The 576,716-nt window shown below is 44.7% G+C and overlaps 1 protein-coding gene and 2 non-coding genes across 8 annotated transcripts; all 3 read left to right on the top strand.

Annotated features, from left to right (window-relative positions):
- The first annotated feature begins 262,373 nt into the window (after positions 1-262,373).
- YEATS2 (YEATS domain containing 2) lies at positions 262,374-562,655 on the top strand. 6 transcript variants are annotated; one of them, XM_063915693.1, is made up of 28 exons: positions 262,374-262,544; positions 262,834-262,953; positions 275,623-275,720; positions 285,599-285,691; positions 318,094-318,324; positions 334,134-334,243; positions 336,133-336,294; positions 378,121-378,232; positions 379,516-379,560; positions 392,692-392,848; positions 412,134-412,358; positions 425,985-426,082; positions 434,166-434,270; positions 453,692-453,847; positions 466,117-466,375; positions 466,550-466,711; positions 475,237-475,346; positions 476,093-476,248; positions 495,524-495,697; positions 512,850-513,042; positions 529,560-529,662; positions 530,994-531,067; positions 531,353-531,435; positions 533,313-533,514; positions 547,594-547,817; positions 548,388-548,462; positions 548,549-548,622; positions 562,301-562,655. In XM_063915693.1, exons 2-28 carry the CDS (start codon positions 262,854-262,856, stop codon positions 562,422-562,424), a joined length of 3,705 nt encoding a protein of 1,234 aa, XP_063771763.1. In that variant the 5' UTR covers positions 262,374-262,544; positions 262,834-262,853; the 3' UTR covers positions 562,425-562,655. The 6 variants fall into 6 exon arrangements, with proteins under 6 accessions (XP_063771763.1, XP_063771765.1, XP_063771761.1 ...); XM_063915695.1 differs by having other exon boundaries at positions 434,163-434,270; positions 476,093-476,242; XM_063915691.1 differs by having other exon boundaries at positions 434,163-434,270.
- LOC134913524 (U5 spliceosomal RNA) lies at positions 355,571-355,691 on the top strand. Its single transcript, XR_010177270.1, has one exon. It is a non-coding gene; the product is annotated as a U5 spliceosomal RNA (small nuclear RNA).
- LOC134913520 (U5 spliceosomal RNA) lies at positions 537,945-538,060 on the top strand. Its single transcript, XR_010177266.1, has one exon. It is a non-coding gene; the product is annotated as a U5 spliceosomal RNA (small nuclear RNA).
- Positions 562,656-576,716: the final 14,061 nt, after the last annotated feature.

Here is a 576,716-nt window from a genome sequence, read left to right as displayed (position 1 = left end):
AAATAACTTATATAGGTGCAAATTTTGTGCTTGAGAATCAGATATAGTTTAAACTTTTTATTATTCCTTTTTAAATAGCCTTAATCTGCTCTCTGAGTAAGTACCTACATTATTTATTTATATTTCTAACAGATAAGTCTCACATGACCATATATTTTATTTATTTAGCTGTTAAATAAAACTACTTTATAAAGTAATATAATACTGAATACTGTTATATAGTGATATAACAGATAGATTATGATTTACATTCTCATACTTGTATTCCTCTATGTGTAGTACACCATCTGAGGATTGGTCTTAAAAGGAGATGTAAGTATAGCACTGTAACATGTTGTATTATAGAATAACGAAATAACATATCTACATGCAAATTGTGTACTTGAGCATCAGATATAGTATAAACTATTTTTTTTATTATTATTCTGTTTCTAACAGCCCTGACTGGGGGCTTCCAGTGGTCCCCACCAAGTAAGTACCTACATTCTCTCTTTTTCTAACATGCAGTATAAGTCACTTATGATCATATATTTTAATAGTTGAATCAGTTCCTTCAATTTAGATTCTCACATTTTCTTTTTCTTTAAGTGTAGTACACCATTTAGCTCCTACAGAGCGGAGAGGAATGTATATCATTATAACATGTCATATTATGGAATAAAAAAAGTATTTATGTATGTATAAGCAAATGTTGTGATTGTGCATCAGATATAGTTTCAACCTTTTATTATTGTTATTATAATTATTATTATTATTCTAACAGCCCTGTGTGGACAGACCCTGCCCTCATTTTTTAAGTAAGTATCTACATTCTTTCTTTTTTTAACAAAAAGTCCATTATGATCGTATATTTTAATCATTTATTTAGTTCCTTGTTTAAAAATGTACATTACAAAGTAACACAACGTAAAGCTGAAAACTGTTATACAGCTATATATTTACAGACATATTTTCTTTTCCTCTATAATAGGTCAGCTAGTAGCATATGGGAGAGGAATGTATATTATGTTAACATGTATTATGGGACATAGAAATAACATATCTATGTGATAATGTTGTGGTTAAGCATAAAATAAAGTTTCAACTTTTCTTTTACATTCATCTTTTTCTAACAACTCTGATCTGCCCCCTGATTAAGTACTTGCAATCTATGTTTATATATCTAACAGATAAGTCTCTTATGGTTGTATATTTTAATAATTTAATTATTTCCTTAAAAAAATCTATATCAGAACATACTAGAAAGTAATGCTGTATACTGTTAAACATCTATATAGCAAGTTGAGCATTATTTAGAGTCTCACACATTTTCTTTTCCTCTGTAATAGGACACTTATGTGGGCCTGTGAGAGGTATGTATATCATTGTAACATGTATTATGGGATAAAGAACTATCTATGTGTAAATAATGTGATTATCAGTTGTGTTTTAAACTTTTTTATTATTCTTTTTCTAGCTGCTGTAATCTGCCCCCTGAGAAAGTAACTACATTCATTTTTATATTTCTAAGATATGTCCCTTATTATTGTATATTTTATTCATTTAATCATTCCATTTAAAAAATCTATATCAGAAAGTACAAGAAAGTAATGCTGTGTACTGTTATACATCTATATAGCAGGTAGAACATTATTTAGAGTCTCGCTTATTTTTCTTTTCCTCTGTAATAGGACACAGAAGAGTGCCTGGGAGAAGTATGTATATCATTGTCACATGTTTTATGGGATATAGAAATATCTATGTGCAAATGTTGTGATTGAGCATCAGATATGATTTAAACTATTTCTCTCTATAGTCCTGTGGTCCAGGGGGATGCACTTTGGTTCATGTAGTCATCCCCTGTTTAAAAAATGGAAAAAAGCATAGTTATACAGCAAGTTTATTCCCACAGGCTGAAGTCAAATCATGGTCTAGGTATACATATATGTCCTCATACACCTTTTCCTTTTTGCTTCATTTGGTATTAAATGCTTAGTGTGGCTAAGACACTCCACCTTGAGTAGAGATTGAATGGATTCCCACATTTTTTATGCAAATAATTTGTATAAAGTAAAATATGTAAGTAGCATATCTGAAGACAAATCACAAAGCGTGGCTAAATCGCAGTGTCCATTGCATGGCTAATTTGGCCAGATGGCTTAAAAAGGGATAGGTATATATAAGCACATCTGTACTACGCAGCAGTTTGTGCCACCAACCGATTCTCTGCAGATTTGACCCTGAAATTTAAAACCAACACAACTGCCTTTAAATGTAATACTGATGGCATTTTGAATATTAGGGGTAAACCTGTCAACAATAAGCAGTCCCCCCCTAAAAATGTTTATTCTGTAAAGTTACTGCAAAGTCAGGCAGTGTTGTCTCACTTTTTTGCTTTTGATTGCAAAACTGCACTGTTGTGCTCTGTGCATTTGATAATAGTTTACTTTTTTATTATTATTTCTCTAACAGAGCTAAGACAATATCTTGGTTAGTACCTACATTTTTATTTTTTATTTCTAACAGATAAGTCACATATGATCATATATTTTAATAATTTAATCAGTTCCTTGTTAAAAAAAAGTACATCACAAAGTTACATAAAGTGATGCTGTATACTGTTATACCACAGGTATTGTATGATTTAGATTCTCACACATTTTATTTTCCTCTTTGTAGATGGGCTTCTGATGATACCTTGTAAGGCATGTAAGTATATCACTGTAACATGTACTATGGAATATATAAATAACTTATATAGGTGCAAATTCTGTGCTTGAGAATCAGATATAGTTTAAACTTTTTATTATTCCTTTTTAAATAGCCTTAATCTGCTCTCTGAGTAAGTACCTACATTATTTATTTATATTTCTAACAGATAAGTCTCACATGACCATATATTTTATTTATTTAGCTGTTAAATAAAACTACCTTATAAAGTAATACAATACTGAATACTGTTATATAGTGATATAACAGATAGATTATGATTTACATTCTCATACTTGTATTCCTCTATGTGTAGTACACCATCTGAGGATTGGTCTTAAAAGGAGATGTAAGTATAGCACTGTAACATGTTGTATTATAGAATAACGAAATAACATATCTACATGCAAATTGTGTACTTGAGCATCAGATATAGTATAAACTATTTTTTTTTATTATTATTCTGTTTCTAACAGCCCTGACTGGGGGCTTCCAGTGGTCCCCACCAAGTAAGTACCTACATTCTCTCTTTTTCTAACATGCAGTATAAGTCACTTATGATCATATATTTTAATAGTTGAATCAGTTCCTTCAATTTAGATTCTCACATTTTCTTTTTCTTTAAGTGTAGTACACCATTTAGCTCCTACAGAGTGGAGAGGAATGTATATCATTATAACATGTCATATTATGGAATAAAAAAAGTATTTATGTATGTATAAGCAAATGTTGTGATTGTGCATCAGATATAGTTTCAACCTTTTATTATTGTTATTATAATTATTATTATTATTCTAACAGCCCTGTGTGGACAGACCCTGTCCTCATTTTTTAAGTAAGTATCTACATTCTTTCTTTTTTTAACAAAAAGTCCATTATGATCGTATATTTTAATCATTTATTTAGTTCCTTGTTTAAAAATGTACATTACAAAGTAACACAACGTAAAGCTGAAAACTGTTATACAGCTATATATTTACAGACATATTTTCTTTTCCTCTATAATAGGTCAGCTAGTAGCATATGGGAGAGGAATGTATATTATGTTAACATGTATTATGGGACATAGAAATAACATATCTATGTGATAATGTTGTGGTTAAGCATAAAATAAAGTTTCAACTTTTCTTTTACATTCATCTTTTTCTAACAACTCTGATCTGCCCCCTGATTAAGTACTTGCAATCTATGTTTATATATCTAACAGATAAGTCTCTTATGGTTGTATATTTTAATAATTTAATTATTTCCTTAAAAAAATCTATATCAGAACATACTAGAAAGTAATGCTGTATACTGTTAAACATCTATATAGCAAGTTGAGCATTATTTAGAGTCTCACACATTTTCTTTTCCTCTGTAATAGGACACTTATGTGGGCCTGTGAGAGGTATGTATATCATTGTAACATGTATTATGGGATAAAGAACTATCTATGTGTAAATAATGTGATTATCAGTTGTGTTTTAAACTTTTTTATTATTCTTTTTCTAGCTGCTCTAATCTGCCCCCTGAGAAAGTAACTACATTCATTTTTATATTTCTAAGATATGTCCCTTATTATTGTATATTTTATTCATTTAATCATTCCATTTAAAAAATCTATATCAGAAAGTACAAGAAAGTAATGCTGTGTACTGTTATACATCTATATAGCAGGTAGAACATTATTTAGAGTCTCGCTTATTTTTCTTTTCCTCTGTAATAGGACACAGAAGAGTGCCTGGGAGAAGTATGTATATCATTGTCACATGTTTTATGGGATATAGAAATATCTATGTGCAAATGTTGTGATTGAGCATCAGATATGATTTAAACTATTTCTCTCTATAGTCCTGTGGTCCAGGGGGATGCACTTTGGTTCATGTAGTCATCCCCTGTTTAAAAAATGGAAAAAAGCATAGTTATACAGCAAGTTTATTCCCACAGGCTGAAGTCAAATCATGGTCTAGGTATACATATATGTCCTCATACACCTTTTCCTTTTTGCTTCATTTGGTATTAAATGCTTAGTGTGGCTAAGACACTCCACCTTGAGTAGAGATTGAATGGATTCCCACATTTTTTATGCAAATAATTTGTATAAAGTAAAATATGTAAGTAGCATATCTGAAGACAAATCACAAAGCGTGGCTAAATCGCAGTGTCCATTGCATGGCTAATTTGTCCAGATGGCTAAAAAAGGGATAGGTATATATAAGCACATCTGTACTACGCAGCAGTTTGTGCCACCAACCGATTCTCTGCAGATTTGACCCTGAAATTTAAAACCAACACAACTGCCTTTAAATGTAATACTGATGGCATTTTGAATATTAGGGGTAAACCTGTCAACAATAAGCAGTCCCCCCCTAAAAATGTTTATTCTGTAAAGTTACTGCAAAGTCAGGCAGTGTTGTCTCACTTTTTTGCTTTTGATTGCAAAACTGCACTGTTGTGCTCTGTGCATTTGATAATAGTTTACTTTTTTATTATTATTTCCCTAACAGAGCTAAGACAATATCTTGGTTAGTACCTACATTTTTATTTTTTATTTCTAACAGATAAGTCACATATGATCATATATTTTAATAATTTAATCAGTTCCTTGTTAAAAAAAGTACATCACAAAGTTACATAAAGTGATGCTGTATACTGTTATACCACAGGTATTGTATGATTTAGATTCTCACACATTTTATTTTCCTCTTTGTAGATGGGCTTCTGATGATACCTTGTAAGGCATGTAAGTATATCACTGTAACATGTACTATGGAATATATAAATAACTTATATAGGTGCAAATTCTGTGCTTGAGAATCAGATATAGTTTAAACTTTTTATTATTCCTTTTTAAATAGCCTTAATCTGCTCTCTGAGTAAGTACCTACATTATTTATTTATATTTCTAACAGATAAGTCTCACATGACCATATATTTTATTTATTTAGCTGTTAAATAAAACTACCTTATAAAGTAATACAATACTGAATACTGTTATATAGTGATATAACAGATAGATTATGATTTACATTCTCATACTTGTATTCCTCTATGTGTAGTACACCATCTGAGGATTGGTCTTAAAAGGAGATGTAAGTATAGCACTGTAACATGTTGTATTATAGAATAACGAAATAACATATCTACATGCAAATTGTGTACTTGAGCATCAGATATAGTATAAACTATTTTTTTTATTATTATTCTGTTTCTAACAGCCCTGACTGGGGGCTTCCAGTGGTCCCCACCAAGTAAGTACCTACATTCTCTCTTTTTCTAACATGCAGTATAAGTCACTTATGATCATATATTTTAATAGTTGAATCAGTTCCTTCAATTTAGATTCTCACATTTTCTTTTTCTTTAAGTGTAGTACACCATTTAGCTCCTACAGAGCGGAGAGGAATGTATATCATTATAACATGTCATATTATGGAATAAAAAAAGTATTTATGTATGTATAAGCAAATGTTGTGATTGTGCATCAGATATAGTTTCAACCTTTTATTATTGTTATTATAATTATTATTATTATTCTAACAGCCCTGTGTGGACAGACCCTGTCCTCATTTTTTAAGTAAGTATCTACATTCTTTCTTTTTTTAACAAAAAGTCCATTATGATCGTATATTTTAATCATTTATTTAGTTCCTTGTTTAAAAATGTACATTACAAAGTAACACAACGTAAAGCTGAAAACTGTTATACAGCTATATATTTACAGACATATTTTCTTTTCCTCTATAATAGGTCAGCTAGTAGCATATGGGAGAGGAATGTATATTATGTTAACATGTATTATGGGACATAGAAATAACATATCTATGTGATAATGTTGTGGTTAAGCATAAAATAAAGTTTCAACTTTTCTTTTACATTCATCTTTTTCTAACAACTCTGATCTGCCCCCTGATTAAGTACTTGCAATCTATGTTTATATATCTAACAGATAAGTCTCTTATGGTTGTATATTTTAATAATTTAATTATTTCCTTAAAAAAATCTATATCAGAACATACTAGAAAGTAATGCTGTATACTGTTAAACATCTATATAGCAAGTTGAGCATTATTTAGAGTCTCACACATTTTCTTTTCCTCTGTAATAGGACACTTATGTGGGCCTGTGAGAGGTATGTATATCATTGTAACATGTATTATGGGATAAAGAACTATCTATGTGTAAATAATGTGATTATCAGTTGTGTTTTAAACTTTTTTATTATTCTTTTTCTAGCTGCTCTAATCTGCCCCCTGAGAAAGTAACTACATTCATTTTTATATTTCTAAGATATGTCCCTTATTATTGTATATTTTATTCATTTAATCATTCCATTTAAAAAATCTATATCAGAAAGTACAAGAAAGTAATGCTGTGTACTGTTATACATCTATATAGCAGGTAGAACATTATTTAGAGTCTCACTTATTTTTCTTTTCCTCTGTAATAGGACACAGAAGAGTGCCTGGGAGAAGTATGTATATCATTGTCACATGTTTTATGGGATATAGAAATATCTATGTGCAAATGTTGTGATTGAGCATCAGATATGATTTAAACTATTTCTCTCTATAGTCCTGTGGTCCAGGGGGATGCACTTTGGTTCATGTAGTCATCCCCTGTTTAAAAAATGGAAAAAAGCATAGTTATACAGCAAGTTTATTCCCACAGGCTGAAGTCAAATCATGGTCTAGGTATACATATATGTCCTCATACACCTTTTCCTTTTTGCTTCATTTGGTATTAAATGCTTAGTGTGGCTAAGACACTCCACCTTGAGTAGAGATTGAATGGATTCCCACATTTTTTATGCAAATAATTTGTATAAAGTAAAATATGTAAGTAGCATATCTGAAGACAAATCACAAAGCGTGGCTAAATCGCAGTGTCCATTGCATGGCTAATTTGGCCAGATGGCTTAAAAAGGGATAGGTATATATAAGCACATCTGTACTACGCAGCAGTTTGTGCCACCAACCGATTCTCTGCAGATTTGACCCTGAAATTTAAAACCAACACAACTGCCTTTAAATGTAATACTGATGGCATTTTGAATATTAGGGGTAAACCTGTCAACAATAAGCAGTTCCCCCCTAAAAATGTTTATTCTGTAAAGTTACTGCAAAGTCAGGCAGTGTTGTCTCACTTTTTTGCTTTTGATTGCAAAACTGCACTGTTGTGCTCTGTGCATTTGATAATAGTTTACTTTTTTATTATTATTTCTCTAACAGAGCTAAGACAATATCTTGGTTAGTACCTACATTTTTATTTTTTATTTCTAACAGATAAGTCACATATGATCATATATTTTAATAATTTAATCAGTTCCTTGTTAAAAAAAAGTACATCACAAAGTTACATAAAGTGATGCTGTATACTGTTATACCACAGGTATTGTATGATTTAGATTCTCACACATTTTATTTTCCTCTTTGTAGATGGGCTTCTGATGATACCTTGTAAGGCATGTAAGTATATCACTGTAACATGTACTATGGAATATATAAATAACTTATATAGGTGCAAATTCTGTGCTTGAGAATCAGATATAGTTTAAACTTTTTATTATTCCTTTTTAAATAGCCTTAATCTGCTCTCTGAGTAAGTACCTACATTATTTATTTATATTTCTAACAGATAAGTCTCACATGACCATATATTTTATTTATTTAGCTGTTAAATAAAACTACCTTATAAAGTAATACAATACTGAATACTGTTATATAGTGATATAACAGATAGATTATGATTTACATTCTCATACTTGTATTCCTCTATGTGTAGTACACCATCTGAGGATTGGTCTTAAAAGGAGATGTAAGTATAGCACTGTAACATGTTGTATTATAGAATAACGAAATAACATATCTACATGCAAATTGTGTACTTGAGCATCAGATATAGTATAAACTATTTTTTTTATTATTATTCTGTTTCTAACAGCCCTGACTGGGGGCTTCCAGTGGTCCCCACCAAGTAAGTACCTACATTCTCTCTTTTTCTAACATGCAGTATAAGTCACTTATGATCATATATTTTAATAGTTGAATCAGTTCCTTCAATTTAGATTCTCACATTTTCTTTTTCTTTAAGTGTAGTACACCATTTAGCTCCTACAGAGCGGAGAGGAATGTATATCATTATAACATGTCATATTATGGAATAAAAAAAGTATTTATGTATGTATAAGCAAATGTTGTGATTGTGCATCAGATATAGTTTCAACCTTTTATTATTGTTATTATAATTATTATTATTATTCTAACAGCCCTGTGTGGACAGACCCTGTCCTCATTTTTTAAGTAAGTATCTACATTCTTTCTTTTTTTAACAAAAAGTCCATTATGATCGTATATTTTAATCATTTATTTAGTTCCTTGTTTAAAAATGTACATTACAAAGTAACACAACGTAAAGCTGAAAACTGTTATACAGCTATATATTTACAGACATATTTTCTTTTCCTCTATAATAGGTCAGCTAGTAGCATATGGGAGAGGAATGTATATTATGTTAACATGTATTATGGGACATAGAAATAACATATCTATGTGATAATGTTGTGGTTAAGCATAAAATAAAGTTTCAACTTTTCTTTTACATTCATCTTTTTCTAACAACTCTGATCTGCCCCCTGATTAAGTACTTGCAATCTATGTTTATATATCTAACAGATAAGTCTCTTATGGTTGTATATTTTAATAATTTAATTATTTCCTTAAAAAAATCTATATCAGAACATACTAGAAAGTAATGCTGTATACTGTTAAACATCTATATAGCAAGTTGAGCATTATTTAGAGTCTCACACATTTTCTTTTCCTCTGTAATAGGACACTTATGTGGGCCTGTGAGAGGTATGTATATCATTGTAACATGTATTATGGGATAAAGAACTATCTATGTGTAAATAATGTGATTATCAGTTGTGTTTTAAACTTTTTTATTATTCTTTTTCTAGCTGCTCTAATCTGCCCCCTGAGAAAGTAACTACATTCATTTTTATATTTCTAAGATATGTCCCTTATTATTGTATATTTTATTCATTTAATCATTCCATTTAAAAAATCTATATCAGAAAGTACAAGAAAGTAATGCTGTGTACTGTTATACATCTATATAGCAGGTAGAACATTATTTAGAGTCTCGCTTATTTTTCTTTTCCTCTGTAATAGGACACAGAAGAGTGCCTGGGAGAAGTATGTATATCATTGTCACATGTTTTATGGGATATAGAAATATCTATGTGCAAATGTTGTGATTGAGCATCAGATATGATTTAAACTATTTCTCTCTATAGTCCTGTGGTCCAGGGGGATGCACTTTGGTTCATGTAGTCATCCCCTGTTTAAAAAATGGAAAAGCATAGTTATACAGCAAGTTTATTCCCACAGGCTGAAGTCAAATCATGGTCTAGGTATACATATATGTCCTCATACACCTTTTCCTTTTTGCTTCATTTGGTATTAAATGCTTAGTGTGGCTAAGACACTCCACCTTGAGTAGAGATTGAATGGATTCCCACATTTTTTATGCAAATAATTTGTATAAAGTAAAATATGTAAGTAGCATATCTGAAGACAAATCACAAAGCGTGGCTAAATCGCAGTGTCCATTGCATGGCTAATTTGGCCAGATGGCTTAAAAAGGGATATGTATATATAAGCACATCTGTACTACGCAGCAGTTTGTGCCACCAACCGATTCTCTGCAGATTTGACCCTGAAATTTAAAACCAACACAACTGCCTTTAAATGTAATACTGATGGCATTTTGAATATTAGGGGTAAACCTGTCAACAATAAGCAGTTCCCCCCTAAAAATGTTTATTCTGTAAAGTTACTGCAAAGTCAGGCAGTGTTGTCTCACTTTTTTGCTTTTGATTGCAAAACTGCACTGTTGTGCTCTGTGCATTTGATAATAGTTTACTTTTTTATTATTATTTCTCTAACAGAGCTAAGACAACATCTTGGTTAGTACCTACATTTTTATTTTTTATTTCTAACAGATAAGTCACATATGATCATATATTTTAATAATTTAATCAGTTCCTTGTTAAAAAAAAGTACATCACAAAGTTACATAAAGTGATGCTGTATACTGTTATACCACAGGTATTGTATGATTTAGATTCTCACACATTTTATTTTCCTCTTTGTAGATGGGCTTCTGATGATACCTTGTAAGGCATGTAAGTATATCACTGTAACATGTACTATGGAATATATAAATAACTTATATAGGTGCAAATTCTGTGCTTGAGAATCAGATATAGTTTAAACTTTTTATTATTCCTTTTTAAATAGCCTTAATCTGCTCTCTGAGTAAGTACCTACATTATTTATTTATATTTCTAACAGATAAGTCTCACATGACCATATATTTTATTTATTTAGCTGTTAAATAAAACTACCTTATAAAGTAATACAATACTGAATACTGTTATATAGTGATATAACAGATAGATTATGATTTACATTCTCATACTTGTATTCCTCTATGTGTAGTACACCATCTGAGGATTGGTCTTAAAAGGAGATGTAAGTATAGCACTGTAACATGTTGTATTATAGAATAACGAAATAACATATCTACATGCAAATTGTGTACTTGAGCATCAGATATAGTATAAACTATTTTTTTTATTATTATTCTGTTTCTAACAGCCCTGACTGGGGGCTTCCAGTGGTCCCCACCAAGTAAGTACCTACATTCTCTCTTTTTCTAACATGCAGTATAAGTCACTTATGATCATATATTTTAATAGTTGAATCAGTTCCTTCAATTTAGATTCTCACATTTTCTTTTTCTTTAAGTGTAGTACACCATTTAGCTCCTACAGAGCGGAGAGGAATGTATATCATTATAACATGTCATATTATGGAATAAAAAAAGTATTTATGTATGTATAAGCAAATGTTGTGATTGTGCATCAGATATAGTTTCAACCTTTTATTATTGTTATTATAATTATTATTATTATTCTAACAGCCCTGTGTGGACAGACCCTGTCCTCATTTTTTAAGTAAGTATCTACATTCTTTCTTTTTTTAACAAAAAGTCCATTATGATCGTATATTTTAATCATTTATTTAGTTCCTTGTTTAAAAATGTACATTACAAAGTAACACAACGTAAAGCTGAAAACTGTTATACAGCTATATATTTACAGACATATTTTCTTTTCCTCTATAATAGGTCAGCTAGTAGCATATGGGAGAGGAATGTATATTATGTTAACATGTATTATGGGACATAGAAATAACATATCTATGTGATAATGTTGTGGTTAAGCATAAAATAAAGTTTCAACTTTTCTTTTACATTCATCTTTTTCTAACAACTCTGATCTGCCCCCTGATTAAGTACTTGCAATCTATGTTTATATATCTAACAGATAAGTCTCTTATGGTTGTATATTTTAATAATTTAATTATTTCCTTAAAAAAATCTATATCAGAACATACTAGAAAGTAATGCTGTATACTGTTAAACATCTATATAGCAAGTTGAGCATTATTTAGAGTCTCACACATTTTCTTTTCCTCTGTAATAGGACACTTATGTGGGCCTGTGAGAGGTATGTATATCATTGTAACATGTATTATGGGATAAAGAACTATCTATGTGTAAATAATGTGATTATCAGTTGTGTTTTAAACTTTTTTATTATTCTTTTTCTAGCTGCTCTAATCTGCCCCCTGAGAAAGTAACTACATTCATTTTTATATTTCTAAGATATGTCCCTTATTATTGTATATTTTATTCATTTAATCATTCCATTTAAAAAATCTATATCAGAAAGTACAAGAAAGTAATGCTGTGTACTGTTATACATCTATATAGCAGGTAGAACATTATTTAGAGTCTCGCTTATTTTTCTTTTCCTCTGTAATAGGACACAGAAGAGTGCCTGGGAGAAGTATGTATATCATTGTCACATGTTTTATGGGATATAGAAATATCTATGTGCAAATGTTGTGATTGAGCATCAGATATGATTTAAACTATTTCTCTCTATAGTCCTGTGGTCCAGGGGGATGCACTTTGGTTCATGTAGTCATCCCCTGTTTAAAAAATGGAAAAGCATAGTTATACAGCAAGTTTATTCCCACAGGCTGAAGTCAAATCATGGTCTAGGTATACATATATGTCCTCATACACCTTTTCCTTTTTGCTTCATTTGGTATTAAATGCTTAGTGTGGCTAAGACACTCCACCTTGAGTAGAGATTGAATGGATTCCCACATTTTTTATGCAAATAATTTGTATAAAGTAAAATATGTAAGTAGCATATCTGAAGACAAATCACAAAGCGTGGCTAAATCGCAGTGTCCATTGCATGGCTAATTTGGCCAGATGGCTTAAAAAGGGATAGGTATATATAAGCACATCTGTACTACGCAGCAGTTTGTGCCACCAACCGATTCTCTGCAGATTTGACCCTGAAATTTAAAACCAACACAACTGCCTTTAAATGTAATACTGATTGCATTTTGAATATTAGGGGTAAACCTGTCAACAATAAGCAGTTCCCCCCTAAAAATGTTTATTCTGTAAAGTTACTGCAAAGTCAGGCAGTGTTGTCTCACTTTTTTGCTTTTGATTGCAAAACTGCACTGTTGTGCTCTGTGCATTTGATAATAGTTTACTTTTTTATTATTATTTCTCTAACAGAGCTAAGACAACATCTTGGTTAGTACCTACATTTTTATTTTTTATTTCTAACAGATAAGTCACATATGATCATATATTTTAATAATTTAATCAGTTCCTTGTTAAAAAAAAGTACATCACAAAGTTACATAAAGTGATGCTGTATACTGTTATACCACAGGTATTGTATGATTTAGATTCTCACACATTTTATTTTCCTCTTTGTAGATGGGCTTCTGATGATACCTTGTAAGGCATGTAAGTATATCACTGTAACATGTACTATGGAATATATAAATAACTTATATAGGTGCAAATTCTGTGCTTGAGAATCAGATATAGTTTAAACTTTTTATTATTCCTTTTTAAATAGCCTTAATCTGCTCTCTGAGTAAGTACCTACATTATTTATTTATATTTCTAACAGATAAGTCTCACATGACCATATATTTTATTTATTTAGCTGTTAAATAAAACTACCTTATAAAGTAATACAATACTGAATACTGTTATATAGTGATATAACAGATAGATTATGATTTACATTCTCATACTTGTATTCCTCTATGTGTAGTACACCATCTGAGGATTGGTCTTAAAAGGAGATGTAAGTATAGCACTGTAACATGTTGTATTATAGAATAACGAAATAACATATCTACATGCAAATTGTGTACTTGAGCATCAGATATAGTATAAACTATTTTTTTTATTATTATTCTGTTTCTAACAGCCCTGACTGGGGGCTTCCAGTGGTCCCCACCAAGTAAGTACCTACATTCTCTCTTTTTCTAACATGCAGTATAAGTCACTTATGATCATATATTTTAATAGTTGAATCAGTTCCTTCAATTTAGATTCTCACATTTTCTTTTTCTTTAAGTGTAGTACACCATTTAGCTCCTACAGAGCGGAGAGGAATGTATATCATTATAACATGTCATATTATGGAATAAAAAAAGTATTTATGTATGTATAAGCAAATGTTGTGATTGTGCATCAGATATAGTTTCAACCTTTTATTATTGTTATTATAATTATTATTATTATTCTAACAGCCCTGTGTGGACAGACCCTGTCCTCATTTTTTAAGTAAGTATCTACATTCTTTCTTTTTTTAACAAAAAGTCCATTATGATCGTATATATTAATCATTTATTTAGTTCCTTGTTTAAAAATGTACATTACAAAGTAACACAACGTAAAGCTGAAAACTGTTATACAGCTATATATTTACAGACATATTTTCTTTTCCTCTATAATAGGTCAGCTAGTAGCATATGGGAGAGGAATGTATATTATGTTAACATGTATTATGGGACATAGAAATAACATATCTATGTGATAATGTTGTGGTTAAGCATAAAATAAAGTTTCAACTTTTCTTTTACATTCATCTTTTTCTAACAACTCTGATCTGTCCCCTGATTAAGTACTTGCAATCTATGTTTATATATCTAACAGATAAGTCTCTTATGGTTGTATATTTTAATAATTTAATTATTTCCTTAAAAAAATCTATATCAGAACATACTAGAAAGTAATGCTGTATACTGTTAAACATCTATATAGCAAGTTGAGCATTATTTAGAGTCTCACACATTTTCTTTTCCTCTGTAATAGGACACTTATGTGGGCCTGTGAGAGGTATGTATATCATTGTAACATGTATTATGGGATAAAGAACTATCTATGTGTAAATAATGTGATTATCAGTTGTGTTTTAAACTTTTTTATTATTCTTTTTCTAGCTGCTCTAATCTGCCCCCTGAGAAAGTAACTACATTCATTTTTATATTTCTAAGATATGTCCCTTATTATTGTATATTTTATTCATTTAATCATTCCATTTAAAAAATCTATATCAGAAAGTACAAGAAAGTAATGCTGTGTACTGTTATACATCTATATAGCAGGTAGAACACTATTTAGAGTCTCGCTTATTTTTCTTTTCCTCTGTAATAGGACACAGAAGAGTGCCTGGGAGAAGTATGTATATCATTGTCACATGTTTTATGGGATATAGAAATATCTATGTGCAAATGTTGTGATTGAGCATCAGATATGATTTAAACTATTTCTCTCTATAGTCCTGTGGTCCAGGGGGATGCACTTTGGTTCATGTAGTCATCCCCTGTTTAAAAAATGGAAAAAAGCATAGTTATACAGCAAGTTTATTCCCACAGGCTGAAGTCAAATCATGGTCTAGGTATACATATATGTCCTCATACACCTTTTCCTTTTTGCTTCATTTGGTATTAAATGCTTAGTGTGGCTAAGACACTCCACCTTGAGTAGAGATTGAATGGATTCCCACATTTTTTATGCAAATAATTTGTATAAAGTAAAATATGTAAGTAGCATATCTGAAGACAAATCACAAAGCGTGGCTAAATCGCAGTGTCCATTGCATGGCTAATTTGTCCAGATGGCTAAAAAAGGGATAGGTATATATAAGCACATCTGTACTACGCAGCAGTTTTTGCCACCAACCGATTCTCTGCAGATTTGACCCTGAAATTTAAAACCAACACAACTGCCTTTAAATGTAATACTGATGGCATTTTGAATATTAGGGGTAAACCTGTCAACAATAAGCAGTTCCCCCCTAAAAATGTTTATTCTGCAAGGTTACTGCAAAGTCAGGCAGTTTTGTCTCACTTTTTTGCTTTTGATTGCAAAACTGCACTGTTGTGCTCTGTGCATTTGATAATAGTTTACTTTTTTATTATTATTTTTCTAACAGAGCTAAGACAATATCTTGGTTAGTACCTACATTCTTATTTTTTATTTCTAACAGATTAGTCACATATGATCATATATTTTAATAATTTAATCAGTTCCTTGTTAAAAAAAAGTACATCACAAAGTTACATAAAGTGATGCTGTATACTGTTATACCACAGGTATTGTATGATTTAGATTCTCACACATTTTATTTTCCTCTTTGTAGATGGGCTTCTGATGATACCTTGTAAGGCATGTAAGTATATCACTGTAACATGTACTATGGAATATATAAATAACTTATATAGGTGCAAATTTTGTGCTTGAGAATCAGATATAGTTTAAACTTTTTATTATTCCTTTTTAAATAGCCTTAATCTGCTCTCTGAGTAAGTACCTACATTATTTATTTATATTTCTAACAGATAAGTCTCACATGACCATATATTTTATTTATTTAGCTGTTAAATAAAACTACTTTATAAAGTAATATAATACTGAATACTGTTATATAGTGATATAACAGATAGATTATGATTTACATTCTCATACTTGTATTCCTCTATGTGTAGTACACCATCTGAGGATTGGTCTTAAAAGGAGATGTAAGTATAGCACTGTAACATGTTGTATTATAGAATAACGAAATAACATATCTACATGCAAATTGTGTACTTGAGCATCAGATATAGTATAAACTATTTTTTTTATTATTATTCTGTTTCTAACAGCCCTGACTGGGGGCTTCCAGTGGTCCCCACCAAGTAAGTACCTACATTCTCTCTTTTTCTAACATGCAGTATAAGTCACTTATGATCATATATTTTAATAGTTGAATCAGTTCCTTCAATTTAGATTCTCACATTTTCTTTTTCTTTAAGTGTAGTACACCATTTAGCTCCTACAGAGCGGAGAGGAATGTATATCATTATAACATGTCATATTATGGAATAAAAAAAGTATTTATGTATGTATAAGCAAATGTTGTGATTGTGCATCAGATATAGTTTCAACCTTTTATTATTGTTATTATAATTATTATTATTATTCTAACAGCCCTGTGTGGACAGACTCTGTCCTCATTTTTTAAGTAAGTATCTACATTCTTTCTTTTTTTAACAAAAAGTCCATTATGATCGTATATTTTAATCATTTATTTAGTTCCTTGTTTAAAAATGTACATTACAAAGTAACACAACGTAAAGCTGAAAACTGTTATACAGCTATATATTTACAGACATATTTTCTTTTCCTCTATAATAGGTCAGCTAGTAGCATATGGGAGAGGAATGTATATTATGTTAACATGTATTATGGGACATAGAAATAACATATCTATGTGATAATGTTGTGGTTAAGCATAAAATAAAGTTTCAACTTTTCTTTTACATTCATCTTTTTCTAACAACTCTGATCTGCCCCCTGATTAAGTACTTGCAATCTATGTTTATATATCTAACAGATAAGTCTCTTATGGTTGTATATTTTAATAATTTAATTATTTCCTTAAAAAAATCTATATCAGAACATACTAGAAAGTAATGCTGTATACTGTTAAACATCTATATAGCAAGTTGAGCATTATTTAGAGTCTCACACATTTTCTTTTCCTCTGTAATAGGACACTTATGTGGGCCTGTGAGAGGTATGTATATCATTGTAACATGTATTATGGGATAAAGAACTATCTATGTGTAAATAATGTGATTATCAGTTGTGGTTTAAACTTTTTTATTATTCTTTTTCTAGCTGCTCTAATCTGCCCCCTGAGAAAGTAACTACATTCATTTTTATATTTCTAAGATATGTCCCTTATTATTGTATATTTTATTCATTTAATCATTCCATTTAAAAAATCTATATCAGAAAGTACAAGAAAGTAATGCTGTGTACTGTTATACATCTATATAGCAGGTAGAACATTATTTAGAGTCTCGCTTATTTTTCTTTTCCTCTGTAATAGGACACAGAAGAGTGCCTGGGAGAAGTATGTATATCATTGTCACATGTTTTATGGGATATAGAAATATCTATGTGCAAATGTTGTGATTGAGCATCAGATATGATTTAAACTATTTCTCTCTATAGTCCTGTGGTCCAGGGGGATGCACTTTGATTCATGTAGTCATCCCCTGTTTAAAAAATGGAAAAGCATAGTTATACAGCAAGTTTATTCCCACAGGCTGAAGTCAAATCATGGTCTAGGTATACATATATGTCCTCATACACCTTTTCCTTTTTGCTTCATTTGGTATTAAATGCTTAGTGTGGCTAAGACACTCCACCTTGAGTAGAGATTGAATGGATTCCCACATTTTTTATGCAAATAATTTGTATAAAGTAAAATATGTAAGTAGCATATCTGAAGACAAATCACAAAGCGTGGCTAAATCGCAGTGTCCATTGCATGGCTAATTTGGCCAGATGGCTTAAAAAGGGATAGGTATATATAAGCACATATGTACTACGCAGCAGTTTGTGCCACCAACCGATTCTCTGCAGATTTGACCCTGAAATTTAAAACCAACACAACTGCCTTTAAATGTAATACTGATGGCATTTTGAATATTAGGGGTAAACCTGTCAACAATAAGCAGTTCCCCCCTAAAAATGTTTATTCTGTAAAGTTACTGCAAAGTCAGGCAGTGTTGTCTCACTTTTTTGCTTTTGATTGCAAAACTGCACTGTTGTGCTCTGTGCATTTGATAATAGTTTACTTTTTTATTATTATTTCTCTAACAGAGCTAAGACAATATCTTGGTTAGTACCTACATTTTTATTTTTTATTTCTAACAGATAAGTCACATATGATCATATATTTTAATAATTTAATCAGTTCCTTGTTAAAAAAAAGTACATCACAAAGTTACATAAAGTGATGCTGTATACTGTTATACCACAGGTATTGTATGATTTAGATTCTCACACATTTTATTTTCCTCTTTGTAGATGGGCTTCTGATGATACCTTGTAAGGCATGTAAGTATATCACTGTAACATGTACTATGGAATATATAAATAACTTATATAGGTGCAAATTCTGTGCTTGAGAATCAGATATAGTTTAAACTTTTTATTATTCCCTTTTAAATAGCCTTAATCTGCTCTCTGAGTAAGTACCTACATTATTTATTTATATTTCTAACAGATAAGTCTCACATGACCATATATTTTATTTATTTAGCTGTTAAATAAAACTACCTTATAAAGTAATACAATACTGAATACTGTTATATAGTGATATAACAGATAGATTATGATTTACATTCTCATACTTGTATTCCTCTATGTGTAGTACACCATCTGAGGATTGGTCTTAAAAGGAGATGTAAGTATAGCACTGTAACATGTTGTATTATAGAATAACGAAATAACATATCTACATGCAAATTGTGTACTTGAGCATCAGATATAGTATAAACTATTTTTTTTATTATTATTCTGTTTCTAACAGCCCTGACTGGGGGCTTCCAGTGGTCCCCACCAAGTAAGTACCTACATTCTCTCTTTTTCTAACATGCAGTATAAGTCACTTATGATCATATATTTTAATAGTTGAATCAGTTCCTTCAATTTAGATTCTCACATTTTCTTTTTCTTTAAGTGTAGTACACCATTTAGCTCCTACAGAGCGGAGAGGAATGTATATCATTATAACATGTCATATTATGGAATAAAAAAAGTATTTATGTATGTATAAGCAAATGTTGTGATTGTGCATCAGATATAGTTTCAACCTTTTATTATTGTTATTATAATTATTATTATTATTATTATTCTAACAGCCCTGTGTGGACAGACCCTGTCCTCATTTTTTAAGTAAGTATCTACATTCTTTCTTTTTTTAACAAAAAGTCCATTATGATCGTATATTTTAATCATTTATTTAGTTCCTTGTTTAAAAATGTACATTACAAAGTAACACAACGTAAAGCTGAAAACTGTTATACAGCTATATATTTACAGACATATTTTCTTTTCCTCTATAATAGGTCAGCTAGTAGCATATGGGAGAGGAATGTATATTATGTTAACATGTATTATGGGACATAGAAATAACATATCTATGTGATAATGTTGTGGTTAAGCATAAAATAAAGTTTCAACTTTTCTTTTACATTCATCTTTTTCTAACAACTCTGATCTGCCCCCTGATTAAGTACTTGCAATCTATGTTTATATATCTAACAGATAAGTCTCTTATGGTTGTATATTTTAATAATTTAATTATTTCCTTAAAAAAATCTATATCAGAACATACTAGAAAGTAATGCTGTATACTGTTAAACATCTATATAGCAAGTTGAGCATTATTTAGAGTCTCACACATTTTCTTTTCCTCTGTAATAGGACACTTATGTGGGCCTGTGAGAGGTATGTATATCATTGTAACATGTATTATGGGATAAAGAACTATCTATGTGTAAATAATGTGATTATCAGTTGTGTTTTAAACTTTTTTATTATTCTTTTTCTAGCTGCTCTAATCTGCCCCCTGAGAAAGTAACTACATTCATTTTTATATTTCTAAGATATGTCCCTTATTATTGTATATTTTATTCATTTAATCATTCCATTTAAAAAATCTATATCAGAAAGTACAAGAAAGTAATGCTGTGTACTGTTATACATCTATATAGCAGGTAGAACATTATTTAGAGTCTCGCTTATTTTTCTTTTCCTCTGTAATAGGACACAGAAGAGTGCCTGGGAGAAGTATGTATATCATTGTCACATGTTTTATGGGATATAGAAATATCTATGTGCAAATGTTGTGATTGAGCATCAGATATGATTTAAACTATTTCTCTCTATAGTCCTGTGGTCCAGGGGGATGCACTTTGGTTCATGTAGTCATCCCCTGTTTAAAAAATGGAAAAGCATAGTTATACAGCAAGTTTATTCCCACAGGCTGAAGTCAAATCATGGTCTAGGTATACATATATGTCCTCATACACCTTTTCCTTTTTGCTTCATTTGGTATTAAATGCTTAGTGTGGCTAAGACACTCCACCTTGAGTAGAGATTGAATGGATTCCCACATTTTTTATGCAAATAATTTGTATAAAGTAAAATATGTAAGTAGCATATCTGAAGACAAATCACAAAGCGTGGCTAAATCGCAGTGTCCATTGCATGGCTAATTTGGCCAGATGGCTTAAAAAGGGATAGGTATATATAAGCACATCTGTACTACGCAGCAGTTTGTGCCACCAACCGATTCTCTGCAGATTTGACCCTGAAATTTAAAACCAACACAACTGCCTTTAAATGTAATACTGATGGCATTTTGAATATTAGGGGTAAACCTGTCAACAATAAGCAGTTCCCCCCTAAAAATGTTTATTCTGTAAAGTTACTGCAAAGTCAGGCAGTGTTGTCTCACTTTTTTGCTTTTGATTGCAAAACTGCACTGTTGTGCTCTGTGCATTTGATAATAGTTTACTTTTTTATTATTATTTCTCTAACAGAGCTAAGACAATATCTTGGTTAGTACCTACATTTTTATTTTTTATTTCTAACAGATAAGTCACATATGATCATATATTTTAATAATTTAATCAGTTCCTTGTTAAAAAAAGTACATCACAAAGTTACATAAAGTGATGCTGTATACTGTTATACCACAGGTATTGTATGATTTAGATTCTCACACATTTTATTTTCCTCTTTGTAGATGGGCTTCTGATGATACCTTGTAAGGCATGTAAGTATATCACTGTAACATGTACTATGGAATATATAAATAACTTATATAGGTGCAAATTCTGTGCTTGAGAATCAGATATAGTTTAAACTTTTTATTATTCCTTTTTAAATAGCCTTAATCTGCTCTCTGAGTAAGTACCTACATTATTTATTTATATTTCTAACAGATAAGTCTCACATGACCATATATTTTATTTATTTAGCTGTTAAATAAAACTACCTTATAAAGTAATACAATACTGAATACTGTTATATAGTGATATAACAGATAGATTATGATTTACATTCTCATACTTGTATTCCTCTATGTGTAGTACACCATCTGAGGATTGGTCTTAAAAGGAGATGTAAGTATAGCACTGTAACATGTTGTATTATAGAATAACGAAATAACATATCTACATGCAAATTGTGTACTTGAGCATCAGATATAGTATAAACTATTTTTTTTATTATTATTCTGTTTCTAACAGCCCTGACTGGGGGCTTCCAGTGGTCCCCACCAAGTAAGTACCTACATTCTCTCTTTTTCTAACATGCAGTATAAGTCACTTATGATCATATATTTTAATAGTTGAATCAGTTCCTTCAATTTAGATTCTCACATTTTCTTTTTCTTTAAGTGTAGTACACCATTTAGCTCCTACAGAGCGGAGAGGAATGTATATCATTATAACATGTCATATTATGGAATAAAAAAAGTATTTATGTATGTATAAGCAAATGTTGTGATTGTGCATCAGATATAGTTTCAACCTTTTATTATTGTTATTATAATTATTATTATTATTCTAACAGCCCTGTGTGGACAGACCCTGTCCTCATTTTTTAAGTAAGTATCTACATTCTTTCTTTTTTTAACAAAAAGTCCATTATGATCGTATATTTTAATCATTTATTTAGTTCCTTGTTTAAAAATGTACATTACAAAGTAACACAACGTAAAGCTGAAAACTGTTATACAGCTATATATTTACAGACATATTTTCTTTTCCTCTATAATAGGTCAGCTAGTAGCATATGGGAGAGGAATGTATATTATGTTAACATGTATTATGGGACATAGAAATAACATATCTATGTGATAATGTTGTGGTTAAGCATAAAATAAAGTTTCAACTTTTCTTTTACATTCATCTTTTTCTAACAACTCTGATCTGCCCCCTGATTAAGTACTTGCAATCTATGTTTATATATCTAACAGATAAGTCTCTTATGGTTGTATATTTTAATAATTTAATTATTTCCTTCAAAAAATCTATATCAGAACATACTAGAAAGTAATGCTGTATACTGTTAAACATCTATATAGCAAGTTGAGCATTATTTAGAGTCTCACACATTTTCTTTTCCTCTGTAATAGGACACTTATGTGGGCCTGTGAGAGGTATGTATATCATTGTAACATGTATTATGGGATAAAGAACTATCTATGTGTAAATAATGTGATTATCAGTTGTGTTTTAAACTTTTTTATTATTCTTTTTCTAGCTGCTCTAATCTGCCCCCTGAGAAAGTAACTACATTCATTTTTATATTTCTAAGATATGTCCCTTATTATTGTATATTTTATTCATTTAATCATTCCATTTAAAAAATCTATATCAGAAAGTACAAGAAAGTAATGCTGTGTACTGTTATACATCTATATAGCAGGTAGAACATTATTTAGAGTCTCGCTTATTTTTCTTTTCCTCTGTAATAGGACACAGAAGAGTGCCTGGGAGAAGTATGTATATCATTGTCACATGTTTTATGGGATATAGAAATATCTATGTGCAAATGTTGTGATTTAGCATCAGATATGATTTAAACTATTTCTCTCTATAGTCCTGTGGTCCAGGGGGATGCACTTTGGTTCATGTAGTCATCCCCTGTTTAAAAAATGGAAAAAAGCATAGTTATACAGCAAGTTTATTCCCACAGGCTGAAGTCAAATCATGGTCTAGGTATACATATATGTCCTCATACACCTTTTCCTTTTTGCTTCATTTGGTATTAAATGCTTAGTGTGGCTAAGACACTCCACCTTGAGTAGAGATTTAATGGATTCCCACATTTTTTATGCAAATAATTTGTATAAAGTAAAATATGTAAGTAGCATATCTGAAGACAAATCACAAAGCGTGGCTAAATCGCAGTGTCCATTGCATGGCTAATTTGGCCAGATGGCTTAAAAAGGGATAGGTATATATAAGCACATCTGTACTACGCAGCAGTTTGTGCCACCAACCGATTCTCTGCAGATTTGACCCTGAAATTTAAAACCAACACAACTGCCTTTAAATGTAATACTGATGGCATTTTGAATATTAGGGGTAAACCTGTCAACAATAAGCAGTTCCCCCCTAAAAATGTTTATTCTGTAAAGTTACTGCAAAGTCAGGCAGTGTTGTCTCACTTTTTTGCTTTTGATTGCAAAACTGCACTGTTGTGCTCTGTGCATTTGATAATAGTTTACTTTTTTATTATTATTTCTCTAACAGAGCTAAGACAATATCTTGGTTAGTACCTACATTTTTATTTTTTATTTCTAACAGATAAGTCACATATGATCATATATTTTAATAATTTAATCAGTTCCTTGTTAAAAAAAAGTACATCACAAAGTTACATAAAGTGATGCTGTATACTGTTATACCACAGGTATTGTATGATTTAGATTCTCACACATTTTATTTTCCTCTTTGTAGATGGGCTTCTGATGATACCTTGTAAGGCATGTAAGTATATCACTGTAACATGTACTATGGAATATATAAATAACTTATATAGGTGCAAATTCTGTGCTTGAGAATCAGATATAGTTTAAACTTTTTATTATTCCCTTTTAAATAGCCTTAATCTGCTCTCTGAGTAAGTACCTACATTATTTATTTATATTTCTAACAGATAAGTCTCACATGACCATATATTTTATTTATTTAGCTGTTAAATAAAACTACCTTATAAAGTAATACAATACTGAATACTGTTATATAGTGATATAACAGATAGATTATGATTTACATTCTCATACTTGTATTCCTCTATGTGTAGTACACCATCTGAGGATTGGTCTTAAAAGGAGATGTAAGTATAGCACTGTAACATGTTGTATTATAGAATAACGAAATAACATATCTACATGCAAATTGTGTACTTGAGCATCAGATATAGTATAAACTATTTTTTTTATTATTATTCTGTTTCTAACAGCCCTGACTGGGGGCTTCCAGTGGTCCCCACCAAGTAAGTACCTACATTCTCTCTTTTTCTAACATGCAGTATAAGTCACTTATGATCATATATTTTAATAGTTGAATCAGTTCCTTCAATTTAGATTCTCACATTTTCTTTTTCTTTAAGTGTAGTACACCATTTAGCTCCTACAGAGCGGAGAGGAATGTATATCATTATAACATGTCATATTATGGAATAAAAAAAGTATTTATGTATGTATAAGCAAATGTTGTGATTGTGCATCAGATATAGTTTCAACCTTTTATTATTGTTATTATAATTATTATTATTATTCTAACAGCCCTGTGTGGACAGACCCTGTCCTCATTTTTTAAGTAAGTATCTACATTCTTTCTTTTTTTAACAAAAAGTCCATTATGATCGTATATTTTAATCATTTATTTAGTTCCTTGTTTAAAAATGTACATTACAAAGTAACACAACGTAAAGCTGAAAACTGTTATACAGCTATATATTTACAGACATATTTTCTTTTCCTCTATAATAGGTCAGCTAGTAGCATATGGGAGAGGAATGTATATTATGTTAACATGTATTATGGGACATAGAAATAACATATCTATGTGATAATGTTGTGGTTAAGCATAAAATAAAGTTTCAACTTTTCTTTTACATTCATCTTTTTCTAACAACTCTGATCTGCCCCCTGATTAAGTACTTGCAATCTATGTTTATATATCTAACAGATAAGTCTCTTATGGTTGTATATTTTAATAATTTAATTATTTCCTTAAAAAAATCTATATCAGAACATACTAGAAAGTAATGCTGTATACTGTTAAACATCTATATAGCAAGTTGAGCATTATTTAGAGTCTCACACATTTTCTTTTCCTCTGTAATAGGACACTTATGTGGGCCTGTGAGAGGTATGTATATCATTGTAACATGTATTATGGGATAAAGAACTATCTATGTGTAAATAATGTGATTATCAGTTGTGTTTTAAACTTTTTTATTATTCTTTTTCTAGCTGCTCTAATCTGCCCCCTGAGAAAGTAACTACATTCATTTTTATATTTCTAAGATATGTCCCTTATTATTGTATATTTTATTCATTTAATCATTCCATTTAAAAAATCTATATCAGAAAGTACAAGAAAGTAATGCTGTGTACTGTTATACATCTATATAGCAGGTAGAACATTATTTAGAGTCTCGCTTATTTTTCTTTTCCTCTGTAATAGGACACAGAAGAGTGCCTGGGAGAAGTATGTATATCATTGTCACATGTTTTATGGGATATAGAAATATCTATGTGCAAATGTTGTGATTGAGCATCAGATATGATTTAAACTATTTCTCTCTATAGTCCTGTGGTCCAGGGGGATGCACTTTGGTTCATGTAGTCATCCCCTGTTTAAAAAATGGAAAAGCATAGTTATACAGCAAGTTTATTCCCACAGGCTGAAGTCAAATCATGGTCTAGGTATACATATATGTCCTCATACACCTTTTCCTTTTTGCTTCATTTGGTATTAAATGCTTAGTGTGGCTAAGACACTCCACCTTGAGTAGAGATTGAATGGATTCCCACATTTTTTATGCAAATAATTTGTATAAAGTAAAATATGTAAGTAGCATATCTGAAGACAAATCACAAAGCGTGGCTAAATCGCAGTGTCCATTGCATGGCTAATTTGGCCAGATGGCTTAAAAAGGGATAGGTATATATAAGCACATCTGTACTACGCAGCAGTTTGTGCCACCAACCGATTCTCTGCAGATTTGACCCTGAAATTTAAAACCAACACAACTGCCTTTAAATGTAATACTGATGGCATTTTGAATATTAGGGGTAAACCTGTCAACAATAAGCAGTTCCCCCCTAAAAATGTTTATTCTGTAAAGTTACTGCAAAGTCAGGCAGTGTTGTCTCACTTTTTTGCTTTTGATTGCAAAACTGCACTGTTGTGCTCTGTGCATTTGATAATAGTTTACTTTTTTATTATTATTTCTCTAACAGAGCTAAGACAATATCTTGGTTAGTACCTACATTTTTATTTTTTATTTCTAACAGATAAGTCACATATGATCATATATTTTAATAATTTAATCAGTTCCTTGTTAAAAAAAGTACATCACAAAGTTACATAAAGTGATGCTGTATACTGTTATACCACAGGTATTGTATGATTTAGATTCTCACACATTTTATTTTCCTCTTTGTAGATGGGCTTCTGATGATACCTTGTAAGGCATGTAAGTATATCACTGTAACATGTACTATGGAATATATAAATAACTTATATAGGTGCAAATTCTGTGCTTGAGAATCAGATATAGTTTAAACTTTTTATTATTCCTTTTTAAATAGCCTTAATCTGCTCTCTGAGTAAGTACCTACATTATTTATTTATATTTCTAACAGATAAGTCTCACATGACCATATATTTTATTTATTTAGCTGTTAAATAAAACTACCTTATAAAGTAATACAATACTGAATACTGTTATATAGTGATATAACAGATAGATTATGATTTACATTCTCATACTTGTATTCCTCTATGTGTAGTACACCATCTGAGGATTGGTCTTAAAAGGAGATGTAAGTATAGCACTGTAACATGTTGTATTATAGAATAACGAAATAACATATCTACATGCAAATTGTGTACTTGAGCATCAGATATAGTATAAACTATTTTTTTTATTATTATTCTGTTTCTAACAGCCCTGACTGGGGGCTTCCAGTGGTCCCCACCAAGTAAGTACCTACATTCTCTCTTTTTCTAACATGCAGTATAAGTCACTTATGATCATATATTTTAATAGTTGAATCAGTTCCTTCAATTTAGATTCTCACATTTTCTTTTTCTTTAAGTGTAGTACACCATTTAGCTCCTACAGAGCGGAGAGGAATGTATATCATTATAACATGTCATATTATGGAATAAAAAAAGTATTTATGTATGTATAAGCAAATGTTGTGATTGTGCATCAGATATAGTTTCAACCTTTTATTATTGTTATTATAATTATTATTATTATTCTAACAGCCCTGTGTGGACAGACCCTGTCCTCATTTTTTAAGTAAGTATCTACATTCTTTCTTTTTTTAACAAAAAGTCCATTATGATCGTATATTTTAATCATTTATTTAGTTCCTTGTTTAAAAATGTACATTACAAAGTAACACAACGTAAAGCTGAAAACTGTTATACAGCTATATATTTACAGACATATTTTCTTTTCCTCTATAATAGGTCAGCTAGTAGCATATGGGAGAGGAATGTATATTATGTTAACATGTATTATGGGACATAGAAATAACATATCTATGTGATAATGTTGTGGTTAAGCATAAAATAAAGTTTCAACTTTTCTTTTACATTCATCTTTTTCTAACAACTCTGATCTGCCCCCTGATTAAGTACTTGCAATCTATGTTTATATATCTAACAGATAAGTCTCTTATGGTTGTATATTTTAATAATTTAATTATTTCCTTCAAAAAATCTATATCAGAACATACTAGAAAGTAATGCTGTATACTGTTAAACATCTATATAGCAAGTTGAGCATTATTTAGAGTCTCACACATTTTCTTTTCCTCTGTAATAGGACACTTATGTGGGCCTGTGAGAGGTATGTATATCATTGTAACATGTATTATGGGATAAAGAACTATCTATGTGTAAATAATGTGATTATCAGTTGTGTTTTAAACTTTTTTATTATTCTTTTTCTAGCTGCTCTAATCTGCCCCCTGAGAAAGTAACTACATTCATTTTTATATTTCTAAGATATGTCCCTTATTATTGTATATTTTATTCATTTAATCATTCCATTTAAAAAATCTATATCAGAAAGTACAAGAAAGTAATGCTGTGTACTGTTATACATCTATATAGCAGGTAGAACATTATTTAGAGTCTCGCTTATTTTTCTTTTCCTCTGTAATAGGACACAGAAGAGTGCCTGGGAGAAGTATGTATATCATTGTCACATGTTTTATGGGATATAGAAATATCTATGTGCAAATGTTGTGATTTAGCATCAGATATGATTTAAACTATTTCTCTCTATAGTCCTGTGGTCCAGGGGGATGCACTTTGGTTCATGTAGTCATCCCCTGTTTAAAAAATGGAAAAAAGCATAGTTATACAGCAAGTTTATTCCCACAGGCTGAAGTCAAATCATGGTCTAGGTATACATATATGTCCTCATACACCTTTTCCTTTTTGCTTCATTTGGTATTAAATGCTTAGTGTGGCTAAGACACTCCACCTTGAGTAGAGATTTAATGGATTCCCACATTTTTTATGCAAATAATTTGTATAAAGTAAAATATGTAAGTAGCATATCTGAAGACAAATCACAAAGCGTGGCTAAATCGCAGTGTCCATTGCATGGCTAATTTGGCCAGATGGCTTAAAAAGGGATAGGTATATATAAGCACATCTGTACTACGCAGCAGTTTGTGCCACCAACCGATTCTCTGCAGATTTGACCCTGAAATTTAAAACCAACACAACTGCCTTTAAATGTAATACTGATGGCATTTTGAATATTAGGGGTAAACCTGTCAACAATAAGCAGTTCCCCCCTAAAAATGTTTATTCTGTAAAGTTACTGCAAAGTCAGGCAGTGTTGTCTCACTTTTTTGCTTTTGATTGCAAAACTGCACTGTTGTGCTCTGTGCATTTGATAATAGTTTACTTTTTTATTATTATTTCTCTAACAGAGCTAAGACAATATCTTGGTTAGTACCTACATTTTTATTTTTTATTTCTAACAGATAAGTCACATATGATCATATATTTTAATAATTTAATCAGTTCCTTGTTAAAAAAAAGTACATCACAAAGTTACATAAAGTGATGCTGTATACTGTTATACCACAGGTATTGTATGATTTAGATTCTCACACATTTTATTTTCCTCTTTGTAGATGGGCTTCTGATGATACCTTGTAAGGCATGTAAGTATATCACTGTAACATGTACTATGGAATATATAAATAACTTATATAGGTGCAAATTCTGTGCTTGAGAATCAGATATAGTTTAAACTTTTTATTATTCCCTTTTAAATAGCCTTAATCTGCTCTCTGAGTAAGTACCTACATTATTTATTTATATTTCTAACAGATAAGTCTCACATGACCATATATTTTATTTATTTAGCTGTTAAATAAAACTACCTTATAAAGTAATACAATACTGAATACTGTTATATAGTGATATAACAGATAGATTATGATTTACATTCTCATACTTGTATTCCTCTATGTGTAGTACACCATCTGAGGATTGGTCTTAAAAGGAGATGTAAGTATAGCACTGTAACATGTTGTATTATAGAATAACGAAATAACATATCTACATGCAAATTGTGTACTTGAGCATCAGATATAGTATAAACTATTTTTTTTATTATTATTCTGTTTCTAACAGCCCTGACTGGGGGCTTCCAGTGGTCCCCACCAAGTAAGTACCTACATTCTCTCTTTTTCTAACATGCAGTATAAGTCACTTATGATCATATATTTTAATAGTTGAATCAGTTCCTTCAATTTAGATTCTCACATTTTCTTTTTCTTTAAGTGTAGTACACCATTTAGCTCCTACAGAGCGGAGAGGAATGTATATCATTATAACATGTCATATTATGGAATAAAAAAAGTATTTATGTATGTATAAGCAAATGTTGTGATTGTGCATCAGATATAGTTTCAACCTTTTATTATTGTTATTATAATTATTATTATTATTCTAACAGCCCTGTGTGGACAGACCCTGTCCTCATTTTTTAAGTAAGTATCTACATTCTTTCTTTTTTTAACAAAAAGTCCATTATGATCGTATATTTTAATCATTTATTTAGTTCCTTGTTTAAAAATGTACATTACAAAGTAACACAACGTAAATCTGAAAACTGTTATACAGCTATATATTTACAGACATATTTTCTTTTCCTCTATAATAGGTCAGCTAGTAGCATATGGGAGAGGAATGTATATTATGTTAACATGTATTATGGGACATAGAAATAACATATCTATGTGATAATGTTGTGGTTAAGCATAAAATAAAGTTTCAACTTTTCTTTTACATTCATCTTTTTCTAACAACTCTGATCTGCCCCCTGATTAAGTACTTGCAATCTATGTTTATATATCTAACAGATAAGTCTCTTATGGTTGTATATTTTAATAATTTAATTATTTCCTTCAAAAAATCTATATCAGAACATACTAGAAAGTAATGCTGTATACTGTTAAACATCTATATAGCAAGTTGAGCATTATTTAGAGTCTCACACATTTTCTTTTCCTCTGTAATAGGACACTTATGTGGGCCTGTGAGAGGTATGTATATCAGTGTAACATGTATTATGGGATAAAGAACTATCTATGTGTAAATAATGTGATTATCAGTTGTGTTTTAAACTTTTTTATTATTCTTTTTCTAGCTGCTCTAATCTGCCCCCTGAGAAAGTAACTACATTCATTTTTATATTTCTAAGATATGTCCCTTATTATTGTATATTTTATTCATTTAATCATTCCATTTAAAAAATCTATATCAGAAAGTACAAGAAAGTAATGCTGTGTACTGTTATACATCTATATAGCAGGTAGAACATTATTTAGAGTCTCGCTTATTTTTCTTTTCCTCTGTAATAGGACACAGAAGAGTGCCTGGGAGAAGTATGTATATCATTGTCACATGTTTTATGGGATATAGAAATATCTATGTGCAAATGTTGTGATTGAGCATCAGATATGATTTAAACTATTTCTCTCTATAGTCCTGTGGTCCAGGGGGATGCACTTTGGTTCATGTAGTCATCCCCTGTTTAAAAAATGGAAAAGCATAGTTATACAGCAAGTTTATTCCCACAGGCTGAAGTCAAATCATGGTCTAGGTATACATATATGTCCTCATACACCTTTTCCTTTTTGCTTCATTTGGTATTAAATGCTTAGTGTGGCTAAGACACTCCACCTTGAGTAGAGATTGAATGGATTCCCACATTTTTTATGCAAATAATTTGTATAAAGTAAAATATGTAAGTAGCATATCTGAAGACAAATCACAAAGCGTGGCTAAATCGCAGTGTCCATTGCATGGCTAATTTGGCCAGATGGCTTAAAAAGGGATAGGTATATATAAGCACATCTGTACTACGCAGCAGTTTGTGCCACCAACCGATTCTCTGCAGATTTGACCCTGAAATTTAAAACCAACACAACTGCCTTTAAATGTAATACTGATGGCATTTTGAATATTAGGGGTAAACCTGTCAACAATAAGCAGTTCCCCCCTAAAAATGTTTATTCTGTAAAGTTACTGCAAAGTCAGGCAGTGTTGTCTCACTTTTTTGCTTTTGATTGCAAAACTGCACTGTTGTGCTCTGTGCATTTGATAATAGTTTACTTTTTTATTATTATTTCTCTAACAGAGCTAAGACAATATCTTGGTTAGTACCTACATTTTTATTTTTTATTTCTAACAGATAAGTCACATATGATCATATATTTTAATAATTTAATCAGTTCCTTGTTAAAAAAAAGTACATCACAAAGTTACATAAAGTGATGCTGTATACTGTTATACCACAGGTATTGTATGATTTAGATTCTCACACATTTTATTTTCCTCTTTGTAGATGGGCTTCTGATGATACCTTGTAAGGCATGTAAGTATATCACTGTAACATGTACTATGGAATATATAAATAACTTATATAGGTGCAAATTCTGTGCTTGAGAATCAGATATAGTTTAAACTTTTTATTATTCCTTTTTAAATAGCCTTAATCTGCTCTCTGAGTAAGTACCTACATTATTTATTTATATTTCTAACAGATAAGTCTCACATGACCATATATTTTATTTATTTAGCTGTTAAATAAAACTACCTTATAAAGTAATACAATACTGAATACTGTTATATAGTGATATAACAGATAGATTATGATTTACATTCTCATACTTGTATTCCTCTATGTGTAGTACACCATCTGAGGATTGGTCTTAAAAGGAGATGTAAGTATAGCACTGTAACATGTTGTATTATAGAATAACGAAATAACATATCTACATGCAAATTGTGTACTTGAGCATCAGATATAGTATAAACTATTTTTTTTATTATTATTCTGTTTCTAACAGCCCTGACTGGGGGCTTCCAGTGGTCCCCACCAAGTAAGTACCTACATTCTCTCTTTTTCTAACATGCAGTATAAGTCACTTATGATCATATATTTTAATAGTTGAATCAGTTCCTTCAATTTAGATTCTCACATTTTCTTTTTCTTTAAGTGTAGTACACCATTTAGCTCCTACAGAGCGGAGAGGAATGTATATCATTATAACATGTCATATTATGGAATAAAAAAAGTATTTATGTATGTATAAGCAAATGTTGTGATTGTGCATCAGATATAGTTTCAACCTTTTATTATTGTTATTATAATTATTATTATTATTCTAACAGCCCTGTGTGGACAGACCCTGTCCTCATTTTTTAAGTAAGTATCTACATTCTTTCTTTTTTTAACAAAAAGTCCATTATGATCGTATATTTTAATCATTTATTTAGTTCCTTGTTTAAAAATGTACATTACAAAGTAACACAACGTAAAGCTGAAAACTGTTATACAGCTATATATTTACAGACATATTTTCTTTTCCTCTATAATAGGTCAGCTAGTAGCATATGGGAGAGGAATGTATATTATGTTAACATGTATTATGGGACATAGAAATAACATATCTATGTGATAATGTTGTGGTTAAGCATAAAATAAAGTTTCAACTTTTCTTTTACATTCATCTTTTTCTAACAACTCTGATCTGCCCCCTGATTAAGTACTTGCAATCTATGTTTATATATCTAACAGATAAGTCTCTTATGGTTGTATATTTTAATAATTTAATTATTTCCTTCAAAAAATCTATATCAGAACATACTAGAAAGTAATGCTGTATACTGTTAAACATCTATATAGCAAGTTGAGCATTATTTAGAGTCTCACACATTTTCTTTTCCTCTGTAATAGGACACTTATGTGGGCCTGTGAGAGGTATGTATATCATTGTAACATGTATTATGGGATAAAGAACTATCTATGTGTAAATAATGTGATTATCAGTTGTGTTTTAAACTTTTTTATTATTCTTTTTCTAGCTGCTCTAATCTGCCCCCTGAGAAAGTAACTACATTCATTTTTATATTTCTAAGATATGTCCCTTATTATTGTATATTTTATTCATTTAATCATTCCATTTAAAAAATCTATATCAGAAAGTACAAGAAAGTAATGCTGTGTACTGTTATACATCTATATAGCAGGTAGAACATTATTTAGAGTCTCGCTTATTTTTCTTTTCCTCTGTAATAGGACACAGAAGAGTGCCTGGGAGAAGTATGTATATCATTGTCACATGTTTTATGGGATATAGAAATATCTATGTGCAAATGTTGTGATTTAGCATCAGATATGATTTAAACTATTTCTCTCTATAGTCCTGTGGTCCAGGGGGATGCACTTTGGTTCATGTAGTCATCCCCTGTTTAAAAAATGGAAAAAAGCATAGTTATACAGCAAGTTTATTCCCACAGGCTGAAGTCAAATCATGGTCTAGGTATACATATATGTCCTCATACACCTTTTCCTTTTTGCTTCATTTGGTATTAAATGCTTAGTGTGGCTAAGACACTCCACCTTGAGTAGAGATTGAATGGATTCCCACATTTTTTATGCAAATAATTTGTATAAAGTAAAATATGTAAGTAGCATATCTGAAGACAAATCACAAAGCGTGGCTAAATCGCAGTGTCCATTGCATGGCTAATTTGGCCAGATGGCTTAAAAAGGGATAGGTATATATAAGCACATCTGTACTACGCAGCAGTTTGTGCCACCAACCGATTCTCTGCAGATTTGACCCTGAAATTTAAAACCAACACAACTGCCTTTAAATGTAATACTGATGGCATTTTGAATATTAGGGGTAAACCTGTCAACAATAAGCAGTTCCCCCCTAAAAATGTTTATTCTGTAAAGTTACTGCAAAGTCAGGCAGTGTTGTCTCACTTTTTTGCTTTTGATTGCAAAACTGCACTGTTGTGCTCTGTGCATTTGATAATAGTTTACTTTTTTATTATTATTTCTCTAACAGAGCTAAGACAATATCTTGGTTAGTACCTACATTTTTATTTTTTATTTCTAACAGATAAGTCACATATGATCATATATTTTAATAATTTAATCAGTTCCTTGTTAAAAAAAAGTACATCACAAAGTTACATAAAGTGATGCTGTATACTGTTATACCACAGGTATTGTATGATTTAGATTCTCACACATTTTATTTTCCTCTTTGTAGATGGGCTTCTGATGATACCTTGTAAGGCATGTAAGTATATCACTGTAACATGTACTATGGAATATATAAATAACTTATATAGGTGCAAATTCTGTGCTTGAGAATCAGATATAGTTTAAACTTTTTATTATTCCTTTTTAAATAGCCTTAATCTGCTCTCTGAGTAAGTACCTACATTATTTATTTATATTTCTAACAGATAAGTCTCACATGACCATATATTTTATTTATTTAGCTGTTAAATAAAACTACCTTATAAAGTAATACAATACTGAATACTGTTATATAGTGATATAACAGATAGATTATGATTTACATTCTCATACTTGTATTCCTCTATGTGTAGTACACCATCTGAGGATTGGTCTTAAAAGGAGATGTAAGTATAGCACTGTAACATGTTGTATTATAGAATAACGAAATAACATATCTACATGCAAATTGTGTACTTGAGCATCAGATATAGTATAAACTATTTTTTTTATTATTATTCTGTTTCTAACAGCCCTGACTGGGGGCTTCCAGTGGTCCCCACCAAGTAAGTACCTACATTCTCTCTTTTTCTAACATGCAGTATAAGTCACTTATGATCATATATTTTAATAGTTGAATCAGTTCCTTCAATTTAGATTCTCACATTTTCTTTTTCTTTAAGTGTAGTACACCATTTAGCTCCTACAGAGCGGAGAGGAATGTATATCATTATAACATGTCATATTATGGAATAAAAAAAGTATTTATGTATGTATAAGCAAATGTTGTGATTGTGCATCAGATATAGTTTCAACCTTTTATTATTGTTATTATAATTATTATTATTATTCTAACAGCCCTGTGTGGACAGACCCTGTCCTCATTTTTTAAGTAAGTATCTACATTCTTTCTTTTTTTAACAAAAAGTCCATTATGATCGTATATTTTAATCATTTATTTAGTTCCTTGTTTAAAAATGTACATTACAAAGTAACACAACGTAAAGCTGAAAACTGTTATACAGCTATATATTTACAGACATATTTTCTTTTCCTCTATAATAGGTCAGCTAGTAGCATATGGTAAAGGAATGTATATTATGTTAACATGTATTATGGGACATAGAAATAACATATCTATGTGATAATGTTGTGGTTAAGCATAAAATAAAGTTTCAACTTTTCTTTTACATTCATCTTTTTCTAACAACTCTGATCTGCCCCCTGATTAAGTACTTGCAATCTATGTTTATATATCTAACAGATAAGTCTCTTATGGTTGTATATTTTAATAATTTAATTATTTCCTTCAAAAAATCTATATCAGAACATACTAGAAAGTAATGCTGTATACTGTTAAACATCTATATAGCAAGTTGAGCATTATTTAGAGTCTCACACATTTTCTTTTTCTCTGTAATAGGACACTTATGTGGGCCTGTGAGAGGTATGTATATCATTGTAACATGTATTATGGGATAAAGAACTATCTATGTGTAAATAATGTGATTATCAGTTGTGGTTTAAACTTTTTTATTATTCTTTTTCTAGCTGCTCTAATCTGCCCCCTGAGAAAGTAACTACATTCATTTTTATATTTCTAAGATATGTCCCTAATTATTGTATATTTTATTCATTTAATCATTCCATTTAAAAAATCTATATCAGAAAGTACAAGAAAGTAATGCTGTGTACTGTTATACATCTATATAGCAGGTAGAACATTATTTAGAGTCTCGCTCATTTTTCTTTTCCTCTGTAATAGGACACAGAAGAGTGCCTGGGAGAAGTATGTATATCATTGTCACATGTTTTATGGGATATAGAAATATCTATGTGCAAATGTTGTGATTGAGCATCAGATATGATTTAAACTATTTCTCTCTATAGTCCTGTGGTCCAGGGGGATGCACTTTGGTTCATGTAGTCATCCCCTGTTTAAAAAATGGAAAAAAGCATAGTTATACAGCAAGTTTATTCCCACAGGCTGAAGTCAAATCATGGTCTAGGTATACATATATGTCCTCATACACCTTTTCCTTTTTGCTTCATTTGGTATTAAATGCTTAGTGTGGCTAAGACACTCCACCTTGAGTAGAGATTGAATGGATTCCCACATTTTTTATGCAAATAATTTGTATAAAGTAAAATATGTAAGTAGCATATCTGAAGACAAATCACAAAGCGTGGCTAAATCGCAGTGTCCATTGCATGGCTAATTTGGCCAGATGGCTTAAAAAGGGATAGGTATATATAAGCACATCTGTACTACGCAGCAGTTTTTGCCACCAACCGATTCTCTGCAGATTTGACCCTGAAATTTAAAACCAACACAACTGCCTTTAAATGTAATACTGATGGCATTTTGAATATTAGGGGTAAACCTGTCAACAATCAGCAGTTCCCCCCTAAAAATGTTTATTCTGCAAGGTTACTGCAAAGTCAGGCAGTGTTGTCTCACTTTTTTGCTTTTGATTGCAAAACTGCACTGTTGTGCTCTGTGCATTTGATAATAGTTTACTTTTTTATTATTATTTTTCTAACAGAGCTAAGACAATATCTTGGTTAGTACCTACATTCTTATTTTTTATTTCTAACAGATTAGTCACATATGATCATATATTTTAATAATTTAATCAGTTCCTTGTTAAAAAAAAGTACATCACAAAGTTACATAAAGTGATGCTGTATACTGTTATACCACAGGTATTGTATGATTTAGATTCTCACACATTTTATTTTCCTCTTTGTAGATGGGCTTCTGATGATACCTTGTAAGGCATGTAAGTATATCACTGTAACATGTACTATGGAATATATAAATAACTTATATAGGTGCAAATTTTGTGCTTGAGAATCAGATATAGTTTAAACTTTTTATTATTCCTTTTTAAATAGCCTTAATCTGCTCTCTGAGTAAGTACCTACATTATTTATTTATATTTCTAACAGATAAGTCTCACATGACCATATATTTTATTTATTTAGCTGTTAAATAAAACTACTTTATAAAGTAATATAATACTGAATACTGTTATATAGTGATATAACAGATAGATTATGATTTACATTCTCATACTTGTATTCCTCTATGTGTAGTACACCATCTGAGGATTGGTCTTAAAAGGAGATGTAAGTATAGCACTGTAACATGTTGTATTATAGAATAACGAAATAACATATCTACATGCAAATTGTGTACTTGAGCATCAGATATAGTATAAACTATTTTTTTTATTATTATTCTGTTTCTAACAGCCCTGACTGGGGGCTTCCAGTGGTCCCCACCAAGTAAGTACCTACATTCTCTCTTTTTCTAACATGCAGTATAAGTCACTTATGATCATATATTTTAATAGTTGAATCAGTTCCTTCAATTTAGATTCTCACATTTTCTTTTTCTTTAAGTGTAGTACACCATTTAGCTCCTACAGAGCGGAGAGGAATGTATATCATTATAACATGTCATATTATGGAATAAAAAAAGTATTTATGTATGTATAAGCAAATGTTGTGATTGTGCATCAGATATAGTTTCAACCTTTTATTATTGTTATTATAATTATTATTATTATTCTAACAGCCCTGTGTGGACAGACCCTGTCCTCATTTTTTAAGTAAGTATCTACATTCTTTCTTTTTTTAACAAAAAGTCCATTATGATCGTATATTTTAATCATTTATTTAGTTCCTTGTTTAAAAATGTACATTACAAAGTAACACAACGTAAAGCTGAAAACTGTTATACAGCTATATATTTACAGACATATTTTCTTTTCCTCTATAATAGGTCAGCTAGTAGCATATGGGAGAGGAATGTATATTATGTTAACATGTATTATGGGACATAGAAATAACATATCTATGTGATAATGTTGTGGTTAAGCATAAAATAAAGTTTCAACTTTTCTTTTACATTCATCTTTTTCTAACAACTCTGATCTGCCCACTGATTAAGTACTTGCAATCTATGTTTATATATCTAACAGATAAGTCTCTTATGGTTGTATATTTTAATAATTTAATTATTTCCTTCAAAAAATCTATATCAGAACATACTAGAAAGTAATGCTATATACTGTTAAACATCTATATAGCAAGTTGAGCATTATTTAGAGTCTCACACATTTTCTTTTCCTCTGTAATAGGACACTTATGTGGGCCTGTGAGAGGTATGTATATCATTGTAACATGTATTATGGGATAAAGAACTATCTATGTGTAAATAATGTGATTATCAGTTGTGTTTTAAACTTTTTTATTATTCTTTTTCTAGCTGCTCTAATCTGCCCCCTGAGAAAGTAACTACATTCATTTTTATATTTCTAAGATATGTCCCTTATTATTGTATATTTTATTCATTTAATCATTCCATTTAAAAAATCTATATCAGAAAGTACAAGAAAGTAATGCTGTGTACTGTTATACATCTATATAGCAGGTAGAACATTATTTAGAGTCTCGCTCATTTTTCTTTTCCTCTGTAATAGGACACAGAAGAGTGCCTGGGAGAAGTATGTATATCATTGTCACATGTTTTATGGGATATAGAAATATCTATGTGCAAATGTTGTGATTGAGCATCAGATATGATTTAAACTATTTCTCTCTATAGTCCTGTGGTCCAGGGGGATGCACTTTGGTTCATGTAGTCATCCCCTGTTTAAAAAATGGAAAAAAGCATAGTTATACAGCAAGTTTATTCCCACAGGCTGAAGTCAAATCATGGTCTAGGTATACATATATGTCCTCATACACCTTTTCCTTTTTGCTTCATTTGGTATTAAATGCTTAGTGTGGCTAAGACACTCCACCTTGAGTAGAGATTGAATGGATTCCCACATTTTTTATGCAAATAATTTGTATAAAGTAAAATATGTAAGTAGCATATCTGAAGACAAATCACAAAGCGTGGCTAAATCGCAGTGTCCATTGCATGGCTAATTTGGCCAGATGGCTTAAAAAGGGATAGGTATATATAAGCACATCTGTACTACGCAGCAGTTTTTGCCACCAACCGATTCTCTGCAGATTTGACCCTGAAATTTAAAACCAACACAACTGCCTTTAAATGTAATACTGATGGCATTTTGAATATTAGGGGTAAACCTGTCAACAATCAGCAGTTCCCCCCTAAAAATGTTTATTCTGCAAGGTTACTGCAAAGTCAGGCAGTGTTGTCTCACTTTTTTGCTTTTGATTGCAAAACTGCACTGTTGTGCTCTGTGCATTTGATAATAGTTTACTTTTTTATTATTATTTTTCTAACAGAGCTAAGACAATATCTTGGTTAGTACCTACATTCTTATTTTTTATTTCTAACAGATTAGTCACATATGATCATATATTTTAATAATTTAATCAGTTCCTTGTTAAAAAAAAGTACATCACAAAGTTACATAAAGTGATGCTGTATACTGTTATACCACAGGTATTGTATGATTTAGATTCTCACACATTTTATTTTCCTCTTTGTAGATGGGCTTCTGATGATACCTTGTAAGGCATGTAAGTATATCACTGTAACATGTACTATGGAATATATAAATAACTTATATAGGTGCAAATTTTGTGCTTGAGAATCAGATATAGTTTAAACTTTTTATTATTCCTTTTTAAATAGCCTTAATCTGCTCTCTGAGTAAGTACCTACATTATTTATTTATATTTCTAACAGATAAGTCTCACATGACCATATATTTTATTTATTTAGCTGTTAAATAAAACTACTTTATAAAGTAATATAATACTGAATACTGTTATATAGTGATATAACAGATAGATTATGATTTACATTCTCATACTTGTATTCCTCTATGTGTAGTACACCATCTGAGGATTGGTCTTAAAAGGAGATGTAAGTATAGCACTGTAACATGTTGTATTATAGAATAACGAAATAACATATCTACATGCAAATTGTGTACTTGAGCATCAGATATAGTATAAACTATTTTTTTTATTATTATTCTGTTTCTAACAGCCCTGACTGGGGGCTTCCAGTGGACCCCACCAAGTAAGTACCTACATTCTCTCTTTTTCTAACATGCAGTATAAGTCACTTATGATCATATATTTTAATAGTTGAATCAGTTCCTTCAATTTAGATTCTCACATTTTCTTTTTCTTTAAGTGTAGTACACCATTTAGCTCCTACAGAGCGGAGAGGAATGTATATCATTATAACATGTCATATTATGGATTAAAAAAAGTATTTATGTATGTATAAGCAAATGTTGTGATTGTGCATCAGATATAGTTTCAACCTTTTATTATTGTTATTATAATTATTATTATTCTAACAGCCCTGTGTGGACAGACCCTGTCCTCATTTTTTAAGTAAGTATCTACATTCTTTCTTTTTTTAACAAAAAGTCCATTATGATCGTATATTTTAATCATTTATTTAGTTCCTTGTTTAAAAATGTACATTACAAAGTAACACAACGTAAAGCTGAAAACTGTTATACAGCTATATATTTACAGACATATTTTCTTTTCCTCTATAATAGGTCAGCTAGTAGCATATGGGAGAGGAATGTATATTATGTTAACATGTATTATGGGACATAGAAATAACATATCTATGTGATAATGTTGTGGTTAAGCATAAAATAAAGTTTCAACTTTTCTTTTACATTCATCTTTTTCTAACAACTCTGATCTGCCCCCTGATTAAGTACTTGCAATCTATGTTTATATATCTAACAGATAAGTCTCTTATGGCTGTATATTTTAATAATTTAATTATTTCCTTCAAAAAATCTATATCAGAACATACTAGAAAGTAATGCTGTATACTGTTAAACATCTATATAGCAAGTTGAGCATTATTTAGAGTCTCACACATTTTCTTTTCCTCTGTAATAGGACACTTATGTGGGCCTGTGAGAGGTATGTATATCATTGTAACATGTATTATGGGATAAAGAACTATCTATGTGTAAATAATGTGATTATCAGTTGTGTTTTAAACTTTTTTATTATTCTTTTTCTAGCTGCTCTAATCTGCCCCCTGAGAAAGTAACTACATTCATTTTTATATTTCTAAGATATGTCCCTTATTATTGTATATTTTATTCATTTAATCATTCCATTTAAAAAATCTATATCAGAAAGTACAAGAAAGTAATGCTGTGTACTGTTATACATCTATATAGCAGGTAGAACATTATTTAGAGTCTCGCTCATTTTTCTTTTCCTCTGTAATAGGACACAGAAGAGTGCCTGGGAGAAGTATGTATATCATTGTCACATGTTTTATGGGATATAGAAATATCTATGTGCAAATGTTGTGATTGAGCATCAGATATGATTTAAACTATTTCTCTCTATAGTCCTGTGGTCCAGGGGGATGCACTTTGGTTCATGTAGTCATACCCTGTTTAAAAAATGGAAAAAAGCATAGTTATACAGCAAGTTTATTCCCACAGGCTGAAGTCAAATCATGGTCTAGGTATACATATATGTCCTCATACACCTTTTCCTTTTTGCTTCATTTGGTATTAAATGCTTAGTGTGGCTAAGACACTCCACCTTGAGTAGAGATTGAATGGATTCCCACATTTTTTATGCAAATAATTTGTATAAAGTAAAATATGTAAGTAGCATATCTGAAGACAAATCACAAAGCGTGGCTAAATCGCAGTGTCCATTGCATGGCTAATTTGGCCAGATGGCTTAAAAAGGGATAGGTATATATAAGCACATCTGTACTACGCAGCAGTTTTTGCCACCAACCGATTCTCTGCAGATTTGACCCTGAAATTTAAAACCAACACAACTGCCTTTAAATGTAATACTGATGGCATTTTGAATATTAGGGGTAAACCTGTCAACAATCAGCAGTTCCCCCCTAAAAATGTTTATTCTGCAAGGTTACTGCAAAGTCAGGCAGTGTTGTCTCACTTTTTTGCTTTTGATTGCAAAACTGCACTGTTGTGCTCTGTGCATTTGATAATAGTTTACTTTTTTATTATTATTTTTCTAACAGAGCTAAGACAATATCTTGGTTAGTACCTACATTCTTATTTTTTATTTCTAACAGATTAGTCACATATGATCATATATTTTAATAATTTAATCAGTTCCTTGTTAAAAAAAAGTACATCACAAAGTTACATAAAGTGATGCTGTATACTGTTATACCACAGGTATTGTATGATTTAGATTCTCACACATTTTATTTTCCTCTTTGTAGATGGGCTTCTGATGATACCTTGTAAGGCATGTAAGTATATCACTGTAACATGTACTATGGAATATATAAATAACTTATATAGGTGCAAATTTTGTGCTTGAGAATCAGATATAGTTTAAACTTTTTATTATTCCTTTTTAAATAGCCTTAATCTGCTCTCTGAGTAAGTACCTACATTATTTATTTATATTTCTAACAGATAAGTCTCACATGACCATATATTTTATTTATTTAGCTGTTAAATAAAACTACTTTATAAAGTAATATAATACTGAATACTGTTATATAGTGATATAACAGATAGATTATGATTTACATTCTCATACTTGTATTCCTCTATGTGTAGTACACCATCTGAGGATTGGTCTTAAAAGGAGATGTAAGTATAGCACTGTAACATGTTGTATTATAGAATAACGAAATAACATATCTACATGCAAATTGTGTACTTGAGCATCAGATATAGTATAAACTATTTTTTTTATTATTATTCTGTTTCTAACAGCCCTGACTGGGGGCTTCCAGTGGTCCCCACCAAGTAAGTACCTACATTCTCTCTTTTTCTAACATGCAGTATAAGTCACTTATGATCATATATTTTAATAGTTGAATCAGTTCCTTCAATTTAGATTCTCACATTTTCTTTTTCTTTAAGTGTAGTACACCATTTAGCTCCTACAGAGCGGAGAGGAATGTATATCATTATAACATGTCATATTATGGAATAAAAAAAGTATTTATGTATGTATAAGCAAATGTTGTGATTGTGCATCAGATATAGTTTCAACCTTTTATTATTGTTATTATAATTATTATTATTATTCTAACAGCCCTGTGTGGACAGACCCTGTCCTCATTTTTTAAGTAAGTATCTACATTCTTTCTTTTTTTTAACAAAAAGTCCATTATGATCGTATATTTTAATCATTTATTTAGTTCCATGTTTAAAAATGTACATTACAAAGTAACACAACGTAAAGCTGAAAACTGTTATACAGCTATATATTTACAGACATATTTTCTTTTCCTCTATAATAGGTCAGCTAGTAGCATATGGGAGAGGAATGTATATTATGTTAACATGTATTATGGGACATAGAAATAACATATCTATGTGATAATGTTGTGGTTAAGCATAAAATAAAGTTTCAACTTTTCTTTTACATTCATCTTTTTCTAACAACTCTGATCTGCCCACTGATTAAGTACTTGCAATCTATGTTTATATATCTAACAGATAAGTCTCTTATGGTTGTATATTTTAATAATTTAATTATTTCCTTCAAAAAATCTATATCAGAACATACTAGAAAGTAATGCTGTATACTGTTAAACATCTATATAGCAAGTTGAGCATTATTTAGAGTCTCACACATTTTCTTTTCCTCTGTAATAGGACACTTATGTGGGCCTGTGAGAGGTATGTATATCATTGTAACATGTATTATGGGATAAAGAACTATCTATGTGTAAATAATGTGATTATCAGTTGTGTTTTAAACTTTTTTATTATTCTTTTTCTAGCTGCTCTAATCTGCCCCCTGAGAAAGTAACTACATTCATTTTTATATTTCTAAGATATGTCCCTTATTATTGTATATTTTATTCATTTAATCATTCCATTTAAAAAATCTATATCAGAAAGTACAAGAAAGTAATGCTGTGTACTGTTATACATCTATATAGCAGGTAGAACATTATTTAGAGTCTCGCTCATTTTTCTTTTCCTCTGTAATAGGACACAGAAGAGTGCCTGGGAGAAGTATGTATATCATTGTCACATGTTTTATGGGATATAGAAATATCTATGTGCAAATGTTGTGATTGAGCATCAGATATGATTTAAACTATTTCTCTCTATAGTCATGTGGTCCAGGGGGATGCACTTTGGTTCATGTAGTCATCCCCTGTTTAAAAAATGGAAAAAAGCATAGTTATACAGCAAGTTTATTCCCACAGGCTGAAGTCAAATCATGGTCTAGGTATACATATATGTCCTCATACACCTTTTCCTTTTTGCTTCATTTGGTATTAAATGCTTAGTGTGGCTAAGACACTCCACCTTGAGTAGAGATTGAATGGATTCCCACATTTTTTATGCAAATAATTTGTATAAAGTAAAATATGTAAGTAGCATATCTGAAGACAAATCACAAAGCGTGGCTAAATCGCAGTGTCCATTGCATGGCTAATTTGGCCAGATGGCTTAAAAAGGGATAGGTATATATAAGCACATCTGTACTACGCAGCAGTTTTTGCCACCAACCGATTCTCTGCAGATTTGACCCTGAAATTTAAAACCAACACAACTGCCTTTAAATGTAATACTGATGGCATTTTGAATATTAGGGGTAAACCTGTCAACAATCAGCAGTTCCCCCCTAAAAATGTTTATTCTGCAAGGTTACTGCAAAGTCAGGCAGTGTTGTCTCACTTTTTTGCTTTTGATTGCAAAACTGCACTGTTGTGCTCTGTGCATTTGATAATAGTTTACTTTTTTATTATTATTTTTCTAACAGAGCTAAGACAATATCTTGGTTAGTACCTACATTCTTATTTTTTATTTCTAACAGATTAGTCACATATGATCATATATTTTAATAATTTAATCAGTTCCTTGTTAAAAAAAAGTACATCACAAAGTTACATAAAGTGATGCTGTATACTGTTATACCACAGGTATTGTATGATTTAGATTCTCACACATTTTATTTTCCTCTTTGTAGATGGGCTTCTGATGATACTTTGTAAGGCATGTAAGTATATCACTGTAACATGTACTATGGAATATATAAATAACTTATATAGGTGCAAATTTTGTGCTTGAGAATCAGATATAGTCTAAACTTTTTATTATTCCTTTTTAAATAGCCTTAATCTGCTCTCTGAGTAAGTACCTACATTATTTATTTATATTTCTAACAGATAAGTCTCACATGACCATATATTTTATTTATTTAGCTGTTAAATAAAACTACTTTATAAAGTAATATAATACTGAATACTGTTATATAGTGATATAACAGATAGATTATGATTTACATTCTCATACTTGTATTCCTCTATGTGTAGTACACCATCTGAGGATTGGTCTTAAAAGGAGATGTAAGTATAGCACTGTAACATGTTGTATTATAGAATAACGAAATAACATATCTACATGCAAATTGTGTACTTGAGCATCAGATATAGTATAAACTATTTTTTTTATTATTATTCTGTTTCTAACAGCCCTGACTGGGGGCTTCCAGTGGACCCCACCAAGTAAGTACCTACATTCTCTCTTTTTCTAACATGCAGTATAAGTCACTTATGATCATATATTTTAATAGTTGAATCAGTTCCTTCAATTTAGATTCTCACATTTTCTTTTTCTTTAAGTGTAGTACACCATTTAGCTCCTACAGAGCGGAGAGGAATGTATATCATTATAACATGTCATATTATGGATTAAAAAAAGTATTTATGTATGTATAAGCAAATGTTGTGATTGTGCATCAGATATAGTTTCAACCTTTTATTATTGTTATTATAATTATTATTATTCTAACAGCCCTGTGTGGACAGACCCTGTCCTCATTTTTTAAGTAAGTATCTACATTCTTTCTTTTTTTAACAAAAAGTCCATTATGATCGTATATTTTAATCATTTATTTAGTTCCTTGTTTAAAAATGTACATTACAAAGTAACACAACGTAAAGCTGAAAACTGTTATACAGCTATATATTTACAGACATATTTTCTTTTCCTCTATAATAGGTCAGCTAGTAGCATATGGGAGAGGAATGTATATTATGTTAACATGTATTATGGGACATAGAAATAACATATCTATGTGATAATGTTGTGGTTAAGCATAAAATAAAGTTTCAACTTTTCTTTTACATTCATCTTTTTCTAACAACTCTGATCTGCCCCCTGATTAAGTACTTGCAATCTATGTTTATATATCTAACAGATAAGTCTCTTATGGCTGTATATTTTAATAATTTAATTTTTTCCTTAAAAAAATCTATATCAGAACATACTAGAAAGTAATGCTGTATACTGTTAAACATCTATATAGCAAGTTGAGCATTATTTAGAGTCTCACACATTTTCTTTTCCTCTGTAATAGGACACTTATGTGGGCCTGTGAGAGGTATGTATATCATTGTAACATGTATTATGGGATAAAGAACTATCTATGTGTAAATAATGTGATTATCAGTTGTGGTTTAAACTTTTTTATTATTCTTTTTCTAGCTGCTCTAATCTGCCCCCTGAGAAAGTAACTACATTCATTTTTATATTTCTAAGATATGTCCCTTATTATTGTATATTTTATTCATTTAATCATTCCATTTAAAAAAATCTATATCAGAAAGTACAAGAAAGTAATGCTGTGTACTGTTATACATCTATATAGCAGGTAGAACATTATTTAGAGTCTCGCTCATTTTTCTTTTCCTCTGTAATAGGACACAGAAGAGTGCCTGGGAGAAGTATGTATATCATTGTCACATGTTTTATGGGATATAGAAATATCTATGTGCAAATGTTGTGATTGAGCATCAGATATGATTTAAACTATTTCTCTCTATAGTCCTGTGGTCCAGGGGGATGCACTTTGGTTCATGTAGTCATCCCCTGTTTAAAAAATGGAAAAAAGCATAGTTATACAGCAAGTTTATTCCCACAGGCTGAAGTCAAATCATGGTCTAGGTATACATATATGTCCTCATACACCTTTTCCTTTTTGCTTCATTTGGTATTAAATGCTTAGTGTGGCTAAGACACTCCACCTTGAGTAGAGATTGAATGGATTCCCACATTTTTTATGCAAATAATTTGTATAAAGTAAAATATGTAAGTAGTATATCTGAAGACAAATCACAAAGCGTGGCTAAATCGCAGTGTCCATTGCATGGCTAATTTGGCCAGATGGCTTAAAAAGGGATAGGTATATATAAGCACATCTGTACTATGCAGCAGTTTTTGCCACCAACCGATTCTCTGCAGATTTGACCCTGAAATTTAAAACCAACACAACTGCCTTTAAATGTAATACTGATGGCATTTTGAATATTAGGGGTAAACCTGTCAACAATAAGCAGTTCCCCCCTAAAAATGTTTATTCTGCAAGGTTACTGCAAAGTCAGGCAGTGTTGTCTCACTTTTTTGCTTTTGATTGCAAAACTGCACTGTTGTGCTCTGTGCATTTGATAATAGTTTACTTTTTTATTATTATTTTTCTAACAGAGCTAAGACAATATCTTGGTTAGTACCTACATTCTTATTTTTTATTTCTAACAGATAAGTCACATATGATCATATATTTTAATAATTTAATCAGTTCCTTGTTAAAAAAAAGTACATCACAAAGTTACATAAAGTGATGCTGTATACTGTTATACCACAGGTATTGTATGATTTAGATTCTCACACATTTTATTTTCCTCTTTGTAGATGGGCTTCTGATGATACCTTGTAAGGCATGTAAGTATATCACTGTAACATGTACTATGGAATATATAAATAACTTATATAGGTGCAAATTTTGTGCTTGAGAATCAGATATAGTTTAAACTTTTTATTATTCCTTTTTAAATAGCCTTAATCTGCTCTCTGAGTAAGTACCTACATTATTTATTTATATTTCTAACAGATAAGTCTCACATGACCATATATTTTATTTATTTAGCTGTTAAATAAAACTACTTTATAAAGTAATATAATACTGAATACTGTTATATAGTGATATAACAGATAGATTATGATTTACATTCTCATACTTGTATTCCTCTATGTGTAGTACACCATCTGAGGATTGGTCTTAAAAGGAGATGTAAGTATAGCACTGTAACATGTTGTATTATAGAATAACGAAATAACATATCTACATGAAAATTGTGTACTTGAGCATCAGATATAGTATAAACTATTTTTTTTATTATTATTCTGTTTCTAACAGCCCTGACTGGGGGCTTCCAGTGGTCCCCACCAAGTAAGTACCTACATTCTCTCTTTTTCTAACATGCAGTATAAGTCACTTATGATCATATATTTTAATAGTTGAATCAGTTCCTTCAATTTAGATTCTCACATTTTCTTTTTCTTTAAGTGTAGTACACCATTTAGCTCCTACAGAACGGAGAGGAATGTATATCATTATAACATGTCATATTATGGAATAAAAAAAAGTATTTATGTATGTATAAGCAAATGTTGTGATTGTGCATCAGATATAGTTTCAACCTTTTATTATTGTTATTATAATTATTATTATTCTAACAGCCCTGTGTGGACAGACCCTGTCCTCATTTTTTAAGTAAGTATCTACATGTCACAATCCTGACTGTAGGTTTATATTTGGTGACTTACCCCTGCCATCTGTCCTGGATCCTGTGTCTTTTCACTCACGGAGTTAAACAGCTTGTCAGCACTATGAGTATTCCTGAGTTCTCTGCCTGAGAGGTAATCAGCTCCACCTGTGGTGATCTCCTGTGTGAGGCTGAATTCAGTAATCTAAAAGCAAGCATCCTGTGTTTTGCAGAAGTCCAGGCTTCAGTGTTCTCTTGGCCTGCTAGGCCTCATTCTACATCACAGCCTTGGCTAGAGTAGTCACATGTCAGTGACATCACCTAATCCTGCCCACCAATCATCAAGGACCAGGAAGTATAAATCAGGAGGCTGAGTTGCAATCTGGGCCAGTTCCTTGTGTCACATACAGCCTTGTGTGAGTCTGAAAAGCTGAGCTCCCTAAAGGTAACCTTTGTACCTAAGTTCCTGTGGAAACTCTGTTCCCTTGTTACCGTATGGTTTACTTTTGTGTTGCCATTGATTTCACCATTTCCCTGAGTCTCAATGTAAAGGCACAGCTGCAGTGTTTTGTCTTAAAGGCACAGTACAGAATTCCGTGTTCTCCACTAAAACCACAGTTGTCGTGTTTCAGTTTTACTACTGTTGTAGTTGGGATCTCCAGAGCTCAGCACCTCAGTGCCTCAGTACCTCCGTGCTTCAGCACCTCCGTGCCTCAGTACCTCCGTACCTCAGTACCTCAGTACCACCGTGCTTCCAGCACCTCCGTGCCTCAGCACCTCAGTGCCTCAGTACCTCCGTGCCTCAGCACCTCCGTGCCTCAGCACCTCCGTGCCTCAGTACCTCCGTGCCTCAGTACCTCCGTGCCTCAGCACCTCCGTGCCTCAGCACCTCAGTGCCTCAGCACCTCCGTGCCTCAGCACCTCCGTGCCTCAGCACCTCCGTGCCTCAGTACCTCCGTGCCTCAGCACCTCCGTGCCTCAGCACCTCCGTGCCTCAGTACCTCCGTGCCTCAGTACCTCCGTGCTTCCAGCACCTCCGTGCCTCAGTACCTCCGTGCCTCAGTACCTCCGTGCTTCCAGCACCTCGTGCCTCAGCATCTCCGTGCTTCCAGCATCTCCGTGCTTCAGTACCTCCGTGCCTCCACGCACCCCAGTGCCTCCACGCACCTCAGTGCCTCCACGCACCTCAGTGTCTCCAAGCACCTCAGTGTCTCCAAGCACCTCAGTGTCTCCAAGCACCTCAGTGTCTCCAAGCACCTCAGTGTCCCCAAGCACCTCAGTGTCCGCAAGCACCTCAGTGTCCGCAAGCACCTCAGTGTCTCCAAGCACCCCGTTAGCACAATTATACCTGGTATTCTTCACTGATTCATCAGTGCCTTTCCAGTTCTGTCTTTCAGGAGACCTTCAGCATGCCTCCTGTCTGCCGACCTAATCCTGCATGAGGAGAACCTAGATTCGGCCATCTCTGCTGCGGTTCCTCTTCCCAGTCACCGGAGGAAACCCTGAGTCCACAGCATTTCAGAACCAGGTCAGTGGTAGTATTCACATAATCCTCCAGTCGCCCGCACAGACTTCACTACACCGGGTTCACAAAAACCTCAGTCATGACAGTAGGAACTGGCCACATGGACCCGGCCGAAAGTGTTAGTCTGACGCATGACCTCCTAAGCAATATTGCAGGACGCTTGGAAGGTCTGGAGTCGACTCAGCATCGATTGGCACAGTGTCTGCAGCGGAATTCGTCCTCCAGTGATTCTATGACCTTCTGCTCTAAGACTCCTGACCAACTGCAGATTTTCTACCAGATGTTACTACAGTTACAAGAACTTTTGCCTAGTATTCTCTCTGTGATGCCTGATCTCCTCAGGAATACTACCAACGTTGTTGATCCTGTTTTGTCCCATCCAGTTAATAGAGTCTCTTCCTCTGCGCAAGGGAAAGTTTTTCATCAGAGCTATCCACGGCCCAAGCTCTCTGAAGCTGAACGTCAGCGGCGTAAGGAGCTACATCTCTGTCTTTACTGTGGAAATTCTGGTCATTTTGTTAAAGACTGCATTCTTCGCAAGCCAGGTAATAGTGACAAATCTCAGTATCATAGTGCTCATGTCTACAAGTCATCCACAGTATCCGATCCTTCTGCTGCTGACGGGGGTATCAAGAAGGCTACTCTTCTGAGAGAGACTCAAATTTATGACTGGGGTCCGGTGGTTAAAAGACCTTATCCCAAGTTGGGTGTCCAGAGAAGAATGTTCAAGCCATTTACAGTCACAGAGGAGTCCGTGTCCACAGCCCCAGGAGGGGCGTCTTCAGAGCGTCCAGCCCAGCCAGAGATTCTACAGAGTGCTGCCCAGCCAGAGATTCTACAGAGTGCTGCCCAGCCAGAGATTCTACAGAGTGCTGCCCAGCCAGAGATTCTACAGAGTGCTGCCCAGCCAGAGATTCTACAGAGTGCTGCCCAGCCAGAGAGTCTACAGAGTGCTGCCCAGCCAGAGAGTCTACAGAGTGCTGCCCAGCCAGAGAGTCTACAGAGTGCTGCCCAGCCCCGTGAAGAGGGGGCTCTCGCCTCAGCCCAGCCCCGTGAAGAGGGGGCTCTTGCCTCAGCCCAGCCCCGTGAAGAGGGGGCTCTTGCCTCAGCCCAGCCCCGTGAAGAGGGGGTTCTTGCCTCAGCCCAGCCCCGTGAAGTGGGGGCTCTTGCCTCGGCTCAGCCCTGTGAAGAAAGGGCTCAGCCCGTCCCGGTTCCAGCCGGTCCAGCAATACTCCAGGCCCTGCCTGGTCAGTCCGTCCCGGTTCCAGCAATACTCCAGGCCCTGCCTGGTCAGTCCGTCCCGGTTCCAGCCGGTCCAGCAATACTCCAGGCCCAGCCTGGTCAGTCCGTCCCGGTTCCAGCCGGTCCAGCAATACTCCAGGCCCAGCCTGGTCAGTCCGTCCCGGTTCCAGCCGGTCCAGCAATACTCCAGGCCCAGCCTGGTCAGTCCGTCCCAGTTCCAGCCGGTCCAGCAATACTCCAGGCCCTGCCTGGTCAGTCCGTCCCGGTTACAGCCGGTCCAGCAATACTCCAGGACCAGCCTGGTCCGTCTCCTTTGGCTCCAGCCAATTCAAGTATCCTCGGATCCAATCCAGTCCTACTCGTCCAGCCAAAGCTTCCTTCAGTTTCATCCTCTAAGCTTTCGTCTGATGGTTTTCCACCTATTTTCTTTGATGGAGATTTATTGCAATATGCCGCTCTGGTTGAACAATTTCTCTCTCGGATGGAGTCTGATCCTTTAGGTGCAATAACTCCTTCCAACGTTACTCGATATCTGTTCCTGGCATTCAGAGGAAGAGCTTTGGAGTGGGCCAACATGCTCTTTGAGAGTAATGATCCTGTGTTCCATGACTTACAGACTTTTAGTAACGCTGTAGTTAAAGAATTTAGTCCTAAACCTTTGGAACCTTCTACAGTTTATTCCTCAGTCCTTTCGGATGAAGGAAATTCCAGTCTTGTCTATGATGGATGGTCTACCTGTTCTGAAGATGAAGATCAGGAAGACTTCTAAAGAATCCAGCTTAAGTTTTGTTCTGGACCCTCTGGTTTCCACTTTTTAGAAGCTTTGTGTACAAGTTATTCATCAAGTTCCTCTAAGATTCAAGATGGGTGTCCGGAGTCCACCCTTGAAGAGGGGGATACTGTCACAATCCTGACTGTAGGTTTATATTTGGTGACTTACCCCTGCCATCTGTCCTGGATCCTGTGTCTTTTCACTCACGGAGTTAAACAGCTTGTCAGCACTATGAGTATTCCTGAGTTCTCTGCCTGAGAGGTAATCAGCTCCACCTGTGGTGATCTCCTGTGTGAGGCTGAATTCAGTAATCTAAAAGCAAGCATCCTGTGTTTTGCAGAAGTCCAGGCTTCAGTGTTCTCTTGGCCTGCTAGGCCTCATTCTACATCACAGCCTTGGCTAGAGTAGTCACATGTCAGTGACATCACCTAATCCTGCCCACCAATCATCAAGGACCAGGAAGTATAAATCAGGAGGCTGAGTTGCAATCTGGGCCAGTTCCTACAGCCTTGTGTGAGTCTGAAAAGCTGAGCTCCCTAAAGGTAACCTTTGTACCTAAGTTCCTGTGGAAACTCTGTTCCCTTGTTACCGTATGGTTTACTTTTGTGTTGCCATTGATTTCACCATTTCCCTGAGTCTCAATGTAAAGGCACAGCTGCAGTGTTTTGTCTTAAAGGCACAGTACAGAATTCCGTGTTCTCCACTAAAACCACAGTTGTCGTGTTTCAGTTTTACTACTGTTGTAGTTGGGATCTCCAGAGCTCAGCACCTCAGTGCCTCAGTACCTCCGTGCCTCAGCACCTCCGTGCCTCAGTACCTCCGTACCTCAGTACCTCAGTACCACCGTGCTTCCAGCACCTCCGTGCCTCAGCACCTCAGTGCCTCAGCACCTCCGTGCCTCAGCACCTCCGTGCCTCAGCACCTCCGTGCCTCAGTACCTCCGTGCCTCAGCACCTCAGTGCCTCAGCACCTCCGTGCCTCAGCACCTCCGTGCCTCAGCACCTCCGTGCCTCAGTACCTCCGTGCCTCAGCACCTCCGTGCCTCAGCACCTCCGTGCCTCAGTACCTCCGTGCCTCAGTACCTCCGTGCTTCCAGCACCTCCGTGCCTCAGTACCTCCGTGCCTCAGTACCTCCGTGCTTCCAGCACCTCGTGCCTCAGCATCTCCGTGCTTCCAGCATCTCCGTGCTTCAGTACCTCCGTGCCTCCACGCACCCCAGTGCCTCCACGCACCTCAGTGCCTCCACGCACCTCAGTGTCTCCACGCACCTCAGTGTCTCCAAGCACCTCAGTGTCTCCAAGCACCTCAGTGTCTCCAAGCACCTCAGTGTCTCCAAGCACCTCAGTGTCCCCAAGCACCTCAGTGTCCGCAAGCACCTCAGTGTCCGCAAGCACCCCGTTAGCACAATTATACCTGGTATTCTTCACTGATTCATCAGTGCCTTTCCAGTTCTGTCTTTCAGGAGACCTTCAGCATGCCTCCTGTCTGCCGACCTAATCCTGCATGAGGAGAACCTAGATTCGGCCATCTCTGCTGCGGTTCCTCTTCCCAGTCACCGGAGGAAACCCTGAGTCCACAGCATTTCAGAACCAGGTCAGTGGTAGTATTCACATAATCCTCCAGTCGCCCGCACAGACTTCACTACACCGGGTTCACAAAAACCTCAGTCATGACACTACATTCTTTCTTTTTTTAACAAAAAGTCCATTATGATCGTATATTTTAATCATTTATTTAGTTCCTTGTTTAAAAATGTACATTACAAAGTAACACAACGTAAAGCTGAAAACTGTTATACAGCTATATATTTACAGACATATTTTCTTTTCCTCTATAATAGGTCAGCTAGTAGCATATGGGAGAGGAATGTATATTATGTTAACATGTATTATGGGACATAGAAATAACATATCTATGTGATAATGTTGTGGTTAAGCATAAAATAAAGTTTCAACTTTTCTTTTACATTCATCTTTTTCTAACAACTCTGATCTGCCCCCTGATTAAGTACTTGCAATCTATGTTTATATATCTAACAGATAAGTCTCTTATGGTTGTATATTTTAATAATTTAATTATTTCCTTAAAAAAATCTATATCAGAACATACTAGAAAGTAATGCTGTATACTGTTAAACATCTATATAGCAAGTTGAGCATTATTTAGAGTCTCACACATTTTCTTTTCCTCTGTAATAGGACACTTATGTGGGCCTGTGAGAGGTATGTATATCATTGTAACATGTATTATGGGATAAAGAACTATCTATGTGTAAATAATGTGATTATCAGTTGTGGTTTAAACTTTTTTATTATTCTTTTTCTAGCTGCTCTAATCTGCCCCCTGAGAAAGTAACTACATTCATTTTTATATTTCTAAGATATGTCCCTTATTATTGTATATTTTATTTATTTAATCATTCCATTTAAAAAATCTATATCAGAAAGTATAAGAAAGTAATGCTGTGTACTGTTATACATCTATATAGCAGGTAGAACATTATTTAGAGTCTCGCTCATTTTTCTTTTCCTCTGTAATAGGACACAGAAGAGTGCCTGGGAGAAGTATGTATATCATTGTCACATGTTTTATGGGATATAGAAATATATATGTGCAAATGTTGTGATTGAGCATCAGATATAATTTAAACTATTTCTCTCTATAGTCCTGTGGTCCAGGGGGATGCACTTTGGTTCATGTAGTCATCCCCTGTTTAAAAAATGGAAAAAAGCATAGTTATACAGCAAGTTTATTCCCACAGGCTGAAGTCAAATCATGGTCTAGGTATACATATATGTCCTCATACACCTTTTCCTTTTTGCTTCATTTGGTATTAAATGCTTAGTGTGGCTAAGACACTCCACCTTGAGTAGAGATTGAATGGATTCCCACATTTTTTATGCAAATAATTTGTATAAAGTAAAATATGTAAGTAGCATATCTGAAGACAAATCACAAAGCGTGGCTAAATCGCAGTGTCCATTGCATGGCTAATTTGGCCAGATGGCTTAAAAAGGGATAGGTATATATAAGCACATCTGTACTATGCAGCAGTTTTTGCCACCAGCCGATTCTCTGCAGATTTGACCCTGAAATTTAAAACCAACACAACTGCCTTTAAATGTAATACTGATGGCATTTTGAATATTAGGGGTAAACCTGTCAACAATCAGCAGTTCCCCCCTAAAAATGTTTATTCTGCAAGGTTACTGCAAAGTCAGGCAGTGTTGTCTCACTTTTTTGCTTTTGATTGCAAAACTGCACTGTTGTGCTCTGTGCATTTGATAATAGTTTACTTTTTTATTATTATTTTTCTAACAGAGCTAAGACAATATCTTGGTTAGTACCTACATTCTTATTTTTTATTTCTAACAGATAAGTCACATATGATCATATATTTTAATAATTTAATCAGTTCCTTGTTAAAAAAAAGTACATCACAAAGTTACATAAAGTGATGCTGTATACTGTTATACCACAGGTATTGTATGATTTAGATTCTCACACATTTTATTTTCCTCTTTGTAGATGGGCTTCTGATGATACCTTGTAAGGCATGTAAGTATATCACTGTAACATGTACTATGGAATATATAAATAACTTATATAGGTGCAAATTTTGTGCTTGAGAATCAGATATAGTTTAAACTTTTTATTATTCCTTTTTAAATAGCTTTAATCTGCTCTCTGAGTAAGTACCTACATTATTTATTTATATTTCTAACAGATAAGTCTCACATGACCATATATTTTATTTATTTAGCTGTTAAATAAAACTACTTTATAAAGTAATATAATACTGAATACTGTTATATAGTGATATAACAGATAGATTATGATTTACATTCTCATACTTGTATTCCTCTATGTGTAGTACACCATCTGAGGATTGGTCTTAAAAGGAGATGTAAGTATAGCACTGTAACATGTTGTATTATAGAATAACGAAATAACATATCTACATGAAAATTGTGTACTTGAGCATCAGATATAGTATAAACTATTTTTTTTATTATTATTCTGTTTCTAACAGCCCTGACTGGGGGCTTCCAGTGGTCCCCACCAAGTAAGTACCTACATTCTCTCTTTTTCTAACATGCAGTATAAGTCACTTATGATCATATATTTTAATAGTTGAATCAGTTCCTTCAATTTAGATTCTCACATTTTCTTTTTCTTTAAGTGTAGTACACCATTTAGCTCCTACAGAGCGGAGAGGAATGTATATCATTATAACATGTCATATTATGGAATAAAAAAAGTATTTATGTATGTATAAGCAAATGTTGTGATTGTGCATCAGATATAGTTTCAACCTTTTATTATTGTTATTATAATTATTATTATTATTCTAACAGCCCTGTGTGGACAGACCCTGTCCTCATTTTTAAGTAAGTATCTACATTCTTTCTTTTTTTAACAAAAAGTGCCTTATGATCGTATATTTTAATCATTTATTTAGTTCCTTGTTTAAAAATGTACATTACAAAGTAACACAACGTAAAGCTGAAAACTGTTATACAGCTATATATTTACAGACATATTTTCTTTTCCTCTATAATAGGTCAGCTAGTAGCATATGGGAGAGGAATGTATATTATTTTAACATGTATTATGGGACATAGAAATAACATATCTATGTGATAATGTTGTGGTTAAGCATAAAATACAGTTTAAACTTTTCTTTTACATTCATCTTTTTCTAACAACTCTGATCTGCCCCCTGATTAAGTACTTGCAATCTATGTTTATATATCTAACAGATAAGTCTCTTATGGTTGTATATTTTAATAATTTAATTATTTCCTTAAAAAAATCTATATCAGAACATACTAGAAAGTAATGCTGTATACTGTTAAACATCTATATAGCAAGTTGAGCATTATTTAGAGTCTCACACATTTTCTTTTCCTCTGTAATAGGACACTTATGTGGGCCTGTGAGAGGTATGTATATCATTGTAACATGTATTATGGGATAAAGAACTATCTATGTGTAAATAATGTGATTATCAGTTATGGTTTAAACTTTTTTATTATTCTTTTTCTAGCTGCTCTAATCTGCCCCCTGAGAAAGTAACTACATTCATTTTTATATTTCTAAGATATGTCCCTTATTATTGTATATTTTATTCATTTAATCATTCCATTTAAAAAATCTATATCAGAAAGTACAAGAAAGTAATGCTGTGTACTGTTATACATCTATATAGCAGGTAGAACATTATTTAGAGTCTCGCTCATTTTTCTTTTCCTCTGTAATAGGACACAGAAGAGTGCCTGGGAGAAGTATGTATATCATTGTCACATGTTTTATGGGATATAGAAATATCTATGTGCAAATGTTGTGATTGAGCATCAGATATGATTTAAACTATTTCTCTCTATAGTCCTGTGGTCCAGGGGGATGCACTTTGGTTCATGTAGTCATCCCCTGTTTAAAAAATGGAAAAAAGCATAGTTATACAGCAAGTTTATTCCCACAGGCTGAAGTCAAATCATGGTCTAGGTATACATATATGTCCTCATACACCTTTTCCTTTTTGCTTCATTTGGTATTAAATGCTTAGTGTGGCTAAGACACTCCACCTTGAGTAGAGATTGAATGGATTCCCACATTTTTTATGCAAATAATTTGTATAAAGTAAAATATGTAAGTAGCATATCTGAAGACAAATCACAAAGCGTGGCTAAATCGCAGTGTCCATTGCATGGCTAATTTGGCCAGATGGCTTAAAAAGGGATAGGTATATATAAGCACATCTGTACTATGCAGCAGTTTTTGCCACCAACCGATTCTCTGCAGATTTGACCCTGAAATTTAAAACCAACACAACTGCCTTTAAATGTAATACTGATGGCATTTTGAATATTAGGGGTAAACCTGTCAACAATAAGCAGTTCCCCCTAAAAATGTTTATTCTGCAAGGTTACTGCAAAGTCAGGCAGTGTTGTCTCACTTTTTTGCTTTTGATTGCAAAACTGCACTGTTGTGCTCTGTGCATTTGATAATAGTTTACTTTTTTATTATTATTTTTCTAACAGAGCTAAGACAATATCTTGGTTAGTACCTACATTCTTATTTTTTATTTCTAACAGATAAGTCACATATGATCATATATTTTAATAATTTAATCAGTTCCTTGTTAAAAAAAAAGTACATCACAAAGTTACATAAAGTGATGCTGTATACTGTTATACCACAGGTATTGTATGATTTAGATTCTCACACATTTTATTTTCCTCTTTGTAGATGGGCTTCTGATGATACCTTGTAAGGCATGTAAGTATATCACTGTAACATGTACTATGGAATATATAAATAACTTATATAGGTGCAAATTTTGTGCTTGAGAATCAGATATAGTTTAAACTTTTTATTATTCCTTTTTAAATAGCCTTAATCTGCTCTCTGAGTAAGGACCTACATTATTTATTTATATTTCTAACAGATAAGTCTCACATGACCATATATTTTATTTATTTAGCTGTTAAATAAAACTACTTTATAAAGTAATATAATACTGAATACTGTTATATAGTGATATAACAGATAGATTATGATTTACATTCTCATACTTGTATTCCTCTATGTGTAGTACACCATCTGAGGATTGGTCTTAAAAGGAGATGTAAGTATAGCACTGTAACATGTTGTATTATAGAATAACGAAATAACATATCTACATGCAAATTGTGTACTTGAGCATCAGATATAGTATAAACTATTTTTTTTTATTATTATTCTGTTTTTAACAGCCCTGACTGGGGGCTTCCAGTGGTCCCCACCAAGTAAGTACCTACATTCTCTCTTTTTCTAACATGCAGTATAAGTCACTTATGATCATATATTTTAATAGTTGAATCAGTTCCTTCAATTTAGATTCTCACATTTTCTTTTTCTTTAAGTGTAGTACACCATTTAGCTCCTACAGAGCGGAGAGGAATGTATATCATTATAACATGTCATATTATGGAATAAAAAAAGTATTTATGTATGTATAAGCAAATGTTGTGATTGTGCATCAGATATAGTTTCAACCTTTTATTATTGTTATTATAATTATTATTATTATTCTAACAGCCCTGTGTGGACAGACCCTGTCCTCATTTTTAAGTAAGTATCTACATTCTTTCTTTTTTTAACAAAAAGTGCCTTATGATCGTATATTTTAATCATTTATTTAGTTCCTTGTTTAAAAATGTACATTACAAAGTAACACAACGTAAAGCTGAAAACTGTTATACAGCTATATATTTACAGACATATTTTCTTTTCCTCTATAATAGGTCAGCTAGTAGCATATGGGAGAGGAATGTATATTATGTTAACATGTATTATGGGACATAGAAATAACATATCTATGTGATAATGTTGTGGTTAAGCATAAAATAAAGTTTCAACTTTTCTTTTACATTCTACTTTTTCTAACAACTCTGATCTGCCCCCTGATTAAGTACTTGCAATCTATGTTTATATCTCTAACAGATAAGTCTCTTATGGTTGTATATTTTAATAATTTAATTATTTCCTTAAAAAAATCTATATCAGAACATACTAGAAAGTAATGCTGTATACTGTTAAACATCTATATAGCAAGTTGAGCATTATTTAGAGTCTCACACATTTTCTTTTCCTCTGTAATAGGACACTTATGTGGGCCTGTGAGAGGTATGTATATCATTGTAACATGTATTATGGGATAAAGAACTATCTATGTGTAAATAATGTGATTATCAGTTGCGGTTTAAACTTTTTTATTATTCTTTTTCTAGCTGCTCTAATCTGCCCCCTGAGAAAGTAACTACATTCATTTTTATATTTCTAAGATATGTCCCTTATTATTGTATATTTTATTCATTTAATCATTCCATTTAAAAAAACTATATCAGAAAGTACAAGAAAGTAATGCTGTGTACTGTTATACATCTATATAGCAGGTAGAGCATTATTTAGAGTCTTGCTCATTTTTTCTCTCCTCTGTAATAGGACACAGAAGAGTGCCTGGGAGAAGTATGTATATCATTGTCACATGTTTTATGGGATATAGAAATATCTATGTGCAAATGTTGTGATTGAGCATCAGATATGATTTAAACTATTTCTCTCTATAGTCCTGTGGTCCAGGGGGATGCACTTTGGTTCATGTAGTCATCCCCTGTTTAAAAAATGGAAAAAAGCATAGTTAAACAGCAAGTTTATTCCCACAGGCTGAAGTCAAATCATGGTCTAGGTATACATATATGTCCTCATACACCTTTTCCTTTTTGCTTCATTTGGTATTAAATGCTTAGTGTGGCTAAGACACTCCACCTTGGGGTAAACCTGTCAACAATAAGCAGTTCCCCCCCTAAAAATGTTTATTCTGCAAGGTTACTGCAAAGTCAGGAAGTGTTGTCTCTTTTTTTTGCTTTTGATTGCAAAACTGCTCTGTTTTGTTCTGTGCATTTGATAATAGTTTACTTTTTTATTATTTTTCTAACAGAGCTAAGATAAGATCTTGGTTAGTACCTACATTCTTATTTTATATTTTTAACAGATAAGTCACATATGATCATATATTTTAATAATTTAATCAGTTCTTTGTTAAAAAAAAGTACATCACAAAGTTACAGAAAGTGATTCTGTATACTGTTATACCACAGGTATTGTATGATTTAGATTCTCACACATTTTCTTTTCCTCTTTGTAGATGGGTTTCTGATGATACCCTGTAAGGCATGTAAGTATATCACTCTAACATGTACTATGGAATATATAAATAACTTATTTAGGTGCAAATTTTGTGCTTGAGAATCAGATATAGTTTAAACTTTTTATTATTCCTTTTTCAACAGCCCTAATCTGCCATCTGAGTTAGTACCTACCTTATTTATTTATATTTCTAACAGATAAGTATCACATGACCTTGTATTTTATTTATTTAGCTGTTAAAACTACTTTATAAAGTAATATAATCTGAATACTGTTATATAGTGATATAACAAATAGATTATGATTTACATTCTTGTACTTTTTTCCTCTATGTGTAGTACACCATCTGAGGATTGGTCTTCAAAGGAGATGTAAGTATAGCACTGTAACATGTTGTATTGTAGAATATAGAAATAACATATCTACATGCAAATTGTGTGCTTGATCATCAGATATAGTTTAAACTATTTTTTATATAGTCTGTTTTTATTGAAAACAATGAGAAATTACAATAAAAAATTGCAATGAAAAATTACACACCGTCTCAACAATGGAGAGCATATAATGGATCATCATATAAAGAAAGAGAAGAGAAAACAGTGTATACACACTTCTAGCAAACAGGTTCAAGAAGTCTTGTAAAACACTGCATATAATAATAACCTAAGTCCATCATATAAGGGAAGTTAAAGCTTGATATCGAGTCCGGCCATGACGGTGCATATTCCAATATAAATCACTATTTAATTAAGAATTAACGAAGGGGGACTAAAGGATGTAGGTAGGGTAAAAGGCATTAAAAAGAGTGAGGAGAAGAAGAGAAAAGATCAGGGTAGCGAAATCATATCCACATTAAAGAATCTTAATTAGAACACATCACCTTAATAGTCATGAAAAAGAAGTGAGAGATGAGAATAACCAATCCCTCCTACTGTGCTTAAAACATATAGTCTTTGTATAGGGCCAAAGCTTTATAGGTAAACCAGGGAAACCATGTAGAATTAAAGTTGACAATCTTATCTCTAGAAGCTAAAAGTGTTTCCTCCATAGCCATATAATAATCTATTTTAGAGAACCAAATTTTACATGTAGGGGAATTGGTAGATCTCCATAAAGTAGGTATCGTTGCTCTGGCTGCATTACCCAGATGTCGCTGCAATGATGATTTATAGTCTGGTAGGGCCATAGAGGAATTATTCAACAGCCAGAATTCTGGAGTAGTGGGAACAGCAATATGGAGAATATCTTGGGAAGTTGCTGTGACATCATTCCAGTAGCAGGTTAACGGGGCAACTCCTTTAAACGTGCAACAATGTACCCAAAGCATTACAGCATCTCCAACAGTTAGCAGAAACTGAAGGAGAGATGGCATGCAAAAGAGTATGGTGTCTGTACCATCTCATAAGAATTTTATATTGTGTTTCTCTGATCTGTATACAGATAGAGCTATTCTAAGTTTTCAGAAAGATAGCCTCCCAGTCCTTGTCAGAAAACTTCAGGTTCAGATCACTCTCCCACTTTAAAGTGAAAGATGGGAGGGTGAGAGTATCTGGTACATGCAATAGTTTGTATAGTGTAGAAATCATATGAATGTGATTAATTGGGGCAACGCATAATCTCTCAAATTGCATTAATTCCCTGGTGGCTCGTGAAAGTCTATTATCCGAATTTAAATAGTGTCTGACCTGAAGGTATTACCAAAAATCAGTTTGTGGGGTTTTCCATTTAGCACGAATATCCGCAAACTGTTTAACTCCAGATTTCTGTACTAATTGTCCAGCTCTATATAGCCCCTCCAGTGCCCATGTGTGAAAGTAAGAGAGAGAGATACCTGGCATAAAGTCTGAGTTACCAAAAAAGGAGGTTAAAGGACCAAAGTCCAAGGAAATATATGAGCAGCAACGTATAGTTTTCCAGAAAGATAGTGTGGGGGAGATAGTAGTATGAGGTGCAGTCAATTTGGGTATAGTAGGGAGCCATGGAAAGATTTCAGGGTATTGCCGTGTATAGAGGCCCTCTAAACCCACCCATTGCTTATTGTCCGAACTCCTGGTCCAGTCCAGAATTCTGTTAAGCAGAATTGCATTATAGTAGCTCCTGATATCGGGAAGTTGAAAACCCCTCGTGCAGCTGGCCTTATCATAATGGATTTACTAATTCTCGGTCTTTTACAGGACCATACAAATTGCTGAATAAGGAGCTGAATGGATCTGAACCATGAGTCTGGAATCTGTATTGGCAGCGTCTGAAGAGTGTAAAGCAATTTAGGCAAAGTGTTCATTTTAACTACACCTACTCTACCGAGCCAAGACAGATGTCGTAAATGCCACCTACAGTAATCATTCCTTATGGCTCGGAGGAGCGGGAGAAAGTTCAGAGATAGTAGATGCGATAGATCCTGTGGTAATTGAACTCCCAAATATGTAATACAGTGGTGCTCATAAGTTTACATACCCTAGCAGAATTTGTGATTTTCTGGCCATTTGTCAGAGAATATGAATAACTCACAAACTTTTCTTTCACTCATGGTTAGTGGATGGGTGAAGCCATTTATTGTCAAACAACTGTGTTTACTCTTTTTAAATCATAATGACAACAGAAACTACCCAAATGACCCTGATCAAAAGTTTACATACCCCAGTTCTTAATACTGTGTATTGCCCCCTTTAACATCAATGACAGCTTGAAGTCTTTTGTGGTAGTTGTGGATGAGGCTATTTATTTTCTCAGATGGTAAAGCTGCCCATTCTTCTTGGCAAAAAGCCTCCAGTTCCTGTAAATTCTTGGGCTGTCTTGCATGAACTGCACGTTTGAGATCTCCCCAGAGTGGCTCAATGATATTGAGGTCAGGAGACTGAGATGGCCACTCAAGAACCTTCACTTTATTCTGCTGTAGCCAATGACAGGTCGACTTGGCCTTGTGTTTTGGATCATTGTCATGTTGGAACGTCCAAGTACGTCCCGTGCGCAGCTTCCGGGCTGATGAGTGCAAATTTTCCTCCAGTATTTTCTGATAACATGCTGCATTCATCTTGCCATCAATTTTGACCAAGTTTGCAGTGCCTTTGTAGCTCAAACATACCCAAAACATCAGTGATCCACCTCCGTGTTTCACAGTAGGAATGGTGTACCTTTCATCATAGGCCTTGTTGACTCCTCTCCAAATGTAACGTTTATGGATGTGGCCAAAAAGTAAAATTTTGGTCTCATCACTCCAAATGATTTTGTTCCAGAAGTTTTGAGGTTTGTCTCTGTGCTGTTTGGAGTATTGTAAGCAGGATGCTTTGTGGCATTTGCGTAGTAATGGCTTTCTTCTGGTGACTCGACCATGCAGCCCATTTTTCTTCAAATGCCTCCTTATTGTGCATCTTGAAACAACCACACCACTTTTTTTCAGAGAGTCATGTATTTCAGCTGAAGTTATTTGTGGATTTATCTTTGCATCCCGAACAATTTTCCTGGCAGTTGTGGCTGAAATTTTTGTTGGTCTACCTGACTGTGATTTTGTTTCCACAGAATCCCTCATTTTCCACTTCTTAATTAAAGTTTGAACACTGCTGATTGGCATTCTCAATTGCTTAGATATCTTTTTATATCCCTTTCCTGTTTTATACAGTTCAATTACCTTTTCCCGCAGATCCTTTGACAATTCTTTTGCTTTCCCCATGACTCAGAATCCAGACACGTCAGTGCAGCACTGGATGAAAGATGCAAGGGTCTTTCAGGAGTCCAGAAACTCACTGACCTTTTATACACACACACTGATTACAAGCAAACAGATCACAGGTGAGGATGGTTACCTTTAGTAGCCATTCAAACCCGTTTGTGTCAACTTGTGTGCATGTTATCAGGCCAAATCTCCAGGGTATGTAAACTTTTGATCAGGGTCATTTGGGTAGTTTCTGTTGTCATTATGATTTAAAAAGAGTAAACACAGTTGTTTGACAATAAATGGCTTCATCCAACCACTAACCATGAGTGAAAGAAAAGTTTGTGAGTTATCATTCATATTCTCTGACAAATGGCCAGAAAATCACAAATTCTGCTAGGGTATGTAAACTTTTGAGCAAAACTGTATGTGAAGATTTCTAAAGGAATGGAAATGAGCGTTTCAATATAGTCACTGTAGAGGGAGCTGCAGAGATGTTCAGGGCATTGGAATTGGAGAGGGTACTAAATGTATCTAGTTCCTTCATAAGGTGAAGTAGAGAATGTAAAGGACGTGTAGTCAAAGCTAAGATATCGTCGGCAAATAATGCTAATTTATATTCCTCATCTCCCAGTTGCAGGCCTGATATACATTTGTTGGCTCTAATAGCCTTGGCTAATGCTTCTATACTCGTGACCTGGAATGAATCCCACCTGATCGCGGTGTATAAGACAAGGGAGAAACTCATTGAGCCTAGTCGCCATCAATTTTGCAAATAGTTAGAAAGGGAAAAGAAAGAAAAACACACATCCAAGGCTCCTGTGGTCACTGTCCACCAAGTACAGGGTTAGGAAGGTGGACCCCCTGAAACAAGGGTGGACAGGCAGAGAAGACATACCCGCAAATAAGACAGGTGAATGCACAAGGTAATGATATGACAGGCAAATGCTTTTGGTGTAAATCACCAGGACACCAGAAGAAGGATTACAGAAAATTTCTCAAGTGGCAGCAGAGACAATAGCATGTGTCTAATCAAACCTATACCTGGAACATGAATGAAAAGGATCAAGATGCCCACAATAGAGAATGAAGGTGTGCAACCCCTGTGTCAGCAGCATTATCCATGTATCTTGCAGCAACGGACATTTACTTACAGATCAGGCCATCAAAGCAGCTGGATTGGGAGGTCAAGTTCTTCCACTGCAAGAAAGCAATATGATGCCCTTACTCATCAATGATGAAGCCACACCAGTTCCAGTGGCATTCCTGACCTCACTACCTGTCCAATCAACTTTTAGGAGCAGACATCCTAGCCCTAATTCAAGCAACAATCCAGTACACCCCAAAAGGTATTAAGTATACCAGCAACATTCCAGCAAAAATACAACCTGAAATAGAAGCTTCTATACAAGTGTACCTCTCACAAGAAAAGAAAGATGAAGAGGAATAAAAACTCCCAGCATGGACATCATCAGTTCCTAATAGATTATGGTCCAAAGGAAAAACAGATGTGGGCCTTCTTAAGGTACAGCCAGTACAACTGCAACTGAAGAAATGAACAGTACCAGTGTCCATCAAACAGTACCCCCTCACCCCAGCACAGGATTCTTGCTTTCATACGAGGGAAAACAATACTGTTGGACAAGACTGCCACAAGGGGGGGCCACTTCACCAAGTGATTTCACTGAAGCAATGTCTACAATATTACAGGCATGGAGACCCCTCTCTCCAGAAGACACACAGCTGATACAGTATGTGGAAGACCTGCTGATTGCCACCACCACTGGAAAAAAAAGTGCCAAGAAGAGACAGTGTCCTTACTGGAGTTTCTGGAAGAACAAGACTGCAGAGACTCAAAGGAGAAATTGCAGCTAGCAAATCAAAAGGTAATCTTCCTAGGACACTCAAGGTACCTGACATCTAACAGAAGAGAGAAAGAAACTCATACTATAAGCAAAAACGCCAACCACTGTTAAGCAATTCAGATTATTCCTGGGCCTAATGAGATAATGCAGTGAATGGATACCTCTAGCTTCAGCCTACATGCAAATTTTATGACAGCACCAAAAAGGAGAGTCCTCACACCACCAAATTAGAGATAGAAGAAGCAATCATGCAATTAAAAGCAGCAATTGCCTCATCTCCTGCCTTAGGACTACCTGACTACAGTAAACCTTTTACCATGTATTGTCATGAAGAAGGAGGCCATGCACTGAGAGTCCTCACACAAACTCACAGAATAAAACAAAGACAAGTGGCCTACCACTCAAGTAAACTTGACAACATTATTCAAGGAGCACCCACCTGCATCAGAGCAGTGACAGCAGCAGCAGTCCTAAAAGACAAGAGCACAAACATGGTACTCAATCATGAACTCATTATCCAGGTACCACATGCAGTTATAGAAATTCTTCAACAAGCAAGAACTAAACACCTGTCAGCAGCAAGTCTGACCAAGTATGAAGTAGCACTGCTAAGTGCAACAAATGTGACCATCAGAAGATGTACTACCCTCAACCCAGCAAATAAAGGTGTTGAATCTCAATATTCAAAAGGAGGGAGAAACAGATTAACTTCCCTATTGATGGATCAGCAAAAAGATGATGATGATGAGGACCAGGAAGATGGTCCAGAAGAGGAAGATAGAGACAGATCATCATGGACACAGGACCAGAGGGATTGTCCAGAAGAGGAAGATAATAATTCTAATAATCAACATTTTTCTTTCTCATGATTGTGTGGCTTTGATGGAACAAGAAACTCAACCCTTGCCACATGTTACAGAAAAAGCCCTACCCAATGCTCAGCATAAGCTACATGTGGCTGGATCAAGGTACTATGAGGATGGAATTCCTTATACAGGATATGCAGTAACCACTGAACATGAAGTTGTGGATTCGGGATCCTTACCATCCCAACACAAGATTATGGCAAATATACGTTAAGTCTGTAACAAGAAAACAGATACAACATTCTGATCTAATTAGAGACTTGCTCAAAGCACTTGACAAACCACTAAAGGTTTCCATCATCAAAGTACAAGCACATACAAAGAACCAATCAAAAGAAACATGAGGCAACAACCTGGTGATGAAGAAGCCAAAAGAATGGCCAAACAGTCAGTAAAAGACACAGTTTACAGTGCACAAACAGAAGAAACTAAAGAAGATGAACCTCAAATGTCTGACTTACAGGATTTGATGAAACTTCAGGAACAAGCTGGACCTGAAGAAAAGGCCTCTTGGGAGAAAAGAGGGACCAAGCAAGAAGAAGAAACTGGCCTATGGAAAGCAGAAGACAAAATGTCTACCAAGAAGTTTAAAACCACCCATGTGTCAGGTCATGGACTTACACACCTGGGAAAAGATCAGATGGAAAACTTAGTCACAGAAAGATGGATAGCTCCAGGATTCTACCCAGCCACAGCCAGATGTGTATAGGCTTGTTGGATATGTGGGATTTCAAATCTAGGATAAAAGGTCAAGACAACCCTTGGGGCAATCTCTAAAAGCTATTTTCCATTCTAGAGACTTCAAATCAACTACATCCAAATGCCAAGAGTAGGGATCTATAAGTACGTCTTGGTACGCCTGGACATCTTCAGCAAATGAATAGAGGCTTGGCCAGTGGCCAGAGCAACAGAGCAACAGCCAGAAACACAGCCAAGAAAATCCTGTCAGAAGTTGTTAACAGATATGGAGTACCAGAGACTATTGAGTCAGATAGACGCACTCATTTCACAGGAGAAGTAATGACACATATCATGCAAGATACAGGGAAAAATTGGTTAGAGTGTTTACCAATAGCTTTGTTCAGCATTAGAACCACACCCAGTAAAACCACAGGTTATTCAACTTATGTAACCTTGTTTAGTAGCATACCTAAGATAGGATGTTACAGCATAAACACAGTAATTTGACTGCATCTGTAAAAAGCCTTACTGAGAAACTGAAATCTCTGCATTCTCTAGCTTTTGCCTTTCTCCCAGATTCAGGAGCAGATCTGTATCCACACAAGCTTCAGCCAGGAGATTGGGTGTATCTGAAAAGACATGTGAGAAAGTCACTTGAGCCCAGATACGACGGTCGATATCAAGTATTGCTGACCACGCCCACTTCTGTGAAAATTAAGGAGAGAGAAACTTGGATACACGCATCCCACTGCAAACTTGCCCAGGTTAAGTTTGAGCAAAAAAATAGACAAACATGCAGAGGCTAATTGGGCCTAAACCAGATAGGCCACTATGGAGCATTATATTGGGAACTTCAGTACTCTATGGGGGTAATTCCAAGTTGATCACAGCAGGACATTTTTTAGCAGTTGGGCAAAACCATGTGCACTGCAGGGGGGGCAGATATAACATGTGCAGCGAGAGTTAGATTTGGGTGGGGTGTGTTCAAACTGAAATCTAAATTGCAGTGTAAAAATAAAGCAGCCAGTATTTACTCTGCACAGAAACAAAATAACCCACCCAAATCTAACTCTCTCTGCACATGTTAAATCTGCCTCCCCTGCAGAGCACATGGTTTTGCCCAACTGCTAACAAAAATCCTGCTGCGATCAACTTGGAATTACCCGCTATATTCCTTGTAGGATAGGGCAGGGAGGTGGATTATAAAGAGACTCCTGAAGAGAACCCCCAAAATGACAGTAGATAACTCTTTAAAAGGGAACTAACATGTAAACCAACCCAAAATACATACCAGTCTCTAGTATGTAAGAAGTGTGGTATCAAACCCACTAGATCTTGTGTTAAGCAAGTTAAAGAAAAGTTCATGAAATCTCCAGGGTTTCAAAGATACCAATTAGTTAAGAAATGCTGGGCTCACATGGGCCCACATCTGAAAAAAAGAGGGGAATGGACATTTGTCCCAATTTCATATAAAGAATGGACAATGTTCCAATTTAATAGTACAAATCGGACATTGGTAAAAGCAGCAGCTAAAAAGTGTACATTTATGAATCCACCTCAACTAAAGGCACATATGATTACCCAAAATGTATCATTTTGTATTGAGCTAAAGAAACCCCAGCAAGGTGAAAGAATGACGGGACCAAGAAACACAACTATAGTTCCTAAAGAAACTTTTCTGGGAAGCTTTTTCCCATGTACCAAAGCCCCATTCCGAGTTGGTCACAGATCAGGAGATACCAAGGCATATGATGTCCCGTTCATCCTAAAATGGAATATGACTAAAAGAAAAGCTAACATAGGTGTATGGCCAGGTCCTTGTTTTCCTAATTGGATGAACATAACCGGATGTAATGCTACAGCTTTCATAGTTAATCAAGCCATGATAGGGGAAGGTTTGCAAAACTTAAGAAAAATCTGGACTGGAACTCCACCTTTACTACCTGAACATTTATATTTTTTGTGTGGTAAAAATGCATATAAATGGCTTCACTATGGTGGTTACAGAAATTGTACCACAGGACGAATAGTGCCCACGGCCAGAGCAGTTAAGCATGAGGAACTAAAAGATCTAATAAGGGGTCAAGAAGGCCATTTTAAAGAACACAGTCCAATTGTACGTCATAGACGAGAAGTAAACACAGCTGGTAGAGGAGCAAAAATGTTAATTCATGTACCATGGCACCAGCATATGGGTTTATTGGATTTCTTCAGAGCAGACACATATTATAGGGTAGTCTCTTGCAGAGCTATTAGACAATATTACTGAAATTTATGATGACACTTTTAAATTTGTAGGAAGAGAACTTCAATAAGTTAAAAAGAAGCAGTTACAACATAGACTAGTATTGGACTATTTAACAGCACAGACAGGAGGATATTGCATCACCTTATATACCCAGATGGGTAGAATGTGTTGTACATTTATCACTAATGAAACAGATAATGCACAAGAAGTAGTCCAACGACACATCCAAAAAAATAGAAGATGAGAAGCAGGCATATGCCAACAAACATAATACCCCTGACTCCCTGGAGGGGACTTGGGGTGAGAAAAATGTCTTTCCTGGTTAAACCCAGCAAATTGATTCAGTGGAATCAAGGGCTGGATTGTTGGAATTCTAATGTTCTTGCTAAAAATTGATGGCTTCGCAATCATTATATATCTGTGTTTTAAGATACTTTGGTGTTGTCTTTCAGCTTGCAAAAAATGTATAAGCTCAAGGTTTGAAACCTCCAAATTTAAGAAATTACAGAAGAGCTTGGCAAGAAAGAGCCATGAGCAGTCTACCTTGATGGATATGAGCGAATAGTGATCAACCCTCCGTCAGACAGAGTAAAAGCACCATCTCGCAGGGATACAGCCTTTAGCACCATCAAAGTTAGACTGTTTGCTTAGACTCATTAAAACAGGATTTGTGATGCCTTAATAGCTCAACTGTAATGTCAGATTATTATAAAAAGGAGGGACTAAAAGAGACAGCATTATGCACTCATTTTGTATAACAGTAGCCATTTTTTAGTATACAAAGAAATGCTTTTGCTGAGAAGTTATAAGTAATGCTGACATTTCATAAGTTAGAAATAATTATCTGTTAATGTTATCTGTTAAACACAAGGTTAGGTTGATTTATTGGAACATATTGTGAGGCAGTGTACTGGAGGAGTACAGACTCATTCCCAAGGACATGAAGGGGGGGGGGGGGGTAACCACAAGAGCATCTACCAAGGTTACCTGTCTCTCAAAAATGATTCTTATGCTTTGTCTGTGACATAGAAGTGCTTATCAGTTTTTTGCCTATATAAACCATAGACAAAGAAACTAACGCAGTCTCATTTTGCTGACTATAACCTTGTGTCATTTTTACTTTCTGAGTCTCCCAATCGATTTGTAAAGGTATTGAACAGACAAATGAAGGAAGTTGCTACAGGAGTTTATCTCCAACACATTTATTATGGGATACAGAAATATCTATGTGTAAATATTGTGATTGAGCATCAGATATGGTTTAAACTTTTCTTTTTAATTATTCTTTTCTCTCTGATTGTTAGGGTCTCCTGCCCTGTGCTGCCACGTCGTCATGGCAACCGGGAGACAAGTGCTAGCGGAGTAACCTGAGAGCAGCTGATACTCCGGTTCGGGTCTTTTGCTGTGCAGTGGTTACAGGCTCTGTGCACGGCAGGGGATCCGGTGCTGGTTTTTGTGCTCATAGTCTGTGAGGTCTGAGTGGGGCGTGGACAGCACCTGCTATATAAGGCCTCTTCTCAGGTTAAGCAGATGCTGCTGAATCTTTGTTGGTTAGTTAGTTCCTGAAAGTTAGCCAGTACTGTGTAGCTTTGTATTTGTTGTTGCTTACTGCATATAGGCCTTGGGATTTGGTACTACACTCTGCCAATCCAGACCTAGCAGTAAGACTGGAGTCAGTCGTTTAACTTGCTGGGGTTCTTTTGCTACTCTGTGAACTTAGCAAGTTTGCGGCTGTATTCTCAGATTTGCCTGCCTAAATCCTGTCTCACTGTGCAAGGTGTTCAGGTGTCAGTTTAGTGGCAGTAAGCTAAACCTGTGCACTGCAAGTGAGGATCAGGATTGTGGAGACTCTCCTTGTGTCTATCATTCCATCTCTGACCAAGGAGTTTACTGCCACACCCGTTGGTAACCCTTTAGGGTTTTGCTGTTGCCCTTAGCAACAGCATTTCGGGTTCTCTACGTATTAAAACACAACATCTTGCTTTTTCCATCTGAGCATTCTTAATACTAGGGAGACACCCAGTTTCTTAGCCTCTGGGCTTCTCTGTTCACTTTGTGTTTATTTTGTTACCCTATCACCTTCTGTGTGCGTAATGTCATATTCCCCAGTCTGTCTGTGAGTTCATTTGTTTTGCATCCCTATCTGTTCAGACACCAGTACATTCCTGCAGGCACTGGTGTGCATAACAGTTCAGACACCAGTACATTCCTGCAGGCACTGGTGTGCATAACATATTCAGCAGCCTAATACTCCTGTTGAAATTTTGTGGGAATATGGAGCATACCCCTCAAAATACGTTGCAACAGGTGGTCCTGACTCGACAATTTAATGATTTGTCCATTAAAATGCACACCTCCCAGGCCGCTGGCGGAGCTCCCGCAGCAGCAGCACCTTCAGGGGTTAAGGAGCCGAAAGTAAATCTCCCGGATCGTTTTTCTGGAGATCGCTTGCAGTTCTTTTGTTTCAAGGAGAGCTGCAAGCTATACTTCCGGCTTAGGCCTCAGTCTTCTGGGTCAGAGATTCAGCGGGTGGGCATAGTGATTTCCTTGCTACAAGGAGACCCACAGGTCTGGGCATATGGGTTGCAGCCTGACTGTCCGTCGCTTAAAAGTGTTGATGCTTTTTTTACGGCACTGGGCATGTTGTATGATGACCCTGACAAGACGGCCTCAGCCGAGGCTCAGATTTCGATCCTTAAGCAAGGGCGAAGGCCAGTTGAGGTTTACTGTACAGAGTTTCGGAGGTTGGCCCATGATACCCAGTGGAATGACCCAGCCCTGAGACACCAGTACCGAAGAGGTCTTTCTAACCAGATAAAAGACCAACTGGTACAATATCCCTTGCCTGATAGCTTGGATCAGCTCATGCAGTTATCCATCCGGGTGGACAGACGGCTGAGAGAGCGTAGGCTTGAAAGGGAGACCGAGGTTTCCTTCTTTCCCAAGGGAACCTCAGACTCTGAGGAATTTTCCGAGGAGCCTATGCAGATTGGGGCTACCCGCCTCTCCTCGCGTGAGAAGACGCGGAGGAGACAGCAGGGGTTGTGTTTGTACTGTGGGAATAAAGGTCATGTGGTAGTATCGTGCCCAGAAAAGCCAGAAAACTTCAGGGCCTGAGGGTGATGGGAAATATCCTGTCAGGCCAGAAGTCAGAATTTCCCAAGAAGACTTTTATCATTCCGGTGACCTTGAAGATCCTCGGTCAAACTGTCAAGACTGAGGCCTTTGTGGACAGTGGGGCCGACGGGGTTTTTATGGACCGCCAATTCGCCCTGAAACACTCTGTTCCCTTAGTACCCTTGGCATCGGAAATTGAGATTTGTGGGTTAAACGGGGAACCATTATCCCAAGGTAAAATTACCTCTTGCACTAGCCAGATTTCTTTGTTTATTGGAGCCACACACTCTGAAAAATTGTCCTTTTATGTGACTGTCTGTACATTTGCCCCATTGGTGTTGGGGTTACCCTGGTTAAGGGCCCACAATCCTCAATTTGACTGGGTCTCTGGGGAGATTCTTAGTTGGGGTACTGATTGTTTCAGGAGTTGCTTGAGCCTTCCAGTCAGGCTCTCGCAGCTAAGTTTGCCAGGATTGCCAGGGTGTTATGCAGATTTTGCGGACGTGTTCTCCAAAAAAATTGCAGAGGTACTAACTCCCCATCGCCCCTATGACTGTGCCATTGATTTGTTGCCAAATGCTAAGCTTCCCAAGAGCAGGTTGTACTCCCTGTCACGTCCTGAGACTCAGGCTATGGCAGAGTACATTCAGGAGAACTTGGCTAAGGGATTTATCAGACCTTCACAGTCTCCAGTTGGGTCGGGGTTCTTCTTCGTGGGTAAAAAGGATGGTTCATTGCGACCCTGCATCGACTTCAGGGAATTGAACCGTATCACGATTAAAAACTCATACCCACTGCCTCTCATTTCGGTCTTGTTTGACCAGCTTCGTACTGCCACCATTTTTTCTAAGATTGACCTACGCGTACAATCTAATCGGAATAAGAGAGGGGGATGAATGGAAGACTGCCTTTAATACCCACTCAGGGCATTATGAATATTTGGTGATGCCTTTTGGGCTCTGTAATGCCCCGGCAGTCTTCCAGGATTTCATGAACGATGTACTCAGGGAATATTTGGATAGATTCTTAGTTGTATACTTAGATGACATCCTAATCTTCTCCCATTCCCTGGAGGAACATCGGAAGCATGTACGCTTAGTCCTCCAGAAACTCAGAGACCACCAGCTTGGGGCGAAGCTGGAGAAGTGCGAATTTGAAGTTCAGCAAATCGCATTTCTAGGATATATTATCTCCCCAAAAGGTTTCCAAATGGAGCGTTCCAAGGTACAGGCAGTCCTGGATTGGGTGCAGCCCACTAGTTTGAAGGCGCTTCAGCGTTTCCTGGGCTTTGCGAATTTTTATAGACGATTTATCGCTGGATTTTCGTCTATAGTGGCGCCCTTGGTGGCACTCACTAAGAAAGGGGCGGATGTTGCTCACTGGTCTTGTGAGGCCAAAGCGGCTTTTGCCCGTCTCAAAAGGGCATTTGTATCGGCCAAGGTGCTGCGACACCCAGATCCAGAGCGTCCTTTTGTGGTGCGGTGGATGCCTCTGAGATGGGTATTGGGGCAGTGCTCTCTCAGATGGGGGTGTCTGATAATCGCCTTCATCCCTGTGCTTACTTTTCCCGTAAATTTTCGCCTGCCGAGATGAATTATGACGTGGGTAACCGGGAATTGTTGGCTATTAAGGATGCACTCGAGGAGTGGAGACACTGGCTTGAGGGGGCTAAGTTTGTGGTCTCAATTCTCACCGACCATAAGAATCTGGCATATTTAGAGTCAGCGAAGCGTCTCAATGCCAGGCAGGCACGATGGGCTTTGTTTTTTGCTCGCTTTAATTTTTTGATAACATATCGCCCTGGGTCAAAAAACATCAAGGCTGATGCGCTCTCGCGGAGTTTTGCTCCAATCCAGGAGACCACCGAGGAGCCGTTGCCCATTGTGTCCCCATCATGTATTAAAGTGGGCATTACCCAGGACCTCTTATCATTAGTCCTTAGAGCACAGGAGCAGGCTCCTCCAGACCTTCCGGTAGGTCTTTTGTTTGTGCCTCCTAGGTTAAGACAGCGAGTGTTCCTGGAATTCCATGCCAAGAAGTCGGCAGGTCACCCGGGTATTGCCAGAACTCGGGAGTTGCTATCTAGGGCGGTGTGGTGGCCCTCGGTGGCTAAGGATGTGGATCAGTGGGTTCGGGCATGTGACATCTGTGCCCGAAATAAGACTCCTAGAGGGGTTCCTGTTGGCCCATTACATCCACTCTCTATCCCATCTAAGCCATGGACCCACATTTCAATGGATTTTGTGGTGGACTTGCCCAAATCCTCGGGGATGACAGCCATCTGGGTTGTCGTTGACAGGTTTTCGAAGATGGCGCACTTCGTTCCACTGGTTGGGCTGCCATCGGCCAGACGCCTGTCTGAATTATTTATGCTGCATGTTGTGCGTCTCCACGGGTTGGCACTTGATGTGGTCTCTGACCGCGGATCCCAGTTTGTGGCCAAATTCTGGATGGCATTTTGTTCCGATCTCCATATTTCTGTCAGCTTGTCGTCAGGCTACCATCCGCAGTCTAATGGGCAGACTGAAAGGGTGAACCAGTCCTTGGAGCAGTTCCTCAGGTGTTATGTCTCCAAGTGTCAGACTGACTGGGTTGCTCATCTGTCCATGGCGGAGTTTGCCTATAACAACGCGGCTCACTCTGCTACAGGGATCTCTCCCTTCCTTTGTGTGTATGGGCATCATCCTAAGGCCAATTCTTTTGACCCCCTGGACTCCACGCCTGGTGGTTCCTCTGTGGTTTCGGTCCTTAGAGGTATTTGGAGGAAAGTGAAGAAAGCCCTTGTGTCTGTGTCATTAGTGACCAAAAGGGTTTTTGATAAGCGGAAAAGACCCTGCAGCTTCAAATTAGGAGACTTCGTCTGGTTGTCTACCAAGAATTTGAAGTTGAGACAGCCATCTCATAAGTTAGGCCCCCGGTTCATCGGCCCTTATAAGATCACCAGGGTTATCAATCCGGTGGCATTTCAGTTAGATCTGCCCCGTTCTTTGGGTATCAATAAAACATTTCATTGTTCCCTTTTAAAACGGGCGATTAGTAATCCTTCTTCCAGTGGAAGACCTTCCCCTCTTCTGATACGTGGCCAGAGGGAGTTTGTTGTTGAAAGGATTCTTGACTCCAAGATGGTTCAGGGTCGGCTGTCATTTTTGGTGCACTGGAAGGGGTATGGCCCGGAGGAGCGGTCGTGGGTGCACAGTTGTGATCTTCATGCCCCCAGACTGATACGCTCTTTCTTCTCGCAGTTCCCCGATAAACCCGGTGGTAGGGGTTCTTTGACCCCTCGTCAGAGGGGGGGTACTGTTAGGGTCTCCTGCCCTGTGCTGCCACGTCGTCATGGCAACCGGGAGACAAGTGCTAGCGGAGTAACCTGAGAGCAGCTGATACTCCGGTTCGGGTCTTTTGCTGTGCAGTGGTTACAGGCTCTGTGCACGGCAGGGGATCCGGTGCTGGTTTTTGTGCTCACAGTCTGTGAGGTCTGAGTGGGGCGTGGACAGCACCTGCTATATAAGGCATCTTCTCTGGTTAAGCAGATGCTGCTGAATTTTTGTTGGTTAGTTAGTTCCTGAAAGTTAGCCAGTACTGTGTAGCTTTGTATTTGTTGTTGCTTGCTTACTGCATATAGGCCTTGGGATTTGGTACTACACTCTGCCAATCCAGACCTAGCAGTAAGACTGGAGTCAGTCGTTTAACTTGCTGGGGTTCTTTTGCTACTCTGTGAACTTAGCAAGTTTGCGGCTGTATTCTCAGATTTGCCTGCCTAAATCCTGTCTCACTGTGCAAGGTGTTCAGGTGTCAGTTTAGTGGCAGTAAGCTAAACCTGTGCACTGCAAGTGAGGATCAGGATTGTGGAGACTCTCCTTGTGTCTATCATTCCATCTCTGACCAAGGAGTTTACTGCCACACCCGTTGGTAACCCTTTAGGGTTTTGCTGTTGCCCTTAGCAACAGCATTTCGGGTTCTCTACGTATTAAAACACAACATCTTGCTTTTTCCATCTGAGCATTCTTAATACTAGGGAGACACCCAGTTTCTTAGCCTCTGGGCTTCTCTGTTCACTTTGTGTTTATTTTGTTACCCTATCACCTTCTGTGTACGTAATGTCATATTCCCCAGTCTGTCTGTGAGTTCATTTGTTTTGCATCCCTATCTGTTCAGACACCAGTACATTCCTGCAGGCACTGGTGTGCATAACAGTTCAGACACCAGTACATTCCTGCAGGCACTGGTGTGCATAACACTGATCTGCCTCTGAGTAAGTAACTAAATTTTTTATATTTTTAACATATAAGTCCCATATTATTTTATATTTTATTAATTTAAACATTTCCTTGTTAAATAAATATCTATATCAGAAAGTACTAGAAAGTAATGTTATATACTGTTATACATCAATATAGCAGCTAGAGCATTATTAATACCGTGTTCACACTGACTTTTAGCGGGTTGCACATGGGACTCGTGCACGAGGCCTTTCCAGGTGCAACCCGCTTGAGACCCCGTTCAGACTGGTGGCCCTGACACGGCAATATGCCGTGTCAATGATGTCAAAGTGTCCTGGGTCGCATCGACCCGGGAACACTTAACACCGTTCACACTTGCGCCTGACCCGGTATTGACCCGGGAATAACCCTTCTTTATTCCCAGGTTGAAATACCAGGTCAGACGACATGGGAATTAGTCAGGACCCCGTTCACACTGCACATAAACCCGGATTACTGCGTGTTCACGTGCAATAACCCGGATTTTTCAAGGCAGTGTGAACGTGGTATTAGAGTCTTGCATATTTTCTTTTCCTCTGTAATAGAACACAGAGGAGGGCCTGGGAGAAGTATACATCTCATTGTAACATACATTATTGCTCATAGAAATATCTATGTGCAAATGTTGTGATTGAGCATTAGATGTGGTTAAAACTATTTTTCTCTATAGTTATGTGGTCCAAGGGGATCCACTTTGGTTCATTTAGTCATCCCCTCTTTAAAAAAAAGGGAATAAAAAGCATAGTTATATAGCAAATTTATTCCCATATGCTGTAGTCAAACCATGGTCTACATATACATATGTGTCCTCAAACACCTTTTCCTTTTTGCTTTATGTGGTATGAAATGCTTAGTGTGGCTAAGAATCTCCACCTTGAGTAGCGATTGGATGGAATCCCAGTCATTTTTTAAAGAATTTTTATAAAGTAAAAGATGAAAGTAGCATATCTCAAGACAAATCACAAGGCATGGCTACATCACAGTGTCCACTGCATGGCTAATTTTGCCAGATGGCTTAAATAGGGATAGGTATAAGTGTGCACATCTGTAATATGCAGCGGATTTTGACACCTATCAATTCTCTGCACATTTAATCCTGAAATTTAATCCAACACATCTGCATTTAAATGTAATACTGAAGACATTTTGAATATTAGGGGTACATCTGTCGAGAATTAGCAGTTTCCCCCCCCCCCCCCCCAAAAAAAAAAAAACAACTGTTTTTTTCCTGTAAAGTCAGGCAATGTTGTCTCACTTTTTTGTTTTTGAATGCAAAACTGTTTTGTTTTGCTTTGTGCATTTGATATATTTCACATTTTTATTCTTTTTCTAACAGAGCTAAGATAATATCTCATTAATTACCTAAATTCTTATTTTAGATTTCTAACAGATAAGTCACATAGGATCATATATTTTAATAATTTAATCAACTCCTTGTTAAAAAATGTATTTCACAAAGTTACAGAAAGTCATGCTGTATACTGTTAAACAGCAGGTATTGTATGATTTAGATTCTCACACATTTTCTTTTCCTCTTTGTAGCTGGCATTCTGATGATACCCTGTATGGCATGAAAGTATATTAATGTAACATGTACTATGGAAAATAGAAATAACTATGTACAAATGTTGTGTTTGATAAATCTGATATAGTTTAAGCTTTTTTATTATTCTTTTTTCAACAGCACTAATTTGCAATATGAGTAAGTACCTACATTCTTTATTTATATTTCTAACAGATAAGTCTCACATGACCATATATTTTTTTATTTAGATGTTAATTAAAACGATTTATGTAAGTAACATAACACTGAATACTGTAATATAGCTATATAACAGAAAGAGGAATACAAAGTATGAGATAGTAAATATACTACTCAATGTGTAGTACAACATCTGAGTATGGGTCTTCAAAGGAGATGTTAGTATAGCACTGTAATATGTTGTATTATAGAATATAGAAATAACATATAAATGTGCAAATGTTGTGCTTGAGTATCAGATATAGTTTAAACTTTTTTAAATATTATTCTCCTTCTAACAGCCCTGACTGGAGGCTATCAGTGGTCCCCACCAAGTAAGTACCTATATTCTTTTTTTTCTAACATACAGTATAAGTCACTTATGATCATATATTTTAATAGTTGAATCAGTTCCTTCAATTTAGATTCTCACATTTTCTTTTTCTTTATTTGTAGTACACCATTTAGCTCCTACAGAGCGGAGAGTTATGTATATCATTATAATATGTTGTGTTAAGAAATATAAAAAAGTGTATTTATGTATCTATAAGCAAATATGATTGTGCATCAGATATAGTTTCAACCTTTTATTATTATTATTTTTCTAAAAGCCCTGTGTGGACAGACCCAGTCCTCATTTTTTAGTAGGTACCTACATTCTGTCTTTTTCTAACAGAAAAGTCCCTTATGATCATACATTTTAATCATTTATTTAGTTCCTTGTTCAATAAAAGAATATCACAAAGTTACACAACGTACTACTGAATACTGTTATACAGCTAAATATTTACATAAACATTTTCTTTTCCTCTATAATAGGTCACCTAGGAGCATATGGGAGAGGTCTGTATATCAGTGTACCATGTATTGTGGACATAGAAATAAAATATCTATATACGGGTCCACAGTTATCTTGGCTAATTTGCTACACCTAGCCACAACATGGTATATTAACATAATTCCCTCATCTGTTGTTCTCAGCTGCAATACAATTCAGAGAACAATACAGCAGGGGATTAAGTCATTACAGCAGGGGATTAAGTCTGACTGCCCAGTCTCAATTAATCCTATTAAAGGTCAAGATAAAAATGGACCCTTCTGTATGTGCAAATGAAGTGGTTAAGCATAACATAAAGTATTAACTTTTCTTTTTTCATGTTTCTTTTTCTAACAGCTCTGATCTGCCCCTTGAGTAAGTGCCTAAATTACATTTTTATTTCTCTAACAGATAAGTCCCTTAAGATTGTATATTTTAATAAATTAATAATTAGTTTAAGCAAGGGAAAATGGGAAGAAGAAGGGAACTGTTGCACTGGAATAATATCTATCTCATGTAAGTATATCGTTCAATACACCTAATCTAAATACCGTTACAATCAATAATACGGAAAGTGGGGGTGCTTACACAGATCAGGTAAGAGTACCTATAGTGGGAAATAGGGGGAAAAAGATAGAAAGGAACTGTTTCTGATGCACAGGGTAATGAATTGTTTAAATAAATAAAATATAACCTTTATTATATATCTTAAAAATTGTTATGAATGTGAAGACATGTTTTATCCCATGTCTGTAAGGTCTGACTGTTGTGAAATATTAAAAAAACATGTAACATTGGTGTAATGACGTAACAACACTGTGAATTAAAGAAAATTATATATATAATAATATAACTAATAAACAAATATTATAAACCTCTGAGCGTCTCTTTTGTGCCTGTCCTCTACAATTTGTGTCTCTGTGCAAACCCTTATACTGTGTGTCTGCTGCGGGAGATGATATAGATGTTAATAACGTGTAGTATCAATGTGCTTTTGTGGGGATTCCATTATGTACCTTGAAAAGAGAATTGGATACAATTGTGTTCCTTGTAATCATAGGTTTATAACAAAGTATCACTTCTGTACTCTTGTCAAAGACCTTGGCTCATTGCCCAGAAATGATATTATGAAGACATCCAAATCCTGTCTATCCAAAAAATGTTTAAAATACGGATAGGACTAATCTGCTAGATATTTATTTATATACATAGGGAATTTCTCTTTCCCCCTTGGACATATAATGTAGTGAGAAAATATATATAGATATATGTATGGTGAGGTGTGGTTTAGGGTGTCTCTTACATATAGTGTCAAAATTCAAAATAGAGACACACTTCACACATGGATTAGGTCAACCTATCCCCTCTCACATATAGTGTCAGGTGTCACTGTGTCATATAGGGGATTTTTCCGACACGTAGGATAGTGAAAAAGTATATATACTTATAGATATGTGTATGGTGGAGTGTGGTTTAAGGTGTCTCTTACTTATAGTGTCAAAATTAAAAATAGAGACACACTTCACACATGGGTTAGGTCAACCAATCACATCTCACATATAGTGTCAGATGTCACTCTGTCATATAGGGGATTTTTCGGACACATAAAATAGTGAGAAAGTATATATAGATATACATATGGGGAAGTGTGATTTAAAGTGCCTCTTGCATATAGTATCAGTTTTCAAAGTAGAGGCACACTTCACATATAAATTAGGTCAGCCAATCATTTCTCTCATATAGTGTCTGGTGTCACTTACATATATTCAATAATGAGTATTAGTAGATCATCTCTCACTTATAGTGTCAGATGTAAGATCCCTCTACCTCTCAATAGTGATAGGTGTCACTCACAAATACTCCCACAATAAATATTAGTAAATCATCTCTCACTTATAGTGTCAGATGTGAATCTCTGTATCTCATAGTAATTCACTGGATCTTTCATATGATAATGCCTGAACCCTATAGTGACTCAAAAAATGGCATGACCCCCTATATATTATAATCCAATTCCCCAAGATCTCTCACTTATCTGTGTCAGGCCCTATTGTATTAAAATAAATACAATATTTCATAGTAATCAAGTGTATATGTAGATATTAGTATATATGATTGCAGATGATTACATTTTTCAGTTCCGTTCTGGATTTACAGAAATCCTCATACCCGTGTCATGAATAGTAAATCAACTGAAAATGTTTTCTCTTTATTAGTATACAAATGTACATATAGCCCTATGTGGGTTTCCCTATTATATTTGGGAGTCCCTTGGCTATTACACGTGGTCCGGTCATTATATATAACCAGTTAAAAATTATATGTAGTCATCTGGGCAATGAGATCCCTTGTCTATGATACTCAGAATACACTATCCTTACATATACATCTAGCTCATGGTAGGTGGTCTGAATTCAATAATAAATAATCACAGTAGTCTCTACCTATTTAAATTTCTATAGATCGCTCCACTGAGTAAACTATCCTTGCATATAAATCTGGCTCATAGTGGATGATCTGAGTTCAGTGATAGATAATCACAGTAGTCTCTACCTATTTGAATTACTATAGATCACTCCACTGATATATGTCAATACACTGCTATGATCTCCATCAATACAATAAGCACTTGTGGTATAATATGCACATTTCAATTAGACATGAGAGACAGGTACGTAGGATGCTCAGGCCCTATGTACGTTTCGCATTTGCTTCGTCAGGGTAATCTGAGGCAGCAAGTGCGGTATTCTTTTATCCCATCCGCTACCAATCAGTGCATCACGTGGGTAATTCAAATCCTGTGACGTGTCTAAGTCCGTTGGAGCCACTCGTATCTCTGTGTATGTAATTGCCGGCCCGGATCAGTCAAAGCCGATCGTATCCAGGAGCCGCACATACCCCCACGTGGTCACTCTCAGCCCCAATCAGTGTGCCACATGGATCATTTGAATCCTATGACGTATCGAGAGCCGTTAGAGCCACTTGTGTCTGCCTGTGTTATAGCGTAGCCTGCAATCAACAAATCATGCAGAGCTGTTGTATGTTTAATTACATCCCCATAGATCATTACGTAATTAGATTAAATTATTTACATTGTTGCATCCTTATTTGTGAAATTTATATTACTTACAGTGCCGCATAGATTATACAGTATTGTAGCACTAATTTTCCTTTATAAATAAATATTACATATCATGTATAATTTAATACAACTCCTTATGTTTACAATTAAGTTTTCTAAATTATTAATTCATAAATATCTACACATATACAGGGCCGGTGCAAGGTTTCTTGACACCCTAGGCAAATTTTCTGCCTACTGCCCCCCAACACCATCAATTACTCACTTTCCCAGTCACTAAAGTGAAAGTACATAAGCGGCGTCTTATATGTTTTCCAGCCGTCTGACTGCATTGAGTACAACAAGGATGTATCTCTCAAAGACATCCTTAATTAATTGATGGGTACACCTAGTGGCACCCCGTTCCCAGATCCTGGCACCCTACCCAGCTGCCTATCTCTTTCTATTTCATTCGTCTCTCATACATACATACATATCCACAGGGGCAGATTGGGATACAAAACCAGCCTGGGAAATTTCTGGAAGCAGCCCTAAATAGGGGGCAGGGTCAGGGCAGCGGAGAGCGGATATGGATCGACATACTGGTGGAGTGTGGCAAAATATGGAGAGGCATGGCCACCCCCTTAAAAAAATTTTACTATTCATCTGACCCCCTCTGCAACTAACACGGGCCACTACTGTATGTGCAAGGGGGCAGTGCCGTAACTAGGCATTTTAGCGCTGTGTGGAAGAAACGGCATTGGCGCACCCCCTTACGTAAAACACGGGCAGTGTGCGCCGTAGGCGCGCGCAAAAAAAATAGGGGCGGCGTGGCTTCATGGGGAAGGGGTGTGGCCACAAAATAATACCAATTCATACTACCGTGCACAGTAGTCTCCATTATTCAAATTACGCTGCACAGTAGCGCCACTACACCAGGTAGAGCCCCTTTTAAACATTACGGCAGCCAGTCCCCCTTATTACACATTACGGCAGCCAGCGTCCCCCTTCTTACACATTACGTCAGCCAGCGTCCCCTTATTACACATTACGGCAGCCAGCGTCCCCATTCTTACACAATACAGCAGACAGCATCCCCCTTTTTACACATTACGGCAGCCAGCATCCCCTTATTACACATTACGGCAACCAGCGTCCCCCTTCTTACACATTACGGCAGACAACGTCCCACTTTTTACACATTACGGCAGCCAGCGTACCCTTATTACACATTACGGCAGACAGCGTCCCCCTTTTTACACATTACGGCAGCCAGCGTCCCCTTATTACACATTACGGCAGCCAGCGTCCCCCTTCTTACACAATACGGCAGACAGCGTCCCCCTTCTTACACATTACGGCAGACAGCGTCCCCCTTTTTACACATTACGGCAGACAGCGTCCCCCTTTGTGTGAGGAGGGTAGGGCTGTGTGTGCGGATCTGATTGAGGAGCTGTGTATTTACCTTTAGTTGAATGGCTGTGGCTGGGGGTGGTTCCTCCATGGTGGCCGATTCCTTTTGAAAGTGGCTGCAGGAGATGGCAATTTGGTGGCCTGGCCCTTGTTCCACGTGGTGGATGGGCTGAGGCAGACACCGGCCGCGCTTCTTTCCCTGGGGCCCTCCTCTATTTTCCTACACGCAGCGCAGGCAGACACTAAGCCTATATTCATCCATACACTACCTCTATACATGCACACATATATACATCTATACACTACCTCCATACATACATCCATACACTGCCTCCATACATATATACATCTATACATCCATACACTGCCTCCATACATACACACATATATACATCCATACACTACCTCCGTACGTACGTACACATATATACATCCATACACTACCTTCGTACATACACATATATACATCCATATACTCCCTCTATACATACACACACACATATATACATCCATCCACTGCCTCTATACATACATCCATATATACACACTGTCTCCATACATACACATATATACATCCATACATACATATATGTATATAAACATACTGTCTCCATACATACATAAACACATATATACATCCATACAGTACCTCCATACATACACACATATATGCAGCCATACACTGCCTCCGTACATACACACTGTCTCCATATATATTTATACACATCTACCGTGCAGGTAACAGGCGGCGGGTGCAGAGTCGCGGCGGCGGCGGGGGGGGGGGGGTGTTACAAGTTGCTGGAGCCGAGTGGGAGCGGGTAGCAGGCAGCGGGAGCAGGGTCGCGCGGAGGGAGGAGCGCGGGTTACAAGTTGCAGGGAGCCGAGTGGTAGCAGGTAACAGACAGCGGGAGCAGAGTCACGGGGGGCGGGGGGGTGAGAGCGGGTTACAAGTTGCACGAGCCGAATGGGAGCGGGTAACATGCAGCGGGAGCAGAGTCGTGGGGGGGGGATGCGTGTGACAAGAAGCGGCATGCGGGAGCCCAATTACGGAGGGGGGAGCAGGTGGCATACTGGAGTCTGGGAGCTCAATCGCGGGGGGGAGGGGAGGTGGAGCTTGGCTGACTGCTGAGGCAAGTGTAACTGTGTAATAATAAAGACAGCATCCACTCATGGCCAGTGTTTAGTGCCGCCCTGCAGTGGCCGCCGCCCATAGGCAGCTGCCTAAAGCTGCCTAATGGTGGCGCCGGCCCTGCACATATATATTAATCTAAAACAGTTGAACTCTCACATACTATATCTATATTAATATATATTAAATATATATTATTTATTTTTATATTATGATATTATGACAATCATGAAATGATAAAAGAAAAAATAAATATAAAGTAAAAATAAAGAAATAAACTACATACATATTATGACAATCATAAAATGATAAAAGTAGAGAGATGGCTGCATACATTAATCCCAAATGCAGAGCCGGCCATAGGCATAGGCAAACTAGGCAATTGCCTAGGGCATTTGATATGCCTAGGGGCATCAGCAGCTTCTGCTGATTAAAATGATATGCGGCATGCCTATATTCTGTGTGTAGCATTTTATATGCAGATGCAGCCACAGTCTCACACAGTATATTGGCATGCTGCATATAATTTTAATCAGCAGAAGCTGCTTGTGCCTCCTAGCCATATAGCAATGCAAATAAGATGCATTTTCATAAACTAAAGGTGACCGACGTTAGCATTGAGGCAAGATTTATGAGGACACATCTGTATCCAAGCAGAGGCAGAGGTTACAGTGTTAGTGGCAGTGTGAGTGCTGTGTGCATGTGAGTGGGTTGGTTGTGCAGTAGATTTCGGAATATGTGAAAGGAGCATTATGTGTGTCATGTAAAAATGCATTAATAATGTGCAACATATGTGTAAAGTGCCACTATGTGTGTCATTATGTGTATAAGGGCATTAATAATGTGCGGCGTATGTGTAACAGGGTACTACTGTATGTGTGTCATTATGTGTATAGGGGCACTAATAATGTGTAGGGGGCACTATGTGTCATTATGTGTATAAGGGCATTAATAATGTGCGGCATATGTGTAAGGGATATTATGTGTAAAAGGGCATTAATAAAGGTTGTCATAATGTGTTATGTGCATTATGTTTATAAGGACATTAATAAGGTGTCTCATATGTGTAAGGGGCATTACTGTGTGGAATTATGTGTATAAATGCATTACTAATGTGTGGGATGTGTATAAGGTGCTCTACTATGTGGCGTTGCATATAGAGAGAGCACTACTGTGTCGTCTAATGTGAATAAAGAGCAATAGGGTGTGGTGTAATGTGAATAAGGAGCAATTCAGTGTGATGTAATGTGAATAAGGGGCTCTACTGTGAGGAGTAACGTTTATAAGGTAAGGTGATACTACTGTGGGATGTAATATGAATTATAGACACTATCGCATGATCAAATGTGAATAAAGTTGCAGTACTGTGTGGTGTAATTGGAATTGGAGTTACTATTGTGTGGCCATGCCCCTTGCCAGCAAAAACACACCTCTTTCTGGGCTGTGCGCCAAATGTGCGAACTGCTCCTATTTAAACTATAGGGGGTACAAACACCAAAATAAGGACTGCTATGGATGAGAGGGGTGATGGTGCTGGGAAAGAGGTGCAAGGTCAGAGGCGGAACCAGCAGTGTTGCTAGGGGGCACCAGCCAAAATCTTGCCTAGGGCATGATATTGGTTAGGGCCGGCTCTGCCCAAATGCATCATATTGTAAATACCAAAAGATACCAATTAATATTGTTCATATGTCATATCGAATGTATTGTTTGTAATAAAATTCCTACTGTTACCTCATGAATGTGTATTGATTTATTCCGAATTAAATTTATAAGAATTAAATCCATAAGATAATGCCACTTATGTATATATTATTTATATAAGATAGGATGTATTATAAGTGAAGGTGCAATATGTGAGTAATAATTAAACGTGTATTTATCATGAAGTGACCCATGTGACATAGTAGGTGAGTACATGTGTAAATATTAACTGTACTGTGCATGTGAGGAAAAAGGGGGGAAGTAGGAAGAAAATTATTTCATTATAATATTATATAGAAAATACAGTGTTTGCAGTGCATATATATGTAAATTATGTGCCAATATTTGGCATTATACAATTATAAGTGATGGGTGATATTCTCCTAAGAAACCATAAGGAAAGGAAAGACTTAATCGTGGAAAAACTCAAATTGTGTAAAAACCTTTATTAAGTGCAAATTTTTTTTATAAATGTGTATGAAAAAACATAAACATGAAGAAAGGGAGGGAAGGAAAGGAGGGATGGAAAGGGGAGAAGGAATGTGGAAGAAAAAAATATAATAATATATATACATATACTTTAATAATTCTACTATATACAATCCAATAAATTCCACTTATACATGCCACCTGATAATTCCTATAAGAGATATTCACTGATAAACAGGTGGTATTTCGAAAGGTAAGTATTAACTTCTACAATTATTACGTGATTCACAGTGTATTGTTGTTGATGGCCAAAATTGTGTTCTATTTATGAGGTAGATAAGTATTACGTTCTATAGTTATTACATGGTTTATACTATATTATTGATCTAAAAATATATTCCACATATAATGTAAGTATGATACATTGAAAAGTGCGTCCCAAATGATTTCATTCATACATGTCACCTGATTGATCCCGTAAGGGATGTCAGCGTCCGGAGTCTTACCCATACGCTGGGGCCGCGGGGTTGGCTTCCTTGACAATGTGCGGGCATCGGTGGAGATGGGCTGCTGCGCCAGATCCGTGGGCAGCAGTAGCGGCGGTAAGGGGGTCCGCTCGTGGTGGCAGGACGTCGCTACAGTGGGTCGCTCTTGCTGAGCCATTGCTAGGAGACATGGGGCAGTGAGCAATGTGGCTTTGCAAAAAGGTCTGCATTACTGGGCGCCGCCATGTTAAAGAGCAAGTTTTGAGCATAGTTCCTGTTTCCTGTCTCTTCCAGCCAATCCAGGGGAAGCTCTCCCTATAAAAGGGGGCTGGTTTAGAACAGGGATGCCAGTGCTTCAAGTTACAACCCTGTTGTAGGTGCTTTAGCCTGTGCTCCCAGGATTCCTGCTGTATTCTGGTTCCTCCTGATCCTGCTTGGTCGGTTCTCGGTTGCTGCTGCAGCCCTGCTGTTCCTACCCTGCTACTGCCTGTGGAAGCGCCCCTGGAAAACCCGGTCCAGTAAGACTCTTTGGGCACAGTCGGCCCCGGGTCTTCTGCCTCATCTTTCAAGCCACACTCCACAGATCTCCTTCACCAGCCACGCCTTTGTACCACCGACCACCGCCTGCAGATTATTATCTTCAGCCTTGTTTTCCAAACCACAGTCCACAGTCCTTGTCTCCAGCCACGTCTTCAACCATCATCCACAGTTCCACAGTTCATCATCTACAGTCTCGTCTTTCAAATCACAGTCCACAGTTCTTTGCCTCCAGCCACGTCTTAACCATCGTGCTCCAGCCTCGGTTCTCTACCTCAGCCCTGTACATAATAAATACTTTCCATTGGCTCTCAAACCCGCCTACATTCTTCATTGCTCCATGTCCTATGCAAAGGAACTATATCCAGCCCCCTCATCTGGTTCATTCACAGCCTGCTACCTTCTCGGGCAAATCTCAGCTGCCGGATCCTCAAACTCTGCTAGACGTGACAAGGGGGGGAAAAACAAAAAGACCTAAGGACAGATAATATTCTTAAAGGTAAGTGTTAAATTCTATAAATTTAAATTCGACACACTTGAGAGAGATGTATGAATGTACATCTCCCCCCAATCCATGTCATAATGTCACAAATTCAAAAAGAAGAATACAGATGATATGCATCACATATTCAAAGAGGTAAGTAATTAATTAATTTTTACACAAGTTGGTAGAATGGGCTCCTTTCTTCTAATATTTTCTTCATGGGAAGGTATGGACTCAATGCCCAAAGATGTGTCATATGCATAAAGGGGGTTCAAAATATTCAGAGAACATAATTATATGTATCTCTTTTCTGGACATTATAGGTTCAGAGACAATGATTTCCTCCAATATATTCTCTATAAAAGAATATCATATATCATGTGTATAGAGTGAGTTCAACATGCTTAGAGAGCATACATATATGTATGTATATATCTTTTTCCTAAATCAGATTGTAACATTATGTATTCAAAGACAACAATAGGTCATTTATTCAAAGAGAATAAGTAATGAGTTTTTTTCCTATAGAAATTCATCAAAAGATGGAGGGGAGGGGAAAGGGGGATTTATTTATTTTCCCTAATAAATTCTTCTAAGAGAGATATTGGCTTCATACCCAAAAATATATCAAACTGTAATTTCTCTGAAAGAAGAATAGAAGGAGGGAGAGAGGGGAGGGAAATTTACTTTTTAGAATTTCCAATGTGATTCTAGCAGCAATACTTTCTTACAAATAATGAGAAATTATTAGTACAGAAATGTGGAAACAATTCCTTTTCCATCCTGTATAATAGGGATAATAATTCATAGGATCACAATAGAGTGTTATCTCATATGAAATTTCTTATAAAATTTTGTTATTAGGTTTTGCAGGACAAGAATGGATTAGATATCACAGAAAGGGTTGGTAGCTGTTATGTTCATTTATTCCTTTCAGTGTCATGCTATCTAAGAGGAAAATCCACCTGGTTTCTCTCTTTAGCAGTTCGCCATCTAGGTCTCCTCCTCTGATGCCTAGAGTAACTTTCTCTAGTGCAAAGGTTTTCAGACCCTTGGGAGAGCCCTCATGGAATTTCAGAAAGTGTCTGGCAACAGGTGTCAATATTTTAAAGTTTGCTTGGTCTTTTCTTGCATTCCTTATTGATCCCACATGCTCCAAAATTCTCTGTTTCAAGGGTCTGATGGTTTTGCCACTATATTCTTTGCCACAAGGGCATTCAAGATGATATATAACTCCTAGGTTTCTACAATCTAAATAGTTCTTAATGTACCAGGCATTTTGAATTTGTCCTGAAATGATTTGGTCTCCACCATGTATTGGCAGGCCTTGCAATTTTTAAATTGGTAGAAGCCTTCTGAGTTATATAAACTTTTGGTAACAAATGGTAGGTGGCTTCTAACCAAAGTGTCTTTCAGACTTTTAGATCTCCTCCAACTGGCTTGGACCTTTTGGGGTAAAATCTCACGAAGATCTACATCGGTCATGAGGACATGCCAATGTCTTTGTAGACTCTGTAAGATTAGTCTCCATTCCGTATTAAATGTGCCTTTGAATCTAAGGCACTCTCTATCTTGTTCAGATGTTTTACGTGAATTGGGGACCAATAGGGAATCTCTTGTTCTCTTATGTGTCTCCTTTTTTGCAGATCTTATAGCTTCTCTGCTATATCCTCTCATTTTGAATCTTCCAGCAAGTTCATTAGATCTCTTTTTGTAGACTTGGGGATTGGAGCAATTCCTTTCATTTCTCAGGAATTCTCCTTTGGGTACTCCCCTGATGGTAGCAGGTAAATGTGAGCTGCTGGCATGTAGAATGCTGTTCGTGGACATTTCTTTACGGTATTAGTCCGTAGATAGGGTACCATCATCCTCCATTCTAATTATTAAGTCTAGGAAGTGTATTTCTTCCTGGCTTATCTCGGAGGTTAGTCTGAGATTCAATGTGTTATTGTTAAGTTTGGTGATAAAATCCAGGAGAGTATTCTTACATCCTTCCCATACGATGAGAATATCATCTATGTACCGGAGCCAGATGACAATATGCTCCGTATACATATCGTTCTCTTCCGTGAACACGCATTCTTTCTCCCACCATCCCAGGTAGAGGTTTGCATAGGTGGGGGCACACATAGTCCCCATTGCAGTACCTTATACCTGGAGATAGTGGGCCTCATTGCATACAAAGTAGTTCTTGATTAAAACGAACCGCAAAAGAGTTAGAATAAATTCATTCAGATCATGTTCTGTATTGGTACTGAGGAAATACCTTGATGCCTGAATCCCTGCCTCATGCTCTATACTAGTGTATAGACTCTCGACATCACAACTCACCAGCCAAGCATTGGCTGGTAGTATGATGTCTTGGATCTCCATGAGTACATCTAGGGTATCTCTAACATATGAGGGCAGGGTTACCACATAATTCCTAAGGTGATGGTCCACAAAGATACTGGCCTTCTCCGTCAGGCCGCCTATTCCCGACACAATTGGCCTGCCGGGAGGCTTATGTTGGTTTTTGTGTACCTTTGGGAGTAGGTACAATGTGGGAGTTTTGGGGTGGTCCACCCTGAGAAATTCCTTGTCTTGGTTTGTTATGATCCCGTTCTGATAGGCCTTCATTATGATACCATCATAAAGATTTTTATGATTGCTGGTGGGATTAAAAATCAGGCGTTTGTAGCATTCTCGATCTTGTAGCTGTCTTGATATTTCTGCCATATACATCTCCCATGGCCATAGTACAATATACCCCCCTTTATCTGAGGGTTTTATAATTGTATCTTGCTACTGTTCCATTTCCCTCAGAGCATGTCTTTCGATTTCTGTGAGATTGTCACTAAACTGATCTGAAATTCCAAATTCTTTCAAATTGTCCAAGTCCTTGGAGACAAGATCTACGAAAACTTTGGCAGGGGCACATATTGAGAAGTCCGGGAAGAAAGAGGATTTCTTTTTAAGTTTCTGAGTCGTAGGTATCTGAATCGTTTGTGAGTCTGTTTCCCTTTCTGTTTGTAGTTCTTCCAGCATAGAAATTGCTATTTGTTCTTCCTTAGAGAAATCTAGACCCATTTGATTCCCAGCAGAGAGCATGCTTTTATTGGTCCCACTCTGTTGACTGATTTTGGTGTTTTTAACGAAGAATTTCTTCAATAATATTTTACGTGTAAAAAGATTTAGGTCCTTCTCACATTCAAAACGGTCAAATTTTTTATGAGGTGAAAAAGATAGGCTCTTGTTGAGGAGCTTGATTTGACCTGGAGTAAGGATCCTTGTGGTTAAGTTGATTATTTTCAGTGAGTCAGTGGATGATTTTTCTATTTCCTGTAATGTCTTCTCTCCCGTGGCTCCTCCCACCAATCTCTTTCTTCCCTTTTCCTTCTTGTTCCCCTTCTTCCTCCTTGTCCTTTTGTATTTAAATTGAACCTGGAGTGCCTGAGTGTTTGTCCTAAAAAAAACCCTCTCTTTATGAAAGCTGATGATACTCGTTCCTTCTCCTTCTGAAGAGTCCACATCGGATGTTGTATAATTCAAAGAATTATCTAATTCTGGTTTGGATGATCTTATTCTCCATTTAAAGACTCTATTTTTAGAGTAGTCATTCTTGTCCCTTTGCATTTTGTTTCTTTTTCTGTCCATAATCATTTTTTCATATTGGTCAATTTCTTTTTTATACTTCTCATAGACCTGTTGGAATTTTTCCAAACTCTCATGTTTTTTGAGTTTATCTCCTAGGGCTGAGATTTCATGATTACATTTCACTAATGTTAATTCATCATATTTTACAAGGATCCCCATCAGATCCAGGGAACATTGTGTCAAAACTTTTTCCTAAGCTTCCTTTAATGTGTCATTTGCCAACTCATAAGAAGGAAAGGTTTTCGGTCTCAGTCCCCTCGGGATAATGTTCAGTTTCAGATAATTCTCAAAGGTGGCTTTATTCCACCAGATTCTTGTCTGTTTCATGAGAGTTTGTTTTAGAGTGAATAGGTCATTCTGCCAATCCTCAGAATTGGATTCCTTATCAGCATTGCTATCTCCAAATACACTCTCCATATAGTTCCTCAATTTTTCCCTCCTCTCATCCAATTCCTGACTGATGCTAAAGCTAGACATTTTGATAACCCAAAAATGCTGCCACAGATTAAACTATGAGAAGAAAAGAAGGCTGCGCTACCAGAAGAAAGGACAATATAACTCACTAAATATGTAAAATTTTAAGACAATTTATTAAAAAACAATAACTCATTAAAAGGCAGTATTCTGTGCAGTGATATTATGCCATGTGCATACATAAAGGATAGAGTTTACCCAGAGTGTTGGTTCAGGACATATGCTTTGTATGCGACGCGTTTCACTGCATAAACCTTGCAGCGTTTTCAAAGGTGTACTGTAATGTCTGGGTTTAGGCTTTATATACCCTAGACAAAATGGTGGCTTAATTGGCACCTGGATGCACATTTCCTGTTTATCACACACATATCTCTTTCTGATAATTAAAACTACTACAATGTATATAGGAGACAGACCTACTTATATATGGAAACCATTGGTAAGATAAAACTTTTATTTTAACTCCTAGTAAGTGCTTTTTTATTTTTTTATTTCTTAGTATGGAATATATTGGTCCAATCAGGGGATTTGTTTACTATAATGTAGTCATGGAGACCATTCCCAAAGTTATTTCATAGGTTGGATTAGAGGTCATGTTGTCAGTATCTGTCATGTGATGGATATCACATGATCAGTCAGAGCATCATTTAATATACTTCCTAACTGTATAGTTAAGCTGGATATTTTAGTCTGGGTTTAGGGGCAGCAGCTACTAACAGCTTGCTACATCTACCTCCATTCATGCCCCCCCTATGATGAGATTAACACAGGGACCCGGTGTTCACTCCCGGACCGTTGTCATGGCAATTGAAACCGGAAGTGACGTAGTGTCTTGAATGGCCAATGGTGATTCTCGAGCCGTCGCCATAGTGACGCGGCTTGGAATGAACAAACTCCCCCGTGGCTGGCCGCCCCAACATGTCGGACGGAGGTAGCACACATCCCTCCATCCGTCGTCATGACAACGCGGCCCTGAGTAGCCGCGTCCTTCCTGGCCGGACAGTGTGATCGTGTATGCGGAAGCATATGCGTCACTTCCGGCCGGTACCCATGGCAAACTGGGTAAACTCTATCCTTTAAAGGAATACAAAGCATATGTCCTGAACCAACACTCTGGGTAAACTCTATCCTTTATGTATGCACATGGCATAATATCACTGCACAGAATACTGCCTTTTAATGAGTTATTGTTTTTTAACAAATTGTCTTAAAATTTTACACATTTAGTGAGCTATATTGTCCTTTCCTCTGGTAGCGCAGCCTTCTTTTCTTCTCTTAGTGCAACATATTGGGAGTGACTTCCCTCTAAACATTGACTGCTGCTTAGCTGAGCATCTCGCCTCATAGCGCCCGAATACCTTTGGGTATTATTTATTACCTTTTTTTTGCATTTACAGATTAAACTATGTTTGGATAACTGAAAATGTCTTTAAATATATACAGTAGATAGTATTCCGTGCTAACAGTAAGAATGGTTGTATATACAACCCTGAATCAGTTTAAGCAAGGGAAAAGGGGAAGAAGAAGGGAACTGTTGCACTGGAATAATAATATCTATCTCATGTAAGTATATAGTTCAATACCTCTAATCTAAATACCGTAACAATCAATAATACGGAAAGTGGGGGTGCTACCACAGATCAGGTAAGAGTACCTATAGTGGGAAATAGGGGAAAAGAGAGAGAGAGGATCTGTTTCCGGTGCACAAGGTAATGAATTGTTTAAATAAATAAAATATAACCTTTATTATATATCTTAAAAATTGTTATGAATGCGAAGACATGTTTTATCCCATGTCTGTAAGGTCTGACTGTTGTGAAATAGTAAAAAAACATGTAACATTGGTGTAATGACGTAACAACACTGTGAATTAAAGAAAAAAATACATATAATAATATAACTAATAAACAAATATTAAAAACCTCAAGGCGACTCTTTCGTGCCTGTCCTCTACAATTTATGTCTCTGTGCAAACCCTTATACTGTGTGTCTGCTGCAGGAGATGATATAGATGTTAATAATGTGTAGCATCAATGTGCTTTTGTGCGGATTCCATTATGTACCTTGAAAAGAGAATTGGATACAATTGTGTTCCTTGTAATCATAGGTTTATAACAAAGTATATACAGGAAAAAAGAATACTGGCGCCGGCTGAATTTCAAATAATGAATGGTAACAAATTTATCAATAAGAAGTTATTCATACATTTATTAAAAATGGACAAAAAATGATTACAACAAATCTAATTGTCAAAGGGTTAATAAATTGAGTAAGAATTGAGAGTCTCTCAAATTGTCATGTGACCACTTCTATTTTCACTTGGGCAATATGTACTTGTATACTGGCTAGGACTCAGTCCTCCAAAGTGTCCTCAGTAAATTTTAGAAATGGATATTACCATGGTCTCAGGAAGAGGTCCCCTTGGTTCTCAATTGCAGATCGAGGTCCAATAGCAGCAGGGGAATATTCAGAGATTCCAGATGGATAACACTGGTGAGGATCCTATGGAAGTTTGTGAGTCCCATATTTTGCCAGATGGTTGAAAAGGGCAGGTGCAGTGCCCGTGGTCAGAAGGAAAAGAGGACTCAACGCGTTTCGCTGGTCTAGGTCACTGCCAGCTTCCTCAGGAGCATATGTCTTGAATGAGTCAAGACAGATATATATACCCTCATAGTTATGGATAAGCTGAAACACCTGGTTTCAGTAATCACCAGGTGAGCAGACACATTAAAGAAGGAGTAATCATAATAAAACTTTAATAGTATAGGAGGCAATCATACTGGGTTAAAAAGTTTACTATAATAATAGCATTAGAAAACGAGCATGGGATACAGTAAAAACGTATACAATGTAAGGAGTAATCTAGATTACTTCCTAGTCACGTGATCCGTCTCGATCACGTGAGTGGATATTGGCCAATCAATGTAGTATTGTGTGTCTCAAATACATAGTATGGGCCGGAAAGAGCCCATATTAGGTGATGATCGGGTCACGTGGTCTTGTTTAACCACGTGACCGGACTCAAACAGCGGCTCCCATAACGTGAGTGGCGTGAGTAGCGTAGCTGGGACGTTGCGTTCCACTGGGAGTGCAGCTGCGTGTCAAATGTTGTCAGGGTAACGACACAGGAAGTGGTGTTAATCTTAACACCGAGAACGGAGCAAATTTAAATAGCAGGAGTGACTTCTGTTTACAATCATAGGTTTATAACAAAGTATCACTTCTGTACTCTTGTCAAAGACCTTGGCTCATTGCCCAGAAATTATATTATGAAGACATCCAAATCCTGTCTATCCAAAAAATGTTTAAAATACGGATAGGACTAATCTGCTAGATATTTATTTATATACATAGAGAATTTCTCTTTCCCCCTTGGACATATAATGTAGTGAGAAAATATATATAGATATATGTATGGTGAGGTGTGGTTTAGGGTGTCTCTTACATATAGGGGGTCATTCCGAGTTGTTCGCTCGCAAGCGGATTTTAGCAGATTTGCTCATGCTAAGCCGCCGCCTACTGGGAGTGAATCTTAGCATCTTAAAATTGCGAACGATGTATTCGCAATATTGCGATTACACACCTCGTAGCAGTTTCTGAGTAGCTCCAGACTTACTCGGCATCTGCGATCATTTCAGTGCTTGTCGTTCCTGGTTTGACGTCACAAACACACCCAGCGTTCGCCCAGACACTCCCCCGTTTCTCCGGCCACTCCTGCGTTTTTTCCGGAAACGGTAGCGTTTTTCCCCACACGCCCATAAAACGGCCTGTTTCCGCCCAGTAACACCCATTTCCTGTCAATCACATTACGATCGCCAGAACGATGAAAAAGCCGTGAGTAAAATTCCTAACTGCATAGCAAATTTACTTGGCGCAGTCGCAGTGCGGACATTGCGCATGCGCATTAAGCGGAAAATCGCTGCGATGCGAAGATTTTTACCGAGCGAACAACTCGGAATGACCCCCATAGTGTCAAAATTCAAAATAGAGACACACTTCACACATGGATTAGGTCAACCTATCCCCTCTCACATATAGTGTCAGGTGTCACTGTGTCATATAGGGGATTTTTCCGACACGTAGGATAGTGAAAAAGTATATATACTTATAGATATGTGTATGGTGGAGTGTGGTTTAAGGTGTCTCTTACTTATAGTGTCAAAATTAAAAATAGAGACACACTTCACACATGGGTTAGGTCAACCAATCACCTCTCACATATAGTGTCAGATGTCACTGTGTCATATGGGGGATTTTTCGGACACATAAAATAGTGAGAAAGTATATATAGATATACATATGGTGAAGTGTGATTTAAAGTGCCTCTTGCATATAGTATCAGTTTTCAAAGTAGAGGCCAACTTCACATATAAATTAGGTTAGCCAGTCATTTCCCTCATATAGTGTCTGGTGTCACTTACATATATTCAATAATGAGTATTAGTAGATCATCTCTCACTTATAGTGTCAGATGTAAGATCCCTCTACCTCTCAATAGTGATAGGTGTCACTCACAAATACTCCAACAATAAATATTAGTAAATCATCTCTCACTTATAGTGTCAGATGTGAATCTCTGTATCTCATAGTAATTCACTGGATCTTTCATATGGTAATGCCTGATCCCTATAGTGACTCAAAAAACGGCATGACCCCCTATATATTATAATCCAATTCCCCAAGATCTCTCACTTATCTGTGTCAGGCCCTATTGTATTAAAATAAATACAATATTTCATAGTAATCAAGTGTATATGTAGATATTAGTATATATGATTGCAGATGATTACATTTTTCAGTTCCGTTCTGGATTTACAGAAATCCTCATACCCGTGTCATGAATAGTAAATCAATTGAAAAATTTTTCTCTTTATTAGTATACAAATGTACATATAGCCCTATGTGGGTTTCCCTATTATATTTGGGAGTCCCTTGGCTATTACACGTGGTCCGGTCGTTATATATAACCAGTTAAAAATGATATGTAGTCATCTGGGCAATGAGATCCCTTGTCTATGATACTCAGAATACACTATCCTTACATATACATCTAGCTCATGGTAGGTGGTCTGAATTCAATAATAAATAATCACAGTAGTCTCTACCTATTTATATTTCTATAGATCGCTTCACTGAGTAAACTATCCTTGCATTTAAATCTGGCTCATAGTGGATGTTCTGAGTTCAGTGATAGATAATCACAGTAGTCTCTACCTATTTGAATTACTATAGATAGCTCCACTGATATATGTCAATACACTGCTATGATCTCCATCAATACAATAAGCACTTGTGGTATAATATGCACATTTCAATTAGACATGAGAGACAGGTACGTGGGACAGTGTTTTGGCCTATAATGTCTGATTCGCGACGAACATTTCACACATACATGTACCTACGTCTTTGTACACTGATGTTTGGATTCGATTGAGGTTCTGCTGGGTAGATGAAGAAGACACAAACAAATCGTGACAGTGACAAAAATTTTTCATGATCTACATATTCCTATCATTTTCTGAACATTGTTTCCATTTCTGGAACGTATGCTAGGTCTGTTTAATCATTGAACAAGGGTTATAAGCAGTGTCCTTCCTAAATAACATAAACCTTCGGAGATCGGGGAGAGCCACTCATAAACCTTTCTTCCACATATATTAATGAGCTCTTTATCTGCAATGTGTGAATAGCCATTGTCTGATTGTTCCTGGTTACCTCTGAACTCCATAACTATTAGACCTTTGATTTTTCTCTGATTTTAACAAACTGATCGGCTAATCTTGGGATCCTATAAGGAAATCACTCCTTCCTAGAGAACCAGTTCCAGTCCCACACTCGACTCCTCATAAAAAAACCTCGCAAAAATAGAATATCCTGAAAGAAAATGTTTGTCAGCGGGAAAGAGAGAAAAGAGAAATAGAACAAAACAACTCTTGTTCATAACAAATCAATTACAATGACTGGTCTTTCTGCAATCCTTTAGTACGTTCAGGTAGTGTTCAACAGTGCCGCCTCTCAGTCTTCACGGAACAGAGTCTCTGGTGATACTTTTGCAATCTCTTTGCCTTTCTCTTTGAACACACAGTTCACTTGGGACACACAGTTCACTTTGCTCTCCACCTTGCGCTTTGAACACACAGTTCACTTCGAACACACAGTTCAAAAACTCAAATGTGAGCAATAAACTACTTTGTCACGAGTTCTCTCTGGGTCAGCGACCTTCTTGCAGTGGGACGAGTGGACCCAAGTCTCTCTTTCGGCAACCTTTAGTGCTGTCAACAAATCTTGGTATGGTCCTTCCCACCTGTCTATTAGGCAACCTGAGCATAAGAACATTCACAGTCTCTTGGTTCACAATCAAGACAGTTAGCATTTGGCATACCAGCAATCAACAGTTTCAAGTTCTTTTGTCAAGTTCTCAAATGCTGGGTCATCTCAACAAGGTACTGTACTGTCACCTCATTGGTGTATTTCTGATCATTGTGCGGATCAATCATGACATGAGGTTGTCTTCCAAAAACAACCCAAAAAACCCCACAAAGACCAAAACCAAAACAACAACAAATTTCGAAGAGGGTGATTCGTTGAGTGAAGATCTGGGAGTGGTTCCGAAGCTACATAATACTAGTGGCAGTATCTATGATCACAATAGTACAATTTCAAGCTTTGCTCCTACTTCTAGGGGTACCATTATCTACACACAAATTTCTGCACAATTTTTCTTTGTGGTAAACACAGCAGCATCCGTGGCGGCAGGAAATGCCTCTACCCAGTTTGAGAAAACATCAGTGCACACCAATACATAACAATAATTCCTAAAGGGTGTTAACTGTATGAAGTTGATTTGTATTTCCTGAAAAGATCTGTCTGCAGGAGGGATATGGGATGGCTCTGTTGGTATTGCTTTACCAATATTCTTCCTCAATCAAGCAAGACAGGTCATTGCTCTCTTTACCTGCATGAGAATAGAATCCTGGCACACACCAGTAGACTCTCATCAGCCTGCACCTACCCTCTTTGCCTAGATGAGTCAGACCGTGTGCCACCTCAGCTAGACTTGGAAGGTATGCTCTGGGGGCTACTGGCTTACCGTGTCCACCTGCCCACAATCCTGAGGACTCCTGGCCATACCCCTTTGTCCTCCGGACTGCCTTTTCCTGTAAGGGAACACAATTTTTTTGAATCTTAATTTAACTATCGTGTGTTTGCAGTGTAGAGTACCATGAGCATAACTCAAAAAAAAAGAAAAAAGAAATATCTCTAGAGGAGAGAAAGAAGAAGAAAATGAAAAAGAAAATGTCAGGTTTGCCATTCACCAACAGGCATATCAGTGTATATACAAAATTTCCCTTCACCAGTATTCCCATTCTCCACCCTTTGTGCATGACAAGGCACACTGCAGTAATACTGGTGTCATCATGCTGTTGAGATATACTGGGTTTGGGCAGAACTCTGAAGGACCTAGGCATGTGGAGTTTGAACTGTACTTGGGTCCATGTATTGTACCACCCTGTGTGAACGCAAAAGATGAAGAGGAAACTATAGAGAAACAGAAAAGAGGTTGGTGACAGATGAGTTTGTAGAGGTGGAGAAGTTTTTATAAAAATTTGACAACTGGATTGGGCAATACGGGGAAGTGATTCTCTACTTGGTCTACTCCCCTTAAAAAAAATTCTGTGTCTTATCTCTACTGGGACTATCCCAGCCATCAATCCAGTGTCCTGTCCATCCTAAGTTCATAGGGAACCCGGTATCTGTGAGATAATTTTCTCTACATGTGATGGACATGCATCTAGAACAGTGAAATGTAACATTAGTAAGTTACATTTATTCTGTTCTTCCCATTAGCCGAATCTGTGTTTTCTATATGGCTTATGATTCCTTACTATATGTCCTTTGGTCCCGTCTATGTGTTTAATAATGTGGCTTGTGTTTTCTGTCTAGTAGATCTATATTGACTATGTGTCCTACTACTCCTACAATCTCTGGCAAAATGCCCTTCCTTCCTACAAGTGTAACATATTATTGACCATTAGGGATCTGGGGTTTGGACTGATGGGTCTTTCCTGTATGTGCCAGTATACTTACCGTCCTCAACCTCTCCACCTGTTGTTCTCTGCGCCTAACACTATTCTTGTGATGTTCAATAGCACACTATCTTAGATCAGCTACTGTGACCTTTCCAATTTTGCAAAGAAGTCTGCACCCTGACACTCAATGCCTTATTGAGCCCGTCCATTTGCACAGAGACAGCCACCTCCCATTTGCCGTATTAGTGTTTACCAGTGATCTTATCCAGATGGAGAGTTTTCTATTTCTGCAATCTGTACGTGGTCCAACAAACATTTCCAAGCTCATCTTTACTAGGGGCGTTACTAGGAATGAATACTTCTTATATGGTAACTGAAATAAATACCCTGGGGTTACCTTGTCTCTGTCCACTTTCCTACTGGCAAATACTAATGTGCGGACAGGTTTTTTCTCCATTTCTGACGTTACTTTCTTGATTTTTTTTAGTTTTATTTTTATTTTTTTGTTTTACTACATATGTACACGAATGATACCATACTTACCTGTTCCACTGGTCTCAGCCACTTCCCCCACAGGCTACTGCTCTTCTTTTACCGGTTGGATACTTCTCTGGGTACATGAGAAATGGCTGAAAACAGTCAGGTCACCTTCTCCTCCTAAAAAAAACTTCAACATTCATTAGTACATATATAGGTTACAGTCATATTTTTCATATTTTTATTATTTTCTATAGTTTGTATGCTGGCCGTAACTGCTTCCACATCTACATATGGCGGTGTACTTGCATTCTCTTTTTTTTCCTACTTATTTATTGTTGCTACAAGTTCAAACAGTTCTTATATTTCCATTCTTGTCTTATATGACTTTGGTTAGACATACCACCTGCAATACCTTAGGATCAAACTCACCAACCCCTCTTGCTGTCACAGGTTTAAACAATTTGTATGTCTGACCCTTTGTTTTCGGGATTTTATCAGACATATTCTTATCCTTAAGTTCTGCAATACCTCTGGTTCAAAGCTGCCCACCCTAGGGATTGGTACCCTATCTTTGTCAGTCATACGTACCCATTCAGACAAAAAGTCTTCCGTGTGTGATCCATATTTACCACACATAACAAACCTCGCTGACCCCTTGGGCCGCGGCTCTTCAACCTGAACCCTGGCTACAAAACGTCCACCGCTTGTGCAATTGGATCCCATTGCGGACTTTTTCCTTTTTACGCAATCCTTAATGCACAATACGAATAGACGGTGAAAGTTCTTAGAACGCTTTCACCCACTCCTTCTCCGCTGAGTACCACGACTTACTCCAATAGTGACCACCGCGAACCCAGTGAGGCCCCTATCTATTCACTGGAAGTGTTTAGGAGTGACTTACCTATTCCACTGAATATACACCGCTGGAGATTTTCCTGAGAGAGACCAGCGAAAACTCCCTATACACTTATACACAAATCATGCTGCGTATGCTCTACACAGCGCTAATGATACCGCAATTTTACACAAAAGTTCGTAAAGGGGTATCAAGTTGCGCTGTATATATCGCACCCACAAACGTGCGGTCCAATCGCACAGCATATAGGTACTTGTTACCTATCTGCCGTACGACCACGGGTCGATGTACAAATTGCGACCCTCAGCCCGGAGCGTAATACAAAAAAAACTTTTTACTTCAATACTTCGCAATACTATGCACTATCATGCTCCTCTGCAAATCCTCACGATTTACATATTAAACCTTATATTAATGTGAGTCAGCCACTTCGCGCCACCAAGCCTCCTCTTACTTGATGTACCAAGGGACCCGACTTCCGGGGTTCAAATATCCACTCACTCCTACGTTCGCTCATTCAAATACACTTTGTTTTTCTGTATAGAAAATTTGGATTCATTCAAGTTGGTAGCTTTACCCCAGAGGCAATTTAAAAAAATGTTTTTATACTAAAAATTTTTTTAATATTAATCTGCTTTAGAAACCGGGCAGTTTTGTGCTATTGTAGTGTGGCTACTGTCACACCTTTAAACTAAACAAACTATTGTGTAGTTTTATTATGCGCACACAACCCTACGCAAGCTTGTGTAATTACGCAACCGTGCGTACCTCTATGCCACGTGTGCGGCCTTGAGCCAAGTGCAGGTTTTTGTAGGCTGTCCTCGCATTCCGTACCACGTGTACCAATGTGCGTACGCAATAAAACAACTCACACAGTTTCGATAAATGTGAGCAATAAAAACTACTATTGCCCACTAAACACAACACACACTTGTTCCGTTTAACCCTATTACGACTGGGCCAGAACTGCGTTTTGTGTCTTTATACTTACTTCCTGAAACATTTTATTTTAGTTTTAACTATATAGCAACAAATGTATCCTATTTCACACAGATCTATAATGACTGCAATAATCTATAATTTAAATGATATGATTCAGATTGGATAGCTATCCTGCAGAACATACACTGATATAAACACACACATAATTATAATAATATTAAATATAATATACCATTCACTGGTCTCCTATGAGACACCTTACCCATTCAGTGCTTCTAATTTGCATATCAGAGGTTCATATGCCTGTTCAAGAGGGTAGTGGAACAGGTTAATTAACATTTCAATGGCTATCCTAAACTAGCAAGCAGATTTAACTAAATCCTGGAGGAAAAAGAAAAACTTTGTTTATATCTGTGTGTAATTCTTACATCAAGTATTCATCTATTAACTCTCACTAGGCCCAGCTGAAAATATTTGTAATTGAATATGGCATGGGTTAAATAAATGCATTGGTAACTCATAAATGGTATTTGATGTGACCAAGGAAAGCTGATTATTCTGAGCAGTGAAAATCAGCCATTAAGAAAATTACCTTCCCAAAATGGCCGCTGCTCCTCCCCCTTCCACATCCATGAGGGTTACACAAAATGGTGGACAGGTCATGTGGTTAGTCCAAAATGGAGGACAGACCATGCGGCTTCCTTTGTCACAAAGAAATCACACACCATACAAGCACCAGAAGTTACTTTAGGCCTGAGTTTAAAAAAAAACGATATCAAGGCTATGCAGCAACTTTTAAACCTACTTAACAGATAAACAATCCAATCTGAATCAAACACAATATGACTTATTTGAACCTTGTTTTGCAACAATAAAAATACATTTTAGCATCTTAAATATTATGAGAAACGCATTGTCCCTTGAATTTCATATCAGCATCTTACTAATAACACAACAATACACACGGATATGATTTTCTCAGCTTTTAGGATGCGTCCATCACAACCTGATCGACCACAGCATCGCGTTTATAATGTACAGTGCATCATTAAAAACGTGATATCGTGGACCAGCCCCCATCTGAGAATGCCAAATTGATTTCTCACAAATATTTAAAATGCCCGCTCTAATATATATTGTAAATGCCTGCATCTCTTATTACCATATCCCATGAATGTGCGCTATACATCACAAAACACTGCATCCCATAAGAGAAAACAATACACCCACACATTATCTGAGTTCCAAAGCTCATTGATGTATATATTTGTTATTAAAAGGATATGGATTCAATATATACTACAAAGTACAGTATACCTATAGTTACATGATTACAACTCACACAGTAAGCAGTTACTACATAAAGTCACATACAGTTACATACCATTACAAACAGTTTCAGTTACAGGCCAGCGATACAATTACCATTCCCTCCAATGCATCTTATGTCTCCCTCTCTCTGTAAATAAATACAGGAACTGAACTGGCAGCAAATCCATCATCCTCTGAGACAAAAAAAGCCACTGAGCTCCTGTGTGATCAGCAATGTGTTATCTAGTTTCTGGGGGAGGGATTCACGATGAGTCACCAGTTCCTTTGTATATGCTGAACAGGTTCAGCCTTGGGGACGTCCAAAGGGGCTGGTCTGAGCTTCCTGTCCACTGTCCTAATAAGAGTGATTTTTAGCTTTCATACATGTAATCATAATTATCCGCTGCAATGTCCCACAACTTCACAACAAGCATCAAATGAATCTACACATCAATCTGGTTGCTTCAATAGTAAACATGACAGGTCTATCTGGTTTAGTTCAAATAATACACATACATGACACCGCTCCATCATATACAATTGTAAATCATCATGATGTCTGGCACTTGATATTATTATAATTATGTACTGTATGAAATAAGTGTCGAATCCATCTCTGTGGCATGTCCTTGTAAATGCGTGTGTTACCATATATTGCTGTGCTCGCTGCGCGTATTTGCAAGTATAGCGACTTATATGTGTGTAGTTTGTATGTTCTCTTTATGTAATTTTTTTTTACTTCGACAATCTATATATACTTTCTCACTATTTTATGTGTCCAAAAAATCCCCTATATGACACAGTGACATCTGACACTATATGTGAGAGGTGATTGGTTGACCTAACCCATGTGTGAAGTGTGTCTCTATTTTTAATTTTGACACTATAAGTAAGAGACACCTTAAACCACACTCCACCATACACATATCTATAAGTATATATACTTTTTCACTATCCTACATGTCGGAAAAATCCCCTATATGACACAGTGACACCTGACACTATATGTGAGAGGGGACAGGTTGACCTAATCCATGTGTGAAGTGTCTCTATTTTGTATTTTGACACTATATGTAAGAGACACCCTAAACCACACCTCACCATACATATATCTATATATATTTTCTCACTACATTATATGTCCAAGGGGGAAAGAGAAATTCCCTATGTATATAAATAAATATCTAGCAGATTATTCCTATCCATATTTTAAACATTTTTTGGATAGACAGGATTTGGATGTCTTCATAATATCATTTCTGGGCAATGAGCCAAGGTCTTTGACAAGAGTACAGAAGTGATACTTTGTTATAAACCTATGATTACAAGGAACACAATTGTATCCAATTCTCTTTTCAAGGTACATAATAGAATCCCCACAAAAGCACATTGATACTACACGTTATTAACATCTATATCATCTCCTACAGCAGACACACAGTATAAGGGTTTGCACAGAGACATAAATTGTAGAGGACAGTAACGAAAGAGACGCTCAGAGGTTTTTAATATTTGTTTATTAGTTAAATTATTATATATATTTTTTTCTTTAATTCAGTGTTGTTACGTCATTACACCAATGTTACATGTTTTTTAATATTTCGCAACAGCCAGACCTTACAGACATGGGATAAAACATGTCTTCACATTCATAACAATTTTTAAGATATATAATAAAGGTTATATCTTATTTATTTAAACAATTCATTACTTTGTGCCCCGGAAACAGATCCTTTCTCTCTTTTTTCCCCTATTTCCCACTATAGGTAAATTAATAATTATCCTGTTAAAAAATTCTATATCAGAAAGTACTAGAAAGTAATTCTGTATACTGTTATACATCTATATGGCAGCTATAGCATTATTTCGTTTCTTACACATTTTCTTTTGTAATAGGACACCTATTTGAGCTTGGGAGAGTTATGTATATCATTTTAACATGTATTATGGGATATAAATATCTATATACAAATGTGATTGAGCGTCAGATATGGTTTAAATGTATCTATATTATTTTTTTAAGCCACAATGATCTGCTCCCTAAGTAAGTACCTACATTCTTTTTTTATATCTGTAACATATAAGTCCCTTATGATTGTATATTTTAATAATTGAAAAGTTTCCTTGTTAAAAAAATATCTATTTCAGACAGTACAAGAAGGTAATGCTGTATACTGTTATACATCTTTATAGCAGCTAGTGCATTATTTAGAGGGTTACACATTGTCTTTTCCTCTCTATTAGGACACCTTAGAGGGCCTGGGAGAGGTATGTATATGTTATGGAATATAGAAAAAGTTTATCAATGTGCAAATGGTGATGTGTATAGCATGCTGGATGTCAGGAATGCCGGCAGTCCTGTGATAGATGCCGGTATCCTGTTACCCCTGTGGAGACCAGCATTATATCACTGACAGCTGACATTCCAAAGTTGAAAATTGGGGTATTAGTTAGGTCCTGGGGAGTTAGGGGTTAGGGTTTGGCACTGGGAGCATTAGCAACTGCTGACTACCCCAGAGGGATAGCTGACTCCCTCATAGGGATAGACACCCCACGAGTTGGGGTAGGGGATGTTGGTAAAATTACTTATGCCCCCGAAGTTGTGATATTTATTGTCAGGATGCCATGGTCGGTCATTTATTTTTTATTATCTGTGTAGTTTACCATCTTCAAAAGTGTCCCCAAGGGAGATGTATGTATATCTTTATAACATGTTGTATTACATATGTATATATAATATAGAAATAACATATCTATGTGCAAATGTTTTAAACTTTTTTCATTATTATTATTATTATTATTATTCTTTATCTAACAGCACTGTGTGGATGGATCCAGTTGTCCCATAGTAAGTACCTATATTCTCTCTTTTAATATTCTAACAGATTACATTTATGTTCATATAGTTTAATCATTTAATTAGTTCCTTGTTTAAAAAAATGATTTCATTAAGTATCAATATAATGCTGAATACTGCTATACAGCTACATAGCATGTATTAGAGTCTCACATATTTTATTTTCCATATGTCTAGTTCACCATATGAGATAGATCCTGAGAGAAGAGGTATGTATATCATAATATGTGGTATTATGGAATCCAGAAATAATGTATCTATGTGCAAATGTGGATGAGTTTCAAATTGAACTTTTTATTATTCTCCTTCTAACAGCTGTGATCTGTCCTCTGAGTAAGTACCAACAGTCTATATTTTTCTAACAGATAAGTCACTTATGATATATATTTTAATCATTTAATCAGTTCCTAGTAAAAATAGATAGAAACATAGAGACATAGAATTTGACCAATCTAGTTTGTCCTTTTAAGGTTATTAAGGTGTAACACTGTAAGAGAACAAGGTGCCGTTTCCTGGGGTAAATGGAAGCAAGCAGCAGCTGAGGAACCATACAAGTCCAGTTTGTGGTGCAACTGGCCACGACCAGTTTTATTAAACAGAAAATAAAATAAACATCAAAAGAAAACACCTTGCCTGTCCGGCACTAACTAAACACAAGACGTTCCTAACTGTCTCTAAAAAAAACACAAAGTTTTCTAGTCAACACTGTTTGGCTCACATGTATGAGGCAGCGTGTTTCCCTCACAGAGGTTCTCCAGTCTCCTTAGGCAGTCTGCCCACACTGATCAGGCCAGCAGCCCTATAACACTCTTACACAGCTGAAAGCCTGATTAGCCTTCTGTGAGGCCAAAGACCCGAACTGGGCCCAATGTCTGGAACTCGCCCTCTCTCTCTCTCTCTCTCTCGCAGGACCTTTATCCAGCTTTTTCAGCAAACTGAAAAGGTTCTAACAAAACAAAACATTTTCCTTGAAGTTTTCCTTTTTCTAAAACATGTAAGACAAGAACCTGGGACAAACATACCTGCCCTCAAACACTATTCCAGTGTTCTTGTCACATATCCCCCTCCCCTGTTTCGACCTGGGGGCCGGAACACTTGTAGCCCCCAAACAGAAGATGCGGGACAATGCATCTGCGTTGGCCAATTGTCTACCCGGTCTATGTTCAACAGTAAACTTAAAATCCTGCAATGCTAGAAACCATCTAGTTACCCGAGCATTCTGACCTCTATTTACATACATCCATTTTAAAGGGGCGTGATCTGTCACTAGTCTGAATTGTCTACCCAAGAAGTAATATCTCAAGGTATCTAGTGCCCACTTAATGGCCAAAGCCTCCTGTTCCACAATGGCATACCTTTTTTCATGCTCATTGAGTTTCCTACTCAAATAAATGATAGGGTGTTCGTCCCCATCTCTGGTTTGGGACAACACAGTCCCTATCCCTACCTCTGAGGCATCTGTCTGTACAACAAATTCTTTTGAAAAATCTGGTGTTATCAATACCGGTTGCGCACACAAAGCCACTTTTAATGTTTGTAACGCTTTTTCTGCATCCGGGTTCCATTTCACCATATTTGACTGCTTCCCTTTGGTAAGGTCTGACAACGGCACTGCTGTGGTCGCAAAATTGGGAATAAACCATCTATAGTACCCAGCTATTCCCAAAAAAGCCCTTACCTGTTTATTATTCACTGGACAAGGCCAGTTTTGAATAGCATCAATTTTATTTAAAATTGGGGCCTAATCAGACCTCTACCTATGGTGAAGCCCAAGTATTTAACCTCCTCCATTGCGAGGCAGCACTTCTTTGGGTTAGCAGTTAACCCTGCTTCTCTGATTGAGTCCAGTACTGCTTGTACTTTAACCAAATGGGACCCCCAGTCTGTACTGTGAATTACCACATCATCCAAATAAGCAGCTGCATATTTTCTATGGAGCCTCAATATTTTATCCATCGCCCGTTGAAAGGTTGCTGGAGCCCCATGCAACCCAAAGGGTAACATCTTATACTGGTATAGCCCCTCCGGAACCGAAAAGGCTGTTTTTTTTTTGCGCTATCAGTTAAAGGTATTTGCCAGTAACCTTTGGTCAGGTCCAATGTGGTGAGAAACCTGGCTGTTCCCAGCCTTGCTATAAGCTCATCCACATGGGGCATGGGGCATGTGTCAAATTTGGACACCTCGTTTAACTTACGAAAGTCATTATAGAAGCACATGCTACCGTCTGGCTTCAGGAGAGAACTATGGGACTGGACCACTCACTGTTAGATTCCTCTATGACTCCAAGTTCTAACATGGTTTTAACTTCTTTAGAAACAGCATCTCGCTAAGCTTCAGGAATCCTATATGGCTTTAAATGGACCCTGACCCCTGGTTCTGTGACAATGTCATGTTTTATTATGGTCGTTCGGCCAGGCAGCTCTGAAAATATCTTCCTGTTTTGGATGAGAAATTCTTTAACCTGATCGTTCTGATCAGCTGATAATGTCTCTGACACCTTTACTGCGGGAAGCAACCGAGGTGAAGACACCAAAGGGCAAGGCTCCGCTGACAGAGACAACCTATCTTTCCAGGGTTTGATTAAGTTAACATGGTAGATTTGTTCAGGTTTTCTCTTTCCCGGTTGGTATACTTTGTAATTAACCTCATTCACTTTTTCCCTAATCTCAAATGGACCCTGCCATTTAGCTAGGAACTTGCTTTCCACAGTGGGTACCATAACAAGAACTCTATCTCCATGGGAAATTCCTGTATCTTGGCACTCCGGTTATATACCCTCTGTTGAGCACTTTGGGCCTGTTCCATGTGCTCTCTGACAATAGGTACCACTGCTGCAATCCTATCCTGCATTTGTGTTACATGTTCAATAATGCTTCTATAAGGAGTGGGCTGTCCTTCCCACATCTCTTTGGCAATGTCCAACAGCCCTCTGGGGTGTCTACCATACAACAAATCAAATGGAGAAAACCCGGTAGAGGACTGAGGAACTTCTATGATGGCCATTAACAAGTAGGGCAACAAACAATCCCAGTTTTTCCCATCTCTAGCAACAACCTATTTTAACATACTTTTTAATGTTTTATTAAACCTTTCCACCAACCCATCCGTTTGGGGATGGTAGATGGACGTCCTGAGGTGAGTGACCTTAAATAATTTGCACAATTCTTTCATGGTCCTTGACATAAATGGAGTACCTTGGTCAGTAAAAATTTCTTTTGGTATTCACACTCTACTAAAAACCTGCACCAGCTCCCTAGCTATCGCCTTGGTTGTGATAGTGCGTAAAGGGACAGTCTCAGGATATCGAGTGGCATAGTTCATAATTACCAGGATATACTGGTGGCCTCGAGCGGACTTTAACAAGGGCCCCACGAGATCCATGGCTATTCTGTCAAACAGGACCTCTATAATAGGGATGGGAACTAGTGGGCTCCTAAAATGGGGTCTAGGAGCATGATACTGGCATTCAGGACAGGAAGAACAATATTCAGACACTTCTTTATAAACCCCTGGCCAAAAGAACCTTTGTAAAACTCTTTCAGTGGTTTTTTCTGCCCCTAAATGTCCTGCTGTAACGTGACTATGAGCTAAATCTAGTACCGTTCTCCGATAAGGCTGGGGAACTACCAGCTGTTCCCCCACATCCTCATCCTTTTTGACAATGTGGTACAAGAGCTCATTACAGATGGCCATGTGGGGATACGTGACCCTGTCACATGGTACCACAGGTTCCCCATTAACAATCTTAACATTCTCTCTAGCCTTTATCAAGGTAGGATCCTTTAACTGTTCAGATGCAAACAGATCCTTCTTTACCTCTGGGTCAGGCACGCTTTCAGTTCTAACTACTATGTCTCTGTTCCCAGCAAGAGGGTCCTCGCTGGACTCCCCATCTGTCACTTCCCCAGCCAAACTAGCAAAAGGCAAAGGGTCAGAAAGTTCCGAAGACACATGTACATCCATAAAATCACCGGTATTATCAACTGGCTGTTTACTTCTCACATCTGTTGATAAACGTGATTCCCACAGTTTCCAAAAATGAGGAAAATCCCTCCCTATTATGGCCTCATGCACCAAGTTGGGAACCAGTCCTACTTTAACAATTGCTGACCCACAACAAGTTTCTATATTCACTTCGGCAGTGACATAATGTTGGGTATTACCATGTATGCAAGTTACCCCAATAGGTATTTGCTGGACCTTTAAGGGGTTCACTAACCCAGCTTTCATGAGGGTAACTAAACTTCCTGAATCTAGCAAGGCCTCTACCCGGTTACCCTCTAAGAACACATCACACATTTGTGTTTCCAGCTCAGGTGAAGGTACCACAGTACAGGCTAACCTAGCAAAGAAAAACATTCTGCAACATTCAAAGGCAGCATCACATTGCATGGGTTCATGCGTGACTGGGCAATTGGCAATAACATCACCTGGCATACCACACCTAAAACATTTAACCACACGATTATCAACCCGTTTCGGCAGCATAGACCGTTCTAGCCCCAGTGGCCTGTCTCCAGGGCCAGTGTTTACAGTCTCTCCAGCCTTGCATTCTCTTAACCGCCCAGCAACGTTTTCCCATGGAACAGTCTTACCAGTCTTTACTGAAGGGCGCTGTCGAGGATCTATGGGTTGTTGGGTGGTCATCAGTAGTTCCTCTGCCGCCAAATACCTCTCTACCATGTCCACTAATTGGTCAGCAGTATCTGGGTTTCCATGGCTCACCCACTTGCGCAGGACCACGGGCAAAGATCTCAAATAGCGGTCCATGACGACTCTTTCAACCATCTGGGCACCAGTTAATGTCTCTGGCTGTAACCATTTTTTTGTTAGCTGAATAAGGTCGTGCATCTGGGAGCGAGGAGGCTTCTCCATGGCATACACCCAACGGTGCACCCGCTGTGCTCGTACTGACAGCGTGACTCCCAGGCAGGTCAGGATATCAGTCTTTAGTTTATCATAGTCCCAAGCCTCAGCAGGGCTTAAATCAAAGTACGCTTTTTGGGGCTCACCTGACAGAAAAGGTGCCAGCAGACTGGCCCTCTGTGCTTTTGGCCAGTTCTCACACTCGGCAGTCCTTTCAAACGTGGTCAGGTAGGCCTCCACATCATCAGCCTCTGTCATTTTCTGCAGGAAGTGACTGGCCCATATAGAGCTAGAGCTGGTCGAAGCACTGACAGCCACATCTCCAATCCGGGCTGCAAGGCTCTGCACCACTTCTGTTAAGGCCTCTCTATCCTGACACTGTTGCCTGTAAAGTTCATCAATATCCACCTGCTGCTGTCTCCTATTTTCCTCCATTGCCACCTGCTGCTGTCTGTTGGCCTCCTGCTGAGCCGCTGTAGCTTGCAGCAAGGCTTAGAGCAGTTCCTCCATGTCGGCAGATTTTTCAGGCGGCTTTATAGCTGCTTTTACCCAGGACATATATCAAATCCTCAGGGCGAGTCTCAGCAATCTTCACACTGGGCTGTATCTGCACAAACCACCGTTTTCCGCAGGCCTCATAAAGCTGCTGCTTTCACTTATGCGCAGAACGGCATGCTCGCATTCTCCACCAAGTTGTAACACTGTAAGAGAACAAGGTGCCGTTTCCTGGGGTAAATGGCAGCAAGCAGCAGCTGAGAAACCATACGAGTCCAGTTTGTGGTGCAACTGGCCACGACCAGTTTTATTAAACAGAAAATAAAACAAACATCAAAAGAAAACACCCTGCTTGTCCGGCACTAACTAAACACAAGATGTTCCTAACTGTCTCTAAACAAAACACAAAGTTTTCCAGTCAACACTGTTTGGCTCACTTGTATAAGGCAGCGTGTTTCCTTCACAGAGGTTGTCCTGTCTCCTGAGGCAGTCTGCCCACACTGATCAGGCCAGCAGCCCTATAACACTCTTACACAGCTGAAAGCCTGATTAGCCTTCTGTGAGGCCAAAGACCCGAACTGGGCCCAATGTCTTGAACTTTCCCTCTCTCTTTCGCAGGGCCCTTATCCAGCTTTTCCAGCAAACTGAAAAGGTTCTAACAATACAAAACATTTTACTTGAAGTTTTCCTTTTTCTAAAACATGTAAGACAAGAACCTTTGACAAACATACCTGCCCTCAAACACTATTCCAGTGTTCTTGTCACATATCCCCCTCCCCTGTTTCGACCTAGGGGCTGGAACACTTGTAGCCCCCAAACAGAAGATGCGGGACAATGCATCTGCGTTGGCCAATTGTCTACCCGGTCTATGTTCAACAGTAAACTTAAAATCCTGCAATGCTAGAAACCATCTCGTTACCCGAGCATTCTGACCTCTATTTACATACATCCATTTTAAAGGGGTGTGATCTGTCACTAGTCTGAATTGTCTACCCAAGAAGTAATATCTCAAGGTATCTAGTGCCTACTTAATGGCCAAAGCCTCCTGTTCCACAATGGCATACCTTTTTTCATGCTCATTGAGTTTCCTACTCAAATAAATGATAGGGTGTTCGTCCCCATCTCTGGTTTGGGACAACACAGCCCCTATCCCTACCTCTGAGGCATCTGTCTGTACAACAAATTCTTTTGAAAAATCTGGTGTTATCAATACCGGTTGCGCACACAAAGCCACTTTTAATGTTTGTAACGCTTTTTCTGCATCCGGGTTCCATTTCACCATATTTGACTGCTTCCCCTTGGTAAGGTCTGACAACGGCACTGCTGTGGTCGCAAAATTGGTAATAAACCATCTATAGTACCCAGCTATTCCCAAAAAAAACCTTACCTGTTTTTTATTCACTAGACGAGGCCAGTTTTGAATAGCATCAATTTTATTCAATTGGGGCCTAATCAGACCTCTACCTATGGTGAAGCCCAAGTATTTAACCTCCTCCATTGCGAGGCAGCACTTCTTTGGGTTAGCAGTTAACCCTGCTTCTCTGATTGAGTCCAGTACTGCTTGTACTTTAACCAAATGGGACCCCCAGTCTGTACTGTGAATTACCACATCATCCAAATAGGCAGCTGCATATTTTCTATGGGGGCCTCAAAATTTTATCCATCGCCCGTTGAAAGGTTGCTGGAGCCCCATGCAACCCAAAGGGTAACATCTTATACTGGTATAGCCCCTCCGGAACCGAAAAGGCTGTTTTTTTCTTTTGCGCTATCAGTTAAAGGTATTTGCCAGTAACCTTTGGTCAGGTTCAATGTGATGAGAAACCTGGCTGTTCCCAGCCTTTCTATAAGCTCATCCACATGGGGCATGGGGCATGTGTCAAATTTGGACACCTCGTTTAACTTACGAAAGTCATTACAGAAGCGTATGCTATCGTCTGGCTTCGGGAGAGAACTATGGGACTGGACCACTCACTGTTAGATTCCTCTATGACTCCAAGTTCTAACATGGTTTTAACTTCTTTAGAAACAGCATCTCGCTAAGCTTCAGGAATCCTATATGGCTTTAAATGGACCCTGACCCCTGGTTCTGTGACAATGTCATGTTTTATTATGGTCATTCGGCCAGGCAGCTCTGGAAATATCTTCCTGTTTTGGATGAGAAATTCTTTAACCTGATTGTTCTGATCAGCTGATAATGTCTCTGACACCTTTACTGCGGGAAGCAACCGAGGTGAAGACACCGAAGGGCAAGGCTCCGCTGACAGAGACAACCTATCTTTCCAGGGTTTGATTAAGTTAACATGGTAGATTTGTTCAGGTTGTCTCTTTCCCGGTCGGTATACTTTGTAATTAACCTCATTCACTTTTTCCCTAATCTCAAATGGACCCTGCCATTTAGCTAGGAACTTGCTTTCCACAGTGGGTACCATAACAAGAACTCTATCTCCGGGAGCAAATTCCCGTTTCTTGGCACTCCAGTTATATACCCTCTGTTGAGCACTTTGGGCCTGTTCCATGCGCTTTCTGACAATAGGTACCACTGCTGCAATCCTATCCTGCATTTGTGTTACATGTTCAATAATGCTCCTATAAGGAGTGGGCTGTCCTTCCCATGTCTCTTTGGCAATGTCCAACAGCCCTCTGGGGTGTCTACCATACAACAAATCAAATGGATAAAACACTGTAGAGGACTGAGGAACTTCTCTGATGGCCATTAACAAGTAGGGCAACAAACAATCCCAGTTTTTCCCATCTCTAGAAACAACCTATTTTAACATACTTTTTAATGTTTTATTAAACCTTTCCACCAACCCATCCGTTTGGGGATGGTAGATGGACGTCCTGAGGTGAGTGACCTTTAATAATTTGCACAATTCTTTCATGGTCCTTGACATAAATGGAGTACCTTGGTCAGTAAAAATTTCTTTTGGTATTCACACTCTACTAAAAACCTGCACCAGCTCCCTAGCTATCGCCTTGGTTGTGATAGTGCGTAAAGGGACAGTCTCAGGATATCGAGTGGCATAGTCCATAATTACCAGGATATACTGGTGGCCTCGAGCGGACTTTAACAAGGGCCCCACGAGATCCATTGCTATTCTGTCAAACAGGACCTCTATAATAGGCATGGGAACTAGTGGGCTCCTAAAATGGGGTCTAGGGGCATGATACTGGCATTCAGGACAGGAAGAACAATATTCAGACACTTCTTTATAAACCCCTGGCCAAAAGAACCTTTGTAAAACTCTTTCAGTGTTTTTTTCTGCCCCTAAATGTCCTGCTGTAACGTGACTATGAGCTAAATCTAATACCATTCTCCGATAAGGCTGGGGAACTACCAGCTGTTCCCCCACATCCTCACCCTTTTTGACAATGTGGTACAAGAGCTCATTAAAGATGGCCATGTGGAGATACGTAACCCTGTCACATGGTACCACAGTTTCCCCATTAACAATCTTAACATTCTCTCAAGCCTTTATCAAGGTAGGATCCTTTAACTGTTCAGATGCAAACAGATCCTTCTTTACCTCTGGGTCAGGCACGCTTTCAGTTCTAACTACTATATCTCTGTTCCCAGCAAGAGGGTCCTCACTGGACTCCCCATCTGTCACTTCCCCAGCCAAACTAGCAAAAGGCAAAGGGTCAGAAAGTTCCGAAGACACACGTACATCCATAAAATCACCGGTATTATCAACTGGCTCTTTACTTCTCACATCTGTTGATAAACGTGATTCCCACAGTTTCCAAAAATGAGGAAAATCCCTCCCTATTATGGCCTCATGCACCAAGATGGGGACCAGTCCTACTTTAACAATTGCTGACCCACAACAAGTTTCTATATTCACTTCAGCAGTGACATAATGTTGGGTATTCCCATGTATGCAAGTAACCCCAATAGGTATTTGCTGGACCTTTAAGGGGTTCACTAACCCAGCTTTCATGAGGGTAACTAAACTTCCTGAATCTAGCAAGGCCTCTACCCGGTTACCCTCTAAGAACACATCACACATTTGTGTTTCCAGCTCAGGTGAAGGTACCACAGCACAGGCTAACCTAGCAAAGAAAAACATTCTGCGACATTCAAAGGCAGCATCACATTGCATGGGTTCTTGCGTGACTGGGCAATTGGCAATTACATCACCTGGCATACCACACCTAAAACATTTAACCACACGATTATCAACCCGTTTGGGCAGCATAGACCATTCTAGCCCCAGTGGCCTGTCTCCAGGGCCAGTGTTTACAGTCTCTCCAGCCTTGCGTTCTCTTAACCGCCCAGCAATGTTTTCCCACGGAACAGTTTTACCAGTCTTTACTGAAGTGCGCTGTCGAGGATCTATGGGTTGTTGGGTGGTCATCAGTAGTTCCTCTGCCGCCAAATACCTCTCTACCATGTCCACTAACTGGTCAGCAGTATCTGGGTTTCCATGGCTCACCCACTTGCGCAGGACCACGGGCAAAGATCTCAAATAGCGGTCCATGACGACTCTTTCAACCATCTGGGGACCAGTTAATGTCTCTGGCTGTAACCATTTTTTTGTTGGCTGAATAAGGTCGTGCATCTGGGAGCGAGGAGGCTTCTCCATGGCATACACCCAACAGTGCACCCATTGTGCTCGTACTGACAGCATGACTCCCAGGCACTTAAGGATCTCAGTCTTTAGTTTATCATAGTCCCGAGCCTCAGCAGGGCTTAAATCAAAGAACGCTTTTTGGGGCTCACCTGACAGAAAAGGTGCCAGCAGACTGGCCCACTGTGCTTTCGGCCAGTTCTCACACTCGGCAGTCCTTTCAAACGTGGTCAGGTAGGCCTCCACATCATCAGCCTCTGTCATTTTCTGCAGGAAGTGACTGGCCCATATAGAGCTAGAGCTGGTCGAAGCACTGACGGCCACATCTCCAATCCGGGCTGCAAGGCTCTGCACCACTTCTGTTAAGGCCTCTCTATCCTGACACTGTTGCCTGTAAAGTTCATCAATAGCCACCTGCTGCTGTCTCCTATTTTCCTCCATTGCCACCTGCTGCTGTCTGTTGGCCTCCTGCTGAGCCGCAGTAGCTTGCAGCAAGGCTTAGAGCAGTTCCTCCATGTCGGCAGATTTTTCAGGTGGCTTTATAGCTGCTTTCACCCAGGACATATATCAAATCCTCAGGGCGAGTCTCAGCAATCTTCACACTGGGCTGTATCTGCACAAACCACCGTTTTCCGCAGGCCTCATAAAGCTGCTGCTTTCACTTATGCGCAGAACGGCATGCTTGCATTCTCCACCAAGTTGTAACACTGTAAGAGAACAAGGTGCCGTTTCCTGGGGTAAATGGAAGCAAGCAGCAGCTGAGGAACCATACAAGTCCAGTTTGTGGTGCAACTGGCCACGACCAGTTTTATTAAACAGAAAATAAAACAAACATCAAAAGAAAACACCTTGCCTGTCCGGCACTAACTTAACACAAGACGTTCCTAACTGTTTCTTAACAAAACACAAAGTTTTCCAGTCAACACTGTTTGGTTCACTTGTATTAGGCAGCGTGTTTCCCTCACAGAGGTTCTCCAGTCTCCTGAGGCAGTCTGCCCACACTGATCAGGCCAGCAGCCCTATAACACTCTTACACAGCTGAAAGCCTGATTAGCCTTCTGTGAGGCCAAAGACCCGAACTGGGCCCAATGTCTGGAACTCGCCCTCTCTCTCTCACAGGGCCCTTATCCAGCTTTTCCAGCAAACTGAAAAGGTTCTAACAAAACAAAACATTTTCCTTGAAGTTTTCCTTTCTTTAAAACATGTAAGACAAGAACCTGGGACAAACATACCTGCCTTCAAACACTATTCCAGTGTTCTTGTTGTTAGGCGCGGCGGTTTTTGTCCGCGCTTTGACCGAGCAGCGGTCACGGCCGCCGCGCCTCTCGCTCTGTCTGCTCCCGCACGGTGCCTAGCAACGCCGGGACGCCGTGCGCGCGATAGCCGCTGGGTCCCTGGCAACGCTAGGACGCCGTGCGCCCAGGGCCGCCGGGTCCATGGCAACGGGGACGCCACATGCGGACCGCGTTCCCCGTTGCCATGAGAGTACTCACACCTGTTCTCCCCTGGTCGTGCAGCAAGGCAGCTGCACGACATTCATCAATCAGGCTCTGCACTGCCATTGGAGGGTTCCCTGTTATATGCCTCCTCAGTGCCTCACACAAACACCGGTGATAGCTTCCTGCATGCTGTTCCTACCTGGTAACGTCTGTTCCTGATTTGGCTGTATCTGGTCGATCCTGCTCCCTGAGCTCCCGAGTCCTGGAGTTCTGAAGCCGGTCCTGGGAATCCTTCCTGTCCAAAACGAACCTGTTGCAGTCATCCGAGGGTTCTCGTTATTTGGGGTTCTCTCCCGGTTTCGTGAGTAGCGGCTTCTGCCGCGAGTTGCGGCCTAGGCCGCTTTTACTTAGTATTTCTTTTGTGTTGGAGGTTTTTGTGGAGGTTTCTGCTTTTCACTGTCCTCCCCGGAACTCGGCGGTGCCGTGTAGGGGAACGGACAGTGGTATCATTTGTTGTCTTTTTTCCTTGGCGGCGTGCCGCACATACCTTTAGTTTTAGGGTAGTTAGTAGCCCCTAGCTTCTGTTGGTTTTAGTTAGAGGTCCCCTTGTTATTACCCTGTCTCGGTTTACGCTTTGTCTCTCTCTAAGACCTGGGGGCATCGGAGTTGGGCAGACCTAATCCGCCCTTCAAACGCGGCTGCCATGGGCCCAAGAAACCATAGTCGTTCAGGCGTGAGTCGACCACACGGGTAAGACAACGGAGGTAGGGTGCTAGGGGCTATTCCCATACCTCTCCTTAGTTCAGCGTCACGTTCTGGTGCTCTGAACTCGCATCACTACATCTCTCCAGTTCTGAGCATCAGGAACGTAACATTATCACCGGCCCTATAAAAAAAAAAGTTAATTTTTTCTTTTGTATTGGTGGGCCTAGAAATTCGGCCTCATGAATCCGGCAGTTTTAGGTCCAAATCCCAGCCAGCTTTTGGCCAACCAGATTCAGGAACTAACTCAGATGGTTCAGGACCTCACTCTTCGGGTGAGATCGCAGGAAGATCTTTTGCGAGCCTCCCCGAGTATGGTTCCAGAACCAAAAATGCATTTACCTGACCGTTTTTTGGGTAACCGAAAGGATTTTTTTAATTTTAAGGAAGCTTGTAAGCTTTATTTTCGTTTAAGGTTCCGTTCCTCTGGTACTGAGTCTCAACGGGTCGGGATTGTGATGTCTTTACTCCAAGGTGATCCACAGACCTGGGCTTTTGGGCTAAGAGCGGATGATGTTGCCTTGCTATCAGTAGATGCCTTTTTTAAGTCCTTAGGCCTTTGTATGATGACCCTGATAGAGAAGCATCAGCTGAGAGCCACCTGCGTGCACTTAAGCAAGGGAAAAATCCAGCAGAGGCGTATTGTACCGAGTTTCGCCATTGGTCGAACGACTGTAGCTGGAATGACCCGGCCCTGCGCAGTCAGTTTCGCCTCGGTTTGTCTGAAGTTATTAAAGACAGTCTCCTTCAGTACCCCGCTCCTGAGACTCTAGACAAACTCATGGAGCTCGCTATTAAAATTGATCGTCGTCTCCGAGAGCGGAGGTCTGAAAGAGGAGCTACTTTTAGGCCTAGTCCATGTGTATATACTTTTCCTGAGGACATCGAGGAGCCCATGCAAATGGGTCTCTCCCGGCTGTCCCCAGAGGAAAGAACCAGAAGGCTAAATTCTGGTCTTTGTTTGTATTGTGGTGGCAAGGGACATATCGCACGTAATTGCCCGAATAAGCAGGGAAACACTCTGACCAAGTGAGTAGTGAGGGGGTTCACTTGGGTCTGCAGTTAATCTCCTCAAATGATTCCTTATTAGTTCCTGTAAAAATTTCCTTTGGTAGCCTCAGTTCGTTGGTGTCGGCCTTCGTCAACAGTGGAGCTGTGGGAAATTTCATGGATCTTGGTTGGGGTCAGGCTTTAGGCGTTCCACAGATACCTTTGGATAAACGTATCACCATGCACGGCTTGGATGGTGGTCCGCTTTCTAATGGGGTTATCACTCACCGCACACCACCAGTACAACTGACAGTGGGGGCCCTACATTCAGAGAAAATCGAATTTTACCTTACCCATTGTCCGGCTGTCCCCGTAGTTTTGGGTCACCCCTGGCTTGCCTTTCATAATCCCACCATAGATTGGCGGTCTGGGGAGATTTCCCAATGGGGTCCCTTTTGTGTTAAGGAGTGTATTTCCCGTCCAGTCCGGGTTGCGGCAGTCACCCCAGAACTTATTCCTTTGGAATATCAGGACTTTGCCGATGTTTTCTCCAAGGGTAATGCGGATGTACTGCCTCCCCATCGGTCCTATGACTACGCTATTGATTTAGTTCCCGGTGCCTCTTTACCTAAGGGGAGATTATATGCCCTGTCCGGGCCGGAAACCACGGCAATGAATGATTATATTCAGGAGAGCCTGAAAAATGGCTCCATTAGGCCCTCGAAATCTCCATTAAGTGCAGGGTTCTTTTTTGTTGAGAAAAAAGATGGGTCGCTCAGACCATGTATTGATTTTCAGGCTCTGAATAAAATTTCTGTTAAAAACACCTACCCCTTGCCATTGATTTCAGTACTGTTTGATCAGCTCCGGTCTGCCGTTATCTTCTCCAAGATCGATCTTAGAGGGGCTTACAATCTCATCCGAATAAAATCTGGGGATGAGTGGAAGACGGCTTTCAGCACACAGTCAGGTCATTATGAATACCTGGTGATGCCGTTTGGGCTGTCAAATGCTCCTGCAGTGTTTCAAGATCTCATTAATGAAGTCCTTCGTGACTTTCTAGGAAAGTTCGTAGTCGTTTATTTAGATGACATTTTGATTTACTCTGAGTCTGTTGAACAACATATTACCCATGTGCGACTGGTCCTTCAAAAATTACGGGAGAATCATTTATACGCCAAACTGGAGAAATGTGATTTCCACATCACAGAAGTGTCCTTCCTGGGGTATATTATTTCTCCTAAGGGGATTTTCATGGAACCAAAGAAACTCCAGGCCATCCTAAATTGGGCACAACCCACGAACTTAAAAGCAATTCAGCGCTTTTTAGGGTTTGCAAATCATTATAGGCGTTTTATTCATACCTTCTCTGATTTGGTCGCTCCTATAGTAGCACTGACTAAAAAAGGAGCGGACCCTTCCAATTGGTCGCCTGAAGCCGAGTCTGCCTTTCTGGCCTAGAAGCAGGCCTTTGTCTCAGCTCCTGTTCTCAGGCACCCTAACCCGGAGCTCCCCTTTATTGTCGAGGTAGATGCCTCAGAGGTTGGAGTGGGGGCTATCCTTTCTCAGGAAGACCCGGAGTCTCAGGAATTACACCCTTGTGCCTTCATGTCCAGGAAATTCTCCTCCGCAGAATCCAACTATGATGTTGGTAATCGAGAATTGTTGGCAGTTAAATGGGCTTTCGAGGAGTGGAGGCATTGGCTGGAAGGAGCTAGGCATACCATTACAGTGTTTACTGACCACAAGAACCTGCAGTATATTGAGTCAGCTAAACGGCTTAATGCTCGACAGGCATGTTGGGCGCTGTTTTTTACTCGTTTCAGGTTTATTATCACCTTCAGGCCCGGTTCCAAGAATACGAAAGCTGATGCCTTGTCACATTGTTTTCTTCCGGTTCACAATAACCATCCGGCAACTACCCCATAGTTCCATCGTCTGTCATCCGAGCAGGCCTCACACAGGATTTATTTACACAGCTAGTCCAGCTTCAGCAGCAGGCTCCCAAAGTTACTCCTGCGGACCGTCTCTTTGTCCCTGAATTTCTGAGAGGCACTGTTCTAGCTGAGTTTCATGATAACAAAGTTTCCGGTCATCCGGGTGTTACTAAAACCTTGGAATTAATTTCTCGCTCGGTGTGGTGGCCTAATCTTTCCAAGGACGTAAGGGAATTTGTCCTTTCTTGTCAGGTCTGCGCTCAGCACAAGATATCCCGATCGTTGCCAGTCGGGCAACTCATGCCTTTAGCCATCCCCCTTAGGCCATGGTCACACATTTCAGTGGATTTTGTGGTGGACCTTCGTCTTTCATCTGGATTCCGGGTCATTTGGGTGGTGGTAGACCGTTTTAGTAAGATGGCCCACTTCATTGCTCTTCCCCGATTACCCTCCGCTCAAGTTTTGGCAGTTTTGTTTCTCCGCCATGTCTTCAGGCTCCATGGTTTACCCATGGATATTGTCTCTGACCGGGGACCACAATTCATTGCCCGTTTCTGGAAACGTTTTTGTACCTCATTAAATATGAAGCTCTCTTTAACATCTGGATACCATCCACAGTCTAACGGACAAACTGAACGTGTTAATCAGTCATTAAAGCAGTATTTACGGCTGTATTCGGCCAAACTTCAAAATGATTGGTCTGAATTTCTTCCTTTGGCCGAGTTTGCCTATTATAACTCTTGCCATTCTTCCACCAAGGAGTCTCCTTTCTTTTCGGTCCTGGGCTTTCATCCTAGAGCCAATTCCTTTTATCCTCATTTTCCAGGCTCTTCGTTGACCGTAACTTCCCGCCTCAGAATAATTTGGAAAAAGGTGCACCTTGCCCTGAAGAAGGCTGCCTTCCGAGAGAAAAATTTTTCGGATAGGTTCCGACGCCCGTGCACTCTTAAGGTGGGAGATAAGGTGTGGTTGTCAACCCGTAACATCAAGCTCTGACAACCCTCGGCTAGATTGGGACCCAAATTTATTGGACCATTTCTTATTGTCAAGAAAGTCAATCCAGTGGCTTTTCGGCTGTGGTTGCCTAAATCACTTAAAGTTGGCAACACTTTCCACTGCTCTCTTTTGAAGAAATATATTGTTTCCAGGAGGTTCCCCCGGAAGACTTCCCAGGGTAGACTTCCGGTGGATGTTCAGGGTCAACAAGAGTTCCTGGTGGAGAAGGTTTTAGATTCTAAGCTTTCTCGTGGCCGGCTTTATTTTTTGGTCCACTGGAAAGGCTATGGCCCGGAAGAAAGGTCTTGGGTGTTGGATAAGGATTTACATGCTCCTAAACTTAAGAAGATATTCTTTCAGGAGTTTCCTCAGAAACCCGGCTCTAGGGGTTCTTTAACCCCGCCTCAAGGGGGGTACTGTTAGGCGCGGCGGATTTTGTCCGCGCTCTGACCGAGCAGCGGTCACGGCCGCAGCGCCTCTCGCTTTGTCTGCTCCCGCACGGCGCCTAGCAACGCCGGGATGCCATGCGCGCGATAGCCGCCGGGTCCCTGGCAACGCTAGGACGCCGTGCGCCCAGGGCCGCCGGGTCCATGGCAACGGGGACGCCACATGCGGACCGCGTTCCCCGTTGCCATGAGAGTACTCACACCTGTTCTCCCCTGGTCGTGCAGCAAGGCAGCTGCACGACATTCATCAATCAGGCTCTGCACTGCCATTGGAGGGTTCCCTGTTATATGCCTCCTCAGTGCCTCACACAAACGCCGGTGATAGCTTCCTGCATGCTGTTCCTGCCTGGTAACGTCTGTTCCTGATTTGGCTGTATCTGGTCGATCCTGCTCCCTGGGCTCCCGAGTCCTGGAGTTCTGAAGCCGGTCCTGGGAATCCTTCCTGTCCAAAACGAACCTGTTGCAGTCATCCGAGGGTTCTCGTTATTTGGGGTTCTTTCCCGGTTTCGTGAGTAGCGGCTTCTGCCACGAGTTGCGGCCTAGGCCGCTTTTACTTTGTATTTCTTTTGTGTTGGAGGTTTTTGCGGAGGTTTCCGCTTTTCACTGTCCTCCCCGGAACTCGGCGGTGCCGTGTAGGGGAACGGACAGTGGTATCATTTGTTGTCTTTTTTCCTTGGTGGCGTGCCGCACATACCTTTAGTTTTAGGGTAGTTAGTAGCCCCTAGCTTCTGTTGGTTTTAGTTAGAGGTCCCCTTGTTATTACCCTGTCTCGGTTCATGCTTTGTCTCTCTCTAAAACCTGGGGGCATCGGAGTTGGGCAGACCTAATCCGCCCTTCAAACGCGGCTGCCGTGGGCCCAAGAAACCATAGTCGTTCAGGCGTGAGTCGACCACACGGGTAAGACAACGGAGGTAGGGTGCTAGGGGCTATTCTCGTACCTCTCCTTAGTTCAGCGTCACGTTCTGGTGCTCTGAACTCACATCACTACATCTCTCCAGTTCTGAGCATCAGGAACGTAACACTTGTCACATATCCCCCTCCCCTGTTTCGACCTAGGGGCCGGAACACTTGTAGCCCCCAAACAGAAGATGCGGGACAATGGATCTGCGTTGGCCAATTGTGTACCCGGTCTATGTTCAACAGTAAACTTAAAATCCTGCAATGCTAGAAACCATCTAGTTACCCGAGCATTCTGACCTCTATTTACATACATCCATTTTAAAGGGGCGTGATCTGTCACTAGTCTGAATTGTCTACCCAAGAAGTAATATCTCAAGGTATCTAGTGCCCACTTAATGGCCAAAGCCTCCTTTTCCACAATGGCATACCTTTTTTCATGCTCATTGAGTTTCCTACTCAAATAAATGATAGGGTGTTCGTCCCCATCTCTGGTTTGGGACAACACAGCCCCTATCCCTACCTCTGAGGCATCTGTCTGTACAACAAATTCTTTTGAAAAATCTGGTGTTATCAATACCGGTTGCGCACACAAAGCCACTTTTAATGTTTGGAATGCTTTTTCTGCATCCGGGTTCCATTTCACCATATTTGACTGCTTCCCTTTGGTAAGGTCTGACAGCGGCACTGCTGTGGTCGCAAAATTGGGAATAAACCGTCTATAGTACCCAGCTATTCCCAAAAAAGCCCTTACCTGTTTTTTATTCACTGGACGAGGACAGTTTTGAATAGCATCAATTTTATTCAATTGGGGCATAATCAGACCTCTACCTATGGTGAAGCCCAAGTATTTAACCTTCTCCATTGTGAGGCAGCACTTCTTTGGGTTAGCAGTTAACCCTGCTTCTCTGATTGAGTCCAGTACTGCTTGTACTTTAACCAATTGGGACCCCCAGTCTGTACTGTGAATTACCACATCATCCAAATAGGCAGCTGCATATTTTCTATGGGGCCTCAAAATTGTATCCATCGCCCGTTGAAGGTTGCTGGAGCCCCATGCAACCCAATGGGTAACATCTTATACTGGTATAGCCCCTCCGGAACCGAAAAGGCTGTTTTTTCTTTTGCGCTATCAGTTAAAGGTATTTGCCAGTAACCTTTGGTCAGGTCCAATGTGGTGGATATACTGGTGGCCTCGAGTGGACTTTAACAGTGGCCCCACGAGATCCATGGCTATTCTGTCAAACGGGACCTCTATAATAGGCATGGGAACTAGTGGGCTCCTAAAATTGGGTCTAGGGGCATGATACTGGCATTCAGGACAGGAAGAACAATATTCAGACACTTATTTATAAACCCCTGGTGAAAAGAACCTTTGTAAAACTCTTTCAGTGGTTTTTTCTGCCCCTAAATGTCCTGCTGTAACGTGACTATGAGCTAAATCTAGTACCGTTCTCCGATAAGGCTGGGGAACTACCAGCTGTTCCCCCACATCCTCACCCTTTTTGACAATGTGGTACAAGAGCTCATTAAAGATGGCCATGTGGGGATACGTAACCCTGTCACATGGTACCACAGGTTCCCCATTAACAATCTTAACATTCTCTCTAGCCTTTATCAAGGTAGGATCCTTTAACTGTTCAGATTCAAACAGATCCTTCTTTACCTCCGGGTCAGGCACGCTTTCAGTTCTAACTACTATATCTCTGTTCCCAGCAAGAGGGTCCTCACTGGACTCCCCATCTGTCACTTCCCCAGCCAAACTAGCAAAAGGCAAAGGGTCAGAAAGTTCCGAAGACACACGTACATCCATAAAATCACCGGTATTATCAACTGGCTCTTTACTTCTCACATCTGTTGATAAACGTGATTCCCACAGTTTCCAAAAATGAGGAAAATCCCTCCCTATCATGGCCTCATGCACCAAGATGGGGACCAGTCCTACTTTAACAATTGCTGACCCACAACAAGTTTCTATATTCACTTCAGCAGTGACATAATGTTGGGTATTCCCATGTATGCAAGTTACCCCAATAGGTATTTGCTGGACCTTTAAGGGGTTCACTAACCCAGCTTTCATGAGGGTAACTAAACTTCCTGAATCTAGCAAGGCCTTTACCCGGTTACCCTCTAAGAACACATCACACATTTGTGTTTCCAGCTCTGGTGAAGGTACCACAGCACAGGCTAACCTAGCAAAGAAAAACATTCTGTGACATTCAAAGGCAGCATCACATTGCATGGGTTCTTGCGTGACTGCGCAATTGGCAATTACATCACCTGGCATACCACACCTAAAACATTTAACCACACAATTATCAACCCGTTTGGGCAGCATAGACCATTCTAGCCCCAGTGGCCTGTCTCCAGGACCAGTGTTTACAGTCTCTCCAGCCTTGCGTTCTCTTAACCGCCCAGCAACGTTTTCCCACGGAACAGTCTTACCAGTCTTTACTGAAGGGCACTGTCGAGGATCTATGGGTTGTTGGGTGGTCATCAGTAGTTCCTCTGCCGCCAAATACCTCTCTACCATGTCCACTAATTGGTCCGCAGTATCTGGGTTTCCATGGCTCACCCACTTGCGCAGGACCACGGGCAAAGATCTCAAATAGCGGTCCATGACGACTCTTTCAACCATCTGGGGACCAGTTAATGTCTCTGGCTCTAACCATTTTTTTGTTGGCTGAATAAGGTCGTGCATCTGGGAGCGAGGAGGCTTCTCCATGGCATACACCCAACGGTGCACCCATTGTGCTCGTACTGACAGCATGACTCCCAGGCAGTTAAGGATCTCAGACTTTAGTTTATCATAGTCCAGAGCCTCAGCAGGGCTTAAATCAAAGTACGCTTTTTGGGGCTCACCTGACAGAAAAGGTGCCAGCAGACTGGCCCACTGTGCTTTCGGCCAGTTCTCACACTCGGCAGTCCTTTCAAACATGGTCAGGTAGGCCTCCACGTCATCAGCCTCTGTCATTTTCTGCAGGAAGTGACTGGCCCATATAGAGCTAGAGCTGGTCGAAGCACTGACGGCCACATCTCCAATCCGGGCTGCAAGGCTCTGCACCACTTCTGTTAAGGCCTCTCTATCCTGACGCTGTTGCCTGTAAAGTTCATCAATAGCCACCTGCTGCTGTCTCCTATTTTTCTCCATTGCCACCTGCTGCTGTCTGTTGGCCTCCTACTGAGCCGCTGTAGCTTGCAGCAAGGCTTAGAGCAGTTCCTCCATGTCGGCAGATTTTTAAGGTGGCTTTATAGCTGCTTTCACCCAGGACATATATCAAATCCTCAGGGCGAGTCTCAGCAATCTTCACACTGGGCTGTATCTGCACAAACCACCGTTTTCCGCAGGTCTCATAAAGCTGCTGCTTTCACTTATGCGCAGAACGGCATGCTCGCATTCTCCACCAAGTTGTAACACTGTAAGAGAACAAGGTGCCGTTTCCTGGGGTAAATGGAAGCAAGCAGCAGCTGAGGAACCATACAAGTCCAGTTTGTGGTGCAACTGGCCACGACCAGTTTTATTAAACAGAAAATAAAACAAACATCAAAAGAAAACACCTTGCCTGTCCGGCACTAACTAAACACAAGACGTTTCCTAACTATTTCTAAACAAAACAGTCAACACTGTTTGGCTCACTTGTATAAGGCAGCGTGTTTCCCTCACAGAGGTTCTCCAGTCTCCTGAGGCAGTCTGCCCACACTGATCAGGCCAGCAGCCCTATAACACTCTTACACAGCTGAAAGCCTGATTAGCCTTCTGTGAGGCCAAAGACCCGAACTGGGCCCAATATCTGGAACTCGCCCTCTCTCTCTCACAGGGCCCTTAGGGAACACTGCTCCTGACCATTGGACGTTATTCAAGACAGCTCCGTTAGGCTCTCAACCCAGGACCACCCATCTATATGCTATATGTGAACCAGGATCCCGAATCCAACTTGGTCTAAGTAAGGAAAATTTCCCAGGATTCCTCTACAAACGGAACACAGCGTGCTGGACATTAAGGTGTCAATTAAAACGGACTGTGAACCAGAATCCATTCCACAGATAAAGACCCGGATCCGGATCCATGCATTGGAACACCTGATGGGTAATTAATTACACTGGTCTTGGTGAAAATTAGACCTTGTGTCCAATCATTATCATATGGACCTTTGCCCTAATAATAAGGTTATTGCTGAGGAGCCTATTATATGTCCATGAATTGGTCTAAGAGCACTTTTATTAATTTTATTTACATTTGATATGTCAGTCTGTTTTAAGGAATAAATTCATATATCTTTAGCATCAGTTGTATTAGCGCTGTAATTTATTCATAATTTTTTGTATCCTTTGTTCAGGAGATTGACTTTCTCCATTTACAGCGGCTAGAAAAAACCACTAATTTTGCCGCCTGTTTACTATATACTTGCTATATAATTTTTTGCATCCTAAGGCAGTCTGCCCACACTGATCAGGCCAGCAGCCCTATAACACTCTTACACAGCTGAAAGCCTGATTAGCCTTATGTGAGGCCAAAGACCCGAACTGGGCCCAATATCTGGAACTCGCCCTCTCTCTCTTGCTGGGCCCTTATCAAGCTTTTCCAGCAAACTGAAAAGGTTCTAACAAAACAAAACATTTTCCTTGAAGTTTTCCTTTCTCTAAAACATGTAAGACAAGAACCTGGGACAAACATACCTGCTCTCAAACACTATTCCAGTGTTCTTGTCACATATCCCCCTACCCTGTTTCGACCTAGGGGCCGGAACACTTGTAGCCCCCAAACAGAAGATGCGGGACAATGCATCTGTGTTGGCCAATTGTGTACCCGGTCTATGTTCAATAGTAAACTTAAAATCCTGCAATGCTAGAAACCATCTAGTTACCTGAGCAATCTGACCTCTATTTACATACATCCATTTTAAAGGGGCGTGATCTGTGACTAGTCTGAATTGTCTACCCAAGAAGTAATATCTCAAGGTATCTAGTGCCCACTTAATGGCCAAAGCCTCCTTTTCCACAATGGCATACCTTTTTTCATGCTCATTGAGTTTCCTACTCAAATAAATGATAGGGTGTTCGTCCCCCATCTCTGGTTTGGGACAACACAGCCCCTATCCCTACCTCTGAGGCATCTGTCTGTACAACAAATTCTTTTGAAAAATCTGGTGTTATCAATACCGGTTGCGCACACAAAGCCACTTTTAATGTTTGGAATGCTTTTTCTGCATCCGGGTTCCATTTCACCATATTTGACTGCTTCCCTTTGGTAAGGTCTGACAACGGCACTGCTGTGGTCGCAAAATTGGGAATAAACTGTCTATAGTACCCAGCTATTCCCAAAAAAGCCCTTACATGTTTTTTATTCACTAGCATCAATTTTATTCAATTGGGGCCTAATCAGACCTCTACCTATGGTGAAGCCCAAGTATTTAACCTCCTCCATTGCGAGGCAGCACTTCTTTGGGTTAGCAGTTAACCTTGCTTCTCTGATTGAGTCCAGTACTGCTTGTACTTTAACCAAATGGGACCCCCAGTCTGTACTGTGAATTACCACATCATCCAAATAGGCAGCTGCATATTTTCTATGGGGCCTCAAAATTTTATCCATCGCTCGATGAAAGGTTGCTGGAGCCCCATGCAACCCAAAGGGTAACATCTTATACTGGTATAGCCCCTCCGGAACCGAAAAGGCTGTTTTTTCTTTTGCGCTATCAGGTAAAGGTATTTGCCAGTAACCTTTGGTCAGGTCCAATGTGGTGAGAAACCTGGCTGTTCCCAGCCTTTCTATAAGCTCATCCACACGGGGCATGCGTCAAATTTGGACACCTCGTTTAACTTAAGAAAGTCATTACAAAAGCGTATGCTACCGTCTGGCTTCGGGAGAGAACTATGGGACTGGACCACTCACTGTTAGATTCCTCTATGACTCCAAGTTCTAACATGGTTTTAACTTCTTTAGAAACAGCTTCTCGCTGAGCTTCATGAATCCTCTATGGCTTTAAATGGACCCTGACCCCTGGTTCTGTGACAATGTCATGTTTTATTATGGTCGTTCGGCCAGGCAGCTCTGAAAATATCTTCCTGTTTTGGATGAGAAATTCTTTAACCTGATTGTTCTGATCAGCTGATAATGTCTCTGACACCTTTACTGCGGGAAGCAACCGAGGTGAAGACACCGAAGGGCAAGGCTCCGCTGACAGAGACAACCTATCTTTCCAGGGTTTGATTAAGTTAACATGGTAGATTTGTTCAGGTTTTCTCTTTCCCGGTTGGTATACTTTGTAATTAACCTCATTCACTTTTTCCCTAATCTCAAATGGACCCTGCCATTTAGCTAGGAACTTGCTTTCCACAGTGGGTACCATAACAAGAACTCTATCTCCGGGAGCAAATTCCCGTATCTTGGCACTCCGGTTATATACCCTCTGTTGAGCACTTTGGGCCTGTTCCATGTGCTCTCTGACAATAGGTACCACTGCTGTAATCCTTTCCTGAATTTGTGTTACATGTTCAATAATGCTTTTATAAGTAGTGGGCTGTCCTTCCCACGTCTCTTTGGCAATGTCCAACAGCCCTCTGGGGTGTCTACCATACAACAAATCAAATGGAGAAAACACCGTAGAGGACTGAGGAACTTCTCTGCTGGCCATTAACAAGTAGGGCAACAAACAATCACAGTTTTTCCCATCTCTAGCAACAACCTTTTTTAACATACTTTTTAATGTTTTATTAAACCTTTCCACCAACCCATCCATTTGGGGATGGTAGATGGACGTCCTGAGGTGAGTGTTAGGATCTCCTGCTCTGTGCTGCCACGTCGCCATGGCAACCGGGAGGCAAGTGTTAGTGAAGTAACCTGAGCGCAGCTGATACTCCGGTCCGGGTTTTTACTGTGTAGTGGTTACAGGCTCTGTGCATGGCAGGGAATCTGGCGCTGGTTTTGTGCTCACAGTCTGTGAGGTCTGAGTGGGGCGTGGACAGCACCTGCTATATAAACCATCCTCTCAGGCTAGGCAAATGCTGCTGAATCTTTGTTTGTTAGTCAGTTCCAGAGAGTTAGCTAGTACTGTGTGACTTTGTATTTACTTGTTGCTTACTGCGAATAGGCCTTGGGATTCGGTACTTTATTCTGCCAATCCAGACCTAGCAGTAAGACTGGAGTCAGTTGTTTGACCTGCTGGGGTTCTTTTGCTATTCTGTGAACCCAGCAGGTTTTGCGGCTGTACTCTCAGACCTGCTTGCTTAATCCTCCCTCACTGTGCAGGGCGTCCAGGTGTCAGTTTAGTGGCAGTAAGCTGAACCTGTGCCCTGCAAGTGGGGGTTAGGATTGTGGATACTCTCCTTGTGTCTATATTTCTATCTCTGACCAAGGAGTTTATTCCCACACCCGTTGGTAACCCTTTGGGGTTTTTTCTGTTGATCTTAGCAACATCATTTCAGGTGCTCCACATGTTAAATCACTACACATCGCTTCATTGTCCGCTCTATTCCATCTGAGCATTCCTGACACTAGGGAGACACCCAATTCCTGAGCCTTTGGGCTTCTCCGTTCTTTTTGTGTTTATTAGTTATTCCATCACCTCCTGTATTTTATGTTATACTGTCTGTGAGTTTGTTTGCTTCGCTTCCCTCTCTGTTCATACACCGGTATACTCCTGTTAGCACTGGTGTGCGTAACATATTCAGCAGCCTTACTCCTGTTGAAATTTTGTGGGAATATGGAGCATACCGCTCAAAATACTTTGCAACAGGTGGTCGATCAGGTGCAGGTCCTGACTCGACAATTTATTGAGATGTCCATTAAAATGAACACCCCGCAGGCCGCTAGCGGAGCTCCCGCAGCAGCAGTGGCAAGTTCTGGGGTTGAGGAGCCGAAAGTAAATCTCCTGGATCGTTTTTCTGGAGATCGCTCGCAGTTCTTTTGTTTCAAGGAGAGCTGTAAGCTATATTTCAGGCTTAGGCCCCAGTCTTCTGGGTCGGAGATTCAGCGGGTGGGCATGGTGATTTCCTTGCTACAAGGAGACCCACAGGTCTGGGCATATGGGTTACAGCCTGACTGTCCGTCGCTTAAAAGTGTTGATGTTTTTTTTATGGCACTGGGCATTTTGTATGATGACCCTGACAAGATGGCTTCAGCCGAGGCTCAGATTACGGTTCTTAAGCAAGGGCGACGGCCAGCTGAGGTTTATAGTACGGAGTTTCGGAGGTTGGCTCATGATACCCAGTGGAATGACCCAGCCCTGAGAAACCAGTACCGAAGGGGCCTTTCTGACCAGATAAAGGACCAACTGGTACAATATCCCTCGCCTGATAGCTTGGATCAGCTCATGCAGTTATCCATCCGGGTGGATAGACGGCTGAGAGAGCGTAGGCTTGAAAGGGAGACCGCAGTTTCCTTTTTTCCCAAGGGAACCTCAGACTCTGAGGAATATTCCGAGGAGCCTATGCAGATTGGGGCTACCCGCCTCTCCTCGCGTGAGAAGACGCGGAGGAGACAGCAGGGTCTGTGTTTGTACTGTGGGAATAAAGGTCATGTTGTAGTATCATGCCCAGAAAAACCGGAAAACTTCAGGGCCTGAGGGTGATGGGAAATATCCTGTCAGGCCAGAAGTCAGAATTTCCCAAAAAAGACTTTTCTCATTCCGGTGACTTTGGAGATCCTCGGTCAAACTGTCAAGACTGAGGCCTTTGTTGACAGTGGGGCCGATGGGGTTTTCATGGACCGTCAATTCGCCCTGGAACACTCTGTTCCCTCAGTACCTTTGGCATCAGAGATTGAGATCTGTGGGTTAAACGGGGAACCATTGTCCCAGGGTAAAATTACCTCCTGCACCAGCCAAATTCCTTTGTTTATTGGAGCCACACACTCTGAAAAATTGTCTTTTTATGTGACTGTCTGTTCTTTTGCCCCATTGGTTTTGGGGTTACCCTGGTTAAGGGCCCATAACCCTCAATTTGACTGGGTCTCTGGGGAGATTCTTAGTTGGGGTAGTGATTGTTTCAGGAGTTGCTTGAGCCTTCCAGTCAGGCTCTCGCAGCTAAGTTTGCCAGGATTGCCAGGATGTTATGCAGATTTTGCGGATGTGTTCTCTAAAAAAGTTGCGGAGGTACTACCTCCCCATCGCCCCTATGACTGTGCCATTGATTTGTTGCCGGATGCTAAGCTTCCCAAGAGCAGGTTGTACTCCCTGTCACGTCCTGAGGCTCAGGCTATGGCAGAGTACATTCAGGAGAACTTGGCTAAGGGATTTATCAGACCCTCACAGTCCCCAGTTGGGTCGGGGTTCTTTTTCTTGGGTAAAAAGGACGGTTCGTTGCGACCCTGCATCGACTTCAGGGAATTGAACCGTATCACGATTAAAAACTCGTACCCACTGCCTCTCATTTCGGTTTTGTTTGACCAGCTTCGTACTGCCACCATTTTTTCTAAGATTGACCTACGCGGTGCTTACAATCTAATCCGAATAAGAGAGGGGGATGAATGGAAGACTGCCTTTAATACCCACTCAGGGCATTATGAATATTTGGTGATGCCTTTTGGGCTCTCTAATGCCCCGGCAGTCTTCCAGGAATTCATGAACGATGTGCTCAGGGAATATTTGGATAGATTCTTAGTTGTTTATCTAGATGACATCCTAATCTTCTCTCATTCCCTGGAGGAACATCGGAAGCATGTACGCTTAGTCCTCCAGAAACTCAGAGACCACCAGCTTGGGGCGAAGCTGGAGAAGTGCGAGTTTGAAGTCCAGCAAATCGCATTTCTAGGGTATATTATCTCCTCAGAAGGTTTCCAAATGGAGGGTTCTAAGGTACAGGCAGTCCTGGATTGGGTGCAGCCCACTAGTTTGAAGGCGCTTCAGCGTTTTCTGGGCTTTGCGAATTTTTATAGATGGTTTATCGCTGGATTTTCGTCTATAGTGGCCCCCTTGGTGGCACTCACTAAGAAAGGGGCGGATGTTGCTCACTGGTCTTGTGAGGCCAAAGCGGCCTTTGCCCGTCTCAAAAGGGCATTTGTCTCGGCCAAAGTGCTGCGACACCCAGATCCAGAGTGTCATTTTGTGGCCGAAGTGGATGCCTCTGAGATAGGTATTGGGGCAGTGCTCTCTCAGATGGGGGTGTCTGATAATCGCCTTCATCCCTGTGCTTACTTTTCCAGTAAATTTTCGTCTGCCGAGATGAATTATGATGTGGGTAACTGGGAATTGTTGGCTATAAAGAATGCACTCGGGGAGTGGAGACACTGGCTTGAGGGGGCTAAGTTTGTGGTCTCAATTCTCACCGACCATAAGAATCTGGCATATTTGGAGTCAGCGAAGCGTCTCAATGCCAGGCAGGCACGATGGGCTTTGTTTTTGCTCGCTTTAATTTTTTGATAACATATCGCCCTGGGTCAAAAAACATCAAGGCTGATGCGCTCTCGCAGAGTTTTGCTCCAGTTCAAGAGACCACCGAGGAGCCATTGCCCATTGTGTCCCCATCATGTATTAAAGTGGGCATTACCCAGGACCTCTTGTCATTAGTCCTTAGAGCACAGGAGCAGGCTCCTCCAGACCTTCCGGTAGGTCTCTTGTTTGTGCCTCCTAGGTTAAGACAGCGAGTGTTCCTGGAATTCCATGCCAAGAGGTTGGCAGGGCATCCGGGTATTGCCAGAACTCGGGAGTTGCTGTCTAGGGCGGTGTGGTGGCCCTCGGTGGCTAGGGATGTGGATCAGTGGGTTCGGGCATGTGACGTTTGTGCCCGAAATAAAACTCCTAGAGGGGTTCCTGTCGGCCCATTACATCCACTCTCTATTCCGTCTAAGCCATGGACCCACATTTCCATGGATTTTGTGGTGGACTTGCCCAAATCCTCGGGGATGACAGCCATTTGGGTTGTCGTTGACAGGTTTTCGAAGATGGTGCATTTCGTTCCACTGGTTGGGTTGCCATCGGCCAGACGCCTGTCTGAGTTATTTATGCAGCATGTTGTGCGCCTCCACGGGTTGCCACTTGATGTGGTCTCTGACCGTGGATCCCAGTTTGTGGCCAAATTCTGGAGGGCATTTTGTTCTGATCTCCAGATTTCTGTGAGCTTGTCGTCAGGCTACCATCCACAGTCTAATGGGCAGACTGAGAGGGTGAACCAGTCCTTGGAGCAGTTCCTCAGGTGTTATGTCTCCAAGTGTCATACTGACTGGGTTGCTCATCTGTCCATGGCCGAGTTTGCCTATAACAATGCGGCTCACTCTGCTACAGGGATCTCTCCCTTCCTTTGTGTGTATGGGCAGCATCCTAAGGCCAATTCTTTTGACCCCTGGATTCCACGCCTGGTGGTTCTTCTGTTGTTTCGGTCCTTAGGGGTATTTGGAGGAAAGTGAAGAAAGCCCTTGTGTCTGTGTCATTAGTGACCAAAAGGGTTTTTGATAAGCGGAGAAGACCCTGCAGCTTCAAATTAGGAGACTTCGTCTGGTTGTCCACCAAGAATTTGAAGTTGAGACAGCCATCTCATAAGTTAGGCCCCCGGTTCATCGGCCCTTATAATATCACCAGGGTTATCAATCCGGTGGCATTTCAGTTAGATCTGCCCCGTTCATTGGGTATCAATAAAACATTTCATTGTTCCCTTTTAAAACTGGCGGTTAGTAATCCTTCTTCCAGTGGAAGACCTTCTCCTCTTCTGATACGGGGTCAGAGGGAGTTTGTGGTTGAAAGGGTTCTTGACTCCAAGATGGTTCGGGGTCGGCTGTCATTTTTGGTGCACTGGAAGGGGTATGGCCCGGAGGAGCGGTCGTGGGTGTGCAGTTGTGATCTTCATGCCCCCAGACTGATACGCTCTTTCTTCTCGCAGTTCCCCGATAAACCCGGTGGTAGGGGTTCTTTGACCCCTCGTCAGGGGGGGGTACTGTTAGGCTCTCCTGCGCTGTGCTGCCACGTCGCCATGGCAACCGGGAGGCAAGTGTTAGCGAAGTAACCTGAGCGCAGCTGATACTCCGGTCCGGGTTTTTACTGTGTAGTGGTTACAGGCTCTGTGCACTGCAGGGAATCCGGCGCTGGTTTTGTGCTCACAGTCTGTGAGGTCTGAGTGGGGCGTGGACAGCACCTGCTATATAAACCATCCTCTCAGGCTAGGCAAATGCTGCTGAATCTTTGTTTGTTAGTCAGTTCCAGAGAGTTAGCTAGTACTGTGTGACTTTGTATTTACTTGTTGCTTACTGCGAATAGGCCTTGGGATTCGGTACTTCATTCTGCCAATCCGGACCTAGCAGTAAGACTGGAGTCAGTTGTTTGACCTGCTGGGGTTCTTTTGCTATTCTGTGAACCCAGCAGGTTTTGCGGCTGTACTCTCAGACCTGCTTGCTTAATCCTCCCTCACTGTGCAGGGCGTCCAGGTGTCAGTTTAGTGGCAGTAAGCTGAACCTGTGCCCTGCAAGTGGGGGTTAGGATTGTGGATACTCTCCTTGTGTCTATATTTCTATCTCTGACCAAGGAGTTTATTCCCACACCCGTTGGTAACCCTTTGGGGTTTTTTCTGTTGATCTTAGCAACATCATTTCAGGTGCTCCACATGTTAAATCACTACACATCGCTTCATTGTCCGCTCTATTCCATCTGAGCATTCCTGACACTAGGGAGACACCCAATTCCTGAGCCTTTGGGCTTCTCCGTTCACTTTGTGTTTATTAGTTATTCCATCACCTCCTGTGTATGTTATGTTATACTGTCTGTGAGTTCGTTTGCTTCGCTTCCCTCTCTGTTCATACACCGGTATACTCCTGTTAGCACTGGTGTGCGTAACAGTGAGTGACCTTAAATCATTTGCACAATTCTTTCATGGTCCTTGACATAAATGGAGTACCTTGGTCAGCAAAAATTTATTTTGGTATTCCCACTCTACTAAAAACCTGCACCAGCTCCCTAGCTATCGCCTTGGTTGTGATAGTGCGTAAAGGGATAGTCTCAGGATATCGAGTGGCATACTCCATAATTACCAGGATATACTGGTGGCCTCGAGCGGACTTTAACAAGGGCCCCACGAGATCCATGGCTATTCTGTCAAACAGGACCTCTATAATAGGCATGGGAACTAGTGGGCTCCTAAAATGGGGTCTAGGGGCATGATACTGGCATTCAGGACAGGAAGAACAATATTCAGACACTTCTTTATAAACCCCTGGCCAAAAGAACCTTTGTAAAACTCTTTCAGTGGTTTTTTCTGCCCCTAAATGTCCTGCTGTAATGTGACTATGAGCTAAATCTAGTACCGTTCTCCGATAAGGCTGGGGAACTACCAGCTGTTCCCCCACATCCTCACCCTTTTTGACAATGTGGTACAAGAGCTCATTACAGATGGCCATGTGGGGATACGTAACCCTGTCACATGGTACCACAGGTTCCCCATTAACAATCTTAACATTCTCTCTAGCCTTTATCAAGGTAGGATCCTTTAACTGTTCAGATGCAAATAGATCCTTCTTTACCTCTGGGTCAGGCACGCTTTCAGTTCTAACTACTATGTCTCTGTTCCCAGCAAGTGGGTTCTCACTGGACTCCCCATCTGTCACTTCCCCAGCCAAACTAGCAAAAGGCAAATGGTCAGAAAGTTCCGAAGACACACGTACATCCATAAAATCACCGGTATTATCAACTGGCTCTTTACTTCTCACATCTGTTGATAAACGTGATTCCCAGTTTTCAAAAATGAGGAAAATCCCTCCCTATTATGGCCTCATGCACCAAGGTGGGGACCAGTCCTACTTTAACAATTGGTGACCCACAACAAGTTTCTATATTCACTTCAGCAGTGACATAATGTTGGGTATCCCCATGTATGCAAGTTAACCCAATAGGTATTTGCTGGATCTTTAAGGGGTTCACTAACCCAGCTTTCATGAGGGTAACTAAACTTCCTGAATCTAGCAAGGCCTTTACCCGGTTACCCTCTAAGAACACATCACACATTTGTTTTTTCAGCTCTGGTGAAGGTACCACAGTACAGACTAACCTAGCAAAGAAAGACATTCTGCGACATTCAAAGGCAGCATCACATTGCATGGGTTCTTGCGTGACTGGGCAATTGGCAATAACATCACCTGGCATACCACACCTAAAACATTTAACCACACGATTATCAACCCGTTTGGGCAGCATAGACCGTTCTAGCCCCAGTGGCCTGTCTCCAGGGCCAGTGTTTACAGTCTCTCCAGCCTTGCGTTCTCTTAACCGCCCAGCAACGTTTTCCCACGGAACAGTCTTACCAGTCTTTACTGAAGGGCGCTGTCGAGGATCTATGGGTTGTTGGGTGGTAATCAGTAGTTCCTCTGCTGCCAAAGACCTCTCTACCATGTCCACTAATTGGTCAGCAGTATCTGGGTTTCTATGGCTCACCCACTTGCGCAGGACCATGAGCAAAGATCCCAAATAGCGGTCCATGATGACTCTTTCAACCATCTGGGGACCAGTTAATGTCTCTGGCTGTAACCATTTTTTTGTTAGCTGAATAAGGTCGTGCATCTGGGAGCAAGGAGGCTTCTCCATGGCATACACCCAACGGTGCACCCGTTGTGCTCCTACTGACAGCGTGACTCCCAGGCAGGTCAGGATCTCAGTCTTTAGTTTATCATAGTCCCGAGCCTCAGCAGGGCTTAAATCAAAGTACGCTTTTTGGGGCTCACCTGACAGAAAAGGTGCCAGCAGACTGATCCATTGTGCTTTCGGCCAGTTCTCACACTCGGCAGTCCTTTCAAACGTGGTCAGGTAGGCCTCCACATCATCAGCCTCTGTCATTTTCTGCAGGAAGTGACTGGCGCATATAGAGCTAGAGCTGGTCAGAGCACTGACGGCCACATCTCCAATCCGGGCTGCAAGGCTCTGCACCACTTCTGTTAAGGCCTCTCTATCCTGACACTGTTGCCTGTAAAGTTCATCAATAGCCACCTGCTGCTGTCTCCTATTTTCCTCCATTGCCACCTGCTGCTGTCTGTTGGCTTCCTGCTGAGCTGCTGTAGCTTGCAGCAAGGCTTAGAGCAGTTCCTCCATGTCGGCAGATTTTTCAGGCAGCTTTGTAGCTGCTTTCACCCAGGACATATATCAAATCCTCAGGGCGAGTCTCAGCAATCTTCACACTGGGCTGAATCTGCACAAACCACCATTTTCCGCAGGCCTCATAAAGCTGCTGCTTTCACTTATGCGCAGAACGGCATGCTCGCATTCTCCACCAAGTTGTAACACTGTAAGAGAACAAGGTGCCATTTCCTGGGGTAAATGGAAGCAAGCAGCAGCTGAGGAACCATACAAGTCCAGTTTGTGGTGCAACTGGCCACGACCAGTTTTATTAAACAGAAAATAAAACAAACATCAAAAGAAAACACCTTGCCTGTCCGGCACTAACTAAACACAAGACATTCCTAACTGTCTCTAACCAAAACACAAAGTTTTCCAGTCAACACTGTTTGGCTCACTTGTATAAGGCAGCGTGTTTCCCTCACAGAGGTTCTCCTGTCTCCTGAGGCAGTCTGCCCACACTGATCAGGCCAGCAGCCCTATAACACTCTTACACAGCTGAAAGCCTGATTAGCCTTCTGTGAGGCCAAAGACCCGAACTGGGCCCAATGTCTGGAACTCGCCTCTCTCTCTCGCAGGGCCCTTATCCAGCTTTTCCAGCAAACTGAAAAGGTTCTAACAAAACAAAACATTTTCCTTGAAGTTTTCCTTTTTCTACAAAAGGTAAGACAAGAACCTGGGACAAACATACCTGCCCTCAAACACTAGTCCAGTGTTCTTGTCACAAAGGTTATTAAGGTCAGGGGTTTGAGTAGAGTGAGAAGTTTCATTAGGATTACGGGTGACAGTTGGGATATTAGTGCTATTAGGATTAAGGATGAAGGTACTAGTGTTAGGAGTTAGGATTAAGGTTGAGGGTTAGGGTATTAGTATCAGTATATTCATTTTAAAATATGTTACAATTTAGGGTGAGGGTATTCATGTTAAAGGTTAGGATTAACTGTTAGGGTATAAGGTAAGGCTATATGGACAGATATATACAGCCAGGTCAAAGAGGTCAAGATGGGGAGAGTGTCCATAGTGGACTTCAGGAGCCATAGGAGAAATTAGGAATTAAATACCTACCAGTAATTACTTTGCATATAGTTTGTAGGGGATACTGGGATGGCCTAGTGCCATGGGCTATAGATGGGGTCCATTGGAGCATGGCACTTTAAATTTCTTCAGAGTGTGCTGGCTCCTCCCCTCTATGCCCCCCGCACACCCAGTCTAGGAAACTGTGCCTGAGTAGATGGACATACTTTGAGAGAAGGAAAATAGACAAGAAAGTGGTGAGAAATGAACCAGCACACAGCACAAGAGGAAAGCAATGCTATAATTTGACCAATCTAGATTGTCCTTTTAAGGTTAGTTTATTAAGGTAAGGGGTTAGTGTAGAGTGAGGGGTTTCATTAGTATTAAGGGTGAGAGTTGGATTATTAGTGTTATTAGGTTTAAGGATGAAGGTATTAGTGCTAGGGGTTAAGCTTAAGGGTGAGGGTTAGGGTATTAGTGTTAGGATATTAATTTTAGGGTATGTCTTATGATTTATGGTGAGGGTATTCATGTTAGGGGTTATTATTAAGTGTAATGGTATAAGGGTAAGGGTATATGTACAGATACATACAGCCAGATCAAGTTGGGAAGAGTGTCCAGGGTGTACTGATAAAGCCATAGGAAAAAATAGGAATTTAATACCTAGCAGTAATTTATTTTCTCATAGTCCTAAGGGATACTGGGATAGTCTAGTATCATGGGGTATAAATGGGGTCCATTGGAGCCAGGCACTTTTAATTTCTTCAGAATGTGCTGGCTCCTCCCATCTATGCCCCTCCTGCAGAACAAGTTTAGAAAAATGGAGCTCCAGAGGTTTTTTCTTCAAATTTATTTTAGTTTGTTGTTTTTAGGCAGAACTGGTTGGCACCAGTCTTCCTGCATTGTGGGACTTAGGGAGGACCATTACCAACCTCTTACAAGGGTTAATGGTCCAAATCCCTGCTGACATGACATATCTCCTGAAGGGGCTTGTTTCTCTCACCCACAGTGGTGTGCGCTCTCTCCCACAGCATGCCACCACCCCTAATTGTTGAGCTGAAGATGCTGGTTGGTGAGTACAGAGTCAGGATCCTGGTTAGCAGGTCCCCAGTTCTGTTGGTGGCATTAGTACGGCAGGCACAGCTCAGCGAGGGGCTGCTGTTGTCCCTCTGTATATGCCCACACTGGCACTGGAGTTTAAAACCCCTTTTTTCTATAAAATAGTAACCCTGCCAATATAATCTATGCGGAAACACTGCTCACCATTAAGGGGGCAGGGCTTCCCGGAGAGCGGGACCAGCGGCTCAGGGTGCCATTTCCTCCTGCATTACAAACCAGAATGGCTGCAGAGAAGCACTGCTCCTCTTGAGGACCCTCAGAAGATAAGACATGCTTACCCCTGCTCCTCTCTGCAGTCCTTTTGTGTTACCAGAATTAGGGGCAAGACCAGGGGTGCCTCCAATGCTGATAGAGGAAACTGCAGAAAACCATGTATTCCCGCAGCTGCTGGTGCCCTGGAGCAGAGCTCAGGATCCCCCTCTTCCAAGCCCACCTGATGGTTGGCCCTAGCTTTGGGAAGACTTACAGGTGGGTGAGCGCCTCAAATTTTTCAGTTACATTTGGGCAGAATCCTGCCAGGACCCTTGGGCATGAGACCTCATCCTCCCAGGGCTATCGGTTGAAGTTTCAAACACTCCCACCTCACAGATTCTTCAAGTCAAGCTTGCCAGTTTCACCTGCATAAGGGTTACCTTGCAAAATGGCATTCAAAACCTACAGTGGTTACAGGTCATTGTTCTGATTCCACCTCCACTACAAAAAAAAGGCTTTTATTCCAGTTTATTCGTGGTACTGAAACTGGATGGTTCGGCTGACCTTAAACCTCACGTCCCTGAACCCATACTTGTGGGTGTTCAAGTTCAAAAAGGAGCCCCTGAGAGCAGTGGTTGCTGACCTGCAATAGGGAGAATTCCTGGTATCCCTAGTATCTGGCCGCCTCATTAGGCTTACCTCAGATTTGCACTGCAGGACAATCACTTCCAGTTCCAGGTCTTACATTTTGTTCTCTCCAGGGCATCAAGAGTATTCATGAAGGTCATGACAGAGATTTTGCTCCAGCCCCGAGTGATGGGAGTGAACATAATTTCATACATGGACAATCTCCTCATAGAAGCAGTGTCCAGAGCACGTCTGACAGAGCGCATCGCCCTGACTATGAGAATACTCAGGGATCACGGGTGGATCCTGAATCTGCAGAAATCCCAACTGGAACCGTCTAAGAGGCTTCAGTTCCTGGGGATGATATTGGACACGGTAACTCTGACAATTCAGTCAATGGTTCACTCCTAGGACGTTAGTGAAAACATATCTATGTGCAAATGTTGTCATAGAGCATCAGATATAGTTTTAACTTATTGTTGTTATTATTCTTTTACTCTTTGTAGTATACCATCTGCATCCTCTGTAAATGAAAGTTAGGTATATAATTTTACCAGATCATATTATGGAATAGACAAAAAGCTACAGCTACTGTAACAATAAGTCAAGTTTAAAATGTTGCCCTTAAAAATAAAAATCTGCCCGCCTCACTAATTATGTGCAGGGTGCTAGAATGAACATGCCCCAAAAAACCACAAACCTCAGCACATATCACCACTACCAGCTAATCTAGCAGCCTTACATCTGGCTCTACTTAGCAGCAATACTACATGTATTGGTAGAGATTATGGGACAAATTTATCAGCGGTTAAAAGACCAATTGCTGATAATTTGAAGTCTCACTGGTGATTGGGCATTTTATTTCCAGAATACAATGAACCTCCTTGCTGTAAATAGCACATTTTAGCTGCATGTAGTTATTGCTATGCCATTATTATACCAGTATGTTTACTAGCAGAATATAATGTACATAGCAGTGAAGTGAGGATCATAAATGCTCCGTGACTGTCTAGTTTAAGATAAGGAGCAAAGATCACATAAATACAATAATTGCCATTGGTCTCTGTCAGTAATGCAGCATGAAGAACCCTATTGCTGGGGAAAATAGGTGTTTTCTTCCATAAAAAAGCTTTGTTTTCCCCAATACAATATAACTTAGGTTCTCAAACTCGGTCTTCAAGACTCCAACCGGTGTATATTTTCCAGGTTTCTTCTTCACAGAACCACAAGTGAAACAATTAGCTTCACCTGTGGGTCTTATAAAACATGTCAGTTAGTAATTCCGGTTCCGGTCATAGTTTTTATAAACTTATTTCTTACCGGCATTTAGATCCTTAATTAGGATCTTTCTATCACTTATTATAGTTAAATATATTAGTCATTCATGTTTATAAGCAAAAATATTGTGACCAGAAGTCACGTGGTGCAATCCATATGCGTTCCACCATCATAAGCTTCCACCCCTCGGACTTTGTTTACTTCCGGTCCAGAGATGGCAAAAGGTGGCAGCTAGTTAAACCACCCTCTCAATCTCCTGCACTTTGCAACTCTATTCAGGCACAATAGCACTCCCACAAGTATTTACTACCGATCATCGGTTAATAGTTTTCTAGAACCCAGAACCAGAAGGGATGCATTTACGTGTCATGTGCGTTCCACTGTGGGTTTTTACACTTCTGAGCACTACTCCTTAGTTACCATATTTCTATGGATACCTCTTTTACTTTCACCACTATATGTATCTATGTATCTATAGACTTTATGATATATATGATGTTTTTAATTATCACTCACAACAGAAAGTGAGGCAATAGCTCACAATAGTATACTTCCTGTTCACACAACAGGAGGTGAGGTAATAGTACACTTCCTGTTCACACAACAGGAGGTGAGGTAATAGTACACTTCCTGTTCACACAACAGGAAGTGAGGTAGTAGCACACTTCCTGTTCCCTCTGCTTTATATAGCAAATCTGGCAAACACTTAACCATCCCCTTGCTGAAGTTCACAAGCTAGGATGAAATGCCCTGGGACTTATGCCTTCTGGACCCCTTTTGATAGACAGATAAGCCTTCTTTTAACTTATTTCTTGTATGTTTTCTACCTATTGGTTACCGTTTGGAATATCTGTGATTAAGGAACTGGTTGTCTCTGAACCCAATGTTTGGGCAGATAAGCTTGTTATTGTGATTTATCATGTAGGTGCAATACCTTAAGGTTGCCACTTGGAATGTTATATCGATTCAATTATTGTTTTTATATCTAAAAACCCTTCTACACTGAGTTTTTTTTAACTTGCAACAGTTTCTAAATATAGTTCCTTTATATGAGAAAAATATAAATATGCACAACCATTCCTTGCATCATAACAGGTTGCACTATGTTTTAATTGTTCTTTGTTTTGCATATAACTTGAATTCCAACATGGTTATTTGACTAAAGACATTAATATATAGGAAGCTAAGTGAATCTTTGTATCCCAATTTTTTTAATTAGTTTTCCACACCTTTAGGTGCTATATTCACTCCAATATACTATATTACTACCACTTGTGTGTCTCGCTTACAAATACCTTATTGTGAAAAGCTTCCACTCAGTTATAGTTGATGGGTGTATTAAGATTTGTGTTGCTATTACCTGTCTAAAACATGTAGTTCACTTACCTTGGTGCCTATTTCTCCCTTTATTCTATCTACTGTTGCATATACACCATACTTGGCTACTTTTGAAAAAGCACATCAGGGAGCCATCCACAAGGAACACAATATCTGCTTCTTTCTTCTCAGCTCCAATAATACAAGGAAGGCAGGATTATTAGTGTTGTTTGGCATCTGCACTTGGACAAGCATAGTGCAAATACTGGCAAGGGATGTACAGGGCATTTAGCCCATGACCAGGCTCCTCTCTGATGAAGAGTCAGGTATGAGAATAATTATCATATGTACATGGCTCAATAGAATGGATCTTATCACTGTACAAGGGGTACACATAAACACATTACAAAATAAAAGCATAATGGAGCATAAGTACAATACACAACAACAGCCATGGCATAATTACACATTACTATAACAAAGCAGACTGGGTAAGACAAGTAGCAAGGGCTGCTCCTAGGCAGATCATACAATGGTACCCAGCATCCAACGTATGGGTGAGCAAATAGGGTCAGAGGTGCTGAAAGAGAAACTGGCAAAGGAGCAGTGCACTGTTGCAAATGTTAGTGCTGGATGGAGAAGACTAGGGCCCTGCATGTGATAGCTTAGGTACTACGGGGAAGGGGTGAACAGAGGGCTGGTGACCTGGTAAGGATGTGTGGGGTTGAGATGGAGGATATGAAGGGGTGTTATGAGGAGGACAGGTAAGTGCCCATAATACTAGCATTGTGTCTGTAAGAAGCACCTATAGCTGGAGGACTGGTAGAATGTCAGACCAGGTGAGGAAGTGAGTGTCAGTGTGAGGGAAAGTGACCAGGGTGGGGGTGAGGAGGTGGTTGTGGAAGGAGCAGAAAGGAAAGGAGGGAGCATGGAGAGATGAGGTTGGAGGGGTAGGGGAATGGAGGGGAATAGGGCTTTATATGTGAGGCTGAGTAGTCTGGACTGGATTCCAAGTGGTATAGGGAGTTGGTGACGCTGCAGATGGGGGAAGGGGGGGTGATGCCATATGGAGAGAGATGAAAATGATATAAGCAGAGCATTAAGGACAGAATGAAGTTGGAGAGGTGAGTGTGATGGAGGGCAGAGAGGAGGAGGTTACAGTAGTAGGTGTAAGTGGGACATGATGAGTGCGTGGGTCAGAACTTTGGTGGCCTGGGACCTGAAGAAGGGCAAAAGCTGAATTATGTTGTGAAGGTGTAAGAAACAGGATAAAGAGATAGCATGACTGTAGGGAGCAAATAGAAAGAAAAAATTACCCTAAGGCAATCAGCTCCTGGCGCTTGATCGGGAGGTTCTACACAGCAGCTAAACAAAAAACAGGGGTTGGTCAGGCCCCAAAGAGATACATAAGCAATAAATTATGTAGTGCTTATCGGTCACATATGAGGAGAGCAGATCATTACAATCCACATGTTTAATGGCATGACATAATACATATAATGAATAAACAGAATTGAAAAAAGACACAATAATTAAAAAATACTAAAAATGTGTTTTAAAATTCCATAAAAGAATTGATGCATGTGATACTACTCCCAATTAATGAAAGTATGAGGACCAAAATTGAAGCAAACAACCTGTTCCTGATGTACAGTACCCGTATAAAGTCTTGTGTGGACTTATGAAGTTAGCAACCATGGTTGATAATAACCTTCGACGTATTCAAGGCGTTTAAGTGGTCCGTCTTCCCGCAAGTAGCAGTCCCTTGAAATGAAAATACAGAGGATGGTCACGGTTGAAGAAGTCCTTTCCACAAAATCCAAAAGTGATGATGAGGGGGCTTGGTCCAGGTCAGTTAGTCCTGTAGTATTGTATATCCATGGGAGTAAACACATGTAGCAGCAATAAACCAACGTGTTTCATTGTGTTAACGCAACTTTTTCAAGGTGATATCAGTGCTGCTGTTAAGGGTTTATATACCCTAACAATATGGCTGCTCATTAGCATGTGAAATTGAGTATGACCTGCTCAACTCATAATATGACCAAAAAATGACAGACACCAAACTTTATATAACTCCTTATATTATTGCACAATGCCCATTATATTGCATCTATGAACAGTCCTGGCAAGCGGCGGCACTCAGAGTCTGGTCCTGGTTGTTAAGGTGCAAAAAGTGCTTTAATTAATCACTCCATGTACGATGTTTCAGGGCCACAACGCCCCTTCTTCAAGGTGATACAAACAATTGTGCATTAAAACATACCTTTATAGAACTGAAGACCCGCAAACGGGACGAGCTCCCGGCTCCAGGGTGAACACACGCCCCCAACAAGACTCACCAGTGTTGTGACGTACTTCCAACCCCTAGTCATGGCAACGACGGATTCCTGGAAACAAGGAGCAGTGAGGTAGTTATGGCAACCTGTGCTTCCCAGCAACAAGGAGCTTGACGTCGACACCTCCCGGGGCTGAAATAAAGCACAATGTGAGGTGGTGTAAGAATAAATATATACAGTGCAGGCATTAAAATATGGAGTGATTAATTAAAACACTTTTTGCACCTTAACGACCAGGACCAGACTCTGAGTGCCGCCGCTTGCCAGGACTGTTCTATATATGAAATATTTCCGGAAGGCACCAGAGCAGTATTTACTGTAACAGTGAGTGCCAATTCATTTGCAATATATGTCTGGGGGATTTTGTCTGCTGGCTGGATCCCGCTTTTGGAATAAGGTACCTTTTTGGACGTTGTCTCATCTTTAAATCATACAGAGAATGATGTGTTTACTATTGACATAACGTGCACTTTGTAAAAGGTGAAGTTTCACGAACTAAGCACGAGCACTTTATTTTGTTTAACTTGCACTTTGGAAGCACAAGGAATTTTTTTTTGTATTTTGTGTATTCGATTGGCCTGATACTGCTACTATACACTATGTCTCAGAGACCACTTGTGGGTCCAGGCACAATGCCTTCTAGCACTGCTAACTTGTATTTTTTCTGAGGCCGATGCAGCCAGGGTGCTGTTTACTGAAGAACCGGCAGAGACTGAAAGAGGCCTCAACATGGATGATGTTTATCATCAACTACATAAGTTAAAGAGATGTGAGACTGACTATTTGATGCATGGCATTTCCCTCAGATTATTTTCGGGACAGGATGATCCCACGCGGTTTTAGAATTCAGAATGTTCAGACTATTGGCCGTTTTAACCCTGATTTTTGTACCAAATGGATGGGTATTTTAAACAAGTGTAATTTTGATCTGGTTTTATTGGTCATAGAGGAAGCAGGGAGAGAGCTAAAGGTGACAAGGGATAAGATCCAGGAATTGGAAACGGAGCACAAGGACACTTTAACACTGGAAAGTAATCAGCACTTAGTTTGCAAACAAGTTGCAAACCCAGTGTGAAAATTATAGGAAAGAACTAATAAAGTTCAAACGTAATAAACATCTAACAGTCAAAGAGGACTACGAGAACAACAGAGCTTACCGTTGGGTCTCCGGTGGCGAGCCTGGCAATCACAGGCCATACAATCAGAGGTCGAAGCACAGTTGGCGCAATCGGCGTGAGATGCACCACAAAGACTCTGCCACATCCAACAGCGACAACAAGTTCGCAGTAGCAGAATCTGAGGGTCCTTCTGATAACAGCACTATCCCTTTAGTGACCTCCCCTGTTCCTCTAGAATCTACAAGAACAAGAGGACGCCCACCCGCAGGGGCCGCCAAAACACGAGAATCTGAGTTTAGAGCACTGAAACAGCTAGCATCCTACCAGGACATTGTAATCCGCCCTGCCGACAAAGGGGGGCGGGATTGTTATTTTGAATTTGTCAGATTACAAAGCTGAGATTTAAGAACTAACCGACACAACAGTATATCAACCGTTGACGTCGGATCCAATGGTGCAGTACAAAATAGAGATCGATAACATTCTGGATCAAGAAAAACAGCAGTTTAAAAGAATTTTGGAGAAATTATGCCGGGCATTAAAACAGGAGTATCCAAGGGTACCAGTCTTTTTTACGGTACCAAAGATTCACAAAAGCCTGACCAGGCCTCCTGGCAGGCCTATAATCTCTGCACAACAGTCACTGTACCAACCAGTTTCTTTTTTTTGGATTGTATCCTCCAGCCCCAGATTTTGCAACAACAAAATTTTATTAAAGACACCACATCTTTTCTGACACAACTGAATTCCTTAGGGAAGATTCCAGATGGCACGTTGATTTGCACAATTGACATTTGTAGTCTCTACACCAGTATACCGCATGTGCAAGGATTGTCAGCCATGAAAGCTTTCTTGATCCGGGAGAACGTGACTTCCATTGATGTGGATTTGTTCCTACAATTATTAGAACTGACGCTAATTAGAAATTATTTCTTGTTTGACAGGAAGTTTTTCCTCCAAATTAGTGAGTGTGCGATGGGGAGCAATGTCTCTCCATCATTTGCCAACATTTTTATGTTGCAGGAGGAACAGGAAATGTTTTTCAATACCGTAGATGTCAGTCAATATATCTTACATTACTCTAGATATATTGACGACATCTTCATCCTTTGGACGGGGGGTCAAGAGAGGTTGCACTGGTAACCAGAATTAATAACAGACTGTCACCCATTAGGATTACGGCACAATGTGATATAAGGTCCATCAATTATCTAGATGTTAAGGAGTGCTTGAGTAACAACGAAATTAGCACAGAGGTTTATTATAAACCGACAAAAAAAAACCTTAATACATCATAATAGCCACCATCCCAGGGCCCTGAAAAAGGGACTTCCCCGTCCCAACTCATAAGGGCTGCCAGAATTACCAGTGATGGTGACAAGCTGGATGAGGTCCTTACCACAGTGGTAGATTGCTTTGTAGCACGAGGGTACAATCGCACAGAGCTACTGCGAGGTTACGTTCATGCCCAGATTGGGCATGTTAGATCATAAGAATAAAACAAACAGGTTATACCCTCTATTACCAACTATAACACCTCTAGTCCAATAGTCCCAAGAGCCCTCTAAGCCTTGTGGCCTATAGTGTCCACGGACAAAAGCCTACCCACGTTTAAGAGCAGACATCCTCTAACTTGTTTCACTAAAAATATTAAGGATCACATGGTACATGCGGATATAACAGGGTTTGGTATCACTACAGCTACTAACTTTTTGTCCAAATCTCCAGGCTGCTACCACTGCCTGGGATGCAAAACATGCAATAATTTACAGACAGGATCTTCCTTTATATCTAGTGTCACAGGTAGAACATTCAAAATAAATCACGTTCTCTCCTGTACCACGTCCCACAGTATATATGTAATTACTTGTCCTTGTCATTTGCAATATGTGAGTAAAACCATACGTAGTGCCAGGGAGAGACTTGCAATGCATAGATCAGCAGTCAAGGGTGCCTTAGCTGGCAGGGTGTCTGACCAACCTGTGGCCAGGCACTATGCCGAGCTGAGGCACACCTTGAATTATCTAAAATTCCAAATTATCGACCATGTCCCCAAATCTGTAAGAGGGGCAATAGGGATGGTCAGCTTTTATGCATGGAGGCTAGATGGATATACACCCTCAGTACCATCAAACCGGCAGGATTAAACGACAAGATACAGTGGAACACACTCCTGTAGATTGTCTGCCACTATATACAGTACATGGGTGCCTGTTAGGTTCCCCATAGTAGTAATTGGAGGGGGTCCTCAGGAGTAACTGTAACAGTAGACAGCTGTGGATGAGCAGAAGTTTGCCTTTATGAATTTATTGTACACAGTATTCTGCTATACATGTTTGTTATAATAACTTCATGGTTCTATATTGAACAGCAGTTTTTGTTTACTTCCATATTTTAATGCCTGCACTGTATATATTTATTCTTACATCACCTTTTGTGCTTTATTTCAGCCCCGGGAGGTGTCGACATCAAGCTCCTTGTTGCTGGGAAGCACGGGTTGCCATAACTACCTCACTGCTCCCGGTTTCCAGGAAGCCGTCATTGCCATGACTAGGGAGCGGAAGTACGTCACAACACTGGTGAGTCTTGTTGGGGGCGTGTGTTCACCCTGGAGCTGGGAGCTCGTCCCGTTCGCAGGTCTTCAATTCTATAAAGGTATGTTTTAATGCACAATTTTTTGTATCACCTTGTAGAAGGGGCATTGTGGCCCCGAAACGTCATACATGGAGTGATTAATTTAAGCACTTTTTGCACCTTAATGACCAGGACCAGACTCTGAGTGCCGCCGCTTGCCAGGACTGTTCTATATATGAAATATTTCCGGTAGGCACCAGAGCAGTATTTACTGTAACAGTGAGTGAGTGCCGATTCGTTTGCAATATATATATATATATATATATATAAATCCACGGTTGTACCTCTATAGGCACACATTTAGATGCTGCATAATAAACAGTATTATTGTTGATATCTATAAAGATCAGAATTCTTATAATCAGAAACACAACAATCCATCATATTTATATACATTAAAAAAGGGGGAAGGAAAAAGGCAGAAAGATTTTTCTTAGGAACAAAAGGAACCAGATGGGGAATTATAAACCGAAGAAGGAACAAATCACAACACCGAGTTGAGTTCAACTGCTTCATTTAGCCCTAATGGATATATGGTATTTAGTTTAAACATCCAGTATAGCTCCTGTTTACATAAAACTTTATAGCGGTCACCACCTCTCTTTGTCACCTCAAAACTAGGATCACCACCATGATAATCTCTAAAGTGTCTTGAAACATTGTGGGTGGGCACCTTATTCACAATATTCCGGCGGTGTTCCATAAACCGCACTTTTATACTTCTTGTTGTGCGTCCCACATATTTCTGATTACAACCACATGTCAAGAGATAGATAATATATGTTGAATCACAATTCATAAAACTGACAAGCTCATATTCCTCTCCATCTTTAACATGTAAACAAGTAGTTCTTCTAGACATATGTTTACAAGTGGTACATCTGGTTGCTCCACACCGAAAGAAACCCCTCGGCCTGGGTGGTAACCAGTTTACATTCAGAGTCTTAATCTCCTCTTGTGATACTGCTTTCCTAATAAAACTAGGGGCAAGTATGGTTTTTAGAGATCTACTTTTTTTAAAAATAAACTTGGGTCTGTCTGATAGCTGTCCTCTAAGAAGAGTGTTCTGATTTAGAATCTTAAAGTTTTTACAGATAATTTTCTTAATCTGCATACTTTCGCCGTTATTTGTGGATATAAAAGCTATATCCTCATATTTAGTCTTGATATCATTATTACTCTCCATCTTGTTTATTTTGTCAGGTCTGAGCAGTTCATCTCTGCTCAGATCTGAAACTTCTTTAATTGCTTTTTTCAGAGGTGAGCATGGATAACCTCTCCTATTGAATGCCTCCATCATGGAATCTGCTTGCTCCAAGAATTTGGAGTTTTCTGTACAATTGCGTCTTAGACACTAGAATTGTCACGTCGGAATATTTCTCTTCCAAGGGGGGTAGTGAGCACTCTGGTAGTGCAGGTAGGAATTAGTAGCCTCCTCCTTGTTATAATTGGAGGTGTATATTTTACCATCCCTGGCTTCAAGAGTCAAATCCAGGAAGTTAATAGTGGAAGGGTGAAAGGTGTGAGTGAATTGTAAATTAAAATGATTAGAATTCAAACTAGAAACAAAATGCGCAGAGGCCAAATCCCCATCCCAAATAATAAAAGGTCATCAGTATACCGGCCATATAGGACCAAGTTTGCGCCGAAGTCCCCACCCCACACATGGGTATCCTCAAATAGGCCCATATATCGATTGGCATAACTTGGCGCGAACCTGGTCCCCATGGCCGTGCCCATAAAATGCAAATAATATGTGTTCATAAAAAGAAAATAATTGTGCTGTAAAATATAAGCGATGGCATCAAACAAAAATACCCCATGTCTCTCTGTGAGATCACCATCAGCCCCTAATCTAGTGGCTATTGCGTCACGATCCAAGTCATGTGGTATATTGGTCTAAAGACTTTGTACGTCTAGGGTCATAAAGGAATATGTCTCTTTCCAAGTGAAATCCTGGATCAGCTGAAGAAAGCGAGTGGTATCTTTGATGTGTGATCTCAAGGTCAAGACACAGGGTTGAAGGAAGGAATCTACATAAAAAGACAGATTAGATGAAAGAGAACCAATCCCAGAAATAATAGGGCACCCCAGTGGTGAACTAAGTGATTTGTGTATCTTAGGGAGGTGATAGTAAATAGGGATAGTGGGGTGCTTGTCGAAGTCGAAAATATTATACTCGCATCCAACATGTACAAACACCATACACAGTGGCCTCTGTGCGTGTACTTGTTCTGCCGTTCATGCGCATACCCGCACGCTGCGTACATTGGCTCGTGAAGCCCTGCGTATTAGCGTGTGGTATGAGTAATTATGGTAGCATATGCATTTGTATAGAAAAACCCGCAAAGACATATCTGATATTTTATCCACATAGTGCACAATTTACACATAGTCTACACACACCACACCAGCAAGCTTCATTTACTTAGGAAATAGAACAATAGAGAAATCCAACTTTACAGGATATGAGGGGACAGAATCAGGTTAGGACATGGTGTTTAGTATCCAGATGTACAGTATTTTAAGGGCTACACTCCGGTTGCAGTTTGCAGATTATAGCATGTTCCTGTGCATAGATATGCACAGGAATACAATATGCATATCATACTGTAATTACTGTACTCGTGCTATTCGGCGGGAACCCAGTGGAAGACATCTGCAAGTACACCTGGACTAAGCATTGCCCACCTATTCAAACCAACCTATGACCCCTCATGTACTGTAAATGACCTGCCCCTTGAACTATGGATGAAGAGCTTACAGTTTCCTTTGTACTGTGTTTTGGACAATTGTATAAAAGCAAGGCCTCCTGGCCGGTCCCAGTCTATTCTTTGAAGGTCATCTTGCTATACTGACTGAGGACCAGATCCGGGTGGCGCAGGTGAACAAACGTATGTATCCATTGGTTGTAGCTTCTTCTCTGTGATATTGTTGTATTTCTTTGTATACCCCTCTTAGTAAATAGTTGTTGCTGCGTTGGACCACAACATAACATACAACTACTGGTGTCGCATTCCATTTCTGTTAAGGGTTTAAAGTGTATTTCAGCCACACATGTAGCTGCATTGTGCTCACAGCGCATTGGCACCCGTTCGGCGTGTGTACACAAAGTGCGTACACAGTACAGGCGGGTGTACGCAAAGTGCGTACACAGTACAGGGGTTACAGATTGCATTCAGCAGCCACTGCAGCCCGAACTCCTGTGTAATAAGGTACTGCTTTTTCCTGTGAGTTAAACGAACTTAACAGTTGCGGGCTCGTCCGTTTCACCACATACTCATGGCTTGCAGGGCCTAACAGACTTTTGTCTACCAACAAAGGGTGGAGACTCGTCTTAAGTAAATTTGCATTGTGTTTAAAACTATCTTGTGTTGCTAGACCATGTCTGTTCTGTATAGTCTTAGAGGTGCTGGTGCGAACCGAGGGACAAACAGGAAATAAGCCATTTATTAAAAAAATTATTTTTGTGTGTGTGTAATTTTTGGCGCTAAAACGCGCACAAAGCGTGCTGATAGCTTGCATACATTCTCACATATTGTTGTAATAGGTTGAAATAGTCATTATAGATCTGTATAAAATCGGATACGTTTATTTGTTATATATTTGATATAGTTTGTTAAGGGAGTAATTATAAATAACACGAAACACAATTCCAGCCTAAACGTTTAGGTAAACACTCAAAGGAGGATCACCTTTGTGGGTGACTTCCGGCGGGTGTAGGGAACAAGTGTATTGTGTAGTGAGCAGTAGGATTATTGCTTACATTGATAGTTCTAAGTGTGGTTTATTTTGGCACGAATGCACAGTGAACACGTGGCACGTTATGTGTGATAAGCATACGGGAACGCACACGTAGCGGGGAACACACGGTTGTGTGCATACGCACGGTTACGTGAAGCAGCGAGCACAAGTCACAACCACACAAATAGTAGTTCAAGTTAAGGTTGGGTAAAAGCATTTGTAGTTATACAGAAGCAAGTAACTATCTGATTTTAAAAGCAGATTAATATAATAGGTTTTTAAAGTGTACTACCTCTGGATCAAGCTACCAATCAAAGGGAGTGATATTTTTCTGTACAGAAAAACATTGTGTGTTAGTGTGAGCTGAAAGTAGGAGTGGACGTATTGAATCCTGGAAAACGGGAACCCCCATGAAAGACGCCAAGTAAGCAGAGGCTCGGTGGCGTGAAAAGGGTCGCAACCTTTCGTAATGACTTAGTGGATTGAGGCACTTACTGTGTGAAATCGTGCCAAGGAGCGCGACAAATTGTGAAGTATTGAAGTTTAAGGTTTTTGGTGTCACGCACCGGCTGTGGAGTGCAGCTAGTTGAATTCGACTCCCGTGATCGTAGGGCATATAGATAATTATTATTATTATTATCCTTTATTTATATGGCGCCACAAGGGTTCCGCAGCGCCCAATTACAGAGTACATATGCACATAATTAAAACAGGAAAACAGTGACTTACAGTTGAAGACAATATAGGACAAGTACAGGGCAACTAAGCATAACTACACCAGAAGATGACATAGAGATAAGTTCCAGGTGGCCAAAAACTGCGGGATCTGGGCAGTTGAGGATTATTAAAGTAAGAAACGTATAAGCACATGAGGGAAGAGGGCCCTACTCGTGAGAGCTTACATTCTTAGGGGAGGGTAGACAGACAGGGGTGACACAGATGGGGTACATAGAGAGCGTGGAACAGAGGGTTAGGTTGAGATTTGGCTAGGTTTGGTAAAGAAATGGGTCTTAAGAGCCCGTTTGAAGTTTTGTAGAGAGGTGGAGAGTCTGAGGGGGAGAGGTAAAGAATTCCAGAGAAAGGGAGCAGCACGTGAAAAATCTTGGAGATAGGAGTGGGAGGAAGTAATCAGAAGACAGGAGAGTCGGCGTGCATTAGCAGAGCGAAGAGGACGGGTGGGAGAGTAAAGGGAGATAAGGTCAGAGATGTAGATGGGAGAGGAGTGGGTGAGAGCTTTGTAAGTGAGTGTGAGAAGTTTGAATTGGATTCTGAAAGGGAAGGGAAGCCAGTGGAGGGCCTGTAGGAGAGGGGAGGTAGACGTAGTGCGTTTGGTGAGGAAGATGAGCCGGGCAGCAGCATTGAGGATAGATTGGAGTGGAGAGAGGTAATTGTCAGGGAGGCCAGTTAGGAGGAGATTACAGTAGTCCAGTCTGGAAATAATCAGTGAGTGAATAATGATCTTAGTGGCATCCTGGGTGAGAAAAGGTCTGATTCTAGAAATGTCTTTGAGATGAAAATGACAGGTTTGTGAGAGGTGCTGAATGTGTGGTTTGAAGGAGAGGGAGGAGTCAAGGATTACGCCAAGACAGCGTACTTGGGGGCTAGGGGAGATAGTCGTGCCATCAATGGATAATGAGATTGTGGGAGGTGAGGCTGTGCGGGAGGGTGGGAAGATGATCAGTTCAGTCTTAGACATGTTGAGTTTAAGAAAGCGCTGAGACATCCAGGAAGAGATAGCAGAAAGACAGTTTGAGGTCCGAGTGAGGAGAGCCGTGGAGAGATCAGGGGAGGAGAGGTAGATTTGAGTGTCATCAGCATAGAGGTGGTATTGGAAGTTAAAAGAACTAATGAGTTCACCTAAAGAGGACGTATAGAGAGAGAAAAGGAGAGGACCAAGAACAGAGCCTTGGGGGACACCAACAGTTAGTGGAAGTGGGGGGGAGATAGCATCATGAGAGGAGACAGAGAAGGAACGATCAGAGAGGTAGGAGGACAGCCAGGAGAGGGCAGTATCACGCAGACCAAGAGAGTGAAGGATTTGCAGAAGGAGAGGGTGGTCCACAGTGTCAAAAGCAGCAGAGAGGTCAAGAAGAATAAGTAGAGAGTAGTGGCCCTTAGATTTGGCTGCATGGAGGTCATTGCAGACTTTTGTGAGGGCAGTTTCAGTGGAGTGGAGAGAACGGAGGATAGGGTCGAGCGGTGAGGTTGTGGGGGGGGAGGAACGGATGAGGGCCATGACTTCCTCACCAGATACATGGGAGAAAGATGTCAGAGTTGGTAAGAGGGAAGGGGAGGGGTGGCAAGGGATGGGTGGTGGCTGGTTGCTGGTCTGGTGGGATGTGATATCCTGACGTATGGAGTCAATCTTGGATGTGAAATAAGTGGCAAAGTCAAGAGCAGACAATGAGGAAGGGAGAGGAGGTGGTGGTGGTGGGCAGAGGAGGGAGTTAACAGTGGCAAAGAGGCGCCGGGGGTTGGAAGACTGGGTAGAAATGAGGATTTTGAAGTATGATTGTTTAGCAAGAGAAAGGGCAGTACTGAAGGATGAGAGCATGAATTTGAAATGGAGGAAGTCTGCTTTAGAGCATGATTTCCTCCACTGTCGCTCGGCAGTACGTGAGCATTTTTGTAGATATCTGGTGTATTTGTTGTGCCAGGGTTGAGGTGTTGATTTGCGAGGATGAATAGTGGTTGGCGGAGCAACAGAGTCAAGGGCAGAAGTAAGAGATGCATTGTATAGGGATGTGGCTTGTTCAGGGCATGTGAGAGAGAGAAGAGGAGAGAAAAGGGAGTCAAACAGGGAGGATAGGGATGAGGTGTCAATAGCCTCAATGTTACGCTTCGTGGTGGTAGCCTTAGGAGGGGGAGATGGGGATGGGGAAGCAGAGATAGATAAGTTGAAAGAGAGCAAGTGGTGGTCAGAGAGGGGAAAAGGGGAATTGGAGAAATCAGAAATATCACAGCGGTGAGTGAAAACCAGATCCAGTGAGCTCCCGTTCACATGGGAGGGTGAGGTGGTCCACTGGGAGAGACCAAGTGAAGAGGTGAGGTTAAGGAGTTTAGAGGCAGGTGATTTTGTGGGGTTATCAATAGGGATGTTGAAATCACCTACAATAATGGAGGGAATGTCAGAAGAGAGGAAGTGAGGTAGCCAGGAAGCAAAGTTGTCAAGGAATTTGGAGGAAATGCCAGGTGGACGGTAAATGACAGCAACTCGAAGATTAGTAGGTTGGTAGAGGCGTATTGCATGGACCTCAAATGTAGAGAATGTAAGAGAAGGTTCTGGAGGTATAAGTTGGTATGTGTAGCTTGAGGGTAAAAGGATCCCAACACCACCCCCATGGCGACCCCCGGGTCGGGGTGTGTGTGAGAATGTGAGGCCCCCAGCAGAGAGAGCAGCAGGAGAAGTGGTGTCATGAGGAGTAATCCAGGTTTCAGTAATGGCCAGGAGGTGCAGGGAGTTGGAAATGAAAAGGTCATGAGTGGGGGCCAGTTTGTTGCAAATAGATCTGGCATTCCAGAGTGCACAGGATAGGGGGTATGAGTTTGTGGTAGAGATGTGAATGAGATTATCAGGACTGCTGTAGCGTTGAGGTAGGAGGAATTTGGAAGGAAAGGATAAAGAGGGTGTGATGATGGTGCTGGGGCGTTGAGGTAGGAGGAATTTGGAAGGAAAGGATAAAGAGGGTGTGATGATGGTGCTGGGGCCTTGGCTAGGAAGGGAGACCGCATGAGTGAGACAGGGAGGGAGTGCAGTTTGATACTGGTGGAGGAGAGGTGAGGAGACAGGCAGAGGAGGGAGAGAGCAGGGTTGAGTGGTGGGGTATAAATGGTGTGAAGGGGCAGAAGTGAATTGCACTGGGGAAACAGAAGAGGGGTAGGGAGGCAGACAGAGGAGAGGAGAGAGGATGAGATGTAGGAGACTGGGAGAGAGGGATAGAGGTGGTAACAGGGGACAGAATAAAGGATTAGAAAGACAATGAGTAATGGGGTTTGCCAGCCTGGCCATAGTGTGGATGGGGTGTAAACTGGTAGTAAAATGAGAATAGGAGGAGGAGTGGTGGCTGTATGAGAGAGCAGTGACGTTTGCGGAAAGAAATACGATTTGCAAGTATTTAAAATGATGTTAATATCTACAGATTACCAGTAAATCAAATATTTGTTGATGTTAGATGGAAAATTACACAGTGTTGGCAAACCACAAGTCAGTGTTACTTCATCAAATATGCTTCTCAATAAAACCTTTGTTTTCCAGGTATTTGCAGGGTCAGAGTAAAAGTTGTATTGCAGGTGTTTTTGCAGAAAGTGAGTGTATAGTTTCCTGGGTAAGTGAGGTTTGGAGAATAATAGGTGTGTACAAACATTTGTAGCTGCAGTCCAAGTATTGGTGGATTGTTGTCACAACTGAGGGCCTGAGCTGACGGGAGGCAGCCTCAGTTGTAGGGGCTGAGATGTAACGGAACCTAGGAGGTTGTATCAGACCCCTAGACATGTAAGTAACATGTAGAATAACTGCCCGAAGGCGTGACCACGACAACCAGGATAAAAGTCAATGATGTTTATTATGACAAACTCCGTAACACAGCAGCAGTAAAAGGAAACATAAAAGTCAACAGAGGATAAATACGATTCCTGGGTACTACAGGGTGGCAAGGGCCACAGGCACTGGTAGTGTGAGACAGTTCTTATAATCTTCTAGTTGGAAAGTCCTTACCAGGCCTGACTGTAGCAATGGAGAGAACCCAGGATCGTACCAGCTGATGTTCCAGGAAAGGCTGGGCTGCTGAAGGTAAAACGGCTGCTGTGGATACTGGCTGGAACCAGACTGTTGTTGGTACGGAGTGGATACTGGCTGGAACCAGTTAAATAATAAACGAACTTGAGAGCGATGAAATAATAATGAAGTTTGGAGTTTGAGAGCGGTGAAATAATAATACCGGTGGAGAGTGGTAAACTGCAGAAAAGGACACCGGCCCTTTAAGAGAAGCTATACACTGCTGGAAGCTGGGCTGGAAGCAGGTGATTGTTTGAGAGCGGTGAAATAATAATACCGGTGGAGAGTGGTAAACTGCAGAAAAGGACACCGGCCCTTTAAGAGAAGCTATACACTGCTGGAAGCTGGGCTGGAAGCAGGTGATTGTTTGAGCTGGAAACAGGTGAGTCCAGAATGGATCGGAGAGTCAGGCTACACCGCAGATGGAATGCTGGTGCGTGTCTCTATAGCAGAAGTCTGGAGACAGGAGCTGGAACCTGGAAGACAACCACAGGAGAGAGACAAACTGGAACTAGGTTAGACAACCAAAGCACTGACGACTTCCTTGCTCAGGCACAGCTTACTTATACCTGCAGCAAGGAAGGGGTTGGCTAGGCAATTATGCTAATCAACAATACAGACAGCAGATTGGTGGAAATGATCAGATGACAAAATCCAAGATGGCTGCGCCCATGCAGACACTTGGAGGGAAGTTTGGTTTGTAATCCATGTGAGAATTGAAACAGTAATGGCGACGCCGGCCACAGGAGACAGGAGACGCCAGACTGACAAGCGCACATTTAACCACGCGGGCACAGCGGAGGCCGCGGCTGATGAAATCACCACTCTGACATTCTGCATGTGGAAACTCAGGAACAGCGGGATCCGGTCCTGGAACGCTGAGCCAGCCTTAGGAGGCATCTGAAGGGTAAGTAATGGCGTCCAGATACCCGGATCGTGACAGCACCCCCCCCCCTTTAGGAGTGGCCCCAGGACACTTCTTAGGCTTTAAAGGAAACTTTGCGTGGAAATTTCGGACCAAGGCAGGAGCATGGATGTCTGAGGCATTGGTCCAAGAGCGTTCTTCAGGACCATAGCCCTTCCAGTCAATGAGGTATTGTAACTGACCGTAACGGAAACGTGAGTCCAAAATCTTGGCCACCTCGTACTCGACTCCCCGTTGAGTCTGAACTTTGGGAGCTGGAGGAAGTGCGGAATGAAACCGATTCAGGATCAGCGGTTTCAACAAAGAAACATGAAATATCCTGGGTATTTTCAAGAAGGATGGTAACTGTAACCTGTAGGCAACAGGATTGATGACTTGTTCAATCTTGAAGGGTCCGATGTAGCGAGGTGCAAATTTCATGCTGGGAACTCTCAACCTCAAATTCTTCGTGGACAGCCACACACGATCACCCACCTTGAGAGCAGGAACCGCTCTACGCTTCCTATCGGCAAACTTCTTATACCTGAATGAGGCTTTAAGCAGGGCTGCGCGGACGTTCCTCCAGTTATTTGAAAACTGACGCAAGGTGACATCCACTGCTGGAACAGAAGTTGCGGGAAGCGGTTGGAATTCTGGGACTTTAGGGTGGAATCCATAATTAATGAAGAATGGTGTAGAAGAAGATGAGGAATGGTATTGATTGTTGTGGCTGAACTCGGCCCAAGGAAGAAGTTGAACCCAGTCATCTTGAGAGGAAGACACATATATACGGAGGAAGGCCTCCAAGTCCTGATTCACCCTCTCGGTTTGACCATTGGTCTGAGGATGGTAAGCCGTGGAAAACTTTAACTTGACTTGGAGGGCTTGACACAAACTTCGCCAAAATTTGGCTACAAATTGTACTCCACGATCCGAGATGATCTCTTCAGGAAGACCGTGAAGTCGGAAGATCTCTTGTATAAACACTTGAGCCAACTTGGAAGCTGACGGAAGACCGGTGAGAGGGATGAAATGTGCCATCTTGGTGAACCGGTCAACTACCACCCAGATGGTATTAAACTTGTTGCAGATAGGTAGATCGGAAACAAAGTCCATCGACAAATGGGTCCAAGGTCGACGGGGAACAGATAATGGAACCAGTTGCCCCGCAGGCGACTGGTGGGAGACTTTGTGTTGGGCACACTTTGGGCAGGAGGCAATAAATTCCATAACGTCCTTCTTCAGAGTTGGCCACCAGTAGGACCTAGAAATAAATTCAAGGGTTTTCTGAATGCCTGTATGTCCAGCAAAACGGGAAGCATGGGCCCAATGCATGAGCTTCTTCCTTAGAACTGGCTTAACAAAACTTTTCCCTGGTGGAGGCGTAGAGTCCATCCCTACCGTGGAGAATGCCAACGGATTAATAATAGGATGCTTGTCTGCAGACTCGGACTCATTTTCTTGCTCCCATGAGCGGGAAAGGGCATCGGCCTTACGATTCTGAGAACCCGGACAGAACTGGAGTTTAAAGTCAAACCTAGAGAAGAAAAGTGCCCATCTGGCCTGACGAGGATTCAGACATTGTGCGCCTTTGAGATATAAAAGATTTTTGTGGTCGGTAAGTATGGTGATTGAGTGGGAAGCTCCCTCCAACAGGTATCTCCACTCCTCCAGAGCGAGCTTGATGGCTAGCAACTCCTGATCGCCAATGGCATAGTTGCGCTCAGCTGGGGAGAACTTCCGGGAGAAGAAACTGCAAGGATGTAGATGTCCATCTTTGGCCCTCTGGGATAACACTGCTCCTACTCCAACGGAGGAGGCATCTACCTCTAAGATAAAAGGAGAGTCGGTGTCGGGCTGTTTCAGAACTGGTGCAGAGATGAACCGTTGCTTCAGAAGGTGAAAGGCTTGTGTAGCTTCCTCGGACCACTTGGACGGATTAGCACCTTTCTTGGTTAATGCAGTGATAGGCGCCACAATGGTGGAAAAGTCTTGTATAAATTTTCTATAATAATTGGCGAACCCTAAGAACCTCTGGACCCCTTTGAGGCTTAAGGGTATAGGCCAATTCTGGATTGCTTGGAGTTTCTCAGGATCCATCTCTAGTCCGGAACCGGACACAATGTAACCTAGAAACGGAATGGTTTTAACTTCAAACACACACTTCTCCAATTTACAATAGAGGTGATTGACACGGAGACGGGAAAGAACCTCTTTTACCCAGAAACGATGATCTTCGAGATTATTAGCAAAGATGAGGATGTCGTCTAGATAAACCACGACATGGCGGTACAAGATGTCCCTGAAAATCTCATTCACGAAGTGCTGGAAGACTGCTGGAGCGTTGCTCAATCCGAAGGGCATGACGAGGTACTCATAATGTCCGTCACGGGTGTTAAAGGCGGTCTTCCACTCGTCACCCTCACGGATTCGGATGAGACCCTTCGCCAGGTTCTCTTTGATGTACTCTTCCATGGAGTGTGTCTCAGGCAGAGACAACGGATAAGTTCGGCCTCGCGGTGGAACCTTCCCTGGAATGAGGTCGATTGGGCAGTCCCATTCTCTATGAGGAGGAAGGATATCAGCAGAGGCTTTACTGAACACGTCCGTGAAGTCTTGATATGGAGGAGGCGGAACATCAGATGACCTGGGGAAGGAAGAACAAACAGGAAGAACTTTGGCTAAACAAGTCTCAGCACAGGAGGGACCCCATGCCAGTATTTGCGTAGTCGTCCAGTCAATTGATGGGTTGTGGAGACGGAGCCATGGAAGGCCTAAAACCACTGGATGTGTGGCTCTTGGAATCACTAAAAAAGAAATATACTCAGAATGAAGAACTCCCACTCTCAGACGAACTGGAAGAGTCCTTAAGGAAATGACTGCGTCAAAAATCTTGCTGCCATCCACGGCAGTCAAAGAGATGGACGAGGACAGTCTCTCGGTGGGTAGGGACCACCGTTTAACATAAGCTTCGGTTATGAAATTCCCAGCTGCTCCGGAATCAAGGAGGGCAATGACGTTCCTGTAACGTTGAGCAATTTGGAGCGACACTGGGAGGTTACAGTCATGAGGAGATGGAGAGGAGATCATTACTCCTAGTCGGCCCTCTCCTTGGCGAGCTAGGATCTGGAGTTTCCCGGACGTTTGGGACAGGCATTGATAGTGTGCGACGGAGCTGCACAGTAGAGACAGAGAGACTCAGAGAGACGTCTTCGGCGCTCAGCGGGAGATAGACGGGAACGACTAATTTGCATAGGCTCATCCTTGGATGGAGATGGTTGACGAGGAGGAGGAGCAGAAGATTTAGGAGTAGATGATCTTCCTCGCTCGGTTGCTCTCTCTCTGAAACGTAGATCAACCTTCGTGCAAAGAGAAATTAGCTCATCCAACTTAGAGGGCAAGTCTCTGGTAGCTAACTCATCCTTGATGCGTTCTGATAAGCCATGCCAGAATGCAGCATACAGGGCCTCGTCGTTCCATGCCAGTTCGGATGCCAGGATTTTAAACTGTATAAGATACTGTCCCACAGTACGTGTTCCCTGGCGTAAACGGAGAATCTCAGATGAAGCAGATGTTATCCGGCCTGGCTCGTCGAAGATGCGCCTGAATGTAGCTACAAAGTCAGTATAGGAGGATAGCAGGGGATCAGACTTCTCCCATAAAGGTGATGCCCAGTCAAGGGCTGAGCCACTGAGAAGGGAGATGATATAGGCAATTTTGGTACGGTCACTGAAGAAATTGCCAGGTAGAAGCTCAAAGTGGATTTCACATTGATTGAGAAATCCCCTGCAGAACCTTGGAGATCCATCAAATTTTGCTGGCGTTGGAAGTTGAAGATGTGGACTGGAAATGGGTAAGGAGGGTGGGGTTACAGCTGGTGTCACTGTAGTGGACGCACCGGACGTGCCAGGTCCACGGAGGGTCGTTTGAATCCCATCCAGCCGTGTAGAGAGATCCTGGAGACAGCGGATGATGTGGCCCTGTGCAGCCTCCTGATGTTCAAGTCGGGCTGCCAGTTCTTGCATCGGCCTGGCCGCTTGATCCTGGTCTCCGGCTGGATTCATTGCGTCAGTGCTTACTGTCACAACTGAGGGCCTGAGCTGATGGGAGGCAGCCTCAGTTGTAGGGGCTGAGATGTAACCGAACCTAGGAGGTTGTATCAGACCCCTAGACATGTAAGTAACATGTAGAATAACTGCCCGAAGGCGTGACCACGACAACCAGGATAAAAGTCAATGATGTTTATTATGACAAACTCCGTAACACAGCAGCAGTAAAAGGAAACATAAAAGTCAACAGAGGATAAATACAATTCCTGGGTACTACAGGGTGGCAAGGGCCACAGGCACTGGTAGTGTGAGACAGTTCTTATAATCTTCTAGTTGGAAAGTCCTTACCAGGCCTGACTGTAGCAATGGAGAGAACCCAGGATCGTACCAGCTGATGTTCCAGGAAAGGCTGGGCTGCTGAAGGTAAAACGGCTGCTGTGGATACTGGCTGGAACCAGACTGTTGTTGGTACGGAGTGGATACTGGCTGGAACCAGTTAAATAATAAACGAACTTGAGAGCGATGAAATAATAATGAAGTTTGGAGTTTGAGAGCGGTGAAATAATAATACCGGTGGAGAGTGGTAAACTGCAGAAAAGGACACCGGCCCTTTAAGAGAAGCTATACACTGCTGGAAGCTGGGCTGGAAGCAGGTGATTGTTTGAGAGCGGTGAAATAATAATACCGGTGGAGAGTGGTAAACTGCAGAAAAGGACACCGGCCCTTTAAGAGAAGCTATACACTGCTGGAAGCTGGGCTGGAAGCAGGTGATTGTTTGAGCTGGAAACAGGTGAGTCCAGAATGGATCGGAGAGTCAGGCTACACCGCAGATGGAATGCTGGTGCGGGTCTCTATAGCAGAAGTCTGGAGACAGGAGCTGGAACCTGGAAGACAACCACAGGAGAGAGACAAACTGGAACTAGGTTAGACAACCAAAGCACTGACGACTTCCTTGCTCAGGCACAGCTTACTTATACCTGCAGCAAGGAAGGGGTTGGCTAGGCAATTATGCTAATCAACAATACAGACAGCAGATTGGTGGAAATGATCAGATGACAAAATCCAAGATGGCTGCGCCCATGCAGACACTTGGAGGGAAGTTTGGTTTGTAATCCATGTGAGAATTGAAACAGTAATGGCGACGCCGGCCACAGGAGACAGGAGACGCCAGACTGACAAGCGCACATTTAACCACGCGGGCACAGCGGAGGCCGCGGCTGATGAAATCACCACTCTGACATTCTGCATGTGGAAACTCAGGAACAGCGGGATCCGGTCCTGGAACGCTGAGCCAGCCTTAGGAGGCATCTGAAGGGTAAGTAATAGCGTCCAGATACCCGGATCGTGACAATTGTGATGATTTATTTGCTGTTGTTTGGAGTTTCCATGCAGTTTCCGTCCAGTTAAAGTCCAGTATAAGTCCCAGACGACACCCTTAGAAATGTTCTCCCTTTGAGATCTTTCTTCCAAAAATGATTCAGCTATGCTAATTCAGCTAAACTACACACTAATATAAAGCCCATACATGTGTATGTAAGCACATTGATTGATTGGACCCTCCCCTAGCCCATCACCCATTTGGAGCAATAAAACTTAAACAAACAAATGGTGAGTAGGGATGAAACCATTACACATTCCCCAAATAACTACAAATAAAACTTGAATAAATCTGCTAATAATATTTAATCCACTAGACATACCTATGGCTAGGCATTCATGATAATCCTATATGATAATTAGCAGACTCAGTACAGCTTGCTGGGAATTGTTGTTCCACTAGACATACCTATGGCTAGGCATTCATGATAATCCTATATGATAATTAGCAGACTCAGTACAGCTTGCTGGGAATTGTTGTTCCACTAGACATACCTGGTAAGAGAACAATGAGATATGAGGTTACTTCATAGTCCATGCAAATTGATTACAAAGTAGTCCAGTATAAGTCCCAGACGACACCCTTAGAAATTTTCTCCCTTTGAGATCTTTCTTCCAAAAATGATTCAGCTACGCAAGTATCTATAGGCCGTGCGATTGGACCGCACATCCGTGTGTGTTATACGTGGCGCAACATGATACCACTTGCGTTACTTTGCGCAGTTGTGTCACATGCGCTTTGTAGAGCATACGCAGACGTGATTTGTGTAAACAAAGGGTTTTTTTGCTGAGTTCCTCAGGAAATCTCCCTGGTGGGCATTCACTGGAAAGGGTGATCGATAAGTTGTTTCTTATTCTACAAAAATTTCACTGGATAGATACCGAAAAGGAATTTTTAGCTGACTCTCTCAGGAAAATATTCCAACAGAACCTCCACTGAAAGAAATTACGGTGCTGGAGGGTCTGGTAGGAGCCTAAGGTTGGGTACAACGGGTTTTCCACTATTCAGAGTGGGCCATAGTACAGGCCAGCGAAGGCAGGAGCGAGTGAAAGCGCTTGGTAAGAACTTTTACCATTTGCTCGTATTGTGCATTTGGGGATCGTGTCAAAAATCTGCAATGGGAGCCAGGTGCACAAGCGGGAGATATTCGGCAGCCAGGGTTTAGGCTGGAGAGTTGAGGCCAAGAGGGTCCATGAGGTTGATAATGTGTGGGAAGTATGGTCCACACGCAGAGGCTTTTTGTGATGAGTGGGTATGTATGACTGCTGATGATAGGGCATCATTTCCTAGGGTTGGTAGTTTTGAACCAGAGGTGCTACAGAATGTAAGAAGTAGAATATGTCTGATCAAATCTAAGAAACAAAGGATCAGACATAACAACTGTTTAAATATATGGCAACAAGAGGGAGATGTGCAAAGGGAGCTTGCTCGCATAGCAAGCTCCAAATCAAACAGGAATGTGGATGCAAATACACCATCACCGACACATGTCGATGAACAGAGAGATGCTACAACCAATGGTACATCAGAAAATGATAGGAAAGTACTTATGAATTGTATTAACCTTAACACATGCAAATTGTACCCTGTTTTAAGTTCTTTCAAAGATCATAGGTCAGAGGAAGAAGATGGATCCAGCCTAACCTCAGCCCTCTATCCAGCAGGAACCTTACAGGAAACACAGGTGGACACCGCCTGACCAGTAAGAGTAGTAGCGGTGTCTTCCACTGGAAGGACGGGTGAGATCATAGCCACCGGTAGGTACGAGACTTTTCATTACGCAGACAGTAACACCCCACAGTGAGCCAAATAGGAGTGAAATGGTTGGGTTACACCCTGTCTGGGTAATAGCAACTCCCAATGGGAGAACCGATAGCCAGGGAGTAACCCTCATCAAGAATACTGCAATGTATTGCCCATGGACCACATCAGAACTGCGGTCAATCATTTCAGAATTCCCAGATCCCTGGAGACATTTAGCCAGTTGTCAGAAGTTTATTAAGGATCTGGGTAATGCCCATGAACCTACAAACAAATTGGCGGACAGTTTTAAAGGCGTGCCTACCCCCTAATATTGACACCCAAAAGTTTATCACGGATTGTAAGATAGAGGCAGACGGTCCTCTGGCTGACTAATACAATCAGGAGAACGTGAAACAAATCAATGAACAACTAGGATTGTATTTCCCCACAATTGTAAAATGGAGCAAAATTTTCTCAATCAAACAGAGAGAAAATGAAATGACATCTGAGTATTTCCATAGAGCTTTACAAGCTATGGCTAAATACACTGGGGTAACGGATATATGGAACGACGCGAACCACAGGGAGATGGCTGTCTCTGTGTTAATGGACGAGCTCAATGAGGCATTGAAAGTCAGTGTACAGACTTCTTTGCCTAATTGGGAGAGGGGTCACTGTAGATACTCTCAGAGAGTCTGCTATCGAGCATGACAGGAATATCTCCAAACGTAAAGAACAGCAGGAGAAGAGGTTGATGACGGTGAGTATACAGGCACTTGAAGGGATGTCCAATCAACCAAGACCCCAGGCCCCTAAAGACTGGAAATGGGTAAGAATATGTTATACTTGCAGAAAGGAGGGACATCTTGCCAGAGAATGTAAGAATACAGGGACGCATAGTACGTATAGACCCCCTAGACAAAGAACATGAGCCACGTTATTAAACACATAGATGGGACCAAGGTTCATATAGTAAGGATTTAAAGCCATATAAAAAGAAATATCACTGGTAAACACTAATTCGGCGAATGGGAGGAACGAGAGAAGTGCAACATTACCCTTTGACAAAACCTTCAGAAGTTACGATTGGGCCTCTATGATGCTAAACCCTTTTCTTTCTTTTTTTTCCTAACAGCGGTGGCCCCTGACTAACCTAATCGACAGTGTAAAATTCAAATATGAAATACATATAGTGTACTCCCACTCAGGAAGTACAAAGTATGTTAGATACCCACAAAGCCTAATGTTGCATTCCACTGTTCTTGATTCATGTCCATCACAGGTAGAGGAAATTATCTTGCAAAATACCGGGTTCCCTATGAACTTAGGATGGACGGGATACTGTATTGATGGCTGGGATTGTCCCAGTAGTGACACAACAAGCACAAACTTTAAAGGGGAGTAGACCAAGTAGTTAATCAAGTCCCCATAGTGCCCAATCCAGTTGTCATTTTAATAAAATGCTCTTCACCTCTACAAACTTATCTGTCACCAACCTTCATTCTGTTTTCTCCACAGTGTCCTCTTTATCTTTGCGTTCACCTACAGGGGGGGTACAATACATGGACCCGATTTTCCCAAGGTCAAGTGACAGCCTGGGTATTTTCTCCCAAGTCCTACATGACTGTTTACAGTCCTTTCAGCTTGAGAATGGGTCGGTGCTGATACGATATGTTGATGACTTGTTGTTGTGCGCTGATTCATTTGACTCGTCCCTGGCAGATACGAAATAGTTTCTGTTTCGTCTCTTCCCAACAGGACACCAGTTCTCAAGGGATAAACTACATTTGTGTAGGACAAGGGTCAAAAACATGGGACGTAGTACTGGTACATGATTTGACAATTCATACACCACATGCCGTATTGGTCCTTCAAAGTTCTGCCTGAACCCGGTATGTCTCATCAGCACGATGGCACCAGTATATTACAGCAAGTGTGCCTTGTCATGCACAAAGGGTGGAGGATAAAAATACTGGTGAAGGGAGATTTTGTATAGACACCGAAAGACATGACGGTGTGGGATATCTGAATCAGGCCTTTACTACGAGACCTGACATCAGTGCCGGCCCGTTGGTGAATGCAGACCTGATATACTCTATGTTTTTCTAATATTTTCTTTTTTCTCCCCTCCTCTAGAGATGTTTTTTTTCTCTCCAGCAAGCACTACACAAATGATGACATTCAACACGATAAACATGCAACAATTAATTGAAATGCAAATTTGTGTTCCCCACAGGAAAAGGAGGTCTGGAAGTCGAAGGGGTATGGTTAGGAGTTCTCAGGACTCTGGAGAGATGGACAAGGTAAGCCAGTGGCCCCCAGGACGTATCTCCCAGGCCTAGCTGAGGCGGCACATGGTCTGACTCACCTAGGGGAAGGAAGGTATGTGCAAATTGGTAAGAGCTTACTGGCATGTACCAGGGTTCTCTTCTCAGGCAAGCAGGAAAGCAATGACCTGTCTTACTTGCATGAGGAAGAACATTTGGTAAGGTAGCACCAACAGAGCCATCCCATATCCCTCCTGCAGACTGACTTTTTCAGGTAATACAAATCGACTTCGTACAGTTAACACCCTGTAGGAATTTTTTTTTATGTATTGGTGTGCACTGATGTTTTCTCAAACTGGGTAGAGGCATATCCTGCCGCCACTGATGCTGCTGTGTTTACCGCAAAGAAATTTGTGCAGGAATTTGTGTGTAGATATGGTATCCCTAAAATGATTGAAAGTGATAGGGGTACCCATTTTACAGGTGAAGTCTTTCAAGTCATGTGCAAACTTATGGGTATTAATAGTAAGCTACACACTCCCTACCGGCCACAGGCCAGTGCGAAGGTGAAGAGAATGAATAGCACTATTAAGAACAAGCTGAGCAAAGTGATGGCTGAAACTGGACTGTTGTGGCCGGAAGCACTGCCACTAGTGTTGTACAGCATCAGAACCACTCCCAGATCACCGCTTAGCCTATCACTCTTTGAAATTCTTTTTGGACGACAGCCCCATGTAATGATAGACCCCAGGATGATCTGAAGTGCAATAATGAAATGACTGTGCAATATTTGGTTAGGATGAGCCAGCAACTGAGAAACCAGCAAAGGAATCTGAAACTGGCGATTCCTGACCTACCAAACAGTAATTGTCATGACATTGAACCTGGGGACTATGTGATGATTCAAAATTTTCTATGCTCAGGTTGCCTCATTGGCAGGTGGGAAGGACCGTATCAAGTTTTGTTGACCAGCACGACAGCATTGAAAGTCGCCGAGAGAGACTTGGGTCCACTCGTCCCACTGCAAGAAGGTCGCTGACCCAGAGAAAACTCGTGAGAAAGAGAATGGTGAAGGAGACCTAATATCACTAGAGAATTTGTTCCGGAAAAGCCAAAAGGCAGGACTGTTGAACGGCACCTGAGTGTGGTGAACAGCAATATCAAGGATGGTTGTCATCATTTTTTCTCTCCCCAATCACCCCCCCCCCCCCCGCGCATTTCCCCCCCCTATTTTTTCCTCCCTACCGAAATGGATTCACATCAAGAGACTGTGTTCCGGCTTTTTCCTGTGATTCTATTTTTGATCAGGACAATTTGTTTTTGTTAGGGCTCCCAAGACGTCGAGCAAGGATCTGGAATGGGTACTGATGGAGAGGATGAATTCGTAGGACCCCAGGATCAGTCCATCACTTTGGTCAAAGCTGGTATAAGTAAGAGATCTGGTAGTCACGGAGCTCGGAGACAATGTGAAGGTTTATTGTCTGATGAATACTGCATATGTAAGTACTGCGATAACATAATCGAAGATGGGTGCATCCAGAGATGTCAGTCAAACAATAATATCAACATTGGCGGACATCCTTTGAGTGATTACCACTCATTAGTGGGTACGGTCTTAAACGGAATGCTGGATGCGCTCACAAGTACCTCAAGGACAGAATAAATCGGGATTAGTGCCATACCCCTTAACAGTAAATGAGGAACTCGAATTACATGGGGGGAGACCAGTGGACAGGAAATTCAATATATCTAGGCCCCCTAGCTTGAAGCTCCACCAGTACCACGTAGATAGGTCACTACTGTGTTTCAACGTGTCCAATTTCTGGAAACCAGGAAATTGGGAGGTGACATGGAACAATCAGACAATGACTTTCTCACATAGAGCTGATAAAGAACCCATCAACTCAGAACTTGTACGTGGGATAACCACAAGTGAAAAGTACTTCCGATACAGGTACACATGTGGGACCAAAACCATGTGGGCTGGAAAAGTGTTGCAAGGATACTGTGTGCACATCATCCAACCAGATACTTGTATCAAACAGATGGAAGAGCTAGGGACGGGTTTCTTCATGAAAGTTATTTGTGACATGATTCTGATGCATTTTGTCCCCTATGTTCTTCCAGGCGATGCTTATTTCATATGTGGAAGGAAGGCGTACAAGTGGCTTACTCCGAGCTCTGAAGGGTTGTGTTACATAGGCAGAGTACTACCAGAGGTTATGACCATCGCACATGACAAAATTAAAGATATTCACCACAGCGCTCCACCTCCTTATACTCACACCCACTGTGAACACATTTTCAAGAGACACTTCATAGATAGGGGAGAGCTCGCAGCCTCTAATTTGATCCATTAATCTACCGGGATTCAGATTCTTCTTGCATTAGATATCACCCATACTGCCAGAGGAATTATAAATTATAGGTACATCCATGCGCTGGCAAACTTGATAGATAATATCACCGAGATGTATGATGACACCTTCAGGTATACGGGTAGGGAACTACAGGCCTACAAAATGGAACTGGTCCAGCACAGGATGGTCTTAAATTACGTCACGGCCGTGACAGGTGGTTATTGCATTACTCTGGCAACTCAATATGGTGTGAAGTGCTGCACGTATATTACGAACAGTACCGAAGACCCAACGGAGATCATCGATCAAAAAATGGACGAGATCTTGCAGTTGAAGTGGGAGTTCAGAAGGAAACACAACCTTACTTTAGTGGCTGTAGGTAATGAATTGACTGGATGGGCCTCATGGTTGAGCCCACTCAAATGGTTCTCTGGGTTAGGAGAGCGGGCACAAAACACGATTTCAAGTGTGGGAAAGTTTCTCCTCTGTCTCTTGGATGTCGTCATAATTATCGGTCTGATATTCAGATGTGTTCAAATTTTGACGCGGGGAAAACATAAGACAAATTTGATGAGTCTAAGGAGCGAGGGCATTGTAACAGCGGCAGATTTGATATATGACCCAACCATAGAAACAGTGTTGTGATAAGGAATGTAAATGAATTTCATGGCCTGTTTCTTTCACCATCTTTTTACTTTTCCCTCTACCCAGAGATCTACAACCGGAAATGACGTCAGCATACCCTAATTTATGTGAATGTATCTTTTTATGTCTTACCCTCATCTCTGCAAATTTCAGTTAATAACACACATAGTCGATAAACTTTATCCACACATAATGGCATACACATACATCTCCCCACATGTATCATCAGATAAATGTGCTCCCCATTTATTATTATTATAGGAAGCCGAACAAGGTGAGGGCTAATGGCCCTTGCCCAGAAAGAGCTCGGTAATGTTTGTTTGCCCATGTACAGACCCTTAATACGGGATGAGAAGGATTAAATGTATACTTCGCAGTACCTCAAAGCTTTCTTAGAACTAATACGGCACGATGATACATCCCCCTCAAACAATTACTCATACATACACGCTTTTTCCTATCCCACTAGGCTATATATATTTCCCACCTACAACTCCTTCTCCTGACATTCGAATGTTGTACATATAGTATATGTAATATTTTCAGTGTTATTAGTATTGTGTGGCAGTTTTTGTTCACTGCCAAAGGGTGGACTGTCGCAGTCAAAAATATTATACTCGCATCCAACATGTACAAACACCATACAAAGTGGCCTCCATGCGTGTACTTGTTCTGCCGTTCATGCGCATACCCGCATGCTGCGTACATTGGCTCGCGAAGCCCTGCGTATTAGCTCGTGGTATGAGTAATTACGGTAGCATACGCATAGAAAAAGCCACAAAGACATATGTGATATTTTATCCACATAGTGCACAATTTACACATAGTCTACACATACCACACCAGCAAGTTTCATTTACTTAGGAAATAGAACAATAGAGATATCCAGCTTTACAGGATATGAGGGGACAGAATCAGGTTAGGACATGGGGGGTAATTCCAAGTTGATCGCAGCAGGAAATTTTTTAGCAGTTGGGCAAAACCATGTGCACTGCAGGGGGGTAGATATAACATCTCTAATTTATCAAGTGACATCTCTATTTTGGTCTCTACACCCTCTATACTTTGTGGTCTTCTTCTTTTTGGTGTCTTTATTCCCCAATCTGTTCTTGTGGGTGACCCGTAGGGTCTGTCTTGTCTGGATTCTAAAAAACCTCAGAATCTTTCTCATCCTGGTAACAATCATGTCTCTGTTCTCTAGGCCTTGCTCCTAGATCAACCATATGGTTGGTATGTAATACAGCAGGGTGGTCTGTTCTTCTATGATCTGACTTATTTTGGGGATAAATCCCTTCCTCCTCATTCTTGCTGATTAAAATGACCTCCCCATCAGGGTCCACAATCTTTCCAGCTGCTTGTCCAGGAATGGTCATGGTAGTATAGTAAGCATTTGTTTGCTAAAGTTTAATGTCATATGATTCTTAAGGTTAAGTATGTGTTAGCTAGCATAACTCCATTTTGTGTAACTAAAGGGCTAATTCAGACCTGATAGCTGCTGTGCATTTTCGCACAGCGGGCGAACAGGTCTAAACTGCGCATGTGCATGTGCTGCAGTGAGCATGTGCATGCCAGAGATGCGATCGGCATCTCAGCCCAACGATTGGCTGCCATTTTGTGGGTGTAGTCTAGGTAATGCAGGCAAGCCTGGACTGTGCGGGGGCAGTGGCTGCATGACGTCACATGCAGCCGCTGCGACCCAGTATGCGGCAAAAAGTCACTCTCCAGCGCCGCAATGATGCGCAGGTAGGGACTTACTCGCTGGGTGCCATAGCATTGCCGCTGTGCAGTGCTATAGCACCCATGCGGTGGGGGGAGGGCCAGACATGCAAGTGTACTAGCTCTGTGCTGGGCATCCCCCCTGCATGTCAGGGTGACTGATCGTAGCCATGCAAAATTTTCCATGGCTACAATCAGGTCTGAATTAGCCCCAATGACTGTAGCGCAGTCAGTCAGGAAACTGGTTAGCATGCCATATGTATGGCCTGATCAAGGGCCACATGGGCCTGGGGCTGAAAAGGAATATTGTGTGATTAGGAGGAGGTGTGGCCAGTGCTGTGTGGGTGTGGCCAGTGCTGTGTGGGTTTGTACAACCACTACACTATCAGTCTCCCTAGATATGTAATAGGAGAAAATGCCTCATTCTGTGAGGCGAATAGAATTAAAATAGTAAAACCTATTATGGAAGCCGGGTATAAATACTATTGCCCCTTTAATTCTAGCAGCTGTAACCAGAAAAGACGCAGCGGTTTTAAAAGGGTCACATTTGCTTGGAGCTTCTGTGGGGCCCCCAGCACAACCTTCTCACACTCCCAGCACTTTGGGATAGATAAAGCAGCCACACTGTGTAGCATCTCTGTATACAGAAGCTGCAGTCCTAGAGGATTCATTACTATTCATATTAAGCATTGTCTAGTAGCTGTGTGTGGGTGTGATGGTTAGGCTTGTGTTGGCCTCAGTATTCCTATAACTGACCCTCGTACTGATAATGATGTGGGTATACCTGCATAGTCTCATCCAGAACACTCACTGGACCTGATTCAGAGTTGCACACCAGTCTTCCATAAAAGCGGCAACATTGTAGCCAACTGTATAGTCACCTATAGTCATATATATGTGAATAAGGAGTGTAATGGTAGACTTACCATGATTAAATCTCTCTGTGAGGTACATTGGAATCCAAGGGGAAACATCGGGGTGTAGAGTGGATCTTGATTCAGAGGCACCAACAGGCTAAAGTTTTAGGCTGTCCCAGGATGCACTGGGGCTTACTCTATAACCCTCTTCCAAGCACTGAGAGCTCAGTTTCATTAACTAGTCCAATGCAGGAGCAGGCAAGAGAGAAGGTAGATGCTAGTCACATATAACACATTCTCACGACAGGAGAAGGGATCAGCGGCTAATGCCATACAAACCCATAGAAGCTAGGTGCATCAGAGTGGGCACCCTGTGGAAACCAATGTACCTCACAGACAGAGAGTTAACCATGGTAAGTCTACCATAACACTCCTTTTCTGCAGCAGGGTACACTGGTTTCCACAGGGGATGTCCTAAAGCATTTCCTCAAGGAAGACGACGCGCCTTAGCAGATACGAGAATCTGGCATCCAAAGGAAGCATCCTGGGAGGTGAAAGTATGAAAGCCATAGAACTTGGACCCATAGAACACTGAGGACCATGTAGCTGCCTTACACAACTGTTCTGCAAACACATCACAGCGGGCTGTCCAATAAGGTCCGACAGATCGATTAGAATGGGCTTTAATAGCAGCAGGAGCTGGGAGTTCAGCCTAAGAATAAGCTTGTGCAATCACCATGTCACAACTGAGGGCTGAGGCTGACCTAGGGAAGACTCAGGCATAGGGGTGGATATGTATTTGAACTGAGATGGTTGAATAGCGTTCTTAGACATGCAGAGTATTAGGCACTGAAGCCCGAAGGCAAGACCAAGACAACGTGGTAAAATAAAGTCTGTTAATTAAACACACAGTTTGTACACACCTAGGCAGTTCAGGTAATTCAACGGTAGATTGTGCAATGAAAACAACAGTACAGTTCCTTTAGCGCAGTGGTAGAAAGATACTGTGGCAATATAGAATGAGTTGGTAATAAAGTCCCTGCAAGACCCAAAGATGCAATGTCCATTGGCCACAGCTAACCACTGTAGAGGGGAACGAGCAGGTATTGAACACCAGATGATACTTTGAAAGCCGGAGTTGTAATAGATGTTATAGTTCGATGGTGAACTGTGGTTCGATGTTGAGAAACAGCTGACAGATGGAACAGTGCTTGAACACTGCAAGGAATGGATAGTGATACTGGAGCACCGCTGAGAGTTGGAGGTGATGCAGGAACACCGCTGAGAGCTGAAGTGACACAGGAGCACCACTGGAAGCTGGAAGCAATACTGGGAAGCCACTGAGAGCTGGAAGCCACTGAAGAATCATTGTAGCCTACAGGGAGCAATGTAGATACACCAATGATAATTAGGAGTGATGCTGGAACACCGCTGGAAGCTGGAAGCGATACTGGACAATGGTGGAAGGTGGAAGCCAGTGATGAATCACTGCAGATCACAAGGGACAGTGTAGGAACACTGCTGGAGTCAGGCAGCACCGCAGGATGGAAACTGGTGACAGGTCTCTTTAAGTGGAGCAAGGTCACAGGAGCTGGAATACCTGAAAGCACAAGCTGGAACTACCACAGACAGAAGAGACATGAATCACTGGGAAAGACAAAGCACTGACAATTAGGCAGCCTTGATGCAGGATATTTATACCAGCTGGGAAGCAGATATTGGCTGAGCAATCAGGCAGAGTCCAGAGCGCAGCGGATAGGCTGTGAAGTAACATGTGATGACTCCAAACATGGCTGCACCCATCATTGGTTTTGGAGGGAAAGTCTGTTTAAACTAACTTGTGGGAATCTGTAATAATGGCGGCAGAGGTAGTGGCGGGCAGGAGACGCCATTCACTATGACAGAGGGAACTTGCTGTGTAATTGCCATGACAGCACTGCCGGGATCACTGAGGGGAGACAGAGGCAATGCTGTACAGCGTGTTGCATACAGACAGTGCAAGTGGAATCTGGGCTTGGAACACTGGGCCAGCCTCAGGAGGCACCTAGAAGGTAAAAATTGGTGACTACTAGAGATGAGCAGGTTCAGTTCCCTGAGAACCGAACCCGCCCAAACTTCACCAACCAAGCCCAGATCCGAGTCAGGCTCGGGTTTTCCTGCCTGGCTTGGAAACCAGAATGAGGCAAAATGTCATCATCCCGCTTCGGATTCTCGCTGGGTTTGGATACCATATAAGGAGCTGTGCATCGCCGCCATTTCCACTCCGGCATTGGAGAGTGTAGAGAGAGGACGTGTCTCCATCTTCAGTGTCCTGCATCAGTTCAGTGGTAGTGTCTTGTGCTGCATCAGTCCAGTCACAGTAGTTGTGTCCTCTGCTGCCATATGTCAAGTGCTGCTATATAAGTCCAGTCCAGTGGTGCTGTGTTGTGGTGCATCAGTTCAGTGGTGGTGTATTGTGCTGCATCAGTCCAGTCACAGTGGTGGTGTCCTCTGCTGCCATGTGTCCAGTGCTGCTGTATAAGTCCAGTCCAGTCTTGCTGTGTTGTGCTGCATCAGTTCAGTGGTGGTGTATTGTGCTGCATCAGTCCAGTCACAGTGGTGGTGTCCTCTGCTGCCATATGTCCAGTGCTCCTGTATAAATCCAGTCCATTGCAGTGGTGCTGTGTTGTCCTGCATCAGTACAGTGGTAGTGTCTTGTGCTATGTCAGTCCAGTCACAGTGGTGGTGTACTCTGCTGCCATATGTCCAGTGCTGCTGTATAAGTCCAGTCCATTGCTGTGGTGCTGTGTTATCCAGCATCAGTCTAGTGGTGGTGTCCCTGTGCTGCTGTATATGTCCAGTGGTACTGCCGTATGAGTCCAGTGGTACTGCCGTATAGGTCCAGTGATCCTGCCATATAATTCCAGTGGTACTGGCGTATAAGTTCAGTGATCCTGCTGTATAATTCCAGTGGTACTGGCGTATAAGTCCAGTCCAGTGATACTGCCGTATATGTTCAGTGGTACTGCTGTATAATTCCAGCGGTACTGGCATATAAGTACAGTGATCCTGCCGTATAATTCCAGTGGTACTGGCGTCTAAATCCAGCCCAGTGACACTGCCGTATGTTTTTTTTGTATAATCAGTTTTTATTAAAGATTTTAAAAGACATGAACAAAGAAAGAAAGAAAAACACGAATATAGTTACAAATACAGAGACACCGATACAGGTAAAGCTCACAAATCTGGTCATACAAATATCTGATGAAGAGGTAGCACATCTGCAGAAGAGAGTGAAACCTTCAAAGGCAATATATACCAAGTGAGCAGGCAGTTAGAGTTTAACATCCGAGAAGCAGGGGATATTCCAAAGAAATATCACAGAGAAATCCAGCTATAGCTGCGAAAAGGCTGCGGTGTACAGCAGCAGTAAAAGGTGTTCTCAAACATAAGGAACATAAAAATTAAAAGAGAAGCAGGATAGAAGTGTCGGTAGGCATCAGGGGTAGAAGCAAGGAGAAGGAGGAAGGAATGAAATGAGAGAGAAAGAGAAGGGGGGTAGAAGAAGTAAGAGGTACCACTTAGCAAGCTATGTGAGACAGAGAAATAGGGATATTAGTTACTATCCAAGGAAGTGGCTAAGTAGGCCCGGGAAGCCTTGTATTCCAGCCATGGGGACCATGTGGCATAGAATTCACGAGACTTGCCAATCGATGAGAGGAACAGGTCCTCCATTCTCATGTAGTAATCTAGTTTAGTGAACCATGCACGACTTATAGGAGGAAGGTGGGACCTCCACATGGACGGGATTACAGCACGCACTGCGTTACTTAAATGTCGCAATAAGGAATGTTTGTTTTGGGACAGAGGGATATCGGAGTGATTAATAAGCCAGAATGCTGGATCATGCGGGATTTGAGTTTTAAGAATGGCCTGAGATTTGTGCAAAACCTCCCGCCAAAATGGTTGGATCAGTGAACATGTCCACCAAATATGTAGGAGGGTGCCAGATGGGGAGGAGCAATGCCAACAAAGGGCTGATGAGGAGGGATACATAGCATGGAGAAGAGAGGGGTGTCTGTACCACCTTGTCACAACTTTATATTGAGTCTCTCTAATCTGGACACAAACAGAGCTCATGTGAGTTTTTAAGAAAATTTTTTTCCAGTCTCTAGGCGACAAGGAAATGCCCAAGTCCTTCTCCCAAGCCACAGCGAAGGATGGAGTGAAGATAGGTTGGGAATGGCAAACAATCTTGTACAGTGTGGAAATAGTGTGGGTCGGTATAAAGGCAGCAACACAAAGTTTCTAAAATGGGGTCAATTCTCTAGTGGCACTCCGAAGTATAGAACCAGTCATCAAGAAGTGTCTTAATTGTAGGAACTTCCAAAAGTCCTGCTGGGGGATGTCCCACTTTGCCCTCAGGTCTGAGAACTGTTTGACTCCAGTCGGTGAAACCATCTGACTGACCCTGAACAGTCCTGATAGCGCCCAATGTGAGAAATGGGCAGGGTTGACAACCGGAACAAAATCAGGGTTGGCCAGAAAGGATGTCAAGGGGCCGAATTTAGAAGAGATACAAGGAAGTTCCTGTAGATACTTGCAGGTGGCTAGTGTGGGAGTTATAGTAGGATGGGGGAGGAACAACTTAGGGGGGGAGGGGAGCCAAGGGAATATTTCCGGGAATTGCTGCACGTACAGACCCTCCAGCTCCACCCATTCTTTAAGCTCACGATGTCTCGTCCAGTCTATAATTCTACTCAAAAGAATGGCATGGTAGTAATGTTTTATATCAGGAAGTTGAAGGCCGCCACCCTCAATCGATTTGGTCAACTGGGAGCGTCTAAGCCTAGGCCTCCTCCTCTGCCAGACAAACTGCTGGATCAAAAGTAAAACAGATCGGAACCAGGACTCCAGGATGCGGATCGGGAGGGCCTGCAATACATACAATAATTTAGGGAGGGTGTTCATCTTAACTATGTTTTTCCCCTTAAACCAGGATAAGTATTTCATATTCCATCTAGAGTAGTCATTCCGCATCGTTTGCAAAAGAGGCAAGTAATTCAATAGGAACAACTGGGACTCGTTAGCGGACAACTGAACACGAGGTAAGTTATGTGGGAAGATTGCCATGAGAAAGGGAAAGAGCGTTTAAGGGCCGTGACGGAGTATGCAGGGGCAGAAATATTAAGTGCACTAGATTTAGAATTATTAATTTTGAAATTGGAAAGCTGTCCAAATAGGTCAAGTTCTTTCATTAGGTGCGGTAGAGAATCAGTGGGATGGGATACTATGGCTAAGAGGTCGTCGGCAAACAGGGCTAACTTATATTCTCCAGCACCTACCATTAAACCCCTGATGGGGTGGTTTGCCTGTATAGCTCTAGCCAGCGCCTCAATACATAGCACAAAGATCAATGGAGATAATGGGCAGCCTTGCCTAGTGCCGTTGCTTATGGTGAATGGGTCATACAAAGTGCCATTAACTCAGACCTTCGCTGTCGGAGAGTCATACAGGGCCATTATCCAAGTAAGTGCATTGGGACCTAAGCATATATGCTCCAAAATTGATTTCATAAATTTCCAACTGACTCTATCAAATGCCTTTTCGACGTCAGTAGAGAGTAGAACAGTAGGGGTAGAACTGTGCGATGCTAAATGGATGAGGTTGAGGATCTTGGTTGTGTTTTCTTTAGCCTCTTGGCCAACAACAAAACCTAACTGATCATTGTGAACCAAGAGAGGGACTAGCGCATTTAATCTATTTGCCAAAATCTTTGCGTAGATTTAGAGATCCACATTGAGGAGGGAACTAGGTCTGTAGCTGGAGCAGACCGAAGGGTCTTTGCCCTGTTTCAGTATCACCGAAATATGGGCCTCCAGAGAATCACGGGAGAAATGAGAGCCAGATGTAATTGAGTTAAACCCTCGAAGGAGTAGGGGGATCAACCTATCCTTAAACACCTTATACAGTAGTATGCGATAGTGAATCCGTCAGGGCCAGGGCTTATTCCCGACGGCATAGAGGAGGTAGCCTGATCTAGCTCTTTGGCAGTGAAAGGGGCTTCCAGCAAACTGAGCTTCGAGCATGGGAGAACGGGATAATCAATGAACTTCAGATAGTCTCTTATTTTCTGGAGTGAAAGATGGGGGTCTATATTTGAGGGAGCACTCTCTAGGTTATAAAGCAAGGCATAAAATCGTGCAAAGCAAGCCCCAATCTCAGGCAATTTGAATTTGGGGATCCCACTGGCGTCCTTCACTGAACTAATAAACGAAGCCGAGTGTTGGGCACGTATAGCGTGGGCCAGGACTCGGACAGGCTTATTGTCCCATTGATAATATTTTTGTTTACATTTACAGATGGAATGGACTATATTATCAGAGAGGAGTTTATTCAGCTGTGAGCGAGCTTCCGACAATTCCACAAGGGTCACATCTGACAATGATACCTTGTGAGAGGTCTCGAAGGCATGAATCTTAAGTAGAAGACCTGATATCAGGGACCGCTTCTGTTTCTTTTTATAACTGCCCAGTTGTATCAGTTTTCCGCGAACACATTTATGTGCTTCCCACACAGTGAGCTGGGAGACATCGTCTGTAACATTCATGGCAATATAATCATCTAGAGCCTTATCTAAGGCGTCCTTACACAGTGCATCATAGAGAAGAGACTCATTGAGTCTCCAGGTCCATTGTTTATGGAGACAGTGAGGGAGGGCCAGAGTCAAAGTTACTGGGGCATGGTCAGACCAGGTGATAGAGCCAATAGTGGCATCTATGAGAAGTGGTAAATGTCTGTGGCTAAGGAACAAATAATCAATACGGGAGTAGACCCGGTGAGGGTGGGAATAAAAGTAGTAGTCACGACCTGAGGGGTTCAGGGTCCTCCAGGAGTCAGCTAGTTGTTGTGTGTAGAGCACACAAATCTAGAGGTTTGGGATGACGTGTCAGTGCTGGGGTCCAATGTCTAGTTAAAATCTCCACCTAAAACAGTGACAACCTGGAATAGAGGGTCTAACCTCGGGAGATGGGAAGTAAAGAAAGACAATTGGGCCTGTTTCGGGGCATAAATCACTGCAAAAATGAACATTTGCTCAAAGATTTTACAAGTCAAAAGAAGGAGTCTACCCGGTACTACCCTGTGGGTACGGAAACGTCTGAGACGTGCAAATCCCTGGAGAAAACAATAGCCACTCCCTTGGATTTGCTACCTGGGGTGTTACAGTAGTATGCTGTGGGGAAGTAGAAACTAGTAAGAGAGGGGTTATGAATTCCAACCTTAAAATGGGTCTCCTGCACTAGTGCAACATCTGCTCTGTCAGATCTCAGTAGACGTAGAAGGCTAGATCTCTTCTCCGGCGTGTTGAGACCATGCGCATTGAGGGACAGAACTTTAATCTTCCTCGGGGTACGCATGGTGGAAAGAAGTAGGGCAAATTCCCGTAAATCTGGATGTGGAGGGAAAGAAAGGGGGGAGAAGGAAGAGCAGGCATGGAAAAAGAGACAAGAAAGAAATACAAAAACAATGTAATAACATCAACAAAAGACCCGCAAGAGAGAGACTGAACCGTATCACCTTCAGCCTCCCTGCCGGCATAGAGCCAAAGGCGGGTTTAATGGGGGGAGCGGGAGTGAACCGCAACAGGAACCATGGTGAGAAAAAACATGTTTGAAACTGACACAAAAAGAAAGGAAAAAATCCTGCAATAAGAGTAGCCGGAGGGTGACAAGGGCAGTCGAAAAATCTACAACCCTCACCCCCACTGGCCAGCATGAGCAAACAAATTAACTAGTTATCAATAACCTCCGTAAACAACTAGGAATTAACACAAAGCACATGTAAGGACTCTTCGAAAGGGAAAAAAAAACCTCCAACATTATTAGTAGGAGTCTCTAAAGGAGGGCAAAAAGAGCAGGAACAGCAATGCCATACAGAAGGGTCCTTCACAGCAAGTCAGACTTGGAGGGAGACGCAGTCAACTGGGCTCTTTTCTTGGCGCCCCGAACCTCATGCCATGGTTGTGAGCTAGGAGCCCGTTTAGGGAGAGGAACATCAGGGAGAGAAAACTCCCAATCCAGAACATCCAATGGAGGTAGACCTAGTGAAGAGCAGAACGCGGTGAGATCTACGTGGGAAGGTAGGGTGTACCATTTTCCGGAGGAACAAGCTTGAAGGTTGAAAGTGAAACCCCAATGATAACGTAGCTGACGTTTTCGTAATTCGTCCGTTAGGGGTTTCAAGGATTTCCGTTGCTGGAGTGTGTACCAGGAAAGATCTTGATAGAGGCTTATATCGGAGCCATTGAAGTCGATACCGTCCAATTGCCAGGCTTTGGACATAACTTCCTCTTTCTGGGTGAAATAGTGGAGCCGACATATGACGTCGCGAGGCCAGTCGGTGGAGAGGCCTCTCGGTCTGAGGGCTCTGTGGGCTCTATCAAAAGTGATAATGTCTGAATCCTTGTTCAAGAATTCGTTAAATATCTTGGTCAGAGCATCCACCAGCCCAGATTGGGGAATGTCCTCCGGGAGACCACGGACGCGGATGTTGTTCCGCCTACCCCTGTTGTCGATATCCATCATTCTGGACTGCAAGGCACAGGTTGGTTGTTGTTGCTCCGTCTAGAGGATTTTGAGGTGCGCCCCATACTCCTGGGGGGACAGCAAGGAGGATGTTTGCAACTAGCTCAGGATGTGTCAGGATCAGTAAGATACACAGTAAGATACATACAACAGCATAGCTCCTGGGGAGCGGTCACTCCCCGTGGCCTGGTCTCAGACATCCATCAGGTGTCCTTGGGCAGAATAGTAGAGAACGAGATCTCAGGGTGGTGCATCACAGTACAGAGCAGTAACGTTGGCAGCTAACTGCCGTATGTTATGTTCTCTGTACTTGGAACCCAGGAGATAGGGTGGCAGCAGAAGAGTTCCAAGTATAGATGCGTGAAGCTGCAACAGAACTGGGGTACGCAGCAATACCTAACAGAAAACCCTGACTCCGTTGTCCTTCCCTAGTCGTCAGTTAACGCATGCAAGAATATGGTTTCTTGGGCCCACGGTAGCTGGGTTTGAACGGATGGATTAGGTCTGCCCGAACACCGATGCCCCCCTGTCTAAGTAGGTGATAAGGCATTAACCGAGACAGAGAGAGAACAAGGAGAAAACTAACTAAGATAGACAAAAAAGCGAAAGGGGAAACCACAGAAAATAATAAACTAATTTATGTGCTGCGCGGCCGCCAGAAAAAAACGTAACCAAAGTAATGCTGCCATAATGCCAAATACGAATCCTTCGTAGTTCGGCAAAGACAACACTGGCGGAACTGCCGCAGAAATCACAACAGCAAGATGATTAGAATAATACGGCTTTGCCCGTAAGGTGCAGCAGAGCCGCTACTCACGACACCATGGAAGGTGCGCGCAGTAAACGACTAGAACCCCGAGGCTTTGGACACCAGACCACTCTACTGGAAGACAAACTCGGAGGACAGCAGAAAACGATCACTCAGATCGTACTCTGGAAACGGGACACAGGATACTGGAGTACACAAGCTGGATGCAGGAACACACCAGAGGAAGGAAGACAGGCTCCACTGGAAACTGCTGACAGGGACCAGGAACAAGCTTGCAGGAAGCTAACCAAGAACTGGAACATACAGGTATCAAAACAAACTTCTATCACCAGCCCTGGACTGGAGGGCTAGCTGGGTAATAAGGAAAGCATGCCCCAATCAGGATGGCTAGAAGCCAGGCACAAGGTAATGGGCAAAATACTGGCAGGTGAGGCTACACAGACAAGAGCCAGACTCCAGTACACAGACTCACCACATAATGATCAAATATCTGACAGGTGAGGCTAAACACATAGAAAACAGACTGCAGTTACACAGACTCACCACCGGCGGTCAACAAGAGTCTTCTAAACAAGTACAAGAGAAATCCTGACATGCAAACAGAAATATAACATAAAATTCATGAACAGAAAGCAAAACAGGAATGAACCACTGCTTGTGGTTCATAACACGTATATGTCCAGTGGTACTGCAGTATAAGATCAGTGGTACTGGTGTATAAGTCCAGTGATCCTGCCATATAATTCCAGTTTTACTGGCGTATAAGTCCAGTCCAGTGATACTGCTGTATATGTCCAGTGGTACTGCCGTGTAAATCCAGTGGTACTGGCGTATAATTCCAGTGATACTGCCGTATAATTCCAGTGATCCTTCCGTATAATTTCAGTGGTACAGGCATAGAAATCCAGTGATCCTGCTGTATAATTCCAGTGGTACTGGCGTATAAGTCCAGTCTAGTGATACTGCCGTATATGCACAGTGGTATTGCCGTATAAATCCAGTGGTACTGCTGTATAATTCCAGTTATACTGCCGTATAATTCCAGTGATCATGCTGTATAATTCCAGTGGTACTGGCGTATAAGTCCAGTCCAGTGATACTGCTGTGTATGTCCAGTGGTACTGCCGTATAAGTCCAGTGGTACTGCCATATAATTCCAGTGGTAATGGCGTATATATCCAGTCCAGTGATACTGCCATATATGTCCATTGGTACTGGTGTATAATTCCAGTGGTACTGCCATATAATTCCAGTGGCACTGGCGTATAATTCCAATGATCCTGCCATATAAATCCAGTGGTACTGGCATATAATTCCAGTGGTACTGGCGTATAATTCCAGTGATCCTGCCATATATTTCCAGTGGTACTGGCGTATAAGTCCAGTCCAGTGATACTGCCGTATAGGCCCAGTGGTACTGGCGTATAAGTCCAGTGGTACTGCCATATAATTGCAGTAATACTGTCATATAAATCCAGTGGTACTGCCATATAATTCCAGTGATCCTGCCGTATAATTCCAGTGATACTTCCATATAATTCCAGTGATCCTGCCGTATAAGTACAATGGTACTGGCATATAAATCCAGTGATACTGCCGTATAATTCCAGTGGTACTGCTGTATTAGTCCAGTCCAGTGGTGCTGCCATATAAGTTCAGTGGTGCTGTCCTGTGCTGTATATTATTTACTCCAAATAAAGGGGTTATTAATATTTAATCCAAATAATTTTCACATGGTTTTCCCAGTGTGGTGTAGATGTACGCTCTCCTGTACTGCATATTGTTATATAACTCCAGAAAAATAATGGAGAACAAAAATTTGTGGGATAAAATAGGGAAAGATCAAGAACCACTTCCTCCTAGTGCTGAAGCTGTTGCCACTAGTCATGACATAGATGATGAAATCCCATCAACGTCGTCTGCCAAGACCGATGCCCAATGTCATAGTAGAGGGCATGTAAAATCCAAAAAGCCAAAGTTCAGTAAAAAGACCCAAAAAAAGAAATGTAAACTTGCCAATATGCCATTTATGACACGGAGTGGCAAGGAATGGCTAAGGCCCTGGCCTATGTTCATGACTAGTGGTTCAGCTTCACATGATGATGGAAGCCCTCATCCTCCCACTAGAAAAATTATAAGAGTTAAGCTGGCAAAAAGCACAGCAAAGAACTGTGCATTCTAAGAGGGCGTAAAGAAAAGGAGAACTTCGTAGGAAGATAACTTTAGTTTTAATGAATAATCAGGTTGTACACGAATATTGGAGAAATTGAAGAAACTGGAAGAATTAGAGTCTGTGGTTAAATGACTTGAAGAGTGAAGCTGAAGAACTCCTGTAAAGAAGAACTGAAGACTGTGTTTTATGATTAAAAGACCATGCTGAAGAACTTGGACTTTGAAGAAATGAAGACTGTGGTTTGTAATTAAAAGACGAGGCTGAAGAACTTGGACTTTAAAGAAATGAGGACTGAGGTTTGTGATTGAAAGACAAGGCTGAAGAACTTGAACTTTGAAGAAATGAGGACTGTGGTTTGTGATTGAAAGACGAGGCTGAAGAACTTGGACTTTGAAGAAATGAAGACATCTGCGGGAAGCGCCGTTAGCACCTGGTGCTCCTCTACGACCTGGGACCCCGTTAGCGCTTCCACGAGTGGCAACGGACTTAGACAGCAGGACTGCAGCAGCGTTTAGGTAACCGATGGATGAGAGCAACCAGGACCAGGGAACCAGAAGTAACCTGGGAGCACAGAGCTGGAGTACCTTTAACAAGGAGGTAACATGAAGCACTGGCACTCTCCTTCTGAGCCAGCCCCCTTTTGTAAGGGGAGAACACGCAGGATTGGCTGGACACAGATTGGAAACTTCATTGGTAATACTCTGGTCTCCAACATGGCTGCCACCAGCACAGGAGACATACTTAGCTGTTAGCACACAGCTTTATGCAACAAAGAAAGAAAAAGTATGACTCTTGTTGGGGCGCACTCTTATTGTATCTTAGTGTCTACTGATTAGTGATGTGTCTAAGAGAAAATCAATTCTTTATTTCTACTCTTAAAATAAATGGGAACTCAGCAAAAAACAAAACTTAATAGTAAAGTTTAACATAAATGAATGTTAACATTCATTTACGTTAAACTTTACTATTAAGTTTTGTTTTTTGCTGAGTTCCCATTTTTTTTAAGAGTAGAAATAAAGAATTGATTATCTCTTTGACACATCACTAATCAGCAGACACTAAGATACAATAAGAGTGCGCCCCAACAAGAGTCATACTTTTTCTTTCTTTGTTGCATTTGCCTTCTCTTTGACTCTGGGCGCACCGCCACAGGGACAGACGGGAATAATTAATACCTAATATTATTGTCCGATTTCTGGTATAAGTATCATCATTTTTCATATATCTAAGTAGGCCGGTGCAGGACAATCCCCTTTTTTCCAAGCACACAGCTTTAGCCAGCTTCTGTCTCTGACACACTATACTATGTCTCCACTAGAGGACCTTACCGCAGCAATCCCCGCCGCAGCGCCCAGCTCTCCAGACCCTCGGCCCCTGGCCCTTGGCAGCCACACATCCTTCCAGAAGGACCTGCCGCCAGCAGCTCCCTGCCGCCGCAGCCGCGCCAACCAGCGGGATGGTAACCCGCGGTAGCACCTGCCAGAGGTAAGGCTCCGGAGCCTGACACCCACAGTCCAGTTCCTGATTTTCAAATTGAAGATGTCACTGTTGAAATACACCAGGATGAGGATATGGGTGATGCTGGCGCTGAGGAGGAAGTTGACGATGAGGATTCTAATGGTGATGTGGTTTGTTTAAATCAGACACCAGGGGAGGCACCTGTTGTCCATGGTATGAATAAGCCTATTGTGATGCCTGGGCAAAACACCAAAAAAGCCACCTCTTCAGTGTGGAATTATTTCTCCACAAATCCGGACAACAGGTGTCAAGCCGTGTGTTGCCTCTGTCAATCTGTAATAAGTAGGGGTTAGGACGTTAACCACCTAGGAACATCCTCCCTTATACGCCACCTGCAGCGCATTCATCAGAAGTCAGTGACAAGTTGTGAAACTTTGGGTAAGAGTGTAAGCAGTCTACTGACACTTTAATGTTTTCTTCCTCTTGTACCCAAGCTCCACACCATAACTCCCTCAATGTCAACTTACTCCTCAGTCAGGAACATCAGTAGTCCTGCAGGCCATGTCACTGACAAGACTGAGGAGTCCTCTCCTAACCGGGATTCCTCCGGAGGATCCTTGAGTGGTACGCCTACTGCTGCTGTTGCTGCTGCTGCTGTTGTTGCTGCTGGGAGTCGATCTTCATCCCATAGGGGAAGTCGGAAGACCACTTGTACTACTTCAACTAAGCAACTGACTGTCCAACAGTCCTTTGTGAGGAAGATGAAATATGACAGCAGTCATCCTTTTGCAAAACGGATAACTGAGGCCTTGACAGCTATGTTGGTGTTAGACGTGCATCCAGTATCTGTCATTAGTTCAGTGGGACTTAGAGAATTGTTTGAGGTAGTGTGTCCCTGGTACCAAATCCCATCTAGGTTCCACTTCACTAGGCAGGTGATACCGAGAATGTACAGAGACATCAGAAAAAGTGTCCTCAGTGTCTTACAAAATGCAGTTGTACCCACTGTGAATTTAACCACGGACATGTGGACAAGTGGAACAGGGCAGACTAAGGACTATATGACTGTGACAGCCCACTGGGTAGATGTATTGCCTCCCACACCAACAACAACAGCAGCGGCACCATTAGCAGCATCTCACAAACGCCAACTCATTCCTATGCAGGTTACGCTATGTATCACCGCTTTCCGTAAGAGGTACACAGCTGACATTCTATTATGGAAACTGAGGGACATCATCGTACAATGGCTTACCCCAATTAGACTCTGCTGGGGATTTGTGATATCGGACAAAGCCACCAATTTTGTGCGTGCATTACATCTGGGCAAATTCCAGCATGTCCCATGTTTTGCACATACAAATAATTTGGTGGTGCAGAATTTTTTGAAAAATGACAGGGGCATGCAGGAGATACTGTTGGTGGTCTGAAAAATTGCGGGCCACTTTCGGAAATTAAGCCACCACGTGCTGAAGACTGAAGCGCCATCAAACACTCCTGAACCTGCCCTGCCATCACCTGAAGCAAGAGGTGGTAACGAGGTGGAATTCAACCCTCTATATGCTTCAGAGGATGGAGGAGCAGCAAAAGGCCATTCAAGCCTATACATCCACCTACGATATAAGCAAAGGAGGGGGAATGTACCTGACTCAACCGCAGTGGAGAATTATTTCCGTCTTGTGCAAGGTTCTCCAACCCTTTGAACTTGCCACACGTGAAGTCAGTTCAGACACTGCCAGCTTGAGTCAGGTCATTCCCCTCATCAGTCTTTTGCAGAAGCAGCTGGAGAAATTGAAGGAGGAGCTAAGATGGAGTGATTCTGCAAAGTATGTGGGACATGTGGATGGAGCCCTTCATTCGCATTGCCAGGATTCAAGGGTGGTCAATCTGTTGAAATCAGAGCACTACATTTGGCCATCGTGCTTGATCCTAGGTTTAAGGCCTATGTTGTATCTCTCTTTCTGGCAGACACAAGTCTGCACAGGTTCAAAGGCCTGCTGGTGAGAAAATTGTCCACTCAAGCGGAACATGACCCGTCAACATCTCCTCCTTCATTTTCTCCCGCAAGTGGGGCTGCGAGGAAAAGGATAAGATTTCTTAACCCACCCACTGGTGGTGATGCAGGGCAGTCAGGAGCAAGTGCTGACATCTGGTCCGGACTGAAGGGCCAGCCAATGATTACTGACATGTCTACTGTCACTGCATATGATTCTGTCACCATTGAAAGAATGGTGGAGGATTATATGAGTGACAGCATCCAAGTAGGCATTGTCAGACAGTCCGTACGTATACTGGCAGGAAAAAGAGGCAATTTGGAGGCCCTTGCACAAACTGGCTTTATTTTACCTAAATTGCATCTCCCCCCCCCCCCCCCCAATCCTCCAGTGTGTACTCCGATAGAGTGTTTAGTGCAGCCGGTAACCTTGTCAGCGATCAGCGTAGGAGGTTACTTCCACAAAATGTGGAGAAGATGATGTTCATCAAAATGAATTATAAATTCCTCCGGGAAGACCTTTACCAGCAATTGCCCACAGAAAGTACACAGGGACCTGTGATGGTGGATTCCAGTGGGGACGAATTAATACTCTGTAAGGAGAAGGATGTACACACTGAAAGGGGTGAGGAATCGGAGGATGAGGATGAGGTCGACATCTTGTCTATGTAGAGCCACTTTGTGTAAAGAGAGATTGATTTCTTCTTTTTTAGTGGGGGCCCAAACAAACCAGTCATTTCAGCCACAGTCGTGTGGCAGACCCTGTCGCTGAAATGATTGGTTTGTTAAAGTGTGCATGTCCTGTTTATACAACATAAGGGTGGGTAGGAGTGCCCAAGGACAATTCCATCTTGCACCTCTTTTCCTTCTTGGCATCATGTGCTGTTTGGTGACTTTTGTTGTTGTTTTTTTAAAGTGCCATCCTGTCTGACACCCATACAACTCCAGGGGTACTGCCATATAAGTCAAGGGGTACTGCCGTATAAGTCCAGTCCAGAGGTGCTGTCTTGTGCTGCATCAGTAGAGTGGTGGTGTCTTGTTCTGCCATAAGTCCAGTGGTGGTGTCTAGTGCTGTATATTATTTACTCCAAATAAAAGGCTTATATACATGACTTATATTATTATCCAAATAATGTTTACAGGGTTTGCCCTGTGTGGTGTAGGGGTACGATCGCCTGTGCTGCATTTTATTATAATAGCTCCAAATAAAAGGGTTATTATTATCCAAATTAATTTTTACAGGCTTTGCCATGTGTGTGTGTGGTTTAGGGGTACACTTTCCTGTGCCACCAATATTGTGCGTGTATTACATCTGGGCAAATTCCAGCACGTCCCATGTTGTTTGTGCCGCACACTTGTTTCACTTAGCTTAGTCATACAGCTACCTCATTGCACCTCTTTTTTTTTCTTTGCATGACATGCTGTTTGGGGGCTAGTTTTTTTAAGTACCATCCTGTCTGCAACTGCAGTTCCACTCCTAGATGGGCCAGGTGTTTGCGCCGCACACTTGTGTCGCTTAGCTTAGTCATATAGCTACCTCATTGCACCTCTTTTTCTTCTTTGCTTGATGTTCTGTTTGGTAACTAGTTTTTTTAAGTGCCATCCTGTCTCCAACTGCAGTGCCACTCCTAGATGGGCCAGGTGTTTGTGCCGCACACTTGCGTCGCTTAGCTTAGTCATACAGCTACCTCATTGCAACTCTTTTACTTCTTTGCATGATGTTCTGTTTGGGAACTAGTTTTTTTAAGTGCCATCCTCTCTGCAACTGCAGTGCCACTCCTAGATGGGCCAGGTGTTTGTGCCACACACTTGTGTCGCTTAGCTTAGTCGCACAGCTACCTTATTGCACCTATTTTCTTCTTTGCATGATGTGCTTTTTGGGGCCTAGTTTTTTTAAGTGCCATCCTGTGTGCAACTGCAGTGCCACTCCTGGATGGGCCAAGTGTTTGTGCTGCACACTTGTGTCACTTAGCTTAGTCATACAGCTACCTCATTGCAACTCTTTTACTTCTTTGCATGATGTTCTGTTTGGGAACTAGTTTTTTTAAGTGCCATCCTGTCTGCAACTGCAGTGCCACTCCTGGATGGGCCAGGTGTTTGTGCCGCACACTTGCGTCACTTAGCTTAGTCATACAGCTACCTCATTGCAACTCTTTTACTTCTTTGCATGATGTTCTGTTTGGGAACTAGTTTTTTTAAGTGCCATCCTGTCTTCATCTGCAGTGCCACTCCTAGATGGGCCAGGTGTTTGTGCCTCACACTTGTGTCGCTTAGCTTAGTCATACAGCTACCTCATTGCACCTCTTTTTCTTCTTTGCTTGATGTTCTGTTTGGGGCCTAGTTTTTTTAAGTGCCATCCTGTCTGCAACTGCAGTGCCACTCCTAGATGGGCCAGGTGTTTGTGCCACACACTTGTGTCACTTAGCTTAGTCATACAGCTACCTTATTGCAACTATTTTCTTCTTTGCATGATGTGCTTTTTGGGAACTAGTTTTTTTAAGTGTCATCCTGTCTGCAACTGCAGTGCCACTCCTAGATGGGCCAAGTGTTTGTGCCGCACACTTGTGTCGCTTAGCTTAGTCATACAGCTACCTCTGTGCAATTTTTAGGCCTAAAAACAATATTGTGAGGTGTTCAGAATAGATGAAAATGAGTGGAAATGAATGTTATTGAGGTTAATAATACTGTAGGCTCAAAATAACCCTCAAATTCTGTGATTTAGCTGTTTTTATGGGGTTTCTTTCAAAAATAATCCAGATCCAAAACCAATACATGAAAGGGTGGTTTTAGCAAAACCAATTCAGATCCAAAACACGAGGATGGAACCAGAACCAAAAACCAAAACACAAAAGGTGCCCACCGCACATCTCCACCAATTACCCGGATCGTGACACACCATTCTAATCCATCTGTCCAAGCTTTACTTATTCGCAGGCCAGCCACATTTGTGGAAGCAATACAAGACAAAAAGGGCATCTGACCTCCTGATAGAGGCAGTCCTCTCCACATAGATACAGAGAGCCCTTACTACATCCAAAGACCACTTTTTGGAAGACAAGTCTGAAGAGATAAAAGGCCGAAACCACAATCTCTTGGTTAAGGTGAAAAGATGACACCACTTTAGGTAAATAACCAGGGTGAAATCGTAGAACTGCACGGTCACAATGAAATATCAAAAAGGGTGTACGACAGGAGAAAGCGCCTAAGTCCAACATCCATTTTGCAGAGGCAATAGCTAGCAAGAACAGGACCTTGGTCGTGAGCCATTTATGGCACACTGACTCAAGAGGTTCAAATGGAGCCTCTTGCAGGGCATTCAGGACAACAGTCGGATCCCATGGAGCCACAGGAGGGACATATGGAGGCTGAATCCACAGGAAACCCTGAGTGAAAGTAAGAACGTCAGGTATATATGCAATTTTTCTTTGAAACCATACCGATAAGGAAGATATATGAACCTTGAGGGAGGCCAAACAAAGACCTAAGTTAAGGCCTCGTTGCAGAAAAGCCAGAATTCTGGAAGTTCTGAACCTAGAGACATCGTAATTCTTATCAGCACACCAGGTGAAGTAAGAATTCCAAATCCTGTAATAAATCTGGGCAGAGGCCGGTTTGCAGACTTTCAACATAGTCTGGGTATATACTAGGGCCCTGTAGGAGGAGGTCTAGCCGCTGAGGAAGTAGAAGAGAATGCCCCGTAGATAGACCCTGCAGGTCTGGGAACCAATGCCATCTGGGCCATGCTGGAGCAATTAGAAGCATTGCTCCTTCATGCCTGAACTTTCATAGGACCCTGGGCAGGAGCGACACTGGAGGGAAAGTTCCATGAAATGCCAGTGCATCCATGAATGCTGCTTAAGAATCCCTGGTCCGAGATCCGAAGACCGGAACTTTGTAATTGTGTCGAGACGACATCAGGTCTACATCTGGTAAGCCCTACCTGTCCACTAGGAGCTGAAAGACTTGTAGATGAAGACTCCACTCTACAGCATGCAAATCATGGTGACTGAGGAAGTCTGCTTCCCAGTTCAGGATGCCCAGAATGAACACTGCTGATATTGCTGGCAGATGGAGTTTCCGCCCAACTAAGGATTTTTGACACTAAACCTTCGCATGCCACCTTGATGGTTTATGTATGCTACTGTGGTGGCGTTGTCTGACCGTACTTGAACAGGCCTGTTCTGTACCAGCGGCAGGGCGAGAGATAGCGCATTGAACACCACCCTCAACTCCAGAATATTTATTGGGAGGAGTGACTCCTCCTTGGTCCAGTGACCCCGAAAAGAGTGTTGCTTCAACACCATGCCCCATCCCCTCAGACTGGTGTCCTTTGTCAGTAGGACCCAGTTTGGATCCAGAAGGGATGGCCCCTGCTTATTTGTTGGTCCTGGAACCACCAGGTCAGCAACAGATGAATCTCCAGAGTCAAAGTGATCATGTGAGATCTGATCCGCTGAGGTAGGCTGTCCCACTTGGAAAGAATCAACTTCTGTAGAGGGCGGGAATGAAATTGAGCATACTTTACCATGTCGAAAGCCGACATCATCAGGCCAAGTACCGATGAAGCCCTCCTCAAATATCCCTTTAATAGAATTAATTGACCCAGGACAGTCGGACTTAATCCCCTGCAGTAATGATTTAATCCCCTGCTGTATTGTTCTCTCTTTATTGTATTGCAGCTGAGAACAATAGATGAAAGGCTTATACTATTAAGCCTTGGTGCACCTAGGCGCAGCAGAGAAGCCTGGATGAGCGAGGCTTCATCTGTACTTGCATCGCCAAGTATATCGACACTCTGGGGTGACACAGGAAGCATCTTATCCTGTCCTGAAGTTTCAGGACTTTTTCTGGAGACAGAAACTGCCGCTGGCTGTGTGTGTCCAAGAGTACCTCCTGGTGCACCATGTTCTGAGCTGGGACCAGCGAGGACTTCTTCCAATTGATAAGCCACCCGTGGGCCTGCAGGAAGGTTATCGTCAGCTGCAGATGACTGAGGAGGACATTGTGGCAATTTGCCAGAATCAGCAGGTCATCCAGATATGGCAGGATACTGACACCCTGACGATGGAGATGAGCCGTCATCATGGCCATGACCTTGGTGAAGATCCGAGGAGCCGTGGCCAGTCCAAATGGAGTTGATAGTAGAGGTTACCAATAGCAAACCACAGAAACTGCTGATGCAACATGGCAATAGGTATATGCAGGTATGTATCCTGTATATCCAGGGATACCATATAGTCTCCTGGTTCCATAGCCAGTACAATTAAGCGCAGTGTTTCTATATGAAACCTGGACACTCTCACAAACTTGTTAAGAGATTTGAGGTTGAGTATAGGCCGGAAAGACCCACTGGGTTTCGGGACTAGAAACAGGGTTGAGTTATAATCTCTGCCTCTCTGGGACTGAGGTACCGGCTCAACCATCTCTGTACTCAAAAGAGAACTGACAACTGTTTTGAAAGCTTGAGCCTTTAACGAGTCCGAAGGGAGAACCATGGTGCAAAACTGGTGAGGGGGACGTCTCTTAAAAGAGACTGCATACCCATGAGAGACAACTTCCAGAACCCATGTGTCTGAAGTGGTCTTTAACCAGACTTGGGCGAACTGGAGAAGTTGGCCTCTCACCCTGGGGTCATGCAGCAGGCTTGTCTTGTTTAGAAGCAGGCTGACGGGCCACCCAGGAGTGTTTTGCCTTGGGCTTGGTGGTTTTGAGAGCATGAGACTGTCTTCGGTATGCCTGACCTTTTGCTTTACCTTTAGGCCGAAAGGAACAACAGGTGGTACCTTTTGCCTCCTGTGCAGAAGGATTACTATTTGGGAGAAAGGCAGTCTTAGCAGCTGCCAAGTAAGCCACAATTTTATTGAGGTCTTCCCCAAATAAGATGTCTCCCTTCAAAAGGGAGAACCTCCAAGGTCTTTTTGAAGTCCAGGTCCACCTTCCATGACCTCAACCACAGAACACGGCGAGCCAGGACAGACGTAGTCGACACCTTCGCTGCCAACACACCTGCATCAGAGGACACCTCCTGAATGTAATAGGTGGCAGTGGTAATGTGAGACAGGTATTGTCTGGCAGTGTCAGAGATACCCTCAGGCAGCTCTTCCTCGAATGCCTGAACCCACGCTTCAATACCTGTTGCAGCTCAAGAGGCAGCAATAGTGGGCCTATGCACAGCTCCTGTAATGGAGTAAATAAATTTCAGGCATCCCTCCACATGCTTATCTGTTGGTTCCTTCAGTGAAGTGACAGTGGTGACAGGCAGAGTGGATGACACCACAAGGCAGGTGATGTGAGAATCGACCGGTGGTGAATATTCCCACTTGATACATAACTCTGCAGGGAGAGGATAGTGAGCCAAAGCTCAATTAGACAGGGGGAATTTCTTCCCTGGAGTAGACCAGGGTTCCCGTCTGATGGCTACTAAATGGTCAGAATAGGGTAACAGATTTTTAACTACTTTCTGCCGTTTAAACATATCAGTAGTGGAATCCTTTTCATCAGAGATTTGTAGGATTTGCTTAATAGCAACCTCTAGGGCAGGGACATCAATTTGCAAGGGAGATTCTTCATCGGAAACACCTGATTCAATTTCAGACAGGACCGTATACTCCCTCTCCTCTTCAGATTAAACATTAGAGAGGTATGTGGATAGTGAGGAAGAAGCAGCCCGCTTAGATGACCCAAATTCATGGGAGGGACCTGTGGTGGATTTTTGTCTAATCAATGACTGATTTAATTGCTGGTTAGAAAAAAATTCTGCCCAAGGCGGCTTAACCAAAGGTACAATTTGTGGCTGTAGTGGCACAGGTAGTCCCATAGGGGGCATAAGGCATTCTACCAGAGTACCCAGTAGGTTAGTGAATGCAGCCCAGGGTGGCTCCTGAGTAGACACAGGAGCTGCAGACTGACTAGGAGGTGTATGACACGTAGTACACAGACCATCATACAAAACTCCCCTCTCTGGTAAATCCTTGGAGCATACTCTGCATGCTGCAGGAGCTTCCACTGATTTACTGCCCTTTCTGTTAGACATTATATATCAATGCAACACAGAGCGACTTAGTACGATAAAGCCAAAGTACAATTCCTGCAAATAAATCCGGTATTATGTAACTGAGTACACAGTAGAATATACGTATTGGATAAATACTGTGTCACACTATATTAGCAGACCCAGACGCACCTAGTCTCTTAGGGTACAGAATATATAGACAGTTATATCTGGGAAACACTGAAAGAGAAACCACACAGCAGATAAAGGATTATTATCACAATAAAGCTGCACTGAACTAGTATATATACATTATAGCGATGTAGAATGGCATTGTAGGTTCTTAATGCAATTGCCGGGATGCCCTCCAACATTTGGAATATAAGCTTAAGATCCATACTGTATATATAGACCAGGTGGCACTCCATCGGACTTGTGAAACAAGTAGTTTTAATGTTCATTGACCCAAAATTGGCTGATGGAGTGCCGCCTGGTCTGTATATATGGATCTTAAGCGTATATAGCTATATACAGTATATATATATATATATGTATATAAATCACAGCACGGTCAGTGGTTGGAGGATATATCAGAATACTTGTACAGTATATTCAAGAAACAGTACACTCTTTCTCAACTATCGCTGTCTTTATAAAAACATGTAGGATACTTAAGTGTTTGTAAAGTCACAGCGCTGTATACAGGCGGCTTTACAAAAGAGACCTTGCCCTGCAGTCCCGGAGACCAAACGCAGATATGCTCAGAAAATGTCACCCAGCATCTCAGTCAGGGAGTGACGGAGAGTGTGAAGCAGCTCCAGGGCAGGAATCTGCAGATGGCGCCCTGGGCTGGGGGAGGGTCTACAAGTCAAGTGCCACCTCCTTTATGATGGACTTCCACCCCGGGTACCAGCAAGTCTTCTTAAATGGGGTGTTAGTACACCCGGCCTGTACTCAGACGCCCCGGTGGTCTAGTGGGGTACCTGCTCGGTGACAGTTCCACATCAACACTGCGACCTGTCTCCCTAGGTTGCAAACGGAACACAATTTAATGGCAGTTCCTGTTACGTGGTACGGCAGGCAGATCTCTGTTATGCAGTATGGCAGGCAGAGACCCCTGTTATGCGGGACGGCAGGCGGAGACCCCTGTTACACGGGACAGTAGGCAGAGACCCCTGTTTCGTGGGATGGTAGGCAGAGAACCCTGTTACGCGGGACGGCAGGCAGAGCCTCATTATGCGGTATAGCAGGCAGAGCCCTGTTATGCGGTACAGCAGGCAGAGCTCCCTGTTATGCGGGATGGCAGGCAGAGCCCCCTGTTATGTGGGACGGCAGACAGAGACCTCTGTTACGCGGGATGGCAGGCAGAGACCCCAGTTACACAGAATGGCAGGCAGAGCCCCCTGTTACACGATGCGGCAGGCAGAGCCTTCCGTTACACAGTACGGCAGGTAGACCATCCTGTTACACCCCTGTTATGCGGTACGGCAGGCAGAGCCCCTGTTATGTGGTATGGCAGACAGAGCCCCCTGTTATGTGGTATGGCAGGCAGAGCTCCCTGTTACACCTGTTACACAGTCCGGCAGGTAGAGCCCCCTTTTACATGGTACGGCAGGTAGAGCTCCCTGTTACGTGGTACGGCAGGCAGAGCCCTGTTACACGGTACAGCAGGCAGAGCCCCCTGTTACGCGGTACGGCAGGCAGAGCCCCCTGTTACACGGTACAGCAGGCAGAGCCCCGTGTTACACAGTACAGCAGGTAGAGCACCCTGTTACCCACCTGTTACGCGGTATGGCAGGCAGAGCCCCCTGTTACGTGGTATGGCAGGCAGAGACCCCTGTTACATGGTACTGGCAGGCAGAGCTCTGTTACACAGTATGGCAGGCAGAGCCCCGTTATGCGGTACGACAGGCAGAGCCCCTGTTATGAGGGACGGCAGGCAGAGACCCCTGTTATTCAGGACGGCAGGCAGAGATCCCTGTTATTCAGGACGGCAGGCAGAGACCCCTGTTATGAGGGATGGCAGGCAGAGACCCCTGTTATGCGGGATGGCAGGCAGAGACCCCTGTTACACGGTATGGCAGGAAAAGACCCCTGTTACGCGATACAGCAGGCAGAGACCCCTGTTGTGTGGTATGACAGGCAGAGACCCCTGTTACGTGGTACGGCAGGCAGAGCCCTGTTACACAGTACGGCAGGAAAAGACCCCCATTACGCGATACAGCAGGCAGAGACCCCTGTTACGTGGGACGGCATGCAGAGACCCCTGTTATGCAGGATGGTAGGCAGAGAACCCTGTTACACGGGACGGCAGGCAGAGAACTCTGTTACACGGGGTGGTAGGCAGAGACCCCTGTTACACGGGACGGCAGGCAGAGACACCTGTTACGTGGGACGGCAGGCAGAGACCCCTGTTACACGGGATGGCAGGCAGAGACCCCTGTAATGCGGGATGGCAGGCAGAGACCCCTGTTATGTGGTACGGCAGGCAGAGATCCGTTACGCAGTATGGCAGGACGAGACCCATGTTACGCGGGATGGCATGCAGAGACCCCTGTTATGCGGGACGGCAGGCAGAGACCCCTGTTATGCGGGACGGCAGGCAGAGAACCCAGTTATGCGGGATGGCAGGCAGAGAACCCGGTTATGAGGGGTGGCAGGCAGAGACCCCTGTTACTCGGTACGGCAGGCAGAGCCTGTTATGAGGGACAGCAGGCAGAGACCCCTGTTACGCGGGACGGCTTGCAGAGACCCCTGTTATGTGGGACGGCAGGCAGAGACCCCTGTTACACGGGATGGCAGGCAGAGACCCCTGAAATGCGGGATGGCAGGTAGACCATCCTGTTACACCCTTGTTATGTGGTACGGCAGGCAGAGCCCCTGTTATGTGGTATGGCAGGCAGAGCCCCCTGTTATGTGGTATGGCAGGCAGAGCTCCTTGTTACACCCATTACACAGTCCGGCAGGTAGAGCCCCCTTTTACTTGGTACGGCAGGTAGAGCTCCCTTTTACGTGGTATGGCAGGCAGAGCCCTGTTACACGGTACAGCAGGCAGAGCCCCCTGTTACGCGGTACGGCAGGCAGAGCCCCCTGTTACACGGTACGGCAGGCACAGCCCCGTGTTACACAGTACAGCAGGTAGAGCACCTCTGTTACCCACCTGTTACGCGGTATGGTAGGCAGAGCCCCCTGTTACGTGGTATGGCAGGCAGAGACCACTGTTACGTGGTACTGGCAGGCAGAGCTCTGTTACACAGTACGGCAGGCAGAGCCCCGTTATGCGGTATGGCAGGCAGAACCCCTGTTACAAGGGATGGCAGGCAGAGACCCCTGTTATTCAGGACAGCACGCAGAGACCCCTGTTATGAGGGATGGCAGGCAGAGACCCCTGTTATGCGGGATGGCAGGCAGAGACCCCTGTTACACGGTATGGCAGGAAAAGACCCCTGTTACGCGATACAGCAGGCAGAGACCCCTGTTGTGTGGTATGACAGGCAGAGACCCATTTTACGTGGTACGGCAGGCAGAGCCCTGTTACACAGTACAGCAGGCAGAGACCCCTGTTACGTGGGGCGGCAGGCAGAAACCCCTGTTATGCAGGATGGTACGCAGAGAACCCTGTTACATGGGATGGCAGACAGAGAACTCTGTTACACAGGGCGGTAGGCAGAGAACCCTGTTACGTGGTACGGCAGGCAGAGCCTGTTACGAGGGACGGCAGGTAGAGACCCCTGTTACGCGGGACGGCAGGCAGAGACCCCTGTTACGTGGGACGGCAGGCAGAGACACTTCTGTTACATGGGATGGCAGGCAGAGACCCCTGTAACGTGGGATGGCAGGCAGAGACCCCTGTTATTCGGTACGGCAGGCAGAGACCCGTTACGCGGTATGGCAGGATGAGCCTCCTGTTACGCGGGATGGCATGCAGAGACCCCTGTTACGTGGGACGGCAGGCACAGACCCCTGTTATGTGGGACGGCAGGCAGAGAACCCAGTTACGCGGGATGGCAGGCAGAGAACTCTGTTACGCAGGGTGGCAGGCAGAGACCCATGTTACTCGGTACAGCAGGCAGAGCCTGTTATGAGGGACAGCAGGCAGAGACCCTGTTACGCGGGACAGTAGGCAAAGACCCCTGTTATGTGGGACGGCAGGTAGAGACCCCTGTTACATGGGATGGCAGGCAGAGACCCCTGTAATGTGGGATGGCAGGCAGAGACACCTGTTATGCGGAACGGCAGGCAGAGACCCGTTACGCGGTATGGCAGGACGAGCCCCCTATTATGCAGGATGGCAAGCAGAGACCCCTGTTACGTGGAACGGCAGGCAGAGACCCCTGTTAAGTGGGACAGCAGGCAGAGACCCCTATTACGTGGCACAGCAGGCAGAGACCCCTGTTACGCAGTATGGCAGGCAGAGACCCCTGTTACGTGGTACGGCAGGCAGAGACCCCTGTTACGCGGGACAGCAGACAGAGACCCCTGTTATGCAGGACAGCAGGCAGAGACCCCTGTTATGCGGGACGGCAGGCAGAGACCCGTTACTCGGTACAGCAGGTAGAGACCCCTGTTACGCAGGATGGCAGAGACCCCTGTTACGCAGGATGGCAGGCAGAGACCCCTGTTAAGTGGGACAGCAGGCAGAGACCCCTATTACGTGGCACAGCAGGCAGAGACCCCTGTTACGCAGTATGGCAGGCAGAGACCCCTGTAACGTGGTACGGCAGGCAGAGACCCCTGTTACGCGGGATAGCAGACAGAGACCCCTGTTATGCAGGACAGCAGGCAGAGACCCCTGTTATGCGGGACGGCAGGCAGAGACCCGTTACTCGGTACAGCAGGTAGAGACCCCTGTTACGCAGGATGGCAGAGACCCCTGTTACGCAGGACGGCAGGCAGAGACCCCTGTTAAGTGGGACAGCAGGCAGAGACCCCTATTACGTGGCACAGCAGGCAGAGACCCCTGTTACGCAGTATGGCAGGCAGAGACCCCTGTAACATGGTACGGCAGGCAGAGACCCCTGTTACGCGGGATAGCAGACAGAGACCCCTGTTATGCAGGACAGCAGGCAGAGACCCCTGTTATGCTGGACGGCAGGCAGAGACCCGTTACTCGGTACAGCAGGCAGAGACCCCTGTGTCAAAGTCGAAAAATATTGCAGTACACACATCACGTACAAACCACACACATATGGCCTCTGCGCGTGTACTTGTTCTGCCGTGCGTGCACATATCCGCAATTTGCGTATGGTCGCTCCCGCGGTCCTGCGCATCAGCGTGTGGTATGGGTATTTACGGTAGAGTTTGTGAACGCATGGAGAGCTATCTGTCACGATCCGGGTATCTGGACGCCATTACTTACCCTTCAGATGCCTCCTGAGGCTGGCTCAGCGTTCCAGGACCGGACCCCATCCGTTACACTGATGTCCACATTCCTGCCTCCTCTCCTGTCACTCTGAGACGCGGTCACCTCGGCGCCATGTTACATCTGGAATGGCGTTCTCCGCGGCCTCCGCCGCTGTCCCTGAGTTCCTGCATGCAGAGTGTCAGAGTGGCGATTACGTCAGCCGCGGCCTCCGCTGTGCCCGCGTGGTTTAGATGTGCAATCATCAGTCTGGCGTCTCCTGTCTCCTGTGGCCGGCGCCGCCATTGCTGTTTCAATTCTCACATGGATTACAAACCAAACTTCCCTCCAAGTGTCTGCATGGGCGCAGCCATCTTGGATTTTGTCATCTGATCATTTCCACCAATCTGCTGTCTGTATTGTTAATCTGCATAATTGCCTAGCCAACCCCTTCCTTGCTGCAGGTATAAATATGCTGTGCCTGAGCAAGGAAGGCGTCAGTGCTTTGGTTGTCAAACCTAGTTCCAGTTTGTCTCTCTCCTGTGATTGTCTTCCAGGTTCCAGCTCCTGTCTCCAGACTTCTGCTATAGAGACCCGCACCAGCATTCCATCTGCGGTGTAGCCTGACTCTCCGATCCATTCTGGACTCACCTGTTTCCAGCTACAACATCACCTGCTTCCAGCTCAGCTTCCAGCAGTGTACAGCTTCTCTTAAAGGGCCGGTGTCCTTTCTGCAGTTTACCACTCTCCACCGGTATTATTATTTCTCCGCTCTCAAATTCTACATTTCATCTATATTGCATCGCTCTCAAGCTTTATTTATTATTTAACTGGTTCCAGCCAGTATCCACTCCGTGCCAACACCTGTCTGGTTCTAACCAGTACCCACAGCAGCATTTTATCTACAGCAGTCCAGCTTTCCCTGGAACACCAGCTGGTACGACCCTGGGCTTTCCTCATTGCTACAGTTGAGCCTGGTAAGGACTTTCCAACTTACAGATAATAAGAACTGTCTCATACCACCAGAGCTCTGTGGCCCCTGCCACCCTGTAGTACCCAGGAACTGTATTATTATTTCTCTGCTGATTTTTATGTTTCTTTTTACTGCTACTGTGATGCATGGAGTTTGTCATAAATAAATATCATTGACTTTTACTCAAGTTGTCGTGGTCACGCCTTCGGGCGGTTTCTCTTCATGTTACTTACATGTCCAGGGGTCTGATACAACCTCCCAGGTTCCGGTACATCTCAGCCCCTACAACTGAGGCTGCCTTCCGTCAGCTCAGGCCCTCAGTTGTGACAGTAAGCACTGACCAAATGAATCCAGCCGGAGACCAGGATCAAGGGGCCAGGCCGATGCAAGAACTGGCAGCCCGACTTGAACATCAGGAGGCTGCACAGGGCCACATCATCCGCTGTCTCCAGGATCTCTCTACTCGGCTGGATGGGATTCAGACAACTCTCCGTGGATCAGGCGCATCTGGGGCGTCAACCACAGTGACTCCAACTATAACCCCACCCACCTTACCCGTTTCTGCTCCACGTCTTCATCTTCCAACGCCAGCAAAATTTGACGGATCTCCAAGATTCTGCAGGGGATTTCTCAACCAGTGTGAGATTCAGTTTGAGCTACAACCTGGCAATTTTCCCAGTGACCGTACAAAAATTGCCTACATCATCTCTCTTCTCAGTGGCTCAGCCCTCGACTGGGCATCACCGTTACGGGAGAGGTCCAACACCCTGCTATCTTACACTGCATTCGTGTCAACATTCAGGCGCATCTTCGACGAGCCAGGCCGGGTAACTTCAGCTTCGTCTGAGATTCTCCGTTTACGCCAGGGATCACGTACTGTAGGACAATATCTTATACAGTTCCAGATTCTGGCATCTGAACTGGCATGGAACGACGAGGCCCTGTATGCTGCATTCTGGCATGGTTTATCCGAGCGTATTAAAGATGAGTTAGCTACCAGAGACTTACCCTCCAAGTTAGATGAGCTAATCTCACTTTGTACGAAAGTTGACTTACGTTTCAGAGAGAGAGCAACTGAGCGTGAAGATCATCTGCTCCAAAATCTTCTGCTCCTCCTCCTCGCCAACTGTCACCAACTAAAGATGAACCCATGCAAATTGGCCGTTCCCGTTTAACTCCCGCTGAGCGCCGAAGACGTCTCTCTGAGTCTCTCTGTCTGTATTGTGCAGCTCCGTCTCACACTATTAATGCCTGTCCCAAACGTCCGGGAAACTCCAAATCCTAGCTCGCCAAGGAGAGGGCCGGCTAGGAGTAATGATCTCCTCTCCATCTCCTCAAGATTGTAATCTCCCAGTCTCGCTTCAAGTTGCTCAACGTTATCAGAACGTCATTGCCCTCCTGGATTCCGGAGCAGCTGGGAACTTTATTACCGAAGCCTATGTTAAACGGTGGTCCCTACCCACCGAGAGACTTCCTTCCTCCTTTTCCTTAACTGCCGTGGATGGCAGTAAAATTTTTGATACAGTTATTGCTCTAAGGACTCTACCAGTTCGTCTGAGAGTGGGAGTTCTTCATTCCGAACTTATTTCACTTTTAGTGATTCCAAGAGCCACACATCCTGTGGTCCTGGGCCTTCCATGGCTCCGTCTTCACAATCCTACAATTGATTGGATGACTACGCAAATTCTGGCATGGGGTCCCTCCTGTGCTGAGACATGTTTGTTTAAAGTGTTGCCTGTCTGTTCTTCCTCCCCCAGGTCGTCTGATGTTCCACCTCCTCCATATCAAGATTTCACGGATGTGTTCAGTAAAGCTTCTGCTGATATCCTTCCTCCTCATAGAGAATAGAACTGCCCGATTGATCTCGTTCCAGGGAAGGTTCCACCTCGAGGCCGAACTTATCCGTTGTCTCTGCCTGAGACGCATTCTATGGAGGAATACATTAAAGAGAACCTAGCAAAGGGGTTCATTCGACCTTCTTCTTCTCCAGCCGGCGCAGGCTTCTTTTTTGTAAAAAAGAAAGATGGTGGTCTGCGGCCGTGCATCGACTACAGAGGTTTGAACGACATTACCATCAAGAACCGCTATCCTTTACCCCTGATTACTGAGCTCTTTGACAGAGTTAGCGGAGCTACCATCTTTACAAAGCTGGACTTGAGAGGTGCATACAATCTCATCCGGATCCGTGAGGGTGACGAGTGGAAGACCGCATTTAACACCCGTGACGGACATTATGAGTACCTCGTCATGCCCTTCGGATTGAGCAATGCTCCAGCTGTCTTCCAGCATTTCGTCAATGAGATTTTCAGAGACATTCTATACCGTCATGTCGTGGTCTATCTAGATGATATCCTCATTTTTGCCAACAATTTAGAGGAACATCGTTTTTGGGTAAAGGAGGTTCTGTCCCGTCTCCGTGTCAATCATCTCTATTGCAAATTAGAGAAATGCGTCTTTGAAGTCAAGTCCATTCCGTTTCTAGGGTACATTGTGTCCGGTTCCGGACTAGAGATGGATCCTGAGAAACTACAAGCAATCCAGAATTGGCCGGTACCCTTAACCCTCAAAGGGGTCCAGAGGTTCTTAGGGTTCGCCAATTATTACCGAAAGTTTATACGAGACTTTTCCACCATTGTGGCGCCTATTACTGCTTTCACCAAGAAGGGTGCTAACCCGTCCAAGTGGTCTGAAGAAGCCATGCAAGCTTTTCATCTTTTAAAACAGAGGTTCATCTCTGCGCCTGTCCTGAAACAGCCTGACATCGACTCTCCTTTCATCTTAGAGGTGGATGCCTCCTCCGTTGGAGTAGGAGCGGTGTTATCTCAGAGGGCTAAAGATGGCCATTTACATCCTTGCAGTTTCTTCTCACGGAAGTTCTCCCCAGCGGAGCGCAACTATGCCATTGGCGACCAGGAGTTGCTAGCCATCAAGCTCGCTCTAGAGGAGTGGAGATATCTGTTGGAGGGAGCTTCTCATTCAATCACCATCCTTACAGACCACAAGAACCTTCTATATCTGAAAGGCGCACAATGTCTCAACCCTTGTCAGGCCAGATGGGCACTTTTCTTTTCCAGATTCGACTTTAAACTCCAGTTCTGTCCGGGCTCTCAGAATCGCAAGGCCGATGCCCTTTCCCGCTCATGGGAGCAAGAAAATGAGTCAGAGTCTTCAGACAAGCATCCTATTATAAATCCGTTGGCATTCTCCACGGTAGGGATGGACTCTACGCCCCCATCAGGGAAAAGTTTTGTGAAGCCGACACTAAGGAAGAAGCTCATGCATTGGGCCCATGCTTCCCGCTTTGCCGGACATACAGGTATCCAAAAAACCCTGGAGTTTATCTCTAGGTTCTATTGGTGGCCAACTCTGAAAAAGGACGTTTTGGAGTTTATTGCATCTTGCCCAAAGTGTGCTCAACATAAAGTATCCCGCCAGTCGCCTGCGGGGCAACTGGTTCCACTATCTGTTCCCCGTCGACCATGGACCCATTTGTCGATGGATTTTATTACAGATTTGCCCATGTGCAACAAGTTTAATACCATCTGGGTGGTAGTTGACCGGTTCACCAAGATGGCACACTTCATTCCTCTTACCGGTCTTCCGTCAGCTTCCAAGTTGGCTCAAGTATTCATACAAGAGATCTTTCGACTCCACGGTCTTCCAGAAGAAATTATCTCAGATCGAGGAGTTCAATTCACAGCCAAATTCTGGCGAAGTTTATGTCAAGTCCTCCAAGTCAAGCTAAAGTTTTCCACGGCTTACCATCCTCAGACCAATGGTCAAACTGAGAGGGTGAATCAGGACTTGGAGTCCTTCCTCCGCATCTATGTATCCTCCTCTCAAGATGACTGGGTTCAATTACTTCCCTGGGCCGAGTTCTGTCATAACAACCAGTATCATTCTTCATCTTCTTCAACACCATTCTTCACCAACTTTGGATTCCACCCTAAAGTCCCTGAGTTCCAACCGCTTCCAGCAACTTCTGTTCCCGCAGTGGATATCACCTTGCATCAGTTTGCCAATATCTGGAAGAGCGTACGATCAGCTCTGCTCAAGGCATCGTTCAGGTACAAGAAGTTTGCGGATAAGAAGCGTCGAGCAGTTCCTGCTCTCAAGGTGGGTGATCGGGTATGGTTATCCACGAAGAATTTGAGGTTAAGAGTTCCCAGTATGAAGTTTGCACCTTGCTACATCGGTCCTTTTAAAATTGATCAAGTCATCAATCCTGTTGCTTACAGACTCCAGTTGCCTCCCTTCTTAAAAATACCCAGGACATTCCATGTTTCCCTGTTGAAACCGCTGATCCTGAATCGGTTTCATTCCTCACTTCCTCTAACTCCGAAAGTCCAAACTCAACGAGGCGTTGAGTATGAAGTGGCCAAGATCCTGGACTCACGTCACCGTTACGGTCAACTACAGTATCTTATTGACTGGAAGGGTTACGGCCCTGAGGAACGCTCATGGACCAATGCTTCTGATGTCCATGCTCCTGCCTTGGTCCGGAGATTCCATTCCAAGTTTCCTCAAAAGCCAAAGAAGTGTCCTGGGGCCACTCCTAAAGGGGGGGGTGCTGTCACGATCCGGGTATCTGGACGCCATTACTTACCCTTCAGATGCCTCCTGAGGCTGGCTCAGCGTTCCAGGACCGGACCCCATCCGTTACACTGATGTCCACATTCCTGCCTCCTCTCCTGTCACTCTGAGACGCGGTCACCGCGGCGCCATGTTACATCTGGAATGGCGTTCTCCGCGGCCTCCGCCGCTGTCCCTGAGTTCCTGCATGCAGAGTGTCAGAGTGGCGATTACGTCAGCCGCGGCCTCCGCTGTGCCCGCGTGGTTTAGATGTGCAATCATCAGTCTGGCGTCTCCTGTCTCCTGTGGCCGGCGCCGCCATTGCTGTTTCAATTCTCACATGGATTACAAACCAAACTTCCCTCCAAGTGTCTGCATGGGCGCAGCCATCTTGGATTTTGTCATCTGATCATTTCCACCAATCTGCTGTCTGTATTGTTAATCTGCATAATTGCCTAGCCAACCCCTTCCTTGCTGCAGGTATAAATATGCTGTGCCTGAGCAAGGAAGGCGTCAGTGCTTTGGTTGTCAAACCTAGTTCCAGTTTGTCTCTCTCCTGTGATTGTCTTCCAGGTTCCAGCTCCTGTCTCCAGACTTCTGCTATAGAGACCCGCACCAGCATTCCATCTGCGGTGTAGCCTGACTCTCCGATCCATTCTGGACTCACCTGTTTCCAGCTACAACATCACCTGCTTCCAGCTCAGCTTCCAGCAGTGTACAGCTTCTCTTAAAGGGCCGGTGTCCTTTCTGCAGTTTACCACTCTCCACCGGTATTATTATTTCTCCGCTCTCAAATTCTACATTTCATCTATATTGCATCGCTCTCAAGCTTTATTTATTATTTAACTGGTTCCAGCCAGTATCCACTCCGTGCCAACACCTGTCTGGTTCTAACCAGTACCCACAGCAGCATTTTATCTACAGCAGTCCAGCTTTCCCTGGAACACCAGCTGGTACGACCCTGGGCTTTCCTCATTGCTACAGTTGAGCCTGGTAAGGACTTTCCAACTTACAGATAATAAGAACTGTCTCATACCACCAGAGCTCTGTGGCCCCTGCCACCCTGTAGTACCCAGGAACTGTATTATTATTTCTCTGCTGATTTTTATGTTTCTTTTTACTGCTACTGTGATGCATGGAGTTTGTCATAAATAAATATCATTGACTTTTACTCAAGTTGTCGTGGTCACGCCTTCGGGCGGTTTCTCTTCGTGTTACTTACATGTCCAGGGGTCTGATACAACCTCCCAGGTTCCGGTACATCTCAGCCCCTACAACTGAGGCTGCCTTCCGTCAGCTCAGGCCCTCAGTTGTGACACTATCAAAACACATTACATATTTAATCCAAATAGTGCACAATGTACACATAGTCCCCCTGCACCACATATGAAATAAACAACAGTTTAAATGGTTTCAGAACAAAGGGATTCACCTTTACAGAATAGGAGGGGACAGAACAAGGTCATAAGGTGGTGTTTGGTATCCAGCTGTAGGGTATTTTAAGGGTATCATTCCGGTGTTGGTTTGAGGAAGATCGCATGTTCCAGTGGATAGTTATGTGCAGAAGCAGAATATAGATATAAACTGTATTTACTGTACATTATGTATGCGGCGGGAATCCAGAGGAGACCACCCACAAGAGCAGTTGGGAAAGACATCGCCTACCTACTCAAACCGACCTATGACCTCTCCTGTACTGTAAAAGTGCATTCCTGTGTCCAATGGACAAAGGGATTACAGTATCTATTGTATTGCTTTTGGAAGAAGTGTATAAAGAGAGCTTGCTTCTGGCCTGGTGAGACACAAGACTCACAAAGTTATCTATTTGATGACCGAGGACCGGGCCGGGAAGCGCAAGTGAATCTACTCAAGTATGTACCATTGAATGTAGCCATTTACTCTGTTATATTGTATTGTATTATTTGTATTGTAACCCCCTTTCAGCAATAATCCACTGTGGTGTCGGAACCCAGCGGTTAAATCACAATTGGTGTCGTATCTTCATTGCCCTGCTAAGGTTTAAAGTGTTTTATCATTGCATTGCATTAATGTGAAGGTTTAAAGTGTATCTCTGGGTGTGTGCGCGCTGTGTGTACTTTGTACCCCCAGCGCAGCGTTTGTACGCTAAGTCCGTACAGTGATACGGGACTCCGTACGCAAACAGTGTATAAAGTACGTAGCGTGTGTACTAAGTTTAGCGGCCGCAGCGGCTCCATGGTAAAGTGTATTCTAAGGGGGAAATTTACTAAGCTCCCGATTTTGACCGAGATGCCGTTTTTTCATCAAAGTGTCATCTCGGTAATTTACTAAACACTAATCACGGCAGAGATGAGGGCATTCGTAATTTTTTGCAAGTCCAAGTAAAAAATTACGAATGAATACACCATCGGTCAAAACGCGGCTGTTTAAGTATGAATCTCGGTCATTTACTAAGAAGTGCAAAGCAAAAAAAAAACAAACACTGCCGTGAAAAATTACAACTCGTAAAAAAGTGCTAAAAAAAAACAGACCTTTTTTTTTTATTCGTGATTGGATAGGCATGCACGGATCCATGAGATCCGTGCATGTATATCAGTGGGAAGGGGTGGGAAAGTGCTTATTTTTTCAAAAACAATTGCGTGGGGTCCCCCCTCCTAAGCATAACCAGCCTCGGGCTCTTTGAGCCGATCCTGGTTGCCGAAATATGGGAAAAAAAATGACAGGGGTTCCCCCATATTTAAGCAACCAGCATCGGGCTCTGCGCCTGGTCCTGGTCCCAAAAATACGGGGGACAAAAAGAGTAGGGGTCCCCCGTATTTTTAAAACCAGCACCGGGCTCCACTAGCTGGACAGATAATGCCACAGCCGGGGGTCACTTTTATATAGTGCCCTGCGGCCGTGGCATCAAAAATCCAACTAGTCACTCCTGGCCGGGGTACCCTGGGGGAGCGGGGACCCCTTCAATCAAGGGGTCCCCCCCCCCAGCCACCCAAGGGCCAGGGGTGAAGCCCGAGGCTGTCCCCCCCCATCCAATGGGCTGCGGATGGGGAGGCTGATAGCCTTTGTTGTAAAAGAAAAGATATTGTTTTTAGTAGCAGTACTACAAGGCCCAGCAAGCCTCCCCCGCATGCTGGTACTTGGAGAACCACAAGTACCAGCATGCGACGGAAAAACGGGCCCGCTGGTACCTGTAGTACTACTACTAAAAAAATACCCAAAAAAAGACAAGACACACACACCGTGAAAGTATAATTTTATTACATACATACATACACACATACATACATACTTACCTTAAGTTCCCACGCAGGTCGGTCCTCTTCTCCAGTAGAATCCAAGGGGTACCTGTTGAAGAAATTATACTCACGAGATCCAGGGGTCCAGGCTCCTCGGGAAATCCAGGGGTAATCCACGTACTTGAAAAAAATAACAAAACGGTGTCCCGACCACGAACTGAAAGGGGACCCATGTTTGCACATGGGTCACCTTTCCACGAATGCCAGAAACCCACTTTGACTTCTGTCTAAGTGGGTTTCTTCAGCCAATCAGGGAGCGCCACGTTGTAGCACTCTCCTGATCAGCTGTGTGCTCCTGTCCTCACTGACAGGCAGCACACGGCAGTGTTACAATGTAGCGCCTATGCGCTACATTGTAACCAATGCTGGGAACTTTCTGCTCAGCGGTGACGTCACTTTAGGTCAACCGCAGGGCAGAAAGTTCCCATCATTGGTTACAATGTAGCGCATAGGCGCTACATTGTAACACTGCCGTGTGCTGCCTGTGTCACAACTGAGGGCCTGAGCTGACGGGAGGCAGCCTCAGTTGTAGGGGCTGAGATGTACCGGAACCTGGGAGGTTGTATCAGACCCCTGGACATGTAAGTAACATGAATAATAACTGCCCGAAGGCGTGACCACGACAACTTAGATAAAAGTCAATGATGTTTATTATGACAACTCCGCATCACAGCAGCAATAAAAGAAAATGTAAAAGTCAGCAAAGAATAAATACAGTTCCTGAGTACTACAGCATGGCAGGAGCCACAGGGCACTGGTAGTGTGAGATAGTTCTTATGATCTTCTAGATGGAAAGTCCTTACCAGGCCCGGCTGTAGCAATGGAGATAACCCAGGATTATACCAGCTGGTGTTCCAGGAAGAGCTGGGTTGCTGAAGGTAAAACAGCTGCTGTGGATACTGGCTGGAACCAGACTGTTGTTAGCACGGAGTGGATACTGGCTGGAACCAGTTAAATAACAAATGAACTTTGGGAGCGATGAAATGTGAACTGAAATGTAGAACTTGAGAGCGGAGAAATAACAATTCCGGTGGAGAGTGGTAAAGTGTAGAAAGGACACCGGCCCTTTAAGGGAAGCTGTACTCTGCTGGAAGCTGAGGCTGGAAGCAGGTAGTGTTGTAGCTGGAAACAGATGAATCCACAATGGATTGGAGAGTCAGGCTACACCGCAGGTGGAATGCTGGTGCGGGTCTCTATGGTGGAAGTCTTGAGACAGGAGCTGGAACCTGGAAGACAATCATAGAAGAGAGACAAACAGGAACTAGGTTTGACAACCAAAGCACTGACGTCTTCCTTGCTCAGGTACAGCTTACTTATACCTGCAGCAAGGAAGGGGTTGGCTAGGCAATTATGCAAATCAACAACACAGACAGCAGATTGGTGGAAATGATCAGATGACAGAATCCAAGATGGCTGCGCCCATGCAGACACTTGGAGGGAAGTTTGGTTTGTAATCCATGTGGTCTGGGAAACAGTAATGGCGGCGCCGGCCACCGGAGACAGGAGACGCCAGGCTGATAGATGCACATTTAACCACGCGGGCACAGCGGAGGCCGCGGCTGATGAAAAGACCACTCTGTATGTGGAAACTCAGGAACAGCGGAATCCGGTCCTGGAACGCTGAGCCCGCCTTAGGAGGCATCTGAAGGGTAAGTAATGGCGTCCAGATACCCGGATCGTGACAGCACCCCCCCCTTTAGGAGTGGCCCCAGGACACTTCTTAGGCTTTAAAGGAAACTTTGCGTGGAAATTTCGGACCAAGGCAGGAGCATGGACGTCAGAGGCATTGGTCCAAGAGCGTTCTTCAGGACCATAGCCCTTCCAGTCAATGAGATACTGAAGTTGACCGTAACGGTGACGTGAGTCCAGGATCTTGGCCACTTCATACTCAACGCCTCGTTGAGTTTGGACTTTCGGAGTTGGTGGAAGTGAGGAATGAAACCGATTCAAGATTAGCGGTTTCAACAGGGAAACATGGAATGTCCTGGGTATTTTTAAGAAGGGAGGTAACTGGAGTCTGTAAGCAACAGGATTGATGACTTGATCAATTTTGAAAGGACCGATGTAGCGAGGTGCAAACTTCATACTGGGAACTCTTAACCTCAAATTCTTCGTGGATAACCATACCCGATCACCCACCTTGAGAGCAGGAACTGCTCGACGCTTCTTATCCGCAAACTTCTTGTACCTGAACGATGCCTTGAGCAGAGCTGATCGTACGCTCTTCCAGATATTGGCAAACTGATGCAAGGTGATATCCACTGCGGGAACAGAAGTTGCTGGAAGCGGTTGGAACTCAGGGACTTTAGGGTGGAATCCAAAGTTGGTGAAGAATGGTGTTGAAGAAGATGAAGAATGATACTGGTTGTTATGACAGAACTCGGCCCAGGGAAGTAATTGAACCCAGTCATCTTGAGAGGAGGACACATAGATGCGGAGGAAGGCCTCCAAGTCCTGATTCACCCTCTCAGTTTGACCATTGGTCTGAGGATGGTAAGCCGTGGAAAACTTTAACTTGACTTGGAGGACTTGACATAAACTTCGCCAGAATTTGGCTGTGAATTGAACTCCTCGATCTGAGATAATTTCTTCTGGAAGACCGTGGAGTCGGAAGATCTCTTGTATGAATACTTGAGCCAACTTGGAAGCTGACGGAAGACCGGTGAGAGGAATGAAGTGTGCCATCTTGGTGAACCGGTCAACTACCACCCAGATGGTATTGAACTTGTTGCACATGGGCAAATCTGTAATAAAATCCATCGACAAATGGGTCCATGGTCGACGGGGAACAGATAGTGGAACCAGTTGCCCCGCAGGCGACTGGCGGGATACTTTATGTTGAGCACACTTTGGGCAAGATGCAATAAACTCCAAAACGTCCTTTTTCAGAGTTGGCCACCAATAGGACCTAGAGATAAACTCCAGGGTTTTTTGGATACCTGTATGTCCGGCAAAACGGGAAGCATGGGCCCAATGCATGAGCTTCTTCCTTAGTGTCGGCTTCACAAAACTTTTCCCTGATGGGGGCGTAGAGTCCATCCCTACCGTGGAGAATGCCAACGGATTTATAATAGGATGCTTGTCTGAAGACTCTGACTCATTTTCTTGCTCCCATGAGCGGGAAAGGGCATCGGCCTTGCGATTCTGAGAGCCCGGACAGAACTGGAGTTTAAAGTCGAACCTGGAAAAGAAAAGTGCCCATCTGGCCTGACGAGGGTTGAGACATTGTGCGCCTTTTAGATATAGAAGGTTCTTGTGGTCTGTAAGGATGGTGATTGAATGAGAAGCTCCCTCCAACAGATATCTCCACTCCTCTAGAGCGAGCTTGATGGCTAGCAACTCCTGGTCGCCAATGGCATAGTTGCGCTCCGCTGGGGAGAACTTCCGTGAGAAGAAACTGCAAGGATGTAAATGACCATCTTTAGCCCTCTGAGATAACACCGCTCCTACTCCAACGGAGGAGGCATCCACCTCTAAGATGAAAGGAGAGTCGATGTCAGGCTGTTTCAGGACAGGTGCAGAGATGAACCTCTGTTTTAAAAGATGAAAAGCTTGCATGGCTTCTTCAGACCACTTGGACGGGTTAGCACCCTTCTTGGTGAAAGCAGTAATAGGCGCCACAATGGTGGAAAAGTCTCGTATAAACTTTCGGTAATAATTGGCGAACCCTAAGAACCTCTGGACCCCTTTGAGGGTTAAGGGTACCGGCCAATTCTGGATTGCTTGTAGTTTCTCAGGATCCATCTCTAGTCCGGAACCGGACACAATGTACCCTAGAAACGGAATGGACTTGACTTCAAAGACGCATTTCTCTAATTTGCAGTAGAGATGATTGACACGGAGACGGGACAGAACCTCCTTTACCCAGAAACGATGTTCCTCTAAATCGTTGGCAAAAATGAGGATATCATCTAGATAGACCACGACATGACGGTATAGAATGTCTCTGAAAATCTCATTGACGAAATGCTGGAAGACAGCTGGAGCATTGCTCAATCCGAAGGGCATGACGAGGTACTCATAATGTCCGTCACGGGTGTTAAATGCGGTCTTCCACTCGTCACCCTCACGGATCCGGATGAGATTGTATGCACCTCTCAGGTCCAGCTTTGTAAAGATGGTAGCTCCGCTAACTCTGTCAAAGAGCTCAGTAATCAGGGGTAAAGGATAGCGGTTCTTGATGGTAATGTCGTTCAAACCTCTGTAGTCGATGCACGGCCGCAGACCACCATCTTTCTTCTTTACAAAAAAGAAGCCTGCGCCGGCTGGAGAAGAAGAAGGTCGAATGAACCCCTTTGCTAGGTTCTCTTTAATGTATTCCTCCATAGAATGTGTCTCGGGGAGAGACAACGGATAAGTTCGGCCTCGAGGTGGAACCTTCCCTGGAACGAGATCAATCGGGCAGTCCCATTCTCTATGAGGAGGAAGGATATCAGCAGAAGCTTTACTGAACACATCCGTGAAATCTTGATATGGAGGAGGTGGAACATCAGACGACCTGGGGGAGGAAGAACAGACAGGCAACACTTTAAACAAACATGTCTTAGTACAGGAGGAACCCCATGCCAGGATTTGCGTAGTCGTCCAATCAATTGTAGGATTGTGAAGACGGAGCCATGGAAGGCCCAGGACCACAGGATGTGTGGCTCTTGGAATCACTAAAAATGAAATAAGTTCGGAATGAAGAACTCCCACTCTCAGACGAACTGGTAGAGTCCTTAGAGAAATAACTGTATCAAAAATTTTACTGCCATCCACAGCAGTTAAGGAAAAGGACGAAGGAAGTCTCTCGGTGGGTAGGGACCACCGTTTAACATAGGCTTCAGTAATAAAGTTCCCAGCTGCTCCGGAATCCAGGAGGGCAATGACGTTCTGATAACGTTGAGCAACTTGAAGCGAGACTGGGAGGTTACAATCTTGAGGAGATGGAGAGGAGATCATTACTCCTAGCCGGCCCTCTCCTTGGCGAGCTAGGATTTGGAGTTTCCCGGACGTTTGGGACAGGCATTAATGGAGTGAGACGGAGCTGCACAATACAGACAGAGAAACTCGGAGAGACGTCTTCGGCGCTCAGCAGGAGTTAAACGGGAACGGCCAATTTGCATGGGTTCATCTGTAGTTGGTGACAGTTGGCGAGGAGGAGGAGTAGAAGATTTTGGAGCAGATGATCTTCCACGCTCAGTTGCTCTCTCTCTGAAACGCAAGTCAACTTTCGTACAAAGTGAGATTAGCTCATCTAACTTGGAGGGTAAGTCTCTGGTAGCTAACTCATCTTTAATACGCTCGGATAAACCATGCCAGAATGCAGCATACAGGGCCTCGTCGTTCCATGCCAGTTCGGATGCCAGGATCTGGAACTGTATAAGATATTGTCCTACAGTACGTGATTCCTGGCGTAAACGGAGAATCTCAGACGAAGCTGAAGTTACCCGGCCTGGCTCGTCGAAGATGCGCCTGAATGTTGACACAAATGCAGTGTAAGAAGATAGCAGGGTGTCGGACCTCTCCCATAACGGTGATGCCCAATCAAGGGCTGAGCCACTGAGAAGAGAAATAATGTAGGCAATTTTTGTACGGTCACTGGGAAAATTGCCAGGTTGTAGCTCAAACTGAATCTCACACTGGTTGAGAAATCCCCTGCAGAATCTTGGAGATCCGTCAAATTTTGCTGGCGTTGGAAGATGAAGACGTGGAGCAGAAATGGGTAAGGTGGGTGGGGTTATAGCTGGAGTCACTGTGGTTGACGCACCAGACGCGCCTGATCCACGGAGAGTTGTCTGAATCCCATCCAGCCGAGTAGAGAGATCCTGGAGACAGCGGATGATGTGGCCCTGTGCAGCCTCCTGATGTTCTAGTCGGGCTGCCAGTTCTTGCATCGGCCTGGCCGCTTGATCCTGGTCTCCGGCTGGATTCATTAGGTCAGTGCTTACTGTCACAACTGAGGGCCTGAGCTGACGGGAGGCAGCCTCAGTTGTAGGGGCTGAGATGTACCGGAACCTGGGAGGTTGTATCAGACCCCTGGACATGTAAGTAACATGAATAATAACTGCCCGAAGGCGTGACCACGACAACTTAGATAAAAGTCAATGATGTTTATTATGACAACTCCGCATCACAGCAGCAATAAAAGAAAACGTAAAAGTCAGCAAAGAATAAATACAGTTCCTGAGTACTACAGCATGGCAGGAGCCACAGGGCACTGGTAGTGTGAGATAGTTCTTATGATCTTCTAGATGGAAAGTCCTTACCAGGCCCGGCTGTAGCAATGGAGATAACCCAGGATTATACCAGCTGGTGTTCCAGGAAGAGCTGGGTTGCTGAAGGTAAAACAGCTGCTGTGGATACTGGCTGGAACCAGACTGTTGTTAGCACGGAGTGGATACTGGCTGGAACCAGTTAAATAACAAATGAACTTTGGGAGCGATGAAATGTGAACTGAAATGTAGAACTTGAGAGCGGAGAAATAACAATTCCGGTGGAGAGTGGTAAAGTGTAGAAAGGACACCGGCCCTTTAAGGGAAGCTGTACTCTGCTGGAAGCTGAGGCTGGAAGCAGGTAGTGTTGTAGCTGGAAACAGATGAATCCACAATGGATTGGAGAGTCAGGCTACACCGCAGGTGGAATGCTGGTGCGGGTCTCTATGGTGGAAGTCTTGAGACAGGAGCTGGAACCTGGAAGACAATCATAGAAGAGAGACAAACAGGAACTAGGTTTGACAACCAAAGCACTGACGTCTTCCTTGCTCAGGTACAGCTTACTTATACCTGCAGCAAGGAAGGGGTTGGCTAGGCAATTATGCAAATCAACAACACAGACAGCAGATTGGTGGAAATGATCAGATGACAGAATCCAAGATGGCTGCGCCCATGCAGACACTTGGAGGGAAGTTTGGTTTGTAATCCATGTGGTCTGGGAAACAGTAATGGCGGCGCCGGCCACCGGAGACAGGAGACGCCAGGCTGATAGATGCACATTTAACCACGCGGGCACAGCGGAGGCCGCGGCTGATGAAAAGACCACTCTGTATGTGGAAACTCAGGAACAGCGGAATCCGGTCCTGGAACGCTGAGCCCGCCTTAGGAGGCATCTGAAGGGTAAGTAATGGCGTCCAGATACCCGGATCGTGACAGCCTGTCAGTGAGGACAGGAGCACACAGCTGATCAGGAGAGTGCTACAACGTGGCGCTCCCTGATTGGCTGAAGAAACCCACTTAGACAGAAGTCAAAGTGGGTTTCTGGCATTCGTGGAAAGGTGACCCATGTGCAAACATGGGTCCCCTTTCAGTTCGTGGTCGGGACACCGTTTTGTTATTTTTTTCAAGTACGTGGATTACCCCTGGATTTCCCGAGGAGCCTGGACCCCTGGATCTCGTGAATATAATTTCTTCAACAGGTACCCCTTGGATTCTACTGGAGAAGAGGACCGACCTGCGTGGGAACTTAAGGTAAGTATGTATGTATGTGTGTATGTATGTAATAAAATTATACTTTCACGGTGTGTGTGTCTTGTCTTTTTTTGGGTATTTTTTTAGTAGTAGTACTACAGGTACCAGCGGGCCCGTTTTTCTGTCGCATGCTGGTACTTGTGGTTCTCCAAGTACCAGCATGCGGGGGAGGCTTGCTGGGCCTTGTAGTACTGCTACTAAAAACAATATCTTTTCTTTTACAACAAAGGCTATCAGCCTCCCCATCCGCAGCCCATTGGATGGGGGGGGACAGCCTCGGGCTTCACCCCTGGCCCTTGGGTGGCTGGGGGGGGGACCCCTTGATTGAAGGGGTCCCCACTCCCCCAGGGTACCCCGGCCAGGAGTGACTAGTTGGATTTTTGATGCCACGGCCGCAGGGCACTATATAAAAGTGACCCCCGGCTGTGGCATTATCTGTCCAGCTAGTGGAGCCCGGTGCTGGTTTTAAAAATACGGGGGACCCCTACTCTTTTTGTCCCCCGTATTTTTGGGACCAGGACCAGGCGCAGAGCCCGATGCTGGTTGCTTAAATATGGGGGAACCCCTGTCATTTTTTTTCCCATATTTCGGCAACCAGGATTGGCTCAAAGAGCCCGAGGCTGGTTATGCTTAGGAGGGGGGACCCCACGCAATTTTTTTTTAAAATTTTACAGTGTTTAATTAAAAAAAAAAAAAAAAATAGAACCCCAGCACGGATCACACAGATCCGGCCGAGATTAATTGTAAAAAAGTCGGCAGTGTTTTGCTAATCACTGCCGTAAAAAACACAAAAAAAACACGAATGACATCGACATCGGAAGAAAAGAAAAACCCGAATACGACAGCTTAGTAAATCCATCGTAACAAATTCAAAAAGTTGCAGTTTTACACTTTCGATGTCATTCGTGATTGAACTTTGACCTGAAACGGGAAAATACGAATCTTAGTAAATTTACCCCTAAGTGTGTATAAGGTATAGCTTTCTTTCCTGTAAGATGATCGACATTATCAATTGGGGGCTCTCCGGTTTTCCACATACTAACTACCTAACAGGTCACAGCAGACGTAATCTATCAGCAAAGGGTGGGAAGTTATCCTACGTATCCTTTTCTTGGTCGATGGATGCACTGAAAACCCTACTTAATTGCTGATTAGATGGCGTCTGCTCTGTATGGTTTGTAGAGATGCTGGTAGAACTCGTAAGGTAAACAGAAAAAAAAAGCTATTTAAAATCTGTGACATTTTTTTTTGGCGCCAAAAGCGTTTACAGCACCCATACTCTTTGCATACTCTCTCACAGTGTTGCCATAACATTCAGATTGCTAGATTCATTTAAACTTGTGTGAAATCGGAGATATTTGTTGCTATATAGTTAAAACTAAAATAAATATTAAGGAAGTAAGTGTAAGACACACGCAGCCTGGCCTAGTTATAAAGGTCTATACAGAAAGAAACTGTGTGTTGTGTTAAGTGAGCAATTATAGTTGGTGTTGCTCACATTTATAGAAGTTGTGTAATTTGTTTAATTGTGGAATTTACGGTTTTGTACACGTGTCTCGGACAAAGTACGGGACTGAGTACGCAGCGTAAGAAGACACGCACGATCGCGTTTTTACGCAAATTGCGTAAGAAATACGGTCGCTAAGTACAAATTACACAATAGTTTGTTTAGTTTAAAGGCGGGACAGTAGCTATGCTACAATAGCACCAAACTACCCGGTTTCTAAAGAAATTTATATAAAAACAAAATTTAGTATAAATATATATTTTTTTTAAAATTGCCTCTGGGGGTAAAGCTGCCAACTTGAATGAATCCTAATTTTCTGTACAGAAAAATAACGTGTATTTGAGTGAGCGAATGCAGGAGTGAGTGGTTACTGAACCCAAGAACTAAGTGGTCTAAGTGGACACAGTGGGTTAGTAAAGGCCTGGTGGTGTAGGGTTCGCAACCCTGCGTTATTAACTAGGTGGTCTTAGTGGACTGAGTGGTATCCCATACAACTCTTAGTGGTCTAGGTGGTCTAAGCTAGGTGGTCTACAGCAATCATAGGGCATATAGATAACTAGTATCTATAGGCTGTGCTATTGCATCACATGTCCGTTTGTTCAGCACAGAGCAACATGATATTGTGTCATATGCGCTGTGAAAGGGCATACACAGACGTGATTGTATAGACAAAGGGGTTTTTCTTTGATAACTTCGGGAAATCTCTCTGGTGGGCTTCACTGGAAAGGGTGAAAGATAGTTATCTAATTTCTCTGTTTTTCACCCTACAAACAATTCCAGTTGAAAGATACCGAAAAGGAAATTTTCACTGCCTCTCTCAGGAAAATATTCCAAACAGAACTTCCACCGAAAGAAATTACGGTGTAAGGTCTGATAGGAGCCCTACATTGGGTACATTGGGATCCGCTATCAACAGTGTATCGTTGTATTGGCCAGCGTGGGCGAGAGCGAGTGGAAGGCGCTCAGGTATACTTCCACCGTCTACTTATATTGAGTATTTTGGTGTTTGTGGGAATTTTTTAAAGATATTAGAAGAGACCCACAAATATGGGAGCCAGTTGCTCAAGTAAGAGACGTTTAGACAGGGTTCAGGCAGAATTATGGCCAAAAGGCTCAGCAAGGTTTATCATGTGTGAAAATATGGACACACACAGAAGTTTTATGCAATGAGTGGATATGTATGACTAACAATGATAGGGAACCATTCCCTAGGGTGGGCAGCTTTGAACCAGAGGTATTACAGAACTTAAGGTTAAGGATTTGTCTGATAAAATCCAAGAAATGAAGGATTAAACATACAGATTGTTTAAATTTGTGGCAACAGGAGGGGGATATGCAAAGGGAATTAGCTCGCGCAGCAGGTTCCAAACCTAGCGGGAAAACAATGGCGACCGCACCACCACCACCATATATTGTTGGGGAGAAAATGGCTACAGGCAATGATACATTGGTACAGAATAGAAGTGTAATTGCAAAATGTACTAACGCTAACCCTTGCCAGTTGTACCCTGTTTTAAATTTTCCCCAGGACTGCGAACAAGAGGATGAGTCCAGCACGATATCGGCACTCTCTCTAGCAGCCACCATACAAGACACTCAGGTGGGCACGGCCCAACCAGCAAGAGCAGTAGTCAGGCCCCCTAGTGGAGGGATAAGTGAGGTCGTGTCCACAGGTAAGTACGGTACCCTACATTATGCAGAAACCATAGCACCTCACATTGTAGAGTCAAATCAAAATGATGTAATTGAATTAAATCCTGTCAGGGTGATCGCAGTCCCCAATGGGAAGACTGACGCTCAGGGAGTAACTCCCGTCAGGAACATTGCCATGCATTGTCCCTGGTCCTGGACAGAATTAAGGTCAATTATGTCAGAATTTCCCGATCCCAGAAAAGATCTAGTCGCATGCCAGAGGTTCATAAAAGAGTTAGGTAATGCCACCGAACCCACAAACAAAGATTGGTGAACAGTGCTACGGGTATGTTTACCCTCAAATATTGACCCCGCGAAAATTTATAACTGATTGCAACTTAGACGCAGAAGTACCTCTCACTGATGAGTACACTCAGGAGAATGTACGACAAATCAATCTGCAATTATGAATATATTTCCCTACTGTTGTCAAATGGAATAAAATCTTTTCCATAAGACAAAAGGAAGGTGAAACGGCATCTGAATATTTCCATCGAGCACTGCAGGAAATGGCTAGATACACTGGGATCGAGGACATTAGAGACAATGTACATCACAGGGAGGTAGCTGTTTCAGTATTAATGGACGGGTTGAAGGAGGCACTCAGAACAAGGGTACAGACTTCTCTACCAAACTGGAGAATTATCTCGGTGGCTGCATTGAGAGAGTCCGCTATCGAGCATGATAGGAACATCATTAAACACAGGGAGTCACAGGGGGAAAAACTGATGACGGTAAGTATACAGGCCCTTACGGCAAAACCCCATCAGCCGAAACCCCGGACCCCTGTTGTTTTGGACAGACCTAGAACATGTTACACTTGTAGGAAGGAAGGGCATTTTGCCAAAGACTGTAAGAGTAGTAGAGCGCATAGCCAAGATAGACCCCTAGACAGAAAATATGAACCACACTACTACTCACATAATTGGGATCAGAGACCACATAGGATAAGTTAAGAGCCACATGCAGGGGAAACAAGGAGGTACCCACCAAGGAGAGATGGGCAGACCTCCGAAAATTCTCAGCTACCTCCCCCACATATCGTAGCTGCCAATGCGCTGCGGGAGGGTCTCACCACACAATAGGGGTTGGGCCACACCTGTAGTCTGCAGCCATTGAAGTTGATTGCTAGCCTTGGTAGTGAACCTGAAGTCACGGTTGATGTAGCTGGTGTACCATTACCTTTTCTTGTAGATACAGGGGCGGCCAGGTTAGTGCTAAATTCGACTGTAGGTATAGAAACCACGGGTAAAACAATTTTGGCAATGGGAGTAACAGGAACGGTGCAACACTACCCTTTGAGTAGACCGGCAGAGATTACGATAGGGCCCCTGCAGACCAAACACTCTTTTCTGCTGGCTGCATCGGCTCTGACTAATCTGCTCGGCAGAGATTTATTGTGTAAAATGCGGTGTGTCATATATTGTACTCCTGAGGGTGTCTTCTTGGATATACCCGAGAATCACGTTCAAGAAGTGCAAGATATATTAGACACCCCTCAAAGGCTAATGTCGCACTCTGCTGTTATAGACAAGTGTCCATCAAAGGTAGAGGAAATGATCTCACAAATACCGGGTTCCCTTTGGACCAAAGATGGACAAGACACTGGATTGATGGCGAATGTAGCTCCAGTAGTAGTGCAAGTAAAAGATGGTAGGATAGCTCCAAATATCCCTCAGTATCCTCTGAAGCCAGAGGTAGAATTAGGAGTGTACCCCGTCATAGAGCGGTTGCTACAACAGGGCATCCTAGTCAGGACGTCCAGCACTGCCAATAGTCCCATCTTCCCTGTGAAAAAGAGTGGGGGGAGGGGTTACAGGCTAGTGCAGGATTTAAGGGGGATAAACAAGATAGTTAAGAGCCAATTCCCCGTAGTGCCCAATCCAGCTGTCATCCTCATGCAAATTCCCCCTACTGCAAAATTTTTCACTGTTATTGACCTCTGTTCTGCTTTCTTTTCCGTCCCTCTGCACCCTGACAGCCAATACCTCTTTGCATTTACATACAGGGGAGTACAGTACACCTGGACTCGTCTCCCCCAAGGCTTCATTGACAGACGAGTATTTTCTCCCAGGCCTTGCATGACTGTTTACAATCCTTTGAACCTGAGAGTGGATCAGTACTAATACAGTATGTTGATGACTTATTGTTGTGTTCTGACTCACTCGAATCGTCCTTGAAAGACACGAAACAGCTTCTGTTTCATCTTTCCCAAACGGGACACAAGGTTTCAAAGGACAAGTTGCAGTTGTGCCGGACCAGGGTAAAATATTTGGGACATTGCTTGACTCAAGGACTTAGACACCTCACCGCTGATAGAATACAGGCGATTCGCGACATGACTCTGCCACAAACCCAGCAACAGATCCGCACTTTCCTTAGAATGTGTGGGTACTGCCGAAACTGGATCCCAGGGTTCTCCATAAAGGCTTTACCTTTGCAAGAGATGGTCTCTTCGAACAAACCAGATCGGATCTTGCACACAGATGAGTCCGAACTGGCATTTGAGAGACTCAAACAGTGCCTATCACAGGCACCTGCATTAGGTATGCCAGATTATGGGAAGCCCTTTGAATTATACGGTACAGAAAGTGCAGGGTGCACAGCAGGAGTTTTAACCCAGAGACATGGTGATGCCAGCAGGCCGGTAGCTTACTACAGTGCACAGTTGGAAACCGTAGCGCGGTCTCTCCCCACATGCTTGCGAAGTGTTGCAGCGATAGCTTTGCTAGTAAGTAAAAACGAAGACGTAGTGTTAGGACACAACCTGACCATCCATACACCTCATGCTGTATCAGCCTTACTGAACTCCGCCCAAACCAGACATGTCTCATCCGCACGGTTTACAAGGTGGGAATTATCACTGATGGCCCCTGTAAACATCAACATTAAGAGATGCAGCGCACTAAATCCTGCAACTTACTTGCCAAGTGTGCCTGGACAGGCACAAAGGGTGGAGGATGAGAATGATGGTGAAGGAGGATTTAGTGCAGACACTGATACGCATGACTGTATGGAATACCTGAATCAGACTTTCACTGCGAGACCTGACATTAGTGACAACCCACTGGAAGGCGTAGATTTTACCTTTTACACTGACGGTAGTTGCCACAGACAGACGGACTCGGGAGACCTGTGTACTGGATACGCAGTTGTAGACGACAGAGGTATCATAGAAGCTGAACCCCTGGGCCCACCGCACTCAGCACAAGTTGCTGAGCTGGTCGCCCTAACCAGAGCGTGTGAATTGGCCAAGGGTAAGTCAGCTAATATATACACAGATTCTAGGTATGCCTTTGGAATGGTACATGATTTTGGGGCCCTATGGCGCCTCAGAAATTTCCTGACGGCAGCTGGCACACCTGTAGCGCATGCGTCCCACATAAAAAGGCTCCTAACAGCGATACAGGAACCAGACAGAGTGGCTGTTATCAAGTGTAAAGCACATACTTACGATCAAGACCCAATTTCACTTGGTAACAGCCGGGCAGATGAAGCTGCTAAATCAGCATACAAACGAACATCACATCACTGATGACATTTAACACAATCAATACACAACAATTAATTGAAATGCAAGATTTGTGTTCTTCACAGGAAAGGGCAGTCTGGAGGTCAAAGGGATATGGCCAGGAACCCTTGGGACTGTGGACAGGTGGACAAGGTAAGCCAGTAGCCCCAGAGCATATCTTCCAAGCTTAGCTGAGGCGGCACACAGTCTGACTCATCTGGGTAAAGAGGGTATGTGTAAGCTGGTGAGAGCCTACTGGTATGTGCCAGGATTCTCTTCTCATGCAGGTAAGAGAGCAATGGCATGTTTTACTTGCTTGAGGAAGAATATTGGAAAGTCAATACCAACAGAGCCATCCCATATCCCTCCGACAGACGGTCCTTTTCAGGTAATACAAATCGATTTCATACAGTTACCACCCTGTAGGAATTTAAAATATGTGTTAGTTTGTATTGACGGATTTTCAAATTGGGTAGAAGCGTTCCCTGCTGCTACAAATACCGCTTCGTTCACTGCAAAGAAAATTGTGCAGGAATTTGTGTGTAGATATGGTATCCCTAGAATAATTGAAAGTGATAGGGGTACCCATTTTACAGGTGAAGCCTTTCAGGTCATGTGCAAACTGATGGGAATTAATAGCAAGCTGCATACTCCGTACCGTCCACAGGCGAGTGCAAAGGTGGAGAGAGTGAATAGCACTATTAAGAACAAGCTGAGCAAATTAATGGTTGAAACTGGATTGTCGTGGCCAGAAGCTTTGCCACTAGTGTTGTACAGCATCAGAACCACTCCCAGGTCTCCCCTTAACCTATCACCCTTTGAAATTCTTTTTGGTCGACAACCTCATGTAATGATAGACCCCCAGGATGATTTGAAATGTAATAATGAAGTGACTGTGAAATATTTGGTTGGGATGAGCCAGCAGCTGAGAAACCAACAAAGAAATGTAAAGCTGGTGATTCCTGACCTGCCGAACAGTAATTGTCATGGCATTGAATCTGGGGATTATGTGATGATTCGAAATTTCTTACGCTCAGGTTGCCTCATAGACAGGTGGGAAGGACCATATCAAGTCTTGTTAACCAGCACAACAGCATTGAAAGTCGCCGAAAGAGAGACGTGGATCCACTCGTCCCACTGCAAGAAGGTCGCTGACCCGGAGAGAACTCGTGACAAAGAGCAGAGTGTAGAGAATCTCGTATCACTGGAGTGTCTGTTCCAGGAAAGTTGAGAGGCAGGACTGTTGAAAGGCATCTGAGCACAGAGAGTAACAAGAGCTAGAACGGTTGTCGTACCACTTTCTTTTTTTTTCACCTCCCCCTGCATTTTTCCTTTCTTTTCTCCTTCTTGTTTTCCTCCTTTCCCCTAACGAAATGGATTGATCACAAGAGACTGCGTTTCGGGTTCTGTTAGTAATTCTGGTTTTGATAAGGACAGTTTGTTTTGGTGAGGGTCCCAGAGAGGTCGAGCAGGGATCTGGTATGGGTTCTGATGGCAAGTACGAATTTGTAGGATCTCAGGATCAGCACATCATTTTGGTAAAGGCTGGCATCAGTAAGCGCTCTGGTAGTCAAGGAGCTCGGAGGCACTGTGAGGGGTTATTGTCTGATGAATATTGTATTTGTAGGAATTGTGAGAATATAGTTGAGGATGGGTGCATCCAGAGATGTCAGTCCAACCTTAATATCGACATGGACCGGCATCCGTTGAGTGATTACCACTCGCTAGTGGGTAAGGTCTTAAACCAGACAGAATGCTGGGTGTGCTCACAGGTACCTCAAGGTCAGAGCAAGTCAGGATTAGTACCATACCCTTTAGAAATAGATGAGGTACTCGAATTATGGGGTGGGAGACCGGTGGACAAGAAATTCAATATTTCTAGGCCCCCTAGTTTGAAGCTCCACCAGTATCATGTAGATAGATCCTTATTATGTTTTAATATTTCCAATTACCGAAAACCGGGAAATTGGGAAGTGACGTGCAATAACCAGACAATGACCTTTTCACACAGAGCTGATAGGATACCCATAGACTCTGAACTTGTACGCCAAATAGCCAACAGTGGGAGGTATTTTCGGTCTAGGTATACTCGTGGAAGCAAGACCATGTGGGTTGGAAAAGTATCGCCAGGGTATTGTGCACATATCATCCAGCCCGATACTTGTACTGAGCAGATGGGAGAACTAGGGATGGGTTTCATTACTTGGAAAGTTTGTAATATGGTGATGTTATATTTTGTCCCCTATGTTCTCCCAGATGATGCCTATTTCATATGTGGGAGGAAGGCGTACAAGTGGCTTGCCCCGAGCTCAGAGGGATTGTGTTATATTGGGAGAGTACTGCCAGAAGTCATGACCATAACCCATGATAAGATGAAAGACGTTCACCGCAGTGCTCAGGCTCCTTATACTCATACTCACTATGAACACATCGTCAAGAGACACCTCATAGATAGGACAGAGCACGCAGCCTCTGATTTGATCCACGAATCCACCGAGATTCAATTCCTTCTCGCATTAGACATCACCCGTACTGCCAGAAGAATTATAAATTATAGGTATATCCATGCGCTAGCGAACTTGATAGATAATATCACTGAGATGTATGACGACACCTTCAGGTATACGGGAAGGGAGGTACAAGCTTACAAGAAGGAACTGATTCAGCACAGGATGGTCCTGAATTATATCACAGCCGTGACAGGTGGGTACTGTGTTACTCTGGCAACTCAATATGGGATGAAGTGCTGTACGTATATTACAAACAGCACTGATGACCCAACGGAGATTATCGATCAAAAGATGGACGATATCTTATAGTTGAAGTGGGAGTTCAGGAGGAAACACAACCTTACCTTGGCGACTGTGAGTAATGAACTGACCGGCTGGGTCTCATGGTTGAACCCACAAAATTGGTTCTCAGGTTTAGGAGAGTGGGCTCAAAATGTTATTATGAGTGTAGGGAAGTTTCTCCTTTGTATCCTGGGAGTCGTCATAATTATTGGTTTGATATTTAGGTGTGTTCGAATTCTAACGCGGCGCAAGCACGGCACAAAATTGATGAGTCTAAGGAGCAACGGCGCTGTTATAGCAGCAGATTTAATTTATGACCCATCCATAGAGACAGTGTTATGATAAGGATTGTAAATGAATTTCATGGCCCGTTTCTTTCACCCGTTTCTCTTATGTTCCCCCCTCTGCCCAGATACATCCATCCGGAAAAGACATCTGCCCTACCCAAAATGTTTATGTGAATGTATTTTAGACATGTGTCTTATCTTCATCTCTGCAACCTCCAGTTAATAGCACACATAGTCGACAGGTGATATCCACATATACTAGCACTCACATATGTCTCCCCTCCGTGTATCATCAACTAAATGTGCACCCCATTTGTTGGAACAATCCGACAAGAGCTTGGTAGTGTTTGTTGGCCCATTTAAAGACCCTTAGTACGGGATGAGAAGGATTTAATATATACTTCGCAATACCTCGAAGCTTATTTAGAACATATACGGCACAATGATACATGCCCCTAAGACATGAATTCATACATACATGCTTTTTACTATCACACTAGGTCATACATTTCCTACCTACCCCTCTCTCCCGACTATCCAAACTTCTGTAGATATTGTGTAGATATTTTTCTGTTTAGTGATTAGATAGTGGCAGTTATTGGTGACTGCCAAAGGGTGGACTGTCAAAGTTGAAAAATATTGCAGTACGCACATCACGTACAAACCACACACATATGGCCTCTGCGCGTGTACTTGTTCTGCCGTGCGTGCACATATCCGCAATTTGCATATGGTCGCTCCCGCGATCCTGCGCATCAGTGCGTGGTATGGGTATTTACGGTAGAGTTTGTGAATGCATGGAGAGCTATCAAAACACATTACATATTTAATCCAAATATTGCACAATGTACACATAGTCCCCCTGCACCACATATGAAATAAACAACAGTTTAAATGGTTTCAGAACAAAGGGATTCACCTTTACAGAATAGGAGGGGACAGAACAAGGTCATAAGGTGGTGTTTGGTATCCAGCTGTAGGGTATTTTAAGGGTATCATTCCGGTGTTGGTTTGAGGAAGATCGCATGTTCCAGCGGATAGTTATGTGCAGAAGCAGAATATAGATATAAACTGTATTTACTGTACATTATGTATGCGGCGGGAATCCAGAGGAGACCACCCACAAGAGCAGTTGGGAAAGACATCGCCTACCTACTCAAACCGACCTATGACCTCTCCTGTACTGTAAAAGTGCATTCCTGTGTCCAATGGACAAAGGGATTACAATATCTATTGTATTGCTTTTGGAAGAAGTGTATAAAGAGAGCCTGCTTCTGGCCTGGTGAGACACAAGACTCACAAAGTTATCTATTTGATGACCGAGGACCGGGCCGGGAAGCGCAAGTGAATCTACTCAAGTATGTACCATTGAATGTAGCCATTTACTCTGTTATATTGTATTGTATTATTTGTATTGTAACCCCCTTTCAGCAATAATCCACTGTGGTGTCGGAACCCAGCGGTTAAATCACATCTGGTGTCGCGTCTTCATTGCCCTGCTAAGGTTTAAAGTGGTTTATCATTGCATTGCATTACTGTAAAGGTTTAAAGTGTATCTCTGGGTGTGTGCGCGCTGTGTGTACTTTGTACCCCCAGAGCGGCGTTTGTACGCTAAGTCCATACAGTGTGACGGGACTCCGTATGCAAACAGTGTATAAAGTACGTAGCGTGTGTACTAAGTTTAGCGGCCGCAGCGGCTCCATGGTAAAGTGTATTCTAAGTGTGTATAAGGTATAGCTTTCTTTCCTGTAAGATAATCGACATTATCACCTGTTACGCAGGATGGCAGAGATCCCTGTTACGTGGTACGGCAGGCAGAAACCCCTGTTACGCAGTATGGTAGGCAGAGACCCCTGTTATGCGGGACGGCAGGCAGAGACCCCTGTTATGTGGGACGGCAGGCAGAGACCCCTGTTACATGGGACGGCAGGCAGAGACCCCTGTAATGCGGGACGGCAAGCAGAGACCCCTGTTATGCAGGATGGCAGGCAGAGAGCCCTGTTATGCGGGACGGCAGGCAGAGACCCGTTACGCAGTACAGCAGGCAGAGACCCCTGTTACACAGGATGGCAGGCAGAGACCCGGTTACGCGGGATGGCAGGCAGAGACCCCTGTTACTCAGGATGGCAGGCAGAGACCCCTGTTATGCGGGACAGCAGGCAGAGTACCCTGTTACACAGTACGGCAGGCAGAAACTCCTGTTATGCGGTAAGGCAGGCAGAGACCCCTGTTACACCTCTGTCACTGGGGATGGCAGGCAGGGCCCCCTTTTATGCAGAATGGCAGGCAGAGCCCCCTGTTACGCAGGACAGCAGGCAGAGCCCCCTGTTACGTGAGGAGGCAGGCAGAGCCCCCTGTTACACAGGACGGCAGACAGAGCCCCTGTTACGCGGTATGGCAGGAAGAGCCCCTGTTATGCGGTATGGCAGGCAGAGCCACTGTTACACGGTACGGAAGGTAGAGCCCCTGTTACATGGTACGGCAGGCAGAGCCCCTTCCACACATTCCCCTGGTGGATAGAGAGACTTTATACATACTGTCCTCCCGCCCACATGCTGCAAACACACCACGGCAGGCTAGTGAGGGGTTATCAGGCGCTGTGCTGTGTAGTCTCAGCTGTGCTGTTATAGGGAGCGGTAACTCTGCAGTAGTGTCGGGTCACCACTCTGAGACTTGGGCACACTGGGTGGGCAGCTGAAGTGACTTTTCCAGTGTCCTACCCATTAGTCTGCAGGGAATCCCTGGCACTGTCTGGTAGTGTGAGGTCAGTGCCCACTCTGCATTGCAGTGTCCAGGTCCCACTGGTGTGCTGGTACTGCTTGCTGTACTGTACTGTCACACACAGAGCAGCGCTGGCTAGCGAGAGACAGTGACAGAGAGCGGGCAGTGGCCATGCGGGGGTAAGGAGCAGCAACTGGGTATCCGGGCTGAGGGTCCACCCTAGCGTGTAACATCACCGCTGCACGCAGCCTGCAGGGCAGAGGGGGGGACAGCACACATGGGGGCCACTCACCGGCAGACACCTGTCCAGAACCAGCGAGAGTGGCTACCTCAGCCATGATAGACATGCCCCTCCCCCCTTGGCCTAACAATTCCCATCACAACCCACTTCTCTATTGACCGCTCTACCTGTCGCTCACTGAGTTCTGGCCAATCAGCTGCCAGATCCACAATGGAGGCTCGGATCTCATTTAGCCGCCAGGCTGTACGGAAGACGGATACTGCAGCACACCACACCCCCTAGTGACCAGCCAAGCAGTTGCTGGTGCAGCCCTAGTAAGCTGGGAGGCCGTTCATTCTCTCCGCTACTGGAATGCTGCGCACCGGGCATGAAACTGACGCGGAAGCAGGTTCTGTCTCAGGCTAAGGCCTCTGACCTGGAGAGTGTGAGGAAGCTTAGCTGTAATCTATGATTACCATGAACTGTGCTGAACTAGTTAGCAGATAAGAAAGATGTTTTATCATAGGTAAAGCTTACTTGTCTACTTTTGAAAACTAGTTTCAAGGAGATTCCAGGTGGTAGCAGATTGGTGCCCCGTTGCAGGGAGGGGTGTCATGCACTGCCCAAAGGGCGTGTCTAGCTCCACCTATGGGCATATTTATTGCCACTCAGGGGTGTGTCCTGCAGTGGCAGGTAAAAGCTTTAGTACTAAAATCAGCAATAAAGAAAAAAAGAGAGCAATAATGTAGGTGCACTATATATTAATGTACCATGTAGAAGAAGGTTAGAAAATTGACTGCACTATCCTTTCAATATTTTAATAGATTTTATTTGGCCCTGCTGCCAAATTCTAGAATGAGAGGATCCTGCCTGGGTTACACCAGGAGTGAGCAGTAGTATATGTGTCTGGGTTATATCTGGAGAGAGCAGTAGTATATGTGCCTGGGGTACACCTGGAGAGCAGTAGTATATGTGCCTGGGTTACACCAGTAGAGAACAGTAGTATATGTGCCTGGGTTACACCAAGAGAGAACAGTAATATATGTGCCTGGGATACACCTGGAGAGCAGTAGTATACGCAGGGCCGGCAACAGAAATCTTGGGGCCTGGTACAGTGATATCTCCGGGCCCCCCTCAAATTATTTTTATATATATGTGTGTGTTTTTGTGTGTGTACGCAACGGAATTTGCTGCGCTATATAAGAAACTGTTAATAAATAAATAAATAATTATATATTTATTAATACACATAAACATGTACAGTATATCTCTCTTTCCTTCTCCACACACATTACAGTCTGTGTCTCCCTCTCTCCTTCCTCCCACACATCCCACCAGTATGTCTCAGCTCCCCCACCTTATGCCACATCCCTGATGACAGGGTCGGACTGGCCCACAGGGGTACAGGGGAAACCACCGGTGGGCCCCACTGCCTGGGGGCGCACTCTTTCCTCTAGGGATCAGGTTCCAGACTGTGCACTTGTATTATACATGGATGGTAGATATGTTGCATTACACTGCACAAGTCAATTGTGTATTTCAAGCCTCTGTGGGGGTTGGCCACATCCCCTTTGTAGGCTGACCACACCCCTAAGTATGGGCCCCTATCACTGTATTACTCCAGTGGGCCCTTCATGCCCCAGTCCGACACTGCCTGATGAGCACTAAGCGACATATCCTTGGGACCCCTCTGAACCTTTGACCTCCCCTGTTGCTGGCCCTGAGTATACGTGCCTGGGTTACACCGGGAGAGAGCAGTAGTATATGTGCCTGGGTTTCACTGGGAGAGAGCAGTAGTATCTGTGCCTGGGTTTCACCTGGAGGTAATTCTCTGGGGGCGGAGACTTTGCAGAAGGAGCTGGGTGTGCTGTGAGCAGGTTTGTTTGGTGGTGAGCTCCAGCTGCTGCAGCTGCAGGTGCAGTTTACAGGAGGTTTCCTTGCTGGCTTCCCTGGGCGGGATGGATCCCCCCGGGGGAGAAAGCTTCCTGTGTATGGACATTAATCAGAGCACTGAATTTGCTGCTATAGCTAACCCTGGAGCCATGGCAATATTGGCAGGTGACCAGCCAGAGGCAGTGGGGACCAGCTGTTCTAATGGTGCTCCAAGGCAATCGGAGCTGCAAGTAGACAACCCCCAACTGAGTGAGGGTGCTCCCTCGAGTGAATCAACTCCAGGTAGAGCAGTGGCAGAAGCTGTGTGCCCGACAATCAGTGAAGCGGGGGTGTCCCGACCATTAGATGCTGGGGAAAATGATCCAGTATCCCCAGGAGGGACTGAGGATGATGAGGAGATAGAGGAGACATACCAGCATTACAGTATAAAAGAACTGCAACGTGAAGCCCAGCGAGTTAACCAAAGAATAGCCAAGAAAAAAAAGAAGCGAAACAAATGTTACAAATGGGAGAGGCCAGTTTTGAGAAAAGAGATCCTGTCACTGGCTTCCGCCCTGGAAAGGGTTAAAGCACGGCTAGTGGTACTGCGGCTGGAGGAGAGGAACAAAGTTAAAGCTGAAAGTGAAAGCACTGCATCTGCTATATCCAGTGATCAGCTGCCGGAGGGGCTGCAGTGATGGAAGCCCAGGAGCCTGAGGTCTGTCAGTTGGTCAGAGGTGATTCTGTTGCAGAGTTTGGGGTTGGGGAGGCGTCTCCCCATTATCTGGCTGTGCTGCAGGCTGTAGAGGGTGTGCAGTGTGCTGCAGGTGCAGTAGGGGCAATGGTGGCTGATGCTGTACCTGCCGCACTGACAGCCAATATGCATAAACCTATCCCGCATGTAGAAACAGCTGTGAGATGTGAAGAGGATGAATTGTTAGATTTTCAATTGGAGATGCAAATAATCAAAGCCAAACTCCTGCTGAAGGCCAAAGCAGAGAACAAAGATAAAGGTACTGTTGCTGGGCCTTCTGCCAGCGCTGCAGGGGTTCATACAAGTTCTGCAGCAGGTGGGGGGAGGGGAGGAGAAGTGTGTGTTCTCTCCTGTGCAGCAGGAACTGAGACAGCAGAGGGGCTGCCCCAGCAACACACTGTGCAAAGAATGTTGGCTTTGGACAAAAGTACACTATCAGTAGGTCAGCAAGAAGTGATTAATATTGTGTATGGTCAGATGGGTGCTCCTAGCAGAGCAAAGGTATCTGCTGAACTGCTAAATAAGGAAAGAGAAAGAAGGGAAAATGTGACTTTCTGGTGAAAGTAGAAATGTGCAACAATGTACAGAAAATGCAGCATCTGATGTGAACAGACAACCTGTCCCAGGGGTTATGTCTTATGCCACTATGGTACATAGACCCAGTACAAGTTCCATTATGCCCCAAATGAATGTAGGGTCAGGGCAAGTAGGGAAGAGATGGAACTTGATTCAGTTTAAGTGGGTTGGTGTAGGCGAGACACCGACTAAAGAAAGCTTTTTACAGATGATTTTCAGTTTAGGTTTCCATGCCTCCGATCTGTACGCCTGCATTCACCCAGTTAAAATGCCAGATTTTGATTTAAGCTTTATTTCTTATCAGGGACTTCAGGCTTTCTGGGTGAAGTGGCAGGCGTGCAGATCTTCTAAACCATATGATGCATTTAAAGCTGTATTAGTAACCAAACAGGATAAAGTGAAGGTAACAATCCTTGTTAGAAATGAATCGATCCCACCACAAGATATTCTGTATTGGCTTTCTAGGTTTTGTGATGTGCAGTCTGACTTGATTAAAGTCGGTTTTACCATGGGAGTATGGGGCGGTGCATGGGCTGCCATGGTGAAACTAAGAAACACTGATAGATGTTTCCTCCACATTCCTTCCGCTGCATACATAGGAAGGAATCGTGTGCAGTGTTTCTACCAAGGACAACCAAGAACTTGTTTCAGGTGCGGTGATTTTAGACACCTAAGTAGTGATTGCAGTGTGATCAAATGTACTCTATGTGGTAAGGTGGGTCATATCTCCAAAGATTGTAATAAAGTTACCTGCAATTTATGTGGGGAAGAAGATCACCCTTATAGTCGATGTCCATGGGCCAACCACAATTTGGGGGAATAACAAGGTCAGAGAGATGAGCCATCCAAAGGGAGAAAGGAAGTGCAGAAGGAAGGTGGCCAGGAGAAAGATAACCAGATAAAGGTTCAGAGGGTGGAAAGTCAGAAGGAGGCCAGTGAGGTGATGGTAACAGAAGGTTCAATGGGTAGAGAAGTTCCTTTTCAGGAGGTAAGAAGAGGCAATAAAAACAAAAGGAAAGGAGAAAAAATAAAAGTAGTACTTAGCAATCGGTTCGATGCTTTTACTACAGATGAGGAGGAGGTTGGTGAAGTTGTAAGAAATGGTGGTGACCTCTCTTTTGTGCCCAGGGTCAACAGAAGAAAAACAAGAAAAGTGACAAAATGTTTAATTGAAGTTGGAGTCCCGGGGAAAAAGAGTAAAGAAAAGATTAAAAGAAAGTTGAGAGAAGAGGGGGATACAGAGGAGGGCAGACAGGAAAGCCTAGAATGGGACCCAGTAGGGACAGATTTGGTAGAGGAGGAAGTAGAGGCCATAGTGGTGGAAGAAACCCAAAATTTGGAGGAGGGGGTTGTATCCTCAGGGTCTGTGGTTGGCCCGAGTAGTACATTAGAAAATAGAAAACTGGGTGACCAATGCCCGGTTATTAGATTTGCCCGTAAGCCACCTGATCCGGAGCCTCCTCTAGAGGATGGTTCTAGACAGGATGGGGAGGACGGTGATGGAATGACTTCAGTCATTGAGGAGGGTGATAATATCTCTGTGGAGGTAATATATCAAGAGTGTGGATCCTCTATGGAGGTTTCAAAGTGTGTTAAGTAAAAGTGAGCAAGGTCCTGTCTCTATAACCAAAGAAACATGGATCCCCAACCCATACGATGCGCCACTATTAATGTGGTTTCCGTAGTTTCCAAATGAGCTTGTTTTATCGCCTTTGATTTTTTCAATACGATTGAGATTGATTTTTTGTTTTTGCAGAGACCAGAATTAGTAAGTTGGACACCCTACACAAGGCGAAGCGAGAGTGGAGGCGTGGGCCTTCTTACTGGTCTCTTGCGGACGAGCCGTATGGTGGGGTGGCAGTGCTTTTTCCTGGTATGGTAACTGTGCACAAGGTTATAGAATTATAGGCAGGTAGGTGTATGATTTTAGATGTCAACCTGAGGGGACATAACCTGAGACTCATTAATATCTATGGATCACAGTCGTCATGGGACAGGAAATGTCTCTTCAGGGAGATAAAACCGTTCCTTTTTTCGGCCCAGCAGATTGGCTTTGGAGGTGACTTTAACACCGTCATTAGGCCAAAAGACAGTGGAGGTTCAAGGACAACCCTGGGTCCTGATTCCAATTTTTTAGTTAGCATGGTTAGACAGGCAGGTCTGGTGGATGTGCATGTTCGCCATTTCCCAGACCTCACGGGTTACACCTATTTTAGTGGTAGTCGCAGGTCTAGGATAGATAGGTTTTTTGTTAAGGGAGCCTCAAAAACTTTGCCTCCAGAGGTAAAGCTAGTAGAGTTCTCTGATCACGCTTTTCTCTTTGTCACTTTAAATGCATCAAAGACTACTCAGAAAGGACGGGGCCTATGGCGCTTGAACTCTGAGCTCCTAAAGGAAGAAAGTGTTAGACAATCTTTTAGGGAATTCTTTCAATCCCAGGAAACACTTTTGGAGGCAGGTTGGAGTAGATCTGAGTGGTGGGAAGAGGTTAAAAAAAGAATTTGGAGGCTCTTCCGTAGGCTTGTAGCTAAAAAGAACTTGATAAGACAGAATATCTACCAGAGTCTGAGAAGGAAATTAGATTTCTTGATCTCTGAGCGTGGAGATAGTGGGGAAATCTACAGAGTGAAGGCTCAGATGAGGGAATATCAGTATAACCGACTGGATTCTTTGGTTCTGGAGAGGGATTTTAGAAAATACCACTCGCCTGATCCCTGCCAGAGCTGTGGAAAATCAGTAGAGGTAAAGGAGGTGAGGGGTCTTTATGATAGACAGGGTGTCCTTTGTGAGGATAAGGAAAGCATCTTGAATGTTATTAGATCCTATTACTCCGATCTTTTGTCTGAGTAGCCACTTATCAGTGAAAGGATGGAAACATTTCTAAGTGAGACACCTGGACTTTGCAATCCAGATGCCTCTGTTGAAACCTCGGGTAGTAATGTGACAGCAGAGGAAGTTAAGGTGATTGGTCAGTTAAATTTAAAGAAATCTCCAGGCCCAGATGGCTTAACATCTGAGTTTTATAAAGTTTTTGTAGCTCTCTTGATTCCTTGCCTTGTAGAAGTTTTTAATGAGTGCCTGGGTGAGAGAACCATCCCTCCTTCTATGAGGTTATCTGCACTCATATTATTATCTAAGGGTAAGGATCCATCCCATATTGAGAACTGGTGCCCCATCGCCCTTCTCAATACGGACAGGAAGATTTTGGCAAAAAATCTTTTTAATAGGTTGTCAGAGTTTTATAAACAACTGCTTTCTCCATCTCAGCACTGTACTGTGAAGGGCCGAAGCACCTTTAGTGCTGTCCTTGGCATCCGGGAGGCCATAGAGCGATGCCGTGCTGAGGAAAGTACTTGCTGACATTGGATCAGTCTAAGGCTTTTGACTGAGTGAGCCATAAGTACCTTTGGGCCTTGCTTGAAAGGTATGGATTTCCAGTTCGGGTGGTGAATTGGCTAAAAACAATATACAGTCAGGCCGAAAGCTTCCCGCTTGTCAATGGATGGGTGGGTCCTACTTTTGAAGTAGGCTCTGGGGTCCGTCAGGGTTGCCCCCTGAGCCCCCTCCTGTATGTATTCGCGATTCATCAGAAGGGTAGAGAACGGTGCAGTGGGAGGGGCGCAGCTGGGCTTGGAGCTACCTTTGAAGGTAGTGTCCTACACAGACGATGTCACTGTGGTTCTGTCATCAGTGGCAGAGGCACGTGATATGAAAGATCTCATCTGTGAGTATTCTGAGGCCTCGTGCTCTAGAATAAATCGTGAGAAGTGTGAAGCTTTCTGGATGGGGGAGGAAGGTGAGGAATTTTGCCTTCCGGATAGCCTCCCCCGGGCCAGTCTACAGATAAAGATTTTAGGCATTTGTTTCGATCATGGTGATTATGCCACTCTAAATTGGGAGAATACTCTGGAAATTGCTGCCAAGAAAGTAGAGAGCTGGAAGAGATGGAAATTCTCTTTCAGGGAAAGGGTTTATTTGTGCAAAACCTACCTGATCCCAATTTTTTTTATATGTCAGCTATGTGTGTTTTTTGCCTCAGTCTTTATGGACCAGACTGAATTCTCTGTTCTTCCTCTTATTTTGGGGAAACAGGATGAATTTAATCAAGAGAGGTATCACTTACAAATCGAGGAAAGATGGAGGGTTGGGTATGGTCAATCCTGTTGTATTTTTTGTAACCATTTTTCTAAAATATAACCTTGGGAGTTTTTTGTTAGAGACTCCCCCTCGATGGGTAAGTGGATTTAGTGTTTGGGTGTCTCCTTTCCTTAGACTTTGGTTAGAGGGAGGCCAAGTTAAGAGCCCTCGAATTCGGAGTGGGTATCTTCCCATCTACATTATCCAGTGCTTGAAAGTGACAAAGCGTTGGGGACTGGAAGTGGGGGAAGTCAAAGACCTGTCCAGGAAGGAGTTGGGGGAGAGGATTTTGCAACCCCACTTTCATGTTCCGCTGTCACTAAGGGATTACCCGAGCGATGTCGCTTCGGCAGGTTTGGCTCTGATTAATTCAGAGAGAATACCATTGAAGTTCAGAGATATTGCTTGGCTTTCTTTCCATGGAAGCTTTATGTAAAGGGGAACATGATGTGGAGAAATGCCAATGATCGTGATTGTCCACGGGAGGAATGTCTAGGGGAGGTGGAGACAATGGACCATTTCCTGATCAAGAGCTTTACGTATCCTGTGCCTTTCGGGGGCTTAGTTACCCTGAGTGAGCTTATGGTGCATTTAAAGGATATGGTAGATTTATTTGACCACCATTTTTTTAGTCAGTTTAGTAGTTAGATATCACACTTGGAGTGCACAGTGTCTAGTTTCCCTGAGAAAGAAAATCCTGTCCTATGAAGAGGTGGTGGAGTCAATTCTGAACAAGGTTTTTAAGATGATGGTTCTAGATAAGCAGAGGATGGATGCTGTCAGGTGGTCTCGCTGGTGGGGTCACCTGAAACCCCCTTGAGTGGGTGGCAGAAATCCTTTTCAAGTCTAGCTGAAAACCTTTCTTTTCTTATCACACCCTGTAGATTTTGGTAAAATGTTTTTTATGTAATAGGTTTTGCATAGATCTTAAAAGCTTTGCTCAGTTTTACTTTACATAATATGTAAATATTGGGAAGATAGATACGGATGATAGCTGTGTGTATTTGAGCTACAAGTTAGATTTAATTTCTTGTATGTTGCGTATCATGCATAATTTATGTTTCGTATTATCATGAAGATATTTATTTATTTATTTATTTATGTATGTATGTATTATATTGTATATAATGTATATATCTGTAGCAAGTTTTAATAAACAAAACATTGCCTGGGTTACACCAAGAGAGAACAGTAGTATATGTGCCTGGGATACACCTGGAGAGCAGTAGTATACGCAGGGCCGGCAACAGAAATCTTGGGGCCCGGTACAGTGATATCTCCGGGCCCCCTCAAATTATTTTTATATATATGTGTGTGTTTTTTTTGTGTGTGTACGCAACGGAATTTGCTGCGCTATATAAGAAACTGTTAATAAATAAATAAATAATTATATATTTATTAATACACATAAACAACATATACAGTATATCTCTCTTTCCTTCCCCACACACAGTACAGTCTGTATCTCCCTCTCTCCTTCCTCCCACACATCCCACCAGTATGTCTCAGCTCCCCCACCTTATGCCACATCCCTGATGACAGAGAGCAGTAGCATTTGTGCCTGGGTTACACCAGGAGAGAGCAGTAGTATATGTGCCTGGGTTACACCAGGAGAACAGTAGTATATGTGCCTGGGTTACACCGGGAGAGAGAAGTAGTATATGTTCCTGGGTTACTTCGGGAGAGAGCACAGTAGTATATGTGCCTAGGTTACACCAGGAGAGAACGGTAGTATATGTGACTGGGTTACACCAAGAGAGAACAGTAGTATACATGCCTGGATATATGTATATATATATATATATATATGTGGAAATGCGCTTTTTGGGAAGTACATTTCTTTTGTGGTTTATTCACATTTTACTTCCAACTGTGCATCGGCCTCAATATGCACATAAACCACCCTACTCCAGATTATAATTAATTCATAAAGTGTCATTCTCCTGAAGTAGCAACCTTGACTTATTTTTAAGTCTGTTTTTTATTTAATTGAAACACAGAATGAAATGGACTAGAATTAGGCAGCCCACCACCAAGCCAGTGACATCTGATATGACAGTGAAGCACACACATTGTGCTCAGTTAATACTGTCTGGATAATGGTAATGCCATTACTTACTGTATCTGTAATATAAGCATGGGCAGTGCCGTAGCAATAGCACCTGCAGACCCCGTGGTGGCTTGTGGGTGCCAGTGCTGACTGGAACAAGCACCTGAGATGAATAGAATGATGCTGGCTGGCCACATGTAGTCATCTTCTCAGAGATCAGTGAATGGCTCTGCTAAGCAGCAGCTACAGTAACACAGGCTCCCACAGCTCAGCTTCTGTAAGCAGGAACAGACTACTCATAGCAAAATGCTGCATGCTATAAGGGGGCATCTTTAGTATCTTAACACCATGTACTGCAAACCAGGTAAACATATGCAGTATACTCCCCAAATAATTAGCATGATGCCTGCAAGGGTGACCACAAGACAGTAAATCAGCACAAGCCCCAGATACTAATACTAATTTGTTTGTATTTTTTCTAAAACCTGTAAGGGCGGCCAGGTAGGGGCATATATAAAAAACATGACTACCTGAAAGCTCAGAGACTGCTAAGGAGTAGGCAGGAAAGAGGAACTTATAAGTATGAAAAACCAATGAAACTAGCAATCTAAATGTAATTTTCCATAACACCATCCCTCCCTCCTACAGAACCCAAACTGCATGATCACCTTCCTAAATCACAGTGAACATAAATAAATAAATAAATAAATACATACATACATACATACATACATTGCTTAAAGTGGTCAAAGGGAGGGGGTGGAATCCCCCCCCCCCTCCGTGGGTGCCACTCCCCTCCCTGCCTACATGGAATATGCCACGCTCTAGCCCCTCCCCTTCTGTTGTGTTTTTCCTGCTTTCTCTAGGTCTGTGTAGGGACGGCCATTGGCGCTACTGCCATCGATGGTTACCAAATATGCCGATGGTGAGGCAAACCATTGATGGTAGCTAAGTATTCTTTGCATAGCCATCGATGGGTTTTACCATCGGCGTTTATGCGCATGAGCTGGTGATTGCTCTTCTGCAGTGTAGGAGCCGGGGGCGGGGCTGAGCTGTGAGTGACAGCTCAGACTCTTAAAGAGGAGGGACATCCCATTCCCGGCTCTTACACACAGTGTAAAAGCCGGAGGCTGCACAAAGCTGCTGGCTGGCAGCCTAGCAGCCCTGTGCAGCAACAGGCAGCCCTAAAATTGAAAGGTGCGTGTAAAACCCATCGTGCATACAGCTACCATCGATGGTGTATAACCATCTGGTTATACACCATCGATGGTAAAAGTTTTCAACAACGACTAAAGACCATCGATAATTTAGGTCAATGGCCATCCCTAAGTTTGTCTGTGGTCATTCCCCCTTTTTTAAATTCATCTGCTGTTGCTCCTTCCTTGTGCTAACCCATCTTTATGCTATCCCTTCTCTATAATTTCCTTTCTCTAACGTCCTAGTGGATACTGTGGAATAGTAGATTACCATGGGGTATAGATCAAGTCCACTGGAGCCTGGCACTTTAAGAAATTAATAGTGTGTCCTGGCTCCTCCCCTCTATGTCCCTCCTAGCAGACTCAGTTTACAAAAATGTTCCCAAGGAGCCATGTGCATTCTGTTGCTCTCAAGAGAGCTTTCTACAGAAATTTATTTTAGTTTATTATTTTCAGGCAGCACTGGTTGGCAACCAGTCTGCCTGCATCATGGGACTTAGGGGGTGACCGATCCAGCAGCATGCCACCACCCCTAACAGATGCTGAAGATGCAGTGCGGTGAGTAATACGCCGGGATCCCGGTTAGTTGGTCCCTGGTGCAAAATGGCGGCATAAAGGGACAGTGTTCACCCAGCTACTGGCGATTTAACATAAAAAGGGTTCCATACTAATTTTTATTTTATTATATGGAGATGCCAGTATAAAAATACTGAGGGAAACCGTGCGCAAGTTCAGGGGCAGGGCTTCCCAGAATGCGGGACCAGTGGCTCTAAGGCGGCATTTCCTGCTGCTGTGGCTGCTGTACACGCTGATTTCGGACTACAGGACCCACTGTATCACCAACGAAACTGATACCTGGGAGTTATAGTGAGGGGGGAGCGCTGTGAGGTAAATTATATTATATACATTCCCGGCGGGGTGCTGCTCTGACTAAGGTATTGTGTGCTGGTCCAACCTTCTCTCTGTGTCACTCCATTCAGGGTTATCTAGATTAAGTGTGCTGTCTTTATTATACTGCACTATGTTTTCTCTCTTAACTCTGTTTTTGTAAAAGCATGTCTACCAATAAGTCTGTGTGTACTGCATGCAAGTCTAGGTTTACACCTTCCTGACAAGTGTCTCTCATGTGTACCCAATGTTCACTACCCTCACAGGGTAGTGATGGAAAGGAACCTGGGTGGCTGGATTCCTTTAAAACTATGATTACAAACAGAAATTCAGAGTTAGCCATGGCTAAACAGGAGAGGCAAACCCTGAAGCAGTCTATCAACACATACATGTTAAACACTACTGACCACAGACAGGCTCCCCAGCCAGTGGTGCCGAGAGAGGGGAGAGAGGGTACAAATTACCTGGGCCCAGGTCTGATTGAGGGGCCCAGTGAGGGACCAGTGGGGGCCCCAGGCTTCCTCCCCCTTAACTGGCAGCAGCAGCTACAGCTCTTTTCCTAAGCTCAGCATACAGTATGTGTGTGTGTATACAGTGATTTCACTTTTATGTGACTGACCCACCATCCTAATAGTGAACACTTTTGTCCCAACTGCTGGGAGGTATGTCATGCTCCTGTTAGTGGGTACGTCTTGTGTGCTAGACATGCCCCCAAAAGTGGTGCAGCCATGTAACTAACAGGCTGTGGCCCAGGGCAGTTTCAGTACCGGGGCCCAGGATTTCTCTTGGCAGCCCTGTCCCCAGCTCCCCCTGTTGGTCTCTCACAAATGCATTCTCCCACAGATTCTGCAGTCTGACTCTGATTCTGAATTACCAGAATTAGATGAGGATGAATTCGAATTTGACAGCAGATAAGAACAACTTGGTCCATCTAGTCTGCCCTTTTTTTAACCATATTGTTATTTCAAAACTTATTGATTATTTCTTTGTAAGGATATCCTTATGTCTATCCCATGCATGTTTAAATTGCTCTACTGTCTTAGCCTCTACCACCTCTGATAGGAGGCTATTCCACTTGTCTATTACCCTTTCTGAGAAGTAATGTTTCCTCATATTTCTCCTGAACCTCCCCCCTCCAGTCTCAGTGCATGTCCTCGTGTCCTATTGCTTCTCTTCATTTGGAGAATGTTTCCCTCCTGGACTTTGTTAAAACCCTTGATATATTTGAAAGTTTCTATCATGTCCCCCCTTTCCCTTCTCTGCTCCAAACTATACATATTGAGATTTTTTAGTCTTTCTGGGTATGTTTTGTGATGTAGGCCATGTACCATTTTAGTTGCCCTTCTTTGTACAGTCTCTAATGTATTAAAATCCTTTTGAAGATATGGCCTCCAGAATTGAACAGAGTATTCTAGATGAGGCCATACCAATGACCTATACAGTGGCATTATTACTTCTTTCTTTCTGCTGCTGATTCCTCTCCCAATGCAACCAAGCATCTGATTAGCCTTCCTATTAGGGAGGAATTAGGGAGGCAGAGGATAGTTTTCTGTCCCCGGGAGTTGAGGCCCTAATTTTCGCTATTAGGGAGGTTCTCAATATTCCTGACAAGGAAGCAGAAACCTACAGAAAAATTGCATTTTTTTTTTTTAATAGAGTAATTTTTATTCAACAGCATAATAGAGATACAGACATTTCAGTGAACACTGGGAAGCACGTGTGGTATTGCACAATATTTTTAATCACATTTGTCTCCAAGGGTATACATATACGAATAACATTCCCCGTGTTGCTTTTCCCGTGCAGTTTTCCCACCATATACATATTTTTTCTGAGGTCTGTAAGCAGATCGTAATTCACATACTTAACGTTTTAGATATTTTCTCCCCTAACCTTTATTGTAATTACCCCGTCTAGTAGGCCTTGTATAGCCCACAACCCCTCTACCCCCAAACAAAACCCCTTAAAATGAACTCAAGCCTAGTCAAGCCAAGGTGTGTATGGCGTGGTGTGGCAGCTAAATAGTTAAACAACTACGTTAAAGGAGAGATGAAGGTTCGGCCCAGCGCCCCAAGGCCCTCATAGCGCAACGCAGCGAAGGCCTGTGCCCTCTAAATCTGAAGGGCAAGGGAGGAATATGTGGAATTGATCCAGGGAGACCATATCTTCTCGTATTTGGTAAGGGCATTATATTTCATATATACATAGCGTTCTTTTAATAGGGTGTCGTTTACCAATCCTTTGAAAGCAGGTATCGTGGGAGGACGCGGGGCCATCCATGTCCGCGCAATACACACCTTTGCAAGAGCGCACATACTGCGGGCATACATGTTTTCCCAACTGGACCCATAGTCAGGATCGCCCACCCCCAAAATACAAAATCTTGGAGTCAGCAAACCTCTCGGTATCCCCGTATGTTCCAGAATCTACCCGACCCCAGCCCAGAACACCTGCAGCAACGGGCATTCCCATGCGAGGTGCCAGAATGTGCCTCCGGCAGCCCCGCACTTGGGACAAACATCAGCGCTATCAGACCTGAATCTGGCCAGCCTGCTCGGTGTCATGTATGATCTATGCAGAATGAAAAGCTGTATCTGCTGAAACCACAGCGATTTGGTGACCTGGCTCGGGTTACCCAGAGCGCCCTCCCAATCTTCCCCATCTATGGGACCCAAATCGCACTCCCAGCTCTCCCGAAGATTCGAGAGCGGGTCTGCATGTACTGTTTGAAGAAGGTATGAGTAGGTGAAGGAGATCACCTTGACTCGACCCAGTGAGTGTAGAAATATTTTTATGGGGAAGGGGATGAGCGCTGGGGGAGAATCTCCGAACTGTGCCTGCAAGGCGTGCCTGAGCTGTAAGAATCTGTAAAAGTGAGAGTTCGGGAGTCCGAACTCCTCCTTTAATTGCTGAAATGATTTCAATGAATCATCGCTATATAACTGGGACAGTGAAACTATCGAATATGAGGCCCACACCTTCTCGCCCTCTAGAGACCCCAGTTCACTAAGCAATGTGGAGTGCCATAGGGGAGTATCCGGGTCCATACCCTCGTACCCAAGCAGGCCCTTCAATGCTAGCCAAATCTTCATAGCCTGAAAAACAATAGGAGGTGAGGATCTAGAAGGGTTTCCCCCCCACCAGGACCTGTGCCGGGGAAAGATCCGGGTAATAGCACCTGAGGAACGCCCGGCCCAGTCCCGCCCCCTCCCCTCCTCGGAGCCACATGCCAATATGTGACAACTGAGCAGCATAGTAGTACAATTGGAAGTGGGGCAAGGCCAGGCCGCCCTCCCTTTTTTGTCTGGTAAGGATGGATAATTTTATTCTAGGTCTTTTATTGGCCCATATCAAGGACGTCATGACACTATTTAATTTCCTGAAAAAGGCTGGAAAGATGTATACAGGGGACTGCAAGAGGACATACAATAGTTTAGGCAAAACTACCATTTTAATGAGGCCGACCCTGCCCGTCATTGTCAATGGAAGCTTACACCAAGCTCTCGATTTGCGCACTACTGTCTGTACAAGAGGGTCAAGGTTTAAGGGCACAAAGTCTGATGGGTCGTTAGTAACTAAGATCCCGAGGTACTTAAACTGAACTGTCCAACACAGCGGTAGGGATATTTTCGGAACCTGGGGGATAGGGCCTATAATGGGCACAATAAATGATTTGGACCAATTTATGTGGAGACCCGAATACCCACCAAAGGTCTCAATGACCTGCAACACAGTGGGCATATCCACCGCGTAGTCTCGGAGGAATAACAGCAGGTCATCCGCATAAAGGGCTATTTTGTCGATGCAGGATCCCGTATCTATACCCCCAATGTCCGGGTGCGACCCAATCAAACAAGCCAGGGGTTCTATGGCTATGGCAAACAGGGTAGGAGAGAGGGGGCATCCCTGTCTGGTGCCCCGTGACAAAGGGAAGGAGGAGGAAATGTAGCCGTTCACCAGGACCCTGGCGCGTGGGTTCTGGTATAACAGTTTGATCCATTGTATAAAGTTTGGGCCGAAGCCCATGTTCCCCATGACTCCCCACAGGTAGGGCCACTCAACGCTGTCAAATGCCTTGGCCGCGTCCAATGAGACCACAGCCGCGTCCGAGGGGAAGTCATGAGGAGCCTGCAAAATAGTGTACAGCCTGCGCAAATTAATGGATGTGGATTTCCCAGGCATGAAGCCGGTTTGATCCGGGTGAATTATAGACTCTATTACTAGGTTGAGCCGGACCGCAAGAATTTTCCCCAGAATCTTGGCATCAGTGGGAATAAGAGAGATTGGCCTGTAGGACTCCAATAGTTTGGGGTCCTTACCAGGTTTTGGCAGCATTATAAGGATCGCCTCGGACATTGAGGGAGGAAGGCAGTTTGCGGCAAACATATCAACATACGTGTCAAGCAGCTGGGGACCAAAAAACCCAATGTATTGTTTATATAGTTCCGTGGGAATACCGTCACTACCCGGGGATTTACCGCTAAGGGACACTTCCACCGCCGATATCACCTCCTCCAGAGTCAGAGGCGCGTCCAAGGCGTCCCTAGCCTCAGGGGAGAGTTTGGAAAGTGGTATATTTGTCAGGTACAGGAATAAGTCCTCCATGGAGCATGTCAGTCGACTCGTATATACCTCCCTAAAGTAACGTAGGAACATTTGTGCGATGTCAGGGGTGTTATTTACCGTGGAGCCGTCGGGGCCAAGCAACTGCGTTATCGTGGTCCCGGGTCGGTCATAATGCACTAAGTGGGCCAGCAAACTACCTGGTCTGTCCGCCTGCATATAGATGTTAGCGGCCGTAAACAAGAGGGAGCGTGCATTTTTGTCTGAAAGGTGAGCCAGCCATGCCTCCTGGGCCACCAGCCAGCGGGCCTTCAGCGCGGGGGTACCCTCAGTCAGGTATCGTGTCTCCAGGTCCCTACACTCAGTCTCAAGCTGTCTTTCCGTCGCCCTGCGGGCCACCTTGCAGGCAGCAATTTTGCCAATCAATGTACCAAGCAAATACGCTTTGAATGCATCCCAAACGACCGGGGCCGGGGCTGTGCCCGTGTTATCTGCGAAAACTCCCTCCCATGTGGGCGCTAGATCTGGGCAATCGCCCAGTTGGGCCAGCCAAGACGGATGCAACCGCCAATATGACTGTCCCCTCTGACAGCCCCCATCCAATGTCAGCACCAGAGGTGAATGATCGGATACCCCCCGTGCCTCGTAACGGACATCCGTCACGCCAGGCATAAGCTCAGGCGAGACCAGGGCCAGGTCGATTCTGGAAAAGGAGCCATGTGTACCCGAATAACAGGAGTATTGCCGGAGGGTAGGATTCCGAATCCTCCAGGCATCTACCCACTGCATGCTATCTAGAAAATCTGCGAATTTAGATCTAGATGTAATCAAGCCGCCCCCCGCCCCTTGATCCCGAGGAGCCCTCCATTTGTCTAAAGAGGCATCCAACACAGCATTGAAGTCCCCCAGGCAGATGACAGGGGTGTGGGGGGAGGAGGCAACAAATGAGGCGGCCTTTTGCAGGACATCGTATGAAAACGGGGGGGGGAACATACACAGACAATAGGAAAAAATTATGTGAAAACAGTTTACATTCTAGGAACACGTATCTACCATGTGAATCTGTATTTACCATGATCATCTCAAACTGTACAGTCCTCTTTATCATTACCGACACCCCTCGGGAATAGGAGGAGTGCGAGGAATGATACGCCCACCCCACCCAAGGCCTGCGAAGCGACAATAGCCTGTTCCCCTCCAAGTAGGTTTCACTTAGACAAATGATGTCCGGGCCATATTTCTTGATCATTTTAAATACTAAGGATCGCTTAACTTTGTTGTTGATGCCCCGGACATTCCATGCCACGATTTTTAAGGGAGGCATGTCGGCCAAGATCAACAGGGGCACAGCTCTACTAGCATCCGCCCGTCCACCCGGCGCTCCGCTCACAGAATCATGTCGTCCGCAGGCCCCGGACCCCGAGCCGAACCCCAGAAAACAGTGCGGCCCAACCACACCCTTTAAAGAACAAGTATATAGGCTTCGTAAGTTCAAAACATATAACAAAAAAACAACTGCTGAGATGCCAACAGTGGCCCCCAAACATCCCCCCACCCCGTATACCTCCCCAAACTGTGGCATACCCATATCCCTAACCAAACTTTAGCCCTGGAGATCCCAAAGCCTACGGCAACACTGTACCAGGCGTACAGATCAAAACAACCCCAATACAAAAACCTTTATGCGTTTATACGTTTGTATCACTTCTCAGCAGAGTCCAGAACCACTAAACGAGAGGAAGCTCCCTGGACTTATACTTGCGGAGTGTAGGCCCATAGAGGAGGGCGACCCGATGTCAGTCTGGAGCCAGCTGGCGGACCCCAGGAGCATATCTGTCCAACCAGGAAGCCGCTTCCCTGGGCGAGCTGAAGAACTTGGTCTCCCCGTCCGCCACCACACGCAGCCTGGAGGGGAACAGCATCGAGTAGGGTAGGTTCAGGTCACGAAGACGTCGCTTAATGGGAAGAAACTGGGCCCGGTCTTTCTGAACGTCCGCTGCAAAGTCCGGAAATGCCGACACCCGGATTCCGTTCCGGATCAGGGGGCCCTTCACACGTCCCAGGCGCAGGACAGAGTCCCGATCTTTGTAGTGCAGGAATTTTGCTATAAAAGTTCGTGGCGGAGCGCCTGGGGGCAAAGGCCGTAAGGGCACCCGGTGAGCCCGCTCCACTGCAAACTGGGAGGTGAAGGATTCAGCGCCATATACCTCTTTTAGTCAGGACTCCAGGAAATCTTCGGGGTGTGCCCCTTCCTCCTTTTCTGGAAGGCCCACAAATCTCACGTTATTTCTGCGGAGTCTGCCCTCCATGTCCAGGAGTTTGGTTTGCATCGTTGTGACTTGTTGTGTAATTGCAGACACCGAACGTTGTAAAGGGCCGCTGAGGTCCTCCAAGTTGGAGACCCTTGTCTCGGTTTCGCCCACCCTCTCTCGTACTCGCTGGACGTCCTGTCGCAGCAGTGATAAATCACACTGCACCTTCTCCATTTTGTCCGACAGACGTTGTTCACTGGCCGCAATGGCCTCCAAGACCTGCTGGATGGAAGGAGCAGATGGCTGTGCATTCCTCCCTGAGTCGGCCCCGGCCGAGGGGTCCATTCTGGCAGGGGGGGAGGGCTTGGGGGATGACTGCGTCGACTGGGTTGCAGGCTGTCGAGCAAACTTCTCCAATTTAGCCGCGGCCGCACTCTGGCCGCCCCTCACCATCGTATCAAGGTCCAGCAGTACTCAGAGTCCCGGTATTCAGTGTCAAGAAGTATAGCAGTGGGTGGTGAGTGCAATATCAGCAGCACATCAGGCACTGGGATAGCCAGCTGTTATATTGAAGGGAGAAGGGGGGACCAGGGGAGTCCAGTATTAAATATATATCCAGAGTATGGTGGTGCAAAAGCAAAAGGCAGGGCAGCTGGGACCAGTCCAAATCCTCCAGCCCAGTGTATCTTCACACACACTGCACCCTGAAGTGAGGAGAGACACAGGAAGCTGTATGTAAAATGGCCGCCCAGCACACTGATTTTTCCCCTCCTCCCTCCCTGCACCAGCCTTCAGGGGAGCAGAGTTATATATAAGAGGAGCCCTGGAGGTGCAGGAGTGGGGTGCCGCTGTCCTCCGGTGCCGCTGGCCACTGTGGCCGCCTCGGGAGCGCGATGGCGCACGCGCGCCCGGCGGAGCTCCGAAATTGAGGCCGGGGATTGTGTTGCGGCCTAGGCCCGGTGTCCGGGCGGCCGCTGACGCGAGCCGAGAGCGCTCGTACGGGTCTGTGACGGAGCCTGACGCTTCCCCAACACCGCCAGACAGGTGAGGAGTCCAGGGAGGACAATAAAGAGAGCCCCAGGATTATGTCAGGATCTGTGCCCAGGGAGCTCCTCGATCTTGCCTCCTAGTCCCTTGCCGCCGTGGCCACGCCCCCGCTCATATATATCGAAAAATTGCATTTTAATGTAAAGCCAAAATCCTCTGCAACTTTTCCAGTTTCTAAGGAAATAGATTCTCTGGCTAAGGCAGCGTGGTTAAATCCTGATTAAAAAAAATGTATCACTCCTAAACGAATACTACATTCCTTCCCATTTCCTATAGAGGATAGGAAAACCTTTGAAACCCCCCCCAATAGTGGATACGTCTGTGTCCTGGCTGTCACGTAAAATTGTACTACCTGTACCGGGGGCTATTTCTCTCAAAGAGCCTGCTGATCGCAAAATGGAAACCACTCTTGAGTCTATTTATTCTGCTGTAGGTGTAGCCCAACTCCTTACCATAGAGTGCGGCTACATTGCCAGAGCTATGGTCAAATGGTCTGATGTCATTTTAAATGGGTTGCATACACTACCTCAGGAGGAGATAGTTATGATACTTCAACATATCCAAGATGCTGCAAACTTCATGAGTGAGGCTGTTAAGAAACTGTGTATCATTAATGGCCGTACCTCAGCGATGGAAGTATCGGCTCGCAGAATCCTATGGCTGAGACAATTGTCAGCAGATGCTGATTCTAAAAAGGGGGTGGAAAACTTTCCTTTTACAGGTGATGCCTTGTTTGGGGAAGAACTGAACAAGTGGATATCTCAGGCGAGTAAATCTACATATCTGCTGTCTGCTGCGCCACCTGCTAGACGTCCCTATCATGTGCCCTCTCTGCAATCCTTTCATGTGGCCAGCTTTAGAGGCAGAGGTGCCTCCAATGCTGCTAGAGGAACTCGTTGTAAGTCCCGTAAACCAGTGGCTGCTGGGATTTCAGACCAAGCCTCCGGATCCTCTTCCACAAAGCCCTCCGCATGACGGATGGCCCCAGCAGCAAGGCGAATTTCAGGTAGGTGCTTGCCTTCAACACTTCGCCCACATATGGGCAGAGTCCTGCCAGGATCCTTGGGTGAGGGATCTCATATCCCAAGGGTACCGGCTGGAATTCCAGGAACTCCCTCCTCTCAGATTCTTCAGGTCAGGCTTACCAGCTTCACCTATAGCAAGGGTTAACTTGCAGGATGCAGTTCAAAAACTGTTTTCAACAGGAATTATTGTTCCAGTACCTTCTCAGCTCCAGACAAAGGTGTTTTAATTAAGCCTCTTTGTAGTCCCGAAACCGGACGGTTCTGTGCGGTCGATCCTGAACCTCAAATCCCTGAACCCTTTGAGTGTTCAAATTCAAGACGGAATCACTGAGAGCTGTGATAGCAAGTCTGGAGGAGGGAGAGTTCCTGGTTTAATTGGATGTCAAGGATGCATACCTGCATATCCCAATATGGCCACCTCATCAGGCGTTCCTACAGTTCACGGTACTGGACCAACACTTCCAGTTTCAGGCCTTACCCTTCGGTCTCTCTACATCCCCAAGGGTATTCACGAAGGTCATGGCAAAGATGATGTAACAATTGCGCATGATGGGTGTCAACATAATCCCGTACCTGGACAATCTCCTGATATAGGCTATGTGCCGAGAACAATGGCTGCGCAGCATCAACTTGACTACTCATCTGCTTACGGATCACGGATGGGTCCTCAATTTCAAGAAATCTCACCTGGAACCATCGCAGAGAATTCAGTTCCTGGGAAGGATCCTGGATATGGTGTCTCAGAAGGTTTACCTTCCAATGGACAAGGCCTTGACCATTCAGTCTATGGTCCACTTGGTATTAAAACCACGCAGGATTTCAATTCATCCTTGCATTCGCTTGCTGGGCAAGATGGTAGCCTCTTACGAGGCAATACAGTACGGCAGGTTTCATGCACGGCCATTCCAACTGAATCTGTAGGACAAATGGTCAGGATCTCACCTGCATATGCACCAGTCTATAACTCTGTCGCCGAAAGCAAAGATATCCCTACTAAGGTGGCTACAAGTCTTCCATCTGGTGGAGGGTTGGAGTTTCAATATTCAGTCTTGGACTTTGTTGACAACGGACTCCAGCCTTCGCGTTTGGGGGGCTGCGACCCAAGGGGCACAGTTCCAGGGGAGATGGTCGTGTCAGGAATCTGCACTTCCAATCAACATCCTGGAGCTCTCCTGCAAGCCTCATACCGCCTTCGAAATCAGGCCATCCAGGTGCAGTCGGACAACGCCACAGCAGTGGCATACATCAATCGACAGGGAGGAACAAGAAGCAGCGCCGCAATGCAAGAGGTGTCAAAAATACTTCTCTGGGCGGAAGCCAACGCAAGGGACATCTCAGCCATATACATTCGAGGAGTGGACAACTGGGAAGCGGAGTTCCTCAACAGCCATGACCTCCATCCGGGGGAAAGGGGACTTCACGCTCAGGTTTTTCAGTACCTAATTAACCGTGGGGCTGTCCACAAATAGACTTGATGGCGTCTTGTCTCAACAAGAAGCTCCGTCATTACTGCTCCAGAACGAGGGACCCACAAGCAATAGTGGTAGATGCTCTGATGACACAATGGACTTACGAGTTTGTGTACCTGTTTCCTCCTCTTCCTCTCATTCCAAGAGTTCTAAAAAGAATCAAAAAGGAAGGCATTCAGGCAATTCTGATTGCCCCAGATTGGTCTCGACAGGCCTGGTATGCGGACCTGCTGTCATTGGCTCAGGAGGAACCCTGGCCTCTACCACTACACAAGGACCTTCTTCTAAAAAAGGTCCCTTTGTCTAGTCAGACTTACAGCATTTACATTTGACGTCTTGGAAGTTGAGAGGTAGATTTTAACTAGAAAGGGTCTCCCTTCCAAGGTTATTTCCACTATTGTCCAGGCCCTTGATGTGGTTACATCCAAACATTGCCACCGTATTTAGAAGAAATATGTTTCTTGGTGCGAGGGTAGCAAATATTCCCGTGTGGAATTTCGTCTTGGTCTGTTTCTGCTGTTCTTACAAGCAGGCGTGGATAAGGGCCTTAGATTAGGCTACATCAAGGTTCAGATCTCGGCTCTCTCCATCTTCTTCCATAAACAACTGGTGGTACTTCCGAAAGTACAGACTTTTCTAAAGGGGGTTATGCACATTCAACCGCCCTTTGTCCCTCCCACGGCTCCGTCGGACCCAGTGGCAGAACTAGCGAGCGGTGGGCCCAGGTGCGACAAAATGCTTTGCCCCCCCCCATCCTATCCAAGTCCACCACCTCATCCCTGGAGAGGATTTGGTGAGGGGGACCTGCTCAGGGCCAGAGAAATGGATACCTGGCAACAGTGCCGTAACTAGACATTTTAGCACTGTGTGCAAGAAACGGCATCGGAGCCCCACTCCTGCATGCAAAACAGGGGCAGTGCGCGCCGTAGGCACGCGCAAAAATACATAGGGGCATGGCTTCGTGGGGAAGGAGTGTGGCCACAAAATAATACCAATTTATAAAATGGTGCACAGTAGTCTCCATTATTCAAATTACGCCGCACAGTAGCACCACTACACCAGGTAGAGACCCTTTTACACCTTACGGCGGACAGATTCCCCTTTTTACACATTACGGCAGACAGCGTCCCCTTTTTACACATTACGGCAGACAGCATCCCCCTTTTTACACATAACGGCAGACAGCGTGCCCTTTTTACACATAGCAGCAGACAGCGTGCACTTTTTACACATAACGGCTGACAGCGTCCCCTTTTTACACATAACGGCAGACAGCGTGCCCTTGTTACACATTACGGCAGACAGCGTGCCCTTTTTACACATTACGGCAGACAGCGTGCCCTTTTTACACATTACGGCAGACAGCGTGCCCTTTTTACACATTACGGCAGACAGCGTCCCCCTTTTTGCACATTACGGCAGGCAGATTCCCCCTTTTTACACATTGCAGCCGACAGCGTCGCCTTTTTACACATCACTGCAGGCAGATTCCCCCTTTTTACACATTACGTCAGGCAGATTCCCCCTTTTTTACACATTACGGCAGACAGTCCCCCTTCTTGCACATGAAGAAAGAAAGAAAGAAAGAAAGAAAGAAAAAAAAAAGAAAGAAAGAAAGAAAGAAAGAAAGAAAGAAAGAAAGAAAGAAAGAAAGAAAGAAAGAAAGAAAGAAAGAAAGAAAGAATTATACTTACCCTCTCCGCTGGCTCAGGCTCCTCGGTGCAGCTTCTGGAAGAGATCCCGGGCAGGAGAGAAGGAGGAGGAGGGAGGTGGAGGAGGGAGCCGCAGCAGTGCTGTGTTATTGGTGGAGGCGCTGCTGCTGCTGTCCCTCTGCTTCCCTATAGGCTGTTCTCCGCCGCTGTGAATGCTGGGATGCGCTTCACAGCGGCGGAAGACAGCCTATAGTGAAGCAGAGGGACAGCAGCAGCAGCGCCTCAACCAATAACACAGCGCTGCTGTGGCTCCCTCCTCCACCTTCCTCCTCCTCCTTCCCCCTATACCGCTGCGCTCCTCTCCTCTCTCTCCGGGCAGCTGTGTGCTGCGGGCAGCGGTTGCCCGCAGCACACAGTGGCATGTAATGAGTCAGTTTGAATCATTACATGCTTTGGGCCCCGGGACAGTGGCGGGCCCCAGTGTAACGCACTGGTTGCACTGGCGGTAGTTCCGCCTCTGGTCGGACCTCAATGTGGTATTGACCTTTCTCCAGTCGGATTGATTTGAACCTCTACATAGGGTAGACTTGAAGTACCTTACGTGGAAGACAGTTATGTTACTGGCCTTGACTTCTGCTCGACGGGTGTCGAAATTGGGAGCCTTATCCTGTAAGAGCCTGTACTTGATATTTCATGAGGATAGGGCAGAGCTCAGAACTCGCCTTTCATGTGAATCAACTGATTGTGTCGCCCTTTCATGTGAATCAACCAATTGTTGTTCCAGTGTTATCCGACACTTCTATTGCCCAGAAGTCCCTGGATGTGGTTCACACTTTGAAGATCTACGTCAAATGGACGGCTCGTCACAGGAAATCTGACTCGCTTTTTGTCCTCTATGATGCTACTAAAATTGGTCGCCCTGCCTCTAAGCAGTCCATTGCTAGATGGCTTAAACTGACTATTCAACAAACCTATACTTCAGCAGCTCTACCGCTGCCGAGTTCTATTCAGGTCCACTCTACAAGGTCAGTGGGTTCTTCCTTGGTGGCTGCCCAGGGTGTCTTGGCCTTACAGTTGTGCCGGGCAGCTACTTGCTCTGGTTCGAACATGTTTTTTAAGTTCTAGAGGTTTGACACCTTGGACAACGATGACCCACAGTTTGGTCAGGCGGTTTTGCAGGGGTCTCAGCACTTTCCCACACGTTCTGGGAGCTTTGGGACGTCCCCATGGTAATCTACTATTCCCCAGTATCCACTAGGACGTTAGAGAAAATAGGAATTTAATATCTACTGGTAATTCCATTTCTTGTAGTCGGTAGTGGATACTGGGCGCCCGCCTCAGTGCTTCGTTTCCTGCTTACCTGGTTGTAAGTGTTCTTGGTTGGGTTTCCTGTTGCTTTCCCTTTTCCATATTTGGTTAGCATTGCTATCCTTCTTATAATTAGCGTGGCTTTCCTCTGTTCTGGTTAGCTCTGATATCTTGATATTGTTGTGTGTTGGTCATTACCTCACTGCTTTTTGTGTTTATATCCTTCTCTCACAATATGTCCGTCTCCTCGGGCACAGTTTTCCTAGACTGATTCTGCTAGGAGGGGCATAGAGGGGAAGAGCCAGCACAAAATTAATTTCTTAAAGTGCCAGGCTCCAGTGGACCCAATCTATATCCCATGGTAATCTACTATTCCCCAGTATCCACTACGGACTACGAGAAAAGGAATTACCGGTTGGTATTAAAGTCCTATTTTCTCTGCTATCCCTTCTCTGTTCTGTTAATATTTGCTATTCTTTGCAACCATGTCCTGCCTGAGGAATCAGTTGGTATCCTGGTCCATTACTTTGTGGATGCTAACTCTGGGCCGTCGGTCCCGGCCTCTATTATGTGACAGCAGAAAGCGTAAAGTTGTAACGCTACAAACACAATAGCAGATACTGTAATAAGTCAATCAGTAAACTATTGGTCACTCTGGAAGAAAACTTGTAGAATAACGCTTGCTTCAACTCTACGGTGTTGATTTAATTGAATGCGAATTGAATAGTGCCGGAAAGGAGTTCCTAACACTATTCAATTCAGCGCGTTCTTTAGTCCAACTAGTGGATTTTGAAATCCGACAAAACTAGTGGCGCGATGCTATTTTATACCCTAGCACAGCGCAAACAGCATTATGGTGGGGCACTTATGTCGGAGAATGGCCAATATCGTGCCTAAACATCCTGTTTAAGGCGCAAGTATGGGCAGTCTCCGACATATCAGAGATCTGAATTGAATAGCGCCAGGACCTCTTTCTGGAGTTATTTAATTTGCGTTCAATTGAATCAACCCCTATAAGTCTTAAATACTTTAGTTTCTCATCTCATACTGTATTTAGATGATGAACTGAACATTTACTACCACTAATTAAATTTGCATTTGTATTTTAAAACACGTTTTAAGCAAACAAAAAAATTCAAAAGATTAAAACAATCAAATTATGCAGATGTTTCATGTGATTCTGTACAGAACAGATGAGACAAGTGACCTATTACATGGGTGGGAGACATTTAATTTTTGGCGGCCACGCTGGCGCTTGTAGTGGCACTCCCACAGGGGAACGTTGGCGCTTGTAGTGGTGCACTGACAGGGGCATGATGGTACTTGTAGTGGACCAGTGACAGGGTTATGCGGATGCTTGTAGTGGGATTTTGACATGGGCACGCTGTGACATGTAGCCCCACCCTGAGCTGCTGAAGCACAGGAAAGGCTATATACTGCTATAGGGTGGTATTAGAGTACTCACCAGTGGAGGCTGAGCAGGTATGTCCTACCCTCAGCGTTCAGTAGGTATCACGGGCATTATTTTGTGTATGCCTGCTTTGAGCCGGTGGTCTCGGCCTGCGAGGTGTGGCGTCGGGCTGTCCGCGGCCTGTTTGGATCACTGATACAGCAGGCGTCTCTCTCTTGTCAGCTCCCCTCTGCCAGCTGCACAGCAGCACAGTCGGGGGAAAACTATGGGGCGGTGCGGGAACCACGAGATTCCGGCTCCTCTCTAATGTAAGCGGGCGCTGCAGGGGCTACTGTTTGCCGTGGGTGGGCGGGCGGGGCGGAGGCGGAACACCTTCTGTCTCCAATCACAACTGACGAAACGCAGTTTCGCCCCATCCCAGTGCACTTCAACCCCTGCATACATGCATACATACACACAAGCTTTGGAAATGGTGAGTACAAACAAAGAGCTCTTACCCATAGGAGCCCTGTGCTGGATCCATAAAGTTTGGTTTGTGGAGCGTGAAAAATCGGGACACACACACAAACACACACACACACACACACACACACACACACACACAAACCTTGTGAGGGGCGGGGCCTTCGGCTGTGGGATGGCTGCCCCTGCTGTAACAGGTAAAAAAAATGTTCCCATCTCTGTGGGGTTGGGGGAAGGGAGAACCGGCCAGGGGGATCGGCACTAAAGGGTCTTCACCATGCTGTTCTGCAACAGCATATCAGGGTAGCATGGAGATAGCCTCTATAATAGGGCGCCTACCTGTATTGCTAACCCCACCCCACCCCACCCTGGTTCTGGTATGAATGGTCGACCATGTTAAGGTCGACAGTCATTAGGTAGACAACTATTGATTGACATTGACATGGTTGATATGGAGAAATAGTTGACATATCAAAATGGTCGACAAGGGGCAGATCAACACATGAAAACGTCGACATGGATTGTAAACTGTTTTTGGTGACATTTTTTCCGTAACATGACCAGGAACCCCAATTAGTGTTCCGCGTCCCCTTGCATGGTGCGAACAGGTTACTATTCCTAATCATAGTCCACGTGGATGGTACAGTATGAAAAAGTTAAAAATCTTTAAAAAAGAAGAAGCCATGTCGACCTTTTCATGTGTCGACCTGTCCCGCGGCAACAATTTTCATATGTCGACCATTTGTCCATGTCGACCATGTCAATGTCGACCAATAGTAGTCGACCTAGTGACTACCGACCTGCGAAACGGATACCCCCGCCCCCACCTTCTGGGCTCACACAGTGCAAGCTCCTGTCCAGCACTGCGTGAGATCGGCTGCAGTGAGGAGCTTCCGCTCAGACTGCCTCTGCAGGACAGCCATCACTTCCCACAACGATGGCAGTGACATCCCCCGTTCAGGCCCCGCCCCCGGCATTTCTGGACTTGCACATGTGCAGTCCAATTTTTCACAGTGCAAAAACCGGGAAGCAAAGTAAGGTTTGCGGGCAGCGGAAGGCTCAATAAAAAATCGTGAGCCACCCGCTAAATGCGGGAGGGTAGGCAAGACTGCGGTGACCAGGAGAAGGCAATCATAGCGTAGGAGGGAAGTACAGAAAGAGATCATTTTGTCCCTCCTAGTTTATAGTAAGCCGGGCGCAATCAGTGGTATCAAATCAATGAAATACTATTTGGTTTAATTAAATACGTATAATATAATAAAATAACATAAATGATAAACTCATGTCACCTTATAAAAGGACTAATTATAAAAAGCAGCCCCCAAATTTGACACTCTGGTGTGTCAAGCTTATTTAGAAACAATTTTGTAATTATTAACCATGAATAAAAATCGGTGCATAAAAATTGATGTCCACAGAATCTTCCCTGTATAGGCACAAATGGTTTGATAATTACAAATATGCGGCAGTTTTAATCATTATCATTTATTTGTGTTATATATGTTATCTTATTATTAAAACAATTTATTAATTGCAAGTGCCCTCTAGATATTCATATTTATTCATTTCTGTATGTTATCTGATATAATTATTTTGTCCCTCCTGCCTGGAAAGGGTCACGTTGGGAGGTATGGAGTTATATAATGAACATATACATATAACTAGTCAGCGCTGACATTTATCTGCCAAATACCAAAATGGCCGATGTGGGCGCCAGCAACTGGTAGCCATATTGGTATCTGGCAGAGCGAATCACGCTCCGTCTTTGTTTACAGCAGTGATATTTCCATTACCCACGTGGTACGCAAATACGGAGACTGCAGGAGGAGGGGGCGAGAGATCGAATAGATCGGCAATCGTCTCAGGGGCTGGATGTAAACACAAAGCTGGGAATGCTGCTGAGCCCTGAGAGATTGTGTGAGATCACCAGCAGTCACGTGATCTCGCCGCGCGTGGGCCCTTCCACGCTACAAGCCGGGTGAGTTGGAGAGTGAAATTGATTAACCCTTTAATGGACACGCTGACCAACCTGATGTACAGCACTGCAAGTTCTGGCGCTGGTGGCCCTGTAACTCGCTGCCAACCAATAGAGTCTCAGTAATCTTCTATTATATGTTGGTTTAATCAGTATTTTACTTATTTGTTTTTATAATCCCGTAATGCAGCTCTAGCTAATAATCATATATAATAGAGTCTGGAAAAGTGCGTATTGTGCTTAGCATGCTACTCATATGTTTGGGTTTATTAATTATGTCTATGTTATTTAGTCTATTATTACTGAGGCAGTATGTCTGGAATAAAAAGAACGATTGAAGATAAGGACCCAGATTATGAAGACATTTCAGTCGTGCACCAGAATAAGCGATACAAGGCAAACGAGACCTCAGGTACATAGGAACGTAAGACGTTTATCTTTCCATCAAGTTACATAAACTAGAGTAACCATATTATTCCTTTACCTGGGACGCTTATGGATTACACAGGTTCTGTGGCTGGCTGACTTCAAGCCTGCATTTCAGCTGGTTTTAATCAGCCACAGAACCTGTGTAATTCATGAGCTCCCAAGTAAAAAGGATAATATGGTCACCCTACATCAGTGATTCTCAAACTCTGTCCTCAGGACCCCACACAGTGCATGTTTTGCAGGTAACCCAGCAAGTGCACAGGAGTATTAATTACTCACTGATACATTTTAAAAATTCCACAGGTGGAGCTAATTATTTAACTTGAGATTCTGTGAGGAGACTTGCAAAACATGCACTGTGTGGGGTCCTGAGGACCGAGTTTGAGAACCTGTGCCCTACATAAACTAAAGGGCCCCATACACTATGTCTGACCCTCATGTCGCATAAGATTTCCCTTGAACCGCCCGGCAGCCTCCCGGGCGGCAGGATCGCATAAGATACATTGTATGCGGTCCTTTTACATACGATCCCAGCCATGCCTGCGGTAATCTACATATGAGTGCAGCGCTAACAATCTAGGGGCTCCGATCCGATGGTCACGGGACTGCGGATCGGATGTAAAACACATCCGATTTGTCACTTTTCATCTGATTATCATCCCGAAAGGTCGAAATCGGATAAAATCGGGCATTATCGTTGTAGTGTATGGGGCTCTTTAGTTCATTTTACCTGTCCGTAGGCGTACCATGAGATCACTTTAAACCGGGACACTCATGAATTACACAGGTTATGTGGCTGCCTGATTTCAAGCCTTCATTTCACTTTGTTTAATCAGTCACAGAACCTGTGTAATCCATGAGCATCCCGGTTTGAAGGGATAGTATGGTAAGTCTACCTTTCCGCATGGCTGTGATCGTTTTAATAGCTTCACGTACATTATTGGCTATGGTGGGTATCCAGTTACCCATGGTAAAACATGGGGAGCAACAAACTGATGTTTTACCAATCGTGTTTTTACATGCTATCCAGTTTGGATTGCCTGTAAAAAAATAAAAATAAAATAATACTTTTCTCTGACGTCCTAAGTGGATGCTGGGGACTCCGTAAGGACCATGGGGAATAGCGGCTCCGCAGGAGACAGGGCACAAAAGTAAAAGCTTTAGGATCAGGTGGTGTGCACTGGCTCCTCCCCCCATGACCCTCCTCCAAGCCTCAGTTAGGTTTTTGTGCCCGGCCGAGAAGGGTGCAATCTAGGTGGCTCTCCTAAAGAGCTGCTTAGAGTAAAAGTTTTATTAGGTTTTTTATTTTCAGTGAGTCCTGCTGGCAACAGGCTCACTGCAACGAGGGACTTAGGGGAGAAGAAGTGAACTCACCTGCGTGCAGGATGGATTGGCTTCTTGGCTACTGGACACTAGCTCCAGAGGGACGATCACAGGTACAGCCTGGATGGGTCACCGGAGCCGCGCCGCCGACCCCCTTGCAGATGCTGAAGAGAGAAGAGGTCCAGAAATCGGCGGCTGAAGACTTCCCAGTCTTCTTAAGGTAGCGCACAGCACTGCAGCTGTGCGCCATTGCTCTCAGCACACTTCACACCAACGGTCACTGAGGGTGCAGGGCGCTGGGGGGGGCGCCCTGGGCAGCAATGAAAGTACCTATGCTGGCTAAATATACATCACATATAGCCTCTGGGGCTATATGGATGTATTTAACCCCTGCCAGGTTGTCAGAAAAACGGGAGAAGAAGCCCGCCGAAAAGGGGGCGGGGCCTATTCTCCTCAGCACGCAGCGCCATTTTCCCTCACAGAACTGCTGGTGGGAAGGCTCCCAGGCTCTCCCCTGCACTGCACTACAGAAACAGGGTTAAAACAGAGAGGGGGGGCATTTTTGTGGCGATATTATTACATATTAAGATGCTATAAGGGAAAACACTTATATAAGGTTGTCCCTGTAAAATTATAGCGTTTTGGTGTGTGCTGGCAAACTCTCCCTCTGTCTCCCCAAAGGGCTAGTGGGGTCCTGTCCTCTATCAGAGCATTCCCTGTGTGTGTGCTGTGTGTCGGTACGTGTGTGTCGACATGTATGAGGACGATGTTGGTGAGGAGGCGGAGCAATTGCCTGTAATGGTGATGTCACTCTCTAGGGAGTCGACACCGGAATGGATGGCTTATTTAGGGAATTACGTGATAATGTCAACACGCTGCAAGGTCGGTTGACGACATGAGACGGCCGGCAAACCAATTAGTACCTGTCCAGGCGTCTCAAACACCGTCAGGGGCTTTAAAACGCCCATTACCTCAGTCGGTCGACACAGACACGGACACTGACTCCAGTGTCGACGGTGAAGAAACAAACGTATTTTCCATTAGGGCCACACGTTACATGTTAAGGGCAATGAAGGAGGTGTTACATAATTCTGATACTACAAGTACCACAAAAAAGGGTATTATGTGGGGTGTGAAAAAACTACCTGTAGTTTTTCCTGAATCAGATAAATTAAATGAAGTGTGTGATGATGCGTGGGTTTCCCCCGATAGAAAATTATTGGCGTTATACCCTTTTCCGCCAGAAGTTAGGGCGCGTTGGGAAACACCCCCTAGGGTGGATAAGGCGCTCACACGCTTATCAAAACAAGTGGCGTTACCGTCTCCAGATACGGCCGCCCTCAAGGAGCCAGCTAATAGGAGGCTGGAAAATATCCTAAAAAGTATATACACACATACTGGTGTTATACTGCGACCAGCGATCGCCTCAGCCTGGATGTGCAGCGCTGGGGTGGCTTGGTCGGATTCCCTGACTGAAAATATTGATACCCTTGACAGGGACAGTATTTTATTGACTATAGAGCATTTAAAGGATGCATTACTATATATGAGAGATGCACAGAGGGATATTTGCACTCTGGCATCAAGAGTAAATGCGATGTCCATGTCTGCCAGAAGATGTTTATGGACACGACAGTGGTCAGGTGATGCAGATTCCAAACGGCACATGGAAGTATTGCCGTATAAAGAAAAAGACACCGTCTTTCAGCCTCAGTCCTTTCGTCCCCATAAGGGCAAGCGGGCAAAAGGCCAGTCATATCTGCCCAGGGGTAGAGGAAAGGGAAGAAGACTGCAGCAGGCAGCCCCTTCCCAGGAACAGAAGCCCTCCACCGCTTCTGCCAAGTCCTCAGCATGACGCTGGGGCCGTACAAGCGGACTCAAAGGCGGTGGGGGGTCGTCTCAAGAGTTTCAGCGCGCAGTGGGCTCACTCGCAAGTGGACCCCTGGATCCTACAAGTAGTATCCCAGGGGTACAGATTGGAAATTCGAGACGTCTCCCCCTCGCAGGTTCCTGAAGTCTGCTGTACCAACGTCTCCCTCCGACAGGGAGGCAGTATTGGAAACAGTTCACAAGCTGTATTCCCAGCAGGTGATAATCAAAGTACCCCTCCTACAACAAGGAAAGGGGTATTATTCCACACTATTTGTGGTACTGAAGCCAGACGGCTCGGTGAGATCTATTCTAAATCTGAAATCTTTGAACACTTACATACAAAGGTTAAAATCAAGATGGAGTCACTCAGAGCAGTGATAGCGAACCAGGAAGAAGGGGACTATATGGTGTCCCTGGACATCAAGGATGCTTACCTCCATGTCCCAAATTGCCCTTCTCACCAAGGGTACCTCAGGTTCGTGGTACAGAACTGTCACTATCAGTTTCAGACGCTGCCGTTTGGATTGTCCACGGCACCACGGGTCTTTACCAAGGTAATGGCCGAAATGATGATTCTTCTTCAAAGAAAAGGCGTCTTAATTATCCCTTACTTGGACGATCTCCTGATAAGGGCAAGGTCCAGAGAACAGTTGGAGGTCGGAGTAGCACTATCTCAAGTAGTTCTACGACAGCACGGATGGATTCTAAATATTCCAAAATCGCAGCTGATTCCGACGACACGTCTGCTGTTCCTAGGGATGATTCTGGACACAGTCCAGAAAAAGGTGTTTCTCCCGGAGGAGAAAGCCAGGGAGTTATCCGAGCTAGTTAGGAACCTCCTAGAACCAGGCCAAGTGTCAGTGCATCAATGCACAAGAGTCCTGGGGAAAATGGTGGCTTCTTACGAAGCGATTCCATTCGGCAGATTTCACGCAAGAATTTTTCAGTGGGATCTGCTGGACGAATGGTCCGGATCGCATCTTCAGATGTATCAGCGGATAATCCTGTCTCCAAGGACAAGGGTGTCTCTTCTGTGGTGGCTGCAGAGTGCTCATCTACTAGAGGGCAGCAGATTCGGCATTCAGGACTGGGTCCTGGTGACCACGGATGCCAGCCTGAGAGGCTGGGGAGCAGTCACACAGGGAAGAAATTTCCAAGGAGTGTGGTCAAGTCTGGAGACTTCTCTCCACATAAATATACTGGAGCTAAGGGCAAGTTACAATGCTCTGAGCCTAGGAAGACCTCTGCTTCAAAGTCAACTGGTGCTGATCCAGTCGGACAACATCACGGCAGTCGCCCACGTAAACAGACAGGGCGGCACAAGAAGCAGGAGGGCAATGGGCGAAAAATCATGTGATAACACTGTCAGCGGTGTTCATTCCGGGAGTGGACAACTGGGAAGCAGACTTCCTCAGCAGGCACGACCTCCACCCGGGAGAGTGGGGACTTCATCTGGAAGTCTTCCACATGATTGTGAACCGTTGGGAAAGACCAAAGGTGGACATGATGGCGTCCCGTCTGAACAAAAAACTGGACAGGTATTGCGCCAGGTCAAGAGACCCTCAGGCAATAGCTGGGACGCTCTGGTAACACCGTGGGTGTACCAGTCGGTGTATGTGTTCCCTCCTTTGCCTCTCATACCCAAGGTACTGAGAATTATAAGACGGAGAGGAGTAAGAACTATACTCGTGGCTCCGGATTGGCCAAGAAGGACTTGGTACCCGGAACTTCAAGAGATACTAAGAAGGGACTTGCTTCAGCAAGGATCATGTCTGTTCCAAGACTTACTGCGGCTGCGTTTGACGGCATGGCGGTTGAACGCCGGATCCTAAGGGAAAAAGGCATTCCGGAAGAGGTCATCCCTACCCTGGTCAGAGCCAGGAAGGAGGTGACCGCACAATATTATCACCGCATTTGGCGAAAATATGTTGCATGGTGTGAGGCCAGGAAGGCCCCCACGGAGGAATTTCAACTCGGTCGATTCCTGCATTTCCTGCAAACAGGACTGTCTATGGGCCTCAAATTAGGGTCCATTAAGGTTCAAATTTCGGCCCTGTCGATTTTCTTCCAGAAAGAATTGGCTTCAGTTCCTGAAGTCCAGAAGTTTGTCAAGGGAGTACTGCATATACAACCCCCTTTTGTGCCTCCAGTGGCACTGTGGGATCTCAACGTAGTTCTGGGATTCCTCAAATCACATTGGTTTAAACCGCTCAAATCTGTGGATTTGAAATATCTCACATGGAAAGTGACCATGCTGTTGGCCCTGGCCTCGGCCAGGCGAGTGTCAGAATTGGCGGCTTTGTCTCACAAAAGCCCATATCTGATTGTCCATTCGGACAGGGCAGAGCTGCGGACTCGTCCCCAGTTTCTCCCTAAGGTGGTGTCAGCGTTTCACCTGAACCAGTTTATAGTGGTACCTGCGGCTACTAGGGACTTGGAGGACTCCAAGTTGCTAGATGTTGTCAGGGCCCTGAAAATATATGTTTCCAGGACGGCTGGAGTCAGGAAAACTGACTTGCTGTTATCCTGTATGCACCCAACAAACGGGGTGCTCTTGCTTCTAAGCAGACGATTGCTAGTTGGATGTGTAGTACAATTCAGCTTGCACATTCTGTGGCAGGCCTACCACAGCCAAAATATGTAAATGCCCATTCCACAAGGAAGGTGGGCTCATCTTGGGCGGCTGCCCGAGGGGTCTCGGCTTTACAACTTTGCCGAGCTGCTACTTGGTCAGGGGCAAACACGTTTGCAAAATTCTACAAATTTGATACCCTGGCTGAGGAGGACCTGGAGTTCTCTCATTCGGTGCTGCAGAGTCATCCGCACTCTCCCGCCCGTTTGGGAGCTTTGGTATAATCCCCATGGTCCTTACGGAGTCCCCAGCATCCACTTAGGACGTCAGAGAAAATAAGAATTTACTTACCGATAATTCTATTTCTCGTAGTCCGTAGTGGATGCTGGGCGCCCATCCCAAGTGCGGATTGTCTGCAATACTTGTACATAGTTATTGTTACAAAAATCGGGTTATTATTGTTGTGAGCCATCTTTTCAGAGGCTCCGCTGTTATCATGCTGTTAACTGGGTTCAGATCACAGGTTGTACAGTCTGATTGGTGTGGCTGGTATGAGTCTTACCCGGGATTCAAAATCCTTCCTTATTGTGTACGCTCGTCCGGGCACAGTATCCTAACTGAGGCTTGGAGGAGGGTCATGGGGGGAGGAGCCAGTGCACACCACCTGATCCTAAAGCTTTTACTTTTGTGCCCTGTCTCCTGCGGAGCCGCTATTCCCCATGGTCCTTACGGAGTCCCCAGCATCCACTACGGACTACGAGAAATAGAATTATCGGTAAGTAAATTCTTATTTTTCTCACGAAAACACACCGGTTCAGTGAAACCTGTGTATTTTTGCTGGTCGCAGTGAAAATGGGCTGCTTTTTTTTTTAGGGATTTGGTTTCGCCTGCCTGAGGCAGGAGTAACAGAATCCCAGATAAGCCGATGCTTGCATCAACTTATTGGGGCTAATTGGATAGCCCCCAGCAAAGCAAATTGCCTATGGGACTTTTTGGATACCGCCATGCTCACAGCTGCAGATAGCATGTTTAAAGCCACCTTAAGTATTTTTCACTTACACAAGGTTACTAATGTGCATTGCATTGAGTATAGCAATATAACATGTTCCTAGTAAAGGCAGTCTGGCATGTACACAACAGGAGACAAATCTCTAGGTACATGAATATTTGTACATATTAAAAAAAATATAATTTCTCTGACGTCCTAGTGGATGCTGGGAACTCCGTAAGGACCATGGGGAATAGCGGCTCCGCAGGAGACTGGGCACAAAAGTAAAAGCTTTAGGACTACCTGGTGTGCACTGGCTCCTCCCCCTATGACCCTCCTCCAAGCCTCAGTTAGATTTTTGTGCCCGGCCGAGAAGGGTGCACACTAGGGGCTCTCCTGAGCTTCTTAGTGAAAGTTTAAGTTTAGGTTTTTCATTTTCAGTGAGACCTGCTGGCAACAGGCTCACTGCATCGAGGGACTAAGGGGAGAAGAAGCGAACTCACCTGCGTGCAGAGTGGATTGGGCTTCTTAGGCTACTGGACACCATTAGCTCCAGAGGGACCGAACACAGGCCCAGCCTCGGAGCTCGGTCCCAGAGCCGCGCCGCCGGCCCCCTTACAGAGCCAGAAGCAAGAAGAGGTCCGGAAAAATCGTCGGCAGAAGACATCAGTCTTCAACAAGGTAGCGCACAGCACTGCAGCTGTGCGCCATTGTTACTCAGGCACACTTCACACTCCGGTCACTGAGGGTGCAGGGCGCTAGGGGGGGGCGCCTTGAGCAGCAATGTAAACACCTTGGCTGGCATAAATACACCACATATAACCCCCAGGGCTATATGGATGTATTTTAACCCCTGCCAGAAATCACCAAAAAAGCGGGAGAAAAGGCCGCCGAGAAGGGGGCGGAGCCTATCTCCTCAGCACACGGGCGCCATTTTCCATCACAGCTCCGCTGGAAGGACGTCTCCCTGACTCTCCCCTGCAGTCCTGCACTACAGAAAAGGGTAAAAAAAGAGAGGGGGGCACTAATTTGGCGCAGTTTTGATACTAACAGCAGCTATAAAGGGAAAAGCACATTTTATAGTGGTATTCCTGTCTATATATAGCGCTCTGGTGTGTGCTGGCATACTCTCCCTCTGTCTCCCCAAAGGGCTAGTGGGGTCCTGTCCTCTATCAGAGCATTCCCTGTGTGTGTGCGGTGTGTCGGTACGATTGTGTCGACATGTTTGAGGAGGAAATTGAGATGGAGGCGGAGCAATTGCCTATTATACAGTTGTCACCCCCTAGGGAGTCGACACCTGAGTGGATGAGCTTATGGAAGGAATTGCGTGACAGTGTCAGCTCTTTGCGACAGACAGTTGACGACATGAGACAGCCGGCTACTCAGCTTGTGCCTGTCCAGGGGTCTCAAACGCCATCAGGGGCTTTAAAACGCCCGTTACCTCAAATGGCAGACACAGACACGGATACTGACTCCAGTGTCGATGATGAGGAGACAAACGTGACTTCCACTAGGGCCACACGTTACATGATTGAAGCAATGAAAAATGTATTGCATATCTCTGATAATACAAGTACCACTAAAAAGGGTATTATGTTTGGTGAGAAAAAACTGCCTGTAGTTTTTCCTGTATCCGAGGAATTAAATGAAGTGTGTGATGAGGCGTGGGTTTCCCCCGATAAAAAACTGATAATTCCTAAAAGGTTATTGGCATCGTACCCTTTCCCGCCAGAGGATAGGGCATGTTGGGAAACACCCCCTAGGGTGGATAAAGCGCTCACACGCTTGTCTAAACAGGTAGCACTACCCTCTCCTGATACGGCCGCCCTTAAGGAACCTGCCGATAGAAAGCTGGAGAATATCCTAAAATGTATATACTCTCACACGGGTGTTATACTGCGACCAGCAATCGCCTCAGCCTGGATGTGCAGTGGTCGGATTCCCTGACTGAAAATATTGATACCCTAGATAGGGACAGTATATTACTGACTATAGAGCATTTGAAGGATGCATTTCTATATATGCGTGATGCACAGAGGGATATTTGCCGACTGGCATCAAGAGTTAGCGCGCTGTCCATTTCTGCAAGAAGAGGTTTATGGACGCGGCAGTGGTCAGGTGATGCGGATTCTAAAAGGCACATGGAAGTATTGCCTTATAAGGGGGAGGAGTTATTTGGGGTAGGTCTATCAGACCTGGTAGCCACGGCAACTGCTGGAAAATCCACATTTTTACCCCAGGTAGCTTCTCAACCTAAGAAGACGCCGTATTATCAGGCGCAGTCCTTTCGGCCCCATAAGGGCAAGCGGGCAAAAGGCGCCTCATTTCTGCCCCGTGACAGAGGAAGAGGGAAAAGGCTGCAACAAACAGCCAGTTCCCAGGAACAAAAGCCCTCTCCCGCCTCCGCAAAGTCCTCAGCATGACGCTGGGGCTTTACAAGCGGACTCAGGCACGATGGGGGCCCGTCTCAAGAAGTTCAGTGCGCAGTGGGCCCACTCGCAAGTGGACCCCTGGATCCTTCAAGTGGTATCTCAGGGGTACAAATTGGAATTCGAGACGTCTCCCCCTCGCCGTTTTCTAAAGTCTGCTTTACCGACGTCTCCCTCAGACAGGGAGGCAGTATTGGAAGCCATTCACAAGCTGTATTCCCAGCAGGTGATAATCAAGGTACCCCTCCTACAACAGGGAAAGGGGTACTATTCCACACTATTTGTGGTACCAAAGCCGGACGGCTCGGTGAGACCAATTTTAAACCTAAAATCCTTGAACACTTACATACAAAGGTTCAAATTCAAGATGGGGTCACTCAGAGCAGTGATTGCAAACCTGGAAGAAGGGGACTATATGGTGTCTCTGGACATCAAAGATGCTTACCTACATGTCCCAATTTACCCTTCTCACCAAGGGTACCTCAGGTTTGTGGTACAGAACTGTCACTATCAGTTTCAGACGCTGCCGTTTGGATTGTCCACGGCACCCCGGGTCTTTACCAAGGTAATGGCCGAAATGATGATACTCCTTCGAAGGAAGGGAGTTTTAGTTATCCCTTACTTGGACGATCTCCTGATAAGGGCAAGATCCAGGGAACAGTTGGAAGTCGGGGTAGCACTATCTCAGATAGTGCTGCGCCAGCACGGTTGGATTCTCAATATTCCAAAATCACAGCTGATCCCGACGACACGACTTCTATTCCTAGGGATGATCCTGGACACAGTCCAGAAAAAGGTGTTTCTCCCGGAGGAGAAAGCCAGGGAGTTATCCGAACTAGTCAGAAATCTCCTAAAACCAGGCCAAGTCTCAGTGCATCAATGCACAAGGGTCCTGGGAAAGATGGTGGCTTCTTACGAAGCAATCCCATTCGGCAGATTCCACGCAAGAACCTTCCAGTGGGATCTGCTAGACAAATGGTCCGGGTCGCATCTTCAGATGCATCAGCGGATAATCTTGTCACCAAGGACAAGGGTGTCTCTCCTGTGGTGGTTGCAGAGTGCTCATCTTCTAGAGGGCCGCAGATTCGGCATTCAGGACTGGGTCCTGGTGACCACGGATGCCAGCCTGAGAGGCTGGGGAGCAGTCACACAGGGAAGAAATTTCCAGGGCTTGTGGTCAAGCCTGGAGACATCACTTCACATAAATATCCTGGAGCTAAGGGCCATCTACAATGCTCTAAGCCTAGCAAGACCTCTGCTTCAAGGTCAGCCGGTGCTGATCCAGTCAGACAACATCACGGCAGTCGCCCACGTAAACAGACAGGGCGGCACAAGAAGCAGGAGGGCAATGACAGAAGTTGCAAGGATTCTTCGCTGGGCGGAAAATCATGTGATAGCACTGTCAGCAGTGTTCATTCCGGGAGTGGACAACTGGGAAGCAGACTTCCTCAGCAGACACGACCTCCACCCGGGGGAGTGGGGACTTCACCCAGAAGTCTTCCACATGATTGTGAACCGTTGGGAAAAACCAAAGGTGGACATGATGGCGTCCCGCCTCAACAAAAAACTAGACAGGTATTGCGCCAGGTCAAGGGACCCTCAGGCAATAGCTGTGGACGCTCTGGTAACACCGTGGGTGTACCAGTCAGTGTATGTGTTCCCTCCTCTGCCTCTCATACCCAAGGTACTGAGAATCATAAGAAGGAGAGGAGTAAGGACTATACTCGTGGCTCCGGATTGGCCAAGAAGGACTTGGTACCCGGAACTTCAAGAGATGCTCACAGAGGACCCGTGGCCTCTACCTCTAAGAAAGGACCTGCTCCAGCAGGGACCCTGTCTGTTCCAAGACTTACCGCGGCTGCGTTTGACGGCATGGCGGTTGAACGCCGGATCCTGAAGGAAAAAGGCATTCCGGATGAAGTCATCCCTACCCTGATCAAAGCCAGGAAGGATGTAACCGTACAGCATTATCACCGTATTTGGCGTAAATATGTTGCGTGGTGCGAGGCCAGGAAGGCCCCTACAGAGGAATTTCAACTGGGTCGTTTCCTGCATTTCCTGCAAACAGGACTGTCTATGGGCCTAAAATTAGGGTCCATTAAGGTTCAAATTTCGGCCCTGTCGATTTTCTTCCAGAAAGAACTGGCTTCAGTTCCTGAAGTTCAGACGTTTGTCAAGGGGGTACTGCATATACAGCCTCCTTTTGTGCCTCCAGTGGCACCTTGGGATCTCAATGTAGTTTTGGGGTTCCTAAAATCACATTGGTTTGAACCACTCTCCACTGTGGACTTAAAATATCTCACTTGGAAAGTGGTAATGCTGTTAGCCCTGGCTTCAGCCAGGCGTGTCTCAGAATTGGCGGCTTTATCCTATAAAAGCCCTTACCTAATTTTTCATACGGACAGGGCAGAATTGAGGACTCGTCCTCAATTTCTCCCTAAGGTGGTTTCAGCGTTTCACTTGAACCAGCCTATTGTGCTACCTGCGGCTACTAGGGACTTGGAGGACTCCAAGTTGCTGGACGTAGTGAGGGCCCTGAAAATATATGTTTCCAGGACGGCTGGAGTCAGGAAATCTGACTCGCTGTTTATCCTGTATGCACCCAACAAGCTGGGTGCTCCTGCTTCTAAGCAAACTATTGCTCGTTGGATTTGTAGTACAATTCAGCTTGCACATTCTGTGGCAGGCCTGCCACAGCCAAAATCTGTAAAAGCCCATTCCACAAGGAAGGTGGGCTCATCTTGGGCGGCTGCCCGAGGGGTCTGGGCTTTACAACTTTGCCGAGCAGCTACTTGGTCAGGGGCAAACACGTTTGCTAAATTCTACAAATTTGATACCCTGGCTGAGGAGGACCTGGAGTTCTCTCATTCGGTGCTGCAGAGTCATCCGCACTCTCCCGCCCGTTTGGGAGCTTTGGTATAATCCCCATGGTCCTTACGGAGTTCCCAGCATCCACTAGGACGTCAGAGAAAATAAGAATTTACTTACCGATAATTCTATTTCTCGTAGTCCGTAGTGGATGCTGGGCGCCCATCCCAAGTGCGGATTGTCTGCAATACTTGTACATAGTTATTGTTACAAAAATCGGGTTATTATTGTTGTGAGCCATCTTTTCAGAGGCTCCTCTGTTATCATGCTGTTAACTGGGTTCAGATCACAGGTTGTACGGTGTGATTGGTGTGGCTGGTATGAGTCTTACCCGGGATTCAAAATCCTTCCTTATTGTGTGCGCTCGTCCGGGCACAGTATCCTAACTGAGGCTTGGAGGAGGGTCATAGGGGGAGGAGCCAGTGCACACCAGGTAGTCCTAAAACTTTTTCTTTTGTGCCCAGTCTCCTGCGGAGCCGCTATTCCCCATGGTCCTTACGGAGTTCCCAGCATCCACTACGGACTACGAGAAATAGAATTATCGGTAAGTAAATTCTTATTATTTTTTTGTTCTCGCCCCCCTCATGCGTCGGAATGTAGCTCGCGATGCTGCAATCTTGAAGATAGAGTCCATCGTTAAGGACCAGTTTGCTCTTGAGATGAAGAACAAAGAACATGAAATTGAAATTATAGATCAGGTATGCTAGTAGGCCTTCTTGGTCTTTACTTGACTATTCAATTAAATGAAATACTTTTTAACACTATTGAAAGATCCACCGCCACCTACTGTAACATTGTAATAACTCTCTTCTCCCCCTAATTGGAGCCCTGGGTGAAAAGGCTGCACCTAATCTGGGGCTGGCAATTTGATTATGTGAGGCAGTTTTAATTGTGTGTGGGGTGGGGGGTACGAGCAGGAGAACTAAACATAAGATCCAGGGCAGGGGATGTGTAACACATCACATTTTAAATGTGATGCATCCCGCCACTGATTGCATGCATAGCTGTCTGCATTTACAGTTGCAATTTAAATGGCAAAGGACTGCTCTTTTATAAGAGCTGTACTTTGCGATTAGAGGACTATTGTGTTTATGACCCGGCAGTCCTTCTGCGCATGGGATCCCTCTTGGGGATTCATGCATAAAGAAACCCATAGGTTTACTGTGTACAAGATCTGGAAAGTTGCACTTTCTGGAGCTTGAAACGTATGGGGAATGCGGTCAAAACGCCGAAAATACGCAGTTTTTCGACGTTTTGACCACATTTTGCAATTGACATCCCGTCCCCAGTCCCTGGATTGCTGCTTTTATATTGTTTCTCATAGGCCATCTTCCACCTTCTCCAGCCTGTGATAAGAACAGATGAGCCATGGAAACTGCCTCCACGTAGTGTGCCCTGGAGGTTAGGCTAGAGCAGTGATGGGGAACCTTTTGGTACTCCAGCTGTTATTGAACTACACATCCCAGCATGCCCTGCTACAGTTTTGCTATTTGTCCATGCTAAAACTGTAGCAGGGCATGCTGGGATGTGTAGTTTGACAACAGCTGGAGTGCAAAGGTTCCCCATCACTGGGCTAGGGGGCGAGGAGAAGCATGTTAATATGTTTGCATTATTTGTTAGTTCAGCTGTAATTGAGACCTCTATGGACAAGTATGGTGTCCCATAAATAAGCGCCACTCTCCTGACACAGCAGGACCATGTGTGACGTATCCAGGTGTAATATTCATATTTGTGCCCCAGCTCTCATGTCAGGTATAAACCCATAGAGAATTAGACATTAACATGACGCAGATTTTCCCACTTGCTTTCTTGATAAATTAGAAAGAGGCAGCAATATAATGTGTATATACACTATACAGTACCCAATATACTCTATTGTCAAATATGGATAGACCACATGTCAGTTCAGAGATGATATGGGATGAAAACTAGAGCAATCAAATGTAATTTCCCGTCATCCTGTGTGTTCCTTATTGTTTAAGAGGGGAGTGTGGATAAAACTGCAGTGCTTGGCTCCTAGGGGGTAATTCAGAGTTGATCGCAGCAGCAAATTTGTTAGCAGTTGGGCAAAACCATGGCCCTCATTCCGAGTTGATCGGTCGCAAGGCGAATTTAGCAGAGTTACACACGCTAAGCCTACGCCTACTGGGAGTGTATCTTAGCTTCTTAAAATTGCGACCGATGTATTCGCAATATTGCGATCACAAACTACTTAGCAGTTTTAGAGTAGCTTCAGACTTACTCTGCCTGTGCGATCAGTTCAGTGCTTTTCGTTCCTGGTTTGACGTCACAAACACACCCAGCGTTCGCCCAACCACTCCCCCGTTTCTCCGGCCACTCCTGCGTTTTTTCCGGAAACGGTAGCGTTTTCAACCACACGCCCATAAAACGCCGTGTTTCCGCCCAGTAACACCCATTTCCTGTCAATCACATTACGATCGCCGGAGCGATGAAAAAGCCGTGAGTAAAAATACTTTCTTCATAGCAAAGATACTTGTCGCAGTGCGAATATTGCGCATGCGCACTAAGCGGAATTTCACTGCGATGCGATGAAAAATACCGAGCGAACGACTCGGAATGAGGGCCCATGTGCACTGCAGGGGGGCGGATATAACGTGCAGAGAGAGTTATAGGCCCTACACACATGCCGATTTGTTTGAAAGATATGAAAGATCTCGTTCATAAATGAACGAGAACTCGTTCATATCTTTCAGTGTGGAGGCTCCAGCGATGAACGATGCGCGGTCCCGCGCTCGTTCATCGCTGGTCCCCCGTCGGCTGTGCATGCAGGCCAATATGGACGATCTCGTCCATATTTGCCTGCACTTCAATGGAGCGGCGTGACGGGGGGAGTGAAGAAACTTCACTCCCCCCGTCACTTCCCCCCGCCGCCGAGTCGCTCATCGGCCGTATCCGCCGTCGGGCAGCTCGGCGGCGGATCGGCCAGTGTGTAGGGCCCTTTAGATTTGGGTGGGTTATTTTGTTTCTGTGCAGGGTTAATACTGGCCGCTTTATTTTGACACTGCAATTTAGATTTCGGTTTGAACACACCCCACCCAAATCTAACTCAGTCTGCACATGTTATATCTGCCTACCCCACCCCCGTAGTGCACATGGTTTCTCTAACGTCCTAGTGGATGCTGGGGACTCCGTAAGGACCATGGGGAATAGCGGCTCCGCAGGAGACTGGGCACAGCTAAGAAAGAATTAGGACTACCTGGTGTGCACTGGCTCCTCCCACTATGACCCTCCTCCAGACTTCAGTTAGAATCCTGTGCCCGGCCGAGCTGGATGCACACTAGGGGCTCTCCTGAGCTCCTAGAAAGAAAGTATATGTTAGGTTTTTTATTTTACAGTGAGATCTGCTGGCAACAGACTCACTGCAGCGAGGGACTAAGGGGAGAAGAAGCGAACCTACCTAACTGGTGGTAGCTTGGGCTTCTTAGGCTACTGGACACCATTAGCTCCAGAGGGATCGACCGCATGGAACTGGCCATTGGTGTTCGGTCCCGGAGCCGCGCCGCCGGCTCCCTTACAGAGCCAGAAGCAAGAAGAAATCCGGAAAATCGGCGGCAGAAGACATCAGACTTCACCAAGGTAGCGCACAGCACTGCAGCTGTGCGCCATTGCTCCTCATACACACTTCACACTCCGGTCACTGAGGGTGCAGGGCGCTGGGGGGGGGCGCCCTGAGAAGCAATAAATACACCTTGGCTGGCAAATATATCACAATATATAGCCCCAGAGGCTATATATGTGATAAATACCCCTGCCAGAATCCATAAAAAAGCGGGAGAAAAGTCCGCGAAAAAGGGGCGGAGCTATCTTCCTCAGCACACTGGCGCCATTTTCTCTTCACAGTGCAGACTGGAAGACAGCTCCCCAGGCTCTCCCCTGTAGTTTTCAGGCTCAAAGGGTTAAAAAGAGAGGGAGGGCACTAAATTTAGGCGCAATATGGTTTATACAAGCAGCTATTGGGGGAAAAATCACTCAGTTATAGTGTTAATCCCTGCATTACATAGCGCTCTGGTGTGTGCTGGCATACTCTCTCTCTGTCTCCCCAAAGGACTTTGTGGGGTCCTGTCCTCAGTCAGAGCATTCCCTGTGTGTGTGCTGTGTGTCGGTACGGCTGTGTCGACATGTGGGATGAGGAAGGTGAGGTGGAGCAGAGGCCGATAAATGGGATGTCGTCCCCTGTGGGGCCGACACCAGAGTGGATGGATAGGTGGAAGGTATTAACCGACAATGTCAACTCCTTACAAGGCTGGATGACGTAAAACAGCTGTGGGACAGCCGGCTTCTCAGCCCGCGCCTGCCCAGGAGTCTCAAAGGCCATCAGGGGCTCAAAAAAGCGCCCGTTACCTCAGATGGCAGACACAGATGTCGACACGGAGTCTGACTCCAGTGTCGACGAGATTGAGACATATACACAATCCACTAGGAACATCCGTTACATGATTTCGGCAATGAAAAATGTGTTACGCATTTCTGACATGAACCCAAGTACCACATAAAAGGGGTTTTATTTTTGGGGAGAAAAAGCAGCCAGTGTTTTGTTCCCCCATCAGATGAATGAATGAAGTGTGTAAAGTAGCGTGGGTTCCCCCAATAAGAAACTGGTAATTTCTAAAAAGTTACTGATGGCGTACCCTTTCCCGCCAGAGGATAGGTCACGTTGGGAGATATGTTGCTTAGAAGGAAGGTTATCCAGCGCTCATGTATTTGAGTATTTAGATTGTCCTAAGGCTGCTACCTATTTTCAGAAGTACCTCAAGCTTCAATATAGATATAGTACAATACAGGGTTAGGTGCGCCAAATGGACAATTTCTTTTGGTGCAAAAAGGATGATGTTGTTATAATAATACTCGGACTAATTGTTTTAAATGTCAAAAATGTCTTTTATTTAGGCTAAAAATATGTCTTCATTTACTGCACTCACTAGGAACTTATGCAGTTCTATGAAGGGTTGTGATTTAGAGATTGGGGAAAGGGACTGGATGGTGAAGGATGTTGGAGGGGGGGGGGGGAAGAAAGAAATATCCGTGTGCTTTGGATATATAACAAGTCTGTTGCTGTAAAGGAGTGAAGACACTCAGGTCGGTGGCGTCCCACCTCTGTAGTGCCTATAGTCCTGTTGGAGTGTCCAGAGCCTATGATCAGTGTTTATGATATGTCCAATTGGAAGAGGTTCGAAACAAAAGGGGTACCCCCGGAGGGTCGGTGCGGCAAGGGATCCTACTGGTTGCTAATAGTCAGGTAGTGAGGGCTCCGGACATACCGTCCACCCCTGTGCTCTGACAGTTCACGGTGTCGTTCTTCTGAGCGCACCGTGGTTGTCTGTGCGAATGGGGAAGCGGTCACCGTCTTGGAGAGGGAGAAAGACAACTGCTTCTAGCCCTGCTGGGCTGTCTGCCGTGTCTTTTCCTCTCCTACAGAGTCCCTTACCTTATCCTCGTAGCTCCGTCTTGTACCCTCTTGCCGGCGGCCTGCTCCGTTCTCCTTCAGCGGCGCTGTCCTCCTCTTGCTTCCGGGTTGTCCTGATCACGTGTTTAGGTTACGAGGTCGCGACGTTCTCCTTCAGTGAAGCGGCTGTTCTTCCTCGTCCGTCTTCGTTTCTATGTCTCTTAGGGCTCTGTTGGAGTTAAAGTAAATGATTGTAGTGGTAGGTAGGAACTTGGTAGTGTCTTTCCAACGCGTATCTGCCCGTTGCGGCCTTCGTCAGGGAATCTCCTCGTTGGGAGATATCCCTTAGGGGGATAAGGCGCTCACACGTTTGTCAAAAAAGGTGGCACTGCCGTCTTAGGATACGGCCACCTTGAAGGAGCCTGCTGATAAAAAGCAGGAGACTATCCTGATGTCTGTATATACACACTCAGGTTATATACTGAGACCTGCAATCGCCTCAGCATAAATAGTGCTGCTGCAGCGTGGTCTGATACCCTGTCAGATAATATTAATACTCTAAGACAGGAAAAATAGTTTGCTAACATAGAGCATATTAAAGACGTTGTCTTATATATAAAGGATGCACAGAGGGATATTTGCCGGCTGGCATCCAGAATTAATGCAATATCCATTCTGCCAGGAGGGTATTAGAAACCCGGCAGTGGACAGGTGATGCTGCCTATAAAAGGCACATGGAGATTCTGCCTTATAAGGGTGAGGAATTGTTGGGGATGGTCTCTGGGACCTCGTATCCACAGCAACAGCTGGGAAGAAATTTTTTTTTACCTCAGGTTTCCTCACAGCCTAAGAAAGCACCGTATTTTCAGGTACAGTCCTTTCGGCTTCAGAAAAGCAAGCGGGTCAAAAGGATCAAAAATCTTCCCCCGTTCCTCTGAGTCCACCGCTTGACGTTGGGGCTCCACAGGTGGAGACAGGTGCGGTAGGGGCGCGTCTCGGGAACTTCAGGGACCAGTGGGTTTGCCCACAGGTGGATCCCTAGGTTCTGCAAATAGTATCACAGGGATACAGGCTGGAGTTCGAGGCGACTCCCCCTCGCCGTTACCTCACCTCAGCCTTGCCTGCTGCCCTCGGAGAAAGGTAGTACTGACGGCAATTCACAAGCTGCACTTCCAGCAGGTGAAATCTAGGTACCCCTCCTTCAACAAGGCCGGGGTTACTATTCCAAAATGTTGTGGTACCGAAACCAGAGGGTTCGGTGAGACCCATTCTAAAATTGAAAGCCTTGAACACTTATATACGAAGGTTCAAGTTCGAAATGGAATCGCTCAGGGCGATTATTGCAAGCCTGGATGGTATCACTGGACATCAAGGATGCTTACCTGCATGTCCCTATTTACCCTTTTCACCAGGAGTACCTCAAAATTGTGGTACAGGATTGTCATTACCAATTCCAGACGTTGCCGTTGGTCTGTCCCCGGCACCGAGGTATTTACCAAGGTAATGGCCGAAATAATTATCCCGTACTTGGACGATCTCCTTATAAAGGCGAGGTCCAGGGAGCAGTTGTTCGGCGGAGTAGCACTATCTCGGGAAGTGCTACAACAGCACGGCTGAATTCTGAATATTCCAAAGTCGCAGCTGGTTCCTACGACGCGTCTACTGTTCCTGAGTATGGTTCTGGACACAGAACAGGATAAAAAAGGTTTTCTCCCGGAGGAGAAGTCCAAGGAGTTGTCGTCTCTAGACAGAGACCTCCTAATACGTATACAGGTGTCGGTGCATCAATGCACGCGAGCCCTGGGAAGGATGGTAGCTTCTTACGAAGAAATTCCATTCGCCAGGTCCCATTCAAGGATTTTCCAGTGGGATCTGTTGGACATGTGGTCCGGGTCGCATCTTCAGATGCATCGGCGGATAACCCTGTCTCCAAGGGCCAGGGTGTCGTTGTTGTGGTGGCTGCAGAGTGCTCATCTTCTAGGGGGCCGCAGATTCGGCATACAGGACTGGGTCCTGGTGACCACGGATGCCAGCCTTTGAGGCTGGGGGGCAGTCACACAGGGAAGAAACTTCCAAGGCTATGGAAAAGTCAGGAGACTTCCCTACACATAAATATTCTGGAACTAAGGGCCATTTACAATGCCCTAAGTCAGGCTAGACCCCTGCTTCAACACCGGCCGGTGCTGATCCAGTCAGACAACATCACGGCGGTCGCTCATGTACACGACAGGGCGGCACAAGAAGCAGGATGGCGATGGCAGAAGCCACAAGGATTCTCCGATGGGCGGAAAATCATGTGTTAGCACTGTCAGCAGTGTTCATTCCCGGAGCGACCTCCACCCGGGAGAGTGGGGACTTCATCCAGAAGTCTTCCAAATGATTTTACACCGTTGGGAAAGGCCACAGGTGGACATGATGGCGTCCCGCTTCAACTAAAAGTTACAAAGATATTGCGCCAGGTCAAGGACCCTCAGGCGATAGCTGTGGACGCTCTGGTAACACCGTGGGTGTACCAGTCGGTGTATGTGTTCCCTTCTCTGCCTCTCTTACCCAGGGTAATGAGAATAATAAGAAGGAGAGGAGTAAGAACTATACTCATTGTTCCGGGTTGGCCAAGAAGAGCTTGGTAACAAGAACTCCAAGAAATGATCTCAGAGGACCTATGGCCTCTGCCGCTCAGACAGGACCTGCTGCAGCAGGGGGCCTGTCTGTTTCAAGACATACCGCGGCTGCGTTGACGGCATGGCGGTTGAACGCCGGATCCTGAAGGAAAAGGGAATTCCGGAGGAAGTTATCCCTACGCTATTTAAAGCTAGGAAAGAAGTGAACGCTAACCATTATCACCGCATATGGTGGAAATATGTTGCGTACTGTGAGGCCAGGAAGGCCCCAAAGGAGAAATTTCAGCTAGGTCGATTTCTGCACTTCCTACAGTCAGAGGTGACTATGGGCCTACAATTGGGTTCCATTAAGGTCCAGATTTCGGCTCTATCGATTTTCTTCCAAAATGGAACTGGCTTCACTGCCTGAAGTTCAGACATTTGTCAAGGGAGTGCTGCATATTCAGCCTCCTTTTGTGCCTCCAGTGGCACCGTGGGACCTCAACGTGGTGTTGGGTTTCCTAAAGTCACATTGGTTTGAGCCACTCAAAACCGTGGATTTAAAATATCTCACATGGAAAGTGGTCATGCTTTTGGCCTTGGCTTCGGCAAGGCGGGTGGCAGAATTGGCGGCTTTGTCATGCAAAAGCCCCTATTTGATTTTCCATATGGATGGGGCAGAATTGAGGACTAGTCCCCAGTTTCTTCCTAAGGTGGTATCAGCTTTTCACTTGAACCAACCTATCGTGGTGCCTGCGGCTACTAGGGACTTGGAGGACTCCAAGTTACTGGACGTAGTCAGGGCCTTGAAAATTTATGTTTCCAGGACGGCTGGAGTCAGGAAGACTGACTCGCTATTTATCCTGTATGCACCAAACAAGATGGGTGCTCCTGCTTCACAGCAGACTATTGCTTGCTGGATTTGTAGCACAATTCAGCTTGCGCATTCTGTGGCTGGCCTGCCGCAGCCTAAATCTGTAAAAGCCCATTCCACGAGGAAAGTGGGCTCTTCTTGGGAGGCTGCCCGAGGGGTCTCGGCTTTACAACTTTGCCGAGCTGCTACTTGGTCAGGGGCAAACACGTTTGAAAAATTCTACAAATTTGATACCCTGGCTGAGGAGGACCTTGAGTTCTCTCATTCGGTGCTGCAGAGTCATCCGCACTCTCCCGCCCGTTTGGGAGCTTTGGTATAATCCCCATGGTCCTTACGGAGTCCCCAGCATCCACTAGGACGTTAGAGAAAATAAGATTTTACTCACCGGTAAATCTATTTCTCGTAGTCCGTAGTGGATGCTGGGCGCCCGTCCCAAGTGCGGATTGTCTGCAATACTTGTATATAGTTATTGTTAACTAAAAGGGTTATGGTTGAGCCATCTGTTGAGAGGCTCTGTTATGTTCATACTGTTAACTGGGTATAATATCACGAGTTATACGGTGTGATTGGTGTGGCTGGTATGAGTCTTACCCGGGATTCAAAATCCTTTCCTTATTGTGTCAGCTCTTCCGGGCACAGTATCCTTACTGAAGTCTGGAGGAGGGTCATAGTGGGAGGAGCCAGTGCACACCAGGTAGTCCTAATTCTTTCTTAGCTGTGCCCAGTCTCCTGCGGAGCCGCTATTCCCCATGGTCCTTACGGAGTCCCCAGCATCCACTACGGACTACGAGAAATAGATTTACCGGTGAGTAAAATCTTATTTTTTCTCAACTGCTAACAAATTTGCTGCTGCGATCAACTCTGAATTAGGCCCCTGGTCACTGGCTGAGGCATAACAGGACAGGTAATACATTGTTTTCTTGTGTCCGTTTCTGTCAGGTAAATTCACTCCTTGGTATTCCGAAATGTAGAATTTTATATTTTACACTGCTTAATTCGTTGTGCTCGCCCCCTGTATTGCAGTCTCCCTCCCCCACTGAAATTTACCCGATATACAAGCAGCGGGCAGACCAGCGGGTGTCCCTGCTGTCGCACCCCATCATGCTGCCCTGAGTCATTTGCAGGTTGTGAACATACACAAGTATAGTGCTGTCACTTATGTGAGCAAAGCATTGCAAGTAGCAAGGTGTGTGACCTCCCTTGTTGCTATTTGTATTCCAGGTAAGAAGCAGAAGAAGCATGGATTACATTGGAAGCTGAGAGCAGGGTGGCTGATGTGCGGGATTATTATTATTTTTTTTCTACTGTCTGGACATAGTGAGACATTTAGGACCTGATTCTGAGGTGGGATTAAAGCAAAAGAAAGCAAGCAACTGAACTTTAGTAAATTTATGTTGCACTGCAGGTGGGACAGACTTATAATGTGCAAGAAGATTTAGATGTCAGAGGGTTTCCAAACTCAAATTTAAAATGCAGTGTAAAATTACAGCTCCAGTGTTTGTGGGATTCATGCAACAGCAGCCAGTATTTACGCTGCATGCAAAAATTAATAAATGTATTTGCAACATGGTTTGTCCAGGTGCACAGTTACTTTTTTTTAATTTATTTTTTATTTTTATTTACTCTACCTAAAATTCAGACCCCTTGTTTTCTATTAACTCCTTCATTTCTGTATTCTCTACTATTTCTTTAACACAGCGCTTGAATGAAGCTAGACGTATGATGGATAAACTTCGAGCATACATTGTGGCCAATTATTATGCATCCGCCGGGTTCAGCAAAGGCCAGGAGGTAAATGTCTTTATCTATATACCATCTCATTCTAATACAATGTGGAGTGTAAAGCTGGGTACATACTATACCAGAAGTTCCAAAATGTTGCCCTCAAGGCACCCCAACAGTCCAGGTTTTAGGTATATCCATGGATCGGCACAGATGGTTAAATCAAATTGACTAAGGTGCTAATTAAGTCACATGTGGTCAAGCATGGATACATTTAAAACCAGGACCGTTGGGGTGCCTTGAGGACTGCGTTTGGGAACCTCTGCACTATACAATATATTCTGTATTTCTGCAACGGGGTACACTGGTATTCCACAGGGAATAACATCGGGGTGTAGAGTTGGATCTTGATCCGAGGCACCAACAGGCTAAAGCTTTGACTGTTCCCAGGATGCATTGCACCGGCTCCTCTATAGCCCCGCCTCCAGGCACTGAAGCTCAGTTTGGCAGCTAACAGGTGGGCTGCGCTAGGCAGCCCTAATAAGAGCTTTTTAAGAGCTTTTTTCCCAGGAGATGGACCGCGCCGCTGGCATGGACACTGTGGCTGTGCAGGGACCCCACTATATCCACCAGGGCAGGGAGCACAGGTCGGATTTACAAAAATCAGTTTATTATAGGCTCCATAGTACCCGGTGGTGAAGTCCAGCAGAGGGGATAAGGCGCTGACCTGTAGCCCCTCCTCCAGCTCCAGGCGCCATCTACAGCAGGTGTTCCCGCTCTGCATCTTTCTCTAATTGTTAGCAATTACTGTATTATAGGGAGCTGACAGCCTCACTGGGGCTGTGCAGCTCAGGGTGTGCTGGTGTTCTCTCTCTCTCTCTCTCTCTCTCTCTCTCTCTCTCTCTCTCTCTCTCTCTCTCTCTCTCTCTCTCTCTCTCTCTCTCTCTCTCTCTCTCTCAGCATTTTGGCACCATTTCATAGAGCTGCGCTGATCCTGGGACTGCTGGGCACTGTCTCCTCTGTAAAGCTGCCTGTCTCATCAGCGCTGTGCATTTACAGGACACTTAAGTATTCTACATGTTGTTTAGACAGCGTTGGTTAAGAACAAGTGCACTACTATATGAATATTTAGTACAAGTATTCTGTGATATACATCCAGTTTTACTTTGCATTGTTATATCGGTAAATATAAAGTACATATCTTTATGTAGTATTACTAGTCCAGAGCAGTCTTATTGTTTATATGTAATAATTTCTCTATCGTCCTAGTGGATGCTGGGGTTCCTGAAAGGACCATGGGGAATAGCGGCTCCGCAGGAGACAGGGCACAAAAAGTAAAGCTTTTCCGATCAGGTGGTGTGCACTGGCTCCTCCCCCTATGACCCTCCTCCAGACTCCAGTTAGATTTTTGTGCCCGGCCGAGAAGGGTGCAATCTAGGTGGCTCTCCTAAAGAGCTGCTTAGAGAAAGTTTAGCTAGGTTTTTTATGTTACAGTGATTCCTGCTGGCAACAGGATCACTGCAGCGAGGGACTGAGGGGAGAAGGAGTCAACTCACCTGCGTGCAGGATGGATTGGCTTCTTGGCTACTGGACATCAAGCTCCAGAGGGACGATCACAGGTACAGCCTGGATGGTCACCGGAGCCGCGCCGCCGGCCCCCTTGCAGATGCTGAAGACAGAAGAGGTCCAGAATCGGCGGCTGAAGACTCCTGCAGTCTTCTAAAGGTAGCGCACAGCACTGCAGCTGTGCGCCATTTTCCTCTCAGCACACTTCACACGGCAGTCACTGAGGGTGCAGGGCGCTGGGAGGGGGGCGCCCTGGGAGGCAAAATGAGTACCTATAAAGGCTAAAAATACCTCACATATAGCCCTAGAGGCTATATGGAGATATTTAACCCCTGCCTGATTTCTCAAAATAGCGGGAGACGAGCCCGCCGGAAAAGGGGCGGGGCCTATCTCCTCAGCACACGGCGCCATTTCCTCTCACAGCTCCGCTGGTCAGGACGGCTCCCAGGTCTCTCCCCTGCACTGCACTACAGAAACAGGGTAAAACAGAGAGGGGGGGCAAATTTATGGCGATATTTTTATATAACAAAGCAGCTATAGGGGAGCACTTATTATAAGGCTATCCCTGATATATATATAGCGCTTTTGGTGTGTGCTGGCAAACTCTCCCTCTGTCTCCCCAAAGGGCTAGTGGGTCCTGTCTTCATTAGGAGCATTCCCTGTGTGTCTGCTGTGTGTCGGTACGTGTGTGTCGACATGTATGAGGACGATATTGGTGTGGAGGCGGAGCAATTGCCAAATATGGGGATGTCACCTCCTAGGGGGTCGACACCAGAATGGATGCCTTTATTTATGGAACTACGGGATAGTGTCAACACGCTAAAGCAGTCGTTTGACGACATGAGACGGCCGGACAATCAATTAGTGCCTGTCCAGGCGACTCAAACACCGTCAGGGGCTGTGAAACGCCCTTTGCCTCAGTCGGTCGACACAGACCCAGACACAGGCGATGACTCCAGTGGTGACGGTGACGAATCAACCGTATTTTCCAGTAGGGCCACACGTTATATGATTTTGGCAATGAAGGAGGCGTTACATTTAGCTGATACTACAGGTACCACTAAACAGGGTATTATGTGGGGTATGAAAAAACTACCTATAGTTTTTCCTGAATCAGAAGAACTAAATGACGTGTGTAATGAAGCGTGGGTTGCCCCTGATAAAAAGCTGATAATTTCAAAGAAATTATTGGCATTATACCCTTTCCCGCCAGAGGTTAGGGAGCGCTGGGAAACACCTCCTAGGGTGGACAAGGCGCTAACACGCTTATCTAAACAAGTGGCGTTACCCTCTCCTGAGACGGCCGCACTTAAAGATCCATCAGATAGGAGGATGGAAAATATCCAAAAAAGTATATACACACATGCAGGTGTTATACTACGACCAGCTGTAGCAACTGCCTGGATGGGCAGTGCGGGGGTAGTTTGGTCAGAATCCCTGATTGAAAATATTGATACCCTGGACAGGGACAATATTTTACTGTCGTTAGAACAAATAAAGGATGCATTTCTTTATATGCGTGATGCACAGAGGGATATATGCACACTGGCATCACGGGTAAGTGCTATGTCCATTTCGGCCAGAAGAGCTTTATGGACGCGACAGTGGACAGGCGATGCGGATTCAAAACGGCATATGGAAGTTTTGCCGTATAAGGGGGAGGAGTTATTTGGAGTCGGTCTATCAGATTTGGTGGCCACGGCTACAGCCGGGAAATCCACCTTTCTACCTCAAGTCACTCCCCAACAGAAAAAGGCACCGACTTTTCAACCGCAGCCCTTTCGTTCCTTTAAAAATAAGAGAGCAAAGGGCTATTCATATTTGCCACGAGGCAAAGGTCGAGGGAAGAGACAGCAACACGCAGCTCCTTCCCAGGATCAGAAGCCCTCCCCGGCTTCTACAAAAGCCTCAGCATGACGCTGGGGCTTCTCAAGCGGACTCGGGGACGGTGGGCGGTCGTCTCAAAAATTACAGCGCGCAGTGGGCTCACTCGCAAGTAGATCCCTGGATCCTGCAGATAATATCTCAGGGATACAGGTTGGAATTAGAGACAGATCCACCTCGCCGTTTCCTGAGGTCTGCTTTACCAACGTCCCCCTCCGAAAGGGAGACGGTGTTGGAAGCCATTCACAAGCTGTACTCTCAGCAGGTGATAGTCAAGGTACCTCTTCTGCAACAAGGGAAGGGGTATTATTCCACTCTTTTTGTGGTACCGAAGCCGGATGGCTCGGTAAGGCCTATTCTAAATCTGAAGTCCTTGAACCTGTACATAAAGAAGTTCAAGTTCAAAATGGAGTCATTCAGAGCAGTGATAGCGAACCTGGAAGAGGGGGACTTTATGGTATCCTTGGACATCAAGGATGCGTATCTCCACGTTCCAATTTACCCCTCACACCAGGGGTACCTCAGGTTCGTTGTACAAAACTGTCACTATCAGTTTCAGACGCTGCCGTTCGGATTGTCCACGGCACCTCGGATCTTTACAAAGGTAATGGCCGAGATGATGATTCTTCTTCGAAGAAAAGGCGTATTAATTATCCCATACTTGGACGATCTCCTAATAAGGGCGAGGTCCAGAGAACAGCTAGAGATGGGATTAGCACTGTCTCAAGAAGTGCTAAAACAGCACGGGTGGATTCTGAATATTCCAAAATCCCAGTTAATGCCGACAACTCGTCTGCTGTTCCTAGGGATGATTCTGGACACGGTTCAGAAAAAGGTTTTTCTCCCGGAGGAAAAAGCCAAGGAATTATCCGAGCTTGTCAGGAACCTCCTAAAACCAGGAAAGGTGTCTGTACATCAATGCACAAGAGTCCTGGGAAAAATGGTGGCTTCTTACGAAGCGATTCCATTCGGCAGATTCCACGCAAGAATTTTCCAAAGGGATCTGTTGGACAAATGGTCAGGGTCGCATCTTCAGATGCACCTACGGATAACCCTGTCTCCAAGGACAAGGGTGTCTCTTCTGTGGTGGTTGCAGAGTGCTCATCTATTGGAGGGCCGCAGATTCGGCATACAGGATTGGATCCTGGTGACCACGGACGCCAGCCTGAGAGGCTGGGGAGCAGTCACACAAGGAAGAAACTTCCAGGGAGTATGGACGAGCCTGGAAACGTCTCTTCACATAAACATTCTGGAACTAAGAGCAATATACAATGCTCTAAACCAGGCAGAACCTCTGCTTCAGGGAAAACCGGTATTGATCCAGTCGGACAACATCACGGCAGTCGCCCATGTGAACAGACAGGGCGGCACAAGAAGCAGGAGGGCAATGGCAGAAGCTGCAAGGATTCTTCGCTGGGCAGAGAATCATGTGATAGCACTGTCAGCAGTGTTCATCCCGGGAGTGGACAACTGGGAAGCAGACTTCCTCAGCAGACACGATCTTCACCCGGGAGAGTGGGGACTTCATCCAGAAGTCTTCCACATGCTGGTAACCCGTTGGGAAAGACCAATGGTGGACATGATGGCGTCTCGCCTCAACAAAAAACTGGACAGGTATTGCGCCAGGTCAAGAGATCCGCAGGCAATAGCTGTGGACGCGCTGGTAACGCCTTGGGTGTACCAGTCGGTGTATGTGTTTCCTCCTCTGCCTCTCATACCAAAAGTATTGAGAATTATACGGCAAAGAGGCGTAAGAACGATACTAGTGGTTCCGGATTGGCCAAGGAGGACTTGGTACCCGGAACTTCAAGAGATGATCACGGAAGATCCGTGGCCTCTACCTCTAAGGAGGGACTTGCTTCAGCAGGGTCCCTGTCTGTTTCAAGACTTACCGCGGCTGCGTTTGACGGCATGGCGGTTGAACGCCGGATCCTAAAGGAAAGAGGCATGCCGGAAGAAGTCATTCCTACTTTGATTAAAGCAAGGAAGGAAGTAACCGTGCAACATTATCACCGAATTTGGCGAAAATATGTTGCGTGGTGCGAAGATCGGAGTGCTCCGACGGAGGAATTTCAACTGGGTCGATTCCTACATTTCCTGCAATCAGGATTGTCAATGGGTCTCAAATTGGGATCTATTAAGGTTCAAATTTCGGCCCTGTCGATTTTCTTTCAAAAAGAATTGGCTTCAGTCCCTGAAGTCCAGACCTTTGTTAAGGGAGTGCTGCATATACAGCCTCCTGTGGTGCCTCCAGTGGCACCGTGGGATCTAAATGTGGTTTTGGACTTCCTAAAATCTCATTGGTTTGAACCACTAAAAAAGGTGGATTTGAAATATCTCACATGGAAAGTGACCATGCTTCTAGCCCTGGCTTCTGCCAGGAGAGTGTCAGAATTGGCAGCTTTATCTTACAAAAGCCCATATCTGATTTTCCATTCGGACAGGGCAGAACTGCGGACTCGTCCGCATTTTCTCCCTAAGGTGGTGTCAGCATTTCATCTGAACCAGCCTATTGTAGTGCCTGCGGCTACAAGTGACTTGGAGGACTCCAAGTTACTGGACGTTGTCAGAGCATTAAAAATATATATTGCAAGGACAGCTGGAGTCAGAAAATCTGACTCGTTGTTTATATTGTATGCACCCAACAAGATGGGTGCTCCTGCGTCTAAGCAGACGATTGCTCGTTGGATCTGTAGCACAATCCAACTTGCACATTCTGTGGCAGGCTTGCCACAGCCTAAATCTGTAAAGGCCCACTCCACAAGGAAGGTGGGCTCATCTTGGGCGGCTGCCCGAGGGGTCTCGGCATTACAACTTTGCCGAGCAGCTACGTGGTCAGGGGAGAACACGTTTGTAAAATTTTACAAATTTGATACTCTGGCTAAGGAGGACCTGGAGTTCTCTCATTCGGTGCTGCAGAGTCATCCGCACTCTCCCGCCCGTTTGGGAGCTTTGGTATAATCCCCATGGTCCTTTCAGGAACCCCAGCATCCACTAGGACGATAGAGAAAATAAGATTTTACTTACCGATAAATCTATTTCTCGGAGTCCGTAGTGGATGCTGGGCGCCCATCCCAAGTGCGGATTATCTGCATAAATTGTACATAGTTATTGTTAACTAATTCGGGTTATTGTTGAAGGAAGCCATCTTTCAGAGGCTCCGCTGTTATCATACTGTTAACTGGGTTTAGATCACAAGTTGTACGGTGTGATTGGTGTGGCTGGTATGAGTCTTACCCGGGATTCAAAATCCTCCCTTATTGTGTACGCTCGTCCGGGCACAGTACCTAACTGGAGTCTGGAGGAGGGTCATAGGGGGAGGAGCCAGTGCACACCACCTGATCGGAAAAGCTTTACTTTTTGTGCCCTGTCTCCTGCGGAGCCGCTATTCCCCATGGTCCTTTCAGGAACCCCAGCATCCACTACGGACTCCGAGAAATAGATTTATCGGTAAGTAAAATCTTATTTTCTCTATCGTCCTAAGTGGATGCTGGGGTTCCTGAAAGGACCATGGGGAATAGCGGCTCCGCAGGAGACAGGGCACAAAAGTAAAGCTTTTACAGGTCAGGTGGTGTGTACTGGCTCCTCCCCCTATGACCCTCCTCCAGACTCCAGTTAGATTTTTGTGCCCGGCCGAGAAGGGTGCAATTCTAGGTGGCTCTCATAAAGAGCTGCTTAGAGAGTTTAGCTTAGGTTTTTTATTTTACAGTGATTCCTGCTGGCAACAGGATCACTGCAACGAGGGACAGAGGGGAGAAGAAGTGAACTCACCTGCGTGCAGGATGGATTGGCTTCTTGGCTACTGGACATGAAGCTCCAGAGGGACGATCACAGGTACAGCCTGGATGGTCACCGGAGCCACGCCGCCGGCCCCCTCACAGATGCTGAAGCAAGAAGAGGTCCAGAATCGGCGGCTGAAGACTCCTGCAGTCTTCTTAAGGTAGCGCACAGCACTGCAGCTGTGCGCCATTTTCCTCTCAGCACACTTCACACGGCAGTCACTGAGGGTGCAGGGCGCTGGGGGGGGAGCGCCCTGGGAGGCAAATGAAAACCTTTAAAAAGGCTAAAAATACCTCACATATAGCCCCAGAGGCTATATGGAGATATTTACCCCTGCCTAAATGTACTAAATAGCGGGAGACGAGCCCGCCGGAAAAGGGGCGGGGCCTATCTCCTCAGCACACGGCGCCATTTTCTGTCACAGCTCCGCTGGTCAGGAAGGCTCCCAGGTCTCTCCCCTGCACTGCACTACAGAAACAGGGTATAACAGAGAGGGGGGGCAAAATAAATGGCTATATATTAATATAAAAGCAGCTATAAGGGAGCACTTAATCATAAGGCTATCCCTGTCATATATAGCGCTTTTTGGTGTGTGCTGGCAGACTCTCCCTCTGTCTCCCCAAAGGGCTAGTGGGTCCTGTCTTCGTATAGAGCATTCCCTGTGTGTCTGCTGTGTGTCGGTACGTGTGTGTCGACATGTATGAGGACGTTATTGGTGTGGAGGCGGAGCAATTGCCAAATATGAGGATGTCACCTCCTAGGGGGTCGACACCAGAATGGATGCCTTTATTTGTGGAATTACGGGATAGCGTCAACTCGCTTAAGCAGTCGTTTGCCGACATGAGGCGGCCGGACACTCAATTAGTGCCTGTCCAGGCGCCTCAAACACCGTCGGGGGCTGTAAAACGCCCCTTGCCTCAGTCGGTCGACACAGACCCAGACACAGGCACTGATTCCGGTGGTGAAGGTGACGAATCAACCGTATTTTCCAGTAGGGCCACACGTTATATGATTTAGGCAATAAAGGAGATGTTACATTTAGCTGATACTACAGGTACCACTAAACAGGGTATTATGTGGGGTGTGAAAAAACTACCAGTAGTTTTTACCGAATCAGAAGAATTAAATGACGTGTGTGATGAAGCGTGGGGTGCCCCGATAAAAAACTGCTAATTTCAAAGAAGTTATTGGCTTTATACCCTTTCCCGCCAGAGGTTAGGGAGCGCTGGGAAACACCTCCTAGGGTGGACAAAGCGCTAACACGCTTATCAAAACAAGTGGCGTTACCCTCTCCTGAGACGGCCGCACTTAAAGATCCATCAGATAGGAGGATGGAAAATATCCAAAAAGGTATATACACACATGCAGGTGTTATACTACGACCAGCTATTGCGACTGCCTGGATGTGCAGTGCTGGGGTAGTTTGGTCAGAGTCCCTGATCGAAAGATACCCTGGACAGGGACAATATTTTACTGTCGTTAGAACAAATAAAGGATGCATTTCTTTATATGCGTGATGCACAGAGAGATATCTGCACACTGGCATCACGGGTAAGTGCTATGTCCATTTCGGCCAGAAGAGCTTTATGGACACGACAGTGGACAGGCGATGCGTAGAGGAGTTATTTGGGGTCGGTCTATCGGATTTGGTGGCCACGGCTACGGCCGGGAAATCCACCTTTCTACCTCAAGTCACTCTCCAACAGAAAAAGGCACCGACCTTTCAACCGCAGCCCTTTCGTTCCTTTAAAAATAAGAGAGCAAAGGGCTATTCATATCTGCCACGAGGCAGAGGACGAGGGAAGAGACAGCAACAGGCAGCTCCTTCCCAGGAACAGAAGCCCTCCCCGGCTTCTACAAAAGCCTCAGCATGACGCTGGGGCTTCGCAAGCGGACTCGGGGGCGGTAGGCGGTCGTCTCAAAAATTACAGCGCGCAGTGGGCTCACTCGCAGGTAAATCCCTGGATCCTGCAGATAATATCTCAGGGGTACAGGTTGAAATTAGAGACAGAGCCACCTCGCCGTTTCCTGAAGTCTGCTTTACCAACGTCCCCCTCAGAAAGGGAGACGGTTTTGGAAGCCATTCACAAGCTGTATTCTCAGCAGGTGATAGTCAAGGTACCTCTTCTACAACAAGGGAAGGGGTATTATTCCACTCTTTTTGTGGTACCGAAGCCGGATGGCTCGGTAAGGCCTATTCTAAATCTGAAGTCCTTGAACCTGTACATAAAGAAGTTCAAGTTCAAGATGGAGTCACTCAGAGCAGTGATAGCGAACCTGGAAGAAGGGGACTTTATGGTATCCTTGGACATCAAGGATGCGTATCTCCACGTTCCAATTACCCCTCACACCAGGGGTACCTCAGGTTCGTTGTACAAAACTGTCACTATCAGTTTCAGACGCTGCCGTTTGGTTTGTCCACGGCACCTCGGGTCTTTACAAAGGTAATGGCCGAGATAATATTTCTTCTTCGAAGAAAAGGCGTATTAATTATCCCATACTTGGACGATCTCCTAATAAGGGCAAGGTCCAGAGAACAGCTAGAGATGGGTTTAGCACTATCTCAAGAGGTGCTAAAGCAGCACGGATGGATTCTGAATATTCCAAAATCCCAATTAATGCCGACAACTCGTCTGCTGTTCCTGGGGATGATTCTGGACACAGTTCAGAAAAAGGTTTTTCTTCCCGAAGAAAAAGCCAAGGAGTTATCTGACCTGGTCAGGAACCTCCTAAAACCAGGAAAGGTGTCTGTACATCAATGCACAAGAGTCCTGGGAAAAAATGGTAGCTTCTTACGAAGCAATCCCTTTCGGCAGATTCCATGCAAAGGGAGCTGCTGGACAAATGGTCAGGGTCGCATCTTCAGATGCACCTGCGGATAACCCTGTCGCCGAGGACAAGGGTATCCCTTCTGTGGTGGTTGCAGGAGGCTCATCTATTGGAGGGCCGCAGATTCGGCATGCAGGATTGGATCCTGGTGACCACGGATGCCAGCCTGAGAGGCTGGGGAGCAGTCACACAGGGAAAAAATTTCCAGGGAGTGTGGTCGAGCCTGAAAAAGTCTCTTCACATAAGCATTCTGGAACTAAGAGCAATCTACAATGCTCTAAGCCAGGCGGAACCTCTGCTTCAAGGAAGACCGGTGTTGATCCAGTCGGACAACATCACGGCAGTCGCCCATGTAAACAGACAGGGCGGCACAAGAAGCAGGAGGGCAATGGCAGAAGCTGCCAGGATCCTTCGCTGGGCGGAGAATCACGTGATAGCACTGTCAGCAGTATTCATCCCGGGCGTGGACAACTGGGAAGCAGACTTCCTCAGCAGACACGACCTTCACCCGGGAGAGTGGGGACTTCATCCAGAAGTTTTCCACATGCTATTAAACCGTTGGGTAAAACCAATGGTGGACATGATGGCGTCTCGCCTCAACAAAACACTGGACAGGTATTGCGCCAGGTCAAGAGATCCGCAGGCAATAGCTGTGGACGCGCTGGTAACACCTTGGGTGTACCAGTCGGTATATGTGTTTCCTCCTCTGCCTCTCATACCAAAGGTATTGAGGATTATACGGCAAAGAGGAGTAAGACTAGTGGCTCCGGATTGGCCAAGAAGGACTTGGTACCCGGAACTTCAAGAGATGGTCACGGACGATCCGTGGCCTCTACTTCTGAGAAGGGACCTGCTTCAGCAGGGTCCTTGTCTTTTTCAAGACTTACCGCGGCTGCGTTTGACGGCATGGCGTTTGAATGCCAGATCCTAAAAGGAAAAGGCATTCCAGAAGAAGTCATTCCTACCTTGATAAAGGCAAGGTAGGAAGTCACCGCGAAGCTTTATCGCCGTATTGGGCGAAAATATGTTGCGTGGTGCGAGCAGCGGAGTGCTCCGATGGAGGAATTTCAACTGGGTCGTTTTCCTACATTTCCTGCAATCAGGATTGTCTTTGGGTCTCAAATTGGGATCTATTAAGGTTCAAATTTCGGCCCTATCAATATTCTTCCAAAAAGAATTGGCCTCGGTCCCTGAGGTCCAGATTTTTATCAAAGGAGTACTGCATATACAGCCTCCTGTGGTGCCTAAGGTGGCACCGTGGGATCTAAATGTAGTTTTAGATTTCCTCAAATCCAATTGGTTTGAACCACTAAAGAATGTGGATTTGAAATATCTCGCATGGAAAGTGACTATGTTACTGGCCCTGGCTTCGGCCGGGAGAGTATCTGAACTGGCGGCTTTGTTTTATAAAAGCACTTATTTAATTTTCCATTCGACATAGGGCAGAGCTGCGGACGCGTCCGCATTTTCTCCCTAAGGTGGTATCAGCGTTTCACCTGAACCAGCCTATTGTAGTGCCTGCGGCTACAGACGACTTGAAGGACTCCAAGTTGTTGGACGTTGTCAGAGCCTTAAAAATATACATTTAAAGGACGGCTGGAGTCAGAAAATCTGACTCGCTGTTTATACTGTATGCACCCAACAAGTTGGGTGCACCTGCTTCTAAGCAGTCGATTGCTCGTTGGATTTGTAACAAAATTCAACTTGTACATTCTGTGGCAGGCCTGCCACAGCCTAAATCTGTTAAGGCCCATTCCGCAAGGAAGGTGGGCTCATCTTGGGCGGCTGCCCGAGGGGTCTCGGCATTACAACTCTGCCGAGCAGCTACGTGGTCAGGGGAGAACACGTTTGTAAATTTTTGCAAATTTGATACCCTGGCAAAGGAGGACCTGGAGTTCTCTCATTCGGTGCTGCAGAGTCATCCGCACTCTCCCGCCCGTTTGGGAGCTTTGGTATAATCCCCATGGTCCTTTCAGGAACCCCAGCATCCACTTAGGACGATAGAGAAAATAAGAATTTACTTACCGATAATTCTATTTCTCGGAGTCCGTAGTGGATGCTGGGCGCCCATCCCAAGTGCGGATTATCTGCAATACTTGTACATAGTTATTGTTAACTAATTCGGGTTATTGTTTAGGAAGCCATCTTTCAGAGGCTCCTCTGTTATCATACTGTTAACTGGGTTTAGATCACAAGTTGTACGGTGTGATTGGTGTGGCTGGTATGAGTCTTACCCGGGATTCAAAATCCTCCCTTATTGTGTACGCTCGTCCGGGCACAGTACCTAACTGGAGTCTGGAGGAGGGTCATAGGGGGAGGAGCCAGTACACACCACCTGACCTGTAAAAGCTTTACTTTTGTGCCCTGTCTCCTGCGGAGCCGCTATTCCCCATGGTCCTTTCAGGAACCCCAGCATCCACTACGGACTCCGAGAAATAGAATTATCGGTAAGTAAATTCTTATTTTCTGCATTGTACCTGTGACAGTGTGTGCCTATAGCTGCTGTGTGGATTCTATTCTGTGAATCACACATATTGCTATCACTATATTCTGTACCCTGGGGAACTATGTGCGTCAGGGTTTCATATACCATATAGTGTTCCACAGAATATACTGTTTTGTATTTTTCACTGTGTGTTACAGTCACCTCATACTACTTAAATCTTCTGTTTGTGTTCTGCAATTGCAGTCACATATCTTAGTTTTTTTTTTTGTCAGGTATTGTGTTTGTCTGGCTATATTGTACTGATACGCCCTAAGGCTACATTTCCAATAATGTCTACTGCACAGGGCGGTAAATCTGCAGACGCTCCTTCATCATGCAGTGCTGGCGACACGGATTTACCTGAGGAAATGATTTCTGCTGAGGGTCCAGGTACTGGGTGTTCTGCATCCCCTAGTCATCCCGCAGCACCTGTGGCAGATCCACCTTGGGCTGCATTTTCAAATATGCTGACTACGCTTGTAACAAGACTTGCGCACCCTGTGGGATCTCCTGTGCCATTACAGCCACATATTGTCCCTGTAGTTAATCCACCATAGGCGGATACTCTGTCAACCCAGTTACAGCAATTAAATCAGTCCTTGGTTAAACAAAAACCTAACCCTTCCCTACTGGGACCAAAGGGTCATCTAAGCGGGCCATTTCTTCCTCACAATCCACTAATATTTTGAATGATTCTTCCGATTCCATCAGATCCTGATGCTGCTTCTGATGAAGATTCTACAACACAAGTTGATGTTCCTGTCCTAGTGGAGGCTATCAAGTTGATTCTTCAGATTGATGATGAGATTGACTCTCCTGATACGTCTAAGAAACCTGATAAGTTCAAATGTCAGAAGGTTACTAAATCAGTCTTACCACATTCTGACCATTTAATTGACATACGTCAGGAATCCTAATCTTCTCCAGGAAAGACATTTTCCAAGTCTAAAAAGATGCTAGCTCGTTATCCTATCTCTGCGGAGTTGAGTAACAAGTGCGAAACCCCGCCACCAGTGGACTCACATGTAGCCCGTCTTGTGGTGTCATCTACTCTGCCTGTCACCACCGTCACCTTTTTGAAGGAACCGACGGATAAGCGTGTGGAGGGTAGCTTGAAGTCTATTTACACTCTTACAGGTGCTTTACGTAGACCCACTATGGCAGCCTATTGGGCTGCAAAAGGCATTGAAGCATGGGTTCAAGCATTTGAGGAAGAGCTACCTCTAAATTTTTCTGACACTGCCAGATAATATCTGACCTATATTACTATGGCCTCCTACTATATTTAGGAGGTGGCCTCTGATGCAGGCATTATGTCGGTCAAGGCATCTACTACGTCTATCCTGGCTAGCCGGATTCTGTGGTTACGGTCCCAGTCGGTGGACCTGGACTCTAAGAAGACCTTGGAGGTACTCCTTTTTAAGGGACATATACTATTTGGAGACGATCTGAACAAAATTGTAACCGACTTTGCGTCGGCCAAGACTGCGTTTCTCCCAAGTACTAATCCTTCGGTTCCGAAGGCTAAGAGTACTACTTTTCGTTCCTTTCGACCTCCAGGTAAATCAAAGGGTCAGGCGTACCCGAGACAGGCTCGCACTTCCAAGTCCTCTAAGCCCAAACCTAAATGTTCTTGGGCCACCTGTCAGCCTGCTTCCAAACCGGACAAGCCTGCTGCATGACGGGGCGGTCTTCCCCCTGGGGTACCCCAGGGTGGGAGGCTGACTTCTGCGGTTCGCCCAGGTATGGTTAAAGACCACTTCGGGCGCCTGGGTGCAGGAAGTGGTCTCTCACGGGTACGCAATCTCTTTCAAGAGATGCCCCTTCTCCAGTTTTTTCTCAATGGTTATCCCTTCGGATCCGTTAGAAGCACAAACTCTACATTTGGTTGTCCAATCCCTCCTGGATAGAGGAGTGATAGTGCCGGTGCCTCTGTCTCAGAGAGGCAGGGGATACTATTCAACGCTGTTACTAGTTCCGAAGCTGAATGGATCCTCCCGACCTATACTCAACCTCAAATCTTTGAACAAATTTGTGCGGGTGTCCAAATTCTGTATGGAATCTCTACGCTCTATTGTACTGGCTATTGAACCCAAGGAATATATGGTATCCCTGGATATACAGGATGCTTACCTACATATACCTATTGTCATGTCGCATCAGCAATATCTTCGGTTTGCTATTGGCAACCTTCATTATGAGTTCCAAGCTTTGCCTTTAAGACTGACCACAGCTCCTCGGATCTTCACCAAGGTCATGGTGGCCCTCCGCCGTCAGGGTATCAGGATCCTGCCATATCTGGACGACTTGTTGATCCTGGCAAACTCCCCAGAGGTTCTTCTCCGAACTGACGGTCCAATTCCTGCAAGCCCATGGGTGGCTCATCAACTGGAAGAAATCCTCAGAGTATGGTACACTTGGGGGCATTACTGGATACACACAACCAATGTTTGTACTTGTCTCCAGAGACGGTCCTGAAACTTCAGGACAGAATCAGATACTTCCTCCCTCGCCAAAGAGTGTTGATACACTCGGTGATGCAAGTACTAGGCCTCATGGTGTCTATTTTCGACATGGTAGAGTACGCTCAATTTCATTCCCACCCTCTGCAGAGGTTAATCCTTTCCAAGTGGGATGGGCTGCCTCACCGGATCAGGTCTCAAATGATCTCCTTGACTCCATAGGTTCGTCTGTCACTGAGTTAGTGGCTACAGGACCAACAATTGAGCAAGGGACGTCCCTTCTGGATCTCCAACTGGGTCCTTTTAACGACAGATGCCAGTCTGCGGGATTGGGTCGCGGTGTTGGAGTAACACACTCTCTCCAGGGTCGGTGGTCCAGGGAGGAATCTCTCCTCCCGATAAATATTCTGGAATTGCGGGCAGTGTTCAATGCGTTCACACTGGCCCTGCCTTTCGTACAGAATAGGCCTGCTCAAGTACAATCGGACAACGCCACCATAGTGGCGTACATAAATCATCAAGGTGGCACTCAAAGCCGCATGGCAATGATGGAAGTGTCAAAAATTCTTTGATGGGCGGATCGCCATCTGCCAGCAATATCGGCAGTGTTCATTCCAGGGGTCCTCAACTGGGAAGCGGACTTCCTCAGACGTCAGGTCGTACTCGCCGGAGAGTGGAGTCTTCATCCGGAGGTCTTCCAACTCCTTGTGGACAAGTGGGGTCTACCAGATGTAGACCTGATGACGTCTCGACACAATCACAAGGTTCCGGTGTTCGGAGCAAGGACAAGGGATACTCAAGCAGCGTTCCTGGACACACTGGCAATTCCATGGAACTTTCAGCTGCCATACATGTTCCCTCCAGTGTCCCTCCTGCCCAGGATACTACGGAAGTTCAAGCACCAGCGTGGCCCAGACAGCATTGGTTCTCAGACCGGCAGGTTCTCTCGATCGAGCATCCTTTTCTACTTCCTCAGCGCCCAGACCTCATATTTCAGGGCCCTTGTGTTTACCAGGACCTGGCAAGACTGGCTTTGACAGCGTGGCTCTTGAAGCTTCACTCCTGAAGGCCAAAGGATTTTCTGAGGCGGTTATTCAAACTATGTTGAAGGCCCGCAAACCGGCTTCTGCACGGATTTATTATAGGGTCTGGAAATCTTACTTCACCTGGTGTGCTACTAAGAATTATGCATGCAAGTTTAATACTTCCAGACTTTTGTGTTTTTTGCAGCAAGGTCTGGATTTAGGACTTCGTCTGGCCTCCCCCAAGGTTCACTTTTCTGCCTTGTCGGTGTGGTTTCAGCGAAAAATTGTATCTTTTCCTGAAGTTCTTACTTTCACTCAGGGCGTACTAAGGATTCAGCCTCCCTATGTTCCTCCTGTGCCTCCATGGGATCTGTCTGTTGTTCTTAATGCCCTTCAAGAGTCTCCGTTTGAACCTCCTTGAGTCTGTGGACCTTTAAATGCCTTATGCTTAAGGTCATTTTTCTGTTGGCTATTGTCTCTGCTAGGAGGGTGTCAGACTTAGGCGCTTTGTCCTGTCATCCTCCCTTTCTGATTTTTCACTGTGACCGGGCAGTTCTTAGAACTCGCCCTGGATATCTACCTAAGGTGGTGTCATCTTTCCACCTTAACCAAGAGATTGTGGTTCCGTCCTTTATCTCTCCTGGTTTGTCCTCCAAAGAGCGGTCTTTAGATGTGGTACAGGCTCTCCGTATATATGTAGAAAGGACTGCCTCTATCAGGAGGTCAGATTCTCCTTTTGTACTTTTTGGTTTTCACAGACGTGGCTGGCCTACGAATAAGCAGACCTTGGCCAGATGAATTAGAATGGTGATTGCACAAGCTTATGCGCAGGCCTGACTCCCAGCTTCTGCTGCTACTAAGGCCCATTCTACTCGGTCTATTGGACCTTCTTGGGCGGCCCGCTGTGGCACATCCGCTGAACAATTGTGCAAGGCGGCTACGTGGTCCTCAGTAAACACACGTTCATCAGGTTCTATGCCTTTGATACTTCCGCCTCCCAGGATGCTTCCTTTGGACGCCGGGTTTTTGTGCCCGCTATAGTGCGTACCCTCCCATGAGGAACTGCTTTAGGACATCCCTGATGTTATTCCCTGTGAAATACCAGTGTACCCTGCTGCAGAAAAGGAGATTTATGGTAAGACTTACCATTGTTAAATCTTTCTGAGAGGTACACTGGTTTCCACAGGGCGCCCACCCTGACGCACTTAGCTTCTTTGGGTTTTATGGCATTAGCTGCAAGTCCCTTCTACTGTCGTGAGAATGTGGGTCTATGTGACTAACATCTACCGTCTCTCTTACCTACTACTGCATTGGACTGTTTAACAAAACGGAGCTCCTGTGCCTGGAGGCGGGGCTATAGAGGAGGCGGTGCAATGCATTCTGGGAACAGTCAAAGCTTTAGCCTGTTGGTGCCTCGGATCAAGATACAACTCTACACCCTGATGTTATTCCCTCTGGAAACCAGTGTACCTCGCAGAAAGAGATTTAACAATGGTAAGTCTTACCATAAATCTCCTTATTCCAGCTCTCATCCTAACCCACTGCTCCAGGCTCCTTGCTCACTGACCCCTCTACGTCACACCTGTCTGCCCCTCCCCTTTAGACTGTAGTCTATGACGAGCAGGGCCCTCTTCCCTCATATGCTTTACCTTCCCTCACTTATACCATCATCTCCTCCCATTGCCCAAAAGCAGCTCTAACCCTTCGGTTCGGTCACCCTGCAACTTATTTGGGTATTATAACTGCAGATTCAGCAATGTTTATAAGCCTTGTCTATGTCCTGCAATGTTCTGAACTATCACTTTTTTCTTTTTCTTTTTCTATTCATACGGTTTCTCTTTCTGTACTATGTAAGGTCACACAAGACCCCTTGTAATATATAAATAAAGGATAATAATGTTGGCCAAACTTGTGATCCATGATGGATCCGCAGCAAACATCATAGTGTGTACACCCCGTTTACCGTTTGAATTGTGCGCTCGCATCTTCCAGTCTGATGTGGTGCAGATCAGGTGGGATGATTCTATGTACAAGGTGGTGGGCTAACATTAATAATATAATGATATATAGTGTTTTTTCTGTCAGCCTAGTTGGACACTGAGACTGGGGGGTATGGTGTAGGAGCACTGTGGGCACTAAGGAGTTAAACTTCTGCAGAGTGCAGCAGAGGCTCATACCCTGCCTGCCCATTGGAAGACACTTTTTTCTTGGTGCCTTCAACACAGGCACGTTTTTCTAGGAGTGGGCTGTTTGAAACGTAATTTGTTTTTTCTTTCTCTTACGTCCTAGAGGATGCTGGGATCCAATTTAGTACCATGGGGTATAGATGGGTCCTTTGGGAGCCACTGGCACTTTAAGAGTTTAACAGTGTGGGCTGGCTTCTTCCTCTATGCCCCTCCTACCAGACTCAGTTTAGAAAATGTGCCCGGAGGAGCCGGTCACAGCTAGGGGAGCTCCTAGGAGTTTTTCTAGTTTTATTTTTTTCTAAGAGTTGTTAGGTACAGGAAGGCTGCTGGCAACAGCCTCCCTGCTTTGTGGGACTTAGGGGGGGAAAACTTCCTGAAGAGTTAATGGTTCTCTATCTCCGCTGACAGGACAATGAGCTGCAGAGGGTGCTGATCGCAAGCCCACGAGGCGACCATTCACTCCCGCAGCACGGTGCCACCCCCTAACAGAGCCAGAAGAAAGAAGAGTAGTGAGTACAGCGCTGGCGTCCCAGTTAACTGGTCGCTGGCGGGTATGGCGGTGCAAGGGTGGGAGCGCAGCTCTGACAGATTGCGCTCCGGAAAGCATAGCAACACTTAGTGTAAGCGCTTTGAGGGGCGTCCTGAGCATGCACAATTCACCTTAAACTGGTCACTCAGCTAACAGAGGCTAAATCCCGCTGTTAGCAACAAACACCTCAGGCCAGTATAAACAATTTAGTGTGGAAGCCGCGCGCCATTGCTAGGGCGGGGCTTCCTCTCAGAGCGGATCCAGCACTCACTAGCGCCATTTTCTCCCTGCAGATATTTAGGAAATAACGCTGACAGGGAGCGCTGTCCTCCCCATAACTCCAGCATACCTCTGCGGTACCGGGGTGTTATAGACAGCGGGGGGAGTGTGATACTAGTACTAATTACCCTATTAAGGGTAGTTAGTCTGCGCCAGGCTTTTATCATAATTGCCTAGAGGGGTGCTGTGTGGCTGGCTCCTTAAACTCTGTGACTCTTTGAAGGTACTCTGGGGGAAACTGTGTCTGACATTTTCCTGTGTATGTGTGTGTTTGTGTAAGTGTGTATATCCCACATTACCATGTCTAAGGACTCTGTGTCCTGTGCTGCAGAGTGTTTATCTTCTCGTGAGAAGTCTATTTCATGTACTCAGGACTGCAATATGCTGTCTCAGCCTTCTGAATCCGGACCCCCATGGGCAGATTCTTTAAGGGTAATGATATCCCAGATTTCAAATAGGATGTCACATACTGAGAAAGAGATGGAGTTTTAAAAAAAAATCTGTAGAGAGTTTGAAGTTTTTTCAGCTACCACTACTTCGTCTAAGAGCCCACCTACATACCCGCAAAAGCGTACACTTGCCCAGATAATGCAAGCTGACACTGATACCGACTCTGATACAGGGGGCGGTGATGGGGATATGCAGGGGGAAGATGCTTCCCTTGCTAAAGGGGTGCAGCTCATGATTGAAGCCATTAGGGATGTTTTGCATATTACGGAGAATGTACCTGAGCCGGAAGAGGAATCTTATTTTACAGTAAATATGAAATCCTCGCTCACCTTCCCGGCTTCAAAGGAGTTAAACTCCTTATTTGCAAAATCCTGGGACAACCCAGAGAAAAAATTCCAAATCCCTAAAAGAATTCTCATTGCTTTCCCTTCCCTGAAGAGGATAGGAAGAAGTGGGTAAACCCACCTATAGTAGACGCTTCTGTGTCTAGGTTGTCTAAAAAGATGGTTTTTACCTGTCCCTGGTTCAACCGCCTTAAAGGAGCCGGCTGACCGCAAGATTGATATTACGCTCAAATCACTATACAATGCTACAGGCGTGGCCTTAAGGCCCACTATTGCTTGTGCGTGAATTTCTAAAGCCATAGTAAAATGGTCAGGCACTTTACTAGAGGACTTAGATACTATGGATAGGAGTGACATTGACTTGTTTTTACGTCACATACAGGATTCTGCAGGTTTCATGGTGGAGGCCATTGGCCTGATTTAATGCGAGCGTTACTTCCAGGGCAGTATCGGCACGCAGAGGACTCTGGCTACACCAATGGACTGCGGATGCAGAATCCAAGAAAAGTGTGGAGGACCTACCCTTCACAGGTCAGGCACTATTTGGGGATGCACTGGATGCGTGGATTTCCACGGCGACTGCGGGTAAGTCGACATTTCTTCCCTCCTCAGCAGCAATGGCTAGGAAATCTTATCCTATGCCTTCAGTGCAGTCCTTTCGGACCCCAAAATTAAAAAAATCCAAACCTCCCCCACCTTCTTTAGAGGAGGTAGGGAAAAATCCAGAAAACCTGCACCACCAGGTTCCCAGGAGCAGAAACCAGGTTCTGCTTCCTCCAAATCTTCAGCATGACGGTGGACCTCCCAGCCTGGAGATCGGGCAGGTGGGAGCGAGACTAAAAGATTTCAGTCACGTCTGGGCGTCATCATGCCTGGACCCCTGGGTGACGGATATTGTTGCCCAGGGGTACAGACTGGAGTTTCAGGAACTCCCACCTCAGAGTCTTCAAATCAGGCTTACCAGTTTCGCTGACGGACAGTGCTATCCCACAGGAAGCCATTCAAAAATTGGTACGAACAAATGTTATTGTTCCAGTTTCACCTCACCTAAAAACCAAGGGTTATTACTCAAACCTGCGGTGATCTCAAGTCTGGAGGAGGAGGAATTCCTAGTATCCCTAGATATCAAGGATGCGTACCTTCACATTCCGATCTGACCGCCTCACCAGGCTTATCTACGGTTTGCAGTACAGGACTGTCACTATCCGTTCCAGACATTGCCATTTGGCCTCTCCACAGCACCAAGGTCATGGTGGAGATGATGTTTCTCCTCCGCAAGCAGGGAGTGAACATAATTCCATATCTGGATGATTTGCTGATAAAGGCGTCTTCCAGGGAACTGCTGTTGCAGAGTATTGCTCTCTCAACTCAACTGCTCCAGGATCATCTGTGGATCCTGAACGTTCCAAAGTCGCATTTGGAACCGACAAGGAGACTGTCATTCCTGGGGATGATACTCGACACGGAAGTGCAGAAGGTGTTCCTAACACTGGAGAAAGCGTTGGTGATTCGATCCATGGTCCGGGATGTCTTGAAGCCAGCCCGGGTATCAGTTCATCAGTGCATTCGCCTTCTGGGAAAGATGGTAGCCCCTACGAGGCTCCACAGTACGGAAGATTCCATGCACAGTTCTTCCAGCTGGATCTCCTGGACAAGTGGTCGGGATCACATCTTCACATGCACCAGCGAATACGCCTGTCGCTGAAAGACAGAATTTCGCTCCTCTGGTGGCTGTAAACTTCTCACCTTCTCGAGGGCCGTAGGTTCGGGATTCAGAATTGGATTCTTCTAACCACGGATGCAAATCTCAGAGGTTGGGGAGCAGTCACCCAAGGGGAAAACTTCCAAGGAAGGTGGTCCAGTCAAGAAGCTGTCCTTCCGATGAACATTCTGGAGCTAAGGGCCGTATACAACTGCCTTCTACAAGCGGCACATCTTCTTCAAGATCAACCCATTAAGGTTCAGTTGGACAACGTCACAGCGGTGTCCTACATAAACAGGCAGGGCGAAACGAAGATCTTCATTCCGAGAGTGGACAACTGGGAAGCGGACTTCCTCAGCAGACACGATCTCCATCCAGGAGAATGGGGCCTCCACCCGGAGGTATTCGTAGAGGTGACAAGCCGATGGGTACTTCAGATAGACATGATGGCCTCTCGCCTCAACAAGAAGCTTCGGCGGTACTGTTCCAGGTCTCGAGACCCACAGGCAGTGGCGGTAGACACCCTGGTGATTCCATGGGTGTTCAGACGGTGTTTGTGTTCCCTCCACTTCTACTCATCCCAAGGATTCTCAACTAATCAAAAGAACAAAAGTTCAGGCGATCCTCATTGCTCCGAACTGACCAAGAAGGGCTTGATACTTCTGACATTGCTGCTGGGGGATCCGAGGCCTCTTCCTCTTCGCGAGGACCTTCTACAACAGGGGCCATTTGCTTATCAAGACTTAACGCGGCTACGTTTGAAGGCATGGAGGTTGAATGCCAGATCTTGGCTCGGAAGGGCATTCCAAACAATGTTATTCCTACTCTGAACCAAGCTAGGAAGGGGGTGACGTCTAAACATTACCATCGGATTTGGAAAAAATGTGTCTTGGTGTGAATCCAAGAAGTTTCCTACGGTGGAGTTTCAACTGGGACGTTTTCTCCTCTTTTTGCAAGCAGGGGTGGATGTGGGCCTACGCTTGGGTTCCATCAAGGGGGGGTCATTCCGACCCATTCGCACGCAGCAGTTCTTTGCTGCCGTGCGAACAAGTTGGAACTGCGCATAACGGAGCGCCCAGCGAAAAATAAAGACGCAGGACAGAAGAGGATTGACAGCGGAGAGGCGTTCCGTTGCAGATACTCACCGTTGGAGGCCGTTTTCTTGGAGTGGTCGTCCGAACTCAGGGGTGTCCAGGTAAATGGAGGGCGGATTTCTGACGTCAAAGCCGGGTGGAACGACGCTGGATCAGTCGCACATGGTAAGTAGATCCAGGCTTACTTTTTAGCTGCACAAAACTATTTTAGCAAAGCAGGGCTTCACAAGCATTCGCAGCCCTGCTAAGCTAAAATACACTTCCCCCATAGGCGGGGATTAGTTGATTGCACCAGCAGCAAAAAGTTGCTGGCTGCGATCAACTTGGAATGACCCCCAAGGTCCCAACTTCTGCTTTGTCCATTTTCTTCCAGAAACAATTGGGTGCTATCCCTGAGCTTCAGACATTCTTGAAAGGAGTTCTGCACATCAAACTGCCTTTATGTGCCTCCTGCGGCACCTTGGGATCTTAGGGAGTGATTCCGAGTTGATCGTAGCCCTGCAAAATTTTGCAGGGCTACGATCATGACCATAGACATGTGGGGGGACGCCCAGCACAGGGCTATCCCGCCCTGCATGTCGGTGCCGCACCCCCCCATCCCCGCAGAAGTGCAATAGCATCGCACAGCGGCGATGCTTTTGCACTTTAGGAGTAGCTCCCGGCTAGCGTAGCTTTAGCGTGCTGTCCGGGAGCTACTGGTCGCTCCCTGGCCCGCAGCGGCTGCCTGTGACGTCACGCAGCCGATGTGGCCCGCCCCCTGCACAGTCCCGCCACGCCTGCGTTGGTCAGACCGCGCCTACGAAACGGTGGCCAAACGCCGCCGTTCCACCCCGCCCAGTGACCGCCTCTGCCTTCAGCCGTCTGGCATGCGCAGTTCTGACCCGATTGCACCGCTGCGATAAACTGCAGCGTGCGATCGGGTCAGAATGACCCCCTTAATGTGGTGCTGCAGTTCCTGCAATTGGATTGGTTCGAACCTTTACAGGAGGTGGATGTAGAGTTTCTTACTTGGAAGGCGGTCACACTGTTGGCATTGGCATCTGCAAGACGTGTGTCAGAATTGGGGGCATTGTCGCACAAGAGCCCCTACTTGATTTTCCATGAGGATAGAGCTGAGCTCAGAACGCGTCAGCAATTTCTTCCGAATGTTGTGTTGTCCTTTCATATCAACCAATCTATTGTGGGTCCAGTGGCTACTGACACCTCCATTACCTCAAAGTCCTTGGATGTTGTACGGGCTTTGAAGATATATGTGAAGAGAACCTCTCGTCATAGGAAATCCGATGCACTGTTTGTCTTTTATGATCCCAACAAGGGGGGTAATTCTGAGTTGATCGCAGCAGGAATTTTGTTAGCAGTTGGGCAAAACCATGTGCACTGCAGGGGAGGCAGATATAACATGTGCAGAGAGAGTTAGATTTGGGTGGGTTATTTTGTTTCTGTGCAGGGTAAACACTGGCTGCTTTATTTTTACACTGCAATTTAGATTGCAGATTGAACACACCACACCCAAATCTAACTCTCTCTGCACGTGTTATATCTGCCCCCCCCCCCCCGCAGTGCACATGGTTTTGCCCAACTGCTAACAAAATTGCTACTGCGATCAACTCAGAATTACCCCCAAGATTGGGTGTCCTGCTTCTAAGCAGACGATTTCTCGCTGGATCGGGCTTACTATCCAGCATGCTTATTCTGCGGCGGGATTGCGGATTCCAAAATCTGTTCAGGCCCACTTTACTCGTAAGGTGGGTTCTTCCTGGGCGGCTGCCTGGGGTGTCTCGGCTTTGCCGAGCAGCTACTTGGTCAGGGTCGAACACGTTTTCTAAGTTCTACAAGTTCGATACTTTGGCCTCTGAGGACCTAAAGTTTGGTCAATCAGTTCTGCAGGAACCTCAGCACTCTCCCTCCCGTACTGGGAGCTTTGGTACATCCCCATGGTACTAAATTGGATCACAGCATCCTCTAGGACGTAAGAGAAAATAGAATTTTAATTGCCTACTGGTAAATCCTTTTCTCGTAGTCCATAGAGGATGCTGGGCTCCCGCCCAGTGCTTCGTATTCCTGCATTGTTACTTGGTTCAGTGTTGTTGGTTCAGCCATTGCTGAATTGTTCCAAGTTGGTTAGCTTGGCTTTCCTTTTTTGTTATGTGTGAGCTGGTGTGAATCTCACCACTATCTGTATATTTCCTTCTCTCAAAGTATGTCCGTCTCCTCGGGCACAGTTTCTAAACGGAGTCTGGTAGGAGGGGCATAGAGGGAGGAGCCAGCCCACACTGTTAAACTCTTAAAGTGCCAGTGGCTCCCAAAGGACCCATCTGTACCCCATGGTGCTAAATTGGATCCCAGCATCCTCTACTGACTCTGAGAAATCCTATTTTTCCTTTTCTACTTCCAGAGCAGCGCTAGTGTCAGCGCTGCTGCTGCTGGATTCAACACCCCTCCGGTGGCTGGTGAATGGACTTCCACGGTCACTCTCAGCAGGTGCCTCTCCTGCACACGGAGGAGCCGCAGCTGGAGGGGGACTTGGTAAGCGGCTCCCCGACGCGTGCGGGAGCCGCCACTTGCGGCAACACCACCGGCGGGGAGGGAGGATCCCCCGGTAGTCCTGGCAGCGGGTCTCCGTCCTCTCTAAGCCAACACTAGATCACCAGAGACTTGGCGGCCATATTTCAGGGGGATTCAGATGGCGTCCCTGGGGTTCCAGGAGGGGGTAGGGATCCCCTGTAATCTCGACCCCTTGGCCATAGCCTGTCCTAGGTTTAGGCGCCAAGGGGACTTTCTCTCCTCCCTCCTTTCCTAGTTGGTCGGCCATTTTCAGAATTCTGCAGCCGATAGCCCAGCAGAGAGGGCTGAATTCCTGCTCCCCTATACCTCACTGTCCTGGTGTCAGGTTATTTGTCCCCCACCCCACTTCTCTGTGTAGGTGGTTGGGTTCTTGTGTGCCTCTATATTTATTTTATTTACATACAATTACAATTACAATTTTCATATATTGCATTTTGTAATTTCTCTAACGTCCTAGAGGATGCTGGGGACTCCGTAAGGACCATGGGGATAGACGGGCTCCGCAGGAGACATGGGCACTTTAAGAAAGACTTTGGGTCTGGGTGTGCACTGGCTCCTCCCTCTATGCCCCTCCTCTAGAGCTCCGTTTGATACTGTGCCCAGAGGAGATGGGTGCACTTCATGGTTAGCTTCCATAAAAGGGATGTTTTCTAATATTTCAACTAAACTGTCTCATAATGAGAAGGAGATGCAATTGTTACGGCAGTCTATGGATGACCTGATAAAGTTTCAGCTCACATGCCTGCGTCTCAAGCCCTCGCCATTTGCCCACAAAAGCGTACTCTGGCCCAAATCATGCAGGATGATACTGATCCTGATACATCGGATCCAGAGGAGGGTGAAATGGATGCGAGTGGGGGGGATGCTGTCCTGTCACAGGGGATTCAGGCCCTCATTGAGGCTATCAGAACTGTCCTGCACATTCCTCACAGGACAGAGGAGGAATCTTATTTTAATGCTAAAAAGAAATCCTCAGCTACTTTTCCCGCTTCAAAGAAACTGAATGCCCTCTTTGAAGAGGCTTGAGTAAACCTAGGCAAGAAATTTCAGATCCATAAAAGGTTGATTTCTTCCTTTCCCTTTCCATTAGATGACGGGAAGAAATGGGAGAATCCGCCGAATGTGGACGCATCGGTGTCCAGGTTGTCGCGTAAGATAGTCTTACCGGTTCCCGAGCTGCGTCCTTAAAAGACGCGGCTGACCGCAAGATTGAGACCACTCTCAAATCTTTATACACAGAGGCGGGGGTGACCCAGAGACCCACTATTGCTTGTGCATGGATCACTAGGGCCATCGCTAAATGGTCAGATAACCTAATTGATGGTTTAGATTCCTTAACCAGGGACAATATTATTTTACTCCTACAGCATATCCAGGACTCTGATAATTTTATGGTGGAAGCCATAAAAGAAATTGGTGTGCTCAACGCACGCACCACTGCCATGGCAGTGTCAGCACGCAGGGGATTGTGGCTACGCCAGTGGACTGCGGATGCGGACTCCAGGAAAGGAGTGGAAAATCTGCCTTTCAAAGGAGAGGTCCTGTTCGGGGATGAACTGGATAAGCTAATATCCAAGGCTACGGCGGGTATGTCTACATACCTTCCTTCCTCAGTTACCCCGGCTAGGAAAGCCTACTCTGCTCCAACTCTGCAGTGTTTTATATCAATATATTTCTTATTGTTGCGAAATTCATTGGTATTTCCTATACATTTTAAACATATTAAACAGTTTTAGACAATCCATCTGGTTTTATTAAGCGCTGCCTTCACATTCTTGTTTTCTGTATGCATTTATTGTAGGTGTGACTAACCTACTCCAGGCTTGATTAGAAACGCACCCCACTAGCGCCCCACTCCAACTTTGTTGGATTTAATTTTGGTTTACAACAGCATCTCCAGGTCACAATTGCGCTGTTGCAATCCCATGGTTGGTTTATCAACTGGCGCAAGTCGATCCTAACTCCATCCCAGTCCGTTCGTCATTTAGGGGTGATCCTGGGCACACAAAGGTTCAGCGTGTGTTTCTACCAAGGAACAAGGTGGTGGATATCCAGACGTTAATCAAGGCCTTCCTCAAACATCCCAGTGTTTCCCTTCATCTTTGCATGAGGGTCCTAGGCAAGATGGTCTTTTGTTTCGAAATGGTGGAATATGCCCAGCTCCATTCCAGACCACTGCAACTGGAATTGCACCATCGCTGGAACAGGTCACATCTCCATCTCTGGGCCAGCCGGATTTCACTTTCCAGGGAAACCCGCCACTCACTCCTGTGGTGGCTTCAGTCGTCCCATCTAACAATGGGCCACCCTTTCCTGATCCAGGACTGGGTCATTCTAGCCACGGATGCCATCCTACGAGGCTGGGGGGAGATTACGGGCAACCACTCCTTCCAGGGTCGTTGGTCAGCTCAAGAGGCGACTCTATCTATCAATGTCTTGGAGCTCCGAGCAATATACAGAGCTCTTTACCAGGCGGGCCCTTTTTTTATTGGCAATCCTGTCCTGATACAGACAGACGACGTGACGGCGGTCACTTATATCAACCACAAAGGTCAGGCCACCATGCAAGAGGTCGGTCACATCCTCCGTTGGGTATAACGCTCCCTACCGGCTCTGTCGGCAATTTACATCCCCGGAATACAGAATTGGGAGGTGGACTTCCTGAGTCGACAAGACGTCCATTCCGGAGAATGGTCACTTCACCCAGAGGTATTCCACCTTCTAGTGACTCGCTGGGGTCAGCCGCGCATAGGGGGTAATTCCAAGTTGATCGCAGCAGGATTTTTGATAGCAATTGGGCAAAACCATGTGCACTGCAGGGGAGGCAGATATAACATTTGCAGAGAGAGTTAGATTTGGGTGGGTTATATTGTTTCTGTGCAGGGTAAATACTGCCTGCTTTATTTTTACACTGCAAATTAGATTGCAGATTGAACACACCCCACCCAAATCTAACTCTCTCTGCACATGTTATATCTGCCTCCCCTGCAGTGCACATGGTTTTGCCCAATTGCTATCAAAAATCCTGCTGCGATCAACTTGGAATTACCCCCATAGATCTGATGGCCTCCTGTCACAATCACAAACTTCCTCTGTACGGATCTCGAACTCTGGATCCAGGTGTGTTTCTGGTGGACGCTCTGCTAGCTCCCTGGCCCTTTCCGAAGGTGTATGTGTTTCTGCTGATTGCTCTCCTACCACATGTACTCAGACGCCTGAAGCAGGAGTGGGTCACGGCCATGCTGATCACCCCGGATTGGCCAAGACGGACTTGGTACACGGATCTTTGCAGCCTCTCCATTCAGCCTCCATTTCGCCTACCTTTTCGTCCGGACCTCCTATCCCAGGGCCCTTGCCTTCACCCAGACCTATCCCACCTGGCTTTGATGGGGTGGCTGTTATGAGGTCAGTATTAAGAGCCCAGGAGTTCTCAGACCCAGTCATCACCACTATGCTCTAAGCCAGAAAACAGCCTTCGGCCCGCATATATCATAGAGTGTGGCGGCGGTACATTTCAGTGGTGCTCAGCTCGTCACTTGAATCCCTTGAGATATTGAATATCCAGGGTTTTGGCTTTTCTTCAAGCCGGTTTGGACTTGGGTCTTCGGCTTGCCTCCCTAAAAGTGCAGGTGTCTGCTCTTTCGGTTCTCTTTCAACGAAAAGTGGCCAATTCCTCAGCTAGTCACACACTTCTCTGCAGGGGGTACGGCATATGCAACCTCCTTCCCCCCCCCGTTCATCCATGGAACTTGTCCTTGGTCCTCCGGATACTTCAGCAGGCTCCATTTGAACCCTTAGATTCTGTGAATCTCTCTTGGCTTACTTGGAAGACTGTCTTCTTGTTGGCCGTTGCTTCGGCGTGCCGGGTTTCCGACTTGGGCGTCTTGTCTCACAGATCTTCTTTCCTAGTTTTCCACTCGGAGCTGGCATTCCTACGTACTAGAATGGATTATCTTCCTAAAGTTGTCTCCAGGTTCCACATCAATCAAGAGATTGTGGTTCTTACTACCCACGACGTCAGACGTTCCATAGGAGTCCTCGGTCACTTTGGATGTTGTACGGGCTTTCCGTACTTATGTTGCCAGAACGGAATCCTTCCGCAAATCGGACTCCCTTTTCATTCTTTACAATATTCGAAAGCGTGGATGGCCTGCTTCTAAACACGTTGGATCCGCATCGCCATTAGACAAGTTTATCTGCTGGCTTGTCGGCCTATTCCAGCATCCGTCAGAGCTCATTCTACTCGGTTGGTTGGCCCTTCTTGGGCGGTTCGCCGCAGTGCTTTTGCTGAGCAGCTTTGCAGGGCGGCTACATGGTCTTCCGCAAACACTTTCATCAAATTCTATCAGTTCGACACCTTCGCCTCGGCTTATGCGGCCTTTGGCCGTCGTCCTCCGTGCAGCTGTGGAGCGTTCCCACCCGTAAAGGGACCCCTTTGAGACGTCCCACAGTCCCAGTGTCCACCTAGGCTGACAGAAAAAAGAGGATTTTTGTCTTATTTGTAAATTCCTTTTTTCGGAAGCTGTGGTGGATGCAAACTGGCTTTACATGGGTTATAGGGGAGGAGGAGCCTCTGCTACACTCTGCAGAAGTTTAACTCTTGGTGCCCGCAGTTCATCTACACAATACCCCACAGTCCTAGTGTCCACCACGGCATCTGAAAAAAGGATTTAACATGTAAGACAAAAATCCCCTTATTGTACGGGCAGATTAAGCAGGGTGTCCTTGGTCATGATCAGGGGCGGATTGGTACGCCGGGATGCCGCGGCAGTTTGCCGGTGCGCTGAGCTCCGTCCTCACTACTCCCGATAAACATTCTGGAACTGCGGACAGTGTTCAATGCGTTGACGGTGGCCCAGCATCTCATACAGAACAGACCTGTTCAAGTACAAGCGGACAACGCCACCACGGTGGAGTACATTAAATATCGGGGCGGCACTCGAACCTGTATGGCAATGAGGGAAGTATCAAGGATTCTTCAGTGGGCAGAACGCCATCTGCCGGCCATATCAGCAGTGTTCATTTCGGGTGTTCTGAACTGGGAGGCGGACTATCTCAGTCGTCAGGACGTGCACGCCGGAGAATGGAGCCTACATCCAGAGGTGTTTCAACTTCTTGTGGACAATTGGGGCCTCCCAGATGTGGACCTGATGGCGTCTCGACACAATCACAAGGTTCCAGTCTTCGGAGCAAGGACAAGGGATTCTCAAGCAGCATTCGTGGATGCTCTGTCAATCCCGTGGAACTTTCGGCTGCCGTAGGTGTTCCCTCCGGTGTCACTCCTGCCCAGAGTACTACGGAAGTTCAAGCAAGAAGGAGGAAACCTACTTCTAGTCGCTTCAGCGTGACCCAGGCGGCACTGGTTCTCCGATCTACAGGGTCTCTCGTTGGATCGTTCCCTTCTACTTCCACAACGACCAGACCTACTCGTTCAAGGCCCTTGTGTTTACCAGGATTTGGCCCGTCTGGCTTTGACTTCATGGCTCTTGAAGCTTCCGTCCTGAGGGCCAAGGGTTTTTCTGAGGCGGTCGTTCAAACTATGTTGAAGGCCCGTAAGCCGGCTTCTGCTCGGATATACCATAGGGTGTGGAATGCTTACTTTACTTGGTGTGCGTCTCACAGTCATGACATTTTCAAGTTTTGTACGGCCAAACTATTGGCCTTTCTACAACAAGGCCTGGACTTAGGCCTGCGTCTGGCCTCCCTCAAGGTTCATATCTCTGTCTTGTCGGTTTGGTTTCAGAGAAAGATTGCTACCCTACCTGATGTCCATACATTCATGTGTCCGTGTGTTGCGGATACAGCCTCCATATGTGCCACCTGTGGCCCCTTGGGATCTGTCGGTGGTTTTGGAGGCCTTACAAGAGTTTCCGTTTGAGCCTCTTACCTCTGCTGACCTTAAGTGGCTTTCCCTTAAGGTGGTGTTCTTGCTGGCTATTGCTTCAGCTAGAAGGGTCTCTGACTTGGGTGCCTTATCCTGTAAGTCTCCCTATTTGATTTTTCACCGTGACCAGGCGGTTCTTAGAACGCGGCCAGGTTATTTACCCAAGGTGGTGTCTTCCTTTCACCTTAACCAGTAGATTGTGGTCCCGGTCTTTAATTCTCCTGAGTTGTCTGCCAAAGAGCGGTCTTTGGATGTGGTACGGGCTCTCCATATCTATGTGAAGAGAACTTCCTCCATTAGGAAATCCGATTCTCTTTTCATGCTGTTTGGTTTTCACAAACGTGGCTGGCCTGCTTCCAAGCAGACTCTGGCCAGATGGATTAGAATGGTGATTGCACATGCTTATGTACAGGCTGGTCGTCCGGTTCCTGCTACCATCAAAGCCCATTCTACTCGGTCGTTGGACCTTCTTGGGCGGCCCACCGTGGTGCGACTCTTGAACAATTGTGCAAGGCGGCTACGTGGTCCTCAGGGAACATGTTCCCTTTGATACAGCCGCTTCCCAGGATGCTTCCTTTGGACGCCGGGTTCTTGTGCCCGCTATAGTGCATCCCCTCCCATAAGGAACTGCTTTAGGACATCCCCGATGTGAATCCTTGTGGAGCCCAGTGTACCCCACAACAGAAAATTAGATTTATGGTAAGAACTTCCCGTTGTTAAATCTCTCTCTGCGAGGTACACTGGGCTCCACAAGGCGCTCACCCTGACGCACTTTGCTTCTTTGGGTTGGTATTAGCATAGCCGCTGACACCCTCTCCTGTGCTGAGTGTGTGGTGTATTTGGCTACAAGCGGTTGTCGTCTCTGGTACCTGCTACTGCATTGGGCTGGTTAACGAAACTGAGCTCCCTGTGCGTGGAGCGAGGCGGGGTTATAGAGGAGGCAGCGCTGAGCATCTTGGGAACAGTCAAAAGCTTTGAGCCTGTTGGTGCCTCGGATCAAGATTCTACTCTACACCCCGGTGTGAATCCTTGTGAAGCCCAGTGTACCTCGAAGAAAGAGATTTAACAACGTTAAGTTCTTACCATAAATCTCGTTTTATGTCGTTATTTATTTTTTAGGCTGAAATCGCCTAGTGTGTACCCGGCTTAAGTTATATGCATTAGTAGTTTACAGTTTTGGTTTGTTTTTTTTGCTCTAGGTTATACCTGCATATTGCATGATCATGAGGCATTCCGCGTGAATCATTGTAAATTACCCCCTGCATCATGTCTACCGTCTTATCCTGTCAGTTATGTCCTGTGTCCCTCCCCTCTCTGTACTCTCTCTTTCTTTTCCTCTCCCTCCCTTCTTTATGTTGCTAAGGATCTTTGTGAGTATCATCTCATGGACTCTTTTTGTTTCTGTAGGGAACTTCCACATGCGATCCTACAATTCTAAACCATCCAGCTATAAAGAAGTTTTTGGAATCTCCTTCCCGGGCGTCATCTCCTGCAAATCACCGCTCAGACACCCCTTCTGCCAATAATTCAGAGACTGACTCTGTCTGTGCTCACAATGAATTATTGGACAAAGACTGCCACACTCCTGCCAAATCCGTGCTCACAGGGACGGCAGCCACAGATGAAAAACTTGGGAAGGTATGCTATAAATACTGTACTGTAACCAAAGTAGATGTTAATGAATCGGACACTTTGGACATTGCTAATATTACACGTGGCTTATCCCTGGGTAAACGTGTTTTTTTCACCACATTAAAGCCTCTAGATTATTGTGGGCTGCAGAAAATGTATGTAGTGTGGTTTTAACTGTTTTCAAGCAAGTTTCAAAAATATTGTGAAAATAACACTCTCAACTTCCAACTACAAGGTCAAAAACTCATTTCCCATCTGTACCACACCCCAAAATACAGGTTCCACATAATTCCACACTTTTTGGGCGGGGCTCTTTAAAGAAAATCACTTGAAAAGTGACGTCATTATTTGCCAGATGATGCTCTGCAAACGCATCTGAGTGCATTATTATTCCTAGCTCTGGGGGTGCACCAGAGGTTCTGCAACAGGTCCTGACACTTTGACCTTAAAATAACTTACCCGTATTTTTCACCTACTCATGAGCTGCAAACTACAAGGCGTGTTAAGTCCTATTACTGTAACATGGATTTCTAACTGAATAGGAAAAAGTTGCGGCTGTGACTTTCCACATTAAGTCATTCACAGCAAAGTCACTGTTGATTGAATTTGTCCCACACTACATTATTTAGCACCAGTTCATAAAAATGTAGCTCTGGGACTAGAGAAAGTAGATTGATGAGCGGTTGAATTCATATGCAGCACAGCACATCTTTATGTTGTAAGAGTGCACAAACCAAATTTGTTTATGCCATAGAAGAGATGCAGTATATAAGTGTATACATGGCTTTTATAATACAAACTAACAGCCTGTTTAAAGCCAGGTCCTTGCAAAAGATACAAGTTCAGAGGTGCATTTAAATGAAAAGGGTTTGAATCACTGGTTGTAGAAAGGGTTCTAGAGCAGAGTAAATACCAGCTAAAATCAGAAATGTACATATAGTGGTTATTTATCGTACATTGATATAGAAAGTTCCATTTTGCATGATAATGTTTGGAGGTTTTTTTTTTTATCACTCTGTGGACATGGGGGCAGATGTATTAATCCTGGAGAAGTGATAAAGTGGAAGGTGATAACGCACCAGCCAATTAGCTCCTAACTGCCATGTTACAGGCTGGGTTGGAAAAATGACATATAGGAGCTGATTGGCTGGTGCGTTATCACCTTCCGCTTTATCAAGTTTACTATATATATATATATTTTTTTTTTTTACCTCTTTCTTCTCCTCTGTATTAACCATAGATTTTTAAATTCAAGGATTAATTTTCATAATAATTATCATACCATGTTAGCTATTTAACCTCTCCATTGAGCCTCACAAGAAATGCAGTTGAGCAGTATGTTACATACAGTTCCTTGTCTTCAGGTTGTGAGAGTTTCTGGAACTGATTGGTGGCAATCACATGACTGTCTTTTGCCGCCGATTCATGGTCCTTGTAGCGTTTGTTTGCTTTTACTTTTTTCTGTCAGCCACTAGGGGACACTGGCACAACTTCAAGACTGTGGGGTGATGATGGTGGCTTACAGGGAGCTGGCACTTTAAATAATCCAAAAAATGAAACAGGCTGTTCCCCATCTATCCCCCTATCATCCCTCAGTTTTGAATTTATGCAGAGGAAGCCGGTCACTGCTGACTGAGCTCCTACTCCGTTACTTCTACTTTATTTTATTGTTGTTTTCAGTGTACTTTCCCCACTTATGAGAGAAGTTGGGTCCGGGCAACAAACCAGCAGCGTTCAGCTGCAATAGGAACATCGCTTATCAGAGAAGCGCTGTCCCAGAGAAGTGGGATATACACCACAGCTGCAAAGAACAGCACTTAAAAGAGAAGAGCTGTCCCTCCTGAGTAAGCCGCATTCTGAGGCAGACATCCTGGTGGAGTGAGCTCCCTTCCCTCCCCTCCTCTTCCCGCGTGTGTCCCTTCTATACTGCCGCGCTGACCATACACCGAGAGGGGAAGGGGGATTGACGGCGGGCGAGTGCCTTCCTCACCCACTCTGTGTTCTGGCCGGGATGCAAGGTAGTCTCCCTGCACGGCCGAGCTGATAGTGCACGGCATGGCAGCATGAGAGGGGGAATAGTAGGGATCGTGTAAAACTCAGCTCTGGCGCCCTCTCTCCCTCACTCCGCTTCTGTGCTGCCGCACTTACTAGTGTAGAAGCAGGGAAAAAAACACTGCACTGTGTAAAATCCGCAAGCAATACAGTACATTTATTAAAAAAAAAACGCATAAGCAAAACATTCAATGCACACTAAAATTGCGCATTGGGATGGGTGCCTGTGCATAGAAGGGGGGCAGAGTTGGCAGGTTTTAACCTGTCAATCAGAAGTGCTTCTCTCAGCTAGGCATTCAATGTCAACATTGTTTGTTTGTTTTTTTTTCTCTTCAGGAATCTGCACTGTTAAAGAGACAGTTGCACATTTCTACAGAGAAACCAAGGTGCCTGCACAAAATACAGGCTGGTGGCTGAGGGGATTTAAAATAGGGGAGTCATTCCAATTTATACCTCCCCTCTATCCTTCTGATATTCCTCTCTCTGGGCCTAATTCAGAGTTGATCGCAGCAGCAAATTTGTTAGCAGTTGGGCAAGATCATGGGGGTCATTCCGAGTTGTTCGCTCGTTGCCGATTTTCGCAACGGAGTGATTAAGGCAAAAATGCGCATGCGCATGGTACGCAGTGCGCATGCGCTAAGTATTTTATCTCAAAACTTAGTAGATTTACTCACGTCCGAGCGAAGAATTTTAATCGTTGAAGTGATCGGAGTGTGATTGACAGGAAGTGGGTGTTTCTGGGCAGAAACTGACCGTTTTCTGGGAGTGTGCGGAAAAACGCAGGCGTGCCAGAATAAAACGCGGGAGTGTCTGGAGAAACGGGGGAGTGGCTGGCCGAACGCAGGGCGTGTTTGTGACTTCAAACCAGGAACGAAACGGGCTGAGCTGATCGCAGTGTAGGAGTAAGTCTCGAGCTACTCAGAAACTGCTAAGAATTTTCTATTCGCAATTCTGCTAATCTAAGATACACTCCCAGAGGGCGGCGGCCTAGCGTGTGCAATGCTGCTAAAATCTGCTAGCGAGCGAACAACTTGAAATGAGGGCCCATGTGCCCAGCAGGGGGGGGGCAGATACAACATGTGCAGAGAGAGTTAGATTTGGGTGGGGTGTGTTCAAACTGAAATCTAATTTGCAGTGTAAAAATAAAGCAGCCAGTATTTACCCTGCACAGAAACAAAATAATCCACCCAAATCTAACTCTCTCTGCAAATGTTATATCTGCCCCTCCCCCCTGCAGTGCACATGGTTTTGCCCAACTGCTAACAAATTTGCTGCTATGATCAACTCTGAATTACCCCCTCTGTCTCTCTATTATTGATAGTGTTGGTGTCAATTGTCTGTGTCTCCACCGTGTCTGTCACAATGGCAGGCAAGGGACCGGCGAATAAGGTGTCACAAAAATTATTTGTCTGTGCGAAGTGTAACAAAAAAGCCCACACAGATGATTCCTCCCTATGTAATGCATGTGCTTCGGAGGTTACTTTAGTTAATCCATCTCAAGATGCAAATTTTCCCACCTGGGTGGTAGCGCTCACAGGAACTATCTCTCAATTACATCCTTACGGAAAACTGGTGAGACAGTTTTGGCTTTGCCTCAAAATGAGGTACCCTCTATTACTACGGAACCACCCTGGGTAGCAGGGCTAACCAAGTCGATAGAAGGTCTCACAAAACGCTTGGACACATCCAGTGAACAATCACAGATGGTAACGAAGACTAAGAAATGCCCAGTACCATTAATTCTTCAGTCAGATGATTCCAGGGAAGAGCTTCTCTTTCAGGATGAAGCCGAAGAGGACAATCGTGAGTTGGGTGAAGTTACTGACGCCGACAACAAAGTTATACTGGAACCTTCTCAAGGGGTTGATCCTCTAATTTTGGCTATAAGACAAGTTTTTAACATTTCTGAAACGACGACACCGGATTCACCAGATACTGCGTTATTTGGTAGAAAACAGTGTTCAAACGTCACATCCCTTTTCAAAGAAACTGGATGATCAGTTGAGCTAGGCTTGGAAGAACCCGGACAAGCGGTTTCAAATGCCCAAAAGATTCCTCAGTATCTATCCATTGCCATCGGCTATGACGGATAAATGGGAGAAGTCACCTCGAGTTGACTCCTCTCTGTCCAGGTTGTCCAAAAAGATGGCATTACCTGTTCTGGGAGCAACTTCGTTGAAAGACCCGTCTGACCGTAAACTGGACACCATGTTAAAGTCTATCTATTTGGACTCACTTCGACCAACCTTGGTAAGTTCCTGGGTGAACAAGGCAGTGGAACATTGGGCCACTAAATTGATAAAGGATTTACAAGACGGAGTTCCATTAGAAGAAGTAGTGATCTTAGCTGAACATATTAAGGAATCGGCTATATACCTAGGAGAAGCGGCTAGATATATTGGATAAGTTAATTCAAGGATCTCAGCAGCAACTATTGCAGCAAGAAGAGTTTTTTGGCTTCGGCCATGGCAAGTGGACACTGAGTCAAAAAGAGTGGCGGAAACACTTCCGTTTACTGGTGACATTCTTTTTGGAAAAGAACTAGACTCGTTAATTTCTCAGGCTACGGGTGGTAAATCTACCTTCTTACCAACCCTTCCGCCACCACCTAAGCACTCTTTGACTGGATCTTCCTTTTGGTCCTTTCGTTCCAATCCATCCTTTAGAGGATGCGGTAGAAATACGCCCTTGCGAGGTAGAGGTCACGGCAAGCAACCAGTAGCTGCGTGTCGTCAAGACCCAAAGCCTGCAGAAAAGACCCGTGGCATGACGGTCTCACTTCCCACCGGGGTCCAAGTATGGTGGGAGCGTGGCTTCGGAACTTTCAAGATGCCTGGTTCAAGATATCAGACAATGCATTGATTCGCAGTATCATCTCCCAAGGGTGCAAGTTAGATTTCAAAGTTTTGCCGCCAAAGAAATATTTTATGACAAGTCTTCCACTTCTTCTGGACAAACGTTTGGCCCCTCAAGGTGCAATACAGTCCTTGATGGAATCGGCTGTGTTAATGCCGGTACCGCTGCTTCAACGAAAGAAGGGTTACTATTCCAATCTTTTCGTAGTACCAAAACCAGACGGTACTGTACGACCAATTCTGAATCTGAAATCATTTAAATCAGTTTCTTTCTTATTACCGGTTCAAGATGGAGTCGCTCAACTCTGTGATTTTGAGCCTGGAACCCAAAGAATGCATGATATCTGTAGACATCACGGATGCGTATCTCCACATTCTGATCTGGGAGCCTCACCAAACGTTTCTCAGGTTTGCGATTCAACAGGATCATTTTCAGTTCAGAGCCTTACCATTTGGTCTGTCCACAGCACCCAGGGTGTTTACCAAGGTCATGTCCATGATGATTGCTCATTGGGAGTCACAATAATACCATACTTACCCGACCTCCTCAAAGCTCCATCCGATCTCGTTCTCCATGAACTTGCTTTATTAACTTACAATGTGTTAGTGGAACACGGATGAATAATCAATTTTCGGAAATCCAGTCTTCAGCCGTCACAGCATATCCAGTTTCTTGGTGTGATCCTGGACACCAACGTACAGAAAGTTTTTCTGCCTCAAGACAAAGCTCTGAGTATACAGAAACTGGTCTAAGCTGTCCTCAAGCCACGACTGGTATCAGTCCATTTATGCATTAGTTTGCTAGGGAAAATGGTAGTGGCTTTCGAAACTCTAGAGTTCGGCCGTTTAAATTCACGTCCTTTCCAGCTAGATCTGTTACAACAATGGTCTGGGTCACATCTACACCTTCAACAGTTAGTTCGGCTAACTCCGGAGACACAGCGTTTGCTTCTTTGGTGGCTCCAGCTGAACAATCTCACTGTGGGCAGGCAGTTCGGTGTGTTGCCAATAAATGTGTTGGAACAAAGAGTGATCTACAATGCACTGGTACAATCCGCCTATTTTCTTTGATCCAAGATTGTAAAAGTTCAGTCGGACAACGCGACTACTGTAGCGTACGTAAGCAAGGCGGAAGTCGCCATGCAATGCGAGAGGTGTCATGTATTCTTCAATGGGTAGAACGCAAGACAGTAATCCTCTTGACTGTATTCTTTCCAGGAGTGGACAATTGGGAAGCAGACTACCTCAGCTGTCAGGATCTACATACGGGAAAATGGGCTCTTCACCCGTAGGTGTTCAACGATCTGATACAACGCTGGGGGTGTCCAGACGTGGATCTCATGGCATCCAGTCTCAATCATCAACTTCCAAGATACATCTCCAGGACCCAGGATCCTCAAGCGGAAGCTGTGGGCGCTCTGGCCGTGCCTTAGGCGTACGACCTCATTTACGTCTTTCCTCTGTTCCCTCTGTTGTCTCAAATTCTCAAGAGAATCAAACTAGAGTAAATCTCGGTTATCCTCGTAGCACCGGATTGTCCTCGGGGGGGGGGGGGGGCTTGGTATTCAGACCTGCGCTTTCTTCTGTTGGACGATCCTTGGCCTCTTCCTCTGTGTCCGGATCTACTCCAACAAAAGCCCTTCGTGCATCCAGATTTACCACGACTACGTTTAGCGGAATGGATATTGAGGCAGACATCCTGAAAAGAAAAGGTATTCCAAAAGGTGTGATCCCCACAATGTTGCGGGCACGGAAACCGGTTACGGCAGCCCATTACCATCGCATCTGGCGGTCTTATCTCTCTTCCTTTCCTTCTCTCTCGGTTCTTATCTATTCCTTTCGTCTCTCACGGTTCTTGCTTTTTCTTCAGGCAGGTTTAGATTCCGGACTTCGTCTAGGATCCCTGAAAGTTCAGGTATCTACCTTGTCAATTTTCTTTCAGAAACGCCTAGCACTCCTAGGGGTCCTTCGGGTACAGCCTCCGTTTCTTCCTCCTACAGCTCCTTGGAATTTAAATCTTGTGCTGGATTATCTACAGCTACCCTGTTTTGAACCCTTAGAAGAAGCAGATCTTAACTATCTTACTTGGAAGGCTGTTTTTCTACTTACCATAGCTTCAGCCCAGAGGGTATCTGAATTAAGTGCCTTGTCTTGTATGCCTTCCTACTTAAATTTTAATTGTGATGGGGCTGAGTTAAGAACACGTGCTTCCTTTCTTCATAAGGTCGTGTCGGCTTTTCATATTAATCAGCCTATTGTGGTACCTTCCTTGCAGGAGGACTCGAGGACACCTTCTCTGGATGTAGTGAGGACATTGAAGATCTACGTGGAACGGACTGCACCGTTTTGGAAAACTGATGCTTTATTCGTGCTTTATGATCTCCCAGGTTGAAGGTGGCCTGCTACTAAGCAGACTTTGGCCCGCTGGATTCGATTGACTATTCGTCAAGCCTATCTACTAGAGATGAGCGGGTTCGGTTTCTCTGAAACCGAACCCGCACGAACTTCATGTTTTTTTCACGGGTCCGAGCAGACTCGGATCCTCCCGCCTTGCTCGGTTAACCCGAGCGCGCCCGAACGTCATCATGACGCTGTCGGATTCTCGCGAGACTCGGATTCTATATAAGGAGCCGCGCGTCGCCGCCATTTTCACACGTGCATTGAGATTGATAGGGAGAGGACGTGGCTGGCGTCCTCTCCATTAGAAATTAGATTAGAAGAGAGAGAGAGATTGTGCAGAGTCAGACAGAGTTTACCACAGTGACCAGTGCAGTTGTTGTTAGTTAACTTTTATTTATTTTAATATATATCCGTTCTCTGCTATATCCGTTCTCTGCCTGAAAAAAAACGATACACAGCAGCAGCCAGTCACACAGTGTGACTCAGTCTGTGTGCACTCAGCTCAGCCCAGTGTGCTGCACATCAATGTATAAAAGGCAAAGCTTATAATAATTGTGGGGGAGACTGGGGAGCACTGCAGGTTGTTATAGCAGGAGCCCCCAGGAGTACATAATATTATATTAATTTAAAATTAAACAGTGCACACTTTTGCTGCAGGAGTGCCACTGCCAGTGTGACTAGTGGTGACCAGTGCCTGACCACCAGTATAGTAGTATATTGTTGTATGTATTGTATACTATCTCTTTATCAACCAGTCTATATTAGCAGCAGACACAGTACAGTGCGGTAGTTCACGGCTGTGGCTACCTCTGTGTCGGCAGTCGGAACTCGGCAGGCAGTCCGTCCATCCATAATTGTATTACAATATATACCACCTAACCGTGGTATTTTTTTTTCTTTCTTTATACCGTCATAGTGTCATACTAGTTGTTACGAGTATACTACTATCTCTTTATCAACCAGTGTACAGTGCGGTAGTTCACGGCTGTGGCTACCTCTGTGTCGGCAGTCGGCAGGCAGTCCGTCCATCCATAATTGTATTATTATTATAATATATACCACCTAACCGTGGTTTTTTTTCCATTCTTTATACCGTCGTCATAGTGTCATACTAGTTGTTACGAGTATACTACTATCTCTTTATCAACCAGTGTACAGTGCGGTAGTTCACGGCTGTGGCTACCTCTGTGTCGGCAGTCGGCAGGCAGTCCGTCCATCCATAATTGTATTATTATTATAATATATACCACCTAACCGTGGTTTTTTTTTCATTCTTTATACCGTCATAGTGTCATACTAGTTGTTACGAGTATACTACTATCTCTTTATCAACCAGTGTACAGTGCGGTAGTTCACGGCTGTGGCTACCTCTGTGTCGGCAGTCGGCAGGCAGTCCGTCCATCCATAATTGTATTATTATTATAATATATACCACCTAACCGTGGTTTTTTTTTCATTCTTTATACCGTCGTCATAGTGTCATACTAGTTGTTACGAGTATACTACTATCTCTTTATCAACCAGTGTACAGTGCGGTAGTTCACGGCTGTGGCTACCTCTGTGTCGGCAGTCGGCAGGCAGTCCGTCCATCCATAATTGTATTATTATTATAATATATACCACCTAACCGTGGTTTTTTTTCCATTCTTTATACCGTCGTCATAGTGTCATACTAGTTGTTACGAGTATACTACTATCTCTTTATCAACCAGTGTACAGTGCGGTAGTTCACGGCTGTGGCTACCTCTGTGTCGGCAGTTGGCAGGCAGTCCGTCCATCCATAATTGTATTATTATTATAATATATACCACCTAACCGTGGTTTTTTTTCCATTCTTTATACCGTCGTCATAGTGTCATACTAGTTGTTACGAGTATACTACTATCTCTTTATCAACCAGTGTACAGTGCGGTAGTTCACGGCTGTGGCTACCTCTGTGTCGGCAGTCGGCAGGCAGTCCGTCCATCCATAATTGTATTATTATTATAATATATACCACCTAACCGTGGTTTTTTTTCCATTCTTTATACCGTCGTCATAGTGTCATACTAGTTGTTACGAGTATACTACTATCTCTTTATCAACCAGTGTACAGTGCGGTAGTTCACGGCTGTGGCTACCTCTGTGTCGGCAGTCGGCAGGCAGTCCGTCCATCCATAATTGTATTATTATTATAATATATACCACCTAACCGTGGTTTTTTTTTCATTCTTTATACCGTCGTCATAGTGTCATACTAGTTGTTACGAGTATACTACTATCTCTTTATCAACCAGTGTACAGTGCGGTAGTTCACGGCTGTGGCTACCTCTGTGTCGGCAGTCGGCAGGCAGTCCGTCCATCCATAATTGTATTATTATTATAATATATACCACCTAACCGTGGTTTTTTTTTCATTCTTTATACCGTCGTCATAGTGTCATACTAGTTGTTACGAGTATACTACTATCTCTTTATCAACCAGTGTACAGTGCGGTAGTTCACGGCTGTGGCTACCTCTGTGTCGGCAGTCGGCAGGCAGTCCGTCCATCCATAATTGTATTATTATTATAATATATACCACCTAACCGTGGTTTTTTTATACCACCTAACCGTGGCAGTCCGTCCATAATTGTATACTAGTAAACTATCCAATCCATCCATCTCCATTGTTTACCTGAGGTGCCTTTTAGTTCTGCCTATAAAATATGGAGAACAAAAAAGTTGAGGTTCCAAAATTAGGGAAAGATCAAGGTCCACTTCCACCTCGTGCTGAAGCTGCTGCCACTAGTCATGGCCGAGACGATGAAATGCCAGCAACGTCGTCTGCCAAGGCCGATGCCCAATGTCATAGTACAGAGCATGTCAAATCCAAAACACCAAATATCAGAAAAAAAAGGACTCCAAAACCTAAAATAAAATTGTCGGAGGAGAAGCGTAAACTTGCCAATATGCCATTTACCACACGGAGTGGCAAGGAACGGCTGAGGCCCTGGCCTATGTTCATGGCTAGTGGTTCAGCTTCACATGAGGATGGAAGCACTCAGCCTCTCGCTAGAAAACTGAAAAGACTCAAGCTGGCAAAAGCACCGCAAAGAACTGTGCGTTCTTTGAAATCCCAAATCCACAAGGAGAGTCCAATTGTGTCGTTTGCGATGCCTGACCTTCCCAACACTGGACGTGAAGAGCATGCGCCTTCCACTATTTGCATGCCCCCTGCAAGTGCTGGAAGGAGCACCCGCAGTCCAGTTCCTGATAGTCAGATTGAAGATGTCAGTGTTGAAGTACACCAGGATGAGGAGGATATGGGTGTTGCTGGCGCTGGGGAGGAAATTGACCAGGAGGATTCTGATGGTGAGGTGGTTTGTTTAAGTCAGGCACCCGGGGAGACACCTGTTGTCCGTGGGAGGAATATGGCCGTTGACATGCCAGGTGAAAATACCAAAAAAATCAGCTCTTCGGTGTGGAGGTATTTCACCAGAAATGCGGACAACAGGTGTCAAGCCGTGTGTTCCCTTTGTCAAGCTGTAATAAGTAGAGGTAAGGACGTTAACCACCTCGGAACATCCTCCCTTATACGTCACCTGCAGCGCATTCATAATAAGTCAGTGACAAGTTCAAAAACTTTGGGTGACAGCGGAAGCAGTCCACTGACCAGTAAATCCCTTCCTCTTGTAACCAAGCTCACGCAAACCACCCCACCAACTCCCTCAGTGTCAATTTCCTCCTTCCCCAGGAATGCCAATAGTCCTGCAGGCCATGTCACTGGCAAGTCTGACGAGTCCTTTCCTGCCTGGGATTCCTCCGATGCATCCTTGCGTGTAACGCCTACTGCTGCTGGCGCTGCTGTTGTTGCCGCTGGGAGTCGATGGTCATCCCAGAGGGGAAGTCGTAAGCCCACTTGTACTACTTCCAGTAAGCAATTGACTGTTCAACAGTCCTTTGCGAGGAAGATGAAATATCACAGCAGTCATCCTACTGCAAAGCGGATAACTGAGTCCTTGACAACTATGTTGGTGTTAGACGTGCGTCCGGTATCCGCCGTTAGTTCACAGGGAACTAGACAATTTATTGAGGCAGTGTGCCCCCGTTACCAAATACCATCTAGGTTCCACTTCTCTAGGCAGGCGATACCGAGAATGTACACGGACGTCAGAAAAAGACTCACCAGTGTCCTAAAAAATGCAGTTGTACCCAATGTCCACTTAACCACGGACATGTGGACAAGTGGAGCAGGGCAGGGTCAGGACTATATGACTGTGACAGCCCACTGGGTAGATGTATGGACTCCCGCCGCAAGAACAGCAGCGGCGGCACCAGTAGCAGCATCTCGCAAACGCCAACTCTTTCCTAGGCAGGCTACGCTTTGTATCACCGCTTTCCAGAATACGCACACAGCTGAAAACCTCTTACGGCAACTGAGGAAGATCATCGCGGAATGGCTTACCCCAATTGGACTCTCCTGTGGATTTGTGGCATCGGACAACGCCAGCAATATTGTGTGTGTATTAAATATGGGCAAATTCCAGCACGTCCCATGTTTTGCACATACCTTGAATTTGGTGGTGCAGAATTTTTTAAAAAACGACAGGGGCGTGCAAGAGATGCTGTCGGTGGCCAGAAAAATTGCGGGACACTTTCGGCGTACAGGCACCACGTACAGAAGACTGGAGCACCACCAAAAACTACTGAACCTGCCCTGCCATCATCTGAAGCAAGAAGTGGTAACGAGGTGGAATTCAACCCTCTATATGCTTCAGAGGTTGGAGGAGCAGCAAAAGGCCATTCAAGCCTATACAATTGAGCACGATATAGGAGATGGAATGCACCTGTCTCAAGTGCAGTGGAGAATGATTTCAACGTTGTGCAAGGTTCTGATGCCCTTTGAACTTGCCACACGTGAAGTCAGTTCAGACACTGCCAGCCTGAGTCAGGTCATTCCCCTCATCAGGCTTTTGCAGAAGAAGCTGGAGGCATTGAAGAAGGAGCTAACACGGAGCGATTCCGCTAGGCATGTGGGACTTGTGGATGCAGCCCTTAATTCGCTTAACAAGGATTCACGGGTGGTCAATCTGTTGAAATCAGAGCACTACATTTTGGCCACCGTGCTCGATCCTAGATTTAAAGCCTACCTTGGATCTCTCTTTCCGGCAGACACAGGTCTGCTGGGGTTGAAAGACCTGCTGGTGACAAAATTGTCAAGTCAAGCGGAACGCGACCTGTCAACATCTCCTCCTTCACATTCTCCCGCAACTGGGGGTGCGAGGAAAAGGCTCAGAATTCCGAGCCCACCCGCTGGCGGTGATGCAGGGCAGTCTGGAGCGACTGCTGATGCTGACATCTGGTCCGGACTGAAGGACCTGACAACGATTACGGACATGTCGTCTACTGTCACTGCATATGATTCTCTCAACATTGATAGAATGGTGGAGGATTATATGAGTGACCGCATCCAAGTAGGCACGTCACACAGTCCGTACTTATACTGGCAGGAAAAAGAGGCAATTTGGAGGCCCTTGCACAAACTGGCTTTATTCTACCTAAGTTGCCCTCCCACAAGTGTGTACTCCGAAAGAGTGTTTAGTGCCGCCGCTCACCTTGTCAGCAATCGGCGTACGAGGTTACATCCAGAAAATGTGGAGAAGATGATGTTCATTAAAATGAATTATAATCAATTCCTCCGCGGAGACATTGACCAGCAGCAATTGCCTCCACAAAGTACACAGGGAGCTGAGATGGTGGATTCCAGTGGGGACGAATTGATAATCTGTGAGGAGGGGGATGTACACGGTGATATATCGGAGGGTGAAGATGAGGTGGACATCTTGCCTCTGTAGAGCCAGTTTGTGCAAGGAGAGATTAATTGCTTCTTTTTTGGGGGGGGTCCAAACCAACCCGTCATATCAGTCACAGTCGTGTGGCAGACCCTGTCACTGAAATGATGGGTTGGTTAAAGGTGTGCATGTCCTGTTTTGTTTATACAACATAAGGGTGGGTGGGAGGGCCCAAGGATAATTCCATCTTGCACCTCTTTTTTCTTTTCTTTTTCTTTGCATCATGTGCTGATTGGGGAGGGTTTTTTGGAAGGGACATCCTGCGTGACACTGCAGTGCCACTCCTAGATGGGCCCGGTGTTTGTGTCGGCCACTAGGGTCGCTAATCTTACTCACACAGCTACCTCATTGCGCCTCTTTTTTTCTTTGCGTCATGTGCTGTTTGGGGAGGGTTTTTTGGAAGGGACATCCTGCGTGACACTGCAGTGCCACTCCTAGATGTGCCCGGTGTTTGTGTCGGCCACTAGGGTCGCTAATCTTACTCACACAGCTACCTCATTGCGCCTCTTTTTTTCTTTGCGTCATGTGCTGTTTGGGGAGGGTTTTTTGGAAGGGACATCCTGCGTGACACTGCAGTGCCACTCCTAGATGGGCCCGGTGTTTGTGTCGGCCACTAGGGTCGCTTATCTTTCTCACACAGCAACCTCATTGCGCCTCTTTTTTTCTTTGCGTCATGTGCTGTTTGGGGAGGGTTTTTTGGAAGGGACATCCTGCGTGACACTGCAGTGCCACTCCTAGATGGGCCCGGTGTTTGTGTCGGCCACTAGGGTCGCTTATCTTTCTCACACAGTCAGCTACCTCATTGCGCCTCTTTTTTTCTTTGCGTCATGTGCTGTTTGGGGAGGGTTTTTTGGAAGGGACATCCTGCGTGACACTGCAGTGCCACTCCTAGATGGGCCCGGTGTTTGTGTCGGCCACTAGGGTCGCTTATCTTACTCACACAGCGACCTCGGTGCAAATTTTAGGACTAAAAATAATATTGTGAGGTGTGATGTGTTCAGAATAGGCTGAAAATGAGTGTAAATTATGTTTTTTGAGGTTAATAATACTTTGGGATCAAAATTACCCCCAAATTCTATGATTTAAGCTGTTTTTTAGGGTTTTTTGAAAAAAACACCCGAATCCAAAACACACCCGAATCCGACAAAAATAATTCGGTGAGGTTTTGCCAAAACGCGTTCGAACCCAAAACACGGCCGCGGAACCGAACCCAAAACCAAAACACAAAACCCGAAAAATTTCAGGCGCTCATCTCTACTATCTACACAAATCTAGGCAGCCTCCATTATCCATTGCGGCTCACTCTACACGCTCAGTTGGGTCTTCCTGGGCCGCTAGTAGGGGTCTACCTTGTCTCAACTATATACAGCAGCCACTTGGTCCAGTATTCATACATTTGCCAAATTCTACACGTTTGATACTTTTGTGGCTTCATCTTCTCAATTTGGCCGTCTTGTTTTGCAAGTTCCTCAGTGATCTCCCCCCAAGCGGGGAAACTTTGGGACATCCCCACAGTCTTGAAGTTGTGCCAGTGTACCCTAGTGGCTGACAGAAAAAGGAGCATTTTGGTACTTACCGATAAATCCCTTTTTTGGAAGCCATAGGGGACACTGGCCACCCGCCCGTCATTATTCTGTTTAATTGTTATGTGCTCGCTTCCCTCGTATAGTTCTGTTCTCCTTTTCCTGTCTCCTCTCGGCTAATTCATAACTGAGGGATGATGGGGGATAGAGGGGGAGGAGCTTGTTTCACTTCTTTGGTTATTTAAAGTGCCAGCTACCTGTAAGCCACCATCATCACCCCACAGTCTTGAAGTTGTGCCAGTGTCCCCTATGGCTTCCAAAAAAGGGATTTATCGGTAAGTACCAAAATCCTCCTTTTAATTTGGTGAAGCCCCGGATCTTTCTCCTGCATAATTCTCACTTCCTCTCGCAAACGTGCTATTTTATAAGTATGTTTTGCTAAAGGCAAAAATCTGCATGATTGTACGCTAACCTGTATGTTCTTAATAAACAGGCTCTGTCCTTTTATTGACATCATGTTTGAATGTTCTATAATGGAATATGTTAAGGTGTGTACACACAGTGAGATTTATCCTTTCGATTTTAACTATATAGTCAAAATCACAAGGAAAGTTAGTGCAAATCGCACTTTCTTGCCAGCTGCAATACCGATGCGTACTCCTGCGGGTCGGTATCGCAAGAAAAGATAGACTGTGCAGGCAAGTCAATCCTGGCTATACTGTGTACAATCTAGTACATAGTATAGTAGAAATTGGCACTTAGTTAAAATCGCACATAGTCAAAATCGATTCTTCTGGGCTCCGGGAGAGTTCAGGGGAAATTGCAAAGTCAAAATCAAAGATAGACAAAATCTCACTGTGTGTACAGACCTTTTACAGTTGTTGAACCAATACGCTGATATACCACATGCTGTTTTGGTGGCCAGCTGGCGCATGCACTAGAAATCATTACATTTGTTTACTTGGCTTTTATTTATAGGCTATTACTGCTAGATTGATTAACAACATGTTTGTTCTAGGCATATTCTCCCAGGAATGTGTATCTATAGAATGCTTCCTAATCTGAACATGGCTGTTCAGTGCACCTAAACAGAAATTGGCTGAGTTGGTTATACTAAACTGCAGCTAAAATACAAGTTGTATCTAAATGTATATATATTTTTTTTTTATAAGGATTTTGTGACGACTGAAAATCTAGATAACAAATCTTCAGGGTTCATGAGATCTGAAGACACATCTCGGCGTTTTGTGAAGAAAACTATTGTGGTTGGAAATGTCTCAAAGTAGGTTTGTCATTGTTACTGACCTGAATGTGCTGCTGTGCATGTGACTCCAAAATACTAGTTTTGCTCAGTTTCCATATGTCTTCACACCTTATATATGAGAGAGATTCACTCACTGTGATATCTTATAAATGTATTGCCGTTGATAAAAACAGGGCAAGCATTGAATATGACCTCTATGAAACCTATTCTGTGTTGACTTAGGTTGCAAGTTAGACTGGGTCACACCTTTTTGTGTATTTCTGTAGCAGCCAATTTGGGAACACTGGATTAGCAATAGGTATGGAGTGTGGTGACATGTAACTTGGGCACTTTAAATTTGCAAGCATATAGCTCAAGCTATATGACTGGTGTTGGGAAGTGGGGTTGGAGAAGGTTGAGGTAGCCCGGCGCTGCGCATAAGTGTAATTAAGGGGGCCATACTACATGGGCCTTAGGCATGTATCCTTGTTGCAGTTTGGTCACACCTGTTAATACAAAGAGGCATTAGTACAAAGAAACTTAACTATGGGCTGAATTCAGACCTGATTGTTTCTCTGCGAATTTGCAGAAGGCTGCGATGAGATAGCCGCCATAGAGAGTGAAAACCTGCCCCGTGCAAGTGTGTGAATGCATGCATGCGCCATGCGAAACTTCACCAGACAGCGGACATCTACAAATCCGTTCACAACTCACCATCAAATTATTTTTCCAGTCTATGCATAGACTTAATCCTACAGTGTGATACAAACAGGCTGATCGTGCCGGAGCTCATGTCACACACCCTTCCTGAAAACGCTTGGGAACGCCTGTGTTTTTCCTGACACTCCCAGAAAACGGCCAGTTACCACCCCAAACGTCCTTTTCCTGTCAATCAGCCTGCGTTTGCCTAGTGATCAAAAATGACGCCGGATTTTTTTGCAGTTTGGCCCCGCGCCTGCACATTATGATCTGTACGCAAGTGCAGTAATTCGATAATTACCCGCTGTGTGATTTTCGCACAACAGCAATCAGGTCTGAATTAGGCCCTATATTCAGAAGCTTGCACTTTAACTCTCCTCTGTTTTTCAGAAAGTTAAGGAACGTTGTCTATTTGACCTATACGCTCTATCTGCTTCTTTATACCAATTCCTTTTTAAACAAAAACTACTCCTAAATACAATACAAGGTTGCTATAAAAGAAACAGCCTTTTAAAAGTTTTATATATACCAAAGTATAATTGATATAGTCAATGTGTGCATATAATGGATATTTCTGTAAATTCTATGACTAAGTTACAAATGTTCTATGTGTGATCCTTTTGTCACATAACAGTTATCAATAAAATAATGCAATTTGTTCCAAACACACTGGAGCATGTCCTTGTGAATACTCGCAACATCAGCTGCGATACGTTGCTTGAGATTGTTTACACTTACAGGAAGCAGAGGAGCAAGAAAAAAAATCACAGCTGCGGTGAAAGTTTTTATGACTGCATCTATTCGTAACGTCGGCATTGCATGAGCGGCCGTTGCGTCATGTAAGCATATTGGCTCCGGTGTGTTTGGAACGAATTGGATTATCATATCGATATGTGTCGTGTGATAAAAGGCTCGCACGTAGAACATTTGTAACTTAGTCATAAAAACTTAGACATATACTACATATCCATGTAAGTATTTTGACTGTATTAATAATACTTTAGTTTAATAATGTGTTGAAAGTGTTTTCTTTTCTTTTATATTGTACACTACTAGCGACTTAACACATTATTTGTGAATTAAGGCACAAAAATGTGAGATAGTACTCAAGCAGAGGAATTCAGGCCATATTGCGCAAAAAGGACACGTTTTATTTTCACAGTAACTACTAGTATATGATAAACTGTATCTGTGTTCTATGTAAATGCTTGTCTCCTTTCTGTTTTAAGGTACATTCCTCCAGACAAGAGAGAGGAAAATGATCAGTCTACTCACAAGTGGATGGTTTATGTGCGGGGCTCTAGAAAGGAACCAAGCATTAATCACTTTGTGAAAAAGGTCTGGTTCTTTCTCCACCCGAGCTACAAGCCCAATGACCTAGTGGAGGTCAGGTGAGAATGCAGCATACATTCGCATTCTGTACTGTAAATGGAATATAATGTGTGTTTTTTTTATATATATATATATATATATATCCGGAACAAATGAAGTGGCACTCACTGTATATCCAATATCATCTGCTGGGGTGCCAAAATTCCAGGGAGAAAGCTTGTATCCACAAGGTCCCGTTATATATTCAATTTAATATAGAAGGCACTCACCAGACTTGTAATGAATATGCAAAAAATTGTTTATCAAATCAGCAGCTTAATCATGGTTGGTCGACGTTTCGGTCCCAAACCGGACCTTTTCTCTTTCATCCATCTGGGGGACGCTGCGCCATTACTTGTGGGTTAGAGGTGTGTGGTTGTGGAGTTTGGCACAGAACTAATAAAACCTGACTCCTCCCCCCTCTAACCCCTCCCATCTCCTTCCTGCCTAGCCAGTTTTAGTTTTGTGCCTGTGGAGTACAGACACAGTTTTTCTTTCTCCTTAGATTTTTTTTTTTTTTTTTTTTCCCTTTCTTATTTTTCTATACCTAGTCCCTGTCTACAGGTGACAGGTATAAATGGAACAAGGATGCTGTCAGAAAGGGCCACCATACCTTGGTCACTGGGGCCTTTTTTATTCACTAAAGCGACAGATCAAAAAGGTACTGGACAGCCACAATCTGTCACTGACAGTATTGGGCTGTCCCTAACTGCTTTTATTATTATTTTATTATTATTATTATTATTATTATTATTATTATTATTTTATTTAATATTTTTTTTATTTGATTTATTTTATTGATTATTAATATTTCACACCCTCCCCCTCTCCCCCGGCGCAAGCCCACCAGCGGGAGCTATGCCGGAGACCTGTATCCCTACACCCGCAGTAGTGTCTGAGGGGCTGTGGGGACGGACGGGGATCCCGGAGAAGCCGCCGCGTAAGTCGCTATACTTAGCAACGCGCGGCAGCCCGAACTTCCGGTTGATCGCGTAGTAACAGGAGTGCAGGGACGGCTTCCCGCCCTGCTCTGCCCGCGCGCGCGTCACTTTGCCTGACGCCATCTTCCGAGGGGGACGCTGTGCATACAGGAGAGCCTCTCAGGGGGGGACTTTATTTACAAAACCGCAAGTATAGAGGGGCTATTCATAGGGGGAGATTACAATCAAGCTAATGGGCTAAGGCTGTTTATTACTTAGCAAAGAGAGCCAGCATACTGGGTTACAGTCCCAGAGATCTCTTCAAGCTATAAATTTCCTATTGAAAGGTCACTAGTCACAATTGTATGCTACTTTCTTTAGTACATTCAGAATAGAGAAAATGACTAGTAAACCGGACAAACCTTCAAAGGGAAAAACGGCCTCAGTGGTTTAAAATTTCCTGCTCTCAGTGTGGCTCAAAACTAGAAAAAGGTAGTACTGACGCGGGTACCCTATGTACAGCATGTTCTGGTGCAATTTCAGATTTGCGTCAGTCTAGAGAGACTGAATCTGCTCGGACTCAGGTGGAGCCCTTGTGGGCCCAGAATATGGGCAGGAGTATCACTGATTTAACTCAGTCCTTAAATAAGTTTGTAAATGCGGCCAGCAGTTCGACTGCTACTAAGCGATCGCAGCCGTTACCAGCTATAGCGTTTCCAGGTAAGGAGGCGGACACTCTGTCATCTCCTTTGGAGGAGGGGGAGGTAGATCCTGAATGGGATGAGGTTTCGGCTTGGGAAGTTAGATTGCTAATAGAAGCCATTCGTCAGACTCTTAATATTCAGGACGCGGCGGTGGAGGAGACTCCTTCCCCCTTTTTTCAAACGACAGAAGAGACAGGTTACTGCCTTCCCTTCTTATTCTCACTTTGCAGATATTTTAAAAGAACCCTGGCTTAAGCCGGATTCTCGTTTTCAGGCGCCTAAAAAGTTAAAGTTTCTATATCCCTTTACGGAGGAAGATACAAAATTTTGGGAGACGGCCCCAAAGGTAGACGCTCCTATTTCACATCTGGCAAAAGCTACGGTGATTCCGTCGGTACAGTCTGTGACCTTAAAAGACACTACCGATAGGAAGATAGAAGCATTACTAAAATCTATGTTTTCTTTATCAGGTGTTTCCCTCCGTCCAGTACTGGCGAGTGCCTGGGTACTTAAGGCCGTGGATGAATGGCTTGCACAGGTGGTATCGGGAATGCAGTCGGACGATCCGTCAGAAGCCATCCAATTAGCAGAGCAGATTTCGGAGGCCCTCACTTATGTGGGTGAGGCCTGGTTGGATTCGGTTGCGCTACAGTCTCGGGTTTCAGCCTTGACAGTATCCGCAAGACGCTCCTTGTGGCTTAGAGTTTGGAATGCTGATTCTGACTCAAAGCAAACCTTGACGGCAGTGCCTTTTGAAGGTGAGTTTCTTTTTGGATCAGAGTTAAAGAAGATTATTTCAGACACTACTGGAGGAAAGAGTCCTTTCCTTACATCTGCACCTCACAAACCAAAACCTACAAGGTTTCGGTCCTTTCGTACACAGGGCAGAGGTAGTTTCCAATCCTTTCGTGCTTCCTACAGATTTCCAAGACGGGGGTCTTTCAGAGGAAGAGGATCCCAGGCTATTCGCAGGCCGGCCAGTAAGCCTGCCGACAAACCTGAGCCATGACGCCTCAGGTCTCCTGGAGGGATCAAAGAAGGTTGGGGCCCGGTTACTTCAGTTCAAGGATGTGTGGCTCCTATCGAAACCGGATCGGTGGATAATGGGAGTCATATCCAGAGGATATATGTTGGATTTCGAAGAAACAGTCCCAACCCGACTATTTATAACACCTCTCCCAGACGATCCCTCCAGACGTCAAGCTCTCCTTCAGGCAATAACAACCCTCTTACAAAATGGAGTAATCATTCCGGTTCCCTCTCATCAGAGGGGTCGGGGTTTTTACTCAGGTCTTTTTCTCGTAGACAAGCCGGATGGTTCGTTTCAAACCATTCTGAATCTGAAGGCTCTCAACCCGTATCCCTCAACCCTAAAATTCAAGAACATAAAAGACGCTTACTTACATGTCCCGATTTGGGTAGGACATCAATCTCTACTTAGATTTGCAGTGGGCCCGGAGCACTTTCAGTTTCAGGCTCTTCCCTTTGGTCTCACTACGGCTCCCCGGGTTTTTACAAAGGTCATAGGTCATGTAGTCGCAGTTCTCCGTTGTCAAGGGGTCAACATCACTCCATATTTGGACGACCTGTTGGTCAAGGCACCATCAGCGGAGATTCTCACTCAGAACCTGCATCTCACGATGGAGACGCTACAGTCGTTCGGGTGGATAATCAACTTTCCAAAGTCATCTCTACTTCCTTCTCAGAAAATGATTTTTCTAGGACTTCTATTCGACACCAACAGCCAGAAGATGTTTCTTCCGGCGGACAAGATTCAGGGACTACAGTCCAGAATCCGAACCCTGTTACACTTACCAGTAGTGTCGGTCCTCAGATGTATGCAGGTGTTGGGCAAGATGGTATCCTCTTTCGAGGCAGTTCCATATGCCAGATTTCATGCCCGACCTCTCCAGACTCAGATTCTCAACTGTTGGACTCGGACGGAACCGCGTCTCGAATTACAGTTGATCCGCTTGTCGGTAAAGACTCGTCAGTCTCTTCAATGGTGGCTTCACAGTCGGAATTTGAAAAAGGGTACACCTTTCACGATCTGGTCTTGGATGATGGTCACCACGGATGCAAACCTCAGTGGTTGGGGGGCAGTGTTCCAGACTCATCACTTCCAGGGACGCTGGAGCAATCAGGAGTTAAAAATTGCAAATCAACATTCTGGAACTAAGGGCCATTCGGTATGCACTCCTTCACATTCAAACCATGGTACAGGGTCAACCAGTTCGTGTGCAGTCCGACAATGCCACCGCAGTGGCTTACATCAACAAACAGGGAGGAACTCGCAGCTGGTCCGCAATGAGAGAAGTCGCTCAGATCCTCGCGTGGGCGGAACGTTGGGTTCCGGTGATCTCCGCGATCCACATTCCAGGAGGGAAGCAGACTTTTTGAGTCATCACACGATTCATCCGGGAGAATGGGAACTTCATCAGGAGGTGTGCCTCTCTCTAGTGGACCGATGGGGAATGCCAGACATAGACCTGATGGCGTCTCGCCTCAACGCAGAACTTCCTCACTACGGCGCAAGGACTCAGGATCCACAGGCATTCCTGATCGATGCTCTAACTGCTCCATGGCAGTTTCAACTGGGATATGTGTTTCCGCCAATTCCACTGATCCCGCGTCTACTTCAACGCATTCGGCGAGAGGATCTCGCAGTGATTCTAGTGGCTCCAGATTGGCCGCGTCGACAGTGGTACACTCTACTGCGCAGTATGGTCGTCTGAGACTCCTTTCGCCTACCTCTGCGACCAGATCTTCTTATTCAAGGACCTTGTCGCCACCCAGATTTACATCGGATGGCTTTGACGGCTTGGCTCTTGAATCCAAGATTTTGAAGGCAAAAGGTCTTTCTCGATCGGTTGTTCAGATGATGATTCGAGCAAGGAAACCGGTGACCTCTGGCATTTACCATAGGATATGGCGTATTTACATTGCATGGTGCGAAAAACGGAGACTAACTCCGCATTTGTTTAGGCTACCTCGCCTACTCTCTTTCCTTCAGGAGGGTCTCGACAAGGGCCTAAAGCTTTCTTCACTAAAAGGTCAGGTTTCAGCTTTATCGGTTCTTTTTCAGAAGAAACTAGAAAAAATATTCCAGAGGTTCAAACATTCCTGCAGGGAGTACTTCGGATTCAACCACCTTTTGTCCCTCCGGTTCCTCCCTGGGATTTAAACTTGGTCCTTACGACTCTTCAGACCTCTCCATTTGAACCTTTAGAATCGGTTGAACTCCGTTATCTGACACAGAAAGTTGTTTTTTCTGTTGGCTATTGCCTCAGCTAGACGAGTATCTGAGTTGGCGGCTCTTTCTTGCAGACCCCCCTTGTTAGTGTTTCATGAGAACCGGGTGGTTCTACGGACTAAGCCTTCTTTCCTTCCAAAGGTTGTTTCAAAATTCCATTTAAATCAGGACATTGTCCTTCCGGCCTTTACTCCGACATCTTCTCCTGGGGAGGACTCTCATTTAGCTCTCCTGGATGTGGTTCGAGCTTTACGTGTCTATTTGTCTCGCACCGAGTCATTACGGCGTACGGATAACTTGCTGGTTTTGATTGATGCTCCGAAACGAGGTTGGCCGGCCTCCAAAAATACTGTGGCCCATTGGATAACTTCGGCCATAAGACAGGCTTACGTGTCTGCTAATGTTTCGGTTCCTGACTCAATTAGGGCTCATTCCACTAGAGCTGTTGGAGCCTCTTGGAGCTGTTCGCGGTGGTGCATCTGTTGAGCAACTGTGCAGGGCGGCAACCTGGTCGTCAGTTCATACTTTCACACATACTTTCACCGTTTTCATACTTTTGGTTTGGAGACTGCCGCTGTTGGGCGTCGTATATTAAAGACGGCTATGCCGTCCCCGTCTCCCTCCTCTTATTAGCTTGCTTTGGGAAATCCCACAAGTAATGGCGCAGCGTCCCCCAGATGGATGAAAGAGAAAAGGTGATTTTTGTTACTTACCGTAAAATCTCTTTCTCTGATTCCATCTGGGGGACGCTGCGATCCCTCCCAGATGTTTGTCTGGTTTAACCAGTTAATTTTCTTTGATCTATCTCCTTTGGCTTGGCTAAACGTTAACTGAGGTACTGGCTAGGCAGGAAGGAGATGGGAGGGGTTAGAGGGGGGAGGAGTCAGGTTTTATTAGTTCTGTGCCAAACTCCACAACCACACACCTCTAACCCACAAGTAATGGCGCAGCGTCCCCCAGATGGAATCAGAGAAAGAGATTTTACGGTAAGTAACAAAAATCACCTTTTTCCAGACCAGTGTGTACAATCGTCAGAATCACAAAGATTTGTGATTCTGACGATTGTACACACTGGTCTGGAAAAAGGTCCGGTTTGGGACCGAAACGTCGACCAACCATGATTAAGCTGCTGATTTGATAAACAATTTTTTGCATATTCATTACAAGTCTGGTGAGTGCCTTCTATATTAAATTGAATATATATATATATATATATATATATATATATATATATATATATATATATTTAGTGATGAGCGGATTCGGTTTTACTCGGTTCTCAAAACGGCATCTTATTGGCTCACGGATGTCACGTGTTTTGGATAGCCAATAAGATGCCGTTTTGAGAACCGAGTAAAACCGAATCCGCTCATCACTAATAAATATATATATATATATATATATATATATATATATACGCAAAAAGAAAACCACAGCACTCGCCACCCCAGAGGCGGGGTACAGCAATGCACTAACCACTCAAAGGGTGGGGTGCACGTAACACAGCACTCGCCATCCCAAAAGAGGGGTAAACAGCTGTACTTGCCACTCACAGAGTGGATTGCATGTAGCCCATGACCACATCGCTCTAATACATACAAACAGAAAACCCAGCACTCACCAATTTAAGCTCACTTATCATCTACAATTCAATAAATAAATGATGGGGGTTTAGTTAGTGGATTGGCCAATGCACGGAAGCTTGCAAACCGCTCGCCAAGGTACCCCACCTTCAAGCAGGTCCTACACTATCACAGAGTCTTAAAACCTGACTACCTCACTGCTGTTACAGGGGATAAGTGAGCTTACATTGGTGAGTGCTGGGTTTTCTGTTTGTGTGTGTGTGTGTGTGTGTGTGTGTATGTGTGTGTATATATATATATATATATATATATATATATATATATATATATATATATATATATATATATATATTATGTGTGTGTATAGAGAGAGAGAGAGGTCTGTGGTCTTAAATAATTACTGTCACTATAGAAACTGTGTTTAAGGTATGTGAGTTAGGAAAATGCTATAATAGTTTCTTTATCATCCACTAGGGGTCACTGGAGTACTCTTGGGATATGGACGGGCTTCCGTAGGAACAGCACTGAATATTTAAATTTAGAACACTCCACCCCTCCATATCCCCGAGTACTTCTCAGTGTTTTTTCTGTGCTCGACGTAGCAACAGCTCTGTGACACAAGTCACGATTACTTTGAAGAATTTTTATTTTTCTTTTTATTTGATTTTATTCTTTCTATTTTACATCCCTTTCCCCCTTCCAAAAGGCAGGGTCAGGGATAGTACAGCTGCTGATAGCAGCAGGGGCGTGTCGGGCCTCTCTGAAAGAGCTCCCTGACAGCCACACAGACAGCCTCCTGCACAGGCTGGCCGGCGCTTGTTCAGAAGCCCCGTCGGAGCATCCTCACAAGCTGCAGGATAAAGGTATGTGAACGGGGCGGTCAGCTCCCGCTGCCGCCCCGAGGTGTGGGGACATTGTTAAGCGCCGCTGCTCGCTCCACTTAGCCGCCCGTCCCGCCGCTGCTCTCCCCACTCAGCCGCCCTCCCCACATGGCGACGGCCACAGCAGTTCTTCCGCACACAGGCCGCCGCTGATCTGCCGCTCAGAGGGTGCCGGCGCCGCAGCTCTCTCGCTCACGGAGCCGGCCGCCGCTACTGCTCCGGGTCCCACCGCTGGTTGACGCGCTGCTCACCCGGGCTCAGACACAGCGCTCGGCGATACCCGCTGGGGCCCCACACGCTGCGCTGCCGCTGCTCTGATTCCGAAAGAGCAGGCAGCCATTACACAAGGGTGAGGCAGGGGGGGGGGATAAATAAATAAATAAGGGGGCAATAAGCGGCATAAGAAATACTGCAGCACCAGATGATAGGCTGCAGGGATATTTGCAGGGTTATAATCAGTGAAGTTTGTAACCAGCACTAGGATTATATGTGTAAGCATGCATGGCAGCCATGTTTAACCATGCTTCCTGTGTTTTCCTCTGTGATTCCAGAACGTTCCAGTACTACATCTCTACTCCACCGGAGGCGCAGGGGTGTTAGTGGGAATTTGGGATCACATTTCATAGTACTGGCCACGTGTACTGCATTTGGCCAGATTTATATACAGAGACACCTTACTGCTATTTTACTGAGTCGTGCAAGTGTCTGTGTTTGTGTATTGTTTTGTCTGTCGCCATAATGAGTAAGGCACCAGCAAAAACTAAAAAGCATAATTGCAAAGTCTGTAACAGTGTATTACCGGAAGGATCTACCACATGTACAGTATGTTTTGTGAATTCGGTTCAGAATACCATTTCTGCTCCTGTTTTACAACCAATTTCCTCACCGGACCCTCCGTGGGGTATGTTAGTAAATGTACTGGATAGGTTACAATCAGAATTGACCGCCGCTCGTCAGGAGCGGGAAACGGTAAGATCTGAGTCTAGGGTGAGACCGCCAGAACTACCGGAGGCGTCTCAGCCTTGCGTAAGGTCCAAATCCATTTTGGGTAAACGGGATAAATTTCATATGTCTTATGATTTTCCAGTGTCTGCTATGTTGCATTCTGACGATTCCATGCCAGACCTCACGGAACAAGATGAGGGTGAGGAGGGCGAAGTGGAGTCAGATGGCGAGGATTTTAACAGTTCCGGCATTAATGATCTCATCAGAGCGGTACGTCAGTCTCTGAAGTTTACTGAAACTGAGGAGCCTCTCACAAATGATCAGGTCGTATTTACTAAACGACAAAAAACTCCAATAAGTTTTCCTGTGTCGGAATCTCTTAATCAGATGTTAGTAGAAACACGACAGAATCCAGATAAACGGTTTTCTATACCTCGCAGATTTAAGTCTAGTTACCCGTTTCCAGACTCTGTAACATGTACATGGGAGAATCCACCAATAGTTGATTCTTCAGTGTCCAAGCTTACCAAGAAATTAACCATACCAGTGCCAGCAGCTACTACGCTTAAAGACCCTTCAGATCGCAAGATAGAAACTATGCTAAAATCCATGTATGTAGCAGCAGGTGTGATGCTAAGACCTGGATTGGTTGGCATTTGGGTCACTAAGGCACTCATAATATGGCTTACAGAACTCAAATCTGCTTTACATGACGAAAATCTGATAATTCTTGTAAATCAAATGATTGAGGCGGTGGAGTATCTCTGTACAGCGTCTACTGACGTCTGTCAGCTCACTTCTCGTATTTCATCGTCGCTAGTTACGGCACGAAGAGCACTCTGGCTGCGTGCTTATCATGCGGAGGCAGAGGTCAAACGAGGTATAGAGGCGTTGCCTTACGATGGCAAGAAGTTGTTTGGTCCTGAATTGGACGCATGGATTGCTGAGGCTACGGGAGGTAAGTCTGTTTTCTTACCATTGCCTCGACCGGTATCAAGAAGAAGATACGCTGGACCTTCGTTCAAATCCTTTAGACCTCAGCCCTTTCGAGGACGTGGCAGAGGATCAGCCACGCCTGCTAGACGTGGTCGCGGACGTGGTTTCCAACAAACCAACACAACTCGCCAGGACGCTAAGGTTACCGACAAGCCGGTGGCATGACGGGCTACCAGCCCATCTCGGTTCTCCGATTGTGGGAGCACGCCTTCAGACGTTCCATTTGGCGTGGTTCCACACATCCGCGGATGGGTGGATCCGCAATTTAGTGTTAAAAGGTTACAAAATAGAGTTCGACTGTCTTCCGCCTCTGCGGTTTTTCAAGACAGGATTGCCTCTGTCGGACGACAAGAGGAGGGTTCTGCAAATTGCCATTCAGTCCCTACTGGATTCGGCAGTTTTGATTCCGGTCCCTGTACACCAACAGGGTCAGGGTTATTATTCAAGTCTTTTTGTGGTACCGAAGCCGGATGGCTCAGTCAGACCAATATTGAACTTAAAGGGTCTCAATCAGTACGTAACTTACTACAGATTCAAGATGGAGTCTCTGCGTTCGGTGATTGCGGGTTTAGAGCCAAAGGAATTTATGATTGCGCTAGACCTCAAGGATGCGTACTTACACATTCCAATTTGGCAGCCTCATCAGAAATTCTTACGGTTTGCAATACGCCAGAACCATTACCAGTTTCAGGCTCTACCGTTTGGCCTGTCATCAGCGCCTCGGGTATTCACCAAAGTGATGTCTGTCATGATAGCTCATCTCAGATCCCTGGGAGTGACAATAGTTCCATATTTAGACGATCTGCTCATCAAAGCTCCGTCTCAACAGATACTTCTCCAGCATGCGCTGCTAACATACGAGGTACTGGTTCACCACGGTTGGATTGTCAACTTCAAAAAATCACATCTAATTCCGCCTTCAGTTCCTAGGTATGATTCTCGATACGGTCAATCAAAGAATTTACCTACCACAGCAGAAAGTACAAATTCTACACCATCTAGTACAATTAGTGCTCAAGCCACGCACAGTGTCGGTACACTTGTGCATTTGCCTCTTAGGCACAATGGTGGCAGCTTTCGAGGCGCTTCAGTTCGGAAGATTTCACTCTCGTCCATTTCAGCTGAATGTGCTCGCCCAGTGGTTGGGCTCGCATCTGCAGATTCACCACAGGGTGAGGTTGTCGCCAAGGGCAAGAGTATCTCTGCTCTGGTGGCTCAAGGAACACAATTTAACCGCAGGAAGACGGTTCGGAGGCTGGAATTGGATAATTCTAACTACGGACGCCAGTCTCAGAGGTTGGGGAGCGGTAATTCAAAATTGTCAGCTCCAGGGTCTCTGGGCGGATCACGAAAAATTGCTGTCTATAAATGTCCTGGAACTCCGCGCAATTTACAATGCGCTACGACAAGCAGTGCACATGCTTCGCTCTCAGCCTGTCCAAGTGCAGTCAGACAATGCGACGGCGGTCGCATACATCAACAAACAAGGAGGAACGAGAAGCCGCATGGCAATGCGGGAAGTAGCTCGAATCCTCAATTGGGCGGAATGCCACCAGGTGATATTGTCGGCCGTGTTCATTCCGGGAGTGGACAACTGGGAAGCGGATTATCTCAGTCGTCGGGATTTTCATCCAGGCGAATGGGCATTAAATCCAGAAGTGTTTCACATGTTGGTTCAGCGATGGGGTTATCCTCAGGTGGACCTGATGGCGTCTCGACACAATCACCAAACGTTCCAGTATGTGTCCAGAACAAGAGATCCAAAGGCAGTGGCGGTGGATGCTCTCACTGTCGCGTGGCCGTACAGTCTTGTGTATCTGTTTCCACCGTTTCCGTTGCTCCCTCTGGTGCTAAAACGGATCAAAAGAGAGTCGGTCACAGTCATACTAGTGGCGCCTCATTGGCCTCTGAGAGCTTGGTTCTCGGATCTCCGAGGACTACTCGCAGACGATCCTTGGCCGCTCCCACTGCGTCCAGACCTGTTACAACAGGGTCCGTTCCTTTACCCCGATTTAGCGCGGCTGCGTTTGACGGGGTGTCTGTTGAGACCGCCCTCTTAAGAAGAGAGGGCATTCCAGATTCGGTTATACCAACCATGTTACGAGCTAGGAAGCCGGTTACGGCAGCTCATTATTACAGAATATGGCGTGCCTATATAGGTTGGTGTGAAGCTCGGAAGTTTCCGACATCCTCTTTCAAGTTATCCCGCCTTTTGTTATTTCTACAAACAGGGTTAGATGGAGGACTGCGTTTATCTACACTAAAGGTGCAGGTATCTGCTTTGTCAATTTACTTTCAAAGACGATTGGCTCTATTGCCGTCTATACGCACTTTTCTCCAAGGTGTCCTCAGAGTACAGCCTCCATTCATTCCACCTACAGCGCCATGGGACTTGAATCTGGTTTTAGAGTTCTTACAGTCTTCATATTTTGAACCCTTACAGCAAGTGGATATAAAGTTTCTCACTTGGAAAACAATTTTTCTTCTAGCCTTAGCTTCGGCAAGGCGTGTTTCGGATTTGGGTGCCTTGTCATGCAAGTCACCGTATTTGGTGTTTCATGATGACAGAGCGGAACTTCGGACGAATCCCGCTTTCTTACCAAAGGTAGTGTCATCTTTTCACATCAATCAACCAATAGTAGTTCCTGTGTTGACAGCACATTCTGGAACTCTGGATGTGGTACGCGCATTACGCGTTTATGTATCCCGAACGTCTTCAGTTCGTAAGACGGATACGTTGTTTGTTCTCTATGATGCGGCCAAGATGGGTTGGCCAGCGTCTAAACAAACCTTATCCAGATGGATAAAACTGACCATACGTCAGGCTTACCTTCATGCTAGGTTACAACCGCCTACGTCAGTAACCGCTCATTCCACACGTTCTGTGGGAACTTCATGGGCAGCTGGTCGGGGAGCTTCTACGACGCAGCTTTGCTGTGCGGCTACATGGTCTTCAGTGCACACGTTTGTGCGCTTTTACAAGTTTGATACGTTTGCGGCATCAGCATCTAGCTTTGGCCGCCTAGTGTTACAAGTGCCAAACAGCTCTCCCGCCCACGGGGGAAGCTTTGGTACGTCCCAAGAGTACTCCAGTGACCCCTAGTGGATGATAAAGAAAATAGGATTTTAGTACTTACCAGGTAAATCCTTTTCTTTGAATCCATAGGGGGCACTGGACGCCCACCCAGAGCAGTTTTACCTAGTTGTGGTGAGTTCTGAGGATCTTATGGTAACACACTTTCACCGACTGGTTCAAATTACAAGTGCTGGTTAGGGTGTCAACTGTTTAGTTGTCAGTAACGTTATGTGTTAACTTCGTTATTGCCAGTTATGTTATATGTAATACTCCATTGTCAACATCTCTATAGTTCCTGTTCGGCTCAGTAAAAAACACTGAGAGGTACTCGGGGATATGGAGGGGTGGAGTGTTCTAAATTTAAATATTCAGTGCTGTTCCTACGGAAGCCCGTCCATATCCCAAGAGTACTACAGTGCCCCCTATGGATTCAAAGAAAAGGATTTACCTGGTAAGTACCAAAATCCTATTTTCTTAGTAAAATATGCCTACATGTATAGGTGGGGTGTGACATTGGTGGTGAGTACAAACCTGCTGACAACGGGAGCGGCGTAAGGGACCCTCCTGGGGATGTCCCGCTAAGATCCCACTTGTAGAACTGGCACAAAAGGGCTTGACTAGCGCTTGTGTGATGTTTTAAGCTTAAAAGGAGACTTTTGCCAGTATAATATATGTATGTAACTCCGGCGCCATTGGAGGGGGTGGAGCTACCTCAGAGCGGGACCTGAGGCGTTCCTCTGCTTACTGCAGCCATATACAGCACACACAGCTTCCCGACTCCTCAGCCACGCTGGATATTTGGTACAGGGTGTAGCAAAGGGGAAGAGCCGCTTGTGTACACTATCCTGATCCTATTAGTACAATAATTGTTAGCATTTACTGTATTATAGGGAGCTGACAGCCTCACTGGGGCTGTGCAGCTCAGGGTGTGCTGGTGTCCTCTCTCTCTCTCTCTCTCTCTCTCTCTCTCTCTCTCTCTCTCTCTCTCTCTCTCTCTCTCTCTCTCTCTCTCTCTCTCTCTCATACATTAGGGCAGGCTTGCATTATAACTGTCTATGTGTATGTTATTGTGCTTACTGTGAAATATGAGTAAACACAAGCTGTGCAGTGTATGTCACACTAGATTCTCTCCATTATCTAATGACTGTTTCTCGTGAGCAATGCAGTCAATCTTCACAAATCATTGAAGGGGCTGGGGAAGGGGGTCCAGAGTCCCACTGGTTAGGGTCTCTTAAGACTATGATGTCTGATATGTCATCCCAGCTCAATGCTAATGTGCAGAAGACTCAGCTACTACAACAAGCTGTTGCAGATTTAGCTGCTAGGGCAGATGCACAGCACCCCCTCTATCACGCAGGTCCTCAGAAGCGTGGGTTACCTGCTATACTATCTGATACAGATGATATAGAGGATGATGGGGATAACCTGGATACCGTTAGTGGGGATCCCGCTGCTGCTCAGGGTATTGAACCCCTCAGTTTGGCTATAACGGATGTGTTAAAGCTCCCTCTAGAGGACGCTGCGTCACAGCAGTAGTTCTTCTTTGTAAAAAAAAACAAGCCTAATATCACTTTCTCTGACTCTACAGAGTTAGATGACCTATTCAAACAGGCCTGGAAAAATCCAGACAAAAAATTCCATGTGTACAAAAAGTTTTTGCGCACTTTCCCATTTGCTCCTGAAGGTAGAAAATTTTGGGAGGAACCCAGTGGGGTGGACGTCTCAGTCTCTCGCCTGTCTAAAAAGGCAGTGCTGCCCGCCCCGGGCTCCTTTACCATGAAGGATCCTGGGGATAGGAAGATAGAGACTACCCTAAAATCTATATACACAGCAGCCGGTATATCACAAAGACCGGTCATTGCGGGTTGCTGCATGACCCATGCTATTCATTTTTGGGCCACACAAAGTCAGACCCATTTTGAATCTCAAATCCTTGAATCCTTACTTGAAGGTGTTCAAGATGGAATCTCTGCGAGCAGTGATTGCGGGCCTGGCGGAACAGGAATTTATATTCTCCTTGGATATCAAGGACGCCTATTTACATATTCCGATTAGGCCTCCTCATCAGGCGCACCTGCGGCTTGCCCTACTGAACAATCACTTCCAATTCCAGGCACTACCCTTCGGCCTGTCCACAGCCCCGAGGGTATTCACAAAGGTGATGGCGGAGATGATGTTCCAACTCCGGGTCCAGGGGGTCAATGTGGCCCCTTATCTGGACGATCTTCTGATAAAGGCACGATCCAGGGAGCTTTTGTTGCTTCTTATCGACAGCACCATCCGTCTGTCGGACCATGGGTGGATCCTCAACTTACAGAAGTCCCACCTGGAGCCAACTCAGAGGCTCCTGTTCCTGGGTATGTTGCTGGATACTGTGGCACAGAAGGTGTTTCTACCAAAGGACAAGGGCGAAAACACTTCAAGAGATGGTCCGCATGGTGCTCCGACCTACTCGAGTGTCTGTCGATTTTTGCAGAAGATTGTTGGGAAAGATGGTTGCCTCATACGAGGTGATCCAGTGTGGGAGGTTCCATGCCAGAACGTTTCAGTTGGATCTCCTGACGAAGTGGTCCGGATCGCATCTGCAGATGCACCGGATGATTCGGCTGTCACCTCAGGCCAGGATTTCCCTCCTGTGGTGGCTAAAGTCATCCAATCTCCTGGGAGGCCGAAGTTTCGGGATTCAGGATTGGACCCTCCTCACGACGGATGCAAGTCTATGGGGATGGGGAGCTGTCACCCAAGGGGCGCAGTTCCAGGGCAGGTGGTCAGCCCACGAAGCCCTCCTTCCTATCAACATTCTGGAACTTCGGGTGATCTGCAATGCTCTGCTTTAGGCCCTCTCCACTGCTCAAAGATCACACGATCCAGGTACAGTCTGACAATGTTATGGCTGTGGGCAGAAAGAAATGCAAGAGCAATGTCAGCAATCTTCATTCCGGGTGTGGACAACTGGGAGGCATACTTCCTGAGTAGTCACGATCTCCACCCGGGTGAGTGGGGGCTCCACCATCTGGTGTTCCAGCAGATCATCGACCGGTGGGGTTGCCTACAAATAGACATGATTGCTTCTCGGCTCAACAAGAAACTTCCCTGGTATTGCTCATGGACCAGGGACCCTCAGACGAGGGCAGTGGACACACTGGCGTCACCTTGGCTGTACCGTCTAGTCTACCTGTTTCCTCCGATTACATTGCTCCCAAGGGTGCTAAAGCGAAACAGGAATCAAGGTGTCCAGGCAATTCTAATTGCCCCGGATTGTCCTCGGAGGGCGTGGTACGCGGGTCTTCTGGACATGTCCGTTGAAGACCCTTGGCCTTTAAAACTACGAAGAGATCTTCAACAAGGACCATTAGTTTACCCGGATTTACGGCAGCTTCGTTTGACAGCATGGAGGTTGAGCAGAACATCCTAGCTCACAAGGGCCTTTCCAAGAAGGTTATTGGTACCATGGTTCAGGCCAGAAAACCACTGACGTCAAAACACTATCATCAAATCTGGAGGAGATATGTCTCTTGGTGCGAGGAACGCACATATCCGCCTGCAGTGTTTCACTTGGGATGTTTACTACGTTTCCTGCAGGCTGGTGTGGATAAGGGCTTACGTCTGGGTTTCATTAAGGTCCAGATTTCAGCCCTCTCCATTTTCTTCCAGAAGAAATTGGCAGTGTTGCCGGAAGTTCAGACCTTCTTGCAAGGGGTAATCCACATACAACCTCCTTTTGTGCCGCCTACGGCACCCTGGGATTTGGATGTAGTGTTGGCATTTCTACAGTCCAGGCCTGGCCAACCTGTGGCTCTCCAGCTGTTGTGAAACTACACGTCCCAGCATGCCCTGCCACAGTTTTGCTACTGGGGAGTGGTAAAACGGTGGCAAGGCATGCTGGGATGTGTAGTTCCACAACAGCTGGAGAGCCACAGGTTGGCCAGTCCTGCTACAGTCGTTCTGGTTTGAACCTCTGATAACTGTAGACGATAAGTACCTCATGTGGTGACGGTGATGTTACCGGCCCTGGCTTCTGGTCGACTTGTTTCAGAATGGGGGGCCTTATCATGTAAAAGTCCGTACTTGGTCTTTTACGAGGACAGAGCGGCGCTCCGGACTAGACAGCAGTTCCTGCCGAAGGTTGTCTCCACGTTTCATCTGAATCAACCTATTATGGCTCTGTCCAGTTCTGACTCTTCTGCTCCTTTGGAGGCATTGGATGCTATGCATGCCTTGAAGATTTATGTCAAGCGCACAGCTTGAGTCAGAAAAACGGATTCCTTGTTTGTGCTCTTTGATGCGCAGAAAATGGGTTTCCCTGCTTCCAAGCAGTCCATTGCTCGTTGGATTAGGCTTACTATCCAACAGGCCTATGGTGGTCATTCAGAGTTGATCGCACATAGCAACTTTTTACTGCTCATGCGATCAACTAGACGCCGCCTATGGGGGAGTGTATTTTAGCATAGCAGGGCTGCGATCGCTTGTGCAGCCCTGCTATGCTAAAAAAGTTTCATGCAAAACAAGACCAACCCTGCACCTACTTACCCAGTGCGATGGATCGAGCGATGAAGGTCCCGGCTGTGACGTCAGACATCCGCCCTCCAAATGCCTGCATTCGCCTTACCACGCCCGGGAAACGGTGAGTAGACACCCCGATCCTCCTTCTCGCTGTCAATCTTCTTGTGATCGGGCCTGCGATCACTTTCTCTGGTCCTGGCGCCGTTGCCCGACGACTACCGTCGCTGGTCAACGACACACGTGCGCAGTGCGGGTGCTGCGCAGCAGCAGTTCCGGCCCGTTAGCACCGCAGCAAAGAACCGCTGAGTGCGAACGGGTCGAAATGACCCCCTATGTTTCGGCAGCCTTACCTGTTCCTAAGTCTCTAAAGGTCCACTCTACAAAATCAGTGGGCTCTTCCTGGGCGGCTGCCCATGGAGTCTTGGCCTTGCAACTATGCCGAGCTGCTACCTGGCCGGAAGATCACTTTTGTGAAGTTCTATAAATTTGATACCCTACCAAAGATGATACCAGTTTGGGCAGGTGGTGCTGTAGCAGTCTCCGCACGTTTCCGCCTGTTCTGGAAGCTTTGGTACGTCCACATCATACTAGATTCCCCCAATATCCCTTATGGATGCTAGAGAAAATAGGATTTTAATACCTACTGGTAAATCCTTTTCTCGTAGTCCATAAGGGATATTGGGCGCCCGCCTCGGTGCGTGTTTTTCTTTTTCATCCACTAGGGGTCACTGGAGTACTCTTGGGATATGGACGGGCGTAGCCGAACAAAGGCACTGAATATTTAAATTTAGGACTCTCCCCCTCCTCCATATCCCCGAGTACCTCAGTGTACTCTCTCAGTGTTTTTTCGGTGCTCACAGCACGAACATCGGCTTGTGGTATAACCACACTTGGATTTTTATTTTTAATTTTTATTTTTAATTTTTATTTTTACACTTAGCACATCCCTTCCCAGTTTCTGGAAAAACATGGGTCCGGGATAGTGCCGCTGCACGGGCAGCGAATGGCGTGTCGGTCCTCACAAAGAGCACCCTCACAGCCACAGACAGCATGGCGTGTCGGTCCTCCCAAAGAGCACCCTCACAGCCACAGACAGCTCACTGCTTCTAAAAGAGCAGCCAGGACTAGAGAGCTGGACGGGCTTGCACAGAAGAAGCCCGTCGCAGCCATAGATCACTGGGACGCTGACTGGAGCTGAAAGCCAGGACTACAAAGCTGAACGGAGCTTACACAAAGAAGCTCCGTTGCAGCCAGGACTACAGAATGACTCACACTGAAACAACCATGAGTCACATCAATGAAGACTGGACGGAGCTTACACAGAAGAAGCCCCGTCACAGCCATGACTCACTTCACTGAAACTGGACGGAGCTTACACACAAGAAGCCCCGTCACAGCCAGGAGTTACAGCGTCGCAAGAAGGTAGGCTGGGGAACGGGGCGGTCAGCGCAGGCTGCCGCCCCGCTATGTAGGGGTTAACATGCCTCGCGCTCATACTGAGCTCCGTCCGGCAGCATGCCCAGCCGCTACGCACAAGGTGAGCGCTCCGTTCGGCCGCAGCTTCGCCCGGCCGCACAGCACGCGGCTGCTCTCCCCACTCAGACACAGCAGAGCAGGGGGAAAACCATACTTATCAGCCGCTCCGCACAAGGTCTGACAGAGACGGTGAGCGCTCCGTTCGGCCGCAGCTTCGTCCGGCCGCACAGCACGTGGCTGCTCTCCCCACTCAGACACAGCAGAGCAGGGGGAAAACCATATTTATCAGCCGCTCCGTCCGGCGTCCGTGTTTCCCAGCGGTGGAAAGCGCTCCAGGCACGCCGCTGCTCTCCCCACTCAGGCGCCCTCACAACGGCCACAGCAGACCTCAGTGCAGGTGATGACAAAGGCTGTCGGCCGCCGCAGCTCTCTCAGTCTCAGTACAGAGACGGTGGGGGGAAGAGACCCGGTGGAAGCTGCCAGGTTAAATATATGTATAAGATATTTATAAGGATGTCCTGACAGTAATGGGCTATTAAATCTATATTACTGTCTGTGATGTAGCAGTATAATAGGCTTTTGAGCCTATATATTAATGGCTGTTATTAACATTGTAAAAAGGCTATTGAGCCTATATTGATGCTGTATAAATATATTAATGTCTGGAATATATATATATATTTATTCATAGCATGGCAAAGGGGCCATTTTAACCATGCTTCCTGTTGTTTTCCAGTTTGTAATTCTGGAACATTCCTGCCCTACATCTCTAAGCCACCAGAGGCGCAGGGGTGTTAGTGGGAATTTTTGGTCAGCATAAGTTAGCCATGTAAACTGTATTTCTACATAATTCTAGAACATTCCTGCCCTACATCTCTAAGCCACCAGAGGCGCAGGGGTGTTAGTAGGAATTTGGTTCGGGTTTCATATGCCCATGTGAACTGCTTTTCACATAAAGATTACTCGGGTTTCTCTTCACAGCGAATAAATCTTTCGTTTTTTACTAAAGATTTCCGTAGAGAGAAACAACCATGAGTTTAATATTAATATGCTGTTCAGCAATAAAATATATATATGACATGATAACGTCATAAGGCGTGCAATGGCTGTCCGTTACCTATTGTGGTGTCTGTCTGCATAGCGAGTAAGGCTCTAGCGCAGACTAAAAATAATTTTCAAGTCCTATTTTAATGGCAATTCAAATAAACATCGGAGTCTCGGAAGTTATTCCGCCAGCTCTAACAAAAGACAGTCTTTCCACAGGGCCAATTTCCCTTTGGGTACCATAGTGTTTATTTAACTGGTCTTATAATTTAATGCACGATTCTATGTCAAATCTCACACCGATAACTACGAGTGAGAAGGGTACATTAGACCAGCACTCAGATAGTGCAGGGTTGTTGCCAACATACATTGCTAAATTACAGTGAGTCAATGTCTCCATTGTTACACTTAGTAGACTTTGACCACTATTTAATCGTTTCCAAGATGACGCCATCCGCCATTGGTAAATGCGTCTGTGTCAAACATTATAAAGACCAAAGAAACATTTGGGTCACTAGATTACTGTTAAAAGAAGCTGCAGAGTATATCTGTAAAGCTTCTTCTAACGACGGTACTTCGATTATCACTTTTCATCGTCGCTAGTTCAGCACGACAAGGCCACAGCTTGTTGGTCCTAAATTTGATATTCAGCCATTACCGCATCCAGTATCAAAACGGAATACTTGTGCCGGCGTTTAATCCCTTTAGACTTCAGTTTTTCAAGGCGGTGGTACAAAACACTCACGCCTTGTAACGACAGGACGCTACGGTCAGCAAGCCAGTAGTTTGATGACCTCTTTTCCAATTGTGGAAGCGCGTCTTTACATGTTACTTTTGCGGGGTTTCCAGACTTCAACTCATGGAGGTCTCAGCTAGTTACAGATTAAAGGACATGACTGCCTCAGTCGAACGGTTTGGCAGGTAGCCATTTAGTCTCTGCTGGGTTTCAGCTGTCTTTATAATACAGGCAGTAGTACAACAACAGAGTTAGGGTTGCTTATTCCCCTCTGTTTGGGGTAACAAAACCATACAGCTCCGTCGCAGTTTCAATCAGCAAGTCACTTACTGCAGTTTGAAAATGGATTTGCTGCGGTTAGTATTGGCAGATTGGAGCCACAAAATTGCACTTGATCTTCACAATGCAGATATACCCATTCCGGTTTGTTCATCACAGGTTTTAGCGTTTGCAAAACGCCACAACCATTAACCATTTCAGGTCTACCGTTTCTTATACTCTGGTATTTACCAAAGTGATGTTGGAAGATGATAGTTCATCTCACATAAGAACTCTGTCGCAACAGAGTTTCTCTATCTTAGATGATCTGCTCATAAGAACTCTGTCTCAACAAAGTTCCTCTAACTTGCGCTACTAATGTATACTGCGGTGGCAGATCACGTTCAAAATACAATTCCGTCTAAACGATGTCAATTCCTAGGTAAGATTATAAATACGGTAAATCAAAGCATTTACCTACTACACCAGCAAGAACAAATGTACATCTAGTAATTAGTGCAAATCACGCACACCAACGGTACATTGGTGTATTCACCTAGTTAAGATAATAATGCGTTTTAAAGCGATTTAGTTCGCCGCCCTTCACTCGCGGTTCCCACAGAGGGGCGAGGGTGTATAATACTCTGGACGAGAGTCGCAGAGGTTCAGGAGTTGTAGTTTACAAAAGATCAGCGACAGAGGTTCTAAAACACGATAGATTGCTGTCGATAAATGTCCTGGAACTACGTGAATTTTACAATGCACTAAATGCTTCGCTTTCAGTCTGACCACGGGCAGTCAGACAACGCAATGGCAGTTGCATACAGAGAACAAAAAAGCCGCATGGCAATGCGGCAGGTAACTCCAATCCTCAATGGCTCAGAACACCATTATGTGAAAATGTCAAGAGATTATTCCGTGAGTGGACATCTGTTAGACAGATGATCTCACCCGTCAGAATTTGGATCCTGAAAACTGGACATTAAATCCAGAGGTGTTTCATATGTGAGTCCACAGAAGGGGGTTACCCTCAGGTATACATGATGGCATCTCGCCACAATTACAAAAGCTCAGTATGTGTACAAAACAACAGATCACAAGGGCAGTGGCGGTGGAGTCTCTCACATTCATGTGGTCATTCAGCATCGTGTATCTGGCTCCACCATTTTCCGCTGCTCTCTCTCCGTTGTCAAAACGGATCATAAGACAGTTCGTCACAGTCATACTGATGGTATCTCATGTGTGTCGGAGAAGTTGCTTCTCGAATTTCCAAGGAATACTTGCACACGATCTTGGGCCGCTCATAATACGTCCAACCTGTTACATCAGGGAACGTTCTTTTACCCATAGTTACCTATGTACCTATGTACCGCAGCTGCGGTTGATGGGGTGAGGGTTCACACCGCCCTCTTAAGAAATAGAGCATTACAGTGTCGGTTATACCAACCAGGTTACGAGCTAGTAGACCGCTTAAGGCAGCTCATTATTACAAAATTTCGTGTGCTTACATAAGTCGTAAACCTCGGAAGTTTCCGACATCATCCTTCAAGTTATCCGTATTCTGTTAAACGGGGTGGTATGGAAAACGGCGTTGATCTGCACGAAGAGTGCAGGTATCTGTGTGGTAAACTTATTTTCAAAGACGTTTGCCTCTATTGGCGTCTGTACACATCTTTCTACAAGGTGTCATCAAAGTTCACACTCTATTTATCCCACCTACAGCGCCAGGCGACTTGAAGTTGGGTTCAGATTTCTTACAGTTTTCATATTTTGAACCCTTACAACAAATGGGGATTAAGTTTCTCACTTTGGAAAACATTTTTATTCTAGCCTTGGCTTCGGCAAGGGTTTTGTTTTCATATTTGGGTGCCTTGTATTCCAAGCCACCGTATTTGAGTTTTCTCATGACAAAGCAGATCTTCGGACGAATTCCGCTTTCGTATCCTTCACATCTATATACCAATAGTGGTTCCTGTGTGGACAGCACATTCTAGAATTCTGAATGTGGTACACGCTTTACGCGTTTATATATGTCCCGAACGTCTACAGTACGTGATATGAATACGTTGTTTGTTCTCTATGATACTGCCAACTGGGGTTAGCCAGTTTCTCAGCAGACATTATCCAGTTGAATAATAATAATGACTACAAGTCAGGCTTACTTTAAGGCTAAGTTACAATCGCCTAAGTCAGTAATAGCTCATCCCACAGGTTCTGTGGGAATGTCAGACCCAGCGGGTCGGGGAGCGTCTACGACGCGGCTACATAGCCTTCAGTGCACCACGTTTGTGCACGTTTACACGTTATAATGGTGGCGCCATCAGCATCTAGCTTTGGCCTGCCTACTGTTACAAGTATCAAACAGCTCTCCCGCCCACGAGGGAAGCTTTGGTACGTCCCAAGAGTACTCCAGTGACCCCTAGTGGATGAAAAAGAAAATAGGATTTTGGTACTTACCAGGTAAATCCTTTTCTTTGAATCCATAGGGGGCACTGGACGCCCACCCAGAGCAGTTTTACCTGGGTTGTTTTAAGCTCAAGGGAGCTTAGGGTAACAAGTTTTACTTGATTGATATTAAGCTCAGAGGAGCTTATGGTAACACATTTTCACCGATTGGTTCAAATTATAAAGTTCTATCGGTTATGGTGTCAACTGTTTAGTTGACAGTAAGGTTATGGGTCAACATTGTTGTTGTCCGTTATGATATAGGTATTCTCCATTGTCAACCTCTCTATATCGTTCCTGTTCGCTCAGTAAAAAACACTGAGAGAGTACACTGAGGTACTCGGGGATATGGAGGAGGGGGAGAGTCCTAAATTTAAATATTCAGTGCCTTTGTTCGGCTACGCCCGTCCATATCCCAAGAGTACTCCAGTGCCCCCTATGGATTCAAAGAAAAGGATTTACCTGGTAAGTACCAAAATCCTATTTTTTCTCATACGTCCTAGAGGATGCTGGGATCACATCAAGAACCATGGGGTATAGACGGGATCCACAGGAGACATGGGCACTTTAAGACTTTCAAAGGGTGTGAACTGGCTCCTCCCTCTATGCCCCTCCTCCAGACTCCAGTTTAGAATCTGTGCCCAGTGAGACTGGATGCACTCTGAGGAGCTCTACTGAGTTTCTTTGAAAAAGACTTCTGTTAGGTTTTTTTTATTTTCAGGGAGACTGCTGGCAACAGTCCCTGCTTCGTGGGACTTAGGGGAGAGAAGTCAGACCTACTTCTGTGAGTTTTTAAAGGCTCTGCTTCTTTGGCTACGGGACACCATTAGCTCCTGAGGGTCTGATCGCTTTGTACGCCTATATGCTCGTTCCCAGAGCCCGCCGTCACCCCCCTTGCAGAGCCAGAAGTCAGAAGACAGGTGAGTAGAAGAAGAAAAGAAGACGTCAGTGACGGCTTCTGAGGTACCGCAGCGATCGCACGCTGCGCGCCATGCTCCCACACACAGCGGCACTACAGGGTGCGGGGGGCTCCCTGGGCAACATATATGACCTCTATAAGTAACTGGCAAGAGCGGACATAGTGCCAGGGCACTGTCCGGACTCCCGCCAGTCTAAAAATTTATTTGAAAAGAGCGGGTCTAAAGCGCGCCATTACAGGGGCGGAGCTTAGCCCTCACAGCACACAACCCGGCGCCATTTTCTCTACACAAGGCTGCAGAGACGCTGGTCCTTCCTCACACTGCTGCGTAAGTATCGGGGTGAAAAACGGGGGGGAGCACAGTTATTTTGGTGCATTATATGTTAACTATAAAAGCGCTGCAGGTCTGGGGCATTTTCTGTGGTGTTTCAGACCGTGATTGAGCGCTGGGGTGTGAGCTGACAATAACTCCCTCTGTGTCCCTCTGACAGGTTTTACTGTGGGTCTATCCCCTATAGGCCCAGTGTGTCTGGGTGTGTTGGGTGCACGTGTGTCGGCATGTCTGAGGCGGAGTGCTCTTCCCAGGAGGAGACTGTGTTAGGGACACAAACGGCTGTGGGAGTGACCCTGTCGGCACCGCCGACACCTGATTGGGTGAATGTTTTGAGTGCTTTGAATGCAAATGTGGCTCTGATAAATAAGAGATTGGATAAATCTGAGTCTCAGAACCAGGCATGGAAGAAATCCGTAGAGGATGTGTTGTTACAAGTCCAGACCCCCTCGGGGTCACAAAAACGTTCATTTGCCCATCTGGCAGACACGGATACAGACACGGACACTGACTCAAGTGTCGACTATAGTGATGCCAGATTAGATCCATAACTGGCAAAGAGCATTCAGTACATGATTGTGGCAATAAAAGACGTATTACATATCACTGAGGACCCTACTGTTCCTGATACTAGGGTCTGTATGTATAAAGCAGAATTGGAAAAGTGATCGGCGCAAAACATCATATAGGTATGTAGAAAGTCCTTACATCTGATAATAAACAACAGGATCCCCTTCTAGTCCTTCACTGTAGTGTTTTGCAGGTGTCCTCTTATCTCGCCCTCCAAAAGTGTGATCTCTTATCTCAAAAAAGAAAACAAATCATCGGGCAGACCAATTTGGACAAAAGGGACAAACAAATTTATTGCACAGAACACTCACAATGTATCTTTAAAAATATAGCATATATCCACAACACAAAAGGGTGGGTGTCAAGGGGTGCTATCAGCTGGAGTCAAGTTACCCTCCCGGAAAAACGCTAGTGGTGCCCAGTGGGGAGAGGTGGAGCTGTCTTCCTTGGATGATCCTTCCCTTCCGTTACGCTGCAGAAGTCCGGAATCTCCAGCGTTTTTCCGGGAGGGTAACTTGACTCCAGCTGGAGGGCGAGATAAGAGGACACCTGCAAAACACTACAGTGAAGGACTACAAGGGGATCCTCTTGTTTATTATCAGATGTAAGGACTTTCTACATACCTATATGATGTTTTGCGCCGATCACTTTTCCAATTCTGTTGTATAAATTTCCTGTGGAATTAGTTGTGAAGATTCCTGTGATTAGTAGTTGGCTGCATATACATCATTGGCAGCGCATGTGATTAATTCTTCCTTTTGCCTGTATGTATAAAGGAAAGAAACCTGAACTGAACACGCTTTGTGAAAAGGTTTGGGAAAATCCTGACAAAGTTTCAGATTCCCAAAAGGATTCCAGTGGCGTATCCGTTTCCTTTTGGGGATAGGGAAAAATGGGCGTCACCCCCCATTGTGGACAAAGCTCTATCACGGCTGTCCAAAAAGGTGGCTCTTCCGTCCCCTGACACGGCAGCCCTAAAGGATCCTGCGGATCGTAGGCAGGAAAATACATTGAAATCCATTTATGTCACCACAGGTACGCTACTCAGACCAGCCATTGCATCTGCGTGGGTGAGTAGTGCTATCGAAAAATGGGCAGATAACTTGTCTTCTGAAATAGATACCCTGGATAGGGATAGTGTTCTTTTGACACTAGGTTATATCAGGGACGCTGCAGTCTACCTAAAGGAAGCTGCGAGGGATATTGGCCTCTTGGGATCAAGGGCCAATGCCATGGCAGTCTCAGCTAGGAGAGCATTGTGGATTCATCAATGGAATGCTGATGCTGACTCTAAGAAAGCTGTGGAGTCTCTACCGTATAAAGGTGGTGTATTGTTTGGTGATGGCCTCGCTGACTTTTTATCTACGGCTACCGCGGGTAAGTCCTCATTTTCACCTTATGTGCCGGCACCACAAAAGAAAGCACACCACTATCAGATGCAGTCCTTTCGGCCCAATAAATACAGAAAAGGCTGAGGGTCTTCCTTCCTTGCTTCTAGAGGAAAGGGAAAAGGTAAACGATCACCGGCCGTGGCCGGTTCCCAGGAGCAGACGTTCTCCCCGGCTTCTGCCAAATCCACCGCATGGCGATGGGGCTCCTCTGCGGGAGTCCGCACCGGTGGGGGCACATCTCAGTCTCTTCAGTCAGTGCTGGGCTCGTTCGGCCCTGGACCCATGGGTTTTAGAAATAGTGTCCCAGGGGTACAAACTGGAGTTTCAAGACGTTCCCCCTCGCCGATTTTTCAAATCGGCCTTGCCAGCTTCTATTCCGGACAGGGAGGTGGTATGCGCCACAATACAAAAATTGTGTCACAATCAAGTCATTGTCAGGGTTCCCCCGTCGCAACAGGGAGAAGGCTTTTATTCAAGCCTGTTCGTGGTCCCGAAGCCAGACGGCTCAGTCAGACCAATCCTGAACCTCAAATCCCTCAATTTCTACCTGAGAAAATTCAAGATGGAATCTCTCCGGGCAGTGATCTCCAGTCTGGAGGAGGGGGATTTTATGGTGTCGGTAGACCTAAAGGATGCCTACTTACATGTTCCCATTGATCCTCCACATCAGGCTTACCTGAGGTTTGCAGTTCAGGATTGTCATTACCAATTTCAGACGTTGCCGTTTGGTCTGTCCACGGCTCCGAGGGTTTTCACCAAAGTAATGGCCGAAATGATGGTTCTCCTGCGCAAACAAGGAGTCACAATTATCCCGTACTTGGACGATCTCCTGATAAGGGCGAGATCCAGGGACCAATTACTGCAGAACATTACGCTCTCCCTGACAATTCTGCAGCAACATGGTTGGCTCCTAAACTTGCCAAAATCACAGTTGGTTCCGACGAGACGGCTGTCGTTTTTGGGAATGATTCTGGACACAGAATTACAGAGAGTTTTCTCTAACGTCCTAGTGGATGCTGGGGACTCCGTAAGGACCATGGGGAATAGACGGGCTCCGCAGGAGACTGGGCACTCTATAAGAAAGATTTGGTACTATCTGGTGTGCACTGGCTCCTCCCTCTATGCCCCTCCTCCAGACCTCAGTTAGATTTCTGTGCCCGGCCTGAGCTGGTTGCACACTAGGAGCTCTCCTGAGCTGCTAGAAAGAAAGTTTAAAATTAGGTTTTTTATTTTACAGTGAGACCTGCTGGCAACAGGCTCACTGCATCGTGGGACTAAGGGGAGAAGAAGCGAACCTACCTGCTTGCAGCTAGCTTGGGCTTCTTAGGCTACTGGACACCATTAGCTCCAGAGGGATCGACCGCAGGACTCGTCCTTGGTGTTCGTTCCCGGAGCCGCGCCGCCGTCCCCCTTACAGACCCAGAAGCATGAAGATGGTCCGGAAAATCGGCGGCAGAAGACATCAGTCTTCACCAAGGTAGCGCACAGCACTGCAGCTGTGCGCCATTGCTCCTCATACACACTTCACACTCCGGTCACTGAGGGTGCAGGGCGCTGGGGGGGGCGCCCTGAGCAGCAATAATATCACCTTGGCTGGCAAAAATAACTACAATATATAGTCCCAGAGGCTATATATGTGGTAATTACCCCTGCCAGAATTACAGAAAAAAGCGGGAGAAAGGCCGCCGAAAAAGGGGCGGAGCCTTCTCCCTCAGCACACTGGCGCCATTATTCCCTCACAGTTCCGCTGGAAGGAAGCTCCCTGACTCTCCCCTGCAGTCTACACTACGGAAAGGGTAAAAAAGAGAGGGGGGCACTAAATTTGGGCGCAGTTTAATATAATAAGCAGCTATAAAGGGTCATAATTCAGTTAGTCCCTGTATTATTATAGCGCTCTGGTGTGTGCTGGCATACTTTCTCTCTGTCTCCCCAAAGGGCTTTTGTGGGGTCCTGTCTCCTTGTAAGAGCATTCCCTGTGTGTGTGCGGTGTGTCGGTACGGCTGTGTCGACATGTTTGATGAGGAGACTTATGTGGAGGCGGAGCAGATGCCTATTAATGTGATGTCACCCCCTGCGGGGCAGACACCTGAGTGGATGGATTTATGGAAGGAATTACGTGCAAGTGTCGACTCCTTACATAAAAAATTTGACGACATGCCAAATGCGGGACAGCCGGCTTCTCAGCTCGTGCCTGCCCAGACGATTCAAAGGCCGTCAGGGGCCCTGAAACGACCACTACCTCAGATGGCAGACACAGATGTCGACACGGATACTGATGCAAGTGTCGACGACGATGAGTCAAATTTAATGTCCACTAGGGCCATTTGTGGCATGATTGAGGCAATGAAAGAGGTATTACACCTTACTGATATAAACCCGGGTACCTCAAAGAAGGGTATTATGTTTGGGGAGAAAAAACTACCTATAGTTTTTCCCCCATCTGAGGAATTGAATGAGGTGTGTGAAGAAGCGTGGGCTTTCCCCGATAAAAAAATTGGTGATTTCAAAAAAATTACTAATGGCGTTCCCTTTCTCGTCAGAGGATAGGTCACGTTGGGAAACTCCCCCTAGGGTGGATAAAGCGCTCACACGTTTGTCTAAAAAGGTGGCACTACCGTCTCCGGATACGGCCGCCCTAAAGGAACCTGCTGATAGAAAGCAGGAGGCTATCCTAAAATCTATTTACACACACACTGGTGTTATACTGAGACCAGCTATTGCCTCAGCCTGGATGTGCAGTGCTGCTGCTGCTTGGTCAGATTCCCTGTCGGAAAATATTGACACCCTAGACAGAGACACTATATTGCTAACCATAGAGCATATAAAAGACTCGGTCTTATACATGAGAGATGCACAGAGGGAGATCTGCCGGCTGGCATCTAGAATAAGTGCTTTGTCCATCTCTGCTAGGAGAGGCTTATGGACTCGGCAGTGGACAGGAGATGCAGATTCTAAAAGGCCCATGGAAGTTTTGCCTTATAAGGGTGAGGAGTTATTCGGGGACGGTCTCTCAGACCTTGTTTCCACAGCAACGGCTGGGAAGTCTGCATTTTTGCCCCATGTCCCCTCACAGCCTAAGAAAGCACCGTATTACCAAGTACAGTCTTTTCGACCCCAGAAAAACAGGCGCGGAAAAGGCGGGTCCTTTCTGTCTAGAGGCAGAGGAAGGGGGAAAAAGCTGCAACACACAGCCGGTTCCCAGGACCAAAAGTCCTCCCCCGCTTCTTCCAAATCAGCCGCATGACGGTGGGGCTCCACAGGCGGAGCCAGGTACGGTGGGGGGCCGCCTCAAAAATTTCAGCGATCAGTGGGCTCGCTCACGGGTGGATCCCTGGATCCTTCAAGTAGTATCTCAGGGGTACAAGCTGGAATTCGAGGCGCCGCCACCCCGCCGTTTCCTCAAATCAGCCTTACCGACGACTCCATCGGGCAGGGAGGCTGTGCTAGAGGCCATTCACAAGCTGTATTCCCAGCAGGTGATAGTCAAGGTACCCCTACTTCAACAAGGCCGGGGCTACTATTCCACACTGTTTGTGGTACCGAAACCAGACGGTTCGGTGAGACCCATTTTAAATTTGAAATCCTTGAACACTTACATAACAAAATTCAAGTTCAAGATGGAATCGCTCAGGGCGGTTATTGCAAGCCTGGACGAGGGGGATTACATGGTATCCCTGGACATCAAGGGTGCTTACCTGCATGTCCCTATTTACCTTCCTCACCAGGAGTACCTCAGATTTGTGGTACAGGATTGCCATTACCAATTCCAGACACTACCGTTTGGACTGTCCACGGCACCGAGGGTGTTTACCAAGGTAATGGCAGAAATGATGATACTCCTTCGAAAAAAGGGAGTTTTAATTATCCCATACTTGGACGATCTCCTTATAAAGGCGAGGTCCAGGGAGCAGTTACTGGTCGGAGTAGCACTATCTCAGGAGGTGCTACAACAGCATGGCTGGATTCTGAACATTCCAAAGTCACAGCTGGTTCCTTCCACTCGCTTACTGTTCCTGGGGATGATTTTGGACACAGAACTGAAAAAAGTGTTTCTCCCGCAGGAGAAAGCCAAGGAGCTGTCATCTCTAGTCAGAGACCTCCTAAAACCAAAACGGGTATCGGTGCATCGTTGCACACGAGTCCTGGGAAAAATGGTGGCTTCATACGAAGCAATTCCATTCGGCAGGTTCCATGCGAGGACCTTCCAGTGGGACCTCTTGGACAAGTGGTCGGGATCGCATCTTCAGATGCATCAAATGATAACCCTGTTTCCAAGGACCAGGGTGTCTCTACTGTGGTGGCTGCAGAGTGCTCATCTTCTAGAGGGCCGCAGATTCGGCATACAGGACTGGGTCCTGGTGACCACGGATGCCAGCCTTCGAGGCTGGGGAGCAGTCACACAGGGAAGAAACTTCCAAGGACTATGGTCAAGTCAGGAGACTTCCCTACATATAAATATTCTGGAACTAAGGGCCATTTACAATGCCCTAAGTCAGGCAAGACCCCTGCTTCAAAACCAGCCGGTACTGATCCAGTCAGACAACATCACGGCAGTCGCCCATGTGAACCGACAGGGCGGCACAAGAAGCAGGATGGCAATGGCAGAAGCCACAAGGATTCTCCGATGGGCGGAAAATCACGTACTAGCACTGTCAGCAGTGTTCATTCCGGGAGTGGACAACTGGGAAGCAGACTTCCTCAGCAGACACGACCTACACCCGGGAGAGTGGGGACTTCATCCAGAAGTCTTCCTACTGTTGGTAAACCGTTGGGAAAGGCCACAAGTGGACATGATGGCGTCCCGCCTCAACAAAAAGCTAAAGAGATATTGCGCCAGGTCAAGGGACCCTCAGGCGATAGCTGTGGACGCTCTAGTGACACCGTGGGTGTACCAGTCGGTTTATGTGTTCCCTCCTCTGCCTCTCATACCAAAGGTACTGAGAATAATAAGAAGGCGAGGAGTAAGAACGATACTCGTGGTTCCGGATTGGCCAAGAAGGGCTTGGTACCCGGAACTTCAGGAAATGATATCAGAGGACCCATGGCCTCTACCGCTCAGACAGGATCTGCTGCAGCAGGGGCCCTGTCTGTTCCAAGACTTACCGCGGCTGCGTTTGACGGCATGGCGGTTGAATTCCGGATCCTAAAGGAAAAGGGCATTCCGGTGGAAGTCATTCCTACGCTAATAAAAGCCAGGAAAGAAGTAACCGCGAACCATTATCACTGTATTTGGTGAAGATATGTTGCGTGGTGTGAGGCTCAGAAGGCCCCAACAGAGGAATTTCAGCTGGGTCGCTTTCTACACTTCCTGCAGTCGGGAGTGACTATGGGCCTAAAATTGGGTTCCATTAAAGTCCAGATTTCGGCCCTGTCGATTTTCTTCCAGAAAGAACTGGCTTCACTGCCTGAAGTTCAGACTTTTGTAAAGGGAGTGCTTCATATTCAGCCCCCTTTTGTGCCTCCCGTGGCACCTTGGGATCTCAATGTGGTGTTGAATTTCCTAAAATCACATTGGTTTGAACCACTTAAAACTGTGGATCTGAAATATCTCACGTGGAAAGTGGTCATGTTATTGGCCTTGGCTTCGGCCAGGCGTGTGTCAGAATTGGCGGCTTTGTCTTGTAAAAGCCCTTATCTGATTTTTCATATGGATAGGGCAGAATTGAGGACTCGTCCCCAGTTTCTCCCTAAGGTGGTATCTGCTTTTCACTTGAACCAACCTATTGTGGTGCCTGCGGCTACTGGGGACTTGGAGGATTCCAAGTTACTGGATGTAGTCAGGGCCCTGAAACTTATGTTTCCAGGACGGCTGGAGTCAGAAAGACTGACTCGCTTTTTGTCCTGTACGCACCCAACAAGATAGGTGCTCCTGCTTCTAAGCAGTCTATTGCGCGCTGGATTTGTAGCACTATTCAGCTGGCGCATTCTGCGGTAGGCTTACCGCAGCCTAAATCTGTAAAAGCCCATTCCACGCGGAAGGTGGGCTCATCTTGGGCGGCTGCCCGAGGGGTCTCGGCTTTACAACTTTGCCGAGCTGCTACTTGGTCAGGGGCAAACACGTTTGCAAAATTCTACAAATTTGATACCCTGGCTGAGGAGGACCTTGAGTTCTCTCATTCGGTGCTGCAGAGTCATCCGCACTCTCCCGCCCGTTTGGGAGCTTTGGTATAATCCCCATGGTCCTTACGGAGTCCCCAGCATCCACTAGGACGTTAGAGAAAATAAGATTTTACTCACCGGTAAATCTATATCTCGTAGTCCGTAGTGGATGCTGGGCGCCCGTCCCAAGTGCGGAGTGTCTGCAATACTTGTATATAGTTATTGCCTAACTAAAGGGTTATTATTGAGCCATCTGTTGAGAGGCTCAGTTATTTCTCTGACGTCCTAGTGGATGCTGGGACTCCGTCAGGACCATGGGGAATAGCGGCTCCGCAGGAGACAGGGCACAAAAGTAAAAGCTTTAGGATCAGGTGGTGTGCACTGGCTCCTCCCCCTATGACCCTCCTCCAAGCCTCAGTTAGGTTTTTGTGCCCGGCCGAGAAGGGTGCAATCTAGGTGGCTCTCATAAAGAGCTGCTTAGAGTAAAAGTTTTGATAGTTTTCTTATTTTCAGTGAGTCCTGCTGGCAACAGGCTCACTGCAACGAGGGACTTAGGGGAGAAGAAGTGAACTCACCTGCGTGCAGGATGGATTTGCTTCTTAGGCTACTGGACACTAGCTCCAGAGGGACGATCACAGGTACAGCCTGGATGGGTCACCGGAGCCGCGCCGCCGACCCCCTTGCAGATGCCGAAGTAAGAAGAGGTCCAGAAACCGGCGGCTGAAGGCTTTTCAGTCTTCATGAGGTAGCGCACAGCACTGCAGCTGTGCGCCATTGCTCTCAGCACACTTCACACCAACGGTCACTGAGGGTGCAGGGCGCTGGGGGGGGCGCCCTGGGCAGCAATGTTAATACCTTTTCTGGCTAAAAAGAATACATCACATATAGTCCCTGAGGCTATATGGATGTATTTCACCCCTGCCAGGTCTCAGAAAAACCGGGAGAAGAGCCCGCCGGAATAGGGGGCGGGGCCTATCTCCTCAGCACACAGCGCCATTTTCCCTCACAGAACTGCTGGTGGGAAGGCTCCCAGGCTCTCCCCTGCACTGCACTACAGAAACAGGGTTAAAACAGAGAGGGGGGGCACTTATTTGGCGATATGATTATATATTAAGATGCTATAAGGGAAAACACTTATATAAAGGTTGTCCCTGTATAATTATAGCGTTTTGGTGTGTGCTGGCAAACTCTCCCTCTGTCTCCCCAAAGGGCTAGTGGGGTCCTGTCCTCTATCAGAGCATTCCCTGTGTGTGTGCTGTGTGTCGGTACGTGTGTGTCGACATGTATGAGGACGATGGTGAGGAGGCGGAGCAATTGCCTGTAATGTTGATGTCACTCTCTAGGGAGTCGACACCGGAATGGATGGCTTATTTAAGGAATTACGTGATAATGTCAACACGCTTCAAGGTCGGTTGACGACATGAGATGGCCGGCAAACAAATTAGTACCTGTCCAGGCGTCTCAAACACCGTCAGGGGCTTTAAAACGCCCATTTACCTCAGTCGGTCGACATAGACACGGACACTGACTCCAGTGTCGACGGTGAAGAAACAAACGTATTTTCCTTTAGGGCCACACGTTACATGTTAAGGGCAATGAAGGAGGTGTTACATATTTCTGATACTACAAGTACCACAAAAAAGGGTATTATGTGGGTGTGAAAAAACTACATGTAGTTTGTCCTGAATCAGATAAATTAAATGAAGTGTGTGATGATGCGTGGGTTTCCCCCGATAGAAAATTATTGGCGGTATACCCTTTCCCGCCAGAAGTTAGGGCGCGTTGGGAAACACCCCTTAGGGTGGATAAGGCGCTCACACGCTTATCAAAACAAGTGGCGTTACCGTCTCCAGATACGGCCGTCCTCAAGGAGCCAGCTGATAGGAGGCTGGAAAATATCCTAAAAAGTATATACACACATACTGGTGTTATACTGCGACCAGCTATCGCCTCAGCCTGGATGTGCAGCGCTGGGGTGGCTTGGTCGGATTCCCTGACTGAAAATATTGATACCCTTGACAGGGACAGTATTTTATTGACTATAGAGCACAGAGAGATATTTGCACTCTGGCATCAAGAGTAAGTGCGATGTCCATATCTGCCAGAAGATGTTTATGGACACGACAGTGGTCAGGTGATGCAGATTCCAAACGGCACATGGAAGTATTGCCGTATAAAGGGGAGGAGTTATTTGGGGTAGGTCCATCGGACCTGGTGGCCACGGCAACAGCTGGAAAATCCACCTTTTTTACCCTAAGTCACATCTCAGCAGAAAAAGACACCGTCTTTTCAGCCTCAGTCCTTTCGTCCCCATAAGGGCAAGCGGGCAAAAGGCCAGTCATATCTGCCCAGGGATAGAGGAAAGGGAAGAAGACTGCATCAGGCAGCCCATTCCCAGGAACAGAAGCCCTACACCGCTTCTGCCAAGTCCTCAGCATGACGCTGGGGCCGTACAGGACCCCTGGATCCTACAAGTAGTATCCCAGGGGTACAGATTGGAAATTCGAGACGTCTCCCCCTCGCAGGTTCCTGAAGTCTGCTTTACCAACGTCTCCCTCCGACAGGGAGGCAGTATTGGAAACAATTCACAAGCTGTATTCCCAGCAGGTGATAATCAAAGTACTCCTCCTACAACAAGGAAAGGGGTATTATTCCACACTATATTGTGGTACTGAAGCCAGACGGCTCGGTGAGACCTATTCTAAATCTGAAATATTTGAACACTTACATACAAAGGTTCAAATCAAGATGGAGTCACTCAGAGCAGTGATAGCGAACCAGGAAGAAGGGGACTATATGGTGTCCCGGGACATCAGGGATGCTTCCTCCATGTCCCAATTTGCCCTTCTCACCAAGGGTACCTCAGGTTCGTGGTACAGAACTGTCACTATCAGTTTCAGACGATGCCGGTTGGATTGTCCACGGCACCCCGGGTCTTTACCAAGGTAATGGCCGAAATTATGATTCTTCTTCAAAGAAAATGGACGATATCCTGATAAGGGCAAGGTCCAGAGAACAGTTGGAGGTCGGAGTAGCACTATCTCAAGTAGTTCTACGACAGCATGGGTGGATTCTAAATATTCCAAAACCGCAGCTGTTTCCGACGACAATTTGCTGTTCCTAGGGATGATTCTGGACACAGTCCAGAAAAGGGTGTTTCTCCCGGAGAAGAAAGCAAGGGAGTTATCCGAGCTAGTCAGGAACCTCCTAAAACCAGGAAAAGTGTCAGTGCATCATTGCACAAGGGTCCTGGGAAAAATGGTGGCTTCTTACGAAGCGATTCCATTCGGCAGATTTCACGCAAGAACTTTTCAGTGGGATCTGCTGGAAAAATGGTCCGGATCGCATCTTCAGATGCATCAGCGGATAACCCTGTCTCCAAGGACAAGGGTGTTTCTTCTGCGGTGGCTGCAGAGTGCTCATCTACTAAAGGGCCGCAGATTCGGCATTCAGGACTGGGTCCTGGTGACCACGGATGCCAGCCGGAGAGGCTGGGGAGCAGTCACACAGGGAAAAAATTTCCAGGGAGTGTGATCAAGTCTGGAGACTTCTCTCCACATAAAACAATGCTCTAAGCTTAGCAAGACCTCTGCTTCAAGGTCAGCCGGTATTGATCCAGTGGGACAACATCACGGCAGTCGCCCACGTAAACAGACAGGGCGGCACAAGAAGCAGGAGGGAAATGGCAGAAGCTGCAAAGATTCTTCGCTGGGCGGAAAATCATGGGATAGCACTGTCAGCAGTGTTCATTCCGGGAGTGGACAACTGGGAAGCAGAATTCCTCAGCAGGCACGACCTCCACCCGGGAGAGTGGGGACTTCATCGGGAAGTCTTCCACATGATTGTGAACCGTTGGGAAAGACCAAAGGTGGACATGATGGCGTCCCGCCTGAACAAAAAACTGGACAGGTATTGCGCTAGGTCAAGAGACCCTCAGGCAATAGCTGTGGACGTTCTGGTAACACAGTGGGTGTACCAGTCGGTGTATGTGTTCCCTCCTCTGCTTCTCATACCCAAGGTACTGAGAATTATAAGACGTAGAGGAGTAAGAACTATACTCGTGGCTCCGGATTGGCCAAGAAGGACTTGGTACCCGGAACTTCAAGAAATGCTCACAGAGGATTCATGGCCTCTGCCGCTAAGAAGGGACTTGCTTCAGCAAGTACCATGTCTGTTCCAAGACTTACCGCGGCTGCGTTTGACGGCATGGCGGTGGAACGCCGGATCCTAAGGGAAAAAGGCATTCCGGAAGAGGTCATTCCTACCCTGGTCAAAGCCAGGAAGGAGGTGACCGCACAACATTATCACCACATGTGGCGAAAATATGTTGCGTGGTGTGAGGCCAGGAAGGCCCCACGAAGAAATTTCAACTCGGTCGATTCCTGCATTTCCTGCAAACAGGAGTGTCTATGGGCCTCAAATTGGGGTCCATTAAGGTTCAAATTTCGGCCCTGTCAATTTTCTTCCAGAAAGAATTGGCTTCACTTCCTGAAGTCCAGAAGTTTGTCAAGGGAGTACTGCATATACAACCCCCTTTTGTGCCTCCAGTGGCACTGTGGGATCTCAACGTAGTTCTGCGATTCCTCAAATCACATTTTAAACCGCTCAAATCTGTGGATTTGAAATATCTCACATGAAAAGTGACCATGCGGTTGGCCCTGGCCTCGGCCAGGCGAGTGTCAGAATTGGTGGCTTTGTCTCACAAAAGCCCATATCTGATTGTCCATTCGGACAGGGCAGAGCTGCGGACTCGTCCCCAGTTTCTCCCTAAGGTGGTGTCAGCGTTTCACCTGAACCAGTTAATTGTGGTACCTGCGGCTATTAGGGACTTGGAGGACTCCAAGTTGCTAGATGTTGTCAGGGCCCTGAAAATATAGGTTTCCAGGACGGCTGGAGTCAGGAAAACTGACTTGCTGTTATCCTGTATGCACCCAACAAACTGGGTGCTCTTGCTTCTAAGCAGACGATTGCTGGTTGGATGTGTAGTACAATTCAGCTTGCACATTCTGTGGCAGGCCTGCCACAGCCAAAATATGTAAATGCCCATTTCACAAGGAAGGTGGGCTCATCTTGGGCGGCTGCCCGAGGGGTCTCGGCTTTACAACTTTGCCGAGCTGCTACTTGGTCAGGAGCAAACACGTTTGCAAAATTCTACAAATTTGATACCCTGGCTGAGGAGGACCTGGAGTTCTCTCATTCGGTGCTGCAGAGTCATCCGCACTCTCCCGCCCGTTTGGGAGCTTTGGTATAATCCCCATGGTCCTGACGGAGTCCCAGCATCCACTAGGACGTCAGAGAAAATAAGAATTTACTTACCGATAATTCTATTTCTCGTAGTCCGTAGTGGATGCTGGGCGCCCATCCCAAGTGCGGATTGTCTGCAATACTTGTACATAGTTATTGTTACAAAAATCGGGTTATTATTGTTGTGAGCCATCTTTTCAGAGGCTCCGCTGTTATCATGCTGTTAACTGGGTTCAGATCACAGGTTGTACAGTGTGATTGGTGTGGCTGGTATGAGTCTTACCCGGGATTCAAAATCCTTCCTTATTGTGTACGCTCGTCCGGGCACAGTATCCTAACTGATGCTTGGAGGAGGGTCATAGGGGGAGGAGCCAGTGCACACCACCTGATCCTAAAGCTTTTACTTTTGTGCCCTGTCTCCTGCGGAGCCGCTATTCCCCATGGTCCTGACGGAGTCCCAGCATCCACTACGGACTACGAGAAATAGAATTATCGGTAAGTAAATTCTTATTATTTCATACTGTTAACTGGGTATAGTATCACGAGTTATACGGTGTGATTGGTGTGGCTGGTATGAGTCTTACCCGGGATTCAAAAAATCCTTCCTTATTGTGTCAGCTCTTCCGGGCACAGTATCCTAACTGAGGTCTGGAGGAGGGGCATAGAGGGAGGAGCCAGTGCACACCAGATAGTACCAAATCTTTCTTATAGAGTGCCCAGTCTCCTGCGGAGCCCGTCTATTCCCCATGGTCCTTACGGAGTCCCCAGCATCCACTACGGACTAGGAGAAATAGATTTACCGGTGAGTAAAATCTTATTTTTCTTCCAGTGGAAAAAGCTCTGGAAATTCAGAACCTGGTCAAACAAATTCTGAAACCAGCAAGAGTATCGATCCATCAATGCACTCGGTTGCTGGGGAAGATGGTGGCGGCCTACGTGGCCATTCAGTTTGGCAGATTCCATGCCAGAGTGTTTCAGTGGGACCTGTTGGACAAGTGGTCCGGGTCCCATCTGCACATGCACCGAAGGATAATCCTGTCTTCCAAGACCAGAATCTCACTCCTGTGGTGGCTGCACAGCTCTCACCTCCTAGAGGGACGCAGGTTCGGGATCCAGGACTGGATCCTAGTAACCACGGATGCGAGTCTCCGAGGCTGGGGAGCAGTCACACAGGGGGAAAGCTTCCAGGGAAGATGGTCAAGCAAGGAAATGTGTCTACACATAAACGTTCTGTAGTTAAGGGTCATTTACAACGGCCTTCTGCAAGCAGAACATCTTCTTCGCAAACGGGCGCCATCTTGATTCAGTCGGACAACATAACAGCAGTAGCGTACATAAACCGCCAGGGCGGAACAAAGAGCAGAACGGCAATGGCAGAGGCCACAAAGGTTCTCCGCTGGGCGGAAAGGCATACAAGCGCTCTGTCAGCGATCTTCATTCCAGGAGTGGACAACTGGGAAGCAGACTTCCTCAGCAGACACGATCTCCATCCAGGAGAGTGGGGTCCTCATCAAGAGGTCTTTGCAGAAGTGACAAGTCTTTGGGGAATTCCTCAAATAGACATGATGACGTCTCGCCTCAACAAGAAACTTCAGAGATATTGTTCCACGTCGAGAGACCCTCAAGCAATAGCAGTGGATGCCCTAGGTGTTTCAGTCGGTGTATGTTTTGCTTCCGCTCGTTCCAAAAGTGATAAAGATCATAAGACGGACAAAGGTTCAAGCGATCCTTATTGTTCCAGACTGGCCAAGGAGGGCTTGGTATCCAGATCTTCAGGAATTACTCATAGGAGATCCCTGGCCTCTTCCTCTGAGGGAGGATCTGTTACAGCAGGGGCCATGCGTGTTCCAAGACTTACCGCGTCTTCGTTTGATGGCTTGGCGGTTGAACGCCGTATCCTAGCCCGAAAGGGTATTCCCAAGGAAGTCCTCCCCACTCTTATTCAGGCCAGAAAAGGAATAACGTCTAAACATTACCACCGTATTTGGAGAAAATACGTGTCTTGGTGTGAATCCAGGAAGGCTCCTACGGAAGAATTTCAGTTGAGACGTTTTCTCCATTTTCTACAAGCTGGTGTGGATGCGGGCCTAAAGTTGGGCTCAATTAAAGTACAAATTTCAGCCTTATCGGTTTTCTTCCAAAAACAATTGGCCTCCCTTCCAGAAGTTCAGACTTTCGTGAAAGGCGTGTTGCACATCCAACCTCCCTTTGTGCCCCCAGTGGCACCGAGGAATCTTAACGTGGTGTTGCAATTCCTTCAATCTCATTGGTTTGAACCTTTACAGAAGATAGAGTTGAAATTCCTCACTTGGAAAGTGGTCATGCTGTTGGCCTTGGCATCTGCAAGGCAGGTGTCTGAATTAGCGGCCTTGTCTCACAAGAGCCCTTATTTGATCTTTCATGAAGATAGAGCAGATTTGAGGACTCGTCAGCAATTTCTGCCGAAAATAGTTTCGTCGTTCCACTTGAACCAACCTATTGTGGTGCCAGTGGCTACTGACGCCTTGCTGGAATCTAAGTTTCGCAATGTAGTTAGAGCTTTGAAAATTTATGTCGCCAGAACGGCTCAGTTTAGGAAAACAGAGGCTCTGTTTGTCCTGTATGCTCACAACAAGATTGGGGCTTCTGCTTCCAAGCAGACTATTGCGCGCTGGATTTGTCATATGATTCAGCATGCTCATTCTACAGCTGGATTGCTGTTACCGAAATCGGTGAAGGCCCATTCTACCAGAAAGGTGGGCTCATCCTGGGTGGCTGCCCGGGGGGTCTCGGCATTACAACTTTGTCGAGTGACTACTTGGTCGGGTTCAAACACCTTTGCGAAGTTCTACAAGTTTGATACCCTGGCTGATGAGGACCTCATGTTTGGTCAATCGGTGCTGCAGAGTCATCCGCACTCTCCCGCCCGTTCTAGAGCTTAGGGACAACCCCATGGTTCTTGATGTGACCCCAGCATCCTCTAGGACGTATGGGAAAATAGGATTTTAATACCTACCGGTAAATCCTTTTCTCTTAGTCCGTAGAGGATGCTGGGCGCCTGTCCCAGTGCGTACTGTATCTGCAGTTTTTTGTTTCGTTTCAACACATGCTGTGTTACATTTTTTAGTCAGCCTGTTGCTGACGTTGTTCATGCCGTTGACTTGCGTTATGTTGAATGCCATGTTGTACGGCGTGCTTAAGGTGTGAGCTGGTATGTATCTCACCTTGGTTTAACAATAAATCCTTTTCCTCGAAATGTCCGTCTCCCTGGGCACAGTTCCTATAATTGGAGTCTGGAGGAGGGGCATAGAGGGAGGAGCCAGTTCACACCCTTTGAAAGTCTTAAAGTGCCCATGTCTCCTGCGGATTCCATCTATACCCGATGGTTCTTGATGTGACCCCAGCATCCTCTACGGACTATGAGAAATAGCATTTTAATACCTACCGGTAAATCCTTTTCTCGGAGTCCATAAGGGATATTGGGGGAATCTAGTACGATGTGGTTTAGACGGGCTACAAAGGAGCCAGTGCACTTTAAATTTCTTCAACTGGGTGTGCTGGCTCCTCCTCTCTATGCCCCCTCCCACAGGCAGTTATAGGTAAAAACGTGCCCGAAAGAGAGAGGACATATAGGAGACAAGGAACATGATAACAGAAAAGGTGGTGAGATTTACACACCAGCACACCACTAACATAAAACAACCAGCAACTGCTGGTAACAGCAACAGCAACAGCTGAAGAGGTAACTATAGAACAAGAACCTACAGAAAATAGGATTTTAATACCTACCGGTAAATCCTTTTTCTTTTCAATACCCCCTTTGATAGCACCAAATCCCTTGGTTTTCCGCCATCCTGATTCTTATTTCAGTGCTGTTTACTGACGCAGCTATGTTTATATACTCTGTACTTGTCCTACATTGTATTGAACTGTAAAGGCCCATACACATTAGACGATGTCGCTCTGTGAGCAACATCGTCTAACGTTTCCCCCTCCCGGGCCGGCCGGTCGGCGGCCGCCTGTATGCACTGAGCGATATGACAGCTCATATCGCTCAGTGACGTCACGCCCCCGCCAGCCCTGCATGAAGGTCGTGGACGACAGTCCACATCCTTCATGCATGCCCTACCGACAGCGACGATCGTTGCCGACCCGCGGGGCCGAGCATCGGTCGTCGCTGGCGGCATACACACTTAACGATAAAATGAGCGACGTCGCTCAAGGAGGGGGAAAATGAGCGACGTCGCTCATTATATCGTTAAGTGTGTATGGACCTTAAGCCACTGTCTTCATGTTTTGCTTATTTGTTTACTTTGTAATTGGGTGCTGCGGGTCCCATGTGGCGCCATATAAATAAAATAAATAAATAAAAGAGGATAATAATAATAATAATAGAGTTATACACAGACATTGCTAAGTAACAGGACTTGAACGGGGTCACATTTGGGGCATCTGTTGGTTATTGGGCGACTAATAATATTGGTCTGTTACAGGGAGCCTCCTTTCCACCTGACGCGCAGAGGTTGGGGTGAGTTTCCCGTAAGAGTGCAGATTCACTTTAAGGACAGCCAAAACAAGCGGATTGATATTATACATAACTTGAAGGTATTTCCTCACACTACTGCTAGTTTCAGGAGCAATTTGTTTCCTTTTTCTCAGTATGATCTTATGTGAAAGGCTTGATATAATGTGCATTGGTACATTCATTCACTGTATGAGTTTATATAGAAATAATTGTGACTTATTTAGCTTTAACACTGAAGTGACAAATTTTCATAGCTACAAATACAGTGGTCTATTCATGAAGCAGTGAAAAGAGTTTAGATGTGTGCCTGAAGAGAAGGTGCCCATGGCAACCAATCAGCTGCTCCGTACATTTGTATAGTATGCAAATTATAAATGTTACTTCAATGCTGATTGGTCACCATGGGCAACTTCTCCACTGTTTCACTTCTCCACACTTTTCACTGCTTCATGAATAGATCACTCAGTATTTTGTAAGTGTTGTCATGGGTTTGGTATGATATCCTGGCAGTCACTATCCCGACAGTGGGGTGCTGACAGTGTTATCCCGACCGTCAAAATCCTGACAGATCCCAGTAAGTATTTTTACCCTAACCCACCCCTTCTGCGGCCTAATCCTAACCCCTGTACTTACCTTTGGGATCTGTCAGAATCCCATATCTGCCGGGATCCTGACCGCATCCTGTTGTCACTTATTTCTTGTTTACAAGTTGTGAGTCATATTAATACAGGTACTTTGTCAGTTTTGACTCAAAAGTACATTGTTTATATATTTAGATAAGTAAGTGAATTTGTAGGCCCTCTACTGCTCCACAACACTTTGCTTTATGTTATAATGTTTATAAATCCTGCCAATACATAACTATAGCATTTTGGTGGGCCTTTTTAAAGGGCATAATGGAGTTATTTTATCCACGCTCACAGCAGAACCTCCGTCATTTACATACAAGCAATTTCTAATAATATAGAAGTGATATCTGGCATCGCCCTCTACTCCTCCATTCCCTGAATGTTGCAATTTAGTAAAATGCAATATGTAATCTTTGCTAGTGTCTGTGCTTGCTGAGCTGTTGGGGTATGTCTTTCAACTGGAGACTGCTGGTGTCCATGAAGATCTCAACTCCCTACCAGTGGCAAACACACCGTTCTCGTTGTGGACAGGGTGGTTCATAGTCCTAGTGTAAAGGCCAATTTTTGACCCTCATACAATTGTTATACAGTGGGAAGACGGGTGTACGGTTCATGCTCAAATGGGCAACAGGTTTGTTTGTGGTTTGTAGCTTATTCTGTCCAATAACCTTTATAGTCCATTGTGAATATTTGTTCACTAATCGGGTTTCTTTTTTATACATCTTTTCCTGTAGTTGGACAGAACTTATACTGGCTTGCAAACTCTGGGCGCCGAGACGGTATTTCCTTTTTTGTATTTTTTTTTTTTTTTTAGAAACAGAACTTGATTGATTTCGAAGCTCTTATTTTGTGATCTTGATTTTTTTATTTGTTGCAAGTTGTTGCATCTATATAATCATTTATCATGTAGTGCAAAATAGAGCATGTTCCTTGCCGGTATTGATAATTTAGAATTGGTATAATTGCATTCAATAGTAGTTTCTCTCTCATCCACTAGGGAACACTGGAGTTAGACAGCTGGGGTGGGAAGTATGCAGACCGGAGGGGGCACAATCCAATCAAAAAAACGCTGTACAGTTGGCTTCTCCCCCTTCACGCCCCCCATCCCTCCAGTTTGAAAAATTGTGCTGGAGTTAGAGGCACAGAAGATTGGAGCTCTTGCTCCATCAAAGTTTTTTTAGTTTTATTCTGTGGCTCAATCTCACCTAAGAGTAAAGGGGGAGAGCTGGTGTCACAAAGGTGCTTGTTCAGAAGCATGTGAGACAAAGATCCCGGTGGAAGGGCTCGGCATCTCACCTCAGGAGATCTACAGACTGTGAGTAGCGCTGACAAGGCTTTTCCCCCGCCATGCACAGTAGTTTTGGCTAGATAGCAGGTGCTAAGAAGGGCTGCGCTGCTAATTTCAGCAGATGCAGCTCACAGGGATCCAGAGAGCTGGTCTTGGCATGCGCAGTCAGAGAGTATAGCTCCGGAGTGTCGCGGCTGACAGGCAGAGGACCGTCGCGCGGAGTGGCGGGGGGAGCACAGCGGGAGACTGTAGTCGGCAGTGTTAGGACTAGACATCCCTCCCTTGCAGTTTCTCACAGCGCTGCTAGGGAATAGCAGCTAGGAGGTAATGTCAGTTTTTCTATAGCGGCCATTTTTAACTTCTTCTGCCGCACTGTCAGGGCTGGAAGGAAGAGGAAGAGGCCCTTATAGATGTATATACTACAGCAGTAGTAGCTACTGCAGCCACGCTCTGCCATCTGGTGTTAGTGCATGGTATATAGCACTATGTGGTTCTTCATATTTTTACCATGTCCTCCGTAGGAATATTATAGTTTGGATTCCTTATGCGCAGGCTCACTGTACAGATAATTCATGCAGTGGTAGCAGCACAGTTATGTAGATCTCACTGAAATTACTAACGGATAAGTTTGTCTCCCAAAGGACGCTGCAGACAGGTCCTGAGGAGGGGGAGCATAAGAGTTCTCAATAGACCCGGTTACGTCTCAAACTGTCAACAGTTGGTGGTGTCGAGTTTGTAAATGTCTGGCTGGCTAAATTTTTTTTTTTTTTTATTGGATAACTATTCCAGCTGGGTGAATCTCCGCTTCATTGCTCCCTGAATCCCTATGGTCTTTCTCCATCTATTCTGATAGGGTGAAAGTACTGTTTGGTTGTTGGTGTGTGTGTATTTAACATGGCATCTAAAGCACCAACCAAGACCACAAAAATGTGTTAGGTGTGTTCCAAATGTGAGAAAAAGAGCACAAGTGTCGGCAGCTCTGGAGTGTGTGACACGTATTTAGGTATGGACACATAGCCTGGGAGCAGTGGCCCCTCCCGGGTCAGGGAAAACTGCCCTGGCAGATATTTCTAAGGAAATGGCGGCGTCCCGCAAGCAACATTTAGAATGGGCAGCGGGTTTCTCAAAAGCTATGGAAGAATTTCTAAATAAACTTAAACCACCTGCACAGGTAGTAAAGCATGTACGGAAGGCGGTAAAGAGACCTCTTCCTTCCCTACATGCAGAGTCGGAGGAGGAAGAGGGTCTCGTGGCGGATGACGATGAGAGGGAGTCTATTGAGGAGGTGTTTGAGGTTAATCCTCAGGAGGAGGACTCTGAGTTTAAGGACTTGGAATCTCTGATTGAGGCGGTTAAAGAGTTTCTTAACTTCAAGGAGGAGGAGATAAAGGAACCGAAAGTTTTCAATCTGTTTGAGTCGCAAAAAAGCCGCAAGCAGTGGTATTCCTGATTCCTCAAACGCTCCAGAAACAGATGGCTGAAGCATGGGAACAGCCCGATCGGCGTTTTCAATTGCCCAAGAAGTTTACAGTTAATTATCCCCTGCCTCAAGCAGTTATGTCTAAATGGGAGGAACCACCTATTATGGATGCGTCCTTAGCTAGATTGTCCAAAAATATGTTATGGTAAGAACTTACCGTTGATAACGGTATTTCTCCTAAGTCCACAGGTTCCACGGGATAACATTGGGATATGATGAAGCGACAGCGGATTTGCACCAATCTGTCAAAGCTTTTCGGCTTCCCAGCATGCAACGGGCCCGTCCATATATCCCTGGCTCAGGCAAATCAGTTGTATTCCAAAGCTAAAGAAGCTTGAGAATATGCTTCTGAAATCGTCATCCGAAGCCAACTTGCCAGTATCTGCTTATCAGCAGGCCATCCTCTCTTATGAAATCTGTAGAGAATGAAGAGAGAATGTCTTTCTGATGGCACTGGTACGATCCATGTAGATCCTAAAGGCACGGACCACGTCCAGCTATGCATCTCCTGCAGAAAGGCCCGGTACCTGGAAAGCCGTTACTACAATTTCTTCGTTAAGGTGAAATTTAGACACCACCTTGGGAACATACCCAGATCTAGTTCTAAGAACTGCTTTATCTGGATAAAAAAAATCAGAAATGGGGAACGACATGACAATGCCCTTAAATCTGATACTCTTCTAGCTAACACCATGGCCAGTAGAAAGAGAACTTTAACTGTTTAAGATCCACTTTATTAAGTGGTTCAAATGGGGCAACTTGAAGGGCCTGTTGAATGCGCAGCATTCCCTGGAAAAGAGCACGCACATCCTATAACTTTGCAATTTTCTTTTGAAACCATTCAGTCAATGCTGACACTTGCACTCTCAAGGAAGCCACCTTCAAACATTTATCCATTCCTGCCTGAAGGAATGTTAAGACCCTGGAAACTGAAAGACTTGGGGTCCTTTTTCCGTTCACTGCACCAATGAATATAGGTTTGCCATATTCGGTGATAAATGTGAGCTGAGGAAGTTTTCCTTGCTCTGAGCATTGTTTGAATTACCTGTTGTGAGAATCATCTTGACTTCAGGATAGAGGTTTCAAGAGCCACGCCGTCAAAGACAGTCGATCCAAGGACCCTGCATCAGTAGATCTGGACATTGAGGGAGCAGGAGTGAGGTATCCATCGACATTCTATGCAGATCTGTGTACCAATGCCTTCTGGACCAAGCCGGAGCTATTAGTATCACGGCACCCTTTCCTTGCTTTATCTATCTCACCAGCCTGGGGGGTTGGAGGAAACACATTAGCCAGATGAAAGTCTTATCTCACTGACAGGGCATCCACAAAGATCGATCTGGGATCCTCTGTTCTTGATCCATTTGCGAGAACTTTGTTGTTCCTACGGGACGCCATGAGATCTATCTCTGGCAACCCCCACTTGTCTACTAGGGTCTGGAAAACCTCTGGGTGTAGAGCCCATTCGCTTGTCTGAATGGCGTATCGACTGAGAAAATCCGCTTCCCAGTTTAGGACTCCCGGAACGAACACTGCAGACATGGCTGGATGATGAAGTTCTGCCCACTTTAGTATGTGACTTACCTCCTTCATCGCTTTTCGGCTGTGAGATCCTCCCTGATGGTTGAGGTACGCTACTGCTGTCTCATTGTCTGAGGGGATCTGAACTGGTTTTCCCTGAAGAATGTCTTTTGCCTGAATCAGTGCCATGTATATGGCCCAAAGTTCCAATATATTTATTGGCAGGCAACCTTCCTTGGTCCATTTCCCCTGGAAACACAACCTTCCTGACACTGCTCCCCAGCCCTGGAGACTGGCATCTGTTGTCAGAATTTCCCAATCTGATATCCAAAAGGGTATCCCCTTGTCCAGATGGGATGTCTGTAGCCCCCAGGCTAATGGCCTTCTTAGTTCTATCGTAAGAACCATAGCCTGCGTTTTTATCATCTGATTCATCCCATTCCATTTGCCAAGAATCAGATGCTGCAGAGGCCTCGAGTGGAACTGTGCATACCCCACCATGTCGAATGTTGACATCATTAATCCCATCACACGCATTGCTGCGTGAATGGATACCTTTTGATTGTGTAGCAAGTCCTGAATCCTTGACTGAACCTTGGATATCTTCTAAAGAGGTAAAATTACTCTCTGAAGACTTAAATCCAGTACAGCCCCCAAGTGAGTCATCCGCTGTGACGGAACCAGAGACTATTTTGTCCAATTTATGAGCCACCCATGCTTTTGCAGACACGTTATTGTCTGTTGCAGATGACATAGGTGCAATTCCTGCGACTGTGCCAGGATTAAAAGATCATCGAGGTATGGAAAAATTCTTATTCCTGCTGGTGGAGACAAGCTGCCATTACCACCATAATCTTGGTAAATACTCTGGGGGCTATCACTAACCCAAAAGGTAGGGCCTGGAACTGAAAATGCTGTTGGAGGATAGTGAACCTGAGAAAGCACTGATGGGACAGTGCTATAGGAACATGTAGGTAAGCATCCTGTATATCCAGGGATACCATATAATCCCCTGGCTCCATGACCACAATGATGGAACAAAGTTTCCATATGAAACCGAGTTACCCAAATGTACTTGTTTAGCACTTTGAGATTGAGAATGGGCCGAAATGATCCATTTAGTTTCTGAACTAGAAACTGGTTGAAGTAAAAACCCTGTCCTTGTTGCACAGGAAGAACTGGAATGACTACTCCTGACTGAAGCAATTTCTGAACTGCCTCTTGGAAAGCCCTTACCTTCGTCTCTACCCGAGGTGGGCTGGTACAAAATAACCTTCAAGGAGGGTGCTTCTTGAAGGCAAAAGCATAACCTAGAGATACCGCTTTCTGCACCCAGGCATCTGTTGTAGACTGCTGCCAGATCTGTGCAAACTGAAGAAGTCGGTCCCCCCACCCTGGGATCCCCCAGGTGGAGGCCCGCACCATCAGGCTGATGGCTTATTATCTGTTTTACCACCCGGTCCTCTGGTAGCCCAATGTTTTTTAGTTTTACCAGACTTGTATTGGGACTGCCTGCTATCACTTTTTCCATTAGCTTTTCCTTGAGACCGAAAGGGCCGAAAAGCCGGAACTTTAGGTTTGAAATTGTATGTGGAAGGAAACTTTACCTTCTTGGAGTCTGCTTCTGACTCCAAAATATCTGTCAATTCTTTACCAAAAAGAATATTTTTAGAAAAAGGCAAAGATTCAGAATCTAAGAAGGTTTTGGAATCCGCTTTCCACGTACGTAGCCAAACTGCTCTGCGAGCAGCAATTGTTGAAGCTGATGCCCTGCAGGCAATAGTACCCATATCCAATGCTGCTTCTTACAGCAGCTTGTTTTATATGTGCTCTATGGGATTTTTGATCTCTAGATGCTATTGAAAAATCCCCCTCCAATGCATAAGCCCAGGCAACCACTGCCTTTGCCATCCAAGCTGAAGCCATGGCTGGCCTTATTACTGCCCCAGACAGGGAAAAAATGTTTTTTAAAAAAACCATCCACTCTCCTATCCGTGACATCATTTAATGATGTTGAAAGCAAAGGTAATGTAGATTTTCGCACTAATCGAATCACATGCGTATCTACTTTTAGGAGCCACCTCCCTTTTTTAAACAATCCCCAGCTGGAAGATGATAATTGGAATTACATTTCTTAGGAATTCTAAACTTCTTATTGGGCGTAGCCAGAATCCTCTTCCATGATTTCCATCAGCTGATCTGACCCTGGAAACTCAGTATTAACTGTTTTGGAACGTTTAAACACAGGTGTCTTGGTTTTTAACACAGGCTCTGCTGAATCCTCTAAGGAAAGAATGGCTTTCATTGCTTTAATTAACTCTGCTATATCCACTGAGCTTTCACCTTCCTCCTCCTCTTCGTATGCCGAAGCAGAGTTTATTGAGCTTTCATCCTCTGATGAATCCTCATCTGAAACATGTGTAGCCTGTGAGGATGAAGATTTACTTACCACTGGCTTATCAGCCTGTTTCTTTTGAGAGGCTGCTGCTGGAAGTGATAAACCGCAGGTAGGAAGCTGCATGTAAGGGTTAATCATGTAACCTATGCCTGGTACGGGAATTGGAGGAATTATCCGTTCAGCTATACTAGATCATGTCTGTGCAAACATAGCCCAAGGTGGATCAACCTGCACCTGAATCTGCCTTGTATTTTTCAGGAGACCCTGGTGAAAGCTAAAACAATTTGCACACAAACCATCCTGAACCAGATCCTGAGAGGTTAACACAGCTTTGCAAGACAAACATGATATGAGTGTTGGTGTTGCTGTGAGTGTATCTTCCTCACCTTTACCGCTCTTAGACATGATAAATAAATCAACACTTCCACAGTGTACTACACAATTTGTGACTATAATCCCTTTAAGCTTTTTAAAGTGACCTACAATCCGACCCTACCCATGCACCAGCATTGAGGATCGGAATAGAAAAAAACTGACAGAATATATAGTAAAGTCATCAATCACACTAGCAGTCAGTCACATGTTATACATTAGTATAATAAGCAATATGAGCACATCATCAACTACATTTCAAGTATATTGGAGAGCATATTACTGAATCATGTTTAAACAGATCTACCGTATTCAGATGCACAGCAAAAGAAACAACAGTAATAGTATACAGACTCATATGCAATAGGCACTTATCTAACTATTCGTACTCAAAAAGTAGATAGAGATTTAGTGCTGTATTACCCGTACTCAGTAGAGTGGGATACAGGGAGACTCGCCTTGCTTCCAGGACCGATCATTACGTTAATGAACGCTGAGGGGATCCAGACGCTACTAGTGTACACTGCCGCTCCATGAACCTATAGTGAACACAGATGCTCAGTGAACACAGAGACTCACCTGTCAGACAGCCGCCTATGCTGACTCCCCACTGCTGACATCAACCCCAAGGATCACGGCCTCATACCATTCCTGAAGCCTCTGATCCCTAAAGCCTAGCGCTGGTGCACCCCGAGGTGGCAGCCGCGTCAGCCACTGTTTGGTAGTCTCCTCCCAAAACAGTGCGGCTGTGTCCGTATTCCCCCTTCTAAGCAGAACCGATGCCTTACCTTCTCCCCATGCTCCGGCCACAGCCTGGTAACGTCTGCTGGACCTGCTAGTATATCCGACACAGACGCCCACCAAGACAGCACTGTATTCGTGGGTAAGCGTTGTTGCGACCCGGCGGAGAGTTGTTGAAGCAACTCTTTCTAAGGTTACGTATAAGACGCTTTTTAGAAAGATCACTCAAGAATAAATAGTAAGACTACAAAAATAAAATAATAAAGCTTAGGGCTGCTAAAAACGAGCATACCTCTGACCATGGTCCTGGGTCCTGCTGAGCCAAACAAAAAACTGATTTGCCTGAGCCAGGAGGCGGGGATATATAGATGGGGGCCCGTTGCATGCTGGGAGGCCGAAAAGCTTTGACCGACTGGTGCAAATCCGTTGTCACTTCATCATATCCCATTGTTATCCTGTGGATAACCTGTGGACCCTGCTGGAGAAAGAAGATCTTGCCAATCCCGAATGTGACTACACTGAAAGATGTTTCTGACCGTAAGTTGGATACAGCTCTTAAGTTCATCTTTGTGGCTGCGGGAGCATCCCACAGACCTACGCTGGTAAGCGCCTGGATAAATACAGCTATTGTTGCTTGGGCTGGACAGATAGTTCGAGCAGTGGCGGAAGATAATAATCAGGAGGAGATATCCTGACTTGTGGAGCATTTTCGTGAATCGTCCACTTATCTTTGCCAAGTGGCAAAGGAGGCTAGCAGGATAGCATACCGCATCTCAGCTTCAGCAGTTTCAGCCAGAAGTATTCTGTGGCTCAGAGACTTGGCAGGTGGATTCAGACTCTAAAAAGGCAGTGGAAGCAATCCCTTTTGTTGGGGAGACCTTATTTGGTCCTGAATTGGACAAGTGGATCTCACAGGCCAAGGCAGGAAAGTCTACGTTACTGCCTACTACATATCCTAGGAACACTCCTCCGATGAGAAGAAACTACTCCTGTACCGACTTTCACTTCATTTAGGACACGGGGGTAGTTCAGACCTGATCGTAGCAGCAAATTTGTTAGCAGTTGTGCAAAACCATGTGCACTGCAGGTGTGGCAGATAAAACATTTGCAGAGAGAGTTAGATTTGGGTGGGTTATTTTGTTTCTGTGCAGAGTAAATACTGCCTGCTTTATTTTTACACTGCAATTTAGATTTCAGTTTGAACACACCCCACCCAAGTCTAACTCTCTGCACGTTATATTTGCCCAACTTCTAACAAATTTGCTGCTACGATCAGGTCTGAATTCACTGCTCTACCGTTCAGTCTGTCATCAGCCCCGAGGATCTTCACAAAGATCATGGCAGTAATGGTGGCGAAACTGAGAGCATTGGGGGTAACAATAATACCATATTTGGACGATCGCCTTATCAAGGCACCATTTCAGGAACTGTTGATCCGGGATGCTCTGATTACTCACCAGACTCTGTTTCAACACGGTTGGATTTGTGAACTTCAAAAAATCCAACTTGAAACCAACACAGAGAATTCAATTATTGGGTCTTATCATGGATACCATACGACTGAGTGTTCCTTCAGGAAGACAAGATTCAAGACATCATGACAATGGTACACCAGGTTTTACAAAACCAGACGGTGTTGCTGCATCTTTGTATACGACTTCTAGGGAAGATGGTGGCATCCTTCAAAGCGATCCAATACAGGCCTTTTCAGATAAATCCGATTGCGCAGGGGGGCAGGCAGGCACCTGTCTCTTAACCGACGAATTTACTTGTCACCTCAAGCCAGAACCTTGCTGTTTTGGTGGTAGGTTCTTGTGAATCAATCAGCGGGAAAATGATTTGGGATGTTGGGACTGGCTAATTTTGACAACATATGCAAGTCTCGGGTTGGGGCGCAGTACTGGGCAACAATCAATGTCAGGGAAAGATGGTTACTGTATGAGAGTCATCTACTGATAAATGTACTGGAGCTTCGAGCCATCTACAATGTGCTTCTTCAATTGGTGAGCATAGTGCGAGATCGACACATGAGAGGGCAATCAGACAATATGACGGCAGCAGCATACATAAACCGTCAGGGAGGAACAAGAAGCCGCACAGCTTTAAAGGAGGCCTTTGACAGAGGTCTTGGACAGAAAAGCACAACATAATCCTATTGGTGGTCTTCATTCCAGGTGTAGAGAATTGGGAGGCAGATTACCTCAGCCGTTAGGACATGCATCCGGGAGAATGGAGTCTACATCCCCAAGTCTTTGAGGCAGTGGTGAGACGGTGGGGGCTACCACAAGTAGACCTACAGATGTATCCACTGTTATCTTAAGTAGTTTTCTGTGCCTAGTCACAACATGACTTATTAGCATAAACCCTTCAGCTATTGTTCTCAACTGCAATACAGTACAGAGAACAATACAGCAGGGTATTCAGTAATTACAGCAGGGGATTAAGTCTGACTGGCCAGTCACAGTTAATCCTATTAACCGTCAAGATAAATGTGGATACATCTGTAATAGCATCGCGAAACAACCATCAACTTCCGAGATATGTAGCCAGGATGCGGGATCCAGCGGCAAAGGCAGTGGACGCGCTAGCTATTCACTGGCCATACGACCTGGTATACATATTCCCACCGTTTTCCCTATTACCAAAGGTGTTAAAAAAGGGGAAACAGGAAGGAGCGTGGGTGATTCTGATAGCGCCGGATTGGCCTAGTTGAAGCTGGTACTCTGATCTGAGGGGTCTTCTGGCGGAAGAACCTTGGAGGTTGCCGCAGAGGGAAGATCTGTTGTCCCAGGGCCTTTTTCAACACCCAGATCTGAACCGCCTGCGTTTGACGGCGTGGTTCTTGAAACCAGGATACTAAAAGAAAAGGGTATTCCAAAAGCGGCTATTACCATGATGGCGGCAAGAAAACCGGTTACTGCGGCACACTATTATAGGATCTGGAAGAGATACATGGACTGAGTCAGACTAAGGGTTGGAACCCCAGAGAATTCTACCTTACCAGGTTGTTGAGTTTCCTCCAAACTGATTTGGATGGAGGTTTGAGGTTGGGATCCCCGAAGGTACAGGTATCTGTTCTTTCAGTTTTTTTGCAGCAACGTCTGGTGTCCAGGAGGTACAGACATTTCTACAGAGAGTTTTGCGGCTGCAACCACCGCTTCGTCCGCCCACAGCTCCGTGGGACCTTAACTTGGTGTTAAACTTCCTGATCTGACCTTTTTCGAGCATTTGGAAGGGACAGATCTTAAATATGTGTCCTGGAATACTGTCTTGCTCCTTGCATTGGCCTCGGCAAGGCGAGTATCGGAATTGGGAACTGTATCCTGTAAGAGCCCTTTTCTTGTTTTCCACAAGTATAGGGCGGAACTCCGTAGTAGGGCTGAGTTCTTACCTTAGGTGGTGTCGGGTTTTCACATAAACCAACCGATCGTGGTTCCATCTTTTCAGGTTTCGGAAGGGGACTGTTCCTTAGATGCGGTCAGGGCATTACAGGTTTACGTACAGGCTACGAGTGCCCTTAAGAAGTCAGATGGTTTGTTTGTGCTGTATATTGGACCCAAGAGGGGTTGGCCAGCTACAAAACAAACCTTGTCCAGATAGATAAGGCTCGCCATCAGACAGGCGTATGCCTCCAGTGGTAAGAGAGTTACGTTTAGGGTGGGGGCTCATACCAGCAGGTCGGTAGAAGCCTCTTGGGCGGCTGCCAGAGGAGCTACTACTGGTCAACTTTGTAAAGCAGCAACGTGGTCCTCAGTACATACGTTCAGTCGCTTCTACAAATTTGATACTTTTGCGGCTAAAGAATCCAAGTTTGGCCATTTGGTTTTGCAGGCTTGAGACAGCTCTCCCGCCCATGAGAGTATATTTGGGATGTCCCCAGCTGTCTAACTTCAGTGTCCCCTAGTGGATGAGATAGAAAAGAGCATTTTGGTACTTATCGTTAAATCCATATCTCTAAATCCACTCGGGGACACTGGACGCCCACCTCGGTGCTGCCAACCTGCGTGTTCTGATTAGTTTTGACTTAAACTTGTTTGTTTACAGTTGTTAGTTCTTGGTTGATGTTTGGCGTTGTGGTTGGGTCCTTCCTGAATGGAAGTTCTTTCATGTTTCTTCTTCTCTCCGTTAATTTTTCAAACTAGAGGGATGGGGGTGTGAAGGAAGAGGAGCCAGCTATATAGGGGTTTTTTTTTTAGTATTTTTTTTTTTTTGATTGTGCCACCTCCGGTCTGCATATTTCACACCCCAGCTGTCTAACTCCAGTGTCCCCAAGTGGATTCCGAGACATGGATTTAACGGTAAGTACCAAAATCCTCTTATTGCTTAATTGTTTGTCCACACAAAAATGATAAATGAAATATATACTGGCTTTGGGAAGATTGCATAGCACTACACAGTATAACCTACAGTTATTGTCCTGCTCCTCTGCATTGCTGGGACAATAGTCCAAACTGTTTGGGGAAGGGTGGGGGAGGGACACAGGCCGTGTTGCAGCATGCTGCATCGCAGCCAAGACTAGTATCGCTACATCTGTAGTAAGAAAAAAAATGGGAATCTAAATACCTGGTCAGATACACAAGTAAAATGACTTCCCAGGGCAACAGCCGGGTGAAATAGAGGTGTCCAAACCACTTACAGTAATGTATGTAATGCAAAGCAATCAGTTCTGTGAGGAAAAATAGAAGTGCAGAAACCGAGACAAATGCAATCCCCAACTTTGAACAAATCTGCACAGATCTGTTGCTCGCACACACACAACTCGCATGGAAAATATACGAAACCTTGTCAATAGGACACCAATACCAGATAGTAAGATATATGGTGTAAGTCAGAGGTTCCCAAACGCGGTCCTCAAGGAACCCCAACGGTCCTGGTTTTAAATGTATCCATGCTTGGCCACAGGTGACTTAATTAGCACCTTAGTCAATTTGATTTAACCATCTGTGCTGAGCCATGAATATACCTAAAACCTAGACTGTTGGGGTGTCTTGAGGACCGCGTTTGGGAACCTCTGGTGTAAGGAAAGCAGAAGACTGTAACCTGGCCCAGGAGCAACGTATCAAAAGGAGGGGGTCCCTCCACAGCAGGCTGGCAGCGTGTATTAGGTAGGGTAAAATGGCTTCCTGGCATTTGGTGGGAGTAGAGTGTGGAAGTAACTTAAGGCGGGAGCTCGTCAAAAGTGCAGTTGGGGACAACAGAGAGAAGGCCCCTCCTCTATGGGCAACCTGCGAGGGACCTCTTGCTGTTAGTACACATCTATGAGCCACACACAGCAGGAGGTCTGCCGCTACTACCTCAGCTTTCCACCTGCAGGGAGCCGCTAACCTGATCCCGGTGTCCGGATGCGACCGCAGGACCCTGAAACCTGCATGGATAGAGCAGCAGTCTCTGGTGACATAGCTTTGACCCACCGGCGCTGGGAGCAATGGAGCTGGTGCTGTGAGTACTGCGGCGCAGAGAGCTACCAGCTGCCTTAGTAAGAAAAGAAAGAACGTTTACATATAGCAGCCTTATAAAAACCGAGAAGTTCGGGGGAAAAAACTGGCTGCCCTGGATGGGGTGGGTTATAGGGAGGAGCAGCCCCGGCTACACTGAAAACATTAACTATCTAGTGCACAGACTGCTGTGCACTGAGTAAACCCCATGGTGTTTCAGTGTCCCCCAGAAACAGAGAGAAAAATTAGTGAAAGTGCAGCACCGTCTCCCCCTTTATCAATTTAGATTGGGAAAAGTGGGGCTTCATAGCAGGACTCCGTACTGTTGTATTTCTTTACAGTAGCCTAATAAGCTGCCAAATCAGCTGTAGTAATTTGTAAGATCATTATAAAACATGTCGGTGAATTTGGTAAGGCGGAGACTGCATTTGCACTTTGTACCATATTGCCAAGTCTCGACTCTGTAGAGCCACTTGTTTGTCAAAAGGGACACTGACCCTGTTACTTAGTGCTTGGGACGAGCAACATGCAGCTAACGTCCAAAATGGACTTAAAAGGTCCCAGTTGTAAACCTGTAACTCATTTTATGGTATCGGAAACAAAAACATTTATTGCAAGCATGTTAATAATTTTGTTTTTATTCTGTAAAATTGGTTTATCAATCTGTGTCTATAGGTTGTGGAAGTTGAACTTCTCAGACATTCCCTTGGGGAGGAATTTCTCTACTCCCAATCTTCCAATGAATCTAGTCAATCTGAGGGGGGCACATCTGGACCAGCCATTGTTAAGTTATCGTCTCCAGTAAAAGCTGGTAATGAATTAACAGACAAAGGTAAATATGATGCTGTTATGAGGCACTTTATTTCTAAATATTTTAACCATTTTTTAATTTACTAAATCATTCTTGAGAAAAGAATTTAGACTTTCTCTTACGTCCTAGAGTATGCTGGAGTCCACATTAGTACCATGGGGTATAGACGGGTCTCTTGGGAGCCATGGGCACTTTAAGAGTTTAATAGTGTGGTCTGGCTCCTCCCTCTATGCCCCTCCTACCAGACTCAGTTTAGAAAATGTGCCCGGTGGAGCCGGTCACAGATAGGGGAGCACCTAGGAGTTTTTCTAGTTATATTGTTTTTTCTAAGAGTTAGGTACAGGAAGGCTGCTGGCAACAGCCTCCCTGCTTCGTGGGACTTAGGGGGGGGGGGGTAGGAACCAACTCTAGAAGTTAATGGTTCTCTATCTCCGCTGACAGGACACTGAGCTCCTGAGGGTGCTGATCGCAAGCCCACGAGGCGACCGCTCACTCCCGCAGCACGGTCGCCAACCCCTAACAGAGCCAGAAGATAGAGTGGTGAGTATGACGCTGGCACCCCGGTAAGCGGGTCGCCGGCGGGAATGGCGGCACAAGGGTAGGAGAGCAGCTCTGATAGGCTGCGCTTCGGAGGGCTCAGCGGTACTGATGCGCGGCGCTGTTGGGGGCGCCCTGGGCCAGCGCAAATACCCTACACTGGTCACAGATGCTAACAGGGGCTAATCCCACTGTTAGCAGCCAAATCACCTCAGGCCAGTATAATCCTTAAAAGCAGGAAGACGCGCCATTAAGGTTGCGGGGCTTCTTCCTCAGAGCGGATCCAGCACTCACCAGCACCATTTTCTCCCTGCAGATCACACTGAAGAGACGCTGACAGGGAGCGCTGCCCTCCACATAACTCCAGCACCTCTGCGGTACCAGGGTGTTATAGACAGGGTTGGAGAGTGTAGAAATAGCTGTTTAACCTATTAAGGTTATTCAGTCAGCGCTGGCTGTTTACTGTATAAACTGCCTATTGGGGCACTGTGTGGCTGACTCCATATACTATGTGTCTCTCTGAAGGTACTCTGGGGGAAACTGTGTCTGTATTTTCCTGTGTGTGTGTTTGTAAGCTCTGTATCTTGTGCTGCAGAGTGTGTATCTCCTGAAGAGTCTATTCCATGTACTCAGGACTGTAATATACTGTCTCAGCCTTCTGAATCCGAACCCGCATGGGTGGATTCTAGTAGGGGAATGTTATCCCAGATTTCTTCTCGGATAGCTCAAAATGAGACTGAAACACAGGTTTTGAGAAAGTCTGTTGAAGTTTTGTCGTATTCAGCTCCCACTGTTTACCCTAAGAAGTGTGCTCTTGCCCAGATAATGCAAGCTGACACGGATACCGACTCTGATACAGGGGACGGTGATGGGGGTGTGCAGGGAGGGGGATGTATCTCTTGCTAAGGGGGTGCAACTCATGATTGAGGCTATCAGGGACATTTTACACATTACTGATAAGGTACCTGAGCAAGTAGAGGAGGCTTATTTTACTGACAATAAGAAATCCTCCCTTACATTCCCTGCGTCTAAGGAATTAAACGCATTGTTTGAAAAATCCTGTGAAAACCCAGAGAAAAAAATCCGGATCCCAAAAGGGGTTCTCATTGCTTTTCCTTTCCCTGAGGAGTACAGGAAAAAGTGGGAAATCCCGCCTGTAGTAGACTCTTCTGTGTCTAGGTTGTCTAAAAAATTGGTTTTACCTGGCCCTGGGTCCATCGTTTTAAAAGAGCCGGCTGACCGTAAGATGGACACTACACTCAAATCCTTATATACGGCTACTGGCGTTGTATTACGACCCACTATTGCTTGTGCGTGGCTTTCTAAAGCCATAGTAAAGTGGTCAGGCACATTACTAGAGCAATTAGATTCTATGGATATAAGTGACATTGAATTGTTTTTTACGTCACATACAGGATTCTGCAGGTTTCATGGTGGAGGCCATGAAGGACCTTGGCCATCTTAATGCGAAGGCTTCTTCCATGGCTGTCTCGGCATGCAGGGGACTCTGACTGCGCCAATGATCTGCGGATACGGAATCCAAGAAGAGTGTGGAGAACCTACCATTCACAGGTCAGGCTCTGTTTGGGGAAGCATTAGATGCGTGGATCTTCACGCCAACTGCGGGTAAGTCAGCATTTTTTCCCTCAGCAGCACCACCTACTAGGAAATCTTATCCTACGTCTACAATGCAGTCCTTTCGGACCACGAAAGTAAAGTCCAAACCCCCTTCCACTTTCTTTAGAGGAGGTTGGGGGGAAATCCAGAAAACCTGCACCAACAGGTTCACAGGAACAGAAACCTGGTTCTGCTTCCTCAAAATCCTCAGCATGACGGTGGACCTCCCAGCCTGGAAATCGGGCAGGTGGGAGCAAGATTAAGAAATTTCAGTCATGTCTGGGCGTCATCAGACCTAGAGCCCTGGGTACAAAATATTGTTACCCAGGGGTACAGACTGGAGTTTTACAAGAACTCCCACCTCACAGGTTTGTCAAATCAGGTTTACCAGCTTTGCTGACAGAAAGTGCTATCCTACAGGAAGCCATTCAAAAATTGCTAAAGTCAAATGTCATTGTTCCAGTTCCACCTCACCTAGCAAACAAGGGTTATTACTCAAACCTGTTTGTGGTACCGAAACCGGATGGTTCGGTCAGGCCAATATTGAATCTAAAGTCGTTGAACCCTTATTTGAGGGAATTCAAATTCAAGATGGAGTCTCTGAGAGCGGTGATCTCAGGTCTGGAGGAGGGGGAATTTCTAGTATCCCTGGACATCAAGGATGTGTACCTTCACATTCCGATCTGGCCTCCTCACCAGGCTTATCTAAGATTTGCGCTGCTGGACTGTCACTATCAGTTCCAGGCACTGCCGTTTGGCCTCTCCACGGCACCAAGGGTGTTCACCAAGGTCATGGCGGAGATGATGCTACTCCTCCGCAAGCAGGGTGTGAACATAATTCCTTATCTGGATGATCTGCTAATAAAAGCGTCTTCCAGGGAGAAGCTGGTGCAGAGCATTGCTCTCTCAACTCAACTACTCCAGGATCATGGATGGATCCTGAATCTTCCAAAGTCGCATCTGGAGCCGACAAGGAGACTGTCCTTCCTGGGGATGATTCTCGACACGGAAGTACAGAGGGTATTTCTGCCGGAGGAGAAAACATTGGTGATACAAACAATGGTCCGGGATGTCCTGAAGCCAGTCCGGGTATCGGTTCATCAGTGCATTCGCCTTCTGGGGAAGATGGTTGCCTCCTACGAGGCTCTACAGTACGGAAGATTTCATGCGTGTCTTCCATCTGGATCTCCTGGACAACTGGTCGGGATCTCATCTTCACATGCACCAGAGGATTCGTCTGTCACAGAAAGCCAGAATCTCGCTCCTCGGGTGGCTGAAAACATGTCACCTACTAGAGGGCCGCCAGTTCGGGATTCAGAATTGTATCCTCCTAACCATGGATGCAAGTCTCAGAGGTTGGGGAGCAGTCACCCAAGGGGAAAACTTCCAAGAAAGGTGGTCAAGTCTGGAATCCATCCTTCCAATAAACATTCTGGAACTAAGGGCCGTTGACAACGGTCTTCTACAAGTGGTACATCTTCTGAAAGATCAGGCCATTCAGGTTCAGTCGGACAATGTAACGACTGTGGCATAAACCGACAAGGCAGAACGAAGAGCAGAGCTGCAATGTCGGAGGTAACAAGAATCATCCTCTGGGCGGAAAAGCACGCAGTGGTGCTGTCAGCAAACTTCATTCCGGGTGTGGACAATTGGGAAGCGGACTTCCTCAGCAGACATGATCTCCATCCAGGAGAGTGGTGCCTCCACCCAGAGGTGTTCACAGAGGTGACAAGTCTTTGGGGAGTACCTCAAATAGACATGACGGCCTCCCGCCTCAACAAGAAGCTTCGGAGGTACTGTTCCAGGTCAAGAGACCCACAAGCAGTGACGGTGGACGACCTGGTAACTCCGTGGGTGTTTCAGTCAGTGTATGTGTTCCCTCCACTTCCACTCATCCCAAGGATTCTCAAACTAATCAAAAGAACAAGAGTTCAGGCGATCCTCATTGCTCTGGACTGGCCAAGAAGGGCTTGATACGCGGCTCTTCTGGAGTTACTGCTGGAAGATCCAAGTCCTCTTCCTCTTAGAGAGGACCTTCTGCAACAGGAGCCGTTCGCTTATCAAGACTTACCGCGGCTACGTTTGACGGCATGGAAGTTGAACGCCAGATCTTAGCTCGGAAGGGCATTCCGAACAAGGTTATTCCTACCGTGATACAGGCTAAGAAAGGAGTAACGTCTAAACATTAACATCGAATTTGTAAAAAGTACGTGTCTTGGTGTGAAACTCGGTGGAGTTTCAACTAGGGCAGTTTCTCCTCTTTCTGCAAGCAGTTGTGGATGTGGGCCTGCGTTTGGGCTCCATTAAAGTCCAGATTTCCTCCTTGTCCATTTTCTTCCAGAAACAATTGGCTGTCCTCCCTGAGGTTCAGACTTTCTTGAAAGGTGTTCTGCACATCCAGCTACCATTTGTGCCTCCTACGGCACCTTGGGATCTTAATGTGGTGCTGCAGTTCCTGCAGTCGGATTGGTTTGAACCTTTACAGGAGGTTGAAGTCAAATTTCTCACTTGGAATGCAGTCACACTTTTGGCATTGGCATCTGCTAGACGTGTGTCGGAATTGGGGGCATTGTCCTGCAAGAGCCCCTACTTGATTTTTCATGAAGATATTGCTGACGCGTCCTGAGCTCAGCTCTGTCTTCCGAAGGTTGTGTTGACTTTTCATATCAACCGATCTATTGTGGTGCCAGTGGCTACTGACTCCTCAATTACTTCAAAATCCTTGGACGTTGTGAGGGCTTTGAAGATTTATGTGAAGAGAACTTCTTGTCACAGAAAGTCGGACGCTTTGTTTGTCCTTTATGATCCCAACAAGGTTGGGTGTCCTGCTTCTAAGCAGACGATTTCTCGCTGGGTCAGGTTTACTATCCAGCATGCCTATTCTACAGCAGGCTTGCTGTGTCCGAAATCTGTTAAGGCCCACTCTACTCGTAAAGTGGGTTCTTCCTGGGCGGCTGCCCGGGGAGTCTCTGCTTTACTTGCCGATCGGCTACTTGGTCAGGATCGAACACGTTTGCTAAGTTCTACAAGTTCGATACTTTGGTCTCTGATGACCTAAAGTTTGGTCAATCAGTTCTGCAGGAGCCTCCGCGCTCTCCCTCCCGTACTGGGAGCTTTGGTACATCCCCATGGTACTAATGTGGACCCCAGCATCCTCTAGGACGTAAGAGAAAATAGCATTTTAATTACCTACCGGTAAATCCTTTTCTCTTAGTCTGTAGAGGATGCTGGGCGCCCGCCCAGCGCTTCGTTTTCCTGCATTTGTTACTTAGTTAGTTACTGCGTTGTTACTTGGTTAAGTGCTGCATTGTTTCTTTAAGTACTGTTGTTCAGCCGTTGCTGACTTGTTTCAAGCTAGTTAGCTTGGTTTTCTGTTATGTGTGAGCTGGTGTGAATATCACCACTATCTGTGTATTTCCTTCTCTCGAAGTATGTCCGTCTCCTCGGGCACAGTTTCTAGACTGAGTCTGGTAGGAGGGTTATAGAGGGAGGAGCCAGTCAACACTATTAAACTCTTAAAGTGCCCATGGCTGCCAAGGGACCCGTCTATACCCCATGGTACTAATGTGGACCCCAGCATCCTCTACGGACTACGAGAAAAGGATTTACCGGTAGGTAATTTAAATCCTATTTTTGCAAAAACCTTGTTTGTATTTGTCATTATGTAGTCTCTAGTAGGCTCTATGAGGCAGATTTGGTTACCCAAGGGATGTGTTGCCTGGTCTCTACTCCCATGTAAAGTGCCTCACCACCTGGTGCAAGCAGTAACCGTGCGGCTGGGGGCTGCTTGCTGCACTACCCGGGAGGAGAGACCATACGACACAATCCGCAGCTAACTGAATTTGCTCCATGTGGTTTTTTGTAGGAACCATTTTACCATTTGTAAAATGTCTCTTATGTCTGTTACTTTGTCTTTCCTGCTCAATACCCATCTATGGAGCCATACTTTGCTATTTCATTCGTTTTTGCCATTTCATCTAATACCTGTGTGTACAAAGTATACTGAGCTGACTCTTAAAGCTACAATTTCCATTCAGAAATGTCTTTCTGACTGAGTGATAAAGATTATACTTCACGAGTAGAGACCAGTGACCTCCAAGAACTGGTGTACTTCAAGAGGCTCTGATGGTGCGCTGTACGCAATTGTATATTACAGATGTAAAATGCATTAATTTAAAAAAGCACTGTTAATATATGTAGCAGAATTGCGTTATGTAGTTATGCTCAATGTTACCTACTGTATCTGTTTTGCTGGGTCAGTATTGTCTTTAATACACTAGATACATTTCTCCATGTTGTGTATTGTGTACGGAAAAGAAAAAGGACACTAAAACATGCATACCAGAACATAATATATATAGTTTGGACACTTCCTTATTTTGGCTCTGTATGTAACCACAATTGATTTGAAAGTAAACAATGGTGATGCAGTTGAAGTGCAGACTTTCAGCTTTAATCCAAATACATATTGTACCAAACGTTTTGGAATTGCAACCATTTTTATACTGTAAAACGGGTACTGGAAATAAGGACTCTTAGGCAGCGACCGACTGGGGATCTAATTTGGCTTGGGCATTCGTGAGCGCGCATGCACGTCACGGGGGGGGCGCGCCATAACGTTATACGGGGGCGTGGTGCGAGTCATGGGGGCGTGGACTTGTGGCACGCCCCCGTTACCATGGCGACGCTTACTGGGGGTGGGGGCACGGACTCACGGCACGCCCCCATTTCCATGGAGACCTGTGTGGGCGGCTGGAGCAGAGAGCCGGAGGTTGTGCTGCGCACGGCCTTCCCGGCTCTCTGAGGGACCGGATCGGCCCACCTGCCCATCGGCCCTTCTGGCATGTGCCAGATGGCCAGTCCAGCCCTGCTCTTAGGCAGGTTTTCTGGTAAAACAATGTCTTTACTGGCATCAGACACTGGACATAGCATACGGGATCAGTATGACATCCCGGCAATCGAAATATAGACACTGGGATACCGAAGTTGAAAATACCGACAGGGGTGAGTGAAGTGTGTTCTACCCTCTTCCCCACCCCCCTCCTTCCCCGGAGGTACCTAACCCTCCATTCCTGCTGCCTAAACCTAGCCTCCCACCCCATAGACTAACCCTCCGAGGGGGGTGCCTAACCAACCTTCCCCCTTGCAGCCTAACCCCTCTTGGACACAGACTAAACATAATCCTCCCCACGCAGCTTACCTAGCACTATAAAACTGCAGCCTACCTCTGGCCTCTGACAGGCATCAATGCCCCGTGTAGTCGGTGTATAGGAGTTTTATACTCCTCTACTGCTTCCAACTTCCTGCTGGCTCTGAGTTAGCTGGAAAACCCGGACTCGACAAAGACCCTGATTGGGTGGAAACGCATCGGCTGCAGTAGGTGGAATTGGTCACTTTAAGCGCAAGGAGAGAGTCGGACGTATGTTTTACTATAGACCAGCCGTATAGCAACGAGAGAGCTGGACGTCTCTTCAACACAGACCAGTCGTAAAGCAGGGGAACGAGTGTGATAAGGAGGACGTCTCACACGCAGAAAGACCGGTGGACGACTAGCGGCGGGGAAGCCCTCAAGCGCACAGCTCCGGTAAAAGCAATATTTCCGGAGCAGGGGGTACGCCGTGCATCTAATCTAGTGTCCGGGAGGTCCGGTGAGATAACCCTTCCTTTTTTTCTGGAGATTAACGCTGACCTGTTAAAATCGGTTGATGTCTATGGGCTGAAACATTTCTTATATTTTATTGTTTTATAATAAAACCTTTTGGATTCTATACTTGGATGGACATAAAAGTTTCTTGGAACGGTAATATTACTCCCTTGAGGAATGAGAACCATGTGCATTTAAAATCACTCTATAAATAGCGCTGTAAATATTTCCAAGACTTTCTTTGGTTTCTGTCTGTAATTGCGCTGATTAGCTGATCAGCAACTGCTTGGGAGTCACAGCTGCTTTTAATTCCGGAGCGCTTCTGAAGGATCCTGTTTTTGTGTTTTCTATTTTCCCACTTAGAGCTGTGCAATCCAGAAAGGCCGGAGTTCCAAATTGCTACGGCAGGTGCAGAATGAGCAGCTCTTGTTTCTCTGACGTCCTAAGTGGATGCTGGGACTCCGTAAGGACCATGGGGAATAGCGGCTCCGCAGGAGACTGGGCACAACTAAAGAAAGCTTTAGGACTACCTGGTGTGCACTGGCTCCTCCCACTATGACCCTCCTCCAGACCTCAGTTAGAATCTTGTGCCCGGCTGAGCTGAATGCACACTAGGGGCTCTCCTGAGCTCCTAGAAAGAAAGTATATTTTAGGTTTTTTATTTTACAGTGAGATCTGGCAACAGACTCACTGCAGCGAGGGACTAAGGGGAGAAGAAGCGAACCTACCTAACTGGTGGTAGCTTGGGCTTCTTAGGCTACTGGACACCATTAGCTCCAGAGGGATCGACCACAGGACCCGACCTCGATGTTCGGTCCCGGAGCCGCGCCGCCGGCCCCCTTACAGAGCCAGAAGCAAGAAGTGTTCCGGAAAATCGGCGGCAGAAGACTTCTGTCTTCAACAAGGTAGCGCACAGCACTGCAGCTGTGCGCCATTGCTCCTCATGCACACCTCACACTCCGGTCACTGATGGGTGCAGGGCGCTGGGGGGGGGGGGCGCCCTGAGCAGCAATATAAACACCTTGGCTGGCAAATCATCACAATATATAGTCCCAGGGCTATATATGTGATAAATTACCCCTGCCAGAATCCATGAAAAAAGCGGGAGAAAAGTCCGCCGAAAAAGGGGCGGGGCTATCTCCCTCAGCACACTGGCGCCATTTTTTCTTCACAGTGCAGCTGGAAGACAGCTACCCAGGCTCTCCCCTGCAGTTTTCAGGCTCAAAGGGTTAAAAAGAGGGGGGGGCACTAAATTTAGGCGCAATATGTGTATACAAGCAGCTATTGGGGAAAAATCACTGTTATAGTGTTAATCCCTGCATTTTATAGCGCTCTGGTGTGTGCTGGCATACTCTCTCTCTGTCTCCCCAAAGGACTTTGTGGGGTCCTGTCCTCAGTCAGAGCATTCCCTGTGTGTGTGTGGTGTGTCGGTACGGCTGTGTCGACATGTTGGATGAGGACGGTTACGTGGAGGCGGAGCAGAGGCCGATAAATGGGATGTCGCCCTTTGTGGGGCCGACACCAGAGTGGATGGATAGGTGGAAGGTATTAACCGACAATGTCAACTCCTTACATAAAAGGCTGGATGATGTAACAGCTGTGGGACAGCCGGCTTCTCAGCCCGCGCCTGCCCAGGCGTCTCAAAGGCCATCAGGGGCTCAAAAAAAACGCCCGTTACCTCAGATGGCAGACACAGATGTCGACACGGAGTCTGACTCCAGTGTCGACGAGGTTGAGACATATACACAATCCACTAGGAACATCCGTTGCATGATCTCGGCAATGAAAAATGTGTTACACATTTCTGACATGAACCCAAGTACCACATAAAAGGGGTTTTATGTTTGGGGAGAAAAAGCAGCCAGTGTTTTGTTCCCCCATCAGATGAGTGAATGAAGTGTGTAAAGAAGCGTGGGTTCCCCCGATAAGAAACTGGTAATTTCTAAGAAGTTACTGCTGGCGTACCCTTTCCCGCCAGAGGATAGGTCACGTTGGGAGATATCCCCTAGGGTGGATAAGGCGCTCACACATATTTGTCAAAAAAGGTGGCACTGCCGTCTTAGGATACGGCCACTTTGAAGGAGCCTGCTGATAAAAAGCAGGAGACTATCCTGAAGTCTGTATATACACACTCAGGTACTATACTGAGACCTGCAATTGCCTCAGCATGAATAGTGCTGCTGCAGCGTGGTCTGATACCCTGTCAGATAATATTAATACCCTACACAGGGATAATATTTTGCTAACATAGAGCATATTAAAGACGTCGTCTTATATATGAGGGATGCACAGAGGGATATTTGCCGGCTGGCATCCAGAATTAATGCAATGTCCATTCTGCCAGGAGGGTATTAGAGACCCGGCAGTGGACAGGTGATGCTGACTTTAAAAGGCACATGGAGATTCTGCCTTATAAGGGTGAGGAATTGTTTGGGGATGGTCTCTGGGACCTCGTATCCAAAGCAACAGCTGGGAAGAATTTTTTTTACCTCAGGTTTCCTCACAGCCTAAGAAAGCACCGTATTTTCAGGTACAGTCCTTTCGGCTTCAGAAAAGCAAGCGGGTCAAAGGCACTTCCTTTCTGCACAGAGACATGGGAAGAAGGAAAAAGCTGCACCAGACAGCCAGTTCCCAGGATCAAAAATCTCCCCCCGCTTCCTCTGAGTCCACCGCATGACGCTGGGGCTCTACAGGTGGAGACAGGTGCGCTGGGCGCGCGTCTCGGGAACTTCGGGGACCAGTGGGCTTGCCCACAGGTGGATCCCTAGGTTCTGCAAGTAGTATCACAGGGATACAAGCTGGAGTTCGAGGCGACTCCCCCTCGCCGTTACCTCACATCAGCCTTGCCTGCTGCCCTCGGAGAAAGGGGGGTAGTACTGGCGGCAATTCACAAGCTGTACTTCCAGCAGGTGAAATCAAGGTACCCCTCCTTCAACAAGGCCGGGGTTACTATTCCAAAATGTTTGTGGTACCGAAACCAGACGGTTCGGTGAGACCCATTCTAAAATTGAAATCCTTGAACACTTATATACGAAGGTTCAAGTTCAAAATGGAATCGCTCAGGGCGATTATTGCAAGCCTGGAGAATTTCATGGTATCACTGGACATCAAGGATGCTTACCTGCATGTCCCTATTTACCCTCCTCACCAGGAGTACCTCAAAATTGTGGTACAGGATTGTCATTACCAATTCCAGACGTTGCCGTTGGTCTGTCCCCGGCACCGAGGGTATTTACCAAGGTAATGGCCGAAATAATTATCCCGTACTTGGACGATCTCCTTATAAAGGCGAGGTCCAGGGAGCAGTTGTTCGTTGGAGTAGCACTATCTCGGGAAGTGCTACAACAGCACGGCTGGATTCTGAATATTCCAAAGTCGCAGCTGGTTCCTACGACACGTCTACTGTTCCTGGGTATGGTTCTGGACACAGAACAAGAAAAAAGGGTTTCTCCCGGAGGAGAAGTCCAAGGAGTTGTCGTCTCTAGACAGAGACCTCCTAATACAAATACAGGTGTCGGTGCATCAATGCACGCGAGCCCTGGGAAAGATGGTAGCTTCTTACGAAGAAATTCCATTCGCCAGGTCCCATGCAAGGATCTTCCAGTGGGATCTGTTGGACAAGTGGTCCAGGTCGCATCTTCAGATGCATCGGCGGATAACCCTGTCTCCAAGGGCCAGGGTGTCGCTGTTGTGGTGGCTGCAGAGTGCTCATCTTCTAGAGGGCCGCAGATTCGGCATACAGGACTGGGTCCTGGTGACCACGGATGCCAGCCTTCGAGGCTGGGGGGCAGTCACACAGGGAAGAAACTTCCAAGGACTATGGACAAGTCAGGAGACTTCCCTACACAAAAATATTCTGGAACTAAGGGCCATTTACAATGCCCTAAGTCAGGCTAGACCCCTGCTTCAACACCGGCCGGTGCTGATCCAGTCAGACAACATCACGGCGGTCGCTCATGTAAACCGACAGGGCGGCACAAGAAGCAGGATGGCGATGGCAGAAGCCACAAGGATTCTCCGATGGGCGGAAAATCATGTGTTATCACTGTCGGCAGTGTTCATTCCCGGAGTGGACAACTGGGAAGCAGACTTTCTCAGCAGACACGACCTCCACCCGGGAGAGTGGGGACTTCATCCAGAAGTCTTCCAAATGATTGTACACCGTTGGGAAAGGCCACAGGTGGACATGATGGCGTCCCGCCTCAACAAAAAGCTAAAAAGATATTGCGCCAGGTCAAGGGACCCTCAGGCGATAGCTGTGGACCGTGGGTGTACCAGTCGGTGTATGTGTTCCCTTCTCTGCCTCTCATACCTAAGGTAATGAGAATAATAAGAAGGAGAGGAGTAAGAACTATACTCATTGTTCCGGATTGGCCAAGAAGAGCTTGGTACCCAGAACTCCAAGAAATGATCTCAGAGGACCCATGGCCTCTGCCGCTCAGACAGGACCTGCTGCAGCAGGGGGCCTGTCTGTTCCAAGACGTACCGCGGCTGCGTTTGACGGCATGGCGGTTGAACGCCGGATCCTGAAGGAAAAGGGCATTCCGGAGGAAGTTATCCCTACGCTAATTAAAGCTAGGAAAGAAGTGAACGCAAACCATTATCACCGCATATGGCGGAAATATGTTGCGTGCTGTGAGGCCAGGAAGGCCCCAACGGAGGAATTTCAGCTAGGCCGATTTCTGCTCTTCCTACAGTCAGGGGTGACTATGGGCCTAAAATTGGGTTCCATTAAGGTCCAGATTTCGGCTCTATCGATTTTCTTCCAAAATAGTACTGACTTCACGGCCTGAAGTTCAGACTTTTGTTAAGGAAGTGCTGCATAGTCAGCCCCCGTTTGTGCCTCCAGTGGCACCGTGGGATCTCAACGTGGTGTTGGATTTCCTGAAGTCGCATTGGGTTGAGCCACTTAAATCCGTGGAGCTAAAATACCTCACGCGGAAAGTGGTCATGCTGTTGGCCTTGGCGTCGGCCAGGCGTGTATCAGAATTAGCGGCTTTATCATGCAAAAGCCCTTATCTAATTTTTTTATATGGATAGGGCGGAATTGAGGACTTGTTCCCAATTCCTTCCTAAGGTGGTATCAGTTTTTCATGTGAACCAACCTATTGTGGTGCCTGCGGCTACTTGGGACTTGGAGGATTCCAAGTTACTGGACGTAGTCAGGGCCCTAAAAAAATATGTTTCCAGGACGGCTGGAGTCAGGAAAACTGACTCGCTATTTATCCTGTATGTACCCAACAAGCTGGGTGCTCCTGCTTCTAAGCAGACTATTGCTCGCTGGATCTGTAGCACGATTCAACTTGCACATTCTGCGGCTGGACTGCCGCACCCTAAATCTGTAAAAGCCCATTCCACGAGGAAAGTGGGCTCTTCTTGGGCGGCTGCCCGAGGGGTCTCGGCTTTACAAATTTGCCGAGCTGTTACTTGGTCGGGTTCAAACACTTTTGCAAGAGTCTACAAGTTTGATACCCTGGCTGAGGAGGACCTAGAGTTTGCTCATTCGGTGCTGCAGAGTCATCCGCACTCTCCCGCCCGTTTGGGAGCTTTGGTATAATCCCCATGGTCCTTACGGAGTCCCAGCATCCACTTAGGACGTCAGAGAAAATAAGATTTTACTCACCGGTAAATCTATTTCTCGTAGTCCGTAGTGGATGCTGGGCGCCCATCCCAAGTGCGGATTGTCTGCAATACTTGTATATAGTTATTGCCTAACTAAAGGGTTATTGTTGAGCCATCTGTTGAGAGGCTCAGTTATATTTCATACTGTTAACTGGGTATAGTATCACAAGTTATACGGTGTGATTGGTGTGGCTGGTATGAGTCTTACCCGGGATTCAAAATCCTTCCTTATTGTGTCAGCTCTTCCGGGCACAGTATCCTAACTGAGGTCTGGAGGAGGGTCATAGTGGGAGGAGCCAGTGCAAACCAGGTAGTCCTAAAGCTTTCTTTAGTTGTGCCCAGTCTCCTGCGGAGCCGCTATTCCCCATGGTCCTTACGGAGTCCCAGCATCCACTACGGACTACGAGAAATAGATTTACCGGTGAGTAAAATCTTATTTTTCTTATCCACTGGGGGGGCTGATACCAGAGGCGGATTTAGACCTCATGGGGCCCTAAGCAAGACACCGATTTGGGGCCCCCTTCCTCAAACAATCCTCAGTGTGCCCCCCCACCAATTGTAGCCAACAGGTCCTGCTGCCCCCCCAGTCAGTGTATGCTCCCCAATCTGCCCATAGCCGATTATAGCAGGCGAATGGTAGTTGTACTAGTGTATTAATTATTACAGTATTTATTACCAGTTATTTATATAGCGCACACACATTCTGCAGCGCTTTACAGAGAACATTTGGCCATTCAGATTAGTCCCTTCCTCAGTGGAGCTTACAATCTATATTCCCTACCACATGTACACATTCACGCTATGGTTAATTTTGTTGGGACCCAATTAACCAATCAGTATATTTTTGGATTGTGGCAGGAAACTGGAGTACCCAGAGGAAAATCATGCAAGTACTGTATGAGGAGAATGTACAATCTCCACACAGTTTGGGCCATGGTGGGAATTGAACCCATGACCTGAGTGCTGTGAGGCAGTAATGCTAACCATTACACCGTCCATGCTGCCCTTAAAATCACACCTGGCAGCTATCTAGTCACCGACAGCCTACTGGGAGGGTTCAGCCAGATCAGCACTTTGACATTTTCAGCGGAATCAGAAATGCCCTACCGTTCGCTAACTTAATTGTCCGACCTTGTATAATGTAGTCACGCTAAAGTCACTGATATATAGTCAATACAGTCACTGAGGGATGCAATAATGGATATTATAAGGGATGGGAGACCTGCTAATAGGGGATGGGTGATGTGCTACAGACAGTATGTGTGTGCATGTGGGGGACACTGATATATAATACAGGCACACTTACCTTATAATACTTATTATTACACCCAATTACACTGGTGTTGACTGCATTATAGTGTCTCCCCCCCCCCCCCCCTTTCTGATTGTAGCAGCCTAGTAGGTCCTCCATCCCTTATAATACCCATTATTACACCCCTCAGTCAATTATATATCAATGCACCGCTGATTGTAGCAGGCATCTCTCATACACGGTAGTACTTAAAATACAGTATTATAGCATATTGATATATCAGCAGTCAGTATGTGCCGCCTCCTCAGCCATGACTGTTGCCGGCAGGTGTTAGACACTGTACTTAAAATAACACTGTCTGCCACCCCCACCCCAGCCATCCCCCATTCACGCCTGATTGGAATTTGAAGTAGGTGGTGGATGTCATGTGTCATGACTGGTCACGCGCAGAGTACTGCAGGACTGGAGACACAGGCATGCGCTGGAGCCGGCACCCAACAGGTGTCTAATTACTGAGAGCCTTCTGGGAGTATTCAGCCACCTTTTGGTGAAGCTCGTGGTCTGCCAGAAATGCCCTTTATACAGCCTTGTCGGCGAGCCCCCTGAGACCAACAGGGCCCTAAGCAGCTGCTTTGGTTGCTTTGTGTAGTGCTCACTCTAGAAATAATAATAGGCAGGGGGCCGGACTGCGGGGGGCATGTATGTGACGCGTGCCCGAAAAGGGGGTGTGGACATGTAAACCAGGGGGCGTGGTCATAAAATGTAATTTAAGTGGGCGGTGCGGCCCGCAGACGTTACTGCAGGGGGTGTGGGCGGCAGGCGGCGTCACTGATGGGGGCATGCCCAGCACCTACGGAGGTGCTGGGCTTTCCCCAAGCTCTCTCCCCTAGCATGAATGGATGCCGTGTGCATGCGCACGGCTTCTTTACATGCTGAGAGGGCAGGAAGCGGATGGCTGTTTTAGCAGGGCGCCACAGAAAGGGCAGGGTGGATTTTGCCCTTATAAAATCGGGCGGGGCGCTGCGCCCTGCTAAAACAGCCTAGCGTGAACATTACTTGTGGTAAATCCTCCTCTGGCTGATACCAACAGAATGTGAACAAATCAAGTGAGAGACCACCCTTCTCACCATAATACACAGTCCCCTGTTTTGAGGGCTCAAATGTAATTGGACATATTAACAATCATAAATAAAATAATTTGAGAATTCTTTGCAGCCCATGACTGCCTGAAGTCTGGAGCCCACGGACATCGCCAAATGCTGGGATTCCTCCTTTGTTGTGCATTGCCAGGCCTTTACTGCAGATGTCTTCAGTTGAGGTTTGTTCGTGGGTCTTTCTGCCTTTAGTATTGCCTTCAGCAAATTAAATGCATGCTCGATCAGGTGATTGACTCGGCCATTGCAGAATATTTCACCACTTTGCCTTAAGAAAAACCCCACCAAACTCCTGGGTTGTTTTCGCAGTACGTTTTGGGCCGTTGTCCATCTGTACTGTGAAGCACTGTCCAATCATCTTTGTAGAATTCAATTGACAGTATATCTCTATACCGTTCAGAATTTATTTCCCTTCTGTCATATCAACAAACACTAGTGACCCAGTGCCATTGGAAGCCATACCCATGCCACATCACACTGCCTCCACCCTGTTTTAATGAAGATGTGGCATGCCATTCCAATCCTTCTCCATAGTCTTTGTCTTCCCATCATTCTGGTATAGGTTGATAGTTTCATATGTCCCAAGAATTCTGTTGCAGAATTGGTCTGGCATTTTAAATGTTTTTTTTTTTTGCAAAGTCTGTTATGGCCTTTCTATTTTTGAGGCGTATGAATGGTTTGCACCTTGTGGTGAACTCTGTATTTATTTATTTGGTTTTGTGAAGTGTTCTCTTTATGGTAGACTTGAATAAAAATATCCCTACCTCCTGGCGAGTGTTCTTCATTTGTCTGATTGTTGTGAAGTGTTTGTCTTTACAATGGAAAGGATCCTGCGATCTTCCACCACTATTGTCTTCCGGAGATGTCCAGGCCTTGTTTTGTTGCTGAGCTCGCCATTGCGCCCCCCTCCCTCCCCCCCTATGATTCCCGCTATCTCTGTATTGGATGTTTTTGTTTTTCTGCCTAAGGATGTCCTGTCTGACTTGCATTAAGAGCTCCTGTGACCGCTTGTAGGTTTACAGCAACCGCTTCCAAATAAAAATGCCACACTTGGAATTAACTCCAGGCTTTTTGCATGCTTAATTGATGATGCAATAGCAAAGGAGTAGCCCAGACCTGTCCATGAAACAGCTTTTTAGTCAATTGTCCATTTACTTTTGGTCCCTTTAAAAAGAGGGGACTACATATTAACCTGCTGTAATTCATACCCTCAAATTAAAGATGATAGTCTGCACTTTAATACAATATTCATTATTTAACTGTAACTTAAGTACTGTATGTTTTGCTAAACTGTATGAATGATTAACAAAGAAAAACGCCTATTAGAGGTGTATTTACAATCAGCCAATCGGAAGTGGTTCACAAGTGCTGGCAGCATCATCCTCAAGCACCTGCAAATAATATAGCTTGCACAGGTGTATAGAAGTCTCTGTGTCAGTCCGCATTATTTACAATTATATGAATACACCTTTACTATGCCTACCCCTTTCCTCCCCAATCCGTGTCTCCATGCACAAGCAGCCATAACTGTCATATTTCTGCTCACAAGTTCCAAAATGTCCAAGTTTCAATGTGAATCTGTGATCCTAACCGGACAATAACCACAGTTGCCAGAAGTATTAATCATCTTTGATCCTGTCTACTGTAGTAAAGTTTTGCTATTCAAAAATGGCAAGGTCCTCAAATCCTGAATCACTTGGGACACACTCCTGTGAGGGAAGAGTCCGTACTAAATATGGAAGGATCTTGCATGGCTTCTGAGCTATAGTAGATTCTAGCATTGTCTCCAGTGATGGAAGACACTTGTGCAAGCCCTCTATAGCGTTTTATCAGCTCCTGGCTTCAGAAAGTACTTGAGCCATTGACCTGTTGGCTGGCAACCCCTGAGGAAAAGTCTCCTGCTAGGCAGGGCTAGTATAGAGTGGGAGGTTTGGGAGGAAGATAGTCATGTACATAACCTCCTTAGGACGGGTGTACTACGTTTGGCCGGCGCTCGGGATCCCAGCGCCCAGCATACCTGCTCCGGGATCAGGAATGCCGGGAGCGGGGCAAGCGCAAAGGAGCCCCTTGTGGGCACGCGTCCAGGTGTGTCATGGACCCCCCAAGAGGGAGAATAGTTGCCGGTATACCGGCTATCGAGATCCCGGCGCCTGTATGCTGAGCGCTGGGATCCCAACAGCCGGTATATCGAGTGCCTCCCCCTCAGGACATGTAGTAATCCATATCAGCTCTGCAATGAATTGATCTAGTGACTTGACTCATGCTGGCTCCACCATACCGGTGTTGGGTCCTAACGCCGACATGCATGGACCCACTTCTCAGCTTGTAAAACATACACTGGACATCTTATTACAGACGGCCATTTGGCAATTCAAACTTACATTTGTATAAATCCTTATGACTTTCCTCCCATAGTTCTAGTCTTTGAACTGTTTCTCTTGTCTTGGATAATGAGACAAGGGGATAGCTGTACAACTGAGACTATCTGGAGTAAATTAATCTCTGGACAGGAAGGCCAGTAATTATCTCTAGTTCTTAGAGAGGGCTTATTACTGCACACAGACATTACAGAAGAAAATTACTGTATAACTCACAATTTTAAAGTAAAAAAGTGATGTCACTGGTCATACCTCAAATAAAAATAATAATAAATATCATTTGCAGTCTTAGAAGGTGTAATGCTCTCCTAAGCTCACATACATAATATTTTTCCACAGAAAAAAACTAAAAGTAAATAAAGCCCACCAAAGAGGAGATATCAATATCAGGGCATATGCACATCTCTCTGTTGACCCACTTTTGTCCATACTGCTGCGCTGCATCAATAGTAGCCCCCACCTGACCACTGCCCTCATCACCTGAGGTCCTGCACTCCTCCATCACTCAGGACTCTGAAACTAGGGCTGACTCCCTCCATGAAATACTTGCCTATGCTTCTCCTGGTGGTGGTTTTGGACACAGATGCAGTGGCAGTTGTTTGCTGACATTGGTTTCCTAGTCACTGATTGGTGGTAGTGACCAGGTAACCCTTCCTAGAGTCATCCCCTACAAGATGCGTGTTCATCAGCATTCCCATAAAGCCACAAATTAATTAAAATGGAAATAAAGAAATTAAAATAAAAGTAAATAAATAAATGGCAGCTGATGCTGCTAAAGAAGCGCAGGACACGTAAATTAAGAATGATTGTATGTTGGAAAGGGGATACAGAGGACAGGAGGATATTCAATTTTTTTTTTACAGATTCAACAAAGTGCCAGCCCAGCACAAGCCTTCTATACTCCATACTAGCAGTATTCTTCAAATTGGAAGATAAATATATATAATGTATGTTATAAAAGCAGACGTATCCTTTTAAAGATTTTTTTGTTTTTTGCTTTCTCTGTAGCGCAGGTGTGGCTGTTGAGTTGTCAATTTATTATACACTCTAATAAACTTGATGATGTATTATTACTAATCTTGCGTTTTTTCCCTCCTTTAAGGTTTTAGCATGACTTCAGAACCCACATTTTGCCCTCAGCCCTCATCACTTGAGCGTACACCTACAAAAATGACCCAGAGATTTACTATTGGACCCCATGGCAGCACCGCTTTCCAGCCTATCACTACCAGCTGCAAGATTGTCCCCCAAGGCCAGGCAGCGAGCTTTGCTGAATCCCCTGGGAAATCTTTCCAGCCAATCACAATGAGCTGCAAAATTGTGTCTGGTATGGCCTCCTTCCATGTCTTTCTTGCAATACTCTGGTGTTATTACCTTCAAATTCTGCAGTTACTTTCCTGCTTCTTCCTCCTTCTCTTTTTTCTTTTAATGGGTGTTTGTTAGCTAAAGTTGCTTATTTGCTTTCATATTACGCAGCACCGTACATAAAATACTTAATTTCTCACACTAGCCCCTGCCCCATTTGAGCCGAAGAGTTTAATTTGCATGCTGAGAGACATACACAGTTAATATTCCCATAAGACATTAACCAGTGGGTTTTGAGTAGGGGTGGAAACTGAAGGTCCTTAAGTGACAGCCCAGTTTATGCCTTACTGATCCAGCAGGGTTAGAGGCATCCTAGGCAGCTGTCTCTAACGTAATGGTGCCGTTTAGTGGTCATGGCGCTATTCCTGGAAGGTTAGCCCTGGGGCGGTGCTTCTTCCCATTGACCCTCCCCTACCTTGGCGTTCTCCCTCTTCAGGCTGCCTGCCAGGGAAACCCTCTCACTGAGAGGAAGCCATTTGTCCAGCAGCATAAGCTCCTGCAGTTACTTTTGACAACCAAGAGAGCTGTTCAATCTTCCTCTATACCTCATGGTTCTCCTGTGCAGCTATAGTGTTAGCATCTAAGGTTCTACTTGAAGTTTGTGTATAGTTTGACCATGTTCTTCTTTTTTTTTCCCCTTTTCTATGTGCATGTATGATAACTGTGCGTTTGGTATTTAGGGTATGTTTATCCATTACATTATCCATTGACTGTTTGTAGCAAACCCACTGCTAGATTGTTCCTAACCTGAGAAGAATATTTTGCATTTCTGAACACTGCACAGATACTGCCCCTTAATACAACAGCTTGCCTAGGTTATTGTATTGTGGCACTTCCAAGAATAAACCTTAGTATATAATGTAACAGTTTTCATCTGGCAGCCTGGTTTTCTCCGGCAGGGTCCACAGGTTATCCACAGGATAACAATGGGATATGATGGAGCGACAGCGGATTGTCACCAAATGATCAAAGCTTTCCGGCCTCCCAGGATGCAACGGGCCCGTCCATATATCCCGCCCACTGGCTCAGGCAAATCAGTTTTTTGTTTGGTGCGACAGGAGCCGGATCATGGTCAGAGGGCTGCTGGTTTCCTTAGCATCCCCAAGCTTTCTTATTTTATTTTTATAGTCTTACTATTTTTGAGTGATTTTTCTAAACAGCGTCTTATACGCATATTAGAGTCGCTCCAACAACTCTCCGCCGTGTCGCGACAACGTTTACCCACGAGTACAGTGCTGTTTCGGCTGGCGTCTGTGTCGGATATAGTAGCAGGTCCATCAGACGTTACCAGGCTGTGGCCGGAGCATGGGGAGAAGGTAAGGCATTGTTTCCGCTTAGTAGATGGAATACGGACACAGCCGCACTGTTTTGGGAGGAGACTGCCAAACGGTAGCTGACGCGCCGCCACCACGGGTGCTCCAGCACTAGGCCTTAGGGATCAGAGGCTCCAGGAATAGCATAGGCCGCGATCCCTGGGGTTGATGTCAGCAGTGGAGAGTCAGACGCTCTCCTGGTCGCCCCTCCCCCCAGTTCGTGACCAGTTTCCGCCGAGTCTCCCTCCATGAACTGATTCCTCGCATCCATCTCAGACGCTACCAGAGGGGACTCGGTTGCAGCATAGGGCACTGCATCAGTGTTCATTAAGTTCTACCATGGGAGATCCGGTTGCAGCATAGGCAGCTATCTGACCACTGCATCTGTGTTCACTGAACGTTACCGCGAGGAGACTCGGTCGCCGGTGCGTCTGTGTTCACTGAGCATCTGTGTCTGCTATAGGTTCCTGGAGCGGCAGTGTACACTAGTAGCGTCTGGATCCACTCAGCGTTCGCTAACGTATTGATCGATCACTGGAAGCGAGGTGAGTCTTCCTGTATCCCACTCTGCTGAGTACGGGCTGTACAGCACTAAAATTCTATCTACTTTTTCAGTATGAATTGTTAAGTGCCTATTGCATATGAGTCTGTGTACATTTAGTGTGGTTTTCTAAGCATTGCGTCTGAATACGTTAGATCTGTTTATACAGGATTCAATAAATGTTCGCCTACGTACTTTAAAAAAAAATGTGTAGTTGATGATGTGCTCATATGACTAATATATAACATGTGACTGACTGCTAGTGTGATTGCTGACTTTAATATATGTTTGTCAGTTGTTTCCTCTGATCCTCCATGCTGGTGCATGGGTAGGGTCAGATTGATATCACTTAGAAGGTTAAAGTGATTTTAGTCACAAATTGTGTAGTACGCTGTGAAAGTGCTGATTATTTATTATGTCTAAGAGCGGCAAAGGTGACGAAGGTACACTTACAGCAACACTCATATCATGTTTGTCTTGCAAAACTGTATTATCCTCTCAGGATCTGGTCCAGTATAGTTTATGTGCAAATTGTTTTGCTTTTCAGCAGAACACAAGGCAGATCCCTGTACACCATCAGGTACAGATAGATCCACCCTGGGCTATGTTTGCACAGACCTTGTCCAGTATAGCAGAACGGATAATTCCTACAGTTTCTGTACCAGGAATGGGGTATCCATACATGCAGCTCCCTACCTACTGTATACCAGTTCCCCCAGCAGCTTCTCAAATGAAATAAGCTGATAAACCGATGGTAAGTAAATCTTCACCTTCACGATTCAGTATACGAAGAGGAGGAAGAAGGTCTCAGCTCAGTGGATGTAGCTGAATTAATTAGAGTGATGAAGGTCATTCTAGCCTTAGAAGATTCAGCAGAGCCTGTGTTAAAAACCAAGGCACCTGTGTTTAAACGTCCCAAGACAGTTAGGATTGAGTTTCCAGGGTCAGACCAGCTGACGGAAGTTATGGAAGAGGCTTGGGCAACACCCAACAAAAAATATAGAATTCCCAAAAAAATGGGACTCTAATTATCCTTTTCCAGCTGGGGACTGCTTAAAAAGGGAGGTAGCTCCTAAGGTAGATACGCACGTCATTCGATTAGTGCGAAAATCTATTTTGCCTTTGCCATCAACATCCTTAAATGATGTCACAGATAGGAGAGTGGATGGTTTTCTAAAAAACATATTTTCCCTGTCTGGAGCAGTCATATGGCCAGCTATGGCTTCAGCTTGGATGCAAAGGCAGTGGCTGCCTGGGCTGATGCATTGGAAAGTGATTTTTCATCAGCTTCTAGAGAGCAAAAATCTTATATAGCCCATATTAAACAAGCAGCAGTATTCTTGGAAGAAGCTGCAATAGAGATGGGTACTATTGCTTCTAGGGTATCAACCTCAACAATAGCTGCTCGCAGAGCAGTTTGGTTACGTACATGGAAAGCTTATTCAGAATCCAAGAAAGTTTTTGAGACTCTGCCTTTTTCTGGAAATATTCTGTTTGGTAAAGAATTAACAGATATTCTGGAGTCAGAAGCAGACTCCAAGAAGGTCAGGTTTCCTTCCACATATAACCCCAAGTCTAGGGGTCCGGTTTTCCGGCCCTTTAGGTCTCAAGTAAAAACCAAAGGGAAAAAGTGATCTTAACAGCCCCAATACAATAAGTTTGGTAAGTCAAAAAAGAATTGGGCTACCAGAGGGCCAGCTTCCAAACCAGAAGATAAGCCATCATCCTGATGGTGCGGGCCTCCACCTGGGGGATACCATGGTGGGGGGGGGGGCGACTTCTTCAGTTTGCACACATCTGGCGACAATCTACAACAGATGCCTGGGTACAAGAAGCGGTATCTATAGGTTATGTGTTTCCCTCCAAGAAGCATCTTCCTCGGAGGTTCTTCTGCACCAGCCCGTCTCTGGTAGAGACAAAGGCCAGGGCTTTGCAAGAAGCAGTTCAGAAATTACTTCAGTCAGGAGTAGTCATTCCAGTACCCCCGGCACAACGGGGACGGGGTTTTTACTCCAACCTATTTTTGGTCCAGAAGCCAAATGGGTCATTTCGGCCCATTCTCAATCTCAAAATGCTAAACAAGCATATTTGGGTGCCAAAGTTCAACATGGAGACATTATATTATTATATGGTATCCCTGGATATTCAGGATGCTTACCTACGTGTTCCTGTAGCACTGTCCCATCAGTGTTATCTCAGGTTCGCTATCCTCCAGCAGCATTTTCAGTTCCAGGCCCTACCCTTTGAGTTAGCCAGAGCCCTCAGAGTATTTACCAAGATTATGGTGATTATGGCAGCTTATCTCCGCAAGCAGGGGATAAGAATTTTTCCATACCTCGACGACCTTTTAATCCTGGCACAATCACAGGAATTGCTCCTGTACCATCTCCAACTGACAATAAAATGTCTGCAGAGGCACGGGTGGCTCATAAATTGGGAAAAATCATCTTTCGTGCCGTCACAACGGTTGACTCACTTGGGGGCTGTACTGGATTCAGGTCTGCAGAAAGTATTTTTACCTCGGAACAATATATCCAAGGTACAGTCAGGAATTCAGGACTTGTTACACAGTCAGAGGATATCCATTCACACAGCCATGCGAGTGATGGGGTTGATGGTGTCAACATTCCACATGGTGGAGTATGCACAATTCCACTCGAGACCTCTGCACCGTCTGATTCTGGTCAGATGGAATGGAGTACATCAGACAATAAAGAAACGGACGATGTTACTTCCAGTAAAGGTAAGAAAGTCATTAGCCTGGAGGCTACAGACATCCCATCTAGACAAGGGGAGACCCTTTTTTGATATCAGAATGGGAGATCCTGACAGCAGATGCCAGTCTCTTCAGGGCTGGAAGCAGTGTCCGGAAATTATGGTTCCAGAGGACAATGGACAAGAGAAGAAAGTTGCCTGCCGATAAACTTATTAGAACTTCGAGCCATATACATGGCACTGATTCAGGCAAAGGACATTCTTCAGTGAAAACCAGTCCAGATCCGCTCGGACAATGCAACGGAAGTAGCGTACCTTAACCATCAGGGAGGAACTCACAGCCAAAAAGCAGTGAAGGAGGTAAGTCACATACTAAAGTGGGCAGAACTCCATCTTCCAGCCTTGTCCGCAGTGTTCTTCCGGGAGTCCTAAACTGGGAAGCGGACTTTCTCAGTCGACACACCATTCAAGCAAGGGAATGGGCTCTACACCCGGAGGTATTTCAGACTCTAGTAGACAAATGGGGGTTGCCAGAGATAGATCTCATGGCATCCCGTCTGAACAACAAAGTGCCCGCATACGGGTCAAGAACAGAGGAACCCGGAGCGATCTTTGTGGACGCCTTGTCTGTGAAATGGGACTTTCATCTGGCTTATCTGTTTCCCCCGATCACCCTGTTACCCAGGGTGGTGAGGAAAATTAAGCAAACAAAGGGTGCCGTGATTCTAATAGCTCCGGCTTGGCCCAGAAGGCATTGGTACATAGATCTGCAGAGAATGTCAATGGATGCCCCATTCCTGCTCCCTCAACGTCCAGATCTACTGATGCAGGGTCCCTGTTATCACAGAGATCTGGATCGACTGTCTTTGACGGCGTGTCTCTTGAAACCTCTGTCCTAAAGTCAAAAGGATTCTCTAAACAGGTAATTCAAACAATGCTCAGAGCAAGGAAACCTTCCTCAGCTCGTATTTATCACCAAATATGGCAGGCCTATATTCATTGGTGCAGTGAAGGAGGTATGGACCCGAAATCTTTTAGAGTTTCCAGAGTCCTAGCATTCCTTCAGGCAGGAATGGATAAATGTTTGAAGGTAGCTTCCTTGAGAGTGCAGGTATCGGCATTGACTGTCTGGTTCCAAAAGAAAATTGCCAATTTACAGGATGTGCGCACCTTTTTCCAGAGAATGCTGCGCATTCAACCTCCATTTGTTTCACCTACAGCACCGTGGGACTTAGGTTTAGTCCTGAAATGCTCTTCAAGTTGCCCCATTTGAACCACTTAACAAGGTGGATCTTAAATGGTTGACAGCAAAAGTACTCTTTCTACTGGCTATGGCATCAGCTAGAAAAGTATCAGATTTGGAAGCTCTGTCATTTCATTCTCCATTTCTGATTTTTTTTATCCAGATAAAGCAGTTCTCATAACTAGGTCTGGGTATCTTCCGAAGGTGGTTTCTAAATTCCACCTTAATTAAGAAATTGTAGTCCCGGCTTTTCAGGTATCGGGACTCTGCGGGAGATGCGTCGCTGGACGTGGTCCGGGCAATAAATCTACGTGGATCGTACCAGTGCCATCAGAAAGACAGATACTCTCTTCGTTCTCTACGGGTTTCACAAGAGAGGATGGCCTGCTACTAAACAGACGCTCGCAAGATGGCTTCGAAAGATGATTTCAGAAGCATGTTCTCAAGCTGATCTCCCTGTTCCGGCTAATGTCTCTGCTCACTCTACTCATAAGGTAGGTCCTTCATGGGCAGCACAACATGGTGCTTCAGCAGAACAGATATGTAAGGCAGCCACATGGTCTTCCATTAACATATTCATTAGACATTATGCCTTGGATACTTTTGCCTCTCATGACGCTGAATTCGGGCGTAAGGTTCTCCTGTGCAATCAGGAGCGTCCCCACCACTAAATTGCTTTGGGAAATCCCATTGTTATCCTGTGGATAACCTGTGGACCCTGCCAGAGAAATATACGTTATGGTAAGAACTTACCGTTGATAACGGTATTTCTCCTAAGTCCGCAGGTTCCACAGGGATCCCACCCTGATGCACCTGATTTGAGGATCCTTCTACTCACTAACCTCTTCCTTCTTGTATGGAAGGGTGTGCATGTGTCTTCTTCTCGCCTGATTAGGGCTCTACATGATGCTCCTGCCTTGTGCTTTGGAATACAACTGATTTGCCTGAGCCAGTGGGTGAGATATATGGATGCGCCTGTTGCATGCTGGGAGGCCGGAAAGCTTTGATCGTTAGGTGCCAATCCGCTGTCGCTCCATCATATCCCATTGTTATCCTGTGGAACCTGTGGACTTAGGAGAAATACCGTTATCAATGGTAAGTTCTTACCATAATGTATATATATCATGTCTTCTAAGGAGATCTCAACCAGAGCTGCTCTGGAAAGGATGCTTCTGACCATAAATCCCATTCCTGCAAAAGCCATCAGGACAAGACACATGGCGCTGCTCTGCCCCAGGGTGTTCTCTTTAAGGCATGTTTGCTGGGGCACAGCAAGCGAGTTCTCCACCAGTTCCTCATCCTTCGTCTGAACCAGTGTGGGCCAGTACATTGTCTCAGGCAATACTTGAGTTGTCAAAACAGTTGTCCCTCTCAAGACCGCTTCCTCCAGGGGCAGCAGGTCACCATTCCAAAACGGTAATCTCATAGAAGGGACATTATTAATATTTATAAATACATAAAGGGACAGTACAAGGATTTATCAAATGATTTGTTTATCAAAAAAACGCTACATAGGACACGAATTTACCCCCTGGGATTAGAAGAAAATAAATTTCATACACAACGGAGAAAAGGGTAGTAATGGTGGATTCAATCAATAAGTTTAAAAATGGATTAGATAAATTCCTAGCTGAAAAAAATATCAAAGGATTCAGCATTTAATTAATATAAAATTTATAATACAGGTTGAACTCGATGACCATTTGTCTTTATTCAACCTCAACAACTATGTAACATAGCCATATCTTCAGAACCTCCTTGGGTTTCAGGGTTCTCAGTCCATGCAGGGCTTAGTGTAGGTCTCCTCCTCCTTACAGAGAATGCTGGACCCAGCAGTAGTACATTGTACATAGGGGTGCCCTTTACCTGCACCTCCGCAGCAAGTATATGACTTGAATTCTGAGGTCTCCTCTCTTGGGGTGGAGGATTTTCAACAGAATTTGGAGCTAGATGTCGGCTGTAGTTGCCAGATAGGTCCGCTGGCTGCTCACTCAAGAGAAAAGATCAGGTTTCCAAAGTAATTTTTTTTTTTACAGCAGGTATAGCCCTGACACCTGCCCTTGATACGGTATAGGTCAACAAGGTGTTGGGATGATGGGAAGAATCTATGTAAGAGTATGACTCGTTATGATCTTATACGTATCATAAAAAAACATCAGATAGGCTGCTATTGGCTCAGGCGCTGTGTCTACTAGAGTCTTGGCATCAGCTATAATGGCCAGATGTGCCCTGTAGGTGTTCACATGGCAGGCAGATGCAGAATCTAAAAAGGCCTTAGTCTTTTTGCTTTAATGGGGGAAAGAAAGGGGGGGATATTGGGCCAGAAGTAGGAAATTTGTTTGCAGATTCCAAGATTTACTTACCTCAGACTACTGTACCAAAATATAATTCACCTTCCTTTAGACTGCAGGTGAGGCCAAAATTTCAGTACCCTTCTAGGGGTCACATAATCTCTTCACAGGGCACATGTCTAGGGGACGGAAGGCTGTAATAATGTCATCCTGCACCCAGACCATCTTATAAAGTGGCCACATGATCGTCTCCTTTTACCCTTGGATCTAGCAGTGAGGGCCCGTTTTCAAAAGTTCAGCAGTCTCTTTACATTGGAGACTAGTTTGAAATAATGTTAATAGATATGCTTTGGTCCTCCTCCATGTTTGTTTTTCATGACCAGTCTTCCCTCAGGTAGCACCAGCGTGAGAACCCTGCAGGAATCCATTTGTTCTTTCAGTTTCCGAAGACATTGTTCCCGTGCCTCCTCATAAATAAAGAAAAGGTTTTGCTCATGCTTATTCCTTGTACAAAAGTCAGGCTGGTCCTTCTGCATCATTCTGAATCTATGATCGCTCAATGTCCACCTCTGGGTTCCCGGACCCACACCTAGTATTAGGGACACCCAGTGACAGAGACGCCTTGCCGTTCGGCCTGGGGGCTTAAACCTATATCTGCAGATATACGCAACTAAGATCTCTGTATTATCTGATTATTATGTAGTGTTATTTCTCACTCAGTGTGCATTAGGGATAGCAAAATGTTTTTCTCTTATCCAAATGGAGAGTCTCATGTCCATCATCCAATCTTTGGAAGCCTGAGACTACATGGCGTCCTTATCTTCATGTTCTTCAAGGACGCTTGTATTCATGTTCTGATATGGGGGAGTCATCAGGCCCTTCTCCGGTTTGGGGTTTTCTCAGACAGCTTCCATGACATCCGGGCAGTGCTGGTAAGTGCAGAGCTGATTGAGCGTCTTGAGGACTCTCCGTTTGGCTACACAGACTGCAGGGTGTCTGGTGCATCCACAGGATGCTCTGGTGGTGCTGCAGAAGTGATCCTGGCTACTGGGTGCCTTTCCAAGCACCCTGCTAGTCAGAAGAAAGGGCTGCGGAGCGACGACGGTGCCACCAACAGAGCCCTTGCGTCCTGTGCGGCTGCACACTCCTAGTTCCGGCCTAGTGACTCTGCAGAAGATCTTTCAGGGCAGCTGGTCTACTCAGAAAGCACGACTACCCATAAATTTTACTCACACTTTGGACTGTGAACCTGGCTCTCGTTCAGGTCCTGCGTCTTTTGCGTTGTCTGCCTGTCAAGGTTCAATCGGGCAATGCAACAGCTATTGTTTACATTAAGCATTCAGGCATCACCAGGAGACCCCAGGCCATGAAGCAAACGGCAAGAGTTATGAAATGGGCCAAAAGATTCCTTCCAGCTATCTCAGCTGTTTTACATCCTGGGGTAAGACAACTGAGAGACTGATTCTCTTAGCTGCCAGGACGTTCACTTGGAAAGTGATCCCTCCACCTGCAGCTTTTTCAGCTTTCTGGTGGCCCAGTGGAACCAGTCTGGAGGTCGACTTAGGGGCCTACCAGCTGTACAACAATGTGGCCAGACATTACTCTTGGACTGAAGACTAGGGGGGGCCTGTCTTGTTGACAATCTGGCTGTTCGACATGATCTGCCTCTTTCCTACAATTGTCTTGCTTCAACGTGTATTAAGTAAGAAAAAGCTGTAAAGTTTTGGCAACACTAGTAGTCCCAAATTGGCGTGAACGGTTCTAGTATGCAGACATTCCCAGGATGTCGTTGGCACCTCTTTGGCGGCTGCCACTCTACCAGATTTTCTCAGTCGGGCTCTTCCTTCATGGAGATCTCCAGCATCTCTCTTAAAAGCTAGAGTTTTATCTGACGCATTGGTTAGGACAGTGCTTTGTGCTCATAAACCTACGTCTGCCAAAATTTACCAGCTGGTGTGGAAGACCTACTTTTCCTGGTGCAAGCAGGGGTTTATTTCTTTATTGTTTCATCTTTCCAGGGATTTGTCCATTCTTCAAGGCAGACTGGATATTGGGATTGCATCTCAGCTCTTTCTGTATTTTTCACAAAAAAATTGTGACTGTTCCTGCCATCCAGGCTTTTCTTCAGGGAGTCTTTCACATCTAGACTCCCTTTGTGCCTCTTATCGTTCCAGTTCCATGGGACTTAGTGGTTATGCTTCTGGCCCCTCAAGTACCTCTTTTGAACCCTTTGAATCTCATTTCAAAGAGCATTACGGATACAGGAGAAATCTAAAGCTGTGATCACCGATGGTATAACTAAATTACCCTCCTGATGTCACTTTTATATTACATGTTCACACTATTGGAGGGCGAACACAGTCTTGTAATATAACCAAATTGGCTCCATCTGCATAATGACCATCTGCTGCTATACTCTTAAGTGCAATATACTGTAGTTACCAGGGAACACTGGTTAACAATTGAAAAATCCTTTCTTATTATTCTGTGCTGAGCAACAAACATTTCTTATTTGGAGGAAAGGAGACATTTTGTATCATTTATATTGTTTTACTTTTATTGTATTTTTATGCTGTTTTAATAATATGTACGTGATGATGTCACAATTTGATAATAAATGAATGAAGCGCTCCCTAGGTAATTTGCATTGCCTGATTTTGTAGTTCATAGTTTTTTGATATCACAGTATACTCAAGATGGGAGCTGCTAGTTATATTTTAATACATTGTTGCTTCAGGTTGGTGGTTTTCAAGCGCATGGGAATATTGTAAAAAATTTTGTTATGGAACTTGGTGATTTGTTGCATAGATCGGCTTTTTTTTATCTTCCACCATGAGACTGCAGTTTTGCAAACTAATATAGCTTTCAACACAAGGTACTTTTCAGTTACCACATTAACCAGGAAATCGTGGTTCCCACTTTACCGGAGGCGGCATCCCCCTATTCTTTGGATGTTGTGCGAGTGCTAAGGGTCTACGGTGATAGGGCTAAATACCTGTGTCCTACTGATGCTTTACTGGTGCTTTATGACATTCATAGGAGAGACAGGCCTGCCTGCAAGCAGACCATTTCCCTTTGAATCACAGAGGTCATTTGCCAGACTTGCATTTTGCTAGAGCAGCATGGTCCCGACTCTAAGGGCTTATTCAACTAGACTGGTAGTGACTTCCTGGGTGGCTCGGCGGAGCCAACTACATCATTGTCTCCTGTCTCATCCAGGGGATTTCTATCCCATTTAAGCCAGCAAGTGGTCCAACTCTGTGAAATCTTAATTTCCTTTTACTCTTCTATGACAAAATTAAAAGGTAAGTAGACCCCATTTATCAGACTACACCAAGTTACATGCTGCTAACCCCACCCCCTGGATGAGGTGTGTGTATATATATATATATATATATATATATATACCGTATATACTCGAGTATAAGCCGACTTTTTCAGCACTTTTTTTTGTGCTGAAAAAGCCACCTCGGCTTATACTCGAGTCAGTGCAGGCAGAGGCAGAGCAGTGTGAAGGAGGGACATGGAGCGCACAGCGCGCGGCGCTCCTGTGTCCCTCCTGCATCTCCGGCGGCAGCAGCGGCGGTTCTATTACAGGAAATACCCGTTCGTGACCTCTGATCACGAACCGGCACTTCCTATAATAGACCCGCCGCGGCCGCCGAAGATGCAGGAGGGACACAGGAGAGCCGCGCACGCTGTGTGCTTCGTGTCCCTCCAGAAGACAGCGCGGGATCGACGGAGGGGTAAGTAACAGCACTGTGGGGCATACCTGGCACTTGGGGAGGGAACGTATCTGGCAGCACTGTGGGGGCATATCTGGCAGCACTGTGGGGGCATATCTGGCAGCACTGTGGGGGCATAACTGGCAGCACTGTGGGGGCATAACTGGCAGCACTGTGGGGGCATATCTGGCAGCACTGTGGGGGCATATCTGGCAGCACTGTGGGGGCATATCTGGCAGCACTGTGGGGGCATATCTGGCAGCACTGTGGGGGCATATCTGGCAGCACTGTGGGGGCATATCTGGCAGCACTGTGGGGGCATATCTGGCAGCACTGTGGGGGCATATCTGGCAGCACTGTGGGGGCATATCTGGCAGCACTGTGGGGGCATATCTGGCAGCACTGTGGGGGCATAACTGGCAGCACTGTGGGGGCATAACTGGCAGCACTGTGGGGGCATATCTGGCAGCACTGTGGGGGCATATCTGGCAGCACTGTGGGGGCATATCTGGCAGCACTGTGGGGGCATATCTGGCAGCACTGTGGGGGCATATCTGGCACTATGAGGGCATATCTGGCACTGAGGGCTGTGTACGGCTAGAGCTGCATTTCCCACCCTAGGCTTATACTCGAGTCAATAAGTTTTCCCAGGTTTTTGTGGTAGAATTAGGTGCCTCGGCTTATATTCGGGTCGACTTATACTCGAGTATATACGGTATATAAAATCTTGCCCATTTGGAGCACAATCTAGACAATATAAGACTGTTGCACAGGTAACCAACTTAATTCTGTATGACTTTCAGTATAACTTAGGAAATGTACCGTAACACCAGTGGTTTCAGAAGTGCACTCTCTCGTCATCACTGCTGTTTAGTATTACCTCTGCCGAGTTGGTTGCACCACGTGTGTGACGGCACCGCTAAATGAAAGCATATTGGAGAACAGTTGCAATTATACATTGTATAGTTCAGTTTTAAAATCCCTCCAGTTTATGTGCCTGTACTAATTCATTCTGAACAGTTAATATATATTATAATTCAGTTTTTGCCTCCCTGATGTCAGAAAATTGGTAACATAATTGTAGAAAAGTAGAAATAAAAAAGTGTGTATGCATATACAGTTAGGGCTGTATTCGATGGCTGTCGGAAGCTGCCGTCTTTTCAGAAAGACGGCAGCTTCTGACAGATTTCTGTTGGAAGGGGTTCCGACCTATTCAAAGAGGACACTTTCTTTCTGACAAGTCGGGAATTCCCGACTTGTCGGAAAACACGTGGATCGGCGGAATAGGCGCCGATCCGCGTGCTTTTGTCGGGAACGGGGCCAAATCCGACAGGTTTTGGCCCCTTTCTGACAATCTCAATCCGACTTTAAAAAAAGTCGGATTGAGCAGGGCGCTTCCCCCCCCCCCCCCCCCCCCCTGGCCAGGCTCCTTACTCCCGGCAGCGCCTCCCCTCGCCGCCGCTGACATGTCCCCCAGCTGCCGCAGTCAGCTCCCCCCCTGCTGTCAGCTCCCCCGCACACCACCTCTGTCAGTTCTCCCCACCGCCGCTGTTTAATATACCCCTGAGTGGTTTTTCTTGCTTTCATTGGCATACTCTTTTACATTTGGATTTCTGTAGTTGTGCTGTTAGACATGCTAGCTCTTACATGTGCTTGTACCCATTCATGTTTTCTATCTCCAATAATTCTGTATATTACAGAATACGATTTAAGATTTTAAAATGGATTTATTTATGTATTTTTTGTCTTTAAACATACAGGTAGCCCTACAAGCAAGCACTCAAGTATATCCCAGGCTGGAACCCGCTCCCCGCTGCCCAAGATACATGGTAGCAGTTTCATAACTCAAAATATAAAGGTGAATATTCATATATGTACAGTAATTCTCTTCCCAGTACTAATATTATACATGACCTAGAACAGTGATGGCTTACCTTGACACTCCAGCTATTGTTGAACTACACATCCCAGCATGCCCTGCATCCGTTTTAGCAAGGCCAAATAGCAAAACTGTAGCAGGGCATGCTGGGATGTGTAGTTCAACAACAGCTGGAGTGTCAAGGTTAGCCATCACTGACTAGAACAATACCTAGGAAATGTGTGCAAGGCAGTTTTAATAAGGGTGATTGGTATCTTCATACTCCTCTTTATTTGAGATCCTGTTAATGGAACCTGGCTACAGGAAGTTTAAGAAAATCTCCAGCTCTGGCAGTCCATGATGGATAATTGACTTTGCCTCCTTCTGTCCTTTTAATTTTAATTTTTAGTCAGTATACAAAATAATTTATTATGAAGCCACATGTGGCCAAACTGGAAATGTGTCTGGTCATACCAAGCAACTGGATTACATCGTTTATGGGATCTGTATACCAGTGCAGTCTGGTTCTTATATTAGCGTATGTGGGATCTGTATACCAGGGCAGTCAGGTTCTTATATGTGGGATATGTATTCCAATGCAAACTGGTTTTCTCTTAAGTCCTAGAGGATGCTGGGGTACACAGTACCATGGGGTATAGACTGGTCCACTAGGAGCCATTGGCACTTTAAGAGTTTGAGAGTGTGAGCTGGCTCCTCCCTCTATGCCCCTCCTACCAGACCCAGTTTAGAAAATGTGCCCGGAGGAGCCGGTCACAGCTAGGGGAGCTCCATAGGAGTTCTTTTAGTTTTATTATTTTATTTAGAGTTTAGGCACAGGAAGGCTGCTGGCAACAGCCTCCCTGCTTCGAGGGACTAAGGGAGGGAGTAGTGTCTGCCCTGCGGGGTCTGAGCCACTATCTCCGCTGACAGGACACTGAGCTCCTGAGGGGATCGAACGTTCCCCGCCACAGGTGATCGCTCACCCCGGCAGTATTCCACCACCCCCTTACAGAGCCAGAAAATGGCGAGATATGGCGGCACAAGGGTAGGAGCGCAGCTCTGTGCGGCTGCGGTCCGGGAGGGCTCAGCGGCACACAGTGTTGACGCTATGAGGGGTGTCCTGAGCCAGCGTCTTAATACCCTACACTGGTCACAGACGCTAATCGGAGACTGAATCCCCAGGCTAGCGTCACAATCCTTCGTACACAGATGCCAACAGGGGAAGGAATCCCCTGCCTAGCAACGGAATCCTCAGGCCAGTATAAAGAATTTGTGCGGGAAGACGCGCCATCTTCAAGGGGCGGAGCTTCTCCTCAGAGCGGACCCAGCAGCGTTCAGCGCCATTTTCCTGCCTCCAGTTCCTGTACACAGATGCTGACAGAGCTGTCCCTCCTATCAACTCCAGCTATCCTGTGCGGTACCAGGGGGTTGTAGAAGGGGGTGAGGTGGTGAATTAGTTCTGTGTAACCTGTTACAGTACACAGTGGGCGCTGGTTAAGGGGTGTCCTTTATCTAAACAGCGCTCTGTGTGGGTTGGCTCCAAACTCTGTGTCTCTCTTGCCATTCTCAGGGAGGAAACTGTCTAGCCTCGTGTGTGTGTGTGTGTGTGTGGAGTGTTTGGGGTCTCCAGTTAGCTATGTCCGGGGACTCTGTGTCATATGCAGCTGAGAATATGTCCTCTCGGGATGATCTCATTCCATGTAATCAGGATTGCACTGTTTTAGCGCAGATACCAGCAAGGGAGCCTGAATGGTTATCCTCTATCAAATCTATGATTTCTCAGATTTCTACTATGGTTGCACAGAATGAATTTGCAACTCGGGTTTTACAGAATTCTATGGCAGTTTGGTCCGGTTCTGTTACCTCAGGACCCCCCTCTGTAGGTTCCCACAGACGTGCTCTTGCCCAGATTATGCAAGATGACACGGATACCGACTCTGACACTGCAGACGGTGATGGGGATCTGCTCAGGGGGTCGCATCTCTTACTAAAGGGGTGAAGTTGATGATAGAGGCTATTAGGGATGTGTTGAATATTGCTGACACAACACCTGAGCAGGTTGAGGAGGCTTACTTCACTGACAATAAGAAAGCCTCCCTAACCTTCCCTGCGTCCAAAGAATTAAATGCTATCTTTGAAAAAGCATGGGAAAACCCAGAGAAAAAATTCCAGATCCCTAGGAAGGTTCTGGTTGCTTTCCCCTTCCCTGAGGAGGATATAAAGAAATAGGAAAATCCACCCATAGTGGACGCATCTGTATCCAGACTCTCTCAAAAGGTGGTTTTACCTGTCCCAGGATCTACTGCCTTAAAGGAGCCGGCTGATCGCAAAATGGATACTACGCTCAAATCCATATACACGGCTTCAGGGGCTATACTACTTCCTACTATGGCCTGTGCATGGATTTCCAAAGCTATAGTAAAGTGGTTAGGTACATTACTTGAGAATTTGGATACAATGGATAAAAGTGACGTTGAGTACGTAACATTCAGGATTTGGATGCGTGGATCTCCACGGCTACAGCAGGTAAGTCACCTTTTCTCCCCTCAGCTGCACCTGCTACGAAGAAACCTTTTTCTTTGGCTACATCACAGTCCTTTCGGGTTGCTAAAACAAGAAAGGTCAAACCGTCCAACACCTTCTTTAGAGGAGGTCGACCGAAATCCAAGAAACCTGCTGCTGCAGGTTCCCAGGAACAGAAGCCTGCTTCAGGTAGGCCAAAGTCCCCAGCATGACGGTGGACCGCGCGGCCTGGATGTAGGGACGAGACTCAGACATTTCAGTCATGTCTGGATGTCGTCCAGCCTGGATCCCTGGGTTCAAGATATTGTGTCCCAGGGGTACCGGCTGGAGTTTGAAGATCTCCCTCCTCACCGGTTCTTCAAATCAGGCTTGCCTGCTTTGCTGGCAGACAGGGCTACCCTACAGGGAGCCATCCAGAAGTTGGTGGAGGCACAGGTTATTGTACCAGTTCCTCCCCAGATGCAAAACAAGGGTTACTATTCAAACCTTTTTGTGGTTCCGAAACCGAATGGTTCGGTCAGGTCCATTCTGAACTTGAACTCCCTCAGAAATGGGTTTTGGTGATTTTAAGTTCAAAATGGAGTCTCTGAGGGCGGTAATATCAGGTCTGAAGGAGGGGGAATTCCTGGTATTCCTGGATATCAAGGATGCGTACCTCCACTTTCCGATTTGGCAACTGCATCAAGCTTACCTCCGATTCGCACTGGTGGACTGTCATTTTCAAATTCCAGGCCCTGCCAGAGAAGCTGTTAGTCCATAGCTCTCACGACCCAGCTTCTCAGGGAACATGGTTGGATCCTGAGTCTTCCAAAATCACATTTGGAACCTACTGTACCATGAGGTTGTCGTTTCTGGGAATGGTTTCTGGGAATGGTTCTCTACATGGAAGTGCAGAGGGTGTTTCTTCCAGAGGAAAAAGCGTTGGTGATACAAACAATAGTCCGGGATGTCCTGAAGTCAGCCCAGGTATCAGTTCATCACAGCATTCGCCTTCTGGAAAAGATGGTGGCCTCTTACGAGGCTCTGCAGTACGGGAGATTTCATGCTCTGTCCTTCCAACTGGATCTCCTGGACAAATGGTCTGGATCTCATCTACACATGCACCAGAGAATATGTCTGTCGCCAAAGGCAAGGGTCTCAATCTGGTGGCTGCAATTGCCTCACCTTCTGGAAGGCCACAGGTTCGGTATTCAGGATTGGATCCTTCTAACCACAGATGCAAGTCTCCGGGGCTGGGGCGCAGTCACTCAAGGGAAAACCTTCCAAGGAAGGTGGTCAATTCTGGAAGCCGGCCTGCCGACAAACATTCTGGAACGAAGAGCCGTCTACAACGGTCTTCTCCAAGCGGCCCATCTTCTGAGAAATCGGGCCATTCAAGTGCAGTCGGACAATGTAACGACCGTGGCTTACATAAACCGACAGGGCGGAACGAAGAGCAGAGCTGCAATGTCAGAGGTAACAAGAATCATCCTCTGGGCAGAAAAACATGCGTTGGCGCTGTCAGCAATCTTCATTCCGGGAGTAGATAACTGGGAAGCGGACTTCCTCAGCAGACACGATCTCCATCCAGGGGAGTGAGGACTCCATCCGGAGGTGTTTATAGAGGTAACAGATCTTTGGGGTGTACCTCAAATAGACATGATGGCCTCTAGTCTCAAAAAGAAGCTTTGGCGGTATTGTTCCAGGTCAGGGGGACCCACAAACCGTGGCGGTGGACGCCCTAGTGACTTCGTGGGTGTTTCAGTAGGTGTACGTGTTTCCTCCACTTCCACTCATTCCAAAAGTTCTAAAACTCATAAGGAGAACAAGAGTTCAGGCAATCCTCATTGTTTCCTCCACTTCCACTCATTCCAAGAGTTCTAAAACTCATAAGGAGAACAAGAGTTCAGGCAATCCTCATTGCTCCGGACTGGCCAAGAAGGGCTTGGTACGCGGATCTTCTGGATCTACTGCTAGAAGAGCAGAGGCCTCTTCCTCTTCAGGAGGACCTGCTGCAGCAGAGGCCGTTCGCTTATCAAGACTTACAGCGGCTACCTTTAACGGCATGGAAGTTGAACGCCAGATACTAGCTCGGAAGGACATTCTGAACAAAGTCATTCCTACCCTGATACAGGCTAGGAAAGGAGTAACGTCTAAACATTACCATCGCATTTGGAAACAATGTGTCTTGGTGTGAATCCAAGAGGTTTCCTACGGTGGAGTTTCAACTTGTCCAGTTTCTCCTCTTCCTCCAAGCAGGTGTGGCTATGGGCCTGAGATTAGGTTTCGTAAAGGTCCAGATTTCGGCCCTATCCATTTTCTTTCAGAAACATTTGGCTGCCCTCCCTGAGGTTCAGACCTTTTTTGAAGGGAGTTCTGCACATCCAGCCTCCCTTTGTGCCGCCTACGGCGCCCTGGGATCTTAACGTGGTGTTACAGTTCCTCCAGCTAGACTGGTTTGAGCCTCTACAGGAGGTGGAGGTCAAGTTGCTCACGTGGAAGGCTGTCACTTTGTTGGCCTTGGCTTCTGCTAGACGTGTGTCGAAGTTGGGGGCTTTGTCATGTAAAAGCCCATACTTGATCTTCCATGAAGATAGAGCTGAACTCAGAATACGTCCGCAGTTCCTTCCGAAGGTTGTGTCGGCATTTCATATCAACCAACCTATTGTGGTGCCAGTTGCTACTGACTCCTCAATTTCATCAAAGTCCTTGGACGTTGTAAGGGCTCTGAAAATCTACGTGAAGAGGACTGCTCGTCACAGAAAATCGGACTCCCTGTTGTCCTGTATGATCCCAAGAAAATTGTGAAGTCCTGCTTCTGAGCCGATGATCTCTCGCTGGATCAGGTTCACTATCCAGCATGCGTATTCTACGGCAGGCCTGCCGTGTCCTACGTCTGTCAAGGCCCACCCTACTCGTAAGGTGGGTTCTTCCTGGGCTGCTGCCCGGGGTGTCTCGGCTTTACAACTATGCTGAGCGGCTACTTGGCCGGGGTCGAACACGTTTGCAAAGTTCTACAAGTTTGATACTTTGGCCTCTGAGGACTGAAGTTTGGTCAATCAGTTCTGCAGGAGCCTCCGCGCTCTCCCTCCTGTTCTGGGAGCTTTGGTACATCCCCATGGTACTAATGTGGACCCCAGCATCCTCTAGGATGTAAGAGAAAATAGGACTTTGGTACCTACCGCTAAATCCTTTTCTCGTAATCCGGAGAAGATGCTAGGCGCCCGCGCAGCACATCGTTTTCCTGTAAATGTTATTTGGTTCAGTACAACTTCTTTTTAGTTGAGTACTGCATTGTTACTTGGTAAGTAATGTTTCAGCTGTTGCTGAGTAGTTCAAGCTCGTTGGCTTGACGTGCCTTGTATGTGTGAGCTGATATGAATCTCACCACTATCTGTGTATAATCCTTCTTTCGAAGTATGTTGTCTCCTCGGGCACAGTTTCTAGACTGGGTCTGGTAGAAGAGGCATAGAGGGAGGAGCCAGCCCACACTCTCAAACTCTTAAAGTGCCAATGGCTCTTGGTGGACCCGTCTATAGCCCATGGTACTAATGTGGACCCCAGCATCCTCTACGGATTACGAGAAAAGGATTTACAGGTAGGTACCAAAATCCTATTATGTACACTATCTGATGTGTCTGTGGGATGAGGCAACTTCTTTCAGATTAACGATGGGATGTAATGGAGTCTGAGATCGCCGGAAGTGTGGGATGCCAGCCGATCTCTGACATTTTTGTAAAGGGGCAAACACAAGGTAAAATATCCAAGACTGGCCAGAACCCCACACCTTGGACTCTCTTACATTCCAACATAAACATGTGACCTAAGTTGAGTAATCTGAATGCACAGACGCTTGACCCATTTCAGTTTGGCTTCAGTCTTCTCCACTCCATGGAGACTGCCCTCATGAAAGTCAACAATTACTCCTTGCTGCCAAATCCAAAAGCCACTACTCTGTCCTCATTCTTCTTAACCTCTCTGCTGCTTTTGACACTCTGGATTACCCTGTCCTCCTGCAAATACTTTACTCCCATGATCTGAGTGAAACTACTGTCCACCTACCAGTGGCTGCCCACCTACTACTATGACCGTTCCTTCTTGATCTCCTGTCATGACTACACTTCCCCTGACTTCCACTAACAGTAGGTGTCCCCCAAGGTTCTGTCCTGGAACCTCCACTATTCTATCTTTTTATACGTCCTTTCTAGGTAACTCATTAGCTCTTTTGACCTCCAATATCCTCTCTATGCTGGTGATACTCGGATCTACTTTTACTACCCTGATCTCTCCCTCTCTGCTCACTCGTATCTCTAACTGTGTTACTGCTATCTCATCCTGGATGTTTCAGCTCTCTCTTAAATGTAACATGTCTAAGACTAAGTTGATCATCTTCCCACCCTCCCGCACAACCTCACCTTCCACAATTTCATTATCTATTGATGGCACAACTATCTGCTCTAGATAGTTGCGCTCTCTTGGAATTATCTTTGACTCTTCCCTTTGCTCAAACCACACATTCAGTTCCTTTCACAGTCCTGCCGTTTCCATCTCAAAAAAAATATTTTCCAAGATCTGAACCTTTTTCACCCTGTATGCTACTTAGACCCCCAAGCACTAGCTGGTCATCTCCAGATTGGTCTACTGTAATAGTCACCGGTCTAGCCCCCTTGAATACTGGTTTTCTCCACTCCAATCTGTCCTCAGTGCTGCTGCCCGGCTTATCATCTTCTCCAAATGTACTACTTTTGACCCGACCACCGCCCCCCTTCCTTCCCCTTCCTATTTTTTTACAACACCTACACTGGCTCCTGTTCTCTTTCAGAATCCAAAGCTTCCCCCACTCACAAAGCCCTCACCCATCCCTCTCCCATTTACATCTCTGACCTTATCTTCCTTCAACTCCCGCCCATCCTCTTTGCCCCACACATGAATGCCACCTCTCCTGCCAACTGCATACTTCCTCCCATTCCAGCCTCCATGATTTTGCATGTGCTGTGACCCCCCCAACCTCAGCCCGCTGACAACCGATCATGATGATACTTAGCCTAAAACCTGCCTGGAAAATTATCTACACAGTGGTGAAAAACGCATTGCAATTGGTTCCGTGATGTCCGAGTTGATCGCAATCCGACAAAAAGACGTTCTCGTTTAGAAGATGTATAGATAGATGATAAAAATAAGACTCTTGCTTCCCCAAGTCCATCATTCTCTGTCTCACAGGTTGGGTGTCATTTTTGGCTTTTTGGCACAATTTCATATTGTTTGTTTTCTGAAATTCTAACTTAAATGATTACTTATTGCATTTGCTACATGTACATTTTGTGCTGTATAATATATTATGCAGCATTAGGAGTTAACTGTAATGAGAATGTATTTGAACAGGTGTCAAGAACCAACATTGAGAGCACTGTGGTTACCATAGCGACATACATTTATTGTAACTGGTTATTTTATAGAAGTTTAGCTCTTAACTGATTCTGTGCTTACCCTGGATGGAAGTTGTTTAGTGTTGCAGCCATTACTATGAGGCTTACTCAGCCCTGATCTCAGGTAATTGTAATGTTGGTGTTCTTCTTAGCAGGAGGAGTCTCTGTTTGCAGCAATGCCTCCACTTTGTCCTATTGGAAGTCATTCCAAATCCCAGAGCCCAAAAGCTATGTCAGGAGGACTTGGCGCATTCACAAAGGTAACGTGTGATCTGTTTAATTTTAAAAGACCCTCGTAAGTTAATTGATTAAAAAAGTCTGTTGATGTAATGTCTTTTTTGCTTTACTCTCACCTCAAAAAAGGCCCAGCTTCCTGGTGGGCAAATTATGCTATAGTGACCATTTATTTATGAGCCGAGTACTTAAAGTGCGTATTGTAAACGTCAATAATATTGCTAGTTTCTTTCTCATACGAAATATGCTGGCAACCTGTAGCTCTTCAGCTATATTTGATTCCAGCTCTCCAGCATGTTACAGTTTTGTTTTAGCGGTACATTCAAACACCCTTGCCCAGCTTCTATGACATGTAAATGGGAAAAGTCCCCTCAGGTGGATTCTTCTCTCTGTCAAAAAAGACAGCATTGCCGGTTCCATGCGCAACTTCTTTAAAGGACCCCTCTGACCGTAATTTAGATACTATGTTAAAATCCATTTATACGGCGGCAGGTGTTTCACTTAGACCAACTTTGGTTAGTTCCTGGGCTAATAAGACAGTGGGACACTGGATCACTAAGTTGATTTAAGGACTTGCAACACTGAGTTCCAGTTGAGGATGTAATCATTCTAACGAACACATTAAGGAATCAGCTATGTATTTAGGAGAAGCCGCTAGAGATATTGGTCAGGTCAATTCAAGAATCTCAGCATTGCTATTGCGACCAGGAGAGCGCTTTGGCTATGCTCATGGCAGGTGGACGCGGAGTCGAAGAGGGTGGCTGAGGCAATTCCGTTCACAGGTGATATTCTTTTTGGAAAAGAATTGAATACATTGAGTTCGCAGGCCACGGATGGAAAATCTACTTTTCTGCCACAAGTTACACCACCGACAAAACGTTCCTATACTGGGAAATCCTTTTGTTCCTTTCATACTACGCAAGCCTTTCGAGGACAAGGAAGAGCTACACCTCAGGAAGGTAGGTGCCACGGCAAGCAGTCAGCAGTTGATTATCTCCAGGACCCAAAACCTGCAGAAAAGCGGGGGTCAGATACTGTGGGAGCGCGTTTTCAAAATGTTCAAATTGCCTGGATTCTCATAATCCGAGGATGCGTGGGTTCGAAATTTAATATCCATGAGGTACAAACTAGATTTTGAACTTTTACTTCCCGGAAAAGTTTTCACGACAGGTCTTTCCATCATACTATACAACCGTTTAGCTCTTCAGGGAGTAATACAAGCCTTGGTGGATTTAGCAATACTGATGCCACCTGGAGTCACTGAATCAATTTCTTGCCTATTATCTGTTCAAAATGGAGTTGATCAACTCTGATTGCGTACCTCCACATCCGGATATGGAAACGTCATCAGGCTTTTCTCAGATTTGCAATAAAACAAGATAATTTTCAGTTCAGAGCTGTACAGTTCGGGCTCTCCACTGCGCCCAGGGTGTTGACCAAAATCATGTCAGTGATGATCACTCACCTCAGGTCATTTGGGGGTTACAATTATTCCCTAATTGAACGGCCTCTTAATCAAGGCTCCATCCATTCTCCTCCTTCAGAAGCATGCTCTCTTGACGTACAACATTTTAGTACACCATGGTTGGATAATAAACTTTCGGAAATCCAATTTCACCCATCACAGCGTATACAGTTTCTCGGGATGATACTGGATACCAGTGCACAGAGGATCTTCCTACCGGAGGACAAGGTGCTAAATTTCCGGCGCTTGGTTCAAAAGGTTCTCAAACCTCGAATGGGATCTGTCCACTTGTGCATTCGCTTTTTGGGGAAGAAGGTAACGGCTTTCGAGGCACTGCAATTCGTCCAGTTTCATTCACGCCCTTTTCCAGCTAGACATCTTACACCAATGGTTGGGGTCTCATCTGCACCTCCAACAGCTGATCCGTTTAGCTCCTCGGACCAGAGTATCGCTCTGTTGGTGGCTCCAACCGCACAATCTCACAGCGGGCAGGCGGTTCGGAATTTGGAACTGGACTGTTCTGACGACGGATGCGGGTCTTAGAGGTTGGGACGCGGTTGTATTAGATTCACACTTCCAAGGCCGTTGGTCCCCTCAGGAATCCTTATTGCCGATAAATATGTTGGAACGGAGAGCGATCTACAGTGTCTTAGTGGAAGGCGCCCACATTCTTCACTTTAAGGTGGTGAGAATTCAGTCAGATAACGCAACAGCTGTCGCGTATGTCAACAAACAGGGAGGAACTCGCAGTCGCATAGCCATGCAAGTGGCAGCACTGATTCTGCAATGGGCGCACGTTACCAAGTAATTCTCAGCCGTGTTCATCCCAGGAGTGGAGAATTGGGAGTCTGACTATCTCAGTAGTCAGGATCTCCATCTGGGAGAATGGGCTCTTCACCCATAAGTATTTAATGATCTAGTGCACAGATGGGGTTATCCACAGGTGGATCTCATGGCATCCAGGCTCAATCATCAGCTTCCTCCAATACTTGTCCAGAACATGAGATCCTTAGGCAGAAGCAGTGGAAGCTCTGTCAAGTGCCTCATACGTATGTACGGCCTCGTCTACCTATTTCTTCCATTCCCATTTCTTCCTCGGGTCCTCCAAAGAATCAAACCAGAGCAAACCACAGTGATTCTGGTAGTGCCGGATTGGCCATTGAGGGCTTGGTTTTCAGACCTGCGATCACTTCTAGTGGACAATACATGTCCTTTTCCTCTACATCCGGATCTGTTACGACAAGGACCCTCAGGTCATCCAGATTTACAGCGGCTGCGTTTAATGGGATGGCTGTTGAGGCGGACATCCTAAAACGAAAAGGAATTCCGGAGGCTGTGATTCTTACGATGTTGCGGGCACGTAAACCAGTTACATTGGCCCATTACCATCGAATTTGGAGGTCCTATGTGGCTTGGTGTGAACACCAGAGTTTCCCATCTGACTCCTTTCGTCTGTCCAGTTTGTTGCTGTTTCTTCAGGCGTGGTTGGATTCCAGACTTCCACTGGGCTCTGAGGTGCAGGTGTCCGCACTCTCCATTTTCTTTCAATGCTGAAAGTACAGACGTTCTTGCAGGGAGTCCTCAGAGTCCAGCCTCCGTTTGTGCCACTTATGGCACCTTGGGATTTGAATCTCGTGTTGGATTTCCTTCAATCTAATTGCTTTGAGCCCGTGGAGGAAGTGGATCTTAAATAACCGGGATGAGAAATGTTTTTTTCTCCTGGCCCGTGCGTCAGCACAGAGGGTGTCAGAGTTGAGTGCATTGTCCTGTAAACCTCCATACCTAATTTTCCTTGACTATAGAGCGGAATTGAGAACGCATGCATCATTTCTGCCAAAGGTTGTTTCTGCTTTTCATATTAATCAGCCTATTGTAGTTCTTTCTTTACAGGAAGATTCTGGGACGCCTTCCACCTTAGATGTGGTTCAGGCTTTGAAAATTTATGATACTAGAACAGCACCTTTACTGAAAACTGATGCTAGTCAACTTCATGCAGTCAGCTTGATGTAGCAAAATCGCTTTAGTGATTTGCAGGGTTAAAATGTAGCAATCCCAATGATTTTACACAGAGGTAGCCATTAAGCCAATTGGTTATAAGGCTGGCATAGTTCATCCTCAGTATACAGATACTTAAAATGTGTTCCAAGTCTGGCCAGACAATTTACTGTATACAGGTTGAGTATCCCTTATCCAAAATGCTTGGGACCAGAAGTATTTTGGATATCATATTTTTCCGTATTTTGGAATAATTGCATACCATACTGAGATATGGTGATAGGACCTAAGGCTAAGCACAGAATGCATTTATGTTTCATATACACCTTATACTCGCAGCCTGAAGGTCATTTTAGCCAATATTTTTTTATAACTTTGTGCATTAAACAAAGTGTGTGTACATTCACACAAATCATTTATGTTTCATATACACCTTATACACACAGCCTGAAGGTCATTTAACACAATATTTTTAATTACTTCATGTATTAAACAAAGTTTGTGTACATTGAGCCATCAGAAAACAAAGGTTTCACTATCTCACTCTCACTCAAAAAAATCCGTATTTCGGAATATTTGGATATGGGATACTCAACCTGTATAAAAAAGTGTGTGAGGGACTGTACCATTCTCATACACAGCCACTAGGAACTGGTTGCTGCTAATGAATGGTTGGTGTATGTACTATATTACTCCACTTAATGATGTATAACAAAAAGGGGATGTTCAGCGCACATATTGTGCCTATAAAATGTCAGTGAATGATTATATATACTTAGTGGTTGCTCCTGTTAAATAAGCAAGCAGGAATAAAACTGATCACGATATAGTAAAATAGAGAATGTTTCTTAAAATAGAGATGGAAAAATAAGTATCCGTGTATATGTGTGTGTATATATTGTGACAAGAACACTGGGATAGTGTTTGAGGGCAGGTATATTTGTCCCAGGTTCTTGTCTTACATGTTTTAGAAAATGTTAACTTCTAGGAAAAATGCTTTTTGTTTTGTCTGAACCTTTTCAGTTTGCTGTAAAAGCTGGGTAAAGGCTCTGAGAGAGAGATAAGGCGAGTTCTAGACATTGGGCCCAGTTCGGGTCTTTGGCCTCACAGAGGGCTAATCAGGGTTTCAGCTGTGTAAGAGTGATATAGTGCTTCTAACCTGATTAGTATGGGCAGACTGCCTGGGAAGGCTGCAGGATCTGTGTGTGAGAGACACGCTTTCTGATGCAAGTAAGCTATACAGTATGTACTGAAGAACTCTGTGTTTTGTTTAGTGACAGTTAGGAACGTCTTATGTTTAGTTAGTGCCGGACAGGCAAGGTATTTTTATTTTGGGGTTTGTTTTATTTTCTGTTTCAATAAAACTGGCCGGGGTCAGTTGTACCAGAAACTGGACTTGTGTTGTTCCTCAGCTGCTGCGTGCTGCCATATTCCCCAGGAAAAGGCACCTTGCACCCCTACAGTGTTACAACTTGGTGGAGAATGCGAGCAGGCCGTTCTGCGCATAAGTGAAAGCAGCAGCTTTGTGAGGCCTGCAGAAAACGGTGGTTTATGCAGATACAGCCCAGTGTGAAGTTACTGAGACTCACCCCTGAGGGTTTGATATATGTCCTGGGTGAAAGCAGCTGCAAAGCCGCCTGAAAAATCTGTTGACATGGAGGATCTGCTTAAAGCCTTGCTGCAAGCTACAGCGGCTCAGCAGGAGGCCAACCGACAGCAGCAGGTGGCAATGGAGGAAAATTGGAGACTACAGCAGGAGGCCAACAGACAGCAGCAGGTGGCAATGGAGGAAAATAAGAGACAACAGCAGGCAGTTGTTGATGAACTTTACAGGCAACAGCGTCAGGATAGAGAGGCCTTAGCAGAAGTGGTGCAGAGACTTGCAGCTCGGGTTGGAGATGTGGCCGTCAGTGCTCCAACCAGCTCTAGTTCTATACGAGCCAGTCACTTCCTGCAGAAAATGACAGAGGCTGATGATGTGGAGGCCTATCTGACCACGTTTGAAAGGACTGCCGAGCGTGAGAACTGGCCGAAAGCACAGTGGGCCAGTCTGCTGGCACCTTTCCTGTCAGGTGAGCCCCAAAAAGCTTACTTTGATTTAAGCCCTGCTGAGGCTCGGGACTATGATAAACTAAAGACTGAGATCCTGACCCGCCTGGGAGTCACGCTGTCAGTACGAGCACAACGGGTGCACCGTTGGCTGTACGCCATGGAGAAGCCTCCGCGCTCCCAGATGCACGACCTTATTCAGCTAACAAAAAAATGGCTACAGCCAGAGACATTAACTGGTCCCCAGATGGTGGAAAGAGTCGTCATGGATCGCTACTTGAGATCTTTGCCCATGGTCCTGCGCAAGTGGGTGAGCCATGGAAACCCGGGTACTGCTGACCAATTAGTGGACATGGTAGAGAGGTATTTGGCAGCAGAGGAACTACTGATGACCACCCAGCAACCCATAGATCCTCGACAGCGCCCTTCAGTAAAGACTGGTAAGACTGTTCCGTGGGAAAACGTTGCTGGGCGGTTAAGAGAACGCAAGGCTGGAGAGACTGTAAACACTGGCCCTGGAAACAGGCCAATGGGGCTAGAACGGTCTATGCTGCCCAAATGGGTTGATAATCGTGTGGTTAAATGTTTTAGGTGTGGTATGCCAGGTCATGTTATTGCCAATTGCCCAGTCACGCAAGAACCCATGCAATGTGATGCTGCCTTTGAATGTCGCAGAATGTCTTTCTTTGCTAGGTTAGCCTGTACTGTGGTACCTTCACCTGAGCTGGAAAAGCAAATGTGTGATGTGTTCTTAGAAGGTAACCGGGTAGAGGCCTTGCTAGATTCAGGAAGTTTAGTTACCCTCGTGAAAGCTGGGTTAGTGAACCCCTTAAAGGTCCAGCAAATACCTATTGGGGTAACTTGCATACATGGGGATACCCAACATTATGCCACTGCTGAGGTGAATATAGAAACTTGTTGTGGGTCAGCAATGGTTAAAGTGGGACTGGTCCCTACCTTGGTGCATGAGGCCATAATAGGGAGGGATTTTCCTCATTTTTGGAAACTGTGGGAATCACGGTTATCAACAGATGTGAGAAGTAAAAAGCCAGTTGATAATACCGGTGATTTTATGGATGTACGTGGGTCTTCGGAACTTTCTGGCCCTTTGCCTTTTGCTAGTTTGGCTGGGGAAGTGACAGATGGGGAGTCCAGTGAGGACCCTCTTGCCGGGAACAGAGACATAGTAGTTAGAACTGAAAGCGTGCCTGACCTGGAGGTAAAGAAGGATCTGTTTGCGTCTGAACAGTTAAAGGATCCTACCTTAATAAAGGCTAGAGAGAATGTTAAGATTGTTAATGGGGAACCTGTGGTACCAGGTGACAGGGTTACGTATCCCCACATGGCCATCTGTAATGAGCTCTTGTACCACATTGTCAAAAGGGGGGAGGATGTGGTGGAACAGCTGGTAGTTCCCCAGCCTTATCGGAGAACGGTACTAGATTTAGCTCATAGTCACGTTACCGCAGGACATTTAGGGGCAGAAAAAACCACTGAAAGAGTTTTACAAAGGTTCTTTTGGCCAGGGGTTTATAAAGAAGTGTCTGAATATTGTTCTTCCTGTCCTGAATGCCAGTATCATGCACCTAGACCCCATTTCAGGAGCCCACTAGTTCCCATGCCTATTATAGAGGTCCCGTTTGACAGAATAGCCATGGATCTCGTGGGGCCCTTGTTAAAGTCTGCTCGGGGCCATCAGTATATCCTGGTAATTATGGACTATGCCACTCGATATCCTGAGGCTGTCCCTTTACGCACTATCACAACCAAGGCGATAGCTAGGGAGCTGGTGCAGGTATTTAGTAGAGTGGGAATACCAAAAGAAATTTTGACTGACCAAGGTACTCCATTTATGTCAAGGATCATGAAAGAATTGTGCAAGTTATTTAAGGTCACTCACCTCAGGACGTCCATCTACCATCCCCAAACTGACGGGTTGGTGGAAAGGTTTAATAAAACATTAAAAAGTATGTTAAAAAAGGTTGTTGAGAGAGATGGGAAAAACTGGGATTGTTTGTTGCCCTACTTGTTAATGGCCATCAGAGAAGTTCCTCAGTCCTCTACGGGGTTTTCTCCATTTGATTTGTTGTATGGTAGACACCCCAGAGGGCTGTTGGATGTTGCCAAAGAGACGTGGGAAGGACAGCCCACTCCTTATAGAAGCGTTATTGAGCATGTAACACAAATGCAGGATAGGATTGCAGCCGTGGTACCTGTTGTCAGAGAGCACATGGAACAGGCCCAAAGTGCTCAACAGAGGGTCTATAACCGGAGTGCCAAGATACGGGAATTTGCTCCTGGAGATAGAGTTCTTGTTTTGGTACCCACTGTGGAAAGCAAATTCCTAGCTAAATGGCAAGGTCCATTTGAGATTAGGGAAAAAATGAATGAGGTTAATTACAAAGTATACCAGCCGGGAAAGAGAAAACCCGAACAGATCTACCATGTTAACTTAATCAAACCCTGGAAAGATAGGTTGTCTCTGTCAGCGGAGCCTTGCCCTTCGGTGTCTTCACCCCGGTTGCTTCCCGCAGTGAAGGTGTCAGAGACATTATCAGCTGATCAGAACAATCAGGTTAAAGAATTTCTCATCCAAAATAGGGAGGTATTTTCAGAGCTGCCTGGCCGAACGACCATAATAAAACATGACATTGTCACAGAACCAGGGGTCAGGGTTCATTTAAAGCCATATAGGATTCCTGAAGCTCAGCGAGAAGCTATTTCTAAGGAAGTTAAAACCATGTTAGAACTTGGAGTCATAGAGGAGTCTAACAGTGAGTGGTCCAGTCCCATAGTGCTCATCCCGAAGCCCGACGGTAGCATACGCTTCTGTAATGACTTTCGTAAGTTAAATGAGGTGTCCAAGTTTGACGCATACCCCATGCCCCGTGTGGATGAGCTTGTAGAAAGGCTGGGAACAGCCAGGTTTCTCACCACATTGGACCTGACCAAAGGTTACTGGCAAATACCTTTATCTGATAGCGCCAAAGAAAAAACAGCCTTTTCGGTTCCGGAGGGGCTGTACCAGTATAAGATGTTACCCTTTGGGTTGCATGGGGCTCCAGCAACCTTTCAACGGGCGATGGATAAAATTTTGAGGCCCCATAGAAAATATGCAGCTGCCTATTTGGATGATGTGGTAATTCACAGTACAGACTGGGGGTCACATTTGGTTAAAGTACAAGCAGTACTGGACTCAATCAGAGAGGCAGGGTTAACTGCTAACCCAAAGAAGTGCTGCCTCGCAATGGAGGAGGTCAAATACTTGGGCTTCACCATAGGCAGAGGTCTGATTAGGCCCCAATTGAATAAAGTTGATGCTATTCAAAACTGGCCTCGTCCAGTGAATAAAAAACAGGTAAGGGCTTTTTTGGGAATTACTGGGTACTATAGACGGTTTATTCCTAATTTTGCGACCACAGCGGTGCCGTTGTCAGACCTTACCAAAGGGAAGCAGTCAAATGTGGTGAAATGGAACCCTGATGCAGAAAAGGCGTTCCAAGCGTTAAAAGTGGCTTTGTGTTCACAACCGGTGTTGATAACACCAGATTTTTCAAAAGAATTTGTGGTACAGACAGATGCCTCAGAGGTAGGGATAGGTGCTGTGCTGTCCCAAACCAGAGATGGGGACGAACACCCTATCATTTATTTGAGTAGGAAACTCAATGAGCATGAAAAAAGGTATGCCATTGTGGAAAAGGAGGCTTTGGCCATTAAGTGGGCACTAGATACCTTGAGATATTACCTCTTGGGTAGACAATTCAGACTAGTGACAGACCATGCCCCTTTAAAATGGATGTATGTAAATAGAGGCAAGAATGCTCGTGTAACTAGATGGTTTCTAGCGTTGCAGGACTTTAAGTTTACTGTCGAACATAGACCGGGAACACAATTGGCCAACGCAGATGCATTGTCTTGCATCTTCTTTTTGGGGGCTACAAGTGTTCCGGCCCCTAGGTCGAAACAGGGGAGGGGGATATGTGACAAGAACACTGGGATAGTGTTTGAGGGCAGGTATATTTGTCCCAGGTTCTTGTCTTACATGTTTTAGAAAATGTTAACTTCTAGGAAAAATGCTTTTTGTTTTGTCTGAACCTTTTCAGTTTGCTGTAAAAGCTGGGTAAAGGCTCTGAGAGAGAGATAAGGCGAGTTCTAGACATTGGGCCCAGTTCGGGTCTTTGGCCTCACAGAGGGCTAATCAGGGTTTCAGCTGTGTAAGAGTGATATAGTGCTTCTAACCTGATTAGTATGGGCAGACTGCCTGGGAAGGCTGCAGGATCTGTGTGTGAGAGACACGCTTTCTGATGCAAGTAAGCTATACAGTATGTACTGAAGAACTCTGTGTTTTGTTTAGTGACAGTTAGGAACGTCTTATGTTTAGTTAGTGCCGGACAGGCAAGGTATTTTTATTTTGGGGTTTGTTTTATTTTCTGTTTCAATAAAACTGGCCGGGGTCAGTTGTACCAGAAACTGGACTTGTGTTGTTCCTCAGCTGCTGCGTGCTGCCATATTCCCCAGGAAAAGGCACCTTGCACCCCTACAGTGTTACAATATATATATATATATATATATATATATATATATACAGGTTGAGTATCCCATATACAAGTATTCCGAAATACAGAATATTCTGAAATACGGAATTTTTGGAGTGAGATAGTGAAACCTTTGTTTTCTGATGGCTCAATGTACACAAACTTTGTTTAATACACAAAGTTATTAAAAATATTGTATTAAATGACCTTTAGGCTGTGTGTATAAGGTGTATATGAAACATAAATGAATTGTGTGAATGTACACACACTTTGTTTAATGCATAAAGTTATTAAACATATTGGCTAAAATGACCTTCAGGCTGTGTGTATAAGGTGTATATGAAACATAAATGCAGTCTGTGCTTAGACTTGGGTCCCATCACCATGATATCTCATTATGGTGTGCAGTTATTCCAAAATACGGAAAAATACAATATTCAAAATACTTCTGGTACCAAGCATTTTGGATAAGCGATACTCAACCTGTATGTCTATATATATATATATATATATATATATATATCTCTTTCATCCACTAGGGGACACTGGAGTCCTATACAGTAGGGGTGTGAAGCTTGCAACCGGAGGTGTGGCACAATCTAAAATTAGCATTGTCTGCACAGCCAGCTCCTCCCCCTTCACATCCCTCCTCCCTCAGTTTAAAAAATTGTGCTGGAGGTACAGCACGTGGGATCACTGAGCTCCTAACTAAAATCATACAGTGTGCTGCGTCCACCTAATAAAAGGAAGACAAAGCTGCTTTATATTGGAGAGACAAAGATCCCTTTTGAAGGGACCTGCATCTCCCCACAGGAGATCCTCCAACAATCCTCTTATAGTGAGTTCTGGTCGAATGAGGATATAAGTAGCAGCTTAGCTAGTTTTCAGCGCTCCTTTATATCTTATTTTGCATTTCCAAGTAACAGCTTAGGCTAGGTTCTTTTACGTAGATATATATTTATCTATTATGTTTTTTGTTTGTTTGTTTCTATTTGTCTCATGTAATGCCTTCATCCCCCTCTTCAAGGCTGTCCACAGCGGCCGGCGCGCGAGACTCAGCGTGTCTTCCCTGTGTGCAGGGAGAGACGGCAGAACGGAGTGCTGCAGAGCGGAGAGGAGGCACGCCGCTACGGGACCTTGTAATAGCGGTCCCGGCACGTGCCAGGGGGGGAGAGAGAGAGAGAAATTCAGCTCCGCGCGGCTGAGAAGGTTCTCGGCAGCGTGCGGCGTTCTAGCCATAGCAGTAAATCCTTTTGGTATACGGAAAGAGGGCATAAACAGATGTGTCCTGGAAATTTAGTGGGGGCCATGTTTAATATTATTTATGGCGCCAGTCTGAGGAAAAGGATGGGTCCTCCCCCCCAGTAAAGAACATAGGGGAAAGTTTTTTATTACAGAAATAGCTCTTCCTGCTGCACTGCCTGGATATGTGCATATATTAATATTAGTAGAGATCATTATGCTAACAGCTCCCTCTACTGGTTTAAAATATATATATGTGAGGATCTCCTGAAAAGTAATCCTAATTTACTAATTATATTTTCAAGGGAATTCTGTTTCAAAGATCTTGAAGAAAATACACGAAAGCAAGCTGATACCAACTCTAACATCGTAGCTGTCTTACAGTTGGGGTGTGGGTGTTGCGAGTCGGCTGGTGTTTTATTTTTTATTTTTTTTTAATTGTAAAAAGATTTTGGCCTGCTCCTTTTATATGAGGAAGGGACAGGTTATTCCAGCCGAATCCGATACCTTTGCTTCCGTCAACTCTCAGTCTTTCTCTTCCTAGTTTAAAGGGTGAAAGCGCTGCATAATACCCTGGTAGGGGGTTTAAACAACATGTCTAAGGCAACCAAGACCTGTTATGTTTGTACGAAATGTAACAAGAAGTGCATGCGAGTTGGCAGCTCCGGGGTGTGCGACTCCTGCTTAGACAAGGACGCTCAACCTGGGAGCAGTGCTCTGGCTAGGTCATGGGAAGACAACCTTGCTAGTAGAATCTCCAAGGAGATGGCAGAATCACACAAGCAGCAATCGGAGTGGGCTGCGGGATTCTCAAAGACGATGGCGGAATTTCTCATCAAGTTAACACCGCCCGCACACGCAGAAACGAGTGTGCGCAAGGCTGTTAAAAGACCTCTTCCTATTATACCGGAAACAGAGGAGGAAGAAGGTCTTCTGCTTGATACAGAGGAAGGTGAGTTAATTGAATCTAACCTAGACGCCAATTTTTCAGAAGAGGACACGGCAATCTCGGGTCTTGATTCTTTAATTGACGCGGTAAAGGAGATCCTAAACTTTAAGGTAGAAGAAATAAGGGAGCCGGAGGATTTTGATTTGTTCGAATCCCTAAAGCTGCCTTTAGCACTGTTTCCCATTCCTAAATCCCTCCAATCTCAGATGGAGGAGGCTTGGAAACAACCTGACAAACATTTTCAATTTCCGAAAAGGTTTCAGGTAACTTATCCCCTACCTAAGGGTATAATGGATAAGTGGGAGACTCCACCAGTAGTGGATGCTTCCCTAGGAAGGTTGTCGAAGAAGACAATCTTACCAATTCCTAACTTAACAACCTTAAAGGATGCTTCAGATCGTAAGGTTGACACAGCGTTATAGTCAGTTTTTGTAGCAGCTGGTGCAGCACAGAGACCTGCGATCGTCTGTGCTTGGGTCAACAAGGCCATGGGAGCATGGTCTGGACGTATTGTACAAGCTATTGAGGAGGAAAATCCAACTGGCGGAACACATTCGAGAATCTGCTTCATACTTGTGTCAAGCCTCAAAGGATATTAGCAGGATAGCATCTCGCATCTCCGCATCTGCCTTATCGACTATACGGATTATTTTATGGTTCAGAGAATGGCAAGGAGACTATGACACCAAGAAGGCGGTAGAATCCATCCCCTTTGGGGGTGAGATGCTCTTCAGTCCAGAGTTGGACAAGTGGATTTCGCAGGCTATAGCTGGGAAGTCCACCTTTCTGCCTACGAGAGCCGCTCCACAGGCTAGGAGAGGTTATTCGGGACCAGCGTTTAATTCATTTAGATCACAGTCCTTTCGAGCCCGAGGAAGGGGTTTCGGTACACAAGCACGTGGGGGCAGAGGTAGAGGCCACTCACAGGCAGCAGCCAGAAAGCAGGATGAACCTGCTGACAAAGCCGTGGCATGACGTCCTCCCAGCTCACCTGGGGTCCCCCTTGGTGGGCGCACGTCTGGAAGGTTTTCAGGACATCTGGGCCAAAACCTCACCAGAACTTTTGGTGAACAACTTAATCTCTCAGGGATACAAACTGTAATTTCAACAGAGGCCTCACAGTCAGTTTTTTACAACAGGATTGCCTCAGTGCCCTCAGAAAGCAAGAGCACTACGGGCAGCAATTCAAAAATTGCTACGGTCAGAAGTCATTATTCGGGTTCCCGCCTCTCAGAGAGATGAACCTCATTTCTCAGGGAGCAGGTTCGCACTGGCTTCTACATCGAAGAATCCGACTTCCACCGCGCATACGAACCTCCTTAATTTGGTGGTCATTGCACAGGAATCTGGTAGCAGGCAAGAGATTCGGCATTTGGGATTGGAGGATCCTGACGACGGACGCCAGTCTCAGCGGTTGGGGTGCCGTCTTAGAGGAACATTAGTTTCAGGGCAGATGGACGTTACTGGAGAGCAGACTACCCATAAACATCCTCGAACTAAGAGCAGTTTACAATGCGTTTCTCTTAGCAGAAGACCTAGTCATGGGTCAACACGTAAGGATACAGTCGGCAATGTCACGACGACGACTTACATAAACCGTCAAGGAGGAACAAAGAGCAGGATGGCGTTAAAGGAAGCCACAAAGATCTTGTTGTGGGCAGAAAGGCGACACATCATCCTCTCGGCAGTGTTCATTCCAGGTGTGGAGAACTGGGAAGCAGATTATCTCAGTCACCAGGACATGCATCCGGGAGAGTGGTGTCTACATCCACGGATTTTCGACAGGGTGGTGAGGAGATGGGCTTTGCCTCAGGTGGACCCAATGGCGTCTCGACAAAACCATCAGCTGCCCAGATATGTGTCCAGGACACGAGATCCAGCAGCAGAAGGAGTGGACGCATTAACACTTCCTGGGTGTTACAGGAGGGTTTACATTTTTCCACCATTCCCACTCATACCCAGGGTTCTGAAAAGGGTGAAACGAGAACGAGTGTGGGCAATTCTAATTGCACCAGATTGGCCCCGCAGGAGTTGATACTCAGACCTGCGGGGTGGTTACTTCAGAGAGAGGACCTGCTGTCAGGGACCGTTCCTACACCCAGACCTGAACAGGCTGCGTTTGACGGCGTGGCTATTGAAATCCGGATCTTAAGGAATCGAGGGATACCAAGAACGGCCATTCCTACGATGATTGCCGCTAGGAAGCCGGTCACAGCCATGCACTACTACAGGATTTGGCGGAGGTACATGAACTGGTGTCAAGAACGGGGGTGGAATTCGACGAACTTCCACTTATCCAGTCTTCTGCTCTTCCTTCAGGCCGGGCTAGATGTAGGACTGCGGCTGGGCTCTCTGAAGGTTCAGATTTCGGCTCTCTCCATCCTATTTCAACGGCGGTTAGCATCCTTGCCAGAGTCTCAAACCTTTTTACAGGGGGATCTGCGGATTCAACCCCCTTTTCGTCCTCCCACTGCGCCATGGGACTTAAATTTGGTGTTGAAATTTTTGAGATCACCAACTTTTGAGCCATTAGCAAGAACAGACCTGAAATATCTCTCTTGGAATGTCACATTATTGCTTGCCTTGGCTTCGGCCAGGCGGGTTTCTGAGTTGTCGTGTAAGAGTCCCTTTTTGATTTTTCATGAGGATACCATTTTTGATTTTTCATGAGGATAGGGCAGAACTCCGTACAAGAGCAGATTTCCTTCCTAAGGTTGTTTTGGGGTTTCATGTGGTCCCATCTTTCCAGGGTTTCGCAGATGGGGATGTGTCATTGGATGTTGTCTGAGATTTACGGGTATACGTACAAGTTACGTTGTCCTTCAGAAAGTCGGACCATTTGTTTGTTCTGTATGATGGGCCTAAGAAGGGTTGGCCAGCATCTAAGCAGTCTTTGTCTCGATGGATTAGACTTGCCATTCGGCAAGCTTATATTTCCTGTGGAAAACAGGTTCCGGTTCAGACGGGGTGCGCATACCACCCGGTCAGTGGGTGCCTCATGGGCGGCTGCCAGAGGTGCTTCCACTACTCGGCGACGTGGTCCTCAGCCCACACGTTCGAAATTTTACAAGTTTGATACCTTTGCGTCCGGAGATTCTAAGTTCGGACGTTTAGTTTTGCAGGCCACCGACAGCACTCCCTCCCTGGGGGATAACTTTGGGACGTCCCCTACTGTATAGGACTCCAGTGTCCCCTAGTGGATGAAAGAGAAAAGAGGATTTTGGTACTTACTGATAAATTCATTTCTCTGAATCCTCTAGGGGACACTGGAAGCCCGCCTCGGTGCTGTCAACCTGCTGTGTTCAAAGTTATTGTTAAAACAGTACGTGCAAACAGCGTTGGTTTTCGGTTAAGAGTTATTGGATGCTGTTTGATATGTTGTGCGGTTCGGCTCCTCGCCATGTGCTATAGTATCATGTCCTATTCTCTGTCAAATTTTTCAAACTGAGGGAGGAGGGATGTGAAGGGGGAGGAGGCGGCTGTGCAGACAATGCTAATTTTAGATTGTGCCACACCTCCGGTTGCAAGCTTCACACCCCTACTGTATAGGACTCCAGTGTCCCCTAGAGGATTCAGAGAAATGGATTTATCGGTAAGTACCAAAATCCTCTTATATGTAGATCTATTATCTAGATAATAGTGACGTCTTGTTCTGATTATATATTGTGTGTGTGTGTATATATATATATATATATAGATAGATAGATAGATAGATAGATATATATCAGAACAAGGCGTCACTATTAGTCATCATGCGGCGGAGGCATGGGAGGATCTGCACCTTCGGTTTGGCGGGCTCTCTCCCTATATGGGTGAGTACACTTACTTTTCCATTCACTTTCACATCTTGCCAAAGGGGCTAGACACCCCGAAACGTTGATGGGTTATGCTGTGACTTTCTAATACACATCGTTTGGTTACAAGACCCTGTGTGCCGCAGCCTTTTCTTGTTCTACTATCAATTGATCCTATGAAGGCAGCGGGGCGCAGAAATTGTCTGAGGAGTGCCGGGCTGTATATTCGCTCTCTCTCTCTCTCTCTCTCTCTATCTATATATATATATATATATATATATATATATATATATATATATATACTCATGCAATGTAGCTTATATAATGTGTGTTTGTATAGCTAATACCGGTATACAACAACAGACAAACATCGTACATATAAACATAAATGTCCACCAAGGTCAATCCTGTGGGTACACTAACAGCGTTTTACCCCACCAGGATATGGTATTAATTTTACTTTGCAACTTGGATTTAAAAGTACTTTCCGTTGGTGCAGTTGATAATCTCTGCAGAAAGTCTAATATAGTTAAAGTGCAGTCAGCAGTGTGCGAGGTAGTTTAAAGCTTATTGCCTACTTCCGGTGTTCAGTGCTAGATTTCTGAGGTGTCCATGCAGGAAAATCCTCTAACACTGCGCTCCGTTGGTGGTATAGTGGTGTTTAAACTGTGGTCTGACGGCAGACTCCTGCTGCTTCGTGTCACCGTTTCTTCAGACTCTGTGCAGGTATTGATGTTTCCGCTATCTAAGCACCCACAGGATTCACCTTGGTGGACAGTTATGTTTGTATGTACATTGTATGTCTGTCGTATACTGGTATCAGCTATACAAACACACACGTATACACACAGTATAAACTACATTGCATGAGTATATATGTATGTGTGTGTGTGTATATATATATATATATATATATATATATATATATATATATATACATACACACACACATACACAATGGGGCAAAAAAGTATTTGGACAGCCACTGACTGTGCAAGTTGACACACTTAAAAAGATGAGAGAGGTCTGTAATTTCCATCATAGGTACACTTTAACTGTGAGAGACAGACTCTGAAAAAAAACTAGGAAATCACATTGTATGATTTTTAAACAATTTATTTGTATATTCTTGCGGAAAATAAATATTTGGACAATCAAAAAGTTTAACTCAATACTTTGTAATATAACCTTGGTTGGCAATTACAGAGGTCAAACGTTTCCTGTAGTTCTTGACCAAGTTTGCACACACTGTAGCAGGTATTTTGGTCCCCTGTTCCATGCAGATCTTCTCTAGATCTGTCATGTTTTGGGGCTGTCGCCGGGCAACACGGACTTTCAATTCCCTCCACAGATTTTCTATTGGGTTGAGGTCTGGAGACTGGCTAGACCACTCCAGGACCTTGAAATGCGTCTTACGGAGCCACTCCTTAGTTCCCCAGGCGGTGTGTTTGGGGTCATTGTCATGCTGGAAGACCCATCCACGTTCCATCTTCAATGCTCTTACTGAGGGAAGGAGGTTTTTGCCCAAAATATCACGATACATGGCCCCATTCATCCTCTCCTTAATACGTATCAGTTGTCCTGTCCCCTTTGCAGAAAAGCAGCCCCAAAGCATGATGTTTTCATCCCCATGCTTCACAGTGGGTGTGGTGTTCTTGGGATGCCATTCATCATTCTTCTCCCTCCAAATACGGCGAGTTGAGTTTATACCAAAAGGTTTGATTTTGCTCTCATCTGACCACATTACATTTTCCCAATCCTCCTCTGGATCATCCAGATGGTCACTGGCAAACTTTAGACGGGCCTGGACATGTGCTGGCTTAAGCAGGGGGACCTTTCGGGCGCTGCAGGATTTCAATCCATGACGACGTAGTGTGTTACTAATGGTAACCTTTGTGACTGTGGTCCCAGCTCTCGAGGTCATTGACCAGGTCCCCCCATGTAGTTCTGGGCTGATTCCTCACCGTTCTCAAGATCATTGATTCCCCACGAGGTGAGGTCTTGCATAGAGCCCCAGGTCGAGGGAGATTGTCAGTGATCTTGTATTTCTTCCATTTTTTAATAATTGCGCCAACAGTTGATCTCTTCTCACCAAGCTGCTTGCCTATTGTCGAGTAGCTCATCCCAGCCTTGTGCAGCGCTACAATTTTGTCCCTGGTGTCCTTAGACAGCTCACTGGTCTTGGCCATGGTGGAGAGGAAGCAGTCTAACTGTTTGAGTGTGTGGACAGGTGTCTTTTATACAGATAACCAGTTCAAACAGGTGCCATTAATACAGTGGAGGATAGAAGAGCTTCTTAAAGAAGAAGTAACAGGTCCGTGAGAGCCAGAAATCTCGCTGTTTGGTAGGTGTCCAAATATTTATTTTCCACAAGAATATACAAGTAAATTGTTTAAAAATCATACAGCCTCTCACAGTTGAAGTGTACCTATGAAGGAAATTACAGACCTCTCTCATCTTTTTAAGTGGGTCAACTTGCACAATCGGTGGCTGTCCAAATACTTTTTTGCCCCACTGTGTATGTATGTGTATGTATGTATGTATGTATGTGTGTGTGTGTATATGTATGTATATATATATGCAAACCGATGGCCAAGGTACCCCACCTTCATGCAGGTCCAACACTATCAGTCTTAAAAATTAAAACCTTTATTATCTTTTCTCTCTATTTTAATAAACATTCTCTATTTTACTATATTATTGTGATGAACTTTATTCCTGATTGCTTATTTAACAGTAGCAACCTTTTAAGTATATACAATCATTCACTGACCTATTATAAGCACTAGGTGTGCGCTGAACATGCCCATTTATTTTACTGTATATGTATAATGTCTGTGCTCCCCACATGGGGTCTCGCCACCTTAGGATCCCACTCAGGTTGTATAAGACTCCCGACTGCTGGTGCTATTACTATGATGCAGTCATCTCTGGGGTCTACCAACATTAGAATAGATTATCCTTTGGGCAAAAAGCTATCCGGCTGGTGTAGTGAGATTATATTCAGTTTCAATCTTAACGCATTTCCCCTAGACATGAGCGAGTTCGGATTTACTTGGATCTCAAAATGGCATCTTATTGGCTAACGGGTGTCACGTGTTTTGGATAGCAAATAAGAAAAATCCAGATAAAACCGAACTGGCGTTAATTCTGGTGTTAAATCCGAACCTGCTCATCTCTTAGTTTCCCCACCTACTGTTGGCATCCACGGCTTCCTCAGAAGTAGTGTATTTAATTGCAGTGATTTCCCATTTTAAAGTTTGCGGCGTCTCACCTGTGCATGCGCAGTGTGCTTCTTCCAAGCCTCTCTCTGGCTTTGGAACACACGCACATGAGCGGTTATGATTTCTGACCTTTGGACACACGCCTCTTTGGCATATATGTATAATGTATGTTTGTTTGTTGTTTTTTATTACAGGTGATCATAAAACAGGAGCCTGTGGAAGGTTCTCAGCAACAACCAGAAACTCCTTCAACATCGCAGCCATCTTTCCAGCAAATTGTCACCGTGAAGAGCAACCAAATGATTGCAGTGTCCCCCCAGAAGAGCGTAAATGCTGCTGAGAGCGCTAAGGTATTTCACTATGTATGTTTCTTTTTCATCCACTAGGGGTAACTGGAGTACTCTTGGGATATGGACGGGGCGTTAGCCGGGATAGGCACATTTAAATATTTAAATTAGTAACTCTCCACCCCCTCCATACTCCCATAGAGACTTCAGTATTTTTCTGTGCCTCCGTCGGGAAGGTACGAGTGGACGAGGTTCCACAGTTTCTTCTATTTCTTTTTTATTTTTAATTTTTTCTCTTCAATCCCTTCACAGCTTATAAAGAAGCATGGGTCCAGGATTGTTGGTGCTGCTGAGTGCAGCTGGTGGCTTGTCGGTGCTCGTCAGAGGGGCCCCGCCATAGACCACAATTGGCAGAGCTGATTGCAACCTAAAGCTGCATAATGGAGCTGGACAGTGCTTAGAAGAGAAGCCCCATCATAGCCTCCACTGGGATCAGGTAATGAGCGGTTAGGCAGCTTATACTGCCGCCGCTCACTTGCTGTGTATGGCTGGGGGTGAGGGGCGCCGTGTGTGGGGACCCCTCACATAGGGGTCCCCACATAGGGGTCCATCACGTAGGTTTTATTTTTTAGACTTTTCATCTCTCCCTGCTGCCCTGCCCAGCCGCGGACTGCACAGCAGCCGACGCTGGGCGCCAAGCTGCCGCTCACTGGCTGTATTGCGGGGGTGAGAGCCATGTGGGAACTGCATGTTTTATGATTATATTTTCACTGTCTCCCTCCTGCCTTTCCCAGCAGCGGACTACATAGCAGCCGCCGCTGGGCTCCAAGCCCTCGCTGCTCCCCAGTCTCCGGCTCCACATTACCGCCGCCGCTTCCCCCCTCCCTCCCCCGGTTAGCTTCTGCTAGCCGCTACCCTCCGGAGCCGCGGACGGCGGCTCCAGCGGCTCTGTCTGCAGAAGGGGGAGAGGTGGGAGGCTGACCGTGGACAGCTCTCAATGCTGCCGCGGTCCGACATGAGGGGAGGGGGGGGGGGGGGGGAATGCACGCAGGGAGGCCCCATAATTAAGCTGCATTTTAATGCAGCACGCGGCTCAGGCTATTAAGCCTGTGGAAGGGGGTCCAAGTTATTTTCATGACTGCTGGGCACTATAAGGCTCTTAAGCCTATGTTACATGTATATGTTGGTGTAGGTGATATAAGTAAGTATATGTGTGTGTATGTGTATATTTATGTATATAGATATATGAATGTACAGAAGGGTCCACGGTTATCTTGACTAGTATTCTGCACCTAGGCACAACATGACTTATTAGCATAAACCCTTCATCTATTGTTCTCAGCTGCAATACAATACAGAGAACAATACAGCAGGGGATTAAGTCCAATTGGCCAGTCTCAGTTAATCCTATTAAAGGCCAAGATAAACGTGGACCCATCTATATGTATGTCTGTATATAATATATATTCATGTATCTAACATTGTAAAGGCTTATCTTGCAATAGACAAGCACATGGCTGGACGCCATTTTAACCTTACTTCCTGGTTCTTCTTCAAGGAAGTTTGCTGCCCTACAACACTCAGCCACTGGAGGAGCAGGGGTGTTAGTAGGAATTTTTGGACAGCACAGGTCTCATTATTGTAGTTTATCCCATGTGCACTGCACTGCGGATTTATGCACATTTTACTTACGTGGTAATAAGTCAAGGGACTTGTCTGTCCTTCTCTACTTGTCTCTCTGTGTACGTAATGAGTAAGGCTAATGCAAAATCAAACAAGCAGCTCTTCTGCAATGTCTGTCAGACTACCACATGCACAGTATGTCTTGCAAATACGACTACAAGTACGGACCGTTACCCTGATCCTCCTTGGGGGATGCTGGCACATGTAATTACTGGTTTACAATCGGAATTGGCCGCTGCAGAGTGTCAGGCAGCTAGATCTGAGGCTAGAATTCCTCCGAAGAGGTCAGAAGGAAGGTCCAGGTCTAGCTCAATTCCGAAAAATCTTTATTTTTGTTTTCTAACTTGACAGTTTCAGCTATGTTGCTTTCTGACGATTTAATGACAGACCTCATATCGCAAGAGGAACGTGAGGAGAGGGCATTGGGCCAGGAGTCAGCTAGTGAGGTTGCTGCAAGCCCAGCCATTGATAATCTCATCAGGGCAGTACGTCAGGTTCTAAAGTTTACGAAGACTGAAGAACATTTTTCCAATGATGACGTATTGTTGCTAAACAGGGAACTCCGTTGTGTTTTCCTTATTCAGCATCTCTTAATAAGCAGCTGATACATGTCAAGACTCCAGCTGCTACGACGTTTAAATAACCATCGGAGCAGACCCTAGAAGCTATGCTAAAGTCAGTGTATACAGCAGTAGGGGTGTTGCTTAAACCTGCTTTGGTGGGGGTTTGGGTTAACAAGGCTGTAGTTGCATAGGCAATACAGTTCAAGTTTGGCCTACAAGAAGACCTCCTTATGCTTCTCACTGATCTCATTGTGAATCTGCTGAATATCTAGGTACGGCTTTTATGGACGTCGGCCAGGTTAGTTCTCGCTTTTCAGCTTCACTAGTTGCGGCACAACGTGCACTTTGGCTACGTTCTTAACAGGAGTCTAAACGAGGAATAGAAGCGTTACCTTACGCTGGTTAGAGGTTTGATCCTCAATTGGACAAATGCATTTTGCAGGCCACGGGGAGGGGGGGGAATCTGGTTTCCTACCATTGCCTACACAAATTCCTAAATGGAAATACTCAGGACAGCGTTCATATTTCTTATTTCTTCTTATCAGTTATTTATATAGCGCACACATATTCCGCAGCGCTTTACAGAGAATATTTTGACCATTCACATCAGTCCCTGCCACAGTGGAGCTTACAATCTATATTCCGTACCCCATGTATACACAATCACACTAGGGTTAATTTTGTAAGGAGCCAATTAACCTACCAGTATATTTTTGGATTGTGGGAGGAAACCGGAGTACCCGGAGGAAACCCACGCAAGTACGGGGAGAATATACAAACTCCGCACAGTTTTGGGCCATGGTGGGAATCGAACCCATGACCTCAGTGCTGTGAGGCAGTAATGCTAACCATTACACCATCCGTACTGCCGTACTATCCTTTAGACCTCAGTCCTTTTAGAGGCCGTGCTACAGGAACAACCACATAGTAGACGTGGTAGAGTACATGGTTTCAACAAACCACTAACTGTCTTCAGGACACGAAGACCACCGACAAGCCAGTGGCATAATGGGCTTCCAGCCCATCTCGGCTCATCAGTTGTGGGCATCCACAGATGGGTGGATCCGCAATTTTGTGTTCAAAGCTTACAATATAGAGTTCGATTGTCTTCCACCATTGCGATTTCTCTATCGTCCTAAGTGGATGCTGGGGTTCCTGAAAGGACCATGGGGAATAGCGGCTCCGCAGGAGACAGGGCACAAAAAAGTAAAGCTTTACTAGGTCAGGTGGTGTGCACTGGCTCCTCCCCCTATGACCCTCCTCCAGACTCCAGTTAGATTTTGTGCCCGAACGAGAAGGGTGCAATCTAGGTGGCTCTCCTAAAGAGCTGCTTAGAGAAAGTTTAGTTTAGGTTTTTTTCTTTACAGTGAGTCCTGCTGGCAACAGGATCACTGCAACGTGGGACTTAGGGGGAAAGTAGTAAACTCACCTGCATGCAGAGTGGATTTGCTGCTTGGCTACTGGACACCATTAGCTCCAGAGGGATCGAACACAGGCCCAGCCGTGGAGTCCGGTCCCGGAGCCGCGCCGCCGACCCCCTTGCAGATGCTGAAGCGTGAAGAGGTCCGGAAACCGGCGGCTGAAGACTCCTCAGTCTTCATAAGGTAGCGCACAGCACTGCAGCTGTGCGCCATTTTCCTCTCAGCACACTTCACTGGGCAGTCACTGAGGGTGCAGAGCGCTGGGGGGGGGCGCTCTGAGAGGCAAATATAAACCTTATACAAGGCTAAAAATACCTCACATATAGCCCATAGGGGCTATATGGAGATATTTAACCCCTGCCTGACTGGAAAAATAGCGGGAGAAGAACCCGCCGAAAAAGGGGCGGGGCCTATCTCCTCAGCACACGGCGCCATTTTCTGTCACAGCTCCGCTGGTCAGAACGGCTCCCAGGTCTCTCCCCTGCACTGCACTACAGAAACAGGGTAAAACAGAGAGGGGGGGCACATTAATGGCTATATATATATATATTAAAGCAGCTATAAGGGAGCACTTAATATAAGGATATCCCTTGTATATATAGCGCTTTGTGGTGTGTGCTGGCAGACTCTCCCTCTGTCTCCCCAAAAGGGCTAGTGGGTCCTGTCTTCATTAGAGCATTCCCTGTGAGTTTGCGGTGTGTGTCGGTACGTGGTGTCGACATGTATGAGGACGATATTGGTGTGGAGGCGGAGCAATTGCCAAATATGCAGATGTCACCCCCCAGGGGGTCGACACCAGAATGGATGCCTTTATTTGTGGAATTACGTGATGGTTTATCTTCCCTTAAACAGTCAGTTGAGGACATGAGGCGGCCGGACAATCAATTAATGCCTGTCCAGGCGCCTCAAACACCGTCAGGGGCTGTAAAACGCCCTTTGCCTCAGTCGGTCGACACAGACCCAGACACGGGCACTGATTCCAGTGACGACGGTAGAAATTCAAACGTATTTTCCAGTAGGGCCACACGTTATATGATTTTGGCAATGAAGGAGACGTTACATTTAGCTGATACTACAGATACCGTAAAACAGGGTATTATGTATGGTGTGAAAAAACTACAAACAGTTTTTCCTGAATCAGAAGAATTAAATGACGTGTGTGATGAAGCGTGGGTTGCTCCTGATAAAAAGTTGATAATTTCAAAAAAGTTATTGGCATTATACCCTTTCCCGCCAGAGGTTAGGGCGCGCTGGGAAACACCCCCTAAGGTGGACAAGGCGCTCACACGCTTATCCAAACAAGTGGCGTTACCCTCTCCTGAGACGGCCGCACTTAAGGATCCATCAGATAGAAAGATGGAAGTTATTCAAAAGAATATATACACACATGCAGGTGTTATACTACGACCAGCTATAGCAACTGCCTGGATGTGCAGTGCTGGAGTAGTTTGGTCAGAATCCCTGATTGAAAATATTGATACCCTAGATAGGGACAATGTTTTACTGTCGTTAGAACAAATAAAGGATGCATTTATCTATATGCGTGATGCACAGAGGGATATTTGCACACTGGCATCTCGGGTGAGTGCTATGTCCATTTCAGCCAGAAGAGCCTTATGGACACGACAGTGGACAGGCGATGCGGATTCAAAACGTCACATGGAGGTTTTGCCGTATAAAGGGGAGGAGTTATTTGGAGTTGGTCTATCAGACTTGGTGGCCACGGCTACTGCCGGGAAATCCACTTTTTTACCTCAAGTCACTCCCCAACAGAGAAAGGCACCGACCTTTCAACCGCAGCCTTTTCGCTCCTACAAAAATAAGAGAGCAAAGGGCTTGTCGTACCTGCCACGAGGCAGAGGAAGAGGGAAGAGACACCAACAGGCAGCTCCTTCCCAGGAACAGAAGCCCTCCCCGGCTCCTGCAAAAACCTCAGCATGACGCTGGGGCCTCTCAAGCGGACTCGGGGACAGTGGGGGGCCGTCTCAAAAATTACAGCGCGCAGTGGGCTCACTCGCAGGTAGACCCCTGGATCCTGCAGATAATATCTCAGGGGTACAGGTTGGAATTAGAGACGGATCCTCCTCATCGTTTCCTGAAGTCTGCCTTACCAACCGTCTCTTCCGAAAGGGAGAGGGTGTTGGAAGCCATTCACAAGCTGTACGCTCAGCAGGTGATAGTCAAAGTACCCCTATTACAACAAGGAAAGGGGTATTATTCCACTCTATTTGTGGTACCGAAGCCGGATGGCTCGGTAAGGCCTATTCTAAATCTGAAGTCCTTGAACCTCTACATAAAAAAGTTCAAGTTCAAGATGGAGTCACTCAGAGCAGTGATAGCGAACCTGGAAGAAGGGGACTTTATGGTATCCTTGGACATCAAGGATGCGTATCTACACGTTCCGATTTACCCCGCACACCAGGGGTACCTCAGGTTCATTGTTCAAAACTGTCACTATCAGTTTCAGACGCTGCCGTTCGGATTGTCCACGGCGCCTCGGGTCTTTACCAAGGTAATGGCCGAGATGATGATTCTTCTTCGAAGAAAAGGCGTATTAGTTATCCCATACTTGGACGATCTCCTAATAAGGGCAAGGTCCAGAGAACAGCTGGAGACAGCTTTAGCACTATCTCAAGAGGTGCTAAGACAACACGGGTGGATTCTGAATATTCCAAAATCCCATTTAATCCCGACAACTCGTCTGCTGTTCCTAGGAATGATTCTGGACACGGTTCAGAAAAAGGTTTTCCTTCCAGAGGAAAAAGCCAAGGAGTTATCCGATCTGGTCAGGAACCTCCTAAAACCAGGAAAAGTGTCAGTACATCAATGCACAAGAGTCCTGGGAAAAATGGTGGCTTCTTACGAAGCAATTCCATTCGGCAGATTCCATGCAAGAATATTCCAAAGGGATCTGTTGGACAAATGGTCAGGGTCGCATCTGCAGATGCACCTGCGAATAACCCTGTCACCAAAGACAAGGGTGTCACTTCTGTGGTGGTTGCAGAAGGCTCACCTATTAGAAGGCCGCAGATTCGGCATTCAGGATTGGATCCTGGTGACCACGGACGCCAGCCTGAGAGGCTGGGGAGCAGTCACACAAGGAAGAAACTTCCAGGGAGTATGGACGAGTCTGGAAAAGTCTCTTCACATAAACATTCTGGAACTAAGAGCAATCTACAATGCTCTAAGCCAGGCGGAACTTCTCCTGCAAGGAAAGCCGGTGTTGATTCAGTCGGACAACATCACGGCGGTCGCCCATGTAAACAGGCAGGGCGGCACAAGAAGCAGGAGTGCAATGGCAGAAGCTGCCAAGATTCTTCGCTGGGCGGAGAATCACGTGATAGCACTGTCAGCAGTGTTCATCCCGGGCGTGGACAACTGGGAAGCAGACTTCCTCAGCAGACACGATCTTCATCCGGGAGAGTGGGGTCTACATCCAGAAGTCTTCAACATGTTAATAGACCGTTGGGAAAGACCAATTGTAGACATGATGGCGTCTCGCCTCAACAAGAAACTGGACAAATATTGCGCCAGGTCAAGAGATCCACAGGCAATAGCTGTGGACGCACTGGTAACTCCTTGGGTGTACCAGTCAGTGTATGTGTTTCCTCCTCTGCCGCTCATACCAAAGGTATTGAAGATCATACGGCAAAGAAGAGTAAGAACAATACTAGTGGTTCCGGATTGGCCGAGAAGGACTTGGTATCCGGAACTTCAAGAGATGCTCACGGACGAACCGTGGCCTCTACCTCTGAGAAGGGACCTGCTACAGCAGGGTCCCTGTCTTTTTCAAGACTTACCGCGGCTGCGTTTGACGGCATGGCGGTTGAACGCCAGATCCTAAAAGGGAAAGGCATTCCAGAAGAAGTCATTCCTACCTTGATTAAGGCACGGAAGGAAGTCACCGTGAAACATTATCACCGCATTTGGCGAAAATATGTAGCGTGGTGCGAGGATCGGAGGGTTCCGACGGAGGAATTCCAACTGGGTCGTTTCCTACATTTCCTGCAATCAGGATTATCTATGGGTCTCAAATTGGGATCCATTAAGGTTCAAATTTCGGCCCTGTCAATATTCTTCCAAAAAGAATTGGCCTCTGTCCCTGAGGTCCAGACTTTTGTCAAGGGAGTACTGCATATACAGCCTCCTGTGGTGCCTCCGGTGGCACCGTGGGATCTAAATGTAGTTTTAGATTTCCTCAAATCCCATTGGTTTGAACCATTGAAAAAGGTGGATTTGAAATATCTCACATTGAAAGTGACTATGTTACTAGCCCTGGCCTCTGCCAGGAGAGTATCTGAATTGGCGGCTTTATCTTATAAAAGTCCTTATCTAATCTTCCATTCGGATAGGGCAGAACTGCGGACTCGTCCGCATTTTCTCCCTAAAGTGGTATCAGCATTTCATCTGAACCAACCTATTGTGGTGCCTGCGGCCACTAGCGACTTGGAGGACTCCAAGTTGTTGGACGTTGTCAGAGCCTTAAAAATATACATTGCAAGGACGGCTGGAGTCAGAAAATCTGACTCGCTGTTTATATTGTATGCACCCAACAAGTTGGGCGCACCTGCTTCTAAGCAGTCGATTGCTCGTTGGATTTGTAACACAATTCAACTTGCACATTCTGTGGCAGGCCTGCCACAGCCTAAAACTGTAAAAGCCCACTCCACAAGGAAGGTGGGCTCATCTTGGGCGGCTGCCCGAGGGGTCTCGGCATTACAACTCTGCCGAGCAGCTACGTGGTCGGGGGAGAACACGTTTGTAAAATTTTACAAATTTGATACCCTGGCAAAGGAGGACCTGGAGTTCTCTCATTCGGTGCTGCAGAGTCATCCGCACTCTCCCGCCCGTTTGGGAGCTTTGGTATAATCCCCATGGTCCTTTCAGGAACCCCAGCATCCACTTAGGACGATAGAGAAAATAAGAATTTACTTACCGATAATTCTATTTCTCGGAGTCCGTAGTGGATGCTGGGCGCCCATCCCAAGTGCGGATTATCTGCAATACTTGTACATAGTTATTGTTAACTAATTCGGGTTATTGTTAAGGAGCCATCTTTAAGAGGCCCTTTCTGTTGTCATACTGTTAACTGGGTTTAGATCACAAGTTGTACGGTGTGATTGGTGTGGCTGGTATGAGTCTTACCCGGGATTCAAAATGCCTCCCTTATTGTGTATGCTCGTCCGGGCACAGTACCTAACTGGAGTCTGGAGGAGGGTCATAGGGGGAGGAGCCAGTGCACACCACCTGACCTAGTAAAGCTTTACTTTTTTGTGCCCTGTCTCCTGCGGAGCCGCTATTCCCCATGGTCCTTTCAGGAACCCCAGCATCCACTACGGACTCCGAGAAATAGAATTATCGGTAAGTAAATTCTTATTTTTGCAAGACAGTTCTTCCTGTGTCAGAAGACAAGACGGTGGTTCTGCAGACCGCGATACAGTCTCTAGTAGATTCAGCAGTTTGATTCCGGTTCCAGTCACCAACAGGGTCACGGTTATTATTCCAGTTTTTTTTGTAGTTCCAAAGTTGGATGACTGTCAGTCTGATATTGAACCAAAAGGAGCTCAATCAGTACGTAGCTTGATACAGATTCAAGATGGAATCCCTGTGGTCAGTGACTGCAGGTTTAGATCCACAGAAATTCAGAATTTCGATGGATCTCAAGAATGCGTACTTATACGCATCAGGCCTACTTAAGATTTGCAGTACAACAAAACCATTATCAATTTCAGGCGCTACCGTTTGGCTTCTCGTCAGCGCCTCAGGTATTCACAAAGTGATGTCCGTCACGATGGTTCCTCTCAGATCCCTGGGAGTGGTAATAGTTCCGTACTTAGACGATCTGCTCATGAAAGCTCGGTCTCAACACATACGCCTGCAACATGCCTTACTAACGTACAAGGTACTAGTTCAGCACGGTTGGATTGCCAACCTCAAGAAATCAAGCCTGACTCCGTCACAAATACTTCAAGTCCTAGGAATGATTCTCGAAACGGTGGATCAACGGATTTACCTGCCAGAACACAACGCACAAAGTATTTGTTATCGGGTACAGTTAGTGCGCAATCCACGGACAGTCTCGGTGCATTTGTGCATTCGACTGTTAGGAAAGATGGTGGCGTCTTTCGCAGCACTCCAGTTCGGAAGTTTCCATCACATCCTTTTCAGCTGGATGTTCTCGCACAGTGGTCAGGCTCGCATCTACAAATTCATCAGATGGTGCGGTTTTCTCCAAGGGCCAGAGTCTCACTACTCTGGTGGCTCCAAGTACACAATCTCACAACAGGTAAAAGGTTTGGCATCTGGAAATGGATAATTCTAACGACGGACGCGAGTCTCAGAGGTTGGGGAGCAGTGGCCCAAAATTGTCAGTTTCAGAGTCTCTGGTCATACCAAGAAAGATTACTGTCAATAAATGTCCTGGAACTCGGGGAAATTTACAACGCGCTACAACAAGCAGTGCACATGCTCTGGTCTCAGACTGTCCAGGTTCAGTCAGACAATGCGATTGCAATCGCATACATCAAGAGAGAAGGAGGAACTCGAAGTCGCATGGCCATGCGGGGAGTTGCACGAATCCTCAATTGGGCCGAGCATCACCAGGTGATATTGTCGGCAGTGTTCATTCCAGGAGTGGCCAAGTGGGAGGCAGATTATCTCAGCCGTCAGGATTTTCATCCAAGAGAATGGTCATTAAATACAGAAGTTTTCCAGATGTTGGTCCAGCGGTGGGGTTACCCACAGGTGGATCTAATGGCATCTCGCCAAATCATCAAACATCCCAGTATATGTCCAGAACAAGAGATCCAAAGGCAGTGGCAGTGGATGCTCTCACGATCGCATGGCCGTACAGCCTCGTGTATCTGTTTCCACCGTTTCCGCTGCTTCCTTGGTTGCTAAAGCGGATAAAAAGAGTCCACGACAGTCATACTAGTGGCGCCTCATTGGCCTCGGAGAGCGTGGTTCTCCGATCTCCGCGGGCTACTCGCAGACGATCCTTGGCCGCTCTCGCTACGTCCAGACCTGCTACAACAGGGTCTGTTCCTTTACCCCAGTTTAGCTCGGCTGCGTTTGACGGGGTGGATGTTCAAACCGCTCTCTTAAGACGAGAGGGCATTCCAGAATTGGTTATACCACCCATGTTACGTGCTAGAAAGCCGGTTACGGCAGCTCATTATCACAGGATTTGGCGTGCCTATATAGGGTGGTGGGAAGCTCGGAAGTTTCCAACATCATCTTTCAAATTATTCCGTCTTTTGCTGTTTCTTCAGACGGGGTTAGATGGAGGTCTACGTTTATCTACACTAAAGGTGCAGGTCTCGACCATGTCGATTTACTTTCAAAGGCATTTGGCCCTTTTGCCAACAGTTCACACTTTCCTGCAAGGTGTCTTCAGAGTACAACCTCCATTTATACCACCTACAGCGCCATGGGACTTGAATCTGGTTTGAGATTTTTTTACAGTCTTCGCGTTTTGAACCCTTAAAACAAGTTTATAAGTTTCTCGCTTGGAAAGCAGTTTTTCTACTAGCCTTAGCTTCTGCAAGGCGTGTTTTAGAATGGGTGCCATGTCATGCAATCTGCCGTATTTGGTGTTTCATGGTGATAAAGCGGTATTTCGGACGAATTCCGTTCTCCTACCAAAGGTGGTATAAATTTTTCACATCAATTAACCAATTGTAGTTCCGGTATTATCAGGAAGTGCAGGAACTCCAGCTACTTTGGATGTGGTACGCGCACTACGCGTTTATGTAGCCGAACATCAACTGTACGTTAAACGGATACATTGTTTGTTCTCTATGATGCAGTCAGGATGGCTTGGCCAGCTTCCATGCAGACCTTGTCCAGATGGATTAAGCTGACCATACATCAGGCTTACCTTCATGCTAGGCTACAACCGCCTACATCAGTTTCAGCTCATTCCACACGTTCTGTGGGAACGTCATGGGCAGCAGGTCGTGGAGCTTCTACAACGCAACTTTGACGTGCTGCTACATGGTCATTGGTGCACACGTTTGTGCGTTTTGATACGTTTGTGGCATCAGCATCTAGCTTTGACCGTCTAGTGTTACAGGTGCAAAACCGCTCTCCTGCCCAAGGGGGAAACTTTGGTACGTCCCAAGAGTACTCCAGTGACCCCTAGTGGATGAAAAAGAGAATAGGATTTTGGTGCTTACCAGATATATCCTTTTCTTTGAATCCACAGGGGACACTGGACGCCCACCCAGAGCAGTTTAGCTGTCTTGTGGTAAGTTCAGAGGATCTTATCATAACACATTCTCACCAATTGTTAAGATGTTTTGGTGATATCTATTATTGTGTCAACTGTTTAGTTGTCACTTACGTTATGTGTCAAATTTATTGTTGTCCGTTATGTTATAATGTTATATGTAATTCTTTATTGTTCATCCTCTCTATCGCTCCTGTTCGGCTCAGTAAAAATACTGAAGTCTCTATGGGAGTATGGGGGGGTGTAGAGTTACTAATTTAAATATTTAAATGTGGCTATCCCGGCTAATGCCCCGTCCATATCCTAAGAGTACTCCAGTGCCCCCTGTGGATTCAAAGAAAAGGATTTATCTGGTAAGTACCAAAATCCTATTTTATATGTTTGAACAATGCTGACATTTTCTTGCTGCTGTTCTAACATTCTCTTTTGTTGCAGGTTGTTGGAGTTCCTGTTGGATCTACAGTCCAACCATCCATAAAACCTTCTGTAACTATTAGTGGTGGCCAGATCCTTGTTACCAAATCCAGCTCTTCAGCTGCCAAAGCAGTGGGGGCGAAGACGATGGTTGCTCAAGGTGTGGCAAAAGCCGTAGTAAGCAGTGGAAGTGCGAGTGTGTTACCACAGTCCTCCCAGAGCTTATCCAAAGCACCAGTTGCATCTGCTATAACAACTAAAACGGGATCCCAAGGCTCTGGTATGGACAAAGCATATTTGTTATTGGTTTAAACATCTTAAAAAGGCCATTTTAATATTAGGGATGTCCATAGACCATTACTCTTGAGGCCAGTTACTGAACCAGCTGGAAAGCCGTGGCGTCTGTGAAGAGGTTTTTTGTTTTTTTTTTATTTAAAAATGTCTTTTCTTGCAGTTATGGCAACTCTTCAGCTACCATCAACAAATCTAGGTAACCTGGCAAATCTACCTCCTGGCACCAAACTATACCTCACTACCAACAGCAAAAGTACATCCGGCAAAGGAAAACTGCTGCTTATACCCCAAGGAGCGATACTGAGGGCTGCAAGTACTGCCAGTAAGTGGAATTGCGTCCCTTTTTGTTTTATCAAAGCCACTATTAGTTTCAAACATTTTATAATTGTAATCTGGAAGAAACACACGCCTAAAACTGCAAAAGCTGTTTGTTTGTTTTCTTCGCACATTGTTTACCTTTCAGATATACCAATAATCTTTAAGAAAACCAATGGCCTATTGTAAAACCACCCTCCGTACGTCCTTCTTTTGGAAGGAGGGTGTAGAAAAATCTCCTGGGTGGGTGACCCCAGGGGTTGATTACATAACCCCATTGAATGATCCCCAACACCCAGTCCTCTGCAGAGGACCTATCCACCTGTCTTTGAAGTGGAGATTTAACCAACTCCCAAGCTGGACCTGTGGGAATCCACTCTATCAAAACTAAATTTCTGATGCTTTGGGCACCAATCGTCTACCTGACCAAGCAGATCTACCACCCAGTGCCAGAGACCAACCTGGAAATGCCTGGAAGCCTGACCTCTAGTTGCCTCCCTGAAAGATACTGACCGAAGGTTCCTTGGGTTTTGGTGCAGACACTGGGAGATAAATGCTTTTACCACCCATGACCTGTGCAGTTACTGTATCCATCTCTGAGCCAAACAAAACACCACCTTTGAAGCGGTGCATCTCTCCAGGACCAATGGAGCACCTTAATAGCTGGGTCAACAGACTGCCATCTGAAAGCTGTGATGCCCCCGGGCTGATGAGGGTTGCCCACTCCTCCTTTTAGAAGAGAAGAGTAACGACCAAAACCCCCCAAGGATGGCAGCCACCATTCTCAGACTGCATGGCCCCAGACAACCCTCTCTATCACGACAGACGTGTGCTGTGCTCGCAGCACACATCCACACCCCTCTAAGTAAAAAGAAGAAAAATCATTACAAATAAATAAAACGAAGTCTAAAAAAGAGGCTGCCAGTGCAGCCCCAGGAAACAGCTCAGCTACATGGGCACTTAACACTGATGATTAGGGGTTGCAGAGGGGAAGAGCTCTAGCATATACAGGAGGAGATGTACTAAGCAGTGAAAAGAGTGGAGAAGTGAGTCGGTGGAGAAGCTGCCCATGGCAACCAATCAGCATTGAAGTAACATTTATAATTTGCGTACTATAAAATTATACAGAGCAGTTGAAAAGCCCATGGACAACTTCTCCACCGCCTCACTTACTCACTCTTTTCACTGCTTAGTACATCTACCCCTAAGTGCCAGCTCTTTTGGACCTTCTAACAGCCCGTGGTGAGCAGTCTCCCCAGAGTGGAAGGAGAAATAAATAGAAACCCCATCAGGCAGATAGATAGACAGATAGATAGATAGATGTAGATATATATAATCTCATATCAGAGGCACCTAAAGGCTAAAGCTTTAGCTGTCCCAGGATGCATTCGGACCTCCTCTATAACCTCGCCTCCAGGCACTGAGACCTCCGTTTCGAGTTGGTGCCTGCAGCAGCAGGTCACCTAACAGGAGAGCTGCACTGGGCAGCCCTGAAAATCTTTTCTGACAGAAGTTTTCTTCATCCCTGGCTGGGCTGTCAGCTCTGTAAGTCATAGTGACAGTTCAGCGCTGCAGCTCCATCGCCTCCCAAGATGCATCGCATACTCCCGCTGCCTGGTTCCCGGGTACTTTACAGCTAAGAAGTCACGGCTTAGGCACAGAGTCGCAGACCGCTCTCCTGGTTCGCGTGGCTGCTACGGGGGGGAGGTAAGAGGGTCCCCCAGGCGGACTCGCATTAAATCACATTCCGGCTGCGACGTAGGGAGACGGGTCGCGGCGCTGTCGTGGAAACTGTCACTGGGCAGGAACCCCACTAGAACATCAGGACAATAGAGCACAGGTCGGGTATACTAATGCCCCATTTAATAAGGCTCGCTAGTACCTGGGGTGGAAGTCCAGCATAGGGGAGCCAGCGCTTGACCTGTAGCCCCCGGCCCAGGGCGCCATCTCCTTGCAGATTTCCCTCCCTTTTGCTGCTTCACACTGTCCCTCACTTCCTCATAGAGACACTGGGCGCCGTCTTACAGTATAGCAGCAGCAGCTGGTTCCTGGAATTGCAGGGCAGTGTCTCCCATGTAAAGCCGCCTGTATACAAAGCCGTGACTTTACCTTCACGTCTTGATACAGACCGCGTTAGTTGAGAAAAAGTGTACCTTTACAGAATATGTTGTACGAGTATTCTGATATGTCCTGCGGTCATAGCCCGCCTTGTGATAAATATATTAGTCCAGTACACCTTTATTGTGATCATTTCTGCATTGCCTGTGACTGTGTGCCTGTATCTGCTGTGTGGTTTCACTCTGTGTTTCCCAGATATAACTGTCACTATATTCTGTACCCTAAGGGCTAGGTCCGTCTAGGTTTTATAATATAGTAATACACAGTATTTATCACATGCGTATATTCTACTGTGTTACAGTCTCATAATACCGGATATTATTCAAAGGTATTGTATTTTGTCTGACTTTATCGTACTAAGTCGCTCTGTTGTTGCATTTGTCATAATGTCTAACAGAAAGGGCAGTAAATCAGTGGAAGCTCCTGCATCATGCAGAGCAGGCTCCAAGGATTTACCAGAGGGGGAAGTGTTGTATTATAATCTGCGTACTATTTGTCATGCACCTCCCAGTCAGTCCGCAGATCCTCCATCTACACAGGAGCCAACCTGAGCTGCGTTTACCAACCTTCTGGGTAGTTTGGGACGCCTAGCACCCCCTATGGGACCACCTGTGTTACTAAGATCCTGCATCTACACAGGAGCCAACCTGAGCTGCGTTTACCAACCTTCTGGGTACTTTGGAATGCCTAGCACCCCCTGTGTTACTACAGTAACAAATTGTCCCCATGGTTAATCCGCCTTGGGGGGAAAATCTGTCTAACCAGCTGCATAAAAATCAGTAATTGGTGAGACATAAATCTGCCCCAGGTCACCCCTGTGTTCTTTTAAGCGGGCTGCTTCCTCCTTGCAATCCACAAACCTCCCTGATTTTTTTCATCAGAATGGGGGGGGGGGGGGTGTCCTGTCAGACACTGAATCCTGTGTTACTGGTGAGGATTCTCCCTTGCAGATTGATGTCCCTGCCTTAGTGGTTGCTCTTAGCATATCCTTCAAATCACTGTTGATGTGGACTCCACTACTGTGGCAAAGTAAACTGATAAGTTTAAACCACAAAAGGTGGTTAAAACTGTATTACCCCATTCTGACCATTAATACCCCTTTTACACTCGCAGGAAAGTTCATTCCTGGGAATGTGTCCCGGTAAATTTGCTGGGACACATTCCCGGGAATGACCCTTTCACATTAGCGGGCTGACCCGGCATATTGCCGGGTCAGTGACGTCACCGCTGAGTCTCCCAGAGGCGGTTCTTGGAGATAATCTTCTCCAAGCACCGCCTCCTCCTATGAAGAGAACGGATGCCGGGTCGCCTTGACCCGGTATACCCGTTTACACTGCCAGCTTCCCGGGACTGTCCCGGGTTCAACCCTGGTCGTGACCTGGGATGAAATCCCGGGATGCTCGTCCCGGGAAATTGTCCCTGTACCCATTCACACTGAGAAAAATCCCGGGATGATGCGCGTTCACGTGCAATATCCCGGGATTTTTCTGCGAGTGTAAAAGGGGTATTAGTGGACATCAGGCGGGAACCCTGGTCTTTTCCAGGGAAGAAATTCCCTCTGCATAAACGGGCCTTGACTCGCTATCCTCTCCCTGTAGAGTTGTGTAACAAATAGGAGATTCCACCGACGGTGGATTCTCACATCACCCGCCTCGCAGTGTCGTCCACTCTGCCCGTCACCACTGTCACTTCACTGAAAGAACCGACAGATAAGCATGTGAAGGGATGCTTGAAGTATTTATACTCCCTTACAGGGATTATTCATAGACCCACTATAGCTGCCTCCTGGGCTGTACAAAGAGGCATGGGTTCAGGCATTAGAGGAAGAGTTGCCCGAGGATATATCTGACATGCCGAACAATTCCTGTCTCACAATACCACCGCCACCTATTACATTCAGGAGGCGTCCTCTGAGGCGAGTGTAATGGCAGCAAAGGCGTTGTCCACGTCTGTCCTGGCTTGCCGCATACTGTGGTTGAGGTCATGGAAAGTGGACCTAGACTCCAAAAAGACCTTGGAGGTGCTCCCCTTCACTGGGGACATTGTGTTTTGGGAAGACCAACATAAAATAGTGTCTGAATAGCAGCCGCTAAGACAGATTTTCTCCCCACTACTAATTCTTCTGCACAGAAGGCAAAAGGTACCACTTTTCGTTCCTTTCGGCCTCAAGGGAAAGCAAAAAGTTCAGGCATACCCAAGACAATCTCGTGCCTCCAAAACCACCAAGCCCAAGGCAAAACAATCCTGTGCAGCCCATCAGCCAGCTTCAAAAATGGCAAACCTGCTGCATGACGGTGCGGACCTCCTCCTGGGAGATTCCAGCGTGGGAGGCTGACTTCTACAGTTCACCCAGGTTTGGTTAAAGACCACTTTAGACGCATGGGTACTGGAAGTTGTCTCTCACGGGTACACTGTCTCTTTCAAGAGTCATCCCCCACGCCTGTTCTGCACTACGGTCCTCCCTTCGGATCCGTTAAAAGTGCAAGCTCTACAAACGATCGTGAGTTCTCTCCTGAGTACAGGAGTGGTTTTACCGGTACCTCAGTCCCTGAGAGGCAGAGGTTATTACTCGACCCTGTTTCTGGTCCCGAAACCCAATGGGTCCTTCCGGCTAATACTAAACCTCAAATCTATGAACAAGTTTGTGAGAGTGTCCAGATTTCATATGGAAAAGCTGTGCTCCATTGTACTGGCTATGGTGCACGGAGACTATATGGTATCCCTGGATATACAGGATGCATATTCCTATTGCCATGTCGCTTCAGCAGTTCCTGCGGTTTGCTATTGGCAACCTTCACTGCCAATTCCAGGCTCTATCATTTGAACTGGCTACGGGTCCTCTGATCTTCACTAAGGTCATGGCCGTGATAACGACCCATCTCTGTTGCCAGGGAGTCAGAATCCTGCCGTACTTGGACAACCTGATTCTGGCAAATTCCCATGAAGTCCTCCTCAGTCATCTGCAACTGACAGTGACCTTCCTGCAAGCCCATGGGTGGCTAATCAATTGGAAGAAGTCCTTGCTGGTCCCAGCTCTGAGTGTGAGGCACCAAGGGGCACTCTTGGACATGCAGTTAGACTGTTTCTGTCTCCAAACAAAGTCCTGAAGCTTCAGGACAGGATAAGATGCTTCCTTCGTCGGCCTGATGTTGTCGACCGTTGACATGGTAGAGTACGCTCAATTTCATTCCCGCCCAACACAAAGGATAATCCTTTCCAAGTGGGACGGCCTGCCTCATCGGATCAGATCTGGAATGATATCTTTTACTCTGGAGGTTTGTCTGTCGCTGACCTGGTGGCTCCAGGACCAGCAATTGAGCAGGGGCCATCCCTTCTGGGTCCTTCTGACTACGGATACCAGTCTGAGGGGTTGGGAAGCGGTGTTGGAGCAACACTCTTTTCAAGGTCATTGGACCAAGGAGGATTCATTGCTTTCAATAAATATTCTGGAGTTGAGGGCAGTGTTCAATGTACTACCTCTTGCCCTGCCTCTGGTACAGAACAGGCCTGTTTAAATACGGTCAGACAACGGGATCAAATAAACCATCAAGGCAGCACTCGAAGCCGCATGGCAAGGTTGTAAGTGTCAAAAATCCTTTGTTGGGCAGAACGTGATCTGCCAGCCATATCGGCAGTATTCATTCCGGGCGTCCTGAACTGGGAAGTGGACTTTCTCAGTCGCCAGGACATGCACGCCGGAGAATGGAGTCTTCATCCAGAAGTCTTTCAACGCCTAGTGGACAGGTGGGGCCTACTGGAGGTAGACCTCATGGCCTCTCGACACAATCACAAGGTTCTGATCTTCGGATCTCGGACCAGTGATCCTCAAGCAGCATTTGTGGACGCACTGGCGGATCCATAGAACTTTCGGCTGATCTGTGTGTTCCCTCCAGTATCGCTTCTGCCCAGGGTCCTACGGAAGTTCAAGCAGCAAGGAAGAATACTACTTCTAGTCGCTCCAGCGTGGGCCAGACGGCAATGGTTCTCAGACTTGCACGGTCTGTTGACAGAGCGTCCCCTTCTACTTCCTCAGCGACCAGACCTCGTACAGGGCCCTTGCTGGCCAGACTGGCTTTGACAGCGTGGCTCTTGAAGCATCACTCCAGAGGGCCAAAGGATTTTCGGAGGCAGTTATTCAAACTATGTTGAAGGCCCGCAAACCGTCCTTTGCCGGATTTATTACAGGGTCTGGAATTCTTACCTGTTGTGCTGATAAGAATTATGATGCATACAGATTCAGAACTTCAGAATTCTGGCTTTTCTACAAAGAGGCCTGGACTTAGGTCTTCGTTTGGCCTCCCTCAAGGTTCACATATCTGCCTGGTCAGTATGGATTCAGAGAATAATTGTCTATACCTGACGTTCATACATTCACACACGGTGTCCTGCGGATTCAGCCCATCCTATGTCTCTCCTGTGGCTCCATGTGGCTTGTTGTACTGCATGCCCTGCAAGAGTCTCCAAATGAACCTCTTGAATCGGTGGATCTTAAATGGCTTACGGCCAAGGTCCTGTTCTTGCTGGCTATTGCTTCTGCGAGACGGGTGTCAGACTTAGGTGCTTTGTCCTGTAGTCCACCCTTTCTGATATTTCACTGTGACCGGGTGGTTCTACGAACTCAACTAGGTTATTTACCAAAGGTGGTGTCATCTTTTCACCTTAACCAAGAGATTGTGGTTACAGCCTTTATCTCTTCGGACTTGTCTCCCAAAGAATGTTCTTTGGATGTGGTTAGGACTCTCTGTATCTATGTGGAGAGGACAGCCTCTGTCAGGAGGTCAGATGTCCTTTTTGTCCTGTTTGGTTTCCACAAACATGGCTGGCCCGCAAATAAGCAAAACTTGACCAGATGGATTAGAATGGTGATTGCACAAGCTTCTGCTCAGGCTGGACTCCCAGCTCCTTCTGCTATTAAAGCCCATTCTACTCGGTCTGTTGGACCTTTTTGGGCGGCCCGCCGTGGCGCGTCCGCAGAACAATTGTGTAAGGCGGCTACGTGGTCCTCTGTGAACACGTTTCTTAGTTTCTATGCCTTTGATACCTTCGCATCCCAGGATGCTTCCTTTGGACACCGGATTCTCACATCCGCTAAGGCGCGTCCCCTCCCTTGAGGAACTGCTTTAGGACATCCCTGATGTTTTCCCTGTGGAAACCAATATAACCTGCTGCAGAAAAGGAGAGTTATGGTAGACTTACCACTGTTAACTCTTTCTGCGCGGTACATTGGTTCCACAGGGCTCCCACCCTGACGCACCTAGCTTCTTTTGGTTGTATGACATTAGCCGCTGGTGCTTTCTCCTGTCGTGAGTATGTGGTTCTGTGTGAGTAACATCTGCCTTCTCTCTTGCCTGCTCCTGCATTGGACTGATTAACGAAACCGAGCTCTCAGTGCATGGAGGTGGGGTTTTAGAGGAGGCCCCAATGCTTCCTGGGACAGCTAAAGCTTTAGCCTGTTGGTGCCTCTGGATCAAGGGCCACTCTACACCCTGATGTTTTCCCTGTGGAACCCAATGTACCTCGCAGAAAGAGTTAACAATGGTAAGTCTACTCCCAGCGGGTTGCCGCGCTATAAGTGTGCACAGAGATGCTCCCATTAAGGTGAATGGGGTGCGTGCACCCGCCCCAGATGCGGCAATGCGCGCACAGATGGAGCCATAATTAGCATAGCTCCATCTATGTGTATATGTATGTATGTGTATAGGTAGGAAAATATGTGCGGCACGCTGATAGAAACGGATATAACTCGGCAGTAATGTTCAACGTTTCAATGCAGTTTATTATGCATTTTCATCAGGATATATCTTATATCCTGATGAAAATGCATAATAAATTGTATTGAAACGTTAAACATTACTGCTGAATTATATCCGTTTCTATCAGTGTGGCGTGCCGCACGTATTTTCCTACCTGTCTCTCCCCAGTGAAGGCAACCAGCTAAGTACTGTTTAAGGCTTATATTAGTGGAGTGCCGGTCTATGCCTATGTGTTTGTGTATGTATGTACATGTATGTATGCATGTATGTGTGTGTTGTCATTATGATTTAAAAAGAGTAAACACAGTTGTTTGATAATAAATGGCTTCGCCCAATCACTAACCATGAGTGAAAGAAAAGTTTGTGAGTTATCATTCATATTCTCTGACAAATGGCCAGAAAATCACAAATTCTGCTGAGGTATGTAAACTTATGAGCACAAGTGTGTGTGTGTGTGTGTGTGTGTGTGTGTGTGTATATATATATATATATATATATATATATATATATATATATATGTATATATAATTTAGTTCAGTAGGAATTTCTGTCTCCACCCTCATATAATCATGTTGTGCGATTATGGATGTAAGGTGTCCTTTACACCTGCTATTTGTATATTGTGTACACAGTAGTGAATAATTCTGATCATTTATTTCAGATCTCCAATCAGGAGTGTCCACAAGTGGGAGCTCTAGTGCAGCAAGTACTACTACTGGGCTGCCCCAACACCTCACCTACACATCCTATATTCTGAAACAGACTCCACAGGTGCGTACATACTCGCTGGCACAAAGTATTAAAGGGACATTTCCTTAAATCCTCTATGCGTACTTGTTCCTGTCAAAGTGAAATATATGCTGTTTTGCATGGTCATGATGATTTAGGGTGTTGGGAGTGCCAGCTCTTCGCCATGTCTCAAGCTATTGTAATGTGAGAAGGCAGCACACAGCCTTTTACATTGTGCAGAAAACTCTCGGAGGAGATAAAGGGCTTGATTCTGAGGTGGGAGTAAAGGAAAAAGGAGCAAATAACTGTGCACCTGGGGAAACCCATGTTGCACTGCAGGGGGGGATGATATGTAACGTGTAGACAGATTGAGATTTAGGAGGCGTGTGTCCAAACGCCGATCTAATTGCAGTGTAAATCTAAAGCTGTCCAGCATTTATAGGCTACAGTACATGCAAAATCAACCAGTATGCAAATATAAAATGTACATGCATCCCTTGCAGTACAACATGGTTTATCCAGGTGCACAGATACTTGCTGTTTGCTTTACTACTTCCTCTGAATCAGGCCCTGAGTGATTTTGGTGTAGAGAAAGCAAATGGAATTGTACTTAGCTGTGAGCTCCACAAGTAGACTTGAATGCACAGGTTGCCACTAGGTAAAACCCTGTAACAGGGATAATCATCACTTAATAATTATTTGAGAAATACAAGACGAAACCTAACATTTGTATTTACAGCTGCATCTATCTATGTCTGATCTAGCATACATGTTTTGATGTTTGACAGGGCACATTTTTAGTTGGACAGCCATCCCCACAGACATCTGGGAAACAAGCCACCACAAACGTGGCAGCTCAGGGCAGTGCCGGAGCCACTGCACAGGGACAGCAAACGTTGAAAGTAACTGCAGGACAGAAAAGTGCTATCATTGCACAGGTAAAGGTTGGTCTCTGCTTATGGTCTGTTTAATACATCTACTCAACTACTATGTGTAATACTAAAAAGCCTTTGTCATCCAAGATTATTTTATATCCACCATGATAGCGAGCTCTTGTCTGCAGACTTTATATCTCAGCACTGCAATATGTGCAAGCTATAAACACTAATACTATTCCTGGGATAATGTACTTTGTATTGTAATATGTAAGGATAGCAGATGTTGTGCGAGTTTTCAGTGATCACAATAGGGCCACAGATTATAGAAATACATAGCTGTGTATTGTGGAAAGATTTTGGGGTATATGCAATAGCGGGCGAATTGCAGAAAAAGGCGAATTCCGGGACGTTTTCGCCTCCAAAAATCAATTCGCCTATGCAGTGCAGTACTTTTTCGCAAAAAAACGGGCCGTCAAAATTCGCCTTTTCTCAATTCGCCTTTTTCCGCATTCGCCTTTTCTGCAATGGTACAGATGCTGCAATTCGCCTCCAGCATATTCAATTCAAGTTTGGAAATTCGCCTGCAGTGCTTTTAGACAGCAAATTCGCGATTTTCAATCCGCCACACTTTGGAGGGTGAAAACAAATAAAAAAAATTTAAACATGGATTTTTTTGTGTTTTTTTTTTTGGGAATAGCAGATCTATTTATATTAGAAGGGATTAGGTTTTTTTTTTTTTTTTGGGGGGAGGCACAAATATTATTTATATATTTTTTAAAATATTATTTTTTTTATTTTTATTTTTTTTATTGCTGGAACGGTAAAATCAGAAAAAAAAATGGCGTGGGGTCCCCCCTCCAAAGCATAACCAGCCTCGGGCTCATTGAGCTGGTCCTGGTTCTAAAAATGCGGGGAAAAAATTGACAGGGGATCCCCCGTATTTTTAAAACCAGCACCGGGCTCTGCGCCTGATGCTGGTGCCAAAAATACGGGGGACAAAACGAGTAGGGGTCCCCCGTATTTTAAACACCAGCATCGGGCTCCACTAGCTGGACAGATAATGCCACAGCCGGGGGTCACTTTTATGCCGTGCCCTGCGGCCGTGGCATCAAATATCCAACTAGTCACCCCTGGCCGGGGTACCCTGGGGGAGTGGGGACCCCTTCAATCAAGGGGTCCCCCCCCCCCAGCCACCCAAGGGCCAGGGGTGAAGCCCGAGGCTGTCCCCCCCCCATCCAATGGGCTGCGGATGGGGGGGCTGATAGCCTTTGTGTTCAAAAAAAAGATATTGTTTTTTCCATTAGTACTACAAGTCCCAGCAAGCCTCCCCCGCAAGCTGGTACTTGGAGAACCACAAGTACCAGCATGCGGGAGAAAAACGGGCCCGCTGGTACCTGTAGTTCTAATGGAAAAAAAATACCCAAATAAAAACAGGACACAGACACCGTCGACAGTAAAACTTTATTAGACACTGCCGACACACACATACTTACCTATGTTCACACGCCGACATCGGTCCTCTTCTCCATGTAGAATCCCGGGGTACCTGAAAAGCAAAGTTCAATATACTCACCTTAACCAGGCTCCAGAGATAAATCCACGGACTTGGCAAAAAAAGAAAACGCATTTACCCGCACCAAAAACGGACTGAAAGGTGTCCCATGCTGACACATGGGACACCTTTCCACGATTAAGATCTGTCAGTGACAGTTGTCACTGACAGGTCTCTAAGCCAATCAGGAAGCGCAACTTCGTTGCGCTCACCTGATTGGCTGCTCGCTGTGACAGCGCATCGCACAGCTCCCTCCATTATATTCAATGGTGGGAACTTAACGGCTAGCGGTGAGGTCACCCGCCGGTCAGCGGCTGACCGGCGGGTGACCCCACCGCTAGCCGCTAAGTTCCCACCATTGAAAGTAATGGAGCGGCTTTGCGAGGCGCTGTCAGAGTACAGACGGCGTCCAGCCAATCAGGTGAGCGCCACGGCAGTAGCGCTTCCTGATTGGCTGAAGGGACATCAGTGACAGGAGTCACGTGATGTCCCGGCATTCGGGAGAAAGGAGTGTAATGTGAAAACATTGGACCCCTTTCTAGTCCGGTATGGCTCGGTGATCGTTTTTTTATTTTACAAAGTACGTGGATTTACCTCTGGACCTGGACCTCTGGACGGACGCTGGAAGGTGAGTATAATTTTTTGACAGGTACCCTCGGATCGTCGGAGATCGTTGCAGTCGGCGTGTCAACACAGGTAAGTATGTGTGTGTCGGCGTATGAAATAAAGTTTTACTATCAAGGTGTGTGTGTCCTGTTTTTATTTGGGTATTTTTTTCCCAGTAGTACTACAGGTACCAGCGGGCCCGTTTTTCTCCCGCATGCTGGTACTTGTGGTTCTCCAAGTACCAGCTTGCGGGGGAGGCTTGCTGGGACTTGTAGTACTAATGGAAAAAACAATATCTTTTTTTTTTATCACAAAGGCTATCAGCCCCCCCATCCGCAGCCCATTGGATGGGGGGGGGGACAGCCTCGGGCTTCACCCCTGGCCCTTGGGTGGCTGGGGGGGGGGGACCCCTTGATTGAAGGGGTCCCCACTCCCCCAGGGTACCCCGGCCAGGGGTGACTAGTTGGATATTTGATGCCACGGCCGCAGGGCACGGCATAAAAGTGACCCCCGGCTGTGGCATTATCTGTCCAGCTAGTGGAGCCCGATGCTGGTGTTTAAAATACGGGGGACCCCTACTCGTTTTGTCCCCCGTATTTTTGGCACCAGCATCAGGCGCAGAGCCCGGTGCTGGTTTTAAAAATACGGGGGATCCCTGCCCGATTTTTCCCCTGCATTTTTAGAACCAGGACCAGCTCGATGAGCCCGAGGCTGGTTATGCTTTGGAGGGGGGACCCCACGCCATTTTTTTTTCGGGTTTTTCCCCGTTTTTTCCCGTTTTTAAAAATCGCGGCAAAATCCGCCAAATCGGCCGATTTTCGCCCGCGACCCTGGCGAATCCGTTTTTCATTGCATATGGTGAATTCCGGAAGCCACCTTCCGGAATTCACCTGGCGAATTTGGTCGAATTGAAAAAACGGCGATAATTGCCGCGATTTCGCCCGCTATTGCATATACCCCTTTGTCTATATAACCAGCTGCTTTCTTCTTCAGCCGTAGAGAGAACACAGATGACACTGGGTATAGGCTAATGACTTGGAGGCTGGGCACCAAACAGTTAAGATTTCTTTCCCAGCAGCACAGGCTCTCTTATACCCTGTTCCTAGACACAGGCATTCAGTTTCAGTTTGGTGCATCACCAAGAAGGGCTGCTTTTAAGCAGCTTCTTCATAGTTTTTTTTATTTTATTTTATTTTCACTTTTATTTCTCTTATGTCCTAGAGGATGCTGGGGTTCCATTTAGTACCATGGGGTATAGACGGGTCCTTTGGGAGCCACTGGCACTTTAAGAGTTTAACTGTGTGGGCTGGCTCCTCCCTCTATGCCCCTCCTACCAGACTCAGTTTAGAAAATGTACCCGGAGGAGCCGGTCACAGCAAGAGGAGCTCCTAGGAGTTTTCTTAGTTTTATTGTTTTCTTAGTTTTATTGTTTTCTAGAGTTTGTTATTTTACAGGCAGGTTGCTTGCAACAGCCTCCCTGCTTCGTGGGACTTAGGGGGGAGTAGTGTCCAACCCAGAGAGGTTAATGGCCATTATCTCCGCTGACAGGACACTGAGCTCCTGAGGGCGATAATCGTTAGCCGCCCGAGGCGACCGCTCACTCCCTCAGCATGCCGCCACCCCGTAACAGAGCCAGAAGAAAGAAGAGCGGTGAATCTGGCACCGGAGCCCCGGTAAGCGGGTCCCCGGCGAGAATGGCGGCACAAGGGTGGGAGCGCAGCTCTGACAGGCTGCGCTCCGGAAGGCTCAGCGGCACACTGTGTACGGCGCTGTGAGGGGCGACCAGAGCCAGCGCGATACCCTACACTGGTCACACATAGCTTTCAAGGTCTAACCCACTGTTTGCTGCAAAAATGACCTCAGGCCAGTATAATCTCTAAGTGCGGGAAGATGCGCCATTACAGGGTGCGGAGCTTCTCCTCAGAGCAGATCCAGCACTAACCAGCGCCATTTTCTCCCTGCAGACACCCGCTGACAGGAAACGCTGTCCTCCACATAACTACACTGAGGTAAAAGGTGTTATAAACAAGGGGGAGTGATATGTACTAGCTACCCTGTCAGCGGGGTTTTTATCTTTCTAAAAGCCTATAATGGCGCGCTGTGGTTGGCTTCTTGTGCTCTGTGACTCTCTAAAGGGGGGGAAACTGTGTTGACATTTTCCTGTGTATGTGTAATCCACTTTACCATGTTTAAGGGACTTTGTCCTGTACTGCAGAATGTGTATCTTCTCCTGGGGAGTCTATATCATGCTCAAAACTGTACACATCTCAGGCTTCAGTGGCAGATCCCCCTGGGGTGGCCTCCATAAGGTGTACTTTAAAATATATCAAATATGGTTGTCTTACCTGTCCCTGGTACAACCTCCATAAAGGCTGATCACCTATTGAGATTAATCTCTAATAATGTACTCTTCTGCAGGTGTGACTCGGAGACCCACTTTTGCGTACATTTCTGGGGCTATTGTAACGTGGTCAGGCTCCTTACTTGATTATTTAGATTCTACAGTATGTATAGAAGTGACTTGTACTTGTTTCTATGTCACATACAGGATTCTACAGGCTTCACGGCTAGACGCCATGAAGGAGATTGACTTGCATAACGCAGGGACCACTGCTCTGGCAGTTTTGACACGCAGGGGACGGTGGCTACACCAATGGACTGCGGATACAGAATCCGAGTAAGGTATGACAGGTCCGCCCATCACAGGTAAGACCCTGTTGGGACGCATGGGATACGTGATTATCCATGTCAACTGCGGGTAAGTCAGTATGTCTTCCTTCCGTAGCTGCACAGGCCAGGAAATGTTATCCTACACCTGCACTGCAATTCCTTCGAACATGATTCCACATATTCCTCCACTTCCTTTAGAGGACGTTGGGGAAATCCAGAAAACCTGCGCCGCCAGGTTCTCAGGGACGGATTTCAAATTCGGCCTTTTTCAAACCCTTTGGTTTGTCGGTGGACCACACTGCTTGGGGATCAGGAGGTGGGAGCGAAACTAAAGAGATTTAGTAGCACATCTGGGTGATATCATGCCTAGACCTTTGGAAACAGTTCGGTTGCCCAGGGGTGCAGACTAGAATTTCTAGTATTCCCGCCTTACAGATTATTCAAATCAGGCTTACTAGCTTCTCAGGCAGAAAGTGCACTACTACTGGAAGCTATCATAACATTTGTCAAACATATGTCATTTTTCCAGTTCCACCTCATTTACGTAAAAGGGGTTACTATTCAAACCTGGGGTCATTGATTCTCTACTGGTGGGTGATCAATTCAGGATGGAGTCGGGGAGTGGTGATCTCTGCTTGAGATGTAGAGTAATTCCTGGTATCCCGGGATATCAGGGGTGCGTACTTCACATTCCAATCTGGCCGCCTCTCTAGGCCTATCTAAGGTTGCACTATAACTATGTCACTTCCAGTTCCAAACGCTGAACTTGGCTTCAACGCAACATCGGGGGTGTTCACCAGGGCAATGGCTGCCTTTATACTCCCGCTATACAAACCAGGAGTGGACATAATTCCATATCTGGGCGACCTTAACATCCACCAGGGAGATGTTGTTACAAAGTGTTGCTCCCTCAAATCAACTGTCCCGGGATCTTGGGTGGATCCTGAAGCTTTCAATTTCGCAATTGAAGCCGATATGGAGGAGTTCCTTCCTGGGGATGATTCTTGACACAGAAGTGCAGAGGGTGTTTCTACCTGTGAAGGAAGCGTTGATGATCCAATCAATGGTCCGGGATGTCCTGATGCCAGCCCAGGTATCTGTTCATCAGTGCATTCGCCTTCTGGGCAAGATGGTTGCCTCCTAAGAGGCTCCACAGTACGGAAGATTCCTTGCATGGTCTTTTCCCACTGGATCTCCTGGTCTTATGGTCAGGATCTCATCTTCACATGCACCAGCGGATACGCCTGTTGCCGAAAGCCAGAATTTCACTCCTCTGGTGGCTGCAAACTTCTCACCTGCTCGAGGGCTGCAGGTTCGGGATTCAGAATTGGATTCATCTAACCACGGATGCAAGTCTCAGGGGTTGGGATGCAGACGGTCGGGGTGAAAATTTCCAAGGAAAGCGGTCAGTTCAGGAATCTCTTCTTCCAATAAACATTCTGTATCTGAAGGCCGTGTACAACGACCTTCTACAAGCGGCACATCTTCTGCGAGATCAAGCCGCTCAGGTTCAGTTGGACAACGTCACAGCGGTGTCCTACATAAACAGGCAGGGTGGAACGAAGAGCAGGGCTGCAATGTCAGAGGTGACAATAATCCTCCTCTGGGCAGAGAAGCATCCACGGGTGCTGTCAGCAATCTTCATTCCGGGACTGGACAACTGGGGAGCAGACTTCCTCAGCAGACACGATCTCCATCTAGGAGAATGGGGCCTCCTCCCAGAGGTGTTCACAGAGGTAACAAGCCGATGGGGTGTACCTCAGATAGACATGATGGCCTCTCGCCTCAACGAGAAGCTTCGGAGGTACTGTTCCAGGTCACGAGACCCACAAGCAGTGGCCGCTCTGGTAACTCTGTGGGTATTCATGCTCAAGTTTATTTATTTATTAGCATTGATAGACCTCAATGTCTGCATAGCCCACTTATTAATTTATTTGTGGTGCTCTAACATTCAGTGCACTAGCCCTTAATTGCACAACTCGGTTCAATAACTTTTATCTGTAAGGGCATTCTTGGAATTGCATTAAAGGTGTGTACACACAGATAGATAGAGATATATATATATATATATATATATATATATATAGAACAACAATACCCTTTAATCGCGCTGTATTAAAGTTAAGGCAGCACCTTGTGAAAAATCTCCCTGCTAGTGGGAGATGAACATAGGTTGAAGGTACAGTATTCAGAGGGCGCACAATTATACTGTAATTTAAAATGAAAATCAAACCAGCGTGACCCGAAGGACAAGAATTTTAATAAAACCAAAATTAAAATTATGGTACAGTAGTATGTTTCATAAGTACAATACACGTTTATACAGAAACATGGTATTTTCTGAATGATTTTTTTTTTAATGATTTTTTCATAGAAACCGGGTTCTATGAAAAAATCATTCAGAAAATACCATAGTACAAATACCAACACACACAGTCAATATTGCATAGTCCATTTCGCATAGTCAAAATCGAACATAGCTAAAATATCACCGTATGTATGCACCTTTACATGTCTTCCAAGAGTAAAGCACCCAGGGAGGTGGGCGCACCTGTGTTGTGTAACTTTAGGACCTGTGCTGAAGTGCTTTCTCCTCAGGTTCAGGACCACGATTGTCTGTCTGGTGTTTCGTAGCTAGGCAGCGGGAAGTTGTTTCGGCCACAGCTTCCAGTCAAGAACTGGCATGGGTTTCCGTAGTCTCATTGATAATGTTGCGGTTAATCAGCTTGCAACCCCCAGGCCCACCTCTGTGCTAGTCTACCTACAGGCGCGGGCCATGCTACCAGAGTTTACCTGCTTCGGATGACCCACAGCCATCTGCCATGGAACCACCATCGTTGCAGTCCTTCACTCAGTTAGTGCAGGGGTTGGCGCAGCTGTCAGCATCGTTCCAGCAGATGCTAGACAGGGAACACCCATCCAAGAGCCAGCCTGCCAGGCGAGATAGCTTTATGCCCTTGACTGGTTATGACTTGAAAGTTTCCTCAGGTCACAAGGATAATGTTTCCATTACCTCGGATGTTGAGACCTCCTCTATCCTGAAGGAGTCTGTACCTCAGGTGGATGTGGAGGCCCTGATCAAGGCAGTTAAATATACACTGTTAATCACAGATTCAAAGCAGACCTTGAAGTCTAGTGCCGCGCTGTTTAAGTGTCAGAAGAAGAAAGCCGCTGAATTTCCTTCTGCTATCCTTGAGGGCCTCCTAACATGCTTCCAGATAACAAAGCACATTGCAGATAACAAAGCACATTGCCTTTTACCTGTTCTCAGTGGACAGGGCCAAATGGGAGTCCCCGCCTCTGGTAGATGCTCGCATTACCCAGCTATTGAACTCTACTACCCTTTACCTAATTCTGCATCCCTTAAGGATTTGACGGATAGGAAGCTAGAGATCTTCCTCAAGGCACTTTATTCTAATGCGGATGCTATTGCATGCCCGGCCCACGCGTCTGTTTGGGTGGCTAAGGCCATTGGAAGCTGGGCAGGTGCCTTGGAGGTCTGTCTCTGTTCTGGTACCCGCAGTGTGGAGTTATTGTCTCTAGTTGAGCATATTAGGAAGGCAGGCTCCTATCTTGGCGATGCAGTAATTGACCCATGTATCCTAACCTCTAAAATGTCTGCTTCTGCTATGGAAGCCAGGAGAGCCCTCTCACTTTGTACCTGGCACGCCGATGCACTCTAAGAAGGCCGTTAAGGCTATTCCGTTTCCGTGGAAAGTCCTTTTTGGTCCTGAATTAGACAAGATAGTGGCTACAGTAGTGGCATCCAAGACCGCTCTTCTTCCTTTGGCGGCAGCCCCAGGTCTCCAGTGTCTAATTTTTGCTCCCTCATCCTCAGGTGAATGAGAGACAGTCTTTTTCCAAGAGCTCCACATCGAGGGGTTAACAGACCTGATCTTCCAGACACACTCCCACTAAGCGAGCTGGCAAGCATGCCAAGTGACTTTATGTACCTCACCCTGGGAAAATCCCAGTGTGGGAGGCCGGTTTCCGCTTTTCTCCAGTGCATGGATGGCTACTCCCTAACCTTTCGGAAGAATCTTCCTGCCCAGTACTTTTCAACAGGCCTTCCAGTAAATCTAGTGAAAGTAGAAGATTTGTGGGAGTCCATCCACTCGCTTCTGGCCTCCAAGATTATCCTCCTAATTCGCCCATCTCAGAGGCACGGGCTTCTATATCAACCTCTTCCTGGTTTAGATTCCGGAAAGGCTCGTTAAGGCCCGTCCTCAACCTGAAGTCGTTGGACAGGTACCTTCATGTTTCATAGTTCTGTATGGAGTCACTTTGATACATCATTCCGGCTTTGGTACCAGGGGATTTCATGGCATCCTTAGATATCCAGTAATCCTATTTGAATATTCCCATCCAGGTCAGTCATCAGAGCTTCCTCAGGTTAGCTGTACGGAAGGAACACTTCCGGTTTCAGGCATTGCCATTTGGACTTTCCACGGCTCCTCGTATTTTCACGTAAGTCATGCTGGTCATGACAGCACATCTTCAACTCAGAGTCTGAATCCTGCCTTATCTGGACGACCTATTTCTCCTGACCCAGTTACTGGATGTCTTCAGCTGTCAAATCCGTTTCATGGGTGGATCATCAACTGGCGAATATCCACCTTGACTCTGTCTGAGGAGGTGCCACATTTGGAAGCCTTACTGGTTTCCAGGGTCCAGCCGGTGTTCCTTCCCTTGGACAGGCTTCGGTACTTCTAGAACGAAATTTGCACATTTATAAGTCACCGTGGAGTGTCAATACACTCTTGCATGTAGATCTTGGGCACTCTAGATTCCACCTTCGACATGGTGGTGTATGCCCAGCTTCACTCCCGTCCTCTGCAAATGTAGATTCTGAAGTGCTGGAACAAGTCCTATCTGTAGCTCCGGTCACAAGACGATCATTTTCTTGAGAGAGGTCCGTCACTCCCTCTTCTGATGTCTCTACTAGTCTCACCTGGCCATGGGCCACCCCTTTTGGATCCAGGACTAAGTCCCGCTCACCACCAATGCAAATCTTCGGGGTGGGGTGCAATAGGTCGGTTCAGGAGAGCTGGCTACCAATCAATATTATGGAGCTCTTTGACTTACTGCCACTCCTCCAGGGTTGACGAGTCCAGATGCAGTCCAACAACACCGCAGCCATCACCTACATTAACAATCATGGCAGCACTTCCAATCATTGCACCTTGAAGGAGGTGAGTTGCATTCTTCAGTGGGCAGTGCATCATCTTTCAGCTCTGTCGGTAATCTACGTTCCTGGTGTCCAAAATTGGGAGGTGGACTTCCTAAGCCACGAGGATGTTCACTCAGGCGAGTGGGCCCTACACCCGAATGTCTTTCAGCTAGACATGATGTCATCTCAGCACAAGCTGCCGATATACTGCTCTCCCACCAGGGATCCCGAAGCTCTCCTGGTGGATACACTAATGATTTGATGGACTTTCCCCCCATGTGCATCTTCCCTCCAATTGCACTGATTCCGTGTTTCTGCACAAGTTGAAGTTGGGGGGAAGCACAGTGATCCTAGTGGCCCCAGAGTAGCTGTGACTGCATTGATACATGGATCTTTAGGCGTCTCCATTGCCACTCCACTGCATCTTCCTTTATGTCTGGATCTTCATTCTCAGGGTACGTGTTTCCATCTGGATCTGGCCCGTCTCACTTTGATGGAGTGACTCTTGAGACATCCGTCTTGAGAGCTAAAAGGTTCTCACGATCGGTCATTTTTACCGTGCATAAAGCCCAGAAGCCATCTGCTGCCAAGTTTTATCAATGGATTTGGAGGACCTACTTTAGCTGGTGTTCATCTCGAGTTTTCAACCCCAGATCGTTCTGCCTCTCACTAGCCCTGTCTTTCTTGCAGACGTGTTTGGATTTTGGACACCACCTTTCTTCGTTAAATGTTTAGGTTTCAGCCATTTCTGTTCTACTCCACCGCCAGATTATGATGTTGCCTGATGTATAGACTTAACCAGGGTGCCCTCCATGTGTGATCTCTGTTTGTTCCCACGGTAGCTCCATGGAACTTACCTTTTTTTATTCAGGCTCTCCAGGTGATCCCCCTTTTGAGCCCTTGGAGAAAGTAGACATCCGCTGGCTTACATGGAAAACAGTTTTGCTCCTCGCCATTGCATCAGCCCGTAGAATGTATGACTTGAGCGCCTTGTCTTGTTGCTCACTTTTGGACCGGGCTATTCTCAGGACATAATTAAGCTCCTTCCCTAAGATAGTTTCCAGATTTCACATCAACCAGGAGATTGTGGGCACCCCTACCAGATTCTTTGCTGGTGGAGGCCTACTTTGATCTCGTATGGGCTCTCTGGATTTATGTGGACAAGACAAGAGCTCTCCATAATGTGTATTCTCTCGTCTTTCACATACGGGGCAGGCCTGCTGCTAAGCTGATTTTGACCAGGTGGCTCAGTTTGTCCGCCAAGGTTATACTGTGTCGGACTTGCCTATCCCTGCCTTGGTAACAGCTTATTCCATTAGGTCAGTGGGGACTTCTTGGACAGCGTGACGTGGTGCCTCTGTGGAGCAGCTATGTAAAGTATCCACATGGTCATACTTTCATCAGGTTCTATTCCTTTAACAACTTTGCCTCCGTGGATGTGACCTTTGGGCATTGGGTTCTTAGCGCAGCTCAGGTGCGTCAACTCCCTAAGGAGGATAGCTTTGGTACATCCCATTGTTATAACTGTGTTCCTTGTGGCTGAAGAAGAAAAGGAGATTTATGTTCTTACCTGTTGAATCATTTTCTTCTAATCAATAATGAATATAGGGCACCCACACTGAAGCACCTGTCTTGTGGGGGTTTTGCACGGTTACCGGTTCTTCTTTTCACATCCAAGGTGTGTTTTGAACAGTGTGTGTGCCGGTCTTCCTTTTCCTTCCTCTTGCTCCTTGCCTTTAAACTTGTTAACTTAGCTGGATGCCTGTGGCTGGGAGGGGAAGCGGTTATCATACCGCTAGTCTGGATCCCGGACGTCACAGTGCCGACGCCAGAATCCCAATTACCGGGGCAATACCGACGCCTGAATCCCAGCGCCACAGGCTTATCTCCTCCTATGGGTGTCTACGACACCCATAGAGGGAGAATAAATCCTGTGGCGAGCCAAGGTGCCCACAGCGAGCCTGCAAGGGGCTTGCTAGCGCTTGCCCCACTGCTAGCATACCCATAGCCGGGATCCCAATGTCGGGATACTGACTGTCGGGATCCCGGCCGCCGGTTTTAGGTACTGATCCCGCTGGGAGAGGGAGTCTTAATAAATTTTCCCAGCAGCCCAGGCTCCAGCTCACCAGCCTATATCCAGTGTTATACCTGTGTTCCCTTGAAGAACGGTTTAATAGGTAAGAATATAAATCCCCATTTTTGCATAGAAGGGGAGTTGGGTCGTCCATATGCTTTGGTGGTGGTTATACCTACTAGAACCACCTTTTGGGTGTTGTAATAAATGTGTTTTTTGTATACTTTGTTTAATTATGTATTTTTTTTTACTTAACGTAATAGCAATGCCTAGCCATGTATTGTGGATATAATTTGTTTATATAACCAGCTGCTTTTGCATAGAAGGGGGGCTGGGTGGTCTGTATGATTGGGTGGTGATTATACTTACTAGAAACACTTTTGGTTGTACAGTGGTCAGTGAACTCTGTGTAGGGAAACTGAGAGGGAGGAAGGAAAAAATGAAACAGGATCTGTAGGTATTGAAACACAATTTATGAAAGTCTGATTTGCATTCTATATTTGTCGCTCTTTCAGGGTAAAGGTTCTGTTCTAAAATGCATACCGTATTAAATTACAGTATATTAGAGGCGATTCAGTAATTGTTTGGGTGCCCACTGGCAGCTATTCACTTGTTCTGCCATTTGTGAAAAAGTCCTGTTTTTGCACCCAAACAAACTTTTCGCTTTGCAGCCAGATCTGTAGTTTGTGTAGGGCTTTACACGGCTAAACCCGGTGCTTTTGGGCACATCAAACTTAATGGGCACCCGATTTAGCTATTGAGTTCCCTTCCATTGTGTCTGTTTATACCAGTATTTTCAACATCAATCTCTTTTCTCTTATGTCCTAGAGGATGCTGGGGTCCACATTAGTACCATGGGGTATAGACGAGTCCACTAGGAGCCACTGGGACTTTAAGAGTTTGAGAATGTGGGCTGGCTCCTACCTCTATCCCCCTCCTACCAGACTTAGTTTAGAAAATGTGCCCGGAGGAGCTGGTCACAGCTAGGGGAGCTCCTAGAGATTCTTTAGTTTTTTGTTTTTTTCTAAGAGTTAATTTATGCATAGGGAGGCTGCTTGCAACAGCCTCCCTGCTTCGTGGGACTAAAGGAGGGAGTAGTGTCAGCCCTGCGGGGTCTGAGCCACTATCTCAGCTGATAGGACACTGAGCTCCTGCGGGTGCTGATCGTTAGCCGCTCCAGGTGACCGCTCACTCCCGCATCATGCCGCCACCCCCTTACAGAGCCAGAAGACTTCGGTGGTGAGTGAGTCACCGGACCCCCTGGCAAGCAGGGAGCCGGTGTGATGATGGCGGCAACAGGGTAGGGATCGCAGTACTAACTGCGCTCCGGGGCTCAGCAGTACATAGTGCAGTGCTGTGAGGGGCGCCCTGAGCCAGCACCTATATCCTGCACTGGTCAGCAAGCCTGTCAAGGTTCCCGGATCGCTGAATTAAACGCTATATTTGAAAAATCCTGGGAAAACCCGGAGAAAAAATTCCAGATCCCAAAAAGGGTTCTGGTTGCTTTTCCCTTCCCTGAGGAGGATAGGAAAAATTGGGAAAACCCACCCGTTGTTGACGTGTCTGTCTCCAGACTGTCTAAAATGGTGGTTTTACCTGTCCCTGGATCTACCGCGTTAAAAGAACCGGCTGATCGTAAGCTTGACACTACGCTCAAATCCATTTACACTGCTTCAGGAGTGGCGTTAAGGCCCACTATTGCCTGTGCATGGATTTCTAAAGCCATAGTAAAGTGGTCAGGCACATTACTAGAGGATTTGGATACAATGGATAGAAGTGACATTGAATTGTTTTTACCTAACATACAGGATACTATGGGGTTCATCGTGGAATCCATGAAGGACCTGGGTACGCTGACTGCGTGGATATCTTCCATGTCGGTCTCAGCCCGCAGGGAACTCTGGCTACGCCAATGGTCTGCGGAAGCGGAATCCAGGAGAAGTGTGGAGAACCTACCCTACACAGGTCAGGCTCTATTCCCTCTGCTACACCTTCTATGAAGAAACCATTTTCTTCAGATGTGCCGCAGTCCTTTTGGACCGCTAAGGCAAAAAAGTCCAAGCCTCCTACCACTTTCTTTAGAGGTGGTCGTGCAAAATCCAAAAAGCCTGCACCCGCAGGCTCCCAGGACCAGAGGCCTGCTTCTGGTTCCTCAAAATCCTCAGCATGACGGTGGACCGCAAGGCCTGGAGGACGGACTGGTGGGTGTTGAGGCTCAGACGTTTCAGACACATCTGGGTGTCGTCCGGCCTGGATCCCTGGGTACAGGATATTGTGTCTCAGGGGTACAGACTGAAGTTTCAAGAACTCCGTCCTCACGATTCTCCAAATCAGGCTTGCCAGCTTTGCTGACAGACAGGGCTATCCTACAGGAAGCCATCCTAAAATTGGAAAAGTCACAGGTCATTGTCCCAGTTCCACCTCATATGCAAAACAAGGGTTATTATTCAAACCTTTTCGCGGTACCGAAACCGGATGGTTCAGTCAGACCAATTTTGAACTTGAAATCGTTGAACCCTTACTTGAGGGTGTTCAAATTCAAAATGGAGTCTCTCAGAGCAGTGATTTCAGGTCTGGAGGAGGGAGAGTTTCTGGTATCCCTGGATATCAAGGATGCGTACCTCCACATTCCGATTTGGCTGCCACATCAGGCTCATCTCAGATTTGCACTGTCAGACAGTCACTATCAATTTCAGGCACTGCCATTTGGCCTCTCCACAGCACCGAGGTTGTTCACAAAGGTGATGGCAGAGATGATGGTTCTCCTCCGCAGAAAGGGGTGAACATAATCCCATACCTGGACGATCTGCTGATAAAGGCATCGTCCAGGGAGACGACGTTGCAGTCCATTGTTCTCACGACTCATCTGCTCAGGGAACATGGTTGGATGCTGATCCTTCCAAAATCACATTTGGAGCCGACAAGGAGGTTGTATTTTCTGGGAATGATCCTCGACACGGAAGTGCAGTGGGTGTTTCTGCCAGAGGAGAAAGCGTTGGTGATTCAAACAATGGTCCGGGACGTCCTGAAGCCATCCTGGGTATCGGTTCATCAGTGCATTCGCCTTCTGGGGAAGATGGTGGCCTCTTACGAGGCTCTACAGTATGGAAGGTTTCATGCTCAGTCCTTCCAACTGGATCTCCTGAACAAGTGGTTGGGATCTCATCTACACACGCACCTGAGAATACATCTGTCGCTAAAGGCCAGGATTTCACTCCTCTGGTGGCTGCAACTTCCTCACCTTCTGGGGGGCCGCAGGTTCGGGATTCAGGACTGGATCCTTCTAACCACGGATGCAAGTCTCCGGGGCTAGGGTGCAGTCACTCAGGGGGAAACCCTCCAAGGAAGGTGGTCAAGCCTGGAATCCAGCCTTCCAATAAACATTATGGAACTAAGAGCCGTCTACAGCGGTCTTCTCCAAGCGGCACATCTTCTGCGAGATCGAGCCATTCAAGTGCAGTCGAACAATGTAACGACGGTGGCCTACACCGACAGGGTGGAACAAAGAGCAGAGCTGCAGTGTCAGAGGTAACAAGAATAATCCTCTGGCCAGAAAAGCACACGTTGGCGCTGTCAGCAATCTTCATTCCGGGAGTAGACTTCCTTCATTCCGGGAGCAGACTTCCTCAGCAGACACGATCTCCATCCAGGAGAGTGGGATCTCCATCCGGAGGTGTTCACGGAGGTAACAGATCTGTGGAGTGTACCTCAAATAGACATGATGGCCTCTCATCTCAACAAGAAGCTTCAGAGGTATTGTTCCAGGTCAAGGGACCCACAAGCCGTGGCGCCCTCATAAGGAGAACAAGAGTTCAGGCAATCCTCATTGTTCCAGACTGGCCAAGAAGGGCTTGGTTCTTCAGATCTTCTGGATCTACTACTGGAAGAGCCGAGGCCTCTTCCTCTTCTGGAGGACCTGCTGCAGCAGGGGCCGTTAGCTTATCAAGACTTACCGCGGCTACATTTGACGGCATGGAGGTTGAACACCAGATATTAGCTCGGAAGGGCATTCCGAACAAGGTTGTTTACCCTGGTACAGGCTAGGAAAGGAGTAACGTCTAAACATTACCATCGTATTTGGGGGAAAAAAATGTATCTTGGTGTGAGTCCAAGAAGTTTCCTATGGTGGAGTTTCAACTGGGACGGTATCTCCTCTTCCTGCAAGCAGGTGTGGATATGGGCCTGAGGTTGGGATCCGTAAAGGTCCATATTTCGGCCCTATCCATTTTCTTCCAGAAACAATTGGCTTCGCTCCCTGAGGTTCAGACTTTCTTGAAAGGGGTTCTGCACATCCAGCCTCCCTTTGTGCCACCTACAGCGCCCTGGGATCTTAACGTGGTGTTACAGTTCTTCCAATCGAATTGGTTCGAACCTCTACCGTAGGACCACGAGGTTCGTCGAAGGCGGTCACTTTGTTGGCCTTAGCTTCTGCTAGACGTGTCTCGGAGTTGGGTGGCTTTTTCTTGTAAGAGCCCCTACTTGATTTTCCATGAAGATGGAGCTGAGCTCCGGACACGTCTGCAGTCCTTCCGAAGGTTGTGTCGGCATTTCATATCAACCAACCTACTGTGGTGCCAGTTGCTACTGGCTCCTCAGTTTCATCAAAGTCCTTCGATGTTGTAAGGGCTCTGAAAATCTATGTGAAGAGGACTGCTCATCACAGAAAATCGGACTCTCTGTGAACCTGATCCAGCGAGAAATAGTCTGCTTAGAAGCAGGACACCCTTAGAGTGTTCTAAGACAATCCCAGATATCGGTGCATCTATGCATTCACCTTCTGGGGAAAATGGTGGCAGCTTACGAGGCACTGCAGTACGGAAAGTTTCACGCAAGGCCCTTCCAGCTGGATCTGTTGGACAAATGGTCTGGATCTTCACATGCCCCATAGGATCCGTCTGTCACCAAAAGCCAGGATTTCTCTTCTGTGGTGGCTTCAGACTTCTCACCTGGCCGGAGGTTCGGGATTCAAAATTGGATTCTGCTTACCACAGATGCAAGCCTCAGAGGTTGGGGAGCAGTCACCCAGGGGGAACCGTTCCAAGGAAGATGGTTAAGTCAGGAAGCCATTCTTCCAATCAACATTCTGGAACGAAGGGCCATATACAACGCCCTTCTACAGGCATCGCATCTTCAAGATCAAGCCATTCAGGTTCATTCGGACAATGTGACGGCAGTAATGTACATAAACCGACAGGGCGGAACGAAGACCAGAGCAGCAATATCAGAGGTAACAAGGATTCTCCTCTGGGCAGAAAGGCACGCTGTGTCGTTGTCCGCGATCTTCATGACAACTGGGAAGCCGACTTCCTCAGCAGACACGACTTCCACCCAGGAGAGTGGGGCCTTCACCCGGAGGTGTTCGGGTGCTTGACACGTCGGTGGGGAATTCCACAAATCGACATGCTGGCCTCTCATCTCAACAAGAAGCTCAAGCGGTATTGTTCCAGGTCGAGGGACCCACAAGCAGTGGAAGTGGACGCTTTGGTGACTCCATGGGTCTACCAGATGGTGTACATGTTTCCACCACTCCCATTGATCCCAAAGATTCTCAAAATAATAAAAAGGGAAAAGGTTCATGCAATTCTCATTGCTCCGGACTGGCCAAGAAGGGCCTGGTACGTGGATCTACTGTAGATGCTCCTAGAGGACCCGTGGCCTCTACCTCTTCGCGAGGACCTTCTCCAACAGGTGCCGTTCGTGTATCAAGACTTACCGTGGCTACGTTTAGATGCATGGAGGTTGAGCGTCAAATTCTAGCCCGAAAAGAGATCCCAGATAGAGTTATTCCAACCCTGATACAAGCCAGAAAGGGGGTAACGTCTAAACATTACCACCGTATTTGGAAAAAATACGTCTCGGTGTAAGAACAGGAAATTTCCTGCAGTGGAATTTCAACTGGGACGTTTACTTCTTTTTCTGCAGTCAGGTGTGGATGTGGGCCTACGTTTGGGCTCCATAAAAGTACAGATTTCAGCCTTAACCATTTTCTTCCAGAAACAATTGGCTTCTCTCCCTGAGGTTCAGACATTTTTGAAGGGGGTTCTGCACATCTAACTGCCCTTTGTGCCTCCTACGGCACCTTGGGATCTCAGCGTGGTATTGCAGTTCCTGCAATCGGAATTATTTGAGCCTTTACGGGACGTAGATGTCAAGTTTCTTACGTAGAAGTCCGTCACGCTGTTGGCCTTGGCTTCTGCGAGGCGTGTATAGGAGCTGGGGGCGTTGTCTCACAAAAAACCCTATTTGTTTTTTCATGAAGGTAGGGCTTACCCCCAGAACTCGTCAGCAATTTCTTCCAAAGGTGGTGTCTGCGTTTCAGATCAACCAACCTATTGTGGTTCCGGTGGTTACCGACACCTCTGCTACTTGTAAGTCCTTGGATGTGGTGAGGGCTATGAAAATTTATGTGAAGCGGACAGCTCGTCACAGAAAATCTGACTCGCTGTTCATGCTCTATGATTCCAATAAAATTGGGTGTTCTGCTTCAAAGCAGACAATTGCACTCTGGATCAGGCTTACTATCCAGCATGCTTATTCTACGGCAGGTTTGCCGTGTCCAAACTCTGTACAGGCCCACTCTACTAGGTTGGTGGGTTCTTCCTGGGCAGCTGCCTGGGCTGTCTCGGCTTTACAGCTCTGCCGAGCAGCTACTTGGTCAGGTTTAAACACGTTTGCTAAGTTCTTCAAGTTCAATACTTTGGCCTCTGAGACCTTCAGTTTGCTCAATCAGTTCTGCAGGAACCTCAGCACTCTTCCACCCGGTTTGGGAGCTTTGGTACATCCCCATGGTACTAAAGTGGACCCCTGTATTCTCTAGGATGTAAGAGAAAATAGGATTTGAATTGCCTACCGTTAAATCCTTTTCTCGTAGTCCGTAGAGGATACTGGGCGCCTGCCCAGTGCTTCATTTCTCCCTGCACTGTTACTTGGTTAAGTATTGTTGGTTCAGCGGTTGCTGTTCCTGGTTTAACGTTTGGTTATTGGCTTTCCTCTAGTTTGTGTGTGCTGGTTCGGAATCTCACCACTATCCTTTTATATCCTTCTCTCAAAGTATGTCCGTCTCTTCGGGCACAGTTTCCTAGACTGAGTCTGGTAGGGGGGCATAGAGGGAGGAGCCAGCCCACACTATCAAGTTCATAAAGTGCCCATGGCTCCTAGTGGACAAGTCTATACTCCATGGTACTAATGTGGACCCCAGTATCCTCTACGGACTACGAAAGAAGGATTTACCGGTAGGTAATTAAAATCCTATTTTTTGTTTCTTTCTAGGCAAACAGCAGTTCAACTGGATTGGTAAAACTGTCCGAGAATGTACTGAAGTCATTACCAGCGACATCTCAGGCACAGAAGCCTGGCACCACACTAGTAAGGGTTGCAGGTGGTGTTATAACGGCCTCCAGTACAACTCTACCATCTGTGCCTGCAAATGGACCTGCTCAACAGGTAATAACAAAGTGCCATTTTTCTCTAGGAGGGCTTTGTGTTTGATTGCCATAGGACACAACCTTGTCGGTCACTGTCAGTCGTTGCATAAATACGGATGCATTATTACTCTCTAAGCCAGGCATTCCCAACCACGGTCCTCAAGGCACACTAACAGTGCAGGTTTTAGTGATATCCAGGCTTCAGCACAGGTGACTTAATTAGTAGCTCAGTTATTTTGATTTAACCATCTGTGCTGCAGCCTGGATATCACTAAAACCTGCACTGGTAGTATTCTACATTCTTGATGCTTTTGGTCTTCATTTGAGTGAGCTAAGCCAATGCAATAGAGACACACACACACACACACACACACACAGTAGAGATATAGGGAGAGTGAACCACATGAGAGAGGTACTAAATCTGGCTAGCATCAGGTAAGACTTCACAAACTGCTCCCCTAACAATCCTGTAGGACACGAGAAACACCTTATGGATTAATCTCCTTCATGTTTTTTACTGCAAAACCTTCAGTCCTATTGAAATTTCTCATAGACTAAATATGTTAAAACATACAAAGTACACTATCTAGATCTATTCGAATGTAATAGGAATAATCAGTAAAAAAAAAAAAAGGGAATTTAATACCTACCGGTAATTCCTTTTTTCGTAGTCCGTAGTGGATACTGGGGAACTGTACTTTAGTACCATGGGTTATAGATCGTGTCCACTGGAGCCTGGCACTTTAAAACCGTTAGTGTGTGTATATGTGTGTGCTGGTTCCTCCCCTCTATGTCCCTCCTACCAGACTCAGTCTAGGAAACTGTGCCCAAGGAGACGGACATACCACAAGAGAAGAAAACAGGTACAACAGCGGTGAGGCACTAAACCAACACACAGCCATAACCCAAAAAGGAGGGCGCTAACCAAAACAGAGGATAGCAAAGCTATCCCAACAACATAAGGGGACCGCAAAAGCGGGCCAATCACTTACTCAGGTAAGCAGGAATCGAAGCACTGAGGCGGGCGCCCAGTATCCACTACGGATTACGAGAAAATGAATTACCAGTAGGTATTAAATTCCTATTTTCTCTTACGCCCTAGTGGATACTGGGGAACTGTACTTTAGTACCGTGGGGTAGTCTCAAAGCTCCCAAACGGGTGGGAGAGTGCTGAGACCCCTGTAAAACTGCCTGACAAAACTGAAAGTCATCCTTGGCCAAGGTATCGAACTGATAGAACTTAACAAAAGTGTTTGAACCAATCTTGGTGGCATCTTAAAGGACAAACGGCGAATGAGATTTCTTATGACAAGCAGTCCGTTTGACATAAATCTTCAGAGCCCTCACCACATCAAAGGACTCAGGACCAACGGAAGTGTCAGACAACACCGGAACCACAATGGGTTTATTCACATGAAAAGCTGATACCACTTTTGGTAAAATCTGAGGTCGGGTCCTGAGTTCTGCCCTGTCTTCATGAAAATCAAATAAGGGCTCTTACAGGATAAGGCCCCCAATTCAGAGACACGTCTGGCAGACGCCAATGATCGTAACATCACAGTCTACCAGGTAAGAAATTTCAACTTCACCCTATGTAAGGGTTCAAACCAGTCCGATTGAAGGAAGGACAGAACCACATTGAGATCCCACAGAGCCGTGAGAGGTACGAAGGGCGGTTGCATATGTAGAATTCCTTTTAGGAAAGTTTGTACTTCCGGCAACATGGCAACTTATTTCTGGAAATAGAGAGCGCTGAAATCTGCACTTTGATGGAACCTAAACGTAGGCCCATATCCACTCCCACTTGCAGGAAAAGTAGAAAATGACCAATTCTAAATTCCACAGGAGAAATCTTTCTACTGTCACACCAGGGAACATGCTTTTTCTAGATACGATGATAATGTTTAGACGTAACCATCTTCCTGGCCTGGACCATAGTGGAAATAACCCTGGAGGGAAGACCTTTTCTTGCTAGAATCTCTTCCAAGCCATCAAACGTAGCCGCGGTAGGTCTGGATAGACGAACGGACCTTGTTGAAGAAAATCCGCTTGAAGCGGCAGAGGCCAGGGATCCTCCAGAGCCATGGTTAGGAGGTCTGAGTACCACGCCCGTCGAGGCCAATCTGGGGCAATTAGAATTGCATGAACGCGTTCCCTCTTAGTCTTTTTAGAACCCTTGGGATCAGCGGTAGAGGAGGGAACAGGTACACAAACTGGTATTGCCCTGAGTTCCAGGATGTTTATCGGCAGAGCAGATTCTTGAATTGACCAAATCCCCTGGAACTGGCCCCCAGGGTCACAGCCCCCCAACCCCGGAGGATGGCGTCCGTTGTCAGTAGAATCCACGAGTGGATATTGAAATTCCTGCCATCTACCAGATGAGGAACTTGTAGCCACCATAATAATAGAGAAATCCGGGCTTTCGGAGATAAGGTCAATTACTGATGCATGTGAAGGTGAGACCCAACCATTTGTCCAGCAGATCCAGCTGAAATGGCCGTGCATTAAATCTGCCGTATTGGATTGCCTCGTAAGCAGCTACCATCCTGCCCAGCTAGTGGATGCAAAGATGTGTGGGTACCTTGGGAGGACGGAGCACTGAGCGGACCATAGCCTGGATAGCCAAGGCCTTGTCCATCAGAAGAAACACCTTTTGAGACACTGTATCCAGTATCATTCCCAGGAACTGAAGACGTTGGGTTGGTTCCAGGTGAGATTTCTGAAAATTTAGCACCCACCCATGATCCATAACTAGGCGAGTCGTTAGATCGATGCTGTGCAGTAGACGCTCCCTGGACATAGCCTTTATCAGGAGATCATCCAAGTATCGGACTAGGTTGACTCCCACCATGACAAGAAAAACAAAAGGATTTTCCCACGCACTCTGCCGGCTGTTAGTAATAAGAACTGTATACTATATAATAGAAAATTTAGAGCTCTTTGTTACATATATTTTGTAAAAAAATATAAGCCTCGAGGCCACTTCACGGCGGCTCTATTGCTGGAGGTCCCTAATACTAAGTATAAGTCCAGGGCGTGGACCCCACAGTCGGCTCAGGCCCAACCACCCCAGGGGCAGCACACCATTGACTCCCACCATGCGCAGTTGCAGCATTATCTTCGCCATGACTTTGGTGAAACTGGAAATGGTCGTCCAATATGGCGAACCTGAGGTAAGCCTGATGAGGGGGCCACATGGGAATGCTAGGAGAAGGATAGCAAATTCTGCTGATTAGCAGAATTTGCTATCCTTACTGAATTAGCCCCATTGTACACAACTGTAATGCAGCGCAAACCCACTGAAAAACACCTCCACACAGGCCATAGAGAGCCCCTGGAGTAACACAGATAAATGGAGACCAGCACACACAACACAGCAGCGCAGTGTGTAAAAATATGTGTATCACCATATATATGTGTAGCGGTACTACCGCTGATGTGCTCCCCCCCTGCTATGACCCCCTGGTACCAGTACAGAGTCTGTACCAGCGTGGGTCCGTGGAGGAGCAGCGTGCATGCAGCCTGTGATCCGCAGCAGCATGAAATGGCGCCTTCCCGCCTCTGGTCCCGCTCTCTGTGAAGCCCCGCCCCTGTAATGGCGCGCGGTCTCACTAAATAGTTTATACTGGCTAAATTACGGTACACAGAAAGCCTTCTGACAGCGAGCACCTGTGGACCATAAAGCCTGCTGAGTCAGTGTAGTCCGCGGCAGGCACTGCAGCTCGTGGCCCATGACTGCTGCGTGACATGCCGCCAAACCACACAGGGGACCCACTAACCGGGACCCCGCTGTTAACACTCACTGCACCTACCTGCGATCTTCGGCATCAGTTAGACAGGTGGCGGCTAGCTGCTGGCGTGGGCACACACAGTAGCTCAGTGTCCTGTCAGCTCGGATTATGAACCATTAACCCTCAGGAGGTTGGTTCGGTCCCATGAAGCAGGTAGACTGGTTGCCAACCAGTACTACCTGAAAATAAAGAACTTAAATAAAAAATAGGAAACTCTGGAGCTCCAGAGAAATGCACCTGGCTCCTTGGGCACATTTTTCTAAACTGAGTCTGGTAGGAGGGGCATAGAGGGGAGGAGCCAGCATACACACACACATACACACACTAAAGGTTTTAAAGTGCCAGGCTCCAGTGGACCCGATCTATACCTCATGGTACTAAAGTACAGTTCCCGATTATCCACTAGGAAGTAAGAGAAAATGGTTTTATTGAAAGATGTAAAATAAACCATATCAAAGCCTTATAACTTTGTATTGTTAATGTTAGAAAGCATTAAAACATGGTGGATCAAGGTTTCTAATATATAACAATGTTTCACAGGATTAATATAATAAGCAGGATGTGACCAGACGCTTCCTAGCCCTTGCTGACTGCGTCCTGCAATCCTAGTTTCAGAGTTTGAGTCACACAGGACCTTACCAGTTAAGGGATTCCCGCTCACCATCAGTAACCTCCTGTTAACTGACTCCACGCAGTGGGCGGTATGATGTTGCCAGCACCAGACTCCTTATTCCCGTGGCGCCTGGAACCATGATTCTGCTCAGGCTTCTACCACCGACACCTGAAAATCGCTTTCTGCTGTGTATGCATCGACACTGCTGTCACACCACCTGGTTGGCGTTGGCGAACCCCCACTGGTTACTGACCAGGCCTCTGAATGGTAGCTGGAAGAAGGCAGAGCTTGGAGACGCTGAGCTCGTACCAGGACAGGAGGAACACTGGACCACTTTTGGAGCGTTCCTGCTTGTCACAAGATGGAGCAGTCATTTTGAGGCAAAGATGTTTGCCTGGAAAGGGCCCTCCCTGTTGCCAGGGGATTCAGCATACAATAAGATGTTTGAAGTAAGGTGGCATACCTTTTGAGGCTTGCATGCTCAATCCTACACACCATACCACAGGGGGTAAATCCAACCTGTTCTATCCAACCAATCACTGCATGTGCATGCCTTAGACACATGCACAGTTACTATTGTCCCCTATGAAGAGTGGGGAGTGGTTACTCCCCTGTGCCTGTCCCTCCCTGGGGTTTTGGTCGCCACCCAGGAGTCGGTCTGTCTAGGGTTGGGGGACGTTTCCCACCTAAAATACTTCCAGGAATCTGCCAAGCGACCCAGCTCACTATCTCCAGTCTGAAACCGAGCTCCAGAGATGGGCAGCCCAGAACCCCCAGCAAGGTTCCCTGCCCAAAGTGTGGAGGAACTATGGAGCTCATGGCAAACATTTAGCTGGTTGTGTTGGCGGGTGGTATTCAGTATGCCGGCTGTTGGTATCCCGGCGCTCAGTGTACCGGCGCCAGAATCCCGACACCTAGCATACCGACAACGATTCTGCCTCTTGGGGGTCCACGACCCCTCTGGAGGGAGAATAAATAGAGCGGCACACAGCGAGCCAGCAAGGGGCTCATTTACGCTCGCCCAGCTGTCAACATGCCGGACGCCGGCATAACATACTACACCTGCGTTGGGTAGTCCTTCCTCTGCCTCCCCATGCTACTTTCATGTGGGAGGCCAGAGTACAAGACATTCAGTTTGCCTTGGATTCTCCCTAGCCCACCAGGACCCCAGTAAGTGCACTTTACTTTAAATTACATTTTAAACATAAATACTGCAGTCCCAGCTCAGTACTTCACTTACATTAAAATACTTTTAAAATAAACATTTTGTGCCTGGTTCCCTGCACCATGTTGCACATACATTTACACAATATTTTTAATGCATGTATTCTTTCACTGCGCACTGGGCTTCCTTGCCGGCGAGGACTGCTGGGGATCTCCCTGTACCACTGAGGCGCTGGGATCTAAACTTCCAGACCTAAACTAACGGCCTTCTGCACTTTGCCACCTCGGCACGGGGGTACAGGGAGCTGGATCTCCGAGAGCCCCGGCATGCGGCACACAACTCCTCCAAACCCCCCACCAGGAGCCAGCTAGCCTGGTCCCCCTGTGTGCGGTGCACTCAGGCAGGAACGGTTCTGGTCCCTCCACCTCTACACCAGGAGCAGGAGGTCCCGGACTCCCAGCTGCGGCACTGTGGGGGTTAACAGGCTGTCCAGCCGCAGCGGAGCTACCGGACCCCAGTGCTTGGCACTGAGCGCTGCAACTTGGGATGGCTCTCCCGTCTGCAGTGGCTTCTAACCCCCCAGTTCCCTTGGCACAGTGCACTCTGGTTAACACGTCACTTCTGCGGCCACTGGAGAGGGCTCGGGCCGCGGCAGGACAACACATATTAAAAATACATTTTAACGATACTCTTGAATATAGCACCTAGTGGCCGTCTTTTTTTTTTTTTTTTATGGCACACAATGCACCCATTGTCCTCCACATGACGGCGACGGGCAAGGAGAGTTATCTAAGTGGTTGTGGAGGGGGGGGGGGGGGGATCTCCAGCCACACAGGACAAAAAAACAGTTTGAATCAAAAAAGGTTTTCTCCTGCAGGGCCACAGGTTATCCACAGGATAACATTGGGATTGAAGTAGCGACAGCGGATTGGCACCAAACGATCAAAGCTTTAGGCCTCCCAGAATGCAATGGGCCCGTCCCTATATCCCCGCCTCCTGTCTCAGGCAATCCATCTTTTTTTTTGGTGCGGCAGGAGCCGGACCGTGGTCAATTGGCTGCTGGTTTGTCGCAGCCGTACGTTTTTGTTTCTTTTTTTTTGGGGGGGGGGGTTTTATAGTCTTACTATATTTTTTGAGCGATCTTTCTAAAAAGCGTCTTATACGTACCTTAGAAAGAGTCGCTCCAACAACTCCCCGCCAGGTTGCGATAACACCCACGTGTACAGTGCTGTTTCGGCGGGCGTCTGTAGGATGTACTAGCAAGTCCAGCAGACGTAACCAGGCCGGGGCCGGAGCACGGGAAGAAGGTAAGGCATGGGTTCTGCTTAGTAGGGGAAACGCGAGAGACACAGTTGCACTGTTTCGGGATGGAGACTACCGAACAGTCGCTGGCGCGGCTGCCACCTCTGGTGCACCAGCGCTAGGCCTCAGGGGTTCATAGGCTCCAGGGGTAGTAGGAGGCCGCGATCCGTAGGGTTGATGACGGCAGTAGGGACTAAGACGCTCCCTTGGTCGCCCCTCCCCCCGGTTATTGACCAGTTACCTCCGAGTTTCCCGCCATGAACTGAGTTCCTGCTTCCGTCTGAGATGCTGTGTATCTAAAAGGACCCAGTCGCAGCATTGGCAGCTGTATGACTGGTGCGTCAGTGTTCACTTGGGTGTCTGTGTTCACTGTAGGTTTACGGGGCGATTGTGTACACTAATAGCCTCTGGATCCACTCAGTGTTCACTAACGTATTGATCGATCCTGGAAGCGGCATGAAGTCTCCCTCTATCCCACTCCTGAGCCAGGTGATAGAGCACTAAGTCTCTATCTACCTTTGGTATGAATAGTTGGATAAGTGCCTGATACATAGGAGTCTGTAACTATTGCTGCTGTTTTCTTTCGCTGTGCGACTGAATACATTTAAACTCCTATAGAAGGTAATGCAGTAATATGTTTCTCCGACATACTTGAAATGTATCTGTAGTTGATTATGTGCTCATATTGCTTATTATACTAATGTGTAAGCTGTGACTGATTACTAGTGTGATTGCTGACTTTACTATTTTCTGTCCGTTTCTGTGTATTCCGATTCTCAATGCTGGTGCAAAGCAGTGAGGGATCAGATTGTATGTCACTTTAACAAATTTAGTGATTGCAATCACAATTTGTGTAGTTAACACTGTAAAGGTGTGTGATTTATTTGTCATGTCTAAGAGAGGCAAGGATGAGGAGGATACGCTCTCCACAGCATCACCAACACTTATGTCATGTTTGTCTTGCAAAGCTGGGTTAACCTCTCAGGATCTGGTTCAAAATGGAAATTGTTTTAGCTTTCACCAAAACCTCTTGAATAACCCAAGGCAGGTTCAGGTTGAACCCCCATGGGCTACTTTTTTCACAGACATTATCCAATATAGCTGAGCGGATAATGCCAGCTCCTATTCCAGGGAAAGGTTACCCTATTAACCCTTACATGTAACATTCCACCTGGGGGTTATCACATCCAGTACAGGAATCTGCAGCCTCTCTACAGAAACAGGCTAAAAGGCCGGTCGTAAGTAAATCACATAGACATGAAACAACATCTTCACAGTCTACACATATTTCAGATGAGGACTCGGCCGAGGATGAGAACTCATCGCACTCCAGGTCTGTATACAGAGACGAGGGGGAACGCCTCAGCTCAGTGGACATTCCTGAGCTAATTAGTGCTATGAAAGCCATCCTGTCCTTAGAAGAGGCAGTAGAGCCTTTGTTAAACTCTAAGGCACCGGTGTTTAAACGTCCCAAAATAGTTAGGACTGAGCTTCCTGGGTCAGAACAGCTGATGGAAATTATGCAAGAAACTTGGATTACACCCAGTAAGAAGTTTAGAATTCCAAGGAAATGGCATTCCCATTATCCTCTTCGCTGAGGACTGTTTAAAAAGGGAGCTGTCTCCCAAAGTAGATACGCAGTTCATCCGATTGGTGCGAAAATCTGCATTACCTCTACCTACAACATCATTAAAGATGTCACGGATTGTAAAATAAATGGTTTTCTTAGAACCATTTTCTCCTTGTCTGAGGCAATCATAAGACCAGCCATGGCTTCTGCTTGGATGGCAAAAGCAGTGGCAGCCTGGGCTGATGCATTGGAGGATGAACTTTCAATGGCATCTAAAGAGCAAAAATCCCATATTGCACATATCAAACAGGCAGCTATATTTATGGAAGAAGCAGCCTTGGATATGGGTACAATTGCCTCTCATGCATCAGCCCCAGCAGTAGCAGCTCGCAGAGCAGTTTGGCTACATACATGTAAAGCTGACTCAATCTAAGACGGTCCTGGAGTTTTTGCCTTTTACTGAGATATTCTTTTTGGTAAACAATTAAACAGTATTTTGGAGTCAGAAGCAGACTTCAAGAAAGTGAAGTTTCCCACACACATAAATCCAAGCCTAGATTTCCAGTTTTTTTTGGCCCTTTCAGACTCGAGGAAAAGCAGAAGGAAAGGGTTATGGCAAACAGTCTCTGACAGGTCTGGTAAGACTAAAGTACATTGGACTACCAAATCAGAAGATAAACCCTCAGCCTGATGGTGCGGACCTCCACCTGGCTTCTTCCGATCTGGCAGCAGTCTACCACAGATACCTGGGTGCAAGAAGCGGTATCTCACGGTTATGCGTTTGCTTTCAAGAAACACTCTCCTCGAAAGGTTTTTTTTATACCAGCCCATCTTCCGTGGAATCGAAGGCCAGGGCTTTGCAAGAGGCATTTCAGTCTGGAGTGATAATTCCAGTTCTTCCTGCACAACAAGAACAAGGTTTTTATTCCAACCTGTTTCTAGTCCAGAAGCCAAATGGGTCACTCCGGCCCATACTCAATCTCAAAGTGCTGAACAAGTATATGTGGGTGCCTCAGTTTCATATGGAGACTTTATGTTCCATTATTTTGGCCTTGGAGCCAGAGGATTTTATGGTATCCCTGGATAACCAGGATGCTTTCCTTCATGTTCCTATAGCACTGTCCCATCAGCGCTATCTCAAGTTTGCTATCCTCCAGCAACAGTTTCAGGTCCTACCATTTGGACTGGCCACAGCTCCCAGAGTGCTCACCAAAACTATGGTGGTAATGGCATCTTATCTCCGTCCATAAGCCGATATAATTAACATTAAAGTAAAAAAATTATTCACCCTTAGTTTTGGCTTGAAAGTATCAACTTGGTGTATTCCAACATCCAATAAATCGAATCTAAAAAATAAGTGTTTCTCTTGCCCCACAAACTCTCACAGTAACGTGGGTTAGAGAAACACAAAATTAAGCAAATATAGGGGGTCGTTCCAAGTTGATCGCTTGCTAGCAGTTTTTAGCAGCCGTGCAAACGCTATGCCGCCGCCCACTGGGGAGTGTATTTTAGCTTAGCAGAAGTGCGAACGCATGTGCAGCCGAGCTCTGCAAAAATAGTTTGTGCAGTTTCTGAGTAGCTCTGAACCTACTCAGCGCTTGCGATCACTTCAGCCTATTTGTGTCGATTTGACGTTGTACACCCACCCAGCGAACGCCCAGCCACGCCTGCGTTTTTTTAGACACGCCTGCGTTTTTGCAAACACTCCCTGAAAACGGTCAGTTGACACCCAGAAATGCCCCTTTTCGGTCAATCTTCTTGCGGCCGTCAGTGCGAAGGAAAACTTCGCTAGAACCTGAGCACAATCACAAAGAGCTTTGTACCCGTACATCGTGCGTGCACATTGCGGCCCACGCGCATAAATGCCATTTTTTCACCTGATCGCTGTGCTGCGAAAATCAGCAACGAGCGATCAACTCGGAATGACCCCCATAGTGTAGTAATTTTTTACAACATCAATTTAAGATTACAAATTCGCACTTACAAAGGTAAGGCGATAATCAGCATGTATAGAAGCATCCAAATAGGCAAACTGCTCCCAGTTGGTAAACTCCTTCTACTTCTTAGATCTTAGCCCAACGCCGACATAAGAAGATATAAACCTCTAATCCCTGGACACTTTGCAGTGTACCCAAGTTTAAGAGGGATAAAAAGATAATAGTGCAGCAGTTCTTAAAAACATAACAAGTTTTAATACTAATTGCACTTACAAGAAAACCCAAAAAAACAGCATAGTAAAATACTCCATTCGTGGCAAAACAGCAGACAACAACAGTCACCTTCCCAGATGGAACAAAGTGGGAGAAAAGATGGTGAAGTCCGGAATTTCAACCCCAGAGACAGGATCTCCTGGTGTCCGTTTTTTTTGCATGGATTCATACACATGTATAGTCCCGCTTAACGCGTTTCAGACTGTAATGGTCCTTTCTCAGAAGCATCTGGGGGGGTAATATTACCATGGGTCATTGAATTCCCACCTTACAGTTGTCCATACAATTTTATGTCCCATTATAGAGGATCCTGATTGGTTCTTCTCTAGGAGCTGTGTTTACTGTAAAGGACAGAAATGTCAGATGTTTGTGCTATGGAACTGCAGTTTTTTTCACCCAGCAGAAGCACTCACACCTGTATATTTGATCTTCTTAGATGTTTGTGCTATGGACCCGCAGTTTTTTCACCATACAAAAACAATGTTATGTTTTTCTACTTGTATATGTTTATTCTGTTGAATTTCTTTTAATTGAGTTGTATTCTTTCTCCTTCATTCATGGTGACATTGAATTACTAATGTAGGAGTATTTCCTTTTTCGTCCACTAGGGGGCACAGGAGTGTTAACGCTGGGTATAGGGCTGGCTGGGAGCAGGCAGGCACCAAAAGGGTTACTTTAAAGTACCCAGCAGGCCTTGCATCCCCGTCCCCTATACCCCGCCGCCAGGCCCGCCTGTTTTTTTCTTTTGGTGCAGTAAGGAGCGGGCACCAGTCTTTTCTAGTGAGCTTTTAAGCTCACTTGGTTACATCTTTTTTTTTTTTTTCTTCAAGATCAGCGTTTCAGTGCTGTGCAGCAGAGTGGTATGCTGGCGCACTAAGCGCCCAGCATGCCCACTCCATTACCCGGATCCCACTGGTGGCAGTGCCGCTAAATGGACTGGGCACTTCCACCTTGGGGACCACTGGTGGCTTCAGGCAGCCCCCCGCAGCCGGGACCGGAGGGTAAGTTAGGGAGGCAGCGGGAGGACAGATGAGTGGAGGCGCGGGTGAAACCGCACCTGTTTCCCACTAGACCACCAGGGCATCAGCCGCAGGGCAGGTGGGCAACGTCCCTGGGGTTCATCTGAGGGATAGGGTGCCTAGCCTGCAGCCCCTTCCCCGACACAGGGCTCACCAGTAGCAAGGCTCAAGGTCAGTCCCTGGGCAGTCTCTCCTCCCTCCTTACACAGTCCCTCCCTAAAAACGCTCGGCAGCCATTTTGGGCTCACATGCTGGCTGGGAGTTGCTGAGTAAGGAGGGTCTGGCCACTGTCTCCCTTGTTCCCCGCTTCTGTAGCCGAGTCCAGTCAACAATTTCTCCTGCCTGTGGCTTCCTCACAGCTCAGTTGAGTACCTTGGCCCTTATTGTCTTTCTGGCATTGTGTGTGTGTGTCTGTAACACCACTGTTAAGTAATTGGTCTCACTTCCCTTAGACACTCTTCAGGGACTGGTTTGTACACGTTTAACATTTATTGCTGTATTATATTTTACTGTACCCTGTTTGTATTTTTAATATGACTTCCAGGGGCAAGAATGTTGTTACACCAGAACCACCAACTTGCACAGTATGTTGTAATATTCTGTCTTCACAGGATTCTTTAGACACCGGTCGTTGCAGGGCGTGCATGGGCGTCCCTCCATGCGAGGACCCCCCTCCTGCACCTGTGTCACAGGAGCCAGTTGGGGCAACTACGCTGACACAGGTTATGACGCAACTCGTGGATCGGTTGGCTATGCCGCCAGTGGGCCCACAAGTTGCAGCGCTTCCGGTACAGTAGTTCCAGGTCAATCTTATCCTATTCCTCCCCACCAGGTGGAACCATCATGGATTACTAAATTGACTCAGTCGGTCCAGGGCCTGTCATAGGTTTCGGCTTCCATGCAGCAGCTTCTGGGCAGAGAAAAGCCTCCCATACTTCTAGTGGAACTGCTATTCCTCTGTCAGAAGGGGGTTCGGACTCAGAGTCGCCCAAGTCGAGCCAGAAAAGTAGGTCGGCAGACTCTGATCTGGATCAAATAGCTCAGACTGGTCCTTGATATTGAACATGAAGATCCGGCTCCAACTTCCAAAACGCCTATTTTCAAGAAAACTAAAGGATTCTTCATAGTTTCCCTCCTCAGTGCAGCTAGGGGACTTGCTAGAGGCGGCTTGGGCTAAACCTGATAAACGGTTTCTGCTCTCTAAGAGGTTGGGGTCTTTTTTATCCTTTCCCCCACCCCCCTGTAGACGCATATGTAGCACGTCTCGTGAGATCCTCGGTTCTGCCGATTCCGGACACCACCTCCCTTAAGGACTCCACCGATCGCAAATTAGATACTTTTCTGAAGGCGGCCTACACTCACACAGGAGCAATAACTAGACCGGCTTTAGCTTCGGCATGGGTAATTAAAGTAATCTCGTGCTGGACAGACCAGCTTCAACAAGGCCTCTCCTCTAATGTGAGTAGGAAGCACTTTTTGGGAATCATTGGGAATATCCAGAAGGCAAATACTTACCTGGCGGAAGCGGCTCTGGATACGGCCACCGTTACGTCTAAGGTTTCGGCTTCCACTGTGGCGGCCAGACGGTCATTATGGCTGCGTTCCTGGAGAGTGGACGCTCTTCCAAGACAGCTCTAGAAGCTTTACCTTAAGCAGCGGATACCCTTTTTGGACAAGAACTCAACATTGTTACATCACTGGCTACTGTTAAAACGGCTTTTCTGCCGTTGGCTACACTGGCTAAACCTAAAACTTCCTTTCGTCCCTTTTGGGGGCAGGGAAGAGCTAAGGGACAAACTTCTACTAGATACCAATCCCAAGCTAAGAATACTAAGTCTTGCGAGCAGCCTTGGGCTACCAGACACCTGACCACCAAGCCAGCCGATAAACCTGCAGTGTGACAGGCGGCCACCCCTCTTGGGTATCCCAGAGTGGGGGGCCGACTGCTGTCTTTTTTTGCTCCACAGTGGTGGAACGTTAGAAGGGACGCCTGGGTCAGAGACGTAGTCACTCACAGATACGCCTTGACATTCTGGCGTCGTCCTCCAAGAATGTTCTTCACCACGGAGTTTCCAAGGGATCCCGGAGATGCAGTGGCTCTACAAGAGTCAGTCAGCTCCCTCCTCGCCTCTACACATCACTTTTTCTAGTTCCAAAGCCTATATTCAGCCTCAAACGGTTAAACCAATTTCTATGAGTTCCCAAGTTCAGAATGGAATCCCTCAGGACAATAATTCTTGCACTGCAACCAGGGGACTTTATGGCATCACTGGACATCCAGGATGCATATTTGCATATCCCAATCCGTCCAAGTCATCAACTGTTTCTTCATTTTGCAGTCAAAACTAACCATTTTCCATTCCGCACCCTACCCTTTGGACTTTCCATGGCTCCAGGAGTCTTTACCAAAGTTATGGCAGTGACGGCATCTTACCTCAGACGCAAAGGTGTTCGAATTCATCTATATCTGGACAACCTCCTGCTTCTGGGTCATTCGCAAGAGGAGCTCGCATTTCACTGTCAGCTGACAGTGGACTTTTTGCAGTCTCATGGCTGGAAATAAACTGGAAGAAATCTTCTCTAACGCCCTCTCAAACAATCCTGCATTTAGGAGCGCTTCTAGATTCCAGTGTGCAGCGAGTGTTTCTCCCCCAGGACAAGATCACAGTCATTCAGTCCAGAAACCGAATGCTACTACTTCATCGCACGGATTCCATACATGCTTTTATGAGATTACTGGCCTCGATGGTGGTAGCGTTGGATATGTTAGAGTACGCCCAATTGCACTCGTGTCCTCGACAACTGGAAGTTCTTAGGAAATGGGACGGGTCTCCTCTCCTCATATGGTCACAGACCATAGTTCTCACTCCGGAGGTTCGGTTCTCACTCCGGAGGTTCGACTGTCTTTAACTTGGTGGCTCCTCCAATCCAATCTCAACAAGGGATGCCCCTTTTGGATTCAAGACTGGACTGTGGTTACAGTGGATGCCAGTTTTCGGGGATGGGGAGCAGTCTTGGAAATACATACGTTCCAAGGCCGTTGGACTCTTGAGGAAAGCAAACATCCCATCAATGTACTAGAATTGAGGGCAATCCTGAATGCTCTTCATGCAGCTCCGCGGATTCTGCGTGGTCATCCTGTAAAAGTCCAGTTGGACAGTGTGACAGCGGTCGCATATATCAACCACCAGGGTGGCACTCGCAGTGGAGGAGCTATGCGAGAGGTATCCAGGATCTCCTTGTGGGTGGAAAGAAATCTACCTGCATTGTTGGCGGCATTAATACCAGGGGTGCTCAACTGGAAAGCGTACTTCCTAAGTTTGCAAGACATTCACTCAGGGGAGTGGATATTACATCCGGAGGTGTTCGACCAGTTGGTAACCCGATGGGGGATGCCAGACATAGATCTCATGGCGTCCCGCCACAACAACCAAGTCAGAAAATTTGGCTCACGCACAAGGGATCCATAAGGCTCATTGGCCTTTCAGCCTAGTGTACGTCTTTCCACCGATTTCCCTGATTCTCGGGTTACTCTAGAAGTTCAAACAGGAAGGTGATGATTCCAGATTGGCCATGTCACCCATGGTATACGGACTTGCTCAATTTGTCCATCGACAGTCTATGGCGTCTTCCTCTACGTCAAAACCTTCTGTCACAGGGGCCCTGTGTGCATCCTCATCCAGACCGTCTAGCTTTAACGGTGTTGCTCTTGAGACATCCATCCTGAGGATGAAAGGATTTTCCAACCAGGTCATCAAAACTATGCTTAAGGCAAGGAAGTCGTCCTCTGCTAGAGTCTGCCATCACATTTGGAGGACTTATTTCTCCTGGTGCGCGGGAAAGCAATACAACCCACACTCTTTCAGATTGCCTCGGCTGTTTGCTTTTCTGCAGTCCGACCTAGGCCTTCGTTTATTATCCTTGAAGGTTCAAGTTTCAGCTTTGTCTGTACTCTTTCAGAATCAACTGGCGGTTAACCTGGAGGTAAGGACTTTCCTCCAGGGGGTACTTCATGTTCAGCCGCCGTTTGTGCCTCCGGTGGAGCCTTGGGATCTTTCATTGGTATTGAAAGCTCTTCAAAGGGCTCCTTTTGAGCCCATGGACAAGACGGATCTCCGTTGGGTCACTTGGAAGACTTTATTCCCTCTGGCCATATCCTCAGCTCATCAAGTTTCGAGCCTCAATGCTTTGTCTTGGTGCTCCCCTTTCTTAGTCTTCCACTCCGACAGGGCAGTGCTCCGCACTAGGGCTGGTTTCCTGCCCAAAGTGGTTTCCAGTTTCCATATCATCAGGAGATAGTGCTACCTGTTTTGTCATCAACTTTTTCTTAGATGTTGTCGCATCTCTCCGTATCTTTGTGGAAAAGACTAGGGATATTCGGAATTCGGATTCCCTGTTCGTGGTGTTGGACGCAAATAAACGGGGATGCCCAGCGTCCAAACAAACCTTAGCTAGAATTCTTCGGTTGACTATTCACCATGCCTATGTGGTGGCGAATCTTCCTATCCCTTCGGGGTGGGGAGGAGGGGAGGAGGAGGCCCATTCCACACGAGCTTCCTTGGCAGCCTCTCATGGGACCACAGCGGAGCAGCTTTGTAAAGCGGCTACATCATAGGTCTGCAAACTCTGTCCTCATTACCCCACACAGTGCATGTTTTGCTGGTCTCCTCACAAAATCACAGGTGAAATAATTAACTCCATCTGCGGACCTTTTAAAATGTGTCTGTGAGTAATTAATACACCTGTGCACCTGCTGGGTTACCTGCAAAAACATGCACTGTGTGGGGTAATGAGTCCCGAGTTTGCAGACCTATGTGCTACATGGTCTTCTGCCCAGACATTCAACAAATTCTATGTGTTTTACACCTTCGAGTCGGACGACGTGGTCTTCGGACGAAGGGTCACTGGCGCAGTCCAAGAGCGTCCCCGCTCGAGTGGGGACAGCTTTAGGATGTCCCAGCGTTAGCACTTCTGTGCCCCCTAGTGGATGAAGAAGGAAAATAGGATTTATGTCTTACCTGGTAAATCCTTTTCTTTGAGTCCTTAGGGGGCACAGGACGCCCTCCCTGACGCACCTCTCCTGTGGGATTGAATTCCTGTGTAGGTGGTGTGCGACCTTACGGCTTCACGGTGGCCTTCTGTGTGTGAGGGGTCTGTGACTTTCTTCCTCTGTATGCCGCTCCTGCCTTTGGCTTGCTAACAAAACTGGCGGGGTATAGGGGACTGGGAGGCAAGGCTCACTAGGTACTTTAAAGTAACCCTTTTGGTGCCTGCCTGCTCCCAACCAGCTCTATACCCAGTGTTGGCACTCCTGTGCCCCCTACGGACTCGAAGAAAATAATTTACCAAGTAAGACATAAATCCTATTTTTTTTATTTTTTTTTTAAATTGCAGATGAAAACTCTGGCTCCTACACCCTCCATCCCCCAGTTTGGTTACCGCTGCCCTACCATTTTGAAATGTGTCTCTTTACCTTTACACCGCTTCTTTGTTCTATACAGGTGGCAGAAGGGACCAGCATCTCTGCATCCTCTGCTGCATCATCAAGTAAAGGTTATGTCCAGCAACACACTGCTACGCCTAGCACCAGCCATGTGAAATCCCTGGGGAGCAGTAAATGCAGCTCGTTATCTGCATCGGCCCTGTCATCAAGAGTCACAGTGAGCCCAGCTCCTAGCAGCACTATACTAGCAGGTACTGATAGTGCACTTTACTCTGTTACATCGCTCTTCTGACACAGTGTTGTCTGTCGATGTCGGTATAGTGTTTCTCAGCAATATAATATGATTTATAGCAGATCATGGTGTGCCATAGTCCCTTATACAAAGAACACTGTCTTTGTCAGGTGGTCCTTTGGCTGATTTTATGAGAACATAAATAAGTATTTTTGTCTGAAATTGTTTTGGCTTTTTGCTGTGGTTTTCTCTTCTACGTTACACTTAAGAAAATAAATATAGTAAAATAGCAAAGGTTGCATTCAGGGAATTAGTCCCTCTGCTGCAACCACAAAGTTAGATAACCGCAGCAATATACTATAGACATTGCTTGTCTTTTTTAAATACCATTGAGAAATACTTTAGATTAACACAGCCTCCTACTGTACATTTACATTGACAAAAGCAGAACACTTCATTACATACATTCAACGTTTTTTTTAAAGGGACATTCACTTACGAGGCATTGTTTTGCCTTGTAAGTGTTTGCCCCTTTAAAAAAATTGTCCGGCATCCCGCCCCTCCAGCGATCTCCGACAACATAACATCCCGCTGCTTGTATCTAGAAGGCCAATAACATTATACTATGTGCTTGCTCTTTAAATGCAGGCTGTTAAAAATAGATTTTATACTGCAGTCCGGGGGAGAAATTAGAGCACATGCAGTATCCAAGAGAATGTGGCTCACCCACATACTGTACCAGAGCAACCTGGATCAGGAGTTAGATGCACTAGTCAGTAATGAGCTGGGTCAGTACCACAGGGAATAATCAGCTGAGCCAGGGCAGTTTCCGAAAAGTTACTGCAGCCTGAACACAAGTACCCACCAGGGAGATGCAGTGCTTAATAACTGTGGCAGAGAGTGTTATATAGAACCATAGGCTTCAGGAGCACAGCTGCAGGCTTTAACCTATAACAGTGCTCCTGCTAGGATGAGAAGAGGATCTTACTCGGCTTGGTACTGCATATTCTATTGGTTACGTCCCTCATTCTTGTTACCTAATTGTCACTCTCTCAGTACAAGGTCACTCGCACTTTCGTAACAATATCACTTTCCTGTTATATAATAAGCGTCTTAAGCGAGTATTGATCATGGACTGGAACATTTTGTGTAGTTTGTGGAGGTTGCACAATCCCATAATTGGTTTGTAAGACAGTGTGCGTTCCATTGGAATATCTAAGAAAATGGTTAGCTTCCCCTATTGAAAAGATGTATACTGGGACCTGCGTATAGGGCATAAAAGAAAGGCAACAACTGTATTTCCTAGTTTATTTAATGTGCTGGATATGCAGCCTGTTAATTTGCTTGGAAACTGTAAATTTGCATGTACCTCATGAATATTAATCAATGCCTCAGTGATGTCACTGGCTCCTAGCTGCATACTGGCATATGCAGTGCATGTCTCCGCCAAAACCATGTGCACTGCAGGGGAGGCAGATATAACATGTGCAGAGAGAGTTAGATTTGGGTGGGTTATTTTATTTTCTGTGCAGGGTAAATACTGGCTGCTTTATTTTTACACTGCAAATTAGATTGCAGATTGAACTCACCACACCCAAATCTAACTCTCTCTGCACATGTTATATCTGCCTCCCCTGCAGTGCACATGGTTTTGCCCAACTGCTAAAAAAAATCCTGCTGTGATCTACTTGGAATTACCCCCTATGTGCTTACATGCAACAATGTCCCATGTTATAGTGCAGCAGGGCATGGATGTACACATAGTGAATGTACGGGTTAATTGCAGATGTGGCCTCAATACACCATGCAGCGTGAGTGCACTGCTTTTTTGCATGTGTTTCATCTGAATGTGTGCTATAATTGCGATGCGACAAAACCGCTTTGCAAGACTGCACTCAGTAATTTGTTATGCGACACTTGTATATCTGTGTGTGACGGAGTATGCATATGATGCACAACAGAACTTGGCATGAAAAAAGGCCACGGGTACTGCATCTTGGCACTTCATATAGCGTATTAAGGTCTTTCAGTAGGTTGAAATATTTACATAGGGACCTCGACAAACATAGACCTACAAAATTACCTAATTATATTTCACGTATGCTTAAAAAAGGTGTCCCATTCATTGCACCACATTAATCCCTCACCACCAAACTCCTTTTGGGGGCCACATAGACCTCGTGACAGACGCAGCAGATTAAAGCTGTAACAGGTATCTCTTTTGGGGCTATTTTCTGCTACGCTAAGAATAGTATCTTAGAGAGACACTAGCTCTGGAGAATTTTACAACTGCCTACAGCAAAATAATATGGGAAACACTGATTGCCCTTAAGTACGACTACTGCTAAGGTGACACAGTGGACAGGGACTCGCGCTTTACTGCTTAACAAAGAAGCAGCAATATTTGGGACACCCTGCATTGTGCTACACATTATAAAATATGGGAGCAACTCCTTAACAATTATTTTAATTGAGAGCCCCCCCTCTCTTTTTCCCAGACAGATAGCATTATTTTTTGTCATGCTCAAACAACTTTTAAAGGGTTAATTATTAAAAGTTTTAAATTAAACGCCTATAATTACAAAAGTGTGCCACACACAGAAAGCCTTCCTTGGCGAGACCCAGTCTTTCCAACCCTCTACCCACTTCATATACAGAGTCAGAGACTCAGCCGCACACAGATATACAAGTGTCGCATATGAAGTTTCCCAGTGCAGTGGTGTGAGGTGGTTTTACATTGTGATTAAAACGCACATTCGGGTGGAAAAGACGCTCTGCTCAAGCTGAGCCGCATGCGACCTGGCGCAACTGTAGTAATAGTGTTACAGGTCACATCTGTCCCTCTGGAGCTACACATCTGTGAAAACACCCACTGTCAATATATTCGTGTATACCTCATTTACTCAGGTGTTGATTCATTTTGGTAGTTACCTGGATTTTGTTTTTGTTTTTCTTCTAACTATACCACTGTGTACATACACAAGTCAGCTTTATTAGATGAAGAGCAGTTAATGAGTCAGCACATAGGTGTAAAGATTTTGGCCCATGGAGCCTCCAGCATAATATTTATATCCCTGCAGTCATCTCAGAGGACTTTGGGGCAGATGTATTAACCTGGAGACTGCATAAGGAAGTGATAAACCAGTGATCTGTGCAAGGTGATAAACTGTTAATTTACATATTGGAGCTGATTGGCTGGTGTGTTTATCACCTTGCACATATCACTGGTTTATCACTTCCTTATGCCTTCTCCAGGTTAATACATCTGCCCCTAAGTTATTTAAAGGCCAGTGACGGTGGATAGCAGTGGGTTGGCACCCAATCATTTTCTGAATACCGAGAGACTGTTTTGTGCCACTAGCACAAGGCTGACACTAATAGGGCACTAAAAAACTATAGAGCCCACATCTCCCTACAGTCCCATCACCCCTCCGTTCTTTCATGCCCTGGTTTAGAGGTAGGTTGTAGACTTTTTATAGGGAAAGAGCCCTAGACTGCACACCCTAATTGCTAGTAATGAGAGGTGCTACCCTTCTGAGACCTGTGGTGCCACACACAGAACGAGTGCAGGTGCACTATTCAATTTGAATAATAATACATTTTGCAATATGAGGCTTTTTGCATAATCTTGGCCACAATTACGGGTTACCCACCACTTCACTGTAACCTTATTTCTCTAGCATCCATAAGGGATTTTGGGGGAATCTAGTACGATGGGGTATAGACGGGGTCCAAAGGAGCCAGTGCACTTTAAATTTCTTCAACTCTGTGTGCTGGCCTCTCCCCTCTATGCCCCCTCCCACAGGCAGTTTAGAAAAAAGTGCCCTCAGGAGAGGATGCACACTCTGCAAGCTAAAGAAGTTTTCTTCAGTTTCTTTTTAAATCTTTGTTGTTTTCGGTACCATAGGATTTGGGGGGGGGGGGGGGGGGGGGGGTCACCGGCCTTGCGAGGTGTCAGAGCTGCTTCCCCGCTGCAGGACCACTTTCCTGAGAGTTTGTTGTACAGCGGGGCACATTGCCTTCGCAGTACACCGCACACCCCTAACGATAGCCTGAAGGTGACATCAGTGGTGAGTACAAACCGGTTCATGGTGCGGCAGAATGCAGGTGCGGCATACGGGACCCTCCTGGGGGGCACCCGCTATAGCCCTCCTGTGTACACTGGCAGCGGTGGATAAAATTAGCACTTGTGTGATGATTTTTACTCATGGGGAGACTTTTGACAGTATAAATATAGCTGAAACTCCGGCACCATTACAGGGGGCGGAGCTTCCTCAGAGCGGGAACAGCAGCATTTTGGTGCTTTCCTCTGCTTACTGCTGCAGCATCAGGCACACAAAGCTCCTCCAGACACTCAGGATCACTTCTCTCTGTCTCCCTCTCACATACAGTAAGGGCAGGCTTGCTATCATACTACTTTGTGTGTATGTAAGTGTTACTGTAAACATGGTGAAACACCATGTAGACAATAGAAACAATCAAGAACAGGCGCTGAAAGCTGCTTAGACTTGATATCACTCAGAGAAGTTTCACCATACTTCACAATAGACAACAGGTGCACAAAAAAAGTGAGTACAAAGGTAAGGCGCTTGTGACTTACCTTTTATACTCACATTTTTTGTGCACCTATGGTAAAACACCAGTTATGCAGTGCATGTCACACCAGATTCTCTCCTCCTACATCTGGTTCATTATCATGTGAACAGTGCAGTCAGTCCTCACAGCTCAGTGAGGGTACGTGGGGGTAGGGTCAAGAGCCTTCCTGGCTGGGTGCCATTAAAAAACATGATGTCTGATATGTCATCTCAGCTCACTGCTAATGCTCAAAAAACTCAACATTTGCAGCAGGCTGTTGCAGACCTGGCTGCAAGGGCTGACAAGCCCCCCTCTCTAATTCAGGTCCACAAAAAAGTGGGTTGCATGCTTTACTCTCAGATTCAGATGAGGAAATACTGAAGGAGGGGGAGGAATTGGAACCTATTACTGGGGATTCCCCTTCTACACAGGGTATTGAACCCCTCATTTTGGCTATATGGGATGTGTTAAAACTCCTAGAGAACGCTGCATGACAGCAGTCGTTTTTCTAAACACAGAACAAGCCCAATGTCACTTTCTCTGATTCTGCAGAGTTAGAGGACCTATTTAAGTTAGCCTGGAAAAATCCAGATAAAAAATACTTTTTACAAAATGGTTTTTACACACTTTCCCATTCGCTTCTGAGGGCAGAAAATTCTGGGAAGAACCCCCTGCTGTGGACATTTCAGTCTCGCGTCTATCCAAGAAGGCGGTGCTGCCGGCCCCGGGCTCCTTCACCATGAAGGACCCTGGGGATAGGAAGATAGAGACTACACTGAAGTCTATCTACACAGCAGCGGGTATGTCTCAAAGACCGGTCATAGCAGGTTGCTGGATGTCTCATGCCATTCATACCTGGGCTACTCAGATTCAGGAGGGCCTCTCGGGGGGATATGCCCCTGGTCACTACAGTGACTCTCCTGAAGCACATTCAGGACATCGCATGTGTCCTGTGTGACTCTCTCTCAAGGAAATAGGCAATATCAATGCTAGGACCACTGCTATGGCAGTTTCAGCACACAGGGATTTGTGGTTGCGTCAATGGATAGCGGACGCAGAATCCAAGCGCAGTGTCGAGGCGCTTCCCTTTTTGGGGAAATTACTCTTTGGGGTAAAATTGGATATGTGGATTTCTAAAGTTACTTGGGGAAATCTACGTTTCTCCCCTCTGGGGCCCCGCCGGCTAGGCGTTCCTACCCGTGGCCGTCTACCCAGTCCTTTTGGTCTAACAGGTTTTGATCTAGGGCCAGAGGTGCCTCCAACAAGGCTAGAGGCACCAAAGGTAAGACAAGAAAACCAGCGATCGCCACTTCCCAGGAGAGCACCGGTACTGCTTCCACTAAGGCCTCAGCATGATGGTGCTCACCCACCCCGAGGGGATCTCGAGGTGGGAGCTCAGCTGCGTCACTTCAGCCGCATCTGGGAAAGTTCCTGCCAGGATGCCTGGGTCAAAGACCTTATTTCTCCGGCAGGATCCACAGGTTATCCACAGGATAACAATGGGTTATGATGGAGCAACAGCGGATTGGCACCAATCGATCAAAGCTTTCTGGCCTCCCCAGATGCAACAAGCACGTCCATATATCTCCGCCTACTGGCTCAGGCAAATCAGTTTTTTGTTTGTTGCGGCAGGAGCCGCACCATGGTCAGAGGGCTGCTGTTTTTTTAGCAGCCCTAAGCTTTCTTATTTTATTTTTATAGTCTTACTAGTTTTTTGAGTGATATTTCTAAACAGCATCTTGTACGTATATTAGAAAGAGTCGCTACAACAACTCTCCGCTGGGTCGCGACAACGCTTACCCACGAGTACAGTGCTGTTTCGGCAGGCGTCTGTGTCGGATATACTAGTAGGTCCACCAGACGTTACCAGGCTGTGGCCGGAGCACAGGGAGAAGGTAAGGCATCTGTTCCGCTTAGCTAGATGGAATACGGGCACAGCTGCACTGTTTTGGGAGTAGACTACCAAACAGTAGCTGACGCTGCTGCCACCGCGGGTGCTCCAGCGCTAGGCCTTAGGGATCACAGGCTCCAGGAATAGCATGAGGCCGCGATCCCTAGGGTTGATGACAGCAGGGGGAGTCAGATGCTCTCCTGGTCGCCCCTTCCCGTTTATGACCAGTTTCCTCCAAGTCTCCGGCCATGAACTGTTTCCTCGCTTCCGTCCCAGATGCTGTGCACGAGGGGACCCGGTCGCACTATAGGCGGCTGTGTGACCGGTGCGTCTGTGTTCACTGAGCGTCTGTGTTCACTATAGGTTCATGGAGCGGCAGTGTACACTAGTAGCATCTGGATCCACTCAGCGTTCGCTAACGTATTGATCGATCCTGGAAGCGAGGGGAATCTCCCTGTATCCCACTCTACTGAGTACGGGCTATACAGCACTAAATCTCTATCTACCTTTTTGAGTAAGAATAGTTAGATAAGTGCCTATTGCATACGAGTCTGTAAACATTTACTGTTGCTTCTTTTGCATTGCATCTGAATACGTTAGATCTGTTAAAACATGATCAGTAATATGTTCTCCTACGTACTTAAAAATGTGTTTGTAGTTGATGATGTGCTCATATTGCTATAATGTATACCATGTGAATGACTGCTAGTGTGATTGCTGACTTTACTATATGTTTCTCAGTTGTTTTTTCTGATCCTCAATGCTGGTGCATGGGTAGGGTCCGATTGTATGTCACTTTAGAAAGTTTAAAGTGATTACAGTCACAAATTGTGTAGTACACTGTGAAAGTGCTGATTATTATGTCCAAGAGCGGCAAAGGTGAGGAAGGTACACTCACAGCAACACCAACACTCATATCATGTTTGTCTTGCAAAACTGTATTTTCCTCTCAGGATCTGGTTCAGGATGGTTTGTGTGCAAATTGTTTTTGTTTTCAGCAAAATACAAGGCAGATCCCTGTACAACATCAGGTACTGTACACATGGATCCACCTTGGGCTATGTTTGCACAGACCTTGTCCAGTATAGCTGAACAGATCATTCCTACAGCTTCTGTTCCAGGAATAGGTTAACCCTTACATGCAGATCCCTACCTACGGTATATCATTTCCCCCAGCAGCTTCTCAAAAGAAACAAGCTGATAAACCGATGGTAATGAATCTTCACCTTCACAGGCTACACATGAGGATTCATCGGAAGATGAAAGCTTAATTAATTCTACTTCCGCATACAAAGAGGATGAAGAAGGTTTCAGCTCAGTGGATATAGCTGAGTTAATTAGAGCAATGAAAGCCATTCTATCCTTAGAGGATTCAGCAGAGCCTGTGTTAAAAACCAAGGCACCTGTGTTTAAACGTCCCAAAACAGTTAAGACTGAGTTTCCAGGGTCAGATCAGCTGACGGAAATCATGGAAGAGGCTTGGGCTACACCCAATAAGAAATTTTAGAATTAAAAAAAACATGGGATTCCAATTATCCTCTTCCAGCTGGGGATTGTTTAAAAAGGGAGGTGGCTCCTAAAGTAGATACGCATATGATTCGAATAGTGTGAAAGTTTATATTGCCTTTGCCTTCAACATCATTAAATTATGTCACGGATAGGAGGGTGGATGGGTTTCTAAAAAAACATATATTTTTCCCTGTCCGGGGTAGTCATAAGGCCATCCATGGCTTCAGCTTGGATGGCAAAGGCAGTGGCTGCCTGGGCTGATACATTGGAGGGGGATTTTTCAGTAGCTTCTAGAGAGCAAAAATCCCATATAGCTCATATAAAACTGACTGCAATATTCTTGGAAGAAGCAGCATTAGATATGGGTACTACAGTATCGCCTCCAGGGCATCAGCTTCAACAATAGCTGCTCGCAGAGCAGTTTGGTTACGTACGTGGAAAGCTGATTCAGAATCCAAGAAGGTTTTGGAATCTTTGCCTTTTTCTGGAAATATTCTTTTTGGTAAAGAATTGACAGATATTCTGGAGTCAGAAGCAGACTCCAAAAAGGTCAAGTTTCCTTCCACATACAACTACAAACCTAAAGTTCAGGTTTTTCGTCCCTTTCGGTCTCAAGGAAAAGTTAAGGGAAAAAGTGATCGCAAGTCCCAGTACAAGAAGTCTAGTAAGACTAAAATACATTGGGCTAACAGAGGGCCGGCTTCCAAATCAGAAGATAAGCCATCAGCCTGATGGTGCGGGCCTCTACCTGGGGGACCCCATGGTAGGGGGCCGACTTCTTCAATTTGCACAGATCTGGCAGCAGTCTACAACAGATGCCTGGGTGCAGGAAGCGGTATCTCTAGGTTATACTTTTCCCTTCAAGAAGCATCCTCCTCAAAGGTTTTTCTGTACCAGCCCGTCTCGGGTAGAGACGAAGGCCAGGGCTTTGCAAGAAGCAGTTCAGTAATTGCTTCAGTCAGGAGTAATTATTCCAGTTCCCCCTGCACAGCGAGGACAGGGTTTTTACTCCAACCTATTTTTGGTTCAGAAGCCAAATGGGTCATTTCGGCCCATTCTCAATCTCAAAATGCTGAACAAATACATTTGGGTACCTCGGTTTCACATGGAGACGTTACGTTCCATAATCTTGGCCATGGAGCCAGGAGATTATATGGTATCCCTGGATATTCAGGAGATTATGTGGTATCCCTGGATATACAGGATGCTTACCTACATGTTCCTATAGCACTGTCCCATCAGTGTTATCTCAGGTTCACTATCCTCCAACAGCGTTTTCGGTTCCAGGCTCTACCCTTTGGGTTGGCCACAGCCCCCAGAGTATTTACCAAGATTATGGTGGTTATGGCAGCTTATCTCTGCCAGCAAGGAATAAGAATTTTCCCATACCTCGACGATCTTTTAATCCTGGCAGTCACAGGAATTGCTCCTATGTCATCTTCAACAGACAATAACATGTCTGCAGAGACATGGGTGGCTCATAAATTGGGCAAAATCATCTCTAGTTCCGTCACAACGGATGACTCACTTGGCTGTACTGCAGAGAGTAATTTTACCTCTGAACAAGATATCCAAGGTACAGTCAAGGATTCAGGACTTGCTACACAGTCAAATGGTATCCATTCACGCAGCAATGCGAGTGATGGGTTTGATGGTGTCCACATTCGACATGGTGGAGTATGCACAGTTCCACTCAAGACTTCCGCAGCGTCCGATTCTTGCCAAATGGAATGGATTACATCAGACGATAAAGAGACAGACTATAGTACTTTCGGTAAAAGTAAGAAGGTCATTAGCCTGGTGGCTACAGACATCCCATCTGGACAAGGGGAGACCCTTTTGGATATCCGATTGGGAGATTCTGACAACAGATGCCAGTCTTCAGGGTTGGGGAGCAGTGTCCGGAAGATTGTGGATCCAGGGGCAATGGACCAAAGAAGAAGATTGCCTGCAAATAAATGTGTTGGAACTTCAGGGCCATATACATGGCACTGATTCAGGCAAAGGACATTCTTCAAGGAAAACCAGTACGGCAGTAGCGTACCTCAATCATCAGGGACAAACTTGCACCCAAAAAGCAATGAAGGAGGTAAGTCACATATTAAAGTGGGCAGAACTTCATCATCCAGCCTTGTCCGCAGTGTTTGTTCTGGGAGTCCTAAACTGGGAAGTGGACTTTCTCAGTCGACACACCATTCAAGCAAGCGAATGGGCTCTACACCCGGAGGTCTTCCAGACTCTAGTAGACAAATGGGAGTTGCCAGAGATTGATCTCATGGCGTCCCGTCTGAACAACAAATTGCCCACACATGGGTCAAGGACAAAGGATCCCAGAGCAATCTTTGTAGACGCCTTGTCGGTGAGATGGGACTTTCATCTGGCTTATGGGTTTCCTCCGATCACCCTATTACCCAGGGTGGTGAGAAAAATAAAGCAAGGAAGGGGTGCCGTGATACTAAAAGCTCCGGCTTGGCCCAGAAGACATTGGTATACGGATCTGCAGAGAATGTCAATGGATGCTCCATTTCTGCTCCCTCAATGTCCAGTCCTGCTGACGCAGGGTACTTGTTATCACAGACATCTGGATTGACTGTCTTTGACGGCGTGGCTCTTGAAACCTCTGTCCTGAAGTCAAGAGGATTCTCACAACAGGTAATTCAAACAATGCCCAGAGCAAGGAAACCTTTCTCAGCTCGTATTTATCACTGATTATGGCAGGCCTATATTCATTGGTGCAGTGAAGGAAAAGTGGACCCTAAATCTTTCAGAGTTTCCAGGGTCTTAGCATTCCTTTAGGCAAGAATGGATAAAGGTTTGAAGGTGGCTTCCTTGAGAGTGCAAGTGTCGGCATTGACTGTATGGTTCCAAAAGAAAATTGCCAATTTACAGGATGTTCTGACTTTTTTCCAAGGAATGCTGCGCATTCAACCTCCATTTGTTCCGCCTACAGTGCCGTGTGACTTATGTTTAGTCCTGAAAGCCCTTCAAGTTGCCCCATTTGAACCACTTAATAAAGTGGATCTTAAATGGTTGACACCTAAAGTGCTCTTTCTACTGACTATGGCATCAAGCTGGAAGAGTATCAGATTTAGGGGCGCTGTCATGTCGTTCCCCATTACTGATTTTTTTTTTTATCCAGATAGAGCAGTTCTCAGAACTAGATCTGGGTATCTTCCTAAGGTGGTGTCTAAATTCCACCTTAATGAAGAAATTGTAGTCCCGGCTTTTCAGGTGCCGGGACTTTCTGCGGGAGATGCATCGCTGGACGTGGTCCGTGCATTAAGGATCTATGTGGATCGTACCAGTGCCATTAGAAAGACAGATTCTCTCTTCATTCTGTACGGATTTCACAAGAGAGGATGGCCTGTTAGTAAACAGATGCTGGCTAAATGGCTTCGAATGACTATTTCAGGTGCATATTCTCAAGCTGATCTCCCTGTTCCAGCTAATGTCTCTGCTCACTCTACTCGTAAGGTAGGTCCTTCATGGGCAGCACAGCGTGGTGCTTCAGCGGAACAGATATGTAAGGCAGCCACATGGTCTTCCATTAACACATTCATTAGACATTATGCCTTGGATACCTTTGCCTCTCATGACGCTGAATTCGGGTGAAGGGTTCTCTTGTCCAATCAGGAACGTCCCCACCACTAAATTGCTTTGGGAAATCCCATTGTTATCCTGTGGAGCCTGCCGGAGAAATATACGTTATGGTAAGAACTTACTGTTGATAATGGTATTTCTCCTAAGTCCACAGGATCCGCAGGGATCCCACCCTGACTCACCTGATTTGAGGATCCTTTTACTCACTAACCTCTTCATTCTTGTACGGAAAGGTGTGCATGTGTGTTCTTCTCGCATGATTAGGGTTCTACATGATGCTCCTGCCATTTGCTTTGGAATACAACTGATTTGCCTGAGCCAGTAGGCGGAGATATATAGACGGGCCCGTTGCATCCTGGGAGGCCAGAAAGCTTTGATTGATTGGTGCCAATCAGCTGTCGCGCCATCGTATCCCATTGTTATCCTGTACACTTAGGAGAAATACCGTTATCAACGGTAAGTTCTTACCATAACGTATATTTCTCAGGGCTACAAGCTGGAGTTCGACAGTGCTCCTCCAAAACGATTTTTCAAATCAAACTTACCAGCTTTGGGGGATACGCGTGTTATGCTGCAACAGGCCATGCTAAAATTGGTACCATCCCAAATCATTGTTCCAGTGCCACTGCAACAGGGACAGGGTTACTACTCCAATCTGTTCGTGGTACCGAAACCGGACGGTTCAGTAAGGCCCATTTTGAATCTTAAATCCTTGAACTCTTACCTACAGGTTTTCAAGTTCAAGATGGAATCCTTGCGAGCAGTGATTACGGGCCTGGAAGAACGGGAGTTCATGGTCTCCCTGGATATAAAAGACGCCTACAGTATCTCCATATCCCGATTTGGCCACCTCATCAGGCTTACCTGAGGTTTGCCCTCCTGAACGATCACTACCAGTTTCAAGCAGTACCGTTGGGCCTGTCCACAGCTCCAAGGGTGTTAACGAAGGTGATGGCGAAGATGATGTTCCAACTCTGGGTCCAGGGGGTCAATGTTGTCCCTTACCTCAACGATCTCCTGATCAAGGCAAGATTCAGGGAGCATTTATTGCTCCATATAGACCGCACTAGCCAGCTTCTGTCACACCATGGGTGGATCCTCAATTTACAGAAGTCCCACCTAAAGCCCACTCAGTGTCTCCTGTTCCTGGGAATGTTGCTGGATACTGTGGCCCAAAAAGTGTTCCTCCCAGAGGACAAGGTGAGAACACTTCAGGAGCTGGTCCGCATGGTTCTCCGGCCTACTCGGGTATCCATCCATCTTTGCATAAGATTGTTGGGGAAAATGGTTGCCTTGTACGAGGCGATCCAGTATGGAAGTTTCCATGCCAGTACTTTTCAGTTGGATCTCCTGGGCATGTGGTCCGGATCACATCTTCAGATTCACCAGATAATTCGGCTGTCACCTCAGGCCAGGATTTCTCACCTGTGGTGGCTGCAGTCCTACAATCTACTAGAAGGCCGAAGTTTCGGGATTCAGAATTGGATCCTCCTTACAACAGATGCGAGTCTGAGAGTATGGGAAGCTGTGACCCAGGGGGGCTCAGTTCCAGGGCAGGTGGTCAGCCCACGAAGTCATCCTTCCGATCAACATTCTGGAACTACGGGCGATCTACAATGCCCTGCTTCAGGCCTCCTCTACTCAGGGATCAAGCAATCCAGGTACAGTCGGACAACACCTCAGCAGTGGCGTACATCAATCGACAAGGAGGGACAAAAAGCAGGGTCTATATGCAAGAGGTGTCAAAGATACTCCTCTGGGAAGAAAGAAATGCAAGAGCAATGTCCACAATCTTCATTTCGGGAGTAGACAACTGGGAAGCGGACTTCCTGAGTCGTCACGGGAGAGTGGGGGCTTCACCATCAGGTCTTTCAGCAGATCATCGACCGGTGGGGCTGCCCACAAATAGACATGATGGCTTCTCGACTCAACAAGAAGCATTGTTGGTATTGCTCACGAACCAGGGATCCTCAGGCGAGGGCGACGTCGCCGTGGCCTTACCGGCTGGTCTACCTGTTTCCTCCGATTCCGTTGCTCCCAAGGGTGCTCAAGCGAATCAGGAATCAAAGAGTCCAGGCAATTCTGATTGCCCTGGATTGGCCTTTTAGGGCTTGGTACGCAGATCTTCTGGACATATCCGTCGAAGACCCTTGGCCTCTGCCACTGAGAAGAGATCTTCAATAAGTACCATTTGTCTACCCAGACTTACGGTGGCTTTGTTTGATGGCATGGAGGTTGAGCGGAGCATCCTAGCTCACAAAGGCCTTTCCAAAAAGGTTATTGCTACCATTGTGCAGGCCAGGAAGCATGTGACAGCTAAACACTATCGTCCTATCTGGAGGAGATGTGTCTCTTGGTGCTAGGACCGCACGTATCCGCTTGTGGAGTTTCACTTGGGACAGTTCCTTCATTTCCTGCAGGCTGGTGTGGATAAGGGCTTGCGTCTGGGTTCCTTTAAGGTCCAGATTTCAGTGCTCTCGATTTTCTTCCAGAAGAAATTGCGGTATTGCCAGAACTTCAGACCTTCTTGCAAGGGGTGCTTCACATTAACCTCCTTTTGTGCCGCCCACGGCACCATGGGACTTTGTTCCCGGTGGAAACAGTTATAGGGTGATACAAGTGCAATGGAGTATTAGATGAAGGCAAAAATACACACAACAATATATGAAAAATGCAGTTTAATATTCAATGTACTTAGCTGCCAATTTCCATTCAGTCAGAAAATGTTCGGTTACAGCAATTCATAATCCAGGAGCCCCTCCCCACCACGTGAGGCTACTGACTCACCCGAAGGCTACATACTTATAGGGCTACTAACCAGACTCAGACGTGACAATACCACAAAAGGGCATAATCCTAAAGGCCACAAACAGATAGGGTTACTGACCAGCCTTAGATGTGGCTATACCTTAAAAGGGCATAATCCTAAAGCTCAAATACTGATAGTTCATGTAGCAACAGGATATATTATGCACAAAAGAATGTACAATGCTGTATGCAAAGTCCTGTTATCCATGCTCACCAAAGCATTAAAAGTACAAAGGAACAATAAAACCACAAGATGGCAGTAGAGTCAATTGTCCCATATCACAGACTTGAATGTAGTGTTGGAATTTCTACAGTCCTCCTGGTTTGAACCTCTGATGATGGTAGAAGACAAGTACCTCACGTGGAAGACGGTGATATTATTGGCCCTGGCTTCTTCTAGGCGAGTCTCAGAATTGGGGGCCTTATCATGTAAAAGCCCCTACTTGGTCTTTATGAGGACAGAGCGGAGCTCAGGACTAGGCAGCAGTTCCTGCCGAAGGTCCTCTCTGCGTTCCACTTGAATCAACCAATTGTGGTTCAGTCAAGTTCTGGCACTTCTGCTCCTCCGGAGGCATTGGATGCTGTGCGAGCCTTGAAGATTTATGTCAAGAGAATGACTCGGTTCCGAAAGATGGATTCCTTGTTCGCGCTATATGATGCGCAGAAAAAGTGTTGCCTTCGGGCACTATTTTACCTATAACTGCCTGTGGGAAGGGGCATAGAGGTGAGGAGCCAGCACAGCCAGTTGAAGAAATTTAAAGTGCACCGGCTCCTTTGGACCCAGTCTATACCCCATCATACTAGATTCCCCCAATATCCCTTATGGACTATGAGTAAAGGATTTAATTAAAATCCTATTATTTGGTTCAGTCCCTAACATTTTAAAGGTCAAAGTCTAGGGCATAGGACACTCCCAAAAGCAGCCCAGCCAGAACCACCCCAAGGCTTCACACTAGTAAGGAAAGTGAAGTGTGTGAGACAGTTGGATAGATAAAGTGGATACTGCATGGGTTAGTGTTCCGGGGTGAAAAATAAATGTGTGATAATTGTTACATATATAAAAAACAAACACTAGAGCTAGAGAGTGCTAAAGTAAGTATTATGATATCCTGGAGCAGCCCAGCCAAAGCAATTCAGGGGGACCCATGCCTCAAAACTCACCCCACAACTCACCTATTATATAAACTTTTAGGTCTTGCCTTCATTGTGCCTTATTTTAAATGTGCAGTCCAATAATGCTAGGTTCCCTACTTAAGATTAGTCAGTGACAGGCGGGGGAGGGGTTCTAATCTAGGCTCAAGGGGTCTCAAACCTTCAAGTGTGCATATATAAATATGCAATAGAGTATATGAAGAAGGGGCCCTAGACTGCACACCCTAATTGCTAGTAATGAGAGTTGCTACCTTGCTGAGACCTGTAGTACCACACACAGAGAACTAGTGCAGGTGCACCATTCAAACATTACTAATTCGAATAATAATACATTTTGCAATATGAGGTTTTTTTACATAATCTTGGCCACAATTACAGGTTACCCACTACTTTACAGTAACCTCATAGTGAGGTAAGTCCCTAACATTCTAAGGGTTCAAGCCTAGGGCGTTTTACCTGAAGTGAAGCCCAGTACTCACGGGCCGATCAAGGAGAGATGCGTGCTGAGCGAACCGCTCAGCACACATCTCTCCTGCCGCTCAGCACAGCGCGATCTGTGCTGAGCGTGCGGGGGGAGACGGGGGGGCCGCTCACTTCACCCAGCGGGTGAAGTGAGCGACCCGCTAGATTGGCCTGCATGCAGGCCAATCTAGCAGCGGCGATAGCGATGTGCGGGGCCGCGCATCGCTATCGCCGAGGGGGCTACACACGGAGCGATCCTGCCGATATTCTAAGCAATCTAGTCAGATTGCTTAGAATATCGCTCCGTGAGTACCCCCCTTTATACAAAAGAGAAGCAAAGGAGAGCACCCACAGGAAGAGTAGTTCTGGTGTGTGAACAGTTTATGCTGCTCTCTTAGTGTTAGAAGTTTCAAAAGTACAAAACAGGGATATAATGCACAGTATGATATAATGCTCTGCTACTCCCTACATAATGTGCATCCCATATTCACATTATATTACTGCTAAGCCTTCTGTCCGCTCTTATTTTTTTCTTGCAGTTAAAACTGATCCGGATCCCAGCAACAGTACACTGTCTGTCCACACTGGCGTTTCATCAGTGAAGGTGGAAGATAACTTAGGCCTGGAATCCAGCTCTGTGAAGTAATTACCTCAGTTCATTCCCTTTATTCCCTCCCTCTTTATCAGCAACTGGTAGTAATTAACACGCTGGTTTTGGTAATTACGTTTTGCAGGACATGAACAACATCAGTGATCTGAGTATCCATTTCTCTTCTGTTCTCCTATCAGAGACAGAAACATGGGGCAATGGTTATTTAAAATGGAAGTATGTTTATAGGAATAGGCAGAATGCTCTCTAATATTGGAGCAGGCCACAAAATGGCTGCCTCCTGGCAATGGGTAATGTGTACTATAGAAAACAGTAACTCTTCTCACAAACAATTGTGAGTCTTTCTTTAGATTAAGAAATGACCTGTTTTAAAATAATGTTCATAAGTAATTGTTACCCAGGGAAGGCACTTGCTGTGCTTGTAGCGTGCAAAGCTCTACTATATAACTTCTATTTGATAAAGGGAGATGTGCATCAAACCTTCTAAGCTTCTAGCTCTCCTTTATCTAGCAGAGTCTTTAAAATAGCAGAAAAAAAAGAAGTTGCCTGTAGCAACCAATCACTTCTGTTTCCAAGGTTTGATACATTCACTGAGGAGGTCATGTACTAAGCAGTGATAAAAGTGGGAGAAGTGAGCCAGTGGAGAAGTTGCCTATGACAACCAATTAGCATTGATGTAACATTTATAATTTGCATACTATAAAAGTATACAGAGCAGCTGATTGGTTGCCATGGGCAACTTCTCCACTTTTATCACTGCTTAGTACATGGCCCCCTGAGTGCCTAATTCAGCATGAATTGCAATTACAAGCAGCTTTGCAAATGCAATCCTTAGCAATGCAAATGCAGGAGAAGGTGCGCACCTCCTTCCTGCATTTGCGATAGCAATACTGCAATGCGATCACAGTGCGGGATGAACATCGTGACGGCAGGCTGAGTAAGCCTGAGCTTACTCAGGATACTTATTGCAGGGCAGCTTGCGAGGCCAAGGAAATTGCATATGCGATGCAGTCCTTGGCCTTTCCACTCTCCAAAAACGCGGGTATGTTTTCAGCAATGTCGACTTCCCTTATCCCTCCCCCCAAACGCCTCTGCCTGTTAATCAGGCAAAGGCGTTCTCATTACTGCGATGTGTTTGCGGGACCCATTCTGCACATGTGCAAAATGGGACCTGCGCATGCACACTTTCTCTACTATTGGGGAAACTGCACGTGATCCAACCTGAATTAGCCTCTTAGTGAGCAGATTATCTCGCAATACGTTGTTCCCTTAAATACCAGCTTTTGGAAACTCAATACCAAATAATTTGCAATTAAAATCTAAAATGAGTCCGTGTCGAATGCATCCCTGAAAATAATTGCAGGACAGAACATCTGCAGAGTTTCAAGCAACTGCTCACTGCAACCGTGAAGAAGGTTCCGCTCATAGGGGAAAGAGGTAGGACATGTACATATATTTTTTTTAAATAGCTTGTTTACCTTCTTTCTTTTTGTCCTGTTTATGATAATCTAGTGTTGCTACCTGTGTGTGATATATAACCGTGGGACTACACGCTAAACCTTTTTATGGAGCAATCCCATTTACAATAAATACATACACACTTGCATCTTCTGCTACTGGACACTCTCAATGGCTCAGCACCTTGTACTGTACTGTGACTAATAGTATGACTGGATGTATGCGAGATGACAAAAATGTCTGTTTTTGCTGTCTTTGCTGTAGATGAAGATGGCAGCAACCCATTCTGTGCAAGTTCACTGGAGCAGTATTATAGCTGGAACATTGGCAAAAGGAGAGCGTCTGAGGTACCCTCTTTTCTTCCCCCTCCATTTTTCTTTCCTGTAAATAATATGCTATAAAATTGTTTATGACTTTGAATATACCGAGAATTGACAGTGTTTACAATGCTCAATAAGTAGTTAAAACGTTTTAGTAACCTAGCACTGTAGGATGGGAGTCTCTCATCAAATAAAAACTTAAGAAGCTCCTGTCTTACCTTGCTCAGCTCCCATACTTAGTGCTCTTCTTAGGAGGTCTGTTGCTGGGTCTTACTCTGCAGTTAAATCAATTCAGGGACTGTGCTTCAGGTAGAGATTGCCATTTTCTGGCCTGCCACCTAGTGGACACGTTAAGCAGGTGATCAAATTAATCAAAATTATAGCACACTGTCTTCCTGAGGTGCAGAGGACCACAGCAAGTGTTGGGGGAAAGCATCTGTACCAGAGCAATGCATTATACACACACAGGACCCTCCACACAAGGCTGACCTTAGTTCACCTGGACCCATACACAGGGTAGGCACACCCAGAGGTAGCCAGCCAAGGCTTTCCACCTGTCCTATGTTCCCCCCCAACCTAAACACAGACCCCACGCCACACATCAGTCTTCCCTATCACATACGCAAGCAGCCAGATTGGTTCCCCTTAATCCACATACAGGACACCCACCACAACAGCCAGCCCTCAGTCCCCCCCTAACTCACAAAGAGGGGCCCCCTTTCCAACAAGCACTCTGTCCCCACAACCAGCAGACAAAACCTCCCAACAGTTTTTTCTCTAAAACACACAACACCCCTCTCAACAGCTTTCCCTCAATCTGTCCAATGAGTATGTAGACAGACAGAAAATAGTGGGAAAATACAAATTTAGGAAAAAGAATGAGAGAAAAAATAGAGAGAGACGAAGAGAGATGGGGCAGAGGGAGGCGGAAGGGTGGCCAAACCCGGGATCAGGATCCTGGGATTTAGGCCAAATATCGTCCGGGATTCAATTCCGCAGATTGCAGGATCAGGCAGCCCTTTGTGTTTTTAATGCCGGGCTGCGTTCTCCACCTGCGCAGCGTGACGTGACCGGGGCGGTGCGGGGTGCATGGGCGGGTTGAAACACAGGAAAAAAGACAATCCCGGTAATCTCAAGAGTGACCATTTTTCAATCCTGATACCCGGGATTGAAAAAATGGCATGGGATTGGCCACCCTAAGAAGAGGAAAGTGGAAGAGAGAGGCAGAGACATAAGGAGAAGGAGAGAGGCAGAGCAAAATGTGAAGGTGGTGGAAGAGTGGAGAAAAACACCCCAGCCGCACTGGACACAACAGCTAGCAACTCCAAAAAACTAGTTTGCTTGTATTTTCAATAGGTTGCATGAACCTTGCACGCTGTATTGATAGGCACATTTATAATGCTACTGTGTGTAATAAATACATTTAAGTATAAATATGAGAAATTAAGTTATGTTACAAGAAAAATGTAAAAGTTGCATTGACTTCATAACTAATAATTCCACGTGCTTATTCCTGCAATCCCAAAAGCATATGTTCTGCTAAATGTTTATACCAAGGTACCTTCCAAAGGAGGAAGGCGGTGTGTGCCCTAGGCCAGTAGTTCCCGAACTCAGTCCTCAAGGAGCACTGACTGTCCTGGTTTTAAGTACTGTTTATCCCTGCTTGGCACAGGTGACTTAATTAGTATCTCTGTCAGTATGAGTTAAGTACCTGTGCTGATTCATGGATATCTTTAAAATCTGGACTGTTACTGCTCCTTGAGGACCGATTTTGGGAACCCCTGTACTAGGCTGTAGGGAGATGTTACAGATTCATGATATATGCATATATTGTGGTTACAGTTCATCTTTAAGTTTGCCTATTAACTCATTTGTCCACCCATTGACTTTGTATACATATTTAGTGGCAACGAGCAGTGGCCATGAAGAAAATGCTACACGAAATTATAGCGAAACAGACAAAATTTAGCAGCATTACCCAACTGAAAACCAAAGAAATTGTACATTGGTGCCGTATTCACGGTTATACACCCCCTGATCCTGAGAGTGCCAGCGATGCCCGGGAGTCTATAGAAGATGTGCTAACTCGTATAGACAATGAGGCTGGTAAGTGCAGCACAGTAGGTCTTTCTAGTGGAATGTGGGTACTTCTGTGTCCTGGGTGTATAAATAAATCATAATTAACGCAACTACTGAGAAAGCGAATGCAGATTTCTTTGAGCGCTGCACAGTATAGTAGCTACTATTACCACTAGAAAGCTTTCAGTGTGTAGACTGCATTGGCAGGATTACTGAGAATCTTGTCCTGATACTGTCAGACTCTTTAAGGTTTAGAAGAACGGATGTGTAATGACTAGATGCCTATCTTCCTGTGTTTATTTTAAACCCCCTGATTTTATTATTCCTAATGTTTAGAGGTCCTATGATGCAGCAGAGGGTTAATGTGTAATTAACCAGTGTGCAGTCTGATCTTATAGGACATGAACTCAGTTTGCAATTTATGACATTATTCAGAAGAAAAAATAACAGGCTGGCAGGGCAAGTCTGCAGTTCCTCAGGTCCCAGGGTAGCATAGATTGCCTGATCCTGCCCGATAGGCGATATGTGGTCCTTCATCCTTTTTTCTCTTACGTCCTAGAGGATACTGGGGTCCACATTAGTACCATGCGGTATAGACTGGTCCACTAGGAGCCATGGGCACTTTGAGAATTTGATAGTGTGGGCTGGCTCCTCCCTCTATGCCCCTCCTACCAGACTCAGTTTAGAAAATGTGGCCTGAGGAGCCGGTCACGGTAGGGAAGCTCCTGAAGAGTTTTCTGCATTAATTTTTCTATTTGTTATTTTCAGGCAGGTCTGGTTGGCACCAAGGGTACTTGGTCTGCGAACCAGCTAGGCTTAAGCTTTAGCAGAAGGGCGCTGTGTGGCTGGCTCCATCTTACTCTCTATCTCCCTAGAAGGGCTCTGTGTGGGTTAACTGGGCTTAACCTTTTCTTTATCATCCACTAGGGGTCACTGGAGTACTCTTGGGATATGGACGGGCGTAGCCGAACAAAGGCACTGAATATTCAAATTTAGGACTCTCCCCCCCCTCCATATCCCCAAGTACCTCAGTGTACTTTGCCAGTGTTTTTTCGGTGCTCACAGATGAACATCGGCTTGTGGCAATGGCCACTTTTCAGATTTTTATTTTTATTTTTAATTTTTACACTTCCCGTCTCAGTTTATGGAAAAACATGGGTCCGGGATGGTGCCGCTGCAAGGCAGCGGATGGCGTGTCGGTCCTCACAAAGAGCACCCTCACAGCCACAGGCGCTATAGGCAAGCGCATGGCGTGTCGGTCCTCACAAAGAGCACCCTCACAGCCACAGGCAGCCACTGTCTCCTGCAAACTGAACGGAGCTTACAGAAAGAAGCTCCGTCACAGCCAGGATAAGACAAAGAGCTGGAAGGATCTACAGCTGCAAGGAGCTTACAGAAGCTCCGTCACAGCCAAGATGAGGCTGAAACGGAGCTTGCAGAGAGAAGAGAAGGCGGCACAAGGTATGAGTGTCAGGGCGGTCAGCTCACGCTGCCGCCCTGCTGTGTGTGAGTGTTATACTGTAGAAATGCCATAGCCGCTGAGCACGTGAGTGTTATACTGTAGAAAGAGCACGCCGCTGAATGTCTTGCTGAACGATGCGCAGAGCGGCCGCACGTCACTCAGACGTTGGCCGCTCTCACTGCGCTGATGGCCCGGTACGAGAATCTCCGTGCGCTGTACTAAGCAGAGCGGCCGCACGTCACTCAGACGCCGGCCGCTCTCACTGCTCTGAGGGCACGGCACCGCTACACGCCACCGACATTCTCCTGGGCTGAACTAAGCAGAGCGGCCGCACGTCACTCAGACGCCGGCCGCTCTCACTGCTCTGATGCGGCACCGTTACACGCCGCCGACATTCTCCGGGCGCTCAACTAAGCAGAGCGGCCGCACGTCACTCAGACGCCGGCCGCTCTCACTGCTCTGATGGCCCGGCACCGCTACACGCCGCTGAGACGCTCCTCTACTAAAGAGAGCGGCCGCACGTCACTAAAGGACGCAGGCCACTCTTCCAGAGAGACACCGCAGACACAGGGAGACTGTGTACTGCTGTAGGAAGCAGCTGCCGGACGGCTCCCCGGCGCTAGATTCAGGCTCTCCTGCTCTCCCTGCTCCCGATCTCCGTACGCTGCAGGTAAGGGATGCAGGGGGGGGGGGGGGGAATAATACCCATAGCAGCAGCAAAGGCTGCAGGGGTTCAAAATACACAAGCAGCGCAGCACGTTAAACAATGTACACTGTGTACTGTGATGTTTCAGCACGTTTTATATATATACATATAATGAAGCTTTTGCTGGCGAAACTGTCTATAATATCAGTATGAACTGTGATTATATGTGTAAACACTTTGTATATATATATAATATATATATATGAGGCTTTGGCTGGCAATAGGTTATCAGTGGCATAACCTATTGCACGTTTAACCATGTTTTCTGTTATTTTTGGTTACAGTTGCAAGATAAATACACTGCAGGCAGTGCTCATATTATTTGAATAAATGCATATATTTTACTGTATCCTACACCTGGGCAAAGTAACTGTATAATAGGCTATTAAGCCTATATTAAAACTGCAGCAGGTAACCTGTACTGTGATTTTCTGGGAAAGCATGGCATGACGGCCATTTTAATCATTGCTGGTTTTCCAGTTATAATTCCAGACCATACACCTCTACTCCACAAGGAGGCGCAGGGGTGTTAGTGGGAATTTTTTAGTTCAAGATAATTCTAGAACATTCCTGCCCTACATCTTTAAGCCACCAGAAGGCGCAGGGGTGTTAGTAGGAATTTGGTTCGGGTTTCATGCCCATGTGAACTGCTTTTCACATAAAGACTTTAGTTTCCTAATAAATATGCTGTTCAGCAATAACATATATATATATAGATATATATGCCATATAATAATGTTATTAAGTCGTGCAAGTGTCTGTCTGTTGCCTATTATGATGTCTGTCTACATAGCGAATAAGGCTCTAGTGCAGACTAAAAATGTTAACATTGGCAATTCAAATTAAAACAGCGGTAATCGGAGTCTCAGAATAACTCCGCCAGCGCTAACAAAAGACAATCTTTCCAAAGTGACAATTTTCCTTTGGGTACCAGAGTGTTTATTTCACTAGTCTTATAATTTAATGCACGATTCTATGTCAAATCTCACACCGATAACTACAAGTGAGAAGGGTACATTAGTCCAGCATTCAGATAGTGCGGGGTTTTGGACAACCATACATAATCGTTTCCAAAAGGACGCGATCCGCCATTGGTATATGCGTTTCTGTCAAACATTATAAAAACCACAGATACATTTGGGTCACTAGAATCTATGTATGAAACCATGCCGATCACGGTTAAAAGAAGCTGCAGAGTATATCTGTAAAGCTTTTGCTAACGCCGGTTATTTTCAATGTCGCTAGTTAAGCGCGACAAGGCCAGAGCTTGTTTGCTCCTAAATTGGATATATGTGTAACGACATTTTATCCCTTTACGATATTCTGCCATTAGCGCATACAATATACTTGTAACAGCGTTTTATTCCTTTATAAAAATCACTCACGCCTTGTAACGACAGGACGTTACAGTCAGCAAGCCAGTGGTTTGATGACCTCTTTTACAATTGTGGAAGTGCGTCTTTTCAGGTTACATTTGCGAGGTTTCATGACTTCAACTCATATATGTCTCAGCTATTTACAGCTTAGAGTACAAAACTGCTTCTGGCGAACGGTTTGGCAGGTTGTCATTTAGTCTTTGCTGGTTTATAAACCAGGCAATAGTACGCCAACAGAGTCAAAATTACTTATTCCCGTCTGTTTGAGCAAAATCAAACAGCTCCGTTGCAATATCAATCAGCAAGTCATTTACTACAGTTAGAAAATGGATTTTCTGCAGTTAGTTTTTGCTTATTGCAGCCACAAAATTGTATAATTGCATTTGATCTTCACAATGCGTATTTACCCAGTCCGGTTTCTTCATCACAGGTTCTAGCGTTTGCAAATCGCCACAACCATTAACCATTTCATTTATACCGTTGCTTATCGCTTCCGGTATTTACCAAAGTGATGTTGGAATAATCGCTCATCTCACATAAGAACTATGTATCAACAAAGTTCCTCTATCTTGCGCTACTAAGGTATACTGCGGTAGCAGATTAAGTTCGAAAACAATCACATCTAAGTCGGTCTAAACGATGTCAATTCCTAGGTAAGATTATAAATAAGGTAAATCAAAGACTTTTACCTACTACACCAGCAAGAACAAAAGTACACGCACAGCGGTACATTGGTGTATTCACTTATTAAGAATAAAGATGTGTTTTCAACGCAAAGGTTCTAAAACACGACAGATTGCTGTCAATAAATGTCCTAGAACTCTGTGCATTTTACAATGCAATAGATAAATGTCCTAGAACTCTGTGCATTTTACAATGCAATAAATGATTCGTTTTCAGTCTGACCAGGGATAGACTCTGGGTTCTCTTCAGAACGAATAAATCTTTCGCTTTTTACTAAAGATTTCTGTGGACAGGAACAACCGTGAGTTTCATGTAATTTTGTTTTTTCATGCCTGGCTCACGCTGCCCTTAAGCAGTCAAACAAAGCAACGGCAGTTGCATACACAACAACCAGTGAAAACCAAGAAGCCGCATGGCAATGCGGCAGGTAACTCAAATCTTCAATGGCTCAGAACGCCATTATGTGAAAATGTCAAGACATCAATCCGTGAGTGGACATTTGTTAGACAAAAGATCTCACCCGTCAGGGTTTGGATCTTGAAAACTGGACATTAAATCCAGAGGTGTTTCATATGTGAGTCCACAGAAGGCGGTTACCCCAAGTATACATAATGGCATCTCGCCACAATTACAAAAGCTCAGTATGTGTACATCACATTCATGGGGTCATTCAGCATCGTGTATCTGGCTCCACCATTTTCCGCTTCTCTCTTCGTTGCCAAAACGGATCAGAAGACCGTTCGTCACAGTCATACTGGTGGTATCTCATGGGTTTCGGAGAAGTTTGCTTCTCGAATTTTCAAGTAATACTTGCACACGATCTTGGCCCGCTCATAATACGGCCAACCTGTTACATCACGGAACGTTCTTTTACCCATAGTTACCTATGTACCTATTATCTATGTACCGCAGCTGCGGTTGACGGGGTGAGAGTTCAGACCGCTCTCTTAAAAAATAGAGAATTACAGTATCGGTTATACCAACCATGTTACGAAATAGTAAGCCGCTTAAGGCAGCTCATAATTAAAAAAAATAAAAAAATTTCGTGTGCTTACATAGGTTATAAACCTCGGAAGTTTCCAACATCATACTTCAAGTACCCGTATTCTGTTAAACGGGATGGGATGGAAAACTGCGTTCATCTGCACTAAGAGTGCAGGTATCTGTGTGGTAAACTTATTTTCAAAGCGTTTGCCTCTATTTACGTCTGTAAACATCTTTCTACAAGGTGTCACCAAAGTTCAGACTCTATTTATCCCACCTACAGCGCCAGGCGATTTAAGGTTGGGTTCAGATTTCTTAGTTTTCATATTTTGGAATCCTTTCAACAAATGGGAATTAAGTTTCATATTTTTGAACCCTTACAACAAATGGGTATTAAGTTCTCACTTTGGAAAACATTTTTCTTCTAGCCTTGGCTTCGCCAAGGGTGCTTCGGCAAGGATTTTGTTTTCATATTTGGGTGCCTTGTATTCCAAGCCACCGTATTTGAGTTTTCTCATTACAAAGCAGATCTTCCGACGAAATCCGCTTTCGTATTCTTCACATCAATATACCAATAGTGGTTCCTGTGGGGACAGCACATTCTAAAATTCTGAATGTGGTACACGCGTTACGCGTTTATATATGTAGTACGTGATATGAATACGTTGTTTGTTCTATATGATACTGCAAACTGGGGTTAGCCAGTTTCTCAGCAGATTTTATCCGGTTGGATAATAATGACTACAAGTCAGGCTTACTTTAAGGCTAAGTTACAATCGCCTACGTCAGTAATAGCATCCCACAGGTTCTGTGGGAATGTCACACCCAGCGGGTCGTGGAGCGTCTACGACGCGGCTACATAGCCTTTAGTGCACCACGTTTGTGCACGTTTACACGTTATGAATGGTGGCGCCATCAGCATTTAGCTTTGGCTGTCTACTGTTACAAGTATCAAACAGCTCTCCCGCCCACGAGGGAAGCTTTGGTACGTCCCAAGAGTACTCCAGTGACCCCTAGTGGATGATAAAGAAAATAGGATTTTGGTACTTACCAGGTAAATCCTTTTCTTTGAATCCATAGGGGGCACTGGACGCCCACCCAGAGCAGTTTTACCTGGGTTGTTGTAAGCTCAAGGGAGCTTAGTGAACAAATTTAACTTGGATGGTATTAAGCTCGAAGGAGCTTAGGGTAACACATTTTCACCAATTGGCTCAAATTATAAAGTTCTATCGGTTAAGGTGTCAACTGTTTAGTTGACAATAAGGTTACGGATCAACTTTGTGGTTGTCCGTTATGTTATAGGGATTCTCCATTGTCAACCTCTCTATATCCTGTTCGCTCAGTAAAAAACACTGGCAAAGTACACTGAGGTACTTGGGGATATGGAGGGGGGGGAGAGTCCTAAATTTGAATATTCAGTGCCTTTGTTCGGCTACGCCCGTCCATATCCCAAGAGTACTCCAGTGCCCCCTATGGATTCAAAGAAAAGGATTTACCTGGTAAGTACCAAAATCCTATTTTTTCTCTTGTGTGTGTACCTCACATTACAATGCCTAAGGAGTGTGTTTCATGCACGGCAGAGTGCTTTTCTTCCCGGGGGATCACTACAATGTACTCAGGATAGTACTCATTCTCAGGCTAGTGGATCCGAACCAGCATGGTTGGATTCTCTAAAACGGATGATCTCGAATATTTCTAATAAATTATCCCAGAATGAGAAAGAGACGCAATACTTAAGACAGTCTGTGGATGTCCTGATGAATAGAGATTCAGTCCCCATTCCAGCGTCTCAGACCCCTGCCATTTGTCCACAAAAGCGTACACTGGCCCAGATCCTACAGACTGACACTGATGACGACGTGTCAGACGCAGAGGAGGGTGAGGTGGACTCAGTGGGGATGGGGGGGGGGGTTGCAGGTCTGTCACAGGGGGTACAGGCTCTGATAAAAGCTATTAAAGACGTTCTGCAAATTCCTGATAAAAGGTGACAGAGGAGGATGGGGTGTCCTATTTTAATGTAAAAAAGAAATCCTCAGCTACTTTTCCTGCATCAAAAGAGTCGAATTCTGTTTGAGGAAACCTGGGTTAATCCTGATAAAAAGTTTCAGATCCCTAAGAGATTACTCACATCCTCAGGATGATAGGAAAAAATGGGAAAACTAACCGATTGTTGACGCATCGGTATCTAGGTTGTCACGTAAGATAGTCTTACCTGTCCCTGGGGCAGCCTCCTTAAAGGACACGGCTGACCGCAAAATTGAGAACACTCTCAAATCCCTGTACACGGCTGCTGGGGTGTCCCAGAGACCCACTATTGCTTGTGCATGGATCACTAGGGCCATTGCAAAACAGTCAGGAAATCTATTTGACGAGTTAGATTCCTTATCCAGGAGGCAGATAGTTTTACTCCTACAGCATATACAGGACTCTGCAAATTTTATGGTAGCGGCCATAAAAGAAATAGGATTGCTCAATGGACTGCGGACTCTGATTCCAGGAAAGGTGGGAAAAAACTACCATTTACAGGTTAGGCCCTGTTTGGAGCTGAACTAGATATGTGGGTTTCCAAGGCTACGCCGGGTAAGTCTACATACCTTCTTTCCGGAACTCCCCCGGCTAGGAAAACCTACTGTGCTCCAACGCTGCAGTCCTTTCAGGCAGCAAAATTTTTAAATAAAACCAAAGGTTCTTCTACGGCCTTCAAAGGCAATAGAGGTAAACCCAGAAAACCAGCAACTGCAGGTTCACAGGACCAGAACCCCGGTTCTGCTTCCTCTAAACATTCAGCAAGACGGTGGTTTGCACTGCCTGGAAGACAGGCAGGTGGGAGCCCGATTAAGATATTTGTCACATATGGCCAACATCATGCCAGGATCCCGGGTTCAAAGGTCTTATCACCCAGGGCTACAGACTGGAGTTTCAGGAACTCCCACCTCACAGATTCTTCAAATCAGGCTTACCAGCTTCTCAAGAAGCAAGTATGACTTTACAGAAAGCAATTCAAAAACTGGTACAGACTCAGGTCATTGTTCCAGTTCCACTTCAACGGCAAAACAAAGGTTTTTATTCCAACCTGTTTGTGGTACCAAAACCGGACGGTTCGGTAAGGTCCATTTTAAACCTCTAAGTCGTTGAACCCATACTTACGGGTGTTCAAGATGGAGTCTCTGAGAGCGGTGATCTCAGGTCCTGGAGGAGGGGGAATTCTTGATGTCTCTAGATATCAAGGATGCATACCTTCATATTCCGATGTGGCAGCCTCATCAGGCTTATCTAAGGTTTGCATTACAGGACTGTCACTACCAGTTCCAGACCCTGCCATTTTGCCTCTCTACGGCACCGAGGGTGTTCACCAAGGTAATGGCAGAGATGTTTCTCCTCCACAAACAAGGAGTGAAAAAAATACTGTACCTGGACGACCTGCTGATAAAAGCACCATCCAGGGAGAGGTTGTTGGAGAACATTGCCTTCTCAACCCGACTACTCCATGATCACAGGTGGATTCTGAACCTACCAAAATCTCATCTGGAACCAACACTGAGGCTTCCGTCCCTGGGGATGATACTGGATACGGAGGCACAGAAGGTATTCCTTCCTTTAGACAAGGCATTGGTAATCCATTCGATGGTATGGGATCTTCTAAAACCAACCCGGATATCGGTGCATTTATGCATTCGCCTCCTGGGGAAGATGGTAGCCTCTTACGTGGCACTGCAGTACGGAAGGTTTCACGCAAGGCCCTTCCAGCTGGATCTGTTGGACAAATGGTACGGATCGCATCTTCATATACACCAGAGGATCCGCCTGTCGCCAAAAGCCAGGATTTCGCTTCTGTGGTGGCTTCAGACTTCTCACCTGACCGAGGGCCGTAGGTTCGGGATTCAAAATTGGATTCTGCTAACCACAGACGCAAGCCTCAGAGGTTGGGGAGCAGTCACCCAAGGGGAACAGTACCAAGGAAAATGTTCAAGTCAGGAAACCATCCATTCAATCAACATTCTGGAACTAAGGGCCATATACAACGCCCTTCTACAGGCATCACATTTTCATCAAGATCACGCCATTCAGGTTCAGTCAGACAATGTGACGGCGGTAACATACATAAACCGACAGGGAGGAACGAAGAGCAATGCAGCAATGTCAGAGGGGACACAGATTCCCATCTGAGCGGAAAGACACGCTATGTGGTGTTGTCGGCAGTCTTCATCCCGGGAGTAAACAACTGGGAAGCAGACTTCCTCAGCAGACACGTCCTCCACCCAGAAGAGTGGGGCCTTCACCCAGAGGCGTTCAGGTGCTTGACACGTCAGTGGGGAATGCCACAAATCGACATGATGGCCTCTCGTCTCAACAAGAAGCTCAAGCGGTATTGTTCCAGGTCGAGAGACCCACAAGCAGTGGCGGTGGACGCTCTCGTGACTCCATGGGTCTTCCAGATGGTGTACGTGTTTCCACCACTTCCATTGATCCCCAAAATTCTCAAAAGAATAAAATGGGAAAAGGTTCAAGTAATTTTCATTGCTCTAGACTGTCGAAGAAGGGCCTGGTACGCGGGTCTACTGGAGATGCTCCTAGAGGACCCGTGGCCTCTACCTCTTCGTGAGGACCTTCTACAACAGGGGCCGTTCGTCTTTCAGGACTTACCACGGCTACGTTTGACGGCATGGAGGTTGAGCGTCAAATTCTATCCCGGAAAGGGATCCCTGATAGGGTTATTCCAACCCTGATCCAAGCCAGACAGGGGGTAACGTCTAAACATTACCACCGTATTTGGAAAAAATACATCTCTTGGTGTGAGAACAGGAAATTTCCTGCGGTGGAATTTCAACTGGGATGTTTTCTCCTTTTTCTGCAGTCAGGTGTGGATGTGGGCCTACGTTTGGGCTCCGTAAAAGTCCAGATTTTGGCCTTATCCATTTTCTTCTAGAAACAATTGGCTTCTCTCCCTGAGGTTCAGACATTTTTGAAGGGGGTTCTGCACATCCAACCGCCCTTTGTGCCTCCTACGGCACCTTGGGATCTCAACGTGGTGTTGCAGTTCCTGCAATCGGAATGGTTTGAGCCTTTACAGGACATTGACGTCAAGTTTCTTACGTGGAAGGCCGTCACATTGTTGGCCTTGGCTTCTGCAAGGCGTGTGTCGGAGCTGGGGGCATTTTCTCACAAAAGCACATATTTCAGTTTTCATGAAGATAGAGCTGAAGTCGTCGGCAATTTCTTCCAAAGGTGGTGTCTGCGTTTCATATCAACCAACCTATTGTGGTTACCGACACCTCTGTTACTTGTAAGTCCTTGGATGTTGTGAGGGCTTTGAAGATCTATGTGAAGCGGACAGCTCGTCACAGAAAATCTGACTCTGTTTGTTCTCTGATCCCAATAAAATTGACTGTCCTGCTTTAAATCAGACAATTGCATGCTGGATCAGGCTTAATATCCAGCATGCTTATTCCACGGCGGGTTTGTCATGTCCAAAATCTGTACAGGCCCACTCTACTAGGTCAGTGGGTTCTTCCTGGGCGGCTGCCCAGGGTGTCTCGGCTTTACAGCTCTGCCGAGCAGCTACTTGGTCAGGTTCGAACACGTTTGCTAAGTTCTACAAGTTCGATACTTTGGCCTCGGAGGACCCTCAGTTTGGTCAGTCTGTTCTGCAGGAACCTCCGCACTCTCCCACCCGGTTTGGGAGCTTTGGTACATCCCCATGGTACTAATGTGGACCCCAGTATCCTCTAGGACGTAAGAGAAAATAGGATTTTAATTACCTACCGGTAAATCCTTTTCTTGTAGTCCGTAGAGGATACCGGGCGCCCACCCAGTGCTTCGTTTATTCCTGCACTGTTACTTTGTTGTAGTATTGTTGGTTCAGCGGTTGCTGTTCCTGGTTTAACGTTTGGTTAGCTTGGCTTTCCTCTAGTTTGTGTGTGCTGGTTCGAAATCTCCCCACTATCCTTTTATATCCTTCTCCCAAAGTATGTCCGTCTCCTCGGGCACAGTTTCCTAGACAGAGTCTGGTAGGAGGGGCAAAGAGGGAGGAGCCAGCCCACACTATCAAATTCTTAAAGTGGCCATGGCTCCTAGTGGACCTGTCTAATCCCCATGGTACTAATGTGGACCCCAGTATCCTCTACGAACTACGAGAAAAGGATTTACCGGTAGGTAATTAAAATCCTGTTTTTGTAACTAAAAATCTCAGTATCTTTTATAACAAACCCAGGCATACTTATACAGATGTGTCCTCCTACACCTAGCCTCAATACGCCATGCACTGCGAGATGCCTGATGTGAGTGAGCCAGCAGTTCTCGGGCAGCTCTGCTAACCTCGGCCATCTTTTTTTGCTGACTATGCATCTTATTCGCATTGTGATTTACTGTTTGTATTACTGATTAAAATTATACGCGGCATGCCTGTATTCTGTGTTTGTGAAGAAGACGCACAAGCAGACTCTGCTGATTAATATAATACTGTATGCGGCATGCCTGTATTCTGTGTGTGCAACTGTATCTGCATACAAAATGCTTTTGTTGGAAAACACTATAACATAGCATTTTGTATGCAGATACAGCCACAGTCGCACAAAGAATATAGGCATGCCGCATACAGTATCATATTAGTCAGTAGAGTCTGTCGATACATCAGCAATCAGGAAGCCACAGACTAAGATTTCGATATTGGAATTGGCAGTGATGTGAGGTTCCTGTATAACTGAGGAACATTATGGTGTTGGACACATCTCTATATGAAAGGACAATCATACGGCCAACTTGCTGACTCTCTGCCTAATTCATGTTTTTTAAGGGCCCCATACACTACAGCGATATGTCGGAGGCGATTTCCCTTGAACCCTCCCGGGAGCTTCCCGGGAGTGGTTCCATACGATTTGGTACATTTTGCATGCGATATATCATATGCGATCCCAGCCATGCCTGCGGGAACCGATATATCACGAGTGTAGCATTGGGGAGCCGATCCAACCCTCACGGGAACGCGGATCGGATCGGACTGGAAACACATCCAAAATGCCCGATTTCACCCGATATAGCTGCCCGAATGCCCAAAATTGGAGGAAATTGTGCATTTATCGTTCTAGTGTATGGGGCCCTTAAGTAAAGCAAAAACGCAAGTAACTTTGTGTCTGGAACAATCCATGTTTCCATGCAAGGGGAGCAAGTACATTTATATTTTTTCTCTACGTTGTAAGTACTTTCTGCTGTTGCATGTTTGTGATACAGATCCTTCTGTGTGATCAGACCAGATAGGCTAGCCTTTCTTCCCCACATGTATGAGTGAGCTTTGGGTGCTCATGACCCTGTTGCTGGTTCGCTTTTAGTAGGTTCTAGCTACATACTGGGAACACCACACAAGACCTGCCTCTTGGAGATACCCAGACCTGGTCGTCTAGCCATCGCAATTTGGTAGTGATCAAGGTCACTTAGATCCTTACACAGCATTTGTCCTGCTGCAACACATCAACTTCAAGAACGGAGTGCTCACTTGCTGCCTAATATATCCCACCCTGTGACAGGTGACATTGTAATGCGATAATCTGTTCCCTTCACCTGTCAGTGGTTTTAGTGTTAAGGCTGATTGGTGTATGGTGTAGGACAGATAGCATACTGCACATATTTCACATATATTTTATTGTATGCCATGCTAGTGGTTGTGGTTCTGCTGGTAGCCATGGGTGGTATGGTTGCGCTTGTAGCTTTGCAAGCTCGAACATAGCCAAACTTTTTGTCATGAAAGGACATGCTAGCCCTGTAGTTCACCAGCAGTAGGTCTGGGGGGCCTAATTTTTCCAGGTAATTCAGCTGTGTGCAGAACTGGCTGCGTCTAAGGGACATTATGGCAAGGGATCCCAAACTACAGGTTTCCTGCTATAGTGTCACTGGCCCAGCCTGTTAAGGTCTATTGTTGATAGTTATTGTCCTCCTTACAGTGTCTGGCGGTGCATCAACCTCTGCATGAATTGCCCTTACTGTTCTTTGCCTACGTTTAAAAGCACCTTCCCTCCCCTTGGGTTGCTTGAAAGGGTCTGAAGAGTTGGCACTTAATGTAACCTCTTTATGTGTCTCTTTGAAACCCTGGCTTCTCCCCTCCGTAACCCCTGGTTGTCTGTGTCTTTAAGTGTCCATTAAGTGCCCAGGTTGTTTGTAACTTTTTAGTGCCCATAGGAGCTGGGCTTCTGTGTGTGGGCAGGAGACAGTCCCTACTTCTTACTGTTAGATATTATTTATAATTATTTTCCCTGTTTTTACATTAGGAGGTGTGTGCTCCGACTCGGGAGACCAGTGGCAGCGGGGCAGTAAGGATCTGAGCCTTCTGCCTTTGCACTGTTGTACCACCATGACTGCCAGGAGTGACTGACATTAGTTCACTTACCAGGTATCATGTTCCAGTCTCTTGCTCTGGGTACTACCTGGACACGTAGCTGGCCGGCGCTGTCGCACTTTTAGAAGGTGGCAGTAGATGGGCCAGCCAAGAATTGTTGCGCCATCTTATGGGTTTATCCCACAGCTCATCCGTGTATAGACCTAGTGAGGAGTACAAAGTCACAAGATGATGCCAGCTCCTACAGGTCAAATGATTGCGTCTGCAGATGGAAACTCAGATCATAGCCAGAGCAAAAACTTCTTCTACTTGTACACTGTGGTTTATCACCAGTCCTCTAGTATTTAGTGGTTCAGAGTCTGGGTTATACTGTATAACTTTAGTCTTTAGAGATAGGTGCCAGTTCTCAGTAATCTGTGAATAACATCTCCAGCTGGATACGTTTTTATTGTGGGCAGATTTATTTGACTGAAATGTAATTTAACTTGCTAATACATGACAATGCTTTACAGTAAGGTGGACATTTAAGATGACTGGGCATGAAGTACTTATGTTGTGTGTTTTCCAGCTTTACCCTCCTCCTACTCCACTCCTGAGGCTCTGTGTAGAAAAGTAGAGGAATTAGAGAAGATCCTTAAAAAGCAGAAAGAAGTGGATGAGGACGTGGATATCTTGAGCACAGATGAAGTACAGAAACCTCTGATCAAAAAGGAAAGCGAAGAAGGAGATGATATGAAGTTTTACTTGACTCCTAACCTGTCCTGTGAGTTCATCAGAGACTCAGCGCAGGAGGTAAGGCTCCGTCAGGGCTATTTTGTGTTTTTCCACCAAGTTCTTCATGTAATATTTATGTGATTTAATATCAATATACCAGAATATTTTGATTTTATGAATTGGATTGACAGATCACTAAACACCAACATTTTTACATTTGAAGTATGACTACAAAACAGTTACATTATAATACGGGATGCGGTCAAGATGCCGCCGGCCGGAATCCCGGCGGTCGAAATACCGACGCCGGAATCCCGACCGCCACAATCCCGACATATTCTCCCTCCGTGGGTGTCCACGACACACATAGAGGGAGAATATAATAGTGTGCCGAGCGTAGCGAGGCACCGTGCCAGCAGCGTGGCTAGCGAAGCGAGCCCGCAAGGGGCTGCGTTCCGCTCGCCACCCCTGTCGGGATTGTGTGGTCGGAATTCCGGCGTCGGTATTTCGACCGCCGGGATTCCGGCCGGCGGCATTTAGTACTGATCCCTATAATACATTGTATGGAAACGTTCAGCTTTTTTTTTTTTTTTTTTTTTTTTTTTTTATTAACAGTCTTGAAAATAATGTTCTTTTGCTTTTCTATAGATCGGGGTTTCCTTACAGCCAATAGAAGTTCAGAAAAATGTGTATGCCTCTCCAGTAGAAGAGATGATATTAAAGGTAAGATGTGAGCTCTCCTGATGTTTGATCCCCTACTCATTAGACTATATCACCTTTTCTTTCTTTCTTTTTTACCTATTTTTTAGGCCACTGAACAGCTTGTTAGTGACTTACTGAGAGATGCTTTAGCAATGGGATACCAGATGACGTCTCGCAAAAGGTACGTTGATAGATCATTCTCACGCTGCCTGTTTGGTAACCGGGATCTTAGGAACCATACATGCCCTCTGTAGAGTTTGACATCTATTGTTGCAAAGGTTTTCAAATTTCAGCGCTGTACTGTCAGAGCTATCCATAAATGGGATACTTTGCTAGGTATAGTTGCCATTAAAATGTGTGATGAAGACCCAAAAGCACCCTTCAAAAGGCTTGGAGTGTGGTTTAAGTGGGTGCACATAGCCACCAACTGGATAGCTATTTTCTGAAACTATAAAGTATTATTAATACTTTAACAATCAAAGTATGGTAGTGGGCCTATGTTTCCCTTTTAGTGTGTTCGTGGGTTTCTTTTTTTTTATTTCTTTTTTTTTTTATCCAGTTTAGCAATATCAGCTGTTCTCCAACCATACTTATGTAATTGCTGTTGACACTGCCCTATTTAAAGTGCGTACTGAGCAAAGTTGATGAAGCTTCTTAAGATCCAGTTTACAGTTAAAGTAGCTTAATACTTTTAACTCTGTATTGCATCTTTTTAGCACTATGCTTTTTTTCTTGTTCAGTAGAGAAAACCCCTCTCCTTCCTATTTCTAGCACTTTAGTCTCTAGTGCCCTATTTAGGTGGATCCAGGGCTCTGTGCCTTCAGCATTTGTTTGTTTATTAATCATCATCATTTTTGTTTCTTTTTTTACTTGTTCCATGCCTAGACTGTGTCACAGATTTTTTTTCTGGAGTCTAGAAGTAAATTCTACTTAGCTTCTGCTCAGTGGAGCAACTTGTAGAGCAAGGGTTCCCAACCACGCTCCTCAACAGTCCAAGTTATCAGATTATCCATACTTGAGCTTGGGTGACTTAATTAGTACTATAAGATGGTGGTTGCTCCTTCAATGTAGTGGCCCAGATGCATGAAAGGGAATGGTTAGTCTGGGTAAGAAGAAACAATAAAAAAAACTTATATATATATATATATATATATATAGAAGAAAAAAGGTTTCCCAAAGGAGCTTATACTAGTACTCTGGTGTATAACAGTATAAATAGTATCCTTATTTGTTAAAAAATAATTTATTTTCTTTAAAAATACAATACATAAAATTGTTCGATTACATTCAATGATACTTTATACATGAGATAATTGAAACCAATGTTCCATTCTAATCGTATAGCAGTGATTCTTCAATTGAAGGCAATTGTTGTCTCAAAAACCCAACGCGTTTCGTCCTGCGGACTTCATCAGGGGCTTTACAATCCAGAGACTTCAAAACAGATAATCAGCACAATAAATCTTCAAAAAGTAGACACATTATCAGAACGGTATTGGATAAAATTCACCTCATGGATTATCATAAAAATGCTGCAAAAAGAGAGACTGGATCTGGTATGAGTCAGGTAGAGTGTGACAGCTTCCCCAGAGAGGCCTCTCTTGGGAAGCTGTCACACTCTACCTGACTCATACCAGAGCCAGTTGGTTTCAATCATCTCATGTATAAAGTATCATTGAATGTAATCGAACAATTTTATGTATTGTATTTTTAAAGAAAATAAATTATTTTTTAACAAATAAGGATACTATTTATACTGTTATACACCAGAGTACTAGTATAAGCTCCTTTGGGAAACCTTTTTTCTTCTATCTTTGTACTGTACCCCACCTAACAGGGGGTAATCCCAAGGTTGTAGCTCATCCACTAGCGCGTTAACTAGGTCTAAACCCGATATTGTTGACATATATATATATATATATATATATATATATATAAGTTTATATGTCTCTTCTGACAGGCAGTGGCACTCAGAGATGTAATAAAATAATAATACTTGCAAAAAAAGTGGTTTTAATCCACTTCAATCCAAAGTTTCAGGGCTGTGGCGCCCCTTTGTCAAGGTATTACGATTAATCAAGGTGATGAATTAAAAGCACATATTCATTTCTGTGCTATTATCATGTAACAAAACAATATGCAATCATGTGACTCAGAGTGTGTGCTATTATTATGTAGCATTAGGACCGCCAGAACAGAGATGCCAATTGCTGATCCTTTGTAGTGTGCAGGGGGAATATTTAAAAAAAAATTAAAACTGAGATCCCCTGGTAGATGTTCTAGAATTGTATGTCATCCCCAGAGTGACCCAGGATGTTATGTTCCCTTGGGTCTTTTCTTTCATCAGGACCAGGCTGATTTGGATTTCAATAGCATAGTTCCTTGCTGTAGGCCACTGAGGGGCAGATGTATTAACCTGGTGAAGGCATAAGGAAGTAATAAAGCAGTGTTAAGTGCAAGGTGATAAAGGCACCAGCCAATCAGATCCTAACTGTTAATTTACATATTGGAGCTGATTGGCTGGTGCCTTTATAACCTTGCACATATCACTGGTTTATCACTTCCTTATGCCTTCTCCAGGTTAATACATCTGCCCCTGAGTGTGTAAAGCCTTTCTATTATCCTATCCTGTAAGGCCAGCTTTTCATTGTCCAGTGCCTCTCGGGGGCCCTAATCTCAGTTTGAAGGCTCTGCATCAAGCATGCGAACCTCTAGCTTTCTTCCATTGTCTTTCCATAATGGGAAGGTTACTACGCAAATCCCACATGTTAACGTGCCTCGTTTTACCTGAAGATAAGGCAGTCCTTCAGACAGTCCCTTCAATCCAACTAAAGGTGATCCCCAATTTTCATATTATTAAGCTGATTATTCTGTCCTTTTGACCCTATTCTATGAACTCTGAGGAAGTGCTGGGCCTGATTCTGAGGTGACAGAATAGCAAAAAAGTGCAAGTAACTGCAGTTGGACAAACCATTTGCAATGCAAGGGGAGCAATTAAAAAGTTTATCCTTCAGTAGTACGATATTCTAAGACGAAGGCATGCATAATACAAATGGCCACCTTTAGATTGTAGAAAGCAGTTTTGTTGGAACTCCAGGGCACTGCGTACAAATGACTGCCTGTTAAAGCTAGTGAGGTCCGAGCCCGAGCATGCCCGTGGGATCACTTTTTAGACCATTCTTATAAATATAGCAATCCTGGTGCACCAGGATAAAATCTATATGGCAGAGAAGACCACCCGTGTATACTTTGGCAAAACCATGTGCACTGCAGGTGGGACGGATGTAACATGTGCAGAGAGATTTAGATTTGGGTGGGTTGTGTCCAAACTCATCTAAATTGCAGTGCAAAAACCAAGTTGTCCATCATTTGTGGGCTACATGCAAAATCAGCCAGCATTTACTATATATAGATAGATATAGATAGAGAGATAGAGATAGATAGATAGATAGATAGATAGATATGACGTTCTTCTAGAAAGGGGTATTCATCCACCCACACTCAATTCGGAAAGAACAGGCGGCACTCCAAGGACTTGATGTAAATAAGTATATTATGCAAAAAAATCAAATAAGTGGCATAACTGCGCCAAAGTTTCAGCGCCACGCAGGGCGCTTTTGTCAAGGCTGTATGCAAGTGACACAAAACAAAAACTTGCATACAGCCTTGACAAAAGCGCCCTGCGTGGCGCTGAAACGTTGGCGCAGTTATGCCACTAATTTGATTTTTTTGCATAATATACTTATCTACATCAAGTCCTTGGAGTGCCGCCTGCTCTTTCCGAATTGAGAGTGGGTGGATGAACACCCCTTTCTAGAAGAACGTCATATCTACATGTTGCACAGTAGGAAGGCAACGGGGCAGTTGCTTAAACAGAGGGAGTGCCGACCATACCAGTCTTGTGTGTGTGTGTGTGTGTGTGTGTGTGTGTGTGTATATATATATATATATATGATATAGATAGATATGAGAAAAAAATGGAGTGAGAAAGAGCGCCTGCTAGTGTTTTTAAATCAAATGATTTGTGTATATACAATTCACCCTGTGAGACGTGGGAAGTTAGAGAGAATTAAATAGATTTAAATAAGAAGAGATAACTTAGCTTCTCTTAAACATCTTCGGTTCAGTGGCACTTTTGAACATGTAAAATTAAAAGAAAAACAAACATAGTGTGTACTGTCTCATAAATGTTTGCGGCAAGCCCTTAATTAGGAACCTAGCTGCTCCCAAGAATCATAACAGAGCATTTTAAAAAAGGTAGACAAATTTAATACATAGTCCTGAAGCAAATGTAGCTAACAAACGTACAAGATAAAAACATATAAACGGCTTATCTGTCCGCTATGGGCAGTTAGGGATAAGTGGCAAGTCCCTGTCCCAAGTAAATTCAATATAAAATCCTGAAGCAAATGCAGGTAACAAACGTACAAGATAAAAACATAAAACGGCTTATCTGTCCGCTGTGGGAAGTTGGGGGTGAGTAGCAAGCTCCAGTCCCGACGCGTTTCGTCCCAATGTAGAGGACTTTATCAAGGGGATAAGTGATGGGAGCAGTGCAGGATATTTATAGCACCAATGAGTGATCACATGGGAGGCAGGACGTTTTATCTCACTTCCTGTGACTCTGGGAATATATAATTACAAACGAAAATATTCAATGCTGCCCATGGGGGTATTATACTGAAGTGCACCAGATTATACCTGTGAACAGTGGAATATATAAATAAATATAGAAAAGGTAAAAGAGAAACTGAGTTTAGTCCAGAAACAGCGGTGGACCGCATGGTGGAACGCATTTGCGTCACCTCCGCCGGATGTGGATGTTGGGATCGGCGCTGGAGTCTCTTGAAATGGTGGAACGCGGTCACTTCCGCTAAGACGAGCGGTGCGGAGAACGTCACTTCCGGCCCGGCTTACTCAATGGATTCAATGCGATGTCTGTAGTCATTTCCTGGAATGTGACACGCACGGCCATATTGTCCAAAACGTCCGTGGCTACTAACTTCTTGCTGGAACGCACGGCCATTTTAATGAGTGTCCATCATAAACGTCATCCAAATTAAAGAATTAATATGTTCAAAGTAAGAGAGTTGACACACTAGAACAGGAGGAACATAAAGAGCACCTATTTAGGTCTAGCATAATATTAGTGAGTTCTAATAATATTTGAGCATAAATATGCAAAAAAATTTTTATATAGAAAGATGACATTTTTTAATGTATTTTTTAAATAGAAAATATATGAGTGACATGAGTAATCCATATAAGTGAGAAAAGATAATATGCAGAAAGAGTGATAGTAGTGAGAAGTTATGTCAAGATATATATATGTATTATTAAAAGATTTTTATAAAAAAAGGGGCAATCTCAAATCCTTCATTAAATCCCAGGGGTGCAAGTGTTTTTAATTCAAAAATCCAAAACATTTCTCTCTTTGAAAGTTTGTTTAGGTTATCTCCACCTTTCTCTCCAAGGTTGACAATTTTGATGCCATTGAACGTAATTTCTTCAGGATTTGAACTGTGAACCTCGTGAAAATGTCTCTAAATTGCATGTGTGGTTATCTTGTTCTTAATGTTCCTCACATGACCTTGAATGCGTAGTTTGAGTACTCTTTTTGTCTTACCGACATATTTCAGTCCGCATGAACATTCTAAAAGATAGATAACCATTGTAGAATTGCAGTTGATAAAGTGCTTGATAGTATACTCCCGAGAATTGTCATTATTAAAGAACTTCTTGCGGTCCCGGTGAACCAGTTTGCAAATATTACCGCTTCCACATTTAAAGCAGCCTCGGCATATTCTTGTATGGTTAGAGGAGGTGGACTTCAATAAGCTTGGGGCCAGAATCTCTTTAAGATTACTTGGTTTTTCTAAACACGATTTGGGGTTGAGGAGGCAGAATATCTCTTACCACTGGGTCCATCGATAAAATGTTCCAATGTTCAGAGATTGACGTATGTTCTTCTCTTGACAGCTATAGGTGGTGATGAACGGAGCTGCAAAATTTCTCTTGGTCTGTTAAGTGGCTTCCTTGACCTTAGAACTTGGGTCAGTGCTGGTTTTTTTAAGTGCACTTTCAATGACTATATCGGGGTATTCCCTTTCCTTAAATCTTTCTGCATAGATTTTCAGTTGTGTGTCTTGATCTTCCTTTGAACTGCAATTCCTCTGTACTCGGTGGAATTGTGAGTAAGGGATATTAGTCTTCCAGTTTTGTTGATGGCAACTCTTAAAGTGTAGATAACTATTTGTATCTACTTTTTTAATGTGATTGCAGGTGGTAATATTTGATTCTTTTGATGAAAGTATCAAGTCCAGGAATTCCATTTGAACTTGGTCGTGCTTCTCAGTTAATTTGAGGTTGAACTGGTTGGATGAGATTCTATACTAAAAAATTCCAGGAAGGATGACTCGGTTCCGTCCCATATAATGATGATGTCATCAATATATCTTTAATATAGTACCAGTTGGTTTAGATATGGGTTGTTGGAATAAATGTGTTCCTCTTCCCAGCTTCCCATCAATAAGTTTGCAAAGCTTGGGGCGAAGATTGTCCCCATAGCTGTACCGCATATCTGCAGGAAGGAGTCCTGAAACTTAAAATAATTGTGACTCAGGATGAATCTGATGAAGTCACATATAGCTTCTCTGTGTATTGACGTCATCTCCGTCTCTGTCGAGAAATTTTTTGCATGCCGAAATTCCAGTATCGTGTATGATGCAAGTATATAGACTTACAACGTCAATTGTGACCCACCAATAGTTTTTTTTCCAAGTTCCATTCTTGAGGTTGTCCAGTACACTGCTGGTATCCTTGAGATAAGATGGTAATTCTACCACATATTTGCTTAAAAAGACATCTATGTACTCGGATAGGTGGAATGTAAGATAGTCAGTTCCTGAAATGATCGGTCTTCCTGGCGGGTTGCGTACATTTTTGTGTATCTTCAGCAAGAAGTAGAAAATTGCGACGACTAGGAATGATGTCATGAGGAATTGATATTCGTCTTTGTCCAATACTTGACATCATAGTTGGTAAACCAACAGGGTTCTTAATTCATCAGTATATTTTGTGGTGGGGTCTTGTTGGAGTTGGTGTTGCCTAGAAGACGTAATGCCTCTTTTTCGTACATTGATCTGTCCAAAATCACAACTCCTCCTCCCTTATCAGCTTGTTTGATGACAATTTCGGAGTTATTCTGGAATTCCTTCAGTGCTTGTATATATATATATATATATATATATATATATATATATATATATATATATATATATATATATATACACAAACAGAAAGTTCAGCACTCACCAAAGCAAGCTCACTTATTTTCACAACATCAATAAACAAATGATGGGGGTTTAGTTAGTGAATTGGCCAATGCACGGAAGCCTGCAAACAGCTCGCCAAGGTACCCCATCTTCATGCAGGTCCTACACTATCACAGAGTCTCAAAAATTAAAACCTAGCAACTGTATCACATAATATAACTGCAAATATGCCCACTTGGTTTACTGTGTATCTGCCAAATACTCCATGGCTTTTAAAGGTACACTATTCACCTGACACTGGCTGATAAATTTCTAAAGAACAGCTGACTCAGGTTTATTTTTAATTTTTTGCATGCCGAAATTCCAGTATCGTGTATGATGCAAGTATATAGACTTACAACGTCAATTGTGACCCACCAATAGGTTTTTTTCCAAGTGCCATTCTTGAGGTTGTCCAGTACACTGCTGGTATCCTTGAGATAAGATGGAAAGATAAGATAAGATGGTAATTCTACCACATATTTGCTTAAAAAGACATCTATGTACTCGGATAGGTGGGATGTAAGAGAGTCCGTTCCTGAAATGATCGGTCTTCCTGGCGGGTTGCGTACATTTTTGTGTATCTTCAGCAAGAAGTAGAAAATTGGGACGACTGGGAATGATGTCATGAGGAATTGATATTCGTCTTTGTCCAATACTTGACATCATAGTTGGTAAACCAACAGGGTTCTTAATTCATCCGTATATTTTGTGGTGGGGTCTTGTTGGAGTTGGTGTTGCCTAGAAGACGTAATGCCTCTTTTTCGTACATTGATCTGTCCAAAATCACAACTCCTCCTCCCTTATCAGCTTGTTTGATGACAATTTCGGAGTTATTCTGGAGTTCCTTCAGTGCTTGTTTCTATATATATATATATATATATATATATATATATATATATATATATACACACTTTTTTTTCCTTCTAGCATCCATAGGGGAAACTGGGATGGTGAATTGCAGTGGGGTATAGATGGGTCCATTGGAGCCGGGGCACATTACATTTCTTCAACATAGTGTGTGCTTGCTCCTCCCCTCTAAGCCCCCTCCCATCAAACCAGTTTAGCACAAATATGCCCTCAGAGCCGGTCACACTCGGGAGGGCTCCAGGGTTTATCTTCATTTAAACTTTTTCATTTTTATATTTCTTAACATTTTTCAGGCATCTGGCAAATGCCTGTTTGCAACGAGGGACTTAGGGGTGGACCTTATAGAGAGGTGTGGCGAGGGTACTCGGTTACCAGGACATTGATCCTGGGGAGATCTCCCACCGCAGTCATATGGAGGGCTGGCGCTGAAGCCCCACAATTTGCCGCCAGCTGAAAACGGAAGGCGCATGAGTATACAACCGTGTCCTGAGTAGCGGGATCCCCGGTTCACAGTGACTGCAAAAGCAACGATCAGGCACACTGCTCTACTGGAGAGAGCTCTTGTGCCTGATTAGCCTGTGTATATTCCACTGCAGCGCGCGCCGGTGGAGGGGCGGAGCTTAGAGCAGGACAGCGGGGGCTGTCTTAGACGCGTGTGCAGAGAGCAGAGTGGCTGCAGAGACACCATAGCCAGCGTGGACCTCACAAACGCCTGAGATCGTGGTATATGTAGTGGGGTGTTAGTTGTGGGGGAGCAAGTTAAACTCTGGTTTGCTATCAAGTGACTCCGGTATCTCTACTGCCTGGCTATATTATGCACAGCTCATATAGGCAGTGTGTGCTGGTTTCTCCTACTCTGTGTTCTCTCCTGTTAACTGTTTAGTTCACTACTGCTTGCGGGGGGGGGGGGGGGGGGGGCTGTACTTTTTCTTTGTGCGTGTTTGTACTTTGCAAGAATGACAGACAAAGAGGTCATCTGTAGAAGCTGCTCTACTAAGTTTATACAGACATCTGAAGGATCACATATTTCTGACCAGTGTACTGAGTCTGAGTCACAATCTGGTAGCAAGTCACAAGAACCGCCACCAGTTTGGTTGTCCACATTAACAGGTGTGATGACAGATAAATCCTCTGAACTGGCTGCTGGCAGACAAGACAGACAAGCTCTTAGACAGTCTGTGGAAGATTTGTTTTTTAAGGGGGAAGTGTTAAATCTTCTGCTCACCCACCCAGACTATTGCCTCAAAAAACGCATGTTACCACAGCTACTGCAGTTGGATGACTCAGGAGAGGACATGCCAGATTTAGAGGAAGGGGATTTTGAGTGTTTGGAGGAATTTGGGGACACTGGTAGTCCTTCTCAGGGGGTTGAGTCACTCAGTGTATGCAATACGGGAGATTCTGGAAATACCAGAAAAAGAACTCAGGTAGAACCTGTGTATTTCAGTAAACCGCAAAAAAACACAGTTACGTTTCCTGTGTCTACGAAACTTAATGCACAGTTTAAGGAAGCTTGGTTGCACCCTCATAAAAAAAAAAACAGATCCCTAAGAGATTTTTGTCCTCATTTCCATTTCCTCCTGATGACAGGAAGCTGTGGGAAAATCCACCGGTGGTGGACCCTTCAGTTTCCCATCTCTCTAAAAAGATTGTACTTCCGGTCCCGGGGGCTATCTCATTAAAGGATTCCTCAGACCGTAAGATAGAAGCAACGCTAAAGACTATGTATACCGCTGCAGGAGCAGTTCTGTGTCCAGTCATTGTTGGCTGCTGGGTTACTAGAGCCCATAGAGAAATGGGCTGAGGACCTCATAACAGGTATCCAGGAGGGTCGTTCCCCGGATGAACTGGTTACTTTAACACAACACATTCAGGAATCAGCAGCTTGTTTATGTGAGACTACCAGGGAGATTGTTCTAATTAACTCCTGGATTTCGGCCATGTCAGTCTCCACTCGCAGAGCCTTTTGGCTTCGTCAGTGGACAGCGGATGCCGAGTCAAAGTGGGGAGTGGAAGGTTTACCTTTTACTGGTGAGGCTTTGTTTGGTGAGGAATTAGATAAGTGGATCACAAAGGCTACTCCTGGTAAATCCACTTATCCCCCATCAGCTGCTCTGCCACCAAGAAGCTTATATTCTGGTCCGTCTTTCCAGTCCTTTCATTCCTTTCATATGAACAGGTTCAGAGGCAGAGCCAGAGGTGCCTCAAACGTAGTTCGTGGTTCCATAGGCCGGGAACATAAAGCGGCTGTTACAAGCCAGCAGGAGCAGAACAGTGCTTCCACTGTCACAAAACTTACAGCATGACACTCTCCTTCTGCACCTGGGTATCTCAAAGGTAGAGGCACTTCTCAAACATTTCAGTCAAGTTTGGAAAGTCTCCTGCCAAGGCGCTTGGGTCAAGGACTTGATCTGCCAGGGCTACAAAATAGAATACGAACTGACCCCGCCTCACAGGTTTTTCACTTCAGGTTTACCAAGCTGTTAATCCTGAAGGAGGCCATAGACAGACTCCTGCTAGCATATGTTATTATCCCGGTTCCCATTCATCAAAGGAAAAAAGTCTACTACTCAAACCTGTTTGTAGTACCGAAACCTGATGGTTCTGTCAGACCAATACTGAACCTGAAGTCCACTTCAAATTCAAGATGGAGTCTCTGCGGGCAGTCATCATAGGTCTGAAGGAGGGGTAATTCCTGGTTTCCTTAGATATAAAGGATACCTTCCTCCACATTCCAATATGGCCGCCTCACCAGAAATTCCTACAGTTTCACTCGAGGAAGAACACTACCAATTCCAGGCCTTGTCTTTCGTCAGCACCACAGGTGTTTACAAAGGTCATGGCAGAGATGATGCTGCTGCTCCGTCTGCAGGGAGTGAACATAGTTCCATACCTGGATGACTTACTCATACAGGCGCCGTCCAGGGACTAGCTCCTTCACAGTATCGTACTCACAAAAAGATTACTGACACATCACGGCTGGATTCTTAATCTGCAGAAGTCCCACTTGCAGCCTACTCAGAGGTTCCACTTCCTGGGTATTGTTCTGGACACGGTGTCTCAGAAGGTGTTTCTTCCAGGGGAAAAGTCAGCGGCCATTCAAGTGATGGTGCGGTCCGTTCTGAAGCCACACAAGGTTTCATTCCATCTGTGTATACGTCTGCTCAGAAAGATGGTTGCCTCCTACGAAGCAATACAGTACGGTTGTTTCCATGCACAAACTTTCCAGCTGGATCTCCACATGCACCACCTAGTCCGCCTGTCACCACAAACATGGATATCACTTCTGTGGTGGTTATAGATCTCCCATCTCATGGAGGGTCCAGTCTTCGGAATGCAAAATTGGCGGCTGTTAACCACGGATGCGAGCCTCCGCGGTTGGGGAGCAGCAACCCAGGGGGCTCATTTTCAAGGAAGATGGTTACCACATGAAGCCATCCTCCCAATAAACATCTTGGAACTAAGGGCAATTTACAATGCCTTCCTTCAGGAGTTCCACCTGTTACAAAATCAGGCCATCCAGGTACAATCGGTAAATGCCATGGCGGTGACCTACATCAACCGGCAAGGCGGATCAAAGAGTAGGGCAGCTATGAGAGAGGTCACTAAGATCCTCCTCTGTGCGGAAATATATGCCAGGGCAATTTCGGCCATATTCATTCCGGGAGTGGACAATTGGGAGGCAGGCTTCCTCAGCAGGCAGGATCTGCACCCTGGAGAATGGGGTCTCCACCCTCACGTCTTCCAACAGATTGTATCCTGATGGAGTGGCCACAAATAGATCTGAAGGCATCTTGACACAACAAAAAGCTTCAGTATTACTGCTTGAGAACACGGGACCCACAGGCGACAGCCATGAACGCTTTGAGGGCACCCCGGACTTTTAAGATGGTCTATCTGTTCCCTCCATTCCCTTTACTACCAAGAATCTTAAAGCGAATAAAGAAAGAAAGGGTTCAGGTGATTTTAATCACCCCAGATTGGCTTTGCAGGGCTTGGTACGCAGATCTCTTCTCCCTGTTGGTAGATGACCCCTGGCCCTTGCCGCTGAGGGAAGATCTTCAGCAAGGCCTGTCCGTCTATCCAAACTTACAGCGGCTACGTTTGATGGTGTTTTTAAGTTGAGAGGGAGATTCTAGCCCGGAAGGGCATTCCGAGGGCTGTTATCCCCACTATGCTGCATGCTAGGAAAAATGTTACATCATGACACTACCATCAGATATGGAAAATGTATGTCTACTGGTGTGATAGCCGTCACTATCCACCAGCGATTTTCAAACTGGGTCGTTTCTTACGATTCCTCCAGTCGGGTGTGGGTCTTGGGCTCTCTCAAGGTTCAAGTGTCTGCGTTGTCCATCTTTTTCCAAAGGAAGATGGCATTGATCCCGGAAGTTCAGACTTTTCTGAAAGGGTTCTTAACTTGCAACCATGGTTTGTACCTCCCACAACAACTTGGGATTGCCAGTTGGTGTTGGATTTCCTCCAATCTTCCTGGTTTGAACCATTACATATGGCGGAGGACAAGTACTTGACTTGGAAGACCATTACCTTGTCTGCGAGGCGAGTCTCGGAGTTGGGGGCTTTGTCATGCAAGCCTCCCTATCTGGTGTTTCACGAAGATCGGGCGGAGCTCAGAACTCGCAAGTTGCTCCTGCCAAAGGTTGTCTCTGCTTTTCACATCAATCAACCTATTGTAGTTCCACTTTAGCTGATTCTTCCACACCTCGCAGTTTGGATGTGGTACGAGCGTTGCATATTTATGTCAACAGAACTGCTCATACTCGTTTTATATGATGCCACCAAGATTGGGTGTCCAGCTTCAAAACAAACTATTGCTCGTGGATCAAACTCTCTATTCAACAGGATTATTAGTTTGCGGTTCTGCCTGTGCCGCACTCCGTCACGGCCCATCCACCAGGTCGGTAAGTTCTTGGGCGGCTGCTGGAGGAGTCTTGGCCTTGCAGTTATGTAGGGCTGCTACCTGGTCCGGTACCAACACGTTTGTGAAATTTTATGGCTTTGATACCTTGGCGTCTGATGACACTCGGTTTGGTATTACAGGGATCTCGGCGCTCTCCAGCCAGTGATGGGAGCTCTGGGACGTCCCCACTGTAATTCACCATCCCAGTATCCCCTATGAATGCTAGAGAAAATTGTATTTTGGTACTTACCGGTAAATCCTTTTCTCGAAGTGTATAGATAATACTGGGCGCCCACCTCTGTGCTTCGTCTCTTCTGCATATTGTTTGGGTTGTTTACATGTCAGCGTATGCGTGTTGCTTTCGCTGTCTTTTGTTCTGTTGTGTTAGTGGTTTTCTCCTGTCATTCTGTTCTGTTTTCCTCCTCTTGAGGTATGTTCCGTCTCCCTCGGGCACAGTTTTCTTGACTGGTCTGATTGGAGGGGCCATAGAGGGGAGGAGCCAGCACACACTATGTTGAAGAAATTTAAAGTGCACCGGCTCCAATGGACCGATCTATACCCCACTGTAATTTACCATCCCAGTATCCCCTATGGACTTCGAGAAAAGGATTTACCGGTAAGTACCAAAATCCTATTTTTTTGTTACTTTAAATTCCTGTCTTCAGTTCTTATAGTGAGTGACAGGATACCTTTATAGATACTTTTAATATATATATTTTTACATTGAAATAACTTATGTTTCATCCTGTGAACAGAGCCCCAAGAGAAATCACTATTGCCAACATCCATCAGGCGATATGCAACATTCCTTTGTTTGACTTCCTGACCAACAGGCATATGGGTGCTGTAAATGTGGAAGATGAAGTGCCCTTAAAATAGAACGTAACAGACACACTACAAAACATGGAGTGCAACTTGAAAACCAGGAGCGTGATCATAACCATCAGAATCGGACTGTTTCCTCTGTTGTAGCTAGAGATGTACCTTCCTGTTCGTTGATTTGTGCTAGTTGTTCTGCTGCACGCTGTCTTCTATTTGTACTAAAACTCAGTGTATGTATGTACATATGTTTGTACACTTGAGTCAAAATAATAAATGACCCATTCCTCAGCTATTTGTCATTGTACACATTTTATCAATCACACTAATAACAATGTGATAAGCCTTTTAGAGTAAGAACCATATGTTGCATCCATTACAGCTGCCTTTCCCATTAAGTCAGGTATGCTTGCTGGTACATACAGTCAGGTCCATATATATTGGGACATCGACACAATTCTCATATTTATTTATTTACTGTATGTTATGCAATGGCCAAGTCAATCACCTGACCTGATTCTGATTGAGCATGCATTTCACTTGATGAAGACAAAACTGAAGGGAAAATGCCCCAAGAACAAGCAGGAACTGAAGACATTTGCAGTAGAGGCCTGGCAGACATCACCAGGGATGAAACCCAGCGTCTGGTGATGTCTATGCGTTCCAGACTTCAGGCTGTAATTGACTGCAAAGGATTTGCAACAAAGTATTAAAAAGTGAAAGTTTGATTTAGAATTGTTTAGTTTGTCCCATTACTTTTGGTCCCTTAAAAAGTGGGAGGCACATATAGAAACCGTTGTAATTCCTACACCGTTCACCTGATTTGGATGTAAATACCCTCAAATTAGAGCGGAAAGTCTGCAGTTAAAGCACATCTTGTTTGTTTCATTTCAAATCCATTGTGGTGGTGTATAGAGCCCAATATTTATGGACCTGACTGTTGATGCTACCATAACTTCAGCTTGGGTAGTAATGGCTTATCCATGGCAGATGTAAATTAAGGGACACAAATCTGTTCCAACAAATGAAAAATAAAAATAGAGCCACAGATGAGGTTCAATATTCTGCAAATGGAGTAATGGAGTAACTGGGACATTCTAAAATTACCTGTGGAAAGGTTCTGCAGCTGCAATATATACAATAGCAATGATCAAAATAGTGATGGTGCAGTAATGTAACCTATCTATGGCAAGAGGTTACAAATGGTAATAAAAACATTACCAAGTGTAAAATAATTGAGATAAATAGGTAACAAAATCGCAAATATATCTGTTATCAAGAGCTGAAGCAGAAGAATAATCAGGGCAGGCAAAACAGTAAAAGCCAGGGAACAAAACCCCAAATAGATCAGGAGCACAAATGCTGACTACTGAGCAGAGACCATCACTCTTGCCAGTGAAATAGCTAGAGAGTTCACCAAGCATGGAGTCCCCCATAGAGTGGAGTCTGAACTCCAGCCTTCTAGTGAACGATCAGCAGCACCTGAGAGACAGCCCAGGGAGAAGAGGAGCTGCCTGTCTCTCCAAGACCACATGCACAGCTGCCCGGCTGCCTCTGACTAGAGGGTAAATTTACTAAAATAGGAGTTCTATTTAAGATGGGATGTTGCCTATAGCAACCAATCAGATTACAGGTATTCTAGAAGGTGCTAGATAAATGAGAAGTAGAATCTGATTGGTTGCTATGGGTAACATCCCATCTTAAATGGAATTCCCATCTTAGTAAATTTACCCCCAGGTCTATAAAGATTTCTCTATAATGTTGCTTAAAATATGGCTGGCTGTTTTTAGAGTTTTGCTTAAGCTATGTTCTTTTGCTATATTACTGTTTTGATGATTTAGTTTTAAGGGTGAGATTTATCAAACCTTTTTAAAGGGGACAGATGGAGATGTTGCAACAGCCAATCAGGTTCCAGCTATCATTTACCTAGTACATTCTGTAAAGTGATTCTTAGAATCTGATTGGTTGCAGTGGGCACCGCCACCACTAACTGATCCAAATGAAAATGTCATAGGTGATGTGGCCATGCAGTCAGGTGATGACTAATTTAGATTTACTCCTTGCACATAGTGGAGCCTGCAGAGTAAGGTGTTCTATTGCTGCGGTGGTTGTTGGAAATAGCTCTGCAGCAGTAATGGCAGTGCTCTCACGGAGAGTACATTAGCCAGGAGTAGAGAGAATTCTTGCCAAAGAAACATTCAAGGTACTTTTTTCTGCAAATTCTGTGTTTTAGGTGTGTCCCTCTGGAGGACTTTATTTGGGGGGAAAAAGATGCTCGGGTTCAGAGGAAAAATAACTTAGCAGGGGAACCCTCAATGGATCTGCAAAGGTGGCAGATGCTGAGCCACCTTTGCAGATCCATTGAGGGTTCCCCTGCTAAGTGATTTTTCCTCTGAACCTGAGCATCTGATTTTTCATATGCAAATTGTCAGACTACAAGGCTTGACTGACTGTCCAATTGAAAGTCCCAGTGGCATATAGGGTCTTTCATCAAGCACTCACGAATGATTTGTTGAGTTGTGGTTCCACACATTATTCATACTTACCATTCGGCTGTGATGTACCCCTGATGAAGTCTTGGAAAAAAGACGAAACGCATTGGGTTGCCTTTATATGAAGTCATTTTATGAATCAATATTAAGGTAAAAAAGGAAATTCCAGAAAATTACCTGCATTTGACTGTAACTGTGAATGTCGATCTGTAAGAAGTGTGAAGTGACATACCACACCTCCTCTGTACAAATATTGATTTTATGTTTTTATAATAAAAAAAGTTTTAAGATGGAACATGTCACTAATATGTTTTGATATTGAGACCTATTAAGGGTTCTGTTTATAATATTGGGCACTGATACGACCTGTTGGCGCCAATTCTTCTGTTCTACATTTCTACTTCCAGTTCTCCTAACAATGAATTTAGAAGAATTAGGCATCCATTCATTTATCCAGTGCAGTAATTGCATTAAGTATACTACACTTTTTAGCGCAGAAGGAGAGTATTGGTTTTTTATATAGATATATATAGATTATATATATATATATATATATATATATATATATATATATATATAAAAATAAAGGGAACACTAAAATAACATCCTAGATCTGAATGAATGAAATATTCTTATTAAATACTTTGTTCTTTACATAGTTGAATGTGCTGACAACAAAATCACACAAAAATGATCAATGGAAATCAAATTTATTAACCCATGGAGGTCTGGATTTGGAGTCACCCTCAAAATTAAAGTGGAAAAACACACTATAGGCTGATCCAACTTTGATGTAATGTCCTTAAAACAAGTCAAAATGAGGCTCAGTAGTGTGTGTGTGGCCTCCACGTGCCTGTATGACCTCCCTACAATGCCTGGGCATGCTCCTGATGAGGTGGCGGATGGTCTCCTGAGGGTTCTCCCAGACCTGGACTAAAGCATCCGCCAACTCCTGGACAGTCTGTGGTGCAACGTAGCGTTGGTGGATGGAGCGAGACATGATGTCCCAGATATGCTCAATTGGCTTCAGGTCTGGGGAACGGGCGGGCCACTCCATAGCATCAATGCCTTCGTCTTGCAGGAACTGCTGACACACTCCAGCCACATGAGGTCTAGCATTGTCTTGCATTAGGAGGAACCCAGGGCCAACCGCACCAGCATATGGTCTCACAAGGGGTCTGAGGATCTCAACTCGGTACCTAATGGCAGTCAGGCTACCTCTGGTGAAAATGCCACCCCACACCATTACTGACCCACTGCCAAACTGGTCATGCTAGAGGAAGTTGCAGGCAGCAGAACGTTCTCCTTGGCGTCTCCAGACTCTGTCACGTCTGTCACATGTGCTCAGTGAGAACCTACTTTCATCTGCAGAGAGCACAGGGCGCCAGTGGCGAATTTGCCAATCTTGGTGTTCTCTGGCAAATGCTAAAAGTCCTGCACGGTGTTGGGCTGTAAGCACAACCCCCACCTGTGGACGTCGGGCCCTCATACCATCCTCATGGAGTCTGTTTCTGATCATTTGAGTAGACACATGCACATTTGTGGCTTGCTGGAGGTCATTTTGCAGGGCTCTGGCAGTGCTCCTCCTTGCACAAAGGCAGAGGTAGTGGTCCTGCTGCTGGGTTGTTGCCCTCCTACGGCCTCCTCCATGTCTCCTGATGTACTGGCCTGTCTCCTAGTAGCGCCTCCATGCTCTGGACACTACGCTGACAGACACAGCAAACCTTCTTGCCACAGCTCGCATTGATGTGCCATCCTGGATGAGCTGCACTACCTGAGCCACTTGTGTGGGTTGTAGGGAGGTCATACAGGCACGTGGAGGCCACACACACACTACTGAGCCTCATTTTGACTTGTTTTAAGGACATTACATCAAAGTTGGATCAGCATGTAGTGTGTTTTTCCACTTTAATTTTGAGGGTGACTCCAAATCCAGACCTCCATGGGTTAATAAATTTGATTTCCATTGATAATTTTTGTGTGATTTTGTTGTCAGCACATTCAACTATGTAAAGAACAAAGTATTTAATAAGAATATTTCATTCATTCAGAACTAGGATGTGTTATTTTAGTGTTCCCTTTATTTTTTTGAGCAGTGTATATATAGATGCTGCAGTGGCCTGCACTCAGTCTGCAGTATAGTACTGGCCTTGGTGCCCTCCTTACCACTCAAAGTGGAATTAGATATGGAGAAAGATTGGCGGCACTCTCAGGGCTTTGTAAGCATAGAAAATATGAAGGCAATTACAGCCTATCTGTCATCGCCTTCATATTTTCTATGCTTACAAAGCCCTGAGAGTGCCACCAATCTTTCTCTCTCTCTCTATATATATATATATATATATATATATAGACAAAAGGGGGGGTAACCCTTAGCGCTGTGTGTATATAGAACGAGCTGCACACCAGAGGGAACCTCCTGTTAGATGAGGTCCAATATAAGGTATGGAAAAAAGGGGGGATATCTGGGTGCGCTAAAATTGCACTGTCATCCACAACCATGACAAATAGAAACAGTGATCCAGAAATTTAATATTTATTACATAAAAACAGGGGATTTTTCCCTTCACATAAAAACCGAATGGTTCTTGCAGGATTTTCAGACAATACAATTCATACCAATACACGATGAACAGTGTACATTCAATGTTAATGAAACATTATCAAACAGACTGTGTATGATGGTGGAAACAGTACTGGTGGAAACCCGACGCGTTTCGTCCCAATCAGGGACTTCTTCAGGGGTGTTTATCTAGATAGAAATAACTAGGTATAAGATCTAGAGACTCTTAATCATTGTTCGTATTTAGTGAGCCTATACATACCAAGTGCCAGACTTGTTTATAGAATATCCTGAAAGGACGTATATCGCATTAAAAATGATAAAACAGGTATAAACCTAAAGAGCAAAAAAATAAAATAAAATTAATGAGAGGTCTTATAAATTGAAAGATGAGGAGGCGGAGGAGAAAAGCAAGAGGAAAAAGATGTTACATACCCAGAATTGGTAAATGGCGGATAATCCGTCAATAGGTTTCCGTATTTTTTTATTAAAAACGGGCCATATTTAACAGAACATGGAAAAATTACCTAGAAATATAAAAAAGAGGAACCAGTATTTCTAAAGTCAATCAAACTAGACATGGGGAGACTAGAGACTCCGAGTGGAATAGAAGTCCAAATACATACCAGCCATATAATCAAGATAAATATACTCTGGCTCTATGTGAAGAAGACTAACGCTCAACCTCAATTGATAATTTCTTCACAGTGAATGAAACCTATAATGATAGGTAAAAAATATATTTAGCCCACTAATACAATGTAGGGACAATCACAATAAATATACATTGAATAAACAAAACCATCCCCGTATCAATATATGGAGGCGTGACAGTGGTACTTACTAGATGAGCATGTAGTGGTTCTCTCAAAGTCCAGAGTGTAACTGGAAGAGAGCACCACCAGCAGGATATTTATACCAAAATTGAAACTACATCACTTCCTCGGGTAGGTAATGGAGTCTAATTAACAAAATGAAAGAAAACTTTATACATGATTAAAGTGGGGATCAAATTAATAAAAGGAGACAATAGTGTATGTGTTAAAAACCTAATAGTTTATTCAATAAATAGAATAAACAAGAATAACAAAAGATAAAGCTTAATTAATATAGGTGGAACGCATATTTCTGCGTTCCAACGACCGGAAATGCAGATACCGGAAGTGTGTTCCACCAGCGCTGAAAAATGTAACCTTAAGTATATACAGCATACAGAATATCATGCGCTCCTCTACGGGGGGTAGACCACATCCCGATGGGACGCAATGACGCCGACCGTTCCGCCGTAGCTAGATAGGTGATGGTCTAGAGAAAGATAAACTTATTATAATTACGGCGGTGGAACGCACGGCCATTATGCGCTCCACCATCAGGAAGTGTCCATCAAGAAGTGTTACTGCGGTGGAACGCATGCACATGCACTACACCATCAGGAGGCACCGTTCCACCCTATACAATGTGGCCAAACTTCAATTTAAAAAAATACACAACGAATCAAAAGGTGGAACACAAAACGAAAATACCGTGCGCTCCACCGGGCTAACGCGCTAGGGACTCTGCGGCTCTAAACCGCATATACAAACATACGATCCACCTGTATTAATAAATAAATAAAGTGACAGGTGAAACTACTTAAAAAATTAATAATAATTAAGTGCTTAACAATTAAATACGCTTATGGGAAATAAATGAATATGTGCCTAATTAAGAGGGCCTAATGACCTAATAATTAAATACGCTTATGAGAAATGAATGAATACGTGCCTAATTAGGAGGGCCTAATGACCCAATAATACCATTAATCAAAAATATGTGTGAATAATTAAATAATATTCAGGACGAATCCACAATAACAATAAATACTGTAAGTGTGGAGTCAAGTTAAACATGAAACTATATGCTGTATGCATATTTATAATGTAGCTCAGAGCTAGCAAATAACACTGCCAACTTTACAATTAATTTGTCTCCATATTTACAATAGCGATGACGGGGTTACAAAAAATCCCAATATGGTCGTTTAACAATAAACTAAAAATAGAAAAACATAAAAAATACAATGACAGCATGGCAACATAAATTGTGATGGATGACAAACTAAAACTAATGTTTAAGGGGTTTAAGATACTACAAAGATGTATCAGCAGTCAACTAGATTCTCTCAGTTCATATTTAGAAAAACCCTGTTTAAACGTAGGATTAAAGTAGGCTACCTGTTTATCAACATATGGTTAATAGGGACTAAAAAGCTAAAAGAGGGGGAAGCAAGCATATGATACTAAACAAAGGAAACTACATCAATCCCTTCATTTAGACCCTGTGGGGCTAAGGTGTCAAGGGTAAAGATCCAAAAACTCTCTCGTTTAGCGAGAAGTAAGTCTCTACTACCACCTCTAATCGGGGTTTTAATATGCTCTAATACAGTGAATGCAAAAGTAGAAGTATGGAGCTCAGAATTATGTTTGGCAGCAAAGTGACGAGGGACACTATGGATCTTAACTTTATTTTTTATATTGCGCATATGTTCTTGTATGCGTTGCTTAAGCTGTCTCTTAGTTTTGCCAATATAGAAGAGGCCACAACTGCAAGTGACTCTATAGACCACATATTCGGAATTACAGTTAACTGAATCATTCATAGTATAGGTTCTACCAGATTCTAATTTAAAACTAAATGTAGATCGGTCCATATATTTGCAACAAATGCAATGATTGCATGGTCTGCAACCAGTTTTTTTAGGCAGCCACAGATTACTAACCTCCTGTTTAGAGGATCTCTGTGGTAACATGCTTGGGGCTAATAAACTTTTTAAATGAGCAGATTTACGGAAAACCATGGTTGGTCTAATCGGTAAATGTGGTCCTAGTACGGGATCCTTAAGGAGGATACCCCAATGACGATCTAATATTTTCCGTATGAAATGATTTTCCTTGTTATATTGGGTAATGAACGGTCTCGCGTTCAATCCTCCCTTGGCTCTGGGTCTAGACAGTAGAAGGTCATCTCTAATTTTCTCAGAAGCTTTCAATCTGGCCTTCTCTAATAGTGATCTTTCATAACCTCTTTGTATAAATCGATCAAAGAGTATCTGTGATTGATCCCAATAATCTTTTATATTGCTACAATTCCTTCTCACACGAATAAATTGTGAAAAAGGGACACCCCTCTTCCAAGAAGGATGATGGCAACTCGTATGCGGAATAAAGCTGTTAGCATCGACTGATTTAAAGTAGGTTTTTGTCTCAATGATGTTGCCTGGAGAGCCTTTAATTTCAAGGTCCAGATATTCTATAACCGTTTTATCCATCTTATGAGTAAACAGAAGGTTGTAATCATTTGTATTGATATAGGTCATAAAATCATTAATGCCTGAAGAAGATCCTTGCCAAATTATGATGATATCATCAATATAACGCTGGTAAAGTACCAAGTCCTGTTCAAAAACCGACCCGTATATATATTTCTCTTCCCTGTTGTTCATGTACAAATTCGCGTATGCAGGGGCGAATTTAGTACCCATGGCAGTTCCCTGGGTTTGAAGGTAAAAATTACCATTATATTCAAAAAAATTGTGCTGTAATATAAACTTAATACAATCCAAAAGGAAGGTGACTTCCCTTGGATCCAAGGGTGTCCCATTTTCTAGCGCAGTTTGAATGGCCTCAATTCCTTTTAAATGAGGTATAGAGGAATATATGGCCTGCACATCTATAGTGAGCCAGGTGTAATTTTCTGACCAGGCTATATCTTTGATTTTTTGAAGAATAGAAGTAGAATCTTTAAGGTGTGATCTGTTCCGCGCCACATACGGCTGTAGTTTAAGATCAATAAAGTGAGAGAGATTGGCTGTTAAGGAATCCATGCCAGCGATGATAGGCCTTCCTGGTGGATGGTCTTTATTTTTGTGAACCTTCGGCAGATGGTAGAATATAGGGGTGGAGGGAAACTTAACCATAAGGTAGTTGTATTCTTCAATACGTATATGACCCTCTTTAAGCCCTCTATTCAAAAGGATATTCAACTGTTCACTGAAGTCTTTGGTGGGGTTTTCTTTAAGTGTCACATAGGTACTCTCATCTAATATGATCCTATCTGATTCATCCAAATATGACTGCCTGTCCATTAATACAACGGAACCCCCCTTATCGGCCTGTTTGATTATGATGTTATCTTCTTTGTTCAATGATTTTGAGGCCGATCTTTCTTGGGAACTCAAGTTACCTGAATATTTATTATTAAGAGGTTTAATTTTCCTAAAATCATCTTTCACAAGATTGTAAAAAATATCAAGATGGCTGCCTCTAGATTCAACCGGTTTGAACCGAGATGGAAGGGCCACAATGGGTCTGTCTGGTGCAGAGACAGCCGCCACAGGATTCTTAATAAAGTGTCTTTGAACCGTAAGATTTCGGATATACTTATTAAGATCTATAAAGAGCCCAAATTTGTCCACATGACAATCAGGGGCAAACTTAAGGCCCTTATCCAGAACAGTAACCTCAGCTAACGATAATTCCTTTTCAGAGTTGTTGATGATGCTTGTTTGTTCTGTGATTGGAAGGCTCTCCTTTTCTTTGGGGACCTTTCTTCTGCCTCTTGCTCCTCGTTTCCACCTAGGCCTCTTTTGAGACCTTGGGGGGAATCCAGTCTTGTATGGAGTTCTTCTATCCAATTTCGTTGTAAGGTGGGAGGTTTGTTCCTTGGTCTCACGTCTAAAAAATAGCCTGGCCTTCTAGAATCAGGAGTAGGTGAACGAAATACCTCGAATCTTCCAGAATTATGATAATTTTCTTCTTGCCGATCATAATAAGATGGAATCCTAGTCCGGAATTGCCTACCGCGGCCATCATCCCTCTGTCGGTTTCTTCGGGATTGTTGGTATTACCATTTGGGATATTGCTGCCGTTCAAACAATCTCCTTGAATAAGGTGATTGTTCTCTTTGATGCTGCTCACGATATGAATGGCGGTACGACCGACGTCTGGGGTACCCTCTAGTCTGTTGTCCTACTCTCTGAGGGACATTTCCAAAATGATTGGTATTATCTGGATAAACTTTATTAATAATAGGGTTGCGCACTTGTCCTAAAGCGTAATCTTTCTTATCCCTTAGAAACTTTTTTTTGCTTCCTGGAGATAATATCTCTCTCAAGATTATCCATCTTAGACTGAAGATCTTTCATATCTCTCTGATATTCCTCACTGTCTTCAAATTTAATCAAAGTAGATTCAATTTTAGCGATTTCCTCTTGGAGTTTCGCCATTTCTAATTTTCTTTCATTAATAATAAGACTCATTAATTGGGCAGAACATTCATCCAAAGTTGAATTCCATTTTTTAATGAACGGAAAATTATCCGCTCCAAATGTGGGTGGCTTAGAAATCCTGAGCCCTCGGGGAATACGGCCTACCTCTAAATACTTCTCTAGTGTTAAGTCATACCAACTTCTCATTTCCTTAGAAGCTAGCTTTTCAAGAGAATTCAAAAAACCAAAGTACTCATCCTCATCCTCCTCAAACTGAACTAACAATTCATCCTCATCAAAGATATTCCTAACATTCTGAGACCTCTTGGTTCTATCTAAGCGTGCTGGCATCACACTGCAGCCAAAGGGTATCTAACAGAAATAAATATCAAGACAAAAGGGGGGTAACCCTTAGCGCTGTGTGTATATAGAACAAGCTGCACACCAGAGGGACCTCCTGTTAGATGAGGTCCAATATAAGGTATGGAAAAAAGGGGGAGGATCTGGGTGCACTAAAATTGCACTGTCATCCACAACCATGAAAAATAGAAACAGTGATCCATAAATTTAATATTTATTACATAAAAACAGGGGATTTTTCCCTTCACATAAAAACCGAATGGTTCTTGCAGAATTTTCAGACCTTACAATTCATACCAATACACGATGAACAGTGTACATTCAATGTTAATGAAACATTATCAAACAGACTGTGTATGATGGTGGAAACAGTACTTGTGGAAACCCGACGCGTTTCGTCCCAATCAGGGACTTCTTCAGGGGTGTTTATCTAGATAGAAATAACTAGGTATAAGATCTAGAGACTCTTAATCATTGTTCGTATTTAGTGAGCCTATACATACCAAGTGCCAGACTTGTTTATAGAATATCCTGAAAGGACGTATATCGCATTAAAAATTATAAAACAGGTATAAACCTAAAGAGCAAAAAAATAAAATAAAATTAATGAGAGGTCTTATAAATTGAAAGATGAGGAGGCGGAGGAGAAAAGCAAGAGGAAAAAGATGTTACATACCCAGAATTGGTAAATGGCGGATAATCCGTCAATAGGTTTCCGTATTTTTTTTTATCATCAATAGTTTTTATTGAAATTTTTTGCATTGCAAACAGGGGTACAAAAAGGAAAAAGGAAGGGAGGGGGAAGTAGGTACATACGCACAGGTTTCCGTATTTTTTTTATTAAAAATGGGCCATATTTAACAGAACATGGAAAAATTACCTAGAAATATAAAAAAAAGAGGAACCAGTATTTCTAAAGTCAATCAAACTAGACATGGGGAGACTAGAGACTCCGAGTGGAATACAAGTCCAAATACATACAGTACCAGCCATATAATCAAGATAAATATACTCTGGCTCTATGTGAAGAAGACTAACGCTCAACCTCAATTGATAATTTCTTCACAGTGAATGAAACCTATAATGATAGGTAAAAAATATATTTAGCCCACTAATACAATGTAGGGACAATCACAATAAATATACATTGAATAAACAAAACCATCCCCGTATCAATATATGGAGGCAAGACAGTGACAGTGGTACTTACTAGATGAGCATGTAGTGGTTCTCTCAAAGTCCAGAGTGTAACTGGAAGAGAGCACCACCAGCAGGATATTTATACCAAAATTGAAACTACATCACTTCCTGGGGTAGGTAATGGAGTCTAATTAACAAAATGAAAGAAAACTTTATACATGATTAAAGTGGGGATCAAATTAATAAAAGGAGACAATAGTGTATGTGTTAAAAACCTAATAGTTTATTCAATAAATAGAATAAACAAGAATAACAAAAGATAAAGCTTAATTAATATAGGTGGAACGCATATTTCCGCGTTCCAACAACCGGAAATGCAGATACCGGAAGTGTGTTCCACCAGCGCTGAAAAATGTAACCTTAAGTATATACAGCATACAGAATATCATGCGCTCCTCTACAGGGGGGGTAGACTACATCCCGATGGGAAGCAATGACGCCGACCGTTCCGCCGTAGCTAGATAGGTGATGGTCTAGAGAAAGATAAACTTATTATAATTACGGCGGTGGAATGCACGGCCATTATGCGCTCCACCGTCAGGAAGTGTCCGTCAAGAAGTGTTACTGCGGTGGAACGCATGCACATGCGCTACACCATCAGGAGGCACCGTTCCACCCTATACAATGTGGCCAAACTTCAATTTAAAAAAATACACAACGAATCAAAAGGTGGAACGCAAAACGAAAATCCCGTGCGCTCCACCGGGCTAACGCGCTAGGGACTCTGCGGCTCTAAACCGCATATACAAACATAGGATCCACCTGTATTAATAAATAAATAAAGTGACAGGTGAAACTACTTAAAAAATTAATAATAATCAAGTGCTTGACAATTAAATACGCTTATGGGAAATAAATGAATATGTGCCTAATTAAGAGGGCCTAATGACCTAATAATTAAATACGCTTATGAGAAATGAATGAATATGTGCCTAATTAGGAGGGCCTAATGACCCAATAATACCATTAATCAAAAATATGTGTGAATAATTAAATAATATTCAGGACGAATCCACAATAACAATAAATACTGTAAGTGTGGAGTCAAGTTAAACATGAAACTATATGCTGTATGCATATTTATAATGTAGCTCAGAGCTAGCAAATAACACTGCCAACTTTACAATTAATTTGTCTCCATATTTACAATAGCGATGACGGGGTTACAAAAAATCCCAATATGGTCGTTTAACAATAAACTAAAAATAGAAAAACATAAAAAATACAATGACAGCATGGCAACATAAATTGTGGTGATGGATGACAAACTAAAACTAATGTTTAAGGGGTTTAAGATACTACAAAGATGTATCAGCAGTCAACTAGATTCTCTCAGTTCATATTTAGAAAAACCCTGTTTAAACGTAGGATTAAAGTAGGCTACCTGTTTATCAACATATGGTTAATAGGGACTAAAAAGCTAAAAGAGGGGGAAGCAAGCATATGATACTAAACAAAGGAAACTACATCAATCCCTTTATTTAGACCCTGTGGGGCTAAGGTGTCAAGGGTAAAGATCCAAAAACTCTCTCGTTTAGCGAGAAGTAAGTCTCTACTACCACCTCTAATCGGGGTTTTAATATGCTCTAATACAGTGAATGCAAAAGTAGAAGTATGGAGCTCAGAATTATGTTTGGCAGCAAAGTGACGAGGGACACTATGGATCTTAACTTTATTTTTTATACTGCGCATATGTTCTTGTATGCGTTGCTTAAGCTGTCTCTTAGTTTTGCCACTATAGAAGAGGCCACAACCGCAAGTGACTCTGTAGACCACATATTCGGAATTACAGTTAACTGAATCATTCATAGTATAGGTTCTACCAGATTCTAATTTAAAACTAAATGTAGATCGGTCCATATATTTGCAACAAATGCAATGATTGCATGGTCTGCAACCAGTTTTTTTAGGCAGCCACAGATTACTAACCTCCTGTTTAGAGGATCTCTGTGGTAACATGCTTGGGGCTAATAAACTTTTTAAATGAGCAGATTTACGGAAAACCATGGTTGGTCTAATCGGTAAATGTGGTCCTAGTACGGGATCCTTAAGGAGGATACCCCAATGACTATCTAATATTTTCCGTATGAAATGATTTTCCTTGTTATATTGGGTTATGAACGGTCTCGCGTTCAATCCTCCCTTGGCTCTGGGTCTAGACAGTAGAAGGTCATCTCTAATTTTCTCAGAAGCTTTCAATCTGGCCTTCTCTAATAGTGATCTTTCATAACCTCTTTGTATAAATCGATCAAAGAGTATCTGTGATTGATCCCAATAATCTTTTATATTGCTACAATTCCTTCTCACACGAATAAATTGTGAAAAAGGGACACCCCTCTTCCAAGAAGGATGATGGCAACTCGTATGCGGAATAAAGCTGTTAGCATCGACTGATTTAAAGTAGGTTTTTGTCTCAATGATGTTACCTGGAGAGCCTTTAATTTCAAGGTCCAGATATTCTATAACCGTTTTATCCATCTTATGAGTAAACA

The sequence above is a fragment of the Pseudophryne corroboree genome, chromosome 4 (genome assembly GCF_028390025.1).
Source record: "Pseudophryne corroboree isolate aPseCor3 chromosome 4, aPseCor3.hap2, whole genome shotgun sequence".
Taxonomy (NCBI): domain Eukaryota; kingdom Metazoa; phylum Chordata; class Amphibia; order Anura; family Myobatrachidae; genus Pseudophryne; species Pseudophryne corroboree.
Note: the sequence above shows the minus strand (reverse complement) of the source record. Positions and strands in the feature narration are given on the sequence as shown.

Excerpts from the sequence above, each read along its gene's own strand:
- YEATS2 (XM_063915691.1), top strand. The coding sequence starts at position 262,854 with ATGTCTGGAATAAAAAGAACGATTGAAGATAAGGACCCAGATTATGAA. Across the intron at positions 379,561-392,691 it reads AAACTCTGGGCGCCGAGACG|GTTGTGGAAGTTGAACTTCT; the intron begins GTATTTCCTTTT and ends CTGTGTCTATAG. Across the intron at positions 466,376-466,549 it reads AACGGGATCCCAAGGCTCTG|TTATGGCAACTCTTCAGCTA; the intron begins GTATGGACAAAG and ends CTTTTCTTGCAG.